The sequence below is a fragment of the Cetorhinus maximus genome, chromosome 11 (genome assembly GCF_964194155.1).
Source record: "Cetorhinus maximus chromosome 11, sCetMax3.hap1.1, whole genome shotgun sequence".
In the NCBI taxonomy this organism is placed as follows: domain Eukaryota; kingdom Metazoa; phylum Chordata; class Chondrichthyes; order Lamniformes; family Cetorhinidae; genus Cetorhinus; species Cetorhinus maximus.
The window spans coordinates 108115570-108692285 of record NC_135889.1 but is presented as its reverse complement, the minus strand read 5'-3'; the positions used below and the strand labels follow the sequence as shown (position 1 = coordinate 108692285).

At 42.6% G+C, this 576716-nt stretch overlaps 2 protein-coding genes and 2 non-coding genes across 9 annotated transcripts; 2 read left to right on the top strand and 2 right to left on the bottom strand.

Moving 5' to 3' along the window:
- The first annotated feature begins 17656 nt into the window (after positions 1 to 17656).
- LOC144686982 (5S ribosomal RNA) lies at positions 17657 to 17775 on the top strand. Its single transcript, XR_013578025.1, has one exon. It is a non-coding gene; the product is annotated as a 5S ribosomal RNA (ribosomal RNA).
- A 177014-nt stretch (positions 17776 to 194789) lies between these two features.
- tfcp2l1 (transcription factor CP2-like 1) lies at positions 194790 to 241337 on the bottom strand. 3 transcript variants are annotated; one of them, XM_078552574.1, is made up of 15 exons: positions 241187 to 241337; positions 229189 to 229340; positions 226757 to 226833; positions 225477 to 225582; positions 224880 to 224986; positions 222835 to 222987; positions 221731 to 221841; positions 215845 to 215933; positions 214444 to 214492; positions 213292 to 213385; positions 210984 to 211074; positions 209748 to 209854; positions 202969 to 203111; positions 197876 to 197927; positions 195234 to 195420 (listed from the first exon to the last, which is right to left on the bottom strand). In XM_078552574.1, exons 1-15 carry the CDS (start codon positions 241255 to 241257, stop codon positions 195383 to 195385), a joined length of 1440 nt encoding a protein of 479 aa, XP_078408700.1. In that variant the 5' UTR covers positions 241258 to 241337; the 3' UTR covers positions 195234 to 195382. The 3 variants fall into 3 exon arrangements, with proteins under 3 accessions (XP_078408701.1, XP_078408700.1, XP_078408702.1); XM_078552575.1 differs by lacking the exon at positions 202969 to 203111 and having other exon boundaries at positions 194790 to 195420; XM_078552576.1 differs by lacking the exon at positions 229189 to 229340.
- An 11292-nt stretch (positions 241338 to 252629) lies between these two features.
- On the bottom strand, positions 252630 to 568722 carry clasp1a (cytoplasmic linker associated protein 1a). Of its 4 annotated transcripts, XM_078552573.1 has the most exons (41): positions 568601 to 568722; positions 566785 to 567254; positions 494327 to 494405; positions 493358 to 493461; positions 492861 to 492952; positions 492673 to 492748; positions 490296 to 490393; positions 461327 to 461394; positions 419551 to 419697; positions 405442 to 405512; positions 399844 to 399936; positions 398840 to 398985; positions 395754 to 395889; positions 392994 to 393064; positions 389586 to 389645; positions 388980 to 389057; positions 386216 to 386383; positions 385356 to 385405; positions 382479 to 382655; positions 372649 to 372756; positions 371335 to 371361; positions 370585 to 370752; positions 367826 to 367933; positions 358908 to 358970; positions 355738 to 355841; positions 354289 to 354312; positions 346011 to 346255; positions 345290 to 345353; positions 336576 to 336739; positions 333369 to 333447; positions 332360 to 332503; positions 317688 to 317831; positions 316098 to 316204; positions 301389 to 301505; positions 300743 to 300893; positions 299225 to 299471; positions 280818 to 281008; positions 278544 to 278672; positions 270055 to 270261; positions 265196 to 265312; positions 252630 to 257899 (listed from the first exon to the last, which is right to left on the bottom strand). In XM_078552573.1, the coding sequence occupies exons 2-41, from the start codon at positions 566977 to 566979 to the stop codon at positions 257813 to 257815; spliced, it is 4704 nt and encodes a 1567-aa protein (XP_078408699.1). In that variant the 5' UTR covers positions 566980 to 567254; positions 568601 to 568722; the 3' UTR covers positions 252630 to 257812. The 4 variants fall into 4 exon arrangements, with proteins under 4 accessions (XP_078408699.1, XP_078408696.1, XP_078408697.1 ...); XM_078552570.1 differs by lacking the exons at positions 301389 to 301505; positions 367826 to 367933; positions 371335 to 371361 and adding an exon at positions 320502 to 320597; XM_078552571.1 differs by lacking the exons at positions 301389 to 301505; positions 358908 to 358970; positions 367826 to 367933; positions 371335 to 371361 and adding an exon at positions 320502 to 320597.
- On the top strand, positions 495635 to 495762 carry LOC144687019 (U4atac minor spliceosomal RNA). Its single transcript, XR_013578048.1, has one exon. It is a non-coding gene; the product is annotated as a U4atac minor spliceosomal RNA (small nuclear RNA).
- Positions 568723 to 576716: the final 7994 nt, after the last annotated feature.

Below are 576716 nucleotides of genomic sequence, written 5' to 3'. Positions count from 1 at the left end.
TGTCTCCCTGCTCAGGTTCCCATCCCCCGGTAATTCTAGTTTAAACCCTCCCAACAGCAGTAGCAAACACCGCCCCCCCGCCCCCCCACCCCCCATCCCCGAAGACATTGGTCCCGGTCTTGCCCTGATGCAACCGGTCCTGTTTGTACTGGTCCCATCTTCCCTAGAACCGGTCCCAATGTCCCAGGAATCTGAAACCCTCCCCTCTACACCATTCCTTCAGCCGCATATTCATCCAATATATCCTGTTATTTCTACTCTCGCTAGCACGCGGCACTGGTAGTAACCTTGAGATTACTACCTTTGAGGTCCTACTCTTTAATTTACGTCCTAACTCCCTATATTCAGCTTGTAGGACCTCATCCATTTTTTTAACTATGCCGTTGGTACCAATATGTACCACGACCACTGGCTGTTCACCCTCCCCCTTCAGAATACTGTGCAGCCTCTCCGAGACATCCTTGACCCTGGCACCAGGGAGGCAACGTACCATCCCGGAGTCTCTTTTGCGGCTGCAGAAGTACCTGTCCGTACCCTTTACTATTGAATCCCCCATCACTATAGCCCTGCCACTCTTCTTCCTCCCTCCTTGTGTAGCAGAGCCACCCGTGGTGCTATGGACTTGGCTCCTGTTGCTTTCCCCTGAGAAGTCATCTCCCCCAACAGTATCTAAAACGGTATGTCTGTTAGAGAGCAACACCGACATCACTTAACGCAATTCAAGGGCAGCCTCCATGATGTTACTCTGGGCCAGGTGCAATCCCAACAGTAGCCACCACACCTGTTGGCGCTGCTGAGACTGAAGGACAGTCAACACTGATTGCCTGGCAGCTCTTGGAGGTGGGATATCGTCACTTAAAGGGGCGGGAGCCAAAACACCAGACAGTTAATTGCCATATTGCCACAGAATCCAGTCAGGACTCCTGGAAGCAGCTGAGGCAAAGTTGCCCTCAGCTTTCTGGTCAGTCGGTGGGACCACTGCCAGACCGACAAAATTTAACCCACTCTCTGTACAGTAAATGAAAAGGTTCATAGACCAGGATAGACCTTGAATCAGTCTTCAGTTTGTCTGAGTGAGTCGAATTCAGATCGGACAGCAGTTTTCTTTTTAATTCATTTTTGAGATATGGGCATTGCCAGCAAGGTCTCTGTATTTAATATCCATCCAGAGTTGACCTTCAGAAGTTGGCAGTGAGCACATTCCTTAACTCTGCAGTCTGTGTGGTGAAGGTCCTCCCACAGTTCTGTTCGGTAGGGAGTTCCAGCATTTTGACCCAGTGATGACGAAGGAACGGTGGGCGATATATTTCCAAGTCAGGGTGCTGTGGGATTTGGATGGTGTGTGACTTGCAGGTAAGGCCACAGTGCCCCTGGAATTGGAAGGAGAAAATCTGTTAACTATACAGAAAGGCCCGTTGTACCTAGGTGTGACCACTAAGTGAACACTCAGCCAGTTGCTCTTTAATGCCAGACCAGTACCAGGCCTGCCAGGCACAGTACATGAAGAAATGGTGATCACTTGGACAATTGACTAAGGAGAACATAGGTGCTCAATGGACTCATACCTCACTGAAGGGGGGAATATGCCAAAGGGAAAATGGAGAGAAAAGAAATATGGAAAGATTAAATCTACAAGACCATAGATAGTTGTGAAGAGTCATCTCAGTCCCTTTTCCTTTTGGCTGTATGCTGCTATATATTTTCCGCATATTGAAGCAAGTTGTGTGGTTCAATCAATTTACAAGTACAAACCCCTAAAGATTATGTCAGGCCTTGCTGCTTCCACTGTGGAATCCCAGCAACACTAAAGATTAAGCAGAAAAATCTTTTTCTCATTTCCTTTGCACTCGAAGACTCCAAATGCACATTCCTAACAGGAACTGAGCTGAAAAAGAATTAGAATCAGAGAGCTCGGATTTCAGGGATTGTCAAGTGTGGGACTTGTACATGTTGTCTCATGGAGATGGGGGGAGGGGAGTCGAGCGTGCACTGTCTGTATGGGGGGCAGGGCTGGGATGGTGGTAGTGTGCTCACTGCCGTACTGAATGCGAGTATGTGAAATTATGCTGAAAGGAGCAATGGTTCCTCCTGAAGTCTTTTTATCCACCGCCTATCTGTTCACTATCGCAAGAACAAGTAAGAGCAGGTTCCTGAGGAGACTATCCATTACCTGCACAGTGTACTCCTGCATCAGCAATAGATTTCCCGAGCTGATAATGAAAGCATCAGAGGGAGGCAAGACATTTGATCTTGAAGATAACTACATTACTGACGATTTTGTATCTCTCAGAGGCCACTGATAATCCCAGTGGCACGGCATACCGAGGGGAGGCTTTTCACCATAATGCTGCAATAGGCCTATCCATCTTCAGGAAAATAAGTAGTGCACAACTGGATTACACCTTTTGTTTTACATGAAGAGCTTTTTTATTTGTTAAACTCATGAAAATGTTGACATTTATTAGTCATAACCAGCCAGTGAAATGTTAATCATGCACAGGTGATGTTCTCACTGATGCGTATGTGATCAGGGTACTGGTTGTGAATGTGTGGGAATAACTATTTCCAAACAGATTCCGACCAGTTCAGACTAGAATTCTGGAATAACCAGTCACCTTACTCAACACTAAGCAACAGTTACATTACAGTACTGGTACTTCATTAAGAATGAGTATACAAGAGCAGGTCAGAGGTTGGGAATTCTGCAGCATGTCTCTCACTTCCTGACTCCCAAAGTCTGTCCACCATCTCCAAAACACAAGTCAGGATTGTGATGGAATGCTTTCCACTTGCCTGAACGAGCACAGCTCCAGCAAAACTCGAGAAACGTGTCACCATCCAGGACAAAGCAACCCGCTTGATCGGCACTCCATCCACCACCTTTAACATTCACTCCCTCCACCACCAGCACACAGTGGCTGCAGCAACTTGCCAAGGCTCCTTTGACGGCATCCTCCAAATTCACGACCACCAACACCTCGGAGGCACATGGGAACAGCAACATCTGCAAGCTTTTCTCCAAGTCAAGTTTTCTCCATATCCTGACTTGGGACTCATATCACGGCTCCTTCACTGTTGCTGAGTCAAAAACCTGGAACTCTGTCCCTAACAGCGCTGTGGGTATATTTAAAACACCATGAACTACAGCTGTTCAAGAAGGCTCCTCACCAGCAAGGGCAATTAGGGATGGGCAACAAATGCTGGCCTTGCCAGCGATGTCCACATCCCATGAATGAAGTTTTAGAAAATTGAACTCTCAAACACTTTTTTTTGAATATTACTTATTTGAGTTATTCTTTATATTATGTATAACCTTTAAAAACTGAATCCCCATTCTTGCATGAAAAGTGTTTTTTTTTTATCATTTAGAAACTGAAGGGGCTATTCATTAAAACAGGACATGGTAGCTGTATTTAACTGGTCACTACCCATCTCAGGATAAACTGAAGCACCACTAGTGTATTGTAATCACTGTAATTTGTACAGCGAAAGCTGATGTTCTGCAGCAGACAACTGTTATCACAGTTATCTTTATGATCATAGTCTGTCTCATATCAGTCCTTAAAATATTTTAAACATAGCAGTAACACATTTCTGCCCATCCACGTTGAGCAATGACAGAGGGAGCATTGTGTTTTCTTTTCATATTTTTCCACGAAATCACATAAAAGGAACATGAGAGGGAGAGTCAGTTTTTATGCTCCGTTTCTGACCTGTAGATGACTCACTGACGGGACCTGAACTTTTTACTCTGATGACTCATTGCAAGTTAATTGTCTTTGATGCAAGTATGTTTTTAAAAAATATTTAATCTGATAACTAATAGGCTGCTAATAACAGCAAAGAATAGGGAAATGTGAAAGAGCAGGGAAATGGGGTTGCAGTAGGATAGTCCAGATGTGACCTAGCTTAATACTCACGTATGGGCCAAATGGTGTCCTTTTGTGCACTGTTTGCTATTCTAAAAACAACCAAAGTAGCTGCTTCTTGCATTGTTTTAGAAGGTCAGTCAGCCACTTTGTCAATTGTCTATTTGTGGCAGCGCCTAAAAACGCAGTTTGGCTGAAATCGTTTGAAGATAGCAGAGAATTAAAATGGTGAAGAACAGAAATTTAAGCTACTTTTTTTAACCATCGCAACAGCCCAGTCCATCTAAGTGTATTTCTTGTAGACTCTCCATGAAAACAATGAATACATTGAATGTTCTGGAGTTAAAATTTGGAGTTTACAGTTGCCACACAAATGAACCCTGTGGCATCTAGGTAAATAATAGACACATTTACTCAATACTTTTGCCCATTTTTATTAAAGTGCCATTGGGCTTAAGTTTTCTTCATGACTGCCAGGTTTGTAAGACCTTCCCATCTACCCTTCTACGATTGGTTTGACCTCATTCTCCATCTTAAAGGGTACTTCATTTGTTACAGCTCCCTTCAAAACTCCAGCCATTAATTTAAATGGATGGAAAATCAGATAAGCGTCATCCTGGACATGAACTAATACACCCCACCGCCCACCTCCACCAGCGCCCCCCCCCCCACCGCCCCCGATTTTCCCTGTGCTCCGGCAATCCAATTGCGCCACGTAGAAGGACAGGGAATTCTCAATCCTTGAGTCTTTTCAACACACACTCCTGTTTTTTTCCAAACCACATTTTTACATGAAAAAAGATATTGGGATAGTGCTTGTTTAATGTTTATTTTAGCAAGTCCACGCTATATCACTATGATATAAAGGGTAATTATACGTTTATAATGCATATGATGTAACACAATAATTCTGTTTATTGGATGTTTTGTTTGAACAAGAGCATTGAAAATAAGTATTATGGGAGGTTTGATTTCAGGCCAGTTATCTGGGTTTAGACTTGCAAAAATATTATGTAGTACTTCTATATGCACACTAGTTATTTCATTGAATGAACGTTATCATTATCACAAAAAGGTGTCATATAAATCATATGGGGACAATATTGCCACAGAATTATAAGTCAAACATTTTTGATTCTTGAACATGTGACAGCACAATTTTTTTTCTGTTTTTGCTACCTCTGGACTCAATCACCCCAATGCTTCCCTGGCCGACCTCCAATCTTTTAGCCTCCACAAACTTGAGGTCATCCAAAACTCTGCTTCTCGTATCATATATCACACCAAGTCTCTGTCACCCATCACCCCTTTGCTTGCTGGCCTGCATTAGATCCCAGTCTGGAAACACCTCGGTTTTAAAATTCTCTTCCTGGTTTATAAATCCTTCCTTGGCCTCGCACCACTAACCCTGTGATCTTCTCCAGCTCCCTGAGATCTTTGCATTCCTCCAACTCTGAACTCTGGCGCATCCCCTGATCTCCATTGCTCCAGCAGTGGTGGCCTTGCTTTCAGCTGCCTAGGCTACAAATTCTGGAATCCTGTCCTTAAACCTCCCCACCTCTCTCAACTTCTCTTCCTTCCAACTTAGAACCTACATGTTTGTCCAAGCTTTTGCTTATCCTGTCCTACTATCTCTTTGTGTAGCTCAGTGTCAAATTTTGTCCAATAGAACTCCTGCAAAGCATCTTGAGATGTTTTGCTATGTTAAAGGCGCTATATAAATACAAGTTGCTGTTGTTGTATTCGACCACTGGCAGCTCCAGAATTATCAGTTGAGGACATTTATAATTTCTATTTGTCTTCACAGCCGCAGCCAGTGGTAACCATCGGATCTTTGTATTCTTAGGCTTCAATATACTTGAGATAAATTACATAAAATTATATGAGAAGCATGAACCCTGCGACCATTTGTCACTCTGAGTTGAACGCTTTACGTGTGGAAAAGCTCGAAGCGATGGATGGTCGTGGAATTTATAGCAGAGATAAAAGGAAAAGCCACAAAGCCTGGAATTTTGAGATAACAACTGAAAACATTGAGAATGCCACAGCTAGGGCAGGCCCTTCATCAAAATACTAACCCTTCGTTAGAAGCTTGTGTTCCAGTGATGATTCCCACCCCAACATTGACCTACCTCTTTCACTTGTTGACTGGCTGACCCACTGCGAAGGCTCCACCATTTTCTGTTTATGTTGCTCGCAATTTATAGCCTCTTTCAACATTGCAGGATGGGGTTAATCAGGAAATTCCATTTGCCTGACAACATCTCAATAACTGTACACTAGACAGCTTTTTAATTTCCTGACCGTCAGACAAGGTTGTTGTATGGTAATCAGGGATGTCAATAGTTTCTTTTCTCTCTCTCCTCTTTCATGTGTGGATCCAACAGCTGTGGAAAGCAGTACAGGGTAGTTTTATTCCCAGCACACATGCACACACAAGTCTCGCAGATGCATCTGTGCAACTCTGTAATGTGGAAGCAGATTCAATAATAACTCTCCAAAGGAAATTGGATAAATGCTTGCAGGGGGAAAAAAAAAGTTGTGCGGCTACAGGGAAAGAGCAGGGGTGTGAGCCAAATTGGGAGAGCCAGCATAGCCACGATGGGCTGATTGACCTCGATCATTGTATCATATTCTGTAACCATAGTTGGATTTCGGATCTGGGTTCAAGTTCCACAATGGCTTGAACACAAAAATTAAGGTTGACACTTAAGTGTAGTAGTGAGAAAGTGCTGCACTGTTGGAGGCTCCATCTTTCAGATGCCCACTCAGGTGGATGTGAAAGATTCCATGGCGCTATTTTAAAGTTATCCCCCTGCGTCCTGGCCAATGTTTATCCCACAATCAACATCACTAAAAAACAGATCATCTTATCACATTGTTGTTTGTGGGAATTTGCTCTGCGTAACTTAGCTGCCACGTTTCCTACTTTGCAACAGCGATTGCACTTCAAAAGTATTTAATTGGCTGTAAAGTACTTTGAGGGGTCCGGCGATCGTGAAAGGCGCTAGACAAATGCAAATCTTTCTCCTGTTATTTGAAAAGTGAAGGTGAAAATGAACATGGGGACGAAAGGGGATGTGGAGATGGGTGTTATAAAAATAAACTATCATCAGCTACGCCTTGTTCTTTATAGCTGGAAATGGAGATCAGGAGGAACCACCCCTCGGCCTCCTGAACTTAAACAAAAAGTTGCAGAGGATCAAGTTATTCAGTTGAATAGCTCATCAGTGCCACCTAGAGGGGGAGGATATTTGTTCAGGCTAACTGGTGGTAATTAAACAATATTTCAAATGCATTTCGATACAAGTTTCTGTTATACATGGGACACATTTTGAGCTTATAAACAGTTCCTGCCCACCCAATCCTATTAATACATCCAAAGATAGCATGGAAATCAGCCAGACATATACACTTAATCTTTGAATTGCAAAACATATTAAACTCTTCCAGTTCCCAGGCCATATGTTTATTTAACATAACAATTGGAGTCCAATATTTCATTTCCACTAAATGCTATAACTTGGGTACATAATCCCCATATCCAAATGATTTAATGCATTAATGTGATATATCTGCGTGCCCATTTCTGATGATGAACACTTCTAAAGAATTTTACGTAAGATGAGGGACTGCAGTAGGCCATTCGGCCACTCGAGTCTGCTCCTTTATTTGATAAGATCATGGTTGATCTGATTGTGGCCTTAGCTCCACTTTCCTGTCTCCGCAACCCCCCCCCCCCATAATCCCTGACTCCCTTGTTGATCAAAAATCTGTCTAACTTGAATATATTCAATGACCCAGCATCCACCATTTCCTGGGGAAGAGATTTCCAAACACTAGCTGCCCTCTGAGGGATGAAATGTTTCCTTATCTCTGTCCTAAATGGGAGGTCTCCTTATTTTTAAACTGCGCCCCCTAGTTCCTGGTTCCCCAACGAAGGAAACATCCTCTCAGTCCCCGCCCTGTCAAGCCTCCTCGGAACCTTAAACATTTCAATAAGATAACCTGTCATTCTTCTAAACTCCATAGGCCCAACCAGCTCCACCTTTCTTCATAAGGCAAGGAATCAGCCTAGTGAGCCAGCTGCCTCCCATGTATGTATATCCCTCCTTAAGTAAGGAGGCCAAAACTATACACGGTGCTCCAGGGCCAGGATTTTCCCGTCGGCGAGCGGAGGGGGGGTGGGGGTGGGGGGGGTGGGCCTGCTCGCCTACGCGTAGAATGACATCGGGCGGAACTCCCGACGTCACCGCACCCCATTTAAATTTTCAGGTAGGCGGGGGCTCAGCAAAATCAGCTTCGCGCCCGCCGACCTGTCAATGGCCAATTAGGGCCATTGACAGAATCATTTAAGTAATTAATGGACCTGCCCGTCCAACCTTAAGGTTGGCGGGCAGGCCAGGGGCCACGGCGGGCGTTAGAATAAGCATGAAATCTCATCCACGGGCGGGATGAGGCTTTATGTGGGTTTTTTAAAATTTTAAAAAGCAGCACTTGGCCTCAGGGAGATAAGTGCGCTCTTTCATGCGCATGTGCGAAAGAGTGCACTCACGGGTTTAGGGATTCCCCCCTGCCCACACAGGGAGTGCACAGCACTTCCTGGCAGAGGTCACGCTGGGCGGACCTTAATTGGCCCGCCCACGTAAAATGGCGGCACACCCCCAATTGGGGACGCTGATCGGGGGCACGCCCGCTCTTCAACTCCACCCCCTGCCCAACGGGGGGAAAATTCTGCCCCAGGAGTGGTCTCACCAATGCAATGTACTGTTGTAGCAAGACTTCCCTATTTTTATACTTCCTCCCCATTGCAACAAATGCCAAGCATTTGCTTTCCTAAAAGTAATGGGCCTCCCATTTATAACAAAGGTGAGCAGGAATTGCCTCAAGTTGCCATGCCCCTAGTGCTATCAAGCACCATACACTCAGCAGTAACCTGCTCATTGTTGCTCAGTTTGGTTCTGCCAGGGCCACTCAACTCCTGACATCATTACAGCTGAACTCCAAAGATGAGGTGAGAGTGACTGACCTTGATATCAAGGCAGCATTTGCCAGAGTGTGGCATCAAGGAGCGCTAGCAAAACTGCAGTCAATGAGAATCAGGGGGAAACCCCTGCACTGGTTGGAGTCATACCTAGCATAAAGGAAGGTGGTTGTGGTTGGAGTTCAATCATCTCAGTCCCGGGACATCGCTGTAGGAAATCATCAGGGTAGTGTCTAGGCCCAACCATCTTCAGCTGCTTCATCAATGACCTTCCCTTCATCATAAGGTCAGAAGTGGGGATGTTCATGGATGATTTCACAATGTTCAGCAACATTCGTGACTCCTCAGATACTGAAGCAGTCCATGTCCAAATGGAATGCAGCAAGACGTGAACAATATTCAGGCTTGGGGTGATAACTGGCAAATAACATTCACACGACACAAGCACCAGTTAATAACCATTTGCAATAAGAGAGAATCTAACCATCTCCCCTTGACATTCAATGTCATTACCATCACTGAATCCCCCACCATCAACATTGACCAGAAACTGAATTGGGCTAGTCATATGAACACTGCGGCTACAAGAGCAGGTTAGAGGCTAGCAATTCTGTGGAGACTAACTGATTCCCCAAAGCCTGACCACCATCTCAGAGGCACAAGTCAGGAGTGTGATGGAATACTCTCCACTTGCCTGGATGAGTGCAGCTCCAATAACACTCAAGAAGCTTGACATCATCCAGCACAAAGCAGCACGCATGATTGGCACCCCTTACACAAACAAGTCACTCCCTCTACCACTGACACACAGTGGCAGCAGTGTGTACCATCTACAAGATGCACTTTAGACGGCATCTTCCAAACACGCGGCCTCTACCACCGAGAAGGACAAGGGCAGCAGATGCATGGGAACACCACCACCTGCAAGTTCCCCTCCGAGTCACACACCATCCTGACTTGGAACTATAACTCCCTTCCTAACAGCATTGTGGATGTTCCTACAACATATGGACTGCAATGGTTCAAGAAGGCAGCAAACCACCACCTTCTCAAGGGCAATTGGGGATGGGAAATAAATCCTGGCCTAGCCAGCGACGTCCACATCCCATGAATGAATATGAAAAAAGTCATTAAGATAGATCATAAATAATTTGATCGCTGTGGTGCTGCATTCGTTACAGTTTCCCAACCTGAAAATGATCAATTTATCCCGACATTCTGTTTCCTGTTAGTTAGCCAACCCTCTATCCATGCCAATATATCAGCACCAAAACCACGAGCTCTTATCTTGCGCAGTAACCTTTTATGTGGCACCTTATTGAATGCTTTTTGGAAATCCAAATGCACTACACCCACTGGTTTCTCTTAATTCACCCTTCTTGTTATATCCTCAAAGAACTCCAATAAATTTGTCAAACATGATTTCCCTTTCACAAAACCATGTTGACCCTGCCTGATTACATTATGATTTTCTAAATTTCCTGCTAGTACCTCCTTAATAATGGATTCTAGCATTTTCGCAGTGACTGATATTAAGCTAACAAGCCTATAGTTTCCTGCTTTCTGTCTCCCCCCTTCCTTAAAAAGAGGTGTTACATTTTTGGTTTTCCAATCTGCTGGGACCTTTCCAGGATTTCAGGAATTTTGGAAGATTCCAGAAAATACATCCACTATCTCTGCAGCCACTTCTTTTAAGACCCTAGAATGCAGGCCATCAGGTTCAGAGGACTTGTCAACCTTTAGCCCTATTAGTTTTCCTAATGGAGTTTTTACTAGTCATCGTGATTATTTTATGTCGCTTCATCCCTTTTGCCCTCTGCGTTTTTACTATTCTTGGCATTTGTTTTCTGTCTTTGGCTGTGAAAACAGATACAAAATTCTTGTTCAAAGTCTCTGCCGGTTCCTTGTTTCCCATTATTAATTCCCCAGTCTGACCCTTTAAGGAACCAATGCTTTTAGCTATTCTTTTCATTTTATATACTTGTAGAAGCTTATACTGTCTTCTTTATGTTTCTTGCTGGTTTTCTCACATAGTCCAATTTCTCCCTCTTCATTATTTTTTTAGTCATCCTTTGCTGCTTTCGAAGGTGTTTCACATCTGCACTGTAAATCTTTTCTTTCAATTTGATACTGATATGAGATCCAGGCTTACCTTAAAGTCGGGCAGAGGCTAGGAACTCCAAGTCCCAGTTTTTCTGCTTGGATCCCCTCCCCACTCCTCTATCTTCTTAACTGGGACCTCTCCCAGCCTTGGGAGTTTCATGTATGAGCAGACCGGGAGCGGGTGGCACAAGGACAATCTGACATTTTGTAGTCTTTCTGGCTGGGGGCAAGGGCCCAGAGCACCTGTGCAAAAAAAAAGGAGCGAAAACCTCAATCATGTGATTAGGAGCAGAGTGCCATAATTGATAGTGTTCCAGACAGGGGATAGTGACAAGGGGCAGGGAGAGGTCCCAGTTAAGAAGAAAGAGGAGTGGAGAGGTCCCAGTTAAGAAGATAGAGGAGTGGGGAGGGGATCCAAGCAGAAAAATGGCCATGTTTGGCAAGCTTTAAGCTGTAGAGGGCTCTGGAGAAGCCCTGGTGACTGAAGAGGCCTCAAGAGAAGCCCCGGCAATCAAAGAGGACTTGGGAGAAGTCCTGGAGGTCTAAGAAGGCAGCAGAAGGTTGGTGACCCTGTGTTGCGGGTGGTTGGGTTGAAGGTACCCCTTTGGAGCAGTAGTATTCTGCTCAGAGTGACAGAAGAGCTGATGTTGTGTTTGTGAGTTGGTGCCAGAGCATATACCCAGGAATCCAAGGGAATGGAGCCTTGGGAGATTGAAATCCTGCGAGGTGCATTGTCGTTGAGGCTGTCCGAGTTGGAGCAATTTTTGGAGAGAATTCCAAGGGTAGATCTTTGAAGGTGAAGACTAGAATCTCTTGTGAGAGAAACAGAGTTTCAACGAGATTGGTTGACCCAAAGCGTTTACTGATGACTGGGTGAGTTGTTGGGAAATCCAAGGAATCTGCCTTGGTTACTTGTGATGTGTTCAACCACAGTTTGCTCGTTAATTCACATGTACCTCCTTTTAACCCTGAATGTTAGAGTATAAGATAGATATTGAAAACTGTTTTGCCTTTCTGACCTTGCACAGTAAAGTTTATTTTTGTTTATTCAAAACCTGTGGAATCTTTTGGCTTTATTCTCTTTGCAAGTGCCTTGAACTCAAACTTTGTCTACTTTAAACAAAAAGTTACTGGTCCCTAACCAGACCGTGCCAGGAACTTGGGGGTCTGGTCCAGGATCATAATAATACCATCCTTGACTTCCTTAGTTAACAACAGTTGGTGCGTCCTTCTCATTTTTCTCAAAGTGCCACAACAAAGGTTATTGCAGAAAATAAAAGCTCATGGTATAAGCGGTAACATATTGACATGGATAGAAGATTGGCTGGCTAACAGGAAGCAGAGAGTAGGCATAAATGGGTCTTTTTCAGGTTGGAAAAATGTAATGAGTGGTGTGCCACAGGGGTCAGTGCTGGGACCTCAACTGTTTGCAATTTATATAAATGACTTGGATGAAGGGATTGATGCGATGGTTGCCAAATTTGCTGATGACACAAAGATAGGTAGGGAAATAAGTTGTAAAGAAGACATAAGTAGGCTAAAAAAAGATATGGATAGGTTAAGTGAGTGGGCAAAGATCTGGCAAATGGTGTATAATGTGGGAAAATGTGAAATTGTTCATTTTGGTAGGAAGAATAAAAGAGAAGCCTATTATCTAAATGGTGAGAGATTGCAGAGCTCTGAGGTGTAGAGGGATCAGGGTGTCCTAGTGCATGAATCACAAAAGACTAGTATACAGATACAGCAAGTAATTAGGAAAGCTAATAGAATGTTCTCTCTTATTGCAAGGGGAATTGAATACAAAAGTTTGGAGGTTATGCTTCAGTTGTACAGGGCACTAATGAGACCACATTTGTACAGCATTGGTCACCTTATTTAAGGAAGGATGTAAATGTGTTGGAAGCAGTTTAGAGAAAGTTTACCAGACTAATACCTGGAATGGGTGGGTTGTCTTGTGAGGAAAGGTTGGATAGACTAGGCTTGTATCTGCTGGAGTTTAGAAGGGTAAGAGGTGACTTGATTGAAACATATAAGGGTCCTGACAGGGTGAATGTGGAAAGGACGTTTCCTCTTGTGGGAGAATATAGAACTAGGGGTCACTGTTTAAAAATAAGGGGTCACCCATTTAAGACAGGGATGGGGTGAAATTTTTTCACTCATGAGTCTTTGGAACTCTCTTCCTGAAAAGGTGGTGGAAGCAGAGCCTTTTTAAGGCAGAGGTGGATAGGTTCTTGGTAAGCAAGGGGATGACAGGTTATCAGGGGTAAGTGGGATGCAGATTTCAGGTTACTGTCAGATCAGCCATGACCTTATTAAAAGGCAGAGCAGGCTCAAGGGACTAAATGGCCTATTCCTGTTCTTTCTTCACATGTTCGTACATCTTCGTTGAGAGTTATGAAATATTTCCTTAAATGTCTGACGTTGTCTCTCGATCATCTTATCTTTTAACCGATTTTCCTATTGCATTTTAGCTGACTCTGTCTTCATACCCATATATTTGCCTTCATTTAATTTTCAGACTCTAGTTTCCGGCCCACACTTCTCAATCTCAAACTGAATGTGAAACTCTATCATGTTGTGATCACTCTTACTAAAGGAACATAGGAGCAGGAGTAGCCTGCTTCACCATTCAAGCAGATCGCAGCTGATCATCTTCCTCTGCACCATTTTTCTCCACTATCAGCATGTCCCTTGATATCATTAGTATCCAAAAATCTATCAATTTCTGTCTTGAACATGGTCTATGATTGAGCTTCCACAGCCTTCCGGGGTAGAGAATTCCAAAGATTCACCATCCTCTGAGTGAAGAAATTCCTCCTCATCTCAGTCTTAAATGGCCTACTGCTTATTCTGAGACTGTGTCTCCTGGTTCTAGGCTCAACAGCCAGGGGAAATATCCTGTCCACATCTACCCTGTCACACCCTGTAAGAATTCTGTAAGTTTCAATGAGATCATGCCTCATTCTTTGAAACTCTAGAGAATACAGCCCCAGATTCCTCAAACTCTCCTCATATGACAATCCTGCTATCCCTGGGATGAATCTGGTGAACATTCGTTGCACTCCCTCTATGGCAAGTACATCCTTCCTTAGGTAAGGAGACCAAAACTGTACACAACACTCCAGATGCGATCTCACCAAGGCTCTTTACAATTGCAGCAAGACACCTTTACTCTTGTACTCAAATCCCCTCACAATCCTCAACATACCATTTGCTTTCCTAGTTAACTGCTGCACCTGCATACTAGATTTTAGTGACTCATGAACAAGGACGCCCAAGTCCCTTTGGACATCAACACTCCCCAACCTCTCACCATTTAAGAAACCCTCTGCAGTTCTGTTTTTCTCTACCAAAATGGATAACTTCACACTTATTCATATTATATTCCACCTGCCATATTCTTGCCCATTCACTTAGCCTGTCCAAATCCACTTGAAGCCTCCTTACATCCTCCTCACAATTTACATTCTCACCTAGTTCCCACCAAAAGGATCCTTTACTATAATGTCATTAATTAATCCCATCTTACTACACATTACCAGGTCTAAAATAGCCTGTTCTCTGGTTGGACCCGGACTGTATTATTCTATAGCTGGAATTTTCTGTTCTCATTTGCAGCGGATGTGTTTGGAGACGTGAGCGGAAAATATCGCGAGATGGCCCTCGCTGCATTTCCCGGTGACGTAAATCCAGGGCACAGCTGTCCTCTCCCCCCATCAGCGGCCAGTCGCGTTCCCTGCCGTCCAACATCGGAACTTAATTTTAATGCGTTTGCATCTCATTATCGTCCCTGCACACTGGAACCATCCCCCCGCCATGTCAAATTTACCTCCCACATCGGCGTGACTTCAGAACAGCGTGATTTACGATTGCCTTTAAAAGGCATTCATTTGGTGAACTGCACTTTGAGGGGAACCCTGAGGTGAGTGCACACAACCTTGCACAGCGTTACGAGGATCGCCTGTAGGACATCAACGAAGAGGCGTCGTGCATTCAGGGGGGATTTTACAGGCAAGTCACTTTTTCCCAGCTGGATTTCAGTGCGGTGCCAGGGCAAAGGCTCCAGTGTAGGTGGGGCCGGGAGGAATGGGAGCCCAGACTGATGGGAGTACACAAGCCCAGTGGGGGAGGGGGAGGGAAATGACCACGCACTTGGAAAAGTTTGTCAAATGTGAACATTTTTCCACAGCTGAGACCGTTCACCAGCAGCTCCATTGATATGCTTGGAGCCGGGCCTCTGAAGCATTTCTGCCCACTCAAGCTATGCATAAGCATGCATGTGCCACCAAATGCTCCAGGACTTTTCACCCCTCAGGTGCAGATTGCAAATGAATGTGAATTTTAGGGGGCTGCAGAACAATTGGACAACTGGGCAAGTTGTAGAATCCCCTTGCAAAAGGTGGGCATGGAAAAGTCACTGATGGAGGTGCTCAGAGCCCCTTGCAATGTATTTATTCAAGTTTGGACCAGTAACCCTCATGATTCAAGCTAACAGTGCGGCCTTGCAGTGCAGGTTAGGATAGTACCTGCACCTGAGCTGAGAGCACAGCATGCAGGTCAAGTGGAGGAGGGCGGAGGTGGGTGGGGTTTCGGGCAGCCATAAAGCGCACTACACACCGGCTATCCAAGTGGTGGCCAGCACACTCTGACATGTGTGAAAGGGCCTTGAAATGCAGCCGGAGTTGGAGACTTAACCAAGAGAGGTCCTTAGGAGACGTATGCTAATCCCCGTGTCTTTCTGTTTGATACTGCAGGAAGAGAACATCAGGATTGTGGAGCCTGGTGACTTAGCAATATGCCTCTTGGCTTACAGGGAAAAGAGAAGAAGAAGATTGCGACAGAGGCGCCTGGTTGGCAAAGGGGCACTACTCTCTAGGTGACGGGGCGGCATGGCCTCCTCTGGACACAGCTGAAGATCCACAGCAAGCCGTCGCTCACAGGCTAGACCCAGGATTTATAGGTGGCGCTTGTCATTCATGCAGATGAGTAAGAACCAGTGTTGCAGAAGACTGCGCATACCTAGGGAATTGGTCACTCGCCAATGCCACCTTCTGCAGGATTTAGCTCCATGGGGATTGGAGAGCATCTACTACCAGTGGTAGTGAAAGAGACCGCTGTGCTCAATTTTTACGCCAATGGCTCCTTCCAGGGCTCCACAGGTGACCTGTGCAGAATCCTGCAAACCTTCATCCACAAGCCTCCACCCCCAGGAGGTCATGGACGCCATCTTTGCAAAGGCACAGAACTTTGTGCATTTCGACCAGGATGAGGCACGTCAGGAATAGAGAGTGCTGGGATTTGCGGCATGCTGTCGAGTTTTCCACAAGTGCAGGGTGCCACCAACTGCACTCACAAGGCACTTAGATCTCCACGGCAACAACAGTCCAGTACGTGAACCACAAGGGCTTTCACTCATCCTACAGGCCTGTGCACAATACCCCGCAAGTGTTCATGACTCCCACATTGTCAGCAGGTCTCAGATCCCTGACATCTTCCAGAATCCACAGAGGCTGCAGGGTTGGCTCCTCGGGGACAAGGGCTACCCACAGAGGAAGTGGCTGATGACGCCCGTGCGGGGAGCGGCCTCAGACTGCAGCAGAGAGACAGTATAACAAGGCTCGCGCCGCAACCCAAACCTTGATGGAGCACACAATTGGCATCTTGAAAATGAAGTTCCGGTGCCTCGACAGGTCTGGTGAAGCACTGCAGTACAGTCCCCAGAGGGTGTCACGCATCATCGTAACTTGCACGCTACACAATCTGGCACTGTTACGAGTGACGACCTGGCTGAGGAGGAGATGGGAGAGCTGCACATCTCCTCCGATGAGGAGGACATTGAGGGGGATGATGGTGATGAGGTCCTGGAAGGCGAGGATGCCGGCAATGGGGCCATTGCATGGCCAGACAAGGCAGGCGTGCTCTTAAGGCCCTTATAGCTGCAGCATTTGTGGAGGATGATGACGAGATGCAGTGAGGACACTCCTGACATCCTCACATTGCCTCTGTGAACGTCTGACACCTGTCTAGCTGATGACAGCGCACATACTGTCTGTGATCAGGCTCGTGTCATGGAGATGCAGTGGAGGCTCTAATAGTCGCAACATTCCAGGAGGATGATCATGACATGCAGTGAGGACACTCCAGAGATCTTCACATTGTCTCTGTGAATGTCTGACTCCTGTCCAGCTGAGGTCAGCTCTCTTGAACTCTGTGAACAGGGTCATATCATGGAGATGCAACGGTGACACTTTAACAGCACCTGCTCCTTTGGCAGCCTTCATCACCTATCCCCTTCAGGACCACACCGTCACCGGACACAGATGCTGAAGAGATGGGGGGTCCAGCTCCATCTCAAAGGTGCTGAGAGCACATGGAGAAAACACTGTGACGCCTGCCCACGACATTCTGGCAGCAATGCCAAGCACCATCGAGGTGCAGACATCACTAATGTGTCCAGAGAGTGTGAAGCCGGACCATCACTTTGGTCTGAAGGTTACACACTGCACAGAGAAGAGGCCCTGGACTGAGACACCTGCCTTTATCTTGTGCAGGGACCAAGGTTTCACATCTGAGTGACACAAACACTGCTCATCATAACAAGAAGCCAGGAGACATCCTTGGGAGTTTATTTACAATAGCGAACATTAAGTACAAGTGATTAATACCCAAGCCCGGGCTGCACAACTACATCTTCTTAACTGCCTACGGCCATACTAGTCTGAAAACGCCCGATCTCGTCTGATCTCGGAAGCTAAGCAGACTCAGGCCTGGTTAGTACTTGGATGGGAGACCGCCTGGGAATGCCAGGTGCAGCAGGAAAAGAGGTGTCAGCTGTGGCTCAGTTCATAGCACCCTCACCTTTGAGTCAGAAGGTTGTGGGTTCATGTCCCACTCCCGGAAAAAAAAAGTCAAGAACTGTGAATGTACTCAAAAGAGTTACATGCGATCTGTTGATAACTCGAAAGAGTTACATCTTCTTAACCTTCCTAGTCCTGCCGCTATATCTTGATGTTCTCCCCACATCCACAGTGGAGGTGGAGGCAGCCTGCTGACTGCTACACCCTATCTGTGATGACCTTGGCGGGCGTCCCCTGGTGGGCCGAGACCTGGAGGGCCTCGGCCTGCTTTTGGGGTCCTGCTGTGTGGCACTAGCACCCTGCTCAGCCTGCAGAGCTGGAGCTGCTGGGGTCATTAGAAAGAGGGGAATCAGATGGGCCAGACACTCCTGTAGTCACCTGGGTGGATGGCCCTGGGGTGTGCATCTGCTGATCCTCCTCCCTATGAGTGCCCGAGAGCCCCTGGCTGACTCCTTCAGAGGAAGGGGCAGCTGGTATGAGTTTGAGATGTCCCACCCTCCTCTCCCATTGACACTGGTGGATGCCAGCAAGTGCCTCAGCGATGGAGTGCAGCTCCTGTAGCAGTGCGGGACCAATGTCCTGGAACAAGATCTCCATGGCAGCCGCCATCCTATCAGTGCTGACCTCAGTGCATTGGCATGACGGTGCTATCACCTCACACTGAAGGCGGATGGACTCCTCCACTGTGCCTGGCAATCTGAGGAGTGCAGCGGACATCCCTTCCTGATGTTCCCGAGCTTGTCTTTGCAGCTCCAGCTACTAAGGTAGAACTGAGTCCAGACACTTGTCCTCTAGCTCATCATCAGCAGATTCCTGGTCTCCAGCTGTCATCCGGGTGCTGGCACCCTTGGATTTCCCTGTGTCCACCTGCTGAGGATCAGACAGTGCAGTGTGCACACCAGATTGTGACCCCGAGGCTAGTCTGGAATGAGGTCCCGCGAGGTGTGTGTCTCTGCACCGGTAGAGGGTGTGGGTGAGCGCTGTGATGGGTCTTCAGTGTTGGTGTCTGTAGATTCCTCTTGCGGCTGAATGACCTGCCTCCTGGCCGCCCTCGGCTGCTCCCTGGATGTGCCTGCCAGAGAAAAGAGAGATACTTAGTGCATGGCAGGGGACTGTGAAACAGGAGACACCACTCACTGTATGGTTGTCTGATGGATGTTGCAGTGCAGGAGACTCACTTGGCTGAGCGCTGCTGCCATCACTGTCTGCACAGGAACAGTCCACATCCTCACGAGCCAACTGGATGGTTCTATTTTCAAAGGCCGTGAGGATATTGATGTTGGGCATTCCTGCCTCAGTCCCTTTTGTTGTGGGATAGCAAGCTGCCTGCCAGACCAGATGAGAAAAATGCCTGGCATGTGTGAAGTGTGAGTGGTGCCATGGACGGCATGAAGACACGATGGGCAGGGGAGATGAGGGTGTTTGTGAGAGGGTGAGTGATGTCCCTTGAACTGGCAGTGAGTGTGAACTCTGTGGATGTGTGATGGGTTTGTGAGTGTGAGAGCTGAGAGTGATGAGAAGAGACCAACTCTGAAACGGCGGAGATCATTCATCCTCTTGCAGCACTGGGTGGCTGTCCTCTTTTAGAGGGTGTTGGTGCTCACCACCATCGCCACCGCCATCGCCTCCCATGCTGGGTCATTGAGCTTGGTGGCGGGTCTTTGCCCAGGGCAGGGGTAAAGGAGCTCGCGGCGGGGTTCCACTGGCACCCCAGAGAGGCGTCAGTAAATTCAGGGGCTCCCGTCTTCTTTGCTTTTGGGGCTTTTGGAGCAGTCCTGGTCTGTAGAAATGAAGTTGACTGCACTCTGGTGCTCTTTAAACATGGTGCCCGGAGCAAGGAAGTGCCTCATGGCAGCTAAATCTGAGCCCTCCGGGCAGCGATCCGGCGTGTTTCCCGTGCGTGTATTATTAATGAATCGGGATGTGCCGGGAAAAGGACAATATGGCGCAAAAACCCACCATTGCAGCCGACGAGGAAAGCGTCTTTTTTCACGCCCGCCATTGCACTTAGTGCAATTCAGGGAATATTCCACCCTAAGAATCGGCCCTGAATACACTGTCTAAACTCATCCTAAAAACATTGTTTCATTCAAAACATGGGAACAAATCAGCAAACAGAACCTATTTGCTAAAGTATTAAGAAATCCCATTGTTATCAATAAGGACTCATTAAAATATATGAAATATTTGTGAACGCTGATTGGGTTAGAAGGTAATCTTTGCTGTGCTATATGGTAGATGAACCCAGTTGGCAGCTCTTCCTAACTTAGAAGGCTGAGTTCATACCCCACAACAAACTTGAGTCCATAATCTAGGTTAACAATCTTGTGCAATGCTGCACTCTTGGGGCAGAATTTTATGCTTCGGGGGCGGGTACACACCCGACCCGATCAGGCATGAAATCGCACGAGGTGACGTCAGGCGAGCATCCCGACATCACCCCGCACACTAGCAATCTTCAGGTCGTCAGATCCTCCCGCACATCCCGCTGGACATTCAGCATCTGCTGCCTAATGGATGACTCCAGAGAGTTGTCTTCGGCCTTCAACTCAGCATTGTCCTGGTCTCCTGCAGTCCTCCGAATGCTGGTGCCCTGGGCACTCTCTGTTTCCGCCTGCTCCTCAAGTGAGGGTGAATTGCCCTCACCAATGTGCACCGACATTGTAGCCACTGATCTAACACCCTCCAAGGTACTGGTATCTGCGCTGGTACCTGGTTCAGAAGATGCATGTGAAGCCCAGTGGTCCTCTGGCATCAGGGGTGGCTCTTCGGGGCCCTGTGTTCAAGTGCACGCTGGCGAATTTAAGGGAGAACAATGACATGACATTAGTTTAAGTCATCACACTGTCAGTGTGCATGCCAGGCGCCTGGTGAGACAATGATCTGCATCATGGTGCCATCGTCTTTCAATGATCCATGGGGACTCCAGGTTTGAGGCTCCCATTAATGATGAGACTACACAAGAATGTTTGCACCATCCAACATTCTCACCTCTGTTCACTGTTACCTTCATCAGAGACCCCTGCCTCTCCACCACTGGCTGATCGAGGTGGGCGGCGGCTCTCCAGCTCCAATCCATCCATTTCGTACCTCATCATGATTAGGAGGTTTGGGGGGCCTTCACCTGTCCTGACCTCTCTATGTTGTTATGGCTCCTGAAAGGACAGCATTTATTAGTCCACTCTCTACCTGCAGCGCCATAGCAGCCTAGATAACCTCACCTGAGGAGCACCTGGCAGGGCACATACGAGTAGCGGCCCTCAAGCCGCAAGGCACTCAGACCAAGCAGCCAGGGCTCACCCCCTTGGCCAGCTCTGGCATCATTGACAGTTGGCACTCAGACTCTAGCAACCCTGAGCTGCACAGGGGGACAGCCACACCTTAACACTTCACCACACTGATCCAAGCCAACACGGTACTCATCCTTGTCAAGCACAGCAGGTCATTGTAGCTTTTGCGGCACTGTACCCATGTGCTCCTCACGACGTCATGGTTGCTGACCTTGGCTGCCACCTCTTCCCAAGCTTTTTTGGTCTGATGTGGTGGCCTCCTCCTGCCATCCCTTGGAACGAGGGTGTTCCGCTTGATACCCACCTCCCCCACGAGAACCGCAGGGTCCGAAAAACGGGTGCACCCACCCAACCTGCCCTCCCGCCTGATGTCTCCAGCCACTGTTGAGGCCATTGCTCCAGTCTCCAGACCGCAGAAAGATTCTCCCCTGGCAGCCTTCAGGGAGCTGCCTCTGCCGATTTTAAGACACCTGCCGGGGTCGCCATTGGACCCGGGGCCCAACAAGCCCCAGCCCGGCCCTTCCCGACCATTGGGAGGATGCGTTTCACGTTGGGCGGGCCTTAGTTGGCCATGCAGCGTGAAACTGCGGTCGCGGGCCAATCGCAGTCGGGGGCCTGTTTCCTGACCACTCCTGGGCCTGCCAATCGCGCGCGCCCACCAAGGGAAAAATTCAAGCCTTGGGGATGCTGCTGTTTGAAATAGGCATCAGGGGCTGGATCTTTCTCCCCCTGCCAGAGGTGGGTACAGAGGCAGGAGAGCACAGAATTTCATGCCTCTGGCCCATGTGCCAACTCCCCAGCTTCATCTCACCGTCCAGACCAATTTCCGAAGGATGTGATATGGTGGAGGTAGGGGCGACAGGGATAACTACATGTAAGGAGCCCTGTAGCCAATTGAATTACTGATTTCTTCTCTGCCGATGCTGCCAGACCTGCTGAGTTTTTCCAGGTAATTCTGTTTTTGTTTTGAATTAATGAGTAGTCTGACTGCAAAGGTTTTTTTTCATTTTAAATTTGGAAAATTTGGAGAGCAGGCGCCTCCATTTTGAAGCACCCTCTCCTCCACTTGACTGCCCAGGTATCACACTGATGGTTTCAAGCTGATTGGGCCTTCTATTGGCCCTCCATCTTCGATAGCGGCCCCACTATTGTTAATTGGGCAGCGAGCCTGCTCTCTGGCCAATAATGGGCCAATGTGGGGGAAGCACAGGTGAGTGCCTGCTTTCTACACAGTGCTGGCTTCTGATCCTATCCAAGCTTGACGTGGGGTACTGAAGCCCACAGGAAAACCCTGAAGTATGCTGGAATAGGTCGGCACCAGTATGAAGCCTTGCTAACAGTTTGAGGATAAAAACATGACCTCAGGAGGTCCCAGTCACTTTAAAGCAAATTAAGTACCTTTGAAGTGAAGTCACTATTGCAATGCAGGCCATGCAGCATCTGACTGTGACAAAAAGCAATGAAACAATTGCCCAGATCATCTGTTTTAAGTATTGGCGGAGGGGCATATGTTGGGCAGGACATGGGGAGAGATCCTCTGCTCTTCTTCAGATCTTGCCTCAGGATCTTATATCCACCTGAGGGCAGTCAGGATCTCAGCCAAAGAATGGTGCCTCTAACAATGCAGCACTCCCTCAGTACTGAAGTGCCAGCCTAGATTAAATGCCCAAGTCTCTAGAAGGAGGCTTGAACCCCAACAACCTTCTGACTCAGAGACCAGCTAAGGGTGACACAGTAGCTTTATGCTTTGGGTCCTATCTCTGACGTATTTGTGAGGTTGCATGGCAGCCACAGAAACTCATGAAATTTCTGATATTAAAACAAAATCACATTGAGTTTTTCCTATGGTCTTAGCTGAATATTTGATATAGAAACTTGTTGGCAATGCACTTGTTTTACAGGCACAAAACGAGCGCCTAATCATACAATATGGTGGGGTGTCATGCACGTGCCTGTCCCATGCCAAAAATGCCACATATTGATTTGGTCCCTTTACAGGTCCAGGATGTGCGGCACAAGTATATAAAATGATAATGGAAGCATTCAAATAAAAAACCAATGCTTGTTTCTGAAAATGGGCTGCTCCAGCACTTCACTGGCCTCATAACAAACTCAACAGGTCTGGCAGCATCTGTGGAGAGAGAAACAGAGTTAACGTTTCGAGTCCGTATGACTCTTTGAGTTTTTCCAGCATTTTTTGTTGTAATTTCAGATTTCCAGCATCTGCAATATTTTGCTTTTATCCTCATAACCAACTCATTCAATAGCTGTTAGAACCAAGAGAACCCTTTAGCAGCTTGATTTAAAGGGTTTATCCATTACTCACTATATCTTCCTTTGTTTGTGTTTTTAGGCTGCCAATTAACTCCTTGCCTTTTTTTTTGGCCTATTTTCAGACTATTCTTTCCACAACTTAATTCTGACTTCTGAGAATGTTTTTGCTGGTGCTTCAGGCTGCTTTCGAAACTGTTTCACTGCAGTCATGGGTGGTCTGATTGGGTTGCCTTTGGGGCTGGAGGCTGAGGATGAGCAGCCAAGAAGACAGAGGAAAACATGAGCAGCTGGGGGACGAGGCAGAAGGAGAGTACTGCACAGGGTGCCAAACCCACAGCCAGTGTTCAGGCAGGACTTCTCCTATCTAAATATGCCAAAAATCCTATTCTCTATTGTCCTATCTAAACTTCACTGAGCAGCAATGTCTCAGGCTCCTTCATTTCACAAAGTGCGCAGTCACCAAACTGTATCACCTGTTGGAGCCTCGATTCGAACATTGAACCAGGACCCGGGCAGCACTGCCTGCAGCTGCCAAAAGGTCACCGTGGCTCTTAACTTTTATGCAACATCTCCTTCCAGGAGGGAACAGCGACATCCCATAGTTTGTAGACCACCATTGTATCACTGAGACTCTGACATCGGGTGGTGCACCTTCATCGTTTTCACCATGGTCAGGGCAAAGCAAGACAGGACAGCACTAGATTTGAAGCTTCCCTAGGGTGCAGGGTGCCTTGGGCTGCACCCACATTGCCTTGTGTGCTCCTCCGATCATAGCCATACTGAATAGAAAGCAATTCCATTCCCTCAGCCCCCAACGTTTTTATGATCAAAGACAGCACAGGTCTTCTCCTGCTCCTATTTTCTATGTTTCTATATAACATGACCATTGCATCAAATATCATATGCCATTCCATTCCTGTACAACTATTGTCTTCTGCCTGATAAACTGTCAGGTTACAATTGAAATATAATTAACCAGTTTACTTTCCTATATACTTCATCTTGTATCCTTGCGGCCCCTTTTTTGTGACCGTATAAGCTGCAGGTTTCCTTGAACTCCTCAGATATAGGTGGTTGATGCCTTCACATTTTCCAGGCCACTTGACGCCTAGGCAGGTCACTGCCTGAAACACTGATACCCAGGTATCCGACTTTCTTTGTAGGCAAGTTAATGTAAGTTCCTACCCCATGGCTCAGGAGCTGACAGGGAACTCAGGCTGGCTCTATTTAGGCTTCCAGGTTTGCCCTGCAGTCTCCAGGAATTAACAAATAGCTTCCAGGACACTGCAGCGAGCAAGCCAGGAGACAAGTCATCAGGGGTGTTAATTTTTTGAAAGTTTACTCTGAACCCTCTTGTTAGTTATTAAAATATCAGACATAGAGGGAAAAGGCTGTTGACAGACAATGAAGAATCTAATCCCTTTCCAATAGCCGCGGAAAGGTGGTACCACCCCTGAGGATGGACACGTCAGTGGCAAATGTTATAAGTGAAGGGAAGGGGAATCTTGAGGCAAGAAGTCACCTGATGAAACCTCCAGGAATATGTGCAACACAGAGTTGGGAGCCCTAGTCTTTTGTCGAGCAGATTTCAGCTCCCTACTGCCACCTCCACTTCCTTCTCATTGCATGTGCTCTGTAATCTATCCAGTGCTCCCTCTTCCAAGCAGCTAGCCAACATTCCTGAAGTCAATAAATCAGATCAACAGTACTGCCAGAATCACTGTGAATGGTAGTGGACAATTAAACAATTAATGGGAGTGGGAGGAGGAGGCAGAAGCCTGTACAAGTGCAAAAGGCAAGGCTGAAGCATTCACACCAAGTTCAGGCAGAAGTGACAAATGAATGGTCCATCTCAGCCTCTTCCTGAGGATCTCACCAGCACAGATGCCAGTCTTCAGCCAATGCAATTCATTCCACGTGATGTCAAGAAACAATTGAAGCTACTGGACACAGCAAAGGCAATGGGCCCTGACAACTTCCTGCCTGCGCTCCAGAACTAGCCAGGCCCCTAGCCAAGGGATCCCAGTACAGTTACAGCTCTGGCAACTACCCACCAACGTGGAAACTTGTCCAGGGGCAGGATTATCCCCACCCCGTCAGGGGTGAAGTTGAAGGGCGGGCGCGCACAGGCGCGCTTCCGATCAGTGCCCCCGATCGGGGGCGCGGTGCAATTTTACGTGGGCGGGCCAATTAAGACCCGCCCAGCGTAACATCCGGGCAGGGGGGAATCCCAAAATTGAGAGTGCGCTCTTTCATGCATGCGCACAAATGAGCGCACTCATCTCCCTGAGGCTAAGTGCTGCCTCAGGGAGATCAGCTGTTCTGTGACAAACATGAAAAATAGAAAAAAAAAATTCCTGACATGTCTCCTCATGTGACACTGACACATGAGTTGGGACATGTTCCTAATTTTTACAAAAACTTTAATAAAATTTTTTAAAACCTACATGAAACCTCATCCCGCCCGTGGATGAGGTTTCATGCTTTTTCTAATTCCTGCCGGGGCTCCTGGCCTGCCCACCAACCTTAAGGTTGGACGGGCAGGTCCATTAATTAGTTTAATGACTCTGACAATAGCCTCAATTTGCCATTGACAGGTCAGCGGGCGCGCAGCTGAATTTGCTGCGCCCCCGCCTACCGGAAAATTTAAATGGGGCGCGGTGACGGGAGTCCCGCCCGACGTCACCGCGCATCATTTTACACGTCGGCAAGCGGGCCCCACCTCCCGCTCACCGACGGGAAAATCCTGCCTCAGGTATATTCTACCCACAAAAAGCAGGACAAATCCAATCCAGTCAATTACTGCCCCAATTTAAATCATCAGCAAAGTGATGGGAGGTGTCTTCAACAATGCTATCATGCAGCACTTACTCACCAATGCTCAGTTTGGATTCTGCTAGGATAACTTGGCTCCAGACCTCATTGCAGACTTGGTCCAAGGACAAAAGAGTTAAATTCTGGAGGTGAAGTAGGAATCATTTTCCTCAACGTCAAGGCAGCATTTGACCGAGTGTAGCATCAAGGAGCACTATCAAAGTTGTAAGTCAATGAGATTAGGGAAAAAAACTCTCCACTAGCTGCAGTCATAACTAGCACAAAGGAAAATGGATGTGGCTGTTGGAGGCCAATCACCTCAGCCCCAGGACATCGCTGCGGGAGTTCCTCAGGGTAGTGTCCTAGGTCCAACATCTTCAGCTGTTTCATCAAGGATTTTCCATCCAGCATACGACCAGAAGTGGGAATGTTTGCTAATGATTGCACAGTGTTCAGTTCCATTCGCAATTCATTAGAAAATAAAGCAGACCGCACTCGCATGCAGCAAGATCTAGACAACATTCGGTATTGAGCTGATAAGTGGCAACTAACATTCATGTCACATAAGTGCCAGGCAATGACCATCTCCAACAAAAGAGAGTCTAACTACCTCGCCTGGTTATTATTTTTGAGTCCCCCACCATCAACGTCCTGTGGATCACCATTGTCCAGGACTTAAATGGACAAGCCAGGTAAATGTTAGGTACAAGGGCAGGTCAGAGGCTGGAGATTTTGCAATGAGTGACTCATCTCCTGACTCTCAAGACCTATTCACAACCTACAAGATACAGCCCGCGAGTGTAATGGAACACTCTCCATTTGCTTATGTTACAGACAGGAAGGGGATTAATTTAAACAGCCCTGATTTCTCTACTCACTGCCCGTCCGTTGACAGAAAGGTGTTTTTGATTTTTGATTTCCCCTTTCTAAGTGTTGATGTATTTTCCCCAACCCTTCAGTTTTGGAGTTATCCAATCCCCTATTAATAACCACACAGCAATCTCGAGATAAGGTAAAATAAGAGGATTGGTTTATATTACACACACACACAATGCAGGAAGGGGCTTTGCAAGGTCCACTCCTTTTTACACTCATAGAATAAAAGAGGGATAAGGGAAAGAAAGAGGTACAGGGCAAAACCACAATACAAATAAAAGTTATGGTTTCATGTGAGTCCAGAGTCTAGAATTAGAAGACCCAGTGGCATCTTCCATCAGAGGTTCGCAGGCTGAAACTGTTGCAGAGTGATCCGACTTTCCAGAAGCAATGACTTCCATGATGGAAGAAGGCACGTAGAGATGAATGAGTCTTATAGGCACTGATACAGGAGTTCCAATTGTCCAGTAGTTCACAGTGTAGATGAGGGCCAGGCACTTTACCTGGGCAGAGCTCTTTCTGCTGCTACCTGTTAGATGGAAAAATGGTAGACTGCCTGGGTTCAGTTCCTCACGGCAATATTACGTGTAGCTTGGGGGGAGGTCATGTGACAGACCTCCCACTTCTTCGCCTGGGTGTAGAACAAAGGATGTATTTCCCCAGGTCTGGAATCTTGAGGTGTTTAATAGAGGAGTCAGCGTCCCTTTTGTCCTTTGCAGACATACCATCTCCATTGGCTGGAGCTCCGCCCTGGTAATGTAAAGGAGGTGGGTGCATTTCTTTGGAATTTGATTGTTGGTCATCACAGAGGGAATTAAAGATAATGAAGTCCCTGCTAGTTTCTGAAGATAAGAAATTCCTCTGGTATGAGTCATGGCTAGTCAAGGTAAAGCCTTGTCCATTTTAAAAATAAAAATAATAATTTTACAAAGTAGCCAGGTTGACATAGAGATATGTATATATATATGTATCTCCATACATATATTCCTTCCTGTCTTCTGGCCGGGGCACTTAGATAAGTGCATCTCCAACAATACTCAAGAAGCTCAAAACCAACCCATTTGATTGACACCCTATCCACCTCCTTAAACATTCACTCCTTCCACCACTGGTGCACAGTGGCTACATGGTGTACCATCTGCAAGATGCACTGAAGCAACTCGCCAAAGTTCCTTCGACAGCAACTTCCAAACCTGTGACCTCTACCACCCGGAAAGAGGCGGCAGCAGGCGCCTGGGAACACAGCCACTTCCAAATTCCCTCCAAGTTACATATTCTGACTTGGAAATACATTGCTGTTTATTCATCTTCAACGGGTAAAACCTTGGAACTCTCTATGTAACAGTACTGTGGGAGCACCTTCCTCAAATGGACCACGCAGGTCAAGAAGGTGGATCATCACCACTTCTCAACGGCAATTAGGAATGGCAATAACTGCTAGCTTTGCCAGTAATGCCCACATCTCACGAATGAATACATTAGAAAAGTAGATGTACCTGCACTGGAACTCACACAGGTGAGTGGTGCAACATGCTGTGAGGTGTTGGAGACACAGCAGGTCGTGAATGGATAACAATATATTTTGGAATAGAAGCAATGAGTGACTTCTGGCAGAGCTACATGGCAAGAGATTTGCATGTTATGAATCAGTGAATACGTAGGAGGAACAAAAAAAAATCAAACAATTGTACTACTGCTAAATTTGAAAGATGACTGTGACCTGGCCTAACCCCACTCCCATTGTGGCCTCTGGCTTTGAAATTTGAAGGTCTTCCTCATAGGGAGCCACTTAACATCAGTGCAGAGGAACGCCTCCAGTCTGCATCTGTCTGTGTCCAATGTGTGAAGCTTTATTCCTGTGAACACAATGAGCTCACAGTGGGGAGGCGGTGGTATAGCCGTGTTGTCACTGGTCTAGTATTCCAGCAATCCAGGGTAATGCTCTGGGGACCCTGGTTCAAATACTCCCGTGGCAGATGGTGAAATTTAAATTCAATAATTGAAAAAACACATCTAGTTCACTCAGGCCCTTTAGGGAAGGGAATCTGCTGTGCTTACCTGGTGTGGCTGCTATGTAACTCCAGGCCAACAGCAATCTGGTTGACTCTTAAGTGCCTTCTGAACAAGAGCAAGTAGGGATGAGAAATAAATGCTGATCTAGCCAGTGATACCAACATCCTATGAATGAATAAAGAAAAAAAATATGGTGGGGTTTGGACTACTGGAGACAGCAGAGTTGATTTTTGTCTGTAGTGTACATTGGCTTCAGTTAAATCTCAGTAGCCAGCTGCCAGCATCAATTATATTGCTATTACGCAGTTCATTGTTTAGAAGGGCAGGAAATCCAGAGGGCCTACCAGCCAGGGGAATGTCAATTCACTTTAGTTGTGTGGAAAGTGGACACAATGTTGATGGCCAGAGAACATCAATTTTCAAATACTCCCATAGGAGTGCTTATTTCATTAATCAAGGCCAGGAAGGAGGTCCTGTTTCCTGCAGAAAGCAGGCAAATGACACGCCAAGTAAGTCAGTAGACTGTCCAGGCAGCAGATCAGTTGTCTGAGCAACACGATGGTCTGAGAATTGTAGCCAACCCATAGATCTGGGTTGCATTGTATTTTGGTTTGTGAACTTGTGTTTTTTAAATCGATCAATAGACAAGGGGCAGCATTTTGCCCCCGTCGAGGGGGGTGGGGTGGGGGGGTGGTTTGTGTGGGATCGGGTGCGAGCGGACGGGTTCCTGATTGGCGGGGCATGCCGCCATTTTATGTGGGCGGGCCAATTAAGGCCCGCCCAGCGTGATGTGCGCCATGAAGCGCTATGCACTCCCTGTGCAGGTGGGAGGGGGGATTCCCTGAGCCAGGCGTGCGCACAGATCTCCCTGAGGCAAAGCGCTGCCTCGGGGAGATCAGCGTTACTTTTAAAAAGGTAATAAACGATGTGAAAAATTTTATTGACATGTCCCATCATGTGACACTGTCACATGAGCTGGGACATGTCAATTACTTTTATTAAAAATGTAACACAAATTTTAATTCCCTCATGAAACCTCAACCCGCCCGTGGACGAGGTTTCATGTTTTTTCTGAAGGCCGCCTGGGCTCTTCGCCTGCCCGCCAACCTTAAGGTTGGATGGGCAGCATTCTTAACAACATTAATTAGTTTTATAATGGCCTTAATAGGCCTTTGCCGGTTTGGCGGGAGGGCAGCCGCATCTAAATGATGCGCAGTGACGTCGGGACGCCCGCCCGATGTCACTGCACGTCATTTTACGCGTCGGCGAGCGGACCCTACCCCCGCTTGCCGAAGGGAGAATTCTGCCCAAGTATTCAGGGCTTAATCCTCGTCCCTAAGCAACAGGTCTCTCATTTTCTGTACATGGTCATGTAGTATAAAGGGTGAACAGATGGGATATGCTAATGTGTGATGTAGATGATGATGTACCACTGACACTAGTCAGTCATGTGTTAGATTCTCAAGAGAGAGGGTGGAATCATGCCTAAGCTATGTGCCTACTTTGTAACCTGTTTAGAAGTAGCATGCTATGGCACAGCAGATGGTAAATGCCAAGCTGCTCAAATCCCAGAGGGAAACTTGAAACAGCTGCCACAATTGTTTTGCAATTTGTATTTTATTTTGAGTTGTGTGCCCTGAATCCAGAAGTAATAAGACTGCCATGACTTCAAAGGGTTTTTAAAACTAAATTAAACATTTATTAACAGGAGAAAAGATTTTAAGCACATACATAGGTCTACAACTTAGTACTATAACAACTCCTAGAACCCCTAATTAACCTGGCTCCCAGTTACACCTCCATTAAGGCAACAGTAAAAACAAATAGATTTAAACAGACCCAGGCAAAGCAATACAATACCCTGGACAATGATATTCAAAGTGAATTTTCTCAGCTTCGGTTCCTGTAGACAGCAACTTGATGTACAGAGCCTGGAGGCTATTCATGCCTGTGTTAGATCCTAGAACTCCTTCCCCCTTTACACAAAACCGTATCTCCTTTTGTATATGTTTCTCCCTTTTAATGCAAATCCCATTGTTCCCATATGTTTTTGCAATTTTCCTTTTCTCACAATATAAATCTTTCATAGTACTAATTTTATCAGTAACCTTTGGGAAAAATAAACGCACTGTTTGGCTTAGCTTCTTCTGGCTAAGTGTAACATCTTACCATCTCTTTGAAATTCAAACTACACTGGTTTATCTAAAAATGCAAATTTTCCTTACACCTCACATTCTAAAACTTCAGCCATGTTTATGTATTTAGCATTTCAAACCTAGCTTCCCTTTTGATGAATCAAAGCCTCCAGACCAGCTGTTTCCAATTCAGTTAAATCCGCCCCCCACACACATACACACAGAGAAACTAATCCAAACCCCACTGTTAACCCACTTTTACAATAAATCACAATAATATTATGTAAATTATTATATTTTCATGACATAGTACCAATAAACAAGTGTTAAGCAGATACCAGAGTGTGTCTACAATCTGTAAGTCCCACACCTGGAGTCCAAGACAGAAGGAACCAATCACAGGGCATGATGACAGCAGTGAAGACATCAATGTAAAAGATATCGGTATTAGCGAAGGAACCACAGAGTGAAGAAATCTTTGAAAGCGACTCGAGAAATTTCAGGGGAAGAAGGAGGCACACTGGAGAGAGGCAATGATGACTGTACCTGGTGAGCAGTCTCTGCCCTTACACTACCCTGTTTGACTGCCTCGAGGGCCTGCAGAGAGGCCAACAGCGGGAGTTATGGAAATGCCATTTTCTCTGGTACTGAGCAGCGTCAAGTCTTCACGAGAAAGAGATAAAACTTCAAGTCAGTTCCCTTCTTTATGTCCAGTAGGTCCAGTAGCAGACAACATTCTCTTAGGGGCAGGGTGAGCAGGGGTCCACTGAAGATTTTGATTTCATGGTTAAAGCCTTTGGTACCTTTTTTAATCAGCCATGGAACCCCGTTATCGAACAGGTGTGCAATATGGTCCCAACCCTGAGCGCAAAATCGGGCTATAATTCGGGTCGACTCCAAGGCTTCACGTGGCTCTGTTGGCTGGGTAGGCCCAAGGGCAGTGACCACACCCACAAGAAAGCCTGCCAAACTGCGCCAAAAGGGCCCAAAAGCATAGTGACGCAAAAAACAAGCATGGACACCAGGATTGCCCAGCATGGGGCGCGGAATGCTTACAGTATGGCAAAACTGGATGTTTCCAGCATTTCTGTAAATCCAACAATTTTAATCGAAGTCGCAGACCAGCGAATATATATGAAGAACATTCCTTCCAAGAAGTGGAAAGTCCAGAAAATGATGACTCTACAGATTTCCTAGGGTAAGTAGACAGTCTTAATCCAGAATATTGGTCAGTTACAGTACAAGTTCAAGGTTTCGATACATCTTTTAAAACAGATGCTGCACTGGGCTGTTAACAGATTAGCAGATAACCTTGGCTGGCTTCAGCCGATGACTCTTTATCCATCAGGCATAAAGTTACAAGATCCAGGCAGCATTGGCCTTCCAACCAAAGGTGGCATTATTGCTCCTCTTAGCTACAAGGCGTGATAGATCGTTGATTCTCTCTATATTCTTCACAATTAACATACATTCTTACTGAGTGGTGATGTCGGCATGTTTCTAAAAATCTTAGAAAAAACAGATGATATCATTCGAATAACGCACTGTCCTTCATGTAATAATTTTCAATCTTTCATTTAGAAACAGTGGAAATTCAGTCTTCAGAAGCTGAGGAAGATTATACACTCAGCAGCAAGTTCCTTTCTTTCACAGAAACACTGTCCACTAGACCCAGGGCAGACAAGGAAGTTATAAATCTCTCGGTTCTTCACAAAGTAAAGCCAGAAGGTGCTGCAGCACACGGTGACTATCCCCATGAAGACCTGCTGGATCTGAATTGGCTCTTCCTAGAGAGTGATGAGGAAGAATCCCTTGCAGTACTGATTGACCTCTTGGAGGTTGAGGTCCTAGAGAATGATTAATCTTTCCTGTTGACGGATGCACCATGTGACATCTCTATTGTCTTTTTAGGAGAATTAGCTGTGCTTTTAGTGGTTGAGCAGCATTCAGATCTTAGTTCCACTGAATCTACTGATGTATTGCCTACTTTATCCCCTGTTGTTCATGAAGAGTCTTCCACAGAGAATGCTCAGCCTGAGTTCAAGTGAGAGTTCAAAGAGGATCACAATGTTAGAAAGCTGGTACCTTCTCAGGGTGAAAATCCGTTGGCACCCATACTTCAGTCCCAGCTCAAAGTCTTCTTCTCTTCAGAGCTGGAGGTCAACACAGAAGCCGCGGCAGAATCTTTAGCATTTCTGAAGCTGCAGAATCCTATACAACAACCTTGTTTCCAAGTTATTCGTCTACAGGAAATTCATCTTCATTTTGCCGTTTACATTCCTCACAATGCAGAAGATGAGGCTGCCTTGTCTCCATATTCTCAGCAATTCTTCCCATTGCCCAGGGTGGACCAATCTCAGACAGCAAGAAGTGTGGCTCTCTTACCACTGCCTACAGGAAATAGACGGTCCCAAAATATCATCATGAAATCATCTCCTTTTCTCCTCCTGACAGTCTTACAGGAAGTTGGTTGTTTTTTCTTTCATCGTCCAAGTCCATTGAAATCTCAGATCTTCAATGCCTTTTCAGTCTTCAATACAGCAGTGGATGATAGAGCTGTGATAATCTTCCCAAGAGCTGAAGATCATTTGTCTTCTGAAGCTTCTTCCCAGAGCCCTTCGAGGGAGCAACAAGTTCCTTAGAGTGGCCTGAATTCTTCTCATCTAGTTCCAGAGGGTCTAAAGTTTGATTCTCTACAATCTTCTCTCTTGGATCAGTCTTTCATTGAAAGTCTTCATTGTCGTCACAGTTCAGTCATCCTGAACCTTACACCCTGCTTCCCAACTATGTTGCTAAAATTGCTGCCCTATTCTGAAGATGGTGATGTCCTACCAGATGCAGAAGAAAGCTCTCATGTCTCCAAAACATCTCCCCTAAGGGCCGAGAATACTGTAGAAGATTGAATCCCCTAGAAATGTGACCTGGGAAGGGAAGAGTGGGAGTTGGAGTTGAGTAGAATCAGTAGTTGTAAAACGGGAGTCACAGAAATGCAATGTAAATAATTAAAGACATAGGGTGGAATTTTCCCCTCATTGCAATAAATGTAGGGGCGGGAGTGAAAAACGGCATTCTACCTGCTGGTCGCAATGGTGGGTTTTCGCGTCACATGGTCCACTTACCGCCACATTAATTATGCACGTACGGGAAATATGCTGGATCGTGGGTAGACTGGAGTCTCTGATTTGCCTACCCTTTTGTGAGCTCAACGCTTCTTCAATCCAGGCGCCATATTTAAACTGCACCTGAGCAGAGTTTTGTCAATGTCTGCAGCCCAGGACTGCCACAGATGAGAGAGATGGACCCAAAAGGGAAGGAGACAGCTGCGCCCAAATTCACCTCCCAGGAATGCCTGCTGGTCGCAGTTGAGGTCTGCCGCGATGTCCCCTATCCCCATAATGGCCAGAGGAGGTCCACCAACCTCACCACTCTGGTTTAGCAGGCAGATGCCAACAGAGTATGTCAACCATCTCATCACTTTCAACTCACACACTCACCAGCCCATCACACATTCACTGGTATCTCACATGCTGCTAGCTCAAGGGACATCACCACGCACTCTCTCACACACACCCTCATATCTCCATCTGGCCTCATACCCTCTGCAGTTCACATCCTCATCCCATCCATTGCTACACTCACCACCCACACAAAGCAGGCATCCTTATCACCTGGCCTGGCGTGCATCCTGCTCACACACTCCAGCTGTCTTTACATAGGGCAAGCTCACACACAATCAAAGGGAAAGGTCTCAGACTGGGGGTGGAATGGCCGAAATCAAGGTGCTCACTGCCTACAGGAATCGATTGGAATTGATCTGGCCGGAGAGGATGTGGACTGTGCCGGTGCAGACAGCGAGGTGAGCAGCACACGCCCAAGTGAGGATCCTGCACCAGCTCATCCCTCAGCCAGCCGTACCATGAGTGCATTGTCCTGTTTTAGAGGCACCTGCCATGCACTAATTATCTCTCACACACAGAATCACAGAATCACACAGTGCACAAAAGGCCCTTCGGCCCATCGAGTCTGCACCGACATGTGAGAAACACCTGGCCTACCTACCTAATCCCATTTACCAGCACTTGGCCCATTGCTTTGAATGTTATGCCGTGCCAAGTGCCCATCCAGGTACTTTTTAAAGGATGTGAGGCAACCCGCCTCCACCACACACCCAGGCAGTGCATTCCTGACCGTCACCACCCTCTGGGCAAAAAAGTTTTTCCTCACATTCCCCCTAAACCTCCTGTCCCTCACCTTGAACTTATGCCCCCTTGTGACTGACCCTTCAACTAAGGGGAACAGCTGCTCCCTATCCACCCTGTCCATGCTCCTCATAATCTTGAACACCTCGATCAGGTCGCCCCTCAGTCTTCTCTGCTCCAACGAAAACAACCCAAGTCTATCCAACCTCTCTTCATAACTTAAATGTTTCATCCCAGGCAACATCCTGGTGAATCTCTTCTGCACCCCCTCCAGTGCAATCACATCCTTCCTATAATGTGGTGACCAGAACTGCACACAGTACTCTAGCTGTGGCCTCACCAAGGTTCTATACAACTCCAACATGACCTCCCTACTTTTGTAATCTATGCCTCGATTGATAAAGGCAAGTGTTCCATATGCCTTTTTCACCACCCCACTAACAAGCCCCTCTGCCTTCAGAGATCTATGGACACACACGCCAAGGTCCCTTTGTTCCTCAGAACTTCCTAGTATCGTGCTGTTCATTGTATACTTCCTAGTCAAATTACTCCTTCTAAAGTGTATCACCTCACACTTTTCAGGGTTAAATTCCATCTGCCACTTAACTGCCCATTTGACCATCCCGTCTATATCTTCCTGTAGCCCAAGACACTCAGTCTCACTGTTAACTACCCGGCCAATCTTTGTGTCATCCGCAAACTTACTAATCCTACCCCCCAAATAGTCATCTATGTTGTTTATATAAATGACAAATAATAGGGGACCGAGCACAGATCCCTGTGGTACGCCACTGGACACCGGCTTCCAGTCACCAAAGCATCCTTCTGTCATCACCCTCTGTCTCCTACAACTAAGCCAATTTTGAATCCACCTTATCAAATTACCCTATATCCCATTTGCATTTGCCTTCTTTGTAAGTCTCCCATGTGGGACCTTGTAAAAGGCTTTGCTGAAATCCATATAAACTACATCAACTGCACTACCCTCATCTACACACCTGGTCACCTCCTCAAAAAATTCAATCAAATTTGTTAGGCATGACCTCCCTCTGACAAAGCCATGCTGACTATCCCTGATCAAACTTTGCCTCTCCAAGTGGAGGTAGATACTCTCTTTCAGAATTTTCTCCAATAGTTTCCCTACCACTGACATGAGACTCACTGGCCTGTAGTTCCCTGGCTTATCTCTACAACCCTTGTTAAATAGCGGAACCACATTAGCTGCTCTCCAGTCCTCTGGCACCTCCCCCGTGGCCAGAGAGGAATTAAAAATTTGGGTCAGAGCCCATGCGATCTCCTCCCTTGCCTCCCTCAGCAGTCTGGGACACAAATCATCTGGACCTGGAGATTTGTCCACTTCTAAGCCTGCCAACACCTCCAATACCTTGTCACTCCCTATATCAATTTGCTTAAGAACCTCGCAGTCTCTCTCCCCGAGTTCAATACCTTCATCCTCATTCTCTTGGGTGAAGATGGATGTGAAGTATTCATTCAACACTCTAGCGATGTCCTCTGGCTCCACCCATAGATTGCCCCCTTGGTCCCTTATGGGCCCTACTCTTTCCCTGGTTATCCTCTTCCCATTGATATACTTATAGAACATCTTGGGATTTTCCTCACTTTTACCAGCCAGAGCTTTCTCATGTCCCCTCATTGCTCTCCTAATTGCTTTCTTAAGCTCCACCCTGCACTTTCTGTACTCCGCTAATGCCTCCGCTGATTTGCTTCCCTTGTACCTGCTAAAAGCCTCTCTTTTCCTTCTCATCATATCTTGAATATCTCTGGTCATCCATGGTTCTCTGGGCTTGTTACTCCTTCCTATCACCCTAAAGGGAACATATTGAGCCTGTGCCCTCCCCATTTCCTTTTTGAACACCCCCACTGTTCCTCTGTAGATTTCCCCACAAGTAACTGTTCCCAGTCTACCTTGGCCAGATCCTGCCTTATTTTACTAAAATCTGCTCTCCCCCAGTCCAAAACATTTTTTTGCAACTTGTCGATTTCTTTGTCCATAACAAAGTTAAACTGCACCATGTTGTGGTCGCTATCGCTAAAATGCTCACCCACCACCACCTCAGCCACCTGTCCGGCTTCATCCCCCAGAATTAGATACAGCACTGCGCCATCCCTTATTGGACCCTCTACATAGTGACCTATAAGGTTCTCCTGTACACATTTCAAGAAATCCACTCCACCGAAGCCCTTAACACTGTCTGTCCCAATTAAAGTTGGGAAAGTTGAAATCATCTAATATAATTACCCTATTGTTATTGTTTTTACACACCTCCACAAATTGTGCACATATTTGCTCCTCAATTTCCCGCTGACTATCTGGGGGTCTATAATAAACACCTAACAATGAGCTGTCCGGCCTATCCCAATCCCCTCTTCCTGTGACCCCATCACCTCCAGCTCCACAGGCCGAGGAGAGTGCACCTGCCCACAGCAGGAAACCCAAAGCAGGCTGGGGCCCTCCAGGTCTCAGCCCTCCAGAGGACCCTCACCAAACTCAGCACAGACAACAGGATGTAACAGTCAGCAGGCTGCCTCCACCTGCGCTGTGGATATCGGGGAAGAACCAAGGTGTAGTGGGGAAGCACCAAGCTGGGGGAGCACCAAGTCTATTGCTTTCGCTGCTCCCAATGCGGTCTCCTCTACATTGGGGACCAAACGCAGACTGGGTGGCTGCTTTGCGGAACACCTTCGGTCTGTCCAGAAGCATGACTCAGACCTCCCTGTCGCTTGCCATTTCAACACATCATCCTGCTCTCATGGCCACATGTCCGCTCTTGGCCTGCTGCAATGTTCCAGTGAAGCCCAATGCAAACTGGGGGAACAGCACCTCATCTTCCGATTAGGCACTTTACAGCCTTCCAGACTTAACATTGAGTTCAACAGCTTCAGACGATGAACTCTCTCTTCCATCCTCATCCCTTTTTTATCCCCTTTTCTCAATATTCATTTTTATTTTTAAATTTTTATTCTTTACCCACTTATTTTTATTTTTATTTATTTTCATTTTTATTCATTCTCTTATAACTATCTTTTACCCTATTTTCAATCTTTTTTCCCACCACTGTCCCCTCCCCCTAACCCACCCCCACAAGGGCCATCGGTCACTTGTTCATGTTGTTCTTTCCAGAGTGCTTACCCTTGTCCTGCTATTATCACATCCTGCTTTCCGACCTTAAAGCCACCATCAGCACCTCCTTTAGCCAGTATCACTACCATTAACACCCCTTTTTTCTTTTGTTCATGGCATTCCTGTCAATCTCTCCTTTGCCTCCACCTATCACTGACCTTCTATCCAGCTTCATCTACTCCACCCCCCTTAAACAGTATAAATTTCATCACATTTTTACTTCTCTTTAGCTCTGAAGAAGAGTCATACAGACTCGAAACATTAACCCTGTCTTTCTCTCCACAGATGCTATTAGATTCTGCTGAGTTTTTCCAGCATTTTCTGTTTTTGTTTCAGATTTCCAGCACCTGTAGTATTTTGCTTTTACCAAGATGTAGCCAAAGGGTTAGGAAAGTTAAAAAGATTTAAGAGCACAATGGCGGCTCAAGTGTTCACAACATGTATATATTGCACACAAATGTAAATAGAATCACACCCATGTGCATCCCATCACCTAAATACTCACCAAGACGTGTGATGCTAATTGTAAATGGTGATTTTTGGTGGCCAATAGGGCCTTTGAGCATGGTCTGGAAGTGCACATCATAACTTTAGACAATGTTGAGAGGAGCAATTGGGTAGGAGCAAGGATGTACTGAAGCTGAAGTCTGTACTTTATTAGCAATGGCTGGTGACCTTGGGGGCTTCATGGTGTCTGTGAATTTTGGAGTTCACAAGGGCCAGGGTTGGCCATGAGGGCACAATGTGTGTCTTAAAGAGGAGGCATTTTAATGCCTGCCATGCAAGTGGTTGAATGTTGTCATTCTCAGGTGGTTCACATGCATAGTAAGGTGAGGATAAAAGCAGGCCAGCATCCCTAACTGAGAGTCCCAGACATTAATGTGATAGAGAAGAAGGTGACACAAGGGACTGTGTCATCTCTGATTAGATGCACATCTGCAGAACATCCTCAGCTGCCTTGGAGCAAGTGTCACCTATCAGCTTCACCATCGATGTTACACAGAATATGTTGTCCCGTAGCTGGAGATGGATCTCCTCGAGGAGCTTTGTCACATTGAAGGCATACAGCACGAGCCCACTGAGGATAGTGGAACAGCTCCTGGCTCTTGTAGGCTGTCACTGTGACTGGGATGCTGGAGAAATGCTAGAAGAGGCAGCACCTTCTGACATCTGATGCCGGGACTCCCTCCTCCAGTATGCACCTCATCTCAGCAAGGACACAAGCTCCAGAAATTCATCATCCTTCAAAGGATCAGGACAATGTGAGCTTCATATGTAACTATTCGCCAGCAATGCTGGTGTTCATGTTGGCCCATGTTGTCCAAGAGGGCACTCTGCAACTCGTCATCCTCCTGGTGGAATCTGGTAGCTATGAGGGCCTCACACGCCCGCCTGCCTCGTCTGGACTGTGCTATGGCCTCTTCCCCTGCAGCCTCGGCTTCCTCCACTGCAATGTCCTCATCCCCTTCAATGTCCTGCTCATCGGAGGAGACGTGCAGCTATGCCATATCAGCATCTGACAAGTCCTCCTCCCTTTTCAGTGCCAGGTTGTGCAGCGCACAGTTAACTATGATGATCCGTGAGAGTGTCGGGGACTGTACTGGAGTGCTCCACCAGATCTATCCAGGCAACGGAATCACATCTTCAGGATCCTTATGATGTGCTCCACCAATGTTTGGCTAGCGGCATGAGCCTCGTTGTACCTTCTCTATGCAGGAGTCTGAGGCCATCGCATGGGCGTCATCAGCCATATCCTTTGCGAGCACCATTTTTCACGTAGGTGCCAGCCATGGATCCTGTGTGGTAAGACCATAGAAAGTAGGAGCAGGAGTAGGTCATTCGGCCCTTTGAGCCTGCTCCGCCATTTGATATGATCATGACTAATCCTCTATCTCAAAGCCGTACTCCCGCACTCTCCCTATACCCCTTGACGCCTTTAGAGTCCAGAAATCTACCTATTTCCTTCTTAAATATATTCAGTGGCTTGGCCTCCACAGCCTTTCGTGGTAGAGAATTCCATAGGTTCACCACCCCCTGAGTGCAAATGTTTCTCCTCATCTCAGTCCTAAATGGTCTACCCTATATCCTGAGACTATGACCCCTTGTTCTAGACCACCACTCCCAGCCAGAGGAAATATCAACCCTGCATCCAGTCTATCCAGCCCTGTAAGAATTTTATATGCTTCAATGAGATCCCCTCTCATTCTTCTAAACTCCAGTGAATACAGACTTAGTCGGCTCAATCTCTCCTCATACGACAATCCTGCCATCCCAGGAATCAGTCTGGTAAACCTTCACTGCACTCCCTCCACGGCAAGTATATCCTTTCTTAGGCAAGGAGGCCAAAACCGCACACAATACTCCAGGTGTGGTCTCACCTGTGGCTGCAATCCCTCACAGATATCGGGGATCTGTGATCTACTTGAGCTGTATGAGTCGTGGACGTTTCCTGGGTATCTAGTGCAAGCCTGCATAATCAGTTTCTTATGGTCACAGAGCAGCTGAACATTGAACGAGTGGTAGCCTTTCCAGTTTCTGTATCGGAGTGCCTGTTGCCAGGGAGCTTCTCTAGGCACACGAGTGCAGTGGATGGCACCCTACACCTGTGAGAATCTGGAAACCTCAGTAAAGCCCAGCGCTCTGGCTGCTTGATCTCTGTCGAAGTGGATGTAATTGTGGGCCTTGGCAAAAATGGTGTCTGTGACCTCATGTATGCGTTTGTGCGTGGACACTTGAGAGATCCCGTAGAGGTACCCAGTGGATTCCTAGAAGAAGCCACTGGCATATAAGTTCAGTGTGGCCATTTCTTTCACGGCCACTGGCAATGAATGCCCTCCCAGTCCCCGTGGCACCAGTTCCTGGAGAATGTTGCAAATGTGAGTCACCAGATCCCTGGACACGCAGAGCCATTGGCGACACTGATTCTCACTCATCTGCAGATAAGACGCGCGAGTTCTGTAGTCCCTCGATCTTGCGAGCTGCCTACGCACAACGTGTCTATGAGCCTCAACCCCTGCGTCTGGAGGATGTCCTGCTCTTGGTTTTGAAGGTGTTGCTCCTCCCTTTGGTGAGCCAGGTCCCTCCAGTGCAATCTTCTCCTTCTTCTCTCCTGCCTGTAGGCGGTTATGCAGGCAGCAATAAATCCAGGCTAGATCTTCCTGATGGTCTCCTCGCTGCAGTATCAAGAGAAACAGACGTGAATTAGCATTAGTCTTTAAAGTTCCTCTTCACGTCAATGACTCATCAGTGAAAATGGGTTCAAGGGCTTTGTTCCCGTTTCGGCAACTACTTGACCCTGAAATGACGGTCAGGGTGCGTTTCAAGGTGCTCCCCCTGTGCCCACCCCCCCCACTTTATATGACCGACTGATATGACATTGCTTTGGCCAGGCGCTTGGCTGTGCTGTTTCCAGCCCAGGCACTGGGACCCTTATTCACTGCACTCTAATACCACACTCTTTGGAATAAACATGAGGGTAAATGTTTAGTCAGGAAATTATATTTATTTGAGGGAGGCCTGGGGAACCATCCAGAGCCACGATTCTAACACGCTTCTGAAACTTGTCCAGTTGCCTAATTGCTCCGTAGCTCGTTTTCGCTCTGTGGAATTTTCACACTGAGAGTAAGGGGTTAAAATAAGGAGATCGATTAATCCCACTTTGCGGGATTAGTCTTCCATGAATACACATCATTTCTTCACTTTCCTGATTCCTTGCATTGTCGTTGAAAGGCTCCTAACATGTCTCAGCTGTGCCTCTCTCCCCATTTGGAAATGCACAGCTCAGCTGGGTGCCCCTTTAATTGGCACCCCCCACCCCTTCCACACCACCCCCCAACCCCCCCCAGCAAAGGCACCTGCCACCTGCCCTCCAACCCGCCTGCAGAGCCCTCACTAGCAGAGCTCCTCCTCATTTTAATTTTGTACTGCACCATCGCTGCAGGTTGGAAGATGGTGGTGCTGAGCTCTCACTCCCAGACGAACTTGGACCCTCCCTGTGTGAATATGGAAACCCCTCCTATCGTCCCGGAGGAGCTTACTGTTCAGGTTTCCTTTCCTCCAAGACCTCTCAATCCTCCCCCTGTGTTCCTTGATCCTATTGTGATTGTGGTGGATATCCGTTTGTTAGCCACTGAACATTTTGAGCGGGATGTACCTATGCCCCATGTGGACCTCACCCCTCCCCATCTTGAGGCCACTTGTACAGTTACACATATACTCTGCACCGCCCCGCCGAAACACACACCCTCATATACCCCCGCAATGCCTTTTCCCCGTCCATAGTCTGCAGATCCCTTCCCTGACTGAGTGTGGCAGCTGTGGCCCATTATGATGCCAGAAACCCAATGGGCAGAGGCACGTGATGTTATGACATCACCCCGCACATAACATGCTGGGCATGACTGGCACTGGACAGACATGCTCTCCCCCTCTCTGGACTGGGAAAAGGACAGTCTTTGCAAGCTCAACAATGTAAACTGAAGCGTTTCTTCACTCAGCGCTCCTCCCATTCCGGTCCCAAGTGGCTTTTGTCATCCTGTAACATACTCTCTCCCCACCCTGGCACTGAGGACGCTAACCCAGTCACCCTATCCCAGTCACGTGTCTGAGTGCAACCTTCCCCACTCATATCCCCCACTACAGCCCTAGCCCTGCCTCAGGCCGGTTTCCCCCCTTTCCCCAGAACAGCCCTAGGCCCTGCAGCCCCTTCCCAAGCCTCAGGCCAGTTTCCTTCCTTCCCCAGTGCAGCCCTAATGCTGCAGCCCAATAAAAGCCGCTCCTGCCTCTCTGCTGGCCTGGTAGGTAGAGACTTGCCTCCCACACCCCATTGAAAGTGATGTGGTGCTGCCTGTGAAGCCTGGTAATCGCCGTGAGTGCTGTGCGATGCAGGGTAGGTGAACAAACCTCGAAGTCATGAGCAAAATGCACGTCGCTTATGTACCATTGAGAACCACGTCGCTTATGTACCATTGTGAACCACGTCGCTCTAATTGCCGACAACATGTTGATCCAGCATGGGGGTGATGATTCTGAGGAGTCCCAATAATGAGATGCAAATATATTGAAATTATTTTCCCGGCAAGAAGCACAACCCTCCATTGAAGGCCGTAGCACACAATTGCGAACTGGTTTTTTCACGCCGTAAAACCAATTTTTGGCCTTCTCGTGATATTTTCCGCTCCCGCTGACTGTGACGCCCACCACAAACAGGAGCAGAAAATCCTGGCCATAGTTTCATGTTGTTGTTAAAAAGTAGGATAGCATACTTGAGGGGAGGTGTAATATAAAGCGTTAACTGATGGGATATGCTAATATCTGAGGTAGATGATGATGTACCACTGACAGGAGTCAGTCACGTGATAGGCATGATTCCAAACTCTCTCTTGAGAGTCTATGAGCTACACGCATTCTCTGTAACCTGTTTAGAAGTAGTACAAACAAACAAGTGTTAAGCAGATACCAGAGGACGTATATAGTCTGCCTAAGAACCAAATTCCATGTCTAGAGTCCAAGACAGAAAGACCTAGGACGGAATTTTCTGTGCCCACTGATGTCGGGCGTCATGCTGGGCGTGAGGGGACAATATGGCGGGAAAGGCAAAAACTGGCTTCACAACGTCACAAAACCAGTTTGCAATCGTCCGCTCTGCCCGTCAATGGCAGGCTGCGTTTCCCACTGTCAGATGTTGGGAACTTCATTGCAATACATCTGCAAATCATTATAAGCCCAGCTCGCTGGAATCCAGCGTGGGGGTCTGAGTCCGGCAAGCTGGGCTTATAATGATAGGCAGATGAATCAGTGTTTCAAAACAGCATTTCTAAGGTATGTACCTGGCAAGCTGCACTTCGAGGGGAGCTCAGAGGTGAGTGCACAGTAATGTTGTGCAGCCCTCATAAGGGTCGCCTTTTGGACTGCAAGTTTGAGACGCCACGCATTCAGGCGGGGCCACAGGCAAGTCACTTTTCCCCAGCTGGCTGACAGTGCAGTGCTGGAGCAAGGGCTGCTCTGTGGATGCGTGATGGGTTTGTGAATTTGTGAGTTGAGAGTGATGAGAAGGGTGACTTACCCTGACAGAATGGAGGAGATCATTCATCCTTGCGGCACTGGGTGTCTGTCCTCTTTGGCAGGACGTTGGCACTGACCACTGCTGCCGATGCCTCCAAGCTGCATTGGTAATGTTGCTGCCCCTCCTACATCCAAAGTGGGCATTGAGTGCATCATGGCAGGCCTCCATGGTGTCCACAAGGCACCCGAAGGACACATCATTAAACCTGTGGGGGTGGGGGGGGGAGTGGGGGGGTGCTACTGTCTTCTTGCCTTTCAGGGCAATGTCTTCTGTGCAGCAGTCATGGGCTGGAAGCGCTGAGAGGTGTGCATGTAGCTGCACTTTAAACATGGCGCCTGGCGTGAGGAAGCGACGAGGTGTTGACATAGCGGCATAGCGGCAGAATGAGAGCCTGCCTGCCATCAAAACAGTGTGTTACCTGGGAATGTGTGACTAATGATGCGGGATTGGGATGATACAGCGTGAAAAGCCATCATTGTGGCCAGGGTAAAACATTCTTTTTCCTGCCCGCTACCACATTTAGAGAAACTCTGGGATGATTCTAGCCCTAGTCTCAAAACAGTCAAATTGGGAGATGAAAGGATTGGCAAAATATAATTGCACCATGGCAACTGGCAAGAGAACAGGCAGAGGAGAACTGCATGATGTGCTGCTGGTGTTCACACACCAACTGCACAGCAAGGGAATTGAGGCCTTTAGAATTCATGGAGGCAGTGGTCTTGTTTGCAGGAAACTCAATGATGCCCTGGACTTGGCTGAACCCTGCAATGTGTACGGAGCCTAGAGCTCTATCCTACGGTATCTAGTTGTCCACTGGCAACATTTTGAACTTGTCACCTGTTTAATATAGACATCTGCAGATTGACTGATGTTTCTGATACTAAGGAGTACAACCTAGAAGGAGCCAGTGAGAAAGAAATTAAGAGCTGTCATAAATTTAACTACAACAGACAACTCTGTGTTGCTGCTCCTTTTTCTTCTCTTCCTCTAGCAAAAATATTCCCATTTTCAGAAATGCCCAATGTCTCCTTTCCCTCCCCCTCCCAGCCTACTTAATGCTGGCTAGCTACTATAAGCAAAAGGACAGTGATTCTGCAACCAATATGATTTGCAATGTCACAGCAAAATATCTGCCAAACAGTTCACAGTGTGACAAGTGAGTGCCCCTTTAAGAAGCACTGGGACTGATCGCCTTGTGCCACCTCACGATTTGTTGTTGGGTTTAGGATATAACAGCAGCAACGCCGAGAAAGCGCATTGGAGCCCCCATTATAATATGACAAGTTGACTCTCTTCGCTCTCTGGACAAGTAAACTGAGGTCCACCCAAGAATCATTGTGGAGTGGTTGCTGCAATTTATTTTTTTAGCGTGATCATCTGCCCACCACTCCATTCATGAAGAAAAATGGGAAGGCAGGCAGATGGATATCAGCTCCAGTGTCACCAAGGGGCCTGTGTCCCAAACAGGTCTGATTCCAAGGCAGTACAAAGTTGGTAGCAAACTTGGTGGTCCTAGCCTTCTAAAATTACGTGCAATATTGAAGCATGTTCCTCTGCTAGGAGCAAAGCAGGCCCTGGAGCGTCAGGGACATGCGCCTGCATGAGTCAAGCAGGTGGGTGGTTGCTCGTGCGCTTTGCATGTTGCCTCTGTGAAACAATAACAGAATGCTGAACTAACTTGCCAAATAAGTAAATTCCAGCTTTGAGGTCAGAGCTGCTGAAATTAATGAGTACTAGCGTATTTTATATTCAATTCCGATCAACAGCACACAAGGGAAAAGGGATAGAACTTTTTTTATTAATTCATTCATGGGATGTGGGTGGCGCTGGCTAGGCCAGCATTTGTTGCCCATCCCTAGTTGCCCTTAAGAAGGTGGTGGTGAGCTGACTTCTTGAACCCCTGGAGTCCATGTGGTGTGGGTACACCCACAGTGCTGTTAGGGAGGGAGTTCCTGGATTTTGACTGAATGACAGTGAAGGAACGGCGATATATTTCCAAGTCAGAGTGGCTTGGAGGGGAACTTCCAGGTGGTGGTGTTCCCACCTATCTGCTGCCCTTGTCCTTCGAGATGGTAGTGGTCCTGGGTTTGGAAGGTGCTGTCTGAGGGTCCTTGGTGAGTTGCTGCAGTGCAACTTGTAGATGCTACACACTGCTACCACTGTGCGTCGGTGGTGAAGGGAGTGAATGTGGCCAATCAAGCGGGCTACTTTGTCTTGGATGGCGTCAAGTTTCCTGAGTGTTGTGGGAGCTGCACTTATCCAGGCAAGCAGAGTTTATTCCATCACAATCCTGACTCGTGCATTGTAGATGGTGGACAGACTTTGGGGAGTCAGGAGGTGAGTTACTCGCTACAGTATTCCTAGCCTCTGACCTGCTCTTGTAGCCACAGTATTTATATGGCTAGTCCAGTTCAGTTTCTGGTCAATAGTAACATTCAGGATGATGATACTGGGGGATTCAGTGATGGCGATGCCATTGAATGTCAAGGGGCGCTGGTTGGATTCTCTCTTATTGGAGATGGTCATTGCCTGATACTTGTGTAACGCAAATGTTACATGCCACTTGTCAGCCCAAGCCTGGATATTGTCCAGGTCTTGCTGCATTTGGACATGGATTGCTTCAGTATCTGAGTTGTCGCGAATGGTGCTGAACATTTTGCAATCATCGGCGAACATCCCCACTTCTGACCTTATGATGGAAGGAAGGTCATTGATGAAGCAGCTAAAGATGGTTGGTCCTAGGACACCACTCTGAAGAACTCCTGCATTGATGTCCTGGAGCTGAGATGATTGACTTCCAACAGCCACAACCATCTTCCTTTGTGCTAGGTACGACTCCAAGCAGCGGAGAATTTTCCCCTTGATTCCCATTGACTCCAGTTTTGTTAGGGCTCCTTGATGCCACACTTGGTCAAATGCTGTCTTGATGCCAAAGGCAGTCACTCTCACCTCACCTCTGGAGTTCAGCTCTTTTGTCCAAGTTTGAACCAAGGCTGTAATGAGATCAGGAGCTGAGTGGTCCTAACAGAACCCAAACTGGGCTTTAGTGAGTAGGTTTTTGCTAAGCAAGTTCGACTCAATAGCACTGTTGATGACCTCTTCCATCACTTTAATGATGATTGAAAGTAGGTTAATGGGGCGGTAATTGGCCAGGTTGGGTTTATCCTACTTTTTGTGTACAGGACATGCCTGGGCAATTTTCCATATAGCTGGGTAGATGCCAGTGTTGTAGCTGTACTGGAGCAGCTTGGCTAGGAGCGTTGCATGCTCACTACAAAATAAGGTAAAGGCAATTTTAATTACAGATTCAAGGAAAGAATGAAAGACACATCTGCTCAATGAATGGTGTCAATTGGTCAGGGGACAGGGTCCAAGAGATCTTGGGGTGATAGACTCCACGCTTTAACATGTCTATCACTGCAGAGCATGCAATCAATAAAGCTAACAGAATGCTGAACTATATTAAAAAGCAGAAAATGCTGAAAAAACTCAGAGAGAGAAACAAAGTTAACATTTTGAGTCCATATGACTCTTCTTCTATATATTGACAATTCTATATTGCTGGTGGAGACAATGGCATAGGTAATGTCACTGGACTGATAACCTGGAAGCTAACACTCTGGGGACATGGGTTCAAATCCCACCATGGCAACTGGTGCAATTTAAATTTAATTAAGTCTGGAATTAAAAGCTAGTCTCAGTAGGTGACCATGAAACTATCATCAGTTGTTGTGAAAACCCCATCTGGTTCACTGATACACTTTTGGGAAGGAAATCTGCTGTCCTTACCTGGTCTGGCCTACATGTGACTCCAGAACCATAGCAATGTGACTGACTCTTAACTAAATGGTCAAGCAAGCCATTCAGTTGAAGGGCAATTGGGGATGGGCAACAAATGCTGGCCTTGTTGGCAATGCTCACATCCCATGAAAAAATGAAACACTACCTTTTGCTGAACTAATTTGCTCCCTGTCAACATGCTTTAAAAGCAGATAACACTAATATTTAATCTCCTAGAAATAAATTCAAAAAAGGTACAGTGGTTAAAATTATGGACCTCAAAAATAGCATAGACACGTTTAAGACAAAGCTGGATATGCACATGATGGGGGAAGAAATGGAAGGTATGCTAATAAGAGATGAAGAGAGGCGAGCAAAGGCTGGTCTGGAGCGTAAACACCTGTTAGCCCATAAGGCTGTAAAATTCCAGTCTTAACACCGCCTAGTGTCCTCTGGCATCCTTCACTCTGGACCCTTGCAGGACATTGCTGGGTTTGAGTATCATTTCACTATTCCGGTCAGGTGCTTGCACCACCAGGGCGCATCTCAGATTCCAGCCAGTCCAGCGATGCCGCAAAATGTCTCAGAAAATACCCCCACTGAGAGCTGCCCCCAGAAAGATGCTAGAAGTTTGCCCATGAGCCCCTTTTATAAGAAAAAAAATGTTCCTCCCTGTCAACCTTAAGGCGCTGTGAACAGGCCCCAAGCATGGACCACGAGGTGAGCCTGACAGAGGCCTGCTGGAAGACTGGTACGTTTGCTGTCACTGTCGCACTGGGCCACTGGCAGATTCCTGGCCTGGGGTTGCAGAATTTCCCAGTCAGGGAGATGTCTACCCCAACCAACATGGATGAAGTTACTTGGGCCAATCGAGGTGGGCACGATAAGACCTCACACCATTCTTTTTCAACAGGTGCCGCATTCTCTCACTGACTTCTGTCGATTGAGTGTCCCCTTTCGGTATGACAACAGATTGGCACTAGGAGTGTGGTAGCATGATGGCTAGTCACAAAATAATCGTCAATTAGTTGTGCCCACTGTCCATGTAAATGACATTAAAATAGCCCTGCCCATGTGCTGCCACACTGTCCACGTGAATCGGGTGATTGAAAGCCATTACCATAATGAAACTGCTTAAACTGCCCCAATTTTAGTGAAGGTTGACATTACAACTGGATGAAATTCAAAACCAGATGCAACCCAAAATGGCAGCATGTGTCAGTAAAATGTATAGGCCTCAATTTTCCTTATCCCCGCATAGCACGGTCTGGCTCCAGGCTATTTAGATAGAATTACATTCAGCCATTATGAACCCTGCAGTCAAATAGCCTATTATCATTCATTGTTCGTAAATCTGTGAGGAATGGATACTTGGCTGAGGTGGTGAGGCACATAGCTGGCAGTGAGTCCAATATAAGGGACTGGCTTCAGGAGAGGAGAGATAAGAGTTGAAATCAATGGGAAAAGCAAGAGGATAAAGACAAATTTATGAGGCGCAATCTGACCTTCACAAATTTTAGTTTATTGTCTTTGCTTATGATTAGTGCTCTTGTATTCGTATCTTTATAATACATTTCAATATCTTTGATACTATAAACCTCAAGCTCAGGTTTATAATTCCCAGAATCATACAATTGGCCTTTTTAAATAGATTGGAAAACCTACTTGCTGACTTCCAATGTAGTGGTAGTAACTCCTGGGCAAATAGACTGCAACTTTTCCACACCTCTCAGCACTTACTGATTTCCAGATGTTTTTTGCATTTCCGATCACAGGCAACTAGGCCAGAATTTTGCCCTTTGAGTCACTACCTCAACATCTGGGTCGAATGGGGGTTACAAACTTGCACTTTGTGGGGAACAGTCTTCTGGCAGTGATTTTCCTGAGTTGGCCAATTAGCGGGCAGAGGCCAGGCTTGCCATCCGATTCAGAATGATGAGCGGTCTCTTGAAACTGGAAGGCCAATAGGACGCCCTCCAGCACTGAGGAAGCAGCAGCTTGCAATTCAATTAAGTGAGAGAGAGAGGGTCCCTCCATTTGGACACCAGTTGGCCTCTGAGAGGGGGCCTTTTTAAAAAATGTATTCTTTCATGGGATGTGTGCATCACTGGCAAGGCCAGCATTTGTTGCCCATCCCGAATTGCCCTTGAACTGAATGCCTTGCTGAGCCATTTCAGAGGGCAGCTAAGAATGAACCACATGGGCTTGGATTCACATGTAGGCCAGACCAGGTAAGGATGGCAGATTTCCTTCCCTAAAGGACATTAGTGAACCAGATGGGCTTTTACAGCAATCGACAATGGCTTCATGGTCATCATTACTGAGACTAGCTTTTCAACTGCAGATTATTAACTGAGTTTAAATTCCACCAGCGGCCTTGGTGGTTTCACCTTTAAAGACTCTTAATTGGCTACCCAGCTCCAGGAAAATGGCCTGGAGGTGGGGATAGTGCCAGCAAACCAGCATACCAGCCAGTGATGCATGTTTACGTGCCCACCTGCTTCCATACGTAACCCCATTGGGGCCTCAAGCAAATAACAAACCAAATATTGGCCCAGAATTTCCTGCATATTTGCATCCAGAGTCCTGAGCAATTGTAACACATAAGCCAGGATTTTACAGCCATAAAATCCTGGCCATTGTAAATATGCAGCCCAAAATATGTGGCATTAAGGGAGTCCCGCGCACACTTATTATGTCGCCGAATCTTCTCGATCTTTTGCGATTGTCTATCAATCCATCCGACCAAACAGGAGTTAATGGGATTTGTAATGTCTGCAGACAGAAAGCATCAAGTTTGTACAGGAATGCCTGCTGCCCCAGGGTGCAGGGAGCCAATTAATCTCATTGCATCAAATACTCACTGCAGAACCCACACAGTTTGTCATGTTAAGTGTCGGGCGAGGCTCAGTTGGTAGGATACTCACCTCTGCTTTAAAGATTGCAACACGTAACCCAGACTGAGATTCCAGCGCAGTACTGAGGGAGCGCTGTACTGTTAGAGAAGCCTTCTTTCAGATGTGATGATAAGTCAAAGCCCTGCCTGCCCTCTCGAGTGGGAGTAAAAGATCTCATGCAAAATTTCAAAGAAGAGCAGGAGAGTCCTGGCCAATAGCTCAACCAATATCACTAAAACTGATGGGTCACCATCATGCTATCAATTAAGGGAGCTTGCTGTGTGCAAATTGGCTTCTGTGTTTACGACAGTGACTACCATCATGCCCACTAACGACATGTCATATTCCTTAACTTTTAAGATATGAATTTTATTCAAAATGGACTCTTTGAAATTGAATTTTTATTTAATGAACAATGTGCTTCTCCAAAGATAGCCACCAAAGGTCAGCTGACCTGGCTTATGCATTTAGAAACTGACTCACTATCCAACAGAGAGTAAGGAGCACATCCCAGATGAAAAGGTGTGGGCCTGAATCTTGCGCTCTTCACAGGCACATGAGCGGCGGCCCTGAAAGCAGACAAGGTATGCACTTCAGGCCATGATCGGCCCCCGACTGTGATTTCATGGCGGCTGGCCGATTAGCAGGAAGCCAGCATGAAACGCAGGCTGAGGAAGGCTCAGCGCTGCTGTAGGGGTGGGTGGGGAGGGTGTGGGTGGGGTGGGGTGGGGTGGGGGGGCGTGGGTGGGGAGGGTGTGGGCGTGGGTGGGGAGGGCGTGGGCATGGGCGGGGAGGGTGTGGGTGGGTGGTGGGGGGGGTAGTGGTGGTTGGTTGGTGGTGTGTAAGAGGGCAGGCGCCAATAGATCCAAGGGAAGTGAGGGTGCAGGCGGGCAGGCGATCCCTGATGGCTGACAGCTGCTGTGGAGCTGCCTCAAGGAGCTGTCGTACCATTAGAATAAAATGAGGCAAACTGTGTCAATGCTGCAAATTCATACGCCTGAAAACAGACCACATAGCACCTCATCTCTCAAATGTCTTCTTTTATTTTACTTAACCCAGACATTTTATCCCACCCTGGCTGGAGTTGGTAGTGAAAATGTGAAGGCCGCCTTGCCAATTGGCCCATCTGCCAGCTGTAAAAGTGAACGGGCCACGTAAGATCACTGATAATTGGCTGCTTAATGGGTTTAATTGCCCATTTAACGGTTGGCGGGTGCGCTTCCAACTCCCGTGCTGACCGTAATGTTGCATGCAAGCACAATGATGTCGAGATGTGCACCCGATGTCCTCTCACGCAATTCCTGGTCAGGCACGTGCCCGCACATTCAATGCACAATTCTGGCTGTGACATACACAAATCCTGAGACCAACAGGAGACACCCCTGAATTGAATGGATCTTTTTGAAAGAAAGAAGGTGATTGTCTTAACCCCACTACCCCCCTCAGGACGAACGTCTTAAAACAAAAAAAACCAGGATGTGGCTCATCAACCTAAGGCCACCACCATACTTGGAAAAGGAGCTGTGAGGAGTCATGTGGTAGGGCAGTCATATTTGTCTCCTTCTCTTTAAATGCTGTCTACAGAGTGGGAGGTGGGATAGAAAGGGCAATAACATCTGTGCCCTAAGAACCGGAGGCTGAAACGTCGTAAGGTCTCCAAGCCCGTTCCTTTTCAGGTCCACCAATATAGCAAAACTAACCCCCTGGTGCTAAGACAAGCAGCAAGCTTTGTGACCTACAGAAGCTCCATCATTCGAGGGAATCCTGAAAACATCTTCGCCATACGACTTTGGCTGTTGAATTCATCCAAACTACACTTCAGAACTGAAGATGTTGTTTCATCAGGCCTGCAACGCGTGCTTTTTCAGAACAAGGCAATCGTGTGAATTATCCTTCTGTTTTAGTGCAAAAGTGCACTAATTCTCTTCAAATGTACTTTGCTTGAGTGTGTTTGCGTGTGTGCTTGTGCAATTGCACGCTGCAGCATTAGGTTTTGGGGTGAGTGCTTAAATAAACAATCATTTTTCTTCATTTAAACCCACAAAAACCTTGCTGCAGGCTATTCAAATTGCCCACACACACAGAGGTTAAAAAACACAGACATTTTCCTCTCGGAGGTGCACTGATTACAGACAGCAAGGTAAGGGAATAGGGATCTCCACAGCTCTCTCTCGCCCTCTCAGTAACACTACATTTCAAACGTACTTCATTGGCTGTAAAGTACTGCGGGATGTCCTGAAGTTGTGAAAGGTGCTATATAAGCGTAAGGCTTACATTCTTCCTTTTCCTATTGTCCTTATAAACGAATAGTTCTTTCCATGCTTAGCATATAACAGCAGGGTAGATTTTCAAATTGCAAAGGTCTTCAAAAAATAATGCCAGGGATCTCTTGTAAGTGATTGATTTGAAACATTTTGTAACATGCTCATATAGCCCAGCTCCATGGTGTAGGTTTGATCTCGACATTGCCGCTCTCATCATGTTTGCCGCCTTCTTCCTCATTTGGATATAGATGGTGCAGGCAGCATCACATCTTGCAATGGTTTCCTCCCAGGCTCTCTGCACGGTACTTCCCTGAGGATTTAGGCATCCATGCAGCAGGGCCTGAACTGCTGCATCATCGAACCCAACAGCTCTTCACTAGTGTTCCATTTTCACTACCAAACACTTCAGTCACATCACCTTGCAAACTGCGAGCCAGTTCCTGGCCTTGGCCTGCTTTGGAAGGTTGTTAGAAACCTATAATCTCCTCCAACAATTCTTCAAAACTCTCACTCATGCACGCAGGTTTCTAGGCCCCGTTCACACTGCAGGTGGACTATTCTATGAATATAATTTCAGGACAAACTAGAGATAAAGGCAGAAACAAGCGTGCTTGAGCAGCTGGATGTATCTCTTTCTACATTGCGTCATTAATGTCACAATCAAATGTCTATCTTTCCTCACTTTTCTCAGAACTCATTAACAGTGAAGGTAATTTTTGTCATCAGATTTGTTTCTCAACTTGGGTAGTCTATAATAATGCAAGCTAATTGGGACATATCAATCATTGTTATTTCTGAGATCTTACCTGACCCACTGCTCACTGCGTTCTGTGTCAACATTGTCAGCTCCTGGAACTAATTCATTTTCAATAACTGATAGATAAGCCACATTTGTGCAGGTACCAAAATCAGCCTCTGGCATCACAACGTCAAAACCCCATTATCTGGCCATACAAGTGACTGTACACTCATCGTCGTTAAGCACGTATGATGCCTTGAGTGGCATCATGGGTAGCCCAAGGCAGCAAGATATCTGCTTCTTCATATTCACTATTAATGTCTTCAGGTACATTGTTCAGTCCTCAAAAGGATATGCTACAAGTGTCTGTCTAATTGAGCAGCATGTTACATATAAGAAGGTTTGCAGCTTGTCCTTGAGACAAAATAATACATGGACTCCTGTGGCTTCAATCACACAAGGAACAGGAAAAGGCCATCAAGGCCAAATAATGAGCACATTTCCTGCCAAATATACATTTGTAATCCCATGCTATTCCTCTGCTAATTGAAATGATGGAATTTAAATATTATTACAAAAATCTCATATACCTTCTCTGTCTTACTAACCTTCAGATGCATATATGGTTCTGAGGACATTTTAATTAAGCCTTCAGCTGAAAAGAATTAAGGATCCCTGCACCTTTAACAATATCAATTTTTATTTCTGTTTTTAAAAGATCATATTCACAAAGAAAAATCATCAGAAAATAAATAATTTTCTAATAGTACATACCAACAGTTTAAAACTTCAAACTTCATTTACAGAAAGCAGTGTATTATCTGTTGTTAGTTCATCCTCTACAAGTCCTTCTGGAAACCTGAGCTCATCAAAAACTCTGTTGCCCGCACCCTGACTGCACCCAAGTCCTGTTTAACCATCACTCCTGTGCTGGCTGACCTACACTGGCTCCTGGACCAGCAAATGAGAATAATCAGCTAGCTCTTTTAAAGGGCTGGCACGGGCACAATTGGCTGAATGGCCTCCTTCTGCATTGTATGATTCTATGACTTCTACTAAACTAAATGTTAAAAGCACTCAGTAACAGATACATCAACATTGCATGACAGATAAAAGTAAGGAAGAAACTGGAGCGCAGCAAATGCTTGCTGATACTAATACTGAATTCAGCGATATGTGAAAAGAGTGTTGTGTCAAATAGGCTGGTTATCAATTAACATGCACTGACTGTGAGCAGTAGTAGGCTTCTGAGCATTGGGAACAAACTTCCTGGATGTGCATTGGTGCACTGCACCAAGCAACAACTGGTCACCAGCTGCCGCTCCGGATCTGAATGTGTTGTTCCATGTCAAAAATTGATCTAGCCGCATCCATGATAGAAAAGGTCCATATCCAAGAATCTGGGCTTTCAATTACTCTTCAAAGACAATTTGCTCTTCAGAGACAATTTTCAGCAAGTGAACTCTTAAGAAAAATCTTGCAGAAAAACCTGCAGAATGCAATGTAGGAGCATGGAGCTACTGGAAAGAGACTTGCATTTATGTAGTGCCTTTCATGACCCCAAGATGTCACAAAGCATTTTACAGCCAAATTAAGTACTTTTTTAATAAGTGTAGTCACTATTGCTAATGTAGGAAATGGGGCAGCCAACTTGCTGCCAACGAACTCCCACAAAACAGCAATGTGATAATGACCAGAGAACCTGTGTTGTTGGTTGCATGTCTCAGAGTAGTTTAGAAAGAATGGAACTAAAAATGTTTCATTAAAATGAAAAAACTGCAGGAATTTTGGAAGAAGGGAGGAGAAAAGAGATCACGAGGCAAGCTAAGTGTTTAACACATTTCTTATATGTAGAATTACTTCAAAGTTGGTGCTTAATGTTACTATCACGGTGCTAGGATTATTCTTGATGCTTGAATACCTTTCTTACTGTGACATCAGTGTGTGTCTGTAGAGGAAAGGGTGTTTTTTTTTAATAGTTCATGAGCTGAACCCAGAGAGTAGGATTTCTCTGAAACTGCAGCAGTCTAAAGGTTTCTATAAAGTCCTGATGATGTATTTGGCTGGGGCTGAATACACTGAGCAAGATTCATCCACAATCTCTGAAATCAAAATGAATACTGTCAAGTTGAAAGAGGTGTTGTGAGACAATCCACAGCACAAAGCAGGCAGAGGTGAGGGGATACGTTCCTGCTTTTTAACAGCCTACACCTCTCACTTTCATCTGGAAATAACTGCCAGAAGATGGTGTGAAAGCAGAGTCACTGTGTCAGATCTCAGGTGGATCTGGTCCACCAAGGTGTGACCTTTCATTCTTCCCCCCCGTCTGTTATGGTGCACTGCTCCCATCATGCACAGAGCATGTCGCTTCCCTTGAGTTAGTGCTTGCTTCTGCCATCTGCCATGATTTATCGAAAATGTGCAGTGATTTATGGGCCAATCATCCCACAATGAAGCCAGTTTCTTTTATTCACCTGGCCTCTGCCCTCTTCCTGTATAGTCCCAGGCAGGTTTAGAAAATATGTATTAATCATTCACTAAAACAATATTTAACAGTGTTTGACTGGTTGCTGGGGAATTTTGACCTTTACCGAACTAATTTTCAGCCGAAATACATGCTAATTATAATATAAAACAAATTGGCTGTTTGCTTCAAATGACAACTAACCACCAGAGAGAGAGAAGCTGAGTGGGTCATTTTCCAATAACATAGCCTGTTACTGTCCACCTTGTGGCTTCAGAAAATTAAATGATTGTGCAGAAGTTTTGCTTTCACCCTGATTTTGAAATGCTGCAGGTCAGCAAACCAGTATTAGTTTTGAGTAGTTGTGCCTACACCATGCTTTCCACAGGAGAAATCGTATCAAAGATCTGTAGATTTTGTGGGTTCGATGTGAACTGAATATTGATGATGGAGGAATGTTGCTGAATGTGGTACCTTCTTGTTTCCCAAAATAAAGAAAGCATTTGCAGTTATGCAGTGCTTTCCCAAAGCACTTCATAGCCAATGAATTGCTTTGGATGCTTAGGTGCATTTAATATTTAGATAAACAGGTTAACCAATTAGTGCCCACTGAGGTCCCATGAATTACAATTAAGAAAAATGACCAGTTAAATTGTTTTGATAGTCTTGGCTGAAGGGTACACGTTTTACCAGAAGCCCAAGAAAGACTGGTAAATGTTGCCCAGAACCAGAAAACTTGATAAATTTAGCCAGAACACCAAGAGACCTCCAGCTCTTCCTGGCCTGGCAAAGGAAAGTTAAAACCTTATCTTGGCGGGGCGGGGGGGCGCCTCTTCAGCTTCCCAACCTTCTTTGTACTGGTCTTCACCTTCACCACAACGTAATAATAAAAGCAAAATGCTGTGGGTGCTGGAAATCTGAAACGAAAACACAAAGTGCTGGAAAAACTCAGCAGGTCTGGCAGCATCTGTGGAGAGAGAAAAACAGAATTAACATTTCATGTTCAATATCATTCTTCTTTGGAAGTTGAGCTCTGAAGAAGAGTCATATTGGACTCAAAACGTTGACTCTGTTTCTCCCTCCACAGCTGCTGCTAGATCAGCTGAGCTTTTCCAGCTCTTTCTGTTTGCCATTCACCTTCACCATATTGGTTTTCCCAATTAGGCCGAACTGAAATCACATTTGGGCCTTATGACCCTGAATAGCACGTATGAATTAGGATCCCACTGTCTTTAGACAGATAGCTTTGCGATTTCCCAGCTAAGCATAAATAACCCAAGGCATTTTAATTGCCCACCTCTAGGCAGATACCCCTGGACAAATATGGTTAATGTGTTCTTATTTAGAGTATAAAAATGGAAAAATATAAAGTTTAATTAGATTTCTATATTATTCACTTCCTCAACATTTCAGCTCACTGCCTTAGGGTTTACCTCAACGTTTTATCGAATTTCAATTAACGCTAGAAGGTTTAAAACTTGATGTAAAGATCTCACATTGTGCACTGCATACCTGAGTGATGAGCTCCTAGCTTCTTGTGCATATTTGTGGCATGGAACCTTGACATATTTCTGCTGTGGTTACTGTGTTACAATCCGTTTAGGGACTAATAACCTTTTGTTTAAAGTAGACAAAGTCTGAGACCCCAGTTACCCACTAAGAGAACAAAGCCACAAGACTCCTCTGTTTTAAACAAACAAAATAAACTTCACTATACAAAGTCAGAAAAGTAAAACAGCCTACAATATTTGTCTTACACTCTAACATTCAGAATTAACATAAGGTAAATATGATTTAGCAGCCAAACTGTGGTCGAACACACCACACTGCACAATAAATGTCAGATGCGACCAAGACAGGTCCCATGGATTTCTCAGCAACCTGCCCAGATGTCAGTGGCAACTGTGAGTCACAATCGCTCATTAAAATTCTGTCTCTCTCAAGAGGGATTTCAACTCTTCACTTTTGAATACTTAGCCTCTGAATTCCCTCAAAAGCCACTCCAACTTGAACTGCCTCAATGACTGCTCACCTCCCAATGATTCAATCTCTCCTCCTGAGAGTGTGTTCTATGGGATTAGCAAAAACTGCACTCCCACCCCTAATTACTGGCACACGTCCAACTCTTTCGCAGACCACCAGCTTCATGGAGCTGGCAGTGCCTCAGGGTTTCTCTGAACCCCAGTCTCCCGGCTGCAATGAGCTATATATGGCTCCTAGGGCTCCTTTGAACCCGGACTGTCTGGCACAGAATCACTGACCTTACGTCACCTTCTCATGCTCCCCAGGACATCTCTGAGTCCTAGCTACCTGGAGGCTGCTAACAGCAGCACCCTTTCCTTATCCAGCCTCTTCTATTGCTGCAGAACACTCAGATAAAGTGAAACCAAAGAGCTTCTTAAGTTCCACCCATCTCCATGATGATGTAGCCTTTCAGGGTTCACTGAATCCTTTTAAACTAATTTAACTCTAAATCCCAAAACAAAACAAATCTCTGGACTAGCACTTCTTTGCAAGCAGTGTAGACATCATGTCTCCAGTTCTCCAGCTAAGTAAGCCCACTTGCTGCTTTATGGCTCCATCTCTTCTACTCTGACTCTATTGAACAAACATGGGTAACCTTCCAAACTGCTGTTTTGTTTTATGTGTTCTGACATCTCTAAAGCCCAGCATTTTAGTTACCTTACCTTCACAACACTAATCTTCCCAGAACTAAACATTACCTCTAAAATATTAACATGATCTATGAAGTAGATGCTCGTCACAGCTGTTTCTCAGAAAAAGCACAAAAATCCAATGGAAATCTACCTGAAAACGTTATACAGGAACACAGAAATCAAGGATGGGAACTCACATTAAGTAAACAGAGGTAAGATGATCAAACAGCAGCAGGAACAAAATAAGGATACCCCCAAGATGTCACATGGTGTCAGTCACTAACATTAGTCCGAAATGATTCCATGGCTTATTTTTTATTCTTTCACAGGATGTGGGCATTGCTGGCTAGGCCAGCATTTGTTGCCCATCCCTATTTGCTCTTGAGAACTTCTTGAACCGCTGCAGTCCATGTGGTGTAGGTACACCCACAGTGCTGTTAGGAAGGGAGTTCCAGGATTTTGACCCGGCGACAGTGAAGGAACAGCGATATATTTCCAAGTCAGGATGGTGAGCAGTTTGGAGGGGAACTTGTGGGTGGTGGTGTTCCTATGGAGTTGCTGCCCTTGCCCTTCAAGGTGGTAGAGTTCGTGGGTTTGGAAGGTACCTTTGAAGAAGCCTTGGTGAGTTTCTGCAGTGCATCTTGTACATGGTACGCACTGCTGCCACTGTGCATTGGTGGTGGAGGGAATGAATGTTGAAGGTTGTGGATGGGCTGCCAATCAATCAGGCTGCTTTGTCCTGGATAGTGCCCAGCTTCTTGAGTGTTGTTCGAGCTGCACTCATCCAGGCAAGTGTGGAGTATTCCATCACATTCTTGACTTGTGCCTTTTAGATGATGGACAGGCTTTGGGGAGTCAGGAGGTGAGCTACTCGCTGCAGAATCAAACTTGCTCTTGTAGCCACAGTACTTATATGGCTGGTCCAGTTCAGTTTCTGGTTAATGGTAACCCCCAGGATATTGATAGTGGGGGGTTCAGTGATGGTAATGCCATTGAACGTCAAGGGAAGGTGGTTATATTCTCCCTTATCAGAGATGGTCATTGCCTGGCACTTGCGTGGCACAAATGTTACTTGCCACTTATCAGCCCATGCTTGACTGTTGTCCTATGTCTTGCTGCATATGGACACAGACTACTTCACTGTCTGAGGAGTCATTAATTATACTGAACATTGTGCAATCACCAGCGGACATCCCACTTCAACATTATGATGGAGGAAAGGTTACTGATGAAGCAGCTGAAGAGAGTTGGACCTAGAATGTTACCCTAAGGAATTCCTACATTGATGACCTGGGACTGAGATGATTACATACAAACATACATACATGCAAATTAGGAGCAGGAGTCGGCTACTCAGCCCTTCAAGCCTGTTCCGCCATTCATGGCTGATCTGATTGTAACCTCAACTCCACATTCCTGCCTTCCCCCGATAACTTGATAAGCAAGGGGATGAAAGGTTATCTAGCTCTGCCTTAAAAATATTCAAAGTCTCTGCTTCCACCGCCTTATGAGGAAGAGAGTTCCAAAGGCTCACGACCTTCTGAGAGAAAAAAGTTGCTTCTCATCTCTGTCTTAAATAAGTGACCCATTATTTCTAAACAGTGACCCTTAGTTCTAGATTCTCCCACAAGAGGGAACATTCTCTCCACCCTGTCAAGACCCCTCAGGATCTTAAAGGTTTCAATCAAGTCGCCTCTTACTCTTCTAAACTCCAGCGGAGACAAGCTTTTCCTGTCCGACCTTTTCTCATTGAGACAGCCTGTCCCGTCCAGGTATTTGTCTAGCAAACATCCTCTGAACTGCTTCCAACACATTTACATCTTTCCTTAAATGAGGAAACCGATACTTTACAGAGTACTCCAGATGTGGCCTCAACAATGTCCTGTACAACTGAAGCATAACCTCCCTACTTTTGTATTCAATTCCCCTCATGATAAACAATAGCATTCTGTTAGCTTTCCTAATTACTTATTGTACCTGCATATGAGCTTTTTGCAATTCAGGAACTAGGACACCCAGGTCGCTCTGCAATCTCTCTCCATTTAGACAACATGCCAAATAATATGCCAGTTCCTCCTGCCAAGATGGACGATTTCACATTTTCCTAAATTTACGCTATTTACCAAATTTTTGCTCACTCACTTTTACCACTCATTGACCTCCAACAACCACAACCATCTTCCTTAGCAAAATCCATCAGCAATCAATTCATCATTAGTAACCACAAAATCCAACCCAAGAAATGTTATACAAAATAGCTCTTAATCCATGACCAAAAGCTGAAGTATGGTGTCAATGAAGCCAGATGTCACCATTTCCTCATCAGAAACTCAAACCTAATACTCATCAACTAATATGCCATGAGGACCTGCCATGGCGCACCGGACCCTGTTAATTCCAGTAACGTCAAGGAAGATTGAGTCTGAAACCAGCCTGTACCTTAAAACAGGTTTATTTCCAAAACAGCAAAGTAAAGTCACAAATTCTCCCAGACACCCAGAGTGAACTGGTTTACATACTCTTGCAATGATTCCCTAATCCTTCCCCAACTGGGGACAGCTGTGTTCAATTACCAATTTAAAACATTGCAGCACAAATTCAACATTAACACACCCCCGAGGTGTCAGCTGTGGCTCAGTTCATAACACCCTCGCCTTTGAATCAGAAGGTTGTGGGTTCATGTCCCACTCCCAGAAACCAAGAACTGTGAATGTACTCGAAAGAGTTACACTAATAAAGTGGCTTCCCCCTGCTATTCTACATGGGATCACCACAAAAAAAAAAATTAACACACCCCCACCCACACTGCCCCCCCAACCTTGCCTAATCCCAAATCTCTCTTGATGTCTCCCCAACAACATTAACCACTTTCCTGAATGTGGGGGACTGTTCACTCAGTTCTCGCCAGTGTCTTCCTGCCACCTGACATTCCACTCATCCAGCTGCCGCTTACCACCCATTTAAGGCCGGGAACTGACTATACAGATTAGGCTCAGTGGTTAAAATCTCAGCTTCAGTCCTTGATTTAAAATGGTACAAGGCAATTTCATTGAAATACAGTTATGAGCTGAGGTAAATTTAAACTTGTGACTCAAAATATCCTGATGGAGTTCCTGCACAGTTCCGAAGATGTGAATAGGGCATAAAAATAATTAATTTTTAAGGCGCAGTCTGTGCCAAGAATCCAGGCGTGCCATTAACGGACTGCTTTTCCCTTCAATGTTAGTGCTTGAAAATGAAGAGCTTTCTTACCCTTATTACCACTATACTCAGGATCCAGGGTGACCAGGGGAAACATCACAAGCCAAGAATTTAATTTAAATTAAAATTCAGAAGAAGGGCTGTTATTGCACCAGTATCTGTTTTCCCATTTCTTCCATCAGTTCCCAAGTGGTATCTCAGTATTAAAGATTTTCTATTTGAGCAAATCTTTTATAATTAACTTTAACTTATCTGAGCTGTGCCCTCTCTGGGGCCTGGTGATGAGATTATTCATTTTCAGATGTCCAAATTAGTACCAAACTGCACTGATCAGGATTAATTTTGTGATGTTGATCGCTGCCACTGGGACCTGGATTGAGACATGTAGAGAACATGTAAAACACATTGAAGCCAATGTTTTCTGCCACCCCAGCATTGGGCAATAGCAGGACAGCCCCCAGTACTTATAATGGGTGCATTGTTGCTAATGTAGTTTGCCCACGATATTAAGTGGTTGGTTGATCATTGGTCATTGTAAAGGGCACTTCTGCTTTGGAGGCTAATTAATAAGTAAGTAGCCAAGATAATCACACCTTAATGAGATGTAAAGAGCAGCTGCTTTTAAGATTGGGATTTGCCTGAAATAAGCGGAGCTTAAATCGGGATTTACAGGAAATTAAGTAATTAAGGCAATTAAACCTTAATAAGGCTGAAGAGCTGATGGAAGTTGGTTTAAGACCTAACTTTCTTCAGAATTACTGGAGCTTTTAAAATGATGTAAGCATTGCCTTTGCAAATAGCAGCTAGGAATGGCTATCACTAATTGGCCAGTGTAAATGCTGCCTGTCTTAACCATGAGGAGCTAGCGTTTCTGCCTTGGGTGCAGTTGGCGATTCCAGTGCAGATTATATCAGCAAAAGCAGAGGAAATTTAGGCCTTAGGCCTGCAGCGTTTGAGTCTTTTCATTGCTGCGTTCCAGGCTCCTTAAGGCTCAAAAATCCCTTATTGAAGTTTAAATCGTAAAAATTACAATAAATCTTCTGCGATCCTCTTTGGCATGTTGCCAGGCCCTTTGGCACAAACCTAACGCCAGACTTCATGGCGCACCATTACATCTGGGAACCAGATAGCTGCACAAAAAGATGCTGACCCAACTCCGCCACTCTGCAGCAAGGCGGGGGTCGGGGGAGGCGGGATTTTACAGTCCTGCCGAAGTCAATGGACTTTTGAACAGCTCGTTGCATTTTACGGCCCCGCCCCCGCCACCTTAGGGCCATAAAATTCCACCCGGGATTTCTGCCCCAAAGCCGGCCCCCACCCCACTGCCATTTCCAGACCTTTGCAGCTGAGACATGATCGGCTGCCAGGGCAAAAGTCTAGAAAACTAGCCCCATAAAGACAGCTGATAGAGAGCAGGAGAATTTCTTCAATCCAGGCTGAATTTTAACCCAGATCTCAAATGCTTGCAGCCATTGCTTCAATCCATTCCCTATCTATTCCCTTTTACACCTGTTCTAAACCTCTTTTGTTCCTTTATTTATCCCTTTTGCCTTGCACCATCATTTTCTTTGGCATTCAATCTCTCCTGCCTTCTACCCCATCACAGACCCCTTTTGTTCCTTTCTCCCCTTTCCCTTTCCCTGTTCTCCATTCAACATTTTCCAGTTCTGATTGTCATCAGCCTGAAATGTTAACACTTTCTCTCTGCACAGATGCTGCCTGACCTGCTGAATATTTCCAGCATTTTCTAGTTACTTTACCCTGCCTTGGAAATGTTTCCAACATTTCTAAATAAACAAGGGAAATATTCCTTAAGAGGAATTGCCATTACTTCAACCCAACAGTACCTGGGTCATTCCGTACGCCACCGAAACTCTTGGTGCAGATACAGGTGTCAAGATTCTTATGTTCAGGGCAGAGCTGAATCAGCAGGAGACTTCTACACAGTCCCTCCATATCTGTCCCAACCCCAAACTCTTATGCTGGGTCAACGTTCATGCATTGGCGAACTCCCAGCAAGATTCCCATCACCAAGAACAAGCCCCATCAGTTCAGGTGGGGAAAATTCTGTTGAAGCTGGGTCACCAGGAGAGGCAGCAAGCCCAAGCTTATAGAAGTACCCCAAAGACCAGATCAAAGCTCCCATAAAAGACCTTGATTGAGCCTGAGGCCTTCTGCAGATAAACACTGGGGTCAGACTGGAGGGAGTTGAGGCTAATACAATGTCCATCCCCTCCACTGGGACCGGCAAGGCACAATTACAGAATTTCATCATTTGATTTTTAATAAAAATTGCTTTGAAATGCTGATTCCTGTAGTCTAGGGTTAATAATCCTGCGGTAAAGCATATTTGATACTAAAATAGCTTTATTGCCATGCGGTTAGCATTTCAGTGTCACAGCGTGCCTGACCATTCCCCTGCACCTGCCAGCAATTTCATAGTTAAAAATATTTAAATAGTTAAAATATAAACATATACTAAAAGCCTAAAAAGCACACAAATAATACAGTAATGCTTGTACTGTTGATGAAGCATTAAGTCAATTTATGAAATTCGGGAAAAGAAATTAAGTGTTATCAACACTCTGTGAATGATCGAGAAGTGACAATTCATATTGAGTGAAAAACATTTCCTGGGTACTAGATTATCCACTTAAATGTAGTTTTAAACAACCTAGTTAATAGATTCTGACAAAAAGGGATACTGCCTCTTTAAGTGTAAAGAACCATTCCAACAACTACACGGCGAGAAAGATGTAACTGCTAACCCAGATGTCCAGACATATGGTCCAGTCTCTGGCTGCTGGCTACCAATTACATTCAGTGTCCTTACAGAGCCCTCTGGGGGCCAGTGTTAGCAGGCAGCCTCTCCAGTTCTGCTTCATTAATCAAATCATTCCTTTACCCAAACCACTTAGCACTCAGTTGAGGCTCATGCTGCCAGGATAGCGTTCAGTGGAGGATTCAACGGGTAGTTTGAACCCGAACTTGAAACTTGCTTTAGAAAGAAAATTCCTGAGCTTTAAAAGCAATCTGTGACACAACTGTGTGTATTTTAATCCCTGGTGTAAAATGGAAGGCACTTAACAGGTTCGTTGAAAATATCATACAGCTGTTTTCAGTAATAAACCCCCCATTTAAAACAGCCAGGTGTACAGTAAAGCTTTGCTGGCCTTTTTATTTGGAAGATGGTGGTACAATTCAATTACAGAGGACGACAAAATTTAAAAATGATGGTGCGATCAAATCAAATGGGCGAATGGGATGGTGCACTGTGTTAGAACACCATCCTTTCACCTCAGTTTTTGGGAATTCCAACCCAGCCACAATACCGAGAATGACGCTCCCAATCCTCCAAAAAGCTGCTGTAGCCGTTACATAGAATGAGTTCTTCCAATTTCATGTTAGTTCCAAAGAGGAACCTCTTTCGAGTTATCGACAGATCGTATGTAACTCTTTCGAGTACATTCACAGTTCTTTGTTTCCGGGAGTGGGTCATGAACCCACAACCTTCTGATTCAAAGTCGAGGGTGCTATGAACTGAGTCAGGAACAAGCACAAAAGCAAACTGCCTGAAAATCTGGAGGGGGGACCTATTTTTAGACAGTGAGCAATTTTTCCATTAATTTTATGCCAATCAGGCCAGACTTTGAAGCTCCTGTAGTCACATGCTTCCCTAATGTTCAGCAGGTTAGCGAACTGTCTTGTGTGGTACTAAACCATATAGGACAGGAAAGGTCCCAAGTTCAAGGAAGCAAAGACTTGGGGGTTATCTGAAAGAGATTTTTAAAATAATTAATGGGCTTGATAGCATTCACGATAGATTACTCCAGTTTAACAGATTGAGGAGGACAATGGGACATGAGTTTAAAATATACAGAGAGTAAGAACAAACTGGACATGAGGCTGTTCTTTTCCAATTGGAGGGTGAGCTTCTTGGATACACTTCGACCTGGTGTAGTCAGCACTGACTATGCCTTCAAGCAAGAGCTGGACTGGTTCCTGACTGGGACAGGGATAGCATCACATAGAAGATAAGTGTCCATGTCATTAGGTTCCTGCACTGGTTTTGATTGCCTGAGGAGATCAGAGAGGAATTTTCCAGAGTGATTTTTCCTTGTTGGCCCTGAGTTAACACTTTTTAACATGGTGAAATCAAATCACCATTTGTACCAGTTACCTCAGTATGTGAGGAGAGGTGGGAGGGGCTGAGGATGTAAATCCAATGATTTTTAAGTTGTTGATTGTATTCCAGCACATTCATATCAGGTTTCATCACTGCAAATAGATGATTCGAGTTGTGTGTTACCATATTGAGCAAAACTGACCATGGACAAGTGAGGATGACTATACTGGCCACTCTCTGCTATGTCATTGTATAGTGTCATGCAGTACTTTTTGTTGCATACATAGGGCTTCATGCAATACTGTCATTCAAGGTTTTTTCGGGTCCTCTGAAGGATGTTCACAATGGATTCTGATGCGAGAGTCCAACTCTTCCGCAGTAGGGAGGCCACTGATTCAGGATAAAGAAGCACTTTTTGAGTGGTAGATCCCTCTGTTACGAAGCCATATTTGAGTCACTGGGCAGTTGGAGAGAGAGGGTCATGTGATAAGCCAGCTAGCCGTTTGTGTGTTTAAGCACTTGTTTTCTCTGCAGGCCAGAGCCCAAGCAAATGAGATGCTGAAGAAGCAAGACCCTGAGTTCCCTCTCTCGCTCTTTCTATCCAACCTGTAAGTTTTGAGTCCTGTCGTCCGACTTTGGGCAGAATTGACCCAGATTTGCACAAAGTGTGGTAGAAGGCGGGAAAAAAGGTTGTTTTACCCACAGGCCGCAATGCAAGTTTTTGTGTTGTATCATCCCATTCCCAATGTATCCCATCTCATTAATAATGCATTCCTGGGAAACATGCTGGATCGCTGGCGAGGCAGCCTGTGATTCGCCAACCCGCCGTCACCTCAGGCCTTCAGTCATCCGGACGCCATCTTTAAAGGGTGCCCCTGCACAGAGCTAGGGATAGGAAGCTTCTACAAAGTCATTGCTGCCAAAGGGAGGAAACATGCTGCCCCCAAATTTAGCGACGCCTCCCTTGGGCACCTACTGGGTGCAGTGGAGGCCCACCATGAAGTCCTCCATCCCAACTCTGGGTGAAGACCAGCAAGCAAGGTCACCAATCCAGCATGGGAGGCGGTGGCAGCAGTGATCAGCACCAATGCCCTGCAAAAGAGGACAGCCACCCAATGCCGAAAGAGGATGAATGATCATCTCCTTTCTGCCAGAGTAAGGCACTTTGCTCATCATTCTCAACTTACATACCCGTCATACATCCACAGGGATCTCACTCACTGCCAGTTCAAGAGACATCACCATTCACAGTCACACACACACCTTCATCTGCCCTGTGGATCGTATCCTTATCCCATTATAAATTCAATCCCAAGAGCGTCTCTTTGCCTATGGCTCCTTGTTATGATGAGCAGTGTTCATGTCACTCAGATGTGAAACCTTGGTTCCTGCACAAGATAAATGCAGGTGTCTCAGTCCAGGGCCACTTCCCTATGCAGTGTGTAGCTGGAACAAGTGATGTTCTGGTTTCATACTCACTGGACACATTACTGATGCCCGCACCTCGATGGTGCTTGTCATTGCTACCAGAATGTGTGCTCTCAGGTGGGGTTGGCTTTGAGGTGGGGCTGGCTCCCCATATCTTCAGCATCTGTGACCGGTGACACTGTGCTCCTGAAGGTGGGGAAGGCTGACAAAGGATCAGGTGCATTCAAAGTTTCACAGCCACATCTCCATGATATGACCCTGATCCCAGAGCGCAAGCGATCTGCCCTCAGCCAGGCAGGAGGAGTCAGACATTCTCAGAGGCAATGTGAAGATCTATGGAGTGCCCTCACTGCATGTCGTCATCATCCTCCTGGAATGTAAGTGACTATTAGGGCCTCCGCTGCGTCTCCATGACATGAGCCTGAGCACTGAGGGTATGAGTCAACGTCAGCCACACAGGAGTCAAATGTAGACAGGTGCAAGGTGAGGATGTCAGGAATGTCCCCATGGCACCTTGTCATCATCCCCCACAAATCCTGTGGCTATGAGGGTCTCCCGAGCGCACTTGCCTCGTCTAGCCAGTGCGATGGCCTCAACACCAGCATCCTCGCCTTCGCAGACCTCATCATTGTCATCCACTTCGACGTTCTCCTCGGAGGAGACATGCAGCTCCTCCATCTCCTCCTCAACCAGGTCCTACCCCCTTGGCAGCGCCAGGTTGTGTAGCACGCAACAAGTGACGATGCGCGACACCCTCTGGGGATTGCGTTGCTGTGCTCCACCAGACCTGTCGAGGCACCGGAACCTCATTTTCAAAATGCCTACCCTTTGTTCACCAAAGTCCAGGTCGCGGCATTAGCCTCGTTATACCATCGCTGTACTGCAGTCTGAGGCCACTGCACGGGCATCATCAGCCATGTCCTCTTGTCTCCAAGGAGCCAACCCTGCAGACTCTCTGGACCCTGGAAGATGTCAGGGATTGGAAACCTGCTAAGGATGTAGGAGTCGTGGACGGTCCCTGGGAACTGTGTGCAGACCTGTAGGATGAGTTTGTGGTGGTTGCACACCAGCTGAACATTCAGCAAGTGGGCGGTTGATGTAGTTGAGTGCTCATTGCCGCAGAGATCTAAGTGCCACACCTGAGTGCAGTCGATGGCACCCTGCACCTGTGGAAAACCTGAGATCTGCGCAAATCCCAGCGCTCTTGCTTCCTGGCTTTCCTGATCCTGGGTGAAATGCACAAAGTTTTGTGCCTTCGCGAAGATGGTGTCTGTGACCTCGTGGATACACAGGTATGGAGGCATGAGAGGATCCCACACAGGTCACCTGTGGAGCCCTGGAAGGAGCCACTGGCGTAAAAATTGAGTACTGCGGTCACTTTCACGGCCACTGGCAGTGGGTACCCTCCATGCCCCGTGGTGCCAAATCCTGCAGCAGGTGGCATATGTGATCGGTCAGTTCCTAAGAGCTGAACAGTGTTCGGCGACACTGGTTCTCAGTCATCTGCAGAAATAACAGGCGCCATCTATAGACCCTGGGTCTAGTGAAATGCCTACAAGAGACAACTCGCTGTGGATCTTCAGTTGCATGTGTGCAGCAGGCCCTGCCACCCCTTCATCTTGAGGTGGATGCCCTCCCCCTGCCAAGCCGGCGCCTGTGCGGCTCTCTTCTTCTTCTTCTTCTCTGGTCTCTGTAAGCCATGAGGCATACCGTTAAATCACCAGGATCCATGATCCTGATGTACTCCTCCTGCAGGATCAAAGAAAGAGATGCGTGGGTTATCATACATGCCCTAAGAACCACCCTTGGTTAAGTCTGAAAGCCCCTCTGTGCATGCCAGCGAGTGCCAGCCACCACTTGGATGTCCAGTGTGTAGTCCACACATTCGCTATCCGAAAACCCGCCCACCTCCGCCGCACTCCACCTGACCGATTGGTGGCAGCTTTGTCCACTGGACTGCATGCTGCGCTCTCAGCTCAGGCGCAGGCATTCTCCTGACCCGCATTGCAAGGCTGCACTGTTAGCTTGAGTCATGGGGGAGACTGGTCCACACCTTAATAAAGACATTGCAAGGGGCTGTGAGCACCTCCACCAGTGTCTGCGCCATGGTCACTTTTCGCAAGGGGATTCTACAACTTGCCCAATTGCTCTGCTGCCCCCTAAAAGGCACAATAATTTGCAGTTTGCGCCCGAGGGGTGAAACAGTCTGAGCCAGAATTTAATGTCCCATGGGTGGGCTCATGCCCAACCCGAGCCGATGTGAAATAGCGCGAGATGGCGTTGGGTGAGCGTCCCGATGTCATCACGCACACGCGCAATACTTCGCTCGGCGGGCAGTCAGAAGGGCGCCCGCCGACAATTAAGCCCATTAACGATGCAATGAACAGTGATTTTACGTGGCCCGACCACATTTATGTCCGACCACAGGCCAGTCTCCCAGGCGACATTCCCAGTTTTGCTCAAACCTCGATGCAGAGCGGGATGGAACCTCTGTGGGGAAATAAAATAAGAGATATCTGGGGACTGGTTTTTTTTAGAGGTATACTTTCAGGTGCCTGAATGTGCTGCATGGACATATCTTGCAGTGTTTCTTTCGCGTCCTTTAGTCCGTGAAGATCTGCAGCTCCCTGGGACAGCTGTCTGCCTTCAGGGAGCTCTCTGGAAACGCTCACCCACACCCTCGGTTACCTCGACGCCCACCCTCTTCCTGCCCCCAACCAGGCAGCACTGAGCAGCTCACGCCTGGGCTGGCCGTTAACTGGCCAGTCAGTATGAAATCGTGGTCGGGGGCCAATCGCAGGCAGTGGCCCATTTCCCCTCCGCTCTCGGGCCCACGACGACCGAAAAATTCTGGGCCTGGAGCATTTGGTGGCACATTCACGCTTTTACATAGCTTGTGTGGATAGAAAAACTTCAGAGGCCTTGTCAATCCAAGTGTGTCACTCCAAGCATGTCACTCCAAGCACGTCAATCCAAGCACGTCAATCCAAGCATGTCAATCCAAGCGTGTCACTCCAAGCATGTCACTCTAAGCGTGTCACTCCAAGCACGTCAATCCAAGCGTGTCAATCCAAGCGTGTCACTCCAAGCATGTCACTCTAAGCGTGTCACTCCAAGCACGTCAATCCGAGTGTGTCAATCCAAGCGTGTCAACCCAAGAATGTCAATACAAGCATGTCAATCCAAGCGTGTCAACCCAAGCGTGTCAATACAAGCGTGTCACTTCAAGCGTGTCAATACAAGCGTGTCAATCCAAGTGTGTCAGTCTAAGCGTGTCACTCCAAGCACGTCAATCCAAGCATGTCACTCCAAGCATGTCACTCTAAGCGTGTCACTCCAAGCACGTCAATCCAAGCGTGTCAATCCAAGCGTGTCAACCCAAGAATGTCAATACAAGCGTGTCAATCCAAGCGTGTCAACCCAAGCGTGTCAATACAAGCGTGTCACTCCAAGCGTGTCAATACAAGCATGTCAATCCAAGCATGTCACTCTAAGTGTGTCACTCCAAGTGTGTCACTCCAAGCGTGTCACTCCAAGCGTGTCACTCCAAGCGTGTCAATCCAAGCGTGTCAATCCAAGTGTGTCACTCCAAGCGTGTCACTCCAAGCGTGTCAATCCAAGCGTGTCAATCCAAGTGTGTCACTCCAAGTGTGTCACTCCAAGCGTGTCAATCCAAGCGTGTCAATCCAAGTGTGTCACTCCAAGCGTGTCAATCCAAGCGTGTCACTCCAAGCGTGTCAATCCAAGTGTGTCAATCCAAGTGTGTCAATCCAAGCGTGTCACTCCAAGCGTGTCACTCCAAGTGTGTCACTCCAAGCATGTCAATCCAAGTGTGTCACTCCAAGCGTGTCACTCCAAGCGTGTCACTCCAAGTGTGTCACTCCAAGCATGTCAATCCAAGTGTGTCACTCCAAGCATGTCACTCCAAGCGTGTCACTCCAAGTGTGTCACTCCAAGCATGTCAATCCAAGTGTGTCAATCCAAGCGTGTCAATCCAAGCGTGTCACTCCAAGCGTGTCACTCCAAGCGTGTCAATCCAAGCGTGTCACTCCAAGCGTGTCACTCCAAGCGTGTCACTCCAAGTGTGTCACTCCAAGCGTGTCACTCCAAGTGTGTCACTCCAAGCGTGTCACTCCAAGTGTGTCACTCCAAGTGTGTCACTCCAAGCGTGCCAATGGAGTTGCAGCTGAATGGTCTCAGCTGTGGACGGGCGCTCAGTTTTGACAATCTTTTCTGAGTGCGTGACTGCTCCCCTCACCTCCACACCCCTCCCCCCTCGGCATGTGCTTGAGTATTTCCTTCAGTTTGTGCTGCCTTGACCCCATGCCCCACCCCCCCACCACCAGCCTGACCCACACTGGAGCCCTTGCCCTGGCACCGCACTGAAAGCTAGCTGGGAAAAAGCGACTTGCCTGTGCCCCCCGCAAATGCGCGGCGCCTCTTCCTTGGTGTTTTACGGGCGATGCTCATGAGCGCTGCACAAGGTTGTGCGCACTCACCTCCGAGTTCCCCTCGACCTTCATGGTGCCAGGCACACACCTTTTAAAGGCAGTCGTGAAGCACGCCGCTCTGAACTCATGCCAATGTGGGCGGTAAATTTGATGTGGTGGGGGGGGGGATGATTCTGGCGAGCAGGGCTGATATTGAGATGCTGAAGTATTGAAATTAGCCCCCTGAGGTGTGGCAGCAGGAAACCCGGCCCTGCCATTGACAGGTGGAGCGGACAATTGCAAATTGGTTTCATGACGGCGTGAAACTGATTTTTGGCTTGCTCGCCATATTGTGTTCCCCCCCTCCAGCCGCCCTGACGCCTGACATCAACGGGGCCGAAAAATCCCAGCCTTTGACTATCCAGGTACCACAGGCAGGGACCTTTTTAAAGAACTCAGCCCAGCGCCCTCTGTCTCCAGAGGAACAGATAAATTGTCCGTCTACATCTTTAAACCACCTCAACGCCGAACCCAGAAGGACCAACATATTCAGCCTAAAGCTGGACAAGTCACCAGCCTTCAAAAGCTGTATAGCCTTTAATTTGACTGGACTTTAAATTGTTTAATCTATTCTCCCACTCTCTAATCTATTTGTGTGTATGAACTTTGAGAGAGAGTGTTTGTGTATGGGTGTGTGTCTGTGGATGTGTGTATGTGTCTGTGGGTGTTTATGTGTGTGTGTGTGTCTGTGTGTATGTGTCTGTGGGTGTGTATGTGTGTGTGTGTGTCTTTGGGTGTGTGTATCTGTGTCTGTGTGTGTGTATATGTGTGTGTGTGTGCATGTCTGTGGGTGTGTACGTATGTGTGTGGGTGTGTGCGTGTCTGTAGATGTGTATGTGTCTGTGTGTGTGTGTGCTTGTCTACGGATGTGTGTGTGTGCGTGTGTGTGTGCATGTGTGTGTGTGGGTGTGGGTGTGTGTGTGTGTGTGTGCGCGTGTGCGTGTGCATGTCTGTGGGTGTGTATGTATGTGTGTGTGTATCTGTGGGTGTGTATGTATGTGTGTGTGTATCTGTGGGTGTGTGTATGTATGTGTGTGTCTGTGTGTGTGTGTGTGTGTATGTGTGCGTGTGTGTTGGTGTGTGCGTGTCTGTGGGTTTGTATGTATGTGTGTGTGTGTATGTGTGTGTCTGTGTCTGTGGGTGTGTATGTGTGTGTCTGTGGGTGTGTGCATGTATGTGTGTGTCTGTGTATGTGTGTGTGTGTCTGCCTGTGGGTGTGTATGTATGTGTGTGTGTGTCTGTGGGTGTATGTGAGTGTGTGTGTCTGTGGGTGTGTCTGTATGTGTGTGTGTGTCTGTCTGTGGGTGTATCTATAGGTGTGTGTGTGTCTGTGGGTGTATCTATAGGTGTGTGTGTGTCTGTGTGTGTATGTATGTGTGTGTGTGTCTGTGGGTGTATCTATAGGTGTGTGTGTGTGTGTGTATGTGTGTATGTGTGTGTCTGTGTGTATGTATGTGTGTGTATGTGTCTGTGTCTGTGTGTCTGTGGGTGTGTATGTGTGTGTGTGTCTGTCTGTGGGTGTGTATGTATGTGTGTGTGTGTATGTGTGTCTGTGTCTGTGGGTGTGTATGTGTGTGGGTGTGTGTCTGTGGGTGTGTGTATGTATGTGTGTATGTGTGTGTCTGTGTGTGTGTATGTATGTGTGTGTGTGGGTGTGTGCGTGTCTGTGGGTGTGTGTGTATATGTGTGTGTGTCTGTGGGTGTGTGTGTGTGTCTGTGGGTGTGTGTGTGTATGTGTGTGTCTGTGTGTGTGTATGTATGTGTGTGTCTGTGTATGTGTGTCTGTGGGTGTGTATGTGTTTGTGTGTGTGTCTGTGGGTGTGTGTATGTATGTGTGTATGTGTGTGTCTGTGTATGTGTGTGTGTCAGTGGATGTATATGTATGTGTGTGTGTCTGTGGATGTGTATGTAGGTGTGTGTGTCTGTCTGTGGGTGTGTATGTGTGTGTGTGTCTGTGTATGTGTGTCTGTGGGTGTGTGTACGTATGTGTGTATGTGTGTGTCTGTATGTGTGTGTATGGGTGTGTGCGTGTCTGTGGGTGTGTATGTATGTGTGTCTGTGTGTATGTGTGTGTGTCTGTGGGTGTGTGTATGTATGCGTGTGTCTGTGTGTGTGTATGTGTGTGTGTGTGTGTGTGGGTGTGTGCATGTCTGTGGGTGTGTATGTATGTGTGCGTGTGTGTGTGAGTCTGTGTGTCTGTGGGTGTGTATGTGTGTGTGTGTCTGTCCGTGGGTGTGTGTCTGTGGGTGTGTGTATGTATGTGTGTATGTGTGTGTCTGTGTGTGTATGTATGTATGTGTGTATGTGTGTGTGGGTGTGTGTGTGTCTGTGGGTGTGTATGTGTGTGTGTGTGTGTGTCTGTGTCTGTGGGTGTGTATGTGTGTGGGTCTGTGGGTGTGTGTATGTGTCTGTGTGTGTATGTGTGTGTGTGTGTATGGGTGTGTGCGTGTCTGTGGGTGTGTATGTATGTGCGTGTGTGTGTCTGTGGGTGTGTGTATGTATGTGTGTATCTGTGTGTGTGTATGTGTATGTGGGTGTGTGTGGGTGTGTGCGTGTCTGTGGGTGTGTATGTATGTGTGCGTGTGTGTGTGTCTGTCTGTCTGTGTGTGTGTATGTGTTTGTGTGTGTGTATGTATGTGTGTATGTGTGTGTCTATGTATGTGTGTGTGTCAGTGGGTGTATATGTATGTGTGTGTGTGTCTATGGGTGTGTATGTAGGTGTGTGTGTCTGTCTGTGGGTGTGTATGTGTGTGTGTGTGTGTGTGCCTGTGTCTGTTTATCTGTGGGTGTGTATGTGTGTGTCTGTGGGTGTGTGTATGTATGTGTGTATGTGTGTGTGGGTGTGTGCGTGTCTGTGGGTGTGTATGTATGTGTGCGTGTGTGTGTGTGTGTCTGTGTGTCTGTGGGTGTGTATGTGTATGTATGTGTGTCTGTGGGTGTGTGTATGTATGCGTGTATGTGTGTGTCTGTGTATGTGTGTGTGTCAGTGGGTGTATATGTATGTGTCTGTCTGTCTGTGGGTGTGTATATGTGTGTGTGATTGCCTGTGTCTGTGTGTCTGTGGGTGTGTGTGTGTATGTGTGTGTCTGTTTGTGTTTACGTGTGTGTGTGTATGTGTGTGTGGGTGTGTGCATGTCTGTGGTTGTGTATGTATGTGTGTGTGTGTATCTGTGGGTGTGTATATGTATGTGTGTGTCTGTGTGTGTGTATGTGTATGTGTGTGTGTGTGTGTGTGGGTGTGTGCGTGTCTGTGGGTGTGTATGTGTGTGTGTGTGTGTGTCTGTGCCTGTGTGTCTGTGGGTGTGTATGTGTGTGTGTGTCTGTGGGTGTGTGTATGTATGTGTGTGTCTGTGTATGTATGTGTGTCTGTCTGTGGGTGTGTATGTATGTGTGTGTGTGTGTGTCTGTGGGTATATGTGTGTGTGTGTCTGTGGGTGTGTCTGTAGGTGTGTGTGTCTGTCTGTGGGTGTGTATGTATGTGTGTGTGTGTCTGTCTGTGGGTGTGTATGTATGTGTGTGTGTGTCTGTCTGTGGGTGTGTATGTATGTATGTGTGTGTGTGTCTGTGGGTGTGTCTGTAGGTGTGTGTGTGTCTGTCTGTGGGTGGGTGTCAGAATGTTGGAGCATTTTTACTATTTTTCTTAGACATGATTAAGTAGATGAATATTATTCTCTTCTCTTTGAACTGATCAATATATCCTTAGGAAAATTCCTGTTGTGGCCAAACGAGGAGTGGGAAAAGAAGGGAGCCATCCTCCCCCCTCGTCACCTCATCATAACACTCAGCAGTCAGAGAATTGGGAATCTGGAAGTAATTCATTGGCTATGAACACTTTGAGGTTGTGAAAAGTGCTATATAAATGCAAATCCTAGTGTGAATAGGATAAAGTAGCATGTTTTCAGTATGTAGTTCAACATAAACCAGAAGACATTTCAGTGATGTGATTTAAGTTTTTAATTCACTTTTATACTTCGGACGTTACGTTGGTAGTGACCTGGATGTTCATGGCTCCGAAAATATTGAGTGAAATTTTAAAATTTTAATTCCCTTGCCCATTTATTTGCAGTTACTATGCAGGGAAAGTAAATACACAGATATGTGTATTGGTTTGAAAGATTGCAAGTAAATTTACTCTATCTGTAATGGTCTTTCCCTGATGCTTGATGTAAAATGGTTTAATTTTTCCAGTTTTATCTGCATGCGCTTCTCCCCCCCACCCCCACCCCCACCCCCGTTCCCAACCCCAGTGCAAGGTCACTGACAAGTTAATTCTTTGCCAACTTTGCAGCCTGAGAATATTGCACTGGTTTGATCCATGCACTTCCAGTGATAGGACCAAACCACCCAAGTCTCCTGTTTGGCTATTAAATGAATGAGTTTTCAGTCAATCAACCTACAAGCTGGAGCGAGGTGGGGCATGAAGATGTGCTCTATGCCAAATAATGATTTTTAATGCACCCACCGGAAACCAGAATGGAACGATTAGAAAACAGACTTTAAACATAGGCTGAGATTTTATGGCTCTGCCGTGGTATGTCGCCCCCCAGTGGATGCAGCGAGCCACCTAAATCTCCATTCAGTTCGGCGGGACCGTAATATCATTGCTGGGGCAGGATGGGCCATAAAATCCTGGCCATAAAGTCTAAAATGACTTGAACTCACACATCAATGAGGCTAACCACAATTTCCATTACTAGGCCTTCCACGTTCCAATTCAGTGGAGCGGAGTCAATTTGTCTGCAAAACCCATCGAAGGCAATAGGCAGAATGGTCCCAGGTTTGCATTAAAGTGCGGTAGTGGGCAGGTAAAAATGAGGTTTTACCCACCAGCCGCAGCGGCCTGTTTTCACACCCTATTGTCCCAAACCCACCGCATTACTTATGCATTCTCGGGAAACACGCCGTTTCCATGGCGGGCGGGCTCTCATTCGCCCACCACACCGCCACCTCGCTGTTCCATCACACCAGGCACCATATTTAAAGTCCAGCCGCGCACCCGAATCTCAGTGCCTCCAGCCCAGGACTACTGCAGGAAAGATGTCCATGAAAAGAAAAAAGACTGCAGCCCCCAGGTTTAATGACAGATCACTGGAGTGCCATTTGGACGCTGCTGAAGCCCACCGTGATGTCCTCTATCCCCCATTCTGGCCACCGGACGGGCAGCAGCATCACCAATCCAGCATGGCAGGTGGGCTGGCAGTGGTGGTCAGTGCCAATGCTGCACAGAAGAGTTTGGCCATCCAATACAGATAGAGGGTGAATGATCCCACCCATGCAGCCAGGGTGTGGCAACCATCTTATCACTCTAAACTCACACACTTAAGCCCATCACTGGCATCCCTCGCTATTTGCCAGCTCAAGGGACATCACCACCCATTCTCACACACACACCCTCACATGTCCATCTGGCCTCATCTCCTCTGGAGACTGCCTCCTCAGCCCTCACCATCTTGAGGTCACTTGCACAGTTCAACATGTGTCCCTTCGCACACCCTGGGATAACCTTCCCCAGTACAGCCCTCATCCTGCAGCCTCTTCCCTTCCCTGAGGCCACTTCTCCCTCTTCCCCAAACGAGAACTTGCCCTGCAGCCATTGAAAAGCCACCCACATATGGCTGATCTGGTAGATAGACACCTACCCATGAGCCCCCGTTAAAAGTGATGTGGTGCTGTCCGTGAAGCCTGGCGCTGATGACTGCGAGTGCTGACCGAAGCAAGGTAGGCAAACAAACCTTGAAGTCCTGAGCGAGGTGCCACCCGCCAGGTACATGTCGCTTATGTTCTGCTGTGAAACACATCGACGTGTTTTCCCGCCGACATGGGCGGATGATCCAGCGTGGAGGTGGGGGAGGGGGGATGAGTCCAGCGGGCTGGCCTTATAATGATATGCTGATGTATTACAATGAGGTTCCCTACATCCGATAGCGGAAAACACAGCCATCGTGAAACCGATCACGCCATATTGTTCGCTCATGACACCGATCATGCCCAACGCCAGCGGGCACAGAAAATCCCGGCCAATGACTTCGGGAGGCTGTGCAGGTCTCATATCTCCTGTCTCATTAGCAAGGCACCCATGGTGATCACCTGAAATATTCAACTGTTGGAGATGGGCCATTAAAACTAATCTTTTGGACAATGGGACCCTGGCTAGTTTGGCTTCCAGGCATGAGTTACTCAAGTCAACTTTGGAATTAATGGACAATGTCTTTTTTTTGAATCTGCCTGGCAGTTGGGGAAGGAAGGTCATATGACAAGCCAACCCTTTGCCTGTTTTAAACACATGTTTTCTCAGTAGAACTGAGGTCAAGCAATTTAGGGAGAAGACCTAAGTGGGGTCCCTCCTGCCTCTTTTTTTTTTCCCCAAGCCCAACTGGTAAGCTTGGAGTCCTGTTTGTTGACAATGATTATACAGGGACCCCCTGCTGCAAACAGAGATTTCTCAAAAGAATCTAATCCAGCTCCACCGCCTCCTGACGAACAACCAACTTAGTCGTCTACATCTTTAAATCGGAAGCATTGACACCACCAAGTCAGCCTGAAGCCAGCCCACTCACCAAACGACAGACTGTATGCTCTTTAACTTTTTTAATGGACTCTAGTTTGACCAACCTATCCTCCCCTACTCTGTAATCTATGTTTGCGTATGTGCTTGTGAACTTCGAGTGAGTATGTGCGAAAGTCAGTACGTATTTTATTATTTTACCTAGATCGGTTCAGGTGTAATAAAGCTAATGTTAATCTTTGTTAAACTCAAGAAAACCTGTCCTATTGCTTATTTTATGATCACAGCATGCAAACAGTTAAGTACTCACTGAATTGGCAAGTAAATCCTTGTCAAACAAAAAAACCTGTTGCGGTCAAACGAGGAGGTGGATAAGAGTTGAGCCATTTGGCCCCTCCTCACATGGTTGTAGCAGAACTTCAGTGAATTTCAATTCAGTAGATGCACATGAAAACAATTTTATAGTACAAATTAAAATATGTAGAAAATCGTGTAATAATAAAAGTTAAACGAAACCTCGTGTGAAACCACTAAGATCAATTTCTTAAACCATTGGACCTTATACGAATCCCCTGAAAACTTTTTGCCAAAACATTCATTATCATTTCCTATCATAATAAATTGTAACTGATAACCCATTCTAAATACACTGGGACAGAATTGGTTGAAGAAATAGCGGTGCATTAATGAAGCACAACTTTATTAATGCACAAATTGGTCAGTAGCTTATATTGAAGAATAGATACAGGGTATTGAACCTAGATTACCATGTGGTGCAGTTTTCATCTCCTTACCTAAGAAGGGAGAACATACTTTCCCTAGAGAAAGTGCAAGAAAGTATTGGTAGAGTGGATCCTGGAATGAGACAAGAGGTCGATAGATATTTGGGTACTAAAGGAAGTATTGGATATGGGAATAAGGCAGAGTTGAATGTGAAGAAGATTAGTCTTGATTTTATTGAATGGCAGAGCAAGTTTGGGGCCGAAATGGCTAACATCAGCATCTATTTTTTATATTCTTATGTTCTTATATCCCATGTATTGCAAATCATCGCAAGTTGCTTGTTGATTGGCAAAGCTCATTCTTTAGCATTGCGAAAATGGCATCTCATTCTTAACCTCTCTGTGATTTTTATTAAATCGTTGCATTTGCACATTAATTGCCTATTAAACTTGCCACAGAAATTTAAGTCTAGTAATTATCAACATAAACATCATTTTAACGATGTGATAATTGTTAATGGCTGCCTCCCTTGTCCATAAAGTAAGCAATTATAAGTGTGAAGTCTTATTCCTTTGAATCGTTTTAGGTGAATTTTAGAATGATAGTTTGAAAATTTAAAGCTTTTGTTGCCTACCTATCCTTTCTGTCTCTTTATTTCTCGTTCTCTTAATCAAATCTTTTTCCGTCTTTTAATTTCCCTTTCTGTATTTGATTTGACACTCTGGACTGTAGAGTTCACCTGACATTGCATCGTAGAATTATATAGAATTATAAAATGGTTGCAGTGCAGAAGGAGGCCATTCCACCAGTCCTGTCTATGCTGGCTCTCTGCAGGAGCAATTCAGCTAGTTCCACTCACCTATCTTTGCACCGTAATCCTGAAAATTCTTTTCTCTTCAGATAATTATCCAATTCCCTTTCGAAAGCCATGATTGAATCTGCCTCCGGCACACTCTCAGGCAGTGCATTCCAGATCCAAACCACCTGTTGCACTCAAAGTTTTTCCTCATGTCGTCTTTCGTTCTTTTGCCATTCACTTTAAATCGGTGTCCTCTGGTTCTCAACCCTTCCACCAATAGGAGGAGTTTCTTCCTACCTACCCCGAGCAGGCCCTCATGATTTTAAACATCTCTAACAAATCTCATCTCAACCTTCTCTTTTCTAAGGAGAACAGCCCCAGCTTTTCCGATTTACCCACGTAGCTAAAGATCCTCATCCCTGGAACCATTCTCCTAAACCTTTTCCGCACCCTCTCTCATGCCTTCACATCCTTCCTAAAGTGTGGTGCCCAGAGTTAATAACTATCATGTCATTTAAAGGATACATACAATGTTAATTATAAGACCTAACTTTCTGCGGTAAGATTAATGGGAAATTAACATGAAAATCCAGAAAGTTCTTAAAAATGATGGGAAGGCTATGGACAAAGTGCTTGTTTGTGCAAGATAAATGGCAGAGCAAGTGTAAAGCAACCAGGAGTTCTGGAGATTCTTAGCTCATGGTATAAGTCTCATCCCTTGAACTTGCTAGCTGATTTGTGCATTCATAGCCACATGCGTTATTAATACGTTGTTATTTATTCAAGTAGATTTGGCCCATTGTGAACTGCCTTTTGTATTAAAAACCCATTCTAATGATTACTTTGATCATCCAAAATCAGGAGATGGCCTTGGAGGTTATTGGTATATTGTACCATATGGGAAAAAAAGCAGTTCAATACTACTTAAACGATGCAATGCACCCTCATATGACGGGATCAGGCAGCAGCCATTTCTTACAATTATATTATCAGCATTCATTGCATTTACGTGGACTTTAGCCCCCATGGAGTGAAAAAAAATTATTATTTCCTGCCAACCCATAAAATAGGACTGTGGCCAGATCGAGTTTCTGTTTGACATTCCTTCTGCAAATCCCCCAGGCAGGGATTTAGGTTAAAGAACAGAAGCTTTTACATCCCCCTGATGAGATAGTTTCATGATTGGCCACAGAGCTAGCAACAGCTTTCAGCCCCGTGACTGAACAGCTCTTCAAAAATATGGGGGGGGAAAAAATCTTTTATTTAAAGAAATCTGTCCTGTGCCTTGTAATGAAACGGAAACTCTGCAGCTGCTAATGCTAAAAGCAATGGCGAACGTTTGAAGCATTCAAATCTCATTGTGCGGCACGGGTGCTATAAGTATCACTGTTAATTTCGATCTATTGAATCTGCAACCATATTACGATATTAGTAAATTGACAGGCTGAATTTTGGAGCCAGTCGTTGGCTATTGAAAAGCTTAATTTTGGTGCAGGGGTCTTTATAACTCAGTTTCACTTCAAAAATTTCAGTCGATTTCTAAGCAGATTTTTGAGTCTTCTGTTCCTCTGAAGCTCTGCTAACAAGTAAACGCACATAAATGGCGGTGGAATGCCGGGAGATTAAAGTAACAGATCAATAATCTATCCTCTCAGCTATTGCACCATAAAAGGAGTTAGAAATGGTGGCGTAAAAGTGAAAAATAGTTCCTTTTAAGGCCTTCAAAGGTCATGAATGAGTCACTCATGCAACATACAGAGATACGTCGAAAGGGAGGCACATCGCAGCAGTTCAAGTCTGAAGGGAAGTTCTCCAAAGCCATGTTCAGCGCTGTAGCCCTATCTCTGACCAACATTCCATTTGCAGTCCACTTCCTGCTGAGGAATGGAGGATGGGTACGAAAGGATTATTAATGAAAAAAAACAATAAACAAGATTGTAGGATGTCCCAAAGCACTTTACAGCCAATGGAGTACTTTATTTGAAGTGCAGTCATTAATGTAATGTAGGAAACGCAGAGGCTAATTTATGCACAGAGAGGCCCCACACGCAACATTGTAATAATGACTCGATGTTTTTCATTTGAGGGGTTGATGAAGGGGCGGGACATGGGCGATATCTCCCCTGGCTCTTCTTCAGAATAATGCCATGGGATCTTTTATGTCCACTCCCAGGGCAGGATAGAAGATGGCCTCCATAACAATTCTGTGATTCTGTGTTAAAACGCAGCTCAGTTTAACATCTTCGTCAAAAAGCGACATCTCCAACAGTGCTTCAGTGCTACACTAAAGCATCAGCTTTTTGATTTTTAACCCCTGGAGCGGGACTTGAACCTGCAATCTTCTGACTCAGAGGCAAGAGTGCTATCAATTAAACCATCACTGAATTAAAAAAACAAGAAAAAGCTGAGAGTCGCAGGAGGTCCGTGATTGTCCCTGAACATTTCTGGTCTGAGCAACCGTGTAAAACAATATGCATTGGACTAACAAAGGTTGTGAAGGGTATCACTCATTTCAATCTTTATTCTACAGCAACCTTCCAACCACCAGGAAGACTACTCAACCACTCAAAGTATAGTTTTTTATTTTATTCATTCACGGGATGTGGGCTTCGCTGACTGGGCCTTGAGAAGGTGGTGGTGAGCTGCCTTCTGAACATGCTGCAGTCCATGTGGTGTAGGTGCACCCACAGTGCTGTTAGGGAAGGAGTTCCAGGATTTTGACTCACCGGCAGTGAAGGAACGGCCGATATATTTCCAAGTCAGGATGGTGAGTGACTTGGAGGGGAACTTCCAGGTGGTGGTGTTCCCATGTGTCTGCTGCCCTTGTCCTTCTAGGTGGTAATGGTCATGTGTTTGGAAGCTTTCAAAGGAGCCTTGGTGAATTCCTGCAGTGCATCTTGTAGATGGTACACACTGCTGCTACTGTGCATCGGTGGTGGAGGGAGTGAATTCTTGTGGATGTGGTGCCAATCAAGCTGGCTGCTTTGTCCTGGACAGTGTCCAGCTTCTTCAGTGTTGTGAGAGCCGCACTCATCCAGGCAAGTGGGGAGTATTCCATCACACTCCTGACTTGTGCCTTGTAGATGGTGGACAGGCTTTGGGGAGTCAGGAGGCAAGTAACTCGGCGCACGATTCCTAGCCTCTGACCTGCCCTTGTGGCCACAGTATTTATATGGCTAGTCCAATTCAGTTTCTGGTCAATGGTAGCCCCAAAGGTGTTGTTAGTGGGGGATTCAGTGATGGTAATGCTAGTTGGATTCTCTCTTGTTGGAGATGGTCATTGCCTGACACTTGTGTGGCGCGAATGTTACTTGCCACTTGTCAGCCCAAGCTGGATATTGTCCAGGTCTTGCTGCATTTGGACACGGACTGCTTCAGTATCTGAGGAGTCGCGAATGATGCTGAACATTGTGCAATCATCAGCGAACATCCCCACTTCTGACTTTATGATGGAAGGAAGATCATTGTTAAACCAGCTGAAGATAGTTGGGCCTAGGACACTACCCTGAGGAACTCCTGCAGTGATGTCCTGGAGCTGAGATGACTGATCTCCAAAAACCATAACCATCTTCCTTTGTGTTAGGTATGGATCAAACCAACGGAGAGTTTTCCCCCTGATTCCCATTGACTCCAGTTTTGCTAGGGCTCCTTGATGCCACACTCAGTCGAATGCTACATTGATGTCAAGGGCAATCACTTTCACCTCACCTCGGGAGTTCAGCTCTTTTGTCCATGTTTGAACCAAGGCTGTAATGAGGTCAGGAGCTGAGTAGCCCTGGCAGAACCCAAACTGAGCATCTGTGAGCAGGTTATTGCTAAGCAAGTTCCGCTTGATAGCACAGTTGATGACCCCTTCCATCACTTTACTGATGATCAAGAGTAGACTGATGGGGCGGTAATTGGCCGGGTTGGATTTGTCCTAGTTTTTGTGTACAGGATGCCTGAGCAATTTTCCATATAGCTGGGTAGATGCCAGTGTTGTAGCTGTACTGGAACAGCTTGGCTAGGGGTGTGGCAAGTTCTGGAGCACAGTCTTCAGCACTATTGCCGGAATATTGTCAGGGCCCATAGCCTTTGCAGTATCCAGTGCCTTCAGCCATTTCTTGATATCACGTGGAGTGAATTGAATTGGCTGAAGACTGGCATCTGTGATGCTGGGGACCTCCAGAGGAGCCGAAATGGATCATCCACTTGGCACTTCTGGCTGAAGATTGTTGCGAATCCTTCAGCCTTATCTTTTGCACTGCTGTGCTGGGCTCCTCCATCATTGAGGATGGGGATATTTGTGGACCCTCCTCCTCCAGTGAGTTGTTTAATTGTTCACCACCATTTATGACTGGATGTGGCAGGACTGCAGAGCTTAGATCTGATCCATTGGTTGTGGGATCGCTTATCTCTGTCTATCACTTGCTGCTTATGCTATTTGGCACACAAGTAGTCCTGCATTATAGCTTCACCAGGTTGACACCTCATTTTTAGATATGCCTGGTGCTGCTCCTGGCATGCCCTCCTGCACTCTTCATTGAACCAGGGTTAATCCCCTGGCTTGACGGTAATGGTAGAGTGGGGGATATGCCGGGCCATGAGATTACAGATTGTGTTCGAGTACAATTCTGCTGCTGCTAATGGCCCACAGCGCCTCTTGGATGCCCAGTCTTGAGTTGCTAGATCTGTTCAAAATCTATCCCATTTAGCACAGTGGTAGTGCCACACAACACGATGGAGGGTTTCCTCAATATGAAGACAGGACTTCGCACAATGACTGTGCGGTGGTCACTCCTACCGATACTGTCATGGACAGATGCATCTGCAGCAGGCAGGTTGGGGAGGATGAGGTCAAGTATGTTTTTCCCTCTTGTTGGTTCCCTCACCACCTGCCACCAGACCCAGACCTAGCAGCTATGTCCTTTAGGACTCGGCCAGCTCAGTCAGTAGTGGTGCTACCGAGCCACTCTTGGTGATGGACATTGAAGTCCCCCACCCAGAGTACATTCGGCATCCTTGTCACCCTCAGTGCTTCCTCCAAGTGATGTTCAACATGGAGGAGCACTGATTCATCAGCTGAGGGAGGGCGGTACATGGTAATCAGCAGGAGGTTTCCTTGCCTATGTTTGACCCGATGCTATGAGACTTCATGGGGTCCGGAGTTGATGTTGAGGACTCCCAGGGCAACTCCTTCCCTCATACAACTGTGCCGCCACCTCTGCTGGGTCTGTCCTGCTGGTGGAACAGGACATACCCAGGGATGGTGATGGTGGAGTCTGGGACATTATCTGTAAGGTATGATTCTGTGAGGATGACTATGTCAGGCTGTTGCTTGACTAGTCTGTAAGACAGCTCTCCCAATTTTGGCACTAGCCCCTAGATGTTAGTCAGGAGGACTTTGCAGGGTTGCGATTACCGTTGTCATTACCGGTGCCTAGGTTGATGCCGGGTGGTCCGTCCGATTTCATTCTTTTTTTGTATCAGGTAAGGACAACAGATTTCTTTTCCTAAAGGACATTAGTGAACCAGATGGGTTTCTACAACAATCAAAATGGTTTCATGGTCATTATTGGACTTTTAATTTCAGAATTTTATTGAATTCAAATTCCACCATCTGCTATGGCAGGATTCGAACCCAGCCCCCAGAGTGTTACCCTGGATCTCTGGATTACTAGTCCAGTGACAATACCACTACGCCATCGCCTCCCCTATTAGCCCATCTTAGGGTGTCGAAGGACATAAAAACGCTCCCAATACAAACATGCTGGATCACTGGGCAACACAGCTGTATATTCACCTGCACATCAGATTCCTTTTCTTTGACTCTGCTGAACCATCTCTGCAAATTTGTTTCTGCACACACACAAAATGTAATAGCTTTCCACTAAATTACAAATAGCAGCAACTGAAAGGAGGCATGTAGAAAATGGTGGTGTAAGCACAAAGGCACTTGGGGTGGAATTTTACTGCCCATCATGGCGGGGTGGGGCGGGGGGGGTGGGGGGTGGGGTGGGGGGGGGGTGGGGGGTGGGGGGGGAGAGGAGGCGGGGCCATCATATGTGTTGAGCCATACAAAGGTCCATTGTCTTCAGTGGGAATGGAAAATCCCGCTGGTGGGAGGGGCCATAAAGTTCTGCCCTTGGTCAATTTATACATAACCCGCACTACTTTTCTACTTTCCACTTCTCTTTTCCAATTTTCTCCCCTCCTCTTCTGGGACCGGTGGTCGGAAATGGTTTCTGAGCAACATGGCCTACCAGGACCTTACGCATTTCCTAAGGTCATTTTAGGATGCTCGTTCCCAATATGGAGCCTTATTAAACCATGAACATGAGTCACTGAAACAGAGCTGCAGTATTATGACCCTGAAATAAAAAGCAAATAAATGCAGGAAATGCTCACCAGGTCAGGCAGCATCTGTGGGAGAGAGAAACAAAGTTAATGTTTCAGGTGAGCAACCTTTCCAGGGGACAGTATTACTACCCTATCTCTTATCTGCGCTTACATTTAGCCAAGCTCTGCGCCTCCCTCATCCATTCACGTGTGAGCCCAAAAGTGGGCATCTGTGGCTTGGTGCATTTACCCAACATTTGTTCACGTGCTCTTTCCTGAAAAGGTGTCAGGGGAATGATCAGAATAGGATCCCCTGGATGATTATTTCCTCATCCTGCACCTTGTCTATTCCCTAGCCCTGGGATACTATAGTCAGCTAAAAGTGCCCACATGACTGTGTCATTACACATCAGCTAAGAAACAAGGGGACCAACCCCGGGTGCAATTTGGATGTCTCAGTCCAACGAGCCATCCATCCAGCCTTTTGCAAATGAACAATAGTGAGGCCATTTGTAACTGAAGAAAGCCAAACGGAGCCAGATTTATGTGTTGATGAATCAATGTTGTAATACACCAATTCAGCACTTTTCAGTGCAGTTCATCATCTTGACTTCAGCCATTAAGCTACATATTCTTAATACCCCAGTGATTAACAAGAAACTATTTTAACTTTGGGCTGTAATTTTGCACATCCTTAACCCAGTTCACTTCCATGATACTTCACAGTTGCCTGTTAGGCGTCCTCAATATATTACGCATGAACCACTGTTGTCTTTCAGTAAGTTACAATCTCATTCCTTCATCACATCTGGAATGTTAACGTTATCTAAAAGGATATGGAGATAGAGCGGAAGTGAAGCTGAGATGGGAGATCAGACATGATGGGCTGGATTTTCCTGCAGTCGGGGAGACTGTGTGGAGGTGTAAAAATGGCGGCCGGGACCCAATTCGAGGATTCCCGACCCCATTTCCAGCACCCACAATTTTCACCTGTGCGGGTATGTGTAGATCGCAAGCCCGCGCCCTGCACTCCCAACCTGGCCAGCTTGATTGTGGGAGTAGGCATGTCCAAGCCCTCCACAATTTTTGTGGCGTCAGATCAGCTTTCAAAGGACTCGTGATTCACAGCCACTCAGAGGTGCCATGAGCCATAGGCTGCATGAGGGAATCTTTTGACAGGTAAGTTCTAAAGGTTTTCCCCATGCCTCCCATGCCAAGCTATGTCCCCCACCCACCCCTCATGGCCCTTCGTATCCTCCATGCCAAGCTATGATGCACCCATGCACCCCACCATGAATCCTCATAACCTCCACGTCAACCTATGGTGTTCCATGCCCATTCACCCACTATGTAACCTATACAAAACCAATGAATATTATGGTACCAATAAGATGTGTCAAGAGGCTTGAAAAAACCATTAATTCATTCATAACATTCTCCTTTCTTAAAAAAGACACCTTTCACTACTACCCTGTAAAAGTGCCAATCATCCAGACTCCTTAAAAGTTCAATAGCTGAAACTGCAAGCACTTGAAAACTCTTTATCTTGTATAAATAAAAATTGTGGAAGGGACAGCACAGATCAGAGAGCGAGATGTCAATCAAGCAATATGTTCCCTGGGGTGCAGTTGTTTCAACAGTCTAATGAATGCCTGTGCTCTCAGCAAAGCCTCTTTATGCATTCTTGGCTATCTGGGGCCACGAGCATCTAAGACCTCCTTCGCAGCCCCCCACATTGCTGCTGGACAGCTTTCCCCTTGCTGGGGCCTGTCTTATTGACCCTGGCAAAAAAAAACTCTCAGCCACCCTTGCAAGAGAGCCTCACATTTCCTTTACTACCTCAGCAGCGGCATTGCCAAGACTGCACCGTTGTTGACCCTCTGATTGGGCTAGCAGTGTGGAAGGCCTACCTACTGTCCTTGATTGGCTGCTTTCCCCGCCTGCTGGCTCTTAATTGCCTTCTGCTGGCAATAATGTGGGGAAAGTCTCTCCTCCTGCCCGAGTATGCTGTTTACCCAGAAACCACCTCGACATTGGGACTTCTCCCCTTCTGGAATGATTCCACCATTGGAGTTTGGGTTCAGCCAGGGCCACTCAACTCTTGATCTTATTGCCTTAGTCCAAAGATGGACAAAAGAGCTGAACTCAAGAGGTGAGGTAAGAGTGACTGCCCTTGACATCAAGGCAGCATTTGACAGTGTGTGACATCAAGGAGTCCGATCAAAATTGGAGTCAAAAGGAATCAGGGGGAAAACTCTCTGCTGGTTGGAGTCATACCCAGCACAAAGGAAGATGGTTGTGGTTGTTAGACCTCAATCATCTCAGCCCTGGGACACCACTGAAAGTGTTCCTCAGGGTAGTGTCCTAGGCCCTTCCATCTTCAGCTGTTTCATCAAAAACCTTCCTTCCATCATAAGGTCAGAAATGGGGATTGCACCATTCACAACTCCACACATATTGAAGCAGCCTATGTCCATATGCAGCAAGATCTGGACAACATTCAGGCTTGGGCTGATAAGTGGCAATTAACATTAGTGCCACACAAGTGCCAGGCAATGATCATGTCCAACAAGAGAGAATCCAACCATCACCTCTTGGCATTCAGTGACATTACCATCACTCAATTCCCCTCTATCAATATCCTGGGGGTTACCATTGGCCAGAAACTAAACTGGACCAGCCATATAAATACTGTGGCTACAAGGATGTGTCAGAGGCTAGGAATCCTGCAGCAAGTAACTCATTTCCTAACTCCCCAAAGCCTGTCCACCATCTACAAGGCTCAAGTCAAGAGTGTGATGGAATACTCTACTTGCCTGGATGAGTTCAGCTCCAACAACACTCAAGAAGCTTGACATTGTCCAGGACAAAGCAGCCTGCTTGATTGGCACCCCATCCAACATCTTAAACATTCAGTCCCTCCACTACTGATGCACACTGGCAGCAGTGCATACCATCTAGAAGATGAACTGCAGCACCTCATCAAAGCTCCTTCAGCAGCACCTTCCAAACCGCAACCACTACCACCTAGAAGGACAAGGGCAGCAGATAGATGGGAATACCACCACCTGCAAGTTCCCCTCCAAGTCACTCACCATCCTGACTTGGAAATATACCGCCGTTCCTTCACTGTCACTGGGTCAAAATCTTGGAACCCCATTCCTAACAGCACTGTGGGTGTACCTGCACCAGATGGATTGCAGCGGTTCAAGAAAGCAGCTTACCACCACCTTCTCAAGGGCAATTAGGGATGGACAATAAATGCTGGCCTAGCCAGTGATGTCTACATCTCATGAATGAACTAAAAGTCATCATGGTAGACAATGAGGCCATCCGGCACATTGAGGTCAAACTATTTTATGCCATAACTTGCAGGAAGTGCAAGCTGATAAAGCTGCAGTGAGGGCAAATGGGCATCTGGAACTTTAGAACAGTGAACAGTGGGACCCACATTTTGTCTTCTTAAATAATGAGTTAAGGAATGAGGATGAAACAGGAACAGTAGGGAAGGAGTGTGGATTAGAGTCAAATATGGTGCAGCCTGGGAAATAAGAGAGGGAAAGACAGATTGGTTTACAGGAGAGAAATAGAGAGAAAATACAGAAGGAAAAGTAAACGTTTTAAATTGACTTTTTTAAAATCTCTGAAATGTATTCACTACAAGCAGGAATGAGGTGAAATAGTTTAACTTGCTCCCTTTCTGGGTGAGGAAGGTTGATTGGCATTGCACTGGCAATTACGATATTGTTAAAAGAGTGCTTACACTCTAAATCACCAGCCCTAAATCTCTGTGGTGGTGCTTAATGAGCAATTAGAGCAAATCCAGAAAGTGCTTATAAGTAACGAGGAGGTTGAGGGTGAGATGTCGGGTTTGTGTGGGGCAAATGATGCAGCACCATAAATTAACCAACAAGTTCTGGAAATTCACAATTCACAGCCTATCTCTTAATCTACTGGGCATTCTGACCCACTTGGTGCACAAATAACTGTGTACATTCTTATTAATCCAACAGGATCTGGCCCAGTGAATCAATGCTGGGTGTTTCTGACCTGCAGCTAAAACTGACAAGCCCCTTCAAATTTGCAGATTCCCTGACTAATCAGCAATTAAACTTTGACCTGTGTTTATGTTTGTTTAACAATAATTAGACCTTTCTGCCTTAAAGGCACACAGATCCGCCAAAGCAGAATAATATAGAGCACATGGCACGATATAAAGAACCTTATGAACAGCATGTATCACCATGCCGTTGGAGATCCTATGAGAAGCATCAATAGAATCATAGAAACTTGCAACACAGAAGGAGGCCATTTGGTCTGTCATACCTGTACTAGCTCTTTAAAAGAGCCATCGCGTTTTGTCCAGCATCCCTCTTTTTTGTCCTTGACCCTGCGAATTCTTGATCCTCAACTACCTGCCCATTCCTTTTTAAAATTACTTATGGAATCAGCTTTCAGCACCTTGTCACATAGAGTGTTTCAGATCCCAAAAACTCCCTGACTGGAAATTTTTCTCCTCATAGACCCTCTAGATCTTTAGCTAATGATTTTAACTCTATGGTCTGTGGCTATTCAGGAAATAACCTTTCTCTATTGGCTGTGTCAAAGCTCCTCTCATAATGTGGAGAACCTCCCAAACTCACAGCCCCCGCACACCCCCCTCACCTTCCCCCCTACCACCCCGACCCCCATAATCTTGAGAACCTCTTTAAGTCATCTTAACCTTCTCTGTCCCAAGAAAAACAGTCCTATTTTTCCAACCTCTCTTTGTAACTGAGGTCCCTCATCCAGGAAACCTCCTGGTAAACCTCCTCTGTACACTTTCTATGGCTTTTACATCTTTCCTGGGGTGTGATGACCAGAATTGTCCACAAAACTCCAGCTGAGGCCTAACCAGTGATTTATAAAGCTCTAGCGTGATCTTGGCATTTTTATTTTCTATGCCTCCATTTAGAAACCCAAGTAACTCATATGTTTTTTTAACCACTTTATCAGCTCACCTAGCCCCCTGTAAGGATACCAAGATATATGTGTTCATCTACACTCTTCACAAGATCCATGGGACACTGCAATGCCACACCATATCCATAGTCCTAATTGAAACATTGGGTGGATTTGAACTTTCAATGGAGTCAGTTAATGGCGGGGGGATAGAGGATCAGCTGCCCAATTTTCCCTTCCATTCGCCAATAGTAGCATAGGATTAGATATCTTTGACCCACTGACACTTGCTACATTTTGATAATGTCAAGTGGCCATTCTTGGTGTGTGAGCCTATAACAAGGCTGTTCTCATCAAGGTGACAAATGACATCCTGTGAGATTTTGGCTGCAGTTCACTGTCTCTCTTCAAATTTACCCTGACTCCAACACTGTGGATCGCACCCTCCTTCTCCAATGTATATTAGTTACAACAACAACATGCCCTTATATGGATCCTTTAACATAGTAAGACATCCCAAAGCATTTCACATGAGCATTATGAAACAGAATTTGACACTGAGGCGCATGAGAAGATAGTGAGCGGATGACCAATAGCTTGATCAAAGAGCGAGGTTTTAAGGATTGTCTTAAAGGAAAGGGATGTCGAGAGGTTTAGAGAGGGGATTCCGTTCTTTAGGACCTTGGCAGCCAAATCTTCAGCTGCCAAAAAAATGGAGCAAATGAAATTGAAGCTGCTCAAGAGGGCAGATGTCTAAGAGGGTCGTGGAGTTGGGGGGGAGGAGGGCCGAGGCCTGGAGGGATTTGAAAACAAGGATGAGACTTTTTAAATAACAGTGTTGCTGAACCAGAAGCCAATGTAGGTCAGCAAAGACAGGTGAATGGGACTTGCTGGGAGTAAGGGCACAGAGCAGAGTTTTGGATTACCTCAAGAAGGCAAAATGAGAGACCAGCCAGGAATGTGTTGGAATAGTCTATTGTGACACAGCTGATGGTAAAGGCTGAGTTGTTCAAATCCCAAAGGGAAACTTGACACAACTGTCATAACCCAATTTTGTTATTTGTATGTTTAGAGATGCAGGCTTTGAATTCAGTAGTAATAAGACTACTGAGACTCAAGAGGTTTTTTTAGAAAACTAAATTAAATATTTATTAATACAAGAAAGATTGTAAGCACATACATATGTCTACAAAATTACTACTAAAATAACTACAAAAATCCCCTAATTAATCTGACTCTCAGCTAGAGCCCCGGTAAGGCAACAGTAAAACACATAGGGCAGAAATTTTCCCCCGTCGGGAGGTGTTGTGCAGGGGTGGGCAGAGGTGAGCGCGAACCTGATCGGTGCCCCCGATCGGGGCCACGCCGTCATTTTACGTGGGCAGGCCTTAGCGTGACGCGCACCTGGAAGCGCTGAGCGCTCCCTGTGCAGACAGGGGGATTCCTTGAGTTGGGGCCCGCGCTCTTTCGCGCATGCGCATGGAAGAGTGCAGAAATCTCCCTGAGGCACGGAGCGGCCTCAGGGAGATTAAGTTCGGAATGAAAGTTTGCATTAAAGACAGGGAAAAATTATTCAGACATGTCCCCTCATGTGACAGCGTCACACGAGCTGGGACATGTTTATCAAATGTTTGAAAAAATTTTATTTAATGAATAAACCCTTCATGAAACCTCATCCCGCCCGTGGATGAGGTTTCATGAAAAATGTGAAGGCCGCCTGGGCTCTTCGCCTGCCTCCCGCCAACCTTAAGGTTGGACGGGCAGCATTCTTAACTACTTTAATTACTTTCTCAATGGCCTTAGTAGCCTCTGACAGCCGAACTGAAAATCTAAATGACTCGCAGTGACGTTAGGACGACCGCCCAACACCACCGCGCATCATTTCATGCGTCGGCGAGCAGGCCACGCCCCCACTTGCCAACCCAAAAATTCTTCCCATAGATTTAAACAGATCCCTGGCAAAGCACACCCTGGACAGTCACATTCAAAATAAGTTTATTTCAGCTCTGGGTCCTTGTAAGGCTTGAGACTTACAGGCTGGAGGCTTCAGATCTTAGAATCCCTCCTCCTTTTACCAACAGCCTTCTCTTCCTTTATACATATATTCCTCTCTGAATGCAAATTCACATTGTCATTCAGCTTTTTTTAACTTTAAACCTTCTACCAATCAAACCCTTTCATAATACCCACTTCGCTTTGAAAAAAATAAACACATTGTTTCTGAGCTTCACCTGGGTAGGTGTAATATTTCACCCGCTCTTTTGAAAGGTCTATTTAAAAATGCAAATGGCTCCCTTTACACCTCACTTTTTATTTCACTAAGATAAAAGCAAAAAACTGCGGATGCTGGAAATCCAAAACAAAAACAAAAATACCTGGAAAAACTCAGCAGGTCTGGCAGCATCTGTGGAGAGGAACACAGTTAACGTTTCGAGTCCGCATGACTCTTCAACAGAACTAAGGAAAAATAGAAAATAGACTGTCCACCAATATCCATTACAAGCCTACCGACTCCCACAGCTACCTCGACTACAGCTCCTCACACCCCGCTTCCTGTAAGGGCTCCATCCCATTCTCTCAGTTCCTTCGCCTCTGTCACATCTGTTCTGATGATGCCACTTTCAAAAACAGTTCCTCTGACAAGTCCTCCTTCTTCCTTAACCGAGGTTTTCCACCCACGGTCGTTGACAGGGCCCTCAATCATGTCTGGCCCATCTCCCGCGCATCCGCCCTCACACCTTCTTCTCTCTCCCAGAAACATGATAGGGTCCCCCTTGTCCTCACTTATCACCCCACCAGCCTCCGCATTCAAAGGATCATCCTCCGCCATTTCCGCCAACTCCAGCATGATGCCACCACCAAACACATCTTCCCTTCACCCCCCAGCGGCATTCTGTAGGGATCGTTCCCTCCGGGACACCCTGGTCCACTCCTCCATCACCCCCTACACCTCAACTCCCTCCCACGGCACCTTCCCATGCAACCGCAGAAGATGCAACACCTGCCCCTTCACTTCCCCTCTCCTCACCGCCAAGGGTCCAAACACTCCTTTCAAGTGAAGCAGCATTTCGCTTGCACTTCCCTCAATTTAGTCTACTGCATTCATTGCTCCCAATGCGGTTTCCTCTACACTGGAGAGACCAAACGCAGACTGGGTGACCGCTTTGCAGAACACCTTCGGTCTGTCCACAAGCATTACCCAGACCTCCCTGTCGCTTGCCATTTCAACACTCCACCCTGCTCTCATGCCCACATGTCCGTCCTTGGCTTGCTGCATTGTTCCAGTGAAGCTCAACGCAAACTGGAGGAACAGCACCTCATCTTCCGGCTAAGCACTTTACAGCCTTCCGGACTGAATATTGAGTTCAACAATTTTAGATCATGAACTCTCTCCTCCATCCCCACCCCCTTTCCGATTTTCCCCCTCCTTTTTATTTTTTCCATTAACTTATATAGATTTTTCTTTTCCCACCTATTTCCATTATTTTTAAATGTATTTCCATCCATTGTTTTATCTCTACCTTTTAGCCTTTTTCGATTCCTTCACCCCACCCCACCCCACCCCCACTAGAGCTATCTGTACCTTGCTCGTCCTGCTTTCTACCCTTAATTAATACATTCCTTTAGATAATATCAGCACCTTCAACACCTCTTTGTCCTTTTGTCTGACATCTTTTGGTTATCTCCACCTATCACTGGCCCTCTATCCAGCTCATCTTGTCCCACCACCCCCCACCCTCTTAAACCAGCTTATATTTCACCCCTTTTCTATTTTCCCTTAGTTCTGTTGAAGAGTCATGTGGACTCGAAATGTTAACTGTGTTCCTCTCCGCAGATGCTGCCAGACCTGCTGAGTTTTTCCAGGTATTTTTGTATTTGTTCACTTTTTATTTCCCTATGTTTATCTAATTACCACTTCAAAGCTACTTCTCTTCTAGACATCAAAGCATCTAGACCAGCTGGCTTTAATCCAATTAAGAGACACAGACATAGAGACAGACACCACTAAACTCTATTTTAAAATCATTTCCAATAACATTATAGACATTATTATATCTTCTAGACAAGTCAAGTCTAGAGGTAAAGTCAGTGCTGATACAGAGATGGAAATAGGCAGTCTTGGTGGTGGCACCAATATGTGGTTGAAATCTCACTGTGTGGCCAAATATGGCACCAAAGTTGCAAACAGTCTGGTTCAGTCTCAGGAAATTGCCAGAGAGAGGAATAGAGTCAGTGACTAAGGAACAGTGGCCAGGATTTTCTGGCCCTGACACTGGCGGGGCATTGGGCCATCTCGGCTCTCCGCATTCTCCTGCCCCACCCACGACGATGCCCCACCCCCAACCGTGTCGGGGGGGGAAAATCCTGCCCAGTGTTCGTGGCAGGGACCGAAGACAATAGCTTTGGACTCTCCGGTAGTTAGCTGGAGGAAATTTCTACCCAGCAGGCATCGGATGTCCAACCAGCAGTCTAACAATTCAGAGGCTGTGGAGAGGTCGGGAGAGGCGGTGATGATGACGATCTGGGTGTCCTCACACTGTTCACACTGTTTTTGGATGATGTGCTTTTTTCAGGTGAGCGGGCAGTTCAAATCAACCGTGTGCTTACCCGCCAGAGATCTACCGAGGACCGAGCTAGATAGGTTCTTGATTGGTAAGGGGATCAAAGGTTACGGGGAGAAGGCAGGAGAATGGGGTTGAGAAACTTATCAGCCATGATTGAATGATGGAGCAGACTCGATGGGCCGATTGGCCTAATTTCTGCTCCTATGTCTTATGGTCTTATGGTCTTATGGACTCAGGTTTCCGAATTTTAACCTGCTGTACTGAGCAGGCAGTGAGGACACTGGCTCAACATCAGGTGGGGTCCTTCTTTCCATATGGGTGTCAATGGTGTCATGGAGATCCTGATTGCGATTCTAACTGGTAGGCTAGCTGAGCTGAGAAGCCATTGCTGCTGTGTCCCTTTTGGGGCCAGGAAGGACAGGGAGTTTCTTTTGTGGGCCCCACAAGGAAAGTTTAGGCCCCCCTCGTGATAGGCTTCCTTTCCTGGACACGAATGGGGCTTTATCCCTTCACTTTCTGATGGAGAGACAGTGGGCAGGATTCTGACCTGGTGTCGAGCGGATGTGGCAGGCAGGGCCAGGGAGCGGCTGCGAAATCGGCCGCCACCGGCAATCGGGCCCCGACCGCGATTTCACACTGGGCCGGCCAATTAACAGGTTAGAGTCATTGCGCTGCCGGGATAGGGGTGGGGCAGGAGGACCGCGAGCGCTGAAGTGTGAGGGTGCGTTGACAGGCGCCAGGTGAAAGCTCTCTGAAGGCACAGAGCTGCCACAGGGAACTGAAGATTTTTAACATTACTGATGAAGAGTTGGAAAATAAGGGTAACATGTCCCCTCATGTGACTCTGTCATTTGAGCAGGGACATGTTAAAAATGAGCTTTAAAACTCGGATTTATTTTTAATCATTAATTATTTTTAATGGCCGAAGCCTCATCCTACCTGGCAAGGGAAAAATCCTGCCCAGTAATGCTATCATTCAGCAAGGAGGCAGGAAAGTCCTGATATTTCACATTTGTGCCACTAGGTGGTGATAGATGACTTTCTTTAAAAAGAATTGTGATTTCTTTTTCAACTCAAACTTGAGCTTCGGGTCTTTGAACTTGGCACAATTTTTAAACTTCTTATGAAGGTGAAATGAAACTTTTCTAAAAGAAAGTAATTATGTTTTTAGACTTTTGGCTGTATTTGTTCTGTGTAAAATTTGGTCAATGAAGGAAAGGCTTTTCCTGTTCACCTCATGTACCACAGCCCAGACTGTCTGGTGCAGATTTCCAATCGTCCAGCATCAGTTTGAATTTGGCGTTCCCTGCAGTGGGTCTGTGCTGAATGTGGGAAAGGAAGTGGCAAGTAACATTCGCACCACACAAGTGCCAGCCAATAATCATCACCGAGAAGAGAGAATCTAACTATCACCCCTTGATGTTCAATGGCATTACCATCACTGAATCTCCCACTATCAACATCAATATTACCCTTGACCAGAAACTGAACTGGACTAACCATATAAATACTGTGGCTGCAAGAGCAGGTCAGTGGCCAAGAATCCTGTGAGGGGTGATCCACCTCCGGACTCCCCAAAGCCTGTCCATCATCTACAAGGCACAAGTCAGGAGTGTGATGGAATACTCTCCACTTGCCTGGATGAGTGCAGCTCCCACAACACTCAAGAAGCTTGACACCATCCAGGACAAAGCAGCCCACTTGATTGGCACCACATCCACAAACATTTACTCCCTCCATCACCGACGCACAGTAGCAGCAGTGTGTACCATCTACAAGATGCACTGCAGGAACTCACCAAGGCTCCTTCGACAGCACCTTCCAAACCCATGACAACTATCATCTGGAAGGAAAAGAGCAGCAGACACATGGGAACACAACCACCACCTGGAAGTTCCCCTCCAAGCCTTACAGCATCCTGACTTGGAAATATATCGCCGTTCCTTCACTGTTGCTGAGTCAAAAACCTGGAACTCCCTCCCTAACAGCAGTGTAGATGTACCTACACCACATGGACTGCAGCGGTTCAAGAAGGCAGCTCACCACCACCTTCTCAAGGGCAATTAGGGATGGGAAACAAATGCTGGCCTAGCAGCGAAGCCCACATCCCATGAATGAATTTTTTAAAAATTGATCGCAAACACTAATTATATCCAAATTTATTGGTGAAGCAACCTAAAAAACTAATAGATTGCTTGGTTATGAACAGTAAGAAATAAAGACTTGCACTTGTACAGCATGTCTCATAATCTCAAAGAACTTTACAGCCAGTAGAATGCTTATTGACGTGTAGTCACTGTTCTAATGTAGAATACGTGACAATTTGTGCACAGTAAGGACCAAAAGCAGCAGTGTAATATTGACCAGATAACCTGTGTTAGTGACACTGGGATGCATAGAACTGTCTCTCTATGTCAAAAGAACATGAATGACTGCTAAAATGAGCGCTGCTATAATGTTTATTGGGGATCTAGTAATGCTATTACAATGTTGTTAACACAAATATGTTATATATTTGTCATATAATCCACAGAAGTGTATAATTAGGACATGTCACAAAAGAATAATAATTCTCAGAATCTTATTATGATTTATTGTAAAAGTAGGTTAATAGTGGGGTTTGAATAGTTTCTGTGTGTGTGTTTGTGTGTGTGTGTGGTATTTAATTGAATTGGAGAGACAGCTGGTCTGGAGGCTTTGATTCATCAAAAGAAGTTAGGTTTGAAATGCTAAATAAGTAAACATGGCTAAAGTCTTAAAGTGTAAGGTGAGGAGAATTTGCATTTTTAGATAAGTCAGGGCAGTTTGAATTTCACAGAGATGGTAGGATGTTTCTACCTAGCCAGAGAAGCTAGGCCAAGCAGTGTGTTTATTTTTCCCAAAGGTTACTGACAATATTTAGCACCATGAAAAGATTTATATTATGAGAAAGGTACCATTCCAAAGACATATGGAAACAATGGAATTTTCATTAAAAGGGAGAAAGGAGTATAAAGGAGAATGAGGCTATGTGTCAGAAAAGGCATTTTAAGACCTAACAGAAGCATGAGAAGCTTCCAGTATTTGTGCATTAAACCTGCTGTCTACAGAAACCGAAGCTGGGAAAAGCCACTTTGAATTCTACTGTCCAGAGTATTGTGGTGACTTGCCTGGATCTGTTTAAAATCTATTTTTTTTTAAACTGTTGCCTTAACGGAGGTGTAACTGGAAGCCAGATTAATTAGGGGTTTTAGGAGTTATTATAGTATTAATTTGTAGACCTGTGCACGTGCTTGAGATTTTTTCTTTTGTTAATAAGTGTTTAATTTAGTTTTCTAAAAAAAATCTCTGAAGTCTTGGCAGACTTATTACTTCTGAATTCAGGGCACACACCTTGAAATAAATGCAAATTGCAAAACCATTGTGGCCACGTGACCAAGTTTCCCTTGTGGATTTGATCCACCTGGCTCACATCATCTGTCACGTTTAAAACAAACTGGAGGCTCTTTGCAGGATATTTGAAATTCCTTGATTGGTTTGGCGTTGGTGAATCTTAAGGTTACAAGTACAAGAAACATTTTGAATTCAGGAGTTGGTGTGAGAGATTTTTAAAGTGGTGAGAATACAAAAATGGCTGTATCCATGGCTAAAACCTTTTTGGGTGTAGAAGAAATAACTCTGATTGGGTTACGAAAGGTATCTAAGGGTAAGTTAACAGAGTTGGCAGATAAGTTGCAGTTGAGGGTGCCTATAGGGACAAAGAAAGCAGACATAGTTGAAATGATAGCACAGCATTTGAAGTTGGAAGTGATACCTGATACTAGTGAGTCACAGCTGGAGGTAGTGAGAATTCAGTTAGAAATAAAGATACTTGAATTTGAACAAGCAAAGGAAATGAAAAGACTGGAACTAGAGGCAGCAGGAGAAGAAAGGGGAAAAGAGAGATTGTTTCAAAAAGAAATGGCAATATGAAAACCTGATCTCCAGAGGGAAATGTTAGCAGTGGAGGAGAGAGAGAAGGAAAGAGACAGGGAGTACTGACTTTAAAACCTGGACTTTAAAAAAGAGGCATTGGATGCTGAGTGAAGTTCTGATGATGAAAAAATCCTTTAACCTAAAACCCAATGGGGAGATGTTTAAATTTGCACTAGCTCTTCTGAAGTTTGAAGAAAGAGATATGGAGGCGTTCTTTATTTTATTTCAGAAGACAGCTAAACAGATGAAATGGTCACAAGAAAATTGGACATTACTGTTACAATCTAGCTTAGTTGGTAGAGCACATGGAGTTGACGCTTCACCATCAGAAGGAATGTCAGTGGATTATGATGTGGTGTAAAAGGCTATTTTGAGTGCATATGAGTTGCTTCTTGAGGCAAACAGGCAGAAATTTAGGAATGTGAGAAAACAGCCTGGGCCAAACTTATATTGAGTTTGAGAGAGTAAAACAAAGTAATTTTGACCAGTGTGTACAGGCATTAAAGATAGAAACGACATATGCAGCTCTTGGAGAAGTCATTCTTTTAGACGAATTTAAAGATTCAATTCCTTCGGTAGTAAGAACTCATGTGGAGGAACAGAGAGTTAAAATACTAAGACCAGTAGCTGAGATAGCTGACGATTATGAGTTAGTTCATAGATCTAAACCATTTATCGTCATCCTTTTAAACCAGAGAAGAATAGAAAGTGGGAAGGTGAAAGGAAGGTGGGAAATCAGGGACAAGGAGTAGGTGTAAATTCCCAGGAATTTTTTTTCTCAGACTAAAAAGGAAGGTGCTGACGGTAGAGGTGACACTTGAAAATTGAGGTGTTTTCATTGTAATAAAGTTGGGCACACAAAGTCAATGTGTGTGAAATTACAGAGAAAATCTGTTGGAATTATTGGGATGCAGAAAAGCTCTGGAAGTAAAAGTACTGTGGGTTCTGGGGTTCAGGCACAGGCAAAAACAATGGTTTGTGCACAGGTGAAATAGAATCAGTGATAGGTAAAGAAGTGGGAATATGCTCTCAATTTGCCCAAGGGAGTTCTGAGGAGCAGGTTGCAGAAATGTTTAAAGATTTTGTATATGAAGGGGATGTCTTTCCATGTGTATAGGGTGGGGTAAGTAAAGATATTAAAATTTTAAGAGACACAGGGGCTAGTCAATCCTTAATGTTGTGGGATAGTGATATTTGTTGTTCACAGGGAGTATTGCAGGAACATGTTCTAATGAGTGGGATTCACGGAGATGCTAAACCTATTCCATTGTGGAAGGTAAATTTAAACAGTGAGTGGAAAACAGGTGAGGTGATTGTTGGAGGAGTAGGAAAATTGCCCATTGCAGGGGTTCAATTTAGTTTAGGTAATGATATAGCTGGGTCACAGATGTGGGCGATGCCTATGGTAGTTGAGCAGCCTGCAGAGATGCTTTCAACAGAAGTGTTGCAGAAAGAGCATCCTAGATTGTTTCCAGATTGTGTGGTAACAAGATCACAAGCTCACAGGTTGAAACAGGAAGAACAGGAAGTTAAAAGGCAGGGAAAAGGTGTTGACATTTAATTATCTGACACTGTTATTCATAAGATTGTTCAGGAAGAAAGGATGGGGGAGAATGCAGCTGAGGTATGTAGCTCAAGGCTGTAGAGTTACAGAAAAAGGGTCCACAAATAAAACATTTATATCAGACAGCTTGTTCAGAAACAGAGGCAGAATATATTCCAGAATGTTATAACCTTAAGGGCAATGTGTTGATGAGAAAGTGGCAGCCGTACCAGGTTTCAACAGATGAAAACTATAAATCTACCTTACCTCAGGGATTTGCGGCCTTGTCTCCAGGGAGCAGACTCGGAGGGAGGAGCACCGGGGCGGTGAGTATCAATTTAGCTTACCTCGGGGATTCACAGCCTTGTCTCCAGGGAGCAGACTCGGGGGGAGAAGCAGTGACCTCGGGGCACAGAGTAACTGAAGCCAAAACTGAAAAAGTGACATCACAGGAAAGCTGTGACCTGATTGGTTGGAAGGAACTCTGCACCAAATTTGAAAAAAAAACAGTGCAAAGCTAATTAATAAATTAATTAACTAAGTCGAGAAGGCTGGGCAGGTGATGTGCTGTAGCTGTATGATGTGGGAGCTGGCAGATCCCATTGCGAGCCACAGTGACCACATCTGCAGCAAGTGTTGGTTGCTGGAGGAACTCCGGCTCAGAATTGATGAGCTGGAGTCCGAGCTCCGGACGCTGCGGCACATCCGGGAGGGGGAGAGTTACCTGGACGCTTTGTTTCAGGAGCCGGTCACACCCGGTAGATTAAGTACCTCAAGTTTGGTCAGTGGTCAGGGTCAGCAGGGTGTGACTGCAAGAGAGGCAGGTAGAGGGATCCTGTGTTCAGGAACAGAGGAGCCTCAGCTCTTGACCTTGTCCAACAGGTACGAGGTACTTGCTCCCTGTGGATGAGGAACAGGGCTGTAGGGAGGATGAGCCAGCTGACCACGGCACCGTGGCACAGGAGGCCATTCAAGAAGGGGGAGCAAAAAGACAAGTGGTAGTTGTAGGGGATTCTATAATTAGGGGAATTGATAGCATCCTTTGTAAGCAGGATCGAGAGTCCCGCATGGTATGTTGCCTGCCCGGTGCCAGAGTGAGGGACATCTCTGACCGGCTAGAAAGGATAATGGAGAGGGAGGGGGAGGATCCAGTTGTTGAGGTCCACGTCGGGACAAGTAACATAGGTAAGAATAGGAAAGAGGATCTGTTTGCGGATTATCAGGAACTAGGAACTAAATTAAAGAACAGGTCCTCAAGGGTTATAATCTCCGGATTACTACCCGAGCCACGTGCAAATTGGCATAGGGACGCGAGGATAAGGGAAGTAAACATGTGGCTAAAGGAGTGGTGCGGGAAAGAGGGGTTCCATTTCGTGGGGCACTGGCATCAGTATTGGAACAGGAGGGATCTGTACCGCTGGGACGGTCTCCACCTGAACCGATCTGGGATCAATGTTCTAGCGAAAAGGGTGAATAGGGTGGTCAACAGGACTTTAAACTAGATAGTGGGGGGGGAAGGGAAGGGTAAAAATCCAAGAAGTATGACTAATGGGAAACAAAGCAGCAGGTTAGCATGTGGGGACGGGGGGGCGGTGGATTCAACTTCATGGAAAATTATGAAAAAACTGAAAAGAAAGGAGAGCCCAGGAGAGGCTATTAAAGTCTCCAGAACACAAATTAGGACAGAGTGTTTGGAAAGGGCTAGGAATCTAACTTCAAGCACATCAGATAAAGGGACGACAATGAGACGGGGGATGGGAAATACAGGACTGAAGGTGTTGTATCTGAATGCACACAGTATACGAAATAAGGTAAATGAGCTTGTGGCGCAGATTGAAATTAGCAGGTATGATGTGGTGGGCATCACGGAGACATGGCTGCAAGGGGATCAGGACTGGGAGCTAAATATTCAAGGATATACATCCTGTCGAAAAGATAGGCAGGTTGGCAGAGGGGGTGGGGTTGCTTTGTTAGTAAGAAATGAAATTAAATCGATAGCAAGAAACGACGTAGGGTCAGATGATGTAGAATCTGTGTGGGTAGAGTTGAGGAACCGCCAAGGTAAAAAAACCATAATGGGAGTTATGTACAGGCCTCCAAACAGTAGTCAGGATGTGGGGCACAAGATACATCAGGAGATAGAAAAGGCGTGTAAGAAAGGCAAGGTTACAGTGATCATGGGGGATTTCAATATGCAGGTAGACTGGGAAAATCAGGTTGGTAGTGGATCCCTAGAAAAGGAATTTGTGGAATGTCTACAAGATGGCTTTTTGAAGCAGCTTGTGTTGGAGCCCGCTAGGGAACAGGCAATTCTAGATTTAGTGATGTGTAATGAAGCAGATTTGATAAGGGAGCTTAAGGTGAATGAACCCTTAGGAGGAAGTGACCATAATATGATAGAATTTACCCTGCAATTTGAGAGGAAAAAGCTGGAATCAGATGTAACGGTATTACAGTTGAATAAAGGCAACTACAAAGGCATGAGGGAGGAGCTGGCCAGAATTGACTGGGAGATGAGCCTAGCAGGAAAGACAGTGGAACAGCAATGGCAGGAGTTTCTGGGAGTAATTTGGGAGACACAGCAAAAATTCATCCCTAGGAAAAAGAAGCATACTAAAGGGAGGACGAGGCAACCATGGCTGACAAGGGAAGTCAGGGACAGCATAAAAGCTAAAGAGAAAGCATACAATGCGGCGAAGAGCAGTGGGAAACCAGGAGATTGGGAAGCCTACAAAGACCAACAGAGGACAACTAAAAAAGAAAGGAGAGAGAAGATTAAATATGAGGGTAAACTAGCCAGTAATATAAAAGAAGATTGCAAGAGTTTTTTTAGATATATAAAGGGTAAGAGAGAGGCAAAAGTGGACATTGGGTCGCTGGAAAATGATGCTGGAGAAGTAGTAGTGGGGAACAAAGAAGTGGCAGAGGAACTGAATAGGCACTTTGTGTCAGTCTTCACGGTGGAAGACACGAGTAACATCCCCAAAGTTCAAGAGAGTCGGGGGGGGCAGAGGTGAGTATGGTGGCCATTACCAAGGAGAAGGTGCTAGGAAAACTGAAAAGTCTGAAGGTGGATAAATCACCTAGACCAGATGGATTACACCCCAGTGTTCTGAAGGAGATAGCTGAAGAGATAGTAGAGGCTTTAGTGGTGATCTTTCAGGAATCACTGGACTCAGGGAGGGACCCAGAGGACTGGAAAATCACTAATGTAACCCCCCCGTTTAAGAAGGTAGTGAGGTAAAAGACGGGAAATTACTGGCTGATTAGCCTGACCTCGGTCATTGGTAAGATTTTAGAGTCCGTTATTAAGGATGAGATTTCAGAAAACTTGGAAGTGCATAGTAAAATAGAGCAAAGTCAGCATGGTTTCATCAAGGGGAGGTCATGCCTGACAAATCTGTTAGAATTCTTTGAGGAGGTAACCAGTAGGTTAGACAAAGGAGAGCCAATGGATGTTATCTACTTGGACTTCCAGAAGGCCTTTGACAAGGTGCTGCACAGGAGGCTGCTCAGTAAGATAAGAGCCCATGGTGTTAGAGGCAAGGTATTAGCATGGATAGAAGATTGGCTGTCTGGCAGGAGGCAGAGAATGGGGATAAGGGGGTCCTTCTCAGGATGGCGGCCGGTGACTAGTAGAGTTCCGCAGGGGTCAGTGTTGGGACCACAACTTTTCACTTTATATATTTTTGATCTAGATGAAGGAACTGAGGGCATTCTGGCTAAGTTTACAAATGATACAAAGATAGGTGGAGGGACAGGTAGTATTGAGGAGGCAGGGAGGCTGCAGAAGGATTTGGACAGGTTAGGAGAATGGGCAAAGAAGTGGCAGATGGCATACAATGTGGAGAAGTGTGAGGTCATGCACTTTGGTAGGAAGAATAGAGGCATAGACTATTTTCTAAATGGGGAGAGAATTCAGAAATTTGGAGTGCAAAGGGACTTGGGAGTCCTAGTCCAGGATTCTCTTAAGGCTAACCTGCAGGTTGAGTCAGTAGTTAGGAAGGCAAATGCAATGTTGGCATTTATTTTGAGAGGACTAGAATATAAAAGCAGGGATGTGCTGCTGAGGCTTTATAAGGCTCTGGTCAGACCACATTTAGAATATTGTGAGTAATTTTGGGCCCCGTATCTCAGGAAGGATGTTCTGGCCCTGGAGAGGGTCCAGAGGAGGTTCACGAGAATGATCCCAGGAATGAAAAGCTTAACATATGAGGAACGTTTGAGGACATTAAGCCTGCTGTCTATAGAAACCGAAGCTGGGAATTCTACTGTCCAGGGTATTGTGTTGACTTGCCTGGATCTGTTTAAAATCTATTTTTTAACTGTTGCCTTAATGGGGGTGTAACTGGAAGCCAAATTAATTAGGGGTTTTAGGAGTTATTATAGTAGTAATTTGTAGACCTATGCATGTGCTTGAAATCTTTTCTTTTGTTAATAAACATTTAATTTAGTTTTCTAAAAGAAATCTCTGAAGTCTTGGTGGACTTATTACTTCTGAATGCAGGGCACACATCTCAAAATAAAATACAAATTGCAAAACCATTGTGGCCACGTGATCGAGTTTCCTTTGTGGATATGATCCGCCTGGCTCACATCATCTGCCACATCATGACAGGACAATTACTTGTTGCTTGATTGTAAAATTACATAAAAATTATTTCATTAATTACTATTAAACTTTGAATCTTAAAGCTGTTAACTCAAGTGTCTGGTGTTTGATTTTGCGACTCCTTAAACCTAATATGATAGAGGACTCTGTTGCCTTCCTTGGAAACATACACAAAGACCTCCTAACACTGATCTTTTTCTAAAAACGCACGTGCAATTCCACTGAAAATAACCATAGGAGCAACTCTTATTCACCATCTCTGAGATTGCTGGCACACCAGCAGAAACGTTTATCCAAAAAAACGGAAAAAGTCACTTGAAATGTGGGGAAATATACAGCTGAGGGTGCAAGGAATCACAGAACCTCACTAATTCCATCAGGGACATTTTCAAGAAATTCACAGCTGCCTGAAGTCTGCACACCACTGATCAATTTTGATTTTGACTTTGTTTTGGCGAGTGTTGGAATGGATCTACAAATGCATTAAGCTTGTGTGATGTGATACCAAATCAATGCCAAGCTGACTATTTCTTTATGATTAGTCCACATGTCCGGGGAATGTCTCATTTTGCTGCTCAGACCTGCAGGCATTTTAACTAATGATCAGGCAAGTTGTCAAGAGGCAGTAATTTGCCAATTAGTTAAAATTCCCACAAGCTCCATTATATTTAAGATTTTTTTGCCATCTTAAAAGTGAGATCAATAAACAACAGAATTTTTTTCAACAAAAATTGCATTTATGACTCATGCTGACTGTTCCATGATGGATGGAACTCTGTTTCCATGGGCAGAATTTTCCCATTGGCATGTGGGGGCGGGCCCCACACGCACACGCGTAAAATGACGCGTGGTGACGTTGGGCGAGCAACCCCGACGTCACCGCGCGCCATCGCGATATTTCGTTGGGTGGGCATGCGATGTTCTCTGGTGCACGCCCACCATTAATTAACAGACCACTTAAGGCCATGATTTTTTGGCGCCCTTGAAATCTTCAGACTGGCGCATGGCCGCAATGGGCAGGCGGGTAGGACACATTTGTATGAACCTCATCCACAGGCGGGATAAGAGGGCTCAGTGGGGTCGCAAGTGTACTCTGTCAAATATTGATGTTTCAAAGTTACTGATACTTGCCTGTGTGATCTGTAATACTTCAAAACACATACCAGCTGCTTGGTCTGGACTCACAACCTTCAGGTCAGCACTCTGCAGTGAGGAATCTTTTTTGGACCTGCATGTTTCAGGAAGCCTTCCCTTAGCCTGGGAATGGGAGGTGAACTCTCCACTGGAGGTACCTCCTCTGAGAAGGAAGGGAGGGCTAGAAGGGGGAGGAGGCCAGGAGTGCACATTCAGCCTCCAAGGGAGCCACCTTTGGGAGGTCAAGCGCAGGCACAAGGGGTGCAGGCCCAAGAGGTAGTCCAAGGGGGAAGGGGCCGCAGAAGACGCCACTATCCTGCTGCCAGGGTATACAGGCGGCGAAGCAGCTACCTCAATATGTCTGAGGTGCAGTGCCGAAGGAGGCACCGCCTCTCAAGGGAGACAGTCAACTATATCTGTTGGATGATTGGGATCTCCACAAACTGTGTGGGTGGACACCCCATGCCAATGGCTCTAAAGGTCACAGCTGCCCTCAACTTCTATGGCTCCTTCCAGGGCTCGGTGGGTGATCTTTGCGGTGTCTCCCAATCAGCTGTGCACACTTGTGCCAAGCAGGTTACAGACGCTCTGTTCAGGCGTGCATTGACCTTCATCCACTACCGTTAGGACCAGGCAAGTCAGACACAGTGAGCCTGCGGCTTCGCAGCCATTGCTGGCTTCTCCCACGTCCAGGGTTCAATAGACTGTACACATGTTGCCATCAAGGCGCCAGCAGGTGAGCTCTGTGTTTTTGTCAACAGGAAGCGATTCCACTCCATGAACGTGCAGATAGTGTGTGATCACAGGATGCTGATTCTACAAGTCTGTGCAAGGTACCCAGGCAGCTCCCACGATGCCTACATCCTCAGACACTCCCAGGTGCCGGGGCTCTTCAGTGCTCCAGCCCGGCTGGATGGATGGCTGCTGGGTGACAAGGGCTATCCCCTCAGAAGGTAGCTCATGACGCCTCTCTGACATCCAAGAACAGAAGCTGAGCAGTGGTACAATAGGAGCCACGCCTCCACAAGGGCTGTGGTGGAGAGAGTCATTGGTCTTCTCAAGATGCGCTTCCGATGCCTGGACCCCTCAGGGGGCGCACTCCAGTACCCACCAGATCGTGTGTCGGTGATAGTGGTTGCATTCTGCACTCTCCACAATCTTGCGCTGGAAAGAGGGGATGCCGTGGACGATGAAGACGTAGACGCAGTGGCTGCGGCTGCACACGATGAGTCCAGCAGTGAGTCCGAGGACGAACACGCACAGGGAAATGCTGAGGGGTTAGATGCTGATCCGGGCACAATCCAGGGAGGCAGGGACACCCGGGAGGCTTTAATCCAACAAACCTTCAGCTAACACACCACACATCGACCTCCAGGACAAGCCTGGGCCGTATGCTCCATATTTGAGAGCTAAGTGCAAAATCTGCCTGGTTAGGAACATTAACTAAGATCCTTGTTAATAAAGCTGAATGTCCCACAAAACTCTCATTACATTATTGGAAACCATCCACCTGCTGAACAGAAGAGTCACCCTCAGCCATGGTGACATGTCTGAATTTAATATTACAACCAAAGAAACTTAATAAAACAAAATGAAAAAGTTGTTAAAAATCACACCAATTCATGAAGGTCTCATTGTGAGCCAACACAAAAGCACCAGTGATAAACCCGTGGGGTGCCTAAGGTGCCTTATGTTTACATTTCAGGTGCTACGTCTTGGTTCTGACCCCTCGCTGGGAGTAGTATCTGAGACAGCCTGCTGACTGCTGTCCTGTTGGCCTCGATGACCTTGGCGGTCGTCCTCTGGCCCATGGAACCTGTTCTGGCCCCGCCTGGGAGGGAGTTGCCAGTTCCACAGCTGGCATCTCCCCAGTCACCGCGGCCTCATCGGATGCAACGGTCACTGGCAGACGGTGGAGGAGCTGCTGCCTTCATCCGGAGCGACCTGAGAGGAGCCCGCAGAGACGACAGGCAGCTGCTGCGCCAACATGAGGTCGCTTCGGACCTCCCTGCTCACCGTGGATGGATGGTCACTGAGCTGGGAAACGTGGTGTCCGGACCATATCCCACACTGGCACTGACCAGCTGAGGCCAATGCCGATGTGAGGGCTTACTTGTCCGAGTGCATCCCCAGGAAGCCCTGATGGGTCTCCTGGAGGAGCCTCTCCATGAAAGTCACCACTTTCTCCATGGAGAATGCATGGCGCTCAGACATGAGGCTCATTGCTTCGGCGATAGTCCTCGTAGACTCCTCCACCACGGAGACCAAGCCAAGCATAGCCTCATGTATCTCCCCCAGATGCTCCTGCACACCCGGCCACATTTCCTGCGTTTGATGCGTCACGGACGACTGCAGAAGCACATCATCAGGCACCGACTGAGCATGTGCCTGGTCCCCTGCAGTCCTCCGACTGCTGGTGCCATGGGCACCCTCTATCTCTGCCAGCTTCTCCAGCGACTGTGCCCCGGGACACTAGTCGATGTTCTAATTCCCACCAAGGTGCTAGTATCTGCGCTGGTGCCTGCCTGGCAGAGATGGTGTGACGCTGGTGAGACTTCTGGGCCCTCAGGTGTGAGAGGGGGCCTCTGCTGGTCCTCCTCCTGGTCCTGCTCCGATGATGCTGAAAGGAAGAACAAGGACATTGGATCAGTTAATGTGGAGACATTGACAATCCCTGTCCCCCGGATCATTATACGCTCATTCTTCCATAAGCAATGGTCAAGCCATGTTGCAAACTTCAATCACTGAACATTCAGCACTGCCATGGCTGCTGAGAGAACAATGGTGACCTCACTGCTGGGCAAACATACCTGCCCCTGGCACCCCAGCCTCATTGACACCAGTGGACCCAGGCACATGGCGCCTCTCCAAATCTAGGGCCTCCTGCTCAAAGCGGCTGAGAATCGCTAACTGTGCCGGCCCACCGCCAGTCCTCACCCACTTGACAGCATCATGTGCATTCTTCTCCCGAAAAGGAGAGAAGAGCATTGATTAGTGCTACTTGTGCTTGGACTCTCTTCACGGACGGCCCACCCCAACCAGAGTGGGATATTGCAGGGCTCCAGTGTCTTCTCACCCCGCTGCTGCCGAACACTCACACAAAGATGCTAAGCCTGTCCTTCTCCCCCCCATCCCTTTGGCCAAATTCTGCCTACATCACATTAGGCACCACACAGTCTAACCTTCCATAGCAAAGAGGCACAAGCACGTGGCGCGCAGAGGACAGCAGATCGATCAGTGCCAATGCCACCTTGAAGCTCCCCTCCCAGCATCTCACCACCCTGACTTTGACATGTCCTGGAGTTCCAGCACTGTGTCGAGGTGCAGCTCCTCCAGGTTACCCCTAAAACAGTAATGTGGGTCTCAGTGTACCACATGCTGCGGGGGCAGAACCCATCTCTTCACCACCCTCTCAGGGTGACCTCGGCATGGGCAATATCTGCTGGCCCACCCAGCGAAGGACACATGCCGTTAATGACTCAATGCAGTCACTACACTCAAACTTGGGGGTGGGGGGCATCAGGGGGGAAAGCTTACCTGCTGGGTTAAGTGACCAATGCCAACATGGTACTGGCCCTTTCTGAGTGCAACCGGTCATTGAAGCGCTTGCGACACTGGATCCAGGTGCACCGCACCACATCACGGGAGCTCACCACCTCCTCCCAGGTACGTTTGGTCATGTGGGGGGTCCTCCTCCTCCCGTCCTGGGGTACCAGGACCTCCCGCCGTGCTGCCACCTCCTCGAGGAGGGCAGCAAGGCAATCATCAGAAAAACGAGGGGCACAGTGCCCCCCTGCCCTACCCTCCTGCCTGGCCTGCTCACCAGCAGCGCTCTGGGAAGCCCTTCCACTGGCCGTGATTCTCAGCCTTTGAAAGGCCGCAACAACTTTTTAAACCAGGCCGCCGGGTCGCCATTGGACCCGGTGGTCATTGCAGTCCTGCCGCCGCCCACCAACTCTCACTGTCCTCGGGAGCTGCGATTCACACTGGGCTGGTCTAAATTGCATCCCCCCCCCCCCGCGTAAAATGGCGGCGTGGACCTGATCGCGGACGGCGAATCAGGTCCGCGTCCTGTGCCCACTCCCGCTCCACCACCCCCACCCCCCGCCAGCCAGAAAATTCTGCCCCATGAGTTTACTTAATATGACAATGCCAACCGTGACATTTTTGGAAAACAATTTTTGTAAGGCACATAGGACATTGTTTAATGGGAAGATATCATTCAGGTTAAAACATGCCTCAGTATCATTAGAAAATTTAATGATTTGCTTGTGGATGTTGTCATGTTTTGGAATGTTCCTCACCTTAAGAACAATCTTAGAACATCTTCAGCAATGTTTTAAATATTATAGAAATCTTATGAAGAGAGCTTCCCTAACAGCTTGCCAGCTGAAAATTACAGGACAGGCCTGTTATCTCAAGGACATATCTCCAGCACAGACATTCCAGAAAAGGTTGGATCGCGTGATCCATACTAAACCAACCGCCTGAGAGAAAGGTTAATAACAGGGTCTTGAGAAGGGAAAAAAAAAATCACTTTGGGCGGGGAGAGGGTTTTTCAAATTGATCCATGCTGGGCAGTCCTCATCAGACAGAGGAACACCGAGGAAGAACTCCCTAACACTTCAGCTAAAAAGCAGAAGGGGATCCGCCATCAGCTACAGAGACCAACGCTCACCCTGTGTCACCTGTTTGCTAGCCCTCCGGGACCTGTAAACCCCTCTCACCTCATATTTTCCTTCCTGTCTATTTAGTCAATGCACCAAATTTAAACGGTTGCTTTTTAATAAACTGCTTTAAAATCACTTATGAATTTGACCCCTTTTGTGTATAATCTGTGACCCCCCCCCCCGACAAACTCAAATCTTGTGCCTTCAATTTTGACTTAAGCTTGAGGATGGAAGGGAGGGCATTGTGGGCAACAATTCCCTTGTAAATTATTGTTTGTATTGCAAGTTTCAGAACACTTCACTATTGAAGTAAACCGGATTCCTATAGTTAAGGAAGGAAAGGCAGTGTCCTTACTGCAGAACGCTCACAAGGGATTCCTGCTGAAAACAATATGCACTTGAATAATATAAAGAAAAGAAAGAGTTGCATTTATATAGTGCCTTTCACAGACTCAGGACATCCCAAAGTGATTTACAGCTAATGAAGTGCTTTTTGATGTGCAGTCACTGTTGTGATGTAGAAAACATAGTAACCAACTTGCACAGAGCAAGATCCCACAAACAGCAATTCAACAGCGACCAGATAATCTTTCTCAGCAATCTTGTTGGGGGTATAAATGTTGGCCGGGCCACTGGGGAGAACTGCTCTTCCTCAAAATAGTGTGATGGCATCTTTTACGTTCACCTGAAAGACGAGGTGCCACTTTAATATCTCACCCAAAAGACAACTCCTCCAACAGTGCAGCACTCCCTCAGTGCTGCGCTGGAATGTCAGCCTAGATTTTTGTGCTCAGCTTTGCACCGACACTAAAACTTGCATTGTAGAAGTCAGGCAGCAGGATGTGAGTGAAGTCCAGAGCAAAGCCAAGTGGAGCCATGACTCTAGATTATGCGTTTTGCAAGGTAACTACAGCAAAGCAAACCTGCTAAACATCATCCAATGCTACAGTTGCACCAGGGATTTACTCAAAGCTGCTTCCTCACCATCACTGTAACCTTACCATAACTTCACCAGAAGCCCCCTTTCACCCTGGCTGACCCTGATGCCCTTCTGCTGAAGTGACGGTGGTGGAGACAGGAGCAGCTCCAAGGAGAGTCCTGACATATATCGTAAGAGTGCACTTTCAGTAAACTGTTCCTTCAAATAAGACCCAGTACCTTCACTGTTTATGCATTAATCTATATAAAATGATTCTCCAACTAATCTATAACACTTATACCTAGTTTGTTTGCTCGGACTGTTTTGATTGGTCAGTGGGTTCATTTGTTGGGCAGAGCCTGGCATACACAGCTGGAGGGCTGGAGGGTGTGATGCACATGCAGCTGTGAGTGGTTAGTTTTGGCAGTGCAATAAAAACAGCAGAGGGTAAGGGTGTGACATAAGACACTTCATAGCAATCTATTGCGCAGACAGGGATATAATTGGTATCTGGGAGTCCTAGACCAATTTAACACACTCGGATCAATATAATCTTGGCTATAGTGAACACAACCCAAAATGTTTCAACACTGTGTATGAGTGTTACACCACTTTAAACTATTTCCACTACTTACATAATCAGTGAGAGGCCTATACCCACCCATCTTTCACCAGTTTCTCTGGACTTAATCCAAGTTTCGGAGGACAAAATCTATAATTGTACTACTCTCTTTCGCTATTTAAGTGAATAAACTTTTACATTGTCAGGCTATACTGAAATCCAAGTGACAAATGTTTGTATGAGGTTTTATTGCCATATCAAGCTTTGGTTTGTGATAACCCTAGTCAGCGAGATTATTTCCATGAGGGATCAGTTGGGATTGACGGGTGGGTTGGGGGTGGCAAGAACAGGATGGGGATGGCATGGGAGGGATGGCATGGGAAGGATGGGATCTATGCAGAGGCACATGAGGTACATGGCGGACTGCAGCACATGAGGCCAACGTTTGGTGATGGTGGCAATGACACAGTGGAACGTAAGGGTGTGACATGAGATATTTAATAGTATTCTATTGCGCAGGGGTGTATATGGGGGTGCATTATTTCTAGACCAATTATAACTTATTTGGATTAATGCAATCCTGCCTTTCGTGCACTGAATCCAAAATGCTTCTATACTATGTTTGAGTGTTAAAGCACCTTAAATTATTCCCACTCTTTATATAATCAGTGAGAGATCTATATTCACTGTAACTATGAAGTTGTATTCTTCGATTACAGGTGCTGAAATTATAACAGTCAAATTTCAGGGAAATAGAGTATCTATTCCTCAAGTAATTATTGAGTCCATCAGGTGTCAACATGTCTTTTCAACTCACGAGGAAACAGTTCCCGGTTAGATGTTCATATTCTATGACTCCAAACAAGTCACAAGGCCAGACTTTTGACATGATTTGTATTTACATTCCCATGTCTGTTTTCACACATGGAGAGCTTTATGTAGCTTTTTCCAGAGGGCAGAGTTTTGAATCTGTTAAAGTCTTTGATGAAAGAATAACTGGAAACCCTGTGCTTAAAGGAATACTGTTGCAATAAAGATAATTTTGCCTCAAATTTCGTGTGGACCTCAGCTAGCAGCAAAATATTTCTCATAATTCACACACAGCTGGATAGGGCCAGTTCCTACCAGGCCCTTTCAGACGTGCGTATGAAGCAAGTGATAACATCACCAAGGTATTACAGACCAGGGCTACCGGATTGTGCAGTTTCGATATCTCTCTGCCAATTTAGTTTATACCTGCAAGAGGATATATTCTCAAGAAACCAGTTGAGGTTGGCAAGAAATACCGGCCCTATCCTTAACCAGTCAAATTAGAAACAGTTTTACTAATAGCCTTGCTATAATCAGTAGAAAGTTCTAGAATCATCCAGTTCAGTTTCTGTCACCCTCCTGTGTTGTGATTACTTTCCTTTACCTGTCATCCTCCCCTCTTCCTTTTCTCCACTCCTCTTTGTTTGAGTCAGCTGCGCCTGCCCTTTCTGATGAGGGAGGCCCACTAAAATGTTAGTCAGTCTTTATTTTTATTTCCTTCCAGGCGCTTTTTGGCTTTCTGCACAACTCCGGAAATTCCTCCCTTTTTCTGTGCGTCAGATTTGCACCAGGCCTTTTCTTTTTTTTACCTCCTTTTAGATTCCAGTGTTCATCCCCTGTAACAAGGCAAAAAATATGAAAGGGCTCAGGCAAAAATAAGGACAGATTATCACAGCCATTGTCCTGAAATATTACAGGCTGAATTTTCCCAGCCCATTGGCGATGGGGTGGGAGGTGGGAGGGTGACAAAATGATGGAAGGGTGCACCGGGATTAGATACCGCCTCCTGCCTCTGCAGGGATTTTTCATTGGTGGAGAGGGCCTGCCGCCACTTGTGGAGACTACCAGGTCAGCCTTGGAGACCTCCAAACGGGTTCCAGTGAGGTGGAGGAGGTGGGGGGGGCGTATGGGGGAGGGGAGAATGGGCTCCCCATGGCAACCTTCATGGTAACAGTGCTATCACAAACTCCACGAACCACCCCCCACCCCAATTTCCTTAATCTAACTCACTAGTGATGCAGCCTCTGATTGGGCCAGCAGCTCTTGGGGTCAGACCACTGACCTTAATTAAATGGTGATGGCCTCTTCATTGGCTGCCACCAGCAAAATGTCGGCCCCCCCCCCCGGTCCCATTGCCCGCCAGAGGAGGGTCTCCTCCCGCTTTTGGCCCCAGTGGCGAGACCTCCAGGTAAAGGGCAAAATTCAGTCCATTAAGACTGTTAAGACCCTGCTTGATTATCATTTCAAAGGAATGTGGCTCACATCAAAGGATCTTGATGTATTTGTCTCAGGTTTGTCTGTGGTTTATTTTCATTTGTTCTTGGGCACTGAACAAAGGTTATATTCATTGTCCATCTCTAGGTGCCCTAAGGAGAGGTTTACAATTCTGGTTGGGCCTATTCCTGGAGGTTCCATCACGTGGCCTCCCACCTCATCCAGTCAAACGGCCTTTGTTCCCATCGCCAGTATTGTTACAACTAATAAACAAAAGTATTCAAAGAAGATTAAAGAAAGCACACAATAATTTTCTCCCTAGTTGCTTGCAAGCACTGTCCCGGCAATCGCTCTCTAATTCCTAAAGACTTGAGGGCAATTCTGGGAAGTTAATTGGCAACTCCCTTCCTGGGATAATGGTAATGAGCCTCCTCGTGAATGCTTGTTTCTACAATGGAGTCACTTTCTGGGTCATTTCAGAGGACTTTAAAATAAGTTCTAAATACTGGGGTTCATACTGATTGCAAAAGCAGGACGATTGACTGCACTAGCTTCAAACTGAGCCTTGTTCTAAATCTTGAGGACAGAGTCATTTGTATAAATGGGACTGGCACATTGCATCTGCAAAGGCATTTACCCCGATATGCCTGCCAGGAGGCAGTGTGGCCCTCAGGCCTTTTCACACCTTATCCTAATTAAGTTTGAGGCCTTTTTAGGCCCATAACATTGGACCTATTAGTAGGCGTGTTAGGCATACAAAGGTGCACATGCAAATGAATTGATCAAGACAAAGATCCAAGAGTGATTTTCCACAGCATTGAGCCCAACGTGTGCCTATTTCAGAGGACAACACAGGCAAATACCTGTTGTATACCCGCTGCTCAATATTGCACTCCACGTGCATTCGAAGTCACAGGACAGCTCAGGGCCATAACAATCCCAAAGCATGACTGGCACAGGGGAGCACAGAGGAAGAACTATTGGGAATTCAGGCACATGTTGAAGGAGGTGGAGATAGGACCTGTCACCTCACCTCCAGGAAATCCCAGCATTGACCAAATGAGAGAGAGGCCCAGTCCCAATTTCTGTCTCCACCCACCCCAAAAATGTCCTGGCTTATTGAAAAGCATTTCCTGTTACCATTCTAGGATCAGAGCCAAGATTATGATAGTAAATAATTTTTAAGACATGATGGGTGACCTTTTTCACCTTTGTAGTAAGATGCCTCTCTAGAATCTTTAATAATGCATAGCTATGTGTCACGAAGTCCAGAGACTCAATCTGTAACCATAGCAACAGCCAGCACTGTAACACTATTGGTCCACTGGGCTTTCATCTTAGTATGATTTAACTAAAGTAATTTGATCACTGATTCAGGTCTGATCATCTCGAATATTAGTTCACAGTGAATTGGAACATGAAACAAAATGGTGTCAATGGGATCCTACACATTACAGTCAATTGTATTTGACAGAATACTTGATAATGTGAAGATTGTGTAGGTGAATAAAATGCAAATGGAGGGAATATTTTCTTGCTTCGTTCATTGCACTCACTTCTGTTAACTGAAAAAGATAATCTTTGCATTTTTTTGAACCGGTTTGATTTTAACACAGGTTGTATTAGGTGTCATGGTTTCTATATTACCACAGTAATTACATTTCAGAAGTGCTTAATTGGTTGGAAAGCAGTTTAGGATGTTGTGAGGTCATGAAAGATGCTACAGAAATGCAAGTGTTTCTTTATGGTTAGAGTCCAAAATATGTCATAGTCTGAATTATAGGCTTCATATTGTCTCTATATTCTTGCTACATTAGGTAAAAGGTTAAAATTAATTCAAAACCATCTACATTTTAGAGAACTGCTATTGCAAATAGAATGAAACAAAGGATGATTTCACAAAATGTAAGTATTTTTTTGCATTTTAACTGGTCGTACCTCAGTAAGGAGTCAAAAGGAATGATTCTGCACTCTGTCACATTCACAGGGACCATCAGTTGGGAATCGGGATAAAAATGGCACTATTGGGAAATTGCAAACTCTCAACCCGTTGATGTTCCAAGGTTCAAGTGTATAACAGGAGTAAAGTAGTGGCATCCTTCCCCCATCATAGCCCCTTTTCTAAATAGAACTGCATAGGATGTGCAGAACAGAAACAGGTCATTTGGTCCAACTGGTCCATGCTAATGTTAACGTTCCAGATGAGCCTTCTCCTACCCCTCTTCATCTAATCCCATCAACATAACCTTTTATTCCTTTCTGCCTCATTTATTTATCTAGATTTTCCTTAAATGCATCTATGTTATTGAAGCAGATTCAATAGTAACTTTCGAAAGGGAATAGAATAAATATTTGAAGGAGAAAAAATTGCAGGGCGATGGGGAGGAAAGCAGGGATTGATTGGATAGCTCTTTGAAAGTGGCAAGATGGGTCCAAGGGCCTCCTTCTGTGCTGTAACATTCTATGGGCAGGATTTTCGTGTTGTCAGGCGGGTGCAGTAGGCGGGCCCGGGAGTGGCTGGGAAGCGGTCTGCAGCCCACGATCGGACCCCAATTGCGATTTCACACTGGCTGGCCAATTAAAGGCCAGACAACGTGCAAGGCGAGCTGAGAAACTCAGCGCTGCCGTGGTGGGGGGGGCGAGAGGAGGGCGAGCACAAAAGTCTGCGCGTGGGCGGGGGAGCGCGCACTGAGAGCTCCCTGAAGGCAGGGAGCTGATGAATATTAAAATCAAAAATAAAGATTATGAAAATGTGCAAACATTTCCCCACATAGGACTCACTGACATGAACTTAAACGTTATAAAAATGATGTCAACATTTTTTTTTAATTAGTGTTGGAAACCTCATCCGTCCCATGGATGAGGTTTCCTAAAAAAATCCAAAGGCCGCCTGGCCGATTCGCCCACCTGCCAACCGTAAAGTTGGATGGGCAGCGAAAAATAGGTTTAAATGAATTGATTAAGGGCCTTAATCGACCTCTTAATTGTTGGCAGCGGCTGACCACTCTCGCGTGCTCCCGCCCGCCGACCGAAACATCGCTCGAGTGCGCAATGGCATCGGGACGCTCGCCCGACGTCATCACGCGCTGTTTTATACCCGATCGGATCAGCTACGTGCCCACTCACAGGACGTGAAACCCCTGCCCATATAATTCTGAGTAGGGAGGGTTCAGGGAGAAAATAAAAATAAGTCACACTGTATTCAGTTTACTGATGCTGGAGTAGAAATCGAAGGAAAAGACCAAAGCTTGGAAAAATTAATTATAATCTGAGACCCTCAGGAATATTTCTTTACTCTCACATTGCAGGGGTTACTTTTGGAAGTCACAGTCTTACACGGCATTTACATCAGCTCAGTCCCTGTGTCACAGCTCATTAAAGCTGCTGTTTAATTGGTATAAAAACGGGAAAAGAGCTGAAAATGAATTTCCATTAAAGTAAGTAAGCTTTCCCCAAGGGGTATAGCACTTTTTTTCCCCAGTATTTGTTTAATAATTAACTCAAAGGTTAGTTATTTTTTTAACGTCTATTAATTATTTTCCACTCTGTTGGCTAAATTGGTAAATCTCATCAGATACATTTTTTTACATGTTTTAATAAGGTTATAATAATTATATTATATGTGCAGGTGAATAGAGGTTAACAGGGTTAATGGCGGCCTTTTCTCTCATAATTCAAGTTACTCAGAACCACAGAGAGGGAATCTGTAAATCTTCAGCAGAATGGTACGTGACAATGATGGATTGTTCCTTAGCATCAGCACAGTACTTAAACATTAATCGGTTGGGACGGGAGTGTGTTTTTGCTGAAGAACTGGAAATTCAGCTGACTTTGTGGGTCGCTAGTCTATCAGACAGCTGCTGGTTTTCCCAGGCCATGCTTGTTTAGAGTGAGGGCATCTCAATGAAACAGTTGAGAGGCATGCTCCTGCTCTGTCTTTCATCGATACCCAGGGAGCTGCTTCTCCCTAGGCCATTGTTATCAGACCACAGTACAAGTCAGTCCACCTGTTGGGACTCAGGTTCACAGCAATGGAGACACATTCACAGCAATGGAGCTACATTTCTCACTGTCCTGTTTTAAGGCAGGACATCCAGCAGTCGAGGGCGCAGCAGAGAAAAGCACCATCCATACATGTGATTTCTGAAACTGGCAACCTCAACTGATTCCCATAGTATGGCCCTATTACTAACCCTGAATTTCATCCTCTCAACATAATGTAGGTTAACAGGTATGCATTGGAGTTCATAGACTTAGAGAATGGATGGATCCAAAATCAAACTGATCTAAGTTCCAGTCCTCCTCAGGGCCCCTCCCACAACTCTTTCTCCGGTACATCGATGACTATTTCGGTGCTGCTTCATGCTCTTGTCTGGACCTGGAAAAATGTATTAATTTTGCTTCCAATTTCCACTCCTTCATCATTTTCACATGGTCCATCTCTGACACCTCCCTTCCCTTCCTTGACCTCTCTGTCTCAATTTCTGGTGATAGACTGTCCACCAATATCCATTACAAGCCTACCGACTCCCACAGCAACCTCGACTACAGCTCCTCACACCCCGCTTCCTGTAAGGACTCCATCCCATTCTCTCAGTTCCTTCGCCTCCGTCGCATCTATTCTGATGATGCCACTTTCCAAAACAGTTCCTCTGCCATGTCTTCCTTCTTCCTTAACTGAGGTTTTCCACCCACAGTGGTTAACGGGGCCCTCAACCGTGTCCGACCCATCTCCAGCGCATCCGCCCTCACACCTTCCTCTCCCTCCCAGAACCATGTTAGGGTTCCCCTTGTCCTCACTTATCACCCCACCAGCCTCCGCATTCAAAGGATCATCCTCCGCCATTTCCGCCAACCCCAGCATGACGCCACCACCAAACACATCTTCCCTTCACCCCCCCTGGTGGCATTCTGTAGGGATCGTTCCTTCCAGGACACCCTGGTCCACTCTTCCATCACCCCCTACACCTCAAACCCTCCCACGGCACCTTCCCATGCAACCACCGAAGGTACAACACCTGCCCCTTTACTTCCCCCCTCGTCACCATCCAAGGGCCCAAACACTCCTTTCAGGTGAAGCAGCACTTCACTTGCACTTCCCTCAATTTAGTCTATTGCATTCGCTGCTCCCAATGCGGTCTTCTCTACATTGGGGAGACCAAACGCAGACTGGGTGACCGCTTTGCAGAACACCTTCGGTCTGTCCGCAAGCATGACCCATTTCAACACACCACCCTGCTCTCATGTCCACATGTCAGTCCTTGGCCTGCTGCAATGTTCCAGTGAAGCTCAATGCAAACTGGAGGAACAGCACCTCATCTTCCAACTAGGCACTTTACAGCCTTCCAGACTTAACATTGAGTTCAACAACTTTAGATCATGAACCCCCTTTCCGATCCCACTTTTTCCAATAATTTTATATTTTTAATACATTTTTCTTTTCCCACCTATTTCCATTATTTTTAAATGTATTTCCATCCATTGTTTCACCTCCACCTTTTAGCCTATTTCGTTCCCTTCCCCCCACCTCCACTAGGGCTATCTGTCACTTGCTCATCCTGTTTTCCGCCCTTAATGTCACCATTAGCACATTTTTTAGCTAATATCATCACTGTCAACATCCCCTTGTCCTTTTGTTTATGACATCTTTGGCAATCTCTTCTTTGCCTCCACCTATCACTGGCCCTCTATCCAGCTCTACCTGTCCTACCCCCCCTCAACCAGCTTATATTTCATCACATTTCTATATTTCCTCAGTTCTGATGAAGAGTCATACGGACTCGAAACATTAACTGTATTCCTCTCCGCAGATGCTGTCAGACCTGCTGAGTTTTTCCAGCAATTTTTATTTTTGTTTCAGATTTCCAGCATTCGCAGTATTTTGCTTTTATATTATTAAGTTGTAAGACTAACTGTTTTAGCATTTTAAGTTCAGAACAGAGAGGCAATGAGGAGTGTTTTGTTAACTTGTGAATATTAATTAAGCACAAGTACTTTTTAGTATAGAACATTATTGCTGTTGAACAGTAAGATTATACACTGGGGGAAGCAAGTCACTACAGACAAAACATTCCACGTGTCCTTTGTAAATCTGCTGCATTCTGCTTGGCAACCTGAAGGTCAGGTAGATCCACATCTTTGAGGTTGTGACCCAAGGTTATCTCAGGACAGGAAAAATGTTCTAATTTGAGATGCCTTGCCTATGACTGTTAAAGCACAGAAAGAAACTGTTGGCTCATAAAGTCTGGGTCTATCTTGCCACAAAAGATTTATTTTAATCCCATTTCCCTCACGCAACAACTTATTTTTACAAAGCGCCTTTAACATAATGAAGCATCACAAAATTTTTCATCGGAGCATTATAAAATATCATAAGGGGCTCTTAGGGCAAGATACCAAAAGCTTAGTCCAAGAGAAAGGTTTTAAGGAGCATCTTAAAAGAGGATTGAGAGATCAATAGGCAGAGATGTTGAGGGATGGAATTCTAGAACTTGGTGTCTAGACAGTAGAAGGCTCCCCCACCAACAGTGGAATGATTAAAATCAGGGATGCTCAAGAGGCCAGAATTAGAGGAGCATAGATACCTCAGAGGACTGTTAAGCTGGAGGAGAAGATGTGGGGAGAGTGAGGCCATAGATGGATTTGAAACCAAAGATGAGAATTTTAAAATTGAGGTGTTGCTTAACCGGGAGCCGATAAAGGTCAGCGAACACAGCGGTGATAGGTCCCTTAATGTTCTCGGTTTTCAAGCAACTAGTTCAGTTTAGAGGACTCTGTCTCAAGAAAACACCATTCTATTCACCCCAAAGCATTCTATTTTACCACAATATCTGACATGCATTATTAAAGCTCCTTCGGTAGGTGGGTAAATCCACTACCTTGTGTGACAGCAAACTTTACTATGTCCATGTTGAATCAGTGATAGCACCTTCGCCTTGGAGTTAGAAAACAATGGATTCAAGTTCCATTTCAGAGACTTGAACATGTAATCTGGGCTGATGTTTTAATGCAGCCCCTCAAAGAGTGCTACATTGTTACAGATGCCCTCTTTAATTGAGATGCTACGCTGAAGCATTATCTACATGTTCGGATGGTTGTGAAAAAACCCATAGTAATATCTGAACAGAAGCATGGGAGTCTGACTGGTGTCTTGTCCGACATGAGGAATAGGCTCAGCTACGATGCCTGTTGTACTCAAATAGCTCGGCAGCCACTCAAGATCAAGGCTCATATCTGAAGGATAGAAAAGGTATTTGTGGGAGTCATCACCCTCAGGAGAGGAGATACAAGAGCATGGAGCCAAGCCATCACTTTTACAGGCTCTGGGGGGATTTCCATTCCCCCCAATATGGAAATCTACCTCTAAAATCAGCTTCCATGATCAAATCAAAATCGGATCCAGTTAGAAGTTCATACCCAGATCATTTTTCATAAGCCGAAAGGCCAGATATCCATTTCAACAATTTTTTGTTTATATTTCAAATGTACATCATTCACAACTTTCTATTTAACTGCCCCTGTCCAGCAAAATTTCACTTCCCAAATTTCTTAATTTCTTCAACTGACAGCTTTAGCACAGAATAACCTGTAGGGGACCTGGGGAAGGAAGTGTTTTGTTTTTATAATGACGTAAAGGCACCAATCACTCATAAGGGATTGCATAAAAACATTGTGGATTCATTTATTAAGACTAGGCACATATGAACAGATGTACATGGGTATAAAGCTTGAAGACACCAGCAGCAGAGCTGTGTGTGTGTGCTCTGCTTAAAAACAAAAGTGAAACTAAACTGGATGATGTCATGCTCCTATCCCTTAAAGGCATAATAAAACAGGGAGAGGTTAAAAGGCCCAATTTCTGACTGGTCAAACTGATTAAACCAATTACTAAACTAAAACACACTTTGACTTGATAATTCGACTTAGAATGTCACTGAGCAAGACCTCCATTTCTCTGTCATATCCATTGACACAAACAGAATTTATGTGTTTTATTGTTGTCTGTGATCAGAGTGTTTTTATGTGTGAGATTAGTGTGTTTTCTTATGCTCAGACTAATTTGCCCCAATTTAAATTATTCCAGCAGCAATCTTTTCTGAATTTTAAAATGAAGAAGATTATTTATTATCACACACTTGCCCCAGAGGTTTAAAACTTGACATCTCACACATACTATTGCACACACAACGATTAGGTACAGATAAAGAAAAAAAAACAATACCATTATAATTTGGAATCATCTCAGCCTCTTTTGTAGCAGACCTGTGGTTTCTTGGATGAATTGATGTTTTAGCTGGAGTGGAGATCTTGTAAAAGCAGAGGATTCTCAATAAGCTGCGAGGCTTCTCATAGTTGAATTGCCAGGATGTCGGCTCTCAGGTGAACTTGAGGTTGGAATAGGTTGGTGGGGGGAGAGTCCTCCTCCCATATTAAAGGTATAGTGGTATATTATCTTGGCTGAGTAGTCTTGGAGCTGTTTCGATGTCTTAAATGGTGTTTCTGATGGTATCTGTCCCAGAACAGCTTCTGCTGATATTTTTAAAAGCAGGTAGCAAACATGGCTGCCTTACCTATGTGATCTGTTGCTGGTCCAAAGTCATTTTCCAAATAAGGTGATGTGTTAGACTTGTAAACATCCTGTGCTGTGGATATTCACATCCTGAGAGTTTCATATAGCTAAGGTCATTGTGTTTGGGATGAGGAACCATCACAACACAATGAAAGATTGATGAGACCCATTTCATTTTCATCTAACAGCCATTGACTTTTGATGTCTGCATTGTCCATGGTGAAGCAGGAAGCATCGTCGGCTGGTATATTATAGTCCTGTCTGTTGATGGTCCATCCTTAACAAAGAGATGTGTAAGTTTCACAAGTGGCTGTGGTTGCCCGTATTTTAATTATGTATTTGCTTCAGTTTCGGGAATGGCTGGGGATGAAAACTTCTAAGCCACATGACATGCTATAGCCATCTTAAACCGGTTTTGGTGTCCACTTTTTAAAATATACCTTTAAGGTTTGTAATGTCTTCAGGCCTATACTGGGCATGACGCTATACATGGTTTGAGCCTACAAATCAATTAATCATTCTTAAATCTTCCCAAATAAAGCAACATCTGAGCTGTGTACTGTCTGTTGTCTGCCAACACCTGATAGAATAAAATAAGCTTGCAACCAATTCCTTTTTATATATTACATTGAGCAACATAGTGGTACAAGGATTCAACATTACAGCAGCAACTACACTTGGGACATCTTGAGTTTATGAAAGGTGCTATATAAATACAAGTCTTTCTTTTCTTTATTACCTCTCAGGACTCAGATGATGCTGAAAACTGATTGATTAGGATTCAAATTATTGAAAACCGCAGGACTAAGTTGCAATGATTTTATAATGCAAGGAGCATGATGGTTCTTACACTAGGATGCACTAATGGGGATGTGGAGATGGACGAATGTTCTGGGATTCTGTTTAACCATCTTCTGGAGATCAGTGAATATTCCCATTTAATTGGCTGGGGAAAATCCATGATACATTGGCCAGAAGAGGGAGTAGTCCTAATGGGCCATATTACTTCCTCTCGTTCTAGGCTTTTTTATGCCTTGATGAAGTGTTGAAAATTTGCTTTTGTAATTTAGGAGATCACCTGACTTCTTTAATAATGTGTCATAATTTAATGTGTTACCAACATGTAACGCTACATGCTGTGTGTAAGCTTGTACTGGGATTGCCAACTATGATTAAATGTAATCCTGAGGTTTCATCACATGTCTTGCCCCCATGCTCCATCCATTTGTCAGCCAGCTCATCCATCCTTGTGACACACTGCCTCCCTATGCCAATTGGAAAGCAAAAAACTCATTACCCAATTGGGTGATGATTGACCGTCAGCCAAACAGCTAATTATTTTCCCCATTTTCAATATTTTTATATCCAGTAAAGAGAAATGTTCAAAGAAATGTTTTTTTTCACTCTTTTTTTAACATCCCTGTGGTCTTTCTCCAGGGTTGCGTACACACCAGTGTCCTGCAGATTGATCTTCAATTCCTGGAGACTCTAGGCCAATTCTGGAGGGATGTAAACCCTAGCCTGTAGGCATACCATGTGAAAGTTAATGGGCCTCCCTTAGACAAACGCTGGATGAAAAAACTATAAAATGGCACTGTTATATGAAAAATATCATGTGAATAAGAGAACGAACAGCAAATGTCACATCAGCTGGTCAGCATGAAATATCCAAATCCCTTTCACTTCCTCTTCATTCCTCTTTTGCTCTTTTTAAGTTTATTTCTGGTTTTTTTCACTTTTTTTGGTTCCCTTCATTTCCCGCTCACACACCCTTATATAACTGACCTGGAAACTATTACTGCGTAGATAGTAGCGTACTAATACTTAAGATAAAATGAAATGTGTTAATGACTGTCAAAAGAAAGGAGCAAAGAGTTGCATTGGAAGATGTTAGGAGTTGTGCATTGATGTTCCATTGTGTCATTTCACGGTCTATAAGATAGGTATTCACTCTCTTAAATGTAAACAGAGAATGATTGATTACAAAATATTCAGCCAACATTTTATGTCTTCTCAAGGAAGCACAACACAACAGGGTGCACAAATTAAAGTTATGAGAATTATAAGGCAGAATCTGCTGGTCCCACCAGCAGCAGGAAGCTTGGCGGCTGGTGAAACTTAATTTGATGTGAGGCCAAAAATCAGTTTCCTGACGGCGGGATGAACTTTAGCAATTCTGTTCTTAAGACTTCAAAGGTGGGTTAAAGGTGGGTAGATCTTCTGGATGAACAATGTCAGGAATCCCTTTTGCGGGCATTCACATGTCATGTATGCTCATTAAAAGGCCACTTCGCCAGAATTAAGATTCCCCTCCGAATTAAGTACCCCACCAGTCAGAAATTAGAATGTTCACTTTTACTACTGGTGAGATTGGCTTCTTCCACAACTTTGAGATGAGTGGATGCTGCTTTGGCCTTCTTGGGGACCACTCACAGGTCTTGACTCATATTGGGCGCCAGTAGGACAAACTGCGTGAAGGCTCTGTGCCTGATATTGAACGAACTCTGTGAATATCAAGAGTACTGAAATTGTATTGAGGCACCTTGGAGAGGAACATGCAATCTGAAGGACAGCTGAATTCTATTGCACCTTCTGTAATTTTTTCAACTTGAAATCTTTTTGTACCCCAATTTGTATCCCTGACATGATATTGTAAATATCAAGAGAATTACAATTGTATAGAGGCACCTGGGAGAGGAACATACTGTACGGAGACAAGTCAAGTTTTATGGCACTTCCTGTAATTTTCAAGTTGAAACATTTTATAATGTACTTTTACAAATTTTATGAATAAAGTATATATTTGGGAAAGGGTGGAAGGGGATATGATGGAAGGAGGAGTGAAGGCTGGACATGGGTGGTAGGTGAAGAGTGGAATGGGAGGTTAGAGTGGAAGGGTGGAGCAGAGTCAGGGCAAGGAAGGCAGGTGAAGGGGGAAGGGGGAAAAGAGAAGGAAGGGGTAGGGTGGAGCAGAGGCTGGACAGGGGGAGGCAGCAAAGGGAGAAGGGTGGAGGGGAAGGTAGGGTGGAAGGGTGGGGCAAAGGCCAGACATGGGAGGCAGGCTAAGGGTGGTGGGAGGTAGGGTGGGAGGGTGGAGCGGAGGTTGGACGTGGGAGGCCGGCAAAGTGGGGGAAGGGAGGGAGTCTGCTCAGGGCAGGGAAGAGGCTGTCCAGGGTGGGTCGGGAGGCAGCTCGGGAAGGCAAGGGTGCAGCGACGTGGGATGTAAGGAAGGACATTTATTGTTGCGTCCTGTGGCTGGGTTGGGGTGCAGGGTTTCTGGGCAAGGATGGTGGGAGAGGGATGGCCCCGGGAGGCAGGGTCAGTGCTCTTGATGGTGGAGTCCTAAATTGAGGGCACTCGGCAGCAGAGGGAACAGTCATAGTGAGGGGGTGGGGGGTGCATAGTGGGATGCGGTAGGGTGGCAGGTCAAGGGTAATAGCCAGGTCACTGAAGCTTTCATGGTGGGGGTGTCACACAAACAGATGAAAAAGGTGGCTCAGGGTCAGGGTGGGCATGGGGACAGTAATGAGTGTAGGCTCAGAGGGGAGGAAAGGCATTAGGAGGTGGATGATAATGGGGGGAGATTTAAGGGTGACAGAGGGGAGAGGAATGGTTATATTGGGTGGGTCAAGGGTGATGGGGAAGTTGGTGGGTGACAGGGGGAGGTTGTGGAGTGAGTTTCAAATGTAACACACACTATTTTTTGATTCTCAACAATGCACCAAAGCCTTTGTAAAACTGCAATCCCTCCAAGTGAGAGGACCATCTTTTCGGGTCAGTGGAGTTCAAGGCGAGCACAACTGGCCGACTAAAGCACCCCTAATAATCATGAAGCAACCGGATGAGAACCATGCTCGGCGATGTTCTCTTCTCTACGATGAAGACTGCACGGCAGCAGGTTGGCTTCTGACTCATGGGTCTCATAACATCGAGATCCCAGCAAGGCCTGGAGCTGCCGTTCTTTCTGTACGATTTGCCATCTGCTGCTGTCAGAGGCAGTGGTGAAGAAAGGGAGGGAGGAAGGCGAATGCCTCCAAGGGGCATGGCTGGTGGACGGCAGCAAACTTCCGACTCCAAACATCCATCATCCCGGGGGAATGGTCATGGCTGACAAGGGCTCATGTGGTTAGTCTTTTTATGCTGCCAAGGCAATGGTCTCTCTATAGAGTCTCGTAGATAGTGGAGACAAGTGGAATAGTGTCAGAGGGAGGCTTCTCACACATGGCTCTCATCGCCCCACTCAAAAAGTAATGTCTCCATGTGCAGTCACGTATTAACAGCAGAAATATCCATCTCTGGTCCTCCTGGATGTCCTTCAGCTGGAAGGGGTGGGTTGGCGATGCCTTGTCTGGATGGAAGACAGGCAAAGGACTTAGCACTGGCTCGGTGGCTCTGAGATGGAGGAAAACCTGTAAAGAATATGCTCGCTACATTTATTACTTCAACTCATTCACAGATCCACTGAGGCCTAGATGTGCAGGCTCCAGGCAACCCTGCCTTTATACTGGCTTTCATCCGGATGAGGAAAAGGAGGGCCTGTCACAGGTTGGCACAGGGCCAGGAGGAGAAACGGCCTGAGCAGCAAAAGACAGCGGAGCCACAAGAAGGTCAGAATGCTGGCGCACAGCTCCCACTGCAGCGGCGAGCATTGGCCTAACCACAGGTATATCACAGGCCATGCAGCTATCTATAGATGAGTGAAAGGCAATGCCGAAAATGCCTTAGAACGTCCCACAATGTGTTTGCACAGACCTACCAGCTTCTCCGCAATGACCTGCGGCCACAAGGATTTGGAGGGAATCCCATGCTAATAATACTAAAGGACACCACTGCCTTAAACTTCCTTGCCAATGGCTCCTTCCAGGCTCAACTGGGGACCTGTGTGGCATCTCCCAATCAGCGACATACAAGTGCATACAGGCGGTGACAGATGCCCTGTTCAGGAAAGCACACCAATTTGTTCAATTCGGCCTAGATCCTGAAAACCAGGCTGCAACAGTGTTGAGTTTTGCAGCAATCTCAGGTTTCCCACAACTGCAAGATGCTATTGACAGCACACATGTGGCCTTAAGAGCTCCCTGGCAACAGTCAGTCACCTTCATCAATAGAAAATGTTTCCACTCTTTGAACGTGCAGCTGATATGTGATCACAGAAGGCAAATCTTGCATGTTTGTGCTTGGTTCCCAGGGAGCTCTCACAATGCCTACACTCTGACCCACTCGCAGGTGCCACAGGTTTTTGACGGACCTTGGTGATTGCAGGGCTGGCTCCTTGGGGACAAGGGATACCACCAGAAGACCTGATGATGTCAGTTCACCGTCTGCAGAGTGCTGCTGTTGAGAGCTACAATGCCACACATGCCTCCACCACGGCCATCAGTGAACAGATGAAAAGCTTCCTAAAGATGAGGCTCAGATGTTTGGTCTGCTCAGGCAGGGCTCTCCAATACTCAGCACAGAGAGTGTCCTGGGTCTTTGTTGCCTGTTGCGCCCTGCACAAGTTCACACTACAATGGGCAGCTGTCTTGACTGAGAGAGACATGGAGGACTGAGATGTCTCCTTCTCCAACAAGGAGGACAGTGAAAGGGATGGAGATGACAAGGGACAGGTTGTCGCCAAGCCACATGGAGAGGCAGTAGCAGGGGTAAGACGCGGCATACAGGCCCATGCCAACCTGATAGCTACCAAATTGCAGGCAGAGTAAGATGCCGAGGCATTTCCCTTACTTTTTGGTTTTCTATCCTCTGCTGGCTGGAAGGCCCTAGCTTCTTTTTGGTTACAGACATAATAGTTTGCTCCAATTAATTTATGATAGCTGAATTATATTGCACTACTAAACATCTGCCATGCTGGTGGTTTAGCCTTTGCATGCACCAAATTATGCACTCTACAGAACCCTGGCGCTAAATGCGGACATTAGAATCTGCACAGTACTCCATTCTCACACAGCCTCAGGCACCTGTAAGTAGAATTGTGATTTTACCCAGGCCCTCACAAAGCCTGTATGCATGGCAACTTGGGAGCAATCTCAAATATAACCTCTGCCGCCATGCACTTATGTCACACTCACACCAGCTCCCAAAGTGGGGGCAGACCCATGGCAGAGAACTCTTTCAGGCAGAACCAGGTATATGGGTCCACAGGGAGGAGCAGCATGAGAACACCGTTTGACCCCTTGAGATCGTTCCTTCACGCACATTGATCAGTGAAAATTGTGTTCCTGCCCACAATCGCTACTCACCCATTGTAAACCCATATCCCTGGAGGTCTGACAGTTAACTGCACAGACACCTTTAAATCCTACACTGAAATGGGCTAATATGCCAGTTGCTTCCTTACTTTCAACCGTCACCTGCATGTTAGCCCAAAATGACTAAATCACCAAGGAAGGCCATTCACGATTGGACCTGTCCACCACAGCTTTCTCCAGGCATGTAGGGCAGCCTCAGGTTTGTAAATGTTAAGAAGACAGTATAGAGCTTCACTATGTCAGTCGTGAAACAGCAGCTATGGTATTCCTTGCTGCTCACTTAGCAGATTTAACTCCCCTCGCGTACTTGTGACATCCACCCGTATCTGAGACCAGGGCAACAGCAGGGGGTGTTGAAATGACCTCGGTGAACACATTTTCAGAAGTCACAGCATGGTGAGCTGCAAGTAGTGGCTTGCATGATGCGTGGCCAGGCAGCACACTCACAAATGATGGCCACTGCTTAGTCATGCACATGTGGAATTACTGAGTAACCACTATGTTGATAATGAGAGAGAACTGAATCTATAGGAGCTCATTATCAGACCTTGATGGAGGCCCAAATTCCACACCCTTAAATGCCTGTGACCATTGAAGCAACTAGCAGCAAGATGGGATCCAGGATGCTTCCAAACTGTGCAAGTGAACATATATTTACAAGTCCCAAAACTATACACAATGGTTGCACACTCAAGACACCTCTGTGCCTTCAAAACTCCTTAATCCTTCTTTACCTACCATATGTCTAGGTGCAGCCCTGACATCCACAGCTGAGGTGGAGGCAGCTTGCAGACTGTTAGGTCCTGCTGACTGTGCTAACTTTGGTGGGTGTGGGGAGTGGGGTCACGGGCAGAGGGGAGTTGGAGTGACAGGGCACCCTTTGGCACCTCCTTGACACCTTGAGGAGAAGGGGCACCTGGGGGGAGGTCAAGTTGCCCATCCCCCTCTCACCTAGCCACTGTTGCACCGCACCCATGTCTAGAGCGTTGGAGTGCAGGTCCGAGCGCACATCTGGCAGCCACTGTGTGTTCTGCTGGGTATCCAAGGTGGCCACCACCCTTTCCATGGAGGCAGCAAGTGCTCACTTGCCGTAGCCACGACATCAGGCAGAACATGGACGGACTCCTCCAGCCTTCAGCCCAATCTGCGCATGGTCTTAGCAACTATGCCTGATCTTCCCCTGCCTGTCTCTGCATCTCCAACATGTCTCTTACGGCCAAGTCCAGAGTCTTGTCATCTGCATGGGGCTGAGCCTGGTCTCCACAGTGCTCAGTTGTCACTTCCTCTGCCAGCTGTGGGCCTGCATCTGTGATGTGCTCACCAGATTGTGACCCGAGTCTAGAACATGGACCCACCGAGGTGACTGTATCTGCGCTGGTGGAGGGTGCAGGTGGACACCGTGATGGTGCATCCTCTGAGGATACTGAGGCATCCTCCTCAGAGGTGGGGTTGGACATGAGGCTGTGTTGTTGGCCTCTGCCTTTTCTTGCTGATACCTGGAAGGGAGAAAAGAAAGATTTAGTGAAGCCTAAGCAGCTTCTTAATTAAAGCAATGTCTCACTCTGTGGGTGCAGCTGACGTAACTACAGACTGGAGGCATCCTCACTGGCTTCCTGGGGGGAATCCTATCTCGCCTTCAGCACAGGCAAGGTCCTGCTCCTCTCAGGCTATCTCAGTAGCCTGTTCCTCATACCGGGTGAAGACGTGATATCTGGAATGCCACCTCCGGTCTTGGACCCCTCCTGCTTATTGTAGGCAATTTTCTCTGCAGAAAGACAGAAGGACTGATTGTCATCCCAATGAGCAGTTCAGGAGCATGCATGCCTATGGCAATTGCTGAGCCCTCCTCAGTATTATGATGTGGCAGATGATGTGCGCCAGGCAAATCAAATCCGCAAAGGAAGCACGATCACGCGGTCATGACTGTTTTGCAATTTGTATTTTATTTCGAGATGCGTGCCCTGAATTCAGAAGTAATAAGACTATCATGACTTCAGAGGTTTTTAGAAAACTAAATTATACATTTATTAACAAAAGAAAGGATTTTAAGCACATGCATAGGTCTACAAATTACCACTAAAATAACTCCCAAAACCCCTAATTAATCTGGCTCCCAGTTACACCTCCATTAAGGCAACGGTAAAAACAAATAGATTTAAACAGACCCAGGCAAAGCAACATGATACCCTGGACAGTAAGTTTTAAAGTGAGGTTTCTCAGCTTTGGTTCCTATGGGCAACAACTTGATGCACAGAGGCTAGAGGCTTTTCACACTTGTGTTAGATCTTAGAATGCTTTCTCCTCTGACACATAGCCTCATCTCCTTTATACATGTTTCTCCCCTTTTAACATAAATTCCATTGTTCCGATTTGTCTTTGCAACTTTACCTTTCTCATATTATAAATATTATCATAGTACTCATTTTATCAGTAACCTTTGGGAAAAATAAACACACTGTTTGGCTTGACTTCTTCTGGCTAAGTGTAACATCTTACCATCTCTTTGAAATTCAAACTAACCTAATTTATCTAAAAATGCAAACATTCCTTACACCTCACATTCTAAAACTTCAGCCATGTTTATGTATTTAGCATTTCAAACCTAGCTTCTTGTTATGAACTCAAAGCCTCCAGACCAGCTGTCTCTAATTCAATTAAATCCCCCCCACACACTTACACACAGAGAAACTAATCCAAACCCCATTATTAACCCACTTTTACAATAAATCACAATAATATTATGAAAATTATGATTCTCAGTGATTACCAAGCAGGATGTCCTGTAACTGATAGAATTTAGAAGTATGAAGTGGCTGGCACAAATTCAGTGCACATGTCCCATTTGCTGGTGAGTTTTGCAACCCAAACTCCTGTCTGACACTCCTGTGCACTCACTATTAAACTCTACTGACTCTAACGGGGAGTAAAACCGGGCACGGTGTAAAGCCAGTGTTGGAACAGATTCTCTCAGTTTCTACTGCAGGGACTCAAAACCCGATCTAGCTGAATTCATGTTCTCTGACTTGAAGAGTGAAGAGACAAGGGCGCAAGTTCATGGCTAAAACACATTTGCTTTGCAATTCATGACATAAGAAAGTCTTTCAAAATAATCTGATTTATTTTGCTCCCAACTCCTGTAACCTGTTTCTTATGTTCTTATTTCCAATGCCCCAGGTATTGGGCTTGCTTCATGTCTGAGTTCAAATGGTCCGGGCAGGCTTTTCCTGCCTCCATGGAGGTGGGAGCTCTGGGAAAATAGCAGGGAGCCAGATAGGGATGGCTCAGTCCCGCCACCGGGGATCTTTTCCAAGTCAGGCCCGGATGCAGGTTGCTGCCCACTCCACGAAGGCCTTTTAACTCCAATTTGGAAAACTGGAAATGAAATCTTCAAAAATCTGCACCTGGTATTGAAAAATAAAGTGACTGGCTAATTTCAAATAGTTTCTGCCCTAAAATGAATTACCTTCTTTAAGCGGCACCTTGTCCTTGTCGTTTAAAGCCCAGTGAATAAAATTCTATTTGAATGCCTATGCTGCCTTTGCATGCTAATGCCCTGAGCCCTGAGGCCCTGTTACTTATCCAATGCCACAAAGTACCATTTCGTGCCACTGAATCAATGTTGATGAACTCATTAAAATCAATTTGTGGCGTGTTGTTTTGCATCAGCGCACTGGGCGGGCAGTGGGAAGGGTATGGCACGACATGAATGTCAAGGGCATTTATTTCCTGAGAGATTAAAAATTAAGCTCTTATTTCTTTTAGCCATTCCCCTCTGCTCTCAGCTGTCTGGTGTGAGCCGAAGGCCATAAGACCATTAGACCATAAGACATAGAGGAGTAGAAATTAGGCCATTCGGCCCATCGAGTCAGCTCCGCCATTCAATCATGGCTGATAAGTTTCTCAATCCCATTCTTCCGCCTTCTCCCCGTAACCTTTGATCCCCTTACCAATCAAGAACCTAACTATCTCGGGCGGTGGTAGGGTGGATGTAGTTGCTGCAAATGGCCGGTGCTTACTAAAGTAACAGTGGCCAGGGTTATCGTGCCTGATTGGAGTCCAGTCCTGAGAAGTGTAGACACAACATGCCATGTATTTTCCCAGCGGTGAGGTTCAGGTCTGACTGATAAGCGTGCATGTCTTACATTTCTTCCATTGCCATTTTGGGGCAAGCATCAACCCTCTTAAAATAAACACGACCTGGGAAAAGAAGAACATAAGATATTGGCACAGGAGTAGGCCATTCAGCCCCTCGAGTATGCTCCACCACTGAATAAGACCATCCTCACATCAAGGTGTGGCCTTAACTTCACTTTCCTGGCTGCCCCCATAACCCTTTGCTCCCTTGTCAATCAAAAGTCTGTCAAACTCATCCTTGAACATATTCAATGGGCCCGCCTCCACAACGCGCTGGAGGAAGTTGAGTGTTTGTACCTGAGCTTTGCTGATTGAGAAATGTTGCCCCTGATAGAGGGTTGGATCACAGCTCTCCATGGCAAACATCACACTAACACTTAGGACTCTAACTCTACCCTGGGCTTTAGGACCCTGATGTTGGGACCATTTGGAGATCCCAACTAGTGTTGCTAACTGTGATTAAATGTATTCCTGGAGGTTTCATCACATCATTTGCTCCCATGTCCCAGCTATTAGTCAGTCAACACATCCATCCTTGTGAAGCACTGCCTTCCTGTGCCAACTGGAAAGTAAAAAGACTCATTACCTAATTGGATGATGCTTGACTGTCAGCCAAACAGCCATTTTTGCCCCAATTTTTAAAATTTTTATATCTGGTAAAGAGAAATGCTCAAAAAATATATATATATATATATATTTTTTTTTTAAAATAGATTTTTTTAATGTCCCTATGATTTTTCTCCAGGGTTGCACAGTCCTGGAGATTGATCTTCAATTCCTGGAGACTCCAGTCCAATCCTGGAGGGTTGGCAACCCTATCCTGAGCCCTCAGTTAACAGGAGCCAAATCAGCTGATTTATTTTCCCTGAGGGAGCCTCCTAATTGGCCACCTTCGCGACTGCCGACCTATTAAGGGCAGCATGCGGGCGGCCGCTCCACCGGGACAGGTGAGTGCTGCTGAAGCAGGTAGGATAACACAAGGGTGCCTCAGAATAAATAAAAATAGTCAAATATTTTAGAGGGAGGAAGGCAGCAGGTCCCAGAGGATGAAGGGGAAAATCACTCCAGGATGGGGATGGGTGGGCGGGGGGTGGGGTTGGATTGCTGTGGCCACGGGGGTCAGCTTTCCTTTCTGCAGCCCTGCCAATGAAACACAGAGCCTCTTGTTCCAATGGCTCCCCAGGCAGCCACAGCGAAGGCCACCTTCATTGTGCAGGGTGGGGATGGAGGGGCCACTCCGCTGGCACCAAAAGGCTGGCAAGTCTCAACAAAAAAAATCGGCCCTAATTGGGGCCTTAATTATCCTGGATTTGAACAGACCTGTCAGACTCTGGAGTTAGGAAATGAGCATGGGGTTTGAACATACGATGCCGGAGTAGTAAGTATGTAAGAATTGAAATCAAAACAACATATATCAATCAGTTGAAAAACATGGAAGGTCTCAACATGATAGTAACAGAGACTAAATGAGTGCAACCCCTTTCATTTCGAACCTTTAGAGGTGAAATTGGTTGATAATTTTAACAAAAGTGCTGGTGTGAATTTGAAATCAGATTTATTGTTTCTGCCGTCTTTTCCCCTAATATTATTACCAGGAAGAACTTTGCCCCTTTGTTAATCTCACGATATGGGGTAGGCCATTTAGGAGTGAGATGAGGGAAAACGTTTTCATTTAGACGGTGGTGAACCTGTGGAATTCTCTATCACAGAGGGCTGTGGAGGCCAAGTCACTGAACATATTTAAGAAGGAAATAGATAGATTGCTGGACTCTAAAGGCGTTAAGGGGTATGGGGAGAGCGCCGGAGTACGGCGTTGAGATCGAAGATCAGCCACGATCATATTGAATGGTGGAGCAGGCTCGAAAGGCCAAATGACCTATTCCTGCTCCTATTTTCTATGTTTCTAAGATACACTTGTTGGAGAACACTGTGCCACACAATGTGCTTATATCACACGTTTGCATGCATGGTCACTGAAGCAGTGAATTCCTGCTCTCAGCTGAACCATTGGGACGGGCCACAGAGCAGAAGTGACATGCTTCCCCACCCCGCTCTAGGGAGAAGGGGTGAAATCAGAGGTCAGGCCCCACTTCCTTGTCATATTTACACAGTCCCTTATTGGGAGAGTTGTGGTATGCATAAGAACTAGAATAAGACTAGAGGAGGGGGATATCTAGCTTTCGGAAGGATAGGGAGAGGATGTCATAAATACTCTTCTACTCGAGCAGAATCAGAGTTGTTGGCAGTGGTTGGAGAATGCAGCTTTTACAAGTGCATTACACTTTCCTGACAAGAAGTAAACTAATGTTCAAAGCGGAACAAGCACAGCAGTGAACATAGTGCAATAAAAGAATGAGAAAAAGAAGACTTGTATTTATATCACACCTTTCATGACCTCAGGGCCTCCCAAAGTGCTTTGCACTTATGAAGTGTAGTCATCATGGTAATATAGGAAGCACAGCACCCAACTGGGTGCAGCAAGCAAACACACTAATTACCAGATAATCTTCTTCAGTGAGAAAGCCCATTAAACCTAATGAAGCCCATTCCTATTTGATAGATTAACCCCATAGAGCAGTTAGGTGACTACAGCGGCTTCTCGTTATTGTATTTTCAAATTTTCTACCTGTTTCCCAGGGAGGTGCCCATTTCAATTTGTGTCAGTCTGAGTGTGTTAACTAAAGACAGATTGCAAAGATAAAAGCAAAATACTGCGGATACCGGAAATCTGAAACAAAAACAGAAAATGCTGGAAAAACTCAGCAGGTCTGACAGCATCTGTGGAGAGAGAAACAAAGTTAACGTTTTGAGTCTGTATGACCCTTCTTCAGAGCGGAAGAGAAGCTGAAATGTGATGAAATTTATACTGTTTAAAGGGGGTGGGCAGGTGGAGCTGGGTAGAAGGTCAGGGGACAAAGGAGGGATTGACAAAGTTGTCATGAACTAAAGGACAAAGGGATTGTTAATGGTAGTGATTAGTGCTAAAAAAGGTGCTAATAGTGGCATATAGGTAAGAAAGCAGAATGTGGTTATAGCAGAACAAGGGTAGCATTGTGTGAAAGAACAACATGAAACAAGTGACAGATGGCCCTGTAGAGGATAGGGTTGGGGGAAGGGGTGGTGGTGGGGAAAAAAAGCATAGAAAATGGGATAAAAGGGGATAAAACTGCGGATAAATGAATGAAAATAAAAATAAAATAAGTGGATAAAAAATAAAAATGAATGTAGAAGAAAGGGGATTAAAAAGGGGTTGAGGATGGAGAAGAAAATTCATAGTCTGAAGTTGTTGAACTCAATGTTAAGTCCGGAAGGCTGTAAAGTGCCTAGTCGGAAGATGAGGTGCTGTTCCTCCAGTTTGCGTTGGGCTTCACTGGAACATTGCAGCAGGCCAAGGACGGACATGTGGGCATGAGAGCAGGGTGGTGTGTTGAAATGGCAAGCAACAGGGAGGTCTGGGTAACGGTTGCGGACAGACCGCAGGTGTTCCGCAAAGCGGTCACCCAGTCTGCGTTTGGTCTCTCCGATGTTGAGGGGACCACTTTTTTTTCTCCACTACCTACCCCCTACCCCATCCCCTACAGGGCCATCTGTCACTTGTTCCATGTTGTTCTTTCACACAATGCTCCCCTTGTTCTGCTATAATCACATTCTCCGTGTAAATCCCCAAATTTGTCCCAACTGGCTCTACTCCTTCTTTTACCACTCTTTTCCTATTTACGTGCTTATAGAAGATTTTGGGATTCCCTTTTATGTTGACTTGGATGAAAGAACCAACTGTATTGTAGCCAAATTTGCTAATGATATAAAGGAAGTTGAGAGGAGGTTATAAAGAGTCTGACAGGTTAAATGAGTGGCCAAAATTTGGCAGATGGAGCATGATATGGGAAAATTTGGCGGGAAGAATAGAAAAGCAGAATGTTATTTAAATGAAGAGAGACTACAGAATCCTGCGGTACAGAGGGATCTGAGTGTCCTTGAATGTGAATCACAAAAAAGCTAGCATGCAGGTACAGCAAGTAATTAGTAAATGGAATGATGGCCTTTATTGCATAAAGCTTTATAAGAATAAGGAAACCTTGCTGCAGCTGTACAGAGCATTGGTGAGACTGCACCTAGAGCACTGTGTACATTTTTGACCTCCTTTCTTAAGGAGGAATATACTTGCATTGAAGGCAGTTCAGAGAAGGTTCATTAGGCTCAGTCCTGGGATGAAGGGGTTATTTTATGAGGAAAGGTTGACCAGGTTAGATCTATGCTCATTGGAGCCGAGAAGAATGAGAGGTGCTCCTATTGAAACATATAAGATTATAACATATGAGATAGAAATTAAGATAAAGAAGAAAGAGTATGCTTATAAAAGATACCAGGTAGAAAATACAATTGAGAGGCAGACTGAGAAATTAGAAGGTTTCGGGGAGGTGAAAAAATAAATAAGAGAAGCAAAGAGGGAGTATATAAAGAGACTGATAGCCAACATAAAAAGGAATCCCAAAGTCTTCTATAGGCATATAAGTAGTAAAAGGGTGGTAAAAGAAGGAGTAGGGCACAAATTTGGGGATTTATACATGGAGGCAGAGGACATAGCTGTAGTATTAATGAATATAGGACATCTGTCTTTACTAAGGAAGAAGATGCTACAGAAGCCATGGTGAAAGAGGAGGTAATTCACACACTAGAAGGGTTTAAAATTGATAAGGAGGTTGTATTGGATAGGCTGTCAGTACTCAAAGTGGATAAGGCAGCAGGACCAATGAGATGCATCCAAGGATGCTGAGGGAAGTGAGAGTGGAAATCATGGAGGCGCTGACTATAACTTTTCAGTCTTCCTTAGACCCAGGGGTGGTGCCCAAGGATTTGAGAATTGCAAACATTACAGGCTTGTTTAACGAAAGATGTAAAGATAAACCCAACAACTACAGGCCAGTCAGTTTAACTTCAGTGGTAGGGAAACTTCTAGAAACAATAATTCAGGACAAAATTAATGGTCACATGGACTAATGTGGGCTAATTAAAGAAAGCCAGCATGGACTTCTTAAGGGAAAATCATGTTTAACTAACTTGCTGAAATTTTTTTGGAGGGGGTTAATGTGATGTACATCCACTTCCACACAACAGACTTGTGAGCAAAGTTGTAGCTCATGAAATAAAAGGGACTGTGGAAACGTGGATATGAAATTGGCTGAGTGACAGGGAACAGAGTTGGTGGTAGTTAATGGGTGTCTTTCCAGCTGGAGGAAGGTTTGTAGTGGAGTTCCCCAGGGCTCAGTATTGGGACTCTTGCTTTTCCTGATATATATTAATGACCCAAACCTTGGTGTACAGGGCTCAATTTCAACATTTGTGGATGATACAAAATTTGGAAGCATTGTGAACCGTGAGGAGGATAGTGTAGAACTTCAAAGGGACACAGACAAGTTGGTGGAATGGGCAGATGGGTGACAAATTAATTTCAATGCGGAGAAGGGTGAAGTGATTTTGGTAGGAAGAACACGGAGAGACAATAAAAAGTAAATGGTAGAATTCTAAATGGGATTTAAGAGCAAAGGGACCTGGGTGTTTATGTATATAAATCATTGAAGGTGGCAGGACAGGTTGAGAGAGTGGTTAATAAAGCACAGAGCATCCTGGGGCTTTATTAATAGGGGCATAGAGTACAAGAGCAAGGAAGTTATGCTGAACTTATATAGATGCTAGTTTGGCCTCAGCTGGAGTATTACATCCAGTTCTGGGTGCTGCCCTTTAGGAAGGATGTGAAGACATTGGAGAGAGTGCAGAAAAGATTCATGAGAATGGTTCCAGGGATGAAGAACTTCAGTTATGAAGATAGGTTGGAGAAGTTAGGATTATTTTCCTTGGAGAAAAGAAGGCTGAGAGGAGATTTGATAGAAGTATACAAAATCATGAGGGATCTTGACAGAGTCTATAGGGAGAAACTGTTCCTACTCACGAAAGGATCGAGAATGAGGGGGCACAGATTTAAAATAATTGGCAAAAGAAGCAAAAGTGATATGAGGAAAAACTTTTTCACAGAGAGTGGTTAGGGTCTGGAATGCACTGCCTGAGAATGTGGTGGAGGCAAGTTCAATCTAAGCATCCAAAAGGGAATTAGACTGTTCCCTGAAAAGGAAGAATGTGCAGGGTTATGGGAAAAAGGTTGTAGAATGATACTAACTGAATTGTTCATTCGGAGAGCTAGTGCAGACAGAATAGGCCAAATGGCCTCCTTCAGCACTGTTATGGCACAGTGGTTGGTAAATGCTGAGCTGCTCAAATCCCAGAGGCAGACTTGAAACAGCTGCCGCAACTGTTTACAATTTGTGCTTTTTTTCGAGATGCATGCCTTGAATTTAGTAGTAATGAGCCCACCATGACTTAAAGGTTTTTCGCAAAACTAAATTAAACATTTAAGAAAAGATTTTAAGCACATATGTGGGTCTACAAATTACTACTATAACTCCTAAATCTCCTATTTAATCTAGCTCCCAGTTACACCTTCGTTAAGACAACAGTAAAACAACATAGATTTCAACAGGCCCATGCAAAGCACACAGTACCCTGGACAGAGATATTTAAAATGAATTCTCTTTGCTTCAGTTCCTGCTTGGTACGTAGAGGCCGGAGGCTTTTCACACTTGTTAGATCTTAGAATGCCTTCTTTCCTTACATATAACCTCATCTCCTTTATTCATATTTCTCCCTTTTTAATGTAAATACCATTGTTCCAATACATCCTTGCAACTTTACATTTTCCATTATATAAATCTTCCATAGCACTGATATTATCAGTAACCTTTGAGAAAAATAAACACTATTTGGCTTAGCCTCTGTTAGCTAGGTGTAACACCTTACCATCTCTTTAAAATTCACGACTCTAGCTTATTCAAATATAAAATGCAAATGTTCCTCACACCTCACATTCTAAAACTTCAGCCATGTTTATGTATTTAGCATTTCAAACCTAGCTCCTCTTTTCATAACTCAAAAGCTCCAGGCTAGCTGTCTGCAATTCAATTAAAACCCCCCCACACACAACCTCACACATAGAAACTAATCCAAACCCCATAGAAACTAATCCAATATTAACCTACCTTTACAACAAATCACAATAATATTATGAAAATTATTATATTTTCATGACAAGCACTGTGATTCTGAAGGGATTGACAGGATGGATTCTGGGAGGATGTTTCCTCTCATAGGGGAATCTAGAGCTAGGGGGCATCATTTAAAAATAAGGGGTCTCCCATTTATGACAGAGATGAGGAGGAATTTCTCCTCTCAGAGCATTGTTAGTCTTTGAAATTGTCTTCAGCAGAGAGCAGTGGCAGCTAGATCATTGAATATGTTCAAAGCTGAGTTAGACAGATATTTGATTGACAAGGGTTATGGGGAAAAGTGGAAAGTAGAGTTAAGGTCACAATCAAATCAGCCATGATCATATTGAATGGCTGAGCAGGCTTGATGGGCCGAATGGCCTACTATTTCTTATGATATTATGATCTTATTAGATGCTCTGGCTTAATATTGGTGGGCCCTGAAATTCTTGGGTTGTAGGGAGAGTTGAAATTGCCACCCTACGTTTATGAGCAGGGGTGGAGGCTGCTGGAGTTCTGGAAGGATCTTAGATGGCCAAAACTGTGGCCGGTTTCAGGTTGGCCTGAAGGAGCACTCACCCTCTCAGTGACAGACAAATGTCAATCGGAGAGTCAGTACAGGATCCCTGCATTTTGTGAATTCCACCATCCCCCACCACGTGTATGGTGCACCTCTATGTCACAGGCAGGGTTACAAGGATCTGCTGTTCAAGGCTGAAGTGGTTCTTTGATGGTGAGATTACTATTTTAGAATTTTGTCCATTCCCTGGGAGTGCACATAGGTCAATTCAAACTTCTTGCCCTGTTTTATTCAGTGAATCATGTAGTGCCAGAGGAGAGTCAGATCAACCCATCAGTGACCATCCAGCAGCATGTATCAGACAAAATATCACTTTCTAAAATACTTCTTGTGAGTTACGTCTTGGCATAGAACCATAGAATGCTACAACATGGAGGGCCCATCGTGCCTGTGCAGCTTTTTGAAAGAGATACCCAATTCGACACAGTCCACTGCCCTTTTTCACTTGCCCTGCAATTGTTGCCATTTTAAGTATTTGTACAATACCCTTTTGATAACTATATTGTATATGCCTCCACCATCCTTTCAGGCAAAGCATTCCATATCATAAAAACTCGCTGTGTAAAAAAAATTCTCATCTCACCTCTGGTACTTTTGCCAGTCTATTTAAATCTGTGTCTCCTGATTATTAAGCCTTCGCTTCAGCCATGGAGGAGTTTGACTTGGTGGAGTTCATTTGCAGCTGCAAGCAAATGTGCTAACAGGATCCAGAGCACAACCAGCTCTGCCTGGAACAGAGAAAGCGATCACAACTCTGAAGTTTTTTTGTACTGCACTGGAGACCAGGCCCACAAGGAACATGAAACATGCCCAGCAGCATAGCAACTGAAGATTGGGTGGTTTCTCCAACTAGTGGCCAATGAGCAACTCATTGAGTTAACAACCTATTCTTTGGGATAAGGGCAAAATACTGTGGATGCTCGTGAGTCTCCAGTCCCTGGGCACAAAGCTGAGGAAAAGCATGTTCCTTTTTGTGGCCTTCTGCTGAATGTTTCCTCTGTACCTCCTCTTGAGCCATAATTATTCATTCTCTACATCTTTATAACTCCCTGCCATTCCATTCTAGGTATCCCAAGGACCAAACCCTCTCAACCCACTCCATGTGCACCATGCCAGATTTTCCCCAGCTTCCCTCTGTTGCGTAATTCACTCAATGCTCTTATTATGTATTCAATAGATTTGCCAAGAATAGATAGATTATCACAATACTGTTGGTCAATAGTGCAGAAGATTTGAATTTATACGTCTATCCCAATGTGCTCAAGAAAGAGACGAAAAGCACTTGAACAGAGCTTTTAAAGTAAGAAAACCAGAACATTTATTTGCCCTTGCTGTTGATGCAGGTTGCGTTTATTTAGGCCGTTGGGTTAAAAAGGCTAAAGTAGAACACCATGTTATGCATGCCACACTGTTCTTGAATTACAGGATACAGTAAAATAGATCAGTCAGTGGGTATTATTTCTGATTCATGCTAAGAGGCATTTGCTCACTCCCAGTTTTATACAATGTCTTGAGAATCCTTTGTAGACATCCCCATAAGGTTATCAGCCAATCTTTTTGAACTGCAACAAGAAAGCAAAGCCTCAAATTACCTATAAATTATGTCAAATAGATAACTGCCAGACAGCTGCTATTCTCTTCAACAGAGCAACTTGTTAAACAGGTTTTCCAAACTACAGAGGCTTCAAAGGTCTCTGTCATTATACAGAAGAACATCAGAAATGCAGAAGCAGGTCATATGGCCCACTCAAGCCTGCTCGGATATTCACTAAGATTATGGCTGAACTTTTACATCAACTGCACGTTTCTATCCTGTCCTACATTGGGATAGACAAACAAATTCAAATATTCTGCACTACTGAGCGACAGCACGGCGATAATCTATCTGTTCTTGGAAAATCTGTTGAATATTTTATGAGAGCATTGAGTGAAATGCAGAACAGAGGGAAACTGGGGAAAATCTAGCATGAGGAACGTTGAGTGGGTTGAGAGGGTTTGGCCCTTTTTATCCATCCTATCCCAATATACACTCAGTGCCCAAAAATTTATCAATCCCAATTCCGTCGCCATCTTTCCCAGAACGACATGTCTCACCTGGCCACAATACCAAAAAGTTTCTTATTATCAAAGTGACAAATGGCACCCTATGTGACTGTGACAAAGGTTAAATATCCCAACTCTTCCTTCCTGACCTGTTTGCAGCCTTTGACATAATTGACCATATTATCCTCTTCCAACATCTTCCCATTGTCAACCAGCTGAGTGGGACTGCACTTGCCTGGTTTCATTCTTATCCATCTAATCGTATCCAGAGAATCACCGTCAATGGCTTCTCTTCACACTCTCGGAGAGCTACATCTGGTGTCCCCCAAGGATCTATCTTTAGCTGCTCCCATTTCTCATTTATGTGCTGCCCCTCAGCGACATCATCTGAAAGCACAATTTCAGTTTCCGAATGTATACTGACAACAGCTAGCTCCCCTCCCCACCACATCTCTGAACCCCTCCACTGTTCCTAAATTGTCAGACTGCATGTCTGACACGAGTGCTGGATGACCAGAAATTTCCTCCAATTAAATAAATATTGAAAATAAATATCGGAAATATCGAAACCATTGGTTTTGGTCTCTGCCACAAACTCTGTGCTCTAGTCACTGACTCCATCCCTCTCCCTGGGAACTGTCTGTGGCTGAACCAGACAGTTCACATCCTTGGTGTTATATGTCATCCTGAGATGAGCTTCCAACAACATATGCACATCATTGCTAAGATAGCCCATTTCCACCACCATAAAACCACCCAATTCTGCCCTTGCCGCAGCTCATCTGCTGCTGAAATTCCTCAGCTGTGCCTTTGTTACCCCTAGACTTGGCTATTCTAATGCACTCCTGGTTGGCCTTCCACTTTCTACTCTGCACCGTATCTATTTATTGCCACAATGCATTACGAATACTTATGATCACATCAAGTACTGGAAGTACTATAGTCAATGAGCAGCTCACCGACTCCTGTTTGTCATTTTTTTGTGTGTATTACTAAGCGTGCACAGCAAGAAACAGAGGAGGAGCCGCAAGAGAAATGAGAGCCGTTCAGGGTCACTCTCTACTCCAAATAATTCACCACTTGACCTAAACATTTCATATTTCTGGAAGTAAATTGGGAGGTCTGAATCTTATATTGGGGATAAGTCTTGTTTTTGAAAATCCTTGATATCACTATGTTCAAACCTTCATTGTCACCCGTTATTTAAACATTGATATTCCAGAGGAGAAACATTTCTTCATGATGTTATTGTACATTGAAAATGAAAGTGACCTTCTCCAGGCTTGCTCTGACCTTAGTAGCTCACTATTTCTACCTGAATTTATTGGTGTCAAAAATCTGTGGCACTTCCACCGTAGACCTGCCCTCACCCCTTCACCCCCAACCACTGTTAGTCTGGCAGCCAAGTGGAGAAATGGCCTGATGTTAGCCAGCACCCAGGTATAAGCTAACCCACCTTAACACTTTTCCTGAGATCTTTCTGTGGCCAATAGTCCTTGTATAATTGTTTCCTTCACCATGAAGGGGCAGCTTCTCTGGCATTTTGTAGCCTTCCCCAACTAGTAGCACGGCCAGCCACCCAAAGAGAGCCTATCTGACCCCAGAAGATTGACATTTACACCAGAATGGTGTTCTCACAGATTCTTGGGACCAATATTTTATTTTTGAAAGTATAGAGCACAATTGTTTGCAAGCAGTAACAGTAATTATCCACGGTGAATGGATTTTTCCGTTTTTCCCTATAGTAATATATTAGCAACAATAAGCTAAGCCATCCAATGGATTGCAACCCAGATGAATGCAAATTACACAGCTTAACTAGAAATGGCACACTTCACCTTTGGTAATGAAAACGTGTTAGCAGGAGCGGAAGAAAAATGGAATGTAAATCCCCAGTAGGGAATAAGTCGCATTTCATTAAGCATTAGCATTTCCTTTGACAAATCAGGTAAACATAAGAACATAGGAGCAGGAGTAGGCCATTCAGCTCATCGAGCCTGCTCCTCCATTCAATATGATCATGGCTGATGATCCACTTCCATGCTTTTTTCCCCACACTATCCCCATAACCCTTTACGTCATTGGCATTTAGAAATCTGTCAATCTCTACTTTAAACATACTCAATGACTTAGCTTCCACAGCCCTCGGAGGTAGAGAATTCCAAAGATTCACAACCCTCTGAGTAAAAAACATCCTCCTCATCTTGGTCTTAAGTGGCTTCCCCCTTATTTTGAAATTGTGTCCCTTGGTAAAAGACTCCCCAGCCAGGGGAAACATCTTACCTGCATCTACCCTGTCTATCCTTTTAAGTGTTATGTAGGTTTCAATGAGATCATCTCTCATTCTTTGAAATGCTGGAGGATACAGGCCCAGTTTCCCCTATCTCCCTTCATAGGACAGTCCCGCCATCTCTGGAACAAGTCTGGTGAACCTTTGTTGCACTCTCTCTATCGCAATAATATCCTTCCTAAGGTAAGGTGACCAAAACTGCACACAGTACTCCAGGTGCAATCTAACCAAGATTCTGTACAATTGAAGCAAGACTTTGTACTCCTGTACTCAAGCCCTCTTGCGATAAAGGACAACATACCATTAGCCTTCCTAATTGCCTGCTGCACCTACATGTTAGCCTTCAGTGACTTATTGACGTGGACACCCAGGTCCTTTTGTACATCTACACTTTCTAATCTCTTACCATTTAAAAAATACTTTGTGCATCTGTTCCTCCTACCAAAGTGAATAACCTCAAATTTTTCCACATTATAATCCACCTGACATGTTCTTGTCCATTCACTAAGTCTGTCCAAATCCCCTTGAAGCTGCTTTGCATCTTCCTCACAACATACATTCCCATCTAGCTTTGTGTCATCTGTGAATTTGGAAATATTATATTTGGTCCCCACATCCAAATCATTGATATATATTGTGAACAGCTGGGGCCTGAGCACTGATTCCTTCAGTATCCCACTAGTCACGGTCTGCCAACATAAGAATGATCCATTTATTCCTACTCTCTTTTTTTTGCCTGTTTACCAATCCTTAATCAAAGCCAGTATATTATCTCCTCTCCCATGTGCTTTAATTTTGCAAACCAAGCTGCTGTGGAGGGGCTTTATCAAAAGCCTAGTATAGCACATCCACTGACTCCCCTTTATTAATTCTGTTAGTAACATCCTCAAAAAACTCCAACGGGTTCGTCAAACATGATTTCCCATTCATAATTCCTTGTTGACTTTGCCTAATCAAATCATTATTATTCAAGTGTCCTTTTATCACATCCTTTAAAATAGATTCAAGCATTTTCCCTACTACTGATGTAGGACTGACAGGTTTCTTGTTAGACTTCAAAAGCAAGTAGGCAGTAAAAAAAAATGACTGGGTTAAGATCACTGCAAAATGAATATAACAGCCTATCAAAATGTCCAAAAAGATGCAGAGAAGCAGAGTGCTTTAATAACATCAGGTGGAAGAACCTCAAGTGCGATGATTATGAAGTAAGGGCAAGGTTAGAGATGTGACGGCAAATAATTACATGAGAGAATGCTGAATTTGTGGACTGTCCAGTGGATAGTTTTCGAACATTTAAGGGGGAGCTGTTAGTCTTTTTGCCAAAAAAGTGATTACAAGCTATAAGAGGTGGCGTGCCATGGTATTTTTGAACTTTATAATTGCCCAAATAGACTCCAATGATCCTTTATGATCCTGTGTTCTATAGTACTGACTATTGCTGAAGTAAAATAACTGCAATTTTCAAAGCAGAAAAGCAATACAATTCACTAGACCATGAGCAATTATATTTAGTGTTATAAAATATATCATGTTGCAAGGAAGTAGGTGGCCAGCTATGTGAGTCCAGGGAGCTTGGCCCTTACAGAAGTGAGTAAATATAACTTCTAAGTATTGGTTAGTTAGCTGTTGACAACGGTTGCTTTTAATAAGTGTTGATTAGACTGGAGGATTGGGTTTATTTGATTGACAAAGTAATTATTATTTAGTTGTGAAAGTATTGACGGCTGGGTGGGATTTTCATTGACTTTGCTATTTTGCAGTGCTACCTGTGTTTGAATTGACTGTATTTTTCATGCATTGCATTATTTGGAAAAGATTTAAGCAGATTGTATAACAAACTCAATTGCATTGTGAGATGATTTTAAGTGAACAGGCAGCTAAGTGAGTACGAAAGGTTTGACCTAAATAGGAGTTTGGTACTAAATTATAATTGGCTCGACAAGGCAATGGAAACCAGTGTTATGCAGAGTTTGCATGATAGGGTAATTAATGAACTGCAATGACAGTTCAGGCCAAATGTAGCTGTAAGGTGCATCTACCAATTGTCTCACCCAAACTTAAAAATACTGAGTTGAAGAGAGGATTGAAGGCACTCCTTGATATGCAAGAGGAGGAAGGGTCCCTGGAGCATAAACTGCAGGAGTTGGTTACTCTCTTTCTTGAGAGGAACAGTGAAGCAGAGGAAAAGAAGTGGGTGAGCATCTTCTGTGAAGAGGCAGTGAAGAAACCCCTGAAGGTCTGAAACAACCTGATAGATATGCAGTCCTGCAGGATTCTGAAGACCTGAAAGACTGGTCAGCCCTCTGGTAGCTGTCAGACATCAGTCAGAAATATTATTTTAGCCTGAGGAAAGATACACCTGAGAGGGCTGTATTCGTAGCATGCTGGGAAATTGTGGACATGCTCAGGCATGTACAGTCATCCTGGGAATTGTACCGTGTTAACTCTCTCCAACCGGAGTGAGAGCCCAGTAAACAATATCAAATCAAACCACAGGTTTTACAGACAGGTGACTCGCTTGAGTAAAAAAATCTTAATGTAAACACACAACAAAGTAAAAGTGATTTCTAAGTACCTGTTTAGCCACATTGCTATGAAAGATATATCTTTTATGACAGAAAGATTGTTTTAATGTGTCAGTTATTGAGAGGACAAAGATGGAGATGTTTTTTTTAAAAACGTGATTGGTTCATCTTCTTTCTGTTATCAGGAGATTTCCTTTACTTTACATTCTGGATTCACTTCTTTCATGATGAAACATGACAAGCCAAAAATTAAAAATAACTTACATTCATATATATGCCTTTCATGACCTCAAGACATTGCAAACCATTTTAAAGCCAATAAAGTACCTTTGAAGTGTAGTCGCTGTTTTAGGAAATGTGACAGACAATTTGCACACAACAATCTTCCACAAACAACAAAATGATAATGGCCAGATGATCTGTGTTAATGATGTTGATTCAGGATAAAATATTGGCCTGGGCACTAGGGATAACTCTAAGATAAAAGCAAAATACTGCGGATGCTGGAAATCTAGAACAAAAACAAAAATACCTGGAAAAACTCAGCAGGTCTGACAGCATCTGTGGAGGGGGATACAGTTGACGTTTCGAGTCTGTATGACCCTTCATCAGAACTAAAACATATAGAAATGAGATTAAATATAAGCTGGTAGAAGGGGGTGGGACAGGAGATAACAAGGCAAAAGAGATAGGCAGAAATCCTGTCGGAGAGAAGAGCAATACTTCTTCAAGGTAGACATTCCAGCATCTGCAGTATTTTGCTTTTATCTTAGTGTTTAATTTGACTGCCACCTCTCTTCAAGGAATGTCTACCTTGAAGAAGTATTGCTCTTCTCTTCGACAGGATTTCCGCCTATCTCTTTTGCCCAGTTCTCTCCTGTCCCACCCCTTCTACCAGCTTATATTTCATCTCATTTCTATATGTCTTAGCTCTGATGAAGGGTCATACGGATTCGAAACATCAACTGTATCCCTCTCTGCAGATGCTGTCAGACCTGCTGAGTTTTTCCAGGTATTTTTGTTTTTGTACTAAGGACAACTCCCCTGCTCTTCTTCGAAATAGTGCCATCGGATTTTGCATGTCTACCTGAGAGGGCAGACAATTTAACATCTCAGGCAAAAGAGGGCACCTCCAACAGTGCAACACTCCCTTGGTATTGCACTAAATTGTGAGCCTGGATTTTTAAATGTACATGTTTATACCATTTTATTACATTAGTAATGAATCTCCTATAGCTGTTTTCTGTTGTGAAAGGACAGAAGCATTATGCTACACAGTGCACAATGCATTACAATAACAATGAATTTAAGATTATCAGTGGGACTTGCAATGTAGCTCACTTACATTTGCTAGTAGCTACATATATTCATATGCAGGTACCTGTCCTCTGCAGGCAAAAGGAACGTGCCCAGGTATTGCAACTTTTTTGAATTAAACAAAGCATGGGGGACAATAGTTCTCTGGAGCATTCTCCCTGGAAATGCCTCATCCAATCAGAGTTGACTTGCCAACCAATCAGTACCCTTTTCTCATGCAGTATTAATTGTTGCTCCCTTTGAAATTTGGCATTCTTGCATCTGTCCTGATGAGCGCAAGATGAAAAGCTTTGACAACATGTCTCTTTTTCGGCAATACTCAAGTTCAATACTACCAAGCGGCTAAATGTATTATTCAGTCAGTAAGGTGAAGCTGACCCCTTAAGGCTACAAAAACTAAATGAAGTTATGTAAACACTGGTTGAATTTATTCAAAAGTCGGTGGCTATTTGTCAGCAATTAGACTTCTGGCTTTGTTTGTAGTTAAGTTCAAATCAGAGGCTAATGTGGTTCTGGCCATTTCTGTTACTGGTGGATTTTTCTGTACATTCCAAAGTACTTTCTTTGCTTCTTTATTTCTTTTTACCTTTTCATAAATATAATAGAAATTTGCAGTGTGATTTCAGAAATTTCCCCAGGGTAGTTTTCTCCTGATCAACCTTTATAGCTTCCCCTGTGAAAGAGAAACATGGAAAGCCAATATGGCACAAAAATGCAGTTTCTAGCAATGTGCCGCAAAAGTTACATCGACCAAATGGGAGAATCGCTAAGGAAGCTCCCAATGCTGGGTATGTTACTTGAAGGAAGTGTAAGCTAGTTATAATATCGTATGTAGATAGAACATAGAGGAATTGCATACATTTTATGAACTTCATTCTTTGAAACCTTGGGCTGGATTTTACCTGCCATCTGGTAACGGGCTGGGAGGCAGGTGGCTCATAAAATGGCAAGGAATGATTTGGGGTGGAGTACCCATCATCTTTCTGCCACCATGCCACTTCACCGGCGGCGGAGAGGAAGGAGGATAGTCCTCCCGCCCAGAGGCCAATTGAGCAACTTTGGCCAATTAAGAACACAAGAACATAAGAGATGGGAGCAGAAGTGGACCATCCACACCGTCCAATCTCCTCCGCCATTCAATATGGTCACGGGCTTCAACTTCACTTTCCTGCCCGCTCTTCTTATCCCTAGATTACTTGAGAGACCAAAAGTCTGCCTATCTCAGCCTTAAATATATTCAAGATAAAGCATCCACAACCGCCTGGGGTAGAGAATTCCAAAGATTCATAACCCTTTGAGGAAAGAAATTTCTCCTCATCACAATCCTAAATGATTAACCCCTTATCTTGAGACTGTGCCCCGGTGTTTTAGATTCCACAGCCAGCAGAAACAACCACTCAGTGTTTACCTTGTCAAGCCCCTTCAGAATCTTATATGTTTCAATGAGATCACCTCTCATTCTTCTAAACTCCAGGGAACATGGACTCAATTTACTCAGTATCTCATCATAGGACAACCCCCTCATCCTAGGGACCAATCTAGTGAACGTTTGCTGTGCTGCCTCCAATGCATGTATATCTTTGACTCCAAACCCCATGAAGTCTCATGGCATCAGATCAAACATGAGCAATGAAACCTCCTGCTGATTACCACATACTGCACCCACCTGCACCCTCAGCTGATGAATCAGTACTCCTCCATGTTGAACACTAATTGGAAGAATTACTGAGGGTGACAAGGGCACAGAATCTACTCTGGGTTGGGGACTTCAATGTCCATCACAAACGCCAGGCAATGACCATCTCCAACAAGATGGAATCTAATCATCTCCCCATGACATTCAATGGCATTACCATCACTGAATCTTCCACTATCAACATCCTGGGGTTACCATTGACCAGAAGCTGAACTGGACCAGCCATATAAATACTGTAGCTACAAGCACAGGTCAGAGGCTGGGAATTCTGCAGTGAGTAACTCACCTCCTGACTTCCCAAAGTCTGTCCACCATCTACAAGGCACAAGTCAGGAACGTGATGGAATACTCTCCACTTGCCTGGATGAATACAGCTCCAACAACACTCAAGAAGTTCAACACCGTCCATGGCAATCCTGCTTGATTGGCACCCCATCCACAACCTTCAACATTCATAACTTCCACCATGATGCACAGTAGCAGCAGCATGTACCACTGCAGCAACTTACCAAAGGTCCTTCAACAGCACCTTTCAAACCCATGACCTCTGCCACCTAGAAAGACTGGGGCAACAGATGCATGGGAGCACCACCCTGTGCAACTTCCCCTCCAAGCCACACACCATCCTGACCTGGAACTATATTGCCATTCCTTCACTGTTACTGGGTCAAAATCCTGGAACTCCCATCCTAACAGCACTGTGAATGTTCCTACACCACAGCAGCAGTTCAAGAAAGCAGCTCACCACCACCTTCTCAAGGTCAGTTAGGGATGGGCAATAAATGTTTGTCTAACCAGTGGTGCCCACATCCCATGAACAAATAAAATAAATCTCTCTTTAAATATTTTGTTTTTCTATTCTTATGACCAAAGTGAATAACTTCACATTTGCCTACATTATACTCCATCTGCCATCTTGTTGCCCACTCATTTAACCTCAGTATATCTCTTTGTAATCTCTCTGTGTCCTCCTCACAGCTTACATTTTCACTGAGCTTTGTATCATCTGCAAATTTAGATACGCTACTCTTAGTCTCATCAACTAATTCATTATATAGATGAAAAATAGCTGAGGGCCGAGCACTGATCCTTGCTGCACTCCACTAGTCACAGCCTGCCAACTTGAAACTGCCCCATTTATACCTACTCTTTAATTCCAGTCCGTTAACCAACCAATCCTCTATCCATGCTAATATATTACCCCCAACTCCATGAGCCCTTATATTGTCTATTAACCTTTGCATTGTACCTTATTGTATGCCCCTACTTTAAAGGAACTGGAGCTCTGACAGCAACTAATCACTTGTCAGATGGCCAAAAATTGCAGCAAAGGATCCCACAAATGGCCAAGGCAGGGTTGCCACCCCACCCCTTTGAGCCCATCGTTAGAGCCCTGTCATGCAGATAAAATTCCAGCCCTTATGTGTAAATAACTTCATAAACTCTTTAATGATTATGGCTTGTATCAACTAATAACATTTAACATTATATTTCACTAATTAAGGCATTAAAGCCTCACTGAAATGCTTTTGCAGAACATCTGGAGTGCACAGCCTTTCCATCAACGATAAACTGGGAGGATTAGACAATGGCAGAGAAGAGGGAATGGCGTCAACAAGGAGAGAATGGAGGCTGTGGCAAAGTCTGAAGATTATTGGAGCACAGCTCATTGGTGTTACTTTCTTCTTTTCAACGTGAACATGACAAGGATTGGTGAAACTATCATGTGGGTTCTTCATTTAAAGTTAGGACTATATAAAAATAGAGTTAATTTGGAGAGTAAATATATGTATTTGGCTCCTATTGCTGCAGCTTGCAGCCTGAATACAAGTCATAGGACATCACATCTGTTGAGGTGGTAGTGATTGACAGCAGTTTAAGATACACCCCATTAAAGATTTACATGCACCGCATCATAATAGGAACTGTTAAGGGTTACCTTTGAGATTTGTAAGGGAAAAGCTGTTACCTGTCTAAAGATGCCCATATAATAAGACTGTTGGACTGAGTGCTGGGAAGTAGAATAATTAATACAGGCTTTTAAGTAATTCATTAATCAATATCCCTAGCTCAGATCCAAAGAAGACACACTTAGTGGGTTAGAAACATATCATGGCCATTCATGTTTTTGTGGATCCCTTTGTTAAAAAAATGAAAAGAAAGACTGCCAATTATATGAAACATTTCACAGACTTAGGACGTCCAAAAGTGCTTTATGGTCAATGAAGTACTTTCTAAAGTGTGGTCACTATTGTAATATGTGAAATGCAGCAGCCAACTTGCATAGAGCAAGAACCCACAAACAGCAATGAGTTAATGAGTTGATAATCTGTGTTGTAGTGATGTTGACTGAGGCATAAAAGATGGCCTCAGGACTCTGGAGAGAACTCCCCTGCTCCTTTCTAAATAGACTCATTTGATTATTCATGCCAATACAGCATTAAGAGTGAGCCTTCGACAAATTCTCCCACTGAATGGTAAAATGTGAGTTTGCCATTGCTAATCTCTGCATGGTTAACTACTTGTTTCAAATCTGCCACTATGTCAAGGTCACCATGGGCTGCTCTCATACATCTCTTAGTTGCCGACTATAAAGCAGAACTGATAGAGGTCAAAAGGAGCAACTGGGATGGATTTAGTGGCAATAAGTCACGGCCCATGAACCAAAAAACATTTTTTTGATGGTGAAATAAATAAATTATAACCCACTCCTGATAATTTAAAGTAATTTTATGCTCAACAATTTGGATAATTTACCAATTTAAATTAAGTAGCATGGGTAACAAAGCAAAATGGAAATTTAGTGCAAAAAATTTGAGTTATCTTAAATAACTCTGAATTAAGAGTATACTGTAGTGGACGAGAGCTTTCTGATGAATATATTTTCTTTGGACTGACAGGAACAGTTTCATAATGTTACATGTGTGAAATTTTTAAAGATTAAGACTCAGAATGAATGACAATGTCATTCAATCACAAACCTGTTTAGCAGTGGAATGTAGAAAATAAGGTTTCTGTGTATTCCATTCTGCAGCTGGTCATCAATAGATGAAGCTGATTCTAGGTGACCCACTCTTACATATTATTCCATAAGGAACATCCTGCTGATATTACAAACTTATCAGGCAGAAAGTCAAAGGCATAAACTCCCCATCCTATCATTTTATAATCATGTTGCTAGTAAGAAAGCCAAGTTCTCACACCTTCACAAATATATTCCAAAGAACTCAACAAATTCTTAACAGCTGCCTTTAACTCATCACTAAGGAACTATCTGAGGTTTTACCTTTCATCTCTGACTCAGTTGTCTAGTTTGTATTGAAAATAATTTAATTTACTAACCTTCAATTAGGTTACAATGAAACAGTTGAATGAACAAATTAACTCCTTTTGCCAGATTAGGGAAGAAGTACACTAAACACTATTTATTGGTTACAAATCACAACATAATGTGAAAATTGGGTACAAGAATGCTGAACAGCAATGCAAAATGTAATCCGGGTTATCTATCAGTTGAGCAGCAAATCGTTAATGCACAGTCACTTAACAAAACAAATAGCAATGGTTACACTGGCAATTCAGTGAGCCACTGTAGATCAACATGAATGGATGCTGAGTATAAACTATAGCAGCAACCAAAATCTGATGTGCTCAATTAGTGAGATTACTTTAAAAGTAATTCTTTAGTTAACTTACAGGTGACACACTTCTGACAGTTCTGAATAGATAGTTTATCCAATAACTCAAGTCTCTTGCATGATTAACAATGTTCAGTGTTGTAACTGTTGGCAGGAAAGAGCAAAAAGAACATTGAAATGTGGCATAACATAGTTCAGAATGGGTTTCAACATCTTCCAGAGTTGCACAGGAGTCCTTAGTCAACAATGTGCAGAGGTGGAGAGATGTGCTTTATCCACAAGAGGTGAGGAAGGCCTCCAGACAAATTCTCAGAAGGCAATTGTACCAGGTAGCCGTAGCAGTCAATGCCAGGAGTCTAACCCTGAAGACCTGGATGCAGTGTCACAAGTTCAATGGGCACATTTGAGTAGTCAATGTCAGTGAATTCAATTTATAATGTCATACCCCACCAGCTGCCCCAATAGCCTCAGCCATTGCTCAATGCGTCCCCATCATTCACCTACCAACAATCTCTATCAATCATGACTCATTTGTAACATTCATATGCCTCACCTCACCCTCACACACTTATCACTGCTGCAAGCCCCACACCCACATCTCACAGCTTTCAGGCCCTGCCAGTTATTCAACCATGACAGCCACATCACCCAAACAGGTTGCAACCCCCTCACTGACACAATTCCCTCTCTCTAGCAGGGCAAAGTGGGGAAAAACCATAGGCAGCAGCACCTAACTGGCAGGGGACAGACACGGCTGTGTTTGGGATTGAAACGCAATCATGTACAAATTGTCCTACCTGGCTTCCCATAGTCATGTGACCTATGCCATGAGGCACAGACTGGGGATAGCCACGTTACATTCAGTTCTAACATAGACATTGTACCAGAAGCAATGTACTCTTTGAGCTTATAACAGGTGGCACCAGGGAGACGGTGCTCACCATCATTGGGGCAATGCCTTGGCCTTTGGCAGGGAAGCAACCAATGAAGATTACAATATGCTCATACTTAATCTCCCTTCTTACATCATACTTACCCTTCATTCCACAATCTCTTCTGATTTACAAGCTGTAGATGGTGTAAGCTTGCACCTCCCCATCCCCTACACCTCACTGCAACCCTAACCTTTCTCCTTTCAAATACTCTGGTCAGGTGTTGGAGGAGCAGAAGGATCTGGAAAAGCAGGAGACAGTGACGATGATGAAGAAACATCATCACTTGACCACATACTCACAACCACCAACTCAGATGCTGACACAGCGAGTAATTTAGAAGTATGAGTTTAGAGGTGTGATCTGGACTTGGTGAGACCATGGACATGAGTGGCTTGCAGCCAGGGCAGGAGACAAAGCTGCAGATATCAGCTTGCCAGCTGGTGAGGTTGTACATGATTTCTGTTGCAGAGGACTCAGGATGAGGTCTTTGATGAGGAAGCCTACAGGAAAAGGCTGACAGGCATGCACAACAAGATGCCCACTGCCTTGTCAGACCTGCCAGAAAGCCTGCCGTCACTGTCAAGGAGTTTGGAGGAGTCTCACACCATCCTGATACATGGTTTTGTGCAGAGCTTGTAGAGTCCATCCTTTCTAGTGTGAAAGCGGTTACCATCCCCATCAGACACTTGTGGACCCAACCATGATGCAGTGGCTGATGGCTAATGTCTCAGTTTCCATTGCAGCACAAGGAGAAACCGCCCAATAACTGCTGCTGCATGCTGTGCTCTCAGACTGAGGTCATGCAAGCCCAGCTTACTGCCACACAAGCTCAGACTGCTTAGATCATAGAGATTGACTTAATCAGCATACAATGAGAGGGATTTCAAACTAGCAATGCCTTATCACAATGTCAGATCTTTACTTAAACCGAATTCCATTATAAAATAGATTGGCTACAGCACAGTGCTAATTAGGAATTTGCCCTTAGTTTAGCTGGATATTTCAATAGAACATTCTTAAGTGCCACTGTGCTGGGCACCATTCCTTTCCATAGGCTTCTGCCAATGGAACTCTTAAAGCAGTTTCTAGAAAATGCACAGGAGAAATATACTTTTATTCTTGTGCAAAGTGTCATGAACACTTTAATCACAGAAAATGGTTCATTTTCAAGGACTAAGAACATTCTGGAAGAATTTGTGTTTTAAAAGACACTCTCCCTTAAAGGGTTAATGCAGGACTCTGATTTCTTTTCCTGAAAAAGACACCCTTTTACAAGAAAATGTAATTAAGCAGTTTTAAAGATGCTGCAAACCACTTGACCCAAGTGGACAGTGTACAAAGGATGTCACATGGTAATTTATGGCTTTGAAGAGCCATGCCTGGAAAACTGTATTTAAAAGTTAGTTTTGGTTTTGCTTTAAAAAAAGAAGGACCAACTGCTTGTGAAAAGAAGACAGCAGCCTTTTTGCACTCCAGAGGCCGTCCACAGCAGGATGTTAATATAAGCTGCTCCTAAGTTGCTCTACTTGCTGGAATTGAGTACTTGCAAGTGTTCCTTAAGTCCACCTGGAAAGCAGTATAAGAGTCTGTTTCGCAGATCATCGCTGAGAGATCAACCATATAACCTGGATGCTATTTCAAGGACTCCACATATCCTTTTCCTTTGAAAATATATAGTAAATGAATATTAATATGACTGACACCATAGTTGGCCTCCAACAGTGTGTACAAGGGAGGGGGGTGGGGCAGCTCAATCTCACTCCAGCAACCTCTTCTCCTCAAGGAGTCAGCCTGGGGCCCCCTGGGCACCCATAGGGAGGAGAATCAGCAGGTGTACATCACACGCCATCCACCCACGTGACTCCAGGAGTGCCCAGCCCATCCGAATCCCCGCTTCCTGTGACCCCAGCAGCTCCAGCTCCACAGCTCAAGGAGGGTGCCACTGCCACACAGCAGGCCCCCAAAAGCAGGCCCACCAGGTCTCAGCCGTCCAGAGGACACCCGCCAAGATCATCACAGACAGGGCATAGCAGTCAGCAAGCTACCTCCACTTTCGCCGTGGGTGTCCGGGGAGCAAGGTTAGGAAGGTTAAGAAGATGTAATTGCACAGCCTGGGCACAGGTGTTAATCACTTGTACATAACATTCACTATTGTCAATAAGCTCCCAAAAATACCTCCCTGCCTATGACTCCTTGTTCTGATGAGCAGTGTTTGTGTCACTCAGATGTGAAACCTTTCTGCACAAGATAAAGGCAGGTGTCTCAGTCTAGGGCCTCTTCCCTGTGCTTTTTGCAGCCTTCAAACCACAGTGGTGGTCCGGCCTACATTCCCTGGACATATTACTGATGCCTGCACCTTGATGGTGCTTTTCATTGCTGCCAGAATGTCGTGGGCAGGCATTGCAGAGTGCCCTCATACTCTCCATGTGCTCTCAGCACCTTTAAGGCGGGGCTGGCCCCCATCTCTTCAACATCTGTGACCAGTGATGCTGTGCTCCTGAAGGGGTCAGGTGCTGAAGGTGGACAAAGGATCAAATGCTTTTAAAGTTTCATGGCTGCTTATCTATGATATGACCCTAATCATAGGAGGCAAGCAAGCTCACCTCAGCCAGACAGAAGTCAGACATTCTCAAAGGCTATGTGAAGATCTATGGAGTGTCCTCCCTGTATGTCGTCATCATCTTCTAGCAATCGAGTTACTATTCGAGCCTCCACAGCGTCTCCATGACAGGGGCACTGTCACAGAGGGTTTGTGCGCTGCCATTGCCAGACTGCAGTCAAACGTTCATAGAAGCAATGTGAAGATCTTATGGTGTTGCCTCACTGCATGTTGTCATCATCCTCCACAAATCTAGTAGCTACGAGGGCCTGCCGAGTGCACCTGCCTCGTCTGGCCAGTGCAAGGGCCTCATTCCCGCCATCACCACCTTTGACAACCTTCTCACCCTCATCACCGTAGGCGTCCTCCTCATCGAAGGAGACCTCCAGCTCCTGCATCTTCTCCTCAGCCAGCTCCTCTCCACATTGCAGCGCCAGGTTGTAAAGCAGACGTTGACGATGCGTGACAACCTCTGTGGACTATGTAGCAGGGCTCCCCCAGACCGGTCCAGGCACCGGAACCTCATTTTCAGCATCCCAATGGTCTGCTCCACCAAGTTGCGAGTTGAGCATGAGCCTCATTATACCGTCGCTCTGCTGCAGTCTGAGGCCACCGCAAGGGTGTCATCAGCCACATCCTCTGCGGGTAGTCCTTGTCCCCGAGGAGGAATCCCTCCAGCCTCCGTGGTCCAGGAACATGTGGGGGATCTGTGACCTACTGAGAATGTAAGAGTCATGGACACTTCCTGGAAACCATGCACAGACCTGCAGGATGCTTTTGTGGTGGTCACACACCAGCTACACATTCAGCGAATGGAATCCCTTGCGGTGGACGTAGTTGACTGTGCATTGTGATGGAGATCATACAGCACATGAGTGCAGTTGATAGCACCCTGCACCTGTGGGAAACCTGAGATCTGGGAAAATCCAGTCACTCTTGCATCCTGGCTATCCTGGTCCCGGGCGAAATGCACAAAGTTGTGTGACCTGGCAAAGATTGCATCCGTGACCTCATAGTTGCATTCGTGGGTGGAGGCTTGTGATAGCCCACAGAGGCCACCTGTGCAGGCCTGAAAGGAGCCACTGGCGTAGAACTTGAGTGCCATGGTCACTTTCACGGCCCCGGGCAGTGGCTGCCCTCTGGCAGTAGCTGGCAGATCTGATCGACAAGTTCCCTAGATATGCGCAGTCTTCAGCGACACTGTTTCTCGGGCATCTGCAGGAATGAAAGCTGGTGTCTCTAGACCTTGGGTCTAGCTAGGTGCTAAACAGTAATGGCTCGCTGTGGCTTTTCGACGGTGTGTGTGGGAGCCCCAGCCACCCCTTCTTCCAGAGGGTGCTGCTCCTCCCTCTGCTTAGCCAGGCCCCTCAGTCGCTCTCTTCTCCGTCGTCTTTGCTCTCTGTAAGCCACGAGACATACAGCTAGGTCACCAGGTTCCATGATCCTGATGCACTCCTCCTGCAGGATGAAAGAGAGAGATGTGTGGGTTAACATGGGTGTGCTAAGAACTTCTCTTGGTCAAGTCTAAAGGCCCCTTAATGCATCATAGAGAGTGCTGGCCATCACTTGGATGGCCAGGGATTAATGTGCAGCATGGCTGTCTAAAACCCCACCTTCCTCCACCCCACTCCACCTGGCCAATTGGCGGCAGCTTTGCCCATTGGTCTGCATGCTGTGCTCTCAGCTCAGGCACGGGCATTCTCCTAACACATGCTGCAAGGCTGCACTGTTAGCTTGAACCATGGGGGAGACTAGTCCAAACCGGGATGCTGACATTGCAAGGGGCTGTGAGCCACCAGCGGCTGCTCCACGGCCAGCTTTAGCAAGGAGATTGTACAACTTGCCCAGTCATCCCAATTGCTCTACAGCCCACTAAAATGCTCATCAGTTTGCAGTCTGTGCCCAAGAGGTGAAAAGCTCTGGAGCACTCAGTGGCACTTTCATGCATTAGTGTTGCTTGAATGGGTAGAGAAGCTAGAGGCCCGACTCCAATCATATCAATGTGGCTGCACCTGAACTGTCTCAGCTGCAGAGGAATGGTCACTTTATACAAGGTGTTCCTAATGCGTGGCCGTTTCCCTCGCCCACTCCTCCCCCACCAAGCACATGCTTGTGCGCTACCTTCAACCGCAGGGCAGCCTTTGATCCCCCATTTCCCACAATGCGCCTCAACCTTGAAGCCCATCAGGCGTCCCTCGCAAGCGCTCCACAATGTTACTCTACACTCACCTCCGAGTTCCCCTCGATGTGCGGTCCGCCAAGTGCACGCCTTTTACATGCTGTTGTGAAACACGTCAGTGTGTTTTGGGTGGACAATCCAACGGCGGGGGAGGAGTCCGGCGGGCTGGCCTTATAATGACATGCTGATGTAATTACAATGAGGTTCCCGACGTCTGATGGCGGGAAAAGCAGCCCCGCCGTCAACAGGCTGAGCCAACAGTTGCAAACTGGTTTCGTGGCGTCATGAAACTGAATTTTGGCCTTCTCGCCATTTTGTTCGCTCACACCACCGAACACGCCCGACACCAGCAGGCACGGAAAATTCCACAGTTTGGTATGCTCACACAAGGAATGCAAAAAGTTAGCACACAGGTACAGCAAACGATTAGGAAGGCAAATTGCATGTTGATCGTTATCAGTGACGTAGTGCTGCTGGAGCGCTGCTCAGGCACCTCCAATCAGGTTGCAGGGAGGGGTGGGGGGTTGCAGACGGCTCCATCCAAACACCGGGGCCTAGGAGCTAGGGAGTTCTTGCCATCCACGCTGAGCAGCCAGAGCTTAGGACCTGACAGACCCAAATTTTTAAAAATCGGAACTTCCAGGCTAAGAGTTCCGATTTTTTGAAGCCTGTTTGTCAGGTTAATTTCACTCGCTACTGCAGGGGGGGTTGGGGAGGGGGCGTTCTTGAGGGGGAGGAGAGGAGAGGACAGGGGCTGGGGGAAGGGGAGTGGGCAGGAGGTTGGAGGGGTTTGAGGTGGAGGGGGAAGTTGGGGGGGAGGGCAGTGGTGTAGTGCTGTGGGGATTGGCCATCCGTTATACGCCCCCGCTTGATTTTTCTTTCCACTGATCTCAGTGGAATCCACTCCATTAACAGTCTGACTGGATTTTCAATCTGTAAGATCGGCGTTGATTTTAATCCTCGCTGCCTTCAATGTTGAAGCTACTTGGTTCCAAGAGTAGCACTTGCAGGGGGATTTGGCTTTTTGATGACAACAATCAGGAGTGGTGGGAAATCCTCTCGCAACCACATGGGGCTGTGTGACTTGTGACACTGAGACGGCTAGAGCAGGGACCATGTCAAGTGAATTCTACCTGCGGTATTATGTGAGGAACAAGGGCATATTTGGCCACGAGTTCCTGGAGTTTGAGTTTAGGCCAAACAGTAAGAGTTGACCAGAATGTCTGGAGCTCATGGTGTGGCTGTGAATCCGGCGCCTGGGGAGGTTAAGGGGTGGCGGAGAAAGGTCAGGCCCAGGGACCAGGGCCTCATGCTGCTGTACAGCAGTGACCCTCCTGTACAGCCCCCTGACTGTAAAAAATAAACAGACATTCAACTCCCTGCACACAGGTTTCTCATAAACAGACATTTCAGGACCATTGAAGCTCAAGGTTTGCAGGATCTAAAGCAGCATCAATATCTCCAAACACCCTGCTGCATTTGCCTACTGAACATTAATTGCTTGGCTATGATAGCCTAAGGGTTTGAAACACAGTATAGTGTTTGTATTCCCTGCTGGCAACTTTATATGGAAATTACAGCACAGAAACAGGCCATTTGGCCCACCTCATCTATGTTGGTATTTAAGTTCCAGACAAGCCTCCTCTCACCCTTCTTGATCACACTATCAGGGTAACCTTCAGCTTCTTTCTTGCATGTTTATCAAGTTCCTTGAATGTATCTATGCTAAAATCATAGAATGGTTGTAGCACAGAAGAAGGTCATTCAGCATATTGCCTCTCTGCCAGCTCTCTGCAACAGCAACTCAGCTAGTCCCACTCCTCCACCTTTTCTCCATAGGCCTGTAAAATCTTTTCTCTTCAGATAATTATCCAGTTCCCTTTTGAAAACCATAATTGCTCAGGCAGTGCATTCCAGTTTCAAACTACTTGCTGTATAAAGAAGTTTTTCCTCATGTTGCCTCTGGTTCTTATGTCAATCACCTTGGAGTTTTCAACCTTCTGCAATGGGAACAGTTTCTCCCCATTTAGTCTCCAGACCCCTCATGATTTTGGACACGTCTAACAAATCTCCTCTCAACCTTCTCCGAGGATAACAGCCCTAGCTTCGCCAATCTATCCACATAACTGAAGTCTCCCATTCTTGGAACCATTCTTATAAATCTTTTCTGCGCCCTTTCTAAATCCTTCATATCCTTCCCATTGAGGCTGAACCAGTGTTTTATGAAGGTTCATAACTTACTTGCTTTTGCACTCTGTGCCCCTATTTATAAAATCCAAAATTCAATATAACTTATTTACTGCTTTCCCAACCTGCCCCGTCACCTTCAATGATTTATGCAGATATACACCCAGGTGCCTCTGCTCCTGCATTTCATTTAGAATTGTACCCTTTATTTTATGTCACCTCTCCTCAGTCTTATGACCAAAATGTATCACTTCACACTTCTCTACATTAAATTTCATCTACTGCGTGTCTGCCCATTCCACCAGCCTGTCTGTATCCTCTTGAAATCTATCACTATCCTCCTCACAGTTCGCAATACTTCCAAGTCTTGCGTCATCTTCAAATTTTGAAATTGTGATCTGTACACCCAGGTCTAGGTTATTAATATAAATCAAGAAAAGCAGTGGCCCCTCTACGTACTATCCCTCAGTCAGAAGTAAGTAAAGTTTTCTGTAATTCATGTTTTAAATAGGCTTGAATTAAATAATTAACCTGTTGCCTATTGAAATTCTAGCTATGCTAAAGACTAATCATTCAAAGTACCACATGCTTTGAAATAAAATGCCTACTGGAACTAATATTTTTCACTTAAGAAGCATAGTTTTACTGGCATTTGGGGACTCAAATGATGAAGACATAGTAGTAGATTTAGAAATTATATGGCCAACATACTTTCTGGGAGCTCCAGCACCTCAAAATTTGGCACTTCACCCTTGGTCTTTATTGCAAAGGGTTTGAAGTACAGAAATAAACAAGTTTTGTGACAGTTGTACAGAGCTTTGTTGAGACCACACCTTTAACACTGTGTGCAGTTTTGGTTGCCACATTTAAAAAAGGACATACTTGCATTGAAGGCAGGACAACAAAGGTTCACTAAATTGGTCCCTGGGATGAGGTTGTCCGATGATGAGAGGCTGAGTAAATTGGGCCTGGTTGGATCCTGGTCACTAGTTTAGTTGGACTAAGGGGTCTGGGTTGCCTGCTTGTTTCGGGATGGCCGAGTTGGTACCATAGACAAAGTAGATCAGCAGACAGTTCTCATGTAGAACACATTCTATTTATTTACAAAGGAACTCGGCAGCTACACTCGTGTGCTTACAACTCAAATCCTGTCTCTACATTACAGTCTCTAACTCTAGACTACTTCTACTGATTACTGACTACTAAGATAGCCCGCGCTACCGTGCTATTGGATACTAAGGTCATGTGATCTTCAATAATAACTTTCTTCTTTAAGGTACACTACACATCAGATTGCCACAGGCCTATATTCTCTGGGGCTTAAAAGAATGAGAGGTGATCTCAAAGGTTCTGAAGGGGCTTGACAGTGTCGACGTTGAGAGATTGTTTCCGTTGGCTGGGCAATCTACAACACCGTGCCACAGTCTCAGGATAGGGGGCCATCATTTAGGACTAAGCTGAGGAGAAATTACTTCACTCAAAAGGCTGTGAGTCTCTGGAATTCTCTACCCCAGAGGGCTGTTGATGCTACATCATTTAAGGCTGGGGTAAACAGACTTTCGGTCTGTCAGGGAATCGAGTGATATGGGGAGAAGGTAGGAAAATGGAGTTGAAGCCCAAGATCAACCATAATCGCTTTGAATGGCAGAGCAGGATCCACAGGCCATATGGTCTATTCCTGCTCCTATTGTTTGTGTTCTTGTGGATGTAAAAGGTACCATGACACTATTCAAAGAAGATCAGGGGAGTACTCCCCAGTGCCCTGGCCATCATTTATCTCTGAAACATCACTGAAACAGATTAACTGGCAATTTACCTGATTATTGTTTGTGGTACCTTGCTGTGTGGAAATTAGCTGCCACAGTTCCTACATTACAACAGTGACCCATCCTTTCTGTCAGTGCTGGAGTGGGCCTATGACAGGGATGCCCTTCAGCCATGTCAACTGCCTTGGGCAAGAAATAGAGGCACTCTTGAACCTGAATAGGAGCAGTACACTTGGGCTGTGCTACTCTGCTTCTGTACACCACTAAGTATAGGGTAGGGGTAGGATGGAGAAGAGGCAGGGGTGGGGGTGGGGTGGAGGGGGGGGGATGCTTCAGGAAATTGGCCCAACCAATTCTTTCTTCTCAATGTCTCCTTCGCAATCCTTCCAATTTGAATTAACAGAGCACGATGTTCAGACCCCTTTCAAATTGCTTGCATAACATGAATCACACAGGCAGTGGAGATTGACAACATGTTGTCATTCCAATCATCTGTGAGTAATTTGTAACACTGGCTCTGAGCTAATTATCCTTTATATAGCTGTTTGAGATGCATGAAAACATAACAAGATAGTGAGTCATAGGATTTTATAAATAACACTGCCAGATTTCCATGACATTGATACAGAATCTCTAGTGCAGATAAAAAGAACATCTCAAGGTGCTTCACAGAAGCAAGTGAGAAACGGACATTGAGTCAAAGAAAAGGATTAGGGAGGCTGGATAGAAGTTTGTTCAAAGAGGTTGGTTTTAAAGGAGGGTCCCAAATGAGGAGAAGTTAGAGACAATGAGGGGTTTAGGGTGGGATTTCCAGAGAGTGGGGCCAAGACAAGTGAAGGAGAAGCTACCAGTAGAAAAGTAAGCAGGGGTCAAGGTCATAGAAATGGCATTCAGGACAATTTGGACCCCTGAAGGAGAACTTGAAAACAAGGAAGGGTGAGGTTATGGAAAGAATTAAAATCAAGGACAAGAATTTTAAACCTGAGGCAATTGGGGGACTGGGAGCCAATGCAGGTAGTGAAAGGATGGTGGGCAAGCAGGACTAGGTGCAGTATAGGATATATGCAGTAGTCTTTAATGAGCTATGAGTTATAGATAATAGCCTGACAAGGAAAGCATTGGAACTGTCAAGGCTGGAGATGAGAATGGCATGGATGAGAGTTTCATCCGTGGATAACTTCAAGTAGCAGTGCAGATGGGTGATGTCACAGAGGTGCTCTCGAGGATGGTTTTTTTCATTCATTCATGGGATGTGGGCTTCACTTGCTGGGCCAGCATTTATTGCCCATCCCTTGTTGCCCTTGAGAAGGTGGTGGTGAGCTGCCTTTTTGAACCGCTGCAGTCCATGTGCTGTAGGTACATCCACAGTGCTTTTAGGAAGGGTGCTTGTGTGTATATACATGAATTAGGAGCAGGGGTAGGCCATTCAGTCCTTCAAGCCTGCTCCACCATTTGATTGTGGCCTCTACTTTCCTGTCTATCCGCTACGTACTTGGACTCACTTACCCATCTAACTCAGCCTTAAAAATATTAAATGACGCAGCCTCCACTGCTCTCTGGGGAAGAGAATTCCACAGTCCAACTAGAGAAAAACATTCTCCTCATCTCTGTCTTAAATGGGAGACCCTATATTTTAAACTGTGTCCCCTAGTTCTAACCTCTCCCATAAGGGGAAACATCATCTCAGTATCCACCCTGTCAAGTCTCCTCAGGGTCTTATATTTCAATAAGATCACCTCTCATTCTTCTAAATTGCAATGGAAACAGGCCCAATCTGTTACCTCATAAGGCAACCCCTTCATCCCAGTTGAGTGAACCTTCGCTTCGCTGCTTCTGGTGCAATTATATCCTTTCTTAAATAAGAAGACCAAAACTCCACACAGTACTCCACCAGCACCCTGTACAACTGTAGCAAAACTCCACACTTTTACATTCCATTCCCCTTGCAATAAATGGCAATATTCCAGTTGCCTTCCTAAATACTTGCTGTATCTGCATACGAACATTTTGCGATTCATGTAGCAGGGCACCCAGATCCCTCTGTACAAGTGGACAAGCTCATATTTTATACATTATACTCCAACTGCCATATTTTTGCCCATTCACTTAACCTATCTATATACCTTTGTATACTCCTTATGTCCTCATCACAAATCATTCTCCTGCCCACCTTTGTGTCATCAGCAAGTTTTGCAACCATACATGCAGTCCTTTCATCCAGGGCATTGATATAGATTGTAAATAGTTGAGACTCCAGCACTGACCCTGTGGCACTCCACTGGTTACATCTTGCCAATCTGAAAATGACCCATTTATCCATTCTCTCTGTTTCCTATTAGCTAACTAATAGTCTATCCATGCTAATATGTTATCCCCTACAATGGGGTGGCCAAACTTTCTGAACATTAGAACCGCATATGATAATCTCCAGACGTTTGAGAACCATAAGACATGGACAACTTTTACAGACACATTTTTCTTACTACTGCACACACTTATGTGCCCTCCCTCCCCACTAAGCCCCTACACACTCACTCATGCCCTCCCTCCCACCCCACTCACTCACTCATGCCCTTCCTCCCCACTCAGCCATACTCACTCACCCTCTCCTCTACTCCACCCTTCCCCCGCTAACTAGATTTCCTCACCATGCCTGGATTTGGGAGAGCTGGAGTGGAGAGAGGTGGCTAACAAGGCCCAAGCCCCAGGCCCAAATTCTCAGACTCCAGCTCCCCATCCCTGGCCTCCAACCTCCCCGCCTTCGGCTTTGTTCTTGGCTCCCCCCATCCCAACACCACCCCTGGCCTCCCCTGTGTCCCCGCTCTCACCACAGCCTGGTGGCATCGACTCCTACAGCCAAGGCAGCACCAGATAGACAATCCAGTGCAAGAAGGCGGTCTGCAGGCAGCATATGGGAGCAGCAGCTACTGGGAGCATGGCCTCTGCATCATTGAATCACAGAAATCGGGCTGGACCAGTCAGGTTAGAGTTGGGTCGATGGTTGTGGTGGCTTCAAGTGCCCGGCCAGGGCCCCTGACACTTCTTCAGAATAATCCAGATTAATCACTTGTGTTAATAACCGCCCCACTTTGTCTGTAAAGCTGCACATCACCTGTAAAAGAGCCATCTGCGGCTCGCAAGCCATGGTTTGGCCACCCTTGCCCTACACCATGAGCTCTTATTTTATGTAGTAACCCTGATGTGGCATCTTGTCAAATTTCTTTTGGAAATGCAAGTACATCACATCTACAGGTTCTCCTTTATCCATGTAGCTTGTTACTTCCTCAAAGAACCCTAATAAATTAGCCAAATATGATTTCCCTTTTACAAAACCATGTTGACTCTGCCTGATTGCATTACGATTTTCTAAGTGCCCCACTATAACCCCCTTAATAATAGGTTCTAGCATGTTGCCTATAACAGATGTTAGGCTAACTGGCCTGGAGTTTCTGGCTTTCTGTCTCCCTTCTATTCATGAATAGAGGAGTTGCATTTATTTTCCAATCTGATGGGACCTTTCCAGAATCAGGGGAATCTTGGAAAATTAAAACCAATGCATCTACTATCTCAGCAGCCACTTCTTGGAAGACCCTAGGATGAAGTACATCAGGGCTTGGGGTCTTGTCAGCCTTTAGTCCTAATAATTTTCTCAGTGCTCTTTCCCTGGTGATTGTGATTGTTTTAATTTCCTTCCTCCCTTTCACCTCTTGATTGACAATTATATCTGGGGTGTTATTTGTGGGTGCGTGTGAGCGCTGCAAGAGAGCTCCCTGAAGACAGACCGCTGCCTCAGGGAGCTGCAGACATTCAAATGATGAAATAAAGGTTTAAAAAGCTGCAAAGAAAATGTCCATGCATCACAATCAAACATCTGAGAATACCTCATAAAAATGCTGTCCACAGGTATTTATTTTTATTTTATTTCATAACACCCAGCCTAGGATGAGGTTTGATGGAAAATGTAAAGGCCGCCTGACCGATTCACCCGTCCGCCAACCATAGGGCTGGACGGGCCACAAAAATTCAGAGACAATTGCGCTGTTAATGAACTTACTTGCCCTCTTAAGTGGACACCCAACATTTGTGTGCGCCTGCCGAGCAAAGTATTGCGCGATTTTATGCCCGATCGGGTCGGGCACGTGCCCTTAGACACAGGGGTGGTGCCAGAGGACTGGAGGGCTGTAAAACCTTTGTTGACAAAAAAGGAGAGAAGGATAAAGCTGGCAGTTACAGGCCAGGGAGTTTAACAACAGCGGTGGGGAAGCACAATAATCCAGGAAAAGCATGAAGTGCTAAAGGAGAGCAAGCAGGGATTTTTAAAGACAAATCATACTTGACTAACTTGGTTGATTTTTTTTACGAGTTAACTCAGAGGGATGAGCACAGTGCAGTTCACATTGTGTACAGGGGTTTTCAAAAGGTCCTGATGAAGCATCACTTATTAGGCTTGTTAGTAAAATTGAAGCCCATGGGATAAAAATGGCAATAAGTTTTGGCTGAGCGATTGAGAACAGAATTGCTGTTTCTCAGACAGGAGTATTTCCCAGGAATATTCAGTGCTGGGGCCATTGCTGTTTTGATATTCATTAATGGCTTGGGAGTATATGGCACAATTTCAAAATTTGCAGAGGATACAAGACTTGGAAGTGCAGTAAACATTGAGGGAGATAAACTGAGGACATAGAAAGAGAAGCTGGGGGAATCGGTAGAGCCATGGCAGATGAAATTCAGCACAGCAATATGTGAGGTGATTCATCTTGATGGGAAGAATGAGAACAGACACTACAAGCTAAATGGCACAATTTTAAAGGAAGAATAGAATGGCCTGGGAATGTTCTTGCATAAATCTTTGAACGTGGCAGAACAGGTTAGCAAAGTAGTGACTTTATAAATAGACAACACGAGTACGAAATCCAGGAAGTAATGTCAAACTTCTTTAAAACATTTCCAAACATAACCGGAGTATTGTGTCCAATTCTGGGTACCACACTTACAGGAAGGATGTGAAATCATTGGAGACGGTGCAGAAGAAAATTTACTGGTTTCAAGGATGAGGGATAACAGTTATGTGGTTAGACTAGAAAAGCTGAGGGTGTTCTTCTTAGAACAGAGAAGGCTCAGAGGACATTTGATGGAGGTGTACATGAAGACTTTAGATAATGTAAACAAAGAGAAAAAGTTGCCAAAAGCTGAAGGGTTGACAATAAGAGGGTACAGACTTAAGCTGATTGGCTAAAGCGCCACAGGCAATATGAGGAATTTTTCAACAATTTTGCAACAAGTGGTTAGGAATTAGAATGCACTGCCTAATAGGTGATGGATATAATAACAACTTATATTTATATAGAACCTTTAATGCAAGTAAACATCCCAAGGTGCTTTGCAGGAACATTATTAAAAAAAGCATAACAGCGAGCCACGTAAGGAGATATTAGGTCAGATCAGCAAAGGTTTGGTCAAAGAAGTAGGTTTTCAGAAACATCTTAAAGGAGGAAAGTGAGATAGAGAGGCAGAGAGGTATAGGGTTGGAATTCCAGAGCTTGGAGCTGAGGCAACTGAAGGCATGGCCACCAATGGTGGAGCAATTATAATTTGGAATGCACAAAAGGCCTGAATTAAAGTAGCACAGATATCTCGGAGGGCTGAGGGCCTGGAGGAGATTACACAGATAGGGAGGGTAAAGCCTTGGAGGGATTCGAAAACAAGGATGAGAATTTAAAAATCAAGATATCGCTTGATCAGGAGCCAATATAGATCAGCGAGCACAGGGGTGAAAGGGGAGCAGGACCTGTTGCAAGTTACAGCATGGTCATGTGATTCTGCGATTGGGCAGCACTTGCTGAACAATCCTGAGTGCACCAACAGCCATCCTAACAACCAATTTAAGATAATCAGTTGAGATTGTAACGTTGCTCATTTACACTTGCTAGAAGTGACGTATATTCATATACAGAGACCTGTCCTTTGCAAACAAAAGGAATTTGTTCAAATCTTGCACTTTTTCGTGAATTACCCAGGACATTGGGGAACCTTTAATTTCCCTATTGCTCTCTCCATGGCAATGCCTCGGCCAATCAGAGTCAACTTGCTAACCAATCAGCACCCTTTTCTCCTGTGGTATAAATTGGTGTGATCATTTGAAATTTGGCATTCTTGTGTTTGTCCTGATCAGGGCAAGATGAAAAACTTCAGCAAAATGTCTCTCTTTGCAGCAATATTCAAGTTCTGTACTATCAAAAGATCATTTGCTTTGGGATTACAGCCTCTTCTTTCTTGAACAAATTCAGTGAAGGATAATAAAATTGTAACGTTCAAAAAGCCTTAGAGATACCAAAGAAATATAAATGGTGAAAAACTAAAATACGAGGCGAAAACATTTCTGCTTACCCTGTCAATCCCGTCAAAGACACTATATGTTTTAAGGGAAGGCTACGCATGCAGGAAACATTAACCTTCCTTCTTCTTCCAGATATTGATAGACAAGCCATCCATCTCATTTTTCTTTAAGGTTTACTTTTTTGGAAATTTAAAATTAGTAGATAGCATTTTTGATTCCTGGCCTGGGCTGAGTTAGTTGATCTGAACTGAGTTAGCTGATCTGAACTGGGGCGTTATTTGAGATGCTCTAGGCTGGAGAAGGAGCAAAAGATCTGCCAGGCCCAGCGATTATTGAATCCCCTGTTGTGTGGAGTAGTTCTCAGTATAAGGCAAAAATATTACAGGGAAAAATGTTTAAAATTCAAGAGGATGGCTTTCCAATGAGGTTTGGGTAGAATTTAATGGTCACGACAGGGTCCCACCCACTGGCTGGAAATCCAGTGGTAACCCCTCTGCTACCATTCCCAGGAGCCCTGTTGGGATTAAACCCCAATTGGGCCATTAGGCTGTTTGCTGCTTGCTGTCGGGATTCCTGGGTCTTTGGAGGTGAATATCCTGCCTCCAAAAGCTGCCAGCCAATTTGATGGCAGGCAGCTCCTCAGTCCCAGCAGCACCACCGGGAGCTGTAGCCAGTGCTAGAACTGCAGCGGGCCCCAGAGCAGCAACATCACTGGAGGCCCAGAAGAAAGGTGAGTGGAGCAGCCTCACCAGGGTCAGCCAGGCAGGCCCTGCCGAGGAAGGTGGGGTCATTGGTCAATGTGGAGCAAGGGGGAGGCTCTTACAGAGGGAATGGCCCTTGCTGTCAGTGTGCCCTCCAAGGGGCACTGGGTGCCTGATCAGGAGGTCTCCCGCCCCAACCCTGAGCCCACAAACCTGAAAGGTTAGCTCCATTTCTCTCACCATGGGTGCTGCCCAACCTGCTGAGTATTTCCAGCATTTTCCGTTTCTATTTCAAATTTCTAGCCTCTGTAGTATTTAATTTTAAAAAAACACATACACGGATTTTAGATGTGTTTGCTATAAGTGGAGACTTTGAGAATGAAATGACGCATAGCACAGGGTTATTGCAATACATCAAGGAAGGTGCGTTCACAATGTGGTCAAACAGGTTGAGTGTCAAATTGCAACTCCTTCCAACACACTCCAATGGCAGGTGGTAAGGGAGATTCCTAGTCAATCTGGAAAGAAACTGGAGCCTCTACCATCAATCACTATCGATAGCTCTAGGCAACAACATTCAAGTAATAGTGTATGTTGCCACAGCAACTTGGATTCGTTGAATGGGGGTAGTTAGCTCAGTTGACTGGATGGCTGGTGTAGGTCGGATTGGTACCAGCAGCACAGGGTTCAGGCCCTGCCTCCTCTGCCTACCGATGGTGGAGATCATGGCGCTATGGGTCAAGCCTGCCTTCAGGCACAGAACTGAAGAAGATTGCATTACATATTAACTGTGAGAATTATAACTAAAGAACATATACTTTCCAACGCAGATTTCTCACAGTGGAATGATTTGTCAGATCACATTACCTATTAACACAGAGATTTAATATTAAACAAAATGTGCATAGTTGGGATAATTGCATTCTTGTTTGAATGAAAAGGCAAGGGGATTATTTTGATGAAAGAGTGAAAATAGGCTGTATGTGTGCTAACAAGACATGCTGGCTTAAAAATTTGGTTTTAGTCCTCAACTTTGAGGCTAATTGTTGATACCACGATTTGAACTTGGCCGGAGGCACTAAAACAGACATCTGATGGAATTTTACTCAAGTGTTGATTAGGAGCAAATTTTATGAAACAGTATATGTGGTTTCCATGCAGACTGAAGGTGTGGCGTGCACAGGGTGACATACAGTAGCACGTTTCAAAAAGGCTCAAACCAAACGAATGGGTGCACAAGTTCTCAGGTGAAGCACTGGAGGTCCTGGTAGAGGAGGTCCAGCCAAGCAGGACTGCTCTGTATCTGCAGGGAGTGGGAGCCCACCTCATTCTATCCTTATCTCCTGCTTCTCTTCTATGTCCTCCTCCCATTGCTCTTATAGACCAATGACTTAAATGCTGGAGGCTTACAATGTTGCAAGATACAGCAGCAAGTCTGAGGACTGGGAGTGTTTTAGAAACCAGCAAAAAAGTTGGTAAAAGGGGAAAAATAGAAGATGAAGATAAACTGGCCAGGAATATAAAAATAGATTATAAGACAGCTTTTATAAGCATAGAGAGAGGAAGAAAGTAGCTAAAGTAAATATTGGTCCCTTAGAAGCAGAGACAGGAGAAATTATCATGGGAATTTTTATTTTATTCATTCACGGGATGTGGGCATCGCTGGCTAGGCCAGCATTTATTGCCCATCCCTAATTGCCCTTGAGAATGAGGAAATGGCAGAGGCATTGAACAAATGTTTTGTGTCTGTCTTCACAGTAGTAAATACAAGTTTCATACCAGAAATAGATGGTAACCTAGTGGCTAAAAAGATGGAGGAAATTAATGTCAGCAGAGAAAAAGTATTGGAGAAATGTGAGGGACTAAAATCTGACAAATCCCTAGGCCTACAGCCTAGGGTTTTAAAAGAGATAGCTGCAGAGATAGTGGATGTGCTGGCTATTATTTTCCAAAATTCCTTAGATTTGGGAATGGTTCTATTAGACTGGAAAAATGCTACATCACTTTTCAAGAAAGGAGGGAGCAAGAAAGAAGTAAACTACAGGCCAGTTAGCCTAACATCAGTTGTTGGGAAAATGCTGGAATCCATTATGAATGAAGTCTTAACAACGCACTTACCAAGGCATGGTATGATTAGAACAAGTCAACATGGTTTTACAAAAGGGAAATTCTGCTTGACAAATGCATTAGAGTATTTTGAGGATGTAACTAATAGGGTAGATAAAGGGGAACCAGTAGATGTAGTATACCTGGATTTCCAAAAGGAATTTGATAATGTACCATACAAAAGGTTAATAGGTGCAAGATAAGTGTGCATGGAGTTGGGGTAATATTTTAGCAAGGATAGAAGGTGGCTAATGAATAGAAAGCAGGGAGTGGGCATAAATCGTGCTTTTTCAGTTGGCAGATCGGGAATAGTGGAGTGCCACAAGGATCAGTGCTGGGGCCTCAGCTATTTACAACCTATATTAAAGACTTGGATAAAGATACAGAGAGCAATGTATCAAAGTTTGCTGATGATACCAAACTAAGTGGGAAGGTAAGCTGTGGGGGAGGACAAAGAGGGGCTGCAAAGGGATATAGTGCAGAATTTCACCCTTGTCGGGCGGGCTCGGCGGGGGTGGTCGGGAAGCTGACCGTCACCCGTGATTGAGGCCGGAAGGCGATTTCAGGCTGCCAGGCCAATTAAGGCCCACCCAGCGTGAAACATGAGCGGCAGCGCTCAGCGGGGTGAGCGCAAACTTCACGCGTGCGATTCTGTCACATGAGCAGGGACATGTTATTAATTAAATTTTACATTTTTAATTTTATTTTTGTTTGCTTTAGGAAACCTCATCCCACCCCCTGGATGAGGATTCCTAAAAAGTGCAAAGGCCGCTTGGCATTTTCGCCTGCCCGCCAACCGTAAGGTTGGATGGGGCAGCGAAAAGTTCTGTTCAATTGATCCTTTAATGGGCTTAACAGGTCTTTTAGTTGTCTGCCAGCGTGCTGCCAACTCCAGCACATGCCGCGCCGAACGAAATATCGGGCGTCATTTTACGCTCGAATGGGTCGGGCCCGTGCCTGCCCACCGAGCTAAAAATTTTGCCCATAGACAGGTTACATGAGTGGGCAACAAGATGGCAGATGGAGTAAAATGTGGGGGAGTGTGAGGTTATCCACTTCGGTCATAAGCATAGAAAAGCAGAATATTTTTTAAAAGGTGTGAAACTTGTAAGTGTTGATGTTCAAAAGGGGTGTGCTGGCATAAGAAATGCAGAAAGTTAGCAAGCAAGTGCAGGAAGCAATTAGGAAGGCAAATGGTATGTTGGCCTTTATTGCAAGGGGATTGGAGTACAAGAACAAAAAAGTCTTGCTGCAGTTGCACAGGGTTTTGGTGAGACTGCATGTGGAGTGCTATGTGCAGTTTTGGCCTCCACATTTAAGAAAGGATACACTTGATTGGAGGCGGTACAGCGAAGGTTCACTAAATTGGTCCCTGGGATGAGGGGGTTGTTCTGTGATGAGAGTCTAAGTAAATTGGGATTATATTCTCTAGAGTTTAGAAGCATGAGAGGAAATCTCATTGAAACCTACAAAATTCTGAAGGGGCTTGATAGCATTGACGCTGAGAGATTGTTTCCGCCAGTTGCAGAGTGATGGGGGGATAAGGGTCCAATCATTTAGGACTGAGATGAGGCCACTGCCATGCACTAATTACCTCCCTTTGCTTCCACAGGCACATCTGGGTAACAGCCGACAGAGTCCACGACCCAGGGCCTCCAATCAAGCCCCGAAGAAACCTTTGAGGTAGAATCTGGAGGCACCGTCCTTGAAGTCCCATCACAGCGCTCGCCCACACCCTCCAGCAGCACAGGGACACACACCTAAGTGGGACTTGGCTTTACAGTATTCTCAGGATCACAATCTGGTGAGCACATCAGGCGGCGTCAGGGACTTCCCAGGTCCCCAGCACTCGGAGGACTGCTGGAGGCCAGAAATTTGCTGAGTCCGAGTCAGATGACAAGATTCTGGGCTTGGTCATGTTACAGTTGCTGGAGCTGCAAAGGCAAGCTCGGGAACATCAGGAAGGGATGTCAGCTGCACTCCTCAGGTTGCGATGTATGATGAAGGAGTCTGTCCGCCTTCAACCTGAGGTGATAGCGCCGGCATGCCAACACACAGAGGCCAACACTGGTAAGATGGCGGCTGCCATGGAGACCTTGATCCAGGGTGTTGCTCCTGCACTGCTGCGTGGGCTGAACTCCATTGCTGATGCCATAGTTGGCCTCCAATAGTGTGGCCCCCAAGAGGGCTGCAGGGCAGCTCAATCACACTCCAGCTACCCCTTTGCCTCAAAGAGTCAGCCAGGGGTCCTTAGGCACCCATAGGGAGGAGGATCAGCAGATATACCCCACGGGGCCATCCATCCAGTTGAATCCTGGAGTGTCTAGTCCATCTGAATCCCCTCTTCATGTGACCTCAGCAGCTCCAGCTTCACAGGCCAAGGAGGGTGCCACTGCCACACAGCAGAACCCCGAAAGCAGGCTCGGGCCCTCCAAGTCTCGGCCCTCCAGAGGATGCCCACCAAGGTCATCACAGACAGGGTGTAGCAGTCAGCAGGCTGCCTCCATCTCTGCTGTGGACGTCCGGGAAGCACCAAGACGTAGCGGCAGGGTTAGGAAGGTTAAGAAGATATAACTCTTTCGAGTACATTCACAGTTCTTGGTTTCTGGGAGTGGGACATGAACCCACAACCTTCTGATTCAAAGGCGAGGGTGCTATGAACTGAACCACAGCTGACACCTCTTAAGAAGATATACTCTTTCGAGTTATCAACAGTCACAGATTGCAACTCTTTGAGTACAATCACAGTTCTTGGTTTTCCGGGAGTGGGACATGAACCCACAACCCTCTGATTCAAAGGCGAGGGTGCTATGAACTGAGCCACAGCTGACACCTCTTAAGAAGATATAACTCTTTTCGAGTTATCAACAGTCACAGATTGTAACTCTTTCGAGTACATTCACGGTTCTTGGTTTCCGGGAGTGGGACATGAACCCACAACCCTCTGATTCAAAGGCGAGGGTGCTATGAACTGAGCCACAGCTGACACCTCTTAAGAAGATATAACTCTTTTCGAGTTATCAACAGTCACAGATTGTAACTCTTTCGAGTACATTCACAGTTCTTGGTTTCCGGGAGTGGGACATGAACCCACAACCCTCTGATTCAAAGGCGAGGGTGCTATGAACTGAGCCACAGCTGACAGCTCTTAAGAAGATATAGTTGCACAGCCTGGGCAGGGGTGTTAATCACTTGTACACACTGTTCCCTATTGTCAATAAACTCCCAAGTATGTCTCCCTGCCTATGGCTCCTTGTTCTGATGTGTCACTTAGATGTGAAACCTTTCTGCACAAGATAAAGGCAGGTGTATCAGTCCAGGGCCTCTTCCCTGTGCTTTGTGCAGCCTTCAGACCACAGTGATGGACCGGCCTCACACTTCCTGGAAACATTACTGATGCCTGCACCTCGGCAGTGCTGGTCATTGCTGCCGAAATGTCATGGGCAGGCGTCACAGAGTTCCGATATTCTCTCTGTGTGCTCTCAGCATCCTTAAGGAGGGGCTGGCCCTCATCTCTTCAGCATCTGTGACCTGTGATGCTGTGCTCCTGAAGGGCTCAGGTGCTGAAGACAAACAAAGGATTAGATGCTTTTAAAGTTTCATGGCTGCATCTCTATGATATGACCCTGATCACAGAGCACAAGTGAGCTGCCCTCGAAGAGACAGGAGTATTGCATTCTCAGAGGCTTTGTGAAGATCTATAGAGTGTCCTCACTGCATGTTGTCATCATCCTCCTGCAATCAAGCGACTATTAGGGCCTCCACTGCATCTCCTTGACTGGATTATTATCACAGAGATTATGTGCATTGCCATAAGCCAGACTTGGGTCAATCATTCATAGATGCAATGTGAGGATCTATGGTGTCTCCTCACTGCATGTCGTCATCATCCTCCACAAATCTGGCAGCTATGAGGGCTTCCCGAGCGCACCTGCCTCATCTGGCCAGTGCGAGGGCCTCATCCCCATCATCGCCGCCTTTGAGGACCTCCTCACCCTCAACCTCAACGGCGTCCTCGCCATCAGGGGAGACCTCCAGCTCTTCCATGTCCTCCTCAGCCAGCTCCTCTCCCCGTTGCAGCGCCAGGTTGTAAAGGGTGCAGCAGACGGCGACGATGCGTGACACCCTCTGCAGACTGTATTGCAGGGCTCCACCAGACTGGCCCAGGCACCAGAACCTCATTTTCAGCATCCCGATGATCTGCTCCACCAAAGTGCGAGTTGGAACATGAACCTCGTTATACCGTCGCTCTGCTGCAGTCTGAGGCCGCCGCATGGGTGTCATCAGCCACATCCTCTGCAGAACCACTTGTCCCTGAGGAGCCATCCCTGCAGCTTCTGTGGACCCTGGAAGACAGCAGGGACCTGTGACCAACTGAGAATACATTTGTGGGTGGAGGCTTGTGAAATCCCACAGACGTCACCTGTGGAGCCCTGAAAGAAGCCACTGGCATAGAAATTGAGCACCGCAGTCACTTTCATAGCCACTGGCAGTGGATGCCCTCCATACCCCCTGTGGCGCCAAATCCTGCAGTAGCTGGCAGATGTGACCGACCAGTTCCCTAGACATGCGCAGTCTTCGGCGACACTGGTTCTTGGTCATCTGCAGGAATGAAAAGTGGCGTCTATAGGCCCTGGGTCTAGCTAGGGGCTGACCAGCGATGGCTTGCTATGGCTCTTCGGTGGCGTGTACGGGAGCCCCAGCCATCCCTTCTTCCAGAGGGTGCTGCTCTGCGCAGCTGGGCACCTCAATCGCGCTCTCCTCCATCGTCTCCGCTCCCTGTAAGCCACCAGGCATACAGCTAGGTCACCAGGTTCCACGGCCCTGATGTATTCCTCCTGCAGGATGAAAGACAGTGACGCATGAGTTAGCATGAGTGTAGTAAGAACGTCTCTTGGTTAGGTCTGAAGGCCCCTTAATGCATCCCGGAGAGTTCTGGCCGCCACTTGGATGGCCAGAGTTTTGTGCGCTGCATGGCTGTCCGAAACCCCACCTTCCTCTGCCCCACTCTACCTGACCGATTGGCAGCAGCTTTGCCCATTGGACTGCATGCTGTTATCTCAACTCAGGCGCAGGAATTCTCCTAACATGCGCTGCAAGACTGCACTGTTAGCTTGAACCATGGGAGAGACCGGTCCAAACCTGAATGATGACATTGCAAGGGGCTGTGAGCGTGTCCACCAGTGATTGCTCCATGGCCAGCTTTAGCAAGGAGATTGTACAACGTGCCCAGTCGTACAACTGTTCTACAGTCCACCAAAATGCTCATTAGTTTGCAGTCTATGCTCGAGGGGTGAAAAGCTCTGGAGTACTTGGTGGCACTTTCATGCCTCTGCGCTGCTTGAGTGGGCAGATAAGCTATAGGCCCAACTCCTGAATTGTCTCAGCTGCAGAGGAATGGTCACTTTATACAAGGTTTCCCTAATGCGTGGCCACTTCCCTCGCCCACTGCCCACTGCCCATACCCCGCCATGTGCTTGTGCGTTACCTTCAACCACAGGGCAGCCCTTGTCCCCCCCTGAAGTCATCACCCCAACTGCAGGGCAGCCCTTGCCCCCCCCCCCCCGCCCCCTGAAATCATCACCCCAACTGCAGGGCAGCCCTTGCCCCCACCCCAAGGCGCCTCAACCTTGAAGTCCATCAGGCGTCCCTAGTAAGCGCTCTGCAACGTTACTGTGCATTCACCACCAATATCCCCTCAATGTGCAGCCTGCCAAGTGCACACCTTTTATATGTTGTTGTGAAACATATCAGTGTGATTGGGCAGACAATCCATTGGGGAGGGGGAGGGGGAATGATTCCGGCAGGCTGGCCTTATAGTTACATGCAGATGTTTTACAATGAGATTCCCAACGTCCGATGGCAGGAAACGTGGCCTGCCATCGGTGGGCAAAGCGGATGATCACAAACTGGTTTCACAACATCACGAAAGCGATTTTTGGCCTTCTGCTCACGCTACCAAACATGCCTGATGCCAGCGGGCACAGAAAATCCTAGCCAATGTTTCCAATGAGGTAAAGGAGCACAGCACAGATTAGAGGAGTTGGGATTGTTTTCCTTGGGGAAGAGGAGGCTGAAAGGAGATTTGATAGAGGTATTCCAAATCATGAGGGTTCTGGACAGAGTTGATAGGGAGAAGCTGTTCCAACTCATGAAAGGATTGAGAACGAGGCAGCACAGATTTAAAGTAGTTGGCAAAATAAGCAAAAGCGACATGAGGAAAACTTTTTCACGAAGCAAGTGGTTATGGTCTGGAACACACTTCCGATCGTGTGATGGAAGTAGGTTCAATCAAGGCATTCAAAAGGGAATTAGATTGTTATCTGAAAAGGAAGAATGCGGCAGGGTTAGGGGGAGAAGGCGGGGAAATGGCACTAGGTGAATTGCTCATTCAGAGAGCAGGTGCAGACACGATAGGCCAAATGGGCTCCTTCTGCACTGTAACAATTCTGTGTTTCTGTGAGCACTCACTCACTTCCCCAAAGCCTGTCCACTATCTGCAAGGCACACGTTAGGAATGTGACGGAATATTCTCCACTTGCCTGGATGAGTACAGCTCCAGCAACATTTAAGAAGCTCAACATCATCCAGGACAAAACAGCCCACTTGATTGGCACCCCATCCACCAGCTTAAGTCCTCACTGCCTCCACCACCGACACACAATGGCAGCAGTGCGTATCATATGCAAGATGTGCTGCAGCAACTTACCAAGCCTCCTTCAACAACACCTTCCAAACTTGTGACTTTTACCATTTAGAAGGGCAAGGGGAGCAGGCACCTGGGAACACCATCATCAGCAAGTTCCCCTCCAAGTCACGCACCATCCTGACTTGGAAATATATCGCCATTCCTTCACTGTCGCTGGGTCAAAATCCTGGAACTCCCTCCCTAACAGCACCTTGGGTGACCTACAACACATGGACTGTAACGGTTCAAGAAGGAGGCCCTCCAGCAGCTTCTCAAGGGCAATTAGGGATGGGCAATAAATGGCGTCCTTGGCAGTGATGCTGACATCTCATGAAAGGATTCAAAAAATGAAACCCTGAGAGAATTTCCAGAATAAATGCTGCTTAGATGTCAATGAAGCCTTGACAGGCTGTCCCAGGAAATCCCCTGATGTATCTCAAAGTTCTTCTTCAAGCTCGCAGCAGCAGGTGAACGGTGAAAGCTGAGCATGCCTTTTACGTAGCGCTCATAGTCGTCAGCGACGACTCATTTATGCCTGTTCAGCTGGTCGCTATGAGGAGAGGATGCTAGTTGAAGCACTAGACACCAAAGTGCCATTCACTCTCATTAATGAATACTAGCTGACAATCTAGTTGCCAATCATACGCTTAACGATCCTCCAGGCGGCCAATCCTCGTGCGTACTTCAACTCCTTTACCAAGGTGATGACCGGGGTTTTTGGCCCCGTTGTGGTGAGACTCGCTGAGGGAGATTCGGCAGCCCAGCTGGAAGCCCATTGACTTTCGGTAGGACCGATGATCCAGGCGGAGGGCTGGGCCGGAAAATCCCGTCCGATGTCTTGCGTTAAACACAGGCTAAACTGGGATTGTAGCTGAAGACCCCATTTTGGCTATCTCGGAGGTCCTTCAATGCCTGATGTTTTCGAAGAAAATTACCTCAATCTGCCTAAATAAGTAACCACATGAAACTAAAATTTTCTAATGTGGTTGTCATTGATCGTTACATTTAAAGGAAAGCAATTGCACAACTTAATTATTACTTATTCGCTGCAGGGGAGAAACTGTAAAATTAGTGGTTATTGATGATAAATGAGCATTATTTATCTTTTGGAAGAACCACTCATAAAACTCTGGAGAAGAATTTCCTGGAAACTCACGCCCAAATGGCATGAAAGCCCCCCGGCTTGAATTTGAATGCAAATATTTGAGGAAATTCAGGCGTGGGCAATTTGCATCCATTCAAGAGTTGGCCTACAAAATTCAGATTAATGTCGCCAATTTAGAATGCCACACAAGCCACAAACAAAAGTTTTTATTGTACGTTACAGCAAGAGAGTGAAAATAGGGTAAAAAAATTTCAGACACGTCACAGGGCCTAGGAGATTTAACAAAATGCAGAAAACTTGGCAAATTATTTTGGCCGTGAGGCATTCAGTTGTTCAAGTATTCCACTGGGAAGCTGCTCCCAACATTGAAGAGCTGGAAGGTAATTAACTCTGTAATCTCCATTTGTCCATTGCATCTTGTCTAACAAATGGCTCTAGTCTAGGTTTTGCATTCAGCAGAGAAGCTGACACTGCTGGTTAACTATCTGCTGGTATAAATTCCACGATACTTCAGAGAGTTTGTTCAGTGGGTAGCTGAACCAGAGAGATGAAAAAGGTGCCAGGTTATAAATTCCTGGTCTCTGCTAGCTTGGCGGATCCCAGTTAGGTCATCGTGAGCTGCTTCAATTGGCCTCAGTTCCCCTGCATGGAAAAGAAAGGACTGGCTCCTGATTGTCATTTGGTGACCCCTGTTGCAAACATTGGATTCTGATAATCAGGATCAGGTTAAACTAATAGTTTGAACCAAGATGTCAAATGACCAAGATATCTTTTTTAAAATAATCTGCTGGAGCATGCAAAACACTCGTTTTCCTTATGTGGAGGCATAAGGTTGTCCTGTCTGCTATAAATGTTACAGGCCATTGTCAAAATTTCGACGAGAGAATCTGTAGTACCCCATATAATTGATCCATATTCCATGAGGAGGTGGATTGAAGTTCGAAACATTGTAGAATTCAGCAATGGTGTATTCATTGCCTTGGAAAGCCATGAAAGTTCCACCAGCTTTTCACAAATTCACTTCCTTTACCTCCTCTTCTTTCAAAGTTTCTGCTTGGTTTTTTTTCTTGCAATTAGCTAGTTAGTTAAAGCACTAAAATAAGACATTTTAAACAAAATAAAAGCATTTCAAGCGTCAGCTATGGTTGAATTGGTAATACTTTCACCTCTGAATCAGAATGTGGTGGGTTTAAGTCCCATTTCAGAGATTTACATAGAAACCGGGTAGAATCTTTGGCTCGCTGAGCTGGGGTGGGGCCTGCTCGCTGAGGTGTAAGATGAAGCGGGGGGTGACGTCAGGTGTACGTCTCGACATCACCGCGCGTCATTCAGATTTTCAGTTCGGCGGGTGCGCAGCTGTCTCAACTGCCCACCCGCCGAACTGTCAAAGGCTAATTAAGGCCATTAAGCAATCAATTAAATCATTGACCTGAGCTGCCCATCCAACCTTAAGGTCGGCGGGCAGGCGAAGAGCCCAGGCGGCCTTCTCATTTATCATGGAACCTCATCCACAGGCAGGATGTGACAGCTTCACATGAGGGGACATGTCCTTAGTTTTTTTCTCCCTTTAATCAATGTCTTATACGTGAAACTAATCTCCCTGAGGCAGGGAGATTTCTGCGCTTGCGCACGAAAGAGCGTACTCCCCGACTCAGCCTACTCCCCCCCCCTGCCTGCACAGGGAGTGCTCGGTGCTTCCGGGCGCACTTAATTGGCCCGCCCACCTAAAATGGCGGCGCCCAGCCAATCGGGGGCCCCAATCAGCTGCGGCCCGCCCACACCCACCCCTGCACAACACCCCACCCCCTGCCTCGATGAGGAGAAAATTCGCCCCATAGAAAACAGGAGCATGGATAGGTCATTCAGCCCTTCGAGCCTGCTCTACTATTCAATATGATCATGGCTGATCCTCTATCTCAACGCCGTACTCCCGCGCTCTCCCCATACCCCTTGATGCCTTTAGTGTCCAGAAATCTATTTCCTTCTTAAGTATATTCAGTGGCTTGGCCCCCACAGCCTTTCGTCGTAGAGAATTCCACAGGTTCATCACCTTCTGAGTGAAGAAATTTCTCCTAATCTCAGCCCTGAATGGCCTACCCTGTATCCTCAGACTGTAACTCCTTGATCTAGGCCACCCCATCCACCAGCCAGGGGAAACATCATCCCTGCATCCTGTCTATCCGGCCCTGTAAGAATTTTATACGTTTCAGTGAGATCCCCTCTCATTCTTCTGAACTCCAGTGAATACCATATGACCATAAGACGTAGGAGCAGAAGTAGGCCATTCAGCCCATCGAGACCGCTCCACCATTCAATGACATCATGGCTGATCTGATAATCCTCAATTCCACTTTCCTGCCTTTTCCCCATAATCCTTGATTCCCTAAATGATTAAAAAATCTGTCTATCTCAGTCTTGAACATACTTAACGACCCAGCCTCTACGGCCCTCTGCGGTAAATAATTCCACAGATTAACTACCCTCTGAGAGAAGAAATTCCTCCTCATCTGTCTTAAATGGGCAACCTCTGGTCCTAGACTCTCCCACAAGGGGAAATAACCTCTCAGCATCTACCCTGTCAAGCCCCCTATGGATCTTATATGTTTCAATAAGGTCGCCTCTCATTCTTCTAAACTCCAATGAGAACAGGCCCAACCTACTCAATCTCTTCTCATAAAAAAATCCCTCTATACCCAGGATCAACCTAATGAACCTTCTTTGGACTACCTCCACTGTTAGTGTATCTTTCCTTAGATAAGGGGACCAAAACTGTTCACAGTATTCCAGATGTGGTCTAACTAGTGCCTTGTATAGTTTTAGCTACGGTTAGGGGGCCTAATATCTATTCCCACCAGTGTCTCTTCTTCCCCTTTTTATTTCTTACCTCCACCCACCTCAATTCTACATCTTCCAATTCAAGGTCATTTCTTGCTTATCATACTTATTCCATCTTGTACTAACAAAGCTAGCCCATCACCCTTTCCTTCCTGCCTGTCCTTTCGAAAAGTCACATCTCTCCACATATGACAATCCCGCCATCCCAAGAATCAGTCTGGTGAACCTTCGCTGCACTCCCTCTATGGCAAGTATATCCTTTCTTAAGTAAGGAGACCAAAACTACACACAATACTTCAGGTGTGGTCTCACCAAGGCCCTGTACAGCTGCAGTAAGGCATCCTTGTTCCTATACTCAAATCCTCTTGCAATGAAGGCAAACATACCATGTGCCTTCCTAACCGCTTGCTGCAATGTTTGCTTGCTTTCAGTGACTGGTGTACAAAGACACCAAGGTCCTTTTGTACATCAACATTTACCAATCTATCACTGTTTAAATAATACTCTGCCATTCTGTTTTTCCTACCAAAGTGGATAACTTCACACTTATGGGTGTTATACTGCATCTGCCATGTATTTGCCCACTCACTCAAGTTGTCTAAATCACCTTGAAGCCTCTTCACACCCTCCTCACTACTCATTCCCATCTAGTTTTGTGTCGTCAGTAAATGTGGAAATGTTACATTTGGTTCCCTCATCTCAATCATTGATATATATTGTGAATAGCTGGGGTCCAAGCATTGATCCATGTGGTACCCACTAGTCACCGCCTCCCACTCTGAAAAACACCTGTTTATTCCTACTCTCAGTTTCCTGTCTGTTAACCAATTCTCAATCTATGCCAATATATTACCCCCAATCCCATGTGCATTTATTTTGCACACTCACCTCTTATGTGGCACTTTATCAAAAGCTTTCTGAAAATTCAAATACTCCACATCCACCAGTTCTCCTTTATTTACTTGTTAGTTACGTCCTCAAAAAACTCCAGCAAGTTTATCAAACATGATTTCCCTTTCATAAATCTATGTTGACTTTGTCTAATCCTGTTGATATTTCTAAGTGTCCTGTTATCACATCCTTTATAATAGACTCTAGCATTTTCCCTACTAATGATGTTAGGCTAACCGGTCTGTAATTCCGTTTCCTTCCTCCCTCCTTTCTCAAATAGTGGGGTTACATTTGCCACCCTCCAATCTGCTGGGGCTGTACCAGAATCTACAGGATTTTGGAAGATGACAACCAACACATCCACTATTTCCATGGCCACCATCTTTAGTGCCCTGGGGTGTAGATTATCAGCCCCTGTGGATTTATCGGCAGCACTATTGCTTCAGTAATACTAATTTCCTTCAATTTCTCCTTCTTACAAGACCCTTGATTCCCTAGCATTCCTGGGAAGTTATTTGTGCTTTCCTCCTTGAGGACAGAACTAAAGTAGTTATTTAATTGCTCTGCTATTTCCTTGCTCTCCATAATAAATTCTCCCACTTCAGAATGTAAGGGGCTTACATTTGTCTTCACTAATCTTTTCACATAACTATAGAAACTTTTATAGTCCACTCTCATGTTCCTTGCAAGTTTACTCTCATACTCTATTTTTCCCCTCTTAAGCGATCTCTTGGTCCTCCTTTGCTGAATTCTAAACTGCTTCCAATCCTTATGCTTGCTACTTTCTTTTTCAGCAACTTTATATGGCTCCTCTTTAGAACCATAGAACCACAGAAAAGTTACAGCACAGAAGGAGGCCATTCAGCCCATCTTGTCCATGCCAGCCCGAGGACACCCAGGTGCCCTTTCTAATCCCATCTTCCTGCACCCGGCCCATAGCCCTGCAGTTTACAGCACTTAAGGTGCAGATCCAGGTACTTTTTAAAAGAGTTTAAAGTTTCTGACTCTACCACCAACTTGGGCAGCGAATTCCAGACACACACTACCCTCTGCGTAAAAAAGTTCTTCTTCATGTCCCCCCTACACCTTCTGCCACTTATCTTGAATCTATGTTCCCTGGTTCTAGAATTCTCCATCAAGGGAAACAATTTTATCCTGTCCACTCTATCTATTCTCCTCAAAATTTTGTACACCTCAATCAAGTCACCTCTCAGCCTTCTTTGTTCTAAGGAAAATAACCCCAGCCTATCCAATCTCTCCTCGTAGCTACACTTTTCTAACCCTGGCAACATTCTTGTAAACCTCCTCTGCACGCTCTCCAGAGCTATTACATCCTTCCTGTAATGTGGTGACCAGAACTGCACACAATACTCCAGTTGTGGCCTCACCAGTGTTTTATACAATTCCAACATTATATCCTTACTTTTATATTCTATACCTCTGCCAATGAAGGAAAGCGTTCCATATGCCTTCTTTACAACTTTGTCTACTTGAACTGCTGCCTTCAGGGACCTGTGTACTTGTACGCCAAGATCTCTCACTTCATCTACCCCTCTTAGTATATTCCCATTTATTTTGTAATCCCTGTAACTGTTTGACCTCCCTAAATGTATGACCTTACACTTCTCTATGTTAAAATCCATCTGCCACTTTACCCCCACTCCACCAACCCATCTATATCGTTTTGGAGATTATGGCTATCCTCTACACTATCCACTACTCGGCCAATCTTTGTGTCATCTGCAAATTTCCCAATCGTGACCCCATGTTCACGTCCAAATTGTTAATATATAACACAAACAGCAAGAGTCCCAACACCAAGCCCTGTGGAACACTACTTGAGACAACTTTCCATTCGCAAGGGCATCCATTGACCATTACCCTTTGTTTCCTGTTACAAAGCCAACCTTTTATCCAGTTTGCCACATTACCCTGAATCCCATGGGCTTTTACTTTCCTGACCAATCTGCCATGTGGGACCTTGTCAAATGCCTTGCTAAAATCCATGTACACAACATCCACTGCACTACCTTCATCAACCCTTCTTGTCACTTCCTCAAAGAATTCAATCAAATTTGTGAGGCAAGACCTTCCTTTAACAAATCCATGCTGACCATCCCTGACCAGTCCATGCCTTTCCACATGATAGTTAATCCTATCTCTCAGGATTGATTCTACTAATTTGCTCACCACCGATATAAGACTAACTGGCTTATAATTGTTTGGCATTTCCTTTGATTCCTTTTTAAACAATGGAACTACGTTTGCATTTCTCCAGTCCTCCGGTACCTCCCCTGTATCTAGTGAAGATTGGAAAATCATCCTCAGAGCATCTGCTATCTCCTCCCTGACTTCCTTCAGCAGCCTCGGAAACAATCCATCTGGCCCTGGTGACTTATCAACTTTCAAGGATTTCAACCCTTCGAGTACTTCCTCTCTCTTTATGACTATCCTGTCCAATATCTCGCAGTGTTCCTCCTGGACTACTACATCTACATCCTCCCTTTCCTTTGTAAACACGGAGCAAAATACTTATTCAAAACCCTTCCCACAGCCTCTGCATCTACACACAAGTTTCCATCTTCATCTCTGATAGGTCCCACTTTTTCCTTAACTAACCTTTTAGCATTAATGTATTGGTAAAACATCTTTGGGTTATCTTTAACTTTACTTGCTAATCTTTTTTCATGCCCTCTCTTTGATTTCCTTATTTCCTTTATTACTTCGTCCCTGCACTTCCTATATTTGTCTAGGCTATCTGCAGTGCTTAGTTCTTTGTGCCTATCGTACGCTTTCTTTTTCTGTTTGATCTTCCCCTGTATTTCACTAGACAACCAGGGGGGTCTAGATTTGGCAGTGCCACTCTTATTTTTGTAGGGGACATGTCTACTTTGTACAATTAGGATCTTGCTTTCCACTGGTTTTCCACTGTTTTATCCTCCAGCAGTGCTGTCCAGTCCACCTCAGCCAAGTCCCTTCTCATTTTTGCAAACTTTGCCTTCCCCCAGTTCAAAACTTTTACTCCTGCCTTACCTCTGCCCTTTTCCATGGTAATGCTAAATCTAACTGAATTGTGATCACTGACCCTGATATGGTCACCAACTGTCACTTCACCCACTTTCCCTTCTTCGTTCCTCAAGACTAGGTCTAGAATTGCATCTCCTCTCATTGGGTTTGTCACTAATTGGTTGAAAAAATTTTCCTGGACACACTGCATGAATTTTTCTCCCTCAGTGCCCCTTATATTGTTTGAATCCCAGTTGATGTTAGGATAGTTGAAGTCTCCTACTATTATTGTCCTCTTGTTCTTACAAACCGAAATTTGCCTACATATTTGTTCTTCTATCCCCCTTTCACTATTTGGGGGTCTGTAGTATACTCCCAGTAGTGTGACTGCCCCTTTTTTATTTCTAAGCTCAATCCGTAAAGCCTCGTTTGTTGACCCATTTAGTATATCATCCCTTCTCACAACTGGAATTGATTCTTTAACCATTAGTGCTACCCCCCTCCTTTTTTATCTCCTACTCTATCGTGTCTGAAGACTCCATAACCAGGGATATTTAGCTGCCAGTTTTGTCCCTCCTTTAGCCAGGTCTCCGTTATAGCATTGACATCCTGCTGCCATGTGCCTATTTGTGCTCTTTGGGTCTAATACTATCCTTAATTTCTTTTGTTAACCATGGTTGGGCCACTTTACCTGTTGTGTTCCTGCACCGGAAAGGAATGTATAACTGTTGCAATGCATGGCTTGAGCACCACACCAAGGCTGAGACCTTGGCCTGGATTTTAACGGCCACTTTGATCCCCACAGCCCTCCTGGCTAAAATGTTGGAGGGGAGCCTGCCCAGGAAGCCAACAGCTTCCCCATGGTGATTTAACACTGAAAGCAGTGTTACTTTAAGGCGAGACTTCTGCTCCCTGTCGAGAAGTCTCGCTTTAGGTAGCTGCTGGTCAATCAGATGGCCAACAGCTCTGTAAAAGCAGCACCAGTGGGAGCAGTGGCCATTGCTGGGTCTACAGGCAGTCCCACCACGCCGAGGAGCCCAGATAAGACCAGAGTCAGGGATCTCGGCAAGGTAGGTGAGGAAACGAATGGTGGGTTGGCTCTGGAGGCCAGGAGGAGGGGTTAAAGGGGGAAGTGGGGGGTGAACTTGGTGGGTGGAGGGATTGCCTCCAATGGGCCCAGGTGGCCAGCAAAGGAGATTCCCCCCCCTCTTGCCCGACACCAGCTTGGGCAGCTGCCGGGTTTGCCGCATGGTGTGGGCCTCTCCTGGCAACTTGAGGGCCTCAACAGGCCCAAGGGGTGGGGAGTGGGGGGGTGGGGGGGGTGGGGGGGGGTGACACCTGGCACCTCCCCCACCTCCTGTAAAATTTCACATAAGCCAGATGGTTAGACCATCCACTGGATTTTACCTGAAACCAACCCCCCTCCCCACCCCCACTTTCAAACCCACTGGTGGGAGAGGGTAAAATGCAGCTCCTCAATGGAGTGCTGAGGGAGTGCTGCATTGTTGGTAGTGCTGTATTTTAGATGAGATGATGAACCGAGGACATGTGTCCTCGTGGGTGGATGTACAAGGTGCCATGACACTATTTAAAAGGGCAGGGGAATTCTCCCTGGTACCCTGGCCAATATTTATCCCTGAACTAGCACTAAAATCGATTATCTGATCATCACATGTGGAACTTTGCTGCGCATGTTTCCTACATTGCAATAACAACATTGCTTCAAAAGTACTTTATGATTTGTAAAACGTTAGGTTATTGTGAAAGGCATTAGGTAAATGCAATTTCTTTCTTTCTCTTTCCCACATAGATTCGAAAAGCAGAAGTCGATGTCTGCATGAAAAATTAAAAGCGTCACAGAAATGTTGTTATAAAAGGTAGATTTATTTGTGTTAGGTTGACTAGTGTACAGGCCTACAGGTGCAGAATACTTTCCATTTCTGAACTGAAGTGTACAGTAGCCGGTGCAAAAAATGCTTCTATGTTTAAAAAAAAGTAACAATATTCATCATCATTGGACCTCACACATTCTTGATCCAACCAACTTCCCCCACTTTATCCTCTGCAATCCTGTGAGTTTATATATTGATGTGTATATTCACCCAGTGTCTAAGCGAACCCAGAAAGCTGGTCAAAAAAAAATCTTAACAGTGATAACCTCGCCCATCATTAAAACAATATACAATTCACTACATTTCATTGGTAGGAGTACAAAAAACATCTTTTAAGACACACAAAATAATTCCACAGAGTTTATAGAAAGCATTACACCAACTCAAAAAAAAACACTAATTGAAAAGCAAAATACTGCGGATGCTGGAAATCTGAAATAAAAACAGGAAATGCTGGGAAAACTCAGCAAGCCTTGGCAGCGTCTGCGGAGAGAAAAACAGTGTCAACATTTCAGATCGGTGACTTTTTATTGGAACGGGGAGAATTTTAGAGGTGAAATAGGTTTTGAGCAAGGTGTGTGTGGGACGAGGACAAAAGGCAAGGTCTGTGGGAGACAGGAGAGAATGGATGACAAAAAGAGTTAGCCTTCCAGGGCCAAAAGAAATGGCGACGGGGGCAAAAGAATCAGTGCAGAAGGCCTTCCGGACTCAACACTGAGTTCAACAATTTCAGACCGTCACCTCTGCCCCCATTTTGTTTTCTTCCCTTTGCATGTTCCATTTTTTCTCCTATTTTGCTTTCAGACAACAGCACACCATCCCTAGGCGCATCTTTTGTTTCTTTGATTATTTTGCCCCAACTCTTTTGGCCTTGGATGGCTAACTCTTTTGTCATTCAATCTCTCCTGTCTTCCAACCTATCACAGATCTTCCCTTCGTCCTTGTCCCACACACCCCTCGCTCAAAACTCTTCCCAGTTCTGATGGAAGGTCGTCAACCTGAAACATTAACTCTGTTTCTCCCTCCAGAGATACTGCCAAGACCTGCTGGACACTTCCAGCATTTTCTGTTCTTAGTTTAAAAAAAAAATCCAGATTAATAGAATATAAACTGGAAATTTGCCTGAAACTTCATTGCATTAAATTCTTTTGATACAAAGGTCATGTCTTAAACGACAGCAAAGCCCTGTTCCAAAATGCAGTGTTAATGACAATACACATTCATGATTAAACAAAAAAGCAAATAAATGAAGTTAATTTTATAGCTTTTCTGTAAATAAGCAATTTACTGCAGAACTGCGCATAATTAATTGCCATGTGAACATTTGAGGCTGCGCCTCCTTTTAATTGAACTCCATTTGTGTTGGCTTTTGTGAACCTAATTTATAATATTTAAATTATTTGCCAACCCTTGCATGCATGGGCACATTAGAATTTTGTTACTGCAGGCAGGGGTCAGAATTCACAGTAGCTCCATCGCAATGGGTAAGTACATTCAAAACAAGGTCTGCCATATCTGAGGTACCTTCAGTTGCCTGGACTACAGGCCACTGAAGAGATCTGGTTTGTGTTCATCTTCAAACACAAACATCCCCACCATATCTGCTGAGCCCAATCCTTCAATCACCAAACTTCAATATTATATGTTTTATGGCAAACTGAGGTAATAGAGCTAAGTAGTTATAAGAAATTAAGGGTTACAGGGGAAGTCAGGGAAATTCAGATGATTTGGAGCCTAATTTATGGCTTCACATAGTTTGTTGGTAGGCCAGACTGATCGGAAACTTCAGAGTATCAACCTCACCCAACCAAAGGTTAGTAACAGGGCAAATACAGTAAAAGCAGTCATGTAGTTCAGAAAGCTGCCTCAGGTTCAACTTGTCAGTTTTATTTCTATAACAAAGTGCCTTGGTATGGTAGAAGGGATTACCCTCCTCCATTTTTCTTCTCCTCCACTCCCAGTTTTCCACACCTCGAGTCGTTCATTTACAGTCATGACACTAGAACAGTCCTACACACCAACCAGGAACCAGGAAAAGGCCTGGCTGGTTTCTCACTTCAAGGAAAGATGTGTTTAAGGTGCAGAGAGAATATGGAAACATAACTAAATTGGAGGACTGGAGTATGGGTGATCCCTCTGTGCATTGCAATTTTTAAAAGTACGCTTCTACTCATTTTAATGTATCTAATGACTGCAGCAGAATTTCCAGCAAAGTTAAAGGGCTCAATATGTTGAAAGGAATATTTCTTTTGAATAAAAAAATGCAAAAACAATGTGTACCCCACCAGGTGAATAGCAGTCGTGTAAACATTAACATTTTGGAATCAAACACGTTGTAATAAGCTGTTCGTAAAGTACACTTCATTGAAAAAGTCACCATCCCATTGAGAGAGAACTTCTATGATATCTAGCATAGGGAGTCATTAATGCCCTTGTTGCAGCCAATAGGCTGACTTTGAATAATGAATAACTTCACGCATCTGTTTGTCTGTGCAAGAAAAGAATCCAAACTGGAACTGGCTTCAAACATGGAGCAGAAAATAGGCCAGGAATGTGCACATATTAACCAGGTTTATTTTACTTGTATACGCCTTCTCTAATAGCACTGTGGGTGTACCTACACCACAAGGACTCCAGCTATTCAAGAAGGCTCACCACCACCTTCTGAAGGGCAATTAGGAATGGGCAATAAATGCTGACTTTGCTAGCAATGTTCATGGCCCATGAACAAATCGAAAAATAACAGTCATATTTCTTCAGCTTTTGAGATATCACCCCTTCCTCTCCCAACCCTAAAAATATAGTCTACATATTTTACACTTTTTTTTAGTGATTTATTTTATCTAGTAGAAGACAAACCTAAGGGTGCTCTTGAACAGGAATTCATCAGATTCATTAAGGAGAATAATATATTCTTCATCCATGCGGAAAATTAATGTAGACAAGAGTTAGTTGCCTAACTTTCTCTCCTACTCTCCCCACCTCATTCCCACTGCAGCACCAAGTAAAGAAAATGGATTGTAAATAGTAAAACAGCAATCGTTTGCTTCAAATTGGAAAATATTCATGGGAACAGGCTTCAGAAAAGAACAAGGGTCACAGCATTGTCACAAGTATCATGATGAAGACAAGTTGCAACAGACAGATATGTCCAGTGTAAGGATATTGGACAGCTCAAACCTTTGCTTTACTCCTTAAGCCAAGACAGAGTCTGGATACCATAGAACACAGTACCTCAGAGTTAGATAGGAGCCATTAGTGTCAGAAGTTAATATTGCTGTGTTTATTCCCTAATAGGTAACTTCTATACAATTACGATCCTTTTCAAATTATCAGAAATACAAATGCGAACAAAGCATTTAATTTTCAGGGCCAGCGAATAAGCCAAATTCCATTTCAATTACACCGGATGCTGGAAAGTTAGCAATTAGTTTTTGGAATGACTTCATCAATTTTTATTTTGCCTGAAAATGAGAAATAATGGCAAAGGTGATTTTTTAAGTAGTTTCCCCCAGTCAACTCTTAAAAAAAAGCCAAGAATCAAAAGAAAAATTGTATCGCATTTTGTGCTTAATAAAACAAAGCATTTTGCCACATTTGGCTTATACAGATCATAGTACCTCCTATTGGGCAACTGGGCAAAAACCACTGTCCCCTTCCCACCTCCCCTCCCCAAATATAATATTCACTTTCGTAAAGACAAGGTTCTCTCAAGGACTTTGGAAAAAGTTGGTTTTAATAGAATGCCCAATTTATCTTTTGCCTGATTTTCAGATAGTCATCCTTGTTCAATGACAATGTTCAAACAACACATAAACACTCAATATTCCGCCTGGTGGTCAGGGAATCAGGTCCAGTTTTCGTCATTTTAAGATTATGTTGTACCCATCATTTCTCTCAGCTGTGGAGAAAAAAGGATTTTAAGTTTCGTTAGCATGAATGAAGAAGACCCTAGAATGTGGGGGAGGAACACATTCAGCAATTTTTCAATAACAGAGTGCATCCTATGACATCAATTCCTCAAGGACGAGTGCAACATACACTTGCCCCAATCATTGCTAAGAACATATTCTCTCTTCCCAAGCTCTCCAATAGGTCTTAATACCTTCTTTGGTCAACCATTTAACTTGGAAATCCCTATGTGGCCTATATGAAAAGGCACCACTATGCCATCCAAAACTGGATAGTCCCCAGTTTGCTTCCCTAGCTCTTCGAGTGGTAGCAATTGGGGGCATTATGATTGGCCTCACAACTGTGGACTGTTAAGTGAGAGACTGAAAAGCCAGGGTTCCCAAGTGTAAGCATCAGCCAGCAATCCCAGCATCTGTGTAAGCATTAGGGGAAGGTCAGGATCAGGTTTGGTTCTGACGCTCTCTACGACCAACACTTCTTGTCTGCATGAGATAGTGAAGCTGTTTTCGGGACAGGCTGGGTGGTGGGGCCAAGTAGGGGGAAAGTTGAAGGGGTAAAACTCGTGTTTAATTAGGGAATTAAGGGATATGGGGGACAGGTGGGAAAATTGAGTTTAATCCCAAGATCGTATTGAATGGTGGAGCAGGCTCGAAGGGCCATATGGTCTGTTCCTACTCCTATTTCTTGTGTTCTTGTGTCTGAAATATTTCGATTATTCCAACAAAACTTACAATAGGAAGGGACAAAAGTTTGACCTTCACTGGAAGATCGGCCAGGATATTGAGGCCGGCGAGCAGGGGGCGGGGCCCACTCGCCAATGTGTAAAATTACGCGGGATGACATCGGGCGGAACTCCTGACGTCACCCCGCCTCATATCAATTTTCAGGTTAGCGGGGGCGCAGCCGAATCTGCTGTGCGCCGCCAACCTGTCAACGGCCAATTGAGGCCATTTAAAAACTAATTGAACTAGTTAATGGACCTGCCCATCCAACCTTAAGGCTGGCGGGCAGGCTGGGAGCCCTGGTGGGTTTCAGAAAAAGCATGAAACCTCATCCACGGGCAGGATGAGGTTTCATGTAGGTTTTTAAAAATTTAATAAAAGTTTGAATGAAAGCGATGGACATGTCCCAACTCATGTGACAGTGTCACATGGGAGGACATGTCAGGGAAATTTTAATTGTGTGCATTGACTATTTTTGAATTTGACACTGACCTCCCTGAGGCAGCACTTAGCCGCAGGGAGATGAGTGCACTCTTTGTTGCGCATGTGCGAAAGAGTGCACTCCCATCTGAGGGTATCCCCGCCCCCCCTACCCCCACTACCTGCACAGGGAGCGCATAGCACTTCCTGACTGATGTCACGATGGGCAGGCCTTAATTGGCCCACCCACATAAAATGGAAGCACACCCCTGACCGGGGACACCGATTGGAGGTGTGCCTGCACGCACCCGCTCCTGCACTTCCCCCCCCAACGAGGGGAAAATTTTTCCCATTGTGTCTTCAGTCATTTTTTTAAAGTGACAGCTCAGGCTATATTTCATTAAGACTATGAGGTGGAAAGATGAATCAAAATCAAACTTAATTTTTATGATTTCACCTCATTAGCACACAGAGGATATCTTCCCACTTCATTCTTATAAAGAACAGAAGGTAAGAATTCTCCATCATTAACCAAAGAACACAGATCAAGATTGGACTGGATCCATTGAGCATGGGAAAGTTGGTCTCCAGAGCTTTCTAATAGAGATACATTGTTCTAAGTTAGCAAATAGGAAATAATGAGCCAGTTCTAATGTAACTTATACGCCTCCGTGTCCTTGAGCCATTGCGCTTCATGTAGAACCTTTGTTTAACTGCTGGAAAACATTGGAGAAGCCAATGTCATAGCAGGAGAAAGGTGTCACTGTTCTCTTTTGATTCATTCACAGGATGTGGCCATCGCTGGTCGGGCCAGCATTTATTGCCAATCGCTAATTGCCTTTGAAAATTAGTTATGAACCATCTTCTTGAATAAAATGGTGTGGCTTTCCGAGGGCAATTCAGAGTCAACCATATTACTGTGGTCTGGAGTCACATTTGGGTCAGACCAGGTAAGGATGGCAGGTGTCCTTCCCTAAAGGAGATGAGTGAACCAGGTGGGCTTTTACAACAATCTGGTAGTTTCATGGTTGCCATTGTTGATACTAGCTTTTTATTCCAGGTTTATTTAATTAACTGAATTCAGCTGCCTTGGCAGAGGTTTGAACTCCTGTCTCCAGGTTATTAGTTCAAGGCTAGTCCTGTAACATAACCACTATGCTATCATACCCAAATGTGGTTCAATTTGAAGTTGCAAGAGTCAAGATTTCCAAGAAATATGACATAGTACTCAGTAAAGGAACAATAATGTTCAATGCAAGGATTAATTATAGACACATAAAACCGTAAGGAAGTAAATTGTACCTTTCAACGTGCAGATGACAAAGCAAGCCTCATCACGGAAATTTTTAACCATCTAGAAATAAAAGAAACACGTTAGTCTGGGTCATATAGGGCAACGTTTCCATTAGCTCTACAAGGGTGCATATGTTTGCCAATAATAGCATTTCATTTAAGGAAAGAATTAATTCACTTATCATTGACAATATAATTGCCTTTGTAGCAGTTCTTGTTCAAGCTGTGCTCCTGAGCCTGAACTGACATTGGGTTGGTTCTAGATTCAGCAACAGTGGCAAAACTATCACTGGGATCTGACACAACCATATTTTTAACTCTTGGACTGAATATGCAAATTAGCACTAGCCAAATCAGAATGTACTTCCCTAGTAACTGGTTCCAGAGGAGGCAAAATACCAAGATATCAGCACAAGCTATGTTGTCAAGTTACAAAATACATGCTTGAAAATCGAAAGCCTTTCAGGTTGGAAATTTAATAGGAATACAAAGATGTTTGTAATAACATGCAATAACAAGCTAGACGCAGGATAATTAGTAAGAGTTAAACTTACCTGCAGTTCCCCACCGACCTAGTGAGTAAAGGCACTGACTGGTGCCGTGTAGAGCCATACAGACTAGAAGGTTCCAGAGCCAAGCCATATTTTAAGCAGAGTTACCTGATCTTAGCTTGGCAGCAGTTGGGTCCCAGTGCTCTTTGAGCTGGGGGGGTGGGTGGTGGAGAAAGGAGAGAAGAGAGAGAAGAAAAAAAACAACAGCCAGTATTCCCGCTTCTCACCACTAACTCCCAAGTCCTTCTGGATTATATGTTTGTGGGCATCACGGAAGTAAAGAGTCGCCAAATGGATTCAAATTAGCTCCAGTCCTCTTGATTCAAAATATGAGCCTGAATTTTTCCCGGTCGGGTGATCGACGGGCCCGGGAGTGGTCAGGAAATGGGCCCTCAACCGCGATTTCACACTGGCTAGCCAATTAACGGCCAGCCAGCGTGAAACGTGTGCTGAAAAGCTAAGTGCTGCCGGGGTGGGGGGCAGGAAGAGGGTGGGCAACAACGTCACCGCGGGGCGTGGGTGAGCGCTTCTAGAGAGCTCCCTGAAGGCTGACAGCTGCCCCAGGGAGCTGCAGACCTACAAATAATAAAATAAAACATAAAAAAAGCTGCAAAAAAAAAAATATCCAAGCAGCACAATCGAGCACCTGAAAGCCTACCTCATAAAAACTGCTGTCCCCAGATATTTCTTTTTATTTTATTTCCTAACGAAAGTTTCACCCCGCCCCGAATGAGGCTTCGTAGAAAGGGTAAAGGCTGCCTGGCCGATTGGCCCATCTGCCAACCGTAAGGGTCGGACGGGCCGCGGAAAATCGTGTTCAGTTGCGGCGTTAATGGGTTTAATTGCCCGCTTAGTTGTCAGTGGCCGTGCTTTCACCTCAACTGCCGCGCACGCCCCCTGCCGAGCAAAATATCGCATGAGTGCGCAATGACATCGGGACGCTCACCCGGCATCATCTCACACGACTTTACGCCCAATTGGGTCGGGCGCGTGCCCACCCACGGAACGTAAAATTCTGCCCACTATTTTCAAACCAGTAACTTCTCCACAATTAAAGTACTGCAATAAAATCCTGGCTGATTGACCACGGCTTTTCTTTAGCCATTGGATTTTGTCACAGAATACTGCCACTGATCCAAGGCCAATATTTGCCTTGTAACAACAGCTCTGGCGATTGTTGCTGCTGCTGCTGCTTCCAAGGTACCAATGGGGATCTTGGCAGTAGCGGCCCATTTTTAAACATCTGGTGGGACACAGGAGACCTGATGAAAATTTCCCCTGCCTCTTTCAGCACCTTTAAGGCAGCATTCTTAGCTCAGAGTCAGAATACCGTAGATTAAAGCTCCAAACCAGAGACATCAGCCCAGAATCTAGGCTGACATTCATCATTCTACTCAGGTAGTGCTACACTGTCAAAGACACTGAGATGAGGCCGTCACAGGCAGATGCAGAAGATCCCATTCCACTATTCAAAGAAGAGCAGTTGAGTTCTCCATGCACCCATAGTCATCGTTTATCTCTCAACCGACATCACTAATACAGAGCTAATCACTTTTCCCATTGCTGTTTGTGTAGCTGTATGCAAATTTACTGCTGTGTTTGCCTGCTCTTCTTCAAAACAGTGCCATGGGATCTTTTACATTGACCTGAGAGCACGTACAGGGCCTCAGTTCAATGACTCAACTGAAAGATGGTAGCTCCAATAGTGCAGCATCCCCTCAGTACCACACTGGAGAGTCAGCTTAAAGTTTGAGCCGAAGAGAGATTTGAACCCACAATCTCCTAACTCAGACACAAGAGCACTGCCAAGTGAGCCACGTGTAAATAAATCTCCAAACGGCCTGATACCAAGCGAAAGATATCTCTATGGGAAATCTCAAATGATAACTCATCTTAGTAAGCAAACATTGTATATGCAGGTTACACATTAGTGCAACAGCAGCTAAATGTTGGAGAAACATGTCATCACTACGTAATTTGTCTACTTCCTGCACCCAACCCCGTATCTGGCAGAAGCTCTGATAGACAGAAACTGCTGCAGGACTGGTTCCTGCCCAAAATACACACCCAGTTGCCAGTGCTACAGAAGTCCTGAGAAAGGTTATTGTTCATTGTTCATCGCAGGTTAACTGCAGAGTTCTCATTAAGCAACACAATAATACAGCAAGAGTATCACGTCCATTAAATCGCCTATCTGAATGTCATCAAGAGCATAAGTCACACTACATGCCACGTCCACAGTCTTGGAAAACAAAAAGTCTATTTATAAAATTTTAAACTTCTGAGTAATCGATGCCATGTAATCGTTTCAAAGTTACAATCTCCGCATGCATATGTTAATACACTTAGGGCTTAAAGGATTTTGTTTCAGGGATTTGGGTAGATGCAATTAAGTTTTTAAACCAGGGTTTGTTTAAAAAAAACTCTAAAATGTAAACATTTTGGGTTTTTTTTTAAGTGGCAAATTGTCCTAAAACATTGGCAGAATTTGCTAGGTATTCAACCAGCTTGACTGCCCAACACAAAATATACCATTAGGGCTCAAATATAACACATCAGGGGACACATTTTAAGAGTCCTGCCTCACATTATGGAGGGACCGTATAGCAACAGCTCCAGCTGTTTCTAGATAGGTGCAAATGGTTAGCATTCGCCCCACCCAAATGTTAAAAACATATAAAAAGCTATTCAGTTGTAAAAGCAGCCTTGATCAGAGGGGTGGGGGCTGGGGAATCCGAGTTTTAAGTGGCTAACCATATGTCCTGCAAGTGAAACTGGCTCCTGAGTCTTGCAAGTCAGAAAGCAGGGATCTGCTCAGTGAGGAGGGTGAATCAGGTGTCCCTAAGGCTCCAAGGAAATCCTGGCAAGTCTGCAACCATGGGCAGGGTTTTCCGCACCCCCCGCCCCCCCACCGCCGTGATCTTCCGGTCCCACCACAAGTCAATGGACTTCTGGCTGGGGCGCCACCTCACCCACCCACGGTGGGTCCCACCCGTGACAGGGCTGGAAAATCCCAGCCCACATGTTGGGAGCTGGTACCACAAATACAGGTCTTATCACAGCAGTTTTCACCCCTAACAAAGCCGTAACCACGTTCATTTTTTAAAAAGAAAACTACAATGGCACTGTTGGCTGTCGGGGAATGAGCTGGGCGAAGCAGCAATAAATCTAAAAACTTAATCCACTCTGTGTGAATGTGAGTGTTTTCCATATACAGAACACAGCTACTGGCCAAAAGCTCACCCTATTTCAGTATTTTGAGCCAGGCCAGATGAGGCTTGAAATAAATTCATCCTTCAACACCCATTTTTGCATTCCTCACTACTCTTTCGATTGCTTCAGCCAAGGCTTTGTAAATTCAGAACCAAGGACTGAGCAATGCATTGTTAATATACCACTGATGTATTGCATTTCTGAAAGCACACTTTAGGGAATACTTTGCAAATCCAAATCTACTTAATGGAATTTTCTCCAACTCTATGACAAACACTGGAGAGGGCTTTCAATCCAAACTGGTAACGCATGTTACCACAGTGACCAGATAAGCATTCATGGGTTCAATAAATGTACTGCTTTCTGTCACATGTAGTTTACCACCACAATGTACTTTTTTCACAATATAATAAATCTCCTTCAGTGGCTAGATATCAGGAATAGATAGCTCTAGGCTACTATATAATGTAAAGAACTTAGTTTTCCTCCACCAATATGTTAAAATGCCAAACTAAAATATTTACCTCAACAAATTCCTGCTCGTCATTGAAGCATATTTTACCCAATTTCACAATCATGTGACTTAATAAGATGTTGCGAAAAGTAATGTTTATATTGAGAATTTGGAAACTCCAGTATGATAATCTTTTAGCAGGCCTCAGTTTAAACTCCACTACAGGTCAAAGATCGCTAGACAGACTTTTTTTTCAATTAGAGGAATGTATGGTTTAAGGCAAGTCACCTCACAGAGGACATCACCATCATTACAAGGAAGAGTAGACAAGATTAGTGATGTTAATGATTAGATGATGCAAAGTTTGAATTTTTAAAATCCTGCAGATTGGAGAATGAAAGAAAGGCTGAGGAAGGTGAGCGTAATTCCACAAGGTTCAATCCATAAGTGGGAGGGGAGAAGGGAAGGCAGGAGGGGAGGACGGAAGGAAAGAAGACAAGAGGGGAGGAAGGAAGGAAAGTATGAGGGGAGGGAGGAAGACAGGGAGGAACAGAGGAAAGAAGGAAGGTAGGAGAGGAGGAAGAATGGTGTTAGAGAAGAATTGAAGAACAAAGGAGGACAGGAAAGGAGGGAAAAAAGAAAGGACGCAAATAAAACGTTTTTTCCAGTCTCCTATTCAGAAGTGCAAATGTTAGAAGAAACACACAGATAAGTGAAGAGCTAAAGCATGGAATTCCCAATCTGGGTCCAAATTGATTCCATTCAGGACTATTCAAACCCCAATAGAAGATTCTAGAGAAAGAAAAACTTTTTTAAAGAAAAGGTCAAAACGTCGACCGTCATCTCAGCTGCCATTCTGCGCATGGACCTCTCTTAGATCTCACCTCATCACTGACAAGCACGTGGATCCCACTGGGTCCCTGTCTGTAGATCTGGTTAATCTGCTGCGGAGAAATGCTGTACAGATTTGCTATTTTCTCAGTTAACTCTACCGCTGTCAGCTCTTCCAAAAAGATTGCATGGTATACTGGAGGAAACCGGGAAAAAGAATTTCATCACATAAAAAACAGTTCAAATAAGAAACACATTAAATACTTGGAAAGTTTCTTTCTTCTTTGCTCCCCACTTCTCCCAATGGTGCTGATTCATGTTGACACATGATACTGTGGGTGTGGGGAGACCTCCATGGAATCATAGAATGGTACAGCACAGAAGGGGGCCATTCAGCCCATCGTGTCCATGCCGGGTCTCAGCAAGAGTAGATCAGCCAGTCCCACTCCCCAACCTTTTCCCCATAGCCCTGCAAAACTTTTCTCTTCAGATAATTATCGAATTCCCTTTTGAAAACCTCCATTGAACCTGGCTCAACCACACTCTCAGGCAGTGCATTCCACATCATAACCACTCACCCTGTGTAAAAGGTTTTTCTTTGTGTTGCTGTTGCTTCTTTTGTCAATCACCTTAAATTGGTGTCCTCTGGTTCTCGCCCCTTTTACCAATGGGAACAGTTTCTCTCTACCTACTCTGTCTAAACCTTCCCAATTTTCAACACCTCTATCAAATCTCTTTTCAACCTTCTCTTCTCTAAGGAGAGCAGCCCCAATTTCTCCAATCTATCCACGGAACTGAAGTTCCTCATCCCGGAAATCATTCTTGTAAATCTTTTCTGCACCCTCTCCAAAGCCTTCACATCCTTCCTAAAGTGTGGTGCCCAGAGGTGGACACAATACTTCAGTTGAGGCTGAACCAGTGGTTTATAAAAAAGCTCATCATAACTTCCTTGCCTTTGTACTCTATGCCTCTATTTATAAAGCTCAGGATCTTGCTTGCCTTTCTGACCACTTTCTCAACCTGCCCGGCCACCTTCAACACATATACTCCCAGGTCTCTCTGTTCTTGCATACTTCCTACCGAAATGTATAGCTTCACATTTCTCTGCATTAAAATTAATCTGCAACATATCTACCCATTCCACAAGCATTTCTGTGCCCTTTAATATTTCAAAGTAAATTGTTCATTGTTTCTTTAGCTAATGGACCATCCTGTTGCTTATACCATTATCTGTACCTCTTAGAATCATACAGTATAGAAGGAGCCCATTAGGCCCATCATGCCTGTACCATTTCTTTGAAAGCTATCCAAATAGTCTGACACTCCTGCTGTTTCCCCATTTTCTCTTTCAAGTACATATCAAATTCCCTTTTGAAAGTTACTATTGAGTCAGCTTCCACCACCTATTTAAGCAGTGCATTCTGGGTTATAACAACTTACTGAGTAAAAAATGTCTCTTCATTATTCCCCTCGAAGCAGCCTCTCTGTATCAGCTTTATCAGAACTCTTCTGATAGAACATAATTTTGAAAGCCTCTATTGAATCTCCCTTTAACCTTCCCTGTTCTAAGGAGAACAATCCCAGCTGCTCTAGTTTCTCCGCAGAACTTGTTTCATTCTAGTAAATCTCCTTCGCACCCTCTCCAAGACCTTGACATCCTTCCTAAAGTTTGATATCCAGAATTGGACACAATACTCCAGCTGTGCCCTAACCACTGATTAACAAAGATTTAGCAAAACTGACTTCCTTTTGTGGATTCCACAGCATTGTTTTTAAACAACCTTTTCAAATTGTCCTGCCAACTTCAAAATATTGTGGATGTGAGCCTCCAGGTCTCTCTGTTCTTCCATCCCTCTTAAAATTGAACTTGCTTTAAAATAGTTTATATTGCCTATCCTCATTCTTCCTTCCAAAATGCATCGCTTCACAGTACACTGCATTAAATTTTATCTGCGTGTGGCTGTCCATTTCACCAGTCTGTCTATGTCACCCTGAAGTTTGGCAAAGTCCTCCTCACTATTTACTATGTTTCTGAGTTTTGTACCATCTGCATATTTTGAAATGCTGCCCTTTATATCCAAATCTAGGTCATTAATATATATCAAAAAGAGCAAGGGGTTCTAATACAAACTCCTGGGAGACACTATGTGTGCGCTCCTCGAGTCTAAAGGGCTACCATTCATCACTAGTCCGCCTCTGACCCTTAGCCAATTTTGTATCCATACTACCCATGTCCCTTTAATCCCATAAACTTCAAATCTGCCAAAAAAAATCCATGATGTGGTACTTTAGCAAACACCTTCTGAAAGTCTATATATACACACCAATTGATCTAACCTCATCAACCCTCTCTTTCACTTCATCAAAGAGCTCAGTTAAGCTTGCCAGATATGATTTGCCTTTAACAAATCCATGCTGGCTAATATTTATTAAACCATGCTTTTTCCCCAAGTGACAATTAACTTTATCTGGACTATGGACTTTAAGGGCCAGATCTTCATGCCTCCATCCATGTCGGAAAGGAGGCAAGTGGGATTTAAAAGTGGCAGGTGGGAGCCGATTCCGGGAATTCCTACCCTATTACCGTCATGTGGGATTTTTGAAGGTGCAGGAAAAGGGTGTAGATAACAAGTCCGCACACTGCAATCGTGTCCTTGCCAACCCCATTGAGGGGGGGGCGGGTGGACATTTTAGGGCCATCCCCGGGCCATGGAGTCAGGTCCATTTTGGTAGGTGTGGTTCACAGCACCTCAGAAGAGTCATGAATCATGGGATGCCTAAGTCTGGAGTTGGAAAACTTTTCACAGTTAAGTTTAAAAGGTGTTGACAACTTTGCATGTCATAGCATAATAGTGTAGATAAGTTAAATATGTTTTCAATATAGTAATTAATGATAGAGTTTTGTTTAGAACAGATAAGTGACCATTAAATTAACTAGCATTGTGAAAGTGTTCAGGTGCATTAGCGTAATTTATCCAATGGATAGTTCAGCCATCTTTGAAACCTTCGAAACAGTGGAACAGATGGCCATCTGTTCCACTGCTTCAAAGGTTTTATAGTTTTCAGCTCTGGAGGCATTGTTGTTGACACAGCTACGCAATGGAATCTGACCATGAATGCTTGGCTGAGCTCCAAATCCCACTAATGAATTCATTTCAGCAAGGATTGCTGATAAAGCCGAGAGGGAGATTGCAAGCTTTGTTTTGGTTGACATTTTTATGAGCTGTTAATAGGATTTTGTTTTTGAAGAGGTATTTGAATGGCAGTTTGTTTAGTTTGACATTTTCATGAGCATCTTAAAGACTTCCAAATGCTATTATAGGACTCATGAGTTCTGTCCATAGTGGATACTGGATGAGTAGGCAAGGAGGGTATGGAGGAGGCATGGGGCAATGTGCGCAGCCACGTAGATATGAAGGGGTCATTAAGTGACATTAGAGAACACTGGGGTTGGGTGGGCAATTGAGGCAGAGTGAGGGATGAGGCCTAGGGTGCTTAACACTTGAAACAGGCTAAAGTCCCAGTAAATAGAAGAGTCTGCCCACCTTAGCAACCGCCTGTCTCCGATCTGCCTTGGGCCTGCTGCGGGAGGCAGTGGCCTCAACTCCAGCTGTCCCCATCATGAAAATATTGTGAGCAGGCACAGCCCTGGCAGAAGGTGGCTTTCCAGCATCAGGAAATGGCTTGACTCACAATTCTTGCCTCAAGAATGAAACTCTGGGCCTAAGATTCCCTAGCACCAACATTTAGCTGGCTGGCCTATAGTTACTGAGTTTATATCTCTCCCCTGTTTAGATCAGAAATGCAGCTTTTGCAACCCTCCAGTTCCCTGCTAACACTCCTATATTGAAGGAGGTTTGGAAGATTGTGGCCAGAGCCCCTGCCCAAGGTCCCTCAAGATCCTAGGATACATCTGATCCAGGCCAGGTGACTTTTTAACTTTCAGTGCTGACAACATTTTAAGTATCTCCTCTTTATCTAACTTTACCCCATTTAATTTCTGTAGCTCCCTCTCCTTTGCTGTAACATTGGCGGCATCCTCTTCTTTAGAGAGGACAGTTGCATTGTACTTATTTAGTACCTCAGCTATGTTCTCCCCCTCCACAAGGAGATTTTCTTTTTTGAACCCTAATCAGCCCCACCATCCTTTGACCATCCTTTTACTCATATTTTTATAAAATACTTCAGTGTTCCTTTTTATATTGCCTGCTAACCTTTACTCATACACTCTCTTTTTCCTCCTTTTTAAGTTTTCTTTGTGAACTTTGTGTATTCTGCTGATAATCTACTGTACTGTGAACCTGACATATGATAAGCCACATCTTTCTGGTTCGTTTTTATCTCAATATCTTTATTCGCCCCAGCTTTGGATGACCTGCCTTTCCTCTTCATAGGAATGTGTTTAGTCTGTACCTGAGCTGATCCCTTTGCTTATTTACTGTTTTAGCTGTCGATCTTTGTTTCCAACCTACCTGGGCCAGGTCCCTTTTCAACTCACTGAAATTAGCCTTTTTCACCTTTCATTGTTCCTTGCTCCATTTCCTAACTACTCCGAGCCTAAAGATACTATGATCACTCTTTCTTAAATGCTTTCCAACTGGCCCTATTGCATTCCCCAAAATGAGATCCAGCTTCCTTCCTCACTGGGTGGAAACATACTAATCAAGAAAGCTTTCCTGGACACATTTCAGGAATTCTGCCTCCTCCTTGCCCCTTTGCATGGACTTTTTCTCCCAATCTGTAATAAGATATTTCAATATGCCAGCAAATTTGCTCCAGTTCCCAATAATTGGTGGTCTATACCAGGCGGCATAACAACTCCTCTTTTTCCCCTTAACACTAACCAAATAGATTCTGTCCATGAACCCTCAAACACATCACCCAATTTCAGGAATGTAGCAGTATATGTCATTAATACTGCCATCCTTACCTCCCTCCCTTATTCCTCTTAAATATATTGCAGTCCTGAGAAGTTCCCATTCCAGTCCATGTTTGAGCCAAGTATCCTTTATTTTTATTGTAGAACAATCCCATTGCAACTTGTACCAGCAGCTGATCAAGCCTATCCGTCACGCTGCATGCATTTACACACATGCTCTCCAGTCCTGCTGGAGCCTGTGTTACATTTCACCCCTGTCTGATCCCTTTTCTGTCTGGACTACTCTACTCTCACGCTGCTTGTCTCTCATAATCCCCTGTGTACATTGTTTCTCCGCCCTTATGCTTCATGCTGATTCCCTATCTGCTGCCAAATTAGTTTCAACCCTCCCCCAAGGACATTGGTCCCAGCTCTCCTCAGGGGGCAACCTGTTCACCTTTTACAGGTTATCCAGGCCCAGAAGTGGCCCTAATGCCTCAGGGGTCTGAAGACCTCCCTCTTGCACCAGTTCTTCAGCCACATATTGACCTGCTTTATCTTGCTGTTCCCATTCGCACTAGCACATGACACTGGATGTAATTCAGAGATACCATCTTTGAGGTCCTGTTATTTGGACTCCTCCTCAGCTCCTGAAACTCTACAGGATCTCAACACCTTTCTTACATTATTGGGTCCAATGTAGACAACAACCTCTGGCTGTTCCCCACAAAACCTTCTGTACTCATTCAGTGACATCCTGTTCCTTACTTCACAACCTTTGACCCCTTTAATAAAACAGATATTGAATCAGCTCTTATTTAAAAGTGGTCAATTAATACAGCACTGACCACTTTTGCTGGAAGTATATCCCACAAATTGACAGAGAAAGGAAATTCTAAATCTCTAGTCTTGCTGAAGGATTGCTAACCTGGTGCTTGTCCTCAAACTGCAATTAAAGTCTAAGTTGCATATTCTGCTCACACTCGCATTGTCCATCTTCAAAACCTAACTTCTGTCCCCTTTCCCTTTCCAGTTTTAAAAAAACAGGTTCTTTAAGCCTCTCTTCACGGCTCAGAGGACAAGCCTGGCATCATATCGCCCTTTTCTGAACTTACCAATCCAAAGTTTTGCTAGAACATTACTGCCCAAAATAAAAGCTCTGGAAAATATTCTATGACCTTACTAAGGTGTTCTACAGAGTTAATAATTCATTTTAACTTATAACCAAATGTCCTTGAGACACATTCCAGCTCAGTTAACCATGTTGTTAACAGTTGCTTATATCTACATTATGATCAGTAGTCGCACCCAAATAACTTCATGTTGACTTGATAGCTTCTGTATAGTCAACAAACACACCTTTTCACCTTTGCTAAACGGTCACCCATTCATTCTGCATGTACGGCTCCTGTTCTTGTGAAGGATCTTAATTTCACTTATCTATACTAAATAAAGTCCTTTGTGCCATTCCTTAACCCATTCACTAATTGGTGAAGATCTCTCCAAATGTCATCAGTATCCTTGTATGCTATCAATGTCCTTTTCAGCAGTTACCTACTAATACAGCTTTGAGCAGTTTTATGAATATTCTAATCCCAGTGAACGCATTCATTGCTGAAGTTGCTACATCCTGCCTCACTACAGAGACTCTTCCCATGTGAGATGACAGTTATCACAGCAGTTACTAGGTCACTGCCATTGTAGAAACGAACTAACCTCTGCAAGCATGCAAAAAATGGAAATATTCTCTTCTTTTTGTTCATGTGCTTCGGAATAGTTTGGAAGCTAAAGCAAATCCCCAAATGTGAAAGCAAGACCGTTAGGCTTTGCTGTGTTGCCAGGCGATTGGACTAAGGGAGCGGGTTTCGAGGAAGGAAAGTTTATTTTTTCTATGAAATACCTAACCTCCTGCTGGGTCTGTCAGGCTCTCACAATGGCTCATTCCTCCTAAAACAAACCAATAACAGAACTCACCACATGAACTTCCAATGCCTCCGATGCTCTCTTGCTTTTGTTGATTATTCTCCTGGTCCTGCTCGTGCTCCTGACACACATAGATGGCCAGTTTTGGACACACATTTCTGTGAGTATGAGTATAAGAAGTATAGGTGTTAATTTCACTATGCTAAAACCAAAGTTAATTTCGTATCACAATATTAGGGATGAATAACAATAACCGATATAACTTTACAACATATTTAAAAACAGGAAGAATGTTTCACATTTAAATTAACAAATGTCAATTTGCAAAATAATTTTTGTAAAAGAAACATTACATAAATTTCGATAAGTAATTGTTCAAACGCAGCCTTGCTTCAACTACAACTGACAAAAGACACATTATGGACTCAGATCAGTCCCCATGCATAGGAAGGCACTTCAACTGGATAATGTTCATCCACGCACACCCCACCCTCCCTAACCCACCCCCAGCTACTGAAGAAAAATTGTCTTAGTTTCAATGTAAACCAAAAGTGCACACAACATAAAACAACAAAAAAAATCATTCATTTGCTCAAATTGGCAAATAGATTTCACTTAAGGGGTTTCATTGGATCTAATGTGTTGTGTACCATTTTGTGTATTTCGGTACAATGCCAGTGCTCACTGGCATCCAGCAGTGGTATTCAGAGAATGATGGGATGGAGAAAAAAAATCAATGAAAGACTGAATGTTGTGAGCATTTGTCAAATGGTGGAAAGTGAGTTCATTCATAATTAGCCATAGTCTGCAAAGAACCATTGGCATCTCTCTGTTAGAGATAGACAAGTGACTATATAACTTGAACAGCACCACTCTGCATGAAGCATGCCTGACCAAGAACTTCTCCCGCTCTTACTGCCTGCCATGGGCACACTCGAAGGGTTAGCAGCTTTGTTATCGACTTGTTTGGCCATGTCATGAATGCTCCCTCCATAGCCTACAAGATCTGGAGTAGGACTTGAACCTGGAGCTTCTGGCTCAGAGGCAAGGTCACTACTTACTGAGCCACAGGGGTCTGGAAAGTGAGTAGGTCTCCAAAATGAAGTTATTGAAAAGGTAGCCTTTCAAGAAACTGCACACACAAATTGGGACAGAAGAAAGGCAATTGTGATACTGCATTTGGAAGAAAACGACCTATAATGAAGGATTCTAATTCTATGCTTCTGGATGTTTAAAGAATAGGTTTTACAATAGAGGAGGTTAAGGCACAATGCTTTGAGGACTTACCTTCCCTTGATTGTATTAAAAAGTCTGATTCCATCTGCAGGACCACAGATCTGGATCAAGTCTTCTTTAGACATTTTCAACAAGTCTGCACCTGAGGAATTCATTAGAACATGCATGTAAGCATGCAAACAGCGAAGAAGTTAAAGGCATGTTATGTGTGATGGAAGTCTGTCCCTGGAAGTAAATGCAAGTTCATGTAAGTTTAATTGAATGGAGCACACAAAAACACTGGATTAAGTAGGATCTTGCACAACTGTTTAACTTTCAGTAAGGTGGACAACTTCGAGAAGCCCGTGTATATATTAGGCATCATGACAGCTCGTCCACAATGCTGTTGTTTCCATACAATGGACTTTCCATAAACTTTCATCAAAATCACACCAGAGCTCCGCTATAGAGCAAAGAAGTGTACAAAACAGAATATGGCATTTAAAAGGACATCTGATGGACTCAATATCATAGCAAGAAACTTCATAAAAACAGAACATTTTTCCTGAATTAAAAAAATTTGAAATTACAGAAGACACTCTAATGCCAGTTTAGCTGTAGAGTAATGATATCTTCAACCCTAGTACTTACAGAGAAGACAGAAAGCACAGTCTATGCATTTCTCTCTTACCCATCAAAACTAATTGTAGAAGTAAATCTTGGCTCTGGGTTGGTAGCACTTTTGCACATTAGTAGGTTTTTTTTTTATTTATTCTTTCATGGGATGTGGGTGTCACTGGCAAGGCCAACATTTGTTACCTATCCCTAACTGCCCTTGAACTGAATGGCTTGCTAAGCTATTTCCAAGTCAACCACATTGTGTGGATCTGGAGTCATATGTAGGGCACACCGGGTAAGGGTGGCGATTTCCTTCCCTAAAGAATGTTAGTGAACCAGATGGGTTTTTACAACAATTGGTCTTTCAATTCCAGACTTAATTAATTGAATTTAAATCCCCCCCAGCTGCCATGGTGGGATTTGAACCCATGCCCCCAGAGGATTAGCCTGAGCCTCTGGATTAGTAAGTAGTCCAGTGACATTACCACTATGCCACTATGCTAATTATATTCAAGTGGTGGGTATTAATTGGGGACTTAACTGTTCTTCTACGAGTAGCAGATCAACAGATCCAGGCAGTGGGCAGTAGAGGGGGGCTCAACAGCCTGTCTGTCTCTCTTCCTCGGCTATGACTGCACTCTGGTGTCCCTGGAGAGGGAGAACAAGGTGTCTGCCTGTATGTTCGAGGCCTTCTGTGACTTGTAAGCACTGGGGGTACTGGAATGCGAACACTGGGGATGTCATTTTAATTTGATTTAAGTTTCCTTTAAAGTTTTGAGCTTTTGATTGAAGGGGTTGCTGTTGTCCCTATTATAAGACACTTAGTTGTTTAAGGTTATTCCAAAACTATTGCTGAAAAAAAAGACTTTTTTTGTCGAAGCTTTTCGCTTTGCACTCATCAGGACAATTCACAAGAAAATACCAATGTCAGGGGAAACAACATATTTATATTGTATAAGAGAGTGCTGATTGATTGGCAAGTGGATTCTGTTTGGTAGGGGCGCTGCCATGGAGAATGCCCCAGTTGATGGTGACTGACAGTTAACTGCCAAGCATTGTTTGAACTTTAAACCAGGCAGCTTGACTCTGGTCAAGACATTGCCCTGGGGAATGAACCAGCGAATGGCTATCACTTATTTAGTTTCGCTGCAAGATGAAAAGCTTCGACAAAAAAAAGTCTCTTTTTTCAGCAATGCTCATATCCTGTACCACCAAGCAACTATTTGTCCCTTCAAAAGTGATTTAAATAGGAGCAGGCTGAAAGTATGGCTGTTGTGTGAAGAGGCACAATAGGTAATGTGTATCTATATAAATAAAAACTGAGGCTCCAGTGTTCTACCCTTCATTATGAGATCTAATGTATTATATGCCATTTTCTGTATCTTGTTACAGTGCCGATGCTCACTGGCATTTAGCAGCTTGGGGCATGAAAACTATCTAGCTGAGCTATTTGAATTCTAGCGACAAGACAATGATTATACGCTTAACTGCGTGGAAGAGGAGGTTAATTAACAAGAGGAAGTTTTTAATAAAGAGAGAACTTGTCTTCTCTCTCTCTCACTCTCAAGCATCCAGCAATAAAAAGGGGGCACAAGAGTGTTTAGTGACGTCAATCAGTTACAAAGTTCTGTTGACTAATAATTAAACAGTTTCTATCATCCAAAGTTAAATCTCGGAATGCCAGGAATAAGCCATTACTGTGGGCCTTGAGCGTTTCGCAAGCTTCAAACAATTCTAGATTTTAAAAAAAAATACAGCTCACCTGAAAAATTGAAAAATAGCTGGCAGAATGTCGAGAAGCGGTTTCTGTACAGCCACTGCTGTGCATCCTGGCTAGAGGCTGTGGGCAACAGGTACTACATTGCATAAAGAATAAGATGTCTTCCATTAAAACAACAACAACCACTTATATCTATATAGCACCTTTAACATGATAAAATATCCCAAGGTGCTTAGGGAGCATCATAAAACAAAATATGGCACTGAGCCACAGAAGGAGATATTTACCCGGGTCTTCCGGTCTCCAATCATCGGAGATCAGACGTACCCACAAGACACACTACAGCACCCCTCGGAAGTCCCAATGTACTGACCCCGTGAGAATTTCCCAGGAAGTTTAAACTTCCAATGGGCAATTCCCTTGCTTCCTTGTACAACCGAAAAAGTCCTCAACTCTGAGTTGCAGTCAGAGACTTTGGACAGTTCTGATTTACTTACCCAAATAGTTACCCAGAAAATGTTAGACAGAAATACTACGTAGCAGTGCTACGACTAAGGAGTCAGATTGAAGTTATGCTCCACATTTCTGGAGAAGCCAGGATCGGAAGACTCAGCCAGCGCTCTGGAGTGGTGGAGAAAAGTAGAAGTGGAGTGGCAATCTATAGTGGTTGCCACTCCTTGGAAGTTTCAGGCTACAAGGTCAGTTAACCAAAAGCTTGGACAAAGGAGTAGGCTTTAATAAGTGTATTAAATGAGGAAAGTGAAGTAGAGAGGTGGAGAGGTGTTGGGAGGGAATTCCAGAGCTTGGTGCCCAGGCAGCTGAAGGTTGGATGATTAACATGGTGGATGATTAAAATCGGGGATGCTTCAAATGCCCGAATTAGAGGAGCGCAGATATCTCAGAGTATTGTGGGGCAGGGGGAGATGACAGAGGCAGAGAGGGATAAGGACAAGGAGGGGTTTGAAAACAAGGATGTGAATTTTAAAATCAAGACGTTGCTTGACTGGGAGCCAATGTGGGTCAGTGAGCACAGGGGAGATAGGCGAAGAGGACTTGGTGCGGGTTAGGACACAGGCAGCCTGGTTTTGGATGACCTCAAGTTTACGGCAGGTAAGGGAAAAGCAAATGAATAGCACACCAAATGTCCTAAAAGAGAGAAAATCACCACAGTAAAATGATCTCACAAATACTTACATCAGTGTTCAGAGACGATGGATCTTCTTGGCTTGTTGGTGACCAATTTCTAAAGTTGCACAACCCGAAAAAAAAGTTTGTGAGTGATGACGCAATTATGTTAACACACAGTAGGCAAAGCAAATAATGCAAACTCATCTTCAAGGGGCGTGACTAAGGATCTTTGAGTAAGATTGAGGATCTAAATGTCCTACATGTTATTCCAAACTGAAACACAAGAATTCAGAGAATATTTGTAAGAGGCTCAAAGATAGGGTACTATGGAGATTAACCACATTGATAACATGAATCATTTCTCCATCACTGCTTCACTAGAACAATATCATCCAATAAACACTTAATAAACTTCAAAGCAGGAATGCTCCATCAGTGGTTTAGCGTAGTACTGAAACAGGGGGGCCCACCAAGTTGGCAGGTTTAATCCCCAGTCCATACTAAATTATCTGCTCTCAGACAGAATAGCAATAGGGTTGTGACAACTGGACACAACATAATTCGATGTTTTTTTAATCGGGGTGGTGGGGGGAGGGGTGTGGGGGATAGGGAAGGGTTGGTAGAGGAGCTGGGGTGGGGGGAAATAAGTCAGCGTTTCTGCTCCTGATCCACTGTCTCTGATGGAAAGTCACAAACTGCAGGTACAAGGTGAGGGCACAATCTGACGCCCTTCATTACTCTAAATAGCTTATCAAACCTCACTGTCTGGGTTCTAATGGTCAATGCAGCAATGTTCTGAAAGGTGACAGAGGTTTCCAAAGACTGACCTCAGCAAAATTCAAATGCCTTCAGGCTGGGTGGGGGAGGAATCAATAAAGAAAGCTAACCCATAAAGAAATTTTATCTTGAAGACTATGCTTTTGGAGGCTAGTCTTTGTCGGAACAACCTGTGCAGAAACTGTCTTTACAGCAGAAAAGGTGATGATTAGATTTGGGTTTCTTATTTAAATCTATCTAGTTAATGGCAGCTACACATAGTTTAAAAAACATCCACAGACTACCCTTATACCTAGGAGTCCCTCCAAGCAGTGCCTTTTGCTAAGACAGGAAGACAAATCAATGCAGCCTTTATCTCTCCTCCATCCTGTACCAAAAGACTGTCATACTGTGATAGAATAGTTATGTCAGAAGACAATGCAAAGTAGAACCTCAAGCTCAGGCCACAAAGGCAAAGGTGTAAAGTGGTCTCGAGGGCCTCAAATTATGCTGAAATTATACAATGGTTTTCCTGTGACTTTAACCGTGCAGCTGAACACAGCAATTCATTGAGTTGAGCCAGATTGTTGAAATAAGGGCATTGATTGCTCAAACAAAAAAGATTGACTTTCAGTTCTGGCACTCCAAATCCACAATCGCTCATGGCCAAGGCAGTGACAAAGGGGATTTTGTAGAGAATATGGTACATACCCTTCACTGACACTAAAGTTGACAGGCAAGCTGTGGTAACCTATGGAGGGAGTACTACTAACGTATGAGGCATCAGGCCATGGAGAGCACTGCAAAGAAGAATGAGGAGCACAATTCAGTTGGCATCTCTCAAAATCTGGCATTGCATTAATATTCTTTTATTAAAATGAAAAGGAAGAAGATAGCTTTTCCCTTCATGGGTCATCCACAGAAAATGATGATTAATCCTGCAACTGCTGCAGTATTTTTGTGTACCAAACAAAGCTTAAAAGATATAAAACTAGAGGAGCTGAGAAATTTAAGGGGCTAGATAGACAAATTAATATAGGAAAATAAGTTGAGAAAGGTGCAAAACAAACAAACATTGTAAGGGATCCCAGGTTTTGCAAATAGGGTCAGAATACAAAAGCAAAGAAATTATGTTAAGCATGTAAAAAACACTGATTCAGCTAAAGTTAAGGATATTGTATCATTTTGGGTACCATGCTTTAGGAAGGATATTAAGGTTTGGACTGACAAGTGGCAAGTAATATTTGTGGCACACGAAGTGTCAGGCAATGGCCATCTCCAACAAGTGAGACTCTAACCATTTTCCTTGGTATTTAGTGGGATTAACATTGCTGAATCCTCAACTATCAACCTTCTGGGGGGGGGCAGTTACCATTGACCAGGAACTTAACTGAACCAAGCCTGAAAGTTGCTCATGTTGCAAGCAGACACAAACTACTTCAGTGTCTGAGTAGTTGTGAATGGTGCTGAACATTGTGCAATCATCAGCAAACATCCCCAATTCTGTCTGTATAGGAAGGGTTTTTCACTCAGCGTGCGGGTGCATGCCCGACACGCCCGAGCATGAAATAACGTGTGATGACGTTGGGTGAGCGTCCCAACGCCATCTTGCACTCGCGCGATATTTCGGTCGGCGGGCACACTTGAGAGTCAGCAGCATGCCCGCCAGCAATTGAGAGGCCTATTAAAGCCATTAATGTAGCAATTAACTGGGATTTTTCACTGCCCATCCAACGTTATGGTTGGCGGGCGAGCAAATTGGCCAGGCGGCATTTGGATTTTTGAGGAAACCTCATCCAAGGGTGGGATGAGGTTTCCGATATTAATTGAAATGGGCAGAATTTTTATCATCAATATGTTTAGCTGAGTGATTCTTGTGGGTGGAAATTTTTTTTTTGGAATATCATAATCTTTGTTTTTGGATTTAAAATTCCTCAGCTCCCTGAGGCAGCTCCCCGCGCCAGCGCTAATATCAGGGGCCCGTTTCCCAGCCTTTTCCGGGCCCACCCACTGCACCCACCTGACAACCGAAAATCCTGCCCTACAACAGAGAGAAGGTCATCCATGAAGCAACTGAAGGTGATTGAACCGAGAGCATTACCCTGAGGAACTCCTGCAGTGATGTCCTGGGGGTGAGATGACTGACCTCCAACAACCACACACCATCTTCCTTTTTGCTAGGTATGACTGGAATGGAGAGTTTTCCCCCTGATTGACTTCAGTGTTGCTAAGGCTGCTTGACACCACACTCAGTCAAATGCTGCCTTAATGTCAAGGGCAGTCGCTCTCACTTCACCTTGATTTGGTGAGTAAGGAAAAATTATTTATGCAGTCGGTAAGGCAATAGCTAGGGGGCATAAATTTATCTCTATAACATCATAAGAAATAGAAGCAGGAGTATGCCATTTGGCCCATCGAGCCTACTCAATAAGACCATGGCTGATCTGATTGTGGCCTTAACTCCACTTTCCTGCCTGTCCCTCATTACACTTGACTCCCTTGTCGACCAAAAATATGTCTAACTCAGCCTTGAATACATTCAATGGCCCAGCCTCCACTGGTTTCTGTGGAAGAGAATTACAAACACTAACAATCCTCTGAGAGAAGGAACTCCTCCTCATCTCCATCTTGAATGGAGGATCCCTTAACTTTAAACTGTGCCCCTTAGTTCTAGATTCCCCGACGAGGAGAAACATCCTCTCAGCACCTGCCCTGTCAAGCCCCCTCAGAATCTTATATGTTTCAATAAAGTCACCTCTCATTCTACTAAACTCCAGTGAGTTTACCTGCTCAACCCTTTCTCTTAAGACAACCCTTTTATTCCCGGAATCAGCCTAGTGAACCTTCTCTGAACTGCTTCCAATGCAAGTATATCCTTCCTTAAATAGGGCACCAGACTGTACACGGCGCTCTAGGTGCGGTCTGACAAATGTCCTGCACAGTTGTAACAAGACTTCCCCACTTATATACTCCACCCCCACTTAAAACGTTCCATTTGCCTTTCTAAATACTTGCTGTACCTACAGGCTAACCTTTTTGTGATTCATGTACAAGGATACGCAGATCCCACTGTACTGCAGCATTGTGCAGTCTCTCTCTATTTGAGTATCACTCTGCCTTTCTATTCCTCCTGCGAAAGTGAACAATCTCACACTTTCCCAGATGAGGTTCCATCTGCCGAATTTTTGCCCACACACATAATCTATCTATATCCCTTTGCAGGTTCTTTGTATCCTCCTAACAACTTGCTTTCCTATCTATCTTCATAATGTCAGCAAATTTGGCTACAATCCAAACGGCCATTCACCTAAGTTATTAATATAAATCGTAAATAGTTGCGACCCCAGCTCTAATCTCTGTGGCACTCCACTAGTTACAGTTTGCCAACCTGAAAACAACCAATTTATCCTGACTCTCTGTTTCCTGTTAGTTAGCCAATTCTCTATCCATGCTAATATATCACCTCCAACACCGTGAGCTCTTATCTTGTGCAGTAACCTTAGATGTAGCACCTTATTAAATGCCTTTTGGAAATCCAAATACACTATGTCGACTGGTTCCCCCTTATGCACTCTCCTTGTTACATACTCAAAGAACTCGAATAATTTGTCAAACATGTTTTCCCTTTCAAAAAACCATGTTGGCTCTGATTTTTTAAATGTCCTTCTATCTTCTTCAGAATGGATTTTAGCATTCTCCCAATGACAGATGATAGGCTGACTGGTCTATGGTTTTCTGCATTCTGTTTCCCTCCTTTCTTGAATACTGTGTCCAAAATGATGGAGAGTTTAACAGATTAAAAAAAAAAAATTAATGCACATTATTCTTGAAATGTGAACTGCTGTACCAGAAACAGAGGTGGAAGCAGATATATAATAGCTGTCAAAAAGCAGATAAATGCCTGAAAAAGAAAATTTTGATGGATATGGGACTTAGATAGATCTTTCAAAGATGTGCCTCCTTCTGTATTGTAAATATGATTCTAAAACTGTAAAGCTTTCCACTTCTAGTCTGTGCCGAAATATTATTCCACTAGTCCCATTGACCCGCACCTAGTCCATAACCCTCCAGACCTCTCCCATCCAAGTATCTATCTAATTTATTCTTAAAACTTAAGAGTGAGCCCGCATTTACCACGTCATATGGTAGCTCGTTCCACACTCTCACCACTCTCTGAGTGAAGAAGTTCCCCCTAATGCTTCCCCTAAACCTTTCCCCTTTCACCCCAAAGCCATGTCCTCTCGTGTTTATTTCTCCTAATCTAAGGGACTTTAGTGAATAGGTGATAGTTTCATGGTCACCATTACTCAAGCTAACTTTATAATCCCAGATTTATTAATTGAATTTAAATTACACCAGCTGCTGTGGTGGGATTCAAACCAATGTCCCCAGAGCACTAAACTGGGCCTCTGGGTTACTAGCCTGCTGACATTACCACAACACCACTGTCTCCCCGCAACAGACTAACAAAATAAACGTGGCTTACTTTTAAGGACAAGAGAAGCTTCTGAAAGTATTGCAGTGTAATCACCTTCCCCCCTCAGTTAATACTAAACTTCGACATTGAAACAAAATCAGGTCATTAATTTGTGGAATGTTATCACGGATGAATAGGTTCGGGAAGCAACCAGCTACATTTCTGGAGAGAAATGGATCAGAGGATACAAGAGACAGCTTTGCAGTAAAAGTGACACTAACCGTTCATTAGAATGCATTCCTAAAAATTGTAACGCGAACTCCAACTTCAAGCATAGCAATATCTCCTTCTCAGGGCAAGGAATCCCTCAAAATGCACCGTTCTTTGATTTGAACTCATGCATGAATACAACAGTGATCAAAACAAGAAAGATTCCCATTTACATAGAGCCTTATCATATCTCTGAAACATGCTGTAGAACTTTACATACATCAACTTCAAGCAATTATTTATCTAGGCAAATATATCAACTGTTTTGCACGTAGCAATATCTTACAAAATAGCAGTGACGTGAATAATCAGTTAATTTTTGTTTTGTTGGCGTTACATTGTGGGGAGAATATTGACTAGGCCAATGGGCGCACTCGATGGTCACATGGAATCTTCCCAACATGCACTTAAAACAGGCAGCTGGCGCATCAGTTTAATCTCATCTGGAGGCTTCATAACATTCCCTCAGCACTGCACTAGAACACGAGTCTATACTACTGCAGGGTTTACAGTACTTGCTTCTGTGCTCATCAGTCATGATTTTTCTCCCATTCACTATAATGAATGAAAGATTGTGGGCTGGCAAGTGTTGGTATGTCCAGCGCCTGGAGTAGGATTCGAATCCCATACTTCTAATTCAGAGGCCAAACTACCAACAACTCAGCCAAGCTGACCTCAGCCGCAAGATTGGTTTTGAATAAATTTCACTGTTAAGTGTTACAAAAAAATTTTAAAAGTGAAAAATAATTAACTTTTAATACAAAAGTAAAATTTGTTCTTGAATGTGTTAGGGAGTTAAAGCATTAAAGAGAAACATTTGAAATGAAAGTACTACAAGTGTTAGCTGTGGCTTGGTTGGTAAGGATCAGTTAAAAACTAAACATTGTGGGCACTGGAAATCTATATTAAAAACAGAAACTGTTGGAAATACTCAGCAGGTATCTGTGGAGAGAAGGAAACAAGAGTTAATGTTTCAGGTCAATGACCTTCACTCAGAACAAAGGTCACCGACCTGAAACATTAACTCAGTTTCTCTCTCCAAAGATACTGCCTGACTTACTGAACAACTTCCCTCCACCCCCATTCCCGAGGAAAGGTATTACAAACCAAATTAAGAACTTCATCCCGCTGGTGTTCACTGTGATATTTAACGCAACAAGTATTGTTGCTTAAAGTTATGAAATGATTGCAATATGTACAGCCCACTCCCAGTTTGGTAATTATGCAAAATTAATTTTTCATTGAAAGGAACCAACATCAAATGATTATTACGTTATTTCTCATAGATCCAAAATAAGGCTATAAATCAATGTTATCCAGGCGGAACATGGGATGAAAGATCTTAGGGGAAGGACCAGTCCCAGCAGCAATTAGCCACTTATATTGCTGCACTGTGACTTGTGTTTATTTAGAACTGAGGGAAACTCTTTCGAGTTATCAACAGTCACAGGTCTTTCGAGTACAATCACAGTTCTTGGTTTCCGGGAGCGGGACATGAACCCACAACCCTCTGATTCAAAGGCGAGGGTGCTATGGACTGAGCCACAGCTGACTGAGGGAGATGCAGTTCCGTTTTGAAGGTCTTTCATTGCCATTAATCAGATTTAAAAGGAAACACCTTGGCGAGTAATTTGATGTTAATGAGGTGGTTTTTCCATAGATCAATGCTCTTGTTAGTAGATAACATTGCCAAGAAAACTTGCGAGGGAGAAAATAAGTGCACAATTTCAAGAAACTTACTTGCCTTTCTGTCGGCACTGAAGACAGATGGTACAGAGTCTACTAATAACCATTGTATCATGTCAACAGCAGCCTACAGAAAGGATTGATTTGGTTTGAAAGTTTAGTAGAATATAAATTTATGTATAAATTATGTCCCAATGAAGGAACTTCCGCAATCTAATTCCTACCTCTGTGAGGATTGTTGTATCGTATGAACGTTGGTATTTTTCTCTTTCCTGGACCGTTCGCTTTTCTATCTTTTCTCGGTCGGTTTTCTGTTTTCGATCAGCTCCCTTAGGCTTTAAAAACACAGACCCATCACAACCGAATTCAAGTATTACAAGGATCCAGGAGCTAGTCAAACCTCCTTTCTTTTCAATATACCAAAGCAAACATTAAAACAAACACGAGCTCTCCGCTCAACTGAACAATAAGTAAAAGGAAAACTATCCAACCAATTCAGTAATACTCCTGAAACAAAATACTATAACATTTATTCAAGGTCCAATTCAACCAGATTCTGGAAAGAGAGAAAGGAATAAGGGATAGGCAAGTTAGGTTGGATTTATGAGTTGGGTTAGCCCAATGGTCTTTTCTAATACATATTCTTAAGATCTTAAATAAAACATTACGTGTTTAGGCTTTTCAGGCGAATCTTGTGTCCAAGAGATTTAATATGACCAATAGCTCTCATTCTGAAAATCTTGGCACATATCACTAGCCAATATTGCCCACAAATTACCTGTTGAGGAACATACAATTTTCTTGGGGGGAGAGGGGGGATTCTTGGAACGGGGGTGGGGGGGACACATCTACCTCATCTCTACTCAACATGGAAGAGATGGGCGCTTACCTTTCAAAGCAACTGTGGGTTGCTACCATACTGAGAGGGGGCTGGTTAGCTCAAACCGTGAGACGGTTCAAAATAATGCCCACAGCCCTGGCTTAATTCCCGTTCTGGCTGAGGTAGGCTTGGGGCCTGCCTCCTCACCCTGCTTCTGAGAGTGGAAGGCAATGGCAAACCACCACTGACAAACCTGCCAAGAAAACAGCTCAAGGTGAAGCACCAGCAGACCAAGGGCCAAGGACCTGCCTTTGGGCAGAACATACATGCCTTACCATACTGAGGCAGACCAGCGTTAATATGAATGCCTACAGTACAAAAGAGGAGCAAGATGTGAAGAGCTGATTCAAAAATGAGTTCGATTTCAGCTGATCATCAAACAGTTCTGACAATCACCTTCAATATTCACAATTAGCCCTTGACGAGCAGTAAATGACTTAGCCCATACCTTGAACACTTTAATCTGGCAACTTGCGGAATGCAGATGTTCTGTATATTCACCAATCTCATTTTGTCTGAACGTGTCAATCTGAATCCTGAATGGAACTCCCTTCTCCCCACCATGTTTCCGGGGGGTGAACTCAGTACTGATACAATGAACCTAAAATAAATATTTGAAACATTTTAAAAATTTCTTTGTCTTATATTAATCATTGGCGAGGCCACATCCCGGATATTGCATTCAGTTCAGGATGTCTACTTTCGGACACAGATACACCAGCAGGACTTAGACAGAAGTGATGAGGGTGAATCTGAAACTTGCGGCCAAATCATGAGCAGAGGCTCAGTATTGGCCTTCTTTTCAAAGAGGAAGAGACAGCGGACAGAAGAAATGTTTTAACTTCATCATGGGATGTGGGTATCGCAGGCTAGGCTGGCACATATTGCCCATCCCTAATTGCCCTTGAGAAGGTGGTGGTGAGCTGCCTTCTTGAACCGCTGCAGTCCATGTGTTGTAGGTACACCCACATTGCTGTTAGGGAGGGAGCTCCAGAGTTTTGACCCAGTGACAGTGAAGGAACAGCGATATAGTTCTCAGTCAGGATGGTGTTTGGCTTGGAAGGGAACGTGCAGGTGATAGTGCCCCCATCCACCTGCTATCCTTTATCTTCTATAGGTTGTGGGCTTGGAAAATGCTGTCGAAAGATCCTTGATGAGTTGCTTCAGTGCATCTTATAGATGGTGCACACTTCTCCCACTGTGGGCTGGATTTTGCCGTCGGCGAGCAGGGGGCGGGGCCCACTCGCCGACGGCAAAATGTCGCAGGATGACATAGGGGGGAACCCCCGACGTCATCCCGCCCCTTTTAAATTTTCAGGAAGGCGGGGGCACAGCGAGATCAGCTGTCCACCCGCCAACCTGTCAATGGCCAATTAACAGGATAATTAAAACAATTAAAGGACCTGCCCGTCCAACCTTAAGGTTGGTGGGCAGGCCAGGAGCCCTGGTGGGTTTCTGAAAAAACATGAAACCTTATCCACCGGCGGGATGAGGTTTCATGAAGGGTTTAAAAAAGTTTATTAAAGTTCCAGTGAAATTTATTAACATATCCCATCTCGTGCGACATTGTCACATGAGGGGGACATGTTAAGGATTTTATTACTTTTCTATTTTTAAAGTTTATACAGCTGTCAGCGATCTCCCTGAGGCAGCACTTAGCCTCAGGGAGATGTGCGCTCTTTCGTGCACATGCGCAAAAGAGCGCACTCTCGCATTTGGGGAATCCCCCCCTGCCCGCCAGAGATTGAGTCGGGCCCGCCCGCCCGACAGGCAGAAAATTCTGCCCTGTGTGTCGGTGGTGAAGGGAGTGAATGTTTGTGGATGTGGTGCTAATTAAGTGGGCTGCTTTGTCCTGGATGGTGTCGAGCTTCTTGAGTGTTGTCGGAGCTGCACTCATCCAGGGAAGTAGAAAGTATTCCATCAAACTTCTGACTTGTGCCTTGTATATAGTGGACAGGCCTTGGGGAGTCAGGAGGTGAGTTACTCGCCACAGAATTCCAGCCTCTGATTTACTTTTCTTGCCACAGTATTTATATGGTTGGTCCAGTTCAGTTTCTGATCAATGCTAACCCCCAGGATGTTGATGGTAATGTTATTAAATGTCAAGGGGAGCTGGTTATACACTCTCTTGTTAGAGATGCTCATTGGATGGTGTGAGTGCTGCTTGCCAGTTAGCAGCAGTAAGCCTGAACGTAGTCCAGGTCTTGCTGCAGGAGGACACGGGCTCCTTCAATATCTGAGGAGATGCGAAGGGAACTGAACATGATCCAGGGTTTTAAAAGAAACGGAGCAAGGCTTAGGTGTCAATTGTGTTAACAGGCTAACTGAATAATGAGTTCGTGATTTCAGAGCTCAAAGACATGGGCGTCAAATTAATAAACTTAAAGCAAGAAGAGAGAGGCCAGAGCTGCTCCTTTTTCTCCTCTCTCTCTCTACTCTGCATTTTATTAGAGACTGTGATGTGACACTGTAGCAGTAAGGTAGTCATTTTACCTGAACGAAAACAGAAGTCCTTTTGGTCGGATCCCAAAGAAACTCAATCGTGTTTAGCTGTGTTGGGTTTGCTCGAGGGTCCACGATACCAACTGACAGGGGTATGTCTGTGAAAAGTTACATCTTATCATCATTTTGAAGTTGCCTTTCATGGGCGGGGAGGGGGGGACACAGGATGTGCTCCTTTCTATCCCACGCCATGCCAAATAAAAACAGCTTGCACAAAAATTGTTTGTGCAGGGACCAGCTAGGATTTAATGCAACAAGTCCTCAGCCTCAGGTTAGGCACTAAGGTGGCATAACGAATCCCTAACAAACCTTAACTGGTAATTAGCATATTGTTAAAGGGGCTGCCCCTTTCCAGATAAATATTCAGAACCACTGTAGGACAGTAGGCCCTTGAAATGTCTAAAGGTTAGTGTTGCGATAGTTTACCATTCAGGTTAAATTAATCATGTTCATACAGGATTGGATTAGTACACAAGGAGTCACAACCAGCTCATGCATTCGGCTCCCTACAAGCAGCTGTAGTGGTTTCCCAGGCTTGGTCCACCGATTATCTTTGAGCCAACGAAACAAAAACAAAAACCTGCTCACCCATGTCGAGGATGCGATCTCCCGGCCGACTCCATCTCCAGCCCTCCAGCTGCTGGTGCTCCGTGTACTGCAAGCGGCGATCATGGAAAACCACACGGATAATGCTCTGCAAGACAACCTACAATTAACCGGGAGTTATCACAAATGATTGGGAATTCTGCAGCATTGTAAACAGCCAGCAAAACGGAGAACACACACACACACACACACACACACACACACACAGAGGCTGTCATCCGGTTTTTGGAATTATGAGCAGGGCTTTCCAGACAGCGGGGTTTCCCCCCCCGCTCCCCCACCGAAGAGTCGTTGGGGATCACATCCCCACTGGTTACAGCAGCCCCTCAGCTATTTCATGGTCCAAGGAGCGATAATTGACTGGAGGAGGGGCTTCTGCCCTTCGCTCAGGCGGAAGACCCGCCCTCAAGAGCTGCCAGCCAATGTCTCAGCAGCGCCAGTGGCAGCAGTGGCCAGGGCTGGGACTACAAGCAGTCCCCAGATTCTAAATCCAGGACCAGGTAAGCATTGGGAGGTCTCACAGTGGGGAGGGGAGGTGAAGGTCCAGGGGGATAGGGAGAGGGGACTGGGGTTCTTGATGGAGAGGGTGGGGGGAGCACCCATTGGGGGCAGACCTTTCAGGTGGGTGGGGGGACACTTGATGTGGAAAGGGGGATTTTGAGGGAGGCGTGCCCCCTTCCCGCCCAAGGCGGGTGACCTGCCGAACTCTCCCACAACCTCTGAACTCCTCTCGCCAGCCTCAAAATTGAGGCTGGGCAGGAAGCAGCCCTTAAATGGCCAATAACTGGCTACCAAAAGGGCCTCAATTGCAACGGGCTGCCTAGGCCTCATCCACTCCTCGTAAAGTTGCAGACAGGTTGTGACAGGAGGGCGCAGGAAGGCTACCCAGGGAATTTTACAGCCTCCCCATCTGCAAACCCACCAGCAGGGAACTGTAAAAGTCTGTCCTATATTCTCTAAGTTTTTACTAGCATGGCTTATATTTGCCTGTCCTTCTCAATGTCCCTCAATTATTCTGCTGGATCTCTTCGATTTATGGAAGCATACCATTTTATAAAATTATGAATAGGAAACAGTGGGATTTAGAAGTGAGATTCTCTGGACATTTCCTACATCCCATCACTTGGGCTGTGTTGTGCAATGATGTATCTCTGCCAGGAACAGCAGGCAGACAATTTGCTTTAGGATCTCTTGTCAACACCTTTGGAGGATCTGCACTCTCCAGATGTGGAATGGATGCCTCTCATCCTGTAAACTCTTACCTTTATATACTTGTCAATTATTTCCTGACTGTCTCCTGGTTTTCTGTTTTCAAACATACGGATTTCGTAAGATTGACCTAGTTGATGATAAAAACAAAATGTTGGTACACTCTACCCCTTAATTAGAAATGTAGTAACTCAAGTTACGCGATAATTCAAATTATTTGAGCTTTAAATGTTCCACTTTTCTATATTACGCAAATCAAATTGCTGGATAATTCAATTTAATTAAGCCCAAAATAGAGTTATCAGGATTTACCCATTTTGCTCATTTGCAGTTAGTTCACAGATCTTGGATTGGATTGGATGTGAATGTGTAGGTCTCCACATTCAATAGATTTCACATTCATTAATGTTGTGGTTTTTTTTCTTGGGGTGGGGTTAGTTCAGTCTTTTCTCTCCCTCTCTCAAAATGCTATTTCAGGTGTTCCAACAGACAGGTATATTGTTATCCACAAGCTTTACCTCACCTGGAGGTTCATACCCAGTGTTAACATATGGCTATCCTGCAGTAACCTGCTTACTGGCTTCAACTCAGCTTTTATGCCAGATGCTCTAGAACTTTCTCCAATGCTGTAGATACTGCCACACAGACTCAAGGATTATAGAACAAGGAGACACTTTTAATCTCTCTTACAATTGGCAAGAACATTTTAGATAAAGTATACATTTTATGCACATGTATATTCAAAACTGTAATTAATGTCATGAAAATATTATAATTTTCATAATATTATTGTTATTTATTGTAAAAGTGGGTTAATAACGGGGTTTGGATTAGTTTCTCTGCGTATGTGTGTGGGGGGGATTTAACTGAATTACAGACAGCTGGTCTAGAGGCTTTGAGTTCTTAACAAGAAGCTAGGTTTGAAATGCTAAATACGTAAACATGGCTGAAGTTTTAGGATGTGACGTGTAATTGGCATTTGCATTTTTAGATAAATTAAGTTAGGTTGAATTTCAAAGAGATGGTAAGATGTTACACGTAGCTAGAAGAAGCTAAAGCAAACAGTGTGTTTATTTTTCCCAAATGCTATTGATAAAATTAGCATTATGAAAAGATTTATATTATGAGAAAGGTAAAGTTCCAAAGACATATCGGAACAATGGAATTTGCATTAAAAATGGAGAAACAAGTATAAAGGAGATGAGGCTATGTGTAAGAGAAGAAGGCATTCTGAGATCTAATAAGTGTGAAAAGCCACCAGCTTCTGTGCATCAAGTTGCTGTCTACAGGAACCGAAGCAGAGAAACCTCATTTTGAAACTCATTGTCCAATGTATTGTGTTACTTTGCCTGGGTCTGTTTAAATCTATTTGTTTTTACTGTTGCCTTAACGGAGGTGTAACTGGGAACCAGATTAATTAGGGGTTTTAGGAGTTATTATAGTCATTTGTAGACCTATGTATGTGCTTGAAATCTTTTCTTTTGTTAAGAAATGTTTAATTTAGTTTTCTAAAAACTTCTGAAGTCGTGGTAGACTTATTACTTCTGAATTCAGGGCACACATCTCAAAATAAAATACAAATTGCAAAACAGTTGTGACCGCATGATCAAGTTTCCCTCGTGGCGCACGTCATCTGCCACGTCATAACATTAGTCAATTAACTTTTATAAGAATGCATTTTGTTCAAACTGAATGGGTCTTGAAATCAAGAGTTCTATCACAGCTCAGTTTCTTTTCATGCTCACCTACTTAATTCTTTGTTCACCTCAGACAGGAATTGATGCTCCCAGAATTTGTGTTTGGTTTTAAACACAGCCCTCTGCGCTGTTTCAACCCCCAGCTTTTAACCCAGTAGATATCAAAATTCAACGTTTCTGTTAATTTGTTGATTTGGACATCCCCAGGCAAATTGAAAATTACTCCAACGTTCATGCATCCAATTGTCAATAGAAAACAGATGCCAGAGTTACAATGGGCAGCATGCAGGTAAATAGAAACATTTCACATGGCTGTTTCAAAACTTACAAATTTTCATAATGGCTAAACCACCAGGGAGTTTGTAGCTTCCCCACCCAAAACCCCATTTCACTTACACCCCACCCACATTTAAACAGTGTACATCTTGGCAAAATGGTCCAGATGGTGAGAGCTAACAAGAAGAGATGTTTCATGAATTTGCTGGGAGTCCAAGGCGTTAAGAGATTGTACTGGGTGATCAATGGACAAGTCACATGTTACCCACTGCATTCAACATGCTGCAGTGAATTCTCTTGAGATTGCTGCACAGGAACAGGGTGAACGTGGAGAGAAAACAGATCAGCTCGACCCCCATTCAAACTAAGGAAATAGGAACACCGTCACGGAGATATTCGCAAGCTGAGCATTCCTGTAAAAAAGAAATGTGGTGAAAGAGCCAACTTGAAAGGAGAGATTAGGGAATAATGGAGAGGGGAAAATAAACAAAGGCAACTCTCAACTTTGATACCTTGGTTGAGATAAGTCAGTGTTTCTTCATGGAGTTTGACAGCAGGAGATGTGGCTGCACAGAGCACATACTGGAATGGGAGCAGTTTGGCACCATTTCCTGGAGGGAGGCTAGACTCCTCATGTTTAAATACTGGAAATGTCAGGACATCACTGAAATGGAACAACAGGTATTCATCAGCTGCAGAAAGCTCAATCTAAGCTCACTACACACCAATTTTCATATTGTAGTCAACAAAAGGCAAATGTTACTAGGTTGAAAATAAGGACCATTTTATACTTTAACATCACAACTGGTAACAGTGGGCTGGTTTTCATAATGAATTTCAAGACTGACTTAAGGGTTTGCCAAGAGTTGCATACATCGAAGATATAATAACTCGCTAATGATAGTCAAATCCAGACACTCCTTCACTTAGTATTATTTTGCTAGCACTTAAGGTCAGCCCTAATTTACTATCAACGTTGTGTTGTTGTCTAGCTTCAGGATAATGTGTCACGGAACAAGAACACACATCTACCCTAAATACTTGTTGAACAAGAGCTGAGCAACATAAAATACAAGAAAACGCATTCTCATAGATTTGTTGGATTCTCAATTAAGTTACATGAAGTAAGGTAGGAGAAGGCTTGTGTGAAGCTGACAAATAACCACCGACAATAGCTGTTGAGCTGAATGGCCGTTTTCTGTGCATTAAATCTGATGTAATTCTATGTACAGCAATATGTCACTCATTGTTCAGATAATATGGAAAAAGCCTGTAAGATCATTTTTAGTTTTTGCTATTTTTTTCCCCAAACAAGTTACACATTTCAAACACGAGATGATAAACATGTCAAAGTCCAAAAAAGCTACATTTGCTGCACAGACACAAAGGCTTCATTGAATAGCAAATAGAGAATCCCAGGAGAGTTACAAGACAGTGAATGAGAGATTTTGACAGCATTCTGGACTAGAAAACCAATGTTTCTATCAATGTTCCCTCGAAGCAGTCCGGCTGCTAGAAAAAAAGGAGAGGGTATGTTGCTTCTGTCAGCCATGGCTCATTTGGTTCACCTCTAGTTGTGGTTTCAAGTCCCCTTGCAGGACTTGAGCACAAAGGTGAAGGCTGAGGCTCCCGTGGAGTATTGAGAGAGCGCTGCACTGTCAGAGGTGCTGTAGTTCAGATGAGACACTAAACCAAGCCCTCTCTGGTAGACTTAAAAGATTCCATGGCACTAATGCAAAGAAGAGCAGTGGAGTTATCCCTGGTGTCCTGCCCAATAATTGCTCCTCAATCAACATCACACAAAAAAGATTATCTAGTCACTATCACATTGTTGTTTGTGGGAGCTTGCTGTGCATAAACTGGCTGCTGTGTTTCCGACATTACAACAGTGACCACACTTCAAAAGTATTTAATCGGCTGTAAAATGCTTTTGGACATCCTGTAGTAATGAATGAAGCTATATAAATGCAAGTCTTCTTCTGTTGCTGCTCATTTGGTGCCTAAATAACATTGTTGAGCTTAGGCTTTAAAAAAATGACCTCTTTCCTGCTTTTTAGTTTTGATGGCAGCTGAAACCATTCTCCAGTTACATTTCCAACGGGGATTAGCATCAGCTATTAATGATTCATCTACATTTACCGAGTTATTTAGTGGTCAGGGCATTGTCCAAACTTAGGAGTTATTGTGAAACCTGAAACTGTGAGCTTGTACCCCCACACCCCAGCCCCCACACCCCAGCCCCCACCCACCTCTCCCCACCCTCAAGTGTGTAAAACCCCTTTTTCTCTTTATTGTTGATGTTTCACGTGTAAATACACTACATCCCTGTCCCAAATTCCACATGGAGTCATTGGGCAGAACTTTCCCAACTAGGCGGAAGCAGCTTCTTGAGCATGCAGAATGGAGAGGCCCCGGAAACTGACCTTGGGTCAGGATCCCCCGCGATCAATCCCTCTTCCGGCTTTCCCCGGGGCAGGTTGTGACTCCAGCAGGAAAGCAATTGAGCAATTAATAATGGAATCCTTCTTCCCCAGCAGCGCACGGGTTCCACACTGTATCTGCAACCCATCACCAGGTCGGAGGATGGTGAGTACACAGCTGGAATTCAGCACAGAGTGAAACTGAGCTGGCAAGAGCAGCATAAAGGATGAAACTGGCAAAACTGTGGTCAGCCACAGTGAAGGCCTTTCCGCTGACAGGAACAGTTCTTTCCATCTAAAATCACTAATCTCATTGGGAACAACAACTTATATCAGGGGCCTTGAATACCACTCGAGGGTAATCTCACTTTGTTGCCTATGAGACTTTGCTGTGGCTTGGGTCTATCTATTCGGCAGTTGGATGAGTCTCTGAGCAACAGGACAAGGTGCAGTGACCTCTAGCTCAGCAAACACAGCAGCAGAATCACAGAATTGTTGTGGTGCAGGAGGAGGCCATTCAGCCCATCGTGTCTGCACCAGCTCCCTGAATGAGCAGCATGACTCAATGCCATTTTCCTGCCTTTTCCCCGTAACCCTTGCACATTGGTTCTATTTAAACAATCATCTATGCCCACTTGAGTGCCTCGATTGAACCTGCCTCCACCACACTTCCAGGCGGTGCATTTCATATCCAAACCACTTGCTGTGTGAAAAAGTTTTTTCTCACATCACATTTGCTTCCTTTGCAAATCACTTTAAATCTGCGCCCTCTCGTTCTCAATCCTTTTATGAGCGGCAACAGCTTCTTCCTATCTACACTGTCCCACCCCCTCATGGTTTTGAACACCTCTATCAAATCTCCTCTTATTCTTCTCCTCCCCCAGGAGAACAGTCCCAACCTCTCCAATCTATCTTCATAACTGAAGTTTCTCATCCCTGGAACCATTCTTGTAAACTTCTTCTGCACTCTCTCCAATACGATCACATCCCTCCTAAAGTGTGGTGCCCAGAACTGTACACAATACTCCAACTGGGGTCTAACTAGTGTCTTATATAAATTCAGCATAACCTCCTTGCTCTTGCTCTCTACGGCATTATTAATAAAGCCTAGGATACTGTATGCTTTAACAACTGCTCTCTCCACCTGTCCTGTCCTGTCACCTTCAATGATCTATGCACATATACACCCAGGTCCCTCAGCTCCTGCAACAAGGCCAGCTGCCTTCTGCACATTGACATACGCCTCCACGGAACAGAAGGGCTGAACATAGGGCTTCACCTCAAAGGAGACGATATCTACAACACAAGGGGGTATAGGTCAAGGGTCAGCTTCCTCGCTTTCTCTGAAATGCCTCCGAGGGCTCAGGTTCTCGTGGCAGACAGTCGCAGGCCTCTGCAGCTTCTTGGAAGCAGATCTCCACCCAGGAGCAGCAGGTGGCCAACCCACTGCCCATGACCAACAAGGTGACCTCAGCCCTCAACTTTTTCATCCCTGCATCATTTCAGAGGTCAGTTGTTGACCTAAGTAGGATCTCTCAATCTGTAGCCCACAACTACATGAGCCCGGTTATCGATGCCATGTTTGTGAGGGCTTCCAGCTGTATTAACTTTGAGCTGGACGAGGCCAGTCAAACCCCGAGGGCGGGCGGGCTTCGCCGCCTGCCGGGTTTCAGGCTGCACTCATGTGACTATCCTACCTCCAACACCACCAAGACATTGGCCTGCTCAAAACAAGGTTCCTCTGCCTTGACCAATGTGGAGCTGCCCTTCAGTATGTCCCAAGGGTCTCCCTGAGAGTTGTGGTGCACTGTACCCTGCACAACATTGTAATGCAGTGGAGTGGAACTGGTTCCAGAGGAAGGTGGAGAGTGCCTTGCATCCTCGAAGGAGGGGGAGAAGAAGGTGGTGGATGAGGAGGGGGAACATCCTGAAGTGCTATTGGTGCCTGTCCAAGAAGCCTGCAATCGCTTCACTTGAGAAGTGCATTTACAGTTTTGTACACTTCCCATCATGACCCTTATGAAAACTGCCCCTCCCAGTATCAGCAAGTCTCCTTTTGGAGGACATCCTCTGGGTTGTGGATCCCATGAGAGTCCTGCCAAAGACTGCCATTTGTGCAGGGGCAGACTCGGTCATCGAGGCAGAACACGTGTGTGGCTCTGTGAAGGGATGAGGAGAAGGTAAAGGCCAATAGGGGGCACCATGAGAAAAGCCCTCACATCCATCATCCCTGTCTCCACCTTCCCTCTCAGAGCCCACCTGCTAACCAAGAGTGGGACAGCACTTGGCTGCATGTCAGTCTCGGGTTCCACCATCAAGGTGAGGCTTTGATCAACATCCCGTAAACTGGCAGTCATGGTGCGCAGGCCATCAATGTGGACCAACCGGCACTCAGTGCGCTGTTGTGTATGACTCTCCATGAGATCGACCATATCATTGGAAACGGTCATCAGTGCAAATGTCTGAGGTATTGCACTGCTCACAATAGAGATGGGCTCTCCCATTTTCTTTGCAAGGTTGCAAAATAACTCTGGGAATTTTGACAGATGCTCAAACGTTTCCGATTGCTGCTTCACAAGTACCCCATTTAGTGTGTGGCCCCTGAGGCTCAGTATCTGCATCTCGCTGAACAGAGCTTGGAGTGTCCTGCGTCCTCTGACAGGAACTCTCCATTACTGTCCCTGTCTCCATCACTGGCTCCTGTGTGATGTGCTCCTCAGCTTGTGCCACTAGATACATACTATCTATCTATGATGCCCAACCGACTGAGGTGAGTGTATCTATGCTGCTGGAAGGTGTGCAGAGTCATTTGATGGTGCACCCTCTGAGCGTTGGTCCTCCTTGGAGGACTCCTTGAGCTCCTCCGTCATTGCCCCACCAGTTCCAGCAAAGCATCTGTGGGAGGTGAAAGACATGAGTTAGTGTTGAACATAAGTGAAACAGGTCTCCAAGTTAGCAATGTGCAGATCATGACATATCATATATTGGTGACAGTGTGATATCTAATGATGTCACCAGGTCTCTGGACCACTCTCATCTTTCCATCACCAATGTGCTGCACTGCCGCCACCCTGCCCTTATCCAGGGTTTCATCCTCCATTGAGGTCAGAGTCGTCATCGTTACCCATGGTTATAGCTCCACCCCTAGTTCTCTGCCTCTCCCTGGAGTTGTGGGCTCTCTTCACCTGCAATGAGAGAAAAGGCAGAGAGTTAGGAATGTGAAAAGTTCCCTGATTGTTGAGGATGACGAGTAGACATTGGAGGAGGGCAACTATGAAGAATGGGAGTAAGAGGGTAAGTTTATTAAGGTGGAGATTTGAGGAGGAGGTTGCAGAGAAAGGAATGTAGGTGAGAGCAAGGAATGTCAGTCAGAGGAGGAGAATGCTCGGGAGATTTTTGGGAGTGATGGCTGCAAGCCAAGTGTTGTAGCACACTTACCTTGACGGACCTCATGAGGCCATTGAAACTTTTATGACACTAGATCCAAATCCTTGGCAACGCACTCCTGCTGCTGACAGCCATTTGAAGCCATGTGCCATCTACAGTCTCCATACCCTCACTGCTTGTGTATCATCACCTCCAGAGGAGAGTCCATGAATTGGGGATGGGGGGTGGTGGGCGGGGTGGAATGGAAACCTTTCCACACCTTCCAACCACGCTGCAGCCCCTTCCTCCCTCGCAAGGGATTGTTTCCTCCAATCACTCCTACCATTCTGAGCCTTATTGGGGTCCATCTAGACAGAGATCCATCACTGCTGCTTCAGGCACGTACTCCAGCAAACCCTCTCTGAACAACTGGGGAACCCAGAGGCGGATTGATAATTAGTTTGTTCTGGGAAAGAGCAACAGCAAGGCAGACAATTTAGGTGGTCAGAAATGATCCTGCCACTTCAGCAGGGACTCAGTGCAGAATATTCCACCAATTATATATACTGTACAGGAGAGTTATTGGGTTATTATAGAAAAAATTAATTGGCCTTGATATACATATCAGCAAATGATTGACAGGCCAGGTCGCTTCTCTCTTGAAAAATGCAGAGGGGTGACCTAATAGACAGCTTTAAAATTGTGGAAGATTTTGACCGAGTGGATGCGGAGATAGTGGGTGGAATTTTAACCATGGCCTCCCGTTGCCAGCGGCAGGACCAGAAGTGTGCGCCGCATCCACTCATGTGCTTCTTGCTGGTTCCCACACGATTCTTATTGAAGTTTAAAATGCCGCAACATGCATGCGATCACGCGGCGGGGCCGCTTTTCAGTGGTGAAACCTGACATCAGCTGACAATGCAGCAGGTTACAGGCGGGCTATAAAAGGGCCTTCTGGATAAACGGGGGCAAATGGCCAAAACTTTCCTGCCCAATTCCACTGCAGTTAGAATAAGACTTACTGAGAGCATAAAGGTGGCACAGGCATCAATCAATATTAAATTTCACTTATAAATAATTCACACTACATTGATTTCACTTTATTCACGTGTGCATCATTGTTATTTGTTGAGGCTAGCTTAGTCAGGGAGCTAAATGTACTGGCACGCCTCACAGTCGGCACACAATGATGGTTACAGGGGAGACATTTCTTTTATTGTGGAAGAAACAATGTTGTGTTTTTGCATTCACTCTTTATTGAATGTTCATGTTAGTGTCCAGTGTTGTATTCGCCACTCTGCGGGACAGGGCTGAACTTGCAGGCTCAGCTGGCCCTCCTTTCTATGCATTGTAAAGGACATTGTCTGAGATCACGCTCAGTGGGGATAACTGAAATGTTGTAGGTGAGCTCAAACCCCTGTAAGGACTCTGCCAGCCAACATTCTGGGATGGACTCACATGTAGACAGTACTGGCATCGGCCTTTAGGCCCTTCATTTTCCTACCTTGACTTACTGTCCCCACACATCCCCACCACACCCAGGACGCCAGGCCCTTCCCACTTCACTCCGCCACGTCCCTGACCCCATTCCATACCTCCCCCTCCACCACTGACTCACCTTTGCCAGTCCTGAGAGTTCATTCCAAGCTACCGTTCTCCTGCTCTCCTCCCTAGTGCCCCAGAGCTCAACAAGGGAAACCACAGGCCCCAGACACAACTGCACAAAGCCAACTGTTGCATCTCACCCTTTAGATGAAAGTGAGCCTGCGGAGTTCCGCAAGATTCTCGACGGAATTTACCATGAGGCTAGGATGCAATTACAAAGTGTTTTAATGTATTCAATATTCACAGCATGCAAACATATTACAAGTAGGAAGCTGCCATGGTTGATGTGAGGCCTGACCAGCCAAAAGCACACCACTGAATTAATCTCTACATTTGAACCCGCCATTGGGAAAGCAACATTTGAGCTGCCGCCTAATTAAAGTCACCCTGCCCACCGCGTTTCCCACTCTTGCAGGCCCCATAAAAAATCTCACCCCCCCCCAACCAACAAATAATTTCTCCTGTGGGGAAGAGTACAACTAGAAAGCATCAATATAATGGATGGGAGAGGTCTGGAGGGTTATGGACTAGGTGTAGGTCAATGGGACTAGCGGAATAATATTTCAGCACAGACTAGAAGGGCCGAATGGCCTGTTTTCTGTGCTGTAGTGTTCTATGGTTCTATGGTTCTATAAGATGGTCACCAAGAAATCCAATAGGGAATTCAGAAGAAACTTCTTCACCCAAAGAATGGTGAGAATGTGGAACTCACTATCACATGAAGCAAATAGTATAGATGTGTTTAAGGGGAAATAAGACAAGCATTTGCGGGAGAAGGAAATAGATGATCACAATGGTAGATTTAGATGAGAAAACACTGGCATTTAGCTGGGCCGAATGGTCTGTTTCTGTGCCATATATCCTACATAATCCTATGTAAAAATTTTCTTTTTTTAAAAAAAAATTAGGAAGTTCTTTTTAGCTGCAAACATAAAAGTTTTTAAAAAAATATGAATTTGATTGTCTTCTAGCTCAGGAATATAGCACAGGGTACGTGCCAAGTGACTGAACTGGTAGACAAAAATAGAAGAAATGAGGACAAGAGGGGAACCAGGGAACAATTTGAATCTATCAAGAATCAAATGGATTTCTTCTTTCACAAGCTTTTTGTACATATATGATCAGCAGCTGACAGAGATCAGCAACACTTCATTCATAGAACCAGTCACCATTTACTGCAAGGTTAGGTTTCTCGCACGTCTAAGTGTAAAATGCAACAGCTAGTCCCATGACTCACTTTTCAGCGTCTTGCATGATGTGCAGAGCGTTGTGGGCAGAGGGGATGGGAGCGGGGGTGGTGGGCAACTATCCTGAGCAGAGGGACAGGGAGGAGCTTTTGAACACGCAACGTATCTGAGGGACAGTCACCCTGCTCACCTCCCCATCCTCAATGCACAATGGGCTTCCCCAGTACAGGGCATCTTAATAAGGCTCTCAACTACTGACCACTTTAACCCCCAAAACCAGATTCACTCAGTTTTCTGTTGATCACAAAACCGGCCACAAATTGAAAGGAACATTTTGGGGAATCCTCCAGAGAGCAACACTTATTTTTTTTTTTGAGTGTGGCTGTATCCCTCCCCACGTCTCGCTGCTGTACCACGCAAAGGATTAAAATATTTAATATTTGGAAGGCACTGTCAGAAGCCAAAACAAATTCAGAAGAATGTGATGAGGACAAGTTGTTGCGTCCAGTGCAGACTGCCTTGCGAATCACCTGTTGTCTCATTTCAGGGTGTCCAAATGTTAATATGACCAGAGGGCACAGCATTAGGCTGTCTCTTCAGAAACCTGTTCTACCTGCAATCCTGCTGCATCAATCAATCTCAATTCTAGAATTAGATATGGTTTGTTTTCTGTTATTATAAAGCTGACCAAAGAAACAGCCTGGGAAATGTCTCATTGCTGCAACATTTACTATTGAGCTTGGCTCTAACCATGTGAAGTATTATCCGCTGTTTAATATTTGGAAGCAATGTCACTGTTCAACGGCCCAGATAATGTCCCTTTGTGACAATTGAATAAATCACCAATCACTTCCTATCACTGCAGGAAATAGTGACTTTAAACAAGACAGAAAAGGTAAATTGAGAATGTAACAAACTGAAAGTCTTCCCCTGGGTCTTAGAGCAAAGGCAAATATTGCATTAAATCTCAAGATTATTGAGGGTGAGAAATGCCATTTGGCCCATCTTAATTCACCTATCAAGCAAAATCCTAATGTCACCCCAGGACACAGTAAAATGAGGTGCAGTCTGACTACAGTGCAATAAAAATTGATCTGATATATATTCTGCTGATCTGAATTTGCACCAAATCCTGTTCACCCTTCATCCCTGTGCTTGCTGACCTACATTGGTTCCTGTTTAAGCAATGCCTCAATTTTAAAACTCTCACCCTTGTCTTCAAATCCCTCCTTCACCTCACTCCTCCCTCTATCTCTGCCATCTCTTCCAGCACCAGTACCCTCCAAGATATCGGCATCTCATTCAAGATATCGGCATTTCCTTCCATTCTGGCCTCTTGCACATCCCTGATTTTAATTGCTCCACTTCTGGTGACTGTGCCTTTAGTTGACATGGCTCTGAATTCCGGAATTCCCTCTGAGCCTCTCCGTCTCTCCACCTCCCTCTTCTCCTTTAAGATGTTCCTTAAAACCTCTCTCTTTGATCAAACCTTTCTTCGCCTGTCCAAGTATATCCTTCAGTGGCTCAGTGTCAAATTTTGTTTGCTAATACTCCTGTGAAATACTTTGTGATGTTACATGTTACATTTATGTTACATTTGCTCTATGAATGCAAGTTGTTGCAACAGATTTCAGGTTCCATGACAAATGTGGTACGCTGAAATCTATAAAGGATAGAACAAGGTTGAACAAATCCATCCTTTCACTGTGAAATAGATCATATTGTTGTGATTTGGTTTGCCAGTCTTGTTCTATTATCCTTTAGACGATACATCCTATACCAAGTACAAGATACTTCCACTGCACACAGATCACGCTATAATATGAATACATTCTAAGGTTTTACTGATTTTTAATCTTATGCTACCATCTTTCAGTTTAGCTAAATGCAGCTGATGCAAAAACTGATACTTTCACAAAACTAAAATCCTCTTCAGAGTGGATATGAGCACTGATTTGAACACTGCAATCTGCTGGAATAGTAACAACTTTCTAACCAAACCTACATAGCCAAAGTAGTACAATATGGATCAGAAGAGGCCAGTTTATAGCGCTCTAGTTCGATAGCATCTTGAATAACCAGTTCTGAATACCAAGAAACAAGAGAAACTTCCAAGGGCAGGAAGCAATGCTGAGAAAAAATCCCTGGTGCTGATCTTCAGTGTCAATGCTCTGAGGCTATTTGGCCCATCAACGGCAGGCTTATTCCAGGTTATCTCATGGAAGTTTATAAGACAATTAGGGGTATAGATATTTTGTACTTAATGTAAACCAATGCACAACAGAATGAAATACCCTCAAAGTACAGAGAGAGAGGGAGTTGTTTGGCAAAGTACAGGCCATTTTGTTTGGAGAGAGTTAATACTGTATCGTAGAACAGTAAAGCTAAGGGAGCAGGGTGAACCCTGGTCTGACCCTGCCCATTTCTGTAATATACAGTACATTCCTTTCCCCATTTCTCTCCCCACCCCCTCTTAGAAAAATGTACCTGATAAACACAGACTAAATGATAATTGCCCAAAAAAGTACAATGACTCCTGAAATATCAACAACTAATTCAATACTTTCCTTAGCCTGCAGAAAAGACAGAAGGAAGCCCGTATTTACATAAACTCTTAGTTAGTATCTAAACTAGAAAATTCAGAACCTTTACATTAGTGCACTCCAGGAATAGTTTGCAAAGTTAATTTCCTTGCCATAAGTAGAAAACGGAACCTGTCATGCTGCAACAAATATTTGAACAATATATTTTCTGCAGATGGACAGTAATATATAATCTTGTATATAGATCATGATTATAGAGAGCAATCCTTCATCAGCTTTCAGTTTTCCCACAATATAAAGTCCCTGTTTGAATTTTTAGACAGTCTAATATTCATTGCTCAATGTCTTAAGATATTTTTAATTGCTCTGGCTGTTTAATTTCGCAAGCACTAAAAGTGGAGGAGAATAACCCACAGGATGACTAAAGACTGAAGTGACCATTCTAAACTGCAAAGCAAGTTGACATAGAAAGAGGCTGTTCAGCCCATCCTGTGTGTGCTAGTTCAAGGAGAAATCTGGGGAGGTTGCAGAGGAGATTCACTAGGATGTTGCCTGGGCTGGAGCGTTTCAGCTACGAAGAGAGACTAGATAGGCTAGGGGTGCTTTCCTTAGAGCAGAGAAGGCTGAGGGGGTACCTGATAGAGGTGTACAAAATTATGAGGGGCATAGATAGGGTAGGTAGGAAGAAACTTTTCCCCGTAGAGGATGTGTCAATAACAAGGGGGCATAGATTTAAGGTAAGGGGCAGGAGGTTTAGAGGGGATTTGAGGAAAGATTTTTTCATCCAGAGAGTGGTTGGAGTCTGGGACACACTGCCTGAGGGGGTGGTAGAGGCAGGAACCCTCACATTTTAGAAGTATTGAGATGAGCACTTGAAACGCCATAGCATACATAGGGCTACAGACCAAGTGCTGGAAAATGGGGTTAGAATAAATAGGTGCTTGATGACACGATGGGCTGAAGAGCCTGTTTCTGTGCTGCCTGTGGTTCTATAACAATTCATTTAGTCCCCCACTTCCCTGCTTCGAAACCAAGAACTGTGATTGTACTCGAAAGAGTTGCAATCTGTGACTGTTGATAACTCGAAAGAATTATCCCTGCTTCGGTTCCACAGCCCTGCAATCTTTCCCCTCCTCTCCAGCCCCCCTACCCTTTCAAGTATCTAACTTTAAGCGCAAAACAAAGTTCGGAGTATCCTCCCCGGTGGTTGGATCCGTGGAAATGAATCCCCAATCCGCAGACACATACACACACCCCAAATGCACACACATATTCCACAGCCACCCCTATAAAGTTTGACTAAATCTCCACGGGAATCCTTTTGGCTTTTCCAGTCAACCTGTTGGGTTTTGTTCTCTCTCTCTCGCTTTGACCTGACCAGTCACTTACCGAAGGTAACTGGTTGCCGTGTGCTGCTGCTGGTGGTGGAAGTGCTCGGGCTGCGTGTGCCAAAACAACATTGTGGAGCTGGGTGTATCTGCAGGCGGGCGGGCAATGCCTGAGACTGCAGCCTAACCCCTCGCTAAATCCCGAACCGACCCCCGCCCCCGCTTCCCGGGCCCGTTTTATTGGCCAGGGAGACGTCAAGGTCATGTCACTTTCTGCAAAGGGCTGGCCCGCCTCTCGCAGGCTGACATCAACATTTCACATGTTAACCTGAAATGTCACCTTACTTCCGATTTTCCACCTCCCTTCTTGTATTTCATTGCCATGACGTAATACCGACCGACACAAAAGCATGTTTATCAATGTAGTTAAAATGAGCTACAGGATGACCCACTTCACTCGAATAGAGGAAAAGATAGGAGCCGGCGAGGGAGGAGAAAAATCTTGTCTTAAAATACAAAGTAGCCAGTGGCGTTCCAACTTTGCGAAATCCCAAGTTTGTCTACCCGGGAGTACAGTCCAAATTTTTCTCCATGTAATAATGCGCATTTTCAAATTGCTGGGTGTTTCTTTTTTTAAAGAATGGACGTTTATCCAGCTGCTGTTCCGAACCCTAGAGGAGGGAGGCTCATTGGACAGAGACCCTGAGCCCAATTTTAACTCTTGGCAGCTTTTAAATGGGTTAAAATCGCTATTTAAGTGTGAGTCTTGTTATAACATTGTAAGTGTGTTATGCACCTGACTGGGTTATGGGGTGGGTGGAAGGGGAACCATATCATCTGGGATTGGGAATCTCAAATTAATTTATACCCCTCCCTGGCATGTTCGGCTGGCTTGCTGCATATTTCGAGCTGAAACATTGTGACATGGGAATAGTACCAAGGCCGCAGGTTCTGGCGAGCATTATCATTTCAATAATTTCCTACCTAGATTTCATTACAATCCTGGTGCTCATGGTACTTTTAAATCCAATCCCGAAATAATACAGAACATGGGAAAGAAGCTCCCGTATCCATAGTAAATCAGCTGGCTAAGGTGGTAATGCTGTTGGTAGTGTTGTGTTGTTGATGTGTTACCGTTCAGTTAAACCGAACACACTTGCTCCAGGTGCTGTGAAAAATCTGAAAGAACTATTTGAAGAGTTGACAGATGTCCTGTTGTCCTGGCCGACACTATTAATTTATCTCAATGCGTATCTCATTTACTATTTACACAGACCCAAAGTTTATAGACGGTTTCGTAATCTATCCACCCCATATTTGAAAAAGACTTCACCTCATTCTCCAGGATAACCCTCACAGTGAAAGTCAGTCCTGCGATTAGAAGTTGCCTGGCTGGAAAAGGAAAATGAAGCAGGCCATCAGGAGCAGAGAAGAGCTTTGAACGGGTTCAGTGAGAAAAAAGTGACCATTCGCGGAACAGAGTAAAATTTAACCATGGCATGGGATTTTAGGTCATGTTAAAAGTTAAATGGGAGAAACTTTTGTGTAATGTAGAGTTTAAGTTGCCCACAAAAAGTGTTTAGTCAGTCTTGTTTTTAGTTTGTTACAGTAAAAGTCTTAAAACTTGAAATCTTGTGTAATCCTTTCAATCAGTCACTAGAAATTCAAATATCCTTTTCAAGGTTATTGGTCTCTCCAGAGATTGTAACAGATATTTTGTATCCACCTGAGAGCAGATGGGGACTTGATTTAACATCTCAACCAAAAGATGGCACCTCCAACAGTGCAGCACTCCCTCAGTACTGCACTGGAGTCTCAACCTTAATTTTGGTGCTCGAGTCACTGGTGTGGGACTTGAAATGTCTATCTTCCTAATAATCCTTTCCAATGAAAGCCAATTTGCATTGGGAAAACTTTGATTCTCAGAAGGGGTGCATAACCTTTGCATGTTACATTCCTCCATTCTTGGTTACCCCAAATTCCTTGTCAATTACACCCATTATAATGATGTATAATTATGGCAAATAGATTAAAAGCTACAGAATAAAATACATATATCTGAATGTTTTCACTGCAGCTGAACTCCTCAATAACCTGTATCCCATCCATGATATTTATTATGGAGATTGTATTTTTCTGGTATTGACTCATGTGTTTTAAAAGCTAAAATACAAATTCAATACTATAACAAAACAGAACCATAATTTAGAAAACAAAATAGGCACGGCTTTGGACCATTTCTGAGTTTTCCAAAATTGTTGATTTAATCTTTTATACTCGTTTTGTACCAAAACAAATAGATAGAAACTAGCATAGATCAGGTCTGTATTTCTGGCCAATTTTTAAATGTTCTCTCTTTACATAAAATGTATCTCTAAGGAAAGGTCATCGGCCTGAAACATTAACACTCTTTCCCTACAGATGCTGCCTGCCCTGCTGAGTATTTTCAGCATTTTAGGTTTTTGTTATAAATATTGCAAGGCTTAAGTTAGATTACGTGTTTGTAAAATTGATAAGATTGAAGGGAAACATGTGGGAATGAAATATCTAGATATATTTAAAGAAAAGTGTGCAGTGGGTTTGATTTTCTGTTTATTGATGTTAAGGTTTAATTTTTTAAAAGTGATCAAATAAACGGACAATTTGTTGCTTTTTTAAAGGTAAGAAAAGTGGATCAGCTAACTGACTCTCGAATCAGCACTTTAAAGAGGAATCCTTACCCCTCCCTATCTTTGCAACCTCCTCCAACTCGACAATCCTCCGAGATATCTGTGCTCCTCTAATTCTGGCCTCTTGTGCACTCCCTATTATAATTGCTCTGCCATTGATGGCCGGGCCTTCAGTTCCTGGGGCCCCAAGCTCTGGAATTCCCTCCCTACACATCTCCACCTTACTCCCTTTAAGACACTTCTTGAGAACTACCACTTTGACCAAGCTTTTGGTCACCTGACCCAATAGCTCCTTACGTAGCTCCTGTGATACACTTTGGTATGTTTCATGACCTTAAAGGCACTATCTAAATATAAGCTGTTGTTACAGTGGAAGAAGTGGGTAAATCTGGAGCAATGGAAAAAATCTATTCAAGGTGAATTAAAAACTTGCAGACACCCACTTGGTAATATACACGCACCGAGCCTCAACCGGCATAGGTTGGTTAACACCCACTCACAGGCTAACTGTTGCTTCTCAGTTTTCTATTCCACGCCCTGCAAAATATCTCACGGTCACCTGATGATCTGTTAAGGTGGCGCTGGGAGGGCAGGATTTGAATGAAACCGGTATAATCAAGTTTCAATTATAAATGCACTCACACGCAAAAGTGATCCTCCAATGTCTTCCAGGTTTTTTTTTTGCTGAACATTGCACGCCAGGCGAACTGGATATTCCAGTTTCACTGAGCAGAAACGTGACCTGAAAAATGCCCTTATCTAAATTAAACCAGTCATAGCATGAAAACTTTAATCAGAGAGTTTTTTTTCTCATTCGTTCATGGGATATGAGCATCGCTGGCAATGCCAGCATTTATTGTCCATTCCTAATTGCCCTTGAGAAGGTGGTGGTGAGCTGCCTTCTTGAACCGCTGCAGTGCATGTGGTGTAGGTACATCCACATTGCTGTTAGAGATGGAGTGCCAGGATTTTGATCCAGAGACAGTTGAAGGAACAGTGACATAGTTCGAAGTCAGAATGGTGTGTAAATTGGAGGGGAATGAGCTGGAAATCGTGTAAAACCCCTCAGGCTGTATGTTTGACGTCAAATGAATGTTGTAAATATAACCTGTAAGTGCAGTAAGGCAACTCAGAATGCCGCATACTGCATTGAAAGCATGTGCTTTATCTAACTTTACATTTGAATTGTTAAGTAATGTGACATTAAAAATTCTGAGTAAAGTATATCTTTGATAAACAAACTTGCAGGTGGTGGTGTTCCCATACATCAGCTACTTTTATCCTTGTTGGTGAGGAGGGTCAACTGGAAAGGATACGCCTTTGTCATTTCACGTTCATAGGTTAGTGTCGGGTGAGGCATCCGTTATTATTCTTAGTCAACTTTTCTGTAGCAGTTTGACACAACTGGGTTGCCTTGCTAGGGCAGAGGGCAGTTGAGATTCAATCACATTGCTGTGGGTTTAGAGTCACAAAGAGGCCAGACTGGGTAAGGATGGCAGATTTTCTCCCCCTAAGGAGAACAAGAAGCCAGATGGGTTTTTATGACAATCCAGTAGTTTCATAAACATCATTACTGATGACTAGTTTTTATTTCCTCTGATTTAATTAATTTAATTTAAATTCCCCCATTTAAACTCATGCCTCCAGAACATTAGTCCAGAGTTACTAGTCCAGTAACATTACCACTATGCTACCATTCCCTTATATTAGTACTCATGGATTTTCAGGATGCATTTTCATTTTCAGGGGCTGAACAGTAGTTCACATGATACAAACACTTTGCAACACTAATTGCAATTCTACTCTAAATCTGTTCAATGCCCTCTGCCAGTTTCAAACCCCAAGTGCAGTCCCTTTTCTGCAGCCAGAACTTGACTTGAACATCGCTCCATGCCACTTGCATTGTAGTGTATTAGTAGGATTTCCCATTCCCCATATTATTCATCCAATACCTTTTATTAGCTGTTCAATTCTGAGCAAGAAGAGAGTGGGGTGCACATAGTTGGGGAAGGGAATGGTTCATTCTCTGATTTTGTTAGGATTTGTGTTTACTGTTAGATGCAATTCCGTGATTGGGCTGCACTTGCTGAACAATCCTGAGTGTGCTTAGTTGCTACACTAACCAATTTAAGATGATTAATCAAGCTCAGAGCATGGCTCACTTACACTTGCTAGAAGCAACATAAATTCGTACACAGGGACCTGTTCTTTGTTGAAAACAAAAGCCTTGCACATTTTTTGAATTACCCAGGAACCTATAGTTCTTTTGCTTTCGCCATGGCAATGCCTCGGCCAATCAGAGCTGGCTTGCTAACTGATCAGCATCTTTTTCTCTTCTATGACAAGTTGGTGTGATCATCTGAAATTAGACATTCTTGTGCTTGTCCTGATATGCAAGACAAAAAGCTTCAACATGTTTCTCTTTTTGGCAATATAGTAAAACATCACAACCTCACAGAAGCATTATAAAATTAACACTAAGCAGATGACCAAAAGCAGTAAATTTAAAGGACAGTCTTAAAGGAGGAAAGAAAGATAGAACTTTGGAAGAGAATTCCAGCGTTTCCAGGGCACAGTTGCTAGAGATGGACTGATTAAAATCAAGGATAGACAAGAGGCCAGAATTAGAAGAATGCAGATATATTGGAGGGTCGTAGAGCTGGAGGATTTACAGGGATAGGAAGGGAAGGAGGCCATGGATGAATTTGAAAACATGGATGAAATTTTCAAATCCATGCATCAGATGATGTGAAGTGGGAACAATTAAAGTGACAAGGGGATTAGGCATCAGCTTTAGCTCAGTTCAGGCCTTAAATTTATAAGGCTGTGGATTCAATTCATATCTTGCTGCATTGTTCCAGTGAAGCCCAACGCAAACTGGAGAAACAGCACCTCATCTTCCGACTAGGCACTTTACAGCCTTCCGGGCTGAATATTGAATTCAACAACTTTAGATCTTAAACTCCCCCTCCCCCCATCCCCACCCCGTTTCTTCCCCCCCTCCCCCCCCGCTTTTTTTTCAATAATTTATATAGATTCTTCTTTCCCCACCTATTTCCATTATTTTTAAATCTAAACTAAAACCTTGTTAGTCTTTCCACCCCACCCCCACTAGAGCTGTACTTTGAATATCCTGTCTTCCATTCTTAATTAGCACTTTTCTCAGACAAATATCACCACCTTCAACACCTCTTTGACCCTTTTGTCTGTTACATCTTTTGATTATCTGCTCATCTCCACAATCACCACACCCTCAATGTCTCTCTCCCCCCCCCACCCACCTTAAACCAATTTATATTTCTCCCTTCTTCTAACTATGCTTCAGTTCTGCCGAAGGGCCATGAAGGCTCGAAACGTTAACTGATTTCTTCTCCGCCGATGCTGCCAGACCTGCTGAGTTTTTCCAGGTAATTCTGTTTTTGTTTTGGATTTCCAGCATCTGCAGTAGCTTTTAGCTTTTTGTTTTTATCCCAGAGACTTCACTCCAGCACTTGCTCAGTACTGCACGGTTAGAAGTGCCATCCTTTGGAGGAGGCATTAAACGGAGGCCAAGTCTGTCCCCGCAGATGAAAATAAAACAATAAAAGGGAGAAGGGAGGGTAATGGGGGTGGGGGGGAAGGAAGGGGGAGGGAAAGGGAGAGAGGGAGGGGGAGGGAAAGGGAAAGGAGGGGAGGGAAAGGGGGGGGGAGAGGGTGGTGAGGGGAGAGTTGTGGGGGAGAGGGGAGAGTGGGGGGAATGGGGGTGGAGGAGAAGAGTGGGGGGAGGAGTGGTGGGGGGGAGGGGAGAGTTGGGGGAAAGAGGGGAGGGGAGAGTTGGGGGGGAGAACAGGGGGGAGGGGAGAGCAGAATGGGGGGGGAGTGATGGGGAGGCAGGGGAGTAGTGGGGGTGAGGGGGGAGAGTGGGGGTGGGAGAGGAGTGGGGGGAGTGGGGGTGAGGGGGAGAGAGTGGGTGAGAGGGTGGGAGAGAGTGGGTGAGGGGGTGATTGGGTAAGGGGGGTTGAGTGGGTGAGGGGGGGGGTGGGTGAGTGAGGGGGGAGTGGGTGAGGAGGGGGGGTGGAAAGTGGGTGAGGGGGGGGAAGTTGGCATTCCACTCCTTTTGCTTTTTAAAAACTTTTTCACCCTGTAGGAATTGGTTCTTACTCTATTACAGGGTAAAAAGCTGTTTGGTGAGTATCTGATAAGTGGTTAAGGTCTGTTCCAGTCCTAAGGTTTAAAATACCAAGGAATTTGTGGTAAGATTAATAAAATACATAAAAGAAAATAATTGAATAAAATAATTAAGTAGTTAATTAAAGTGCATACGATGGCACGATAGGTGATGTGTCAAGGCTGCAGTTTGTGGGTGCTCCTGGATACCAGTGTAATCCAGTACAAACACATCTGCAGTGTTTGTGGCTTGAGAAGCTTTGGCTCAGAAATTGAGCTGGTTGCTGAGCTGCAGACAGTGACACATCAGGGAGGGGGCAAGTTACCTGGATGCTTTGTACCAGGAGGCAGTCACACCCCATAGGTTAGGGTCTTCTGATTTGGAAGGTGGTCAGGGACAGAAAGGTGTCACTGCAACTGAGGCAGGTAAGGGGACCCAGAGGACAGGCGTGTCAACCTCTGCAATTGTCCGCACATTCGAGGTTCTTTCAGCTTGTTTGGATGAGTGGGGGCTACAGGGTGGATGAGCTGACTGACTGCGGCACTATGGCACAGGAAGCCATTCAAGTGGGGGGAGCAAACAGGAATGTAGTGGTAGAAGGGGACAATATAGTGAGGGGGATTCACACTGTTCTCTGCAGCAAAGAGAGAGAGTCCAGATAGCTGTGTATGCACAACAGCCTGAGCTATCAACCTGGTCTCTTTGACACAACTCAGTGATTGCAGTAGAGCATAAAAATCCTAACCAAGATATGAAATTCCAGCTTTATCAGATGAACTGATCAGCCCTCATTGGTCAGGTATTACTGGGCTCCACTTAGGCTGAATGGAATGCTCCTTTTAGACAGGAGAAAAAAATTGACAGGGCCTGCCCAGTTACAGAATACACTTCCTACTAATCAATTAAAAAGCAATACAGTTACCAATGAAAACTTCCATAACTTTGACAGTCCCACCTTTCTGGCTGAAGGGGAAAATATTGTTAAAAATATAAAGGTAAAATCCCTTCTATAGCAGGACTAATGGTCACACTAGTACAATAAAGGGTGTGCTTCTCTGGTTGGGTTGAGGTGCAGTGTGGCAGAATAATGAAAAATTTACTCTGGCCTCATCATACTATATATGATCTTGGAGTGTTTGATGCCAAGAATGGGTGCTCAAAATGAAATGTTTCATTTCCCAGCACATATGCTCGCTGAGCACAAAATTCTAAAGCTCTCAAATATAAGTGATGTTGATATCAATAAATCACTGAGCCGTTTCATCCTCATAATGGGCTAGACTTTTGGCAAAGTCAGGGAGACTCCAAGGCCCTTTAAAAATGGTGGACGGGACCTGGGTGTGGAAGTGCCGTCCCCATTCCGAGCCCGCACAATTTTTGCCGGTAGGGGAAAGGGGGCAGGATGTCAAGGACATGAGCGAAACCCAAACCCAACTGGGCCATTTAAACTCGGTGCACAGGACAAGCAAACCCAATTTTCACTCTAGAAATGGCCTCAACCCATAGTGTTTGTTCCATGACTTCATGGTGATATAAACAATCACTTAAGGGTAGATGAGGTATATAGAACTGACAAGCTGCCAGGATCCCCGCCTTTAAATTTTGGAAAAAAAAACTGCCTGCCTTTCTGAGTGAAAATCAGTTCTAGCAGTTTCAATAGATGTTGACATAACCCTAAAGGCTATCATTATAGCATTATTACTGCTTAACTGCTTCAACAATCTGTCATTATCACAGTTGGGGTTGGCAGCACTGTAGGTTTGCACTTTGTATTATAGCTTTGAAAGGTTATTAAAGGACCAGCTGTCTTTCGTGTGGGGCTATGGATACAAATGTTTGTTTTTAGAAGGTATAAGTACTTGGTGATTTAAATTCATGAAAGAAAGTTTTTTTTGAGTGAAATCTGTAATAGATACTTTGATCATCTTGAAGATACTTTATTTCATCTCAACTTATCTCCTGAGGTCTACGCATGATACGTTGGTGCAGAAGATGTAAGGGCAAAGGATTGACACCAATTTGACTTAGGGGCCATAAGGGGCAATGGGAATGAATGGGGGTCATGAGTTGGCATGAGTTAGTACTAAGTTGGTATGAGGGCTTATAGGGGCCAGAGAGATGTGGTGGGGGGGGGGCATGGGTTAGCACTGAGGCTATGAGGGCATTTGGGGAAGGATAGAGGGGCATGGGTCAGTCTGGAGGGTGAGGAGCTATTGGGGTAGGTATGGACATAGATGGAGTATGGAGAGTGGCTGGGGGGAGGGGGGGGGGGGGGGGGTGGAGTTGGTGGTGAAGGGGTGAGGGAGCTAGAATGCCTAATATTGAACAACACAACCGGGACCAAGTCCCAGAGAACCGAGGCAGCCCTTTTAACCAGCCCATCACAGCAGCCACCTCCGATCAGTGTTCATGGTTGGGGAGCCTGACTCTATCCCACACCTGCCCCCACCGAACAAAACTCGTGGCTTTTGAGGCACTTCTCCCAACCCCCTTCCTCACCCCCAAGGTGGGTGCATGAAGCCAGGAAATTTCCTGGCTCTCGCTGCCCACCTCTACCAGGAAAATCCAGTCCAAGGTCTTTAACACAGGTGTTAATTTTCAGTAATAAGGATCCTGGGAAAAGGTAACTAAGATGAATAACCATACAGCTTAAACCATTTCAATCCATCTGTTAAATTACAAGGTAATTTCACCATTATGAAAATCAGTGAAATATTAACATTCTCCAGAGAAAAAGAACTTTCTATTCAAGTTCCTTAAAGTTAATGCAATATACTAACGTACACTTTGTTGAAGTACTTTGGTGCCAGCCCTTGCAAAAAGGCAAGATACCTAGGCACACTGACTTCTGTTAATTATGCAGCATTTGCCTTCATCTCATGATATTCATTCGAGGGAGGTTTGAAGCCAATGTGTATTTCACTAAAATAAGTTCCTTTTTTGGTATTCTGAAAAATTGTTCCCAACAAAAACATTTACAAAGCATGTTTAATGTATTAAAATGTCTCAAGGTGCTTCACAGGAGCACTATAAAACAGAAAAATTGGTACTGTGTCACAGAAGCAATAGGGCAGTTGATGCAACATTTGACCAGAGAGGTAGGTTTTAAAGAGAATCTTAAAGGACAAAAGAGGTAGGGTGGGAGGAGAGGTTAGATTGTAGGGTGGGAGGAGAAGTTAGATTGTAGGGCCTTGGCAGCTGAAGGCATGGCCACCAATGGTGGAGCAATTAAGATCAAGAGGCAGCAATCAGAAGAGTACATGGGCTGTGGGAGATTACAGATATAGGGAAGGGGAAGGGGAGAGGGAGGAATGTCGGCGGAGGGGGGAGAGCCATAGCGGTATTTCAAAACATGGATGAGAATTTTAAGATCAAGACATTAATGAAGGTCAACAAGCACAGGGATGACAGGTGAACAGGACTTGTTACGAGTTAGGAAACAGGCAGGAAAGTTTTGGATGACCTCAAGGAAGGTAGGGCGTGGGAAGCTGCCACGAACAAATTGGAATATTCAAGTCTAGAGGTAAAAAAGACACTAATGAAGATTTCAGCAGCAGATGTGCTCAGACATCGATCGAGTTAGGTAACGTTGCAGAGGTGAAAATGGACAGTCTTAGTGATGGTATGGGGATATGTCATTGGAAGTTTATCTTGAGGAGAAACTTGATCCCAAGGTTGTGAACAGTTTTGTTCAGCCTTAAGCCAGCTGCCAAAGAGAGGGATGGAGTCAGTGGCTTGGAATCAAAGACAATGGCTTTGGTCTTACGAATATTTAATTGGAAGAAATTTCTGTTCATCCAGCACTGGACCTTGTACAAACAGTCTGGCAATTTAGAGACATTAGAGGGGTTGAAAGGTAGAGCTGCATGTTGGCGGTGTACTTGTGAAAACACCATGTTTTCAGATGACGTCATTAAGAGGCAGGTTCATCAGTTCTGATGAAGAGTCATACGGACTCAAAACGTTAACTGTATTCCTCTCCGCAGATGCTGTCAGACCTGCTGAGTTTTTCCAGCTACTTTTATTTTTGTTTCATTAAGTGGCAGCATGTATTTAAGAAATAGGACCGGGCCAAGGATAAATCTTGGGATGACAGAGTTAACTATGCCGGAGCGGAAAAGATAAGATTGCAGGTAATTCTCTGGCTATGATTGGACAGGTAATCTGGAACCATGCTCGTGCACTCTCACCCATCTGGATGACAGCAGAGAGGTGTTGGAGGAGGATGGTGTGTTCAACCTTGTCAATTGCCGCAGATAGATCAAAAAAGACTAGAAATGATAGCCTACCTTTGCCACAATCATATAGTATATCATTCGTGACTTTGATAAAGAACCGTTTCAGTAATGTGGTATGGGTGGAAACCTAACTGGAGGAATTCAAACTTTCAAGAAAGATGTGCATTGATTTGGGAGGCGTCAACCCCTTTAAGGACTTTGAGGAGGAAAGGGACAATGGAGGAGATGGGATAGTACTTTGTAGGATGGAGGGGTCAACTATTGTGTTTTTGAGGAGAGGGATGAAAAGGGCAGACTTGAAGGAGAGAGGTACAGTATCTGAGGGGAGAGAACGGTTAAAAATATCAGCTATCATCGGAGCCAGGAAGAGGAGCTGAATTGATCAATTGTTTAGTTATTAACAGTAACTAAGGTTGGAGGTATTCTCCAAAGAAATTGAGTTCTTCAAAATCTCCTTTGAATCTTTATTCTTTATTCCCTGTACAAGTGCCTAAACGAAATATTGATCTCAAGGTGCATTTTTCATGAACAAATAAAAAGGCTTAACAGTTGTCAAACTCTTCATGTAGGGTTTTATTCTACAGCAAACTTAAAAGTTTTACTTCGTTGCTTTTTTTTTTAAGCAAATTCTATCAACAGGTGAAAGTTAACAAAACCCATGTAGTTATCTGTACAGTTGCCATAATACACACAGATGAAACAAATAATATATAAATACCGATATGGATATTATATGACAAAGCAAGAAAAAAAAAGGTACATGCGCAGTGAATACTCTGCTAGGAACCATTCTGATGATTGATGTGTCTCCAACGTTTTCATTTTAAACTAGTTTAGCAAAGTTCTGGTATAGTCTATAAAACTTGGCTTCCATCCCTCATTAAACAATAAGCTTGATTATATATCAAGGGAAGGGCATTCTTGTGACGGTAATGTACGTTACTTATCCACAGTTTCTGTAAGCTGTTAGTATGCTATCATAAAACAGATGACAAAAAAATTCTTGACATCAGTTTTGTTTCTGCAGTTAGTTTAAGTTCAAGGCAAGCACACATAGTGTACCTTTAAAAAAGCCACATGCCTCAAAACAGAACACTACCATAGGACTAAACGAGTAAAAACACGAGGATTGTATAATTTCGGTCGTCCATGCCTCGACCATTCGTGCAGCCGATGGATGAACGGCAAAGGCGACACTGCTGCATCATGCAGGCTAACTGCTGAGGTGTAAAATTTCAGTCAGTTCTAGCAAAAAAGAGAACTTTTTGTTCATAACTCAAACATGGCAGATTAGATTGTAATATTTCAGGAAAGTAACCATTTTGAAAATTAGTTGAGGTTATTTCCATTACATCCAATAGTTCAAGAAAATACAACAGCAGCAATCCTTTCCTCTTTACAGAAACAAAAAAAAAAAAAAATCACACATCCAATCTGGTACCTGCCTATAGCACAAACAAAACTTGGAGAGAATAAAAGAAGGCCCATTGTTGTCACTTGTCATTTCCAGCTCAATGAATCCAGGGGATTGGTAAGAGGAAGGTGGGGGGGGTGGGGAGAGAGAGGGAGGCGAGGGAGGCAGGGTGGGGTGGGGGGGAGAGAGGGAGGTGGGGCGTGGGGAGGAAGAGGGGGGTGGTGGAGAGGTGGTGCAAGAGAAGCTAGGAGAAAGAGATGGGGAAGACGACATCATGCACCAACCAAATATCCTTAAAGCATAAGATAGTTTCAGGTTACTTAATAATTAACCTTTAATCACAGTATATATATCTCAGAATAGCATTATGAACATTGCAATGATGTCTATACCTTAACTTTAAAAATACTTAATAGCTGTGTTTAAGATGCCAAACCACATCCAACAAATCGGTACTGAAAATGGTTGCCATTTTGAGTTATGTTTGATAAATCTATGGGCTATAAGGGATATTTTGTTTTCAAAATCAGAATGTGCCAGTGTTGAGCATTGCATGTCTACCTGTCCATCACGACATGAATGGACAATTTCTGTGTTCGTTAAAAGCCACATTTTAGAAACATGATTCATTAAATGTACAGCTGTCTAAACTTAAAAATAAAAAGTTGCTGGACATATCAAAAGTACTTCAAATTTCCTCGTCCAATTGGGGTGTTTTGGTCCCAATAATGCAGACATGAATTTAAAAAAAAACATCTAAATCCAGGAACAATGAGTGTACATTTGATGCCAAACTTCATTACATTCCTAGTGTTTGAGAGGGTAATCTCAATTTTGTACATCTACCTCACATTTAGATAAATGTAGTTTTGAAACATTAATTGCATTGTAAAGAATAGAATACAAAACTCCACAATTTAAAGGCATAAAGTCAAGAAATTGACAGCTGAATGATGGAAACATTTTCTCACCAGCTACAAATTTAGTATACTCTTATGTCTTTTGAATCTGATAAGATGTCAGCTACAGTTCTAAGCTAACTTAACAGTGAAAAGAACCCATATTCACATTTTAGGCTACTGTTTTATAAAAGAAAAATGAAAATATGAAGCACTTTGTCATGTATTACAGTACAACCAGGTCTTTAATTTCAAGAAAAAGAACTAAAAATGTTTGGATTGTTTCAAACTTGCAATGGTACAGAAACATAAGATACAGTACTAAAGAAATTAAAAAAATCATGATGAACACTTTACATAAAAATATCCAACAGCTTTCCAATGTCCATACTCCAGAGGACAAGCCAGTCAATTTATGACTACATGACTTTGGTCAAACCTAATCGGGAAATAATATACATTATATAAGACCAAGTTTACAGAGTTTCTGCTGTTGCACTTCCCTTAGCCAATGCTGCTAATACTTATGCCACATTGAACATATGAAAGGCAACAATATCTGGATCATACACCTGTAAGTTGAGTCAAGATTTTTTAAAAATCAAAATTATCCTCTACTTACTACATAGTAAAACGTATCAAGGAAAATCACAAGGACAACTATCCCATTAACATCAGGACAAACTCATGTGACCTTTCGCGTATCCTGCAACAGCTCCCCCAGGTGACCAACTTTAGTCTTTTGCCTAGATAAAGCATCCAGAAGAGTTTTGGGGAAATCACCATGGGCTCCGCTTGAGAAGCTGGGGGAAAAATCTCAATGTGCTACATACAAAGTGGTAAAAGGTTTAAGCAATTATTTTTTGGGTTTGGAGGGGGCTGGAATCTCAACTAAAACCAATGCCAATAGAATTTTTAAAACTCAAAACAAAAATTAAAAATATTCAGGAAAAAATGACTGCACATTTAAATGCCACATCCATACCAAAAAACCCCGTGGAAAATCTACAAAGTTTCAGACATGCTGGGACACAATGAATGGAGGAGAATAGCATGTTTGGAGGGTAATGCTGATTATTCCACAAAAGAAAACAATTGTACAATTTATGGAAATAGAAGGACTCACATGCACAGGATCCAGATTTGAGTACAGCTCTACTACCAAGCTGCATTATTTCTTTAAAAGCAAGTTCATGTCAGAAGCATTTTGGTCAAAGTTACTCTAGATTGGCTGATTAAATTTCCACATATTCCATAGGATGTTGGCCCATCCTGACTGGTAGCAATTTAAAACAATCAACTAACCAATGGCTACTTGATACAGGAATGCCTAGGACTATATTCCCAAGAAGAAATCTTCTACAGCCTTTAATCAAGTTAAAAGAAGAAAGTATGGAGTATAGTCCAGGGGTGGCCATAGCATCATGGGCAGTTCTTTGCTCGAGGTTCTTTTTAAGAGGAAGAATATTTACCCATTGCCAACCTAGAAAGCAACGTGGAAATAGGCATGGTCCCTGAAGAAGAAAGATTCTTGGTCGCTTTGATTCCTCCCAATGTTTTTTGCCCTTTTTGTTGCTGTGGGAAGACTGATATTAAGGAGTTCTGTTTCTGTTGCACAATTTGTGCTTTTTAGATAGGGATTGAGACATTTCAGCCTGGGCAATGAAATCTTTTGTTTGTCATCCTTCGTTCAAATTTGTCAGAATCCAGAAGCTGCCGAATTATGAAGGGCTAGAAAGACACTACCCATGACTGAATGGTGGAAAAGAGCAGCTTCCCCTAACATTCAGAACCTTAAATTCGCAACTGGCATATACAATTCTGGGAGGAGACAATATGTGGTAAAACTGAAGACGAAACCTTTTGAGGCAATAGCCCAAAAAATTTACATGGAACTGAAAAAAAAACAAATAGCAACAGTGCAAAAATTGTTAGTGAGAATGGAACAATCAAAGCCAAAGATGGTCACCAGAGGGATGCAGATAGGGAAGATTGTTGGTATCCAAGTCTTTAAGTGGGTAAATATTCCTACTGCACAGTTTATATATTCAAAACATTTGGAGGATAAGAATAATTGCTGACTGATAATTTATACAGATCCCATGGATTGATTTCCACCATAGCATAATGTAAAATCATGATGTGACAAATCATCATCTTCGGTGAATTGTAATTCAGGCAGCCAAACTTGGAATGAAAACCTGAATTGCAATGTCTAACTTGGCATGATCATTTCAGCTTTTCTCCCTTACTTCACTCTAATACATTCAGAGGAATGGTAGCATAGGTCTGCTAAATTACATATTAGATCTTAATTTGCATTTAAATATAGAAATACAGCAATTTGTAGATTCCATCACATAAACCTATTTTATGAGATAAATGGTGTTTCCAAAACTCCGACGACAGTAGGGCTCCCAAACAGAAAACTGCAAGTTCAATATCACTCTCGGCTGACATTATCTCAGGTGCCCTGTTTTGATGAGTTTCCTCAGTTCTTGCTATGGCAAGGATAGGGATACCCATTTCAAAGACAGAGATATATAACAGAAGAGTAATACCCAAGGATGGGGAAGGAAAGAGAGAGAGAGTGGAACTGATAGGCAAGCGAGAAGAAAATATGATAGCTAGAAAAAACAGATCTATAACACATAACTCTTGAGTTTTTATCAAACTGCAGTGTTACAGGTTCCCACAAAGCAGGATCATGCCTTTTTAGCGCTGCCATGCAAATCTTCAATTGGTAGGTGACATGTATATGACAATGCAATTTAAAAATGAAAGTGTGAAATACTGGCCATACTTGCAAAAATTTGCTTTAGTCTTCTATCGTAGTAAAAGTCCAGTCCAGTGAAACATCATTTGGCTTAGCAAAGAACCTGACAGGTCTAAACAAGTAGTTGCTAAGAAATAGTATGATAATGTCATATCTATTGAAATTTAACAGTGATTTGTTTATGCATAACACTTAAAATTACAACATCATGTGGAATAATACTCTGATATTAAGTATGTAAGTCACATACTTCAGGTTTAAAGATGACACTAGTCTAACCCAGAATCAGTGCTACTTCACTTGATGTCACCACTGGACAGTCAAAGACTCACCACAGGCCTTCTTTTATTCATATGTCACATGTTAAACAGGCATCACAATATGATTAAGTAACAGCTGTAAGATTAAAGCTAAGCAACTGCATATATTACTTAAGAACAAACACTGATGTGCAGCAATTTTTCACTCCAAGGGCACGTGGATTTCAAAATTTGAGCAGAAGAGGCACGGCTTCATCCGTCTAAAGAAACATGACTGCCATCCGTTAACTATGACTTGATACATCTGACGATGAGCTACTGTTGCTGTTTGTCGTCTGGGCCCTTTTTATATACAAATTTAATAATTTCATCTGCAAAAGAGAGTCATATCAACTATTAAGACTTCATAAAAAAAGCAATGCATGCAAATATTTACTTGAAGTATTAAGCATTTAGCTAAACCAGGACAACAGTGTAGTGGTAATGGTGCTGGACTGGTAATCCAAAGGTTTGGACTAATACTCGAAACATGAACTCAAACTCCACCACAACAGCTGGAGGAATTTAAATTTGTTTAATAAATCTAGAATAAAATGCCAGTCACACTAAAAATAATTAAACTATTGGATTGTCATTAAAAATCCTTCTGGTTCACTTGCCTTTCAGGGGAGGAAATCTGCCATCCTTATCCAGTCTAGCCTACATGTGACTCCAGACCCACACCAATGTGGTTGACTCAACTATTCTCTGAAATGGCTTAGCAAGCCACTCAGTTCAAGGGCAATTAGAGGTAGGCAATAAATGCTCTCCTTTCCACATACTGTAAAGCTCACATCCCAAGAACGAATAAAAACTGCTCACATATTGCATCATTATATGTGGGATCTAGCTAGATACAAATGGCTGCTACGTTTGTCTTCATGATGATTACAATTCACAACTTGGTGTGTGTGAAACATTAGGACAAAGTACTGTACAACCCGAAGTCTTTTAAATTTGCTTTAAGCAATGTTTAACTTAAAAACTAATTTTGCAAGTCTATGATAGATGTGGTCTATTGATAAAATGCAGTGTTTCTTGCCTTGCACACAAACATAATATCTATGAACCATGCCATTACTGAAAAAGAGTGCCTGCAATTTTAGACTCCTACAATAAAACAAGACCCATGGTTGGCTCTGCATAGTGCTCAATTGTTTAAGCTCAATAAAGCACTGGGACCTTTATCTACTCAGGGTTAGATTCTCTCCCTCAGGAAATTTTCTGGAGTTTTTCCCCAGCATTTTGAATACACAATTCTATCTTTGAAACCAAAAAAATATTTAATTCTGGAAAAGTTACTGACTGTTACAAGGTAGAACTAACTTATGTTAAGTTACCATCAAAAGATAATACATAGGTAACTAAACCATGCAAATCCAAACGCATGCATCAGCCATAGCTGAATGTTGTTTCAAGACAGTAATATTCTGGCAAGAAACTCAAAAGCAATCCTTCTACATTCGCAATCAGGATTGTCAAGCTCAAACAAACTGCTGGTTACTCACTTTCACAGCAAGCTGTTTCTCATTCTTTAAAGGTATCCTATTCTCCACTCAAATTGAATAGGTTGTCATTCAAGCGATGAAAATAATGCACCTTTAAGATTTATTTTGCAGTAAGCCAAGCAAGTTTCTCCTCCACCCCCAATTTTATACCGCACACAAGATTATCCTCATTTGGGATCACTCACCTTCCTTTTGAAGGGTTTGCAAACAGAAAGCGCTAAATTGGTACAACAATGGTAATTTCCACATACTGTAAAGCTCTAAACATTGAGTCACACAAAGACTGTGGGGCAGAAGAGGGCAGATTTGTATAGTGGCCCTACTATAGAGTAACTCCTTGCTTTGTTGTTCTGTTTATAAAGTTGTCTCCTTTTTTAGGGCCTGTTTCTCTAATTTATATGTCGTTGCGTGTCATCACCATAGGCGTCCTCATCGTGTGTGTCGCGCATCGGCTCTTTTAGTGCTGGTCTGACATCAGACCCCGTGGCCCGATCAGCACCATCTTGGATCAGTCTCTCCTGCTCCCAGTGCCCGCTTCCCTGCCCGACCCTCCTGCCTGCCCGCTGCTTCCCTGCCCGACCCTCCCACCTGCCGCTTCCCTACTCAACTTTCTTACTTGTCGCTTCATTCCAAGACCCTCCCACTTGCCACTCCTCTCACTCGCTTCCTCGTGCTGTCCGTCTCCTCAGCCCTCACTCACAGCAAGGGGTTGGACAGGGAAGCAGTGAACAGGGAAGAGTTGGCAAGCGGGTGGCAAGTAGAAAGAGTTAGCATACAGTATTTCTTTTATATTTTAAGTTATTTCATTTATCAATATAGGAATTCAGCAGTATAAAATATTTCAGCTTACAGGGTATAATGTTTTAACGATTTTTTCCTCCTATGAGGAAGGTCCGATAGAACCCATCTTCCACTCTCCCGCCAGTGGCAGACTCATAGCCACCTATCGCATAACTAGGGTTGTAAATAGGGCTTTGAACTAAATAGTTGGGGGGGGGGGGGAGTGTGGTGTGTGTTCAGTTGTATGGAAATATAAAAAATCAAAGTTTAAGGAGAGGGTAAGAGTGCAGGTTAGTGACGAGGCTGATTGTTACCAAAAGGTGAAAGGAAGGGACAGTGTATGTGTGAACGCCATATTGCACCAAAGAATCATATAAGAGTAGGGAAAATTGACAATAGGGCAAACTTAAAGGCTTTGTATCTGAATGCATGTAGCATTTGCAATAAAATAATGAGTGAACAGTGCAAAGAGAGATAAACAGGTATGATTTGGTGGCGATTACTGAGACGTGGTTACAGGGAGAACTGGTTTGGGAGTTGAATATCCAAGGGTACTCAGTGTTTTGGAAGGATAGGCAGGAAGGAAAAGGAGGTGGTGCAGTTTTGTTAGTTAAAGAGATCAGTGCTATAGTAAGGAATGATATAGGCACTGGAGAGCAAGACATAGAGTCAGTCTGGGTAGAAATAAGAAATAGCAAGGGAAAGAAGTCCCTGGTGGGAGTAATCTATAGGTCCCCAAACAGTAGTTCAGTAATAGGGCACAGTATAAACCAGGAAATACTGGGAGCATGTAAGAAAGGCACGGCAATAATCATGGGTGATTTTAATATGCATATAGGCTGGATTAATCAAATTGGCAAGGGTAGCCTCGAGGGAGAATTCAAAGAGCGTATTAGAGATTGTTTCTTGTAGCAATATGTTGTGGAACCAACCAGGGAGCAGGCTATTCTGGATTGGTTTTGTGTAATGAGATGGGATTAATTAATGATCTCATAGTAAAGGATCCTGTAGGGAAGAGTGATCATAGCATGATAGAATTTCAATTTTAGTTTGAGAGCGAGAAACTTGAGTCCCACACTAGTGTTCTGGAGTTAAACAAAGGTAACTACATAGGCATGAGGGCAGATTTGGCCCGAGTGGACTGGGCAGGAAGACTACAAGGTAGGACAGTTGATGAACCGTGGCGGATATTTAAGGAGATATTCAATTCCTCCCAAGTAAAATATATTCCAAAGAGGAAGAAAGATGGTAAGAGGGGGGGGAAAGCATCCATGGCTAAGCAAGGAAGTTAAAGATAACATAAAGGCATACCAAATTGCAAAGGTCAGTGGTAAGCTGGACGATTGGGAAACTTTTAAAGATCAACAAACGGTTACTAAAAAAAAAAAAATAAAAAGAGCAAAAGGTAAGTTATGAGAGAAAACTAGCGCAAAACGTAAAAACTGATAGCAAAAGCTTCTACAGGTATATAAAAGGAAAGAGAGTAACTAAAGTGAATGTTGGTCCCTTGGAGGATGAGACTGGGGAGTTAATAGTGGGGAACACAAAAATGGCAGAGACACTTAATCAATATTTTGCCTCAGTTTTCACGGTGGAGGGCACTAGTACCACCCCAATAGTAACAGGTAGTGCAGAGGGTATATAGAGAGGGAGGAACTTAGAAAACTCGCCATCACTAGAGAAAAAGTACTGAGCAAACTATTGGGATTAAAGGGTGACAAGTCCCCAGACCTGATGGCCTACATCCCAGGGTCTTAAAGGAAGTGGCAGCGGAGATAGTAGATGCATTGGCTATAATATTCCAAAATTCCCTGGATTCTGGAAAGGTTCCAGTGGATTGGAAAAATGCTAATATAACGCTCTTATTCAAAAAGCGGGGGGTGGAAGGCAGAAAGTAGGGAACTATAGACCAGTTAGTTTAACGTCTGTCATTGGGAAATTGTTGGAATCCATTATTAAGGAAGTAGTTATGGGGCAGTTGGAAAGTCAAAAAGCAATCCATCAGAGTCAGCTTGGTTTTATGAACAGTAAATCGTGTTTGACTTATTTGCTAGAGTTCTTTGAAGATGTGACAAGCAAAGTGGATAATGGGGATCCTGTAGATGTAGTACATCTGGACTTCCAGAAGGCCTGTGATAAAGTGCCACACAAAAGATTAATACACAAGATAAGATCACACGGAGTTAGGGGTAATATATTAGCTTGGATAGAGGATTAGCTAACCAACAGAAAGCAGAGAGTCGGGATAAATGGGTCTTTTTCTGGATGGCAAGCTGTAACTAGTGGGGTGCCACAGGGACCCAACTAGTTACAATCTATATTAATGACTTGGATTCAGGGATAGAAGGGTTTTTTTTTGCTTTAAATTTGCAGATTATAACAAAATAGGTGGGAAAGTAAGTTGCAATGAAGAAATAAGAAATTTACAATTGGATATGGACAGGTTAGGTGAATGGGCCAAAATTTGGCAGATGGAGTTTAACGTGGATAAGTGTGAGGTTATCCATTTTGGTTGGAAGAATAAAAAGGCGACTTATTATTTAAATAGAGAGAAACTTTAGAATACTTCAGTGCAGAGGGATCTGGGTGTCCTTGTGCATGAATTGCTGAAAGCTAGTAAGCAGGTACAGCAGGTAATAAGGAAGGCAAATGGAATTTTGGCATTTATTGCTAAAGGAATAGGGTATAAAAATAGGGAAGTGTTGTTGCAACTGTACAAGGCATTGGTGAGACCGCACCTGGAGTACTGTGCACAGTTTTGGTCCCCTTACTTGAGGAAGGATGTAGTTGCATTGGAGACGGTTCAGAAGAGGTTCACTAGATTGATTCCAGAGATGTGGAGCTTGTCTTATGAGGAGAGATTGAGCAGTTTAGGCCTATACTCGCTGGAGTTTAGAAGGATGAGAGATCATCTAATTGAGGTATATAAGATGCTAAAGGGGATAGACAAAGTAGATGTGGAGCGGATGTTTCCCCTTGTGGGGCATTCTAGAACGAGGCGCCATAGTTTTAGGCTAAGGGGTGGTGGTAGATTTAAATCAGAGATGAGGAGGAATTACTTCTCTCAAAGGGTCGTGAATCTGTGGAATTCATTGCTTCAGAGTGCAGAGGATGCCGGCATGCTGAATAAATTTGAGGAGATAGACAGATTTTTCATTAGTAACGGGTTCAAAGGTTATGGGGAGAGGGCAGAAAATTGGAGTTGAGGCCGAAATGAGATCAGCCATGATTGTATTGAATGGGGCAGGCTTGAGGGGCTGAATTGCCTACTCCTGCTCCTAGTTCTTATATTCTTATGTTCTTGTCCTCACATTCAAATTCCTTCCCTAATGTCATTTCTTACTACACCTTGCCCACCTTCAAAAGTCTCCTTAAAACCGAACTCTTCAATAGCAGCTTCAGCTAGTTTCCTCAACTTTCTTCATTAGTCTGACCCCCATTCAAATGAAGTAAAGTTTTTCCTTTCTTACCCATCGCTGATCACACAGAACTAAATTATCCTAGCGTTTGATAACTTTGACTCTTCCAAGGTCAGCATGGGGTATTCTTACTTGCCTTTGGAAAGTACTTTATCATGAATGTCACAGCAACTTACATTTACATAGAACTCTCAACATTAAAAAAGTGCTAGAATTATTTACATGTAGGGAGAGGAAGTGGACAGAATGGAGGTCAGATCAGTGAAGGAGGTTAAGGATGATAATCTTCCCAATTTATTAATTACAGGTTGTAATTAATAAAAGTTGTCATGTGTATTCACCCACTGAAGTAATAACACTAATATTGCTTTATTGTTCTTCCTCCATCTATCTCTAAACGCAGACTTGCTGGAATATGGTTCCACAGGCAATGTGAGTGGCCATTCTTCACAGGAGTGATTGGGCAGTGATCAAGATCAGAAACCCCACACCCATCCCCCCAACTTAAACCAGCCCAGGGATGCTGAATCCAACTGTAGCACTAACTGTTCCTTCAGCTGGTCAGCTAGTTCAGCAATCAGGAAATCAACTCAGGAAATACCAATTAATGAGTTTGGTCACTAAATACTACGCGTAGTCAAATTAGTACAAGGCTTTCAATGGGATCAGTTTTACTGAATCCAGTATTTTTCTATTAAAAATCCTAAAGTTTTGAAAGTATGCTGTGCAGTAGAATCTTTTCTCTTTTCTTTCATGGGATGTGGGCGACACTGGCAAGGCCAGCATTTGTTGTCTATTCCTCATTGCCCTAGAACTGAATGGCTTGCTAGGTTATTTCAGAGGGCAGTTAAGAGTCAATCACATTGCTGTGGGTCTGGAGTCACATGTAGGCCAGGTTGGACAGGATGGCAGATTTCCTTCCCTGAAGGACATTAGTGAAACAGATGGGTTTTTACGACAATCGATGATAGTTTCATGGTCACCATTACTCAGACCAGGGGTTGAATCTTACCTATGGTCGGGTGGGCTGGGCGGGAGCGGGCGCGGAGCTGATCTCCGCCCGCGATTTTACATTTTATGTGGGTGGGCCAGTTAAGGTGCGGCCGATTGCACTCAGCGCTACCTGTGCGGGCGGGGCGAGGAGGGAGAGTCGGGGCCTGCACTTTTTTGCACATGCATGCGAAAGAGCGCAGCAATCTCCCTGAGGCACAGAGCAGCCTCAGGGAGATTAAGTTGATAAAAAAAAAGTTATAAATAAAATAAAAAATTATTTAAACATGTCCCCTCATGTGACAGTGTAGCAAAACTTATTACATTATTTTATAAAACCTTCAGGAAACCTCATCCCGCCCGTGGATGAGATTTCCTGAAAAACGCGAAGGCTGCTTGGGCTCTTCGTCTGCTTAAGATTGGGTGGGCAACGTTGTTAATAAGCTTAATTACTTTTTTAATGGCCTTAATAGGCCGTTGACAGTTCTCTGGCACTTGCCCACCAAACGAAGATTGAAATGATGCGTAATGACGTTGGGACGCACATCCAACGTCATCTTACATGTTGGCGTGTCGGGCCCACCCCCACACGCCGATGGCAATATTCCGGCCCAGGTTTTCAATTCCAGATTTGATTGATTTAATTCAAATTCCACCAACTGCCAGGGAGGAATTTGAACCCCTGTTCTCAGAGCAATAGCTTGGGCCACTGAATTATTAATTCAGTGACATTACCACTATGCCACCAACTCCCCCTTAAAGCAGGTTAGCAGACAGGTTCTTAGCATATTCCTTTGATTTTCCTTGATTATTTTCACACAAGACTTCCACGTTTTTAATTCTAAGCCAGTGATGGAAACTTGCAATCAAACAAAGGCTATAAGGAGAAACAATACTGAAATGTACAAGGACTTCATGCGAGCATGCCTACCTTACTTCCTGTGAGCTGTGCAAGGTAAGGTTTCAGCTCTTCTCCAATTACAGAATAAATTGCCACCAAGCAAAACACACTTGCTTTACGCACACTGCTTTCTGTGTTGTCATACCCCTATAACAAAAACAATGATTCATAAAACAGTATCTGAAAAACACTAAAAGCATACATATTTCTAAACAAATACATTTCATAGAATCATAGAGAATGCTATAAAACAGGAAGTCGGCATTCAGTCCATTGTGCCTGCATTGGCTCTTCGAAAGAGCAGTCATACTTAGTCCCAACCTCCCCATTTTTTGTTTGCAATACCGTAAAAGTTGCTCATCCTCAAGTATCTTTTACAATTACTTATGAATTCAGTTTCCATTCACATTTCAACTACAGCATATCAGAAAACTTGGTGAAAGAAATAACTCTCAATGCACCTCAAGATCTTTTGGCAATGATTTTAAATCCATGACCTCTGGCTATTGACACACAATAGTTTTTTTCTCTATCTACTATATCAAAACCTCTCATCTTGAAAGCCGTTAACATTCTCTGTTCCAAGGAGAACAGTCCTAATTTTTTCAATTTCTCCTCAAAATTAAATTCCCTGATAAAATCCTGGTAAACCTTCTATGCATCCTTTGGAACGTTTTTACATCTTTTCTGAAGTTAGCTTCCCAGATTTGTCTACTGTACTTCAGCTGTGGTCTAATCAGTGATTTATGAAGTTTTAGCACAATCTCTGTTTTCAATTTTTACACTTTTATTATAAACCCAAGTAACCTATATGCTTTTTTTAGTGCCTTAACAACTTGCTCTGCCATCTTTAAGGATGTGTTTATATGGACACCAAAGTCTCTCTACTCATTGGCACGTTTCAAAATCGTACTAGCTATAGTATTCCATATTAGTCCTCCCAAAGCGCGTCACTTCACACGTCTCCACATTGAACTTCATCTGCCATGCTTTGCTCATTTTGCCATCCTGTCTAAGTCATCCTGAAGTCCATAACTATCCTCATCATGATCTATGTTTGCAAGTTTTGTATCATCTGCAAACTTTATGGTGCTTTTCCCTACACCTAAATCTAGGTTGTTCATAAAAATTGTAAAGATTAATGGGTCAAAAACTGATCCTTGAGGATTATGATTGCAAACCACCTCCCAGTCCAAAAAAATCCATCACTACCCCTTTGCTTCTCGCCACTGAACCAATTTTGTGTCCGTACTGCCATTTTCCCCTTAATTCCACGGGTTTCTTTCTTAACTAGCTGCCTGTGTGTGCTTCATCAAATGTGTTCAGAAAGTGTATGTTATATACAAAAACACACATACAAACATTACATCACATCAACATTCTCTATTACCTTATCAAAGAATTCAGTCAGGTTAGGCAGACATGACTTGCCCTTAATAAATTCAAGCTGGATCTCCTTGATTAACCCATGACTTTTCAAATGCTACCTCGTCCCTGATAAATAATTTCCAAAAATTTCAGAAACTCTCGTTTCTCTCGCCACAGATGTGGTCACACCTGAGCACTTCCAACATTTTCTGTTTTTATTATGATAGCACTGAACCCTGCAATTAATAGCATAGATTCACATGCCTGCCTCCAGGTAACAATGTTTTATAGATGCTACCAAACCCAGAGATTCCTCATTGGCTATTCTTGTATTCGTACACACGTAAACATCTAACATACAAAAAACCAATTGTTTTATTTTCAATTTACTTCAGGGAGTACTCTGCTCCATTTGGCAGAATACCAAAATGAAATATAATCTTCCTATCTTTTGCAGACTGTAAACATGATTGCTTTAGGTTGTGGCAATATAAAATGTTTAAAGCTAAAACAATTTCAATTCAAATCACCAGCCGTGGTATTACTGCTTTTATCCTAGCCAAAGCAGAACTGCAAGCAGGCTTGTCTGTGAGCCCAGACCAATGAAAACATTAACTCAGGAGGGGTTCTGTTTTGACAACTGAAGTGACTTTGCTTGATTGAAATCTTTAAGTGATTATAAGTTCTGTGATCTCTTTTGTCAATGTCTCAATGTTTATTTAGACAAGATTAAAAGATGTGACGCATTTGAAACGTCTGTTATTGACACTTTAATGTTCTTGCTGATTGACACTTTTACATGGTTGTAGAATCAGAAGGTCTTTTTTCAAAAGAAGGCTTGCGAATGGGTGGTGTTTTTTTTCTCAGCAGTTCCACACTTGTCAGTTATGATATGGCTCATTGGGTATGGAAAGGGCATGAGTTTGCATGGACAGTATGAGGGGCATTGGGGGTGGTTAGGGACATGGGTTGGTATGGGACAATAAGGTGTCATGGGAATGGCTGGGGGCATGAGTTGGCATGGAGGGGCCACGGGCAAGACCTTTCCAACTTGCTTTTCAGAAGGTCCCCAAAGTGAGACTATGGTTCTCGACTCCCCTGAGCCGAGATCACGAGTCATGGAGAAGCTGGCCTGGCTCCATGAAAAACGCAGGGGGTTAGGAGATGCCTATTGTCATAAGAAAACCATGGGAATTCAGGGTGTGGGATCATTATCTGCACCCTTATCCCATGCCAGCAAAAACTGGGGGCAATGGGAATCACAGAATCAGGCCACAACCGCCATTTTTAAATGGTTTCAGAGTCATTCTGACTCCATGAAAATCCAGGACCTTAAAGTTTACATGGCAAAAAGCAGCACAGAACAACCATTCCAAAAATACTGGCATTTTAGCATTTAAAAAGCGATAATGAATGAAGCTTCTGCTATGGTTGCATATAATATTCCCCTTCTTATTGTTATATAATGTGACTGAAAGCATTTCCCAATTAAAAACATAGAACTACACTGTTTATTAGATTTTCATTTCCAGTTCTGAGATTGCTATGGAAAACAAAGGGTTATAGAATCTTTACAGCACAAAAGCTGGCCATTTGCTGTGAACTCATTTATACCAATGTCGGGCAAAGGGACTGGAGAGTCAGTAAGGACGATGGATAACATGTGGGAGATGCATGTAATTCAGCCCCTGAAGTTGCTCAAATTAAGGCTGTCCAAAAAAAGCTGCGCAAATCTCTCCCAGATGAAGTATTGACCACTAAATGTATTTCTACTGAATATTAAAACTGACATGCAAGTCAGTTGCATTGCAGGGGAGATGGTGGCGTAGTGATAACTTCACCACAGCAGCTGGTGGAATTGAAATTCAATTAATAAAATCTGGAAGTAAAAAGCTAATCTCAGTAATAGTGACCATGAAACTGTTGTTGATTGTCATAAAAACCCATCTGGTTCACTAATGTCCTTTAGAGAAAGAAATCTGCCATCCTTACCTTGTCTGGCCTACATGCGACAACAGACCAACAGCAATGAGGTTTACTCTTGACGGCCCTCTGAAATGACCTAGCAAGCCATTCAGTTGAAGGGCAATTAGGAGTGGGCAACAAATGCTGACATTGCCAGCGGCACCCACATCCCATGAAATAATAAATTTTCTCCAAATTAATTAAATAATCATTCTTTAGTCTCGATCCAGTCTGTGGGATATTTTTCCACAAAAGAAACTCTTGCATTTATGTAGCACCTTTCAAAATTACAGGATGTTCCAAAGCCCTTTAAAGTCAATGACATGCTTTTGAAGTGCAGTCATTGTTATAATACAGGAAAGGTGGTGCACAGTAATCTCCCATAAACAGCAACGTGATAATGACCAAATTATCATTTTTATGATGTTGATTGAAGGACCCAGGGTGCTGAGGATAACTTCCCTGCTTTGCTTCAAAATACGATCATGGGATCTTTTAAGTTCACCCAGGATGGTGAACTGGACCTCCAGTTAATTTTTCTTCAGAAAAATGGCACTGCTGACAGTGCAACACTCTCTTAGTACTACAATGGATGTGTCAGCTTTGATTTTTGTGCTCAGGTGCTGAAGTGGGACTTGAACCTACAACCTTCTGAGTTACAGTCTGCCACCAACTGAGCCATGGCTGACACAAAAGAAAAGCAGAAAAATAACTGTGAACGTGCAGCACAAAATTTTCACTTGCCTGAAATTTTGCTGCAGTCTTAATTAATCAAAAATGCCAATTTTGCCCATGTCTCTCACATTTGATGTCAGCCTAATGAATTTGAGTGGTTGAAGCTGCTCAACCATACTGTTAAAAGTTGAAAAAAGACACTGAAGTGGAAGTGTATGCTCAGAAGGAAAGAAACTCTCCAGAAATGAACACAAGGACTTTCAAAAAGACATTACTGGCTGAGAGGCAATGAACACAAGAGAAGACCCATGGAATTTCATTGACATTTGAGGTCGTAAATGTTCCTAGTAACGTCACACCATAATACAATGAAACTTGTGCAGATCATTTGAAATCCACAAAGAATGCATAATAGTATAAATATAATTTTAAAAAAAACACCTGGTTACATAGCATATGACCCTGAAACATTTAGAAAATTATGTGGATCATGCCACGAGTCTTATTTGATATAAATCACTAATCTGGTAATGCACATTTGATTTATACTGTGCACCTTAATAAATATTCCTTTAGTTTTGGTTTATTATTTGACATGTTAGTTTGGCAACTTGTAAATTAATTCCTGCCTCGAAGACAGATATCTAAAGATACAACTGAAGCAACCTTCCTGTTTTATCATTCAGGCTAGCTTCTGCTCCCACCCTTTGCTGTGTTGCCACTTGTTTGGGTTTTTCTTCCTGCAGGCAGAATGCCTTTTTGTGAAACAAGTGCCCAAAGGGATAGGCATCATTTATTTCTGGTGATGTTATCAGGTTGCTCACTGAACAGTGAATTAACCTAGGTAAACTATTTTACTTAAGTATTTGAGCTGTAAGTACCTGAAGCAACCCTGGGATGATATCTGGGAGAAGCTGATGAAGAGACTCCTTGGAGATCCTCTCTGTCACCTTTGTTTGCATCTTAATGGCAGCTAGATTGATGGGGTAGTCAGCTGTCTGGATGATTGGGCAGAGCACTTTGATGCACTGTTCTGGATGTATGGAGCTCGCCAAAGTGGAAGCAGCTTCTTCTGCAGCTCTTACCACCTTAAAGAGGTAATAGACAAGTTTATTGCAGTAAATTGCAGAGAAACCTGGAAAAAAGTACAAAGACATATGTGCACAATGGGCCAAATGGCCTCCTCCTGTGCTGTAAATTTCTATGATTCTATACAGCTTTATGCTACAATTTACTGCCTAGTGCGCATCTAAAATGTTAATTCCTAAACCGAGATCAAATGCCTCATTTGGCACTTTATGCAGGCAGCCATTAGAGGACTTCCTGTACAATGTGGCTCTAGATCATCCTGAAGGGCCAGCCAGCCACCATCACTGCATACAGTTGCCGCATGCTTCAGCTCTCACCCAACATTTCTTTTTATTCTTTCATGAGCCATTGGTATTGTTGGCAAGGCCAGCACTTATTGCCCATCCCTTATTGTCCCTGAGAAGGTGCCTTCTTGAACTGCTGCACTCCATGTGGTGCAGGTACACCCACGGTGCTATTGGGTAGGGATATGGGTTTATCTGTTGTTTAATATTTGGGCACAGCTCCAGCACAGATTTGGTTTGTCGCAGTCGTTTTCCACCCACATACACTGTTACTGGTCATATGGCAAGGTTATCCTCCCTGAGCTCGTTGCAGATGTGGTGACGTAATATTGTGATTAGGGGGGAAAATCTCCTCCTAACATTGTCAATGGAGCAAGTGAGAAGAGGAGATCTGAAATAACAGATCATCGCAAAATCATAATGCAATAATGTTTAAAACAAATGCGGCTCAGTGTCAAATTTTGTTTGATAGACTCCTGTAAAGGGGCATTTAATTTAAGTGAGTGCACAATATAAATGCGAGTTGCTAATGTACATATTTAGGTTGATCTATTTGCTGGAGGTCCCAAGACCTTTCTATAATGCAGTTACTTACATATAAAACAAGTTTTTTTTTAAAGTGCTAAATAAACAGCATTACAAATATTAGCTACCAGTGCTATGTCTTTCAATACAAATGTAATCTTTTAAGGAGGAGACAGGAGGACAGCAGAAACACTTCATGGATGTTCTCAAAGCATTGCGGAAGAGGTCAAACATCCCTGCCGGCTCATGGAGACCCTGGCTTCTGACCGACCAAAGCGGAGAAGGCTCATTCAAGAAGGCAATTAACATATTAAAAGACTTTGTCAGGAAATGTGTAGATGTGAAGTCAAGGCATCAGACGGAGGGCATAAATCTCCAACCAACCCATCAACCACCCTTCACGCACTGCCTGTCCTGCATGTGGTAGAGTCTGCAAGATCGCACATTGGACTTATCAGCCATTTCAGAACCCCTCAAACCGGAGTGGAAGCAAGTCATCCTCAATCCCTAGGCATTGCCTAATACCCAAGAATCTTTTTAATCTTGTGTCAGTCACACAAGACAGATTTTCCACTCATGACACAATGGTAATCCATTCTTTAAATGGCTTTCCACTGGCATAACTGTAAAATCTAACCAACTATTAGGGTAAAGTTACTGTATTACAGCCATTGGCAAGCCAAGATTGGATTTTGGTTACAGTGGGGGCACAGTAAACGTTAAAAGCCCATGTTTCATGTCCCTAGCTAATCATTATCACAATCATAGGAGATGCAATAATAATTAATTTCAAAGTTCTAAAGCCGAGTGCAATGGTCATTCGAAAATTTGTCAGATGCAATTCATTGAATGCAAGTCATATAATCACAACAGTATGTCACCACTTCTGTGCCCAGGAGTTCAGGGAAGATATTGTTGCATTTAACAAGGTCACGTGGATGGCAGACGACTATGACAAACCAGATCTATACCGGTTCAAGGCTGAAATAAATGGTCACGCAGGAATTACGTTCAAACATTAAACAACAGATAAACCTTTACGGACTGTAAAATTTAAGCAAATTAACATAGATCATTCCTTTGAAGGAAAACTGTAAGCTAAAGTGCCACACAGAAAATAAAAGCTACCTAGACATTAATTGCAGATTATAAATACAACCATTGCATGGTTGGAAAGAATGAAGGGAAAAACTAGTGGCTTGCTTGTGACCTTCAGATAACACTGACAGACAAGATTGCCATCAGTTACACAACAATGCTAATAAATGTGACTACAAAAACATTATGCCCACTGAAATGAATGATGTGCAGTATTTTCATGTTTCCCTATCAGCATTTAATTTGCAGATGGTGGCAAAAAACAGTTCTGAAAACTAAAAATATAAAAATATTGCAATGCTTTATTTGAACTTTGAAATAGCCATTCTCCTCAGTGTATTTTGTTTTGAAAAGCCATCAGATTTACTATATGTAAGACTTGAGAGAATTAAGTAGCAATTTGATGCCAGAAACCACTACCTTGTTTAGCAGGTTCCCCTTTAAAATAATCTGAAATGAGTATGCTCCAAAAGCTAACTTGATCATGGCCCATATATTTTTTTTAAATGCATGCAGCTTTAGAGTCAAAAATAAATCCAAGTTGCATTGTCATTTTGGATGCAATATGATGTTGAAGCACTTCAGGACAGCGATGGTTTAACTTTAGCCAGAGTTCAGAACTATAATATATGGTTAGTCTTCTATAGGGGACATAAATAGTCTGGCTTTTGGCAGCCAACTTATTTTAGAAGCAACGTAAGTGAACGGTCATAGCACTTAGCCAAACTGACTAGCCTTGCTTTCTCTACTGGAATGTCTTCTGACAATATATTTAAATATTAGATACAGTCTTAAACATTAGACAGTATAATAAATACCGTACAAGACAATTGGTTTTAAAAATCTAGTTTTAATTAGCTTCAAGCAAAATAAAATTCTGCAAAACATTTTTTGCTACAGTAATATATTCAGTTAATGTCCTTTTTATACATAAGAAATAGATACAGGAGTAGGCCATATGGCCCTGTGAGCCTGCTCCGCCATTCAATAAGGTCATGACTAATCTAATCTTGGCCTCAAGGCAACTCCCTGCCTGTTCCCCATAACCCTCCACTCTCCCAAAACTCAAGGGTCTGTTTATCTCAAATCTTGAATATATTCAATGACTTAGCCTCAACAACTCTCTGTGGTGGAGAATTCCAAAGATTCACAACCCCCTAAGCCTTGCCAGCCGATCAGCACCCTTTTCTCCTGTAGTATAAATTATTGGGATCATTTGAAATTCGGCATTTGTGTGTTTGCCCTGATGAAAGCAAGACAAAAAGCTTCGGCAATGTGTCTCTCTTATCAGCAATATTTATATAGCACCTTTAATGTCATAAGATGTCCAAAAGTGCATCACAGGAATATTATAAAACTGTTACAAATACAAACTTAATAAGATAGTTGTGTTTTGAAACTGTCTCTTTAATTTGAGGTAAAATGGAGGAATGAAGAGGGTCATGTGACTTGCTCTGATTTCAGTCTGACACCAAGCCTGGGTGGCTTGATTGTTAAAGGTGAAAGGGAGGTCCAGTTTGTCTTACCAGGGCAAAGGTACTAGATGTTGGATAGAAGAGAGTTGGGGGGGTCTAGAGGATAGCTAATTAGCAATTTTACCCGGATACAAGGCCATGTGATTCATGTTGCCATGGAGATGGGCTTTGGGAGGAGAGATTGAACCTCCATCGGGAGGTGGCCAGTCATTCAGGCAGTTCGAGTCAGAGTGGCTTTTGAGAGAATTCAGAGGCTAAATCCTTGAAAGTGAAGAACTGAAGTCCATCATAAAGGAGACTGTTTTTAAGGGATTTTGAGACTCTCAGTGGTCACTGAAGTCTGGGAGGATTACTAAGAAATTTGTGAGATCTGTCTTAAGTCACATCCGCCAGTGAGGTGTGTTCGACCACTCCAGCGGAAACAAGCCCAGCCTGTCCAACCTATCCTCATAAGATAACCCACTCATTCTAGGTATCAATATAGTAAATCCCCTCCAAATCGCCTCCAATGCATTTACACCCTTCTTTAAATAAGGAGACCAAAACTGCGCACAGTATTCGAGATGAGGTCTCACCAATGCCCTGCATAACTGAAGCATAACATCCTTACTTTTATTTTCAATTCTTCTCGTAATAAGGGACAGTGTTCCATTAGCCTTCTTGATTACATGCTGTACTTGCATACCAACTTTTTGTGACTCATGCATGAGAACACCTAGATCCCTCTGTACCTCAGAATTCTGGAGTCGTTCTCTATTTAAGTTATACTCTGCCTTTTTATTCTTCCTGCCAAACCAAACAACTTCACATTTTCCCACATTATACTCCATCTGCCAGATTTTTGTCCACAACTCAACTTATCTATATCCGTATACAAACTCCTTATGTCTTCTTTACAACATACTTTCCTACCTATCTTTGTGTCGTCTGCAAATTTAGCTACCATGCCTTCGCTCTGCTCATCTAAGTCATTGATGTAAAGTTGAGGCCTCAGCACAGACCCTGTGGGACTCCAACCGTCACACCCTGCCAATCAGACAAAGACCCATTTATGCATACTCTTTTTTTTCTGCCAGCCAGCCAATCTTCTATTCAGGCTAATATGTTACCCCTACATGATGAGCTTTTATTTTCCGCAATAACCTTTGATGTGGCACCTTATCAAATGCCTTCTAGAAATCCAAGTACAGAACGTCTACAGGCTCCCCTCTATCCACTGCACATGTTACTCCTTCAAAGAGCTCTAATAAATTGGTTAAACATGGTTTCCTTTTCATAAAACCATGCTGACTCTTCCTGATTACCTTGAGCTTTTCTAAGTGCCTAGCTATAACCTCTTTAATAATCAACACTAACGTCTTCCTCAACAGATGAGGAGATATATTTTATCTCTGTCATAGTCACATGGGATATCATTTGTGATTTTGGTAAGAACCATTTCAGTACTGTGGCGAAACCTAATTATAGGGTTTTGAACATGAAGTTCTGGGAAAGAAGGGCACAGGTTTTGGAGACAACAATACATTCAAGGACTTGAGAGGAAAGGGCTGTTGGAGTTGAGATGGTAGTTTGCAAGGATGCTGGGATCAAGGGTTAGTTTTTTTTTGAGGAGAGTTGATGATGGCAGATTTAAAGGGGAGAGGGACAATACCCGAAGAGAGAGAACCATTTACAATATCAGCTAACATGGGTCCAGGAAGGGAAGTTGGGTGGTCTGCAATTTAGTGGGAATAGGGTCAATGGAGCAGGAGGTGCGTCTCACAGAAAAGATGAGCTCAGAAAGGACATGAGGGATAATAGGAGAGAAACTAGAGAAAGATGAGAGTTCAGGGTAACTGTGGGTTTGTGAACAAGTGGTGCAGACACAACAGAGGCAGCTGATGGTGACAAAGAAGCCCATGAGTTCCTCACACTTATTGTTTAAGGTGAAGGCGAAGGAGGCTGGGGACAGGGGTTTAAGAAGATTGCTTGCAGTAGTGAAAACAAGCCAGGGGTTATTTTTGCATTCCAGGATAATCCTGAAATAGTGATGAGAGTAGGACCTGATAGTGCTTTTTGTGGTCCAGCCAGATCTGCCTATATCAGTTGTCCACCATATCCTTTTAAAGTATTCATTCTTTGGACTAAAAGTCGTGGAGATGAGGTCTTAATATGGGGAACAGCCAGGGTGAGAGAACAATGGTTTTATTCAGGACTAGGGCATCAAAAGTGGGGGTGAGGGTGGAGCTGAGCAAATCTGTAGCTGTAGAAATGTGGCAAACTGAGGGCCAAATGCTAGGCAGTTGGGATCTTGAAAGTGCGGGTGTAAGTGAAGTTGGTCATAGTTCTTCCGAGGGCCAGATACAGAAGCAAGTAGGGTTTGGAGTGGAAGGGGGAAGTGGGAATAGAGTGATACAAGGGACAGAATTTTTCCCTCGGATGGCGTGTGGACAGCCGACCCCCGCCACCGAAACAGCGCCCGCTGCCATTTTGAGTGGGCGGGCCAACTAAGGCCCACCCAGCGGCCTGCCCAACGAGAAGCACTATGCGCTTCCTGTGCAGGGGGGGGAAGAGAGGGAATCCCCAACTGTCAAAGTGCGTTCTTTTGCGCATGCGTGCGAAAGAGCGCACTGCTCCCTGAGGCAAAGTCCTGTCTTAGGGAGATTCGTGACAGGTAAGTAAAGTCTAAAAATAGATAAATATTGAAATTATTAACATGTCCCCCTCATGTGACAATGTCACACGAGATGGGACATGTTAATAATAAACACACAAAATTTATTAAATGTTTTAAAAAACGGACATGAAACTTCATCCCGCCAGCGGATGAAGTTTCATGAATAATCAGAAGCCTGCTGGGGCTCCTGGCCTGCCCGCCAGCCTTAAGCTTGGACGGGCAGGTCTTTAATTATCTTAATGAGCCTGTGAATGACCTCAATTGGCCATTGACAGGTCGGCGGGTGGACAGCGAAATCAGCTGTCCGCCTGCCTTCCTAAAAATTTAAAGGGACCGGGGTAACGTCGGGGATTCCTCCTGACGTCATCCGCGTCATTTTCCCCTCGGCAAGTGGGCCCCACCCCCAAATCGCCGAGGGGAAAATCCTGCCCAAGGAATTGATCAGGGATGGACTTATCTGTGATTGATATAATGGGACTAGTAAAGCCATGTGAGGTGGCAAGGTCAAGGGCGGACTAGTATATGGTTGGGGAGTTTACATGAAAGGAGAGATTTAGGGAGGAAGAGGGCAGTGAACCCAAATGACTCAAATGAAAATTTTGGTCAATTATTTAAAGAAATACTACCCAGAAAGGTTCACGAGGAAATCTTACTTCTGAGCATTATATTATTTTCTACCAATTTGCAACATTAAAATTACATTTCCAGGCACTTAAGCTTCACATTTTAGTTGCAAATCAAGGAATATAGTTTCATGTTGGCTGCGACCATTTTCAGTGTTCCTGCATTCAGTTTCAGAGTACAATGCCGCTAAAAATGAATTCAGAATGCTGGATGGTTGAAGTATGTGCTAATAGAAACTAAACATATAGCCTCCAACCAAGCAGCAGTTTCACATTTCTCATCACTAACAGTAAAAATCTTTTTCTATTCCATTATTTTATTATTTAATTTTTGTTGTTTATATAACAAATGCTGGCTTGACTGAATCACTTAAACAGACATTTTGGGAGCTGAATTATGATCAAAGGTACACAAGAAAACTAAGAGATGATTCAAATCCAACTACATACATTAATTAATTTCACACTACCCAGTTTACTAACTATTCTAAGTCAGTACGTCCTGATCAATAACAGACAAAAAAATAAACTTGGGACCTGCGCTACATAGCTGCACACAAGTTTGATTCCATGCTGATGTAGCTGATCTGAGCCAGGGCTGCAGCAGTGCTCCATAATTGGTCTCAGTGCCAAGGGCTGGGGTAGATAAAAATCAAATTTTAGTTCCTGCTCCTGGTAATTATCATCAGTCTGCTCCTGGAAAGTGCTTATATTGAGTGCGGGGACAGGATTAGATTCGGGTGTGATGCATTCCATGACTGAATAATCTGTCAATATGCTCAGTGTAGCCTCAAGAATGATACTTGGGGTTGGCAGTTATTAGTTCCTTCAAAACCATATCTCAGCTGTTGTCAAAACCTCAAAGGAGGATGGAAGAATTAAGAAAAAATACTCATGTGGAAATAGTCTCTCAGTATCTTAAATTTCTCCTCATAACAATAGTTGGTCAACCCTGGTGAATCTCTGCTGCATGGTCCCTATGATTTAAATTCCCTTTCTATATATGGGACCCAAAGCTGCATACAGTGTACTAAAGGAGGCTTAATTGCTACCTTGTGGTGAAGGCAGTACTGTTACGTAGAGTGTTCCAGGATTTGGACTCAGTGACAATGAAGGAACAGTAATATATTCCAAAGTCAGGATGGTATGCAACTTGGAGGTGATGGTGGCCAATGCACCTGCTGCCCTTTTCGAGGTGGGGGCGATTGTGGGTTCAGGAGGTGCTACCTAAGCAGCTTTGAAGAGTTGATTAAGCGCATTAGAAACAGTATATACTACAGCCACAATGCCCTGAAGAGGAATGGACGGTCTCAGCTTTTATCCAGGCCGTTACAATACTCCTAGTACCATTTGCCTGACCTTATGTAACAAGAGACTTCTAATTCAATTCCCACTGAAAATATATTACATTTCACGTATCTCTTTTTCAATGTCACCAATCAGTAATTTCTTCATTTGCCAGATACCTGGCTGTACTTTACTAATCTTCTGAAATATGTTTAACCCATCGAAGGATATTTAATATCAATCTAAAAAAATTAATTAACTGAAAAAGTTTGTTGAGGAGCCTTTTATAAAAAGAATTTGAGAGTTACTGAAAGATACTGAAACTCAACTCACCTCTTTGTGGGAATCTTTGTGTGCTTCTAGCGTTTTCATAATTGTTAGCTCTGCGTAGTTTTTAAACCTTGCCGGTTGGTTGCGCAGAATTTCTCGTAGAACTCTTAAGGCTAATGCTCTAATGGAGTGCTTGAGGGGGAGGGTGAAGGAGGGAGAGAAAGAATTTGATTTGTAAATACATTTATGCATTGCTGTATTTTCATACAATTCCTTTCCAAAGATAGAGTTGAAGTTCAAGTTAAGGACTGCTTCACCAGTAGTTAACAGCAGTATAGAGAACACGTAACAGTCATGGCAAGACGTCAAAAAGAAAAATCTTCTGAAGCTTATATTTGGTAGGGGTGTCAGGGATTAAAATATTTAGGTTAGGAAATTTTCTCCTGGTGAACAGTTGTGATTTTATTACATGTTTGCTAGTTGTAAATCCGTGAACACTCAAAAGTAGCATTTTCCTTGTACGGATTACCTGTGCATTAAGTCAAATCACAAAATGTATTTATAGCTTTCTACATCATGAACAATATGCATCCTGTTCCAATAAGAGGCTTATAAACATGGTTAGGTCTAATTATTTCCTATGATACATTGATATTGAGTTTCTGTTTAAGCCAAGGCGCAAATGGATTAACCATCACATTAATTTAAATCTTTTGAAAAGGATCCCAAGGTCAATTCTATCCCTCCTGCCTTTTTCAATACCCTTTTGTCTTGTTTCAATCACTTGCATGTTTAAAGGATTGCACTGTATTTCAAATTGCTTGAACGGGCGGACAGCTGTTAACAATGAAAATGTCAAAGTATTCCAAATTTCCATATTAGTGTTCTGATATGTTTTCCTTTTCCCTCAACCAAGGATTCCACTTGCCCCACCACACCCTCTTCATGCCCCTGGTTGACAGGGCCCTTGGCCGTGTCCATTCATTTCAGGCACTTTTACTTTCATCCTTTACCCTCCCTCCCAGAACCATGATAGGGTTCCTCTTGTACTCACCTTCCATCCCACCAGCTTCCATATTCAACAGATCATCGTCTGCCATCACCAAACACATATTCCCCTTCCCTCCCCTTTTAACATTCCAAAATCCCTGTCCTTTAGCCTTGTCCTTTCCTCAGTCATCTCCAACACCACCTCCCCTCTCCACAGCACCTTTCCATGCAAATGAAGGAGTTCCTCTTTCCTTCGCACTGTCCAAGGCCCCAAACATTATTTCCAGATCAAAGAGCGATTTACTTCTACTTCTTTCAATTTAATATTCTATATTCACTGCTCGCAATCTGGTCAGTTCTACATTGGGGAGATTAAAAGCAGATTGGGTGGCCGCTGTGGAATATTGCTGTTCAGCGTGACTCCAAGCTTCCGTCGACTGCCATTTTAACTCTCCACCTTGCTCCCACTCTGATCTTTCTGTCCTCTGTCTCCTGTACTATCCCAAAAATGTTCAACATAAGCTTAAGGAACATCAACTCATCTTTCCATGGGGCACATTACAGCCTTTTGGACTCAACATGAGTTCAACAATTTTAGATGGTAACCTCTGCCATGCATTTTGTTTCCCTTTTCTTTGCTAGTTTTGGTTTTACTCTCGTTTTTCTCTTTAGTCTCCTTTCAGGCAACAGCTGTTTATGATCCTGTCATTCACACTTTCCCTAGACACGTTTTATTTCTTTACTTGTCCCATTACCTCTCCCTTTGGCCTTGCAACATGTACCCTTTTGACATTTAAGCTCTCCTTCCTTCCACTTTGTCATAGAATTCTTTTCCCATACTCTTCCCCGCACCCCCCCCACCCATCTCCAATTTCACTAGCTTAAATCCCGTTTCACCTCTAACTTTGCCTAGTTCTGTTAAAAGGTCATCGACTTGAAACATTAACTCTGTTTTTCTCTCCACAGACTTGCTGAGTATTCCCAGCATTTTCTACTTTTGATTTTCAGCATCTGCAATATTTCACTTTTCCACATTTTATATTATCTGTCTGCAGTCTATCTTGAACTGACCCAAGAGTGAACAAGGATTCTTCTGAGGGTGGGAAAGAGTTTTGGAAGCTTGGATTAACTGAAGAAACATTTTACTAAAAACCTCAAGAGATGCCATATTAAATATAGCAGGTCGGCTGGTTTAGTCCAATCCTGATAAACTGGATGACTTTACTTATTTTGAACAAGCTACACAGCTATTTTATGAACAACGAATCCTGCTGATGCAAAATACCATTTTGTTCCTTAGGTAAATGCAGGATTTTCACTCACTGTGGGCTGTGAAGAATTACTTACATCCTTGTCTCCTAGGGTCTCTAGAAGCAAAAGCAGAATAGTCTTGAAATGCTCATCCCAAACCCCCAGGGTATCCTCTCTGGTTATTTTTAAGAGCTCCAGTAGTGCTGCCTTCCGCTCTTCAACTCGTTCATTGTGGTTGGAAAGTTCTTTCAGAAGGTCAGCAACCAAATCTGAATGGTCAATGGGAACTGCCAGGAAAAGGAAAAAAATATATTCCTGAAATCTTTCAAAGTATCCATTTCTTTTGATCAAAAAGGTTGTAGCATATGAGAATTACAATACTGAACTACACCTTTCTCTTTGCGTGATAGTTAAGGATATGATGCCAGACAGCTGTATGCCGAACACAGGTTCACTGTTTCAAGGAACTTCACTGTTTTTAAGTGTTACAATTGCGTAGTTTTTTCCAACTAGAATATATTTCAAGCTATGTTGTAAAAATTAAAATAGGTTTACAATATATTGCAAAAGATCAAAGATAGATAGATCTCATGTTTGAGACATCAACATTCTCAATTCCAGCAAAGTAAATTTTGGACTTTCATCTTCACAACGATCTCGCAAAAGCAGATCAAAGCAATCCTGCGGCACAATGGCTACCCTGATCAGATTATTGTTCGTTGTGTACTGAGCAAATGGGCCAAAGAACACCACTTGTGGTCTTGAAAAGTACCCGGTCTGCCTCAAATTATCCCGGAAAGGCAAAGTATCTCAAAAAATTTGAACAGCAAGTTAAGCAAGCCATGACACATTGCTACTATGCAGTGGCTACATAAGTGGTATATTCCACTATCAGGAGCTGCTGGCAGTCCAAAACGACTTTCTGTCTACCACAGAACTGAGCAGCATCATGTATGAATTTCAGTGCCGGTGCGATGCCAGGTGCATAGGCTGTACATCTTAGCGAATGGTTGATCGAATCAAACAGCTGTTATGACGTGACAGGTGATGTGTGCCAGGCAGGCCAAATCCACAAGGGAAATTTGGTCACGCTATCACAATGGTTCTGCAATTTGTATTTATTGCGATAAGATTTGTGCACTGAAATCGGAAGTAAGTACTGAGTCCACTAACACCTTTAGAGATTTTAAAAGCTAAATCAAAACATTTATTAACAAAAGAAAAGATTTCAAGCACATACATAAGATTATAGTTACTTAATGCTATAACAAATATCAACATCCCTAATTAACCCCACTCCCAACTACACACTCCCTTTAAGGCAACAGTCCAAAATAGATTTTAAATTATATCAACCCAGCAAAGTCACCACACACGTCCACTTGACAGTTGAATTCCAAAGGCTTTCCTCCACCTTTGGTTACTGGAAACAGCAAACTTCTGCAAAAGTTGCTGAAGGTTTCCTCAAGGCTGTTTCACACAGACCTTTGACATCTTACATGCCCCCCCCAACATAACCTTCCATCCTTCTTTATGTGTTTCTCTCGCTTTAATCTGTAAATTCCATTGTTATATATGTCTTTGGAAATTTACTACTTCCATAATATAAAAATCTTTCATGCTGCCAATATGGTCAGTACCTTTGGGAAAAACAAACACAATGCTTGGCCTTGCTTATCTTGTTAGTTGTAAACATCCCATTATCCCTTTGAAACCTAAACAACTCCTTCATTTATCTAAAAATGGGGCAAATTTCCTTCATACCCTACATGCTAAGTCCTTATCCATGTTTACTCATTAGCATTTCAAATGCTTTTTACCCCAAATTTTTGATAATTTCAAGCTTGTAGTCTATCTGACTCTAATTCAATTAAATCTCACAGACAGAACCATCTATACTCACACCCATAAACTTACTTTACAATAAACCACAATAATATAATGAAAAAGTGTTAGTTTCATGACACAGCATGTTTCTTTGGTTGTTCATAATAGGCAGAGTTTAGACTGTGCTTGCAAAACCCAAAACAAAACATCTACGGCTAGATGTGATTCTGCGATTGGGCAGTATTGGCTGAACAATTCTGAGTGCGTTAATAGCTATACTAAGAACAATTTAAGATAATCAGTTGAGATCATAATGTAGCCCATTTACGCTTGCTAGAAGAGACATACATTCATACTCATGGACTCTCTCTCTGCAAACAAAAGGGATATGTTCAAGCCTTGCTTTTTTTGGATTAGGCAGGAGTTTGGGGAGCCTGAATTTGCCAATGCTTTCGTCATGACAACGTCTCAGCCAGAGTTGATTTGTCAACTAATCAACACTTTTTTCTCCTATAGTATAAATTGCTTGAATTGCTTGAAATTTGGCATTCTTATGTTTGTCCTGATGAGTGCAAGATAAAAAGGTTCATTAACACACACACAATTGGCGAGGACAAGACTGATACTGGCTGAGGTGCCCCTCAGTTGAATGGCATGCAGACACTCTACAGTTAAGGCTTACACATGAATAACAGCCACCTGAGCGAGGTACTGAAATGTATCCAAGGACTGTATCCCAACAAAGATTCAATAGCTTCAGGAAGAGAAGGAACAAAGATTTGATAGGTGAAAAGTGATAGAGAGAAGTGGGAAGGAAAATAATGAACAACAGAGAAAAGAAAAAGAGAGAAAAGTTGAGGACAAAAATAGGCCGTGATCCATTGTGGTCCAAACCTCCAGTACTTAAAACTGACCTCTGCATGCATCTGTCTAAATGACCCCTGTACTTTGACAATGTCCCTCCTTAACTGCTTTCTTTCTAGACTGGAAGCCTTAAACTTCGCCATTTCTCATAACTCTTCCAGAATACATGTTAGGAGTAGTTTTGTTGCTCTTCTTGATCCCTTCAATAACGTTTATGGTGCACATATAGCTGGGCTGTGGTTGTATGACAAAACATAATACAATAAGCATGGTTTTGGTTTGGGCAATGCTTTATAAAGCACTAACATAACTCCTGTGAAATTGTATTTTTTGACATTTTATTAGATTTTAAATTGATTCAATACATTTCCTAGCCACAAAGGGCAGGATATTGAGGTTGGCAAGTGGGGGGCGGGGCCCGCTCACCGATGCGTAAAATGACGCGGGATGATGTCACCTCGCGTCATTTCAATTTTCAGGTTGGCGACGGCACAGTCAAATCATCTGTGCGCCCGCTGACCTGTCAACGGCCAATTGAGGCCATTTCAAAAGTAATTGAACTCGTTAAAGGACCTGCCCATCCAACCTTAAGGTTGGGCTTCAGAAAAAGCATGAAACCTCATCCATGGGCGGGATGAGGTTTCATGTAGGTTTTTAAAAATTTAATAAAAGTTTAATTAAAAGTGATGGACATGCCCCAACTCATGTGACAGTGTCACATGAGGGGATGTCAGGGAAATTTTATTTTTTTATATTTAGAATTTTTGAATTTGGTGTCAATCTCCCTGAGGCAGCACTTAGCCTCAGGGAGATGAGTGTGCTCTTTCGCACATATGCAGGAAAGAGCGCACTCTCAGCTTAGGGAATTCACCCCCGCCCGCACAGGAAGTGCATAGCGCTTCCTGGCGGACGTCACGCTGGGCGGGCCTTAATTGGCCCGCCTGCGTAAAATGGTGGTGCACCCCCAATTGGGGGCGCCGATCGGAGGCGCACCCGCACACGCCCGCTCCTGAACATCCCCCCGAAAATTCTGCCCAAAGTAATCTTTCTACTATTAACCATATATTTTTCTCTAAATCTCCTTGTGCTAATTTAATTTCAATTATTGTTTATTTATGGATTTTTTTTCAACTTAGGAACTTCATCAGTGTGGAATTTTAATTTTCCATTTATTTGCTCAATTGTGGAACCAATTTGAATTCTTTTGAAAACCTGGTCTTCAACTGCACCTTGTCTCTAATACTCTCCCCTGCATTAGCATTGTCAGTATTATGATGAATTTACAAATGACTTGGGGTAAACAGACCACTTGCGTAGGTTAGGAACAATGATCAAAACACTGGGCCTACCAGACCGCAGTTAACACCTTTCTCAAGCTGGTACAAATACTGCACAAATTCCTGTTTTAACCTACAGCTCCTCTTCCAGTCCCAAATTCAACACTGTTGTCTGTAGCTTTGATTCAATTCAAGGTTTTTTGTATGAAAATTTATTAATTTCCTTCTGAATGTCCAAATAAACAATGTCATAAGGGAATACTGCAAGCCATAAAAGCAAACATGCTATCAAACAGAATTCTACAGCAAAACTGCAAACGTGGTTTTTTTATTTTTCATGGGATTTGCATGTCCTTTGTTGCCCATCTCTAATTGGCCTTGAACTGAGTGGCTTGTTAGGCCATTTCAGACTGCAGTTAAGAGTCAACTACATTACTGTGGATCTGGAGTCACATGTAGGCCAGGCCAGGCAAGGATGGCAGATTTCCTTTCCTAAAGGGCATTTTATGGCAATTGATGATGGTGGTTATGGACACCATGACTAAGACTAGCTTTATACTCCAGATTTATTAATTGTATTTAAATTCCACCAGCTGCTGTGATGGGATTTGAACCCATGTCCCCGTGCATTAGTCCAGTGACATTACCACTATGCCACCAACTTCCTCATCTACTTAGAAGGATATTATTTACATACACGGGTACGTTTCCAGTTTATATACCAGTGCAGGTCATTATGTTATCTATGCTAATCTAATAGCTATGTTACAATTTATGACTCTCACTCCAGAGATTTGAGCATATAATCTGGATTGACAGCATGAGTGAGTGTTGCATTGTTGGTTTTGTCTTTTGGGTGTTAAACCGAGACCCCACCTGCCTCGTGGATGGACTTAAAAGATCCTATGACATGCTTCAAAGAGCAGAAAGGGAGTTACGCTTGGTATAGAATTATAGAGAAGTTACAGCACAGAAAGAGGCCACACAGCTAGTCAAAAAAGAACTTGAAAAAAACTAGCTGCCCATTTTAATCTCACCTTCCAGCGCTGGGTCTGTAGCCTTGCAAGTTACAGCACTTTAGGTGCAGATCCAGGTGCCTTTTAAATGAGTTGAGGGTTTCTGCCTCCACCACCAAACCAGGCGGTGAATTCCAAGTGCCCACCACCCTCTGGGTGAAAAGGTTTTTCTTAACGTCCCCTCTAATCCTTCTACCAATCATCCAATCTACCAATCTGTGCCCCGTGGTAATTGACCCCTCTGCTAGGGGAAAACAGGGCATCCCTGTCTACTCTATCTAGGCCCCTCATAATCTTGTACACCTCAATCAGGTCACCCCTCAGCCTCCTCAGTTCCAAGAAAAACAACCCTACAGTCTATCCAATCTTGCCTCATAGCTGCAATTTTCAAGCCCTGGCGACATTCTTGTCAATCTCCTCTGTATTCTCTCCAGAGCAATTATGTCCTTCCTGTAATGTGGCAACCAGAATTGTACACAAAATTCCAGCTGTGGCCTAACCAGCATTTTATACAGTTCCATCATCACATTCCTGCTTTCGTATTCTATACCTCGTCCAATAAAGGAAAGCATTCCATATGCTTTCTTTTCCACCTCCAGGGTCCTGTGGACACGCACACCAAGGCGTCTCACTTCCACTACCCATCCCAATGTCCTCCCATTTATTGGGTATTCCCTAGCTTTGTTTGCCCTCCCCAAATGCATTACCTCACACTTCTCTGGATTGAATTCCATCTGCCACTCTTTTGCCCACTCAACAAAACCATTGATATCATTCTGGAGACAACAGCCATCCTTTTTACCATCAACTACATGCCAAATCTTTGTGTCATCTGTCTGTTTCCCAATCATGCCACCCACATTTAAGTCCAAATCAGTAATATATACAACAAACAGCAAGGGGCCCAACACTGAGCCCTGTCGAATGCCACTGGAACGTTTTCCATTCGCAAAAACGTCCATCAACCATTACTCTTTGGCTCAGTGACAGGAAACAATCTTGAATCCAACTCGCCACATTCCCCTAGTCTCCCATGGGTTTTTACTTCTCTGACCGGTCTGCCATGTGGAACCTTGTAAAATGCCTTACTAAAAACCATGTAGACTATATCCACTGCATTATCCTCATCAATCATCCTTGTTACTTCCTCAAAAAATTCGATTAAATTAGTAAGACATGACTTTCCCCTAACAAAACCACGCTGACCATCCCTGATTAATCTATTCCTTTTTAAGTGATCCTGTGTTTCAGAATTGATTCTGATAATTTGCCCACCACCAAAGTCAGAATGACTAGCCTATTATTATTTGGTTTATCCCTTGCACCCTTTTTAAATAATGGTTCAATGATCACAGACCTCCAATCCTCTGGTACCTCACCTGTATCTAGTGAGGCTTGGAAAATGATCCTCAGAGCATCCGCAATTTCCTCCTTGGCTTCCTTTAGCAGATGAGGATACAATCCATCCAGCCCTGGTGACTTATCCACCTTCAAGGATCACAGAATTTTAACAGCACAGAAGGAGGCCATTTAGCCCAGTGTGTCTGCACCGGCTTTCCAAGTGAGCATTATGACCTAATGCCATTGCCCTGCCTTTTCTCCGTACTCCTGCACATTGTTTCTATTTAAATAATCATCTAATACCCTCTTGAACGCCTCGATTGAACCTGCCTCTACCACACTTCCAGGCAGTGCTTTCCAGACCGGAACCACTTCTTGTGTGAAAAAGGTTTTTCTCACGTCACATTTGCTTCTTTTACAAATCACTTTAAATCTGTGCTCTCTCGTTCCTTTTACGAGCAGGAACAGCTTCTCCCTATCTACTCTGTCCAGCCCCCCTCATGATTTTGAACATCTCTATCAAATCTCCTCTTAGCCTTCTTCTCTCCAAGGAGAACAGTTCCAACCTCTCCAATCTATCCTCATAGCTGAAGTTTCTCATCCATGGAATCATTCTTGTAAACCTCTTCTGCACTCTCTCCAATGTGTTCACATTCTTCCTATAATATGCTGCCCAGAATTTACATAATACTCCAGCTGAGGTCTAATGAGTGTCTTATATAAATTCAGCATAACCTCCTTGCTCTTCTACTCTATGCCACTATGAATAAAGCCAAGGATACTATGTGCTTTATTAACTGCTCTCTCCACCTGTCCTGCCACCCTCAATGATCTATGCACATAAATACCCAGGTCTTTCTGCTCCTGCACCCACTTGAAAATTTCACCCCTTATTTCTTATTGTCTGTCCATGTTTTTCCTACCAAAATGAATCACTTCACACTTCTCCACATTGAACTTCATTTGCCACCTATCTTCCCACTCCACCAACTTGTCCATGTCCTTTTCAAGTTCTACACTGTCCTCCTCACAGTTTACAACACTCCCAAGCTTTGTATCATCCACAAACTTTGAAATTGTTCCCTGTACACCAAGATCTAGGTCATTAATATATCTCTGGAAAAGCAAGGGTTCCAATACCGACCCTGGGAACTCCACTACAAACCTTCCTCCAGCCCAAAAAATATCCATTCACCATTACTCTCTGCTTCCTATTTTTCAGCCAATTTTGTATCCACATTGCTACTGTACATTTTATTCCATGAGCAATAACTTTTCTCACAAGTCAGTTGTGTGGTAGTGTCAAACGCCTTTTGAAAGTCCAAGCATACCACATCAAAAGCATTACCCTCATCGATCTTTTCTGTTACTTCTTCAAAAAACTCTAGCAAGTTAATTAAACACGGTTTCCCCTATAGAAATCCATGCTGGCTCTTGGGTAGCATCTACCTCCTTGGTAAAGATGGATGTAAAGTTATCATTTAATACCTCAGCCATGGTCCCTTCGTCCCTTTTAGGTACCTAATCAACCCTACAAATTGGCCCATACCAAAAATACTAAATAATCATGGAGCAAAAGGGAAGGAAATAAATACAATAATTATCACTAGAGAAAAAGTACTAGGGAAACTAATAGGGCTAAAGGCCGATAAGTCACCTGGACCTGATGAGTTGCATCCTAAGGTATTAAGGGAAATAGCTGCAAAGATAATGGATGCACTGGTAGTAATCTTCCAAGAATCCTTAGATTCTGGAAAAGTCCCAGAATATTGGAAAACTGCCAATGTAACACCCTTATTCAAAAAGGGAGGGAGACAAAAAACAGTAACTATAGGCCAGTTAGCTTAACACCTGTCATTGGGAAAATGTTGGAGTCTATTATAAAGGATGTAATAGCAGAGCATTTAGAAATGCATAACATAATCAAGCAGAGTCAGCATGGCTTCATGAAGGGGAAATCATGCCTGACAAATTTATTAGAATTCTTTGAGGAGGTAACAAATAGGATAGATAAAGGGGAAACAGAAGATGTAATATATCTGGATTTCCAAAAGGCATTCGATAAGGTACCACACATAAGGCCACTTAATAAGAGCCCACAGATATATTAGCATGGATAGAGGACTGGCTAACTAATAGAAGACAAAAAATTGGGATATGGGGAGGGGCATTTTCAGGATGACAATCTGTGCCACAGGGATCAATGCTGGGGCCACAATTAATTACAATATATATTGATGACTTGGAAGAGGGAAATGAATATACTATCGCCAAGTTTGCAGATGACACAAAAATAGGTGGGAAGGCAAGTAGTGACGATGATCCAAAGAATCTACAGGGGGATATAGACAGGTTAAGTGAGTGGGCAAAAACGTGGCAGATGGAATATAATGTGGGAAAAAGTGTGAGGTTATATACTTTGGCAGGAAGGTTAGAGGAGCTGAATATTATTTAAATGGAGAAAGAAAAATGCAACAGAGGGATTTGGGGGTCCTTGTGCATGAATCCCAAAAAACTAGCATATAAGTTCAGCAGGAATAGTTAAGGCAAGTGGAATGTTGGCCTTTATTTCAAAGGGAATGGAGTATAAAAATAGGGAAGTCTTGCTAAAACTATACAAGGCACTAGTTAGACCACACCTAGAATACTGTGAACAGTTTTGTTTCCCTTATTTAAGGAAAGATATACTGGCATTGGAGGCAGTCCAGGGAAGGTTCACTAAATTGATCCCAGGAATGGAGGGATTTTCTTATGAGGAGAGGTTGAGTAGGTTGGGCCTGTACTCACTGGAGTTTAGAAGAATGAGAGGCGATCTTATTGATACATATAAGATTCTTAGGGGGTTTTACAGGGTAGATGCTGAGAGGTTGTTTCCCCTTGTGGGAGCGTCTAGGGCCAGAGGGCATAATCTCAGAGGAAGGGGGGCACCCATTTAAATCAGAGGTGAGGGGGAATTTCTTCTCTCAGAGGGTAGTCAATCTACGGAATTCTTTGCCACAGAGGGCTGTAGAGGCTGGTATAAGTATATTCAAGGCTGAGGTAGACAGATTTTTAATCAGTAAGGGAATCAGGGGTTATGTGAAAAAGGCAGGAAAATGGAGTTGAGGATTATCAGGTCAGTCATGATGTCATTGAATGGCGGAGCAGACTCGATGGGCTGAATGGCCTGCTTCTGTTCCTACGACTTATGATCTTACTCCTCCTTTTACCACCTTTTTACTATTTATATGCCTATAGAAGGCTTTGGGATTCCCCTTTATGTTGGCTGCCAGTCTTATCTCATAATCCCTCTTCGCTTCCCTAATATGCTTTTTCACCTCCCCTATGAACCATCTCTATTCCTCTTGGTTCTCAATTGTATTTTTCTGCCTGACACCTGTCATAAGTACACTTTTTCTTTTTTATCTTAATTTCTATCTCCTTTTTCATCCAGGGAGCTCTGGATTTGTTTGCCCTATCTTTCCCTTTCGGTGGAATATGCCTTGACTGTGCCCGAACCAATTCTTTTTTTAAAGGTAACCCATTGTTCAGCTGCAGTTTTTCCCGCCAATCTTTCGTTCCGGTCTATCTGGCTCAGCTCCGTTCTTGCCCCAAAGTTGGTTCTCATCCAGTTAATTATTCTTACTCTGGATTGCCTATCGTCCTTTTCTATCATCATCCTAAAACATACAATACAATGATCACTGTCTCCTAAATGTTCCCTCACTGACACTTGATCTACTTGGCCCACCTCGCTTCCAAGAAGCAGGTCCAACAGAGCATCTTTTCTTGTTGGATTGGACACATACTGCTGTAGAAAATTTTTCTGAACACAATCTAAGGAACTTTTGCCCCTCTCCGCCCTTTACACAATCACTGACCCTGTCTACATTCGGACAATTAAAGCCCCCCATTATAACTACTCTATAATGCATGCATCTCTCTGCAATTCCCCTTCAGATTTGTTCTTCTACATCCTTCTCACTAGTTGGCGGTCTATAGACTACACCAAGCAATGTAATTGCACCCTTTTTGTTCCTTAGCTCTAGACAAATTGATTCTATCCTTGAACCCATGGGGACATCCTCTTTCTCCAGCACTGCAATGCTCTCCTTAACCAATACGGCCACCCCTCCTCCTTTCCTATCTTTTCTGAACACCTTGTACCCAGGAATACTTAACACCTAGTTCTGCCCTTTCTTGATCCAGGTCTCTGTTATCGCCACAACATCATACTTCCATATGGCAATCTGCGCCTGTAACTCCCCAATCTTATTTACTATACTCCGTGCACTCACATACATGCATATAAATCCCGATTTAGATTTTGTTACTTTCTTCTTCACCCAGACTTCACCTATTAACTTACTATTCTCCATACTAGTTCTATCTGTCCCTCCCAGTGTTTTGTACACTCTGGTATTCCTCTCTAATATTTTCTCGTGGTTCCCACACCCTTGCCAGTCCCTCCAGTATATCCCCTCTCACTATGGTTATTGTATCGAATATTTCACACTCCTCCTCTTAGCTAGAATATCTGCTTCATCCCTCTCCTTAGTGAACAAAGAGCCAAAGTACTCATTGAGAATCCTGCTCACATCTTCAGCATCAGAGCACAAGTTACCATAAACATCTCTGATTGGCCCTACCCTTTCCTTAATTATTCTCTTGCTTTTAATGTACTGGCAAAACATCTTTGGGCTTTCTTTGATTTTACCTGCCAATATTTTTTCATATCCTCTCTTTGCTTTCCTAATTACCTTTTTTACATCACCCCTGTGTTTTCTATACCCTCTAGGCTTTCTACAGTATTAAGTATTTTGTGATTGTCATAAGCTTTCTTTTTCTGCCTTATTTTACCTTGTACACTTCTAGATAACCAGGAGGCTCTAGATTTGGCATACCGTCCTTTTTCTTTGTGGGGACATGCATACACTGTGCCTGTAGAATCTTGCTTTTGAATGCCTCCCACTGGTCTGTCACTGATTTCCCTTCAAGTGGCTGTAACCAGTCCACTTTCACCAATCACCTCTTAGCTTCGTAAAGTTTGTCTTTCCCCAATTTAGATATTTACTCCTGTTGCATCTTTATCCTTTTCCAAAATTATGTTAAATCTAACTGTATTATGGTCATTATCTCCAAACTGGTCACCCGCTGCTACTCCATCCACTTGCCCAGCTTTAGAATTGTACTTCCCTTCCCCCTTTTGGGCTTGTTACGTGCTGGTTAAAAAAGTTCTCTTGAACACAGTTCAAGAATGTTGTGCCTTCTGCGCCTATTACTATGTTCGTATCCAGTTGTTATTAGGGTAGTTGAAGTCCCCAACTATTATTGCCCTATTGTTTTGCCCTATTGCACTCAGAAATTTGCCCACATATTTGCTCTTCTATCTCCCTCTCACTATTTGGGGGTCTATGGTACACTCCTAGTAGTTTGGCTGCCCCCTTTTTATTCCTGAGCTCAACCCATATGGCCTCATTTGATGATTCATTTAGTACATCATCCCTCCTCACAGCTGTAATTGATTCTTCAACCAATAATGCTACACCCCCATCTTTTTTAGCCCCCCTCTCTATCCTGCCTGAAAACCCTATATCCAGGGATGTTGAGCTGTCATTTTTCCCCTCTTTAAGTCAAGTTTCCATTATAGCATTGATGTCATGCTGCCACACATCTATCTATGCCCTCAGCTCATCGGCTTTGTTTGCTATACTCCTTGCATTTAAATAATACCTTTTAATTTTAGCCTTGCAAGTAATCCGGGTATTACTACCTTTGAGATCCTGTTTGCTAATTTCTTTCCTAACTCTCTGAACTCAGCCTGCAGGATCTTATCCCTTTTTTTACCCATATTGCTGGTACCAATGTGAACCACGAACTCTGGCTGTGCACCTTCACTCTCCAGAATGCTCTGAAGCCGCTCGGTGATATCCATGACAGGGAAGCAACATACCATCCTGGAATCACGTCTGTGACCACAGAATCTCCTGTCTGTTCTACTAATTATAGAATCCCCTACCACTATTGCTCTCTCTCGTTTCTCCTCCCTCCCTGCACAACGAAGCCAAAAGTTAATACTCAACAAACATCAGTTATAAGATGTAATCATTCATTCATCTGTTGCTTGTGGGAGCACAGGTGTGTAAATTGGCTGCTCTGTCCCCCACATTACAACAATGCAACACTTCAAAACATACCTCATTTTCTGTGAAGCGCTTTAGGACATCCTAAGGTTGCGACGGACAAGTTCCTTTTATATATCTTCTTCGGCATAGCACCTCAAACTTCAAACATACGTACGAATTAGGAGTGGGAGTAGGCCATTTGGCCCCTCAAGCCTGCTCTACTATTTGATAAGATCATGGCTGATCTAACTGCTGATCTCTACTTTCCTGCCTATTCCCTATAACCTTTGACTCCTTTGTCAATCAAGAATCTAACTCAGTCTTAAAAACATTCAATATTCCTGCTTCCTCTGCTCTCTGGGGAAGAAAATTCCACAGAATGGCTCCCTGAAAGAAATTCTCCTCATCTCAGTCTTAAATGGGAGACCCCTTATTTTTAAACTGTATCCTCTATTTCTAGTCTCTCCCATAAGGAGGAACATCCTTTCAGTATCCACCCTGTCACTACTATTGTAGGTGAGCAATCACACCTTCACCTGCTCCAAAGCTGCGTAGCTTGTACTGACGTCAGAGTCGAACAGGAAAATCTTATGTACTTAAGCTTGATAATGGTAGCGTATGCAGTTGAATCGATTGTCCTGAACAATTTACTTTTATGACTTTTACGTAGCGCATTTAATGTAGTCAAATACCTTGGGACATTTTACAAGTGCAATATAAATAAAAACATTTTTAGCAATTCTGAGGATCCAAAAGCTACGTCAGGATATTTGTTCTGGTACTTGTGTATCCAAACTAGCTGGGCTATCTTCTAGAATGAACCTGGGATTTCACTCCACATATCTCTCCTAATCTGTGAGAGATAGGTTCAACAAATAATCCAATTAACTTTTACTTGTAACAGAGCTGGATTAAACTGGATAAAAATGTGGCCATGTATCTCAAGGCTTCTGTTTTTTTCCATGCTGGCCACGAGGTACCAAGTTGAAAGCAATATTAGTAGATTTTCCTTGAACCTGACAGTATTCCTTAATCTCATTCATGACCACAACATGCCCCAAGTATAGGCTTTTTTCTTTTATTATCTGAGCCTTCAATGTACATTATAAGTTCTGCTATTTCAAAGAATCACTTTAAGATCTCCAGATAACAATCAGATCCTCTGTGGATTGCCACCTTGACATGGTGGAAAGACTTGTATGCTCCAACTATCCCTTGAGCGATGTCATCAGGTGCTCCTTGCTCCTGGTAGGGGTACCCACGGCAACAACTTCAGGAAGAGGTGCCAGACAAAGTGAGGTCCAAAGGTCTCAAAGGCAAAAGACTACACGTCTCACTGGCTACGAAGGCAAAAGAAGGCTGCAGCAGCAAAGTGGTTCCATTCATTGTGGTTCAACAGGTCACCAAAATCTGATCACCAACCTGTCAAGATCGTGTGGACAAAGACGGCATCCCAAGGTTCCCACATTAAACAAAGTCATGCGCAGGTTGCTACCAGGATCCATTTACCATGTCCTGTGGTGAATCGAGGATTGGCAAAAATGACCAGGGATGTGAACCTGGGAGACCTAGTCAAGAATTTGCCCAAAGGTTATGGATGCAATGACGTCATTTGACACCTGAGATGGGAAGAGGTGTCTCGGACAGCAACATCTATGATTGAGCAGTCCTCTTCAGGATACCCTCTGCTCACCTCAAATGGGGAGGGGGCCAGAAAAGGTTCCCTCTCCAACGCGCAGTGAAAATGATGAAGGGGACATCGTCATTTGGTAGGGGGTGGAGCAAGATCCACACTCTGTGCCGGCAATGTGGGGTTAAAGCATTTCACCTGCAGAAATTGACCTGCGGTAAATGTGCCTGCACTGCCAAGAGAAAGAGGAAGTATAACTGGTGTGCTAAGGCCCAGAGGAGAAATGCAACTGGTACAGGCCGCATGAGGCGCCTGAAGGTGGTGTATCGCTGACTCAGGAATGGATTTCGCGAAGGGACCACCCTGAAGCCCAGACGTTTCACAATGGCTTCCTCCAGTACTGCATAAACTGCCAACAAATAAACAAATAAAGCTATGGTTCGGAAAGTTTAAAAAAAACAGACAGTCCCACTTTCTCCTGGCTGGTGAATCACATCCTGCGGGATCATCTTCGTGGTCAAAGGGAGAAAACTTTAAATTTTACAACTTGGAATGTTAAAATGAAGCAAATCCTACACTCCGAATCCCACTACCTCCTGGGATGTCCCGTCTCATGTGCTCAAAAATCTGAGGGTCAAGAATCAACCTGTTCAGTCACAAGACCACCCATGACAGAAACTTGTAACCCTCGTCATCCTCGAATTGAGGGGCAGGTGGCAATGATGATCAATAAGGATGCTTTTTAGTGTTTTGGCTCCCAAAAAGGATTCCCTTTCTTAGCTAGAAACCGCAATTGCATTCTGGAACACTTAACAGTATGCTTCAAATAAAATTCCATTCCAACGTCTCCAAAGCAAGTTGTCAGTCTTAGCACTAGTCTTAATTACTCCCCACAGTTTGAGTGAACTCAATGTAAAACTGCCTATGCCCATCACTATGCATTGTGGCGTGTCCTCCCAGTGAACTGATTCATTGCAACTTATTTGCACACTTCACTGATTTTCCAATCCATCCACCGACCCCCACACTATAGCTTGTTGGGTCAGTTGCCAATTCAGTGCAACAGTCTCTTCAGACTTCAAGTACTTTTGCACATGAGAACACAAAGAAATCACGAATCAAATCATTCAGTCCATCAAAACCTAATTGTTCCACATATCATGTACAATATGTTCTATTGTAGATACCACCCAACTCATTCCTTGATCAGATGCCTTCCTAGGCCCATTTTCATGGGTGTCACAGCTCAGGAACCATCATATTCCACACAACATTTAATCAACTAACAATAAGTAATTTCATCAGTTCTATTCTGTAACCAAATATTTTAAAGATCTGATCAACACAGCTTTAGCTATGAGTCATAGACCCACTGCTCTGTGGGAAAAGATATTGCACCTCTAGTCTTGCTCTGGGCATGTTATTTGAAGGCTATAAAAGAAATTAAGCACTCAAAAGGCTTAAATAAACAATTAATTGCATCATTACCTGATCTAGCAAACATTGCAAGTAATTAGCAAACATTTGTTAGCACATAGTGCACTCACTTAGAAATCGCTGCAGCACCAAGTAGATAACAGAATTTATTCATGTATTGAACATTGCCAGTAAAGAAATAAATGAGTTTCCATCAACAGATTACAAACTTACTTGTTAGAAAATAAATACAGCTGCCCAAATCCTCACCTGGTTAAAACAGCAGGTAGCTGAGCTATACAGGTCGAGTGTCCTTTATCTGTAAATCCCAAAACCATACTTTTTTTGTCTGCACTGTTTACCTTGTGAATCCTCTCCTACAAGCAGAATTGCAGGTGGCACCACAGGTGGGAACTTATTACAGGTACCCTGTATTTATTATTCAGTGGTACATCTTACTTTTCTAGCCATTTTATTTAGACTAGAGCTAGCCTAGGCTGCAACCATTGTAATTTTAGCAGGCATAGGCCCATATGTGGTACCCAGAAACCAAAATTATCTGAAATCCAAAACACAATCTGACCGAGGGTTTCGGATAAAGGATACTTCACCTATACAAACTATGAAGCACCAGCTTTGGCCCAACTCTGCTGAGCTCATCCATCTTATCCAGAGAAGCTGTAGAGGTGCCCAAGGTTGAAGGAAGTGCGTCACAAAACTATCAGATTTTTCACATTATTATTGTGGAGTATTGTAAAATAAGCTTATGTTTCTGTGTGTGTGTGGATGGCTCTGTGTGACTAATTTAATTAAAGATGGATAAACTGCAAGATTGAAATTATCAAGGCAGTTAGGTGTAAAAGGGCATGTGAAATGCTAATGTGTGAACTAGGGTAAAGTCTCAGCAGACAGGGTGTGAATTAAATTTGCATTTTAAGATAAGTGGAGAGGCGTTTGGTTTTCAAAAAGGCATGGTAGGAGGTATACACCCGATAAGATAAATAAGGCAGGTTATTACGTTGATTTTTCCCAAAAGTACTGGCCATAACGGCAACATAAAATATTTTTATATTATGGGAAAAGTAAATTCCAAAGATATGTGAGAACAATGGGATTTACAGATTAAAGAGGAAGAAATATATTTAAAGAAGGATGAAGGCTGTGTGGGGTGGCCATGTACTATCTGAAAGGCACACTGTGTGAAACAGACTTGGGAAAAGCCTCTAGCCACTTTGCAGAATGCCGCTGTTCTAGGAACCAAAGTTGCCTTAAAAGCCTTCGGAATTCCACTGTCGACTGGGTGCTTGTGGTAACCTTGCTGGATTATCTATATAAATTTAAAATCTACTTTGGACTGTTGCCTTAAAGGGAGTATGTAGTTGGGAGTCTGGTTAACTAGGAATTTTGGGAATTATTATAATGTTAAGTATTAAATAACCATGTAATTGTAATCTTGTGTACGTGTTTTATTCTTTTCTTTTGTTAATAAATGTTTTATTTAATTTTTAAAATCTCTAAAGGTGTTAGTGGACTCATTACTTCTGAATTCAGTGCACAAATCTTCTTGCAATAAATACAAATTGCAAAACCTTTGTGAAAGTGTGGCCAAGTTTCCCTTGTGGATTTGGTCAGCCTGACAAATACCACCTACTGCATCATAACAAGTGGGAAAGAGAAATTTACTTAGGTTCATGCTTCTGATTGTTGTTCATCTCCCAGTGCTGGAACAATCCGGGTGGATGTCAAGTCACAACAGGATTTGGCTCAGTAATAAAATAGCCCATCCTTAGTTGTTTAGCTTCAAACATTAAGAATGGACAGTTTGGCAAAATACAACAGGATACTTTCACCTGTGGAAATGTGTTCCACTGTGCTATCAACATTTCCAGGAGAGATCAAAGGAGGGTTAGAAAAATAGCTGAAGAGGAAGACTGAAAATAATTAACCTTTGGACTTCTGGGATTTTTCATATTAGGCTCCAGTCCACTAATATTAAAATGAAATCATAATTTTGCTTAATTAGAATTATAGAATACTATCTAAGGTAATTAGAACGCATCTCATTTTAAAGCAAAGTTCTTGGAACCGAATGTCATGTATGAATCTGTCTTATTTTCAACTGAAGTGTACATCATCACAATTTTGCCATTGATTCGGTCATAATAGCTTAGAATTATCCATTCAGAGTCTGTCAAAATCAGGGAGATTCGTTTCCTGACTACATGCGTCTGGAAGCCCAATTTAAACACCGCTGCAAAGCACACTGAGCTAAATCCTTTACCAGGGCAAAAATTCCCTGTTAAATCAGTTTATGTTACGCTTAACATTGCTTTGGTAGTATGCTCTGAGGAGGTAAGCCAGTATCCACAAGCACAATATAAACTAACCAAACAGAGCATACTGATGCACTGTTAAGTAGGCCTCTTGAATAGAAGGCTTTGCACTTACAAGGGTGCATATTATGGCTAGAGGGGATGCAAATCTTTTCCAAGAGATGCAAGTCACTCAAATCTAGCAGCAATGCTAACTCTGAAAATCTCTTAATTTTTGATACATTTTAGTAAATTAATATATGCTGCTTTGTTCTAAACATATGATGCAGAACAAAGAAAGCTGAGCTTTGATTGATTTAACATGAGGCAGCTTTTAAATTGAAGGTAAAGAATCTTGTACATGTGTTATTTTGCTTCACTATTTTGAATATGTCCAAACCAACCCTGGATCCATTTTTCTGGCAGACGTTGAACATTAATTGAACAAATTGTTAGCTCAACAGCGAAACACTTTGGAAGAAATTACTCTAAGTCATTTATTTAAGCTAACAAATATACATTAATAAATTTTAGATATGCTATTTCAACCATTGCAGAGGAGCAGTCATATCAGATTCGGGAATTCCTTTGCACAAAGTGGCTCTAAGTCACTATTAATTAACATTAAACAAATTGCTCATCTTTACCATACTATCTAACAAAGTTATACCACGTGAAGCCAAAATTATTTAAGATATTGTACGGAAGAATCTTACCATCACGGAATTGTTCCATATCATCATCAAACATAGCTTCTTTAAGGGCTGTCTTGTCAAACACATTGATTGTATCTGAATAATTAAATGGATTGTATTCTCTAGTCCGAGGTCCTGAGAAAGAGCGTGGTGGTGGAGTGTTAAGCAAAGATGTTTTGTTATCAAGAGCAGTTCTTCCTCCTTCCACAGGTTCACCTCCTCCACGAATGTCAGAGGATGGAGATGCAATTCCTCCATCCCTTGATACCTTTAACAAAATGTTAAAGATGTTTTTTTAAATTCTGAAAACAATTTAACACATTACAAAAATACAGCTCTGAAAGAGAAGGATGATAACCAGATTATCCCACACTCTCTTCCGATTGCTTGATGTGGAAGAACAAAGTATCCAGCTCGAGTCAACTCCTCTCAGTCTTCCAAAATGTTGTACTTTGACTTAGCTGGGCTTAATTTAAAATCAACAAAACAAGCTGATTATTGTTTGAAACAATACAATTTAATCACTAATCCGCTGCCAGTTTGCATCAATTGTTATCTTCAGGAGATACGTATTAAAAAAGAAAGCGAAATGGCCATCATAATTGTGTTGCTTAAAATAAAATTTCCACTCATTTCTTTCACAGTTGGAAAGTCAATGGCATTTCACCCAAAAAACATGAAAGGTTACTACGTTGCATGTACGTTAGTGCAACTAAATATGCTTTCATTGAAATTATTTTTCAATATACAGATCTCACCAAAGGGGCACTGTGCGCAAATACATTACTTGTATGTTAGGAATACCATAAATCTATCTCTGGTTTCTGCTAATCTAGTTGAACTTAGCTGGAAATTCAACATTTAATTTCAATGCTTGCGGTTGCCTCTTATATTCACAGTCAAAACAGAGGAAATTCTTAGTAGCGGACAAAAGAACTTAAGGGCAAGAGAATCAGAAATACTTGTTTAAAAAAAAAATCCTTACCATGAACTAAAAGCCTATAAATTCATTCCAATATTCAGAGCTGTTTTCTACTATCCTGCACATGCTTTAAAATCTGACAAAATAACAGGCTTTTACCGCTATTTGATGGTGTTCAATGTGTACTATTCTTGTCCTGTGTTAATTGGAATGGAATCCTTCATTTATGATTGAATCAATGACCTCAAAAATTTACTCCTCCAGGCTAATAAAAACTTTGTAATTCCTCCATTAGTGTCACACATAATAGAAAAATGCGCACTGCTGGCAGGGTAAGATCAGCAAGCAGGAAAGGTAAAATGACATTAAAAGGGATCATCTGTTCTTCATCCAAAAGAAAAATCCTTTATAGCAGGTCCAGGGCATTATGTTGATATGGATACTGGAATTTCTGACTTCCCCAGGTTATAGGGCACTGAATGAAGGTATGTTAATGTTTCTATGTTGTGGCAAAAATAAATGAATATTGTCATTATTCTGTCCCCAGTTCCCCGAACAAGGCAACTGCATGGATAACCAAAGGGTAGCTCATGTTGAATTAGGAAGAGGATACCTACACCATCACAATCCTTTTTTCCGTCCCGTTTAATCGGTTCATTCAAATCCTCTTGACTGCGGAAACTAAAGTTCTGGATGGCTTGTGTGACCCCACGAAGAGAGCTATAAATTTCATCGGAGTTAAGGTTTTCTGTGTCATAGTCCAACATGCTATAAATAAAACAGCCAGTGAGCAATCTGTTTATAATTCCTGCTAAATCTAAAGCACATAATATATTTAGAATACATGGCTGAAATACTTCAAACATGGTAACACAGAATCATAGAATGATACAGCACAGAAGGGGACCATTCGGCCCATCGTGCTTGTGCCAGCATGTGACATTGCATTCAATTATTCAGAATAGATAAGAGTAATTATTCAATTACAGTAAAATGGTTCGCTGCTGACCAGTTACCCCACCGTTAATAAAAATGTTCAGCTGTGATGACACATTCAAAATTGTGATGGCTCACATTCATGAACAAGTACAAAGCTGTAATTATTTGAAAGAAAGATGAAGATTAATTAAAAAAAAGCAATGAATTACAGCAAACAAAAGTTATAGCCACTCAAAACATACAACAAATCATGCTAAAGCCAAAAACAAGAGTCGCCTGATGACACAAGGCATTTTGAATAGATGTGGATAGGGGGTTAGTTACCTGGGCGAGTAAGAACGCCGGAAGGTCTTGTGGATAGGAACTGTGGGGATGGAGTGAGGTTGAGAAGGGGTGGGGGGATGCTTTGAGAGCCCATCTGCACTCCAACCCCAGAATCGACTGCAGTCACAGTGTGGTCAGAGAAAGAGAAAGAACGAGAAAGGCAAAAAAGAGAAAGAAAACCATATTCCGAGTGGCTTTTGGTCATGCTTTACTGAAGAAAAATTTCAGAACATTAATAGAAGCAGAATAGCAAACAGAGAACACCTCATCCAAGCAAGCAGCAGCGTTGATCCACTCTAGCCAATACCATACAAACACACAAGGGCAACAGAGACTGCACAACACAAATAATAAATATTTCAGACTTTCAGTATGGTAAGTGCAAATGGGGTTTTACAAACGTTTTTTCTCACCTACATAATTGGGTTTTAGTATCAAATGATTTTCATAGTCTATTATAATTATAACCATCACATTAAATAGCATTAAGGAAGAAGGGACCCAGGATTTTTTTGATAAAACATATTTCACAAGCTTAGCTGCAGTGGCGCAAACTAGCACTAAAGCACATTTTAGGCTATGCCAGCAAATTGTGTGCCTGGATGAATGCAATGTTTAGTGTCAGAATATTCTTTCGCTCACTCAGGTTGCAGAACAGAACACAAGTCCTTCAATCGTAGAATGGTTACAACACAGAGGGAGGCCATTTGGCCTGTACGTTTGCTCTGACCTTCTGAAGTCGCAATTCACTAGTGTCACTCCCTGCCTTTTCCCCATAGCCCTACAAATTTTTCCTTTTCATAAACAAATGAAACACCACACAGGTCCCCGTACTAAATTTCAGCTGCCAATTGTCTGCCTGAAGAGATTTGTTGAACTGGAGAACCAGGAGAACCAACAATTGCTACAATTCCAGCCATGGTGGGATTCAAACCCACATCTCTACAAAGGCTGGAACCTTAAATTGGGCACCTTAAACTACTCAGCCATGCTCAACCAAACTCCAGAGACCACTGCCCTTCAACCTGTCTGTTCACCCAACTGTTTCCTTGAGCCAGGAACCGATCAGATCACAACCTAGGCTTGGATAAAGACGACACTTTGGTACACTGGATTTCATCTTTCCTGAATACCACCCCATGGCCACATTGGTCCAGTGTCCCATCTGCAATCATGTATCCTAACAACTGATTATTGATCACCCGGAGTAAAATAAATAATTCCCAATTATGTTCCTAAGTCTATTGGTCAAAACCCTAATTTGTGCTCTTTTGCCCTTCTGTTTTGTCAAATATTTTTCCAGGTTTATTTTCAGTACCTTATTATGAAGTGCCCCCCGCCCCCATTTTTTGCTTAAGATTTTAGATGTCTCATCCAAGACCTGAGGCACCCCACTCAATATCTCCCCTCCTAATACATCCCAATGTTTTACTGTAGAATACTGCATTATTCAATACTCCAAGAAAACAACTAGGACTTGGTCTTTAAACACATGTAGAGTCATCACTGTATATCATTCTTCCAGTCTGAAATGTATCATCTTTTCCATTTTTAGTAGATGCTGCATCCACAGTTCTTGGATTTTTTTTGCTTTTTAAAAAAAATTCTCACATGTAGCTAACACCATCTTTTAACGTTTTGATTGACTTCAGTGGCCTTAAATCAGAGTCACATCACAAATGCCCAGATTCTAGAATCACCTCTGGAATATAACTGCCGATTAGTTTAGTCACACAATCCACAAACTACTTCAGTCACATTTTGGCATTTAACCCCCACCACTCCGACCTTCCCTCAATGCAAAGCCAACACAATTGGTCAAGATATACCTTCTCTTACAACAGCACATTTATATACTCCAGGATCTTGCGTGACGCAGAGCCAGTGGACTGGATACATGCACAATAGATCAAGAACTTTCAGGAACATAATTTTTTTGGGCAGAAAACTGCAGTACATAGGAGAACCATAACACAAAGGGAGGTGATTCAACCCCTTGTATTACTGGCAGTTCTTTTCTACAGGAATCCAGACTTAATCCCACTAACCTGCTCTCTGCAGGTGGTCCTGTATCTTTTTCTTACTCCTACGTTCAAGGAATAGTCTTTCCTGACTCATCATTAGAATTCAATTTTAAAAACCTCTTCCATCTCCCTTAGCCTTCTCTGATCTTGCGGAAATAGCCCCAGTATCTTGAGGCTCTCATAAGAATAGTTTCTCATCCCTGACCTCATACTGGTGAATATGTGCTGTATGCACCCCGTGGTTTTAATGGGCTGTAACTTCCGACTTTCTGTTGGAAAGAGATGGCCCACGGGAAATTACACTGACACTTCCGATCGCCGGAGCTGCTTGTGGTCTGCACTGAAAGACTCCTCGCAGGCTCCAATGAAGTGCAGCTCCAGCATGTTCAAGGAGGCTTTGCCCCCTTTTTAACAGCACCAGCTACTGTAAAGCAGGTAAGTTTAAAGGCCAGGGACAAGGTAAGTGTCTAAGGTAAGTGGATAGGATTTGGGGGGTCTGGAGGGTGGGGGAATCAGAGGGCGGGTAGGGGTGTTAGGTGTCAGTAGGTGTGGTGGGTGGGGGAACTAGAGGTCCTGGGGGGTGGGGCGGGGTCTCGTAGGTTGGCGGGGTTCATGTTGGGCCTGTGGGGGCAATCGGAGGTCAGGGGGGAGAAAGAGAGAAGAATCCTTGTGAGGATGGTCAGGGGAGTCCTGTGGGGGGTAGGGGTTGTCACATGGGGGTCAGTCTGGGTGTTTACAATCGTTACCCAGAAATTAGGAGGTTTGAATTCTTCTAACTTTTTCTGGGATAACTATTGGTGTAACCCTGGTGGAACCATCAAAGTTTACGATTTAAAATCACAATTCCGCATGGTTCCCAGCACAGAGCAATTGTCCAGAGGAAATTTGCACCTCTGGGCAGCTGCCGTGCAAACCCTTACCAGGGAACCTCCGAGGGGGATTCCCCAGCGCATCTTTGGGGTACCCCCTAAAGACATTGGGGAGCTCGGAAGTTACAGCCCAATATCTTCTCTATAATGTATTGCCCAAAACTGTCCACAGTATTCTACCTATGGCTTAACCAATGGTTTGTACAAATTTATTACTTATTCACTTTCGTACTCTATGCCCCCATTTATAGAACTCAAAATTCCATTGGCCTTTTGTATGGCCTTATCTACTTTCAATTAGTTTTAGGGATTTTTGTACTTGAGCCCTTAAAGTATCTCTAATATTCCACATTTTACAGCTTTTCCATTATGAGCATTACTCATTTTCCTCCCAAAATATATTAACACTCAGTTACCCACAATGAATTGCAACTGCTACCTGTCAACCCAGGCTGCTAACCTAAGACTTCAAGCTTTTCAGTTCTCTTAGCTGTTTGCCCAACTCCTACTTTTTTTATACTCAGCAAATTGAGATTATATTCCCTTTACCCAAGTCTAAATTATTTCTTCATACATCAAGAAAAGTGGACTCATCAATGACTCATACAAGCACTCACATCTCCTCCAGTTTGACATACTATCATTAATCCTAACTGTTTATTGTCCGTCGACCAATCTTCTATGCATAGTGCTATATTTGACTTTATACCGCAAGTTCAAAGTTTGCTACAAGCCTCTTGAAAATGCTTTATTGAATATCTTCTGAAAAAGTTACATCTACTGCAGTCCCTTTGTCCATTCAATAGATCACTTCTTCAAAACTTATAAATTTGTCAAACATGACTTATCTTAAAAAAAAAATCAATGCTGGCTGCACTCGAGTAACACTCACATTTCTAAATGTTTAATTTTTTAAAAATGTATTTGTTCACAGGATGTGGGCATCGCTGGCTAGGCCATTAATTAGTACCCATTTCCAATTCCTTCGAGAAGGTGGTGAGTCGCTTTCTTGAACTGCTGCAGACTATGTGGTGTAGGTACAACCCAGTGCTGTAAGGAACGGAGTTTCAGGACTTTGACCCAGTGACAGTGAAGTAACGGTAATATAGTTCCAAGTCAGGATGGTGTGTAGCTTGGAGGGAATTGGCAAGTGGTAGTGTTCCCCTGCCCTTCTAGGTGGTAGAGGTTATGGGTTTGCAAGGAGCCTTGGTGAGTTACTGCAGTGCATCTTGTGGATGGTACACATTGCTGCCACTGTCTGTTGGTGGTGGAGGGAGACAACAGAACACAACAGACTTGTGAGCAAAATTCCAGCTCATCGAATAAATGGGAAAGTAGGCGCTTGGATAAGAAATTGGCTGAGTGACAGGAAACAAAGAGTAGTGTTTAATGCATGGTTTTCAGATTGGTGGGAAGTTTGTAGTGGAGTTCCTCGGGTCAGTGTTGGGACTCTTGCTCTTCCTGGTATATATCAATGACCTAGACTGTGGTGTTTGGGGCATGATTTCAAAATTTTCAGGTGATACGAAGATTGGAAACATTGTCAACTGTGATGGGGATAGTTTTGAACTTCAAAAAGGACATAAACAAGTTGGTGGATTGGGCAGACGAGTGGCAAGTGAAGTTCAAGAGAAGTTTGAGGTGATTCATTTTGGCAGGAAGAATATGGAGAGACAGTGTAAAATAAAGGGAGAAACTCTGAAGTAGATGCAGGAACAAAGGGACCTCAGTGTATATGTACCGAAGTCATTGAAGAAGGCAGGGCATGCTGAAGGAGCAGTTAATAAAGCATGTAGTATCATAGGCTTTATTAATAGGGGCATTGAGTTCAAGAGTAAGGAGGTCATGTTGAACTTGTATAAGACACTAGTTATGCCTCATCTGGAGTGCTGTGTCCAGTTCTTAGCGCCATACTTGAGGAAGGATGGGAAGGCATTGGAGAAAGTACAGAGGAGGTTCACAAGAATGATTCCAGGCATGAAGAACTGTAGCTATGAGGGTAGGTTGGAGAGGCTGGGGAGAAAAGGCAGCTGAGAGGAGAGTTGGTGGAGCTATTCATGATCCTGAGCGGTATGGACAGGGTAAATAGTGAAAAACTGTTCCCACTCGAGGAAGCATCAAAAACTAGAGGGCATAGATTCTAAATAATTGGCAAAAGGAGTAAAAGCGATGCGAGGAAAAATTTCTTCACCCAGAGGGTGGTTGGAGTCTGGAACAAACTTCTTGAGAGGGTGGTGAATGCAGGTTTGATCAAAGTATTCAGAAATGAATTGGATAAGGCAGGGGGTGGGACTATGTAGAATTCTCTTTCAGAGAGCCAGTGCAAACTCAATGGGCCAAATGGCCTCCTTCTGCACCGTAAAGATTCTGTGATTAAGGTGTAGGATGGGGTGCCATTCAAGTGGGCTGCTTTCCCCTGGATGGCGTCAAGCTTCTTGTGTGTTGTTGGAACTGCACTCATCCAAACAAATGCAGACTTGTATCTTGTAGATGGTGGACAGGCTTTGGGGGAGTCAGGTGAGTTACTTGCCAGAGGTCCCAGCCTCTAACCAATCTTGTAACCACAGTATTTATATGGCTGGTCCAGTTCAGCTCCTGGTCAATGGTAACCTCCTGGATGTTTATAGAGGGTGATTCAATGATGGTAGTGCCACTGAATGCCAGGTGAGATGGTTAGGTTTTCTCTTGTTGGAGATGGGCATTGCCTGGCACCTGTGTGACACGAATGTTACTTATCAGTCCAATGCCGAATGTTGTCCAGGTCCAGCTGCATATGGACACAGACTGCATCAGTATCTGAGAAGTTGCAAATTATACTGAACGTTGTGCATTCATCCTTAATATCTCCACTTCTGACCTTATGATGGCCAGGAGGTAATTGATGAAGCAGCTGAAGATGGTTGGGCCTAGTGCACTACCCCCACGAACTCCTGCAGTGATGTCCTGGGACTGAGATGATTGACCTCCAACAATCACAACCAACTCAGTGGAGAATTTTGCTCCAGATTCCCACTGACTTCAGTTTTGCTAGGGCTCTTTGAAGCACAATTGATCATCTGCTGCCTTGATGTTAAGGGCGGTCCCTCTCACATCACCTCTTGAGTTCAGCTTTTTTGCCCATGTTTGGATCAAAGCTGTAATGAGGTCAGGAGTGGAGTGGCTCTGGCTGAATCCAAACTGAGCATCAGTGAACAAGTTACTGCTGAGTAAATGCCCCTTGATAGCACTGTTGACAACCCCTTCCATCACTCTGCTGATGATCAAGAGTAGACTAATGGGGCGCTAATTGGATGGGTTAGATTTGTTCTGCTTTTAGTGGACAGGACATAACTGGGCAATTTTCCAGATTGTCAGGTAGATGCCAGTGTTGTAGCAGTACTGGAACAGGCTCAGGGTGCAGCCCTTGGTGCCACACTTGATCATCTGCTGTATTTCTGGAGCACATATCTTCAGTGCTATTGCCGGAATGTTGTCAGTGCCTTCAGCCGTTTCTTGACATCACATTAAGTGAATCAAATTGGCTGAAGACTGGCATCTGTGATGATGGGGACTTCAGGAGGAGGCTGATATGGATCATCGACTTGGCACTTCTTACTGAAGATGGTTGCAAAACTTTTATCGTGAATGCAGATTCTGAGAGTTTGCTCACAACTGACAACAGACTAATTGGTCTTGTTATTCAATTTATCCTTCCATTATTGAACCAGGGTGTTAAATTGTCTACTCTCTAATTCCATAAAGCAATTTGCACATTTAAAGTAGCTTGATAAATTATGGCCAGATTCTCTCTTTTCTGGCTTCTTTCAACAGGCAAAAATAAGCATTGCTGGGAACAGGATTCCTCTATCTTACTGATCCGAACATCTACAATTTGATTTTGAGAAAGAGGGGAAAAAAATAATTTTCCGTTTTCTCAAACTGCATATTTTTCAGTAAATTATTATTCTCACAACATGAACCAGGGAATGCGAAAAAATTCCCACATCGAGTGTCCAACATTACCAAAACTATGAATTGGATATACCCGCAAGGAACTGGGTCAATGCTATGGAAACTAATTTTGCATAGGACCTTGGCTCTAGGGTGGATTAAAACCTAGGTGGCAGAATTAAAGGTTCTATGTTCTCAAACTCAATACACTGCCAAGTATATTTCAGAAAAAATATTATTTGACACTATACTTGGCAAAGTAATGGAAAACATCATACTTAGTGCAAATTAAGTTATTGATCATAAACAATCACTTGGTAGTACAGAACTTTAATATTGCTGAAAAGAGACGTTGCCTAAGTATTTTGTCTTGTACTCTCTTCCTGAAGCTGTTGAATTCTCCTCAGCCCCTGGATACATTTCAGTGCCTCACTCAGGTGGCTGTTTGATTTGATCAGCTAATCGTTGGGACGTACGACCAATGTACCTGGCATCGCACCGGCACTTAAACTCATAGAAGATGTTGCTCAATTATGCAGAAGACAGAACATCTTTTTGGACTGATGGCAGCATCCTGTTATTGGAAAATCCACTCACGTAGCCACTGCATAGTAGCAGCATGAAATGGCTTGCTTAACCTGAGATAATTTGCTTTTCCAGGGTATTTTGAGGTAGACCGGGCAATCTTCAGGTCTGAAAGTAGCAGTCACTGGCTCATGCGCAATACACAGCGATCAATGTTTGATCAGGATAGTCATCGTCCTGCAGGATGTCGTGTGATGCCAGGTACTTAAGATGCATGCCCCAGCAGTTGGCTGATTGGAACATGCTGTTTGATTCATCAGCCATTTGTAACAGGCAGACCACAGATCATAATCAACCAGCCCGCGCTTGCAAAAACCAAAACAAAATGTTCACTGTTAGATGTGATTCTACAATTGGGCAGCTAAACAATCCCAAGTGCGCCAGAGCTACGCTAACAGACAATTTAAGGTAATCAGTTGAGCTTGTAACGTAGCTCATTTACGCTTGCTAGAAGCAAAGTACATTCATACGCCAGAACCCGTTCTCTGCAAACATTAGGTATATGTTCAAGCCTTGTGCCTTTTTGAGTTATGAGCTTGGGGAGCCTATAATTCCCTGTTGTTTTCTCCTTGGCACCAGCACAGCAAATCAGAGTAAATTTGTCAAACAATCGGCATCCTTTTCTCCTGTAGTATAAATTGTCGTGATCATTTGGAATTTAGCATTTTTGCAATTATCCTACTAACTGCAAGACAAAAAGCTTCAGTAACTCATCTCTCTTTTCAGCATTATTGATCAAATATAAATTTGAACATTAGATTTCAGAATAATGTGAAAACCCAGCAGAATTAACTTGCCCATCTCCTTATGCAAGAAGTCACCTGGTATGGGAAGGAACAATTTAACCTTTGGCCTCTATTTTATACAATCTGAAGGAGAACATTAGTAAGTTATTGTAAGAGAAAGAGACACATTTGCATTCAGAGAATACAGAGTGAAATTTTCACATCACTAACATCCCACTTGGATACAGGTCAAATAATCAACGATGTGAAAATATCACTCTGTTCATGTATTAGAACATTATTAGACTTTAAATATTCCAAATCTTCAAAAAATCCAACTATCCAATACATGTTCTGTTCATTTAGAAGAATGGTATGTGCAGAATTCATTTTATGAAGTATAAAATATTTTTCTGATCCTTTAACAGTTCAGACATTTAAGGTTTTACAGTGTTAGCCTAACTCTGTGGTAGCGCTAACCTAGTAGCAAATTGTTAATTCAGGCCTACTCTGGGATTTGAACGCATAATCTGAGCTCTCACTTCAATGTATTATGGAGGTAGTGCCACATGGTGGAAGGTGCTGCCTTTCAGCTGGGATGTTATCCTGAGGCCTTATTTGCCTGTTAAGGCCGATGTGAAAGATCTCATGGCAAGGAATTCGCAGTGTCCAGACCAATATTCATTACTAAACTAACATCACCAAATAAGATTAACTGATCATATTTGTGGGATCTACTGTGTACAAATTGGTTGCTTTCAATGCAACAGTGAATAAAGCTCAAATAAATATTCATTGGCTATGAAGCACCTTGGGTAATCTTGCATTTATATTGTACCTTACATACCCAAAAGTTTGTTTCTTTAACTTTTAAACAATGTTACCAGAGAATTGGATAACTCTAGAAGAATTAACATGACAATATGTTCTTATTTTCGGTATGCTGCTGCTTGTCACTACTCCTACCAAAAGATCTGCTGCCATGGTATGTCACATTCTCCTGTCTAGCGGCATCCTCATATATCCATTGTAGCTTGCCTGATTCTGCTCTGTGAACTTCATCATCCAATTATGCCTACGTCGACCCCTCCTTCTGCTGCTCTCCACTTTGCTGTCTAGAAGGGATCTATGTAGCTTTTCAGCTTAGATCACATGCCCAAAATACTGACATTTTCTTTTCTGGATGTCACTTTTTAAGAGTTCTTTTCAGTATACCAATGCATTATATCTTAGTATGCGACATTACAAAACTCAACCCGTTATTAAAATATTCAGGGCGGAATTTTCCGAGCCCACTGGCTGCGGGTGTGATAGGTAGTGTGTGCGGGAAAATATGGCGTGAACTACTTCACAACGGTGCGAAGGCAGGTCACGACTGTCTGCTCAGCCCTCTGGCGGCGAGCCACGTTTCCTGCCATTGGTCAGGAAAGCTAATTGTAATACATTAGCATATGACAAAAGGCCATCCCGCCTGCACTTGGAACCCCGCCGTATCATCCGTCCACAACGGCAGGAAAGCACGCCAACATGTTTCATAACACCAAGCAGGTGACATACACTTGGCGGCCTTCATTTTGGGAGAAACAAGTTGAGTCGGCAACAGTGTTCTCCACAGCTCGCCTGTTGTTTACAGGCCTCAGGGGCGCCGGGGACAACTGATGCTTGGCCCTGGAGGCAACTGCTGAGGGGGGGGGTATGGTGTCCGTGGGCAAGTGAGGGCCAGACTCGGAGGTGACTGTTTTGGGGGGGGGGGGGCGGCGGAGAGGTGCAGCAAGTGATGCCCTGGTGGGGGGCAGGGTAAACGAGGGAGTGGCCACGCATTAGGGACACCTGTATAAACTGACCATGCCTCTGCATCTAAGACAGATCAGGCACAGCCACAGTTATACAATTGGGGTCAGGCTCCTAGCCTGCCCACCCGTGCAAGCAACGCAGAGGCACCAAAGGGCCAGCAGATGCTCCATAGTTTACGCACCGCCACCCCCGCCGGCACAGACTTTAAGTCTGCTACCATTTTATTGGACAACGGAGCAGTTGGACTGCACACATTGTACAATCTCCTTGCCAACGCTTTCCATGTAGCAGTCACTGCTGGAGGGGCTCATAGCCCGGATGGTGACATTGCTACCTTTTCTGCGGGGGGTACAGCAAATCCCGTCAGGCCTCCAAAGCATCCAGCAGTTGCTCGAGGGACCCGTCATTGTTGAAGCAGGGGACTGCAGTCTTTTTGCCTTTGCTGGTCATGTCTCCCGGACAGCGGTGGTGAGCTGGTGACGAAGAATGCTTTGCTGGCGGCTGCCGTTTAAAGATGGCGGCCAGTGTGATGCAACAGCGGGGTGGTGGTGAACCGGCAAATGACAGCCCGCCTGCCACGGAAATGGCGTGTTTCCCGGGAATGCATAAATAATGAGGCGGGCTCGGGACGATAAGGCGTGAAACTCCCCATTTTTGTCGGAGGGTAGGACTCATTTTGCCCACTACCGCACTTAGTGCAATTCTGGGAAAATTCCACCCTCAGTGAACTGTCTAAGCTCGAGAAGACCCACTCAACTTCACTACTGTAGCCAACTTCTAGACCAGAATTCACAGGCTCAATCATAAAAATGCATTCAGCACTTCTGTATTTGCTGTTTCTGTTTAAGCAAAGGTCAAAATTAAATTTCAGGATTTTGTGCACAGCGTGTCTTCTGATGACCTATATCAGGAAGATGGCACTAGTGCTCAACCCAGGAAAGATAACCAATTTAATTGCTGTAATTCAGGGTTTCATAAGAAATAGGATTAGGAGTGAAACATTCGACCCTGCTCCGCCATTCAATAAGACCCTGGCTCATGGGCTTGTGTTTCGAATTCCACATTCTCATCTACCACCGATAACCTTTGATTCCCTTGCCTAACAAGAATCTATCTACCTCTGTCTTAAAAATATTCAATGACCCCGCCTCCATTGCCTTCTGAGGCAGTATGTTCCAAAGTCGCACAACCCTCAGAGAAATAAAATCCTCATCTCTGTTCTGAAGGGCGACCCTTAATTTTAAACATAATGTCTAAGCTGGAGCCCTTCTCAGCCCACCCATCCAGAAAAACAAGAAAAATTCTTCCTTCGTCGGCATTCATCTATTTAAGTCCCATGGCTCTGTATGTTTAAATAAAGCTCCGATTCTTGTGGGGGGTGGGGGTGGGGGATGTTGTACATTTGGAAATTAGTGTGGGTGGCTAGCATTAAGTCAGTTAACTCTGTATAAAACTCTGTATATGTATAAAATTCAATGCAGTAGAAACAAATCCTCAGCAAATGAAAACATTAAACAAGTGGGCTGGTAGAGCAATAAAATTCTCAAATAAACATTCAGCCACACTAAATTCCTGAACTGGGCACCTTTGATCAATCGCGTATATTCACATGTTCAGCTACATTAGAACTTTGGGTAACTGCATGACCAAATCTTGGGAATACTTTCTATATTAAAACTTGCTCCTTGTAAGCGTTAATGATAGATTTGCAGCTGTACTTGTAAGCTGTCCGTAACCCAGAAGTGGCCCATCCTTGTTTGTATCTCCTGAGTAACAGGACTGTGCATCATGAGGGAATTCTGCCGGACAAGTTGAAAAGCCCTTGTTGAGTTCAACTGAATATATTATTGCCATCTCAATTTTAAAAACCATTAATGAAATTCTGCTGAAATAGCTGATGAATTGCTAACCCTTATAAATAAATTCATGTGCAAAAAATTCTGCACATTCTCATATTTCATTCTGTGAATAATTGTAAGTTCAAATTTGCATTCTAACTTGGGGTGGCACTGTTCACAATCCCGCCAGAATCTTCACGCCTTAAGCCGATTCAATTGCCAGGATCCATTCAACCCTGAACAAAGTTTCAAATCTCACAACCAATTCATTACCAAACTTACCAATTCATTTCCATCCTTACTTCACCATCACCAACAGTGAAACCTTTGTTCACAGCTGTCACTTCCAGCCTTTGATCCTCCATCACTCTACTGGTTTGGGCTAATTAGCAAGTTTGCAGACGACACTAAAGCTGGAGGAGTTGCAGAAGAGGATTGTCAAAGGATACAACGGGGTATAGATCGGTTGGAAACTTGGGCGGAGAAACGGCAGATGGAGTTTAATCCAGACAAATGCGAGGTAATGCATTTTGGAAGGTCTAATACAGGCAGGAATTATATAGTAAACGGCAGAACCCTTGAGTGCATTGACGGGCAGAGGGATCTGGGTGTACAGGTCCACAGGTCACTGAAAGTGGCAACGCAGGTGGATAAGGTAGTCAGGAAGGCATATGCCATGCTTGCCTTCATTGGCAGGGGTATTGAGTATAAAAGCTGGGAAGTCATGCTGCAGCTGTATAGAACCTTGGTTAGGCCACACTTGGAATATTACGTGCAATTCTGGTCGCCACATTCCCAGAAGGATATGGAGGCGTTGGAGAGGGTGTAGAGGAGGTTTACCAGGATGCTGCCTGGTCTGGAGGTTATTAGCTATGAGGAGAGGTTGGAGAAACTCGGATTGTTCTCACTAGAGCGACGGAGATTGAGGGGTGGCTTGATAGAAGTTTACAAAATTATGAGTGGCATGGACAGAGTAGATAGTCAGAAGCTTTTTCCCAGGGTGGAAGAGTCAATTACTAGGGGACATAGATTTAAGGTGAGAGGAGAAAATTATAGAGGAGATGTGCGGGGCAAGTCTTTTACGCAGAGGGTAGTGAGTGTCTGGAATTCGCTGCCAGAGGAGGTGGTGGAAGTAGGTACGATAGTGGTGTTTAAGAGGCAGCTTGACAAATACATGAACAGGATGGGAATAGAGGGATACGGACCCCGGAAGTGCAAAATGTTTTAGTTGACGGGCAATATGATCGGCACAGGCTTGGAGGGCCGAAGGGCCTGTTCCTGTGCTGTACTTCTCTTTGTTCTTTAGTGGCTTCCCAAGCTCTACCATACACCAAGTATCAAGCCCCCTCACCTATAATGTCTCAGGCTGCATCTCAGTGTAATTCTCCTCCTGCCTTCCCTTTCTTCAACTTCCAGGCCTCAATTTATGGTACCAAAATAGTTAACACTGCACACTAGAGGTGGTTAGGATCACAAATACACTTCAGAAAAAATGCGATCAAGTGCTTTTACTGTGCAAGTTCTAGCACATATGCATACTTTGACACGGCCCAACATTCATGTACAAAAAGAATGACAAGCAACAAATTCACAATAACTACATCACTTTTACGTACACAAATGCAGACACTTTCATTATAAAAAATGTCAGCTATTTTCACCGTGAATATAAACCACAGCAGTTACTAACAGACAACTTTTCGATTTGTTTACCACTAGTTACACAAGGTTGGCAGGAACAATACAATCGTGGTGAACTTCTCCGTGACCTACAGTAGTTTTTTCAGTGACCAATACTACTTATTTTCAGATGAAGTGTTCCATTTTGTTATTGGGTTTCTATTAACACAGAGGTTCCTCAAACTAGCAGTATTACATCGTAACCAAAAGTTAATAATGCTAATTTATTCAAGAACCATGCTTTTAAAATGTGAAATAAGCCAGAAATACCAATGTTAATAGCATTAAGACAATAGTACGTATCAGCATATCTGTTTATGTCCTCCCCAAAAAAAACATAAAATAATTTATTTTTAAAAATATAAGCTCATGCAGGAACAATTAAACAGGAATTAAAAATGTCATTTTAGTGAGTGCAGTTTTGAAATGATATAATGGAGTGGTAGTGGAAAGTTTCGTGCACACGATGGGTTACCAAAGAAAAAAAATATTTGATTGAGGGAAAAGAAAGAGCTGCATTATAATTTTGGTGTATGCATTTGCTTTATGCCCTTTTCAGGATGTTTTGGAGCTTGATGAGTCCCTGGAAACACCCAGCTCCAGGAAATCTGTTTAAAGCCCACAGGAAAACTGGTTCCTTATCAGTCAGTTTTTGTCAAGTAATCTTGATTCATCTCATTTTTAAAACGTGTTCACTTTCATTCAACATTATTGGGTTGCAAACAATGGTATTTGCATTATTAATTGCAGAAATCACTTTGCGAGTACGGCAAGAGCTCCAGTACCATAGGATAATATGTTGTAAAACATTTGGACTGAATCGTACGAAGGGAAGGACATGACACAAGATCTGGTACTTTGTATAGGTTTGCATAGATTCATTTCTTACATGAAATTACCAGGGCTTTTTTCCCCCCCACCTCCATTGTGGCGGTGGGCAGTCGGAAATAAGGAAAAGATGGGACCCGTACACAAACTTACTGACACAAAAAAGATCCTCACAGGACAGATCTTAGGAAACCACATATAGCTGCTATTCAAAATCAGCAAGGTGAGGGAGCAACAAATGGAATAAAAATGAAATGAGAAAAGAAAGTTTGAAGAAGGTATTTATGACTCATTATGCATTTGAAGGCTGTGAAGAGAAGGAACTGCCCGGAAATTGATGGGATTTTATTTATTATTTTTATAACAGATTTTACCCAGGAACTAGAAATACATCACAAACTTGCTATGGATAATTAAAAAAATGATAATTTATTACCTTGGGGAAAGGCCACCATGCGAACAATTTGTGGGAGAAGTAAGAGGGCTTGTTCGGCTGCTGGAGTGTCGTGAAGGTGTGCGTCCCATTGTGTTGCTAGGTGAACTCTGCATGAAGAACGGAAAATCTAATGAGATATGAATCATTATGCACTTCCACTGATGTTAGCTAAAATAACCAGAACATGAGCAACACTTATAAATTGCAACAACTGAATTACAATTAATCACAGAAGTCTTCAGATCAAAATATCTGAACAAAACAAAGTGGGAAAGTCAGAAATGTGTCAGACACCAATGTCAATTTTAAGGCTGTAAACTAATCTTGTTTTGGCTTCAGAGGATGATCACAAAATGATCTGAGCCCAAAAATGCAGCCTTCAGAACACAGAAACAGCAGTTGGCCATTTAGACCATCAGCCTGTTTCAACATTCAATTGCTGCTTTGTGACCCAATTCCAACCTCTGACACCTTAATACCTATGGTTAACAAAAATCTATCAATCTCAGATTTAAAATTAATAATTGACCGAGCATCAACAGCCATTGGTGGAAGAGAGTTCACAACTTTTACCACCCTTATGTAAAAATGTTTCTTAACTTCACACTTTGAAAGACCTGGTTCTAACTTTAAAGTTATGTGCTGTAGTCCTAGATCCTTCAAACAGCAGGAATAGTTTATCTCTATGTACTGTTTGTTTCCCTTAATATCTTGAAAACTTCAACTAAATCACCCCTTAGCCTTCTAAATTCCAGCAAATGCAACCCTTTGTGTAAGCACTCCTTATAATTTAATCCTTGGAGTCCAGGTATCATTCCAGTAAATCTATGTTGCGCTTCCTCTGAAACGAATATTTCCTTTCTAAGGTGTGGTGCACAGAACTGAACATAGTACCAGGTGTGGTCCAATTTATGTAGCTGTGGCTTAAAATTCACTCCTAATTCTATTATTGTACATGGCATGATTGGAAGGAGAGCGATATATAGATTGGTGAAACAAATACCTTACATATATCTAAACTTTGAGATGAAGAAATCGAATAGGATTTTAGAATCTCAAATTTCTTTTCCCCTTCCATTTACAGCGCTAACGCATGTCAGGTTCTCTTTGCCAAAACAGATAAGTACCATAATGCAAATTATGGAGGTATTTACTGCAGGTAGAAATTACAACCATGCCATTCGTTCAGTTCACAAAGTAAGGCTGTTGCACTTTTTAAAAAATTTGCTCCTGTGATATGGACAACGCAGGCAGGCTGTGTTTAATGTGCATCCCCAGGTGCCCTGAGGTATTCGGAGTCAAGTATGTAGCATGGGATTGCTGTCACATGCCAGGCTAGGTACTCTAAGGACATTAGTGAACCAGGTTGGTTTTTGTAACAATATGTCAGTTCTTTTGTTAGCCCCGAAATTCAGATTTATTGAATTCCATTCCTCAACTTGCTATTTTGGGAATTTTAACTCACGACATCCAAGTTGCTAATCCAGTGCCATAACCACAACACTACCATACCCGGTTATTTTGAGTAATGCACATTATCTTTCCATTATAATTGAAATGTTGCATTAAAAAATGGTAGGAGCCAAGTACCACACTAGTGTTGCTAGAGTTCTTCAAGTGATTGTGAAGGAGCTTGGTGGCACCATCTTGGAATGTTTTTGGCAAGGCACCAAGTAACATAGTGAATTCAGGAGTATTCAGCTCAAACAGAGAAATCAGCACGACCTGCGCAGCCTGCAGAAAACAGAAAGAAACATTGATTAACAACAAAAGGAAACTAAAATGACTCATTAAAAATTCTGGCCACTCCCATTAACCCAAGAGCAACATCTAAGCAGTCCCATTGGAAATCAGTCACCCAATGGAAACCTTGGATGCCCTTTATCAGCATTTGCTGCACTATTTGAAGGCCATTGGCTCCTCTTTTAAAAAAAAAGTTGCAGCAGATTGTGTTCTGGTCACTGTATCTAGGCTCAGCATTTCAAAACAGGCATGGTCATATATTCTGGACACTGCATCTGTGCTCAGCATTTCAAAGGGGCATGGTTTTTACGAATATTTGGGTTACAAGCTACAAACTACTAGACATCAACTATATAACAGACTGCAAGATTGCCATTTTCTCAACAGCATTATGCTTTAGAGTCCAACTAGTTCAGTAGTCAAAGGTTTGCAGCTTAAACTCAAATAGCATTACTGAAATCAGTCACATGGGCGTGTAGTCTGCTGTCATGTTCTGAAACAGACTGTTCTAAGCCGTTTCCATTTTTTAAGCTGTATTCCCAGCAGCACAACAATGACACTTAGATCAGCCAATTATATGACATTCTATTGATTAATTTGTGTTTAAAATTAAACTGTCAGTGTTTGGTATTTTCTTGTGTGTGTTTTTTTCAAATAAGTCGGGGGGGGGGAGGGAGATGATGTTGGAGAGGACAAATATTAAGAACATTGGTAAAACAAATGAACTGCACACTTCCAGAATTTCAATAGAAATAACATTCTACAATTGCACTTGCTGCTTTTACTTATGCCAAAGAATATGATGGGTGTATTATAAAACCTAGCAGAACATGCTATGTAATCTACAGATAATCAGAGCACAGGAGGTGGTTATTGAGCCCATTGTGCCTGTTCTGGCTCTTAGTTATCCATTAGACACACTCTTGTGCTTCTTTGCCATAGACTTGCAATTTTTTTTGTTTTAGGTATTTAGCCAATTCCCTTTAGAAGTCATTATTGAATCTGCTTCCAGCACCCTTTCTGACTATCCCTGATCATAATTCACTGCTTAATTCTTTTTCTAGTTCCGTCTCTGGTTCTTTTGGCAATTATCTGAAATCTGTGTCCTCTGGTTACTAACCCTTCTGCCACTGGAAACAGTTCCTTCTTATTTACTCTATCAAGGCCATACATGATGTTGGACACCTCTTAAAAAAAAAAATCTCTTCTTACATTTCTCTCCTCTAAGCAGAACACCACCAGCTTCTCTAATCTCTCCAGGTATCTGAAGACTTTTATCTCTTGCGCCATTTGGAGTAATTCTCCTTTACATCCTCAATAAGGTCTCAACATCCTTCCTAAAATATGGTGTCCATAATTGGGCACAATACTCCATCTGGGGCGTAATCAGTGTTTTATAAAGATTTAGCCTAACTTGCTTGCTTTTATACCCTATGCCTCTACTCATAAATCCAAGGATCCATAAGCCTTTTTAACAGCTTTCTCAATTCCTCATATCACCTTCAATGATTTGAGTACATACAACGCCAGGTCTCTGTTCCCGCACACCCTTTAAAATTGCACCATTTAGTTCATACTGCCCCTCCTTATTTTGCCTATGAAAACAACTCAACCTCACACTTGTATGTTAAATTGCACTTGCCATGTATCTAACTAGTCTGTCTACATCCTCTTGAAGTCTAATACTATCCTCCTCATTGGTTTGCATCATCTGCGTGCTTTGAAATTATTGCCTGTGACCCAAGTCCAGGTTATTACATATATCAAAAAGAACAGTGGTTATAACACCTGGGGGACACAACTGCACACTTCTCTCCTGTCTGAAAAACAACCACTCACCAATACGCTGTCCCTCATCCAATTTCATATCCATGCAGCCACTTCTTCTCTAACCCCATGACCTTCAATTTTGTTAACAAGTTTATAATGTGGCAATTCATCAAATGTTGAATGCCTCTTCATTCAAGGTTGCAACAACTTTTAATATTCAATTAACTCAGGAGCCGTGCATGTCAGAACAGCTAAACAGATTTTAAATTACCAAAATAATAAATTTATGTAGTGCAAATGCATAAATCTGCTAGGAATGCGCTGAAATAAAAAGTTAATATTCTGTTAGAATTAATAAACAGCGTGGTGCATCCAACTAAAGTGGACAATGTTATAAGTTCAGATCTATTACAGTCATATTATTCACAAAATGCTTATACATCTTAGACAAAATTTAACATACAAGAATAGGTTTACTACAAGCTAGCTGGGACCAATCCAATTTGCATTGATATCAAAGAATACATTTCAAGTTCCAAAGAAACACATATTTAAGAACTGTGTTAATGCACTTTTAGATCCATTAGTTAACAGATGAGCATGCATTCCAACACTACAAGCAGCAGTCCTCATCTCAGGGCCAATGTTGTATATTACTTATTAACACTGCAAAGAAAAGGCAAACCTTATTCCCAGAGACCACCACCTGTGTGTTGTATAGTTATGGGAAGACAACTGCCGTTGGCAATACAGTAGAGTGAACAAACACATGGTTGTTACACAGAAATAGATGTCAGTCAGGCCAAGACCCTTGTGCAGCCAAGTTAAAAAAAGAGCCAATGATACAGGGAAAAAAGCAACTTGAGATTAGTAGGTGCAACATTTTTCTACCTGTTTACACTTTTCTTCCAGGCCAATTTCACCAGGCCCAGAGGTACTCGAACAGGACCTGGCCAACACCTCATCACTCAACCAACTATGCACAGTCTGGGTTTGACAGGTGGGAAGGGTATTAGAAAAATTTCAGTATACAATAAACAGCAGTTGCATGATTAACAAACTTATATAAAGCTGACAAGCCACAACAGAAAATGACTAGTTATGTTTGCAACAGAGAGATGCTGGCTTTTGTTTACCTTACAGCTGCCAATTTGCTGTTTTCTTCACCCCATATGTATTTTAAAAAGCTAATCATTTACTTGATTGTGGGAAAGAAATTAAGTTTCAGTGGCATCTAAAAAGACAAAAGAATACCACAATCTTGTTGCCCATCAATGCAGAACAGCCTAATGTGTGTACAAAAAAAAGTTATGTGTTTTACAACTCTCAGTTGCAACACTTAGACATGGCCTAGATCCTACAATGTCTAAAATTTTGCACTTTTGAAGTCCGCTTCTTAGTCTGATGAAGAGTTATGTTTTCAATGTTACATGTACAATGAACCAACAGTAGAATAATATTACAAGCAAACAAACCTAAAATATAACAAACCAAATGATACTTGTCCCTTGAATCTGTAAGGAATTTTAAAAAAACATTAAAAATATTGTTGTGCTTTTGACCAAAGACTTTGGAATGATGAATGTAAGTTATGGAATCATACAACTCATGGAATGTGGGGAGGCGGTGGCATAGTGGTATTGTCACTGGACTAGTATCCCACTGACCCAGGGTAATGCTCTGGGAATCTGGGTTCGAATCTCACCACAGCAGATGGTGAAATTTGAATCTAATAAAAATCTGGAATTCAAAGTTTGATTATGACCTCAAAACCATTGTCAATTATTGTAAAAACCCATCTGGTTCACTAATGTCCTTTAGGTGAGGAAATCTGTTGTCCTTTCCTGGTCTGGCCTACATGCGACCTCTAAACAAGGTCAATTAGGAAGGCAATAAATGCTGGCCTAGCCACAGACACCCACATCCCATGGACAAAAAAAAAAGGAACATTAAAGTGGACGGTGACACTAAAGATTCTGCATATATCTGTTTTAAATAAAACAAACAACAAGATGGTTCAAATGGTCTCCTTCTGTGCTGTACCATTCTATGAATTAGACAATTTCTATTTATTGAACTTACAGTGTGCAAACAAATTTCCACATATTTATGCAGAATGGAACAAAAAGGTGCGATATGAGGCATAACTCTGAATCAGCTACAGCATGACCTGGGAGTTTTAGACCTCAATTATACTATGTCAAAGGAACAGATGCACAGCATTTTGTTGTTGAATATGGTGTAGCTCACTGTTTCTGAGGCTGGAACATAACTGTTTGGTCTTGCATTGGGTTAATCTGCGGAATTATAAGTAATTCTCTTTCCTAAAGAAAAGGAAGCACTTTCCTGTGACACCATTTTCTTCTGACTGAAAAGAGCTTACCATCCAATTAGTTATTTTCAATCAAGATATACACCAGCAATACAGGTGGTCACCAAGAGTATCTCCCCAATTTTGTACTCATGTTATAAAAGGCCTTCAGTGTAGATCATATTAATATTTCTATCGCAAATACTTTGCGTATTCTGAATTTTTGCAAAACAAGGCTAAAGCAATTCCACAATATAGGTTTACATTTTAAATAAAACCTCTTGATGAAATAATGCACATTAGTTTGAAAGTGCAAAATGCATTTTACAGTGTATTAATTCCAAAACTGCTCATTGACCAATTCATTGAAATGGCACTTTGGTGAAAGAGGATGTTCTTTAAGCATGACCACCTCTTTCGGATCCTTTGAAAAATTTATTAATGCATTGCTTGCCAAAAATGAAAAAAAATCAAAGAATTCCTCTGTGCAATATGAATGAACAACATTTCTGGAAATTTTGCTGACTTCAGACGGAAGGGTTGATGAAGTACGTTCACTAAAATCAACTGATTGATACATAGTAAATAACTGCACTGGCTGTTATGATGAGATAAATTGGACAACAACTTCTGGCAGCCACATGTGGAATTAAATATGCAAATCTGGAAGCTGCCATCAGAGACACCCAGCTCCTCCACAGGATTGTGCTGGTATAGTCCTCGCCCATAGACTCGCACTAAAATCAATGCAACAGAGTGAATTTAGAGTACCTGACCACTAGTTCCGCACTAAGCAACAGCTGAAAATATTAGTGCTAGTGCATTGAGGAGTATGGAGATTTTTAACATGATAAATGATCATTACAATTTAACAACCTCTTTGGCCCTGAAAACTTATTTTTACAAATGTGCGGACTCATTCCCTCAGAAGAAAATTAGTGCTAGAGATTTAAAGCAAAACAAAAACCAAAATAATTTTCCCACTTTTTCTATCTTATCGCTCTTGCTTAATTCCATCTGTACTTCCTGATCATTATTTTGCTTTCTGTACATTATTTAAATCTAATCTACATTTTCCGCTTTATACATCCTGGTTTAGGCTCGTGTGCAAAGTGTTTATTGACCTGTGCAGGGAATGTGTCAGTGAGAAAGTCGCATGTAAACCACAACTTGGGGTTCCCGCACACACTGTAGTGCTCTAATGCCACAACAGGTTACTGGTATCACTGATTGACAGGCTGGGCCTCCATTCAGGCGGGAAGCTGGTCAGTGACATCTACAACAGCAGGCAAACCCATGTCAGGGGCAGGAGTCGATCGGGTTGGCAGAGTCAATTGAGTGCGCTGCCAATCAGGGGTGGGGGATGGAGATTGGTGATCGCCGGGGCGGGAAGGGAGGGTGGCAGGGTGGGCAGGCTGCAACTGCAGAGGCTTTTCAGGAAGGCATCTGGATCCAGGAGGCTTTTGCCTCAATGACGTTGTTAGGTTTCTCAACAGTCGGGAAACCTGGCCAACAGCAGTCAAAGTTTAAAACCTGCACGCCAATGAGGCTCACAGCCCCATTATTACGTTTCAAGTTCCAACTAGCTTCCTCAGATCAAGTTGGTTGTCTACCCAAATTCCAACTTCAGTTAAAGCTGCAAATGGATTTGGGTCAGAAAACAGATTTTTGAGACTAACTCCCCCTCAGCCAACCCAAACCCAGCCATTCTTTTTGGGGTTAAAATTCGGCTCTGATTGTCTCACTAAGGATTCTTTGATATGCCCTGTAGAGGGAGTCATATTGAAACAGACACCAGATTAGAGCAAATTTGCACTTAATAGCCCAGGTTTGTGGATGGCTGTCTGCGAAGTAAACAGTGAATGATGTTCCGTTGATGCTGACTGCAACAATCTGGGTCATTAAGTTTTAAATCCTTGCCTTACCCTTCAAGTTCTCCAGGGCCTCATCTCATTTCTGCACCTTATACATATCCTGTTTTTTTTTTACTTTTTGGACTATCATTTTATATATGTGCCAGCTGGCAGAGGTTTAAATCTGTAACTCCCTTTCCAAAACTCTTACCTTCTCTAAATCCCTTAAAAAAAACTTTGTAACCGCCAAATGCTGAACCAAGCCACTGATCATTCCCCTAACCGCTTCCTCCATGGCTCAGCATTTATTTCTCTAACTTTTCTCTCTTGTGAAGGATCTTGCAATGCTTCTTGCAATAAAAAAAATATAGAAATACAACTTGCCATTGCTGGAGTAGTGAACACAAAATGTTAAAAGGGAGTTATTCAGAAAAAGGTACAGTTCAACAAGGTCACGATATTCAGAACTTAATGCTTCAGGGACTTTCAGCAAACATGGCTGTGAAGTCAGCTGCAGAAAGCAGCGTTCTCACTGTAAACATCAAGCTGATTTGTAAATCATGCTGCCGTAAACACTTGTTCATATAAACAAAAATTACCTGATAAATGCTAAAGTTTAAAAAATAAATGTTACGACTAATGCTACTTACAGGAAACAAATACTTAAAGGTTTTCAATTTGACAATGTTACTTGGCATATATATACTCTGCTATAAAATCTAATCACTACCACCAAAATACAAATTATTATTTCACTACAAAGAGTATGTTTGCAAACATAGGCAGATCTCCAATGGCACTAAACAATAAACTTGTTCTATCATGGATAGCATAAAAACTGGGGCCAGTGACAGTGAAGGAACAAGTCAAAAGTTCATCTTATAACATGGTATTGAGATTTTCCTCTGATACTTTGCGGAGTAAGTTAAACGATATTGAAGGGCTCAGCAGTGCTGAGTATGCCTGCAGAAATAGGGGCAGGTCTACTGAAACAAACGAGTGTTCTAGGCCAGTTGAATGAGGGTTGGTCAGAATTTTTCCTCCCCCAATCAACCAGGGCATTTCCTTCCAAGGCTGAACAACAGTCCCAAACATTGAAGACAAAATTTGGGCATTTTTACGGATGGCCTTTAATATGAACCTCAGACAAGTGGGCCTTGATTTTTGTATTTAAAATAAAATCTGGAACTTAAACATTTTAAAAGCAATGGATGTAAAAGTGAAACTTCCTTGCAGTGTCTCTTAGAAGTAAGTGCATAGTAGATGTAATTTGGAAAAGTAACTATGCAACTTATAATGGGAGGATTGATATATTTACCTTACTTTGTTATAGGTATGTGCTACCCAAAAGTGGGTGGTAAAAAAGATGACAGGTGAGACAAAATCATGGCACAGGAATTTATGTACCTCCAGGAAGTGGACACAGTTGCAGATTTTAATATGCAGAGAGAGTGTGTGTGTGTGTGTGTGTGTGTGTATGTATATATATATATATACACATATATGTAAATATTAGAAAACAAAGTTCCAGTCAACTTTTCCATTATAAATTCCTTCGCCTTGTAAACTTATGCTATAATGGCGTACTAAGACAAATTTATATTGGCAGTCCCTAGGAATTTAGAATGCTAAGGAAAGAATGCATAATTTTAAAATGGGACTGAAGTACATTTGCACATCCTGATCCAATTATCTGTATCTCCTAGCTTTGAATCTCACTTCACCTGAAACCACACTTGGTCTGGGTTCCCTGTGTGCAATATCGCAAGAGATTGCCTAGTGTGAATGTATATCTAAACATGCATTTTTTTGGATATGCCATTAAGGGTCCAGTTTACTGTTTTTAAGGAACATTGTGTTAAGTCATGGTGGGTAAGTGAATCTTCCATAGGAGATATATAAGATCTCTTACACAAAGCAATTTTAAGGTTTAAAGGTTGCCTTTTTAAGGTTTTTAAGGTTGCCTTTTGGCAGGCAACAATTCTACTGAAATTTTTTCTTTTACACAAATGCATAAAATCATTCTACTGCAAATAGGGTAAACCATTAACCCTCATACTTCTAAGATGCAGGGAAATTCTAGTTCCCTGGACCAGCCTTTTCTTGAATCTGCCATAATACAGAGGGGTAAAAATAACCAGTCATGGTCCTTCCTGAAGGGAGATCTGAACCATATTAGGGTAGATTGACTCAATGGCTTCCTCTCATTTCTGCATTTATAGGTTAATGCTCAGTACATCTTGTGCAAAGCACATCCTTGAATTAAAATATAAATTTTTTTAAAAACTATGATTTTCACATTGGCAGTCATAAAATTTTACAGCATATAATGCTTCTTGTCGGATTTCCTCCATGTCTAAATTTTCATATTAAAAATAAATTATTTTTATTCAATAACATTATGAATCCCGATTCCATCACTGTTCCTGGTAGGACATTCCGTGTTCTAACAACTCTCTGCGTAAACAAAAACTCCCACTCATTCCATTTAATCTTGTCATGATCTTAAATTCTCTCTCCAGTCACTCATTCAGCAAATCAGTGAAAATAGCTTTTAGTTCATTTATGCCTCTCAATTTTGAATATGTCCATCAGATTTCCTCCTAATCTCCCTTGTTCTAATGAAAATAAGTTATCTATTAGATAAGTTCAAGCTTATCTCCAAAATTTTAACAAATTTCTTGTATACATAGAGTATGGCTGTGACAAACTTCCTAAAGTAAAACTGAACACAGCAAACCAGAAAGTGAATATACTAATTAATCTTTATTTTTTGCAAATTTTAGTAAGTTAAATAAAAATTGGGACATAGAGACTAGAAGCAGAAATATTAAAAACATTATTTTTTCTTAAAAAACTTTTTCTTTTATCATAAGGGAAAAAAATTGGCATTACACAAACAAAATTAATTTTTCAGGCCAGGAGAGGTTGTTCAGCTGTAATTATAGGCAGGATTTTTCAGTCAGCATGCAGGGGCGGGCCCAACACGCCGACGCATAAAGTGACGCGCGATGACGTCGGGTGTGCTGTCTCGCAATACTTCGTTCAGCAAATGCGTGCCAGAGTCGGCTGCGCACCTGCCAATATGTAAACAGCCTATTAAGGAAGTAACTAACGTAATTGTTAATGCTGCCCGTACAACCTTAAGGTTATGGGCAGGTGAAAAGGCCAAGCAGCCTTCACGTTTTTTTAGGAAACCTCATCCACGAGCGGGATGAGGTTTCCTAAAGCTTATATTCATTAAATAAATAATTTTTCCTACATATAAAAACATGTCACCCGAGGGGACATGTTTAAATACATTTTTAATCCATTTATTCATTAATTTCAATAGCAATAATCTCCGAGGCAGCTCTGTGTCTCAGGGAGATTGAAGGGCTCTTTCGCGTGCATGCACGAAAGAGTGCTGGCAAAGACTTGCTCTCCTCCCCCCACCTGCAAGGTAGCGCTCAGCGCTACGGCTCGCGTCTTATGCTGGGCAGGCCTTAATTGGCTCGCCAGCGTAAAATGGCGGCGCGGAGCCAATCACGGGTGGCGATTGGCTCCACAACCACCCCCCCGTCTGCTCCCGCTGAGCCCACCCACCGCCTGAAAAATTCAGGCCTATGACTTAGCATGCATTTTAAATCTAGTTATACCTCATTAAGAAGGCATAATATTTTCAGTTTCTAAAGGAAAATAACAACGTACAATGGAAGTTCTCATCAGTTTAGTGACTGCTGGAGGTTACCCGTCTAGGGAGGCTTCAAAATTGCATCCTGTGGAGGATAAGGGAATCATCAACAACAATTTCTGATTTTAACTGCACACATGCAGACAGCATACATTTCCATCAGTTACACAGGGCAATGATGGCGAGCGCTGACAATTGGGTTAATATTCTAACTACAGCTTAACCAATAATTTAGGTCTTTGCTTCTATCCTGTATGGGCAAATTTTCGACATTTAGGAACCTTCATGTACGCATTTACAGCTTTAGCAAATTAACCCCTAAGTCTCTGCTTTATTTCTTTTAAAGTTTTACCATTTTTAGTGCCTATATCCTCTCTATTCCTTCTCCTGAAATGTATCACATTTTTCCAAGTTAAATTTCAGCTGGCATCTATCCAACCAGTGTGCTAATTTGACTACATCCACCTAAAGTCACTTAAAAGTCATCTTCAGTTAACCAAACTATTGCGTTGTATATACAAACATTTACGAGCACGGGTTCAAACACTGAGCGCTAGTGAGCACTGTTTACTTTTCTCTGATACAAAAAACATCCATTAAGCAGTAATTTGTTTTCTGCCCTTTAACCAACTTCCCAACCTGCTGCAACATTCAATTTAACGCCATGTGTCTTAATATCATTAACAAGCCTTCTATGAGGCACCTTATTCACAACCCCAATTGCATGTCATCACCACAGTTATTTCCTCAAAATAGCTCTTAAATTTGTTAGACACAGCTTGCTATTTACAAATCCACTCAAATGTTCTTAATTATCCCACATCTTTCTAGGTAGATGAGTATTGATTTTATCCTGAATTATGCTTGAAGCTTGTTTTCTCACAGCTACAATTTAGTAGCTCAATACACTGGTGTGCTAACATTGTGTGTCAGAGTACCAGGAAACAGGTTGACAGCCATAAATCTCCAAACAAACATAGATGGAATAATTTAACCTTCATGGGCCCATGAGGACAGGTGTCAAAGTATAAGGAAAAAGTAAAGCCAATTTAAGTTATATCAACCATGCATATTGAGTTGCTAGCTTAAGAGCCAAACTGAGGGCTGGAAATAAGCTGACTCTTCTATTATATAGGAACCGAGGAAGGCAGAGGGCCAAAAAAATGCCTGAAGCTTGACGATCCATTCCAAATATGAAGCTTCTCAATTGTCCAGTAGCACAAGTATCTTTTAAAGTTTTCTACATTATTTTCCACTTTGGGTAGTCCATTCCACGCAATGACCATCCTTTGTGTAAATTAACTAAATCTAAATTAACTCCTTCTGAACCTGGGCCAGTGTGCACTGGTTCGAGATGTGATAGATTATCAGGGTCAATTTTTCTATTACCTTATGAATGTTACATAGTTGAACAGTATTGTGCCTGAGCCTTTGCTTCAGCAGAAGAAACAACCCCAAGCTCTTCAACCTCTCCTTATAGCTCAATTTCCTTAAATGGGTTATCTGTTTGGTTCTCCCTTTCTCCATTTCCTCCAATGACTAGATAACCTTGAAGTAGCACCGTGACCAGAATCTTACACAGTAATCCAGGTGTGGCCATAACAGTTATTTTACAAGCTCATCATCACCTCCTGAAATTTGTGTTCTATCTGGTTTGTTTTCTTTACTGTTGGCCCAGATTGTACTTTTGGTTTCACTAGGCTTTCCATCAACGCCTCCAGGTCCCTCTAGTTTTGTGCCCTGTAGCAAAGAGTCATTTAGCTAATATTTCCACCATTTGTTTCCCTTCTTTAGTCTTATCATGCATCAAATGTAATTTTCCAGTCATCAGTCCACTTTCCCAATGTATTCAGTTTACCTGTTCCCTGTTGCTTAGCCCTCCGCCCCCACCTTCATTTGGTGTCACCTGCAAACTGAAAGCATTTCCTTTCCGCCTCAGCTTCAAACTATTTATATAGACTGCAAACAGCAATAGCCCAGCACTGATCCATGACACCCTGACAGTGACCTTAGCATTTCAACTCAGTTCCATTTACCATCATCCTTCACTTTCATTGGCTTAGATCCATTTTACAATCTACGTTGGGGGCTTCTTTTCTATTGCATGTCTTTCTACCTTGAAGACTAATCACTTGTATGGCATTAAATCCTTATTGAAATCTAAATATATCATATCCAACAGAATTTTGATCAGAAACGAGGCCTGTCATTTCATCAAAGAACTTCAATTAACTTGCTAGGCAAACCCTATAGTATTTGGAGTGTAGTTCTACAGTTGGCAGGATGGAGAAGGCTTCAACAGGAGAAGATAACTTCAAAATTACAGCAAAGCAAAGAAGTAATTCTTTATTATAAAAGTACATCTTTATTTTACTTTGTAAAATCATCTCTTCAGAGTTGAATGGCAACTGAAGACATTTGACATCACATTCCAGAGTAAGCCAACCGGACCAACCAGCGCACAAAGCTCAAGCATATGCAAATAATAAGGAACTCCTGCTGAGAAAACTGGCTTCTGAGTAACCAAAAGGTCAAATCAATTAAAATATTCCTTTTGCTGTAATTTGTTTGAAACAAATGAATTCTATGGTTTAGCAATTATGTTTTACATTAGCTAGAGCCTAATAATCAGTCTACATCTGCATAATCATTATATGAAAAAATTATTGAACGATTTATCATCACCAATTATGTAACAAATGACTGACCAGCCATTTACTGATGGCACCTGCAGTAGTAGGCTAGGTGCTGGAAGCTTAGATGCTGGGCCTCAGATACTTTTCACTCAGCTCCAGATAACTCAACAAGCCAAAGACCAAAAGGTAGGATGATCTCAAAAAAAATAGATATTTGGAAATTCACTCAAGCCCTGAGCTAGAAAACTATGGGCAGTATTTTCCCCCCGTTTTGGGGGGGGGGGGGGGGGGGGGTTGTGCGGAAGCACGTGGGTTACCAATCGGCGCCCCCATTTGGGGGTCGCCATTTTAGCGTGACGTCCGCCCGGAAACGCTATGCAGGTGCGGGGTTGGGGGGGATTCTCTGAGCCGGGAGGGCTGCCTCAGGGAGATCAGTGTTACTTTTAAAAACCTAATTAAAGACGGAAAAAAATTTAAGAACATGTCCCCTCATGTGAAACTATCACGATATGGGACATGTCCATTATTTTTATTAAAAAATTTTCATGAAATTTTAAATCTTACATGAAACCTCATCCCGCCCATGGATGAGGTTTCATGCATTATCCGAAGGCCGCCTGGCCTCTTCGCCTGCCCGCCAACCTTAAGGTTGGATGGGCAGGCCCATTAGTTTTTTAATGGCCATAATAGGCCGAACTGGAAATCTAAATGACGTGGGGTGATGTCAGGACGCACACCCGACATCACCCCACGTCATTTTACGCGTTGGCAAGTGGATCCCAGCCCCGCTTGCTGACTGGAAAATGCTGCCCTATGTGGTTTCAGTAGGTTAAATCACAGCAGTGCCGCAATGCAAACCTCGGGCTTTACACTCTCCAGACTAAATTAAGAGGGGATGAGTCAGCCCGTGAAGAAAATGCACAATTTATATCAGGCAAACAAACCTGTCGTGTGGTTATATATCTGAATATCACAGATATCCAGCTGATCAAAGATAAGGTGGAAGAGACATGCTGGGCGGGAATTCCTCTAAAATATGGTAAACTACAGTATCATTAAAAATAAAGGAGGTGAAAGCACCAAGTACTGAAAAATGAGTTACGTTCACTACACGCCATTTGAATATTCCTCTGCAATGGTTTCCCATTAACTATTTTAGAAATGACCAAAATGCTACTTTACATAACAAAATGAATTTTGGATTATGAAATAATACTTTGTTCAGTTTATTCTGTCTAAATGAGTTAATCTGATTTTCATTACAGACATACATTCAAGAACAAAGTCCATGAGAGGGCAGCCTTTATTGATTTAATCATGACTTTAGCAGATGTAAGAATGACCCATTACTATTAATTTATAATGGCTTGATTAACAATCTGACATCATGGGTCTGATTTTAAGTAAGTGAATGGGTCTTGAGTGAGTTAAAATCTCCCCCATAACTTTGGCTGCTACAGCTAAGATATAGACATGCTTAGCTATAGAACAGAAGCAATCCAAATAAATTGCTTTCCACTTATTATAACTTAATGACAACATAGATGATCAATGACTTAATCGACTGATATCCTACTAGAAATAGCATGTGTGTCTCAATACTAAACACTCCTATAAATAAATAATGAACAAGAGGTTACAGCCATCATAATGTTACATAAGGACAAATAGGGACATAGGAACAGGGATCATAGGAATAGAAGTAGGCCATTCAGCCCCTTGAATCAGTTCCACCATTCATGTAGATTATGGTTAATCTGTATTCTAATTCCATTTATTTATCTTGGGCCAGCATAAGGTTACATAAATAGAAACATGGGAACAAGGAGCATAGTAACAGAAGTAAGCCATTCAGCCCCTCAAATCTGTTCCACCATTCATTTCAATCATGGTTAATCTGTATTCCTAATTTCATTTATCCATTTTGGCACCATATTCCCTAATCTCTCAACTAGCAAAAATCCAACTACCTCAGATTTAAAATTATTGAGTTAGTATTGGCCTTAACACTGTCTACTTATCTTAAAAAAAAGACATTGTTATGGTCACTGTGCAGCAAGGAATAAACACAGCAAAATTAAAACACCAAGGTACAGCAGAGAGGAGTAAAAAAAACTATTTTGCCGTGAATTACACTGCTGTCTTAAGGTTGTCATACAAACATAAAATCAAAATAGCAAATGGGAAACCACAGAATCATAGAGCACAGGAGGAGGCCATTCAGCCTACTGTACTTAGAGTTCATAAAAAATTCTAAACTATCTTAAACTACCTACCTTTCTCACATCAGAGCTCTTTGGTTCGGTTGTCCAGGTTATAATTCGGGAAACAGCGAGGCGGGTTTCACTGGAATTAACAAAATCGGCTGGGTCCATCTGCCTTGCCAGCCTCTCAATGTACTTCAAAATTGCAACTTTAACCTTCAAGTAAAAGTATATGAACAAAATGAAGTAGATACAAAACATGACTGATTGGACGGAACAAGTAAAGCCAAAATCCAGAACTAAGATGAAAGGAGTCATTTAAAAAAAAATTTCGCCACACAGATTTCACTCAAACAGTATTTAACTTATTCTGGGTTAATATGCAAATGCTATAGATGTAAATGTTTAAATATGTTTGAGTCACTAGCCTGAACTCTCTCAGATTTTGAATATCAGGTAAAATAAGTCATGTGTCAGCCCTGAGCTCAAGAGAACAACTGAGATACAACAGATGTAAGGTATACCAACCAATTTATTTCAGTTACTGCCTCATAAAAGAGCACTTTACACAAAATGTATTTAGCTATATTTAGTTATTACATCCTCTCCTTCACAAGCTGTATATTGTGCTGCTCACAAAGTGCTAGACATCTGCTTCCAGGCCTCTACCAATATCACGACAAGGAAGTAGACACAAGAATACAAGTAGGGTGGAGAATATTTTATACCACTATGAAGGAGAAAATCTAAATAGCAGTTTTACTACTCATTTCAAAGTTTAGCCATCAAAATCCTGCCAAACATCAGTCTGTGATCCATGACAGAATTTGGCAGAAATCAGGAAATGGTGTCTTCACTATACAGTAAGGGCTAAAATGGCAAACTACCTCTTTGCACATGCACCATATTTGTAAATCTGAATAGGATTTTCTCAATCCCCTCTTTTGAACCAGTTCAGAAACGTTAGTTGCTGTTGAATCTCAAGCTAGTATAGGGTCATTCTTTTAAGTAAGGTTTCAAATACTAATTCAAATCATTTTTCCAGGATATATCTTATAGTAATGGATATTTTTATACAAACCTTGAGGTTAGGTGTTTGCGTTTGATCCACAATAAAACGCATAAGAATATTGAATTGCTGATCAAATGGGAAAGACTCTCTACAAGTAAAAAAAAAGGAGTTAGTATTTCAGAGTTCATGGTTTTATCTTTTGTGACTCGCTAGCAGTTATAATGTTGAAAAACTTTATGCTGTAACATTCTATTATATTAAAAATACTGACAAACCAAAAGTGCTAAAATGTGACATTACCATCCCTTTTCAACTTCCACCATCATCCCTTTTGTCATTTAATCACTCTTGTTATCGGCCACAAAGACCTTCCATTTTGTCCTTTCTCGCCCCACCCTCATCCCACTTTGGGACAGAGGGCTAGGATGCCTAACACTCATGTACAGAACTGGCTGATGTCCCAGTGAATGGAGGTGGGCCTTCTAACTTGCTCCGCCCTCCTCCATTCCTGCCTCAGGCCTGCTCTGGGAGGTGACAGTTCCAACTCGAACCCCGTCCCCTCGACCCCACCATTAAAGAAGTGTGGGCGGACACTGCTGAGCAGGAAGCAGGGTCACAACGGCAGCAAATCAACCAACTCGTGATTTCCACCTCAAAGGGGAGAATCTGGTCCTTAGTCTTTGTTGCGACGTAGGGAGTGCAGCAGTCAATTTTCTCAGAACAAATTCCCACGAACAGCAATCTGATAATGACCAGATATCTGTTGTTACTGATGTTGGTTAAGGGTTAAGATTTGGCCAGGCCACCGGGGATAACTCCCCTGCTCTTCTTCAACGTTAGGACCACTACTTTTCTTGATACATAGTAATGAATGAAACTTCAGTGTACAAGGCACATTTTCAAGAGAAGGATAGTGATAAATTTCAAGAAGATATCGACAGGCTGGTGGACGGGCGGACAAGTGCCAGGTGAAATTTAAAGCAGAGAAGTGTGCACTGAATGTTGTTATTATGGTCAGAAGAATGAGAGGCAATATAAAGTGAAAGGTACAATTCTAACACGGGTGCAGGAACAGAGGGATGTGGGGGCGCATGTGCACACATCACTGAAGTTGGCAAGGCTGGTTGAGAAAACAGTTAATAAAACATACCAGATACTGGGCTTTCTAAATAGGGGCACAGAGTGCATAAGCAAGGATTTTATGGTAATCCTCAAAATAAAAACAATGCTGGTTCGGGCACAACTCGGGTATTGTGTCCAGTTCTGGCACCACATTTTAGGAAGGATGAGAAAGCATTAGCGAGGGTGCAGAAAAGATTCATGAGAATGGTTCCAGGGATGAGGAACTTCAGTTCCATGGATAGATTGGAGAAACTAGGGCTGCTCTCCTTGTATAAGAGAAGAAACAAGGATAATTGATGGAGGTGTTCAAAATCTTGAACGGTGAGGACAGAGTAGATAGGGAAAACGGTTCCTATTGGCAAAACTGTCAAGAACCAGAGGACACCGATTTAAGGTGATTAGCAGATGAAGTAAAAGTACCATGAGAAAAACTGTTTTTGTGCAGCAAGTGGTTAGGATCTTGAATGCTCTACCTGAGAACATGGTGGAGGCAGATTCAATTGTGGCTTTCAAAAGGGTACTGGATAATTGTCTGAAGAGAAATATTTGCAGGGCTTTGAGAAAAAGTGCGTGAGTGGGACTAGGCAAGTTGCTCTTGTAGACAGCTGACACAGACATGCCAGGCTGGATAGAAATAGTATGACACATAAGCAGGCTATGATTCAAAATAGTGCCATGGGATCTTTTATGACCGCTTAGTTTAACATCTTGCCCGAACTGCCTAGATTATGTTCAGGTCTCTGAAGTGGGACTTGAACCCAAAATCTTCTGATTCTGAGGTGACACATAGCTGATGAAATTGCGCACCAAACATCCACAGTTATGGTAATGTGCCTTATTTCAGATCAATAGCACTGAGTTTTAACATAATCCTGAAATTTTAAGTGCTTTTCAATTATTAACACAACACCCTATGTGGGGCAAAAAAAACCTGGGCCAAGAAGACAGTGTTGTAATTTGGTGATAAGGCATTTACTGCATTTTCATGAGAATCCCAGGGACAGTATGGATTATAAAAATTTTAAAAACCAGGCTTTTCTCACTAGTTTCTTCGAGTTAGAAGGCATCTGGAAACAGGTCAGAAGGGGAGAACATAACTGATTTTACAGAACAACTGAATTTGAAAGAAGTTCAAGAGAATGCAAAAATATAGTTGTTTGACCAGCAGTGCAAGACTCTGGAGTAGCTGGCAAACGAGCTGATCATTTTGGGGCCCTGAAAGTTTCCAGAAACAGGTCCCACAGTTGGGAAGTCAGACAGTTAATGCAATCCATCCAGTAAGTAGTTTGCTGAGCCAGGATGCAATGTGAGCCCTCAGGAACCATAAAGTTAAATGCCAGAGAAATTAGGCTTTTTGAAATGTAACTGAGTGGATCACAAAGCACCAAATGCTAGGAGAATGTACAACTACAGTACAGTAAATTAAAATTTCAATTACTATTGGCATTCTGAATAAACTAAATAATACTCTTTTAACCTAAGTATACCATTATAATCTATGTAAATGTAATTTTGTATTGATCTTGTGCTATCGGCACCAGGAGTGCAGTTTTCCCATCTCGGATAGCACCAGACGATATAAAGGAGGCTGAATTTGCACCTCCAACAGCATTCAAGACTTAGTTTTCTCGGATCACAAGGTTCAATAAGCTATTGGCTATTAGCCATCTAATGAGACCCACAATCAATGGAGATCCTCTGCCAGATCTCTGCTCAATGCATCATTATTAAACCACCTTACGAGAAACAGACCACATTCAAAGGTCAGAAAGGAACGTGATAATACAGAGAAATTTCTTCACTCAAAGCAATCTTTGCAATTCTCTAGCCAGAGAGCTATGAATGCTCAGTCATTGAGCACAATCACGTCAGTGATCGAGAGTTTTTTGGATAACAAAAGAACCAAGAACATGGGAAAATGCGGAAAGATGGAATTGAGGTAGGAGAGTAGCTACGATCTTGTCGAAGGTGCAGTAGCTTCGATGGACCAATAACTATACCTGCTCCCATTTATTATGCACTTAGGAGTCACCACCCAACTAAACTACACCATGAGAGAGCAATACCGACAAAAATAGTATGCACAAAAGGTACAATGAGGATGTACATAAACTAAGAATGAATTATAGGAAACAGCTTGATCGCTGGTCTGACCTGGTGACATCTAGTGCCTTCTGAACCTTGGCCTGCACAGAACCTAGCAAATCAGCACCCATCTTCTTTAAAAGCTGAGTCAGGAGCACAAAGAGCCAATCCTGTAAGTCTTCCTTGTGGATGATGATGAAATCTACTAAAGTTTCCAAAAACATGCTGAATACCTAAAATAAAAAGAATGTATTATGACCTTTGTTGGCGTTTGGCAGGAATGGCATACCATGTATCAAAAAAGCAGTTTGATACCACAAACAAACAACCTGGCAAATGTCATTTCCTTCATAAAATTAATTTGTAATTGATGACAAAGTTAAGAAGGAATAACTTCTGTTGAAACAGAAATAAAGCACACCTAGACAGATGGCTGAATATAAAATTGAAACGCTCTATTCTCTAGCAGTATTATTCTTTAGCCACATGAATTTGAAGCAATATCTTTTTTAAAATGTGATGCGGTATCTAGTAGTTACAGTTCACACTGTAAAACTGTACTTAAGGGGGCAGTGGGGTTCAAGCACAGATCTTTTCATTTGAAATTATCTTTTAATTTTTCACATTTGTAAAGAATCAGTTATCAGTTACTGGGCCTTCCAGTATGTAAAACATTTATAGGAATATAGGTTATGTTGCCCCCACCAGGTGAAAATCAACTTTGTTCATTTCATGGAAGAAAACAGCAACAAGACCTCAAAAATTACTTAATTTCTACGGCTGAGCTCCGAATATTTCAACCTGGTACAATGTCAATGTTGCATTTAGAATCCAATTGAACAAAAATCTGGCAATATCTACTAAATTTCAGTTGATGTCTCTAATGTTCTGAAAACATAATCTGCAGATATCCTCAGTGTGCCAACACTCAATGGCAGAAGGCAGGTGCCCTGTTATTGCGAATACCTGGCTCATGGTTCTTGCATTTTAGAATATAACTTTAGTTTTAGGAATATAACTTTTAGGTTGTAAGTTAAAAAGGTCAGAATAGAAGGAAGAGAGAGAGAGCTACAGAACAGCAAGTGGTCTTGTTTGTTAAAAAGCCAGAGACATGATGTCTGCAATGGTTGCGAAGAAGTGCAGTCCAGAGAGGTGTTTTTGTTTTGGGAGGCAGAGCTAAATTAATTTTTAAAAGCATTCAGTAAACCCTGAAATGTTGTAAAATCCATCTATTTCATCAGATCAAATCTGAAGTTGTGGCTTATTCTCCTTCCCCAATTCCAGAAGTAAGCCCTTTCTCTGAATAGCCTACCTCCAGTGGTGCTGCATTCAGCCCATTAAAATGATCTGACCCTGTGCATAGAGGTAGTTTTCTGGGATTAGGGGTTTGCCCTATGAGGAAAGCTTGAGCAGGTTGGGCCCATACTCACTGGAGTTTCTTAGAACGACAGGTGATTTTATTGAAACATACAAGATTCTGAGGGGGCTTGACAGAGTAATGCTGAGAGGATGATTCCTCTCATGAGGGAATCAAGAACTAAGGGGAAAAATAAGGGCTCTCCCGTTTAAGATGGAGATGAGGAGGGATTTCTTCTTCAAGGGCCTTTGGTCTTTGGAATTCTCCTCCCCAGTGAGCAGTGGAGGCTGGGTTATTGAATATATTCAAGGCTGAGATTTTTGATTGACAAGGGAGCCAAGGGTTATGGGGGCCTGACAGAAAAATGGAGTTAAGGCTCCTATTTCTTATGTTCTAAGAAATTGGAAATGAAGGATAATTAACTTAAAGGTCCGTCTGAGGACAGCAGAGCGCAGGCTACATTGTCATAGAGATAGGCTGAGATTAAGAAATTCTATGGTTTCAATTCATCTGGGTGTTTGCTGGAAAAGTTAGTTGCACTTTAGACCTGATGCGGATTGCAGCTGACTGAGAAGATAGACAAAGTAAATAACAGTTAGATAGGCCTGCACTGTAGACAGAGTAAAACGCTAACTTAAGCGTTGACCGCATGTGAAGGCGGGTGAGGCTTAATCTCAGTTTGCATCTTGTGCGGGAACAGAAGCTGGAGGTTGTTTAATTTGAAGCTAGTGGAAGAATGCACAGTGGGCCTCACAGTGTCTTATTGCAAAAGAAAGTGATCAGCTGAAGCAGCTTGGAAATATTGAAAAAATAACCACAAAAAAGGGACTCAGGTATCCACAGTCAAGACATGGTAAATGAAAAGTTTTACCTCTTAGAATTTTTTTTTTTTTTTTGTAAAAATATACTTTATTCATAAAAAATCTTCAATCACATTCAAAACCATTTCAAAAACAACATTACAAGGGTACAATCCAGGTTAAACTTTTACAAAATGTATCACCAGGTGCATCAGTACAAACAATATTACAATCATTTACAGCCTTTCATTTTGATCTGTACAGCCCGAGGGGCTCTAAACAGTTCCCAGTCTCTCGGTGCGCTGTGGTAGAAAGGTCTTAGACAGCGACCCTTCCCCATTGCGCCTTTGCGGCAGCTGCCCCAAGCTTTAGTGCGTCCCTCAGCACGTAGTCCTGGACTTTGGATTGTGCCAGTCCGCAACAATCGGTCGGGGACAACTCTTTGTGCTGGAAGACCAACAAGTTTCGGGCAGACCAAAGCGCGTCTTTCACCGAGTTGATGATCCTCCAGCTGCAGTCGATGTTTGTCTCGGTGTGTGTCCCTGGGAACAGCCCGTAGAGCACAGAGTCCTGTGTCACAGAACTGCTCGGGATGAACCTCGACAGCAACCACTGCATCTCTCTCCAGACTTTCTTTGCAAAGGCACAATCCACAAGGAGGTGAACAACGGTCTCTTCCCCACCACAGCCACCTCGAGGGCAACGTGCAGAGGGGGTGAGACTCCTGGCGTGTAGGAAGGATCTGACGGGGAGGGCCTTTCTCACCACCAGCCAAGCTACGTCTTGGTGCTTGTTGGAAAGTTCTGGCGATGAGGCATTCTGCCAAATGACTTTGACAGTCTGCTCGGGGAACCATCCCACAGGGTCCACCCTCTCCTTTTCCCTCAGGGCCTCTAGGACGTTACGTGCTGACCACTGCCTGATGGACTTGTGGTCAAAGGTGTTTTTCTGCATAAATTTTTCCACCAGGGACAGGTGGTACGGCACGGTCCAACTACTTGGAGCGTTCCGCGGCAGCGTGGCCAGACCCATCCTTCGCAACACCGGGGACAGGTAGAACCTCAGCACGTAGTGACACTTGGTGTTTGCGTACTGAGGGTCTACGCACCGCTTGATGCAGCCACACACAAAGGTGGCCATCAGTATGAGGGCGATGTTGGGCACGTTTTTTCCCCCTTTATCTAGAGGCTTGTACATCGCGTCCCTGCAGACACGATCCATTTTCGACCTCCAGATAAAGCGGAAGATGGCTCGAGTGATCGCCATCGCGCAGGAGTGTGGAATGGGCCAGACCTGCGCCACGTACAGCAACAGCGAGAGTACCTCACACCTGATGACCAGGTTCTTACCCGCAATGGAGAGGGAGCGTCGCTCCCACATGCCCAGTTTCCTTTTCACCATAGCCACTCGCTCCTTCCAGTTTCTAACGCATGCCCCGGTCCCTCCGAACCATATCCCCAGCACCTTCAGGCCGTCAGCCCTGACAGTGAAGGGGACAAAGGATCGGTCAGCCCAGTTCCCAAAGAACATGGCCTCGCTCTTCCCACGATTTACCTTGGCTCCCGAGGCCAGTGCGAACTGGTCGCAGACGTGCATCAGTCTGCGCACCGACAGCGGATCCGAGCAGAAGACGGCGACGTCGTCCATGTACAGGGAGGCTTTTACCTGAGTGCCTCCACTGCCTGGGATCGTCACTCCTCTTATGCCCGGATCCTTCCTGATGGACTCGGCAAAGGGTTCTATGCAGCACACGAAAAGGACAGGCGAGAGAGGACAGCCCTGCCTGACTCCAGATTTAATCGGAAAGCTATCTGTTTCCCACCCATTGATTGAGACTGCGCTACTGATGTTAGTGTAGAGCAGTTGGATCCAATTTCGAATTCCCTCCCCAAAGCCCATTTTGGAGAGCACATCCCCCATGTAGGTGTGCGATATTCTGTCAAAGGCCTTCTCCTGATCCAAGCTGATGAGGCAGGTATCCACACCCCTGTCCTGTACATAGGCAATCGTATCCCTGAGCAGCGCCAGGCTGTCAGAGATCTTCCTGCCTGGCACAGAGCAGGTCTGGTCAGGGTGAATCACCAATTCCAGAGCGGATTTGACCCGGTTGGCGATGACCTTGGACAGAATCTTATAGTCCACATTCAACAGTGAAATGGGTCGCCAATTTCTAATTTCCTCCCTTTCCCCCTTGTGCTTGTAGATGAGGGTGATGATGCCTTTCCTCATGGATTCTGACATGCTGCCGGCCAGGAGCATACTCTCGTACACTTCTAGCAGGTCTGGGCCGATCAAGTCCCACAGAGCCGAATACAACTCCGCCGGCAGGCCGTCGCTTCCGGGGGTTTTACTCTTCTCGAAGGACTCGAGGGCCTTAGTCAGTTCGTCAGGAGTTAGCGGTTTGTCTAGGCTCTCCCGCGTACTGTGGTCTAAGACCTCCGTGATAGAGGACAGGAAGGACTGGGAGGCCGTGCTGTCCGTGGGCTTCACGTCATACAGTCCGGCATAAAAGGATTTGCTGATCCTCAGAATGTCGGACCGTGATGACTTTACTGAGCCGTCTTCTTCCTTCAGGCTGCTGATCACAGAGCGCTCTCTGTGTACCTTTTGGAAGAAGAAACGTGAGCACGTCTCATCCTGCTCCACGGAGCGGACTCTGGAACGGAAGATGATCTTGGAGGCCTCCGAGGCAAAGTGCGAGGCTTGCTGGCCCTTCACCTCTTGGAGCTCCTCCTTGACATCGACCCCCATCGACTGCAGCCGGAGCAGATTCTGCATCTTTTCCTGGAGTCGGGACATTTCCCTCTGTTCCTTTCTAGCTTTCTGGGTGCCTTTGCGGATGAAAAACCTCTTGATGCTTCCCTTGATCACTTCCCACCAGTGTGTCAGGGACTCAAAGAGGGGTTTCACGGTTCTCCAACCTTTGTAATCCCTCTTGAGCTCCTCAATGTTCTCTGGGGTCAGCAGTTGCACATTTAGCTTCCATGCCCCCCTGCCCACCCTCAGGTCTTCCTCCAAGTGGCAGTCCGCCAGTAGGAGGCAGTGGTCAGAGAAGAACACTGGCTTGACGTCGGTGGATCTGACTGTGAATGCACGGGACACAAACAGGAAGTCTATCCTGGAACGAATGGACCCGTCTGGCCGCGACCAGGTGTATCTACGCTGCGCTCCGTCTGCAGGGTTGCTGAAGACGTCGTGCAGCTTGGCATCCTTAACTGTTTCCATCAGGGATCTGGACGTAGCGTCCAATCTGCTTCCGGCCCTGCCGGATCGTCCAGCCGCATCGATGATGCAGTTGAAGTCCCCGCCCAGAATGACCGGCCTGGAGGTCGCCAGCAGCAGTGGGAGTTGCTGAAAAACCTCCAGCCGCTCAGCCCCTTGTGCCGGGCCATACACGTTAATTAACCGGAGTGGAGCGTTCTTGTACATTACGTCTGCTACCAGGAGTCGCCCGCCCACCACCTCCTTGACCTCGGAGACGGTGAAGTTGCCTCCCCGCAGCAGAATACCCAGGCCGGAGGAACGAGAGTCGTTTCCGCCCGACCAGATCGATGGCCCGTGGGACCACCATCGTGACCATTGCCTGTAGGAGCTGAGGTGCGGTATCGCACACTCCTGCAGAAACAACAGGTCAGCTTTGACCTTGGCTAGGTAGTCCAAGGTCGCAACACATCGCGTAGTAGATTTAATGCTACGCACATTTATGGATACAATCTTTAAACCCATTTTAAAGCATTTATTCTCCTACCAAACCCACTGTCTCTGAGAGTCCCAGACCTTTAGTCTGCTCCTTCATACCCGTAGTGAGCTCAAATTCCTTCACTTTGGATGGGCTGAGGTAGATCTCCTTGGCCGTGTTCTGCTCCAGTGGCATCTGGAGGTTCACGTAGAGAGCGGGTTTTGAGATGACCTTTGCTGGAGAAGCTTCTCCAAAACTCACCCCCTCTGGGGGGTTGCTGTTCCCGGCTTCCTGGAGCTGGGGTGCGATGATTGCCTCACTGCTCCCAGATTCCAGGGGCTGTGGTGCACTGGCCTCCTCAGGTTGCAGGCAAAGTTGGGGTGCGCTGGGCTCCTTGTTGTCTCCAATTTTCTGGAGCTCGGGTGTCTCGTCCTCCAACGCCCTGGAGCTTTGCCGCCTCTTCTGTCGGTGCCGCTCTGGCACTTCCTCATCCGAAGAGCTGCTGCCCTTGTCATCCGTGTCGGATGGGAGACGCCTCTTGCCGCTTCTCTGGGAAACGCCTTTGCTTCTTCTTCGCTCCCTCTTACTTTTCTTGTTCTTCACCGTCCGCCACTCCCCCTGCTGCTTTTCCACTGCTGCCTCCTCCTCCATTGATTCGCTGTCCTGAGGACTGGAAGGTTCAGGGGGTAGTGCTGTTGATTGGCTCTCTGTTGCCTCAATCTCTTTCTCCACCTTGTCTCTCTCTGTGTCCTCCTTTGTCCCGTTGAGCTCCCTGGGGGCCTTGGTGGTTGGAGTGACACGGAACATTTCTTCTGCTTCCCCCTGGTCGGCTTTGGCTGCCTGTGCGTAAGTACGGCAGCGTTTGGGGCAGGTCCTGTAGAGGTGACTTGCCTCGCCACACAGGTTGCAGCACTTGGCCTGTTTGCAGTCTTTTGTCTGGTGCCCTTCCTGTTTGCAGATCTTGCAGAGGGAGGCGCTGCAGTTGGCCGCCACATGACCAGCCTTGCCGCATGAGCGACAATGCTTGGGTTGCCCAGCGTAGACCAGGTAGCCACGGTTTCCCCCGATAGCGAAACTGGAAGGAGGGTGGAAAATGGCTCCCTTACCATCGGTCTTTAGCGTGACCTTAAACAGGCGTTTGCCTGTCCAGATCCCCAAGTCGTCTCGAATCTCAGTGCCGCTCCCCACCTTATCGAAGTACCTGGTGAGGAAGGTGACCACGTCGGCGACAGGGACGAAGGGGTTGTACACATGCACCATCACCTCACGTTCCCGTTGCAACGGCAGAGAAAAGTGCGGCTCCGCCGTCAGGATCTTCATCTCCGGCAGGTCTCTCTTCTCCTCGAACACCCTCAGGAGCCGGACGCAGTCTGCCACTCGCTTGAACGTCACGTCAAAATAACCACCTTTGCGGGAGTCGTGCAGGGTGAAGATCTCCGTAGCTTGGAAGCCGCACGCCTTCAACAGGATCCTCCTGGTGAAGAAGCCCCGATCCATAGGTGATCCTCCTTCGTCGCTGTGGTTCACCGTGACTCGGACGGTGATAGGTAACCCACGGTATGAATTCGGATTGCGATTGGTTATCGCCCTTCCATCCCGACCTTGCCTTGGCAGGACCATGGTGTCGCCCCTGCAACACTTGATCTTAGCCAAAAGCCTTAGAATAGCTGGAACTGAGGAGAATTAAAGATAGTTTCCAGAGGACTGTGGCATACTTATGGGTGGTCCCTAAAGAAGTAAATAACTTTAAGCTTGATGTGTCTTATATGAGAATGCTTGGGGGAAGAAGTAGACCTGAGTGAACAATAAATGTAGTTAAAAGCCATATTATTAAGTTTATAGTGTTTGTTTTATTTAATTCTTTTGTGTACAAAAAGTTTTTGTTAAATAAAAGTGAAATCTTGTGGATTAGTTGTATTGGTTAAAATGAGGTAGCCACATTTATTTTTAAATGTTAATGGTCCTTAACTTGATTGTAACAATGTAAACTTGCACTAATTACAGCAACTAATTGAGATTTATTATTCTTCAATAAGATTTGAAACTAACTTTTCCTCAGAAAATAAAAATGTACTTTTCAAGGGCACCAATATATGTTAGTTTGTGGTAAACAGTAAAAGCAACACTTACTCTCTGTTGTGAGTTCCAACAAAGGACAGGACATGCAAGAAAACAAACCATCGATTAATGCAGTAGACTTACAATCAACAGTGCTTTGTAATGGTTACCGACATACATTAATCACTTCATAATACACAGGCTTTTAGATAAAGCTGGGCAATTGCAAACAAATTCTCACATCCACCAGCGTTCTCTGCATGCCAAAATACAAATTCCAGTACATCTTTCAAATCATTTATTGTACTTTAATTTTCTAGAACAACTGAAAAAGGCAACAATTGCTTTCATGGAATTTTTGCAAAAATGTGTATGAACTGCACCAACATTCATTAAGTAGGTTGGCTTTTGGACTTGGGTCTAAGCAAAATCCTTTCAGGAAGTTTAAGTTAAATTTAAATTCAGCTTTAAAATTCTATTTCTACTTGCTGCAAGCTAGGTTATAATTGTACAGGGATTGCTGAATAAATATTTTCAAAGTTCAATCCTTATCTGAAAATATGAAAGTTGCTTTCTTTTTAAGGAAACAATAACTTTTAAAAATTTGCATCTTTTCTGTTAACCAACTCTTAAATAGATCTCCGGATGCTGCGGATAAAAACAAAAAGCTAAAAACAAAGATAAAATAGATCTACCTTTACAAATGACCTGTATTGCCATAAACAAGGAAATACAAAACACAGCATATTTTTTGAAAACAATCACCTTCCATATTATGTTCCATTTATACAAATATTTTTAAAATATGGCATGCATTCACACAAAACACAAAGCTGTTTACATGTACATGCAAGAAGCTGCTTGCAAAAACTATTTTAGTAGAAGTTACCTTGCTATGAGGATCTGCAAACATACGAGTGAAGATCTCACATAACCGCTTCAATTCAACACGGCTGTAAAGTAAATTAATATAAAATGTGCAGATCAAGGGTTTATTAAAAGCACTGTATTAAGTCACATTAGGTCAACATAGGCGCCAGGAAGCTTGTTTTTTTTCTAGATACAAAATATAGCAATGGAAAGAAAATAAAATAAAATTCTGCCTGTTATTAAAATGCTTCAATATATTTGGAACAGAATAATTTTAATTTTCAGTTGTCATTTTAAATGACTTTTATCAGTATTGAATGTATGATGGCTCACTTGTATAGTGTTTTCTTTAATTGGGAATTTTTGTATAGCTTAATAGTAAAGCTACATTACATAATTTATTTCAAGAAATTATATTTCAAAGTTTATGGGCAAATCAAATGGTCTGATTTTATTCAACAACTCCGTTCAAAATTTTACCTTGATAGATTCAAACACTCATGCCTAGATTTTCTGATTCTACTAACAGTACTAACCCATTTTAAATTAGTTAAGACTAACATTAATAATGCTGACTGGAAAATCCCAAATTTGAATCAGTCTAACCTACACTACCTCAAAAATCTTAAGTTACCAAAGCAATGGATTCTAACATGCCAGGTTATTAGAATAATCAAGTGATTTGAGAGGCAGAATTGAAAAGATCCTGCAACGTGATAGTACATTTTGCAGAACCTTACCTTAATGTTCTCTGACTTTTCAATAGATTTTGAAGGCCAACAAGCCCTTCTTTCCTCTCAGACCAATTTGAGCTAGCACAGTGGTTTAAGACCTCAGCCACATCCTCTGTCTGGCGCAAGTAGTGTGGAATGCCTCCATTTCTGGAGCCATAAGACCGCTCAGAACAAGCGCTAGATGCATCGCTGTTTGCATCATCATCAGAGTACATTCCATATGGTTCATATCGTCTTCTGACAGGTTTTTTCTAAAAGTGAAAACAAAGCATGGTTTTATTCATCTCCTATACATCTCTTATACACAAAAACAAAACATATGTGGTAAATTTATATATGTTGTAAATATATATATATATTGTAAACATACTTTAAAATTCATCATTTTGTTTCGCTTGTTGAACGAAATCTAAACCTAACAGAACTTCATGTAAATGGTTCACTAAAGTGTTGTAATAGCATAACCAAGTGGCATACCAAAGCTAACTGTCTAATTTGGGATTATTCTAACCTGGAAACGAAAACTACCATCCCTGCAGACTCTGCCTATATAGCAAAACCAGGTGACTGAAAAGTACTATAATCATTACTTTTTACTGAGCCAAATTGCTGTTGCTTGTTGTTCCTCTAAATCTATTTTTGCAAATGCACGTACATCAGTAAAACAACTTTAAGGCTAAACTTTATTGCTTTATGCTTTCACCACAAGTTTTAAAGTCCTATTTTGAAGAAAAAAGTAGTTTGATACTTATTTAAATAGCATTCAGAAACAGGAACAAATGCTTGTTCTTGAATATACTGTCTATTTAAAAGGGAAAATACTTTAAAAAGTATATTCTTCCAATATGGTTTCTCTGGTAAATTATACCTAGCATAAAGTTTTATTAATAGGATCTTTGTCCCATCATATTGCTTGTGTTATGAACAGGCAGCATCTAAGTGAGTGTAGCATCTAAGTAAGTGTTGCACAGAAATGCAGTTTACACCATGAAAACAGGTGACTATTCAGCCCAACCAGCCTATGTCAGTATTTTAATTCTCTGTGCCACACCCACTCTGACCTTTGTCTCCTACACTGTTCTAATGAAGTTCAATTGAAGCTCAAGGAACAATATATCTTCTTTTGATTATGTACTATGCAGCTTTCTCTCAACATTAAGTTCAACAATTTCAGATCATAACCACTGCTCTCATTCTTTCAGACAGCAGCCATTGGTAGTGGTTTTATTATTGCCACCACTTCTAGACCTATCTTTTGCTTCTTCACTTGTCCCATCACCACTCCACTTTGCCTTACATCATCATCTCTTTTGTCATTTAATCTCTCCTATCTTCCACCCTATCACAGGCCTTCCATTTTATTCTTTTCTTCCAATTAGAACTTCTACTTTAGATTGTCCTTGCTCTTTTATTACTGATTCAAACCTTATGATATGATGATCACTCTTATCCAAGTGTTCCCCCCAAAGATACTTGGTCTATTGGGCCTCCTCATTCCCCAGCACACATCCAGCAATGCTTCCTTTCAAGTTGAACCGAGAACATACTGGCCAAAGGAGTTCTCCAGAAAACATTTTAAAAATTCCTCCCCCTCCTTACCCTTCACTCTAACATTATCTTAATTTATATTTGCATAATTAAAGACCCCATATCACTATTCCAGAGTTCTTGCACATCCGTGATGTGCAAGAACACTTTCTTTGATCCAGTCAGATGATTCCACAGTAGCCCTGCTTATTGCCTCGATTTAGTAAAGGACATTTCCCATCACAAAAGAGTCTTCTCTCTTTCACATCGTAGCTATAACAGCAGCCAACTGCGACTGTGGCAGTAATAGTAACGTGCAATACATATTGCCAACTAATTTTTAAAAATTAAAAATTCTGAGAAGGCACGCAGAATATTTAAAATAGCAGCATCCAGGAGTGTGTTTAGCCTAGAACATAATCTTCGGGTATATAGCAATTGCTATAACATTGCAGTTGTGATATATGTTGTCATGTGTGGATGTTACAGCCCAGTCATTGCTTCTGGCATTCAAGAACACAAGAATAGGAGGGGTTGACAACATGACCCCTCAAGCCTGCACCACCATTCAATAAGATAAATGGCTGCTCATGGGTTTCAACTCCATTTTCTTGCCTGCTCCCTATAGCCCTCAATTCCCTGAGACACCAAAAATCTGTCTATCCCAGCTTTAAATGTATCCAATGACAGAGCTACCACTGCCCACTGGGGAAGAGAATTCCAAAGATTCACAACCCTTTGAGCAAAGCAATTTCTCCTCATCTCAGTCCTAAATGATCGGCCCCAATCCGGAGACTGTGACCCCGCAAGTATATCTTTGCTTAAATGTGGAGATGAAAACTGCACACAGCATTCCAGATCTGGTCTCACCAAAACCCTGTATAATTGTAGTGGGTCTTCTTTATTCCTGGACTCCAATCCCCTTGCAATAAAGGCCAACATGCCATTTACTTCCCAACTGCTTATTGTGCTTGCATGCTAACTTTCTGCAGTTCCTCATACGTGCACACCCAAGTTTCTTTGAACATCAACACTTACATGTTTCTCAACTTTTAAAAAATATTTTGCTTTTTTATTGTTATGACTGAAGTGAATAACTTCATACTTCCCAACATTATACTCTATCTGCCACCTTCTTGCCCACTCACTTAACCTGTCTATATGTCTCTGCAGCCTTTCCATGTCCTCCCCACAACTTACCTTTCAACCTGGTTTTATATCATCAGCAAACTCTCATCTCCACATTTAAGCAAGGATATATTTGCAATCAAGGTAGTACAGCAAAGGTTCACTAGATTGCTCCCTGGGATGAGGGAGTGGTCCTATGTTCAGAGGCTGAGTAAATTGGGCCTCTTTTCCACGGGGCTTAGAGCGAGAGGCGATCTCATTGAAACATACAAGATTGTGAAGGGACTTGATAGGGTGAGCGCTGAGAGTGAGTTTCCGCTGGTCGGGGAATCCAAAATAGGAATCCAAAATATGGGGTCACAGTCTACGGATTGAGGCCAATCATTTAGGACTGAGGTGAGGAGATATTGCTTCACTCAAAGAGTTGTGAATCTTTGGAATTCTCTTCCCCGGAGGGTTGTGGTTGCTCTGTCGTTGGATACATTTAAAGCTGGGAAAGACAGATATTTGGTGTCTCGGAATCGAGGGCTAAGGGGAGCAGGCAGGAAAATGGAGTTGAAACCCATGAGCAGCCATTTATCTTATTGAATGGTGGTGCAGGCTTGACGGGCCATGTTGTCAACTCCTCCTATTCTTGTGTTCTTGAATGCCAGAAGCAATGACTGGGCTGTGACATCCACACATGACAACATATATCACAGAACTGCAGTGTTTTAGCAATTGCTATATCCCCAAAGATTATATTCTAGGTTAAACACACTCCTGGATGCTGCTGTTTTAAATATCCTGTGTACCTTCTCAGAATTTAAAATTTTTTTAAAGTTAGTTGGCAGTTTGCATTGCACGTTACTCTTATTAGGAGTAATTAATATATTACTCTTTGTCTCTTCATCCAAGTCGTTAATATAGATTATAAATAGCTGAGGCCCCAGCACTGACTCTTGCGGCACTCCATTACTCACTGCCTGTCAACTTGAAAATGCTCAGTTCATGCCCACTCTCTGCTTCCTGTTAACCAATCCTCTACCTACACTAATATATTACCTTCAACTCCATGAGCCCTTACCTTGCCTTTGAACCTTTTGTGTGGCACTTTGTCAAACACCATTTCGAAATCCAGACACACTACATCTACTGGTTCTTCTTTATCTACCCTACTAGTTACATCCTCAAAAAGCTAATAAATTGGTCAAACAATTTCCCTTTAGTAAACCAATGTTGTCCTGTTCTAATCATACAATACTTTTTAAGTGCATTGTTAAGGTTTCCTTAATAATAGATTCCAGCATTTTCTGGTATTAGACTAATTGGCCTGTAGTTCCTGGTTTTCTCTCCTCCTCCTTTCTCGAAAAGCAGCATAACATTTGCCAACTTCCAATCTGATAGGACCATTCTGGAATCAAACGAATTTTGGAAAATCATAGCTACCATATCTGCCATCTCTATAGCTATCTCTCTTAGAATTCTAGGGTGTGGGCCATGAGATCCTGGATCTTAGTCCCCAAGTTTCTCCAATACTTTTTCTCTGCTGATATTAATTTCCTCACTCTTTTTCACCCCCTAGGTTACTGTCAATTTCTGGTATGAAATTTGTGCCTTCTAGTGTGAAGACAGACACAAAATATTTGTTCACTGTCTCAGCCATTTCCTCATTCCCCATGATAATTTCTCCTGCTGCTGCTTCTAAGGGACCAACATTTACTTTGGCTACTCTTTTCCTTTTTATATACTTATAAAAATCTCTTACAATCTGTTTTTATGTTTCTGGCTAGTTTACTCTCATATTCAATTTTTTCCCTTTTAATCAACTTTTTGGTGGACCTTTGTGGTTTCTAAAACATTCCCAAACCTCTGACTTGCTACAATTTTCTGCAAGATCATACAATTCCATCTTTCAATCTAATGCTATTCTTAACTTCCCGAGTGAGTCACGGTTGGGTTGTTTTTGATAACTTTTTGCTTTTCACTGGAATGCATTTTTGTAGAACAGTTTGGATCCTTTGTCTCTCATTGTTCATTCACCATCATACTTTTTAGACTATTTACCCAATTAACCTTAACCAGTTCTACCCTCATACCTATGTAATTTTTAAGATTCTTGTTTGTGATTGGAGTATGTCACTTTCAAACATGGAATTCACTGGTATTATGATCACTATTTCCCAGTGGATCTTTTACTTTTATTAATTAACCCTGCTTCATCACACAATGCTAGATCTAAGATAGCTTTATCCCGAGTCGGTTCCAAAATGTAATGTATTGCTCCAAGAAACTGTCACAAAAATTTTACAATCTCATCTTCTAGACCCTTGCCACTTTGATTCTCCCAGTCTATATGAAGGCTAAAGTCCCCAAAATGATTACATTGCCTTTGTTAGAAGCTCCAATAATTTCTTGTTTAGTGCTCTGTCCAGTTTAACTACTGTTAGGTGGCCTACAAACTACTCCCACCAGTGTTTTCTGACTCTTGCTATTCCTAATTTCCACCCACACTGATCTTACTTCATGATCTTCTGAGATCAGATCCCTTTTCTCTAAAGTACTTATGTCATCCTTTACTATTAAGGCTACCCATCCTCCTTTGCCATTTTGTCAGTCTGTCTGAAACATTGCATACCCTGGAATATTTATTTCCCAGCTTTGATCACCTTGTAACCATGTTTCTGTAATGGTGATTAAATCTAAATCATTTACCTCTCCGCGACGATTTCATCCAACATATTGCAGATGCTTTGTGCATTCAGGTAAAGAATCTTAAATTTCATTTTTCTTTTGCTGCTATTCCCTGTAATGACCTTATTCGCTGATGTACAACTTTTGTTAAACTCTTTGTCCCTTCTTGCTCATCTTTACCCACATTGTTATACAGTTTTGATGCCTTGATCTTTCTCTTCAGATTTCTAAATCACTCTTCACCTGAACCCTCCTCTGTTAATTTAAAGGCTTGTCCACAGCTCTAGTTATGATTGGCCAAGACACTGCTCCCAGCCTGGTTTAAGTGAAGCCCACCCCAACAGAATAGTGCTTTCTTCCCCAAGTATTGATGCCAGTGCCCCTTGAAACAAACCCCTTCTTCCCACACCACTTTTTGACCATGCGTTTAATTCTCTAATCCACCTGACCCTATGCTAATTAATGCGTGGCTCAGGTAATAACCCAGAGATGATTACCTTTGCTGTTCTGCATTTTAATTTGGCCCCTAAATCCTTAAGTTCTCTTAGCAGAACATTATTACTGGTTCTACCTATGTCGTTGACCAGGATAACTGGGTTCCCCCCCAGTCCCAGTCCAAATTCCTCTCCAACCGGGAGGTGTCCTTAACCTTGGCACCAGGCAGGCAACACAACCTTCGGAGCTCCTGGTCGCAGTTGCAGAGAACATTATCTATTCCCGTGACTATACTGTCTCCTATCTCTACACATTCCTCTTTTCTTCCCTCCACTTGAATGGCATCCTTCACCATGGTGCCATGATCAGTCTGCTCATCCTCCTTATGGCCTGAATTTTTCCCGCGCCGGGTGGGCTCAGTGGAAGTGGGCAGGATGGTCGCAGAGCCGACCACCGCCTGTGATCAGCTCCACGCCACCATTTTACGCAGGCTTGCCAATTACGGCCCGCCCAGCTTAATACGCAAGTGGTAGCGATGAGCACTATCTGTGCGGGCGAGGGAGGGGGGAGAGTCAGGTCTAGCGCTCTAAAGAGCACTTCAATCTCCCTGAGCCACGGAGCTGCCTCAGGGAGATTGAAGCGCTTTTGAAAAAATCAATGCGATAAAAATTTAATGACTGTGTCACGTGAGTTGGGACATGTTTTTATTTTTCAAAAAAAGTTTTTATTCAATTTGTAAAAGCATTAGGAAACCTCATCCTGCTTGCGGATGAGGTTTCCTAAAAAACGTAAAGGCTGCTTGGCCTTTTCGCCTCCAGCCAACCGTTAGGTTGGGTGGGCAGCATAAATTTGAAATTAATTAGTTCCTTAATGGCCTCAATAGGCCTTTTAATTATCGGCGGGCGCACAGCCGACTCCGGCATGCACCTGCCGAATGAAGCATGGCAAGACAGCGTAATGACGTCAGGACGCACGCCCAATGTCATCACGCGTCATTTTATGTTCCGGTGTGTCGGGCCCGTACCCGCACACCAAATGTAAAATCCTGGCCTATAGTTCTGCTTCTCATCCACATAGGTAGCAAGCACCTTGTTGGACAAAGTCAGGGGTTAAGGCTCCTGCAACACTACTTGCTGATTCTCCATACCTGCCCAACTCCCAGTCACACCCCTCCTGCCCCTGACCATTGACCAACTCAAGTTCTGCCTAGCCTAAGGGGTGTGACCACCTCCTGGAATAAAGCGTCCAGGTAACTTTTCCACTTCCTGATGTGTCAGACTGTCTGCAGCTCAGCCTCGAGCTCAATGACTCTGAGCCAAATTCCTTTGCATTCTTTGTACTACATTATATAATGGGTCTTAAATTGACCGGTATGAATGCACAGTATTTGTTTTGGGGACAGCGTTTAAAAAAAATGAATGCTCTCCTGCCAGAACCCATTAGAGGCCACTTTAACCTAGCCCACCCAACAAGCAACTGTCTGGAATGGATTCACTGACTATTTTACACCGCATCTGATTTTACTGTCCTTTGACTTCAAAATCAGGCAGGATATAAAACAGACACCGATCCCATCCTGCCAGTTTCTAATCAGGTGGGCTAGGTTAAAATTAACGTGCTGTTTTGTCTATAAAATTAATCACCCACTTAGTTATTGCCATACCCGATTAAAAAACAATTATCAAGAGCATGCTATAATACATAAAACAACAGATCTTTAGAGATGAAAAATAAAGCGTGGAGTATCTCATCCTTGTATTAGTATTTCTTTGGTTTTCATTAGGGTTATGAATATTTGTGCTGAAGAATGACCAATCCAGGAGCAACTTTCTGCTTTGGGTCCAGATCCACTGAAGACCAGCAAAAATTGGAAATCTGAATAAAAGAACAAAAAAATTCTGGAAATAAACAGCACAGAACAGCACCTTTGGAGGGACACAGGCGAAGTAATGATTCGTGTGTGCATTCTTCTTCAAAACAGCTTTTAAAGATGAATACACACCAGAAATATTCACTTAGCTGTTCTGACTAAGCTACTGTGTGTTTTCAGTATTTTCTGTCTTTGCTTGACCAAGGATTGGGCCAAGATTAACCAAACTAACTTCCAATTGGACTCTAATTGCCAACATTACCACAGTCTGGGTTGAACTTAAATACAGGTCCCAGAGGTGAAAAAACTGTGCTGATCCACTGGATTATCCAATGCCCCCCTTTGTAATCAATCCATATTTTCAGTTTGTTTGTTCACAGCTGTAAGCATTTAATCAGCTCAGGATTCCATTGTAACCAAGCATCTATATATGACCCATGAATATTTCAGTAGCTTTGAGGCTTCTATGTTCTGTAATGTGACAACAAACAACTTCGTAATGCAGTCCAAGACATCCACAACTCTATATGCCATGTAACCTCTGATCTGTTATTTGTACGTATTTATCCTAACAGTCTGGAAGAAGAATAAGAACAGCAAAGAAACAACAGAATGATTGGTGAAGAAAACAGGATCAAAAAGCACTACTACCTTAGTCCTGGAGTCTCCTAATAGCTGATTGCAGCAAAACAATTTTGGAGGGGAAAAAGTACAAAGAATCATGTCAAACGGAGAACAATTGAATATTTTCACAGCAGAACGATGAATTCATTAAAGCAAATTAAACACAAAACAGGTAAAGCATTTCAAAGATGATTTTGAGATGGTTACTTTCAGAAATGCTTAAATGATTGGGTGCAGGGAAAATACCAAAATCCTGCTACCATACCAAAAATTGGCATGAATATGAATATGGTAAAGGGTGGCCAATGGTCATCGTGCCTTTGTACAGGTCAATGATAGAATAATTGTCTTTGCTTCTTCTCTGACAAAATAACCATACTCCAAGAATGTATATAAATTATGGGACCTGGAGAATCAGAATTCATTCCATAGCAATGGCCTAATTCTATCACTATCTGGTGCCATTCAACATCAGAAGTTAATGCCATCCCCCAATAAAAAAAAACTTCAGTTTTATTTTGTTTAAATAGGGTGGGTGGAGGGAAGGGAGTGGGGGGTGGGAGAGGAGGGGGAAGAGAGAGAGGGTCCCAACACTTTATAATGTCCCTAGGTTCCCACTCATGGCCTCAAGTTCTAGGATGCGAGGACACAGAGCGAGGAAGAGAAGGCAAGAGCAAGGGCACCACACAGGATAAGAAGAGAGCAAGATGAGATCAAGAGGAGAGAGGGGGAAGGGAGCAAGGAAAGAGAGAGGGAGAGGAAGAGAGCAAGGAGAGAGAGGGGGAAGGGAGCAAGGAGACTGCAGGAACAAGAAAAAGAGAACAAGAATCTAGACCCTACCGCAGCAAGGCAATTCCACAGGGAAAGCAATTGCTGACTCTAAGAACAGGAAAGCACTAACACAACAGTTTGAAAGACACTCAACATTGGAGTTGCAAAAAGAATGTACAAGAATGTGCAATTTACAGAAATGCTATTTTTAGAGAAAAGTAAAAGTAAATTATTTACACTCGATTAGTGATGATGTACTCCACAGTTGAACAGTCAACCAGTGTTGATAAGACTCACATGAATGAGGGCAAACCTGGGCATGCTACTGGATGGTGGCCATTATATATGCATTTATAATGCAGCATGTGGTTAACAATCTAAGGAAAGACTGGTTGTGGGCGGTGGGGGTGGGGGTCGGGGGGCGGGGGAGGTGGGTGTAGGGCTGGGTGACGGGGAAACAGAACATCAATGCTGTACCAAAAGCAAAACTTCCCAAATACCTTAAATTCCACCACTCAGCAAGATAAAACTGTCAAGAACCACAATTGTATGTAATGATAATCTGATATAAAAATATTAGAATGACAAGCCGCTAAAGTAGGGCTTTTTGAAAAAATGTAATCAATAATTGCATTCAAAACGATATAGTTTTTAAGACTGGAATTCCATTTCAGTTTTGCAGTTAACGACTCAATCATGTATTACCAAGGCATCTGCAACGGCAGCCTCCACCTCCGTGCTTGTATTGAGAACCCTCATGGCATTTACTGTGGGAGGCAACCGACCAGCTGGTCCAAGCCCATATCGATCTAATAAAAATTAAAATATAAAGTTAAACTAAGAGTTATTAAAAGAGGTTTTGCTTCTCAAGTTACACCAACTTAGGCCAACAAGAGCAGTTATTGTGACAAACAGCTTTGACTACGCTATTTAAAGCTGCAACATATGCTACCTTAAAATCAGAAGTTATTTCTCTACCTCACTCCCACCCAAACAAACTTCAACAATGATGCAATTCAAAGAGTAATGAAAGTCTGGCCAACAATCTTACAAAAAGTTAAATTTTATTTCTAATAACATATTGGAATAATTTTCAAATAGAAGGAAACAAATTTTTGGTTTGAATATATTTGGTGCAAATAATTGTTTCCACTTTGGCAATGCACTATAATATTGAGGTTTTTAATTTCAATCTGAGTATGCAAAAAAGGAGTCAATTGCTGGGCTCACCACTGTATCTGGGTGAGCTGGTTAAAAATAAATTTAGCATAAAGACTTGGGTACATTTCAGTGTTCTATGGTGGATTAGAAAATAGTAATATATGAAAGCACCTGTATTAAATTAAAAAGCTAAAAGCTAAAATTAAGTTTATTTTGATTGTTGCTAACTGCATATCCTCATAACAGGCTTGCTTAATACTGAAACTCAATTTGAGAGACTGAACATGTCAGTTGATATGAAGTTATCCCTTTAAGTAAATATATGCCTTGATTAATGTTTCCAATGATTGGGAGCTGGGCAACAACTTTCAATTTTATATAGATGTAAATTTCTGCTGCATTTTCAACTTAAGTTGCCTCTTTATTATGCATCTGTGCATAATATGTCCCACTTGGGACATTTGAACCTTTCTCAACTTTTTCAATGTTTTTGTTTAAAGAGGTTGAAATACTCAAATACATCTTTACAAGTTAATAAGATTGTTTGAGCTTCAGGAAAAGTAGGCTGATTATTATTATTAAATTTGAGCTGCATTTTCATCTGCATTCAACTGATATATTTTGAAGATATCTTTTATTACAGAAGGCCCAATCCTTCCATGCAGGGAGATGGGCAGGGAAGTGGAGTGCAGTGTAAGTGTCAAGTCCAGTAGCCATGACCATGAGTAGCATCACTAGCACCACAGTAATCTATTATTTGCACTCTCACTCTTCTGCAGTGCCTGCGTTACCAGTCTGCACATTTAATGGAATACATGAAAATGAAAGTTGGGTGGATTCTAATAGCAATACTGCTGAACAAGTACTTCTTCAGAAATACTGATAGTGGAAGCCATTCAAATATGCAAGCTCTTGGAAGAGAGTGGCTGCTGCTCATCACCACTCTATTGGAATATCCAGGGTCAAATCCATCTCATATACATGACACCATGCACCACCATGTGCAAATTAGGGGCACTCAAAGCTTGGAAGGTGTGGGGAGGGGTAGAAGAATGAGCAGAAAAGCAGCAATTATTAGCCAATGAGGGTAGTGTCCCACTAGATCATCTGCAAATTCAGGGCAACAACCTTCATGTTAACAAAAGCCAGGTTACGTTAAGGAGTGTGTTACAAAAGAAGTTATACATAATCAGTGTTAGAACTGCAACCTTGTTAGAATCAGTAGCATTATAGCAAGGAAAAACATTTTTTCAGTCTTTTGTTACAAAAATGGATGGGCTTTCCATTTAATCTAATTCTGGTTTATTTTACTGCAAAACAGATTCCAGAGGATGCTCTTTATTACTTTAAAAGGGAAATCAATTGAAGCCATGCAAAATTATTTTCACTGCAGTTGAACTTCGAGATCTAGTTGATAACGACATGGTTCAGTATAATAAAAATCCAGGATCCAGACAAGAGAGGAATTAGTACAAACATAGTTAAAAAATGGGGAGGATGAGAATGGAGGTTAACAGAAGGGCAGTAAACAGAATAATTATACATGGCTCTCAGGACAATCCAGATTTGATGGGCCAAATAGCTTTTGTGCACCAAATGATCCCCCGTTTTTAAAATACACCAATTATTACTGGATTAATGGACATTCTGTTGCTAACTATTTCAAAGAAACTGTATGTTGAAGTGGATTCTCAACTTGCTGCCCAGATGTAAAATTGGTTTTGTGAATTGGCTGCTATTTAACAGAAACTACACATTTTTCATTTCCAATTTTACACCAGTAGCAAATTGAAAATTTACCACATAAAGCTGTGCATTGACAAATTTGCAATTAACTGGATGTGAAACTTGTGTTGGCCAATAAACCCAGAAACTGCTAAATTAACCAAAAATGTGTCCATGGCAGGAATGATTGGTATTTGTGTACAAAGGTAGAAAATCTGCTGTTGGTAAATCTTTAGGACATCAGGACTTGACTAAATGCAAATGGACTGGAAAAAATTTTTCACATCTATCTTCATAATCAAACAACTATCAATTTCACATAAACACCAAAGAAAGCCACACTGCCATTTGGCAATTATGACAAAGTGAGCTTTTCAACGACAACTGCTTCTCAGTATTTTGAATTTAATAAATGTGTTTGCAGTTCTGTGACCTGACTGACATCATGCAATTTCAAAAGCTGATATCTGCCTGAAAATTAAACAATCAATCCTTTTAAGGGCAGAAATAAAGTGAATTGTGGCATAAAGTAAAAACAAATTAGTAATGACTACCACAGAGTACAATGCCAAATATCATATTTCACCAGAAAATATTAATGGTGCAACTGAAATAATGAAGACTGTGCACACTATGACAAAAAAGCTCCATGAAGTGTACTATTGGTATTGGGCAACCATAATTGTCATCTTTCCCACAGAGTACAAACACTTTCTTTGGTTTTCTCTCCACCCAAAACAGTACTGGATGGTCATAAATTTATTCTTGAGATATCCGTGTATCTCAAGTCTACAAGGATCACGACACCCTTGCTCCAAGTTTTTTCTTTACAGTCTTATAAAAACGACAATTATGATTACTCCTATGTATGCAACGTGAAATGACCATTTGAAAAAATAAACTGCCTGCAGTTAGAAAACCCCAATGACAAATGGGAAGAAAAAAAAAATGGGGAAATTAGAACAAGCATGCAAACAGCACTTGTTCACCTGGCTGCCCAATAGAATCAGCAGTGGAGAGTGCGCTGGTGGACCTTGAGTGTCGACGAGAAGCTGGAAGCAAAGTGACACCCTGAGTTAATAAATTTCCACACATCACTTTCAGCTACACAGGTGCCAATGCTATTTAGCAGTGAGATAAAAGAATTCAAGCCTTTTTATTAAAAAAAAAAGGATTTCCAACCTAGGTGCGACAGGCTGCTTGACTGCTGCTTTCAATAGAGAAAAATGCTTCGAGTTGAAATAAATTTGCAACTTTCTTTTTAGGCCATGTATACTTAACAGATATGTAGGGTGAACCATGCCCTCAGAGAATAAATTGTTTTCAATTAAGACAATATCTTAGAAATATTAAATGTCTCTCATGCCTTTGCTTTGCCAAAAGCAACATACTCTTTAATGGAATGAAGTTAAAAGGTTTGGTGCAAAGTTAGCTCATGGTGAAGCTGAATACCAAACACATTCAATGAAGTAGAACGATGCTGCGTGCAGATGATGCTTGCACTTCAAAGAGCATATTTACGTTCCAAGTGGACTGACATTAGTTCATTCGTACACAGTTCAAACTTAGTTTCCGAAAAAAAAATTAATGCCACAGATGAAGAACTCTAAAGTAATAATTGAAGTTACGTACATGTCACAAAGGCTTTAACCCATTTATAGCCAGGGATTTTTCCTACTTGTAAAAGAACGTATACTTGGAATAAATAGTTGAGTTTTATTTTAAATAAATGGCAGCAAAATTTGAAGATGAATAAATGCCTGAATTTTCAAAAGGAAACAGCATTACATACATGTATGAATAAATTCAGGTTACCGAAACAGAATTGGCAACCAGGCCTACTTGTATATCTCACCAAATAAACAGCTCCAGAAAGTAAAATACATAGCTAGTGACTTTTAAAAACGATCAACTGAAAAGTGCAGGTTAATCCTCTTTTCATTGTCATTTTGTTTCAGAATTTTGTATCCTCCATTAAGGCATTATTTCACAGTAATCCAAAGCAATATTTTTCCGGCTTAACACAAAGTAAAAGTACCCAATATCACCATGGTTACTTTTACATTTGAGTTTAATGGGTTGCTCATTCATGCATGAGTCTCATCCAGCTATCAGCAACTCTGAGTAAACTTGCCAAATTCACCAAGACCAACAGTCTGAAAGCTCTGACAATAAAAAAGCACTTACCAGGGTTTGGCTTGAACCAATCCAGCAAGTCTATTCTAAAGTTTAACTGCTAGCAATAAGGTTTTGTGCTGCCAATGTCATAATCATCCCGACAGCTGCAGACCCCCACCCCTTCCAACCAAAACAAATCACCAAGCCCAATAGCATAAAAGCAACTGAAACTGAAAATATTCAAAGCTACTTGGAAATTTGGAGCATAGTGCTGCTAAGGAGAATGTTTCTCACATTATTGCATTGTCCTTATTACCAAATACAAGACTTAGCTAGGTCACAAGTCATTTTGAAATTTAACAGCATAGCACAAATAATCAGATAGCTCATAATTTAAGAGAGCACTAGATAGGAGGGGAAACAGAAATGACAAGCTCTGGTCTCTAATGAATTCTTATATCCAGTCTGTAATTAATTAACTGTTAGCACAGTTGAAAAAAATGCTCTCAGAATGTGGGCAGTGCAAGCAAGGCCATTCTTAGTTACCCAGGGAGGGTAATGTTGGGCCTTCCCATTAAATTGCTGTAGTCATTATGGTGATAATGCACCCACCATGGTTATTAGATAGGGAATTTCAGAATTCTCATCCAGCAATGTTGAAGGACTATGGCTATATGCCAGGTCACAATGGTTTGCAACTTAAGAGATTATGGTATTCCCACAAAATTGCGCACTTGTTCCTCTTGGTAGAAGTCCCGGGGGAGGGAGGTGCTGTTGAAATAACATTGGTTATGTTCCTACATTATATTCTTTAGTGCAGTGCATTCTGTATATACCACATCCATAGTCCACCAGTGATGGAGAGGGCAGATATCAAATCCAGTGGCAGGGTCTCTGATCAGGTGAATTGCACTATGTTGGGTATTGCCAAACTTCGAGTGTACTTATGGCTGCCACTCATCCACGTAAAAGACAAACATTCCTTCAAACTCCTGATTTTAAGTAAGCCTTGCAGGTGGTGATGAGGTTTTGCGGGGTGGGGGTGTAGGAAGTGATATATTTGTCACAGTATGCCCATCCGCTGTCCTTTTCCTATATACCATTCTGTGGATACGCCCAGCACAGAATATCATCTGTGACCTTAGAACGTTGGTGGTGGGGGCACTGCGATCATCATGCAACTGAAAGCCAGGAGAGGTGGTTGGGATTTCTCTTGTTTAAGGTACTTATCACATAACACTTGCATGACAGCAATGTTTTCTGTCATCTGTTTACTCAAGCGAAAATAGAAAATGCTGCAAATACTCAGCAGGCCAGGCAGCATCTGTGGAGAGGAAGAGTTAACATTTCAGGTCCACGATGACCCTTCATCATTCTTTCTCTCCACAGATGCAGTCTGACCTGCTGAGTATTTGCAGTATTTTCTGTTTTTATTTGATTCCCAGCATCTGCAGTGTTTCGCTTTGGTGCATCTTAGCTCAAGTCTGGATGTTATCAAGATCGTGTTGTAGGCTAGCATGGGCTGGCTCAATTTCAATGGAGTTTTGAATGATATGTAATACTGTGGAATGTCAGAAAACAGTTCTACGCCTGGTCTTATAAGAGTCATTAATGATGCAACTGATGATGGTTGGGCTAAGGACACTACCTTGAGGAACTCCTCCAGTGATATCTGGAGGCGGCGTTAGCTGCAAACACAGGTATGATTCTCTTTGACTCCCACTATCTTCAATTTTCTTCGGTCTCCTTGATAGCATATTTGGTCAGTTGCTGTGTTGATGTCAATGGCAGCTACACTTATATTTCCTTTAGCATAAAGCTCTTGCCTCCATGTCTGGATCAAAGCTGTGATGAGATATGAAGCCAAGTAGTTTTGAACTAAACAACTAGATATGGATGAGCAGACACTGCTTCGTAGCACTATTGGTGATTCCTGCTAGAACTTTTAATGATAATTGGGAGCTAGCTGATAGAGCAGTCGCTGAAAGATTTGTCCTGCGTTCTTTAGAATAAGACATGCCTGGGGGATCTTCCATGTTGTCAAATAAATGTCAGTGTTTCAGCTGTATTGGAACATCTTGGCCAACTCTGCTGTTCAGATCTTCTGCAATATCACCAAAATATCAACAGGGTCCACAGCGTTTGCTGTGTTCAGAGTACCCAGTCAATTATTGTCACGTGGAGCGAACAGAATTGGCTGGAACTTGGTATCCATTTTAAGGTGTGGGCCTCAGGAGAAAGCTAAGCATGATCATACCTGATACTTATGGCCGAAGAGATGCACAAACCTCAGCTTTACCTCCTCTGCTCACTGCTGCTACAAAGGGCCAAATGCCTACATGATAAGTACTCCTCCACTTACAGGTTGGGCTCCACCATGGCTCAAGGATGAAGATGCTCATAGAGTCATCTCCTCCTAAAAGTTGCCTGGCTTCTCATCAGCATTCTAAACTGGATGTTTTAGGGCCGCAGAGTTTTGCTCTGATCATTTGGTTATGGGACCACTTAGCTCTGTCTATAGCCTGCTGCTTCTGGCATTTATTATTTAGTTCTTTGTAACAGTTTCACTATTGTTAGCACATTGAAATCCCTCACCCGAGTGTTATTTCGTACCCTTGTTTCCCTCAGTTTCCTCAAAATAATGTTCAACTTGTAGAAGCACTGATTAATCAGTTGAGGAGGTGCAGTAAATAACTTGCATGACGTTTCAATGGCATCAAAAGGTCTAGATTCAATGCTCAGAACTCCTAGGGCTATATATGCACTTAACTGTACATCACTATGCCCTTACCTCTAACCTGTTGCTCCGACAGGGGATATCTAGCGATGATAGAGGATCCTGGAATTGTGGCTGACACATATGATTCTGCGGGTATAATTATGTTCAACTGCTACGTAACTTGTCTGTGAGATAGTGATTGTTTACCACAGGGCTGTTTGCTTGGCTACTTCAGAGGGCAATACGAGTTAACCACATTATTTGGGTCTGGAAGTACATGTAAACCAGACTAGGTAGGGGTGACAAATTCTCTTTGTTCAAGTCGTAACGATTAATTGAGCTTTATCACAAACTGAAAACATTCATTGTAAGCTTTTCTTTTTAGGGCTAGCACACATTATTAGATATTTAGTTAATTTACTTTTGTGCTTTGCCAGTGATATTTCAATTTCTTTGCTGACCCAGTACTAAAAACAAAAGGCTCACAAATATTTAAACGTCAATCAATTTCACAGCATTAAGACCTGATATTCTACAGTTTAAATACATACATACAGAGTAGTTATAACATAGAAACAGGCCATTCATCACAACCAGTTTAGGTTGGCGTGTACCCACGTGCATAGGTTCTAATCACATTTACTCACTGCATTCCCGTATCCCTTCAACTCCTTTTCCTTCATTCACCTATGCAATTGAATCTCTAATGTTAAAATAATTTCTGCTCCAACACCTAACCCAAGAACTGAATGTCACAGCCTCATAACTTTCTGAAGTTTCTCCTGTCCTTTGCTTTAAATCTCTTACATTTAACCTTGTATGTATGGCTGCGAAATTCTTGACACCTGGAAAGTGTCTGCTTCTGTCTTTGTCCCAACCTTCCGTAATTTTAATCACTTCTATCATTTCATTCCATAAGCTGCACTGTTATATTAAAATCCCCATGAGCCAACTGTGCTTTTAAATGTGTTGCCCTGCGACATTAAGAGTTCTGATATGCAGCTGACTTTTACACCTAAGTGTCCCCTGAAAATGCTGCCTGCGATATTATGTTCTGCTTACAGCTATGCACCTGACAAGTTTATGTAAACAGTACATCAGATAACATGTATGTATCATAAATTTCAAAATATTATGACTGATGGCTTTGGAAAGTATATTTACATATTGGTCAAACCTGGCTTATGATAAATGCATTAACCCTGATGTCTGTGGATTTGAACAATGTTCTCTAATTAGTATTCATTATTATACATGTACTTGATAATACAAACCATGATCTATCAAGTAGATATCAAACATTGAATCCCCAATGCTTGTTGTGCCACAATCTTTTCAGATGTGAAGATGGCCAGAGCCGATAATCCTTATAAAAATCACACAAATAAAATAGTTTCATGAGTTTTTATTCCATAGTAAACTTGGCAAATTGTCTAGCAGCAAAAGTGTTTCCAAACTGGAAGAAATGAACTGGTATTTATAACATGTACCCTCCTAAGTTTGTTACTGCACCCGTCAGCAGAACATGTAACATGCAAATATAATATTGATGTAATGTTACATTTAATAATGCATCTCCACTAACCAGGCTTAAAAGATATTTAATCCTGTTGATTCCAGCTTATCTTTAGAAATATTTTGTGATTACCAAGTTAAGTTCAGATAAGGAACACTGTTTGGTCCATCCGTCTACATAACAATAGTTAGAACACTTCAGCAATATTCTTTGGGTGGCTTCAGTGGCATAGTAGGGCAATATATAAATGTAGGTGCATTTTCTCTATCTAGCTCATCACTTCCCAGAAGCCTATAGCACCTCCATCAAAGCGGCTAAATGCCTCTCAAATTATGGTGTTTGTGCTTTCACTACCCCAGCTGTAAGATTTGTTTCAGGCTTTTTTTATTCTTTCATGGGACATGGGTGTCACTGGCAAGGCCAGCTTTTGTTGTCCATTCCCCAATTGCCCTCAAACTAAGTGGCTTGCTAGGGCACCTCAGAGGGGATTTAAGAGTCAATCACTTTGCTGTGGGTCTGGAGTCACACGTAGGCCAGACCTGATAAGGATGGCAAATTTCCTTCCACAAAAGGACATTAGTGAACCAGATGGGTTTTTACGACAATCGATAATAGTTTCATGGCACCATACTGAGGCTAGCTTTCAATTCCAGATTTATTAATTAACTGAATTTAAATTCCACTAGGTGCTGTGGTGTGATCTGAACCCTTGTCCCAAGCATTAACCTAGGCCTCTGGATTACTAGCCCGGTGACAATATCACTGTGCCACTGACTCATGCTTAATCATATTCTGCACTCATAAGGGCTTATTGATGTAATTCCCCAATTTACCTTTCATTATTTAACATTCATGAGCTTTCTTTAAAAAAGAAAATAACTAATTTACATCAATGCCCATGGTACAATTTTAGTTAGACTTGGGGTCATAGTTTAATTTTATATAGGACGCTGGATTTAGGTTTTACTATTCCAATTTACAGAGCTTCGTAAGGTTTGTCTCTCATTTCACCACCTTTCAAGGCTGAAGAATCTGATCTTTTCAAGTCTTCCTTTATAATTCAATATGACAACATGATGAATCAGTATCAAGGCACTACTCTGCACAGCCTCATGGACTTGGGACATTTTTCTTGTGTCTCAGTGACAAGAATCAAGTGCAGCCTTAGCAAGGCATGAGTGCTCAGGCTACTTAGCTCTATTTCGGCCTCTTCTCTAGCTTTGTTTTTTTTGCACAATTCACTGAACAAGCATAACTCAATTTTTTCCTTAAAATTCACTTCCCTGTTTAGAATTCCAGACAGCAGAATGTGCAATGGTGAATGTAACATGAGCTGGTTACAAGGAACAATATATACTCCACTCACCAGCATTTTATACAAACTACGAGGTATAAGGCTATAAATATCTGTCCTGTTCAAAATTGCAGCAGCACTAAACAATGAAAAACAGAGTGTTCAATTCCTTGAACTTGGAATGAAATGTTCTCTCTTCCAGGACTATGTTTTACTGCCGCTTTTTATTTAATCCTGTAATTTCCAGTTCAGAACAAAATTGGGCATTTCCTTTATATTTGGATAAACCAGGTTTAACAGGTGTCAGGAGGCTAAGATCTCTCACTCTATTTTTATAAAATATATAGATATTCTACTGGCTAATTTCTAAAGTTTAAAAACTGGACAAAGACTTTAATAAGGCTGGAGCTATGTCTGCCTGTGACCCTGATCAAAAGAAACTTTCGGGCAGTATTAGAGAAACTGATACCTCGTTATGACTGAAAGGACGCTAACAACCCTGTGGGCTGCAGACACCAAGTTCAAAAGGGATTATACAAAGGCCATCTACATTTCATTAGCCAGGCTTGGCCACCAGAGTCTACTGGTCTGCTAGGGCAAAGGACCCTGCAACCTCCTTTCAAATTCTTAATGATTGTAACATTAACCATCTCAGGAACCCAAACAAAGGAATATACACCCTTTGATAAAGCCAAAGTGGAGAGGTAGGAGTCATGTGACATGTCGTGTCGTCGTCTCTACCCCCACCCCCAACAAGCTGGGAGAATTAATTATACTGTCTTGCTGTACTACAAATCAGTCTGCCATCTTTCCATATACCAAGCAGCAGCACAGAAAAAGAACTCCGTCCAGGTTTGAACGTTTGGCCCAATCTACACTGTTTCTACTGGAACTTCTGTGCCCATGCTTACAAGGCTAATTCATCTGTCCATGCCCCTCTCTTCGTGGAACTCATCTCTGCTGGAAAAGTGAATTATCCAGCATCAGTTCAGCCTGCCCTCTGTGATGGGATACACCACTGGACTTTTGACTCTGGACTCACGTGGAACAATACTTCTTTACTCTGTGCCCTGTAAATCTTTCATTCTCTATCCATCTTTTATTGTGTGAATGCACAGGGGACTACATAGAAACACCCCTTCCTTGCTTGCCTTGTGTGCGAATAAGCTAACCCTCCGAGTTCATCCTACCTAGTGTTTGCTGTGAGGTTATTAATAGAAATTGGATCACACCAAAACTGAGGGGTTGGGAAATACACCGCCACTTATAAAAGGGGAAAACAAAATCAAAACACCTTTCTGTTTACGGATGGGTGATGAGGAGAAGAAATCAGGGCTGTTTAAATTAAACTCCTTCCTGTCCATAAGACAGGTAAAAGGCATACAATTACCTATGCCACAATAAAATTAAAATGTGCACAGATCCATGAGAAACGCCAAAATATATGGAAATGGCTAATTTTGCTCTACCTGCAATGAATTGTATGGCAGACAAGAATAACTCTTAACATTACCATATCCCTTTTATGTACCACTATTAACACAAACTAAAATGACTACATTTCATTCTCAATCACTACCTGCAATGCCAGTCAGGTCTGTGTTAAATTCAGGACTTCTCAATCAGAACCCAGTCAGTAAAAGCAAAATAACCTACAGCAAAATGACATGATTATTTTTCATGCTGAAGGTCTGATGGCCTTGGTATGCTTTGGGAAAAAAAATGGTAATTTCTACCCATTCCAATATGTTACACTGTGTGATTTATTTGATGATTATTTGCAAATACTTTGTGATCAGTGGAAGATCAAATTAAAATCCAATTGTAACAGGTAATGTGCAAGATCTTGCTATTCTTTGGATGTTAGCATCTGAAGCATTATGCAAGCACAGGCTCACTTTCATAGAGGTAGTTCCATTTCTATGAAATATTACGGTTTTGTAATGCACAAACTGTAATAATTATCTTTAAACTGAATTACTGGGGTCTGATGTGTTGAAAAAATAGCAGAAAGTATTCACTCAACTATGCAGCAATAAACTCCAATTGTGTTGGCAGAAGCAATACTATTAGGGCTTGCTTACCAGCAGAGGGAGCAGCATGCAAGAGGACAGGGAAAAGGGGCAAATTAAAATAGAAAGAACAAAAGCCCCCAAATAAAATAAAAAGAGCAAGACCACTGCCTCCTGGCAGTAACCTCAATAAGTCAAAAGGCAGGGCAATGCTTGCCAGGATGGCTCTTATGCCTGTTGATACTCACCAAGTGGTGCAAAGCCCCTAACGGGGCTTGTATCACGACTGCTCTCACGGCTCGTATCGCGGCTGCATCCCTGACTCATGCTTGGTCGAGGGATACGGCTGCTCCGTGCTAGCATGAGTTGAGAAGAGTGGTAAAAATGTGAAGTTCATTACAGCTATGTTTTAAGTGAAAGATTCCACAATATTCGTACCATTAGCATTCAACCACTGATGATGTTTTTAAACTCAAACAAGAATAGTAATTGTGCTGGATGACCACTTATTAAACAGTATAAAGGATCAGTTTACAAGAAAACAGTAACGAAATATTGATAGTTTTACTTCAACTTAATACAGGATGCAATCCCTTTCCCCTCCCTTTGGTGGCAGGAACACAGGAAATAAGAGGAGTAAGCCATTCAGTTCGTTCTGACGTTCAACTAGATCGTAGCTGACCTTCTAATGCCGACATGCTTTCCAATATTTTGCTGTGTCTACAAAGTTTTATCATAATTTAGTAATAAACTGTTATATTAGTAAGCCAATTAAATTATAAAACTTTAAAAGTTGACAAAAATCCCTGGATCAAGTTCTAAAGCTAACCAGTGGAAAATGAAGCAGCACTATGAAGTGGCAGAAAACAGATTGCAAAATGTTTCCGGTCAAGGCTGCACTACATAGGGAGGCACAAACCAATCAGCTGCTTTCATGTAGAGGCAGGGGAAGGAGAAACAATAGAAATCAAGCATTGTTCTGTTAAGGTGGGGTGGGCGAACTGGTTTGGCAATCAGTGGTTTCAGCCACTGGGTGGATGACCAAACATACAGCAAGTGGTCGGACAAGAAGGAAATTTGCATCCTCTCAGCTGCAAGGAGGAAAATGGAGAAAGTGAGAAAAGTGAGCTTTTGCTTTCAGTGGATGGTAAATCAATTCAAAGTGTCACTGGCCAAAAGAAATTACCCAACATACCAGCTCTGAAAGTAAATTGAAAAACTTCACAAAATGAAATGGTTCTTTTGTCACTAATTTGGATATAGTCGGCTTAAACACTAAATCAGTATTCCACATAGCGAAAGAGGTTGAGAAACACAAACCAAAAGCTCTAAGATTCAAACCCCATGCTCTGCTAGGTGAGCCAACATGAAATGGGTAAGAATCATGGTGCAACTTTCAGTATCAGTAGCCATGGACAAATGATTGGGAAGTTGCCAGGGCTCCCAATCGCCATTGCTGTCCCACAGATATAGCAAGTGTGCACAAGCTAATTTGTGTGGTTGCCTGTAATACTTCAATCACATAACCCAACAACCTCACCAGTCTATACATTTTAGCTATTTTGGCAAGGTACAGGAGAGCTGCTAACACCAGTAGAACAATTCCCAGTGTGAATCAGCACTTTCTTTTAAAAGGGAAAAATGGCAATTAGGTTAAAAATATGAAAACTTTGATTAAAGTAACTCAAATTTGCACCCAGCACCAACTATAACAAGCCCTTTACATTTTCCTTAAAATCAATGTTCTTCCATCAGTTTGAATAAACTTAGATATTAAAAAAATAGATTTTTCAAATATTTGCTTAAGGTAAGGCTACAATTCAGAGTTAGAAACCGTCTCCCCATTTCCAAACACCCTGACTTGTACACAGCAAATCAAATGAGATTATGTAAATTAGGGAACTATGAGAACACTATTTCATATAACACATTTTTAATGCTACACTACAGAACAACCACCTTTAATTTATTGATTACTCGTTGATAGAGGTAAACTGCCAATAAACTGCCTAATGAACATGCGACTACACTTTTAATATAACGACCTTTTTTTGTATTAATGAGGAGGAAAGGGGGGAGGAACAAATTTTATTTGAAGGTTAATAAAAGGTATTAGTTACAGTACTTTTAAAAAAAGAAAAAGTCCTTTTATAACCTTGCATCATTTTTTAGACATTTTAATGAAATATCGGCATTGTCTCATTTTCTCCTATATATTTCAGCTAGTGTGCAAACCAAATTAAAAACATTGGATTTAACAGAGCTTCAATGTGTCTAGACATTTAAATCAGAAATAATACTTCATAGCTCATACATGAGAGTGTAAGGAAAGAGCATAAAGATGTGCAACATTTCAATTGTTAGGACTTAAATGTGTTTCAATTGTTACATTTGCCTCTGCAGCAGTTTTGACAATGTACAGATTAAGTACAACCAATTACCTGTATACTACAAACTACTGGAAGAGATTCAGCCAAATATGCGAGGTGAATTCTACAGAAGAGACCATGTTAGCATTGGCCAGAAGTAAAAATAAATTTCAATACTTTCTTGCCTTAGAATTTTATTTGCATATACATTTTAGATGCTTACATACCCATAGTAGTCAATTTGTGGTGCTGCACAGAGGATTCAAGGCCAAGTATAGTCTTCAGGTGAAGCAGGGTTACAGGGTGAGGAAAATAAGCAGGGTGCACACATATAATTCAGTCCCCAATTTAAAGTCATACATTCTGCTGTTATTTTTATATTTTCATTATAAATTCTTATGTCAGTATTAATAATGAAAATTGCCCATGTAAACTTGTTATGCAGTAATTACACCCTGCCTATGATGTGCTGCAGCACTTATACTGGGAGGGGAAAGGAGAATAATGAAAGTGTAATTACAGCATGTCATATGTATTCTTGTGCCGACATCAGTACATCTTCCAGACATAATTAAGCAATAAGTTCAGTTTAGAAGGCACATTAATAAACATCTGTGGTCTGGATGATTAAATCTTACCCAAGCCCAATCTGTTGGGGCTGGCTTCCCTACTGCATCCCTGACTGCGAGGGATTTTGCTGCGTTTCTCGGATGCTTGAGGCACTACAGATACTCTCTGCGGTCCACTGCTCATGCCGGAATACGTGCTACCAAGGAGTTTTCCAGGTGAACTGGATCTGCTTCCAGCTGCAAGAATAAGTAACAGGAAAACAAGTTAAATATGAAACCTCTACAAAGGGAAAAATAAAGTTGCAGCATGAGAGAATTCATTACTTTACAATAAATAAAACTGTTAGCTCATAGAATTAGCTTTAGAAAATATTAAACCAGCAAAATTTGCATGTTATTTAATGTTACTGTGAAACCTGTAAAACACTGCATTGTGCTAATAGCTTTTATAATTGAAGGTTGAAATGTCTGTAGATTCACTATGATTGAGATAATGATTCAATTTGAGTATAAGCTTGTTGAAGGTAAAATTATGAATTTATGATTAATATTCAATTTCTGAATTTAATGCCTTCAGTGCTTAACCAGCCACTGCGCATATTTAAAGTGCCTATGGAAAGTACTCATGGCTTCAAATTTCATGAAAAAAGAAACAGGGGTAACTGTTAAGAAATTAAGTGGTTTACAGGGGCCAAAAAAAAAAATCAATGTTTTGCAAGGAAATATTGAACGTGTTAAAATGACCTGATTATAATAACAAATGGAAGCAATAACTTTTCAGCAGATTAATTTATTCTCATAGGTGAAGAAAAACCTTACCGCCGGCAGGGTTAGCTGATCTGGATCCTGAGTATGGAAGCAGGTAAAAGGGATAGGTGCAAGAAGTTCAATGGAAAGATTTTTAAAAATGCAAAGACTACTAAGAATTGTCATGGTCATCATTTTGTGCTAAGCTTTTTAAACGTCATACAGGTGTTTATAACATTTTGGGTTTGTTTTAGTGTTAACTGCAATATTAAGTGTTTTTTCATCAACGTCTGTACAAATACTGACATACAAAAGTAGAAGCAAGATTGCTCCAATTGTTAAACAGTCAAACAGAAAATGAATCACCATATTATATCACATTAGAATTACCGTCTAACCTTTTTTATTTCTCTTTATATATTTTGTAATGTCACCTCGTTGATTCAATTTACCATGACTGAGGTCAAATAATTCATCTTTTTGCACTCAAGTTTTGAAATTAGCTCTTTGACTAGTGATGCATGCATCACAGTGCATCCTGTTAAATTTTTTATCCATCTTTTTTAATTGGCAGCTGCTTAACACCTTTTTTTTAAAAAAGGTAGCTGGGAAATGGAATTCCATATGAACACATTATGCATTATTATGCTAATATGTTAACAGAACCAGATTTAAAGACATAGCATAAATATTCTGGAAGACAAAAAAAGAAATCATTTGAAGGCAGTAAAACATGCAAGGTTTAATTACAATCGTCAGGCATACTTCCATTCCTATCTGCTTCTCTAAAATTGTAGTCATGTTAGAAAATCAATACCAGAAATAGCTGGAAAGTGAAACATCTTTCGTAAAGCTACTAGAAAACAAAATATTGTGGGCAAACAGGTGGTTCATCAAATTGGAACACAATGTGCACCATCAGAAAGTCAGAAAACACAGATTCAATCTGACTCTGCTAAACTGCTAATTTGTGTACACTAAAGAGGGAGGAATCAAAGTGAGATAAACAGTTCCCCAGACAAAGAAAAATCAGCAAGGAAGCCTTCATTGGGCCACTGCTAATGGACTGTGAGGCTACCAATAAGGGTGGCATGAAGATTGGTCTGGAAAGCAGATTTCACATCTGCCCTCTATGTGGCAGAAGTGCGCAGTTAAACACAACCAATTAAATTCTTCTATGAAATTCGTTCCCACTGCACTGGAATGGTTAAAAAAATGCAGATACAGCATTTTAAAATGAAATCATATAATTCTCAATAACGGTGAGAATAGAATAGAATTAAGCTTAATGCTTTATTAGCAATAGGCAAAGTTTAAAGTTCCTGGTACTTAGACATTACTACAATTTGCAAAATTTACTTGGGAGAATTAATTTGTTTCACTTACGTTGAGACTGAGATACTACTTTAGCTCGGCTACGGCCTCTGGTATCGGAGGGTGTACTGGCTACACTGGTGGCACTCCCAGCACTCTGGCGTCTAGAGCGCACTCGACCTGTGCACACACACAAATATACTCAGTAAGAGAAAAAGAATTTTAAAAAAAATTCACAGCAACTAACAGCCATCAAATAGCATTATCATCATTTATGTACCCCTTACACGCTTCAGCATATTAGAAATGGTTCATAATTGGTGCTACAACATAGGTTGTATTTTAAGCAATCCTAGGTCTTTTTTTAAAAAAAAATCAAGTATTGAATTACCAATATTAAGAGACTCAATGGTTACCCAAGTCTTTATACTCACGCAGAATATCAAAGCAGTTAAATTTAAGGGGGTAACAATAAAATGGTCAGTGCAAATTGGTATTTTGCCCACAAAGAAGAATCCAAAACGCACAGTTTTGCACTGCACTTGAAGTGAATATATTTGCACAGCTGAGGTCATAAATATAGATGGGAGAGTTCCAATGTGCTTCAAATCAACAGGAAATAGACTAAGTAAAAAAAACACAAGCAGCAACAATGTACCTGTAGAAGTAAAGAAAATACATCAACCCAATAAAAATTGTGGTGGATTTGAACACAAAAACAGTACAAAATCAGTGTTATCTTTTAAATATAATGAATTTGCTCTATTAGCCATCATCATGCCTGTTGTTAATCAAATATTGTAGATAAATTTTATTCTACTTCACTCCAAGTTACTAAATTTAAAAATGATTCAAATACAAAAGCAGCAGAAACTTGCACTATGTACAATAGGAATTGACTACACATAAGCACATAGGTACTTTGAGCGAGAGTGAAACATACACGTAACACACTGCAGATGCCAAAGTAAAATGACTGCAATAATTTTAAATCATTCGGATTGGAGTTGATTTCATTTGTGATGGGAGGTTTTCTTAAACTATGTTATATCTTAGTCAACCATGAAATAAGGTTTGCATTTCCACAAAATACTTTGCTTCAATAATTCAGAAGTAATTTAGCTTGCCTGACAAATATATCGCTGACCATACTAAATGGTTGACCCTTGTCAAATCCATCAATACTACCTTATCCACTAGATGGTGCCATTGTCTACCCTAACCTTCCTACCTGTTAACTGCTAGAGAAGGTACAACAATGGCCCAGATTCTGCGGTCAGTAACGAAGCAGAGCGGTATGCTGGTGATTGTATTTTAAACTACATTCTACATGGTGTCCCTGCTGCAGCATGGTATCATCGATGAGGTAAGTCGGTATGGTGCAATTCCAAGGAAACCACTCCCCATTTGACATCGTAAGCTGAAGACACGCCACTCGAGGTCTGCTTTCAGCTCAATGAGAGGTAAGTGTTTTTAAGTGCGTTTTTAAAAATTGTGCTTTTTCAAAGGCGATACACAACTTTCAGATTTGAACAGAAGTCGGCTCCCGATAAGTTGTGGTTCCATTGCAAGCCTAAATAGCAGCGAGCACCTGAGTGTTCACTGCTATTGGGACAAGAACTGGAACACTGAGGGAAAAAAAGTGGCCAATTTCAGGAAAAAGTGGAAAATCCCTCTAAGAATCCACGTGACAAGTAGGCTTCAGGAGACCATGGCAATGCATAGTTTATCACTAGGCAAAAAGAAAGTAACCCAATGTGAACCTTGGTCAGAAACATGTCTCTTCCTTTTGAAGGAAAGAATCTAATTATCCATTCTTATCACTTTCACCAGTAATCTGTTCCACGTGGTAGCTATCTTGATATAATAACCACCCCACGACATTTAATCTGCATCCTTCCCTGCGTATTTTATAGGCATGGTTTTGTGTCCTACTGTGTCACATGAACAGGGACATGTTTCTAATTTAAGTGTAAAATTTGAGAGATTTTTATTTGCTTTAGGAAAACTCATTCCGCCCATGGATGAGGTTTCCTAAAAAACGTAAAGGCCGCTTGGCCTTTTCGCCTGCCCGCCAACATTTAGGTTGGACAGGCAGCGCAAATTTGAATTTAATTAACTTTTTAATGGCCTTAATAGGCCTTTTAATTGTCGGCAGGCGCACTGCCAAATACAGCGCGCGCCCGCCAAACAAAATATCGCGGGACTGCGTGATGACATTGGGATGCTCGCCTGACGTCATCGCGCATCATTTTACACTCAGCCAAAGTGTGCTTGTGCATGCCCGCCGAGTGTAATTTTCTGCCCCAAGAGATCCATTATCCTTGTTGCACTCCTCTGCACTCTGCTGCTTCAATATTTATCACAAAATGTGGGAGCTAAACATGGCAGCATTCCAAATTCTATATTTAAATGATTAAGTAATGTCTTCCAGTGGGGGCCCTTTGTAACAGAATTTATCTATTAACTTAGTTTGTTCCATTTACCCAATTTCTGATCCAGCCAGAATCTTTTTTAAAAAATCTTTCAAATTTACCATTAGCAGTATAAAGGAATAAAAGGATTTCAGGCTGCCAACAGTTCAGCAATTGAAGTAAAGTTAAAAATGTCAAACAATCCAACACTGTTATCCAATATAACTCTCAAAACCTTCATCACGTTTAACATGTTTGGTTTGGAGAATTGTGTGGAGGTATCTTTTACATGTTATCTTAACAGGATTTATGGAATTTTCAAATTCCTTTGTTATAGGATATAACTTGCCTTTGTAGGGGTTCCCAACCATAGTTTGATTAAACAAATTAAATAATTTTTCAGGAAGCTGGTTTAGCCCTAGGTCAAGTCATCCAGCAAGTGTGATTTTGTAGTTCCTTCATACTCAAAATTAAAAAATCATGTTGCAAATCTCCACTCTCAGCTAAGACGCAGAAATAAAACCCATGCATACTACAGATGATGATCACTATGGTGAAATTGTAAAATACAAAATACGGGAGAATTACAATGCTGCACCTGCAACATTACACTTGAATGTTCCAAATGGATTTCTATATAGTGGCCAATAATGAACATCAACAGTTAATTTGAGAGTGTGTTTATATATTGTCACAAATAGAGCAAGGGAAATTTACAGGAATAGAGGGCAGTGAGGCCATGGCAAAATATGAACAAGAGGAATTTTAAAATTGAGGCATTGCTGTACTAAGAGCCACATTAAGTCAGAAAGCACAGTGATGTGTGAACAGGATACAAGTCAATATAGATTTATTTTTTTCCTTCTGTTAGCATCCAGAGCATCAAAAGTCTCCAGCTACTCTTAGATTGCTCTTACATTAAAATTATAAATATAAAAAATATGCAATGTTAAACAGAAATCCAAAATGCTGACTTTAATATGATCACCACATCAACAGCAAAATATTCTTTCTGCCACTGACTGAAATAAGAAGCAAAGGAAGAATAGTTTGTGATTGTTCAATATCTTATGTGAATATACAGTGATTTTCAGGAGGCAAAAAGAAAATGCCAATTTAATGTTTTGATAAAACAATTCATTAGAATTCCATACTGACAGTCCTGTGACCTGGTTTTATGGACAGCTCAGACTGACAGAATGGAAATCTAATTTTTCTGACAGATGTGAGAATCAAATTAAATTAGTTTGGTCAGTCATGAGGGTTCCTAGAGGGCACCAGTCTCCAGTGAAAAAATTGAAAACTGCCCCTGAACGCTGAACTAACTGACAAATCTGGCACGAAGGGATCATGAGGATGACAGTTTCAGAAAATGGAAGTGTCATATTGCTGACATTTAGTCTTCAGATTGGGTTATGGCATATATAGTGCAAAGGAGGGCTTAACCTGTAGCTAAACTGACTGCGGAATGCTTGGTACAGGATATATTTTACTCCCAAGCACACCCTTCCATTAATATTGCACAATGTCACAGTCGGGCAGAAATTGGTGCCACCATCCTTTTTCAGCAATATTCCAAAAATCATGTAACCTTGAGGAACATGCACAGAAAAAGCCAAGTCATTATGGTTTAGAAATTTCTCATATCTTCTTACTTCTAACATTTAACCCAAGGAAAAGTTGTTTCAAGTAATGCCAACAGATCACTAAAGGTGCAATAAACTAAATTCACAAGATCAACTATCCTGCTGGCGAGTGAAATTTAGCATTGTGGAAGGGAAGCAAATGGGAGTCCACTTGCCACAGAAAAGAAACATGCTTCTCTTGTTCAATATTGTTCTTTTATTCATCACCTGGTTAGAAAAATAACTGTTTTCTTCACATTTCTTATACTCATGTCTCATTATAATTAGAATGAATAAAATAATTTTGTCCTTGTTTTTCTTCTCACTGGTTTCCAACAATTGTTTCCTGCTTTTTTATCCCAACTTTTTGGTTTGCTGCAAGCCTAAAAGAGCTTTGCTATCACAATGCAGTCACTGTGTTGGCAAACTGTGATAACAAAAAGCTGGGGGGAAAAAAAAGCACAGAAGAGAATCAACCAAGGACATTAATGAAGCATGAGATAAATAATAAAAGGGAAACAAATGCAAATAGGGCAATAAATAGAAACTAAATATACCTGATGAATCAAAAAAAAACAAACTGACAATTAAGAGAGACGGCCAAAGACAGTTACAAGAGATAGCCAACCAAACACCCGGACTTGCAAATTACTCCATTTTTGAAGACAAGCAACAAAATGATTAATGGGTTCAAACACCTATTAACAATGGAGGGAAGCCTAATAAAACATTATTATTACCAAATATACAAAAGGAAGGGCAAGGAAAAACAAAAATCAAACCCATACCAACAAGTCAATGGAAAAAACCTCTTCTACAAGTCACCCACCCAATCACACTACCACCTGGAAGGGGCAAAAAAAAAAGAAAAAGATAGATAATGCAGATGTCTAACAATGTGTTCTTGTTATAGGGATGAGTGCATTTTAGCAGAGATCCTTGACATTGGCCTAGAGCTGTAATTCCTGTGTTGAAAAGTCAGTCAGAATAAGCCATCCTGAAATTTTCAGGAGAAACGTCAAGCTCAACAAGTCTGGTTTAAAGTGAACCTTTTCTGTTTACTTCTACTTCTTATTAATTACAGAAATGAGGAATATTGATGAATTTTCAAAATTCAAACAAACTTCAAAAATTAAACCATGTCAGTTGCTGGTCTAGTTTACAAGCATTATCACTAAACTTCCAAATTTCACATCAACTGGTGGTTGAGTCAGAGATGCAGGAAAGTTCCAAGGTCTTAATGGATAAATGCTCATACGTTATTTGAGATTAAACCACAAGAGCACAAAATGTCCCAGATTTTAATCAGGGGAAGGCGGGTTGTGAAGGAGATCAATCAGCTGTGTGTCCAATACCAATTGTTATTTAGTGATATCTGCAGTTCAAATCTGTAGATATCATAGAATGAAAAAATGGGGGGGAAAAATCATTCAGCCATCTCAACCAGTCTGAGTTGAACAGGTGAAGAGAGGATCATTCTTACCAGTGATGCCCTCTGATTAGGGTCCCACGTTTGGACATTTGACTAAGGATGCATTTGTGATGTTGGAGCTAAGATACAACATCCTCAGTATAAGTATTACTCCAACATGTAGAAACATGCTGTCATCACAATTATCATAGCTACCGGCATCTAATCAGACCTTTCCAATTTAAGAACACCATAAAGCTTAGTGTTATCTGTTGTGTTTCTGCCTATATGTTCGAAGATTCCCCAGCAGCAATTCCAAAGTCAGTTTTCAAAGCAATATTTATGGTTGTTTAAGGTTTATATGGTTAGAGATCCGGTAAATGTATATATGCTGATACCTTCTCAATGTGGAATTATTAATATTCCTGTAGGAAGTCATATTGTAAAAAGAGCATAGAAGTTAGTTACACTTAATGGTAATATTACACAGAGTGAGCAAGACAAGGAGTAAATACACAACTTTCTGCAATAGAGAGTGAGGGGTTTCTGCTATGTTACTGAAATACTTAACTGGAAAATAATCACAGTAGATTTCCTCTTCAGCTAGTTTTAATTTAAAGTTTATATTGACAACCACTTTGTAACTACATGCATGAAGCAAACTGCCAAATACTGCACAGAACTGAAGCTTGAGCATAATGAGACCAACTACTAATAGTTATATGTGAACAGCACAAACTTTCATTACAAGTCACATCACTCAGTCTATCAAAAATTGTCAAGCTACCCATTTGACTTTGCATAATCAAACACACCACAGAAATAATACACAGCCAGTGTCAGAAATTAATTGTGCTGTAAATTATGTCAATTAACAAATTTGCTCTCAATCTCTCAGCCGATGGACATTGTGCATAGGTCCAAATACAGAAGTTTAGCACACAGAACGGGCTCTTTTCCACAGCCTAAACTCACAAAAAAGCACATAGCCTGCACAACTCTCTTACCATCCTTCTTTGTAGAAACCCCTTAAGATGAAGTAAACAATTCAAGTTGTCAGTTCTGTCATGTTGGAAAATAAGTCACTATTGCAAAATTGAACAGTACAGAAGGAACACAATACAACAAAACAAAGAAAACAATGAAATAACTCAACAGATATGATCAGAAATTTGGTCTGAAAACTGTACAACTTTATTTTGTATTGCTTAAAATCTGATTTCTTGAACAAATACCACAGTTTATTTCAGAATTCAAAGAGTATGTTTTGTTTGCTCTTTTTCACCTAATTTCTCCTATACATTTATTTATTCAAAAATTAAGCTAACAGAATGGCTGCAGGAAGGAAATAGTGCATTATTTGCTGTGATTACTCAAATTAGAATGTATGCAAATTAAGTCAGTCTGATGAGACCTACAACTTAGCTGGAATATCTAGACTTCTGGTGTAACACAGATTTCACCGCTGTTCATTTTTGTTGTGTTGTGTGCGCGCTCACATTTGTTCCCTTCTTTCTTTACCCAGACCATAATAAAATTTAACAATAAATTAAAAGATTGGTATCAACTTTGATGCTGGAAAGAGTCTAGGCCTACTTTTTGTGATGGCCATATTGAAATGTTCTTCCAGAAATTTTATGAATACAGTATATTTTTCCAAAAAAAAACCCAAAAAACCTCTCTCTCATCAACATAAACAACTGTTATTCTGCAGGTAAGAGAGAACCTCAATCTGGGCTGACTCAGATGATGGCATTTCTTGATCTCCAGAAAACCATTTTGTCATCACTAATTACACTGGCCAATATATTTCTTTGGAGAGTCCAAACATTGCAGTATGAACTCAAAGAACCCAAACTGTAGATATAATTTACTGACGGTCAACACTCCATGTTAAGTATAGCTGAGGAAATATATATATGTGTATACATATATATATATATATTTATGTGTACATATATATATATATTTATATATACACTGCATCACCATGCAACACTTCATGCGAGGTACCAATTATGGTCACAGATGGAAACCACTGAGAGAACAGTGTTGTCACAGATACCAGCCAGAATACACAAGATGGGGACAGACAGCTGGTAACAGAAAACAAGCTGCTTACCCTCAGCTTTAGTGGATGTGCCATCTTTCAGCAAAAGAAAATAGGGAAGGGAGGACAGGGAAATGTTAGTAAGATTAGCAAAGATGGGCTCACTAGTTTAACCCATAATAAACAAAAGAATCCTGTGGAGCTGTAATACTTCTCCAATGCTATGAAAGGCATAAAATATGGGCACTAATAGCAAAAAAGGAATCAAATCAAAATTATTTTCTCCAATCAAGTGAAATAAAATCAACATTCTACATTACATAATTATCATGATAATTATATAATTCCATTAGTGCTCTGCCTGAAAGCAGGCCCTTGGCTTATTGTCTAATGATGTTTTATCCTGAGCAGCTTTTCTTGGCAGTTTTTGAGTGTGGTGGCTTGCCATTGCCTTCCACTCTCAGAGGCAGGTCCCAAGTTTACCTCAACTGTAGCGAGAACTGAACCCATGCTAGTGCTGTTATTCTGAACAACACACTAGCTATCTAGCCAACTGAGCTTATCAGCCCCCTAATTATATAATGCATTGCTTCATTGAAAATTCAAAAACAAACTTAAGAGATCAAAGTCTTTGACAAAAATTAACTTCCAATTGCGTTTTTTTTTTAAAAAGGTGGTGACAAAGTTTAGTATTAAATATTGCAGGCTGTCAGGTTCTTGCTATGTTTCATGGCTTTTGAAAATTCTCTTTCAAAAAGGTACATGATGATTGACACTATATATAATGTTGAGAGCAATCCTTCAGCCTTTATTACAAAGGGATTGGAGTATTAAAATAAAGGAGTCTTGCTGCAATTATACAAGGCTTTGCTGAGATGACACTTGGAAGAGTGTGTACAGTTTTGGTTTTCTTACATAAGAAAGGGTATGCTTGCCTCAGAGGGGATGCCACAAAAGTTCACTAGATTGATTCCTGGGACGAGGGGTTGTTCTATGATGAGTGATTGAGTAGACTAAGCCTATATTCACTATAGTTTAGAAGAATGAGAGGTAATCTCAATGAAAAATGTAAAATTCTTGATGGGTTTGACAGTGTGGATGCTGGGAGGATGTTTTCCCTGGTTGGGGAGTTTAGAACATGGGTTCACAGCCGCAGAAAAAGGGGTCGGCCATTTAGGCTAGATGTGGAAACATTTCTACACTCAGGAGGTTACGAATCTCTGGAATTCTTTATCCCAGAGGGCTGTGGGTGCTCAGCGATTGCAAATATAAGTCAGACATCAATAAATTGTGCGTGCTAAGGGAATCAAGGAATACGGGATAATTGGAAAAGTGCAGTTGAGTAGCGAACGAGCCAGGATCATATTGAAGGCAGAGCAGGCTCATAAGGCCGAATGGCCTATTCTTGTTCCTATTTCTTAAAGCTCTAACCCAAATTCCACAATATATAGCATTTGAATTTTGATTAATTTAGTATATTCTTTTGCCACAAAATATTTTTCCAGAGTGGATTCAAAATACAGCTTGTCTATCCATTTAATGGTTTCCACAAAATCTTATAATATCGGAGTTAAGAAAGCTCCAAATTGTTGCTCGTGGCAAAACCCTAAAAATCTATCAGTCTTTTTATTAGCAAATGTTTCTGGCTCAGAGAGCCAGAAGTGCCTAAAAAAAAAAATGTTCCATGGGTTTGATATTATGCTATACTTAGTTCTTTTGACACAACCCAAAAAATACCTGGATTTCAAAATTCCTTGAAAGCAAGTCCACTGAAACAGTTGATAGGTGAGTTTTCTCTGGTAGTTGTTAACCACAACACAAATAGCTTAACCCGTAATGAGATATCACTTGCCACTGGTCACCTGTTGAAAACCTATCACTAACCTTTTCAAAAACTGTATCACAAAACTTTGCCAAGTTTTATACGCCTAATATATTGACATTGAAACCATGGACCATTCCTGGCTATTTCAGCAACTGATTCTACAGCAAAATAGAGGGTCATTTGTCTGAGAATACTCTTGCCCAGAAAGCAGTGGAGGCTGGGTCATTGAATTTATTCAAGGATGAGTTAGATGGAGTTAAGGATTATGGGGGCAGACAGGAAGGTGGAGTTGAGACCACAATCAGGTCAGCCATGATCTTATTGAATGGTAGAAGAGGCGCAAAGGGTTGAATGGATTACTCCTGCTCCTAAGTCCTAAACTCCTATTATGTTCCTTAAAAAAAATCCCAGGAAGGTGTCAACATTCTGAATTTAGATTTTAATAGTTTCCAAATTCAAAATGGAAGATTCTGTTCACAGCACTTGAAATCCTAGTTGACCTGTAAGGATGGCCCTATTATGGAATTGTGGTACATTAACAGTTCAAAAAAAAAGTTGCGGTCTTCTTAGTCTTTACCTAGAGAAGCGTAGGACCCTGGAGGTAAAGCTGCCGCTGAGCTGAAATGTCCAGGCGTGTTACTTGGAGTGGCTGTCAAGCGTGACTTGGCATTAGCAGCTGCATTCACATCGATATCACTGCGAGAACGTTGCAGAGCTCCAGTGTTAGACACAGACTTCGTACTGACTGTTGAAGCTTTTGCACCAGAAATAGGAGAAAGGGTATTAAATCTTGGGTAGTAAATCTCATATGCAAATGTCAAAGGTAACAAATTTGAAACATTCATCCAAGAAAAGTGGGAATAAAAAAAACAAACCTTAAGCCATTTACCACTTTATTGCAAAAGATTTATTATTAGTCTGCCTTGTATGGAGCTACCTTCAATGTCTCTGGGTGATTTATGGACAGAAGGCTGAATTGAAGTCTTCCCCTGCTACGGAACAATCCTCTATTGACACTAACTGCAAACTAAAAGGCCTAACAAACCACTCAAAGGCTGGATTCCCACAAGATAGGCCTTCATGCAGCTGAATCTTTGGTCCATTTGATCTCATCCCTCCAGGATACCAACCATAGCATGTCATTACATAATCAAGCTACTTTTTAAAACAAGTTATGCTTTGACCGCGTTCCTCGCAACACATGTCAGCTGTTAATCACATTGTGCATAAAGAAATACTACCTGGCACTTGTCAACAACCTTGAAATGGTCACCTTTGTCCCGCTGCCCAAGCATATCTTGTTGCTCGTTTCTTTTCTCTATACGATTAAGTATTTTAAATGCTTCGGATATCTTTCAACAAGGTTGAAAACTCTGTTATCTATCCCCTCATCATTCATCCATTGTACAAGGAAATTAGAAATGAATATCATACTATAGCAGGACACTATGTTTAGCATTAACTCTTAATTAAATTAATTAAGCAATTATTTCAACATTACATTTTTATTCCCACCTTACATGTCATCCATTAGCCATGATTCAGTGGTTAGCATTCTCACCCCAGTCTGAAGGCTGTAAGTTCAAGTTGCACTCCAGAGACTTAAGCACATAATTAGCCTGATAGTACTCTAATGCAGTAGTGAAGGAGTGCTGCACTGTCAGGAGTGCGGTCTTTCGGATGACAGGTTCAACCAAGTATGTGCTCTAAAGCCAACATAAAGATCTCATGGCACTACCTCGAAGAAGAGCAGGTAAGTTATTCTGGGTATCCTATATTCATCTCCCAATCAACATCACATAAACAAATTATCTGCATATCATCACATTGCTGTTTGCAGGAACTTGCCACACTTCAAAAGTACTTCATTGGCTTAAAGCGTTTTGAAGCATCTGGAGGTTGTGAAAGCTGCTATATAAATGCAAGTGTTTCTCCTCTGTACATTTGACTTATTGCTCATATCCAAACAATAGCTCCAAATCTCTCTCAACTTCCCTTTAGCAAGTTCTAACCATACATGGAATATAAACACACATCTTCTCCTTTCATTTGTTTGCATTGAACTTAATTCAATACCGGGTCAACCAAGTTCAAAGCCTACCTTGCCTACTTTATAAGATCTTGCCTGTCTACTGAGCTCATAGGTCTTCTAGCTTAGTTTCATCTGCAAATTTAATCATGAAAATCCAGTTTACTTAGGCATAACACAGCAAGAGGGTTCCCAACATGGATTCCTGGACATTTCAACTCAACACATTCCCACATTTAAACCCGTCTCCACTTCCTCCCCTTAGCCAATTGTTAATACATACTCATAAATTGTATTTTCAATACTCAGTGACTTTAGTTTGTAAAGAAAGTTCTCACATGGTACTTAATCAAAAGTATTTTGCAAGTCAAATACACTATATCAAAGGATTTTCCTCTTGAAATGTGGGAGATCGCTAATGTTCTTGATTTCTTTGTGTACTCGCTTACATCTCTGAAACAGTAAATAATTAAAGTAAAATATGCCTTTCCTTACCAAAATGGAGATGTCAAGGCAAAAAGTAATCACTGTATTACTGAAGCATTAGAAACTATGTGAAGTGAACACCATTATGCTATACTGTAATTTCCATGGATGGTTGCCACTGAAGTCAGATCTATCAGTTACAGAAGAAAAAGGGGAGTGGATATTCAGCCTTTACAAGGGGGTTAAAGTAAGTTACCAAAAGTTTTGTTGAAGTAAGACTTTAAAAGGTGGAGAGTGAGCTAGATACACTTGGGCTTTAGGCAGAGTTCCAAGGAGCAGAACAGATTGGCCAAAGTTAAGGTAGAAAAGTGGAAGGAAAATATAAGAAGCTCGTAAGCTGTGAGAGATAACATAAAGTTGCAACAATGGGTTGAGGCAAAGCCAGAGTGTGCTTTGGGGTGAGGTGAAGGATTTCAAATTCTATCTGTTGGAGGATTGGAGACCAATATAGATCAATAATGTTGAGAAAGTTTGGTTGTGTAGGGCACAGGATACAGGCAGCGGAAGTTGTAGATAATCTGAAGAGATGGAGGTTTGCAGGCTACCAAGAAGAGCAAGGGCAGGAGCAAAGTCCAAAGATGATGAAAACATGAATAAAGGTTGGCATGAGTGAGGATACAGTGTGGACAGAGGTGGGAAATGTTATGGAGGTGGAAATAAGCAGTTTCGGTAATAGTTTTGATAATAGATGGTACACGGTGTATCAAATGCAAATACACATAGGAGCTTGTCAAATAAGAAATCTATGAAGGGGGAAGTATTGAATTAAGGGAAGGAGAGGGACCATGAAGATAATGTTGGGGGTTGTGGGGGGGGCGCAGAAATTACTTTCCTCAAACACAAGTTGTGGTCTGGGAGGAACATTTCTGCTGCTTCAGCTATCATGCCAGTTTGTTTTATGTTGGTTGATGATGGGACAAAAACAAAGGAACCTCTTACCTCGTGATACAGTGCTTCCAGTAGGACTGCGCTTTGTAGACAGGGGGCGGCTGGAAAAAGAAAATATATTTTGATAACACTTTCAAGTCTGCAGACAACACGCACATACATGCATACATAAAATATAACTCTTGCCCTGGCTCAGAAGGTGCAGAGTTAAAATTCCACTTTAGTTTAGGCACACAATCTGAGTTTACAATATGCAGGTCGAGTGTCCTTTAGCTGTAAAACAGAAAACCAAACCCATCCAACAACAGCACTTTTTGGAATCTCATCGACCTTTAGTGCAGGAAGTCTCTGACCGAAGCTGACACAACCTGAGACAAGCGGACACAAACCTCACTGACCTCACCCCACCTTTAACGCAGGAAGTCTAGTTGTTTGTCTCCACTGTTTACCTCGTGATTTTTGTCTGCATTGTTTACTTTGCAAACTCTCTCCTACAAGTAGAATCACAATTGGTGCCAAGGGTGGGAACTTATTTCAGGTACCCTATATTTATTATTCAGTGGTACATCTTACTTTTCTAGCCATTTTATTTACTTTAGACTATAGCTAGCCTAGGCTTTGGCTATTGTAATGTAATTAGGCCTAGGCCTACATGCGGTGTCTGAAAACTAAAATGATCTGAAACGCAATCAGCCCCAAGGACATTGGATAAAGGATACTCAACCTGCGTTATATTACTTTTACATGATACTGTAAATAATACAGTAGTCATACTTTTAAATCAAAACAACCCAATCCATAATGGTACCAAATAACCAATGTTTTGAGAAAGTTGAAGTAAAGAAATTGAAGGCATGGCTTTATACTCCACAGTTTTTAAGCTTAGAATTCAAATACACCATAGTTCTTACTTTAGACTTTCTTGTGAACTGGATGATGAGCGATCAGACTGTGGCAAGGAAACAATACTGTCTGAATTTTTCAAATGGGACTGTAGAGGTTTCTGGTAGGCAGGTTCCAATGCGTTAAACAAAATTTCAGCTTCTCTGCTAAAGTGACTGTGAAAATCCCAATACACTCTAAAAAAAAAATGAAAGACACATGAATATTGAATCAGCATTTACTGCAATAATAACAGAAAATGCTGGAAATACTCAGCAGGTCAGGCAGCATCTGTGGAGACAGAAAGAGTTAATGTTTCAGGTCGATGACTTTTCATCAGAACTCAGAAAAGTTAGAGATGTAATAGGTTTAGAGTAAGTGGCTAGTGGGACAAGGACAAATGAAGGTCTGTGACATGGTGGAAGTTTGAATGACAAGGAATTAGTCTTACAGTAACAAAGAAAATGGTGATGGGGCAAGAATCAAAAGAAAAAATGTGCCCGGAGTAAGCGTGTTATCGTTTGAAAGCAAAAATAGGAGAAAACCGAAACGTACAAATAAAAGGGGACAAAATAGGGAGAGACAGTTTATGGTCTGAAATTGTTAAACTAAACATGGAGTCCAGCAGGCTGTAAAATGGCAGCACATACTGCAGTCCATCTACATACCTTGGTGTTAAATACATGTCGCGTGAAAGATGCACAACCACACCTGTTGTTTGCCAAATGACAAACATCCAAATTGCTGCCACAGACACTTCACTGCACTGAATATAGGCTTTTCAACAAAAGGAAGGAAATTTCAGCAAAGGAGTCATCTAGAAAACTCCTGCAGACTCCCCATAGCCAACAACCATCGCAATGCCAGAGGTAGCGACATAGGTACCTGCCTTCTCTCTTGGCTGGGTAGTGGTGCATGACCCCGAAAGGAAAGGGAAAAAAACATTTTTAAAAAGCTAAGCGAAAACATGGGAAATGTATAAATCAATTCAGGATAAGTTTTGGCAGACATTTTAAACTGCAATCAAACTACTGAATGCCATTCACTGCTTTTCCGATTTCAAAGCAACACAAATGTTCCTTCACTAAAAATATGCAAAACATTAAAATGCTACTTAACAATTTTCTATTCCCTCCCCTGCCCAACCCACACAAAACCTCTCCAACTCCATGTAACAGATCACTTATATATTAGTCAGTCACTCAGCAACTTAGAACACCAAAGGAAATGAAAACACATTCCTGATGTTGCATTTCAAAAGATTCAATTCTTCCTAAGCGCACCCCTCCCCACAGTCATAAGCTCAAAAATATAACCAAGGTTATCGATGTAAACTTACTATCTGGATACTAGGGAGCAGAACATTATTAAAAATGTGTATTAATAAGGTGACAGCAGACTTATGCGTAATCTTAGCAGCAACTTAGCATTGTACTAGGTAGTAATGAGTACAGTCACAGAGGCATCGTCCTTCTCGTACCAGTTTCCTCTTTTGAATATCAAAATAAAGCTATCTTCCTTATTGGGAAATATCTTTATTTTTCTCCATTTTTTAAAAAAAAGACCAAGAATTGTTCTCAGATCTAAATGGCATCTACTTCGCTGGATCTTTTTCAGTACAATTTCCTTTCTTCTGCTTCATTCAAATGAAAGCCTGGTCATTGAGTTAATTATAGGAGCAAATACTGATCTGTTTCCCAGCAGATGTGCACACATGTTCAATTACAGGAGGGGTGGCTGGACAGATCAGATCTGGAACAAGAACCTCACTTGATTTTCCCCTGCTTGTCTTATGGGTCGAAACCAACTGCAGCAGTCCTCCAATTACCGAAGCTGAGGTCAGCTAACTCAGCATAAAACAGGATCAAACTTGATTTCATTCTAGTTAGTACAGCTCAACTATTTGCTGCCTTAGCCAATTTAACAAGAGAATACATCCCAGCACCGTGGCTGCATTGTGTACAATCAACAGGATGTAATTAGTAACTCTGTAGCATTATTTCAACAGCACTTCCCACCCCATGACCTCTAGTATGACAGAGGAAGAGGGGAAGAAATGTTGTGGGAATACTATCCCCCCCCCACTCCAGGTTTTCCTGTAAAGTGTACACATTCCAAACTTAGCCATATATCACCATTCCTTCATAGTCACTGGGTCAGATTCAAGGCTCCGTAAATATTATCACCAAATGAGTCCTTCCAGAACTGCAGCAATTCAAGAAAGAGGACACTATCACCTCTGAGAAACTAGGGAAGAGCAATAAATGTTGTCTTGCCAGTGTTGAACAGATCCCAAGAACAAAACATTTTTAATCAAACATTTCATCCAGCACAATTAAGAAAAATCATTGGCATTGTTGAAGAAACTGACATGAGAAAAGTTACCTTGGACCTTTACAGGGAAAGGGTGGGGCAGAATGTTTTCGTTAGGACACGCCTTACTGACAAAACAAAACTCACGTAATTCTCAGCATGTTTCTTATTTCTAATGTGTAACGTTGTGCCAAATATGAGCAGCTTGCACTGACAATCAGCCTTACAGGATCGACCTCTCTGTTGCTGTCCTATTTCCAGGGCTTGAAAATATGTATTGTAAACTAAGGCAAAGACAACATTCCAAAACAGTAAGCAAATTAGATGATCAATCTGAACTGAATACAGAATGACCAATGTTGTTGTCAATCATTATCTAATGAAAAGTTTAATATTTGGGCTTTAATAGGTTAATGGCATGTGAATCAAAATGTATTTTGGAAGCTTTACAGTAATGTCAGGTAATGAAGAACAACTTACTTTCGAGCTTCGAGTCTAACTTCTGAATCTGCATCATGGATACCCTTCTTGATCGTTTCAGCCAGAAGAGTTACATGTCTAACAAGAGAGAATAAAATTACAAAAGCCAGAGTCTCATCTCAAAACTAACATTTAATCTGTCCCACTTTATAGACAGAAAATATAATCCAGGATAACCACGATTACATTTATGCACAGCCAGCAGCATAATCCCTCCCAACTTCAATTTCATGTCACACTGTCTTTTTAAACAGAAAGAGAAAAATAAGCCTCAGAAAGCATTTTCAAAGACTTTCCCTCCATTACCATGGAAACAGCACTGCTACCACATTCAATGCTCTTGCCAGTCGTCTAATTTAAATTTTTTAAATCCCCAAGGTCCTCACTATACTCAGGAATATATGTTTTCAATAACCTATTTGTCTGCCCATAAGTATTTACAATTGTAATCATGACCAACATCTCTCACCTATTTAGTTCAGTTCAGATATCACTTGCTATATGATGCAGTTCAAAAGGTTGTTTCCACTTTAAACTACACTTAATAGTAACCAAAAAAGAGCTACAGCCTATTCAGTAGAAAGGGCTCCTTGGTTGTTTACTTACTTTTCTAGTGACTGTGTTTGCCATTCCAGTAGCAGTCGATCCAAAAATTCAAATGAACGCCTGTCAAAAGAATTGCTTAATTTTGTTGATAAAAGCATCATCTTATCTGTAAATAAGGCACTATCAGTAGAAAAACGCCAACATTTCAAATAACTACAACTTAACTATACACATCCATCTTTTATTATACAGTTGCGTTTCAAAAATGATAAGGTTTACCATAGATTATGCCTCAAGAAGATTGTTTATGGTCTGGGAATGAATAAGAATACCACACTCAAATTTCACACACGTGGCAAATGCGCCAGTATTTACGTCTTCAAAACCGTTTCACAACTGTATCAACTGAGCATCATTAAATGCAAAATAACTAGGTCAAATCATAGCATTACAATGACAAGTAGCAGTACTCTGCATAGGGGGGAAATCTAGTTAATTACTTATGTAATGGTCTGAAAGTTCCAGTGAAAAAGTAGGAACTTCTCAATAAGCAAAAAAGCAAGACTTTCATTTATATCATGTTTTTCATGGCCACAGGGTGCCCCTAAGTGCTTTGTAGCCGATTAAGTACTTTTGAAGCATAGTCACCGTTGTAATATAGGAAAATGCGGCAACCTCTTTACCCAGAACAAGCCATCACTAACAGCTATGTGATAATAACAAGGTAATTTGTTTTTTAGGATGTTAACGGATAAATATTGACCAGGAGGTGGTCTGGGAGAAGCCTCAGTTAGAATACCATGTGTTCCTTTGGTCTTCTCACATGCTGGATGTGATTGGAAAGGGTGTAGAGGAGGCCGTAAGACTGATTCCCGCTTTGGGGCAGAATTTTGCCCTTGGCGTGTGGGATTGGCTGGGGCAGGCGGGAAGCCGCCTGCTACCCGCTATCGGCAGCGCTCTGCGATTTTACGCGGGCAGACCAATTAAGGCCTACCTGAGGCACGATGCTGCCTCAGGAAGATGAAGAATTTTCCAAAAAGAATAATAAAGAGCAGAAAAATGTAATGAAACGTGCCCCCTCATGTGACTCTGCCACATGAGCAGGGACATATTTTTAATTACAAAATTAAGTTTTCATTTTATTTTATTTGTATTTGCTTTTGGAAACCTCATCCCACCCGTGGTTGAGGTTTCCAAAAAAATGCAAAGGCTGCTTGGCCTTTTCGCCTGCCCAACAACTGTTAGGTTGAACAGGCAGTGAAAAATTCAGGACAATTGATTACTTAATGGCCTTAACAGGCATTTTAATTGTCGGCAGGCCCGCTGACCAAACTATCGCACGACTACACGTTGATGTCGGCAGGCTCTGCCGACGTCAACACTTGTCATTTCACGCTCGGTCGGGTGCTAAAGATTCTGCCCTTGAAGTATTTTTGATAATGGTGGTAGTGGGGGGCTTTGGGGAGGTTTGCATGGAAGAATTTTCCAGATTAATTTTTCCCTGATTGGCCTGGGTTTTGAAATCTGATTTTCTGTCTCTCCTGTGTATGGCATCCGAGTGGAGAGTGATACATAATTGTGACAAATTGTGACAGACAGGGCAATGGAATGATGGGTCTTTCCCTGTCTCTAATTTTACATTTTGTAATTGTTTGTGTGATATGGTTATGTTTGAAGCTGAGACTGAATTCTGAAAATTTCTTCAGTTTTCTTTAAAAATTAGATTTAGATTTTAAAAAGATTTTTTTTAAAAATCTATCGTTGCCAGTTTAGAGGGCAAGCAGCAAAATAGCTATTTTTAAGCACTGCTGTATAAGCCTCCCCTTCACTGGCCTCCTGAATCAAACAGCCAGCGTTACAATAATATGAACTGGTATGAAACTGAATTCAGCTCTGAGTCAGATGATTTGTTCCAAGCCATTGTTGTAATGCTTCAGATGATCAAGTGTGAAGGTAAGAATTTGGAAATATACTGGGAGAAAATATTTTTCATATTAACAGTTGAAATAAAACTAGCGCATAAATGGCAAAAATTATAGTTCTGTATTCATTGTTATAAGAGAAAACAAACATATTGACATAAGAAATGTTTCCCACTGTTAAGTATCCCACGGGAACACTGCTAACAATACAATTTAACAAAATGCAAAAGTTACCAATTTTCTTCATGAACGACAGGACTATAAGTTGAAATGTTTTGCATTAGATGATTAGAATTTCTTTTTGTACAATGGATGACATTTCCCTGACAAATAAACACCAGTTATATACACCTAAATTATTAAGACTTAAGTGTGAATGAAACCTTTCATGTAGAGAAAGGCCAATATAGCTAGTCAATATTAACTACAAATCATATTGGTTATGTATCTGAATCTATTGGAAGATGAAATAAATTACACAAAGGAGAAAAACGTTAACGTGAATGCAAGCTTGAACAGGAACGTAAATGGTTAAACAGGAACATTTCACACAATTTTCTTTTTAATTTTAGTTTTTATCAGAAGATTGAGGTTTTGTTAAATTTAAGGGAGGTTTAATAAAGAGTTAATCAAAGAGGAAAGCACTTTCAATCTAAAGTAGTTGCACTAACGTTACCAAAAAACAAGAACTGATCAACTTCTTCCAACTCAAAAAACAAATAAAAATCCAAATTTTCAGAATCAGAAAGCAGTCGGCTGGAGATTCAAGCTCCAGTCAATTCTGAACTTTGCAATTAAGAGCAAAACTGCCATCCAGGAAGGCTGCTGATCCCTATTCAGCACAATGACAGCCAGCCAATGTTAGGCTCAGCCTCCTCCGACAAGAATAACTTTCTGCATGGAACACAGATACTTGCTGTAACTTCAGCCTTAAAAGCCAAGTGAACATATTTTTAATCTGCATATGTTCTTCAAACTTAACTGGTGAAGATGTAACATAAGACAAAAAATTGGTTTTCTGTCCAAAATGGGCAGCAAGTCAGCAAAACAGTTGCTTCACATGCCAGTTCACAGTAGCCAGAGGACCGATCGAGACTGGGCTCAGGTCTGATTTGCATTAAACAGTCAAGCTGCAGACACCAATCAGCCACCCCACAGAGCTCACTGATCAAAGACTGACCAATTCTGATTGGCTCCAATGACGAGGTGACCTGTAGGTAGATTCTGACAGGGAAGAGGGGTTAAAGCAACAGGCATTGAGACTGGGGTGGAAACGGCCTCTTGAATTATTGTGCAGGCAGAGGGATGCTGTGGCTGCTCAAGACCTGAAACAACTTTGTGGGGAAAGTTCTGCCTATCTACAGTTTTCAGCTCTGCAACTGGTGCATTTCTAGGAACACTGGCGCATGAGAATGCAATGCAAATTTAATTCCTCTACCTTTCACTTTTTATCCTAAAACATAGGCGAAACAATGCTGGATTTTCCACCACATCAATACCACATGAAAGCAGTTAATATACCAACACATCACAATTTCAAACCTACCTCCGGACTGCCACAGACTTTGATGCACAGTTGCTTGAGATAATGGGTATTAATCTATGGAAGTGCGTGTGCTGAAAAACATTTTTTTAAGATTAGATCCAATACAGAGTAAGCATTAAAATTATTTCTCTGAGGTTACTGGGATGCATGTGTTCATGATAGATCTTGCCTAAGCCTACTTTCTCCTGATCAAACTTAAAGCTACTGTACATTTTACAACAACAGGAACACAAACTGAACACTGCTGATAGATTTACAGCTGCACTATAAAAGAACATATACACACTCATAATTTCCCCTCTTATACTAAAGGTTAATCATGTAAATAATTATTTGCCCGATTTACAATGGCAAAAAATCAAAGTGACCCACGAAGCAGATTCCAGGTGCATGATTTTCCTGCGGGCTTCAGGACCCCACCATCAAGCTCAAGTTGCTTGCACAATTTGGGAAACAGTCACTCACTTGTGATTTCCTCCAAATTGCATAATTAGTGTCCAAAGAACAGGCTCGCCATACAATTAAAGATGCTGGGTGGGCTCTCAAAGCTGGAGGGCCAAAAAGAGGCTCAGCTTGAAAGCAGCAGGATGCCATGATAGGTAAGTGAGGGACAGGGCACTCCAAAAAGGGCTCTCCTCAATGTTTTCAAACTTAAAATAAAAAAAGGCTTTTGGAGCTGGTGAGAGCTGGAGAAGGAGAACCCCTCCACAGGACGGCCTATGGCTACTGCTGAATCCAGGCAAGCAGGGAGAGCCTCTAAGCCTACCAAAAACGCTGGTCGCAAGGTCTACTGCTGGAAGGCTTTCTCCAGGTGGCTAAATCACCCCCTGCCGTCTTTATAATGCAACTAACCATCTGCAGGGACATGGAGGCTGACAGAAAATTCCAGTTGGCCTCCAACAACAGCAGGCCTTAAAAGACCCTTATGCAGCTCAATTGGCTACTTGCCCTACCACTCAACCCTCATCCCACCTTTGGAAAAATGGCCCATAGACTGGATGGAGACGGGAAACCCGCTGCTGGCATGATATCCCACGCCCACTCGCCTCGGTTCCCCACCTCTAGTGGGTGCTAAAAATACGGGCCCAGTGAAGTTACTTGGAGGCCTCAAATTTAACTTGGCACCCACTTGCCAATTTAAATGTGGTTGACCACCATTCTATCTTCCTTTCAGAACAGGAATCAGCAATGATAACAAAAACATTTTAAAAAGTACTAACAGGGCATTCTTAAAAAGAAAGGAAGCATGGCTACCAGTGTACGTGTCCACTATATCTTTACCATATGCAGCACATTTAATACTGAACTTGGCTTATGCCAACTGGTGTCAGCATTAATTGGCCATCATTTCTTTTTTTAAAAAAATAAGAACACAATAATACTTAAATTTAGCCCAATATTATTTGAAATTTTTAATCTTTTCTGAATTATAAGGTAAGGAGCAGGAGGTTAGAGAGGATTTGAGGAAAATTTTTTTCACCCAGAGTGTGGTTGGAATCTGGAACACACTGCCTGAGGGGGTGGTAGAGGCAAGAACCCTCACAACATTTAAATAGTATTTAGATGAGTACTTGAAACACCATAGCATACAGGGTTATGGGTCAAGTGCTGGAAAATGGGATTAGGATAGATAAGTGCTTGATAGCTGGCACAGACACGATGGGCCAAAGGGCCTTTTTCTGTACTATATAACTCTATGACCTTCTCAATATAAAAATCAGTTTGACCCAATTCCCTTCTATTTCACAATTTAATTTCTACCTCCTTTTTTCCTGAATTCGTTAAATCCATTAGAAAGATATGATTCCTATAGGGTTCAACTGATCTCCAAAACATGTCCCAATTTGCCATTCTTCGCGTGTTGACAAAACATTTTTGAGAGCTGTTCAACTCTGAGGATATAACAGACAAACCCAATCCACCTTTTCACTTGACATTCACCTACATTTCCAGCAAAGGTTGCTTGCTGATCAATGCTGGTCAACTCAAGCAGATTTCTCCTACTAATCCACGAACCTAGATCACAATCGTAGCGGATCTTGGGCTCGCTAACTTAGGAGACCAGGATTCAGAGCCTGGATCTGCCGCTCACCTTAATTAAATCAGTTATCAAGTGAGCATTCTGATACCTAACTTAAATTGAATTCATTTTGGCAGATTAATATTTCGGGTCACAATGTCAAAAAGGAACACATTTACCACTAAGCAATTTTAAGTGGCTTAACAAGAATTTCCCAATTTGACTATTAGCAAAAAGATGAATAACTGAAATTTTGAACTCAGCTACTTACTTAAACAGCAGGAAATTTGTTTGTTTTTTTCCAAAACTGAGACAACCAAAAGTTTGAGAGAATAAGTGCACTCACTGTATTAGTTTGAAAGAAATTAACCCTAGGAAGTAGCTGATCATAGAGTTGCTGCTGAACAACTGCAATGGCAAAGCAGGAGGACCCAAGACCACAAAGTTATGGGTGCAATTCATAACTACACCAGTGCGAATAAAATACTGACCTATCATGCAGAGACGTAGCTTCAAAAGAAATGCAAAACAAATGCAAACACTGAATGAAAAGTTTCCAGTATAATTTGGAGTAACAAGAAACTGAGTTTTGTTCCTAAAATTTATTTGGGTTAAACTGCTGCTTTTATTAAAAAGACACTTTAGCTGTTGGAAAGAGAAGCTTCTCTGAAATTGTGCATTTTTAGAGGAAAATAAATCAAATATTGACACAGAAACAGGTGCATGTTTTGTGTACTTACTCGAATAATTAATCTTATAGCTGCTATACCAGATGTGGCTATAATTTTGGCACTATTAGGAACAAGGTTGAATAGTGTTGGCATAATGGCTTCTGCACCATGATCAAACCGATTTCCCAGAATAGATGAGAGATGCCTAGAAATAAAAAGAGAAAAGTAGGTTTTAGGCTCAGACATCTGTAGAGAGTTTAGCAACAGGTCCCCAAATATGAATAAAAATAAAGGTTCCAATAAAAACAATGCACCATTGAAAACTCATTTAGTTTTAAGTAACTCCGAGTTACTTCTGTAATAGCACTGGTTTTTAAACAGATCTCCAGTGGTATCACTCATGGTATTGACGATGTTCTGTAATTAAGAAGTCTGTATTGTTAATGCCTGTACATTATTGCATTGTAAGATATTGTGTATGACTTCATGGCTCTTTCTACAAGATTAATTTATGATGTACTTTTAACTTAAAAAATGCACATCTCAAGGTACTCTCAGATCGACAGAGGCTGGAATTTTCAGTCCCAGTAGGTGTCAGAGATGAGTGAACAATATGGCTGGAAGGCCAAAAATCGGTTTCATGATGTTGTAAAACCAGTTTACAATCATCCGCTCCAACCGTCAATGGCAGGCCACATTTCCTGGCAACAGGATCATCATTTTCATACATCTGCGTCAGACATGAGTGAACAATATGGCTGGAAGGCCAAAAATCGGTTTCATGATGTTGTAAAACCAGTTTACAATCATCCGCTCCAACCGTCAACGGCAGGCCACATTTCCTGGCAACAGGAACATCATTTTAATACATCTGTATCTAATTATAATCCCCGCCTGCCAGAATCATCTCCCTATGCTGGATCACCTGGGCACTCACGCCGATGTACATAACTGTACATAAGCGACATGCACCTGGCGAGCTGCACTTCACACAGGACTTGAGGTTTGTTTGCCTTCCTTGCTACGGGCAACACTCGCGGTCATCAGCAGTAGGCTTCGCAGGCAGCACCACGTCACTTTTAGAGGGGCTCATGAGCTGGTCTCCACCTACCAGACCATCCATAAGGCAGGGGTAGCTTTTCAATAGCTGCAGGGCTAGGATTTGTTTGTGAAAGGAGGAGAGGAGGCCACAGGCAAGGGAAGAGACTGCAGGACAAGGGAGGAACTGGGGGAGGGGGGATATTCTAGGATGAGTGTGGGGGCACATGTTGATCTGTAGAAGTGCCCTTGTCATGAAGCTATTAATGTGATGTCTCTTGAGCTGGCAATAAGTGAGATGCCAGTGCACGTGTGATGGCCTTGAGTGCGAGAGTTTAGAGTGATGAGATAGGTTGCCATACCCTGGCGGCACAGATGAGGTCATTCATCCTCTTTCTGCACTGGATGGCCAACCTCTTTTGTGCAGCGTTGGTATTGACCACCACTGTCACTGCCTCCAAAGCCGGAGTGGTGAGATTGCTGGACCCCCTGCAGCCACAGCAGAGGTGAAGGACATCATGATAGCCTCCAAAAGGGGTTCCAGAGATGGGTCACTGAACTCTTCCTGGCTTTCAGGGCCATGTCTTCACTGGAGTAGTCCTGGGCTGCAAGCATCGAGAACCGTTTGCATGGCTGCAGTTTAGATATGGCACCTGGAGTGAGGAAACGGTGTGGTAATAGCATGGCGGGTAATTCAGAGGTCGCCCACCAGCGAGTCAGCGTGTTTCCTGTAGCTGCATAATTAATGAGGCGGAATTGGGCCGATATGGCGTGAGAAGCCGCCATTGTGGCCAGCAGGTAAAATGTCCTGCCTGTTACTGCACCCAGAGAAAATAGGCATTGGGAGAATTAACATATTCTTCCTAAAATAATGCTATGGGATCTTTTACATTCATTTGCAGAGACAGGTGTGACCTTGGCTTATTCAGTTGTTGCATTACAATGTCAGTCAAGATGATGTAGTCAGGTCTCAGTAGGACTTGAACTCATGACCTTCTGACTCAAAGCTGAGAGTACTATCAGTGCGACCGAGGCTGATGCATTATACTAGTCAGAAGATATTCCTAGCTGTTCTAGTGAAAAAGCAGCTTACAAGAACTTGCCACCTGAAAAGGAATTACCCAAGCAATTTTATTTGATGGATCAATTTTCATTCAGACATCGTATTCCTAATTCCCTGGCAATTCCAGAACTTCAAAGTTGCACTTCTTCATGAGCCTCAGTGTCCGGGAGTAGAGAATGTCAAACGCACAAGATACAACAGTAACATTTTGGTTTATGTGAAGCGAAGTACAAGTAATTTCCTTCTGGGGACATCAAGAGGGAGGGAAACTGGGTTGTCAGCAGTTTTGTCAAAATTGTGTCAAAGGAGCAGATGATGGTTCTCTTGCTTGAGGTGACCACAGCGAGGGCACGGGATAGATGGGAGACGCAAGCAGCAGAGCAATTTGAATGGCTCATATTTGTCCTCAGTAACAGAGTTAATGACAGAGTAGCAGCACAAGGTGAGCTCAAGTCTTTCCCTCTAGTAACATGTCAAACAGAGGCAAAAAGGGACAGCAATTGGGAATTTGAAATTGCCATTACAGATAAGCAGGGATTAGAGTGAATGAGTGAGTTCTTTCCAGCGACACAGGCAAACAAAAATTGGGTTGGAAAGCGATAGGGAGATGAGTGCTCAGGGATACAAAGCAATGCTTCGAGGTGGCCTCATCAATGATTGACATCACAGGAATTTAGAGGCCTCAATAGATGGCTAAGTCAAGTGGTGCCCTAAGTGTTAGGAGAGCTTTTAGATGGACAATGAATTCAGAGGCTAGAGAGTTAAAGAAGCCAAGATGGAAAGTAAAATGGATAAATTATGGGGTTTCACTTAACACAGAGGCTGAGGGCACATGTTGGGTGGGGTGGAGCAGCAGTGTGCAGGGAAAACTCAAATGAGATGATAAATACACTATGGTTTGCAAATCTAATAGTTTCTACCTTGTTTGCACAAACCAGATCCCTAAAATAATTTTAAAAGTTCATTAACAACAATTAAAATTCAGATTACATGATTGACAATCAAATGTAACATTTATTGCAATTGGCAAGGTTTGATCATGTTCATTACTTACCCCAATGTTATACAAGCTTCACGGACAACTTGAGAGCGCAGATCTTTTGCTGATAATTTGAATGCTCCATCTAAAAGTCGTAGATGTTGAAAGAAACTTTCATGTTCTGATGCTCCGCCCAGCATTAAAGACCTAACCTTTTTGAGCTGTCAACAAGAAAAGTTGTCTTACATATAAGTTACCAGTCTATTATAAAGAGGAAATTAACAGCAGAAAATTTGGAATGGCAGAGGCTCACTTAACCCCTGGTTTCTAAGCTTTCCCCAAGTGTGCAATAAGCAGGCTATCCTGGGCTCGCCTGTTCACATGAATCTGCTTAATAAAAATTTTGCAAAACTAAATGCAGCTAAATTTTAAACCATTTATCCATCCCTATACCTCCATTATTTAACAACACTCATCTGTTCTCCATAGAAGTTGGCACAGTCTCTCCTCAGCAGTGAATTATAGACTGCTTTTAACCTCCTAGTTGTTCAATCTGATTGGCTGCTTATCTGTTAAAATCACTGCTGCTACACACCAAGAGATTCCCTTGACTTGACGCCAGATTTGAACTGCTGTCAGGAAAAGGAACTACCATGCAACAGAGAACGTTAGATCTTTATGGTCAACTTTCTTCAAAGTCAGCAGCAAATGCCATTACTTCACCACTGACTGCCAAATCCAACATAAAGTTTTCCTAAGAGGCTACAGGAAGGAAAAAGAAAACAGAAGAGGAGAAAAAAAATCCTCATTTTCAGTTGTATTGTAAAGTAAATACTGAATTCTTCCCCAGTGACTGATAGTTTTACATTAATTACAATAACACCATTATCTAGACTTATACAGGAGTTCATTTTAAGTTGCATTTTTATTATATAAAAAAAAGATATTATTCAATGCCAATTCCACAGTTAAGATAAAGTCTTGAAAATTCAAAGCAAACAAATTTTTTAAAAGGCTTGTGCAAACCTTGAATACGTACACCATAAGTGAACAGCAGATCTGAAGTTCAAAACACTTACAGCATTTACTCGCTGCTCCCAGTCATGCTTATCATCTGATAAAACTTCTCTAATTTTGTTGATGGATTCTTCGAGGTCTCTGTTGGAATAAATCTAATAACAAAATAAGTTGAAGTTAATGTGTTTAGTCAAATTTTAGGCTTTAGGCAGAGAAAAATCATTGTTGCTTGTTTCATTACATTCAATCACTGAAAATAAACAAAACTGAGCATTTGATTGAAATAATTTTTAAAAACCATAATTTATTGCATTTGTGATCATGAAACAAATATAGGCCATGAATACTATTTCAACAGGTGGAAAATAAAATGTCACATCTGTTGAGTAGCAGATTTTTAAAAAACTATTTCACCGTTCTGATAAATATACTTAATTATATAAAATTTATATACAAAAAAAATTAATGTCAAGGTGACCAGAGTTGAAGCCTGCATGCATTTTACACAACTATTCTGTTAAGGGCAATTTCATGTTTCCCTCATAAACTAAGTATTGCACAATTAGTGCCTGATAAAACAAATAATTCAAAAACACCAAATAACCTCCAGTGTTGATCAATTAGTGAAACTGTTTTTGTTTTATTTGTTCATGGGATAAGAGTGGCACTGTCAAGGTCAGCACTTATTGCATATCTCCAATTGCCCCCAAGGAGGCAGTGGTGAGCCACCTTCTTGAACCGTTGCAGTCCATCTGGTGTAGATATACCAAGTGCTGTTAAGAAGGGAATTCCAGGTTTCTAACAATGCCAGTGAAAGAACAGTGGTATAGTTCCAAGTCAGGATGGTGTGTAACTTGGAGGGGAACTTCCAGGTGATGGTGCTCCCACGTATCTGCTGCCCTTGTCCTCTAGGTGGAAGATGTTGTGGGTTTGGAGGTTGAAGTCATTGGAACTCTAGCAAGTTGCAGCAGTGATTCTTGCAGATGCTGCACACTGCTGCCACTGAGAGCTAGTGGTGGAAGGCCTGGAATGTTTAAGATGGCGGATGCAGCGCTGATCAAGTGACCTGCTTTTTCCAAGCTTCTGCAGTACTGCTGGAGCAGCACTCATCCAAGCAAATGGGGAGTACTCTGTCACATTCCTGACTTGTGCCTTGTACAAGATGGTGGACAGGCTTTGGGGAGTCAGGAGGTGAGTTATTCGCCACAGGATTCCTACTCTCTGGCCTGCCCTTGAAGCCAGGGTATTTATATAGCTGGTACAGTTAAGTTTCAGGTTGATGGTAAATTCCAAGAGATAGATAATGGGGGATTCAGCAAAGGTAATATCACTGAGTGTCAATAGGAGATGGTTAGATTCTCTCTTGTTGATCACTGCTCAGCAATTGAGATGCAAATGTTACTTGCTCTTATCAACCCAAGCATGAATGTTGTCCAGGTCTTGCTGCATGAAGGCACAAACTGTTTCACTAACTGAGGAGTTGCAAACCCATCAGCAGCCATCAGCTAACATCCCCATTTCTGACCTTAAATTGGAGGAAAGGTCACTGATGGAACAGCTGAAGATGGTTGAGCCAAGGACACAATCTTGAACTATACAGTGCTGACCTGGGGCTGAATTGAGTGGCATCCAACAACCACAACAATCTTCCTTTGTGCTAGGTATGACTCCAACCAGCAGAGTTTTTCTCCCTGATTTCCACTGACTTCAATTTTACTAGTGTTATGATCCCAGCTGATGTTACTACTGGACAAGCCTGATCCCTGGGTGGAACCTGGCTTGACAGATCCTAACTTTTATTTTTTGTTTAGAAACATGGAGAGTAGCTACTGAACAGTCAGAGTCTGATGTGCTTTTAACAAAAGAATAAAACATTTATTAAACAAGAAAAGATGAATTATATTACACTAATCCTTCACACACAACCATATCTTTACAGATATATACAGATTCATAAGAATAACACAAGTTACAAAATCTCTCTTATACTCTAATATTCACAGGAAGTGCAAAGTTCATGTAAACCAACAGGCAACTTGTGTTCAGACACACCACACTCCAAGATCAAGTGACAGATGCCACCCAAGCAGATGCTATGGATCTCTCATCAACTTCCCCCCCAGATGCTCGTTACACAGAGTCAATTGGTCTCATGGAAACTCTGTCTTTCACACGGACGTTTCCAATCTCCACTCTCAAAGAACTCACCTTGGAATCTTCCTCCAAGCAACCGCCTTCTCTTGGGCATCTTCAACAAGGATCCACCTTCAGGCATCGATCTCTCCCTCCGATGTTCCTCTCCCCTGAATTGCCATGTGCATTCAAGCTTCGCTTTCCATGCACTCTCTCTCAGAAATTCAGCCGTACCAACAGAACACCACTGCTTCACAGGCCCAGGGAAAGAAGTCACCAACCTTTAGCAGTCTCCTTGAATCTTCTGGCTTCTTGCAAGCCCACTTTACCTTAATTCTGCTCTCTGCAGCTTTCTCTCTTTAATTCGGAGTCTTTATTCTCCACTCCTTACTTTAACTTCACTGAACGCGACCTGTTTCTGATTTCTGTTCTTGTTTCTTGACTTAACTGTCTTCCTGGGACTTTTTGTCCCATTCCCTGGTTCCTGGAACTTTCTTCTGTCCTTCTGGGAAATCTGCTCTTTGCAGACAGGGTAGACAGTCCTCTGTGCCTCTCTAGAAAATGACATTTCTCTTCTGGGTCACCCTATTGCCTTTTTACTCTTTCACTGTTCCTGCTGAGGTGGTGCAGGGTTCACTTTATATTTAAAAAAAGGGGAAAAGAAAAAACTACGCATGTGCTTGGGGCCGTTAAGTGTCTTTATGGCTATGATCCCAACCAGCTGTGCATGTGCGGCCAGACTCCGGCTGGCACATGCACAGGACCCCTGAAGATCGGAAAAATGATCGATCTGCTCGTGTATGGCCATTCCAGGGCTGGCACATGCATAAACTGCATGAGGCCTACTTGGAACTGTAGTGCATAAGCGTAGTCCTCAGTCTGAGGGCCCAAGCTTTGATTTTAAACAGAGAGTTTTCCTCTTCTACACTCGGACTCCTAGATACCACAGTCAAATGCTGCCTTGATGTCAAGAGCAGCCACTCTCACCTCAAGAATCCAGATCTTTTGACCCCGTTTGGGTCAAGGCTGTAATAAGGTCAGAAGCCTAGTGGCCCAGGTGCAGGTTGATAGCACTGTCAACATCACCATACATCACAAAAATAAAAATACCTGGAAAAACTCAGCAGGTCTGACAGCATCTGCAGAGAGGAACACAGTTAACGTTTCGAGTCCGTATGACTCTTCAACAGAACTAAGTAAAAATAGAAAAAAGGTGAAATATAAGCTGGTTTAAGGGGCGTGGGACAGGTAGAGCTGGATAGAGGGCCAGTGATAGGTGGAGATAGTCCTTTTGTCAATGACATCTTTTGGCTAAGAGGTGTTGAAGGTGGTGATATTATCTAAGGAATGTGCTAAATAACAGAAGGAAGCAGGACAAGCAAGGTACAGATAGTCCTAGTGGGGGTGGGGTGGGGTGAAGGGAAGGGATCGAAATAGGCTAAAAGGTAGAGATAAAACAATGGATGGAAATACATTTAAAAATAATGGAAACAGGTGAGAAAAGAAAAATCTATATAAATTTTTGAAGAAAAAGGGGGGGAGATCGGAAAGTGGGTGGGGACAGAGGAGAGAGTTCATGATCTAAAATTGTTGAACTCAATATTCAGTCCAGAAGGCTGTAAAGTGCCTAGTCAGAAGATGAGGTGCCATTCCTCCAGTTTGCGTTGAGCTTCACTGGACAATGCAGCAGGCCAAGGACGGACATGTGGGCATGAGAGCAGGGTGGAGTGTTGAAATGACAAATGACAGGGAGGTCTGGGTCATGCTTGTGGACAGACCGAAGGTGTTCCGCAAAGCGGTCACCCAGTCTGTGTTTGGTCTCTCCAATGTAGAGGAAATCGCATTGGGAGCAACAAATGCAGTAGACTAAAATTGAGGGAAGTGCAAGTGAAATACTGCTTCACTTGAAAGGAGTGTTTGGGCCCTTGGGCGGTGAGGAGAGGGGAAGTAAAGGGGCAGGTGTTGCACCTTCTGCGGTTGCATGGGAAGGTGCCATGGGAGGGGGTTGAGGTGTAGGGGGTGATGGAGGAGCGGACCAGGGTGTCCCGGAGGGAACCATACATCACTTGGTTGATGATTCAGAGTAGACTTAAGGGGTAGTAATTGGCCAGATTAATGTGTCCTGTTTTTTGTAGACAGGGCATACCTGAACATTTTTCCACATTGTCAGGTAGATACCAGTGTTGTAGCTGTACTGGAACAATTTGGCTAGGGGGCATGGCATTTAATGTCACCTTTTTACTTAGAAAAGCTGAGTTGCTTCATAGAGTAGGTGAAATGGAATAAAGAAGTCTTGCTGCAATTGTATACAGCCTTGGTGAGACTGCACCTGGAGTACTGTGTAGAGTTTTTGTCTCCTACCCAAGGAAGGATATTAAGGGAGGGCAACAAAGGTTCATCAGACTGATCCCTGGGATGGCAGGATCGTCCAATGAGGAAAGATTGAGAACACTGGGCATATATTCTCTAGAATTTAGAAGAATGAGAGTTGACCGCTTTGAAGCTAGAACATTCTTACAGGGCTCGACAGGATAGAAGCAGGAAGGATGTGTCCCCTGGCCGGGGAGTCCAGCACCAGGGGACACAGTTTCAGAATAAGAGGCAGGCCATTTAGGATTGAGATGAGGAAGAATTTCTTCACTCAGAGGATGGTGAATCTTTGGAATTCTTTACCCCAGAGGATGGTAGAAGTTTGATCACTAGGTATATTCAAGACAGGGATCAATAGTTTTCTAGATATTGAAGATATCAAGGAATTTGGGGATAGTGCAGGAAAGTGGTGTTGAGGTAGAAGATCAGCCATGACCTAGGTGAATCGTGGAGCAGGCTTGAGGGGCCGAATGGTCTACTCCTGCTCCTATTTCCTATGAATACAAGAACCTATGAGGATGACATGGTCAAACTGACTTCTTAGAGGTAAAGGAGGACAAGGGATAACACGTCGTGGTTTAGTGCATTTAAATTGTTTAAGGTATGTGTAAATGGTACGTAACATTGGAGACCAAAAGTCATTCACTTCAGCTATGAAAGTTTCTAATTTTACACTAACCTGGATTAATCTCGACTAACTGTAGCTTTCAACATAAATCGAGAGAATTTCATTTTTATAGTAAAGGACGTGTTGCATTGTTGCTTGTAGTACCATAAATATAAAAGATGGCTTTTCATAATAGCTGCTGGAGGTCACATGGAAAATGAGTTCCAACAGACTCAATAAATAATGATCACAATTTTAGCTGCCATACCCTTCTTTTAAAAGCCTGACAGAAGTTCTACCTACGTTAGTGTGTTTGTCCTTGTTGGTATGGGTTCACATAGGGATATGTGCTAATCTCTTCCAATCTTAATCTACATTACTAAATATTCCAAGTCACACACTAAAGCAAACCAGATTCTTATCAACAGCACAATTAACATACATATAAATCTTCCAAATAACAGATTTCTGGTTCTCAAATAGAACAGAGCTATGTGAGCAACTAAAGATAAAGAACAGAATCAGAGAGCTATAGCGGATTCAAGGTTACCTGCACTGTTGGAACTTCCTCAAAAGCACGGATAAAATCATCCTCATCGACAGCACCTGCACCTTCTTTGACTGTTGAGGAATGAGAAATGAATTGAAAAATGAAAGTTGTAATTAACAAAAAAAAATGTTTTCTAAAGTTAATAAATCAAACAAGTTTCATTATTTAGATACAGATGTGAAATGGACCAATTGCTGGACCCCAACTTCACAAACACATCCCATACAGTACTATGATTCACCTTCCACTTTTTATACAATTGGTTGCTTCAAGTGAGAATGCTACTTTGGTCCAATTAGCAACCAACTTTGGTTATCTGGAGATGTTCAGACTCATTTCACAAAAAGACCCTTGCAACCAGAGGATGAAATCATACTTGGTCTGGATTCATACCTAGAGCCAAGGACAGCAGGGCCAGTGACATAGCCACTGAATCACCCATTCCCCACAATTCTGAAACTGGAATCTGTAACACAATGCTTTTTTTTTAACAAACAGAAGGTACATTACATATATTAGCTGACACCAGAAAGCTCATACTTCCACTGAACCTGAAGCAATTTTACCACACAAAGAGCATTTATACAACTTTAGAGGAATCACTGAACAATTGCTCCTAAAATGCAAGGTATGATTTTACAACATACCACTGTTGTATCAGGCTTTTACCTCTATTTATCCACAAAGGAATCAAATAATATTACAACAGGGTTTTAATGATCTTTAACACTTATAAAACGAACTACCTCCATTTTTATGAACTTAAATGAAGAAAGGAACTGAAGTCGAATTTACATAATACTAATAATGAAAAGGGCCACATGTGTAACATTTTTATTTATAGCATTCATAATTGTAGATAACTCCACGATTGCTTTATTTGTCTTTGATTAAATCAAAAATTCAAAAGTTCATGGTGAGGGTGTTGTTTTATGTATGTAGGCTCCTGTGATGAGGGCCTAAGGACTATTCCACAAGTCCATACAATAGAAATCTGGATTGCCACCTTGGTGAAGAGGCTTGTACACCAAGATCTAGGTCATTAACACATTTCAGGAAGAGCAAAGGGCCCAACACTGACCCCAGGAGAGCTCCAAAACAAAGCTTCCTCCACCCAAGAAACATCCATTTACCACTACTCTGTTTCCTGTCATTCATCTACACCATATGGGCTGCAGCAGTTCAAGGTGGCAGTTCACCACCACCTTCTCAAGGGCAATTAGGGATGTGCAATAAATGCTGGCCTGGCCTGTGACACCCATCCCATGAACAAATAAAAAAAACTTCAGCGAGTTCATATCCACATTGCTACTGTCCCCTTTATTCATGAGCTATAACTTTGCTCAGGAGTCTGTTGTGAAGCACTGCATCAAATACCTGTTGGAAATCCATGTACACCACATCAATAGCATTGTCCTTATCTACCCTCTGTTACCTCATCAAAAAACTCCAGCAAGCTAGTTAAACAGATTTTTCCCTTAAATCCATGCTGGATTTCCTTAACTAACCTGCATTTACCCATGTGACAATTAATTGTTAGGGACAGGAGAGTGATTAATTTAAGCAGCCCTGATTTCGCCTCTCGCTACTCATTTGTAAACAGAAAGCATTTTTAAGCGTTGCTGTAATTTCCCCCAAGCCTTCAGTTTTGGAGTGATTCAATCCTCTAATAGCAACCCCACAGCAAACTTGAGATAAAGCTAAAACAAGAGGGTAGTTTATTTTACGCACACGCAAAACATGGGAAAGGGGCTTTGCAATGTCTGCCCCTTTTTTGCATTCATACAATAAAAGAGGGATAAGGGAAAAAAAAGGGTACAGGGCAAGACCACAATAAAAATGAGTTATGGTTCCATGTGAGTCCAGAATCAAAAGTCCAGTGGCGTCTTCCTTCAGAAGTCAGCAGGCTGAAACTGCTGCAGGGTGATTAAACTTTCCAGAAGCGAGGACTTCCACAATGGAAGAAGGCAGGTGGAGATGAATGAGTCTTATAGACACATATACAGGAGTTCCAGTATTCCAATAGTACACAGTGCAGATGAGGGTCATGTGACATACCACCCACTTCTTCACCTGGGTGTTGGACCAAGGGTATATTTTCCCAGGTCTGGAATCTTGAGGTGTTTAATAGAGGAGTCAGGGTCCTTTTTGTCCTTGCAGGCATGCCGTCTCCATTGGCCAGCTCTGCCTTAGAAATGTAAAGTGGGTTGGTGCATTTCTTTGTAACTTGGTTTTCTGCAGTCACAGGAGCATTTGTGCCTCTTTAAAGATAACAAGGTCCCTGTTGGTTTCTGAAGTTTAGAAATTCCTCTGGTAGGAGTCATGGCTCATCAGGGTAAAGTCTTAGTCCAATTAAAAAAAGATAAAATAATAAATTTTATAGAGTAGCCAGGTTGACATCGATATACATTTTCCTTCCTGTCTTCTGGCCGGGACATAATTTTGACCCGTATTATTGTTTCTAGAAGTCTCCCCACCACCAAAGTTAAACCGACTGGCCTGCAGTTATTATCTTTACACCCTTTTTTGAACAAGGATGTAATGTTTGCAATTCTCCAGCCCTGAGTCTAAGGAAGACTGGAAAATTATGGTCAATGCCTCCGCAATTTAAACTCACTTCCTTCAAAACGCTTGGGGACATCTCATCCGGTCCTGGTGCTTTGTCAACTTTTAAGTTGTAACAGCCTATCTAATACCTCATCATCAATTTTAAATCCTTCTAATGTATTAATTACCTCCTCTTTCAACATGACCTGGGTAGCATCTTCTTCCTTGGTAAAGATAGATGCAGGGTATTAATTTAATATGTCATCTATTCCCCCTGCCTCCATGCGTAAATCCCCTTTTTGGTCCCTATTCGGCCCGACTCCTCCTCCTACCACCCTTTTATTTATATGCCTATAGAAGACTTTGGAATTCCTTTTTATGATGGCTGCCAGTCTCTTTTCATACTCCCTCTTTTCTCTTTTATGCCTTTTCACCTCCCCTCTGAACCTTCTATATTCAGTCTGGTTCTGAATTGTATTATCTATCTGGCATCTGTCATAAGCACAATTTTTTCATAATCTTAATCTCCGTCTCATTCGTCATCCAGGGAGCTCTAGATTTGTTTGCCCTGCCTTTCCCCTTCGAGGGAATATATCTTGGCTGTGCCCAAACTCACTCTTCTTTGAAGGTAGCCCATTGTTCAGCTACGGTATTTCCTGCCAACCTTTGATTCCAAGTTACGCAACCCAGGTCCAGTCCTAACCCATTAACCGGGGGAAAGCCAACTTCAATTATTCATACTCTGGATTTTTCTTTGTCCTTTTCCATAGCCAACCGAAAGCTTATGATACAATGATCACTGTCCCTCTAAACATACTTCTACTGATATTTAATCCACTTGGTCCACCTCATTCCCAAGAACCAGGTCCAGCAGTACCTCCCCTCTGAACAATTTCTCCTTAAACTCCACTCACTTCCTCTAAATAAAAGGTGTGGCTATGGGTACCCGCATGGGCGCAAGTTATGCCTGTCTCTTTATGGGGTATGTGGAGCATTCCTTGTTCCAGTTCTACTCCGGCCCCCTCCCACAACTCTTTCTCCGGTACATCGATGATTACTTCGGTGCCGCTTCATGCTCTCGTCTGGACCTGGAAAAATTTTATTAATTTTGCTTCCAATTTCCGCCCCTCCATCATTTTCACATGATCCATCTCTGACACTTCCCTTCCCTTCCCTGACCTCTCTGTCTCAATTTCTGGTAATAGACTATCCACCAATATTCATTACAAGCCTGCCGATTCCCACAGCTACCTTGACTACAGCTCCTCACATCCTGCTTCCTGTAAGGACTCCATCCCATTCTCTCAGTTCCTTCGCCTCCATCGCATCTGTTCTGATGATGCCACTTTCCAAAACAGTTCTGATTTGTCTTCCTTCTTCCTTAACCGAGGTTTTCTGCCCACAGTGGTTGACAGGGCCCTCAACCGTGTCCGGCCCATCTCCCGCGCATCCGTCCTCACACCTTCCTCTCCCTCCCAGAACCATGATAGGGACCCCCTTGTCCTCACTTATCACCCCACCAACCTCCGTATTCAAAAGATCATCCTCCGCCATTTCCGTCAACTCCAGCATGATGCCACCACCAAAAACATCTTCCCTTCACCCCCCGTCGGCATTCCGTAGGGATCGTTCCCTCTGGGACACCCTGGTCCACTCCTCCATTACCCCCTACACCTGAACCCCGTCCCAAGCAACCACAGAAGGTGCAACACCTGCCCCTTTACTTCCCCCCTCCAAGGGCCCAAACACTCCTTTCAAGTGAAGCAGCACTTCACTTGCATTTCCCTCAATTTAGTCAACTGCATTCGTTGCTCCCAATGCGGTCTCCTCTACATTGGAGCGACCAAACGCAGACTGGGTGACCGCTTTGCGGAACACCTTCGGTCTGTCCGCGTGACCCAGATCTCCCTGTCGCTTGCCATTTCAACACGCCACCCTGTTCTCATGCCCACATGTCCGTCCTTGGCCTGCTGCAATGTTCCAGTGAAGTTCAACGCAAACTGGAGGAACAGCACCTCATCTTCCGATTAGGCACTTTACAGCCTTCCGGACTGAATATTGAGTTCAACTTCAGATCATGAATTGTCACCTCCATCCCCACCCCCTTTCCGATCCCCCTTTCTTCTAATAATTTATATATTTTTTTAAATATATTTTTCTTTTCCCACCTATTTCTATTATTTTTAAATTTATTTCCATCCATTGTTTTATCTCCACCTTTTAGCCTATTTTGATCCCATCCTCCTACCCCACCCCCACTAGGGCCATCTGTCACTTGCTCGGCCTGCTTTCTACCCTTAATGTCGCCATTAGCACATCCTTTAGCTAATATCACCACCGTCAAGACTCCTTTGTCCTTTTGTCTATGATATATTTGGCAATCTCTTCTTTGCTTCCACTATCCAGCTCTACCTGTCCCACCCCCCTCAAACAGCTCATATTTCACCTCATTTCTATTTTTCTTTAGTTCTGATGAAGAGTCATACGGACTCGAAACGTTAACTGTCTTCCTCCCCGCAGATGCTGTCAGACCTGCTGAGTTTTTCCAATTATTTTTGTTTATGTTTCAGTACCTCCCTTCTCGTTGGACTGGAAACATACTACACTGAAAATCTTCCTGAACACACTCTAGGAACTCTCGCCTCCTTTGCTCTTTACACTATTACTATCCCAGTCTATATTTGGATCATTTACATCCCCCATTATAACTACTCTAAAATTCTTGCACCTCTAATTTCCTTGCAAATTTGTTCCTCTACATCCTTTCCACTATTTGGTGGGCTACAGACTCTACTGAGCAATGTAACTGAACCATTTTTGTTCATCTCTAGCCAAATAGATTATGTCCTTGACTTCTCTGGGTTACCCTCTCTCTCCAGCACTGCAATGCTCTGCTTAATCAATACTGCTCACCTTTTGTTTCCTATCTTTCCTGAACACCTCATCTCCAGAATATTTAACACCCAGTCCTGCCCTTCTTTGAGCCAGATCTCGTCATATTTCCACATGGCAATCTGCGCCTGTAACTCACCAACATTATGAACCGCACTCTGATATTTCCTCCTGGTTCCCACACCCCTGCCAAGTTAGTTTAAACCGCCCCCCTCCATATCTCTAATAAACAGCCCCCCCAAGGAACTCAGTGCCTGTTCTATTAAGGTGCAATTCAACTGGCCTGTACAGATCTCATCTCTCCCAGAGCCGGTCCAATGTCCCAAGAATCTAAAGACCTCCTGCACCATCTTTCCAGCCTCCCATTTGTATACTCACTTGCATGTGACACTGGGAGAAATCCAGAGATTACTACTTTCAGGGTTCTGCTTGCTAATTTCCATCTAGCTCCCTATACTCTGACTGCGGGGCCATCTCCCTCTTTCTGCCTATGTTGTTCGTGCCAATGTGTACCACGACTGCTGGCCGTTCACCTTCCCTCCTCAGGATGCTTTACACAGCTGTTCAGTGACATCCTTGGCTCTCACACCAGAGAGGCATCACACCATCCTGGATTCACGTCTGTGGCCACAGAAGCACCTGTCTATTCCTCGAACTATCGAATCACCTATCTCTATTGCTCTTCCACTCTTCCTTGCACACCTCCAAACAGCTGAGCCACCAATGGCACCATGGGCTTGGCTCTGTCCCTCAGTCCCTCCCCTATAGGTCATTTCCTGCATGACCAGAGCTCCTATTTAGTTATTGAGTTATGTTTAGAAGATGAAGGAGGAATTATATTGTGCATATATAGGCAGTTTGTTTCAACTAAATAGGTTAGGGAGGACAAGAGTCACAATCTCAATCTATGTAAGTTCAGAATTAGATTTCATGTTAGAAGATGGCTTCTTTCCCCCAGAGAACCATAGACATATGGAACACAACTAATGGCTCATGCAGTGAATGTTAATTCATTGAATAACTTCAAGCAAGAACTGGACCCGTCCCTCGCTGAGGCAGATGCCACTCTGAAAAAAGGTAGATATTGTATGATGATATCAAATCAAGGCCAGAGTGATCTCCCAGGCAAGCTTCAACTGTCAAAAGGGTTCCGTGGGAATTTTCTAGCTTCTCTCTCCTAGGATTGCCTGGGTTTGTATTTGCTTTCTCATCTCTTCCAGGAGGTTATATGGCTTTCCAGGGTTTGGTGTGTACATTTGTGCTATAAAAGGCATTTCAGGCTGGATGAACCAGGGAGGGTTTTTTTTGAGTCTTATCCAATTTATCAGTCTTAAAACTACTCCACAATAATAAGAGCAAATAAAATTACAATTTAGATTGTAGTGTCGATTAGAATGTTAAAGTATCAGGCTTATTTTCCAACATCTCAATTACACATTCTATTTATTATGAGGAAATTGTAGTAACGGATGTCTATAAACTAATTAATAAAGACACTTGAATCACGTTTTATTCCCCTCATTTTGTTTTGCCGGCACCTTATGCCCAGTATGGTTCATCTGTCAACAATCACTGAACACGATATATTCAACTCTATCAGTGTTCCAAAGAATTGCAGTTTGCAGGACTGTCGTCATCATCATCATCATCATCATCAAGAAAAATCAATCACCTGTCACTTATTTTTCTCGATGCTCACAGAATAATGTTCTCTCTTTCCATCACAAGTCCTCTGCCCCACAAAAACAAGCGAGGTGTTTTAGCTGTGTTCCTTTGTTCAGAAATTGCACTAGCAAAGAATAAGTGTACCTTCTTGCCCTGGCTTCACTTCATGGTGATGAGCATTGAGATTTGAATATTGTGATGAAGTATCAGTAGCACTAAAATTGGTCATGCCATGTGGTATACCACAGACCAGATAGCAAAGAGGACATGGGAGAGATTGGATAGGTGCAGTAAGTGTCGTGGTTATGTCACTGGGTGGTTTTCAAGTTCCTCCATGGTCTCATGCCCCTATCTCTGTAATCTCCTCCAGCCCCACAAACCTCCAAAGTATCTATGCTCCTCTAATTAGACCATAAGACATAGGAGCAAAAATTAGGCCATTCGGTTCATTGAGTCTGCTCCGCCATTCAATCATGGCTAATAAGTTTCTCAACCCCATTCTCCCGCCTTCTCCCTGTAACCTTTGATCCCCATACCAATCAATAACCTATCTACCTTGGTCTTAAATACACTCAATGACCTGGCCTCCACAGCCTTCCTGTGGCAATGAATTCCATAGATTCACCACTCTCTGGCTAAAGAAGTTTCTCCTCATCTCTATTCTATAAGGTCTTCCCTTTACTCTGAAGCTGTGCCCTCGGGTCCTAGTCTCTCCTACTAATGGAAACATCTTCCCCACGTCCACTCTATCCAAGCCTTTCAGTATTCTGTAAGTTTCAATCAGATCCCCCCTCATCCTTCTAAACTCCATCGAGTATAGACCCACAGTCCTCAAACGTTCCTCTTTTGTTAAGCCTTTCATTCCTGGGATCGTTCTAGTGAACCTCCTCTGGACCCTCTCCAGGGCCAGCACATCCTTCCTGAGATACGGGGCCCAAAATTGCTCACAATATTCTAAATGTGGTCTGACCAGAGCCTTATAAAGCCTCAGCAGCACATCCCTGCTTTTATATTCTAGTCCTCTCAAAATAAATGCCAACATTGCATTTGCCTTCCTAACTACCGACTCAACCTGCAAGTTAAGAGAATCCTGGACAAGGACTCCCAAGTCCCTTTGCACTCCAGATTTCTGAATTCTCTCCCCATTTAGAAAATAGTCTATGCCTCTATTCTTACTACCAAAGTGCATGACCTCACACTTCCCCACGTTGTATTCCATCTGCCACTACTTTGCCCATTCTCCTAACCTGTCCAAATCCTTCTGCAGCCTCCCCGCCTCCTCAATACTACCTGTCCCTCCATCTATCTTTGTATCATCTGCAAACTTAGCCAGAATGCCCTCAGTTCCTTCATCTAGATCAAAAATATATAAAGTGAAAAGTTGTGGTCCCAACACTGACCCCTGCGGAACTCTACTGGTCACCGGCCGCCACCCTGAGAAGGACCCCCTTATCCCCACTCTCTGCCTCCTGCCAGACAGCCAATCTTCTATCCATGCTAGTACCTTGCCTCTAACACCATGGGCTCTTATCTTACTGAGCAGCCTCCTGTGCGGCACCTTGTCAAAGGCCTTCTGGAAGTCCAAGTAGATAACATCCATTGGCTCTCCTTTGTCTAACCTACTGGTTACATCCTCAAAGAATTCTAACAGATTTGTCAGGTATGACCTCCCGTTGATGAAACCATGCTGACTTTGCCCTATTTTACTATGCACTTCCAAGTATTCTGAAATCTCATCCTTAATAATGGATTCTAAAATCTTACCAACGACCAAGGTCAGGCTAATCGGCCTATAATGTCCCGTCTTTTGCCTCACTCCCTTCTTAAACAGGGGGGGTTACATTAGCGATTTTCCAGTCCTTTGGGACCCTCCCTGACTCCAGTGATTCCTGAAAGATCACCACTAACGCCTCCACTATCTCTTCAGCTATCTCCTTCAGAACTCTGGGGTGTAACCCATCTGGTCCAGGTGATTTATCTACCGTCAGACCTTCCAGTTTTCCTAGAACCTTCTCCTTTGTAATGGCCACCATACTCACCTCTGCCCCACGACTCTCTTGAACTTTGGGGATGTTACTCGTGTCTTCCACAGTGAAGACTGGCGCAAAGTACCTATTCAGTTCCTCCGCCATTTCTTTGTTCCCTACTACTACTTCTCCAGCGTCATTTTCCAGCGGCCCAGTGTCTACTTTTGCCTCTCTCTTACCCTTTATATATCTAAAAAACTCTTGCAATCTTCTTTTATATTACTGGCTAGTTTACCCTTATATTTAATCTTCTCCCTCCTTATTTCTTTTTTAGTTGTCCTCTGTTGGTCTTTGTAGGCTTCCCAATCCCCTGGTTTCCCACTGCTCTTCGCCGCATTGTATGCTTTCTCTTTAGCTTTTATGCTGTCCCTGACTTTCCTTGTCAGCCATGGTTGCCTCGTCCTCCCTTTAATATGCTTCTTTTTCCTAGGGATGAATTTTTGCTCTGTCTCCCAAATTACTCCCAGAAACTCCTGCCATTGCTGTTCCACTGTCTTTCCTGCTAGGCTCATCTCCCAGTCAATTCTGGCCAGCTCCTCCCTCATGCCTCTGTAGTTGCCTTTATTCAACTGTAATACTGTTACATCTGATTCCAGCTTTTTCCTCTCAAATTGCAGGATAAATTCTATCATATTATGGTCACTTCCTCCGCAGGGTTCCTTCACCTTAAGCTCCCTTATCAAATCTGCCTCATTACACATCACTAAATCTAGAATTGCCTGTTCCCTAGTGGGCTCCACCACAAGCTGCTCCAAAAAGCCATCTTGTAGACATTCCACAAATTCCTTTTCTTGGGATCCACTACCAACCTGATTTTCCCAGTCTACCTGCATATTGAAATCCCCCATGATCACTGTAACCTTGCCTTTCTTACACGCCTTTTCTATCTCCTGGTGTATCTTGTGCCCCACATCCTGACTACTATTCAGAGGCCTGTACATAACTCCCATTATGGTTTTTTAACCTTTGTGGTTCCTCAACTCTACCCACACAGATTCTACATCATCTGACCCTACGTCATTTCTTGCTATCGATTTAATTTCATTTCTTCCTAACAAAGCAATCCCACCCCCTCTGCCAACCTGCCTATCTTTTCAATAGGATATATATCCTTGGATATTTAGCTCCCAGTTCTGATCCCCTGGCACCCATGTCTCCGTGATGCCCACCACATCATACCTGCCAATTTCAATCTGCGCCACAAGCTCATTTACCTTATTTAATATACTGCGTGTGCATTCAGATACAACACCTTCAGTCCTGTATTTCCTGTCCCCTTTCTCATTGTCGTCCCTTTATCTGATGTGCTTGAAGTTAGATTCCTAGCCCTTTCCAAACACTCTGTCCTATTTTGTGTTCTGGGGACTTTAATAGCCTCTCCTGGGCTCTCCTTTCTTTTCAGTTCTTTCATAATTTTCCATGAAGTTTAATCCATCCCCCCCACACGCTAACCTGCTGCTTTGTTTCCCATTAGTCATACTTCTTGGAGTTTTACCGCCCCCCCCTTCTAGTTCAAAGTCCTGTTGACCACCCTATTTAGCCTTTTCGCTAGAACATTGGTCCCAGATCAGTTCAGTTGGAGACCGTTTAGCCACGTGTTTACTTCCCTTATCCTCATATCCCTATGCCAATTTGCACGTGGCTCGGGTAGTAATCCGGAGATTATAACCCTTGAGGACCTGTTCTTTAATTTAGTTCCTAGTTCCTGATAATCCCCAAACAGGTCCTCTTTCCTAGTCTTACCTATGTTACTTGTCCCGACGTGGACCACAACAACTGGATCCTCCCCCTCCCTCTCCAATATCCTTTCAAGCCGGTCAGAGATGTCCCTCACTCTGGCAACGGGCAGGCAACATACCATGCGGGACTCTCGATCCTGCTTACAAAGGAGGCTATCAATTCCCCTAATTATAGAATCACCTACAACTACCACTTGTCTTTCTGCTCCCCCCTCTTGAATGGCCTCTTGTGCCACGGTGCCATGGTCAGCTGGCTCATCCTCCCTACAGCCCTGTTCCTCATCCACACAGGGAGCAAGTACCTCGTACCTGTTGGACAAGGTCAAGAGCTGAGGCTCTTCTGTTCCTGAACACAGGATCCCTCTACCCGTCTCACTTGCAGTCACACCCTGCTGACCCTGACCACTGACCGAACTTGAGGTACTTAATCTACCGGGTGTGACTGCTTCCTGAAACAAAGCGTCCAGGTAACTCTCCCCATCCCGGATGTGCCGCAGCGTCCGGAGCTCGGACTCCAGCTCATCAATTCTGAGCTGGAGTTCCTCCAGCAACCAACACTTGTGGTCACTGCGACTTGCAATGGGATCTGCCAGCTCCCACATCATACAGCTACAACACGTCACCTGCCCAGCCATCTCGACTTAGATAATTAATTTATTAATTAGCTTTGCAGTGTTTTTTTTTCAAATTTGGTGCAGATTTCCTACCAACCAATCAGGTCACAGCTTTCCTGTGATGTCACTATTTCAGTTTTGGCGTCAGTTACTCTGTGCCCCGAGGTCACCGCTCCGGTGCTCCTCCCTCCGAGTCTGCTCCCTGGAGACAAGGCCGCAAATCCCCGAGGTAAGCTAAATTTATACACTCCGCTCCGGTGCTCCTCCCTCTGAGTCTGCTCCCAGGATTTACTCACCAATCAGCTGCTTTGTCTTTAAAATCCACTTTCAGAAGTGTCCCTCGCAGGTCTGGTGCACTCCTGAAGGCACTGCCTCTTCCTCTCTCTTTTTTTAAGGTTTGAGGAGGGACGGAGGGATGGAAACACTACAGCAATGTAATGTTTGGGGCTATTCCGTTCTTTGACAGTGGGTCCTCCTCAATTCCCTCCTGAGTCGCGGTGTCTGCGGTGACTTCTCCCAGGATGCTTCAGTCACTTCTCACCAGCGCCCTCTGTTGGACGCTCTTCCTCCTGTTGAGTGCAAGAGTCCTTCTCCTCGATTCCCTCCTGAGTCACGGTGGCTGCGGTGACTTCTCCCAGAATACTTCTGTCACTTCTCACCAGCGCCCTCTGTTGGACACTATTCCTCATGTTAAGTGCAAGAGTCCTTCTCCTCGATTCCCTCCGGAGTCACGGTGGCTGCGGTGACTTCTCCCAGAATGCTTCAGTCACTTCGCACCAGCGCCCTCTGTTGGATGCTCTTCCTCCTGTTGAGTGCAAGAGTCCTTCTCCTCGATTCCCTCCTGACTCGCGGTGGCTGCGGTGACTTCTCCCAGAATGCTCGTCACTTCTCACCAGCACCCTCTGTTGTAATTCTGGCCATTCAAGCATCCCATTTTTAATTACTCCACCATGTCTTCAGTTACCTAGGCCTTGGCCCTAAGTTCTGGAATTCCCTTCCTACACTTGCCTACTTCACTTTCCTCCTTTATGGCACTCCTTAAAAACTACCTCTTTGACCATGTTTTTGGTCATCTGACCTAATATCTCCTAACATGGCTTGGTATCATACTTTGTTTTACAATGCTCCTGTGAAACACCTTGGAATGTTTTATTGCATTAAAGGTACTATTTAAGTTGTTGTTGTTATAACCAACATACTCCAGCTGATCAACAGTATATACAAACTACAAAACCTCCTGCCTTTAGCCAGTTTTAACTTCAGCACTACCCTTTTGCACACTTAGAGGCCTTACTGCGTTCAATCCACATCCAAATTTTCCGAACATACACTGAAAAGAAAATATTAATTTTCATAAGGCATTTTATGACCATTCCCGGAAATGTCTTGAAGTGCACGCCAAATTCTCATGAAATTCACAAAGGCTGTTTGAATTCAGTCTAATCAGAAACGTCAGTACAATACTGAGAGGTCTAAGGTCTTTTTTTCAAACTGAGATGTTAAACCAAGTCGTTGTCTCTGTAACAGTGGCTCAGAAATGTTAACTATCGCATGACTGTGCAAAGAAAAGCAAGAGGTTCTTCACTCGTCCTGGGCAACAAACATCTCTGATAATTGTTCATCGCGTTGCTACATGCAAAATGAATGATTATATTTACTTACACAACATAGTCAGTACATGTCCAGGTACTATGTTCATTGTTGACAGATACAGTTTGGGCTATATACATAAGGCTTTCTTTATATAGGTTTACACATATAATTAATCTGTAATGTTAATTTGTGTAGTTTTATTTTATCGGAGTGAAGTATTATAAATGACACCACTTAATTCATCAAAAATAATATGTAATCACAAACTTCAACTCCTAGGCTCTTGAGTTTTCAGATGGAAGACATTCTTCAAATAATATTTGCACTTGGAGTTTAATGTCATTGGTTTTACAAACCTGACATTATGCCAATGGTTGGTATCTTTAACGCTTTTCCCTATATCAGAAATTTGAATTCAGAGTATCTGACATTTGATGAAGAACTATCCACTATTACTGCTTCCAGTCTATAGCATCCTTGAAATGTTACCCACTTCTTAAAAGATAGAATGAGCAGCATAGTATATCAAAAAGACAAAATATCCATCACATCCAGAATTTCCACTCCCCTTTAAAGGATACTACCCATTTTGGGAGTGAAAGAAGCAGGATAAAAACAGAGCATCAAGCTTCATAAAAATATAATCTGTGGGTAAAAGAAGTGGCAGCACAAAATAGCTTATGCAACTACACAAATCCTGTGTAAAAAGAACAATTAAAGTTAAGTCCTTATTCCAATATGGATTTTAACTGACACTGCTAGCCACAAGTTCCTGATGTATAGAAATACCATCCACAGAATTAGATTGTATACATGAATAATGGATTATAAAGGATAAAGAATATGGGAACAAGGTGAGCAAATGCAATTAGAACTATCTATTTGCATGGGGAGCGAGCCTCGACATGGGCTGGTTGGGAAGAATGGCCCATTTCTGTGTTCCAAGTTCTTTCTATCCATTTGTTGAAAGAGGTGGTCACAGGACAAATTATGTAGAAACATTTGCCAAACCAGACACTGAATGTGTCTCACCTGTTCCACTTCTCAAGCCAACTGCAGACGATCCTGGTCTACGACCTGTGCCGACTGGACGCCGTGAACTGGGAGCTTTTGAGGATGTGGAGCTAGCAGAAGATGGTCTGTTTCCATCCACAGAATCTTCATCATCAAAATTTTTATCTAGATAAAAAAAAGGAAAAATATGAAAACAATTTCCTCAATCAGCATTCTAAATATGCTTCAGTATAAAACCATCATCCCTAGGTGTTAATTACTAGAGCCAATTTCAACATCACACACCACTACATTATCTGGTGATCTACTTCTTTTCAAAATGACATCTGAAACACCAGAGGAGACTGGACATTTCGGAGCTTTCCTCCTTTACATAGCTCTATTTCCTTTAATAAATTGCATTTAGTGCATTTTTGTTCATGTATACTCTGTTAAAATATACAACATTCACTTACAAGCACAAATTTTTTTGCAGATTAGTCTTCTCATCATCCCTCCCTTTAACAATCGCAATCACCACCTCTGCTTCAACAGATTCTATTTGCAATCAATCCAGACAATGATCAATCATGCTCTCATGTGCTATGAGGCTAAGCACACACTGTCCACTGAGCACTAAAACAGATATACCCCAACATATTCATCAGTAGCATGTGCCTTAAGTCCAAACAGAATATTCCAGATGACTGCATGTGGAAATATTGTAACTTTTGTGTTTTTTTTAAGTCTTTAAAAGGCACTATCAAAAGAAAATGGGAAGTAAAAGGCAATCCCTGCTGCTATCAAAACCCACAGCTAGAGTCTGCCTCAAGCATCTCATGGGAGGCGTTAGGAGGACTGCTCGAACAGCTGTCATCAATTTCCTTTGACAAATAAAATGTCGGCTTTATTATCTATTCCAAACTCTTCTGACCTCAATATTAAACAGCTGCAACACTCAAAAAGCAGTATCTTGTGCAGATTACTTTTTACTGGTTCGCTATTTCAGAAGGTTTTTTTTGGAAAGATGTTTATGAATTAAGACACACAAGTTCTAATTCTTAACATACATTTGACCAGACACCCTCATCATGAGCCAAGGAGCTGCAGCAGGGATCTATACACCAATATGAATAGTGGACAACACATGAGATACATTTTCAATCTGATAAAACCAGAACCTTCTTTACATCAGAAAAGAAATACACACAGTTTAATTTATTTTACGTAATAAGGCACATTTTTAAAATGATCAGTGATAATGCTTCCCCCTTGTGGCAAGAGGAAAGTGCATCACTACAAGCTTAGTTTCCCAGTAACAAACACATGGTTCAGAAACTTGGATGAGGTCTAATGGGTTTAATAATAGCGAATTCTCCTTTTTTGAATAGGTCAGGACTTCCATGTAACACCTCAAAATGTGGATTCATAACATAAAATAATAGTTTAACTGTAAATCAAATCTGGATTCCAAAACCAAACAACTTGAAAAAAAAACTTGAAAAACTGTATATACTGACGAAAGGCAATTCTGCCCATCAAATGCACTCATCACTCAGATCACTTAGAATCATCTCTCTCATCTACAAAATTGATTTTCTGAAGAAAGGTACATCAAATATAAACTCAACTCCAAACTATTTCATGAAAAATCCCCAGAATATTTATCCATCCTCATATCTGTTTAGCTTTGACCTGGTCTCAAAAATGTCCTGTGTTTCAAAACGCAGAGGGTACATTATTGCATCCCATGAAATTCTGATCATCTCAACCTACACCTTTCACCATAAACATCAGTCTCATATCACACAGATGATTAAATAAGGCAACTCTATATCCTCTGTGAAGCTACAGTTTTGAAACAGCAGTTCAGTTTGCGTCAATTATTACAGGAAAAGATATATTTTGTTCCTGCACCAAGACCATACGTCAATTTTTAAACCAGAAAGCAAACGTTCAAAATAAAACTCTAACAATGAAGTAGCACTGGAGTAGATGCTGAAGGGGCAAGGATGTGAGGAGTCCAGCTATAATTTTTACACTATTACATCTACAGATTGTGTCACACCATCATTTTCACAATTCTCCACTTAAACAGGAAACCTACATACTGAACAATTTTTAAAATGAGTTCCCATTGATATTGCAGAATGCGAGTTCATTCAGTAGTTTAGTGGGCAAATGCACAGGCAATATGATACGGAGTCATATAGATCTGTAGAGTTCCAAGTTTGGTCTGTGCTGAGTTAGGTAACTTTAGTAAAGAAATTGGATGGAGCATTACAATTGGGTCTAATATCGGGGTGGGGGAAGGGAAAAATCATTGTCCCAATCAGAAACAAATAACCGTGGTCAGAGTGTTTGGATTTGATAGGGCCCAGCTGTGACACCACCAGTCGACTAAGCTGGGAGATACTCAGTATCCAAGCTGCCGCATGAAGGAAGACCTCATGAGCAACCTATGGGAAGGTTCCTGTAGTATTAGTCATACACCCAGAGGTTTATTAAGGGTGGGGGGGTGGGTGCAGGATGGCTGTAGATTACAGAAGGCAGGAAGAAATAAAAAGGAGAGAGTCAGGTTTTGTTACGGGTTTGCTACTTAGCCACAACTCAGATAGTACATCAACAGCAACAGAATTACAGCAATAATTCATGAACAATGTGCATAAAAAGATCATTTTTAAGTAAAGAGACATTCTAAAGTAATGAAATTGCATAGCTATGTACTAGGTTAATGTTAAAAATATGTTTTAAAAGAAAACAGATAGTGTGGTAGAGTCCATAATTTGAAAGCATATTATTTGGTTTTAAAAGATAATTGATTTACACTACTTAAATGAGAGCTGTTATCTTCACCATTTTATTTTATGATCTTACACTAGAGAAATACATTAACTGAAAATAATTTGTTCTGCATGCCAACAAAAAAAACCGCAATGGGAGAATAGGGATAGTGGTAATGTCACTGAACTAATAATCCAGAGGCCCAGGCTAATGCTTTGGGGACACAAGTTCAAATCTCACAGCAGCTGGTGGAATTTAAATTCAGTTAATGAATCTGGAATCGTAAAGCTGGCCTCAGTAATGGTGGCCATGAAACTATCAACAATTGTGTAAAAACCCATCTGGTCCACTAATGTCCTTTAGGGAAGGAAATCTGCCATCCTTACCCAGTCTGGCCTAAACATGACTATGGACGCACAGTAATATGGTTGACTCTTAATTACCCTCTGAAAACAAGCCACTCAGTTCAGGGATGGGCTACAAATTCCAGCACTGTCAACAATACCCACATCCCATGAAAGAATAAAGAAAGAAAATTGCAACTATGCCACCTCATATTAAGAATTAATTCCTTACTTTTAGCGATTCTTGATTCAGATCATCTCAGTAGGCTGTACCCATTTAACATTTGATTAAAGAAGGAAAACAATAAATTATACAAAACAATTGCTTAAATTAAGAAATTGGATGGGATTAAAAGGAAATTATTAAAAGATGAAGGAATAGTGAAGGTAAATAAAAGGAAAAGAAAAATCAATAAGCAAACAAGGCAACATAAAAGGGTGAAGCAAATTAAAATAAAGAACAAAAGGTGCAATACAATTGTCAACTAACACACTAATACCTTATCTAGTATATGCATATTATGAAGACGTTCAAGTTGAAGACATTCTCAGTTGAGGAGCTCCTTCAAAATTCCAGTTGCAAGAAAGACACTCCAACAGCAACATCCTCTCCCAAGTCAACATGCCCAGTATCGGGCACTGATCACTCAAAACCAGCTCCGCTGGGCAGGACATGTCATCCGCATGCCTGATGTCAGACTCCCAAAACAACTGTTCTAGTGGAATTTGGCCACAGCAGTGACTGCCAGGAGGACAACGGAAATAATTCAGGGATGTCTTGAAAACATCCCTGAAGAGATCAAACGTCCCCGGCGGCTCATGGGAGACCCTGGCTTGTAACTGACGAAAACGGAGGAGGTTTATTTGGGAAGGCACCAAACACATCGAGATTCTTCATCGGGAGCATGCAGAGGCAAAGTCGAGCACACAAACGCCTCACCTGACCGACCCTTCAAGTACCAACTGCCCCACATATGGCAGAGTCTGCAGATCGCGCATTGGAGTTATCAACCATCTCAGAAGCCATCAAACTAGAGTGGAGGCAAGTTACCCATGATCCCAAGTGACTGCCTAAGAAGGAGGATACATACAATGGCAAATAAACTAGTCAATTACTGTCATGGATAAGTACAATCCTTATGGTCAAAACAGACAGTAAAACCCTTTCAGCATTATTGTCTTTACCTTCAAAATACACTAATTAGTCATGTTATGAAGAGATATTAATGTCTATAATGTCATTGGAAATTATTTTTTAAAATAGCGTTCCAGTGGGGTCTGTGTGCGCATCTTAGGTGGATTAAAGCCAGCTAGTCTGGGTGCTTTGATGTATAGTGGTTTTGAGATGTTGATTAGGTAAACGTAAGGAGGGTAGATGGTAAATTTTCTTATGTTAAAAGAAACCATTCAAAATTGTGGGTGAAATCTTACACCTTGCTAGAAGACGCCAAGGAATGTGTTTTTTTTCAGCTTACTAATAAAATTGGTGGGATGAAAGGATGTTATTGTTAGAAGAGGTAAAGTTAAAAGCCAAGAGATACAATGGAAAATTTACATTCAAAGAAAAAGATATGTATAAAGGAGAAAGGAGATTGTGTGCAAGGTAGAGGCATTTTAAGATCCAACAAGTGTGAGAAGCCTCCAGCCTGTAAGCCTCAAGCTGCTATCTGCAAGGACCCAGAGCTGAAAGGAACTCATTTTTAATGTGACTGTCCAGGATATGCTTTCCAGGTATAAAAACAAAAAACTACTGCGGATGCTGGAAATCCAAAACAAAAACAGAATTACCTGGAAAAACTCAGCAGGTCTGGCAGCATCGGCAGAGAAGAAAAGAGTTGACGTTTTGAGTCCTCATGAAGGGTCTGTTTTTTGTTATGCTTTCCAGGTGTCTGCTTAAATCTATGAGATTTACTGTTGCCTTAACAGGGGTGTAACTGAGAGTCAGATTAATTAGGGGATTTTTGTAGTTATTTTAGTAGTAATTTTGTAGACTTATGTATGTGTTTACAATCTTTCGTGTATTAATAAATATTTAATTTAGTTTTATAAAAATCGAGACTCGGTGATCTTACTACTACTGAATTCAAAGCCTGCATCACGAAATACACAAATTGCAAAAAATGGGTTATGACAGTTGTTTCAAGTTTCCCTCTGGGATTTGAACTCAGCCTTTACTGTGTCATAATAGTCATTAAAAATGTTTTTAAAACCAAGATCAAAGATGAAAATTTACTGAATTTATTTTTGGAGGATATGGCAGCATATTTCTTACTTCCTTTCTCTTCGGACAACACACAGCCATTTTAAATCCAATCTGGTTGTAAATTCTATACAAAAACATGGCCTTGTGAGTTGGCTTTTTATTGACAATTGTCAATGGTGTTGCATCTTTAGTCAAAGCTATGATGCCTGAGGATCAGCAATACCATAAACAAATAGCTCAAATTCTAGGCAGAATGGATGCCTGCATGCTTTTTCTGGTGCTTACCAAGTGCGTAGTAGTGCTCAGCCGTGGCTTAGAGGTAGCATCTCTGGCCTCCAAGTCTTAAAATTCAAATCCCACTCCAGAATCTTGTACACAAGTTCCAAGTCGATACTCTAGTGCAGTGCTGAGCAAGTGCTACACTGTCCAAGCTGCCACCTTTCAAATGAGATATTAAACCGAGGCCATGTCTTTCTTTGCAGGTGGATGGATTTAAAAGAGCCCTCTGGCACCTATTTTGAAGAGCAACGGGGGGAGGTGTCACCAGACTCCCTAAACTATCACTAAAATAAATATCATTCAATGTTGTTGTTTTATGAATTGGCTGCTACATTTCCCTACATTACAAGAGAGACTATATTCCAGAAGTACTTAATTGCTTGCAAATCACTGAGGGGCTTCCTAGGGTCATGAAAAGATGCCAGATAAATGCAAGTTCTTTCTTTGTAAACTAAGTATTAATGGAAATATGTAAACTAAGCATTAATGGAAATATATAAGTTTATAAAAAAATCAGAAATCTAAAGTGATTATGTGATAGAGACAACAAATCTTCGCAGCCGTAGAGCCACTTGGCAGTTGAAATGACAATCCAGGAAGTGGGCGTCGAGAAAAGAAATCCCCAAAACCTCTCAAACTTTGGCTTTGCCGCAAGGTAGAATGTGTTTGATATAAATCAGCTGTTGAGGCCTTAATTGACCATGTAGCAAAGTGGAGTGAGGTTTCCTCCTCCAGGGAGCATTGCTCTGGTTGGGTCAGGACCCGACTCTGGATTCAGTCTGCATTTATACAAATTTCAGTGTCAGTAAACTGCTCTGCACTGATGCAACAGTTCGAGTGTGATCTGACACAGGGTGCACTGACATTGGATCTAACATAGTGTTCAATGATAATGAAGGTTGCAAGGACATGAGCTGCCTAATTTGCAAATTCAATAGTGAGATCGTGGTTGGACCCTTAAAGCAGTAATCCCAACTGAATTCTTAAAGAAGAGGAAATTCACAGGTAATCTCAAAATTATAAGAAAGGAAGGGCATTACATCAATATATGTTCTCTTAGATTCTCCAGTAAATGCAAAACAATATTTGGTTTGCAGTTGGGCCACTCAGTTCATTTACAAGCAGTAGTTAATATACATCAGTATTATAGGGTGACTTGCAGAGTTTGAATTCCAATTAAAATTCATCAAAGATCATTTTGTTTTGATAATAAGCAGTGTCGAAAGCTTTGTTAATTTATTGCAAGATTGTCTATATATTCTTCGTGCATTATTTATAATGAAAATGTAAATACAAGATATCTTCCTGTTTTAATCTGACATAGCTTGTACATAATTTACAAAAGTTACAATAAATTAAAGGGAAAAGATGTACATAGTAAACTAATAAGATACATATTTCAAGCTAAATATTTCCAAGTTATTAATTAACACTGTTCAATCTAGATTACATCTTTTGAAGTTCATTTTAGGTTCAAGAGTGAAAGAGCAAAACAGCTTATGGCAATAATGTTCCTGCATCTGGGTATCTATCGCACACTGGTACATAGGATACAATGCACAAGACACACCACTAAATGAAGAGCAGCAAGCCATGAATGCTGCAGCAATTTCTACATTAGTTTAATAGGCTGCAAATTTCAACAGCATAAATCCTTTTTATTGCAAATAATTTGAAAATGACTGAGATTCTACAATAAAAAATCCTGTGACCTGGTCGTAAATTACACACATTATACTTTAAATTAGATTCTGCTGTCTGATGGAGTTTACAACAGTTTGTCACCTTAAACTGAAAAGGACAAAATATCACACCGATGGCAGCTTATGCTTGTTTCTTAATTTTGCAATCATCTGCAGAATGTATAAGTGACAGAACAAGAGGGTAAGATAGTCCTGCAATCAGCTTACAGAAATATATTTATAAAGCATCACTTTATACAAATGATGTATTGAAGCAGATTGCACATTTCAACAATCTTAAATAATAAGTCACAAGTTTGACACTGTGGCCGTACTCTCATCTCCAAGTCAGATGATAGTAATCTCAAACCCAGTTAAAATCAAGGTTCAATCTGCATGTTTGGGTAGAAACCTCTCTCACTGCCTAGTGCTGCTCCTGAAAAAAAAATGGATGTAGTTGTCAGAGTAAACCATCTTAGCCCGAGGGTATCACTATAGGAGTTTCTCAGGGGAAGGCTTTTGGCCCAACCATCTTCAGCTGCTTTATCAACAACCTCATATTCATCATAAAGTCAGGAAGGTGGTTATCAACTGATAATTACATCACTCCCAGCTGCATTCACATCTGACTACAGCAGGGCCTGAATAATATACAGGCTTGGGGTGAAGTCACATGTTACATTTGCACCATTTCGTTTAATGGAAATCTCCAAGGAGAGTAGACCCAGCCACTTTGCCTTGACCTTCAACAGCACCACTATTATTCAGTTCCCCAATCAGCACTTGGATGTTACCAGCATCCAGGCATTTAACCGGAGCAGCTATAAGAACAATGAGGCTGGAGCAGCAGGGCAGATGCTGAGTTTTGTACAAGGGGCTCACCTACTGACAAGACTCACCTCCATCTCTGAATCTCAAGTCAGGTGTGTGATAGAACTTTTATGACTTACCTGAATGGATATAGCCAAAACAGTACTCCAGAATCTCAATTCTGCCCAGGATCGAGCAGTTTGTCTGATCCATACCCATGAGCTAACTAATCTGAAGCTCAAATTGTAAAAAGATTTCAAGCAGTTAATTGCATCTCCCCAGCACTATATAAATGTTAGTGCTGAGCCTTCTTAATATTATGAAAAAGTGGAAATTGTAACCGTTTTCTGCTACTAGAAAGCAGAGCCTTGACAAACATTACGAAAATTCCATGGCAAAGTGGCAAAACAGTTGAAGGAAACTGATTGCATCTGTTCATTTACCAGCCATAAAGCTAGTGGTAATAGCTGGATGATAAAGCTAGTGGTAACAGCTAGTTGATAATTCTAGCGCACTACAGTTTCAGAATTTTCAAATCCATCTTTGAAGCTGTACATTACGAAGGACATTTTTATCACTTTCTATACACGGTATGCGTAAGGAACTCACTGTGCTGTCAACCATGATGGATTTGCTCAATTCATGCTTCATGTGCCCTGAAGAACACACCTCATCAGCACAATGCCACAAGCACATTTTTTTTTGGATAATCCATACAATTGTGCACATTACTCAAGGGCTTTGAATATTCAACTGGAAATATTTACTCTTGCTGTGCAGTGCTTTAAACACAGACACTTTTTAAAGCGTTAATGTTTAATGCACAGAGAAAAAGGGTTGAATCTCTCTCTGGGGAAAACCCAATCTGTGCACTTTTGCAACTCGCAAGCTACACACCAAACCCATGTGTGACTACAAACGCAATTTTTGTCTTTTCACACTATGGTCTGGTTCGCAGTGAAGCTTGTGAGCCAAGAACCAGTAGGGGAGTGCGGGTGTGGAGATGGGCCAGTTAGAACATAAGAAATAGCAGTAGGCCATTCGGTCCCTCAAGCATGCCCTGCACTTCAACAAGATCATGGCTGATATGTCCCAGGCCTCAACTCCTCTTTTGTGCCAGCTCCTCAGCCCTCAACTCCCCAATATTTCAAAAATCTACCTACCTCCTCTTTAAATATTTTCAGTGATCTAGCTTCCACAGCTCTCTGGGGTAGAGAATTCCAGACATTCACTTCCTCAGAAGAAATTCCTCAGTTTTAAATGAGTGCCCCCTTATTCTATGTCCCCTAGTTTGAGATTCCCTCACTATTGGAAACAACTTCTCAACATCTGCCCTGTCAAGCCCCCTCAGAATCTTGCACGCTTCAATAAGACCACCCCTCATTCTTCTAAACTCTAATGAATAAAGGCCTAACCTGTTTAGCCATTCTTGATAAATCAACCCCTTCATCCCAGGAATCAGCCTAGTGAATCTCTTTTGAACTGCCTCCAATGACAGTATATCCTTTCTTAAATACAGAGACCAAAACTATACGCAGTACTCCAGGTGCGGTCTCACCAACACCCTATACAGTTGCAACAAGACTTGCCTCTTTTTAAACTCCAACCTCCTTGCAATACAGGTCAAAATCCCATTTGCCTTCTTAGTTACTTTCTGCACCTGCATGCTAACTTTTTGATTTCATGTGCAAGAACACCCAGATCCCTCTGTGCTGCACTTTTTTGGAGTCTTTTTCCATTTAAATAGTAAGTCTGCCTTTTGATTCTTCCAACCAAAGTGCATGACCTCACACTTTCCTACATTAAACTCCATCTGCCAAGTTTTTGACAACTCACTAAACCTATCTATATCCCCTCGCAGATTCTTTATGTCCTCATCACAGCATGCCCTCCCACCTATTTTTGTATCGTCAGCAAATTTGGACACATTACACTCTGCCCCCACCCCCCCCAAAGTCATTAATATAGATAGTAAATAGTTGAGCCCTATGACTGATCCTTGTGGCACTCCACTAGTTAAGTCTTTCCAACCTAAAAAAGACCCATTAATCCCGACCCTGTCTCATGTGTTAACCAACCCTCAATCCATACTAATGCATTACCCCCAATACTGTGAGCTCCTGTCTTGCGCAATAACCTTATGTGACACCTTATCAAATACCTTCTAGAAATCTGAATACACTACCATATACCACTTCATCAACTCTGCTTGTTATATACTCAAAGAGCTCTAGCAAATTTGTCAAACATGAGTTCCCTTTCACAAAACCATGTTGACTCTGTTTGATTGCGTTAAGCTTTTTTAAATGTCCTGCTATTTCTTCCTTAATAATGGACGCTAGTATTTTCCCAACAAGAGATATATGCTGACTGGCCTATACTTTCCTCCTTTTTGTCTCCCTCCGTTCTTGAACAGGGGCATCACATTAGTGGTTTTCCAATCCGCTGGGACCTTCCCGGAATTCAGTGAGCTCTGGACTATTTTGACCAATGCCTCCACTATCTCTGCAGCCACTTCCTTTAAAACCCTTGGACACAGGCCATCAAGTCCTGGCAGCTTGCCTGCCTTTAACCCCATTAGTTTGTGAAATACTTCATCTCTTGTGATAGAGACTGTTACAAGATCTTTCCTCCCATTAACTCCTTGCTTATCTTATATCTTTGGGATGTTTATAGTGTCCTCCAAAATATTGGTTTAAATTATCTGCCATTTCCCTGTTCCCAGTTATCAACTCTCCAGTTACATCCTCCAAGGGTCCCATGCTCACTTCAGGCACTCTTTCTTTTTATAGGCCCATAGAAACTTGTGCTGTTTGTTTTTAATATTTCTTACCAATTTACTTCCATAATCAATTTTCTTCATTAGCTTTCTAGTCATCCGCTGCTGGCTCTGAAAAAATTCCCAATCCTCTGGCCTACTACTAGTTTTCACCGTTTTGTATACCTTAGTTTTTGATTGGATTCTCTGCTTGACCACCTTTGTTAACCACGGGTGGCTCATCCTTCTCAGAGTTCCTTCTTTTTGACTGGATACATTTTTGCTGAGCGTTATGAAATATCCCCTTAAATGTCTGCCACTGCTCATCCACTCTCCTTACCCTTAGCCTATTTTCTCAGACAACTCTTTCTTCATACCTCTGTAATTGCCATCATTTAAGTTGAGTACACTGGTTTGAGATCTGAGTTGCTCGCCCACAAACTGAATTTGAAATTCTACCATGTTGTGATCGCTACCCCCTAGAGAATCCTTAACTACAATATCTCTTATTAATCCCACCTCATTACTCAATCTAAAATAGCCTGTTCCCAGGTAGGATCTGCAACATATTGCTCTAAGAAACAATCCCTGATGCACTCTACAAATTCATCTTCCATGTTACACCCGCCAATCTGATTTGTCCACTCAATATGCAGATTAAAATCACCCATGACAATTGTAGCGCCCTTTTTACATGCCTCCATTATTTCCCGACTTATACTTTGTCCTACAGTGAAGCAACTCTTTAGGGGCCTATAGATGACTCCCACCCGTGACTTCTTCCGCTTGCTATTCCTTATTTCCACCCAAACTGATTCCACATCACAATCTATTGCACCTATATCACTACTCACCACTGCACCGCTACCTTCCTTTATTAAAAAAGCTACCTCACCTCCTTTTCCTTTTTGCCTATTTTCCAGAACATCGAATACCCTTGAATATTGAGTTCCCAGTCTTGGTTACGCTGCAACCATGTCTCTGTGACAACTATCAAGTCATATTCATTTATTTCTATTTGTGCCGTCAACTCATCTATCTTGTTACAACTGCTACTTGCATTCAGATAAAGATACAAGGGTCAAAATCCTGGAACTCCCTTCCTAACAGCACGGTGGGTGTACCTACACCACATTGACTGCAGTGGTTCAAGAAGGCAGCGCACCACCACCTTCTCAAGGGCGACTAGGGGTGGACAATAGATGTTGGCCCAGCCAGCGAAGCCCACATCCCGTGCATGAATTTAAAAGAAGCTTTGACTTTTTACCATTATTGCTCATTCTGGTTCTGATTTCTGCTGCACTCTTTTGCTTATATTTTCTGCCCCTGTCACATTGATTATCATTTGCCTCTTCACTACCCTGCACACCTGCTCTCTTGTTTCCTTTTGATTTTTTAAACTTCCCTTCAATTGAGCCCTCCCCACCTACACTAATTGGTTTAAAGTCCTATCTACAACCTTAGTTATATGATTTGCCAGGACACTGGTCCCAGCATGGTTCAAATGAAGCCCGTCCCAATGAAACAGCTCTCTCCTTCCACAGTACTGGTGCCAGTGCCCCATGAATCAGAATCCATTTCTTCCCCACACCAGCCTTTGAGCTATGCATTTACCCCTCTAATTTTATTTACCCTTTCACAAATTTGTATGTGGCTCAGGTAGTAATCCAGAGATTATTACCTTTGTGGTTCTGCATTTTAATTTAGTCCCAAACTGCTCGTAGCCTCTCAGCAGAACTTCTTTCCTAGTTCTACCTATGTCGTTGGTACCTACGTGAACCACGACACCTGGATCCTTCCCCTCCCCAGCCCAGAAGAGATGTTCTTAACCTTGGCACCAGGTAGGCAACACAGCCTTTGGGACTCTCTGTCTTTGCTGCAGAGAACAGTAACTATTCCCTTAACTGTGCTATCCTCTATTAATACTAAATTTCTTTTTTCTCCACCCACTTGAATGGCTCTCTGTACCACAGTGCTCTGGTCAATTCGCTCATCCTCTTTGCAGCCTGTGCCCTCGTTCACACTAGGAGCAAGAACCTCGTACCTATTGGACAAAGTCACTGGCTCAGGCTCCTCCAAAGCTAAATTCTGGATCCCCATATCTGCCTCACTCACAGTCACACCCGCTGGTCCCTGACCACGGTCCAAATTTGATATAATTAAGCTAAGGGGTGTGACTCTCTCCTGAAAACAGTGCCCAGGTAACACTCCCGCTTCCTGATGTATCGCAGTGTCTGCAGTTTGGACTCCAGCTCATCAACTCCAAGCCAAAGTTCCTCAGGCAGCCAACACTTGCTGCAGATGCAGTCACCGTGGATCGCACCAGCGTCCACCAGCTCCCACATATTACAGCTGCAACACATCACCTACCCAGCCATCTCTATTCTATTTAGTTAATTAATTTGGATGTTAAATATTTTAAAAAGTGAATCTCTTAATTCCACATTGCCGGGTGCATGCCAGTGTTGTAGCTTCACTGTAACAGCTTGGCTAGGGGCAAAGGAATTCAAGGAATATACTGGAGACTGCAACATACATTCAAGGATCACATGGCCTGATTGATAAACTTTTACTTGAATGTAGTCAGGACAGATTACTGAAATCCTTAATATGTGTTTTGTGATCAAATTGCAATTAATTCAATACCTCAATCTTAGAGAAGCCAGATGCACACACAAGTGTGTCAAAGAACATGGGAGTTTCTATTGTCATGAATAAGGGCACTAAAGAAAACTGCCACTATTTACTATTATGGCAAAGGCGACAATCCAAGTCTTTATCAGAACGTTAGGGCTTGTCAATCAAGTACAATGAGGCGTTAATGCAGTTTGACTCGGTGATAATAGACACATTTCTGTTTGACTTTGAGCAAATCTCATTCGATCAGATGCTTTAGGAGAAATTTAAACTGGTGACAAAGTGTCATTTGAATGAAGGAAAATAGGTGGTGATGTGGTGAAGAACCCGTGCGGAAGAACAAAACAAACTCAGTGAACCGTTTCATCCAAAAAGGAATTATTTGAGAGCAAGAAAGGAATGCAGATTTGAGCTAGTAAAAGATACATTAAGACCGATTTCAAAACTGTCACCCCGTGAAGTGATCAATACATGGCAGAGACTTCAAAATGTAATCGTGGAGGCAAAAAACCTTGCCATCATAAAAAATACTGAAGGGTATAAAAATACTGGAGAGAGGTTAAAACAGCGAGACTTCGGGACAGAGGTTAAAACAGCGAGACTCAAGTAGGAGTAAGTTTAAAATAAAAGCAAGTGTCCATATTCTATTTAATGTCTGGTGAGTTCAGTCCCATGGTTTGCACAACCTGCGCTCTGTGGGAAATCTTAGACGTGCCTGGTGGTCTGGATGGCCATGTGTGCAGGAGGTGCTTCCGACTGAAGCAACTAGAGCTCCAGGTTTTGGAGCTTGAGTGGCAGCTAGGGGCACTACGGTGCATTCACGAGGCTGAGAGGTTTGTGGATAGCACATTTCAGGATGTAGTCATCCCGCAGCTTAAGGAAGTGCAAGCAGAGAGGGAATGGGTGACCGCCAGACAGAAGAAGGGGACCAGGCTGGTAGTGAGGGAATGCCCCGAGTGCATTTCGCTCGCAAACCGTTTTTCGGCCTTGGAAAAGGAAAATGGTGAGAGTGAGAGAGTGACAGTTCCTCTGTGGAAGCCAACCAGAGCCAAGGCCATGGCACTGTGGGTGGTCCAGCTGCTTCAGGTTTTTGGGGGTGGTGGGGGGGTGGAGGAGAAGTGTGGCAGGGCAATAGTAGTAGGGAATTCTTTACTGAGGGGAAGACAGGTGCTTCTGCGGCCGTGGGTGTTGTGTTGCCTCCTGGGTGCCAGGGTCAAGGATGTTATGGAACGGCTGCAGGGCATTCTGAAGGGGGAAGGTGAACAGCCAGAGGTCATGGTCCATGTTGGGACCAATGTCGTAGGAAGAGAGAGAAATGAGGTCCTATAAGCAGGCTTTAGGCAGTTAGGTAATTTTGAAAAGCAGGACTTCAAAAAGGTAGTAATCTCCAGATTACTCCCAGTGCAACACAGTAGTGAGTATAGGAACGGAAGGATAGAGCAGATGAATGTGTGGCTGGAGAGATGGTGCAGGAGGGAAGACTTTAGATTCCTGGGGCATTAGGACCACTTCTGGGGGAGGCGGGACCTGTACAGGTTGGACAGGTTACATCTGAACAGGAGTGGAATCACCATCCTCGCAGGGAAGTAAGTTTGGCAAGGCTAAATGGAATATATTTCAATGTAAGGAGCCTGAGGAATAAGACAGACAAGCTGAGGGCACAGGCAGGCACGTGGGAGTATGATACCATATCTGTGAACAAGACTGGACTAAAAGAAGGCAGGATTGGCAGTTCAACATTCCTGGTTATAGGCTATTCAGATGAGATAAAGGGGATAGAAGACAGGATGGGTGGGGAGTCCCAATCTTGATCAAGAAATCAATTACAGCAGTGAGGAGGGGTGATATCTTGGAAGAATCATCAAATGAGGCCTTATGGGTAGAAGTAAAAAAAACACAAAAGGGGCAAACACGCTATTGGTTGTAATTTAGGCCCCCAAACAAACACAAAAGTCAGGGAGAGATAGAGAATCAAATATGTAATCAAATTTCAGAGAAGTGTAAGAATAATAAGGCAGTAATAGTAGGGGATTTTAACAACCCCAAATATTAACTGGGATAGTTTTAGTGTGCAAGGTAGGGAGGGAGCAAAATTCTTAAGTTGTATCCAGGAGAGCATTTTTAGTCTGTACATAGAAAGCCCAACAAGGGAGCGGGTAGTTCTGGACCTAATATTTGGAAATGAGCCCGAGCAGGTGGAAGGCGTATCAGTAGGGGAGCATTTTGGAGATAGCGACCAGAACTCAGTTGGATTTAGGATAGTTATGGAAAAGGATAAGGTTGGGCCAGGAATGAAAGTCTAAACTGGGGAAAGGCTAATTTTACTAAGATGAGATACACAGACTGGGTGACCACTTTGCGGAACACCTTCGGTCTGTCCGCAAGCATGACCCAGACCTCCCTGTCACTTGCCATTTCAACACACCACCATGCTCTCATGCCCACACGTCCGTCCTTGGCCTGCTGCAATGTTCCAGTGAAGCTCAACGCAAACTGGAGGAACAGCACCTCATCTTCTGACTAGGCACTTTACAGCCTTCTGGACTTAATATGGAGTTCAACAATTTCAGATCATGTAATGTCTCCTCCATCCCCACCCCCTTTCCGATCCCCCTTTTTCCAATAATTTATATTTTAAAAAAATATATTTTTCTTTTCCCACCTATTTTTAAATTTATTTTGATCTATTGTTTTGTCTCCACCTTTTAGCCCATTTCGATCCCTTCCCCCCCCCTCCCCCCCACCCCCACCAGGGCCATCTGCCACTAGCTTATCCTGCTTGCTACCCTTAATGTCCCCATTAGCACATTCCTTAGATAATATCACCACCATCAAAACTCCTTTGTCCTTTTGTCTATAACATCTTTGGCAATCTCTTCTTTGCCTCCACTTATCACTGGCCCCCTATCCAGCTCTACCTGTCCCACCCCCTCTACCAGCTTATATTTCACCTCATTTCTCTATTTCCTTAGCTCTGAAGAGTCATACGGACTCGAAACGTCAACTGTATTCCTCTCCGCAGATGCTGTCAGACCTGCTGAGTTTTTCCAGCTATTTTTGTTTTTGTTTATGATTTGGTCCAAGTGGACTGGGAGCAGCTACTTGGAAATAAAACTGTCAGAGCAGCGGGAGGCATTCAAGGGGGAAATAGCGAGAGTAGAGGGCAAATATGTTTCCGTAAAGACAAAGGGGGGGACCAAGTCCAAAGGGCCCTGGATGTCAAAGAACATAAAGGTTAGGGTTAAGAAAAAAAAAAGAAAAGCTTATGGCAGATGCTGAGAACTCAATATGGCAGGGCCTCTAGAGGAGTATAAAAGGTGCAGGAGTGAACCTAAAAATGAAATTAGGAAAGGATAAATGGTGGGGAGCATAAATGAAAATTCAAAGAGATTTTTTAAATGTATAAAGAGCAAGAGAATAACTAGGGAAAGAGTAGGGCCAATTAGGGACCATAGAGGTAATGTGTGTGTAGACCTGGAAGACATGGGTACAGTCCTCAATGAATACTTGTATTGGTCTTCACAATGGAAAAGGACGACACAGGTATAGACACCAGGGCGGAGGGCTGTGAAATATTAGAGAAAATTAACATAGCGAGAGAGAGGTGCTAGCAGGTTTAGCAGCCTTAAAGGTGAATAAATCCACAGGCCCAGGTGAGATGTATCCCAAGCTGTCTAGGGAGGCAAAAGAAGAGATATCAGGGGTCCTGGCAGTAATTTTCAAATCCTCTCTGGCCACAGGTGACCAGAGGACTGGAGGACTGCTAACGTTGTCCCATTATTAAAAAAGGGAGGGAGGGATAGACCAGGAAATTACAGGCCAGGTCAGTCTAACCTATGGGCTTTTACTTCCTCGACCAGTCTGCCATGAGGGGCCTTATCAAAAGCCTCGCTAAAGTCCATGTAGACCACATCAAATGCATTACCCTTATCAACACTCCTGGTTACCTCCTCAAAAAATTCAATCAAACTGGGGAAGTTACTAGAAAGAATTATGAGGAACAGGGTAAATCTGCACTAACGGACTAATCAAGGATAGTCAGCATGGATTTGTTAAGGGAAGGTCTTGTTTGACAAATTTGTTTGAATTTTTTGAGGAGGTAACCAGGAGTGTTGATGAGGGTAATGCATTTGATGTGGTCTACATGGGCTTTAGCGAGGCTTTTGATAAGGTCCCTCATGGCAGACTGGTCAAGAAAGTAAAAGCTCATAGGGTCCACGGCAAAGTGGCACATCGGATCCAAAATCTTTCAGGATTTTTTTTTTAGGAACTAGCAGCGGATAACTAAAAAGCTAATAAAGGGGGAGAAAATTGATTATTAAAGTAAATTGGCAAGAAATATAAAACAAACAGTAAGAGCTTCTACAGGTATATAAAAAAGAAAGAGTGCCTAAAGTGAGCAGGGGTCCCTTGGGGGATGTGACTGGAGAATTGATAATGGGGAGTAGGGACATGGCAGATAATTTAAATCAATATTTTGCATCAGTCTTCACGATGGAGGATACTATAAATATCCCAAGGTATCAGGCAAGCATGGAGCCAATGGGAGGAAAGATCTTGTAACAGTCTCTATTACGAGAGATAAAGTATTTGACAAACTAATGGGACTAAAGGCAGACAAGTTGCCAGGACCTGATGGCACACATCCAAGGGTTTTAAAGGAAGTGACTGCAGAGATAGTGGAGGCATTGGTCAAAATATTCCAGAGCTCACTGGATTCTGGGAGGATCCTAGCGGATTGGAAAACCGCTAATGTGACACCCCTGTTCAAGAAGGGAGGGAGACAAAAAGCAGGAAACTACAGTCAGTTTAAAATCTGTAGTTAGGAAAATGCTAGTGTCCAATATTAAGGAAGAAATAGCAGGACATTTAGAAAACCTTAACACAATCAAACAGAGTCAACATGGTTTTGCGAAAGGGAAAGCATGTTTGACAAATTTGCTAGAGTTCTTTGAGGATATAACAGCAGAGTTGATAAAGGGGAACCGGTAGATGTAGTGTATTTGGATTTCCAGAAGGCATTCGATAAGTTGCCACATAAAAGGTTATTGCATAAGATAGGGGCTCATGGTAATGGGGATAATGTATTAGCATGGATTAAGGATTGGTTAACACACAGAAGACAGGGTTGGGATTAATGGATCTTTTCAGGTTGGAAAGACTTAACTAGTGGAGTGCCACAAGGATCAGTCATAGGGCCTCAATTATTTACTATCTATATTAATGACTTGGAGGAGGGGGCAGAGTATAATGTATCCAAATTTACTGACGATACAAAAATAAGTGGGAACGCGTGTTGAGATGAGGACATAAGAAATCTGCAAGGGGATATAGATGGGTTTAGTGAGTGGGCAAAAACTTGGCAGATGGAGTTTAATGTAGGAAAGTGTGAGGTCACGCACTTTGGTTGGAAGAATCAAAAGGCAGACTATTATTTAAATGGAGAGAGAGACTCCAAAAAAGTGCAGCACAAAGAGATCTGGGTGCTCTTGCACATGAAACACAAAAAGTGAGCACGCAGGTGCAGCAAGTAATTAAGGTGGCAAATGGAATTTTGGCCTCTATTGTTAGGGAGTTGGAGTTTAAAAATAGGAAAGTCTTGTTACAACTGCACAGGGTATTGGTGAGGCCACACCTGGAGTACTGTGTACAGTTTTGGTCCCCATATTTAAGAATGGATATACTGGCGTCGGAGACAGTTCAGAAGAGATTCATTAGGCTGATTCCTGGGATGAAGGGGCTGACTTATCTGGAACAGCTAAACAGGTTAGGCTTTTATTCAATGAAGTTTAGAAGAATGAGGGGTAATCTTATTGAAACGTACAAGATTCTGAAGCGGCTTGACAGGGTAAATGTTGAGAAGATGTTTCCACTAGTAGGGGAATCTCAAGCTAGGAGACATAGTAACAGAATAAGGGACACTCATTTAAAACTGAGATGTGAAGGAATTTCTTCTCTCAGGAGTTAGTGAATGTCTGGAACTCTCTATCCCAGTACAAAAACCATCAACATCCACCTTCACCTCAGGACATCTCATCCATATCTTCGTCACCTCCAAACTTCAACTAATTCACCCACCTCTCCCATCCTCTGTAACCTTTAGCTCATCCAAAACCGCTGCCCATATCCTATCCAGCACCAAGTTACACATACCAACCAGCTCCAGCCTTCCTGACCTGCATTTGTTAAGTCTCACAGTACCTCCAATGTAAAATTCTTAGCCTTTTGAGTTTAAACCCCTTCATGGCCTCACCCTCTCTAATCTCTGTAAACCTCCCTACAAACTCAACATTCCTCCAAATATGGCTTTTAATGCATCCCTCTCCCTCTCTTTTTGCCACAAACTGCCATACTTTTAGTCACCTAAACACCATGCTCTGGAATTCCCTGCCTAGATTTCCCTCTGCCTCTCCACCTCCCACTATAACAATCTTCTAAACCGATTTCTTTGAGCAAGCTTTTGGTGACATTTTCTAATGGTTCCTTCGTTAGCTCAAACATTTATTTCTGATAAATACCAAATACCTGAGAGAAACTTTGGGACATTTTTCTACATTAAAAAGGTGTAATATAAATTCATGTTACCGTTATGATGTCTGTAGTATTAAAACTATCCATGTGATTAAAATATTGCATCTTTTAAGCTTTAACAAATCACAACTACCTATAATTTGTGGCAGGTTTTTTTGTACAGAATCATTCAATATTTAAACAACAGCAACATATAGTGCCTTTAACATAATAAAAAGTCCCAAGGTGCTTCACAGGAGCAGAAGACAAAATATGACACTGAACCATAGAGGGAGAATTAGGTCAGATGAAACAGGGGATCCTGTGAGATGGGCATCAACAGTATTTATCAAAAATACCAGAGATTACAAATGCTAGAACCAATCTTAAAATTCAGCTTTTTTGAGTCAAACTTAACACACGTTTGTTTTAAGACATAATTTATCGTGCGATACTTCATTTCAAGTGTCACAAATCTTAGAAACAGCATTTCATTATCACAGTAGGGGTTAATGAAGCACTTTTGGCACTTAAAATACCAGTAGCGAAGTAATTTAAAATAATTCCAGTGCCCCAGAATGAAAAATAAATTATTTTAAAGTTCATTATCATAAGACACAAATGTGTTCTATTACTTAGGCCATGAATCAGAAACACTTTAATGCTTCTAGGCTTCACAGCAGTAGAATGTTTTTTGTGCCACATAGTGGTAGCATGTGTTGTAGCAGCTACACACTGAAATTATTTCAATAAATCCACGGTGCGACATTTCCAACTGTATGCTTTTTGCTTTAGGACATATGTAAAGTCAAGCACTTTCCACCACCTGCGGCACTCCACAGTTACATTATCTACATTAAAATCAAATTGGATGTAATTTTATTTTCATTTTTGACTTTAGTGCCTTTTGTGATTGTGTGGCCGCAGTAGGTTGGCATTCCACATACAACAGCAGCCATCAGGGTGTCAACCAATTATTCATCTGCAAGCTTAGACAACGTCAATGTCAGTACTAAAGGTATTCCAGCAAACCTGATCCTGGCTTTCATCAAACATCATATAACATGTGTTTTCCAGATGCCATTAATTCATGATCAGAAGCAGGAACCCTAGCTGACTTTTCCTGATCAGCCCTAGAAATACTAATGCCACAGATAACAACCTCATCATTGACCTAGCTGAAAGTTGGGTAGCTAATAAAAAAAGCAGAATATGATTACACAGTTCAAGAATATGGGCAGTAAAATAATTTGACAACTGTAGGCAATCCAAATTTTGCTGACAAATCGTAAGATACAAGCTGTTATTTCTGGTTATTCATTCTTGTAAATCTTGCCGTTATTTCTTTTCTGGCCTTGCCTGACTTCAGTTACGTCAAAGGGAATTTGCTTCAACCAACACATCAAATAGAGTCAGTCACAAATGGGTGAAAGGGACATTTTTATGTCTCATTCGTCTTTCAATAAAGGTTTAGGCAATTCAAACAAACCAGATTGCCATAGGCACAGCTTATAATGCAACGTTCATTATGAGAGATCGCAATATCTAAACTGAAATATCCAAAATTGAAGCATCTTTGCCCATACTCCATACATAGCACTTCAGAAGCGCAGTCTGATAAAAGAGGACAAGTAATAAAGATGACAACAGAGCATGCTGCAGCATATACTCCTGAGTAAGGTTAAATCAAAAGTTCAGGGCATCTGCCAGTTAAATCAAATCAGTAAGCACAACATGGAAAACATTTAATCAACTGAAGCAAAAAGATAGTTCCACTATGACACCAAAGGAAGCTCCTGTGCAGGACAAATTTTATTCCTGCTATTTTGCTGTTGTCAGAATACTGGAGGGGTTTTGCCCAATCATGAAGTTGCCCCAATTTAAATTGTCAAAAGCTAGAAGTTCAAAATGATTATTCGGCCCAAGATATTGGAAGTTCATGGCACTCTTCAAGCAGAATTTCTTTCATACCTTCAGGTTTAGCATCCTTGCAAAGAATTACTAATGAACGAGTCATTTGGTTTTCCTTCCACCTCAAGGTGTTCTTAAAATTTCTTTCGGAATTGGTACCCGCCACCTGGGAAGCCAGAATTCAGCCCAAAGAAAGGGAGCACTAAAGATTCAACATCAGAATTCTTAGGAAGCAGTAGTGATAAGTAACATGGAAAAAGGTGAGGAACATGGGAAAGAATTGATTCAGCAGGTTTTGTCTTTATAAAAGGTGCAGGGATGGTAGCCACAGAGTTTGGCAAAACAAGAACTATATATTGTACCAGGACTTAGTCCTTCAGGAGGAAGGGTGCATTTTAAATAATCTGAATTCTGTTATTCATATTTCAAAATGTCACTATGCAATGGAGTTGACAACAATTGGGTTAAATCACCAGTTTTTGAGGAGTACAGATTTACTGCTACATTTCAAAAAGCAGCTGGGTAAGTTCCCTTCTGAAACCAGCAGTAACACTGCACGCAAAGTAGCTGGAAGGATGGGTATGCACCTCATGGTCACTAATCTAATCGCATCGCATCCTCCCCACCCCCCTCCCCTCCCACCGAGTTCACTGCTGGTCACTCTAAGGAATCAGTGTAAGGAACATCCTAGATGTTTTACCCTGAATTGGCCTGGGTTTTTTTTTAATTAAACTGTATTTTGTCTCGCCCAGGAGATTGTATGGCTGCTGGTGGCGGGGGGAGGCTGAGGGTCATGATGCTTAGCCGCATTGTGACTGTTTGGGACAGGCTTTGTGGACCAACCTGTCTTTTCAAGTCCAATTCATCCTAAATTAGTTGTATAATGAGGATTGATTACATGAAGAAAAGTTTTTAATATCTACACAGCCAAAAGGAAACACTGTCAACACAACCTTTATGGTGACCACAACCCACTTCATCTTTCTGGAGCTGGTAACAAGTCCATTGTAAATTCCAAGCAATAGCTTCAGTAATTACAAACGAGAGGAAGTCAATATTTGCTTAAATAACCAAAACAGTCATATTGCTGTAAAAGAGTGTTGCACAATTTCAACTTGAGAATGGACTGGTTAACATCATTATAACAAGCGTGAAGGTGGTTTAACTTAAACAGCCCTGATTTCTCCTCTCACCACCCACCCATAAACAGAAAGATGCTCTTTATTTCCTCCTTTATGTACGGTGGTGTATGTTCCCAACCCGTTTTGGTGTGCCCAATTCTCTATTAATAACTCCACAGCAAACTTGAGGTACGATGAACTAAAAAGTTGAATTTATTAGCACAGACTCAAATGCAAGAGGTGAGTTGCAACATGGTCTCCTTTGCATTCATACAATAAAAGGTGGGATAGAGAACAGAAAGAGGTACAGGGCAAAGACCACAGATGAAATAAGAACCACTGTTTCACATGAACCCAGAGCCCAGTAAGTCAATGTCCAAGGAAGGTTCTTTCACTTGGCTGTATCCAGCAGGATTTCTGGTCTTTTTCCTAGGAGCTCGGTGGAAGGCTGAGTGAGGCAGTTGAAGATGCAGCAAGTATTCCTGCATTCTGGGGAATTAGTCGATTTTGTAGGCGAGATACAGTATTCTTTCTGAAGACCAGGCTTTTGAGAGAGACGGAGGTCAGAGGCAGGCTGCTACAACCTGGAGTCCTGTTTTCTCTTCTGAGGTTAAACAGCAACTGAAGACAGAATCATATAATTAAAGAAATTCAAGCAGCTCAAGCCTTTGCCAATGTGACAGAATGATTTTGGGTCGAGCCAATGATGAACTTTAAGGCCCCTCGTTAAAACCTATTGTATTTTGAGCAGATAACTGTGAAACCATTAGCACAACGGTGGAGGTAAGGAGTCACAATAGCTCTATCTTTTTCCAGAGCTGGCTGGGGTAGATGTCTCATCTACTAGTCCTTTGTGTTGGCTTGGCTGGAATGTTCATACAATGCAAAGCGGTGTCACATTCCAGGAGGATGATCAGTAGACTTTGTCCATTGGACGACTCAGAATCTTCCAGAACTATCATCATGTGATCAGCTGCTGCCATTTTATCAGTCCAGCAACTGCCCATTTTTAAAAACAGAATTTGATCAAGAGCATATGGAACAGAAACTATTTTTTTCAAGTTTTTTTTCCTTCATGCCTCCTCGGCATGACACAAATTGCTTAAGTTTAAGGATTTCAAGAGGCGATTTCATTTACCCGGCGTTGAAAAATTAATGAAATGTGATTCTATAAATTGCTCAGCCGTTACAGCACCATTTGAAGTAAAAACTCATCCATACTAGCTGTATAATGATGTATATATTGGAAACTTAAAAGTAAACAAATGGGAGGGCTCTAATTCGATATACATTCAAATCATCCAAAATATTGAGCTAGAAATCATCCACTCAGAACCCCATCCAATCTCACTTTGCTCACTGTCAACTGTTATGTTGCAGAGAAGTAGCACTGGCTTGCACAAATATGTCAAAAAGGGCCCTATGCACTTTACCTAAGTATCACAGTATCTTTACAGTGCAGAAGGCAGCCCATTTGGCACATCACATCTGCACTGGCTCTCTGAAAGAGCATTCCACGTGGTCCCACTCCCCTGCCGTAGCCCCTTAACCTTGCACATTGCCTCTTTTCAGGTATCAAACCAATTCCCTTTTGAATACCTCGATCGAACCTGCTTCCACCACTTTTTTAGGAACTTTGTTCCAGAATCCAACCACCCTCTGGGTGAAGAAAATTTCCCTCACATCACTTTTACCCCTTTTGCCAATTATTTTGAATATGTGCCCTCGAGTTCTTGGTGCTCTCGAGTGGGAACAGTTTCTCACCATTTACCCTGTCCATATCCCTCAGGATCGTGAATACCTCTATCAAGTCTCCTCTCAGCCTTCTTTTCTCCAAGGAAAAGAGTCCCAACCTCTCCAATCTATCCTCATAGCTACAATTGTTTATTCCTGGAATCATTCTTGCGAATCTCCCCTGTACTCTCTCCAATGCCTACACACCCTTCCTCAAGAATGGCACCCAGAACTGAACGCTGTATTCCAGATGAGGCGTAACTAGTGTAATAAACAAGTTTAACATGACCTCCTTGCTCTTGTACTCAATGCCCAAATTAATGAAGCCCAAGATACTATATGCTTTATTAACTGCTCTCTCAACATGCCCTGCCATCTTCAACATACCTATGTACCTGCACCTTCTTTAGAGGCTCTCCCTTTGTTTTATACTGTCTCACCATATTTTTCCTGCCAAAATGAATCATCTCACGCTTCTCTGCATTGAACTTCATCTGCCCCTTGTCTACCCAATCCACCAACATGTCTAGGTCCTTCTGAAGTTCAAAGCTATCTCCATCACAGTTGACAATATTTCCAACCTTCGTATCATGCAAATTTTGAAATCATGCCCTAAACGCCACTGTCTGGGTTACTAACATTTATCAGAAAGAGCAAGGGTCCAAACAATGACCCCTGGGGAACTCCACTACAAACCTTCCTCCAATCTGAAAAACAACCCTTTATCACTACAAAAGCACAAATCTTTTTTTTAAAGCACAGCTATTAAAATTATTTGTCAGGCAAGAGTAATACTAAACAATTAGTAAGAAACATAATAGCATAATATGCAGAACTCAAGGAAGGTTTATAAACCCCAGTGATCTTATGGAGTACAAATAGATTATTCTAGACAAAATTAGGTATCACCACTAGCTTCTTTTCATAAGAATATGATAGTGGAGCTTCATGAGATGGAAATCAATTGAACCAAACTAAAGGGATTCAATTTTTTTTTAAATCCAAGAAGCTGGGCCATCAGCAAGGTGATCTGCCTGCACTGGTTCATGAAAAATGATAAGCTTGAGAAGATTTGTTCTTGGATTCACTTGTTCTAAAGAACCAAAACAATATGTTTCAGCTTGCATCAGACAATTTCACTATTCAAGGTGTGCATACAAAGCCAACAAACAAACAAACAAAGCCAATAACATTGTTATTTATTTCTCCCAAACAGACTGCCAGTATATTAATTTTGAGAGCAATGGGAAAAAGCATATGATAAGGTGAGGAAAATTTTGGAGAATGCATCTATTGTCCATTAATTTTAAGCTTGTTCTGGTGATTAAACTGATTGGCAATCTATTAAACTGACAAAGATGCCCAGAGTGTTGTTGAGGTAAAGTAGCTCACATAGGACAAGGGTCTACACGAATATGTTGTCAGGTAACAAGTTACACTATATTAGATCAGTTATGGTGAGGATCTATTTCATTAAACTTACATATTTCTGTAAGCTAGTATGAAGTACCATCAATATTTGCATTCTTGATTTAAAAGCCATTACATGGTAATTTCACAAAGCTGCTATTCAGTACAGCCTGCGTACTTTATACATGCAAACATACTGGCAATTAAAAATTAACAAATCAACTTGTAAGTTGCAAATCATAGTCATACATTTATCAGCTCCATATTAATCCACATATAGTCATCTGAGATCACATAACCACAACCTTAACTAGCACCTTTGTATTTTAGATTTCACAGACTATTCTGGTATCTCATTTGAGTTACCTTTTAAGCTCCTTACAAGTATAGGCAAAATAATGTCTTAAAAACTGCAGTAAAATTACTGCAGAAAGTTGGAACATAAGTCAGTACCTCACTAAATCTAACCCATCTTTAAGGCTTATTTTCTTGTTGTAGAAGCAGCACGTGAGTCAAAAGGAAAGTTGCAAAAATAATATTCCAAAATCAAACATCCTTCCTCTAGTGAATTCTGAAAATAATTCACTAACGAGGGGAAAATATGATTTAAAGCAGTTTGAACTCTATAATGGAGACTTTATTGAGAAAATATGGTTACAGAATGTAACACATTATTCTTTAAAGAAAACAAGTGCATAGAATGAAAACCTACAAATTTTCACAGGAGCTTGATTGACACACAGTAAAACTGGAAACCAATTGTCATGTTGCACAGTTTGGTCAGCAATTTAAAAAACGACCAAGGTAATATATTTCATGTTGGGGACACTAAAAATAAGCAGCATGGAAAACAATTTTTTTTGGCAAGTTGCAGGCCATTTGGAGGAAAACCATTTGTTGCAGTCTGGTTCAGACCAGAATAAAAATCACAATGAATTTTGTATTCTTAAACTATGTAACATCCCAGGCAGACAGTTACAAAGCCAATCATGGCAACTAATTACTGTACAGTATGATAAAACTGCTATTATGAATCAGAAAACAAAGCTATAATGTTGGCATTTACAGCAATAGGAGAATTAATGAGATTGATGAACAATTCTTGTAGAGGTAAAACTGGCAGGGCAATGTCGTCATCTGGCTTATATACACTGCCTTAAATAAACTGTGGATCACAATGGTCCAAGCAAGGTGATACTTTTGAAAGTGATCCCTTGTCATGTCAGCACAGTTCCACTCAACCACCCCAAGGGAAGTCTTAATCTATATCAGGAATTTGCCTCTTATATTGGACCTTCCTACCTTGTGAGCTAGTTGTGTGGGGGCAATTTCTCAAATTTAAATTTCTGTTCACACTTCCTCAAAAACTCCAGTACATTTGATAGGTCAGATCTCCCTCTCTCAAATCCAGGCTGACTGCCTCTCAACATGTCATCCGATTTTAAGCGCTTTATTAACCATCCTTCAAGATTTCTCCTAACAGTTTACCCAGAATGTATATTGGAACTGATGCATGTTTGTAGCTCCTATGTTCATTTAATTTCAAGACATTTGGAATTCTCCCAATTTCAATACTGTGTTTATTCCATCAAATATCTTTCCTAATACAAGAAATTTTGTTTTCTTTCGAATGCTCAGATCAGTTAATATTTAGCTCATCTCTAGGTATTGGAAAATGCACACAAGGCAAATTGAATATTTTAAAGTACAAATAATCATTAATTCAGTGGGGTTTTAATACTTGAGTGAAGATACTCAATGCTTATCTAGGACTTCATGTGAATTAGAATATGGGCAGCAGAGTTTTGAATGAGATCAAGTTTACAGAGGGTGAAAGATGGGAGGTCGGCCACAAGCATCAGAGGTGTTGAGTCTGGAGGCAACAGAAAGGCATGGATCAGAATGGAACTGTGCACAGCACAATGAAAATCAGAGCTACAAGAGAAGCCCCATACCTTTCACAATGGTTCCTGCTATACAAGTAGGCAAATGGACACTGCTAGCAGATCAATTATGATCCTACCCTCAACCAGCACTGAAGGAAAGTAACATGGAATTTCTAGACGAAAGAGACTATGGTCCATCTAGTTTGTCTTCTGCCAATCTAGTTATCACATGATTCTATGATAATAGAGTTGTTGACTAATCATAGAAATCAATTTCCATCAACTAGTCTAAAACAGACCCAGACTTGAAGGAAACCCCCAGTGGTGAAATCCTTTTGGAAGCTTCAAGGTTGAGTTAAGACAGATTTTTGATTGACAAGGGAAGCAAGGGTTATGGGGGTCAGGCAGGAAAGTGGAGTTAAGTTCACAATCAGATCAGCCATAATCTTATTTTAATCTCGGTTCCCACCTAAAATTCTACACTTGCCAATTGTCATGCATCAAATTACTCATATACTGATATTTTCTGAAAGAAATTATTTGCATTTGATTGAAACAATACCATCTGTTTCCACTGTTTGCCTAGGAGCGCATGCTTCACAATTTGCCACTCCTAATAAAAAAAATTGTTAAACAAAATAAGCTTGGATTTACCATCAAGCACAAGTCCTTTCCTCTGGTTCTACTGTTCAGGCAAGGTGAAACAGCTCATCACAGTTTGCATTATTTCCTTTTGAATGCAATTATAGCACAATCTCTTTACCAGTAAGAATATAAGATGACAATCCTCGTAATACAATCTTCCTATCCTCTCCCTCGTTCTTGTCAGTACATGTTCACTAGCTGCAATGTCCTTTCTGAACTCAGGTAACAAGAACAGTACAGAGCATTCTAAGTGCAGTAACACCAATGTTTTATAATTGACTTAATTTTAACCTTTAATAAATCCCAACATCAGATCTGTTTTACTCAATAACGCTGAGAATTGTAATGTTAGCTTAAATTTGCTGCCTATCAGAATGCACCCCCCCCCACGCCCCAATTTTCCTTGTATGTTATTTTCTTGCCATTTTTTGCAATGGCTCCTTCTCGAATCTTTTCTTTGATAACTTTGTTTAGTTGGCAAAAAATTTCACACATTGCTGGATTACTACCTGGTCACCTCAACTAGGTTTGGCTGTGATGCACCACAGCCAAATAGCCCACTCATACTCTAGAACCATACATCAAAAATGACCATTTTGCTAAAGGTACCCCAGGGTACCTGGTAGCCAAAGAACACTGCTTTAGTAGGAGCCAATTGCTTCATAGAGCAGAGAAGAAAAAGGAGCAGAAGGCAAGAATTGATGAAACAAAAATATATCTTTTCTTTAATGCAGACAGTAGCAATCGGTCACACGTAATTGGCTGCATGTATATTCTGCTAACATGTTCAATGTAAGCGGAGGGGACCAATTGGTAACATTATAGCAAATTACTATTATTTTGATCAATTGAATATCAGCATCAACGCACTTCATAAAAGCTGCATTAAAATCACATGGTCCAATACCACATCAGCTTTGCATCATAGATTATATAGAGTCATAGAGTTGTACAGCACAGAAACAGGCCCTTCGGCCCATCGTGTCCATGCCAGCCATCAAGCACCTATCTATTCTAATCTCATTTTCCAGCACTTGGTCTGTAGCCCTGTATGCTATGGCTTTTCAAGTGCTCATCTCAATACTCCTTAAATGTTGTGAGGGTTCCTGCCTCTACCACCCCCTCAGGCAGCGTGTTCCAGATTCCAACCACCCTCTAGGTAAAAAAATCGTTCCTCAAATCCCCTTTAAACCTCCTGCCCCTTACCTTAAATCTATGCCTCCTGGTTACTGACACCTCCGCTAAGGGGAAAAGTTTCTTCCTATCTATGCCCCTCATAATTTTGTACACCTTTATTGGGTCCCCCCGCAGCCTTCTCTGCTCTAAGGAAAAAAATCCTAGCCTATCCAATCTCTCTTCATAGCTTAAACGCTCCAGCCAAGGCAACATCCTAGTGAATCTCCTTTGCACCCTCTCCAGTGCAATCATGTCCTTCCTAAAGTATGGCAACCAGGATTGTACACAGTACTCCAGCTGTGGCCTAACTAGCTTTTTACACAGCTTCAACATAACCTCCCTGCTCTTATATTCTATACCAGAGTCCACTTGCCAACCAATCAGCACTCTCTTCACATACAGTACAAATTGTCATCTTCCACCTATATTGGTATTCTTGAAAGGTGTCCTGAAGAGGATGAGATGAAAAGCTTTGACGTGTCTCTTTTTTCAGCGATATTCAATCATGTGTTTCTAGCCACTTTGTTACCACTTTTGCGAAATTTTAAAACCATAAGTTTTCAAACTAAAATCATTACTCTCATTGTTACTACAGAACAAAGGATGGAACATGACAGCCAATGGATGTTTATTAAATAATTTCACCGCTGAGAATAAGGCCAGTCTACCGCATTCACTATTAGCCAAATAAATAACTTGCATATTCTACAAGTTCTTTACTGATATTTAAGCTGACTGGCAGAAAAACCAGAGGTAATATGAGGAATAATAAAGTCATGCAACAACTTGTTACGATCTGAAGTGTACTGTATGAAATGGTGGTGTATTCAATAGTAACTTTCCATGGGGAATTGGATGTGTACGTGTAGTGAAAGAAGTAAGACCATAAGACATAGGAGCAGAAATTAGGCCATTCGGCCCATCGAGTCTGCTCCGCCATTCAATCATGGCTGATAAGTTTCTCAACCCCATTCTCCCGCCTTCTCCCCATAACCTTTGATCCCTTTACCAATCAAGAACCTATCTATCTCGGTCTTAAATACACTCAATGACCTGGCCTCCACAGCCTTCCTGTGGCAATGAATTCCATAGATTCACCACTCTCTAGCTAAAGAAGTTTCTCCTCATCTCTGTTCTAAAAGGTCTTCCCTTTACTCTGAGGCTGTGCCCTCGGGTCCTAATCTCTCCTACTAATGGAAACATCCTCCCCACGTCCACTCTATCCTGGCCTTTCAGTATTCTGTAAGTTTCAATCAGATCCCCCCTCATCCTTCTAAACTCCATCAAGTATAGACCCAGAGTCCTCAAACGTTCCTCATATCAACATTCTCGTCAACCTCCTCTGGACCCTCTCCAGGGCCAGCACATCCTTCCTGAGATACGGGGCCCAAAATTGCTCACAATATTCTAAATGTGGTCTAACCAGAGCCTTATAAAGCCTCAGCAGCACATCCCTGCTTTTATATTCTAGTCCTCTCAAAATAAATGCCAACATTGCATTTGCCTTCCAAACTACCGACTCAACCTGCAAGTTAAACTTAAGAGAATCCTGGACTAGGACTCCCAAGTCCCTTTGCACTCCAGATTTCTGAATTCTCTCCCCATTTAGAAAATAGTCTATGCCTCTATTCTTCCTACCAAAGTGCGTGACCTCACACTTCCCCACGTTGTATTCCATCTGCCACTTCTTTGCCCATTCTCCTAACCTGTCCAAATCCTTCTGCAGCCTCCCTGCCTCCTCAATACTACCGGTCCCTCACCTATCTTTGTATCATCTGCAAACTTAGCCAGGATGCCCTCAGTTCCTTCATCTAGATCATTAATGGATAAAGTAAAAAGTTGTGGTCCCAACACTGACCCCTGCGGAACTCTACTAGTCACCCGCCGCCATCCTGAGAAGGACCCCCTTATCCCCACTCTCTGCCTCCTGCCAGACAGCCAATCTTCCATCCACGCTAGTACCTTGCCTCTAACACCATGGGCTCTTATCTTACTGAGCAGCCTCCTGTGCGGCACCTTGTCAAAGGCCTTCTGGAAGTCCAAGTAGATAACATCCATAGGCTCTCCTTTGTCTAACCTACTCGTTACCTTCTCAAAGAATTCTAACAGATTTGTCAGGCATGACCTCCCGTTGATGAAACCATGCTGACTTTGTCCAATTTTACCATACACTTCCAAGTATTCTGAAATCTCATCCTTAATAATGGACTCTAAAATCTTACCAACGACCGAGGTCAGGCTAATCGGCCTGTAATTTCCCATCTTTTGCCTCACTCCCTTCTTAAACAGGGGGGTTACATTAGCGATTTTCCAGTCCTCTGGGACCCTCCCTGACTCCAGTGATTCCTGAAAGATCATCACTAACGCCTCCACTATCTCTTCAGTTATCTCCTTCAGAACTCTGGGGTGCAATCCATCTGGTCCAGGTGATTTATCCACCTTCAGACCTTTCAGTTTTCCTAGCATCTTCTCCTTGGTAATGGCCACCATACCCACCTCTGCCCCCCGACTCTCTTGAACTTTGAGGATGTCACTCGTGTCTTCCACCGTGAAGAATGATGCAAAGTACCTATTCAGTTCCTCCGCCATTTCTTTGTTCCCCACTACTACTTCTCCAGCGCCATTTTCCAGCGGTCCAATGTCCACTTTTGCCTCTCTCTTACCCTTTATATATCTAAAAAAACTCTTGCAATCTTCTTTTATATTACTGGCCAGTTTACCCTCATATTTAATCTTCTCCCTCCTTATTTCTTTTCTCGTTGTCCTCTGTTGGTCTTTGTAGGCTTCCCAATCCCCTGGTTTCCCACTGCTCTTCGCCGCATTGTATGCTTTCTCTTTAGCTTTTATGCTGTCCCTGACTTCCCTTGTCAGCCTTGTCCTCCCTTTAGTATGCTTCTTCTTAAGAGAGCTATTGGACAGGGCAGTGGAATGGGACGAGTTGGTAAGCTCTTTGAGATCGCAGAGACATGAAGGGACAAATTAACTCCTCTTGTGCTGTATCATGTTATGATTTCTACTTCGAAGTTACTACATGCATTAATAACTTATGAGCCACAAAATCAAATAGCAAAGGAAATCAAAGCAGCAAAATTAAATCTCTGAGGTACTGCAGATCGGTCTCTTTCTTGCTTTGATCTCATGAAGGAATGTGTAAACAGGTTCAATTTATAAATAATCCAGTGATTTCAATAGGCAAAATATAAATTTCCTGGACTATTTCCAGCTGTCAAAGTTTATTTACAGCATCTCAGTAACACAATCTGGTTTACCATGCAAATCTTCACTGAAGCACAGAGTGCATACCATTCCTTTCTGCTGTAACTCTGCTTCCATGCTTTTTGGAAGCATATGCAATTAGAGACTTACATTAGTGACAGATTACTTCACAAAAGCTATAATGAACTTGGTCAGCTTCTGGAATGACTACTCCAGAATACTGTGCACTACTTTTAACCCAGTAACCGATTAAAGGGAGATCCAAACATGCGAACATTAAAATAAATGTTTGAAAGGGTAAACAACAACTAATATAGCTCCTTTATCATAATAAGGTGCTTCAATCGTACAGCAATTAAAACTGGCAATGATCAACAGGCCAGAATTAGATGAGCGCAGATATCTTGGAGAGTTGTGGGGCTGGAAGAGATTTCAAAGATAGGGAAGGGTAAGGCCATACAATAATACGAAAACAAAGATGACAATTTTAAAATCAAAACATTGCTTGACCAGGAGCCAACGTAGGTCAGCGAGCATAGGAATGCGAGATGGACGGGGATTGGTGCAAGTTAAGGCACAGGCAGCAGAGTTTTGGGTGACCTCAGTGTTACAGAAGGTATAATGCGAGAGACCAGCCAATAGAGCATTTGAATAATCAAGCCTAGAGTTAACAAAAGCAGGAATGAGGGCCTCAGCAACAGATGAGGTGAAATATGGGCAAAGTTGGGCAATGTTTCGGAGGTGCAGATAGGTGGCCTTAGCGTCAGCACAGATGTATGTGGTTGGAAGCTCATCTCATCCGCTCCACACATCAATGGTGGGCCGCGTTTCCTGCCGCCGCATGTTGGGAACCTAATTTCAATACTTTAGCATCTCATTATAAACCCTGCTCTCCAGAATCATCCCCTCGCGCTGGATCAGACGAGCACGTCAGCATAATTGCATGCCAACGTGTATCACCAATGTACATATGCAATGGGCAGCTGGCGAGCAGCATTTCACTCGAGACTTCGAGATTTGTTTACCTACCTTCCTTCGGGCAGCACTCGCAATCATCAGCGGAGGCTTCGCAGCACCACCACACCACTTTTAGGGGGGCTCACGGGCAGGTCTCTACCTACCAGAACAGTCAACAGCGACGGGGTTAGGGCTTGCATGGGGAAGGGGGAGAAGTGGCCTCAGGCAAGGGGAGAGGCTGCAGGACGAGGGCTGTTCTGGGTAAGGGGAGTATCCCAGCGTGCGTGTGGGTGCACATGTTGATCTGTGCAAGGGGACTCAAGATGGTGAGGGCTGAGGAGGCAATCGCCAGAGGAGACGGCCAGATGGAGTTGTGAGGGTATTTGTGAGATAGTCAGTGGTGATGTCCCTTGAGCTGGCAGTGAGTGAGATGCCAGTGAATGTGTGTTGGCCTTGTGAGTGTTTGAGTTTAGAGTGATAAGACATCTTGTGTGTAGCATTGACACTGACCACCATTGCCACCGCTTCCCAAGCCAGAGTGGTGAGACTGATGGTCCTCCTGCAGCCACAGCAGAGGTAGAGGACATCACGGCGGGCCTTCACGGCATCCAGAAGGCGCCCCAGGGATGCATCACTGAATCAGAGAGCTGCACTCTTCTTGGCATTTGGGGCCACGTCCTCACCAGAGTAGACCTGGGCTGCAAGCATTGAGAAGTGTGCGCACAACTACAGCTTAAATATGGCACCCTGCATGAGGAAGCGGCAAGGTAACAGCGTGGTGGGCAAATCGGAGGCCGCTTGCCAACGAGACAATGTGTTTCCTGCAGCTACATAATTAATGAGAGGGGAAAGGGACAATACAATGCGAAAACCTGCCATTGTGGCCGGCAGATAAAACTACAATTTTCCTGCCTGCTACCGCACTTTGTGCAAATCTAGGACGATTCCACCATACGGAATGGAATTTGGAGTATGGACTGAAAACAATGGTTTCAGTATTCCTAATATTTAATTGGAGGAAATTTCTGTTCATCCAGTACTGGATGTCAGATAAGTAATTAGACAATTTAGCAACAGTGGAGGAGCCAAGAGAGGTGGTGATGAGACAAAACTGAGTGTGTCAGCCTACCCATGTAAACTGATGCTGTGCTTTTAGACGATGTGGTCGAGAAGCAGCACGTAGATGACAACTAGGAGAAGGCCAAAGATAGATCCTTGGGGGGCACCAGAGGTAACTGCATGAGCCGGAGCACAAACTATATATATTGGAAATATGAAAGGTGGTATAGTCAGGCAAACATTTTGTTGGAAAGGTGTTGCTCTCACATAGCAATAAATAAAGCAGGTGTCAATATCACAGACAGCAGAAAGTCAAATCTATGCCTGCTGCACCATATTAAATGTCAGTTCAATAAGTACATTAAAGCTGCTGACCCCAACTTTCACTGATGAGGACGACACAACTGTTAAATGATAGGCAGGCAAGCAGGAAAAGGTCTTGAATTTATCCTCATTCTATCTTTTCTACAAGCTCTTATTCCCAACATAACGGTGAAACAAATAATTGAGATTTTTCTTTTGCAACTGGTTAATAATAGCATGTTTATATAAAGCCAACATGCAACACTTTAACTCAAAGAAAAAAACACAAATAGCAACAAATTTTATCTTTTATAAACATGTTTTTTTTACTATGCATCAGTTAATATTAATCACAAATTGAACTAATAAATTATATACTCATAAGATGCTGGGAACACAGCCATTACAGAACCAGTGCAAAGTGGCTATTTGAAACCTTCACTATGGACAAGTTTGTACTACTACTACCACTTTGCACCCAATCTCAACTACAGCAAGTTAGAAGGTAATCTAGCAGGTTAAGTGCAATAACTCAGTATATAATGCGATAGAGATGATGACCCAATGCACTTAATGTTCTGCAAAGTAAACAAAGTAAATTCATTAAACCCACAAGATGAAAGATTCCATGCATGATTAAAATATGCCTGTGCAAAGAACTTAAAAAGGAACTTATTCAGATTGAGATCAATAGCTAAGGAAAAGGTCCCTGCGAATTATCATCTGATTAAGTTTATTTTATGAAGTATCACTAAGACAAACAAGTAAATTTACAATCTGTGAATATTTCTTAAAGCCTGCAGACAAGCAATACATGAAATGGAAGCACATGGCTCGTTGTGCTGGAAATCTTCTGAAGTCAAAAAGAATCAAACGTAAACTTAACAGTATTACACACCATTGCACACAAGAATACTACCAGCTATGAAAAAAACTGCAGAACAAAATTACTACATTACAAAAAAGTCAATATTTATCACAATCAACATACAAGAGGAAATACCCAACTCAAATCCTGATATTTGTATTTTGAAATAGCAATGGGCGAGTCAGGATCTGTTATGAGACTCGTGATTTTCAAATCCATCTTCCAACAGAACAAAGTGCAGCCTCGAATGCAGAAAGAATAACTCATGCATTCAGTCAGAAAAGGATAAATCTTTTCTCCTGCTTACTGTAAATGCCAAGTACCACAACGTCTTAATTTTTCAACTAGTTTAAATTCATTTACTTATAAAAATTAAGTTTCTCAATACTGTACTCAAGTTCATTTTTCATTTCACTGGTATGTCTTTTTGATCCTTACAAATACTGAACTTAAACACATCAATTACTGCTAGTAAATTGTGCATTTGACTTTAAACTTATGAATCTCAGTTTGAATTTTACCTTCACCAGTAGTCATATTCAAAAGCAGTCTACACACACAAGCACTGCAGTACTCAGTATTAGTCCTCAAATCAGAGGATTTAGCCTCAACAGCATAAAATTCAACCAACCCCTTCCCCAGTCAGGCCACAGAGTTGCCGTCTGCCAATCAACTGCAAAGTCAAAGCCTCCAGTTTCCTTTCTCTGCCTTCAGAGCAAGGGACAAAAGTCCACAGTGAAAGTTTCTTCCTACACGGTAACCTAGTTCCAAAGGTAGCCTTCAATTTCTATTTGATGGTTTAGAATAGTAACAAGACTTGGCTGTTCCAGAAAATACATGCTGTCCAAAATCCTGTATTTACTTTTCAAGCTCCTACCACTCATCTGCACTAAGATGCGATTCTTGCCTCCATCACAGAAGTTGTAAAGCAATGATAATCAAACCGTATTATTTTTCATACCAACTCAAAAGGTAGTCTTCAGTCTTTCACTCCTGTATGCATCTAAATGCAATTCCCTAGATTCATTTACTTTGATTGACAGGTATGCTTGCTGCATAGCATGTTGCCATGAGTGACTGCACACAAGCACAAAAGACGCAACATAATTGTATATCACCAGAGAGGAAATGTTTGAATGGAGACACCAGCTGATCCTTAATTACACTTACACGCTGGAAAAAGAATCTCTCTCTCTTAGGGGTATGAAGAGTGCCCGCACAACTAAGAGGAAGCAATCGCTCAAAAGTAAAATTCTATATTCACTCAACAACCTCAAATTTAAAATCATAACTGCAGCTTAATAGTTACTAATTGCAAGGCATAAAATTAGGTTAGATGGTCTGCAGAATTGGACCACTTTGCCATCTTTAAGAAAAAGGGAAGTTTAGCCTCTGTTTTACAGCTTCGTTCAAGAATTTTAATCCTCAGTATGACAGTAACCAAACAACTAGAACATTCCTAAGTGTGAACACATCTCTTCAAAATTCTGTTTCCCAGTAGCCACAGAAAACCTTTCCAATGCAAAACATTACATCTGGAGAGGATTTCAAAAAGTAAACAGCAGCAAGCTGAATTTCATCACTCTCAGAAGCCATTTGGTAGTATAGAATTTGAGTATTGCTGAAAAACAACATTTTGTTGAAGGTTTTCATCTTGCACTCATCAGGACAATCACAAGAACACCAATGTCAGGGGAAGCAACAACTTTATACTGTATGAGAAGAGAATGTTGACTGGTTGGCAAGTAGATTCTGATTGGCAGAGGCATTACCATGGAGAATACACCTGATGAGTGCAAGATGAAAGGCTTCGGCAAAATGTCTTTTTTCAGCTATATTCTAGGTGACACCTGCCCTGCATATCTCTCAAAAATTTCCTTCTGCCACTTTTTCCTCAGGAGTTAGCATGTCTTTAATATCAAAAATAAGGCTTTAAACAAAGTTAATTCAAAAAAGATTCATCCATTATTTGGTGTGTTTTAATGCCTTTAATGATGTTTTTACTTGGATCAACAGCCTATCAACAAAAAGCCTAAGTTTGGGTTTAATATCTTTGGCCAGATCTGTTATGCGGTAGTATATTCAGATTATGGCATCCGAGCAGCACAGTGCATATAACTACTCAGCGTTCGACCAGTAACAATCAGGTGTACTGGACAAATTATTTTTCTTCAGCTTTAGCAATATCTGCTCAGTTGTTTGGCAAAATTATTTGAAGAATAGCTAAAGAGTGAATTTCAAAGGCTTTACTTTTGATTAAAAACACTGAATTTTTAAGGAGGCTGTGTATCAAGTGTGCATATGTATAGCAGGGGAAGGGCACAGAAGCGGGCGAGCATGGGGGACAATTTGATGTCTGTTTGTTTAAAAAAAACAACTAATTGAATTTTGAAGGCAACCAGGCTGAGGTAACAAACAGGATGTTGGAAGGGCAAGGAAGAAAATGGGTGGGGGAGAAAGGAGAGAAATAGACTGAGACGGAGGGTCGCTGTGCCTCTGGCCAGAATATATTGGGGGGAGAAACCAGATAGTGGAACAAGGAGTTCTGAGGACACAAAAAAAGAGGTAGGGGCAGTGATGGATGTGAAGGATTGTAGAAGGAAAATTGATAGCGGGAAGATGGAGGAAAGCGTAAGCAGTTGGAACAGGGGTTGAATTTTTCCTGCAATTTCCATTGCAGCATGCAGCAATTGATGGCCCTTCTTCTACCAACACACTGTTTGCCAAAAGGAACGATAAAGACAAAAAGGAAAGCAAAGTTGTGAGATAAGCAAAGAAAAATCTAGGGAAGAGAGCCCCACATAACATTTTTCTTCCTATCACAAGTATATTTTCTCTCCTTTCCAGTCTCTTCCGATCTACAATCACCACTTAAATTTCCTGTTCCTGATAGTCACCTTCGCACTGTGGTGTCCAGTTCCTTTACACCTCCATCAGCCACCAACATGGCCACTCTTTCTTGAATTGAGGTGCAACCGGTCTACATCCACTACCATCCTTTCTCCACCTGGCTGATCCTGCTCTTACCTTGAACATCTTCTTGACTCTATTCATTTCTCCCAAACAAAACATATTGCTCATGTTAGAACCATATCTTAAAGAGCTATATTTTCTTTTAAAATTTGGAAGGACATTGCATTATTTGGGGCCTGACCTGAGGTTTTTTTTTTAAAAAAAAAGTCATAAGTTCACTTTAGTCTGTGAGCAAACATGCCTTTTCCGAGAAATCAACTGACCTCCGCTAAATGACCAGCATGGCAATTGTGGAGAGGTAATTATTTATTTGAACTGCAATTACTTTAATCGTAGGGAAAAATTGCTTTAAAGGCAAAGGCTCTAATGATTTACAGGAAATCACCTGACAGAAATGAGTTATGTTCTGAACTTGTCTTTTTAAACTCAGTTGGGAATGAACTGAGAATGGGAAAAGCTGCCCAGATCAACACTGTGGCTATCAGTATCCAGCTGACAATCCTCATCTCAGTGGATCTTGTCTGCATTTGGAAACCAATGCAAGGAGGATTGATCTAACTCTATTCTCCTTTGTGCTGAAGCTCCGACGGTGAGAACTTTCAGTCATCAATGGGACTAGAGGCCTGTCTTCACGAGGGAGCACCAGATCAACGGCATCAAAACCTTGCAAATTTATCGTGTGCATGCACGTGCATGGGCACTGGGGAATTTTAGAAGGAATAAATAGTTGCACTTTCAGATTACAAATTGTGTGTTAGCCAGTTCTTGCAGCTTGTTTTGAAAAAGAAGTTTCAGTTTATAGTAAATCAATCACTCTAACTAGGCTTCTTTCAATAAACTCAAAAGTCTCTCTTATTCTGTGTTTAACAATAGCTAAAGTAAATAATTGGCCATTTTGGTAAGCTAATTAAACATTTACACTAACATGACCTGTGGCGTAGTGGAGCCAGATAAACAGTGCACTCCTCCCGTCTCAGCTGTAACACTAGGGGAACTCTTGCTTCCACATAGTCCATTGCAGGGCCCTCGACTGTGCCCATCTCATTTCCTGCACTTCTGGCAAGTAAGAGATGGTGCAAGGACAGAAACACAACAGGTTCCCCCTAGTCCCCCCATTCACCCCACCAGCCTCCACACTCAACAAATCATCCGTCATTTTCACCACCTTCGGAGCAATACCACCAAGTACATCTTCCTTTCCACTTTCCTTTCTGCAATCCAAAGGGGTTGTTCCCTCAACAGCACCCTGGTCTACTCTTCCATCATCTGCCCCCTTCCCACAGTTCTTTCCATACAACTACAGGGTATGCAACATGTGCCCTTTCACCTCATCCCGTCCCAAACACTCCTGCCAGGTCAAACAGTGGCATTCAAATTTAGTCTATTGCATTTGCTGTAGTCTGATCAAAACTGGGGAGGCCAAATGTAGATTTGGTGATTGCTTTTCTGAACACCTGAGTTTCTGGACATTTACCACTTGAATCATCTGCCCCACTGTGTTCTACCACTCACTGCAAGTTTGAGGAATGGCACTTCATCTTTCAATTAGGCACTTTATAGCCTTTCAATTTCAGATCCTGCAAGTTCTGTTGTTACCATTCTTAGCTACTCTAGACCCTTCTGTTGTCTCTTTATTTATCCTATTATGTCTTACAGCATCATCTCTCCTTAAGAACTATTTCATTTGCCCCAGTATCTCTAATACGACTTGGTGTCAATTTTTGTTTGTTAACGTTCTGGAGAAGGATCTTAGGACATTTATTACTTTAAAAGGTGCCACATAAATGCAAGTTGTTACAGTGACAACTAGTGTAATGCCCTTCTACTGTTAGGTCACATTAAAATTAAAATTCATTTATTTTCTTACTAATTAGGTATAGGAATGAGGCATCTGAATGATGAGACATTTTTAAAATTTGCTCTTGGGATTTGGGTGATGCCTCATTCTTATACTTAACCAGGAAGAAAATGAACGAATTTAACTTTGCTGTGACATAACAGCAGAAGGAAATGATATCAAATGATAAAACCATGATTTCAAGCATTTAAAATACATAGTCCTACAACAGCATCAGCAGCGTTAGAAAATATAAAATACGAAGATAAAACTTTTCAAATGTCTAACAGCTTCGCATTAGCCTATAATCATTCACATCATAGCAAGATGTGGAATTCTTTTTAAATCAAGAAGTAATAAATGTTTAACTTGTATAACATATGCTACATTTTTCTTTCCATCCAGCCTCTCAATTTTTAAACAGTTGACTGTACATTTCTTTTAAATAAAATATGCATCAACTATTTTTCCAAAAATATAAAATTCAATTCAGCCATGACTCATCCAATCAAGCAAACACACAGATCAAATACTTATGTCGGCTGTTAAAACACAAGCCTGCAACTTTGAATTCAGAATAGTTTCCAGTGATAAAAACAAATGTCTGATCATTGCAAAGGAAAAATGTAATCAGTCATCTGTAAGCTCACCATGATTCTTTAATATGCACAATTTCAAAAACATTTAGAAAATAAGAGCCCAGATTACTCACCAGCTGAAGACAGAATCATATTTCCAGATTTCTGAACCTCATCAAATTTTGCAAAAATTACATTCAGCCTGTTTGAAGAAAATAAATAATGCATTATGAACATATAAAATGGGGGATAAATGATATTAAAAAATCTGTAAGTGAATGTTTTATACATTGAAATGGCACTTCGAAACAAATCAGTAAGATCCTTGAATTCAACAAGTATGAGGGCCACAAGAACACTGTCAAGCACTGCTCTGTTGTCATGAAAAAATTGGTACTAAATTTCAGAATTAAAAAAGTATTGAATGGTACTATTCATAATGTATAAAAATGTAGATTTGGAAAGAAAAATAACAAAAATGTTACAACTGGACTGTCATCTTATGTCCCACCATCTCTATTAAATATATTGTTCATACTCAAGATGGACTCAAATTATTATTCAGTTCCCTTAATGCTGCTCTCAAAGAATAATTATCTAGGGTCATGAGGTTTCTTTTCACTGAACATTGCCTTAACATTTGAACTTTTTTTTCTAGAACAGGCAGCAGACAGACTCAAGTTTAATTGCTATTAATTTATTTTGCACAATTATTTTGATATCTTATCCCTCAAACTATATGTCAAAAGAGTGAAATCAAGTCAGTGTTTTGCACAGGAGTGAAGATTTCTATAGCATCAGGAAACCAATCGTTCTACTAATTTGAGAGTTTCACTTTCACATGCTGTGCTGCTATCACCACCACCACAATAACTGCTCTTATCACTCGTACTGTGAAACAGCATTTCAAAGATGGTTCTGAAGCCTGACACTTAACATTAATATCTGGAAAACAAACTGATCATGGCAAGACCAATTATATTGGAAAATAACTTATGGGTGTGAGGATTCCTGGGGCTTGTGTGATTGTGACAGATTGAAAAAGAAGTTCTGACAGAACTTTGGAATTGGTTACAGGTCATTGCTGCTCATCTCTCTCAGGACTGGTGGTGGCGAACAGAAAATAGGGCAAGGGCCAGCTGGTACAGAAATCTGATCTGACAAAAAAACAGGATAGTTTCTTATCCTAGGTGATTGCCTAATGTCAGTTCCTTCCAATTAGCAGGGGCGATTCATAAGTATAATTGAAGTCCTAGCAGCAATATTTCAATAATATACAAGGAGCAATTATTTCAAAAATGTACTTATATTATTTCTAACTTTCCTGCTATACTGACTGGGCTGTTAATTTGTCTGTTGGTAGGTTGTGGGTAATATGGATGATCTTACCCACTCAGCTACAACTTTGAACATGAATACGCCCTTGGCCTAACAGCTTATCTTGTATCTATAGACAAGTTTCTCAAATTTTGCCAAAGGTGTTATAGTGCAAAATAAAAATAGGTGCAGGATAGACTAAAGAATGTGGTGACTCTATACTGAGCACTTAGTGTGGGCATTGTTAAGGCAGATTGGAATCATAACATTACAAAGCCAACTAAGCATGTTTAAAAGTGTTATGATCTCAGATGAGACCAATAACATTTTTTAAAAATGTAAACAAAATTTTAAATCGCAGTTATTTGCTCAAGGAATGAAGCCATAAGTTTCCAGGATTTAAAACAGAACATTGTGACTATTCAAGAGGAAGCAAAGCAAACACTAAAATTATCTATTCTTTCATCTAACATTCAGAATTAACACAAGTTAAACATGAAGTAACAAGCAAATTATGGTTGAACGTAAACTATAAATTGCACCTTAAAATGGCAGAAACAACCAAGACAGATCTTGAGTATTGCTGAAAAGAGAGGCTTTTTTTGTTGAAGCTTTTCATCTTGCACTGATCAGGGCAACTCACAAGAAAATACTAATGTCAGGGAAACAACATATTTATACTGTATGAGAAGAGAGTGCTGATTGATTGGCAAGTGGACTCTGATTGATAGAAGCATTGGCATGGAGAATGTACCAGTTGCCAGTCTGACAGTTAACTGCCAAGCATTGTTTGAAAGTTAAACCAGGCAGCTTGACTCTGGTTGATCAAGGCATTGCCCTGGGGTATTTCCTTACAAACTGTCCTGATGAGTGCAAGACGAAAAGTTTCGACAAAAAGTCTTTTTTTCAGTAGTACTCATGTTCTGTACTACCAAACAACTATTTACAAGGCAGATCTTATGAATTGGCTCAGCAGTCCACTCAGATTTTAGTGATCATAGTGAGTCACGAAGCCCTTCAAATTTTTTCTTCCTCATGAGGAATTTCAGTTCCTCTCCTTCTAGGAGCTGGTCTGATCCCCAGTCGGCAGCAGCGCACAACCAACCCAAGTTTGATGAGCACAGTCTTTACCACAAATGACACACGTCTGTAGAATCTGTTCAACTCAGTCTGGATGGTGTAGATCCACTAATGTTATGTTCAAGTAACAGGAACAGCTACAGCAACTAACTCTGTTTATTCTCAGATTCTGGATCTAGCCTCCTCCAGCTCGTCTATTCTTCTCCAGTGGGCTCCACGACTGCAACTGCTACTGCCTACCACTGATGCTAATGCTATTAACCTCACTTTGGTTATTTGCTGCAAATCATTCAGGGACAACCCTTCCCTCTATTTAAAAAAAAGTCATAGCAACTGATAAGGTCATCATGATTTTCAATGAGTATACTAAAATTCACCATGAAATCCTGTTAGCCTTAACCTTAGCAAGTCCCAGCAGCAGTATCCGCCTGTGGATTCAAAATCCCACAAAGAGCCCTAATTTTGTTACAACCTAGTTAGGGACCAGTAAATGTTGTTGCAAAGAGGACTAAATTTGAAATCCCAACTATTTACTAAGAGAGTAAAGCCACAGGATTCCATGGTTTCAAACAAATAAATTTTACTATACCAGACTCAACAAAGCGAACAGTCAATATGATCTATTTTGTACTCTTAACATTGAGATTTAACATGACGTAAACATGAATTAACAGGAAAATTGTGGTCAAACACACTACAAACTGCACATTAAATGGCAGACACAACCAAGACAGGTCCAACAATTTTTTTTCAGCAGTCCATCTATGATCACAGTCACAAAAATCCTTCAACATCTGTATCTTCATGAGGGATTTCAGCTCCTCTCTTTCAAGAATCTAGCCTCTTATTTCCCTCAACAGCAGCTCCAACTCAGCCTGGAAGCACTCTTTCAAGCAGACTTCAGCTCAAATTGCCCAAAGACTGCTTCCTCCCCCCACAGCCCTCACTTTGTCTCACTCGGTTGACCAGGCTGCAACTCAGCATCTAACTACGTGCATGTCCTCACCTATCTAGCTATACTAAGCAGACAACCGCTGCTCACCATGGGCTTCTCTTTACCCCAGCTGCCAGCTTCACTGAGCTGACAACTGCTCCTTGCAAGCTTTCTGTAACCCAACTCCAAGCTGCACCAAGCAGCTACTGCTCCAGGGCTTTTCTGAGCCCCAGCCCCCTTAGCAGTACGGAGCTAAGGACAGCACTTCAGCCGCATGGAGTTGACCCTCTTCACCTGCTCCCAACTCAATTCATCGCAACCATTTCCTGTGTCCTGCAGTTTCTCCTACAGCACGACCAGGAGCGGCAGGCAGCAGTGTCAGATTCCCTCAACAGCAATCCTTTACACAATTACTTTTCATGTAATGAAACAGGGAACCTGCATGGCATGCGTGAAAATGTATGCATCTCACCCTTAAGGAGTTCATGTGCTCAGTTTAACTTTGATTTATCTCGTAGCTGTTTGTGGGATCCTGTTGAGTGGAATTTGGCTGATGTTCCTACATTACAACAATAACTACTTTAAAAAGAGCTTCATTGGTTATAGGGGAGTCTTGAGGTCTTAAAGTGCTATATAATGCAAGTTCTTTCTTTTACAACTAACAATTAAACACTATTTACAAAGCTCCTTCTTACATACTAAAGTGTAAGCACTTTCAATATTGTACAACAAAAAGTCCATTTTCCCATCTCTTAGTTATTCTGTTGGATTGTACTAAGTAATTCAATTATCCAACTCCCAAAGGCCTTTTCAATTTTATTCAAAAGTACAGTAGCATTAAATGCTTAGTATGGTTTTCAATTGGACAGTCGAAAGTTTGAAGAAGGAGACACAAACATCATATGTTTAAACTAGCAAAGGTTGAACAGCGTATTAATTTTTCTTTTCTTCCCCTATTCAAGATTCTGTGCAGTTTCTTAAGTATGAAATCAGATTGAGCCAAGAGATAGAACCTGGAACATATGGTGAGAACATAATTTTTGCATTCCCAAATACTGTGAACATATTCCTGATCCTGCTGCCCCAGTGGTCAGATCTGGCCAAGCAATTAAATATTATAACCTTGTTTGCCAAGCTATGCTTCCTCTTGGACTTAATACAACAATACAGAATTGATTGACAGTTGCTCAGTTTATGCCACAATCTGGCCTCTACAAATGTGCAGATATGTAGCCAGGCTGTTAGTCCTTTATAAGATCATAGCTGGGAGCAACAGACAAGAGCTCTCAGCACATATTGTCGATCTCTATATTGATTTCAGGAATACAAGAGCTGCTACAGCTGCACTTCAACATGCCTCATCAACCCAGTAAGTCTACGTAGAAGATCAATAGCAAAGCTTCATATCTCAGTTATTGAGCCAAAGAAACTTGTGGGTGTGAGCAGTGCAATAGTTTTGAACTCCAACTCTACATTATTTTGTATCTTAAAAAAAAACTAAACTCAGGAGGTACAAATAAACTAATGCAGTGCATTATAAATAATAACAGAAAATGCTGGAAATGCTTAGCAGGTCTGACATCAACTGTGGAGAAAGAAACAGAGTTAACTTTTCAGGTTGATGACCCTCACTCCACAAATGCTGTGTGACCTAAGTATTTCCAACATTTTCTGCTTTTATTATACGGTCGGTCTTGCAAGTTGCCTTTATGAAAATAAATCATCAACAGAAAGCACAATAAGAAACAGATTCAACAGGTCAAGTGACTAATCAATAGAAATTAACCTGAGTGCTATTTGCAAACATGTGCATCACTGCTTTGCAATTCACTAGAACATGCAAAGTAATTAGTATCTCAGTAAATGGAACTTTATAGTGTTGGTTTACCATATCCATTTATTTGGGTTTGGCTAATCTACATAGGATGCACAGGAATGTGTGCAAAGATCATAATGGGACTTCAGCAGGACTGTGGGTTTGAGGTCAAGGGACAGTCTGCCCTCTATCCTTTCACAACACGTTTTTGTTGAGTCATGCACAATGAATGTAATTATCTTTCAACTTTCTTGACACAAGAAAGCCCCATTCATCATGTCTTCCCCACTGATAACCACTTTATCAGCTTCAACAACATTGCTGTTACAGTTTTAAAAAAAACACCAACTTCAATTTTCAACAAATTAAGACAGAACATAATCCACTCAAACACTGAAGTTTTTAAACAAACACCTGATTTTAACAGATCCCTGTTCAAGTCCAGTGTAACTCTATGGTAAGGCCCACCACCACGTCATAAATGGATTTTCAACTAGCAATGTTATGCAGGGATTATAAGGTAAATTTGGAAATTTATTGGACTAGACCCTTTGTTATAATATTCCACTTCCTGACTATACACAAAAACAGATTTTGCAGGACACCCAAAATTAATCCAGAGACTGAGCTTCGGCTAATCAGAATTGTATCAACAGCAAATGTGGCAAAAATAGGCAGCCATGGTGACTGTAATGTTATCTGTTGCTGTGAAAAGATTACCTCTTCACAAAGCAATGCCAAATAAAACTTGTGTGATGGGCAGTTCTTGCAGACAGAACTCTCACTCAATATACCCCATGATCAGCAGCCTGAAAGAAGAAGTTGGCTCAGTAATATCATTGCGGTGTGACACATTGAGGATCAGTAAATCCTTTTATAACAGATTGTGTGATGCGAAGCCCACAAACAGCACGACCTCCCAGTCCTTCCTGTCCTCTATCACGGAGGTCTTTGATGACCATTTCAGGAGAGTCTGGACAAACTGCAAACTCTGTTCGAGCTAAGGCCCTAGAGGAGAGTAAAACTCCCGGAAACGACAGCTTAGCAGCTGAGTTGTATTCAGAAGACGGCAACATCGTCCATCAGATCCGCTGTCGGTGTGCAGACTGATGAACATCCGCGACCAATTCGAAACTGCCTTGGAGGACAAGGTAAATCGCAGCAAAAGCAATGCCATGTTCTTTGGGAACTGGGCCGACCTATCCTTTGTCCCCTTCACCGTCAGGTCAGACTGCCTGGAGGTGCTGGGGATATGGCTCGCACTAGGAACTGGAAGGAGAAAGTAGCTATGGTCAGACAAAAACTGGGTATGTGGGAGCGATGCTCCCTCTCCATTGCAGGCAAGAACCTGGTCATTAGATGCGAAGTGACCTCGGGTGTTGCTGTACATGCAAAGGTCTGGTCTATTCCTCACTCCTGCCCAGTGACAAAATCAATCACCCTAGTCATCCTCCACTTTATCTGGAAGTCGAAAATGGATTGTGTTCGCAAGGGATACAATGTACAAGCCTCTAGCAGGGGGGGGGGGGTAGGGGAAAGAAAAAATGTGTCCAACATCACCCTCATCCTGATGCCCCACTTTGTGTGCAACTGCATCAAGCTGTGCTTAGACTCTCTGTACACAAACACCAAGTGGCACTACGCGAAGTTCTACCTGTTCCCAGTGTTGCAACGGATGGGTCTGGCCACTTTGCCGCGGAATGCTCCAAGTAGTTGGACTGTGCAGTACCACCTAACTCTCGTGGAAAAGTTTATGTGGAAAAACAACTTTGACCACAAGTCCATCAGAGGCAGTGGTCTGCACATAACGGTCTAGAGGTCTTGTGCCAAAAGGAGGAGGTAGATCCTGTCAGATGGTTCAAAGTCATTTGACAGATTGCCTCATTGCCAGAACTTTCAAACAAACACTAAGACATAGCTTGGCTGGTGGTGAGAAAGGTCCTTCCTGTTAGATCCTTCCTACATGACTGGAGTCTCAACCCCTCTGCACATTGCCATCTAGGTGGCTGTGGTGGGGAACAGGCCACTGTTCACCTCCTTCAGGAACGTGCCTTTGCAAAGGAGATCTAGAGAGAGATGCAGTGGTTTTTGTCAAGGTTCATCCCGAGCAGCTCTGTGACTCAGGACTCTGTGCTCTTGGGTTCTTCACAGGGATGCACACCATGGTAAACATCAACTGTGAATGAAGGATCATCAACTTGGTGAAAGATGCTCTTTGGTCTGCTCGCAATATGCTGGTCTTCCAGTGCAAAGAATTGTCCTAGACCGAGTGTTGCAAATTGGCACATTCCAAGGTTGAGGACCATGTGCTGAGAGACGTACTAAAGCTTGGGGCAGGGGCACAATGGGGCAAGGTTGCTGGATAATGCCTTTCAGCCGTAGTACACCGAGGGGCTGTAAAATTTGTAGAACCCCTTGGCTGTATGCCTGACACTGAATGTGCTTTGTGAATATCAAGGATGGAATCATCCCAGGTTTGCACCAAGTGAAGGTAAAATGATATTTTACCCTTTAGCTGCGATGACAGGTTTTCACGCCTTTTCATCCCAAACCCGCCACATTACTTATGCATTCCTGGGAAACACGCCATTTCCATGGTAGGCAGGCTCTCATTCTCCACCATGCATCACCTCGCTGCTCCATCATGCCAGGTGCCATATTTAAAGTCAGCTGCATGCACACATCTCAGTGCTTCCAGCTCACAACTACTATAGGGAAGATGTCCACAAAAGGCAAAAAGACTGCAGCCCCCAGATTTAATGATGCATCATTGGAACTCCTCTGGCCTTATGACAGGCAGCAGCATCACTAATCCAGCATGGCAGGCGGTGGTAGCAATGGTCAGTGCCAATGATACACAGCAGAGGTTAGCCATCCAATGCAGACAGGGTATGAGTGACCTCATCCGTACAGCCGGGGTAGGCAACCATTTCATCACTCCAAACTCTCTCACTCAAGCCCATCACACATTCACTGGCATCTCACTCACTTCCAGCTCAATGGATATTACAACCCATTCTCTCATACGTACCCTCACATGTCCATCTGGTCTCATCTCCTCTGGAGACTACCTCCTCAGCCCTCATCATCTTGAGGCCACTTGCACAGATCAACATGTGCCCCCACACACACCCTGGAACATCCTCCTTTCCCAGCACAGCTCTCGTCCTGCAGCCTCTTCCCTTACCTGAGGCCACTTCTCCCCTTCTCCAAGCAAGACCTCGCCCTGCAACCATTAAAAAGCCACCCACAAATTGCTGATCTGATAGGTAAAGACCTACCCGTGAGCCCCCCTAAAAGTGTGTGGTGCCATCTGTGAAGCCTGGTGCTGACCGAAGCAAAGATGGCAAACAAACCTTGAAGCCCTGAGCGAAGTGCAGCCCACCAGGCGCACAACACTTATGTGCTGTTATGAAACATGGATGTGTTTTCCTGCTGACAAAGGCAAATGATCCAGTGGGGGGGAGGAAGAGAGAGAGGCAGAGGCAGAGAGAGAATGAGTCCAGCGGGCTGGCCTATTAATGATATGGAGGTATATTACAACGAGGTTCCCGACATCTGATGGCAGGAAAGGCGGCCCGCCATCGTCAGGCTGAACGGATGATTGCTAACTGGTTTCACATCGACGTGAAACCGATTGCACCATACTGTCCACTCACGCCAACAATCATAACCGATGCTGGCGGGCGTGGAAAATCCCAGGCTAAGTATTGAAATTTATTGAGGCACCTCAAGAGGAACATGTTGTATGAAGGAAAGTTGAATTCTATTGCACTTGCTGTAATTTTTCAATTTGAAATGTTTTGCCCTCAGGCTGTACGCCTAACATGGAAAGTATATGGTAAATATCAGGAGAATTACATTGTATAGAGGCACCTAGAAGTGGAACATGCCATATGGAGACAAGTCGAATTTTACGGCTCTATAATTTTCAAGTTGAAATGTTTCACAACGTACTTTCACAAATTTTATGAATCAAGTATATTTCTGAAAAAAATAACACACATGGAGCCATCAGCTCGCATCTTTAAATTATTTTAAAGCAGCTTTAGATCTACACTCATCACATAACTAAAAAGTGACAAAGATTTAACTGATTGTTTGCCCGGTTTAACCCGAGTGGCTAACCAACAACCAAATTGAGGGTAGCAGGGTAAGAGGGAGACAAAGGAGGAAATACACCGACAGTTTAAGGTGTAAGATTTGAGGATATCCCCAAGATGTTGACTGCTTTCAAAGACCACAAAAATTGGAGAGCCACGATCGCGGAGTTGTAAAACATGGCAAGTGTAGAAGAACCATCAATAGCAGCATGAAAAATTAACCCAACATGTAACAAACAACCAAAGAACAAATATTTAACTTGGTAAGCTGGATCATTAAATGCAGCATTAATAATATTTCAGCTATCAAATCTAGGTTTTTAAAATATTTTCTGCAAGTTTGCACACTCTTAAGAATGTGGTTTAATAGATGCATGCTACAATAAAGGTAGATGCAATGTGGGCCATGCATAGCAAATTCTACAGATTTGGGTGATAGATGTTTGGTAGCTGGGTCAATCTTAATCATGGAGGACTGGGGACAGTTGTCGCAAAGGCACAAAAGCTATTATTCACAGAAGAGATTAAAATAACTGATCTACAATGACCGGATCAGTCACATGTACCTTGAATTAATTAGTGTCAAGTTAACAACACATTTAGGGAATAAATCTCAGTAAAGAGACCCCAAGGCCTCCTGCCTCCAACATTTGATAAATTAAGAACGACGTTATCCAAAAGGCACCTCTCCTACCTTTTGAAGATCAACTTAAAAACCATGAAATCTGAAAAAAAGTCTCCCACAGTTCAAAGTTTAGCAAAATAAAAGGATGCTTCTTGGCACTTCAAGAGATGCCAGACACAAGTCCACCTGCACACCTCATCAAGCTCTTCACCTTTCGTTTCCTGGACAAAGCCAGAAAACTGTTTTGAGCGGTTTATATATGCTGTGCAAGTTTTATAGAATAATAGAATGGTTACAGCACAGGAGGCCATTCAGCCCACTGTGTCTGTGCCAGTTCTCTACAACAGCAATGCACCTGGTGCCATTCCCTATAACCCTGCAAATCTCACCTCTTCAGATGACGATCCAATTCTCTTTTAAAAACCATGATTGAATCTGCCTCCATCCCACTCTCAGGCAGTGCATTCCAGATCCTAAACTTGCAGTCAGTGCATAAAGAAGTTTTTTTCTCATTGCACTCTTGCTTCTTTTGCCAATCACCTTAAATCAGTGTCTTCTGGTTCTCAATCCTTCCATCAATGGGAATAGGTTTTTCCCACCTGCTTTGTCCAGAGTCCTCATGATTTTGAATACCTCTATCAAATCTTCTTTAAACCTAAGTCCCTCTTCTCGGGAATCTTTACTGCACCCTCTCAAATGTGTTCACATCCTTCCAAGTGTGCTGTCCACAACTGGACACAATACTCCAGTTGAGGCTGAACCAGTGCTTTATACAGGTTTATCATAACTTCCTTGCTTTTGTACCCTATGCCCCAATTTATTAAGCCAAGAATCTTGTATGCTTTTATGGAACACACTCTCAACTTGCCCTGCCAACTTCAATGATTTAGGCACATATATCCCACAGTTTCCTCTACTCCTGCACCCACTTTAGAAATGTACCATTTATTTTATATTGTTTCTACCCCGTTCTTTGTACAGAAGTGAATTACTTCATACCTCTCTGCATTAAATTTGATCTGCCACTTGTTTACTTGTATGGACCCCTTTCAGAATAAAGTGTGAAAGCTCTGATCCTAATCCAGTAAATCTATAGATGTTTCAGCTCATCCAGCTGATGCAGTAAATAAAAATTACTCAAAAGTCACTCATGCATTCCCCACAATGACCAAGTATAGGGGCATATAGAATTGCAAATGGCAGCAAACAGGAAGACTCCAGGTTGAAAATAAACACATTTGCTTTCTTTTTTAAAAAACAGCCTTCATTACCACCTTTTCAATCAGGCATACAATGCAATACTCTTGTGCATTCAAACTAAATACAGAATCATTAAAGCTTCCTAAAAGGATTAAATTAGCTCTCTACATACAGAATTACTAATTATTACCCTGTCATCAATGAAGAGTGCTAAGAGACTACATTTAAAGGTCTCGTTTGTTTTTTTTTGACAGAAAAACTCAAGGCTTTCCATTTAATTAGCATGATAATAATTCATAAGATCATTGCAGTTTATGCTACAGGTTTCAAAGTTTTGTATTTTGAATTGTACAATTTGGAAATTTTAAAAGTATGCTTGAAAAAAAATGTCATGTGGTAAATTTACAACAAGGAAGATGTGATCTGCATTCAAATGAAGAAGAATGAGGTACAATTATCCTGTGTATATTTTTGAGCCTTCCTTCTAAACGCAAACTTTTGATAATGGATTTTCTCTCCAGCTTTTCCTCCTTCTACACATGGCATTACAAATGTTGATTCTAAACTTCAAACTAACAAATGTAATTATTTTATTCACTTGAACAAAATTACCAGAGTTTGCTATTTCCTAGATATATTAATTATATTAAACCAAACCTGGTGGTTAATAATTCCAAATACCAAAATTCTAGGGAGAGGGAAAATTTACACTGATGCAGTGGGAAGAGGAGCTAGTGCAAAGGTGGAACTAACACACATTATTGAACCAAATGAGGGGGGTACTTCATTATGGCTGTTGAAACGTATTCATTACACAGTTCCAACTCTGGCCATCATTAGTGTCTCTACAAACAAATTTACCAAATGCAACAAATTAAAATTTATAACTGGAAAAACTCAGCAGGTCTGACAGCACCTGTGGAGAGGAAGACAGAGTTAACGTTTCGAGTCTGTATGACTCTTCATCAGAACATTCTGATGAAGAGTCATATGGACTCGAAACGTTAACTCTGTCTTCCTCTCCACAGATGCTGTCAGACCTGCTGAGTTTTTCCAGCTATTCTTGTTTTTGTTTCAGATTTCCAGCATCCGCAGTATTTTGCTTTTAAATTAAAATTTATGCTATTTTCACCAAGATTCATTCCTATCAAAGTAAGGGTGGAGAGTCTCATTGAAATATTCATAGCTCAACCGACTGGTGCCACAATATGCACAAAAAATACTGTGGACATCTCAAAAAAACACACCAAAAAATTATTTTTCAATCTAACAACCTTTACTTCCATTGCCTCGGTCAATTTTCAGCTTCATTAAAATATATACTGAAGGGCTACTACACTTCACTTTGAATACAAACCTAAAGTGGTGCCTCTTACTTTTATCCGAGAGCCTGCAGGCTACAGTCGAGATCAAAACTGCTCTAAAAAGCCACCTTGCCAACCGTAGCAAGTTTGTGCCACAAACACTAGCTCTACTATGACAAAAATCCCCCACTTTCTTTATTTGACTTTGTTCATCAGACATTTTGATTAACAATAACGTATAATGACACCCACAACCAGCAATCCGACGGCAGCATCAGATCAAGGTAAATCCCTCTTACGACATTTGTATACAGGTATCAAAGGGCAATGTGGTCACAAGATGTCTTAGTCTGAATTGTGAATCTGATTTTGCCAAATTAGCTGATCTAATTGAAAACCTATGTCTCATTTTAGTCTCACAGGTAGAACACCCAATGTGCTAAGAAAGTGAAATACTAAACTGCAGTGAAGTCAAGGTCTCATAAATCCAAGATCAAACAACACAAAACAGCAAGTTACACAAGTCCCAGTTCATTCAAAAATCAGTCTCCACACCTATTCACGGCAATGTACTTTATTTATCCATTAGTTGCTGTTGATCACTGACAAAATATTTACAGAAGGGATGGGACTCTGCAAGACAAATGTTAGAAATTGCACCAATGGGATTATTTCTCATTGATTAAATGGTGCATGTCTGTAACTCTTTCAGAGTCAAACAATTAAACTAAATTAACAAAATGAGGGATAAAGTAAACACAGCCCCTAAGTTAGGTTAGCTGTAAAACCAAAGACAAAGTTAGGCCTCAACGATGCCGGCAGACACCGCGTGCTCCCTCTCCATGGACACCCGGCCACGAACGTAGTCGCGGAAGAGGGCCAAACAACTGGGTGGGACAACCCCTCGATCGCCCGCTGCCTGGACCTGTTAATGGCTAACTTGGCCGAGCCCAGGAGCAGGTTCACGAGGAGGTCCTCCTCCTTCCCGGGCCCCCTCTGCACCGGGTGATATAGCTGTACTAATCTGAACTGTTATTACACAAAGATATGGTGCAAAATTTATATACCAAAGATCTAACTTGCAGAACATTTAGGTTGAAGTAGAAATTACCATGTCCAAATATTATTTTGAATGTCAAGGATATCCTAAATTGACAGTTGCGAACTCTTCAATGTAATTGAGGATCCTAATCACTTGGTCCAATTTTTATGATTTGAAATTTTCACTCAAAAGCAGTACCTTATCACTCTCTGCTGAAATCAGAAAAAAATCAAGAAATAAGTTCCAAGTTACTGGGGACCACATCAAGACAAACAAGCACCAGAAGGGGCTGCAACCCCCAAACAAGGCTTAAGGTATTCAGACTTTGCTTAATTGAATCAAACTTCTTTCTCCCCTGCTATCTTCGCTACCTAATTAAAACTCTTATCTAATTAAAATTCTTAATTACAAGTGCAAACATTTATACATTTGTAACAATAAATATAATAAATCTTATCCCATTATCTAGTTATCGCAAATGGTTTGCAGATGTGATTAACAATTTTAACAAGAACCAATCTAATTTAAAGGAAAACATCATCCAGCTTTCAACTTTTCCTCAATGCTTCATTTGGTAAAACTTTTGTCCAAGAAAGAAGGTTGTGGGTTCAAGGCCCAACTCAAAAACTGGGCCAATATTTAATACTGTGCTGCTTTAACGAAACGGAACAAGCCCCATTTTATTTGCTCCAACTGTGAATATCAACAACCTAATTTCACTATTCAAAGAAAATTCAAGTAACTAATTAAATCTTAAAACAAAAAGAAATACAAATAAGTTAATTGATCTTAGTGCTATATGGAGCATTGTGTGGTCAGTGACCAGCAGCCAAAATTTGCCTGCATAACAACCGCCATTGTGACCCATCCTCGTGTGAAGCACTTGGAGATATTTCTTACAAAAGCCATCACGTTAGTACAAACCTTTCTTTTCATCAACACGAAAGATGGCAGTGTCAGAAAATGGAGCACTTCATCTATTACACTCACGTCAGCATCAGGCACTGGCAAATCAAGTACAACAGAATCAAGCTTCCATTGGCTGCACAAAGTATATTAACCCTCAGAAGACCACCTAACTGCTATAGCAATGTAACCTTTACATTGTTCACTCTAACCGCTGAGCCTCTGAGGAATAGTAATACAATGCCAATTACTGTTAAATATTGGCAATCTACACTATACCTATCACTAAGGATGAGGTCAAGATTGCCTAAAGTCATTCATTCCCTTAAATCCAAGAACATGGAAGCTTTTATCCCAGTCTCTGATGGATTCAAACTCAATCCTCAAACTGAGAGGTTGTGTCATAACACACAATGCGATCATTCCCATTAATATATAATCTTTTCACAAAACCTAATGATTCTCATTTTCAATACCACCTTTGGAACAGATGAAAAAAATTTTGAAATGCTGACATTTTCAAAAAAAGAAAATTCAAGATTAATGAACTTGCTTTCCAAATGTAATTAGTGTCAAATCTACCACAGCAATTACAGTGATTAGATTATTTTACGTCATTGTATCATGCTGAATAATGTTTAGTGATTCTGTATCTATTCCAGCTGCTACAGATGCCTTTGTTTGTACATAGCACATTGAAGCAGTGATTCAAGCAAGTCTGTGGTTATATTCACTGAAACATGATTATGTGCACAAATTTTGGGAGCAGCATGCCCATTAAGAATAAACTGTGTCGCTGATAAATTCGCTGAATATAGTAAAAACCACCTTGCACTCTTTGGATCTTTTCAGTAAATAAATAAAAATTGCAGAAGCATAGGCAAAATCAGCAGATGTGACAAGTTTGCATAAAAACATTTGGAAACTCAAAACCCTTCATAATGACGCTAGGCTTGAACTAATTTTGTGATGAAACTTTACACATGAAAGTATTTATTCATGGATAAGCAACTGGTGTCTTAAGTAGAAATCCTATTTTGATTTGAAATTTGAAAGGCGACAAAAACATTTCACCAAGTGTTTCTCAAGCTGAATATAGCAGGCACATAGCAGGATTCACAAAAAACAGTCTGGTTTCTCAGAAACCTGTTTTCAGCCTTCATTTCACCATCCCCACCGCTCCCCCTACCCCGAACAAATAAGAATGAGGCCAAGACCAAAGCCAAGCCAAGTGATCCTTACTTGCAGGACCTTTAAATGGGCAATCAACTGATTAGTGTTGAAATGCCTGGATGAGTGCAGCTCCAACAACACTCAAGAAGCTTGACACCATCCAGGACAAAGCAGCCCTCTTGATTGGCACCCCTTCCACAAACATTCACTCCCCCCACCATCGACAAACAGTGGCAGCAGTGCGTACCAGCTACACAATGCACTGCAGCAACTCACTAAGGCTCCTTAGGCAGCACCTTCTAAACCCTCATCCGCTACCATCTAGAAGGACAAGGACAGCAAATACATGGAAGCACCACCACCACCCGAAGTTCCCCTCCAAGCCACTTATATCCTGACTTGGAAATATATCGCCGTTCCTTCACTGTCGCTGGGTCAAAATCCTGGAACTCCCTCCCCAACAGCACTGTGGGTGTACCTACACCACATGGACTGCAGCAGTTCAAGAAGGTAGCTCACCTCTACCTTCTCATGGGCAATTAGGGATGGGCAATAAATGCTGGCCTAGCCAGCGACACCCACATTCCATAAATGAATAATAAAACAAAGCTATTTTTATACTAAACATAATGAAATGCTTTAAAAAAAAATCACTGAAATATAGTAATTTAACAAAGTTGAATGCTTCCCTAAATATTACAACTGCTGAATTGTACAACTTTGCCTGTGTGCACAACAGCAGCATTGTGTGTAAAAGATAAAGTAAATCCTGCTCCACGTGAAACCATCTAAAGTTAACTATTAAATTAAAAATCTGCAGAATAGTTAAAGATAACTGCAGATGTAATCACAGGCTTGCTGTTGTATTATAAGATCCGGAGAAAAACAGCTCCGTGTCACATTTATCTAAATTACACTAACAGCTCAGCCGAGCGCATCACACAATAGGGGTTTTAACAGCACAGTAGTCCAAAAGATATATGAATAAATTTAAAAGACCTGGCCAGAATAGCAGAAATTAAGCAGAGAAGAATGGAAGACCAGGAATGAACTGTGCTACTATTCAGGGCTCTAGCCAGGGGATATCAGTTTGACTCTGTAAATTACTGCCAATGTACTGAAGTTTCTCATCTTGTCTCAATAAACTTCTCTGCGCCCATATTGGCATTCTCAAGCCAAATCATGCAGGATAAACCAGGATTAGCAGGAAATCCAACATTAGATATCTCCTTCTCTCAGTAAACCATATCAAGCATTTTTGTCAGTTACTGGTATATGGGCTTAGCAACTGATGCTCATTAAGTCATATTGAGACAGATGACTTATCCCTGCTCTTGGACTGGACTTAAATAAGCACAGTGAAGCGCATTCTAAATTTTCATCCAGTCAGTCAATCAGTCCCCAGTTGTAAACAAAGATTGGTTAATAGATTTTATTCAAATAACAGCTAACAAAGTCAAAGTGCAATATATGAATGGCAAACACTCAAAACCTTATTAGTTCCTAACTTTAAAAGGATCCAGTTCATGTTGCAAACTTCAGGCAAGCTATACTGGTGCCACAAACTTCACTTAAAATTTAAAAAGGGTACATTTGTGAATCATTCCAGAATGCATCCCTTAGATGGAGTCCTGCGGAATCCAGCCTAGGTAATTTTACTGCATCTACAGGTTAGCATTTTGGATAAAATTTACTCATTTGGGATCAAAAGGTAGAAGATTTAATTGGGTTCACTCATGATTTACATAATATTCTGTCCTTTATGTTTCCCCACCTTTCATGGCACTGCTGCAGAACATTCCATGGATGTTAGTAGGTAACCTGTGTGGCCTACCCTTACCACCTATTTAGCAAAACAGGCTAATTTAGCAAAGGTTAGGGATCAAATGTGAGACTTTCCTGGTCCACATTTAGCCACAGCTAATGGGGGCCAATTTCTTTTCAAAATTAGTCCTGCAAAGTAATCCCAAATAAACCTAATTTCAACAAATGGCAGTGACCTTAGATTGCTCATCACTGAAGTTAACATTATTGGATCAAGATCATAAGAAATAGGAGGAATAGGCCTTTTGTCCCATTGAGCCTACTCTGCCATTCCATAAGATTATGGCTGATCTGATTGTGGCCCAAACTCCACTTTCCTGCCTGACCACCATAACCCTCGGCTCCATGGTCGATCAAAAATCTGTCTAACTTGAATATGTTCAATGACCCAGCCTCCACTGCTCTCAATGGAAGGGGATTCCATGGACAAATTACTCTCAAGAGATTAAATTTCTCCTCATCTCCATCTTAAATGGGAGACCCTTTATTTTTAAACTGTGTCCCCTAGATCTCGATTCCACCACAAGGGGAAACATCCACTCAGCATCTACCCTGTCAAGACCACCTCAGGAGCTCATGATTTAATAAGATCACCTCTCATTCTTCTAAAGCAGTTCAAAGTAGGTTTACTAGGCTACTACCTGGAAAGGGCAGGTTGTCTTATGGAGGAAAGGTTGGACATGTTAGGCTTGTATCCGGTGGAGTTTAGAAGAGTAAGAAGCATCCTGACAAGATGGATGTGGAAAGGGAGAATCTAGACCTAGGGGGTCACTGTTTAAAAGTAAGGGGTTAAATATAAGACAGATGAGGAGAAATTCTCTGAGGGTCATTAAACTTTGCAAATCTCTTCCTCAAAAGACGGTGGAAGCAAAGTCTTTGAATATTTTTAAGGCAGAGCTAGGTAAATTCTTGATAAACAGGGGGGAGAGATGGGGGGGCGGTGTGTGTGGTGTGTGTGTGTGTGTGTGGAGGGGGGGATGAAAGGTTATTGGGGTAGGTGGGAATGTGGAGTTGAGGTTACAATCAGATCAGCCATGATCTTATCGAATGGCGGAGCAGGCTCGAGGGGCCAGGTGGCCTACTCCTGCTCCTAATTCGTATGTTCACATGCTCGTAAACCTCAATGAGCATAGGCCCAACCTGTTCACCCTTTCCTCATAAGGCAAACCCCTCACCCCAGGAATCAGCCTAGTGAATCTTCTCTGAACTGCTTTCAATGCAAGTACATAATTTTTAATTTGCTTTAATGGGATGTGGACATTGCCCATTCCTAATTGTCCTTGAGAAGGTGGTGGTGTGCTGTCTTCTTGACTGCTGCAGTTGCGTTGTAGGAACATCTGCGGTGCTATTATTCTTCCTTAAGGAGACCAAAACTTACACAGTACTACTCTAAGTGAGGTCTCACCAATGCCCTGTACATTTGTAGTAATACTTCCCTACTTTTATCCTCCGTCCCTTTTGTAATAAAGGCCAACATTCCATTTGCCTTCCTAATTACCTGTACCTCCATGTTAACTTTGTGTGATTTGTGTACAAGGACACCCAGATTTCTCCATATCACAGCATTCTGCTGCCTCTCTCCATTTAAATAATATTATGAATTTCTATTCTTCCTGCCAAATTAGACAACCACATTATATTCCATATGCCAATTCTACCCACTCACTTAACCTGTCTTTATCCTTTTGCAGGCTCCCTATTCTCCTCACAACTTGCTTTCCCACTTGTCTTTGTAGCATCTGCAAAATTGGCTAAAATACTGTCAGTCCTTTCATCCAAGTCATTTATATAGATCATAAATAGTTGAGATCCCAGCACCAATTCCTGTGGCACTCCACTCATTACAGTTTGCCAAACTATATATGATCTATTTATCCCAACTCTGTTTCCTGTTGGTTATCTAATTCTCTATCCATGCTAATATATTACTCCCAACACCATGACCTCTTATTATGTACAGTAACCTTTTATGTGGCACTTCATCAAATGCCTTTGGAAATCAAAACGCATTATGTCTACTGGTACCCCTTTATCAACCCTGCTTATTATATCCTCATAAAACCATGTTGACTCTGTCTGACTATTATGATTTTCAAAATGTCCTGCAACTACCTACTCAATAATGGATTCCAGCATTTTCCCCAATGACAGATGTTAGGCTAACAGGCTTATAGTTTCCTGCTTTCTGTCTCCCTCCTTTCTTAAATAGAGCTGTTACATTTGTGGTTTCCCAATCCGCTGGGGCCTTTCCAGAATCTAGGAAATTTTGGAAGATTAAAAACAATGCATCCACTATCTCTGCAGCCACTTATTTTAAGACCCGAGAATACAGGCCATCAGGTCCAAGGCACTTGTCAGCCTTTAGTACCTGGCACTTTTTCTCTAGTAATAGCAATTGTTTTAATTTCCTCCCTCCCTTCTGCCTCTTGGTTTTCTTCTAATTTCTAATCGTGGGTTCTTCTAGTGTCTCTACTGTGAAGATACAAAACACTTGTTCAAAGTCTCTGCCATTTTCTCGTTTCCGATTATTAATTCCCCAGGCTCACCCTCTGAGGGATCAACACTTGCTTTAGCTACTCTTCCTTTTTATATACTTGTAAAAGCTTTAACTGGTCTTTTAATATTGCTACTTTTCTCTCATACCCCAATTTATCCTTTGTATTTTTTTTTAAATAATCCTTTGCTGCTCTCAAAAATTTTTCCAAACCTCTGGTCTATCACTAATCTTTCAACATTGTATATATTTTCTTTCAATTTACCCTCCTTAACTTCCTTAGTTATCCATGGATGGCACGCCCTTCTCAGAATCTCTTTCTCAATGGCATATGGCTTTAGAGAATTATGAAATATATCCTGAAATATCTGCCAATGTTTCTCTACCACCTTACATTTTAATCTATTTTTTCATTCCACTTTAGCCAACTCTGCCTTCAATTGTCTTTTCTTGTAATTGCCTTTAAGTTTAAAACACTCGTTTCAGACCCACATTTCTCATCCTCAAACCGAATGTGGAATTCTATCATGTTATGATTACTCTTTCCAAGGGGATCCATTACTATGAAGTCATTAATTAATCCTGCCTCATTACAGGTCGAAAATAGCCTATTCTCTGTTTGGTTCAAGTATGTATTATTCTAAGAAACTGTCCCAAATACACTGTGAACTCATCCTCCAGGCTACCTTTGCCAATTTGATTTGCCCAATCTACATGAAGATTAAAATTGCCATGATTATTGCAGTTGCTTTTTTATAAACCACATTATTTCTCGATTTATACTCTGTCCTACAGTGTCGCTACAGTCAAGGGGGGGGGGCTATAAATTATACCCACCAGTGGCTTAATTCCTTTGCTATTTCTTATCTCCACCCAAACTGATTCTGCATCTTGATCCTCTGATCCAAGATAACTTCTCACTATTGTACTGAACTTATCCTTGCTTAACAGTGCTATCCCACCTCCTTTTCCTTTCTTCCTGTCCTTCTGAAATGTCAAATACCCTCGCGTGTTCAGGTCCCAGCCATGGTCACTTAGTAACCACGTCCGTGGCTAACATATCATACTCGTTTATTTCTTATTTGTATAATCAATTCAGCCATCTTGTACAGAATGCTCCATGTATTCCCCACTCTGACCTTATTTACTGGACTACTCTTATGTTTGCTTGCTTTGTCCCTTCCTGTCACTCTTTTGCTATTCATTAGCTGTATTGTTACGCTGCACTATTGCCTTATCCTTCCTCTAACTTTCCAAATCTCCCCTCACATGATGTCTCTCCACCCCTCTCCCCCCCACTATTTAATTTAAAGCCTTTTCTACAGCCCTAGTTATACAATTCTCCCAGACACTGATCCTAGCATGATTCAGGTGAAGGCCGTCCCAAAAGCACAGCTCCCTCTTTCCCCAGTACTGGTGTCAGTGATGTACTAGGCCTAATTCATCCTATTTTATCTGTTCCACTCAAATAAATTTTTTTAAAAAGGAAATCATCTTCAAAGATTTTAAATTATTTAAAGCCAAAAAGTATTCTCACTCCTAACCACAATCTCTCAGCCTTGCTGGAAAGTTCAGGTGTGGGCACTAGCAAAGACCACCAGTGTTGCTGTCCAAGGAGCAACAGTTTATTAATGCATATCATCTGACCTCAATTACAAAAGGTCTGTTGATGCCCACTGCTTTGTGAAAGGGAAGAGGGGAATAAATGGAATTAAACTGTGAAACCTATCAAGTGAGAGTTTTTTGCCCAGCATTAAAAATCCCCCTTTATACTATCAAAACGCCATTATGCAATAAATGCACTGGCACATTTCATTAGAGTGACGCTATCATGAAAGGCAATGAATTGGTTGGGCTGATTTATCTTTCACAATATAACCGAATATAACAGAAATGAAGTAATTATTCTGAACACCTTTTGAACTGGTCAAGACAAGTCAATCACATTTCAACAGCAAAAACTGCACTAATTAAATGAAGGACAAAGTCAAGGATTGCAAGTCTGTGTATTTTCGCATTTAATAAAAGTAATAGCCCACAAAGATTATTTGCAATGCAAGTCAGACAAAGAAGCTATTTGACAACGAGTTCCAGCATGATGTTCAACATCAATTAGTGATTACGTGAATCCATTAATTGCACAATGAACTTATAGCACTTGCGAGGATAATTAGTCACAGGCTATTATCAAGGGCCAAAGTCTGAAAAGCAGTTAGAACACCTCATTAATTTGGATGCCATCCATTTCATTTGAGCCATTGATGATTTAATTCCAAGTACATTTCAAACAGTACCACAAATTATAATGGATGGCCAAAGACATGGCAATACTAAGTGCAGAATATGGAATTTGTCTACATTATTGGACATTATAGGAGCAACATAAAGCCTATGTGAAAGGCAGAAAATCAGAGTTGAATAGTTGGGTTAAAAGCAAAACACTGTGCGGGTGCTAGAAATCTAAAATGAAAAAACAGTGCTGGAAAAGCTCAGCAGCTCTGGCAACATCTGTGGAGAGAGAAGGGTCATATTGGACTTGAAATGTTAACACTGTTTCTCTCTCCACAGATACTGCCAGACCTGCTGAATTTTTCCAGCACTTTGAATAGTTGGGACTTGGGAATATTTTGGAAATTAACCAACTGCGAAAAATCAAGAAAATCAGCTTGATATTAGACTTAATTTAATAAAATGCTTAGCTGATGAATAAATTCACCTGAATAATGACACAACTAACAAATTATAGATCAGAGTTCAAAACTAATTCTTAAATAAGCCAGAAGCTGTATGTATGAGAAAGTCAACTTTCTAGATACTTGCAAGTTAAAATGGCTTTTATGCCAATTTCTTCTACCAACACAAGTATGGCAAAATAACTCAAGAAGACCTTTTAACTGCAAACCTGTTATACTCAAGTTCCAGACAAGTGTAGCCAATCCTTCAGGAAGAACACACTCAACTTAAAAGAAGCCAACATTTAAAGGCCAAAAAAGGCATTCTGCAAAATAAAAGGCTGTGATGGACAATTTTCAGAAATTGGCTAAAGTCTGGCTCCCAGCATTCCAAGGGACATTGAAAGCCACACTGAGTGACATTTTCTATATACTAGTCAAGTGACAGTTGCCAAAGACATCAAATCAAACAATGGGTATGCATCTACAAACTGTAGAACTGTAAATAATAACGAAAGATTTGGAGCCGCCATGTCTGAATGTGCCCCTACATTCCTTGCAAATGCTATCACAGAGAGCTTTTGGATTGGAGCAAAACCTATCAAGTATCGTAATCAGGATCTTGCCAATCAAAACCATCTTCATATGTTAATAAACCATTCATTAAATTGATATAATATGTAAGACGACACAGATTCGGGGAAGGGTTTTTGTCACAATCTTTGTTACAGGTGTGATTTTTGGGTTTAACCTATGTTTCAGTAGCAAGAGCAGTAGTGGCAGTGCACTGTGGCAATCACTTGAGTCATCTTCTGCTTTATCTAGAGGTCGAAAATGGGCCATGTCCACAGAGGGCACGATGTACATACCTCTAGATAAAGGGAAAAAACATGCCTAACATTGCCCGCATCCCGAGGGTCACCTTTGTGTGTGGCTGCATCAAGCTGTGCGTACACCCTCAGTATGCAAACACCAAGTGTCACTACGTGCTGAGATTCTACCCATCCCCAGTATTGTGAAGGATGGGTCTGGCCACATTGCCAGGAAATGCTCCAAGCGGTTGGGCTGTGCCATACAACCTAGCCCCTGTAGAAAACTTTATGTAGAAAAACACCGTTGACCACAAGTCCACCAGGCAGTGGTCTGCAAGTAATGTCCGAGAGACCCTGTGGGAAAAGATGGTAGATCCTGTTGGATGGTTCCCTGAGCAGACTGTCAAAATTATTTGGCAGAATGCCTCACTGCCTGAACTTTCTAACAAGCACCAAGGCATAGCTTGACTAGTGATGAGAAAGGCCCTCCCTGTCAGATCCTTACTGCATGCCTAGAGTCTCATCCCCTCTGCGCCTTGCCCTTGAGGTGGCTGTGGTGGGGAAGAGACCGTTGTTCACCTCCTACTGGAATGTGCCTTTGCAAAGGGGGTCTAGAGAGAGATGCAGTGGTTTTTGTCGAGGTTCATCCCGAGCAGCTCTGTGATGCAAAACTCTGTGCTCTACAGGCTGTTTCCAGAAACATACACCAAGGTAAACACTGGCTGGAGGATCATCAACTCGGTGAAAGATACTCTTTGATCTGCCCGAAACTCGGTCTTCCAGTGCGAAGAGCTGTCCTCAACAGTGTGTTGCAGATGGCACATTCCAAGGTCTAGGACCATGTGCTGAGGGACACACTAAAGCTTGGGGCAGCCACCACAGAGACACAATGGGGTATGGCCGCTGTCTAAAGCCTTTCAGCCACAGTACACCAAGGGGCTGGAAAATTTGTAGAACACCTTGGCTTTATGCCTGACATTGAATGTATGTCTCGAATACAAGTATGTTGAAATTATATTGAAGCACCTCAAGAGGAACATGCTGTATGAAGGAAAGTTGAATTATACTGCACTCTCTAATTTTTCAATTTGAAATGTTTTGCCCTCAGGCTGTATGCCTGACATGGAATGTATATTGTAAATATCAAGAGAATTACGATTGAGGTATCTAGCGTAGTAACATGCTCTATGGAGAGAAGTCAAATTTTATGACACTATGTAATTTTCCCATTGAAATGTTTTGTAATGTACTTTTATAAATAAAGTATATTTTTGGGGGAAAAAAGTTTCACCCAGGACAAGGCTAGCCCATTGCACTCCAGATGTGCTAATGTCTGCAATGTCCTCAAATGTTGGGGGGAGGGGGGAGTAGCGGTAGTAAGAGCAGAAGTGGTAATAGCAGATAGCAGTAACAGCTGAAGCAGGCAAGAGAAAAGGCAGCAGCCAATAGCAGTGACAGCGCTGTCCAGTACAGAGTTCTCCAGAAAACTAAGTTTAATGAGGGAATTGAATGGATTAAAATAGGGCAACCAAGCTAAAAAGAAACAGCAGAACCGAAGCAGCAACTTTTCAGAAGCAGCAATCCAAGGGTTAACAGTGTGGGTTGCAGCTCAGAAGTTACAGAGACAGTGTTTATCAGCATGATACTGATTTAGCTTAAAAAAAAAATCAAGCAAGGTACCAACATTTGTAATTTTATCAATGCTACAATAAACTATTAAAAAGAGTTGTGAGCATTGACCATTTCTCCACTCAGACGGGTTCACACGAACATACGAATTAGCAGCAGGGGTAGGCCACTCGGCCCCTCGATCCTGCTCCGCCATTCAATAAGATCATGGCTAATCTGATTGTAACCTCAACTCCACATTCCTGTCTACCCCTGATAACCTTTCATCCCCATGTCAATCAAGAATCTATCTAGCTCTGCCTTAAAAATATTCAGACTCTGCTTCCACCGCCTTTTGAAGAGAGTTCCAAAGACTCACTACCCTCAGAAAAAAAATTCTCCTCATCCATCTTAATTAAGTGACCCCTTATTTTTAAACAGTGACCCTTAGTTCTAGATTCTCCCACAAGAGTAAACATTCTCTCCACATCCATCCTATCAAGACCCATCACAGAGATAGGATTATAGAGGGAAGGTGTATGTTCACTTCCCTACAAGTCAATACACATTTCACTTTGAATGGTACTAACTGGATCTAAGCTACATTTGCAGTCACTGTACTTTGTCAATGTCTCAGTCAATGTGCTTGCCACTTCCTAAGGTCATGAAAGGCATTATATAAATGCAAAAGTTTTTCTCCATGTCCAGACTCAATCAAATCAATGTTCTCCATGCTGACCTCAAATCCTCTGTAAACTACAACTTGTCCAAAATCTGACCATCAAGTTCCGCACTTAGTCCTTCTTATCCATTACCTTACTGCAGTAACTCACCAAACTTCCTTAGACAGCATCTTCCAAACCCATGACCACTACCATCTAGAAGGACAAGGGCAGCAGGTACATGGGAACGCCACCACCTGGAAATTCCCACCAAGCCACTCACTGATTTGGAAGCATATCACCGTTCCTTCATTGTCACTGGGCCAAAATCCTGGAACTCCCTACCTAATAGCACTGTGGGCGTACCTATACCACATGGACTGCAGCAGTTCAAGAAGGCAGCTCACCACCACCTTCTCAAGGGCAACTAGGGATGGGCAATAAATGCTGGCCTAGCCAGCAACGCCCACCTCCCATGAATAAAAGGAAAATATTTGCTGACCCCCTCAGTCCTTCCCCCTCTGTGGACTTCCTTCCTACTTCTCACTCCATTTTCAAAAATCTCAGATCACCAAGTTTCCAGTTGGTCTTAATTTCTCCTGCTGATATTGTCCTTACTTTTATTTTTAATCATCTCCTTTGTGTTTCAGGTGGACTCTCTTCAAACACGCAAATTACTCAAAATTTGACCGTCTGCTTAAGACATCAGTTAAGGTGATTTTTCAGGAGTTATTCAGCTCACTCTGCACAGAGGGCTCAACAGTGGAAGACAAGCACAATTTTCTCTCAAATTATTCTACAATGTTTGTTGATATGACTTAATCATTATGAATCACAATGATCAGAAAATGAAGAACTGTTGGTTGAAATGATATCAAGAGCAGATGATTCAAAAGCAAAAGCTTTTCCAAAATGCTTAAAAAAATGCCTACATACGTAATGAGAATATAAATACACAGTCTCAAACGTACTGACGAGAGCTCAAATGTATGTACCCGGCCACATATATCAATATCTGAAGAAGAAAGCGGGTATTAGTAGCAACTCAGTGCCCAATTTTCCTAAGCAGTAACAAAGTAGGAAGAGTAGATATTCTGCCAACATTTCTGTACTTCCCCAGAAAATCAATCTTGTGTATTTATCACAGCAAAGGTCCCTAATCACAATCTTAGCCACAGTTTCACATGAAAGCAACAAACACGGCCAGAACATAATGCATGGATTATCAGAATTGCTAAAAGACATTTCCAGAATTTGCATATGAATCATAAATAAGCAAAGCTTTACAATGTAACATCCCTTTCGCGAGGATGTAGAAATCTGGGGCTGTTGATTTAAGTTTAATCTAGATAATAAAACCGGTTTTATCATTCTATTACAATCAACGCTTATACATAATCAAAAAATATTATGCTATTTTAATAATGAATTAACAGCCTATTATATCCATTAAATTAACATGAAATTAAAAGATCCTCCTGTGCAAAACTGAAAAATCTCATTAGAACAAGGCTTGCACTATATGTTCCAACTTTCCCCGGGTGATCTATGGAACACATACACTACACATACATGGACTCAAAAAAGACCGGAAAATAAAGGAAAGTAGAGTTAAGGCAATCAGATCAGCCATGGTCTTATCAAAAAATTAAAGCTGCAAGGGTGAATACACTAGTGATGACCACATTTGAAGCACTGGGTGATGGTCATGTGACAAACCCACCCTTTGTGTGTTTAATCTTCTTTCTCCGCAGCAGGAGACCAAACAGCCGAGACCACTGACGAAAGAAGACCCAAGTAGGGTCCCTCCTTCCTCCCTGCTTCTCTTTCCAACCCACCTTGGAGGTTTCAAGACCTGACTGCTGACCATGACAATTCAGGGACGCTCCTGCTGCAGTCAGAGGACTTAAAAGAATTCAACCTAGTACTACCGTATCCAGGAAAACAGCCACATCAGCCTCCTACATCTTTAGAATAGAAGCATCGGGACCAGCAAAGCAAAGTCGCAAGGCCACCAAATTCAGCCCGAAGCCAGCAGGTCACCAAACTACAGACTGTATATTGCATTCCCATTATTTTTATGGGCTCCAATTTGACCAGCCTAGCTCCCCCGGACTCTGTAATCTATTTGTGTCTGTGTGTGTGTGTGTGTGTGTGTGTATAAGGAGGGGGACCAGAGAGAGGGAGGGGGGGGGGACCAGAGAGAGGGAGGGGGGGGACCGAGAGATCGTAACACTAGTATCATCAAGACAAGAGTACCTTATCACTGTTTCTGCAACAAGTCCCATTAGATTACAGACTTTGAAAGCTATTTACCTCAGTCGTTGTCTGTGGTAGCATGTTTCACATTTTAACCACTGAGTCAAGAAATTTATCATTTCCCTTTTGGATTTATTGGTAAATATCTTGTATTGATGGCATTTCATTTTAGATTGTCTCCAAAACTGCCCTTTCAAACTCATTCACACTTTCAAAGACCTCTTATCAAGTCACCTCTAAAACTTCCTTTCTAAAGAAAAAAGCTCCAAACTTTTCAATCTTTCCCTGGCTATAATCTCCAAGTTCTGGTGTCATACTTAATTTTTGTTTTGCACTTACCTCCAGTCCTTTTATATTACAGTATGGAGAACAGAACCTGTACATTATTTGCAGCCTGACCAGGATATTATCCAAGTTTAACATAACTGCGCTGCTTTTGAATTCTGTGCCTCTAGAAATAAAACGGTAACTGCCTTGTTAGCATTTGATTATTTTACTGGTCTGTATTACTGCTTTTAGTTATTTGTTCACCTACATCCCTAGACCCTTTTGCACTTATACCTCATTCAGTTTCTTATTTTCTAAGGTGTAGGCGACATTAGTTTTTCCTATCAAAATGTAACATGTTTATGAATATTAAAGTTCATTGCCACTTAACTGCACAGTATGCAGTTTTCTAACGTCTTCTGGTATTATGTTCTATTCATCCTTAGTGTCAGCTATGCAAACCCCCAACACCATCCAACCTCTTCCCCTCAGTTTGGTATCTCATGCAAATTTTGATATAGTTATTTGTTCTCAAGTCCAAATCATTAATGTAAATTTATGAACAACATTAAAAATGGTCCTTTTTAAAAGGAACATTTGCAACATTCCATGTACCTCCATCCACTGCGCATTGCAAACTGATAAGTGCATTCTTAGATATTTAATGTCTGCACTGAGTGAACAAAGAAAGCTTCCCTTTTATAGACAGCAGGTCTCATTTTATACAAGACTCAATGATCAAACGGCTACTTTCATTATTGCAAAGATCAGATGTGCTGTTACATTGTTTCAATGAAGTACAAAAATGCAACATATTCTCTGATAAGTGAAATATTTTAGAGGATTTACTTAGCAAATATATTTAGTTTTTGCCACAACTGGAATAATACAAATATTGGTAAATATTATTTATCAAAATACCAAGCATCACAATTATATAACAAATGCAATTGCATTCACAGAGTAACAGTAACCTGGGTCTAATAGTTGACATCACTTTCTTACCTTGATTGTGGTAGCCCCTTTTTATGAAGGTCCGCTCGGACTCTCTCTCCTACGTGCTTGTATATTTCTACTAAACTATTTATTGCTGCATCTCGGACCTGGTAAGAGTTAAAAACAATTTAAGTACAATTTAAAAAATGATTAGTAAGATCCTTTGTTTACTCTGAGGGAGATTATCAGATTTAAAATTTTGCATGATTAGTTATAACCAAGTTTTCCATGTGTTTAATTGGGCAGTAATCCTGAAGTCGTGTAGTTTCATATTTGCTACAATTGTTGCTCTGAAGGTTGCTCTGGAATTCAGATGTTGGGTATATTCAAGGCTATGATCAATAGATTTTTGGACTCTTAGGGAATCAATAGATATAGCGATCAGGCAGAAAAATGAAATTGAGGTTGAGGTTGAGGAGCAGCTATGATCTTATCAAATTGTGGAACAGGCTTGAGGAATCATCTGGCCTACTCCTGCCCTGTTCCTGTTTCACTGAATTTCAAAGCTGAACTTTTCAAATATGTTTAGCTCTTTAATTAATGCACTCAATATTAGAAGAATTAGCAGCATCAATTTCACTTTTTATTCACAGATATTGTTTTATTCACCAATTTCTGGAAATAGTTAAATGGATCAAACGTATTTAATAAATGGACAACAGTGAATTATGATACAGGATTTTGAATAGAGCATACCTGATTAGGAAATAAACATGAAAGACATCAGTTTTTCAACTGATGTTTTTAACTTTTTAACCCAAACATTAAACTACCTTAAACACAACAGTACTGCTGTTAAGTTGCAACAGTGAACACATCAGCTTTTATTGCATATTATTTTTTATCACATATTAGACTTCACCTTGAACAGAAACCTAGGTTCTGCAACACATCACAAAAACTAGTCTATCAAATATAAATGTCTTTCTTACATGGGGCTTTTTGTCTCCAACTGAAATTCTTGTCCAACCAGAGAAATAGAAACAGAAACATAGGAAATAGCAGGAGTAGGTCATTCGACCCTTCATGCCTGCTCCGCTATTCAATATGATCTTAACTGATCCTGTATCTCAACACCATGTTCCCACTCTCTCTCCCCATACCCCTTGACGTCTTTTGAGTCTAGAAATCTATTTCCTTCTTAAATACATTCAGTGACTTGGCCTCCACAGCCCTGTGTGAAAGAGAATTCCACAGGTTCATCACCCTCTGAATGAAGAAGTTTCTCCTCATCTCAGTCCTAAATGGCCTTCTACATATCCTGAGACTGTGACCCCGTGTTCTGGATCCCCTCAGCCAGAGGAAACATCATTCCTGCATCCAGTCTGTCCAGCCCTATCAGAATTTTATACATTTCAATGAGATCCCCTCTCATTCTTCTAAACTCCAGTGAATACAGGCCTAGTTTACCCAATCTCTCCTCATGATAATCCTGCCATCCCAGGAATCAGTCTGGTGAACCTTCACAACATTCCCTTCTATGGCAAGTATATCTTTTCTTAGGTAAGGAGACCAAAATTGCACACAATATTCCAGGTGTGGTCTCAACAAGGCCCAAACCGCTGCAGTAAGATATCCTTACTCAAATCCTCTTGCAATGAAAGCCAACATGCCATTTGCCTTCTTAACTGCTTACTGCACCTGCATGCTTGCTTTCAGTGACTGGCGTACAAGGACACCCAGGTCCCTTTGTGCATCAACATTTCCCCATATAGAATTTGAATATTTTGCTGTTTGTTAACTGGGGAGTAAATCTGCCAAACGGTCCTTCGGCACAATAACCAAAGCAAGATCCAAAGAGCATTAAGTGAATAATTATTCTATTATCCTACAGATGGCAGTGTGCTAGGCCTGCAATGTCACCATTAACCAACAGATGGCTCTATCAAAATAAGCAGTTTAAATCACAGGAACAGAACAGGCTCATTTACAAAAATGACAGAATAAAGCAAGAATGAATCAGCATATAGTTTGTGAAGAATCTCAACACTGAATTCTTATTATGGATGTTATTGGACAAAGTGTAAAGTTGGATTATGAAGTTCCAAAAACAAAAAAAGGATAATTGTTTGGCAACTGCACAAAGTTCAAAGATTGATAAATCATGTAGGAACCTGGATGTCTCAATATATAATACAGCAAGAGTCAAAATCAAGTAAAAATATAACTTCCATTACTCATCATTGACGGAAATGGAATTCATGTCAAATGTCCATGCTAGGCTATCTTAGCTGGTTATTATCCAACCACTCAAAAATATAATGCATACATGAATTTTGATGACAGGCTTTTGTAGTTCTCCGATTTCTAACTACACAGACTGAAATCAGACACAAATGAGGCAAAAGTAGAGAATCATTCTGCTTTTAACAAGCTGACTACTTACCTGACTGTTTGGGTCTCCTAATAAATTACAGATATGGGGAACGATTTTGCTTAGAGTTAAACTGTGAGCTCCATACCTGGAAAAGAAGAAAAAGACTTTTCAATGTTGTACTTGCAGAATACTACTTCTCACTTACTAAAATGAAAACCAAAAACTGTAGGAAAAGTTTTAAAGCCAGTTTAACTTACGTATTTAATGTGCTAATAAGGCAAAGGCAAATCCCTTCTCTGGTTCGAAAATTCTTGTGTTTAAATCCTCCTAGCATTCGTTCCCAGACATACTGCAGGAAAAGGATAACAATTTTCCATTATTAGAATGCCATTATTAACTTGCTAAGGTGAGATAGACAAGCTCTTTATGTTTAGTTAGAGCACCCACGGAAGCTCAAAGCAAATAACACCCAAGATGTGCTACATCCATTTTAAGCATAGTAGTTTAGTGGCCCAGCTGCTGGGGTGGTTTGTTTTAAGACATCTCTAACCAAAGAAAACTAATGCTATGGGCAGTTAGTATAAAATAATTCCCTGAATTCTAAAGTACAAATTCATCAAATAGGAAATTGATCCAATATCAGCAGGCCCCATTAGCCATGACCAGTGAAGTTTTTTTTATAAAATTACAAATATGGTAGTGTCAATGTATTACTGCAGCAGGAAAAAATGATTTCCTGTTCCCAACTATGTACCTGTGGAGTAGCAGCGAGTTCCATAATCTTTAGCAGGAGAATCTGATCTTCTCCTCGTACTGGATCCTTAGCATCCCCTAATCTGTCTATTAGACTTGGTAAGACTGTAAGAAAATAGTAAACAAACAATACAAACTTTGAACAATTTAAATAATTAAAACACATATTATATATACATATATGTAAAAAAACTAAGTTGATAACAAAATTCAAAGCTAGGTGGAGGTGTTTATTTTATGTTCAAGTTACAGGCAGGGTGTTTGTCTCCGATTTGGTGTGAAGCAACTGCTCAGCTCTGCATACTGCGATTAAAAGCGCCGTATTTGCCAGACCACAAGATGCACCAGGGTTTTAAAAGCAAATATTTAGACAAACTTTGGACTGACCATAAGATGCAATGTAATTTTCGGCAACATTTCTTCCCCCCCCCCCCCCCCCGCCCCACCCAAGAGAAAAATGTTTCTTATGGTCCAGCAAATACAGTAGTTTCGTTGTTTGCTGATTTTCTTATTGATAAACACCACAGCACAACCATTAACACCATAATACAAAGTGCACTCATATTAAAAAATACATACACATTATTTCGCACACACTGTAAAGAAAGACAGACTTGTAAAAGATGCTATCTATACAACCTCAGCATGTTCCCACCAAATAAGTACTTCTGAAATGTAGTCACTTTTATAATATAGGGATAAGTAGTAGCCAATTTTTACACAGCAAGGTCGCACAAACTTTAAATGAGACAACGTCTTCACAATTTATCAGCGATATTGAATGAGCAATAAATATTGCCTAGGGCACCAGGGAGAATAGTTCCTTTAAATGGTGCCACATGAACTTTTAAATCCAATCGAGGGGCAAGATTTATCCAAAAGGAGTTACAAAAGAGAACCTTGATAAACAGTCAAGCTCATTTCTTTCACTAATTTTGAAACAACTGAAATCAACCAAAAATAAACATACCTGTACCAATGTGCGTTTTGAAGTGATCCTGAAGACGCGTAATGAGAGTTGATAAAATTTCTATACCAAACAAAGCAACCTGTAAAAACAAATTATGAAATTAATGTATTATCAAAGCTTCTAAACATAGAATTTTAAGCAGCAGAAATGAAAGGATATCCGCATTTAGTGACTTTAGTAAGGAATATGACAGGGTGCTTCAAGATAGGAGTACTGAAAACAGGCAGAGATGCAGGAAGGAAGAGATTAGGAGGGCTTGGTGAAAGACTAGTGCATCCCTAAAAATAATCAACTGTGAATTCACATCAAAGAGAGGGGGGACACCAATAGGAAACTAGCATGATAAACAAAGTCATGCACTGACCAGAAAGAGGCCATTACATGGTTATCAAGATTTTTTTAATATAATAAACAAACAGCATGTCACACAGGAACCTTGGCCCCAACACACTGCTGCTGTACTGTGCTGTTTGGGACCATAATTCACACTGAAAATTCTAATATTTCCTCCATTGGCTCAAGGAGGAACACAAGAACACATCAAGGATGGGAAACAGTCACATCACCCAAATCAAAGCTCAGCACACTAGTGCTCTACTTCCCATCGATGTGATCTGGCATACCATTCCAAACATTAGTCTTTCAGATAAGCTCACACTGATAACACTTCACTTGTTCAAATTTTACAGCCTTTGGCCCTACTTGGCAGCACAATAATATTGTAGGTTTAACATATCTAACAGCCTACTTCTTGATCTGCAGAGCTCTTTTTCACGAAGATTTTTCACCATATATTGAGGCAGACTCAAAGAGAAAGCAAGTTTAAGCATTATTGGAGACAGAAACTGAGAACTGCCATGATAGATTTCACATTGGAGAAAAACAATTGTTCCGATTGATCTGTGGGGCATTATTACAGATAGTATGATTAACCTGCTACCTATGGGACAAGAAAAGGTCAACCAAAGGCATCATAGGGTCATTTCAAGTGTGCATATTAGAGACAAAGACAAAATTGTTTCAATATATTGGTGCACTGCATCCAATAATTGCTAAATTCAGAAATATACTGCAATTCCTAAATGTCAGCAGCTGATGGCAGTGCAAAGCATTATGGGTAATCAGAATAATTATTTTATCCTCAAGAATGTGCATTTACTGAGATTTAATCAGCATTAAACCTTCATAATGCAATTAACAAATATGATTACAAATCTGAAAACAAGCCAAGGAAAGCTAGAAAATAGTCACCATCAGTCAGAGGTGTTACTGTTTCACCTATCTTCCTGACACATCCAGTTTCCAGTAACTATCCTTATCTTGGGGTTGCGTGGCTGTTCAATGAACGTATGGTGAGAACAGCACTGCTAACACCATTACAACACTTGCGCATCACCTAGGCATCTTGTCTAGGCTATGGTGCAATTTTTGGAACCTTTTCAAGGTTCATCTAAATGGTTGGTTTATTAATATAAGTTAGTAAATTTTGTTGTTTATGGTTACTTTGTCTTACATTGTTCTATGCATACATTTCAAACGTTCGCTACTTTCACACCAGCATTTTTGCAAGTATACTTACACTTTTGTCAGGTCAATAAATGCAATGGAGTTGTTCCCATGCAACTGATACCACCTTTACTTTCCCCCCTCCTCCCAAGGGCCCAAACACTCCTTTCAAATGAAGCAGCATTTCAATTGCACTGCATTCGCTGCTCCCAATGCAGTTTCCTCTACATTGGAGAGACCAAACGCAGACTAGGTGACCGCTTTGCGGAACACCTTCGGTCTGTCCGCAAGCATGACGTAGACCTCCCTGTCGTTTGCCATTTCAACACTCCACCCTGCTCTCATGCCCACATGTCTGTCCTTGGCCTGCTGCAACGTTCCAGTGAAGCTCAACGCAAACTGAAGGAACAGCACCTCATCTTCCGACTAGGTACTTTACAGCCTTCCGGACTGAATATTGAGTTCAACAACTTTAGATCATAAACTCTCTCCGTCCCCACCCACTTTTTTCCAATAATTTATATATTTTTCTTTTCCCACCTATTTCCATCCATTGTCTTATCTCTACCTTTTAGCCTATTTCGATCCCCCCCAAGGGCTATCTGTCCCTTGCTCATCCTGCTTTCTACCCTTAATGTCCCCATTAGCACATTTCTTAGCTAATATCACCACCGTCAACACCTCTGTCCTTTTGTCTATGACATCTTTTGGCAATCTCCACCTATCGCTGGCCCTCTCTCCAGCTCTACCTGTCCCACCCCCCCTAAACCAGCTTATATTTCACCTCTTTTCTATTTTTCCTTAGTTCTGATGAAGAGTCATTCGGACTCGAAATGTTAACTGTATCCCTCTCCGCAGATGCTGTCAGACCTGCTGAGTTTTTCCAGGTATTTTTGTTTTTGTTCCTGATTTTCTTGGATTTGTCTGGCAACAAAGGCCACGTAGGATGTTTCTCTGTTAGGATTTCTTCAGCCAAATGAAGTATATGATGTATAAGAGTGTATAGCCAACATTCCAGAGGAGGGCAAAGAAAATGTTTCAAAGACACTCTGAAGCTCTCCTTGAGCAGCACTGAGGATCAATTGTTCAAAACGGTGACAACTCGTCCATCAAGCTGCATCATACTCTGGGTAATAAGTAGGCAGCACAGCAGCAGAGAAAGAAAGGAAAGCCAAGCAAACCCTGCACTCTGGATCCCACTACCTCATGGGACATCTGCTCCATGGACTCAAAGATCGGTGGGTCAAGAATCGGCCTGTTCAGTCACGTGAAGGCCCATGGCAGGAACTCATGACCGAGTAGACATCATCTTCGAATCGAGGGACAACGAACGACAACTAATATCTTCAGCATTTTCAAATTGAATCCAATAGAAGGAAAATGACACCATCGGTATTCCTGCGAATGCTGGCCTAAAGGTCTTCCTTTCTATATTTCAGGCTAGCTTATCATTGTTTATACAGGACTCCTTCAGTCCGACCAACATTGTTGTTTGTCCCAAGGACCAAGAGTGGTCTCCCAGCCCTCTTAGTGCAGGTGCACACTCCATGGTGTTTAACCTGGAATCGCACACAATTCTACACTTCAAATCAGACAAATGAATAGTACATGAGATGGATATGTTATTAACAGTGGTGTGATACCTACTCTCCCACCCCATCCCCTTTTCACATGATTACTGAGGAACAGGTTCCCAGAGAAAATCGAGGATCGATTAACAGCTTTTAGAAGAGAGATGGATTGATATGTTAAAGATTGAGGGTCGTACAGGTCTTCATGACATTGCTTGCTTTTCCAGGGGAGATCAGGAAAGAATACAACTTTCAGGGGTAAATGATTAACTGATGGGGTAGGGCAAGACCATGGGAAGAATGCATGATACAAAAGAATCATGGATGAACATGCTTGGGAGGCCAAATGTTACAATTTTTCTTATTCAGAAACAAAAGGTTGAAAGTTAAGGTAAATTGGGAAGTAAAGACCGAGTAGTCCCAAGCTTGAATGGAAATGCACTCCAGGCCAGCCTACACCTCCTCCCACCATAAACTTGAACTCATTCGTAACTCTGTTGTCTGTATTTTAACTCACACCAAGTCCTATTCACCCATTACCTCTGCTTGCTGATTCCTCATCAAGCAACACCTTCATTTTAAATTCTTGACGGTGTTAGCAAATCCTTCCACAGTAACACTCCTCACTTCTGCTATCTCCACAGATATAAAACCCTCAGGTTTGTATTCCTCTAATTCTCAGCTCTCATAGAGCCCTGATTTTAATTGCACCATCACTGGCCATCAGCTAGTTGGGCTCTAAATCCTGTAATTCCCTCCCCATTTTTCCTCCTTTAATATGCTGCTTAAAATCTGCCTCTGACCAAGCTTTTGGTCAACTGACCTAATATCTCATGTGGCTTGTTGTCAAATTCTGTCCGAAAAGAGTCCTGTGAAGCACCTTGGGATCTTTTGTGCATTTCTATGGTACTTTTAATGTAAGAATCAGTCGTAGACTGAAAGAGGAAGGGAAGATTGAGGAAAGAAAGAAACTTCAGTTTGGAGTTGCAGGAGAGAATGAGCTTTTGTTACACACAAAGCGTTGCTGATAACAAGAACCTAGACAGCGTTTAAATGTTAGTGGGAATAAGACAAGTATGTTGAGTGAACTTGCGATTTGGTTTACTTTAACACTACCTCAGGAGTTTTGGTTAAAGTTATTACTAAAAGTGAGAAGCAGAGTGGGGGGAAATTTCTTTACTCGAAGTACAAAATACATTGCCACAGAAGCAGCTGAAAAGTGATTTTAAGTAGAAACACTCCTGATGTGTTCCCAAAAACCAATGTGCTAAATGAAAATGTACTAAACGTAAATCACTTTCCCATAAGAAAAGATGTAATAAGGGTGGGTTACATGCTTGACCTGTAACTTTGACATTAAAAACCTATTGGCTACCTTGAATCTAATTGGCCCAAAAGTCCTCTAACTTCCCTCCCTGACCCTCCTGCTTGCTGCCTCCCTCCCCAACCCCCTCCTTCCCACTACTACCCTCCCACTACTTCCCACCCACTACCCATCTCGCTGCCTCACTGAGTGAGAGCTTGGGAGTGAGGTGATGAGCGGGAACATACGAATATAGAGCAGTAGGCCATTCAGCCCCTTGAGCCTGCTCCGCCATTTAATAAGGTCATGGTTGATCTGATATTAACTTCAAATCTGCATCCTACCTAACCCTGATAACCTATTACACCCCTTTGCTTATCAAGAAGCTATGCACCTCTGCCTTAAAAATATTCAAAGGCTCTGCTTCCACCACCTTTTCAGGAACAGTGTACCAAAGACTCTCAACCCTCATGAAAAATTTTGCGTCATCTCAGTTTTAAATGGGCGACCCCTTATTTTTAAACAGCGACCCCTAGTTCTAGATTCTCCCACAAGAGGGAACATCCTCTCCACATCTACCCCGTCAAGACCCCTCAGGATCTTATATGTTTCAATCAAGTCACAAGGGTTTTGGAGAGGGAAGCAATGAGCAGGACGGTCGGGAGAGTAAAGCAGCATGCGAGTAGGAAAGGGAAGTTGCAAGATGGTGGGAGTGTTGCTAGAGGGAAGCAGCGAGAGTGAACATGAGGGAAGTGGCGAGCGGGAAGGACTGGGCAGGTCAGGAGAGGCAACGAGTGGGAGTATAGGAAGAGTAATGCGCTGAGTGGGGAGGAAGGGAGAGGTGGTGAGCTATGTCATTTTGCTCTTAAAAAAATGCACATGCGCAGTAACCACGCTAGAATGAAAATGAAAATGAAGGCAGTTCTATTCAGGGAATTTCCCTAATTTACAAACCACATTAAAATGAAAATTAGTTATTGGGGTTCACTTTAAACATGGGATGCCCGTAGTGCCTTTCCCATTGTAAGGCATCCCAGGAGGGTGCGTATGGCTCAGTGTCAAACAAGAAAGAGAGATGGAGTCGGTAGTTGGGGGAGGAAGTTTGTTACAGAGGCCAAAGAAAGATCTTCCAATATTTACTTGGGAGAAAACTGGATGTCAGACAAGCAATCTGACAATTTAGAGAGTGTAGGGGTCGAGAGAGGTGGTGGTGACTTGGATGGAAAATGACACTGTTTTCAGATGATATTGCTAGGGAGCAGTATGTAGGTGAGAAATAGAAGGGGCCCAAGGATAGATTGTTGGAGTTACAAAGACAACTGGAAGAGGAATAGCGATAGGAGGTTTGATAATTAGGGGTTTGATAGGTGTTTCTGTGGCCACAGACGCGAATCCAGGATGGTGTGTTGCTGCCTCCACAATGCCACAATGCCAGGGTCAAAGGTGTCACTGAGCGGCTGCAAAGCACCCTGAGGGAGGAACATGAACAGCAAACAGCCATGGTCCACATCAGTACCAACAACATAGGTAGAAAAAAGATGTGATCCTCCAGTCAGAACTTAGAGAGCGAGGTAGAAAATTAGCATGCAGAACCTCAAAAGGAGTAATCTCTGGATCACTCCCTTCCTAACAGCACTATAGGTGTTCCTACAACACATGGACTGCAGGGGTTCAAGGCAGCAGCTCACCACCACCTTCTCAAGGGCAATTAGGGATAGGCAACAAATGCTGGCCTAGCCAGTGATGCCCACATCTCACGAACAAATGTTAAAAAAACTCCCATTACAACATGCAAGTGAGTATAGGAGGATAAAGCCAGATGTGAGAGATGGTGCAGGAGGGAGGGCTTTAGATCCTTCGGCTTTGGGATCAGTCCTGGAGAGATGGAACTTGTACAAGCCAGACAGGTTGCACCTAAGTAGAGCCAATGTCCTTGTGGGCGATTTGCTAGTGCTATTAGAAAGGGTTTAAACTAATTTGGCAGGGGTGTGGGAACCAGGAGATAATATCAGAGAAGAATACTGGGAGAGACAAATAGCACTAGAGTAGGAAATAGTAAGTTATTATTATGAAAACCAGACAAGTGCAGTCCCACCGGTGACAGTGAAGGCATGCTGAAAGAGGGTGGCTGGTCAATCACGTCAAAAACTGCAGACAGGTTGAGGAGGAGGAAGGATATTTACTATTGTCATAGGATGCCATTTGTGCATTTAATAAGAGTTACATCGGCACTGTAGCAGTGGCGAAAACCTGATGAGGAATTCAAACATGTTGTTGCGTTAGATGCATACTTGGAAGGCGGCAACACATTCAGGAACTTAAGAGAGGAAAGGAAGGTTAGAAAATTGGGTGATAGGGATCAAGGGTTGGTTTGTTGAGAAGGGCGAACGACAGCAGCTTTGAGGGAGAGCACATCATTACCAGAGGAGAGAGAACCATTAACAATTTCAGCCAACACAGAAACCAAAAAGGGAAGTTAGTGGCCAACAGTTTAGTGGGAATAGGGCCAAGAGAGCAGAGATGAGCTCAGAGGGCATGAGGGAAAGCAGAAGAGAAAAGTAGAGAAAGATGCTATTTCAGGGCTGGGGCAGCTAATCAGATGGTCTCAAGCTTAGCAACAAGAAAATCCATGAGTTTCTCGTACCTCTTGGAGGTGAGGATAGAGGAGACAGAAAAGAGGATTTCAGATGGTCTGCAGTTGAGAGTTATCTTTGCATTCCAGGATGATCCTGGAGTACTGTGTAGTTTTGGCAGATGAGAACAATACCCCATAGTGCTTCATATGGTCATTCAAATCTGGCAGTGAATGGCTAAGTCAGTTGTACATCTAATCCATTCAAGTCTCCATCACTTGGACTTAAAGGAGCGGAGATGAGGTCTATATCAGAGCGAGTAACCAGGTTGAGAGACAGTAACAGTTTTATGGGGAAGTGGGACAAAAATGGCAATGAGGGCTTGGTTGAGCACATGGGTAGCTGCAGAAATGTTGGTGAATGAGGACTATAGTTAGGGCAGTTGTTAAGGGAGAGCTTTTTATTTCCCCTTAGGGACAGGCACAGAAGGAGGTAGTTTTAGGCAGTGTGTTCATGAATGGAGTACACCTTAAACAGAGTGTAAAAGTTGAAAATTTGGTCAGAGTTGGAATTCTCTGCTATGTAATGGGTGAATGAATATCAAACTGAAATGTAGTTTAGCATTTTGAACATAACTTTAAACTTTTTAAACTAGAAAAAAAACTGCAAGCTGGTTAGCAGAGACTGCTCAACAGTGACAGTTAATTGTCAATCAGCGGGTACGGGACATGGTGCAACAGCACTGCATTAGTAATCCAGAGACCCCGCCTAATGTTCTGAGAACCGTCATGGCAGTTGATGGAATTGAAATCTAGTTAATAAATCTGGAATTAAAACCTAGATCGTGATAAGAAAGTTGAAAAAGAATGAACGAGACACAGACGCCAGACAAGACAAAAGCACACCCTGCCAGTTGACTGTCCTCCTCTTTACAAACAACTGGGGATTTGTTCCAAAATTGGAAGAGCTGTCTCACGGGCTAATCAAACAACAGCCTGACATGCAAATCACACTTTACAGCCAATGCCCAACTCCATCACCATCTTTGAGTATATCCTGTCCCACCGACTGAACAGACCCACCAGAAGTGGCGCACAGTGGTAGTCGGGCGGGAGTTGTTCTGGGAGTCCTCAACACTGACCCTGGAAGCCTCGCGGCATCAGGTCAAATATGGGCAAGGAAACCACCTGCTGAAAACTTCTGGAAGACACACTGAGGGTAGCAAGGGCACAGAATGCACTCTGGGCGGGGGACTTTAATGCATATCAGTGGCACTACTACAATTAGCATGTTGTTTTCGCTTTATCCACTGCCTTCAGCTGTTTCTTGAAGGCTGTCAACTATGATGGTGGGCATCTAAGAGGGAGGCCGAATTGGATCATCCACACTTAACTTCAGGCTCAAGATGGTTTAAAATGCTTCAGCCTTGTCTTCTGCACTGATGCGCTAGGCTCTCCCATCATTATGAATGGGGATATTTTTGTAGCCTCCTCCGGTTAGTTGTTTAATTGTCCACCACTATTCATGACTGGATGCCAGGACCACAGAGCTCCAATCTGATGCATTGGTTGCAAGCCAATAATCAGGGAATCAGATGGGTGTTTTCCTCAGCAGTAAAAGTGACTCCAGGATGGTGTGTTGCCTCTTGGTTCCAGGGTCAAGGGTGCCATGCAGTGGCTACAGGGGATTCTTCTGGAGGAGGACGAACAGCCAGAGGCCGTGGTCCACATTGGTACCAATGACATAAGTAGGAAAAGGGATGAGGTCCTAAAAGCAGATTTTATGGACTTAGGAAGGAAATTAAAAAACAAGGCCTCAAAAGCAGTAATCTCAGGATTACTCCCAGTGCCATATGCTAGTGAACATAGGAATAGGAGCATTGGGCGATTGAACACATACTGGAAAATTGATATAGGAGGGAAGGCATCAGATTCCTGAGGCATTGGGACCAGTTCTGGGGCAGGTGGGACCTGTACTAGATGGATGGGTTGGTTACACATTAACAGGACCAGGACTAATATCCTCACAGGGAGATTTGCTAGTGCTGTTGGGGATGTTTAGTTCGTCAAGGGGATGGGATCCTGAGGGGTTGCTCAATTTGGAAGTAAAGCTGGTAACAGGAAGTAGAAAAGTAGCAAGTGAAATTATAAGGAAGGTGAAACGAAGGCGAGCAGCAACTAGGCTTAGAATGCGGAAAATGTTAAGATGCCAAAATTAAGGGCACTCTACCTGAATGCACACAGCATTCGCAACAAAGTAGATGATTTAAAGGCACAAAGAGGTAACTGGGTATGATCTAATTGCCTTTACGGAAACATGACCACAGTGTGACCAAGGCTGGAAACTGAGTATTCAAGGGTATTTGACATTTAGGAAGGGCAGACAAAAAGGAAAAGAAGGTGGTGTTGCACTGTTAATAAGGGTTGGGATCAACACATATTAGTAAGGGAAGGTCTCAGGTCAGAAGGACAAAATGCGGAGTCTGTTTGGGCAGAGCTAAGAAACAGCAAGGGACAGCAAACATTGGTAGGAGTTTTTATAAGCCACCAAACAGCAATTATGATGTGGGGCATGGTATTAATTAGGTGATTAAAGAAGCATGTAAGCATGGGTAATACAGTAATCATATACGACTTCAATCTGCATATAGACTGGGCACTAATGCTGTGGATGATGTGTTTCTGCAGTAATTTGGTAGTAATCATTCAGCAATCCTTAGATTCTGGAAAAGTCCCAGAGGATTGGAGAATGGCCAATGTAACACCCTTATTCAAAAAGGGAGAGAGACAAAAAACAGGTAACTAAAGGCCAGTTAGCTTAACATCCGTCTTTGGGAAAACGTTGGAGTCTATCATAAAGGATGCAAGAGCAGAGCATTTAGAAATATATAATCTAATCAAGCAGAGTCAGCATGGCTTCATGAAGGGGAAATCATGCCTGACAAATTTGTTAGAATTCTCTGAGGAGGTAACAAGCAGGATAGAGAAAGGGGAAACAGTAGACGTAATACATTTGGATTTCCAAAAGGCGTTCAATAAGGTACCGCACATAAGGCTACTTGATAAGAGCCCATAGTGTTGGGAGTAGTATATTAGCATGGATAGAGGATTGGCTAACTAACAGAAGACAGAGAGTTGGGAAAAGAGGGGCATTTTCATGTTGGCAACACAAGGAGTCTACATTAGGGATATAGACAGGTTAAGTGAGTGGGCAAAAACTTGGCAGATGGAATATAATGTGGGAAAATGTGAGGTTATGCACTTTGGCAGGAAGAATAGGGGAGCTGAATATTATTTAAAAATGGAGAAAGACTGCAGGAAGCTGCAGCACAGAGATTTGGCGGTCCTTGTGTATAAATCCTAAAAAGCTAACATTCAAGTTTAACAGGTAATAGGGAAGGCAAATGGAATGTTGGCCTTTATTTCAAAGGGAATGGAATGTAAAAATAGGGAAGTCTTGCTAAAACTAAAAAAGGCACTAGTTGACCGCGAATACTTTGAACAATTTTGGTCCCCTTATCTAAGGAATGACATACTGGCATTGGAGGCAGTCCAGTGAAGGTTCACTAGGTTGATCCTGGGTATGGAGGGATTTTCTTATGAGGAAAGGTTGGGTAGGTTGGGCCTGTCACATTGGAATTTAGAAGAATGAGAGGTGACCTTATTGAAACAAATAAGATTCTTAGGGGGCTTGACAGGGTAGGTGTTGAGATGTTGTTTCCCCTTGTGGGAGAGTCTAGGAGCAGAGGGCATAATCTCAGAGTGAGGGGGCGCCCATTTAAAACAGAGATGAGGAGGAATTTCTTCTTTCAAAGGGTAGACAATCTGTGCAATTCTTTACCGCAGAGGGCTGTAAAGGCTGGGTCATTAAGTATACTTAAGACTGAGATTAACAGATTTTTAATCAGTAAGGGAATCAAGGGTTATGGGGAAAAAGACAGGAAAGTGGAGTTGGGGATTATCAGATCAGCCATGATCTGACTGAATGGCGGAACAGACTCGATGGGCTGAATAGCTACTTCTGCTCTTATGTCTTATGGTCTTATGCAATGTTAGGGATGGTTTTCTAGGGCAGTATGTTGAGGAACCGACTAGAGAACAGGCTATTTTATATCTAATATTAAGTAATGAGAAAGGGCTAATTAATAATCTTGTTGTAAGAGAACCTTTATGGATGAGTGACCACACTGTGATGGAATTTTACATTCTGTTTGAAAGTGAGGCAGTTCAATCTGAAGCCAACGTGCTAAATTTGAAGAAAATTATGCAGGTATGAGAGACAAATTGGCTGAGGTGGATTGAGAAAATAAATGAAACCGTATAAGAGTATACACGCAATGAATAGACTTTGAAGAATTGTTACATAGTTTACAGCAATTTTACATCCCTTCAAGACAAAAACTCCGAAAAAAAAGTCAGTTATCATAGCTAACAAAGGACGCTAAGGATTGTATAAGATTAGAAGAAAAGGCCTATAAAGTTGCCAGAAATAGTAGTAAATCTGAGGACTGGGAGCATTTTAGAATACAACAAAGGACAATTAAGAAGCTGATAAAGAAAGGGAGGATAGAATATGAATGTAAACTAGCAAAAAAACAAAAACGGACTGTAAAAGCTTCTACAGGTATGTAAAAAGGAAACATTTAGCTAAGACAAATGTGGGTCCATTACAGGCAGATTCAGGAGAATTTGTAATGGGGAAGAGAGAAATGGCAGAGAAGCTAAATGATTACTTTGTGTCTGTCTTCACTGAGGAAGGTGCAAGAAATCTCCTGGAATTAGACATCCAAGGGACTAAGGAGAATGCAAAATTGAAGGAAATTTGTAATACAAAGATGGTTGTATTGGAGAAATTAATGGGACTGAAAGTTGGTAAGTTCCCGGGATGTGACATTCTACATCCAAATGTTGAAAAAGAGGTAGCTATGGAGATAGCGGATGCATTGGTGATCATCTTCCAAAATTCTATAGATTCTGGGATGGTTCCTGCAGATTGAAAGGTAGCAACTATAACCCCACTATTTAAGAAGGGAGGGAGAGAGAAAACAGAGAACTACAGACCTGTTAGCCTTACATCAGTAGTAGCGAAAATGCTGAAATCTGTTATAAAAGATGTGATAAAATGGACACTTAGATAATAATGATCTGATTTGGCATAGTCAACCTTGATTTACGAATGCGAAATCATGTTTGACACGCCTGTTGGGAGTTTTTTTAGGATGTTACTAACAGAATTGATATAGGGAGTCAATCTATGTAGCGTACTTGGATTTTCAGAAAGCTTTCGATAAAGTCCCCCACAGAAGGTTGATTAGGAAAAGTAAAGTACATGGGATAGGTGGTGATATACTGGCATGGATTAAAAATCAGTTAACAGGCAGAAAACAGAATAGAAGAAATAAATGGGTCATTCTTGCGTTGGCAGGCTGTGACTAATGGAATTCCACAGGGATCAGTACTTGGGCCCCAGCTGTTCACAATATATATCAATGATTTGGATGTGGGGACCAAATGTAATTTTTCCAAGTTCGCAGATGACAAATGTGTGATGTGAGGAAGATGCAAAGCAGCTACAAGAGGATTTGGACAGAATTAGTAAGTGGGCAAGATGGAATATAATGTGGAAAAATATGAGGTTATCCATTTTGGTAGGAGGAACAGATGGGCAGAGTATTTCTTAAATGGTGACACATTAGAAAGGTGTAGATGTACAAAAGGACCTGGGTGACTTCATCAATAAGTCACTGAAAGCTAACTTTTTTTCGATTCATTAGATGATGTGGATGTCACTGGCTGAGTCAGCATTTATTGCCCATCCTTAATTGCCCTTGAGAAGGTGGTGGTGAGCTGCCTTCTTGAACCACTGTAGGCCCTGTGGCATAGGTACACCCACAGTGCTGTTAGGGAGGGAGTTCCAGGATTTTAACCCAGCGACAGTGAAGGAACAGCAATATATTTCCAAGTCGGGATGGTGAGTGGCTTGGAGAGGAACTTCCAAGTGGTAGTATTTCCATGTGTTTCCTGCCCTTGTAAATCTAGATGGTAGCAGTCGGGGGTTTGGAAGGCGCTGCCTAAGGAGCCGCCTAAGGAGCCTTGGTGAGTTCCTGCAGTGCATCCTGTAGATGGTACACACTGCCACTGTTCATTGGTGATGGAGGGAGTGCATGCTTGTGGAAGGAGTGTCAATCAGGCAGGCTACTTTGTCCTGGATGGTATCAAGCTTCTTGAGTGTTGTTAGAGCTACACTCATCCAGGTAGGTACAGAAAGCAATTAGGAAGGCGAATGGTATGGTATAGCCTTTATCACAAGAGAGTTTGAGTACAGGAGTAGTTGAGTCTTGCTTCAATTGTATAGAAGCTTGGTTAAACCGCATCTGGAATACTGTGTGCGGTTTTGGTCCCCTTACCTTAGGAAGGATATTATTCACCAGACTTGTTCCCAGGATGGCAGGGCTGTCCTATGAAGAGAGGTGGGGAAACTGGGCCTGTATTCTCTAGAGTTTCGAAGAATGAGAGATGATCTCATTGAAACTTACAAAATACTTAGAGATAGACAGGGTAGATGCAGGTAAGATGTTCCCCGGGTTGGGGATTCTAGGACCAGGGGACACAATTTCAAAATAAGAGTGAAGCCACTTAGGAATGAGAGGAGCATTTTTTTAAAATTTAGAGTGTTGTGAATCTTAGAATTCTCCACCCCAGAGGGCTGTGGAAGCTCAGTCACTGAGTATGTTTAAAGCAGAGATCGACAGATTTCGAAATACTAATGGCAAAGAGATAAAGGGGTATTGTGGAGGAAAAAGGCATTGAAGTGGATGATCAGCCATGAATGGTGGGTGATGGAGCAGGCTCGATGGGCTGAAAGACTTACGTTCCTACTTCCAGCAATGCACTACTGAAGAGGGCAGTGTGCAACTGACACTAGAGAACTCCCAAGTTTCCCTCTCTCCTTTCCCTGTAGTGATATACCTAGCCTCAGTCAGAAGGTGATCAGTTACTCAACCTATGAAGCACATCAATAAATCAGTGTACAACCACATCATTTGACGTTATTATAATGCACTACACAAGCCAAGAAATTACAATCAATTAAAAGAGACAAATTACTCAAGTACAGCAATATCATAAGTAATAGACGACCATTGTGGCAATCAAGCCTTCTCCACCATTCAATAAGATCGTGGCTGATCTTTATACGCACACACACACATCCCCTATATGTAATATAATTATAATTAAAAAAAAGAAATAATTTGAGGGCTTTTGGGAAGCTCTGCCCGGTGCTCAGTAAAGTGACAAGCATTTGGACTCTCCCCAACAAGACTTATCTTTAATACAAGGTTTTAGACTGAAACTACATAAACCAATTTCAACCAGCACCACTAGAGTTGGCATGGAGGAATTCCCCCCCGCTACTTCCACAAGAGTACATTAGTTATAACGTGATGCTTCAAGGTGATAGATAATTCATAGAAAGGTTGTGCAAAAGTTACCAGTTAGCCTTCATTAGCTACAATTCGTTATCAAGATAATGAATAGTGCAAGGCCATTGGCAAGTGAAAAATATGTATTACTTTATAATAATATTTGTCAGTTTGCTGAAAATGCTTACTATAATCAGAGTTATTTATCTATTTTTGGTGTTTCATTGTTGCCAAGTAAGTGCATACCTGTATGACAGTAGTCCATGGGGAGTCTGACGGGAAACAGTAGAGGAGTGATAATGGACTAGTAATCCAGAAGCCCCAATGCTCTAGGGATATGGGCTCAAATCCCAGCATGGCAGCTGGTGGAAGTTAAATTCAACCAATAAACCTGAAACTAAAAGCTAGTCTCAATAATCGACCATGAAACTATTGTCGCAAAAACCCATCTGGTTCACTAATGTCCTTCAGGGAAGGAAATCTGCCAACCTTAAATGGTGTGGCCTACATGTGACTCCAGATCCTCAGCAATGTGGCTGATTTTTTAAAAAGTCCAGGTCACCGTTGCTGAACATCTTTCAGGGGAAGGGAGTAAGTCATTCAAGCCCCTCATGTCCAAACCACTATTCAATTACATCATACTAGATACCATTTACCCATAAAAATATCTATCAATCTCAGCATTACAAACACAGTGCATCTTTGGCAGGCTGTATTAATAGCAAATACTTTCCAGCACCTGGTCAGCTGCAAAGGCACAATCTACTTGTGATGAACCACTTCAACAAGCCATTCTGAAGAAGTCTGAGGAACTGTGGAAATTGCCCCGTGCAGACGTGATTGCTTCTACAGCAGCTATAGAAGATCTATACAGTAAAGCAGGCACAAGCTTGCTTCATTGATCTGCCAGATGCACCAAGCAACTTGGCCCACTAGTGACAAAACAGGGTGACTCTGTATCCAATGGTTGTACGGTTGGTGGCTGCCTCTTTCGGTGGTGTTCAAGGCCTTCTACAACATTATTTTTCCCATCAACCTGTTGTCAGTAGCAACTTGATAGGGCAATGTGCTTAAAAATAAAATGCTTTTAAGAGTTTTACCTATTTCCAGCATAAAATACACATGTAATAATAGGATATTGTAATGAATGCAAGATTTGGAGATTTGGATTTGCCAAATTTGAAGATGCCAAATTCTTTTCTCTCACCATCGATAACAACAACAATGTTAACACCCTGAACATAGTTTCTCTAATCAAATAATTTAGATACACTCAGCTATTTTTATTTGTATCAAAAGCTTCCTTGTGAAGGAAGAAACGAGACTGCCTACAGCTGTACCAGACAAAATTGTAACATTACAGGTACTACTGCAACAGAGTAGCAACTTTCCTTATAAACACTTGCAAGCACTTCCAAATTGTTTTAAGAATATCTACAATTTCAAAGCTAAGGGAGAATATAAAAATACAATGTTTTACTTTAGAGTTTTTTTTAAAAAGAGTTAGTTTGCACTGTTTTGTCTTCGAAATTGAATCTCTCACACTTAATTTTTGCCAGTCTCCAACCAACATTCTACATCATTGTGACTTTTACTGTGTCCCGACCCAGTGCTAAGTTCATACTTCAAGCACAAATTGCAGATCTGTGTGCTTTCTCTGTTATTTGATTCCATTTTCACAAAAACAACAGCTGCTGTTGGTTTTAAAAGATTGTACCATAATAGCCTCTCCCAATGAATTGAGGGGAGAAAAAAAGTGAAATACAGCTAGCACAAAACCAAAGAGTACACAAAGTAGAGAGAAAAAAGGTGTAAGGGAGGAAGGAGATGTTTAATCCCCTAATGTTTAGGATACGACAACATGATTATGCTAAAGTAAATTTAAATGATTTCAACTGGATAAATGGTAAAAACATTCAAGAACACAAATCAGTTGTGACTGGTATAATTAACAAAAAACAGTGATCACTGTAAATCTTAATATCATTTACCATCGACAAGGCTACTCTGTTATGTACAAGTCTTAGCCAAGGTTTGACAACGTTCCAAGCAGACCACAGCCATTTCAGTTATTCTGTCATAGAGGCACTATCCAACCAGTTGAGACGACAGAGTGAATCAATCTCATTATTTATTTTCTGCACGCTCCATCAATTTTATCCAACAGCTGGTCGCTGGCACTGGGTTCCACTGAAAGTATTACCAGTTCATAAGTGGATTCCTCCCATAGATCAACTACCACAGATGCAAATGGCTATTTTTTCCCCCGTTATTTCAAGCTTAAATGCAGCTCAAGGGAACCGATTAATTTAAATAACTAATGTGCTTAATTTTTTTGACAGAGGATAGGTTAGCCTTGGACACCAAATCATCATGGTGATGGGCGAAAGCTTACACAGGCTATAACATACAAAGAGTGGAAATTTTCAGACAATTATGAAGATAAACCAGACAGCTGCTTTGGCAAGTTTTAGAAAGGACAATGCACAAATAAACATGTAAACGGTGGAACGCAAAAATTATATATTAAAAGACAACTATAAAAGCCACCTGCCTAAAATGGCATTATTGGACTGCAATAATTTTCAAGTGGGGCAGAACTTGTTCCACAGAAATGTAGATTCTACCTTGAGACCCAATTACTGGTGCAGGGATTTGCTACTGCTCCTTCTCCCTCCTTGTGCAACAAGAGGAAGCTAGAGAATATTATGTAAAGGCAGGATTAACCCATCATCCACATTTAACAGAGGAAATGCCTGAATACTGTGCAATTGTAGTTATCCACAGCTCAGTTTCTCAATACAACTCCAGATACAAATGTGTCTTCTGACCACAGACAAATGCCATTAGCCAGATAACAGACTTGCCAAAAATGCAGTGGCTATGCTTTAGTCCTGCAGACAGCTGAAAATGATAGAGCAAATGTGCAGCAGATAGCTTTTACTTTACACAGTGAATGTACTATCGCCAAATTTGCGGATGACACAAAAATAGGTGGGAAGGCAAGTGGTGAGGATGACACAAGGAGTCTACAGAGGGATATAGACAAGTATAGGGCAGATGGAATATACTGTGGGAAAATGTGAGGTTATGCAGTTTGGCAGGAAGAATAGAGGAGCTGAATATTATTTAAATGGAGAAAGACTGAAGAAAGCTACAGCACAGCGGGATCTGGGAGTCCTTGTGCATGAATCCCAAAAAACTAACAGTTAGTTCAACAGGTAATAGGGAAGGCAAATGGAATGTTGGCCTTTATTTCAAAGGGAATGGAGTATAAAAATAGGGAAATCCTGCTAAAACTATACAAGGCACTAGTTAGACCACACATAGAATACTGTGAACAATTTTGGTCCCCTTATCTAAGGAAAGATATATGGGCATTGGAGGCAGTCCAGAGAAGATTCACTAGGTTGATCCCAAGTATGGAGGGATTTTCTTATGAGGAGTGGTTGAGTAGGTTGGGCCTGTACTCATTGGAGTTTAGAAGAATGAGAAGTGACCTTACTGAAACAAATAAGATTCTTAGGGGGCTTGACAGGGTAGATGCTGAGAGGTGGATTCCCCTTGTGGGAGAGTCTGGGACCAGGGGGCATAACCTCAGAGTAAGGGGGCACCCTTTTAAAACAGATGAAGAGGAATTTCTTCTCTCAGAGGATAGCCAATCTGTGGACTTCTTTACCGCAGAGGGCTGTACAGCTTGGGTCGTTAAGTATATTTAAGGCTGAGCTAGACAGATTTTTAATCAGTAACGGAATCAAGGGTTATGGGAAAAAGGCAGGAAAGTGGAGCTGAGGATTATCAGATCAACCATGATCTAATTGAATGGTGGAGGAGACTCGACGGGCTGAATGGCCTACTTTTGCTCCTACATCTTATGGTCTTAAACACTGAAATATTTTTTTATTGGGAAACACAACTGTTGCTGAATTATCATTTCAACATCCAGGAAGCATTGCTCAAAAACAAAAATCCTTATTTACAGAATGTCAAAAATGAAGTCTCACAGACATCAATATTTGGCGCAAACTATGAACGTAGATCCCAATGCTATGGAGATAATTAAATTTACTCCTGTGTACCTGCTATACAGTAAGTGAGGCGGTGGCAAGAGGAAGCGGTGGCGTTGTGGTAATGTCACTGGACTGGTAATCCAGAGACCCAGGCTAACGCTCTGGGGACATGGGTTTAAATCCATGGTGGAATTTAAACTCAATTAATAAATCTGGAATTAAAAACAATGGTCTCGGTAATGGTGACCATGAAACCATTGTTGACTGTCACAAAAAATCCATCTGGTTCACTAATGTCTTTTAGGGAAGGAAATCTGCCATCCTTACCTGATCTGGCCTACAGGTGATTCCAGACCCACAGCAATGTGGTTGCCTCTTAGCTGCCCTCTGAAATGCAAACTACTCAGTTGAATCAAACTGCTAGGGAAAAGTTAATAAGGAATGAAACCAGAGAGACCACCTGGCATTGACCGAGGCGCCAGAAACAATAATAGCAAAACGAGACCTGTCGACCCTGCCAATTCCTCCTTACTAACATCGGGGGGTTTGTTCCAAAATTGGGAGAGCTGTCCCACAGACTAGTCCAACAACAGCCTGACAGTCATACTTACTGAATCATACCTTACAGATAATGTCCCAGACACCACCGTCACCATCCCGAGAGATGGTGGCACAGTGGTATACAGTCAGGAGGGAGTTGACCTGGGAGTCCTCAACATTGACTCTGGACCACGAAGGCTCAGGGCAGCTGGTCAAATATGGGCAAAGAAACCTCCCGATTACCACTTACTGCTCCCGTCACCCTCACCCACCTTAGTACTCCTCCATGTTGATCACCACTTGGAAGTTGCATTGAGGGTGGCAAGGGCACAGAATGTACTCTGAGTGGGGCACTTGAATGTCCGTCACCGAGAGTGGCTTGGTAGCACAACTACTGACCAAGCTGGCTGAGTCTCAAAGGATACAGTTGCTCAACTGGGTCTGCAGCAGATGGTGAGGGAGTCAACGAGGGAAAAAAAACTACTTAACCTTGTCCTCACCAAACTACCTGTCACAGATGCATCTGTCCATGGCAATATTGGTAGAAGTAACCACTGCGCAGTCCTTAAAGGAGATGAAGTCCCATCTTCACATAGAAGTTACTCTCCATCGTGTTGTGTGGCACTATCACCGTGCTAAGTGGGACAGATTTTCGAACAGAATTAGCAACTCAAAACTGGACATTCATGAGATGCTGAGGGTAATCAGCAGCAACAGAACTGTATTCAACCACAATCTGTAACCTCATGGCCCAGCATATCCCCATTCTACCATTACCATTAAGCCAAGGGATCAACCTTGGTTCAATGAGGAATGCAAGAGGGCATACCAGAAGCAAAACCAGGCATATCTAAAAAGGTGTCAATCAGGTGACAACACAGGACTATGGATGCTAAACAGCGGAGGCAGCAGGCAACAGACAGAGCTAGGCAATTCCATAACCAACAGGTCAGATCTTAACTCTGCAGTCCAGTTGCGAATGGCGGCGGTCAGTTAAACTAACTAGAGTAGAAGGCTCCGGAAATATCCCCATCCCTAATGATGGGCAAGCCCAGCACATCAGCGGAAACGACATGGCTGAAGCATTTGCAACCATCTTCAGCAAGAGGTGCCGAGTGGATGATCCATCTTGGCCTCCTCCTGAGGTCCCCAGCATTAGAGATGCCAGTCTTCAGCCAATTCAATTCAATCCACTTAATATCAAGAAATAACTAAAGGCACTGGATACTGCAAAGGCTATGGGCCCTGACAACATTTCGGATATAGTACTGAAGGCCTGTGTTCCAGAAACAGCTGTGCCCGAGCCAAGCTACAACACTGGCGTCCACCCAACAATGTAGGAAATTGCCCTGATATGTCCTGTCCACAAAAAGCAAGACTGCTGTATTTGGACATGGACTGAAGCAGTCCATGTTCAAATGCAGCAAGACCTGGACAATATCCAGGCTTGGGCTGATAAGTGGAAAGTAACATTTGTGCCACACAAGTGCCAGGCAATGACCATCTCCAACAAGAGAAAATCTAACCATCGCTCCTTGACATTCAGTGGCATAACCAAGGTTAAATCCTCGACTATCAACATCCTGGGTGTTACCATTGACCAAAAACTGAACTGGACTAGCCATATAAATACTGTGGCTACAAGAGCAGGTCAGAGGCTGGGCATCCTGCAGTAACTCACTCACCCCGACTCCCCAAAGCCTGTAAACCATCTACAGGGCACAAGTCAGGAGTGTGATGGAATACGCTCCACTTGCCCGGATGAGTGCAGCTCCAACAACACTCAAGAATCTCGACACCATCCAGGGCAAAGCAGCCGCTTGATTGCCACCCAATCCACAAACATTCACTCCCTCCACCACCAATGCACAGTAGCACCAATGTGTATCATCTACAAGATGCACTGCAGGAACTCACCAAGCCTCCTTAAGACAGCACCTTCCACGACCACTACCATCTAGAAGGATAAGGGCAGAAGACACATGGGATGGGAAATAAATGCTGGCCTTGCCAGTGACAGCCACATCCCATGAATGAATTTTTAAAAATCCAACCCAGCCAATTACCACCCCATCAGTGTACTCTCAATCATCAGCAAAGGGATGGAAGGAGTCGTAAATGGTCTATCAAGCGGCACTTGCTCAACAATAACCTGTTCTGACGCTCAGTTTGGGTTCTGCCAGGGTCACTCAGCTCCTCAACTCATTATAGCCTTGGTCCTAACATGGAAAAAAGAGCTAAACTCATGAGGTGAGGTGAGAGGGACTGCCCTTGACACCGAGGCAGCATTTGACCTAGTGTGGCATCAAGGAACCCTAGCAAAACTGAAGTCAATGGGAATCAGAGGGAAAACTCTCCACTGGCTGGAGTCATGCCTAGCACAAAGGAAGATGGCTGTGACTGTAGGTGAATCATCTCAGTTCTAGGACATCACTGCAGGAGTTCCTAGACCCAACCATCTTCAGCTGCTTCATCAATAACCTTCCTTCCATCATAAGGTCAGAAGTGGAGATATTCGCTGATGATTGCACAATGTTCTGCACCATTTGCAACTCCTCAGATACCGAAGCAACCAATGACCCCGGACTACATTCAGGCTTGGGCCGATAAGTGGCAAGTTGCATTCACGCCAAACAAATGCCAGACAATGCACATCTCCAACAAGAGAGAATTCAACCATCTCCCTTGACATTCAATGGTATTACCATCATTATAGACCCCACTAACAATAGCTTGGGGGTTACCATTGTGTTGAAACTGAATGGGGCCAGCCATATAAATACTGTGGCTACAAGAGCAGGTCAGAGACTACGAGTCCTGCAGTGAATAACTCACCTCCTGACTTCCCAAAGCCTGTCCACCATCTACAAGGCACGAGTCAAGAGCATGATGGAATACTCTCCCCTTGCCTCGGTGGCAGCTCCAACAATGTTCAAGAAGCTGAACACCATCCAGGACAAAGCAACCTGCTTGACTGGCACCCCATCCACCACCTTGAACATCCATTCCCCCATCACTGACACACAATGGCAGCAGTGTGCATCATCTACAAGATACACTGCAGCAACTCATCAAGGCTCCTTGAACAACACCGTCCAAACCCACAACCTCCATCATCTAGAGTGACAAGGGCAGGAGATGCATGGGAGCACCATCACCTGAGTGTTGTGCTCCAAGCCCACACCATACTGATTTGGAACTATAATCGCTGCAGTTCCTTCACTGCTGCTGGGTCAAAATCCTGGAACTCCCTTCTGAACAGCACCACATGGACTGCAGTGGTTCAAGAAGGTGGCTCACCACTTCCTTCTCAAGGGCAATTAAGAATGGGCAATAAATGCTGGCCTAGCCAGCGATGTCCACATCCCATGAAAGAATAACTAAAAAACAAGGCTACGTGGAGCTGTTAAATGAATCTTTTAGATCAAGACAAAAAGACAGACCACACCAATGCTCTGATTAAGTACTTAGAACAGGCAAATATTCTTCCATGTAGCTCCTATTAGAAGAGAAGAAAATTAAAATATCAGGGTTTCAAAATAAAAATCCAGGAAGGAAAAACTAGACAATGTTTTTATTAATACTATCCAGTCCCATGACAACCGAATATTCCCAGCTGTGCTTTGTATGGTAATTATCCAATCCCAATGAACACAAAGCTCACTACCGGAAACAGCACTTCCCCACTACAGTTTATACAGCCATTTTGAATAGGACTTTATTATTCTGAAACCCACATGAAGCAGCAAAGCCTCTAGTACAGAGCACTATGAAAGCTGAAAACTAACAGAGGTCAAGGTAAAATTAGACATGTTTAGGTGAAACAAAGCTTATATATTAAAAATTGAAAGAAATAAATACTGACAGGTTATGGTCCTGAAAAACAAACAACTGAATACGAGTCGTTGCACCTTAATTCAATTTCAATGCAGTGGGAATGTGGGAAGGAGGAAGAGCACTTTGGGCAGTGCTTCTGAAGTTTTCAAATACGAAAAGAGGAAAATTCAGAATTACTGGCCAAACCACCATATTAGTGATAAAAGGAAGATTTTGAAAAGAGACAAAGGTTAGAAGCTAAAGGTGCTGGGGAAGCGAGGGGCGTGCGATGCAGTGATGGGGCACTGCACACTAGATCACACACCCTTTCTTCCAATTCAGAAGTGTCAAAGAGGCACTAAGATAGATTCACAAATCTGGGAGCAGTACTCAATGTCGAGAACGAACAATTTGAAGGGGGGAAAAAATGGATTAATAGGAAATGAGTAACTGAGCTTCCTGTAGGCAGCTTTAGCAAAAATGGGAAAGCCACTTGAAAGTTATGCAAGTCATAGAGACACCCAAAGTGTTTACAGATGAAGATCAAGTAGGAGGAAACAAAAAAAAAAGTGCAGCTAAAAACAGTAATAATTGTTGAGGGTCAAACTTGAGAGAGATGAAGAATTGAAAATATTTTCACAATGCCATTAAAGAGCCTGGAACAGAAAAAGATGTAATGATAATGGACTGGGCTTTAAAGGGTCTCATTGTGGCATAAATGAAGTTGAAGAATGTTAAATGGAACGAATCAGCACAAGATTGGAAGAGTGGAAGTGGACAGGTATGAAGACCCCAGTTAAATGAAAAAATGTTGGGCCCACCAACTCTATCTAGTTTCCTATCAAGTCTAGTTGTTTTGTAGTGCAGCTAATGCAGCCTCCCCTGCCATCTTATGCAGCCCAAAACACTTTTTAAAGCCATCAAACCATCATGTACTGGCTGAGAATACTTTGGAAGGCAAAAGAGGCACTTTCTGCATTACCTTCATCATCACCAGTGACACCAGCACCATCCTCCTCACTACTTATTATGAACTGGTACAATTCAAGTGCCTGATTTCTAATGTTTGGACCATTAATTGGGGTCCTCCTTTGATGGTGTTCTACCCACATATTTAGTCTCTATTTTCTCCAAGTGTGGATCTCTGCCTACTTACAACTACCAGAAACACTAACACTGGCCCTTAGTTTTCCTTCAGACAGCCTAATGTACCTGATTGCAGATTTGTAGATTCATTGATACTGTACATTCCCTGGCCAACATGGTAGCACTTACACCATTTTTCAGTTTATCTAGGGTTGTGACTTTTTGTGCAAACGCCCTCGGACATTTTCTGCTTGGCTCTGACTCACTCACTTTTAGTACAGTGCTGTACTGTACCTGTACTGTAAAATACTGGTCAGGAGTTACTGTATCCTGTAAATCAGAGCAACCCACATGCAGTTACAGACAACGCATGCGCAGGTGCACTTCCTACTGGGGAAAATACATCATAAAAACCTTGGTTTTTCTATCTTCCAAATGCCGGTTTTTCTTTATTTCAGGACCAGTATATGTTCAGGTACAGGCTTTTCATGTTTAAATCACAGATAGATGATGATTTGGGGCAGCAATGGGCGATCTTGTACAAGGACCTTTGCGTGGATAAACAAACTCATGAAAGAAGTCATCGTGAACGGCGGGACTTTACTGTACAGAACTTGAAAAATAAGAGACATGCTGTCAAAGCTTTACATCTTTCAATCATGACAGATGCGAGAGTGCCAAATTTCAAAAGGAACAACAATTTATACTGCATGAGGATTAGGGTGCCAATTGGACAAGGTGTTGCCACGGAGAAGGAACTATTATCCCCACACTTCTGTCTCAATTGATAAAAAAGGCACAATGCCTGGACATGTTCCTTTTGCCTGCAGAGTTCAGGTGCCTGCACACGAATAAATGTAACTTTCAGCAAGCATAAATAAGCTACATTATGGGCCCAACTGAGTCTTAAATTGGTCATTAATGTAATTCTTAGCACACTCGGGATGGTTCCGCAAATGCTGCTCAGCTAAGGAATCACATCTTACGTTAGACGCTATGCTCTGAGTTTTGCAAACACAGCCTGGTCGAGTTTGGTCAGTACTCTGCCTGTTGTGAATAGCTTAAGGGACATGCTGTTTGATACAAATATGCCACTCAATGGGACGTACAGCCAACGTACCTGGCATCACATCAACACTGAAATTCATTTATCACATTACTCATTTGTATGGTAGGCAGAAAGTCTTTTTGGCTAGATGACAGCAACCTAATAGTGGAAAATACCACTCATTGCAACTGTATAGTAGCAGTATGGAACTGTTAATTTCCCCTGTTGCTCAAACTTTTGAAATGCTTTTGAGGTAGACTGGGCATTTTTCAGGTCAAAAAGTTATGGCCTTTTGCCCATTCGTGAGTATGCATGATACAGAGCGAGCAATGATCTGATCAGAATAGCCATTATCTCAGGATAGCTTTCACGCTGTTTCGATACAATAGAAACAGGGGTGGTATTTTCTGCTAACAGGATGCAGCTGTTGAGCCAAAAAGGCATGCTACCTACCACATAAAATGAATAATGTGATACATGAATCGTAGTGCTGATGCAACACCAGGTAGGTAGGACATATATCCCAATAACCGCAGATATCAAACAGCAAGTCCCTTCGGCTATTTGCAATAGGCAGAATGCTGACCGTATTCAACCAGCCCATGCTTGCAAAACTATGAACATAATGTCTAACATTAGATGTCATTCAGTGATTGGACAGCACTTGCTTAACAATCCCAAGTGTGCCAAGAATTAACAGCCATTTAAGATTGTCAGTTAGTCTCGTGATGCAGCTCACTTACACTTGCTAGAAGCTACATGTATTCATACGCAGGGACCTGTCCTCTGCAGATGAAAGGCATAACACCTTTTTTGAATGAAGCAAAAAGCAATTTTTGGGACAATTCTCCGTGGCAATGCCTCGACCAGAATTGACTTGCCCAATCAGCACCCTTTTCTCGTGCAGTATAAATTGTTGCTCCCTTTGAAATTTGGCACTCTTGCATCTGTCCTGATGACTGCAAGACAAAAAAAAATTCAACAGCATGTCTTTTTTCAGGTAACTTAGATAGTCATGAATGCAACTTTAGTGGGAGACTCCACAAGAAAAATACACAAGTCAAATGTACAAGGCATGAAACACCATCAAAGATTTTGGTGATGTCTGATGAAATAGAATCATAAAATGTTTACAACACAAAGAGGCCACTTGGCCCATTGTGCCTCCGCCAGCCTAAAAATGAGCCACCCCGCCGAATCCCACTTTCCAGCAATGGTCCGTAGCCCTGCAGGTTACAGCACTTCAGGTACATATCCAGGCACCTTTTACGTTTATTGAAGGTTTCTGCCTCTATTATCCTTCCAGGCAGTGAGTTCCAGACCCCTCAAACATCCTGGGTGAAAACATTTTTCCTCATCTCCTCTTTAACCCTTCTACCAATCACTTTAAATCTATGCCCAGAGTTACTGTCCTCTCTGCTAAAGTAAATAGGCCCTTCCCATCCACTCTATCCAAGTTCCTCATAATTGTGTACATCTCAATCAAATCTCCCCTCAGCCTACTCTTTCCAAGGAGAACAACCCTATCCAATCCTTCCTCACAGCTGCAATTTTCCAGTCCTGACAACATCCTCGGTTTACCAGACTAATACCTGGAATGAGAAGGTTGCCTTATGAGGAAAGGTTGGATAGGTTAGGCTTGTATCTACTGGAGTTTAGGAAGAGTAAGAGATGACTTGATTGAAACACACGATTCTGAGGGAGCTTGACAGGGTGGATGGGAAAAGGATGTTTCCTCTTGCAGGAGGAATTAAAACCTGGGGTCACTGTTTAAAAATAAGGTGTTGCCCATTAAACAGATGAGGAGAAATTTTCTCTCAAAGGCGAGTGCGTTCGGAAGTCTCTTCCTCAAAAGGCAGTGAAAGCAGAGTCTTTGAATATTTTTAAAGCAGAGCTAGATAGATTCTTGATAAGGGGGCTGGGGTGAAAGGTTATTGGGGGTAAGTATTGGGGGTAAGTGGGAATATGGAGTTAATTAGATCAGCCACGATCTTATTGAATGGTGGAGTAGGCTCAAGGGACCAAGTGGCCTACTCCTGCGTGTAATTTGTATGTTCATGTGTAAATCTCCTCTGTACCCTCTCCAGCGCAATTACACCCTCTCTGTAATGAGCTGACCAGAACTGCACACAGTACTTGAGTTGTGGCCTAACTAATGTTTTATATAGTTCCAGCATAACCTCTGTTCTTATATTCTATTTCTTGGTTAATAAATGAAAGGATTCCATATGCTGCTTTAAACATCTTATCGACCAGTCTTGCCACCTTCTGGGGTCTGTGGATATTCACTTCAATGTACCTCATTTCCTCTACATCTCTCAGTATCCTCCCATTCATTGTGTATTCCCTTGCCTTGTTTGACCTCACTAAATGGCAGATGATTTACTCAAGTGTTTAAGAGGACTTCCAAACAGCTGCAACACAGGCAACAATAGCAGGGGGAAAGCTGCCAACAAGCATATAGGAAATCTTGTCATTATGCCAGAGCTTTTAATTACTGCAGCTTCCATAACTTAAAAGTACTAATACAAGCACGAAGGGGAAGCGCATAGAAGATTTAAGGTAGCGGGAAATCAGTGTTCTTAGGGGCAGGGTGAAATGTACAAAAATCTTTGACAGGGAGGTGGTATTGTCACTGGACTAGCAAACTAGAGTCCCAAGGTAATGCTCTGGGGACCCGGGTTTGAATCCCACCATGGCACCATTGTCGATTGTCTTAAAAATCCAACTCATTCAAGAATGTCCTTTAGGGAAGGAAATAGAATCAGAGTCACAGTCATAGAGTCAAAGGTCTACAGCACAGAAAAATGCCCTTCGGCCCATCATGTCTGCACCAGTTAAGCAAGTACTGAACTATTCTAATCCCATTTTCCAGCACTAGGCCCATAGCCTTGTATTCCATGGCATCGCAAGTGCACATCCAAATACTTCTTAAATGTTATGAGGGTTTCTGCCTCTACCACTCTTTCAGGCAATGAGTTCCAGATTCCCACCACCCTCTGGATGAAAAAATTCTCTCTTTCATCCCCTCTAAACCTCCTGCCCCTTACCATAAACCTATGCCCCCTGGTTATTGATCCTTCCACCAAGGGGAAAAGTTCCTTCCTGTTTACCCTTTGTCCCTCATAATACACCTCAATCATGATCCCCTCAATCTCCTCTGTTCCAGGGAAAATAACCCCAGTCTATCCAATCTCTCCTCATAACTAAAACTCTCCAGCCCAGGCAACATCCTGGTAAATCTGCTCTGCACTCTCTCTAGTGCAATCACATCCTTCCTATGATGCGGATTCCAGAACTGCAGGCAATATTCTAACTGTGGCCTAAACAGGTTTTATACAGTTCCAGCATAACCTCCCTCCTCTTATATTCTATGCCTCAGCTAATAAAGGCATGTATCCCATATGCCTTCTTAACCACCTTATCTACCTGTCCCACTACCTTAAGGGACCAGTGGATATGCACACCAAGGTCCTTCTGATCCTCGGTACTTCCCAGGGTCCTACCATTCATCATGCATTCCCTTGCCTTGTTTGTCCTGCCCAAGTGCATCACCTCACACTTATCCGGATTAAATTTCATTTGCCACTGATCAGCCCATCTGACCAGCCCGTCTATATCCTCCTGTAATCAAAGGCTATCCTCCTCACTATTCACCACCCCGCCAATTTTTGTGTCATCCGTGAACTTATTGATCAACCCTGCTACATTCAAGTCTTAAGTTGTTTATATGTACTACAAACAGCAAGGGACCCAACACCGATCCCTGTGGAAGCCCACTGGACACAGGCATCCAGTCACAAGAACACCCCTCAGCCATCACCCTCTGCTTCCTGCCACTCAGTCAATTCTGGCCTTGGATCTCATGGGCTCTTACCTTCGTTATCAGTCTCCCATGTGGGGCCTGATCAAAAGCCTTGCTGAAGTCCAAGTAGACTACGCCAAATGCATTTCCCTCATCTACACACCTGGTAACCTCTTCGACAAATTCAATCAAATTGGTCAGACATGATCTCCCCTTAATAAAACCATGCTGACTGTCCTGGAATAATCCCTGCCTCTCCAAGTGTAGATTAATTCTGTCCCTCAGAATTGCTTCCAATAGTTTCCCCACCACTGAGGTTAGACTGACTGGCCTGTAGTTCCCTGGTTTATCCCTTCCTCCCTTCTTGAATAATTGGCTGACCTCCAGTCCTCTGACACCTCTCCTGTGGCCATGGAGGTATTGAAAATTATTGCCAGCACCCCCTGCTATCTCTTCCCTTGCCTGACTCAATAGCCTGGGATACATTTTGTCCGGGCCTGGAGATTTATCTACTTTTAAACCTGCCAGACCACTCAGAACCTCCTCCCTTTCTATGCTAATTTCTTTAATTATATCACGGTCCTTCTGCCTGATTTCCATACCCATGTCACCCCTCTCACTTATGAACACCGACACAAAGAATTCATTTAGAACCCTATGTCTTCCAGCTCCACACACAAATTACCACTATGGTCCTTAATGGGCCCTACTCTTTCCCTAGTTATCCTCTTACTCTTAATGTACTTGTAAAATAACTTTGGATTTTCCTTCATTTTACCTGCCAATGTTCTCTCATGCCATCTTTTTACTTTCCTAATTTCCTTTTTAAGTTCCCCCCTATACATTCTATGCTCCTCTAGGGCTTCCACTGTTTTGAGCCCTCGGTATCTGCGATAAGCCTCCTTTTTTTCCCTTTATCCAATCCTGTATATCCCTCGATATCCAGAGTTCCCTGGATTTGTTGGTCCCACACTTTATCTTTACTGGAATATATCCTTCTTGAATGAGTCCCACTGCAGATTTACCTAAAAGTAACTGCTCCCAGACCACTCTGGCCAAATCAGATCTGATCTTATTAAAATCGGCCTTCCCCCAATTTAGAACTCTGATTTCTGGCCCATCCTTGTCCTTTTCCATAACAACCTTGAATCTGAGTTATGATCACTATCTGCAAAATGCTCCCCGGCTGATACCTCTACCACTTGCCCGGCTTCATTCCCTAAAATTAAGTCCAGGACCGCCCCCTCTCTTGTAGGGCCTTCCAAGTACTGGTTTAAAAAGCTCTCCTGGGTGCATTTTAAGAATTCTACTCCCTCTAAACCTATCACACTATGACTAACCCAATTAATGTTGGGGAAGTTGAAATCCCCCACTATTACTACCCTATTATTTTTACACTTCTCTGAAATTTGCCTACATATCTGCTCTTCTATTTCTCTGACTGGAGGCCTATAGTACACTCCCAGCAATGCGATTGCTCCTTTTTTTGTTTTTCAGTTCTACCTATGGCTTCATTTGAGGAGCCTTCTAGGATGTCAACCCTCCTTACTGCTGTAATTGATTCCTTGATCAATATTGCAATTACCCCTTCCTTTTACCTCCTTCCCTTTCTCGCCTGAAGACACTATATCCTGGAATATCGAGCTGCCAAACCTGCCCCTCTCTTAGCCAGGTCTCTGTGACAGCAATGACATCATATTTCCATGTGTTAATTTATGCCCTCAATTCATCTGCCTTATTTGTCAGACTCCCTGCATTGGAATAAATGCCATCCAACTTTGCCAAGTCCCTTGTGCCTTAACTGGCCTATAATTTCTATGCCTTCCAGACTCCCTTGCTCTCTCTCCTAATTTTGGCTGTACATCTCGCCCTGCTGAACCTCATCTCAGGGTCCCATCCCCTTGCCAAGTTAGTTTAAACCCTCCCCAACAGCACTACTAAGCCTCCCCGGAAGGATGTTGGTCCCATTCCGGTTCAGGTGCAACCCATCCGCCTTGTTACAGGTCCCACCGCCCCCAGAAATGGTCCCAATGTCCCAGAAATCTAAAGCCATCCCTCCTGCACCATTTCTCCAGCCACACATTCATCTGGACTAACCTCCTATTTCTAAACTCACTAGTGCGTGGCACCGGAAGTAATCCAGAGATTACTACCTTTGAGGCCCTGTTTTTTAATCTGTTTCCTAGCTCCCTAAATTCTGCTTGCAGGACCTCGTCCCTATATCATTGGTACCAATATGTACCATGATCTCTGTCTGTTTGCCCTTCCCCCCCTCCCCCCCTCCTTAGAATGTCCTGCAACCGTTCAGTGACATCCTTGACCCTGGCATCAGGGAAGCAACATAGCATGCTGGAGTCACGTCTACGGCCACAGAAACACCTGCCTGTTCCCCTTAATATCGAGTCTCCTACCACTATTGCTCTTCCCCTCTTTTTCCTCCCCTCGTGCAGCTGAGCCACTCACAATGCCATGAGTGCAGCTGCACTCCCCAGAGGAACCATCACTCTCACCGTTTTCCAACACAGAAAAATGGTTCTCGAGCGAGATGCACCCTGGGGATTTCCTGACTACCTGCCTGACACCTTTCCTCTGACTGATGGTTACCCATTCCCTCTCTGTCTGCACTTCCGTAAGCTGTGGAGTGACCATGTCTAATAACGTGCTATCTACAAAACTCTCAGCCTCGCGGATGCAGCTCAGTGCCTCCAGCTGCCACTCAAGCTCCGAAACACGGAGCTCAAGTAGCTGTAGCTGGTGACACTTCCTGCACACGTGTTCCTTCAGAGTGCAAGGAGCGTTTAGGACTTCCCACATGTTGCAGGCGGTACATAACACAGGACTGAGGCTGCCCTGTCATACCTCTAGTTGAAAAAAAACCCCTTAAGTTAAATACAGTAAAAAAAGTTAAATTATTTATGTACTTTAAATAAAAACTAGAACTCTTACACCTTTCCTTAGCTTAATCTATTTTAAACTGGAGAAAAAACTGGAGAAAAACACTTACCCACTACACACCAATCAGCCCTCATCTTTGTGCTGAAGTCACTTTTTGAAGCTTCCCTTGATTCTGATCTCTCACACTATCATGCGATGTCACTTGCTATTTTCAACAAGAACTGACTGCAGGACACTCTTTCCAGACTGCTTCACTGCAATGCTGACTGCAGGACACACTTCCCAGACTGCTTCACTGCAATGCTGACTGCAGGACACACTTCCGAGGCTGCTTCACCGTGATGCTGACTGCAGGACACACTTCCCAAGCTGCTTCATCGCGATGCTGACTGCAGGACACTTTTCCCAGACTCTGTCATCTTCCCAGAATCTGCCGTCCTCCCGGAATCCGCCACCCTTACCTGATCTAGCCTACATGCGACTCCAGACCCATAGTATTTGGTTGATTCTTAACTGTTCTCTGAAATGGCCCAGCAAGCCATTTGGCTCTCAAGGACGATTAGGAATGGGCATTAAATGCTGGCCTAGCCCACATCCCGTGAACAAATTTTTTAAAAGTATACTGGGAATGAGGGGTTACAGGGTATGGGGTACATTTGGGGATGCCCATCTCATGGAGAATGGAAGGAAATAATACATCCAGAGCAGACCACCTGACAAACCTGGCGGAATTAAAATTAATGTCAGTAAAAGTGTTTCAACATAATAGAACCGGGGGGGGGGCTCTTAACCAATAGCATTTGGAGGAGAAACAGGAGCAACAAGCAAAGAAGGCACTCAATATCCCACATGCAGTGTTACTCAAATGATATTATAATTATGCAGTTCTTCCTTGAGCTCTGTAACTACAAAGCTGAAAAGAAAAGAAATCTTGTTATCAAGAGCTTTCATCTTATTGAGGCGGTTTCAGGGCCAATCCACATCCAACAACCTGCACTGAAAACTCTGCTCACACTTTGACAGCTGTGACAAATTCCATTACAGGAGCCAAGACAATCCACAACATTTTAAAAGCAGAAATCAATTTGTGCTCCCAATGTTAACGGGTCCTTTTTAAAAAAAAAAAATTCCAGGGTGCAGATCCAAAAACTAAGCAGTTCTTTCTTGGGTCATACCCTGTGAACCAAGTTTCATTGAAATCCATCCATTAGTTTTTGAGTTATATTGTTTGTAGACAAACAGACTAAAAGTGGTGCGAAGACAGTACCTCTGGTCACCTTCATTAGCACATATAATAAAAAGGTCAGCTTCTTCTGCTAGCAACTAGGTGTACCATCAGGATACTACAACAGAGTTTTGGCAAGACAGCTGAAGAAGTTGTCCATGGTAAGGAAAACATCAGTTGATACCAACTTTAAATTAATTGAAAATAAGTAAGTCTAAATTACAACGTCAAAGTTACAAACAGGTAACATTGGGTCTGAAGCACTCAGATCCATTAAGTTGCCAGGTACAATAAACAGTATTATAAAATCAGCATAATGGATGCATTACTCAACCAAGCTATAATTTAAAGGTAGCACAGAAAAATGAGACTACCTCGAGTCAGCCAGAAATCAAGTGTTGACTGGCACAGACAAAAAAGGTCAAAAGTCAGCGCTTTGGATTCAGGAAAACCAACAAAGAACCCTCAAATGCCACACCTTTTGGTTGACATAGTGCTAAAAAAAAAGACAAGACTAGTTGTTTTGTTTGACTGCGGGAGTTGTTCCACAGCATCCTGCAATAAGATACATGAGCTACTAACCAAAGACAGTTAAAATTTTCAAACTACCAGAGAGGGATACAGGATATGTTCTGTCCAGAACATATACAGTCCAGAAACATGCATTGTTTAATCTGGGCTCAATGCTGTCTTATCTAGCTGGCACCTGCCCTTGCCTTCATCTCTATCCCTCCAGGTTTAAGTATAGACATTTCCAAGCAACAATGTTGTGAGCTTTGAACCAGTGATCAGCTATCTCAAAATTGGGTTTATTAACAAAAGATTTCGCAATAGGTCACCATCTTTCAATTCTCAGTATACATAAAGACTTCAAATCTTTGATCCATCCATTACATTATATAATTTTTTTTAAAAAGCATATTAAGTCATTGCATCTGAAGTTACTGAAATACTCACAAGATTAAAAGATGACCTAATAAAAAGGTTTTCTGATGATAATGGGTAAACTGTGATTGAAGGTTTTCAGCTGTTAGCCATGCTAAGTGTCATAAACTTAAGACACCCCCAAAAAAAATAGAAGTTAGGAAAAATGTCTTCACAGAAAAAGGTGGAATTTTCTGCTAGTGTAAGCCATTGTTGGAGCAAAGCCTGTAAATTTTATAATGGGAATCATTTGCTTGAAGAGTAAATGGTGCACAGAAAACATCAAAATGAAATGGGGAATGAGGAGGATGAGCTTAAAGTAGGTGTCTCACATAGGGGAAAAAAAAACTTCATTGGGGTGCAATATTCCATTTCTCTGTGATATAAGCCAAGTTTTAGTCTTGATGTTTGAAGCAAAGTATCAAAACTAAAAACCTGTAAAACAAAGATCTCAGAACAAAACCTCTACCAGCTAGAAACTAAACCAAAATATCAGCATTTGAACAATAGCATTCAGAGAACAAATGCATCAAGTTAGATGCACTCAAACCTTCAACACTATAGACTGACTAATATAATTTCATATCAATGTTTGCAAGTATCCTAAGTTTACATATTCTTCCAGGAGAAAGTTGTAAAAAAGTAAAGGCAAATAGAGTTCACTGTGGGAGACTGTCACTTTGGATTAAAGATCAATAGATCAGAGTACTGGTATTTTCTAACTGCAAATAAGTTGGGAATTGCGAATGAGCAGAGAGATTTAGGGATCCAAGTACAGAAATCACTAAAAGCTAGTGGTTAGGTACAAAAATTCTAAAAAGGTGCATGGAATGTCCGTCTTTGTATTCCAGCCACCTTGAGATAAAGGGATGGAAGTTACGTTACAGTTGTACAGAGCTCTGGTTCGACCCTATCTGAAGTATCATATTCAGTTCTGGGCCCTGTACCACAGGAAGGGTATTGTGACCTTAGAGTTGGAGCAGCACAGATTGACTAGAATGATGCAGGGGCTACATGGGTTAAATTCTGAGGGTTGGTTGCATGAATTAGGGTTCTAACCCCAGAATATTAAAGTGTGATCTAACAGATATTTAAGATAATTAGATGAGCTGACAGGGTACATAGAGAATTTTTTTCTCCAAAGGAAGGGAGAAGAACCTGGGGGCTGTCCAGAACAAGGTCGTTCAGGAAAAAAAGCAGGAAAAGAAAAAAAGAGACCTGTGTGCATATAGCATCTTTCACAACCACCAAATCTCCCAAAGCGCTTTACAGCCAATTAAATACTTTGAAGTGTTGTTACTGTCGCAATGCAGGAAAGCACTTCTTCACACAAAAGGTAGTGGAACTAGAACTCTTTCAGCTTTTTCAGTTGAAAACGGATAGATTTTTTGTTAAGCAAGAGTATTAAGGCTTACAGAACCAAGACAGGTAGATGGAGTTAAGATATAGATCAATCAGAATCAGCTGAAGGAGCTGAATGGCCTACTCATTCCTCTCTTCCAATAACTTAAATTTTGATAATAAAAGAGTGAGTTTTGTTAATTTTGCAAATTAGGACTTATGGATTCTGCCTTACAAGGCATTTTTAGTAAATTATATAATCCCTATTAAAAAGAGACAGATAGTACTACTAAATCCCCGATTGAAATATTTTGGAAAGAAATAAATTCAGAATTAGGTCAAAGCCTGCGCCATCCTGGTTTCACATGAAAGCAGCATGACAAATGGGGAGAACGGGGAGGCAGGAAAAAACATTACAAGTTGCAAATCAAGATTCAATTCTATAGCAGCAAAACAAATTATGCTATGGGGTAGATACTTATTCCATTTAAAACCTAGAAAAGAATTTTCAACAAAACCTTTAGAAACAGGTTGCATTGTGTGGCATTGCCACTGCGTTAGTTGGGATAGAATCACAACAGATCTAGCAGCTCAAAACTGGGCATCCACGAGGCACTGTGGGCCATCAACAGCTGCACAATTGTATTCAACCACAATCTGCAACCTCGTGGCCTGGCATATCCCTCACTCTATCATTGCCATCAAGTTAGGCACTGTAATGACTTGACTGACCAGACAGGTTTCAACAAAAAACGGATAAACTTTATTGCAGAAAACTTTTCAGACGCTACATGCTCGATCAGGATCCTCATGATGAAGCTCCATGCCCCCACCCCGGATTGCCCACACTTAGGGCTCATTGGTCGGAGCCTCCAAGAAACATGACTCCTGATAGACAGCAGGAGAGGCTATACCTTCAGTTACTACATTTCCTCCCCCTTTAGTTTTTTTTTAAAGTTTCTATTTACAGAGAACATTTGAATATCCAACATATACACTTATGCAACTTCAGGTGATTAAAAGGTTAAGTCTGAGGTGCTCTCCTTATTTGGTTAGAGTGGCGTAGCTCCACCACTTGAAGTTCTTCCACGGGATTGACATGATGAGGAACTGCAGCACAAGATACATCAATTAGAAAGTGGCAGTTCAGGGTTAGGCAACTCTACAAAGACATCGGGCAGGTCTATTCTAGATTAATCCGTCACCTCAGGGATTGATGGCTCGATGTTAATCGCAGGTGGAATAGTTGGTTGCTGGAATATCTCTCTATCACGAATATGGTCACGTGTTCGAATAACACAGTTTTCCACTTCCAACTGGAAGGATAAGGGACCAATCTCTGAGACAATGGTTCCAGGAATCCAACAAGGTCCATTTCCAAAATTCCGCATGAATATTGTATCTCCTACAGTGAATGTGCAAGCTTTGCTGTGAATATTGTGATTCAATTTTTGATTACTCTGATTCCTCTCTACCTTTCCCTCTAAGTTTGGAAACACCAGACTTAATCTTGTATGTAGGCAGAGTTTCATCAATAATTCAGAGTGTTGAGCCTGTAGTCGAATGAGGCATTGTGCGATAACCGAGGAGAAAGCAGGAAAGTCGAGTTTCTAGAGTACCTTCAGGTAACCTCTTCATTACGGATTTGAAAGTTTGTACAGCTCTCTCAACTAAACCATTTGATGAGGAATGATATGGGGCTGTATTAATATGTCCGATTCCATTTAAATTCATGAATCTCAAATTCTGTACTGGTAAAGACTGCACCATAATCAGAAATGATGATTTCTGGTAGGCCATGCATGTTAAAACAATGACGCAGCTTCTCGATAGTTGCGTTTGATGTTGGTGATCTGACTTCATATATATCCAACCATTTAGAATGTGCACCTACGATCAACAAAGACATGGCACCCAAGAATGGTCCTACTCGATATATAGTCTAGCCCAGGGTCGACCAGGCCACTCCCATGGATGCAGCGGAGCTGAAACAGGCAACTTCTGTTGTTGCTGACAATTAGGACAGTGCCGGAGCATGTTTTCAATGTGCAATGACAGCATGCGTCACTGTCAATGCCTGGCTACCAGACATAACTTCGCCCAAGCATTTTCATCTTTGATATGCCTGAATGGGCAATGTGAAGCTCTGTCAAGAGTGGTTCTCTTCCTTACGAAGGGGCAACAACTCTTGATCCCCACAACAAAATTCCACCTTGACAACTCAGTTTTTCGGGCATGGAATGGTCTCATCTCTTCAAATACAGGTAAATTTGACCATCCTTGCAATACAAGGTCTCTGATTTTCGACAACATTAGATCTCTGTTCGCCGAATTTCTAATTTGCTTCGCACAAACAGGCAAAGAATCCAAAAAAACTCAGTACTAGCAAAAAACTTATTGTGGCACTGGATCCACATTATTGTGATTCTGAATCCACCTTCTCCTGCAATGCATAAGGCACATGTCTGGCCTTAAAGAAACGTGGTGTCACCCGAGGATCCAGATAGATTCTCGCTCGCAAGTCTTTTAACTTTGCTAATTTGTCCCAAAATACACTGTCATATTTCCTTAGCAGTTCAGGAACAACTCCTGTTCTCAGGTTAAATATTTCAGACCAGTCAAGCTTGATTTTCTGTGACCAGTCTCGGCCCAGAAGACTAGGTCCTTCTCCTGTCATTATCACTGGAAGCTGAGCTATCTGTTGTCTAAAAGTACTGTGGCTAAGGCCTTTACTTGTATAGGTTTTCCAGTGTATGTCTTCAATTTAGCAGTTGTCCGCTCCAGATTCAGTGGCTTCATTTAGGTATTTAAATGTGTGTTCTCCTATCACTGTGGTTGAGGCTCCCATATCTACCTTCATTATTAGTGGCTTCCCATTAACTTGGATCGTGAGAGTGATAGGTTTGGTTTTTACAGCTGTGATGTTAAACAGGGACTAGATGTGGGTAACGGCAGCTTCAGGTTCTGCTGTATTTTTCAATTAAATCATGTTGGTTTGCTGCTTTATGGGCTATTTCAACTCCACCCTGCATTGCCTTGCTACGTGACCTTCCTTATGGCAGTAATGGCATTCTGTCTCCTTGAATCTGCACATGTCCATTCCGTGGTCACCCCCACATCTATAACAAATTAACCTTGGAGTCACTGCTGAAATGTTTCTTTTCGTGTCTCTACCGGCGGACATTGCCTCTCGCTTCACAATGTCGTCTCTGGTTTTTGCGCCACACTCAGCAGTAGGTTCCCACCCCACATGCAAAACAGCATGTATGTGGTATGTGTTGCAAAGCCTGCGAGTCTCTCGCAGCACTTTCCATGGCAAGTGATAGTCCCAGGGCGCGCTTCAAATAGATGTCAACCTCTGCAAGTAAACGGTGCTGAATGGAGTCGTTGTGAACTCCACAAACTGATTGATCCCACAGAATATCATTTAGTGTGTCCCCGAAGTCGCAATGTTCCGTCAACTGCTTCAGCTTTGCTATATAGGTTGCGATGGGCTCTCCTGGAGCCAACTCTGGAATTAAGCTTAAACCGCTGCATTATGGCAGATGGCTTCGGCTGGAAATGGGTTTTTACGAGGTCCACTAATTCATTAAAGGACTTAGAATTGGACACGTTCGGGGCCATCAGTCTACGGATGAGATTCTTGCTACCACATACACTCAAAAGGATTGCTTTCTGCTTTTCCTCCACGGTAATTTCGCTCGCTATGAAATAAAAACGTTGGCTCCAGTCTTCCATAGTCACATCCTAAGGATCGATTCTGCGGAAGAGTGGCATGACTGGTGAGTAGTCTTTTCTTAAGCTTCGATGTATTCATGTTAACAAGGCGAGGTGCAGCATCGGAGCTATTTTATCCTCATCGCCAAACGTAATGACTTGACAGGCCAGACAGGTTTCAACAAGAAACAAACTTTATTACAGTGAGTTTTTCAGATGCTACATGCTCGATCAAGACCCTCGTCAGGAAGCCCCCCCCCCACCAAATGTGGTCAATGAGAAGTATAAAAGAGTATAAGAGTCAGGAAGGGCACCAGGTACATATAAAAATGAGATGCCATAAAAATAGTGAAGCTCCAGCACAGGACTACATGCAAGCTAAACAATAGAAGCAGAGAGCCAAACTATCTCACAACCAGAAGGTCAGATCAAAGCTCTGCAGTCCTGTCACATCCAATCGTGAATGATGTTGGACAACTAAACAACTAACTGCAGGAGGCTCCACAAACATCCTCAACGATGATAGAAGCCCAGCACACGTCAGTGCAAAGACAAGGCTGATACATTTGCAACCATCTTCAGCCAGAGATGCCTGAATGGATTATCCCTATCAGTTTCCTCCAGAAATCCCTAGCATTATAGATGCCAGTCTTCAGCCAATTTGATTCATTCCTTGATATCAAGAAAGAGTTGTAGGCACAGCATACAACAAAGGCTATGGACCCTGACAACATTGCGGCAGTAGTACTGAATGCTTGTGCTTCAGAACTATCTGTACTGCTCACCAAGCTGCTCCTGCACAGCTGTGATGATCCCAGCTACTAGACAAGTCAGATTTCTGGGTGGAACCTAGCCTGTAAGATCCTAATTTTTATTTTTTGTTTCGAAATGTGGAGAGCAGTTACTGAACACATTCACAGGTGATGAAGTTTTAACAAAAGAATAAAACATTAAAACAAGGAAAAGCTATATTACACTACTCTTTCACCCACAACTATACCTTTTACAGATCTATACAGATTTGTAAGGATAACTCAAGTTACAAAAATCTATCTTATACTCCAATGTTCACAGTGAGTATACAGTCCATGTACTAATAGGCAAACTGTGGTTGGACACCCCACACTCCAAAACCAAATAACAGATGTTGCCAATGCAACTTCTAGGATCTCTCATCAACTTCCCCCAGATGCTCGTCACACCATGAGCCAATTGGTCTCATGGAAACTCTGTCTTTCACACAAGGTTTTCTAATCTTCACTCTAAGAACTCACTTTGGGAGCTTCTCCCAAATGACACTTTCTCATCCGCCTCCCAGGTTTTAATCTATCCATCTGATGTTCCTCGCCCATAGGTCGCCACATACATTCAAGCTCTGAAGAGGAGTCATATGAAATGTAAACATTAACTCTGTTTCTCTCTCCACAGATGCTGCCAGACCTAAGTTTTTCCAGCATTTTTGGTTTTTATTTGAGATTTCCAGCATCTGCAGTATTTTACTTTTATTGCAATCAAGCTTTGCCTTCCACGCACTCTGAGATTCAGCCATGCCAACAGAACACCACTGCTTCACAGCAATAAAGAAGTCACCAACCTTTGACTGTCACCTCATATCTTCTGGTTTCTCGTAAACCCACTTTGCCTTACTTCTCTCAACCAAAAGGAAGTGATGGAAGTGTCATTGACATTATCTCCCAACAGTTACTCACCATTAACCTGCTTACTAGTGTTCAGCTGAATTTTGCCAAGGCCACTCAGCTCCTGACTTCATTACAGCCTTGGTCCAAAAATGGACAAAAGAACTGAATCCCAGAGGTGAGGTGTGGTGCGAGTGACTGCCCTAGATATCAAGGCAGCATTTGACCCAGTGTGGTTCCAATGAGCCTTAACAAAAAATGAAATTCAGTGGGGAAAAAATCCAGGCTGCTCGAAATGACTAGCACAAGGAAGGCAATTCTGGTTTTTGGAGGCCAATCATCTCAGCTACAGGAGTTCCTCAGGGCAGTGTCCTAGGCCCAACCATCTTCAGCTACTTCAACGACCATCTTTCTGACGCAAGTGGGGCTGTTTGCTGATGACTGCAATATTCAGTACCATTCGCAACTCCTCAGATACTGAAGCAGTCCTAGGCAATATTCAGGCTTGGGCTGATAAGTGGCAAGTACAACTGCCAGGCAATGACCATCTCAAAAAACTCAGAAACCAACTATCTCCCCTTGACATTCAACGGCATTACCATCACTGAAAACCCGATCATCAACATCCAGAGGAGTCACCATTGACCAGAAACTTGGCTGGACCATATAATTCAGTGGCTAGACGAGGTCAAAGGCGGGGAATTCGTGAGTAACATCTCCTGACACCCCAAAGCCAGTCCACCATCTACAAGGCACAAGTCAGAAATCTGATGAAATATCCTCCACTTGCTTGGATAAGTGCAGCTCCAACAACAGTCAAGAAGCAAGACACAATCCAGGACAAAGTGGCCCAGTTGATTAGCACCCCATCCACCACCTTAAACATTCACTCCCTCCACCACTGACACGGTGCACACTGCAACCACTATCTACAAGATGCACTGCAACAACTCACCAACAGTCCTTTGACAGCACCTTCCAAACCTGCAGCCTCTACCACCTAGAAAAAGAGCAGAGCAGCAGATGCATGGAATTACCTGCAAGTTCCCCTCCAAGCCACACATCATCTTTACTTGGAAATATATTATCGCTCCTTCACAGCTGCTGGGTCAAAATCCTGAAGCTACACCAGATGGACTGCAGCGGTTCAAGGCAGCAGCTCACCATCATCTTCACCATCTTTAAAGGCAATGAGAGGTGAGCAATAAATGCTGGCCTTGCCAGCAACGCTTGCAAATGCTTGCATCCCGTGAAAAAGCTAAAAAAGTTTAAATAGGCTGCTCTGGCAGGTACATATTATTGTTTTCATTCTGCTGTCATATTCTCAGCATACTGCACCTTGTACTTCTAGCGTGAAACTTCTGGGACAATATCACCAATATGCAACAGATAATAATTCAGTTAAACTCAAGTTACCAAGCACAACTAGCAGAACAGCTCAATGTTTACTTGATGTTTTGGTGAAAAGGCAAAATTGGACCAACACGCTTCACTTTCCTCTCCTATTTATGTCCCCACCTCCATACAATATTTTCCAGCTGAAGGGTGACTAAGTAGATCTGACCCTAAACAAGAAAACAGTAATTGTTAAAACATGAAAAATATTCAAAAAGGGCAATTGGTCTTACACATGTTTCACCAAGATAACACAGATGAACCCAGAGTAGTGCAGGTAATTTCCAGCTTCTGGAACTTGTCCTGTTTTAGGTCATACCATCTGCCAAAAAAAATCCTACAAATACAATGTCAATGCCAAAACTCACTACTCACTGATGTGTGTATTGGCAGCCCTGGATATGTTGCCAGGTGGTGTGCCCTCCCTCTATGGCAGGCTCCAATTATAAGCTCGCTTTGCAAGAAAATTACAGCTAAACAAATACTTAAACTAAGACATTGCCTTTATTTATGCATTGCAGCAGGTTAGTAATGTTTGCTTTTTTTGCAATACAGATAACTTTAAAAAATAATTAGTACATAGACATAGCTAAAAGCGATTTTGTACTTCGCAAAGAACATTCAAGATAAGAATGTGAATGTCAGCTAAAATTTCAAACAGGTCAGATTTAAATATATCAACATGGAATGGAAATAAGCCAGCACCTAGTCCGATGACTAATTTAGTCACATCCTTCGAGAAGTTTCTCTCATACCATCTCTGAATTCCATTAAAAATGCCTTGATGGTGGTTATAAAAACAGCTCGCAATTAAAAACAGAAGTCAGCAGCTAGGGTAAAGACAAACCTACAAAGAGCTGACAGCACAGAAATGAGTCATTCTGCTCAACAGGTCTGTATTGCGGTTTATGCTCCATACAAGTCTCTTCCATCATTCTTCATCTAACCCCATCAATATATCCTTCTATCCCTTTCTCCCTCATGTACTTATCTAGCTTTCCCTAAAACACATCTCTGCCAGTCATCTCCTGTACACCACATTCTCACCACTCTGGGAAAAGAAGTTCCTCATGAATTCCCTATTAGATTTATTACCAACTATTTTATACACAGAGCCACTATTTCTGGTCTAGCCCACAAGTGGAAACATGTTTTCTACATCTACCCTACCAAACCCTTTCATAATTTTCAAGTCAGATTGCCCTTCAAGACCAGACAGAAGTCCCAGCCTATTTTATTATAGTCAACAGCTTACAAGCGAGAAATTCAACAAGTTTTGATCATTTTCAAAATCGTACTGAAACGTGAGCTTAATGACAGAAACCATTTTTCCAGGCTGTCCATGTCACCACCTCAGTAATTAAGCATACTGCTTGTACCATACCTTCAGACTCCTGTCCCCCATGACTATATTTCTAGGTTTTTGTGTATATCTTTACCTTGAATTGCAACCTGCTACAATAAGTTGCAATACTTCTAGGGCAGCAGGTTAAAAACCTACAACAAAAACGTATTGGTGATTCTGAAGAACATTTAGGTGTTTCTCTGCTCACCCCCCGCCCCCCCCCCCAAAAAAAAACAATTAAAAATTTGATATTGGAAAATAACTTGTTCCAATAAGTCTTATATGCCAATGCAAGACAACTCAGGCTCTGTTACACCAAACAATGGAAAAATCTTGGGAGGAGCAGAAGTAGTCATTTCAAAAGAAAGCAAGAAAGTGGTGTAATATGCAGCACCATGGCATTAGGGAGAGTTACAATTCCTGACAATAAAATGTTCAAAATGTCAAATGCACTAGCATACCTTAGTGGGGCATGGGCTGGAAAGTAGTGCACAAAATGCTGTAGTTCAGCAAATGTGCACAATAATTAAAAGATGCAGGAGTGAAACATGACCACTTAGATAGCAAGATAAATAGAAACCATTGGAAAGTCACTTGCTCACAGTAAACCAGATTGGCAGCTTAAATTCTTTAGAGAACATATGAAACTCTTTCGAGTTATCAACAGTCACAGATTGCAACTCTTTCGAGTACAATCACAGTTCTTGGTTTTCCGGGAGTGGGACATGAACCCACAACCTTCTGATTCAAAGGCGAGGGTGCTATGAACTCCAAGCACCATTTTAATCAGGTAAGCCTCAAAACAGGTGCTCTAATGTTTATTAGATCAAGCAATTGTACCTTTCACCTGCTGCACTATGATTCAGCCGAAGCTGCAATTGCAATGCACTGAATAATACTGAAACATTTAGATTTCTTACTAATGTTCAAACCTACAATATGAAATATTTTTACCAATGGCAGTTTAACCATTGATTTAGGATGCAAAAACCTCTGGGTATTCCATAGCTGAAGATACCACTTTTAGAACTCAAATTTAGCCTCTTCGTAATCCAGTCTGCGCTGAACTCTCCATATCTCAACTTTGTTCATCTAATTATCACACTACTTCATCTGTTGATGGTATTACATATAAATCTTTGATGCATTAATTATATCAAGAAAATCTCTACAAGCTCACAATATAAGCTTTGTTACAACCCATGTGTGATATTTAACAAAAATTTGAAATACTGTTAACTTCAGATGCAGGATTTTGCAAACTGCTCAACTTTTACTCCTCTACTTATGTTTCTACTAAAAATGGTAAGTGGGCAATCTGATTTGTTACTTTTTTCCTGTGCTTTTCAATGTTATTACCAGCGCTAACTGGAACTGCAATAAATAGAGCTAGGTGGCATTATCAGTTTAGAGTGCTTCCTACTCCACAGTATGATTTACTAGGAGCATTCAAGTACGTACAAGTCAGCACAAATCAGGGTCAGCTGAAGAAGCAACCAGAAACAGTTACAGGTGTTTTTAAATCTAAAAGTGTTCGAAGTTCTGATATGTCTACCCCTTGTGGCACCAATCGTCCAAGCAGACAAATGGCTTTCCTACCCATTTCAAAACCCAAGACAGTTCAAGTTGGTCCAAGAGACTTCGAGCTGAATATCCCACCCTCTCTGAAGGGGAACAAGTATATAGCTCTCACATAACAGTTGCTAAATGTTCACCTAGCTTCGGTACACCAAAAAAAAGGAACTCAATGGGTTTATTCTTCCAAATAATGAACAGAAAGCCAATTTGGGAACAATTCCAATGAGCTCATCTGAGAAAAACAAAAGCCCAACACCAACAAAGCAGATGAACTTCACATTTATCTTATTTTTTTGTGTGATCTGCTATATGCAAGTTGGCTACTGCACTTGTTTATGTAACAACACTTCAATGCAGTCATTCACGGACTGTATTGAACATCCCAAGAACATGAATAGCACAATATGTTATTTTCTTCTTTCTTTGCCTACCACACTACCAAATTATCCACCACCCTGTTACAAAAACCTACTGGTGATCCTAGCTCTAAAAAAACTAGACACAAGAGGCAATTTGCGTCAAAAGTTTAACCTGTCCCAAAAACATTTCAATGACTTCAAACAGCTAACAAAGCAACTGATGTAACAAAATGCCAAGGAGAGGACAGGTAGGGATTCAGAAGTTTGTAAAATCTACACTTGCTCAGCCTTAAATCTACATGCAACAACAAAAAAAACAGCCAAGATAAATAAAGCAAATATGACCCCAGACTAATTGGTTAAACTGCCAGACTTTTGACATTTGGGATACATTTTTTATTCGTTTTACAGGATGTGGGCATCGCTAGCTAGGTCAGCATTTATTGCCCATCCATAGTTGCCCTTGAGAAGATGGTGCTGTGTGACATTCTTGAACCGCTGCGGTCCCTGTGGTGTAGGTACACCCACAGTGCTATTAGGGAGGGAGTTCCAGGATTTTGACCCAATGAAGGAACGGCGATATGTTTCCAAGTCAGCATGGTGAGTGACTTGGAGGGGAACTTCCAGGTGGTGGTGTTCCCATGTATTTGCTGCCCTTGTCCTTCTCGATGGTAGTAGTCATGGGTTTCGAAGGTGCTGTCCAAGGAGCCTTTGAGTTTCTGCAGTGCATCTTGTAGATGGTACACACTGCTGCCACTGTGTGTCAATGGTGGAGGGAGTGAATATTTGAGAAAGGGGTGCCAATCAAGCGGGCTGCTTGGTCCTGGATGTTGTCAAGCTTCTTGAGTGCTGTTGGAGCTGCACTCGTCCAGGCAAATGGGGAGTGTTCCATCATACTCCTGACTTGTGCCTTGTAGATGGTGGAAAGGCTTTGGGGAGTCCAGCAGGCCAGTTATTCGCTGTAGGATTCCTAGCCTCTGACCTATTGTAGCCGCAGTATTTATATAGCTAATCCAGTTCAGTTTAATTTCAATGGTAACCCCCAGGATGTTAATAGTGGGGGATTCGGCTATGGTAATGCCACTGAATAGCAAGTGGCAATAGTTATGTTCTCTCTTGTTGGAGATGGTCATTGCCTGGCACTTGTGTGGTGCGATATGATTCAAACATTCTTAAAAAGGCAAATATGTTTCTACAAGCCAATGGATTACTTAAGCAGCAGTGTCACTTTTTGGCAGCAAACATTTTATGCATTAAATGTGCCAGCAAACACGAGGGGGTGACTGTATTTTCCTTAGTTTTTGAAGTGTTTGCCTGAGAGTGGAATCGATACTTTCTATGAACTGAGGAGGGATTTATTTTGATCATGTAGTAGACTAACAGCCCCAAGGGGGCACACATTCTGTGCAGATGAAAAAATAGGAAAGAACAAGCAAATTAATATTAAGATAGTACCTTATACAAATTCAGGACACCTCAAAGTACTTTGAAATCAATTAAGTATTTCAAAATGCAGTCACCTTTATAATGTAGGGAAAGGCCAAATTTCAATTTTAACATTTTGTACTCTGTTTTGCCTACTTTATGACTCATTGTAATGGACTCCAGAGATAAGGTGATCAAAGGTTTTATTTATTCATTCATGGGATGTGGGCAACATTAGCAAGGCCAGTTTTGAGCTCTACACGGTGAGCCTGTGCATTTGGTTTAGGTACAACTACAATGCTGTTAGGGAGGAATTCCGAGATTTTGACCCAGTGCACTGAGAGATATTTTATTATTCATATCTTAATAACAAACTTTTTTTTTTTATAAAAGGTTTGTTAATGAGGCTTGCCAGTTGATGGCAAAGCAGGTTGGTTCCCTGGGAAGCAGACAGCCCATAAGACGACATTAAACTAATCTAACCTACATTTGAGAGTAAACAAAAGATACTTCCAAAATCTTCAAATATGATAAGGAAGAAATAAAACACAATTTTTTCAAACTAGGAAAAATTCACACAGGGTCCACAAGACTATGTTAAACGCGTAAATCACAGTGATATTTGTGACTCTAAAGGTATATCTCCCCCAGCTAGGTTTTACTCTATTGGCGTACTTAAAATGCTTAAACAAAGATAAACAACAAGTGCCTCCCACATTTTAAATCTACTGCATTTCTGAAACCAATGATCTGGAGCTAGAGGATTCATACCTGAAAATAATTTTTAAAAAATGCTGGTCCACAAGTGTACCAAAAAAGTAGTTGTTACACTGCAAGACCCACTAGTTTCTGAAGCATAGCTTTCATCTCTTCGGCTGAATGCAAAACTTTAAGGAGTTTCTAAAAGCAAACCACAATAGATCTCTTGTTAACAGTGTCATCTAGGCCACGAGTTTTAGTCAGCCCAAACAGTTCAGCATTCAGCCAAATGCACCAGGCCTATACCAAACGTGCAGCACTAAAAACAAAATGCTCTTTCCAAGCCTTAACTTCTAATATTTAAGAGTAATTCTGGGTTTGTACCTTTGTTATGGGCATTGTGCTAGAATTTCACATATCCATTATACTGAAAACCAAGGGCACTATATCACAACCATGTGAAAAGTCAAACAATAGAGTTAGAGAGCACAGAAACAGGCCCTTTGGCCCATCGTGTCCGTGCCGGTCATCTATTCTAATCCCATTTTTCAGCACTTGGTCTGTAGCCCTATGTATGCTATGGCGTTTCAAGTGCTCATCTCAATACTCCTTAAATGTTGTGAGGGTTCCTGCCTCTACCACCCCCTCAGGCAGTGTGTTCCAGATTCCAACCACCCTTTGGGTGAAAAAATCTTTCCTCAAATCCCCTTTAAACCTCCTGCCCCTTACCTTAAATCTATGCCCCTGGTTATTGACACCTCCGCTAAGGGGAAAGGTTTTTTCCTTTCTATGCCCCTCATAATTTTGTACACCTCTATCAGGTCCCCCTGCAGCCTTCTCTGCTCTAAGGAAAACAACCTTAGCCTATCCAATCTCTCTTCATAGCTGAAAAGCTCCAGCCCAGGCAACATCCTAGTGAATCTCCTTTGCACCCTCTCCAGTGCAATCATGTCCTTCCTATAGTATGGCAACCAGGATTGTACACAGTACTCCAGCTGTGGCCTAACTAGCTTTTTACACAGCTTCAACATAACCTCCCTGCTCGTATATTCTATGCCTCGGCTAATAAAGGCAAGTATCCCATATGCCATCTTAATCACTTTATCTACCTGTGCTGCTGCCGGAGGTCAATGGACATGCACACCAAGGTCCCTCTGATCCTCTGTGCTTCCTAGGGTCCTACCATTCATGGCCTATTCCCTTGCCATGTTAGTCCTCCCAAAATGCATCACCTCACACTTCTCAGGATTAAATTTCATTTGCCACTGCTCTGCCCATCTATGTCGTCCTGTAATCCAAGGCTTTCCTCCTCACTACTTACGACGCCAGCAATTTTCATGTCAATCTGCGAACTTAATGATCATACCTTTTATATTCACATCTAAATCATTAAATCATTAATGTACACTTCATTCACGTCTAAATCATTAGTGTGCACTACATTACATTTGTGTTATGATCCTTGGTCAGACCCCAGGACATTTTGGGGGGGGTGGAGATCCAGTTAGGGACCAATAATGCTTTTTTAAAAAAAGTAGATAGAGCTCGAGAATCAAAACACTTATTAACTAAATAAAGCCACAAAATTCCATGGGTTTTGAACAAATAAAAATAAACTTTACTAAACAAGTTAGAAAGATAAAACAATTTACAATACCTATCTTACACTCTCTAACATTCAAGGTAAGTATGAGGTATGTGAATTGTTGTCTTCCCCATATTGTTATTCTTGCAAAGTGTCCTGAAGAGTGCAAGACGAAAAGCTCGGACATGTCTTTTTTTCAGCAATACTCAAGTTCCGTACTACCAAACGACTACATCATTACCTATTTTCAGCTGCTACTGTGCAGTAATTAAGCAATTAGTGTCGAGGTAATTTCGTTTTCTTGCTTAGATTTTTAACTTTTCGGTGTTACATATTCCTCGCATTCAATAAGTCAAGTGGCTTTTCAAAGTCACCAAATATGTCCATACATGACATTTTGGTTCTATGGAGTTACAAATGTCCACTAGATACATCATAACCCAAGATAACTGCTAAACTAGCTGGCTTTGTGTAGCAGACTTCTAATGTCAAGTTCTCAATAAGGTGCACCACGCACTTAGAAAGACATCCACTTGCTCCCATGCCTCAATACCTCAAACATGAAACTCTCATACAAGGTTGCAAAATTCTCCAGTCTCACCCCTTCTACAACTCCCTCTGCTGCTACAACTCTGTTGCATGGCCTCCAACCTCTGATGCATCACCCCTCTCTTCACCAATCATTCATGGCCATACCTTCAGCTGCTCAGATCCCATCTTTGGGAATTCATGCCCTTTGTTTTGCCACTTCTCTCCTCCCTTAAGAGACTGCATAACACCCTCCTCTTGACATTCCACCTAAGATGTCCCTCTTTGGGTTTTTCTTTAATTACACCTCTACCTTAAAGGCACTATACAAATGAAATTTGTCATAGTAACACAAAACATACAAAATCAGCAATATCAGCTGCTGCAGCATATATGTTAAGGATATCTGGAACAGTCAAGCTTCAAATATAACACTGACTTTTATAAATTGCAAGTGCAATTCAATTACACACAAATAGCAATAGTGATAAATCTTCATTTGCACCACATAACTGTACTGTTGTTTTAATGGTTAATGCATTGTTTAGACAATGCTTGTTATTTGTCCAACACTGACATCTTCAATTAACTTGTTTAATGAATAAAATAATAAATGTAATAAAACTAAATAGAATTTATAATTTAGGAAAATCACAAGGTCAGGATATTTTAAAATAAAATATTTCTCAATTATGTGTAATTTCAGCCAAAGATATTGAAAAACAGACAAATATAGCAGATGACAAATGATAATGTTGTAAATGGGCAGAAAGGTTTGTGTCTGGAATCTTTAATGGACTCTCAGCTCTAATAATTCATATTCTCTACACTGGGATTTTAAAATTTTAATATCATGACCTCATTTTTTTGTTGAAGTATATTGTGAATCTTGGTCAAGTAACTGCTTTTAACATTAGAAACATTTTTCAGATTCTATCTACTTGGCAACAAAACAAGAGAAATACCATGACTATACATGTTGTTCTGGCAGTCTATAATAACCTAGCAAATGTCTCATCAGTGAAACATCTCAGCTGAGCCAGAGCTCACCAATCAACGATTAACTTTTGTTTCCCTGGTGGCATCAATGCACCCCTGTGTGTTCTAAATGGATTAGAAATAACTGCCTGCATTAAAGCTTCAACAGACTCCAAAGATACCTTTCAGAATAGTCAACCTTTCAGAATAGTCAGCCAAACAACAGTTCTGAACATTAAAGATAGGTCCTTGTAACTGCAATTATAAATTCCGGGGCAAAGGCAAAATGCATTATATCCTTCACATGCACACTCATGATAACTAGGTCTCTCTCTTCACGACCAAAACTGTGGACAAGCTACCTGCCTAAGCTCAAATTGTGCCCATGTTTGTAGATCCTGTAGGTCAATATTTAATATTAATTAAAAATTGTTAACAATGTTTACATAGGAACCAGTTGAGCCTGCTCCGCCATTCAATTAGATCATGGCTGAACATCTATCTCAATGCCATTTTCCTGCACTATCTCCATATCCCTTGATGTCATTAGTCTCCAGAAATCTATCGACTTCTGTCTCGAACATGCTCAATGTTTGAGCTTCCTCAGCCCTCTTGGGTGGAGAATTCTAAAGATTCACCACCCTCTAAAGAAATTCCACCACATCTCAGTCTTAAATGGCTTACCCCTAATTTTGAGATTGTGTACCCTGGTTCTATATACCCCAGCCAGGGAAAACATCCCATCTACATCTATCCTGTCAAGCCTGTAAGAATTTATGATGTTTGAATGACATCACCTGTCTATTTATTCGTTCCTCACAGGACAATCCCACCATCCCACCATGGTGAACCTCCAGAACCTCCATTGCACTCCCTCTATGGCAAGTATAATCTTCCTTAGATAAGGACTCCAGGTGTGGTCTCACCAAGGCTCTATATAATTGCAGCAAGATATCTTTACTCCTGTACTCCTTTGCGATGAAGGCCAACATATCATTTGCCTTCCTAACTTGCTGCCCCTGCATGCTAGCTTTTCGTGACTCATGAACAAGAACACCAGGCCCCTTTGGACATCAACTCCCAATCTCTCACTATTTGAGAAATGCTCTGCACTTCCGTTCCTCCTACCAAAGTGGATAATCTCACATTTACCCACATTATATTCCATTCTGCCATGTTCTTGCCAATTCACTTAGCCTCCTTGTATCCTCCTCATAACTCACATTCCCAACTAGCTTTGTGTCATCAGCAAATTTGGAAAAATTACATTTGGTCTCCACATCCAAATCATTGATATGGATTGTGGAACAGCTGTGGCCCCATCAATTATCCATATGGTACCCCGCTAGTGGATGCATTGATGGGACTTAATCAAAAGCCTTCTGAAAATCCAAATACAACACATCCACTGGTTCTCCTTTACCTATGCTACAAGTAAAATCCTTAAAAAACTCCAAAAGGTTTGTCAAACATGATTTCCCTTTCATAAATCCATGCTGACTCTGCCCAATTATATCATTATTTTCTAAGTGCCCAGTTATCACATCCTTTATATTAGATTCTAACATTTTCCCTACTACTGATGCCAAACTAACAGGTCTGTAATCGCTTTTCTCTCACCCTCCCTTCTTAAATAATGGGGTTACAATTGCTATTTTCCAGACTGCAGGAACCTTTCCAGAATCTATAGAACTTCAAAAGATAACCACCAATGCATCCACTGTCTTTAGAGCCATCTCCTTCAACACTATGTAGCTCATCAGGTCCAAGGGATTTAACAACCTTCAATCCAATTAATTTTGAGCATACTACCTCTATTAATGCTAATTTCCTTCAGTTCCTCATTTCCATAAGTCCCTTGGTTCCCTAGTATTTCTGGGAGATCTTCCTCAGTGAAGACAGACACAAAGTAATAGTTTAGCTTCTCCACCATTTCCCTATCCTCCATTATAAATTCTCCTGTCTCTGCACGTAATGGACCCAGATTTGTCCTTGTTAATCTTTTCCTTTTCACATACCTACAGAGGCTTTTACAGTCCACCTTTATATTTCTCGCTTGCTTGCATTCATATGCTCTTTTCCCTTTATCAGTTTCTTGGTCCTCCTTTGCTGGATTCTAAATTGTTTAGGTGCATCAGTATCTCATTCCCCTTCCTGGATGCCTGCTCAAGCTCAACTCAGTACTGCATACTCTTGTTTTCCTGCTTACTTCAAACTGGAAAAATAGCAAACCAAGGGCTAGGCTTTATTTCTAGAGGGATAGAATTGAAAACTGGGGAAGTTATCTAAAACTGTATCGAACCTTGGTTCGACCACAATTAACAGTGCTGCATGTAATACTAGTCGCAATATTATAAAACAGATATAGAGGCACTGGAGAGGGTGCAGAGATTTACAAGGATGATACCAAAAATGCCTGGGTATACATTTCAGGAAAGGATTGGCAGGCTGGGTCTCTTTTCTCTTGAAAAATAAGAAGGCTGTGGGGTAATCTAACAGTGGTCTTTAAAATTTTTAAAGGTTTTGATAGAGTGGATGCAGAGAGGAAATTTCCTCTTGTGGGGAAGAGCTTAACAAGAGGCTATCAATATAAAAGCTAGTCACCAAGAAATCTATTAGGGAAATTCAGAAACCTCTTCACCCAAAGAGTGGCAAGAATGTGGAATTCGCTACCACAGAGAGTGGTTGAAGCAAATAGTACAGATGCATTTAAGGGACAAGCATAAGGGACCAGACAAGTATTTGAGGGGCAAGGAAATAGATGGTTATGATGATAGACATGAGGGAAGATGGGAGAAGGCTTGAGTGGAGTATAACACTGCCACAGACTGACTGGGCCAAACAGCCTGTTTCTGTGCCATATTTCCTACTTGACCCTCATATTTGAGGTCAACCTCAAATCCAGACCTTTGCCAAGACTTCAAGCCACATCCTCTGCCACCAATGAAAGCAGAGCCCTTATCTGGTCCCCAACAGGCAAAATCCCATCCTAAACCCCTTTGCCCTACCTGATGTCTCCCCACCTTAAGACATGTCATTATGTTGTGGCAGCTGTGGCTCAGTTGCCTGTGACTCAAGTTTGTAAATTCAAGCCCCATTCCAGAGGCTTGAGCACAAAAATCTAGGCTGACACTCTAGTGTAGCACTGAGGGAGTGCTGCGCTGTCAGAGATGCCATGTTTTAGATGAGATATTAAACTGATGTTCCATCTGTTCTCTCCGGTGCACGTAAATGATCCCATGGCACTAATTCAAAAAACATGGGAGTTATCCCTGCCACCCTAGCCAATATCTATTCATCAATTAACATAAAAACAGACTGGCTGGTAATTATCACACTGCTATTTCTGGGAGAATGCAGTGCATATATTGGCTATCACGTCTCCTACTTTCCTACAGTGGCTTCAAAAGTACTTCATTGGTTCTAAAGTGTTTGGGAAGTCTCGAGTTGTGAAAGGCACGATATAAATGCAAGCCTTTCTTTTAAAAGAGGTTGCTTCAACTAGACATTGTTCAACAGCCCTACTACAGCCCAAGTCAAACATCCAACTTGAGATGCCATAATTGCACAAAAGAAAAAAAAAAGCCAATCTCTCCTTCCCAATGTCCATGGTACACTAGTTTATATAAAAGGAATCATACTTTTAAGCAAATTGTATTCAATATTTGTATGATCTAATCCTACATGCAGGAATAATTGTTTTATGCGATAGCTGCACTTCCAGCTACAAAGCATACCCAATCTGCATATTGCGTCCCAAGCTCTTACACAGCTGTTTAGAAAATTCAAAATTTAACTTAAAATAGACAAGGGATATTCAAATGTTTGAGAAAGGCAAAAGCAATTGCACTGCGAGCAACTTCAATACAAAAAAAGATTTGATGATACAATTATTAATTTAACGGAGGTCAGAAGTCCCAGTTTTGTCTTCCATTCAATGAGGGTCTGAAAATTAGCAGCACAGGCAAGCAACTTTACCTTCATTAGTCAAGGAGGAAATTTTGAGATGTGGCATTGTAATGCATTTTCAACAAATTCAATGTGTGGACCTAATTGTAACATAGGGCTAAGTACATTGCATAATCAATCACACAAGCAAATAACTGAGTTACAAGATGAGAATATTTGCTGTTCTCCTTTTGACTTCTATTTGAGGCTTGTTTGACATCACGTGATAAGAATATAACAGATATGATCAGTAAGTTCGCAGATGACATGAAAATTGGTGGTGTCGTAAATAGTGAGGAGGAAAGCCTTAGATTACAGGACAATATAGATGGGCTGGTAAGATGGGCAGAGCAATGACAAATGGAATTTAATCCTGAAGTGTGAGGTGGGGCATTTTGGGAGGGCTAACACAGCAAGGGAATACTTAATGAATGGTAGGACCCTAGGAAGCACAAAGGATCAGAGGGACCTTGATGTACATGTGCATAGATCCCTGAAGGCAGCAGCACAGGTAGATAAGGTGGTTAAGAAAGCATATGGGATACTTGCCTTTATTAGCCGAGGCATAGAATATAAGAGCGGGGGGGTTATGTTGGAGCTGTATAAACCACTAGTTAGGCCACAGCTGGAGCACTGTGTGCAGTTCTGGTCACTGCACTATAGGGGGTGGTGTGATTGCACTGGAGAGGGTGCAGAGGAGATTCACCAGGATGTTGCCTGGGCAGGAGCATTTCAGCTATCAAGAGAGACTAGATAGGCTAGGGTTGTTTCCTTAGAGCAGAGAAGGCTAAAGGGGGACCTGATAGAGGTTTACAAAGTTATGAGGGGCATAGATAGGAAGAAATTTTTCCCCTTAGTGGAGGTGTCAATAACCAGGGGGCATAGATTTAAGATAAGGGGCAGGAGGTTAGAGGGGATGGGAGGATTTTTTTTTTTACCCAGAGGGTGGTTGGAATCTGGAACACAATGCCCGAGGGGGTGGTAGAGGCAGGAACCCTCAACATTTAAGAAGTATTTAGATGAACACTTGAAATGCCACAGCATAAAAGGCTACGGGCCAAATGCTGAAAAATGGGATTAGAATAAATAGGTGCTTGATGGCCAGCACAGACATGATGGGCTGAAGGGCCTCTGTGCTGTATAGCTCTATGATTCTATAACTGTTGCCACACGTGATCACTATAAATGAGAATTATAGTAAAAGATAAACCACAAGTCTAACCAACAGAATATTCATCCACATCACATCCCATTAAGGTGAATGGCACTCTATTATATACTACACCACCTGGGTACAGAATTAGTCTATTTTTCAGGAAAAAGCTACTGACTGGGAGAAAGTTAATGCTAATATTCTCAGTGCTCGTATGCACATAAGACAAGTTATGCTAATGAATTACTAGATTTTCAACACTATGAAACACTTCTTAATTATTATAAAATAATATTATTATTATTTTAAAGTTCCCCAACAGGCAAAGAGAGACGATCATGGTTGCTGCATTTAATTAGCCTGACTGATCAGGAATATAGTTGTGAGGCTGACTATCACACTGTACTAACCAAGGCATTTAAATACTACAATCAATAGCTTTCATTGATAATTATAATTGCTCATGCTAGCATACCTGTCTCCCACAAAGGTAAAAACTCAATATTGAAAAGACAAATAATTTCATTTAACAAACTTGTGGCAATGTTTTCCTTTCTGTTTTAACAAATCCTAAACTTTTGGAAATGCATTTAAAGACTTGCAAAAGCTAACAGGAAAATGTTTGCATTAGATATTTATCCCACTCTTCCCAGAGAAGAGATAGAAATAAGTATTCGTATCCATTGAAAACAAACTTCATCTAAACTCACCACAGCCACTGCAAATTTAATTTTTTCTGCAAAGCTGCTCAACTCCACACATTAACGCTTTTTGTCAGATTGTGAAGAAAACACTTACTACCATTTATATTACAAAAAAAAATGAAAGATCCTTTGTGCAGCAATTCAATGAGAGGGACACCAATCTTAACAGATCAGAAGTGCTCAATTTTGACATTTATGAAAAGCTATTGGTTAGATGTGTTCAAGGTATTTTTAAAAAGATCTGTGCGGGACAATTTTATTACAGGATGTACAAAATTATATTTTGCTCTTTCATATCCTTTCCCCAACACCATCAATTAAGAAATAAATACTATCCTTTGAATAACACATACTCCCCCTACATTACTGAAGAAATATTTTTCTGGCATTTGTTGTTTAAAATAAAAATCAGGCATAGTTACACTGATTTGAAAACAATGAAATTCTCTTAATAGTCAACAAAAAAAAAATGCACGCAGACAACTAGGAATGCATCATGTATCTGCGTCCTTGGTCAGAAAATGGTACCTGGCTTAGTGAAGACAAAAAGATGTCATGTCAGTTGAATAAATTATATTCCAGTTAAAAACTCAAAAAAGAACCAAAAAAATCATACAATGACGCAAATAAAACCAAGAAAATACTATTGCACAAAGGAGAAAAATCGTCATTTTGGTGATTATGCTGCATTACTGCCTACTTCAAAAACCGGTTCAAACGGCAAGAAAAAATGTAATGTTCAGCATAGTCAGCAACCTCATTTTACATCTAATTCAGTCAGCTACTGTTCCATGTCAAGAATATGCATTTCACCCACAGCTGCTAATCTTCGTAAAAGATTAGAGCTACTACTCTGTCATAATGAAATGTTATTAGCTTGTAACAGAAACTTGTTTGATTGCTGTGATTATCAAACACTCCGAACATAATTTGGAGACAAAAAGCACATTTTTCAATGAAAAAGTCAAGCTTTTAGGGTGTACAGTGGGTATCTCCAGTGTTGGAGAAATACCACCAGCGATGCCTTCACAAGACCCTCCAAATCCAATGGCAAGAAAGGTGGTCCAACAGCTGCACCTTCTCCCAAGGCAACATGCCCAGCATTGAGGTGCTAATCACTCAAAACCAGCTCTGCTGGGCAGGACACATAGTTCATATGCCTGATACCAGATTCCTGAAGCAATTTCTCTACTCAGAACTCGCTCATGGCAGGAGACTGCCAGAAAGACAGCAGAAGCGCTTTAGGGATGTCTTCAAACCATCCCTAAAGACTCATGGGAGACCCTGGTTGTGACTGATCAAAATGGAGAAGGCTCATTCAGGGAATGCACTGAACACAGAGACTTCACCAGAAGCATGCAGAGGTATGGCTGAGGCATTGGAGAGAGCACACAAATTTCCAACCAATCATCTACACAACCCCTCAAGCACCACCTGCCCCACGTTAGGCAGAGTCTATATATCATGATTGGGCTTATCAGCCATTTCAGAACCTATTGAACTAGAGTGGAAGTCATCATTGATCCTGAGGGGCTGCCTCAGGGGAAAAAAAAAGTCTATGGGAACAGTAGTACACAGTATTGTGCACAACTCACATAATTGAACCTCAAATATTGATTTTGCCTGCATAAAGTAAGCTGTTTTCATAAGGACTGATGACAAAAGAAACATTTTCTGCATTCATGTGCACTAAAATTATTGATGGCCTCTCTCCACCCCTTCTGTTATAATTCCAGCAAAAACAATCCTCTTTGCTATATTCGTAATGTGTCTGAATCTGAGGGCAGAATTTTCCCAAAGAAGTCAGAGTTCCATAAACAGCCAGAAATGCACATCAGCAACTCTCACCTCAATTTTACAGGCGTCAGGCCAGTAATTAGCTGCCACGGGGGATGCCGTCCTGTTCAACATGGCCACCCACCCCCAAAAGCTTCCGGCGCAATTAAAGAGCTGACAGTTCAGCAGCGCCACGAGCAGGGGAGGCAGGCAGGTTCCCTGCAGTCTACAGCAGTTAGGTCACAGAAGATTTACCAAAAAAATCTTAAAAATCAACTTGGGAGGGGAAAACCCTCTGTGCAAATCATTGGGTTACAGAGGCTGCCTTCCTGTCCACAGACCCCACTTTGAATAAAAAAAAACTCCCTCTCTGGGCTGCCACTGGGAGGCTGCCTGCATTCAGCTGGTGGTTAATCTACTGATCCGGCACAGACCCCCACCATGATCCCAACTCTTGCGGGTTAGCAAAATTCTCCCCTAAATCTACCCAGCTTCCTCCACCAATTCAATAATCTGTTTGATTGTCTGGTGCTGACATAACAATTAGAATAGCAAAAGAAATGTATTTATATCCATCACCCCAGTGTTCGCTGGCCTACACATCAATGAATGACATCCTCCACTCACAATCCTTCACACTGCACATTCTCAGTAAAGTCTTCAGTAAAATCTAAAATTTCTTCCAAATCATCAGCTAAGGCAAAAAGTCTTGCTTTAGTTCTTCAAAGAATGCTTCATTTTCAATCCTTTCCAGCCCAACAGATATTATCTTTAGTCTATCATGGGTCCATCCTTAGTCCTTCAGCTATTGACCTGAACATCTCTCCCAACCTCAAATGGAACAAAACTACCCCCAAGAAGCTTAGTTTCCTCTTTTTTGAGGCACAGATCTTTCCCCGTCAACAAGACTTTACTCTTCATAAAGACTCGGAACACTGCTTCCATACGCAATGCACAAAGTGTCCTAAACCTAGGAACCACTCGAACTTCTCTCCGTCCTGGGCAGATGAAAAAAATAACAATTTGAAGAATTATCCCTCTTTAAGTTCTCATATTTATTTTATCAATATCACTACTGTGGTCAGTGCTCTTAATTTTCCTCTCGTATTCCATCTTAGCTCTTAAGTTGCCATCCTGCATCCTTGTTGAACTTCATAGTTATAATTCACTGAACACCTTTTCCCTTTCTCCCCTTTCCAAAGAAAACAGAAACAAGGAGGAAAAAGTGAATCTTAGAACAAATCATGAATTGTTGCAGTTAAGGATTATTTAAATCTTGGTTAAAAAACATAAGTGCTACCTACAGAGACATTATCACAGCTTCAGCACTGTGCTTTTATTGAAGTGTGTAACTGAGTCAACTTAAAGTCGAATTTTGCTCATCCCTTCAAAACCACTACACATTTTTTTACCCTAAGTGATTTAGGGCTATTTAAAACAAGTTAGACTAGCAACAATATAGCAGTATGTATAATAGCATTTATGACCTCACGCATTGGAGAGAAACCTAATCCATGCAAACTATGCATGTGTTTTTGCACAATGCAATAACAAATAGGTAATTCAGGTTGCATGGTTTTGATAGCTTTATATTTTAAGGCCACTGACATCATAACTGCATCAACATACACTGATCACAATCCATAATTAATGATTCACAGAGTGTGCTACTGCAGCATGGAACCCACTCAGTCTTTACTAGAAGTGTGGCACCTAACATAGTAGCAACCACCACAGTTGCTGATTCCATTGAAATATGCTTGTGGGCTCCATTTAACCATTAACTGTGCTGATCAAATCCATCTCCAACCAAAAGGTATGGTCCAGATCACTAAGCATCCACACAGTTCAGAAGAACACTGCTAAAGGGCCTTTTCCACCTAAATTTATACATATTATCTAATTATAGTACTGTTCATAGGTGCTGAAAACCTTTGCAACCTCCAGACTTAAGCATTCTAATGCTGTCTTGGTCAGCCTCCAACCTAACACACTCTGCAAAATTCAACACACCCAAAACTCTGCTGCCCATATCCAAACTTGCACCAAACCCCACTCACCTATCACACATAAGCTTGCTGACCTACACCGGTGCCCAGTCCAGCAACACAATTTTAAAATTCTCCTGTGTTCAAATCTCTTGCCCTTCCTCATCTCCCTAACCTCCTCCAGCCCTACAAAGATCTCTGTGTACCTCCAATTCTCTTGCACATTCCCGATCTCCTTTGCTCCACCTCTGGCAACAGGGCCCAAGCTCTGGGGGTTCCCTCCCTAAATCTAGCCACTCCTCTACCTCTTAAGTTGCTCCTTAAACCTACCTCTTTGAGCGAGCCTTTGATCATCTGTTCTAATATCTGTTTATGTAGGCTGGTGTCAGATTTTGCATGATAATGCTCCCAAAGTACCTTGGTGCATTTTACTACGTTAAAAACACTACATAAGCAAAGGTTATCTTTGACTTTATTTAGCCTCATCATGAGGTATATTAACAGGAACACATGTGTATAGTACACCAAATCAAATTCATTTTTAAAATCATATCGGTCCTGTGGTAAACAAATAGGAGTTTTTCAATAATATGTACTTCAATACGAGAAGACAAGAGGAGTGTATTTGAACGGCTATGGCTATGAACAGTAATTTTAAAAACAGTCAAAATTTCTAATGTTACTTTTGTAGGTTTACAAAATCAATACATTCTTCAACTGAATTTACTTCAAAAGTTACTATACAGCATTATGTGGCAAAGTGAGAAAACACTGATTCACACTCACCAGTCCCAATCTTGCATTTGCTATCAGGAAAGCAAGTCCAGACTACACATTTCCCCCCACAGATAAACAGCAGATGGATTACCCCAAGGTATTTTTGCACCAGCTGCTCGGAGGTACGTAAGAGAAAGATTTTTTTTCAACTTATTTTTTATAAAAACACAAGCACATATTACAACTCTACTCTCACAATTAATCAGAATATGGAAATTTCCATCAAAAAAAATGTGCCTACATGTATGGTAAAGGAATTTTAAAATTATCTGCCAGTATTAAATTAACAGGTCTGTTCTTCTATGAAATTGATGAATAAAAACTGGGACTTTGCAGCACAAATAGATATGTCAAAACATTCATATGCAACTTTCAAGCAAAGTCCGAAGTGTAAATGTTTGTAGAAAATGTTCAATCAGGTTACCTTTTGTCAACGTGCAATAAATCTAGCAGCTTTAGGAAGTACAGTCCTTCAGATTCAATTAAAAGTTTCTAATTAAAATATTACATAGTAGGTGTTGTGCAGTGACAAACTACTGGAGGATTGGGTGTGAACTGACGCACAAGCCCTTCCCCTCAGAAATGTAAAATTAAAGGGAGTGCCAATCTCAAACTATTCATGTAATTCCTGGGAACCTATTTATATCTGTCCTAGTAAAGAACTGAGAATAGCCAACCTGTCTTTTAAGCTGATGAACAGAGAAAAAGGGGAAAACAAAAACAGAAAAATGTGGAATTGCTCTTCTGACTATTCTCCTCAAATCAGGTTTATTCAGTCAGCAGTTAATCTGCACTGATTGGAATGGGCGAAGTTAGCTGATCAGTCAGGAAGACAGCAAGATGCTACAATTGGCCTCCAGAGATTGACATCTAGATTTGGGGGAAAGGAGAGAAAGGGGGAGATGGCCAGGCATTCTTATACTTATCTGCTATTCAACAATGGATTCTGGAAATTAATCTGTGTGGACATCAGGTGTTGACAGGAGCAGGCTGGCTGCCAATACTCACTGTCAATACTCACTGTCAAGGCTTCTACATGACAAACGGTTATTTGGGTAAGGTACCAAAAGTTACTGTCCCGTTATTAAATTAAAATGGCTAAATATCAGGAAACGGTGAGAAAAAGAGAAACTAGCAATATTCTTTTCAAATTAAACCAAAAACAAAAAAAAACCTCTTTATTATTTCTTAAAATCCCAAAAAAAATAAATTGCATTTAATTTTAGTTCCTGCATGTCTCTCAGGAAGTGAACATGCTTCCCACTGTTATTTCTGCCATGGTTATCATTAACTCCTGGCACTCAAAAATAAATTTAAAATTTCTATTACACTACAAATATGAAAAATCATTACTGATCAGATCCATTGAATGGATATGACTGTAGGTTCAACCATCAGTTTACCCAATTTGCAATCTAAACCAAATTAAGGGTTTGGGGGGCGGGTGAGAAGAGAAAGTTCCTGGTCTCTGCGGCCGACCATTTACTTTCAGATCATCCTCCTGAGTATCTGGCAGAGAGTTGCAAGGCTAGGTGGCTGAGTGAGAGGGATAATTTTAAAAAGGTAGGGGGATAAAATGCAAACATGACCTAAAAAGTGCAAAAAAAATGGCCTTCAATTAGCATACAAATTTTAAAATATTCCACTTCAGGCCTGAGAAAACCCAACATTCTCTCCACTGGCTTCTGTTACTAAGGTAACTTAGTCCTCTTGAAAAATATTTGCCTCTTCTCAAAATATCACAAATTCAACATTAGGCTCCATAGTAAGTCTACCATAGACTAACAGAGAATCACACCATGGGGGATCAAAACTGACAAATCTCCTCTACCCCTCAACAAGGGAAATTTATTCACAAGCATCAGCACTTATGTTAAAAAGACATTTTAAAGAGAGAAAGCAGTATTACTATTTGGAACAAAGGAATAAATGTACAGCTGGCTCTATTCAAACAGTTTCTTGATGTTTAAAAAAAAATCAGGTGGAAGGCAATGTAGTGGTGCTCTCACTGGACTAGTAATCCAGAGACCCAGGGTAACGCTTTCAGGACCTGGGTTCAAATCTCACCATGGCAGATGGTGGAATTTGAATTCAATCAATAAAAATCTGGAATTAAAAGTCTAATGACGTTGATTGTACTTAAAACTCATCAGGTTCATTAATGAAGGAAATTGCTATCCCTACCTGGTCTGCCCTACAGATCCACAGCAATGTGGTTGACTCTTATATGCCCTCTGAAATGACCCAGCACTCAGTTTTATCAATAAGGAATGAAACTGGACAGGCTACCTGCCATCGACCTAGGCACGGGAAACAACAACGGTAAACTCAGCCCTATTGGCCCTGCAAAGTCCCCCTTTACTAACATTTCAGGTCTTGTGCCAAAATTGGGAGAGCTGTCCACAACAGCCTGACCTGGTCATACTCATGCAGTCACACCTTACAGATCATGTCCCAGACACCATCATCACCATCCCTGGGTATGTCCTGACCCACCGGCAGGACAGACCCAGCAGAGGTGGCGGCACAGTGGTATACAGTTGGGAGTTGCCGTGGGAGTCCTCAACATCTACTCCTGACCCCATGAAGTCTCATGGCATCAGATCAAACACAGGCAAGGAAACCTCCTGCTGATTACCACATACCACTCTCCCTCAGCTGATGAATCAGTACTCCTCCATGCTGAACCACCTGGAGGAAGCACTGAGGGTGTAAGGGTGCAGAATGCACTCTGGGTGGGGACTTCAATGTCCATCACCAAGAGTGACTCAGTAGCATCACTACAGGCCGAGCTGGCCGAGTCCTAAAGGGGATAGCTGCTAGACTGGGTCTGTAGCAGGTGGTGAGGGAATCAACAAGAAGGAAAAATATGCTTGACCTCATCCTCACCAACCTGCCTGCCACAGGTGCATCTGCCCACAACAGAACCACATCGGTGTGAGTGACCACCGCACAGTCATTGTGGAGACGAAGTGCTGCCTTCATATTGAGGACACCCTCAATCATGTTGTATGGCACTACGGGATAGATTTCAAACAGATTTAGCAACTCAAGACTTGGGATTCCATGAAGCAGCAGAATTGCACTCAAGCAAAATCTGTAACTCGTGGCCTGGCATATTCCCCACTCTACCATTACCACCAAGACAGGGGATCAGCCCTGGTTCAATGAGGGCAGGAGGGCATGCCATGAGCACATCAGGCATATCTAAAAATGATGTGTCAACCCACTGAAGCTACAACTCAGGACTACTTGCATGCCAAACAGCATAAGCAGCAAGCGATAGACAGAGCTAAGTGATTCCATGACCAACTGATCAGATCTAAGCTCTGCAGTCCTGCCACATCCAGTCATGAATGGTGGTGGACAATTCAACAACTCACAGGAGGAGGAGGCTTCACAAATATCCCCATCCTCATTGATGGAGGAGCCCAGCACATCAGTGCAAAAGGTAAGGCTGAAGCATTTTCAATAATCTTCAGCCAGAAGTGCCGAGTAGATGATCCATCTCGGCCGCCTCCAGAGATCCCCAGCATCACAGATGCCAGTCTTCAGCCAATTCAATTCACTCCATGTGAAATCAAAAAACCACTGGTGGCACTGCAAAGGCTATGGGCCCTGACAATATTCCAGCAACAGTACTGAAGACTTGTGCTCCAGAACTTGCTGCGCCCCTAGCCAAGCTGTTCCAGTACAGCTACAACACTGGCATCTAACCGGCTATGTGGAAAATTGCCCAGGTATGTCCTGTACACAAAAAGCAAGACAAATGCAACCCAGCCAATTAGCACCCCAACAGTCTACTCTCGATCATCAGTAAAGTGATGGAAGTGGTCATCAACAGTGCTATCAAGCGGCACTTGCTTAGCAATAACCTGCTCATTGACACTCAGTTTTTATTCCACCAGGGTCACTCAGCTCCTGACCTGATTACAGCCTTAGTTCAAACCTGGACAAAAGAGCTGTTAGGTGAGGTGACAGTGACTGTGGCATCAAGGAGCCCTCGCAAAACTGGAGTCAATGGAAACCATGGGGAAACTCTCTGCAGGTTGGATCATACATAGCACAAAGAAAGATGGGTGTGGTTGTTGGAGGTCAATCATCTCAGTTCCAGGACATCAGTGCAGGAGTTTCTCAGGGTAGTGTCCTTGTCCCAACCATCTTCAGCTGCTTCATCAATGACCTTCCTTCCATCATAAGGTCAAAAGTGGGGATGTTCACTGATGATTGCACAATGTTCAGCATCACTGGCAACTCCTCAGACATGGAAGCAGTCTGTGTCCAAATGCAGCAAGATCTGGATAATATGCAGACTTGGACTGACATGTGGCAAATAATATTCGTGCCGCACAAGTGCCAGGCAATGACCATCTCCAACAAGAGAATCCAACCACTGCCCCATGACATTCAATGGCATTACCACCGCTGAGCCCCCCACTACCAACATCCTGGGGGCTACCATTGACCAGAAACTGAACTGGGCTAGCCATATAAATACTGTGGCTACAAGGGCAGGTCAGAGGCTAGGAATCCTGCAGCAAGTAACTCACCTCCTGACTCCCCCAAAGCCTGTCCACTATCTACAAAGCACAAGTCAGGAGTGTGATGGAATAGTCCCCACTTGCCTGGATGAGTGCAGCTCAAACAACACTCAAGAAGCTTGACACCATTCAGGACAAAGTAGCCCGCTTGATTGGCACCCCATCCACAAACATTCACTCCCTCCATCACTGACGCACAGTGGCAGCAGTGTGTATCAAGTACAAGATGCACTGCAAGAGCTCACCAAAGGTCCTTGGGCAGCACCTTCCAAACCCATTGCTGCTACCATCTAGAAGGACAAGGGCAGCAGACACATGGGGACACCACCACCTGCAAGTTACCCTCCAAGCCATGCAGCATCTGACTTGGAAATACATCACCATTCCTTCACTGTCACTGAGTCAAAATCCTGGAACTCCCAACCTAACAGCACTGTGGGTGTCCTACACCATCTAGATTGCAGCAGTTCAAGTAAGCAGCTCACCACCACCTTCTCAAGGGCAATTAGGAATGGGCAATAAATGCTGGCCTAGCCAGCGACACCTACATCCTATGACTGAATTTTTAAAAATTGTTAGCTTTTGTACAAAAAAGATGTAAGCCCATGATGGGGTATACTTCCACAAACAACAGGGGCTCTGCCCAACTAACCATTCTTCATGCAGAAGGCTAGATGGTAAATACTGAAAGGCTATTTACCAGAGGGCTTCACATGCAAATTCAATCTATACTACACTTTCTAATCTTCACTCAATATTCACACTCCAACTCTTCGCAGCAGGAGTCAACGAACTGCAGTCAAGAGCAGAAACCACCCCCCAATTCTTAATTTTCCCCTTCTTAATCCCAACCAAGATAGGTTAACTCAGCAAGGAGATAAATGTTAAATCATCTTTATCGATATGTCTCAATATCACATTTAGTAGACAATTATCAAATGACGATTAAAGTGAATTTCTTGAAATTTAAAAGCATTATGATCAACAGCTTGCATTTACATAGCACCTTTCACAGAAAGAAACATCCTAAGATGCAAACAGACAAAAATAACATCAAGCCAAAGGATGAGATTTCAGTAGTGTGACCAAAATCTTGATCAAAGATATAGGTTTTAAGGAGAATCTTAAAAGGAAGGGAGAGAAGTGGGAAGGTAGATAGATTTGGGGAGGTAATTCCAGAGCTAATTACCTCAATGTATGGCTTCCAATGGTGGGTGAAAAGGGCTGAGGGAGAGACACACAAGAGACCAGAATCAGAGCAAGTGTGTTCTGCAAGTTATGTAGGGCCATAGAAGGATAGGCAAAGGCCAAGCCATGAAGGGATTTAAATACATGAACGCAAATTTTAAATTGGTCATAAAACATTGAGGTGATGGGTCAATGTGACAGAAAACATGCAGAGTTTTAGGTAAGCTGAAGTTCATGAATGCTGGAGATGAGAGGCTCAGCCAGGATAGCACTGGACTAGTCAAGTCTGGAAACGATAAATGCATGGATGAGAGTTTCAATTGCAGACAGCAGCGAAGGTGGGCGATATTACATATGGAAGTGGGCATTCTTAATGATGAAGCAGATATGGAAACAGAAGCTCAGTTCAAGGTCAAATAGGGCACCAAGGTGCAAAAATCTACTTCAACTTTTCAGTGGCTAAGTAGAGAGATAGATTTGGGGATGAAGGTAGAGAATTTGTAACAGGTGCTGAAAACTATTGTTTCAGTCTTCCTCATGCTCACAGGAGGGAAAATATGGATCATCCAAGATTGGACGTGGACAAGCTGTATAGCAATGCAAAGGCAGTGATAATCCATATGCATCTCAGAGTCATGCTGTGCATTTGGATATAGAAAATCTACAAAACAGACTTTTGATTTGGGAAGGGAATAGAAAGAGAAAAGGTACATGAATCTAGATACAGAGTTCCATGAGGAATTATACAGACAACTGATTTGTACAATAATTTGTACATGCTACAAATGATGGGGTGGCATTTTGGTCAAAAACATAGATCTACACTGTAAGCTAGAGGGAAAGCACATTTATAAGCAGCCCATGAAGGAAAATCCATGGCAATTAAAACTGCATTCTCAATCCCTTAATAGGTGTTGAGGGATTGGCACTCTTACAAAACCACTGTGCTGAGATAGACAATTTGAGCCAAGGCACCAGTTGAGTAACACAAGTTGCCTCAAATGATTCTCAGGTAAAAAAGAACAAGAGGCAAAAATCTTAGCAATACTCCCCAATGCTGTTCACTACTGTTTAATCCCTTTGCAAAAATGCACAGATAATTACAGAAGTTTATCTGTGATGCCGCAACACTCAAGTAGCCTACTGTCACTGTCTCGCACAAAATGAATGGTCAATTTGGCAAGGTTGCAGACTGCTGGCATTGTCTGGGAAACTCTAACGGAACGAGAGAATGGCAAAAATTTTAAAAAAGAGATGCCAGGGACATGATCTATGGAAACCCACAACTTCCCATGTATTACACATTTTTTAAAAATTAAATTGGAAGAAGCATAATTCAGATGAAGGGCAGGCCTTCAAGAAAAATGCCATTTTTCGTAAAAGCAAAATACTGCAGATACTGGAAATCGGAAATAAAAACAGAAGGTGGTGGAAATACTCAGCAAGTCTGGCAGCATCTATGAAGAGAGAAGTATAGTTAACATTCCGAGTCTAATATGACTTCTTCAGAACTGAAGGAGGGTAGAAATGTGATGGTTTTTTACCATAGAAAGGAGGGGGGGAGAACAAAAGGGAAGGTCTGGGATAGGGTAGAGGATGGGAGAGATTAAATGACAAAGATGCAATGGAACAAAAGGCAAAAGGAGTGGTAATGGTTGTAGGAAAGAGACAAAGCATTTGTCTAGGCTAAGTGCAAATGCTAGAATAATGAACAGCTCTGTCCAAAAGCAAAAACATGAAAAACAAGATTCAAACCAGCACATGTCAATAAAAAAAAACCAGAATGGGAGACAAAGTTCATGGTCTGAAATCGCTCAACTGAAGAGTCATACGGGCTCGAAACGTTAACTCTGTCTTCCTCTCCACAGATGCTGTCAGACCTGCTGAGCTTTTCCAGCTATTTTTTTCGCTTTCGCTCAACTCAATGTTGAGTCCAGAAGGCTGCAAAGTGCCTAACCAGAAGGTGAGGAGCTGATCCTCAAGCTTGCGTTGAGCTGCATTGGAACACTGTAGCAGGCTGAGGACGAGACCAGGGTGGCGAATTAAAATGGCAAGCAACCAGAAGCTCGGGGCCGTGCTTGCAGACTGAGCGATGGTGTTCCGCAAGGCAGTCACCCAGCCTGCGTTTAGTCTCCCCACCATAGAGACCACTAAAAATATTTTTTAGCTTCCCTAACAAGATTCCACATACATTTGGTACATTCACAGCATTTTACATACAAGTGTGGATACCTGGAGCCCTGTTATTTGCATTGCTAACACTTTCACAGTAGGTTCTGATATAATGAAGGCTAAATCTGGGATATCATATCCCCTGCAAGCACAACTCCCCTTTGGGGTCATGGAATTGCCCTTATGTTCCTACTTCAGGTGCCAAATTATTCTGTGTTGCCTGACAATTTCCAAAGAAAGGCTGTGCTTCTATTGAACAGTAAAGTTATTTTTCCTTTGAATGAGTAATTTAATAATGGAAACGTTTTATAAGTGTACCAATCCATGTCCCAAAGGGGAAATAATCAATACTAGTCAAACTCCAATAGGAAAACTGCAGGGTGGCTTAACACATGAAAGATAATTTTAAATTGGGCATGTTGGGGGACTGGGAAGAAGCCAAGGTCATAAAGTGATAGGTGAGTGAAGCAGGATATGGGCAGCAGAGTTTTGGGTGAACTGAGCTTTATGGGTCACAAAGATGGAAAGTCAAGAGAACATTCAAGTAGTCTAGTTTGGAGGTGACACAGCAGTGGAGGACTGAAAACCAACATAAAAATAGTCATTGGCAGTTATGGCTGTTGGCAAACAGTTGCTAAAGTTAAGACTTTTGTAAATTTATTGATTGGCAAATATATCCTGTACAATAAAAATGATGGACAAATTTCTTATAGTTGAGAGAAAGATTTTAAAACTCAACCAATTATCCTGTTAGATTGGGTTTTTTTTTAAATGAATCTGGTTGGCCCCATGTCTCATCAGCTGATATATTCCTGAGCCACAATGATCAGGATGGTTCCACAATAGTTATTTTGAGGCAGCGAATTGCAGGGAAGGAGTAAGTCTGCTGCAACTGGCCTCTGTGCTGTGGGATAGCAAATATAAAACGCATAAGCAAACAAATTCCCAGTCAAAAATCTCTGTACAGTGACCCCAGCTATAAAGTACACATGGACATTGGGGAGGCTCATTATGTGATTGGGATGAGCAGCCTTCAGGAAGAACAATCACTTGGATCAAGACAAGAGTTCATCAACTTTCAGGATAAATGGGAAGGAAATGAAAATAAAAATTGAAAGGTGAAACATTTATTTTTGATTGAAACGTGCACAAACTTTAAATCCTTTGAATACATTTATATGTTTCCTCACAGATGCTGAGAATTTTCATGCACCTCTCATTCCATCTGAGTTTCCTTAAGCAGATCTGAAACAGGAGCCTTCTGTTTCATCATACTAAATGTGAACTACCTCTGGATTTGGATTTGATTTGAAGAGAATTACCCGGGTACAGAGACAACTTTGATTCACAGAGCCCCAGATGGCCTAAAACCTCTACTAGTGGATTCATTTGGGATTTGTGAGCTGAATGCTTCCCATTTGTAGTATTCAGCTGACTTTGTAGTTCAGATTGAAGAAACACCAGTTACACTAATTGAATGCAGAAATTAGACAGACATTCACCAAAACACAAAGACCATTCCCAGTGATCTCGTCCACAAAGCTTGGGATGCAACAACCAGAGATTGACAATCATCAAAATAAGCAGCAAAATCCACTCTCCCCAAGTGAAAATAAAAACATGAGAGGCAGGAGTAGGCCATACAGGTCATTGAGCCTGCTCCACCATTCAATATGGGAACGTGGAATTCAAAACATAAACAGATCACCCATGATATTGTTGAGTGGCAGAGCAGGCTTGAGGGGCCGAATGGTCTACTACTGCTCTTATTTCATATGTTCGTATGTAATAAGATCACAGTTGAATGTCTACATCAGCTCCACATTCCCACCCTCTGTATTCCTTTAGCGGACAAAAATCTATCGATCTCAGTCTTGAATATACTCTCTGACTGAGCAACCACATCTCTGTGGAGAAGAGAATTCCAGTCTCTCAGTCCTCTGCATGAAGAAGTTTCTACTCATCTGAGTCTTAAATGACCGATCCCTTATCCTAAGACTATCACACCTAGCTCTAGAGTCTCCTGCTAGGGTAAACATCTTCCCAGCATCTATCCTATCAAGCCACATAAGAATTTTATATACTTCACAGAGATCATCTCTTGTTCTTCTAAACTCTAGAGAATACAAGCCTAGTCTGCTCAATCTCTCCTCATGGGACAATCTCCTTATCCCAGAAATCAGCCTAATGAACCTTTGTTGCACCCCCCTAAGGGAAGTATAAGTGAGACAGCTGCGACACAACCAACACCTCAAAACATATGGTGACTGTTCATACCTTTTTTACATTTATCCAATTTGAAAATCATTATCACAACAAATACATGATTTTGCCAAAATTTACCATGACAAAATTATATTACTGCATATGATGGAGCACTTCACTACAAAAAACTGGTCTCCTTGGTACAAATGTACAACAATAGTATTATACCAGATTTTAGTATGAACGTATAACAGATTTCAAGCCCTTGGAGGTGCTACAGAAAAGGGGGCCAAACAATACCCAGCTTTAGAGCACTTAACTATCATGATAGTCCCCAGGGATTGCAGTCATTTTCATGAGAAACAAAAGGCTTACAGAATATAATTGACACTTTCATAAATGATGGGAGTAGTTTCTAGATTCCTTCCAGTTGACAGCTTATTTGAGATGTATAGGGTTGGGAAAACTGATTACCAAAGCATGCAATAAGCATGGATTTCCAACAAATCATCAAAAGGGAGCAGGACAAGTTCCAAGGAGAGGACATTCCAATGCTTTTAGGTTCGAAGTCCAGAGCCACTCGTTTCTCCTAACAAAAATGTTTTAACATTTATCTTTGCAATGAATATTTAAATTATTAATAATGATTACCTTTGGTAAAGACAACAAACCGGTTTGTTTGGTGCAGCTCCACTCTTTTTTTCCCTCCCTTGGACACTGACGTGGACTCTTGGGAGGATTTTGCAGGCTGATTAACAACTGCTTTGAGCTGCTCTTTCTGGGGACAAATCCTAGAGTGTGACTTGAACCCAGGGCCTTCCAACTCAGAGGCAAGAATGCTATCAACTGAGCCACTGAAGCTCTTAACAAATTGGTTATTGAATCAGGGAAACACTGCAAAGATAAATGTTTTTATATTTATTCATTCACAGGGTGTGGGCGCCACTGATAACACCAGCATTCACTGCCCATTCCCAATTGCCCTCTAGAAAGTGAGGATGTTAACTGAGTGGCTCGTGAGGCCATTTCAAAAGGCAGTTAAGAGTCAACCACACTGCTATGGGTCTGAAGTCAAATACAGGCCAGACCAAGTAAAGACAGCAAGTTTCCTCCTAAAGAACATGAATGAGCTGATTGGGTTTTTATGACAATTCAGTAGTTTCATGGTCACCATTTCGGAGACTATCTTTTCACTCCAGATTTATTTAATTAACTGAATTTAAATCTCCAACTGCCATGGTGGGATTTGAATTCACCTCTTCAGATTATTAGTCCAGGTCTCTGGATTGCAAGTCCAGCAATATAACCACTATGCTGTCATACCCATTTGTTAGCAAAAAATCTTTTATCTTGCTGAAGAGTGACATGTTGCCAAGCATTTTGCCTTGCACTCATCAGGACAAATGCAAGAATGTCAAATTTCAAATCACAGGAAAAGCTGTTCTTTACAGTTACCCAGGAGTTTGGGGAGCCTATAGTTGCTTCCTCTATGGCAACATCTCAACCGAGCAGAGTTGACTTGCCAACCAATCAACAACCCTTTCTCCTGTGGTATAAATTGCTGTGATCATTTGAGATTTGACGATCTTGCACTTGGCCTGACGAGTGCAAGATGAAAAGTTTTGGTGACGTGTCTCTCTTTTCAGGAAAAGCTAGTTATGTTTGCATATTACAGTTGTTCAATCTAAGCATACCTTGAAGTTACTGGAGTTTACCCAACCAGCGGCAAGGCCATCAACCATTCGATCAAGCATTGATTGGTCCTGTTCCAGGTCATGGGACTTCTGGCGATCTGTGATGTACTCAATCAACTCCTGTGCAATTTGCAGCCGACGTCCCATGTCTTTCTGCAGCACTTGTGCCAAGAAATACTCCATGCAGGGCTCCATATTTGCAGTGCAGCCACAGCAGAAATAAGGGCACTAGGTCTGGAAAACAAACTACTTTATATTTATCCTAGAGGTCGCTGATCCGCTTGCTGAAGGTTATTGAGCAGCTCTGGTGAACAGACACAATCTGGGGAACGACAACAATGCACCATGTGTGTTTTCAGGAGCAGCTGGATGAGAGGGGAGCGTTAAAAATCCTAACAAGATAGCAGCAAAACCGGAACACTGGGGTGTGCAACAAAGGAGAGCCTCATAATTCAATATTCAGAGAAATCCTAAAAAAAAAACATAATTACAAGCTTTAAACATCTGACATTTGAAAATTTTTTTAAATTGACAAGCAAAAAAAAAACTGCTTTGTGTTCTATTAATCGATTGTTTCTCTCCACAAGGCCCATCAGACTACAGTCCGGAGAAATTTAGCACAGGATTATTTTTTTAAGCATTGCAATACGTTTTACCCACTGTGGTGTGATCTGCAATTAAGGCAGACACACAGCAAAGGACTCATGCAGCAAATTGGGCGAGACAGCCATGAAAGGTGATTCTTTTTGTGTCGTTTACAAGGTTTTAAAGCCGCTGCGTCCACCTCGGATCCTCTTTTTTTGCAGGATAATGGATCATTTCCTGCACATGCGCAACATTTCGCCCCCCTCCTCCTCCTCCTCCTCTTAAACTTCCTGCCAAATTCAGGTCCCACCGACGGAAATTAAGATCTCCCCGCCCCCACCCCCCCCCCAAAAAAAAAAATCCCCATCATCAACCTGAATGTTGTAGGAAAAGCTAACTCCCTCCCTCCTCAGGAATGGTGTAGAAACAAGGCAAGGCAGAAAGGGAGAAACCAAGCCTTCTCGGGAGACCGGCCTGTCTGTGAATTCAAACTCGGCCTAAAAAACTGCATTTTTTTAAAAAAATTTGGGGTTTTTTTTTTGCGGGGGGGGGGGGGGGGTAGAAGTAATTTAAAATCAAAATTTTGAACCGTCGGATTAAATTGGGGGGGAATTCATCTTAAAACACCCAGCGATTCGTATCCAATTGAAGGCTGGTCAAGAGAGCAAGTAAATGGCTTTTGGGGTGGGGGTTCACCAACCCTGTCTGACCCCCCCCCCCCCCCCCCGCGGGCTAATGATATAAATGTTGATTCCAGTTGTAATATTATTGACTTGAGGGAGGAGGGAGCCTTCTGCCGGCAGGCAAACAGGCAGCAACAGCCATTATATACTCCAAACCGGCAGCATTTCCCCAGCGTGGCCCCCGCCCATCACCCAAAATAAAACACACCTCATGAAACCTCTCTCTCCCCTCCTCCCCCAAAGTATAAAATAAATCACTTGACGCCATCTCACCCAACCTGAAACAAGCAGGGAGCCGGCGCCAAGCCTCCGCCAACAGGCCTCGAACCCGCCCATTGATTACCCCCGCCATTAATCTTTCAATTTATTCCTCCTCCCACCGACCCCCCCCCCTCCCCATCTCCTCCTCCTCCAAAATCTCCGGTACAAACATATACACACACATTCTTCCCACCCCACCACCCCCCGCTTCAATTTTTTTTGTTGCTTCCACTCACTCCCCCGCCCCCCCCCCCCCGGATTTCATATTCACCCCCCCGGCAAAATACCGTTTGCTTTATTTCCATCGGCACCCGAGCGGTGCGGCCCTCCCGTCAGGACCGAATCTCTCACCGTCCCCTCCCCCCCCCTCAAAACCCCGCCGCTGCCGCGCTTCGCTCGCTCGCTCTCTGGCCCTACGTGCCCGTGCCCGGGGTGGGGGGTGCGCGCGCGCTCTCCCGCCACCACCACCGTTTCAAAGGCAAACACCGGCCCTCCCTTCCCACGACGTCATACGTGCGCGTGCGCGCGCGCGAACCTCCTTGGCAAAGACCAGTCCTGCAAAACCTTAGATACACCGCACTTACTTTCTTTTTTCGCTTCCCTACCCACCTACCCACCCCCCAAAAGATATACTTTTTTCGCAAGTAGGCCCCCAAACATTTCACATTGGCTGTTACAGAAAGTGCAATAAAATTCAACTTTCCTCCATACCCTTGCTTGCAACAGGGTGACCGACGGTCCTGGATTTTCCAGGCTGCCCTCTAATTTTGCCTTTTGTCCCTCGTCATGCCTTTCCATTTTGTTGCGTAATTCAGATGTCACTCCATTCTTTGCTTCTGCACATGAATCAGCCGCTCTTTGTGCCTGTGCATGCGGTAGCCCTGGAAGAACTGGCATGGGTATTCTGTGGGTAACTGTGCACGTGGTGATCATTGTAACTAGCTAGTGGGCAGCTTGTGAGGCTATGGTAGAAGTCCCCTCCTCCCACCTTACAGGTATGCCAGCAAACCACCTCCTCCTGCTCTCAAAGGTTCCCAACCACACCTTGACATCAAGGCGGCCCTTGACTGACTGTGGCATCAAGGAGCCCCAGCAAAATTGGAGTCAATGGGAATCGGGAGGAAACACTCCGCTGGTTGGCGTCATACCTAGCAGAAAGGAAGATGGTTGTGGTTGTTGGAGGTCAATCATCTCAGTTCCAGGACATCACTGCAGGAGTTCCTCAGAGTAGTGTCCTAGGTCCAACCATATTCAGTTGCTTCATTGGTGACCTTCCTTCCATCACTAGGTGGGAAGTGGGGATGTTCGCTAATGATTTCACAATGTTCAGTGCCATTCACGACTCCTCAGATACTGAAGCAGTCAATGTCCAAATGCAGCAAGACCTGGACAATATCCAGGCCTGGGCTGACAAGTGGCAAGTAACATTCATATCACACAACTGCCAGGCAATGACCACCTCCAACAGGAGAGAATCTAACCAACACCCCTTGACTGTAAATGGAATTACCATCATTGAATCGCTCACTATCAACATCCTGGGGATTACCATTGACCAGAAACTGAATTGTAGCAGTTATATAAATATAGCTAGAAGAGCAGCTCAGAGGCTAGGGATTCTGTGGCAAGTAACTCATCTCCTGACTCCCCAAAGCCTGTCCACCACCTATAAGGCACGAATCAGGAGTGTGATGGAATTCTCTCCACTTGCCTGAATGAGCACAGCTTGAACAACACTCAAGAAGTTTGACGCCATCCAGACAAAGCAGTCTGCTTGATTGGCACCCCGTCCACAAACATTCACTTCCTCCACCACCGACGCACAGTAGCAGCAGTGTGTACCATCTACAAGATGCACTGCAGGAATTCGCCAAGGCTCCTTAGACAGCACCTTCCAAACTCATGACCACTACCATATAGAAGGACAAGGGCAGCAGACACCACGAGAACACCACCACCTGAAAGTTCCCCTCCAAGCCACTCACCATCCTGACTTGGAAATGCATCACCGTTCCTTTACTGTCACTGGATCAATATCCTGGCACTCCATCCCTAACAGCACTATGGGTGTACCTACACCACATGGAATCTCTGAGAATAGGTCAAGTGGTGCCTCAATGCAATGCATTTTCATTCCACGTCAAGCATATGATCCGAAGGGTGCTACACAGTTTCCAACCCCTCAGTGCACTATGGCAGAAAGGCTTTAGGCAGCAGCCTCTTTCCATTGCTCCCTTGCTGTGGTTGCCCCAAGCTTTAGTGCGTCCTTCAGCACGTAGTCCTGGAACTTGGAATGTGCCAGTCTGCAACAGTTAGTCATGGACTATTCTTTACACTGGAAGACAAATAAGTTTCCGGCAGACCAAAGATCATCTTTCATTGAGTCCTGCAGCAACAGTTGTGTTTGTCTCAGTGTGCAATCCTGGGAACAGCTCATAGTGTCCTGCGTCATGGAGCTGCTCGGGATGAACCTCAACAACAACCAGTGCATCTCCTTCTAGACATTCTTTGAAAAGGCACATTCCAAAAGGAGGGTGGACAATGGTCTTTTCCCTACTGCAGTTGCTTCAATGGTAGCTTGCAGTCACATCCCACAAACATGCCTCTCCCTCGCAGTGTGCAGTTTTGGTCTCCATATCTAAGGAACGATATACTGTTGATATTTACAATATATTGAGACATCTCAGAGTGGAACATGATGTATGGGGGAATTTTTTTTTTTGCACTTTCTGTAATATTCAGTTTGAAATGTTTTAGAATGTACTTTTACAATTTTTATGAATAAAGTATTCTTTTAGGAAAAAAAATTGAGGAAGGATATACTTGCCTGGGAGGAAGTACAGAAAATTTGACAAGGTTCATTCCTGGGATGAGAGAGTTATTCTATGATGAGAGGTTCAATAAATTGTGAGTATTCTCTCTGGAGTTTCGAAGAATGAGAGGTGATCTCATTGAAAGATACAGAATTCTGAAAAGGCTTGACAGGATATACATTGAGACATTGTATTCCCTATGCAAGAAATGTGGGTTTTATATATTTTTCCTTGTACTATGATCTTTAGGGACTGTATTTTATGTTTGTGTGGGCTTTTGTTAAGAAAAGAGTTAACAACTGGAACCTGAAGAGTTGTTTGCAACGATTAGGTGTAAATAAAGGAGGAACTGGAGGAACAGCACCTCATCTTCCGACTAGGCACTTTACAGCCTTCTGGGCTGAATATTGAATTCAACAACTTTAGATCTTAAACTCCCCCTCCCCCCATCCCCACCCCGTTTCTCCCCCCTCCCTTTTTTTTTTCAATAATTTATATAGATTCTTCTTTTCCCACCTATTTCCATTATTTTTAAATCTAAAACTAAAACTTTGTTAGTCTTTCCACCCCACCCCCACTAGAGCTGTACCTTGAGTGTCCTGTCTTCCATTCTTAATTAGCACTTTTCTTAGACAATATCACCACCTTCAACACCTCTTTGATCCTTTTGTCTGTGACATCTTTTGATTATCTGCTCCTGTCACTGCTTGCTTATCTCCACAATCACCACACCCTCAACTTCTCTCTCCCCCCGCCCCCCCCACCTTAAACCAGCTTATATTTCACCTTTCTCCTAACTATGCTTCAGTTCTGCCGAAGGGTCATGAAGACTCGAAACGTTAACTGATTTCTTCTCCACCGATGCTGCCAGACCTGCTGAGTTTTTCCAGGTAATTCTGTTTTTGTTTTGGATTTCCAGCATCCGCAGTAGCTTTTAGCTTTTTGTTTTTATCATATGTAAATAAAGGATGTCATGTAATGATTAGAGATAACGTTGTATGAAACTAGATATTTTTATACACAAAGGATAAGTAGTTAGAACAATTCAGAATAATTATATGGGATTAGAACAGTTTTTAATTTTATTGCTAAAAGACCTCAAGTATAAAGAACAATATAAGCCTAATAAGTCATCTACAATAAAAACAGAAAGCAGGTCTGGCAGCATCTGTGGAGAGAGAAACAGAGTTAATGTTTCAAGTCCAATGTGACTCTTCTTCAAAACTATTAGGTTATCTGTGTACCTTAACTTTGTCTATTGTATTGTCGTCCAGGATATGGCCACAATTGTTATAGTGGTCTACTGACTGTAGTAACTGTGAATGGGCTATTGACTGTAGTAATTATAGTATAACTGGTGACAGTTAAAGTTACATGGAATTAGTTTGACAAAATATGTTGGAAGGAATCATGGACCTGGGAGCTAGAAAGAGATAAAAGATATACAGAGGGGCCAAAAGATGGGAGAGAGAATGCAAGAAACTTCGACAACACACCGGGGCTGAAAGGAGAGAGAGAGGGGGCTAGAGAGTTCGGAGACACAGCGGTGCTGAAAGGAGTGTGAGAGAGGGAGAGAGACTTCGGAGACACAACAGGACTGAAAGGAGTAAGCTAGAGACTTCAGCAACATAGCAAGGCCACTGTCGCATCAGGATCCAGTCTATAGTAGGGGGGGGGGGGGGGGGGGGGAATCGAGGTATGACATCACAGGAAAGCAGGTAGATGATTGGCTGCTGAGTATTTCCTATTTATCTTACCTAAACCAGGGAATAAACTGGTGAGTCTTTTTCAATTTCAAAAAGTAAGTAGGTAATCTTTATTCTGGAAAAACTCAGCAGGTCTGGCAGCATCGGCGGAGAAGAAAAGAGTTGACGTTTCGAGTCCTCATGACCCTTCGGCAGAACTGAGTAAAGTTTTACTCAGTTCCGTTGAAGGGTCACGAGGACTCGAAACGTCAACTCTTTTCTTCTCCGCCGATGCTGCCAGACCTGCTGAGTTTTTCCAGGTAATTCTGTTTTTGTTTTGTTTTGGATTTCCAGCATCCGCAGTAGTTTTTTGTTTTAATCTTTATTCTGAACTGACCAAAATCTTGTCTCACCCAGCCAAGTCAAGGCCGCTAGCAGACCAGGCAAGTCATTTTACTTGTATACTTGGAATACTGCTGTTTTATCTAAAGACAGTTCAAACAGGTTTCCAAAAATCAGTATACAATTCACTTGCCAAACAAAGTCTACAAAATGCCAGCTGCATACACCCACTTAAAAAGGCAGCTTAATTGGTTTTCAAAATGATTCTTGCCTCTAATCTGGAATAAATGTAATATGTAGTTTGAAATCTAAAACCTTGCTTAAGGGTAAACCAACACAGCACATTAATCTTGCCATTATATGTCTTATCTTTGCACTTTTTTCAACTGAACAAAAGCTTGAGGAGCATCCATTCCCCAATTCATTCCTCAAGGTAGTGCCTGGACCAATCAGAGTCAACCTGCCTGGTTTGAATTTATACAAAAGCTTGGCGGTTAACTGTTCCCTGGTACATTCTCCATGGCAATGCCTCTACCAATCAGTGTCCACTTTCCAATAAATCAGCAGGCAGTATAAATTGTTGTTCCCTTTGAGATTTGGTATTCTTGCATCTGTCCTGATGAGTGCAAGATGAAAAGCTTCAACAGTACATCTCTTTTTTCAGCAATACTCAAGTTTTATTTTTCTTTTTTTTAAAAGTAAGCTTTATTATTAGTGGTAAGGTTTCTACTTCTGCAGCTGCAGGAACACCTGTTTATTATCCTAACTATTAAGTATTAGTAGAATTTATCACTATTAGTCAGGTTTATTAGTATTGGTGAAAGTTTATTAGCAGTAGTAAGGTTTATTGGGAGTAATAATGTTTATTAGCAGTAGCAATATTATTAACTAACCACAGAGGGTGGTTGGAGTCTGGAACAAACTTCCTGAAAGGGTGATGGAGGTAGGTTCGATCAAGGTATTCAAAAGGGAATTGGATTGCTACCTGAAAAGAAAGAATGTGCAAGGTTACAGGGATAAGGCAGGGGAGTGGGACTAGATGGAATGCTCTTTCAGAGAGCCAGTGCAGACTTGATGGGCCAAACGGCCTCCTTCTGCACTGTAAAGATGCTGTGATGTTGTGATAAAGGAATGGCATGGCAACTCCAACCTCTAGGTTACACATCCTATGCTTTGTGAGAACACCAGGACACTCCCTGTGTCCAAGATAACCATTTGTGCATGAAGTGTTGTCAGTTGCAGCAGCTTGAGCTCTGGGGTTTGGAACTTGTACAACAGCTGGTGTCACTGCGGTGCATCCGTAAGGTTGAGAGCTTCACAGATAGCACATTTACAGATGTGGTAACCCTGCAGATTAAGAGTTTGCAATGTGAGAGGGAATAGGTCATCATCAGACAGTCTAGTAGAAACAGGAAGGTAGTGCAGGAGTCTCCTGAGTGCATCCCACTCTCCAAACAGTATTCAGTTCTGAATACTGATGAGAGTGATGGTTCATCTGGGGATTGCAGCCAGAGCCAAGTCCATGGCACCATTGGGTGGCTCAGCTTTACAGGGGGCCACAAGGAAGTCTGGAAGAGCAATAGTGATAGGTGATTCAATAGTTAGGATAATAAACAGGTGTTCTTGCAGCTGCAGATGTGAATCCAGGATGGTGTCTGGCCAGGGTCAAGGAACGGCTGAAGAGCACCCTGAGGGGAGAGGGTGAACAGTCAACAATTATGATTCACATTGGTAAAAATGACATAGGCAGAAAGAGGGATGTGGTATTGCAGTCAGAATTTAGGGAGCTAGATAGGAAATTAGCAAGCAGGACCTCAAAAGTAGTGACCTCTGAGTTACTCGCAGTGCCGCATGTAAATGAGTATAAAAATAGGAGGATAAAATGGATGAAGGCATGGCTGGAAAGAAGGTGCAGGAGGGAGGAAGGCCTTTAGATTCTTCGGACATTGGGACCGGCTGTTGGGGAGATGGGACCTGTATAGGCTAGATGAATTGCACCTGAACAGAGCCAGGACTGAGTTCCTTGAGGCGTTTTATGAGTGCTCTTGGTGGTAATTTAAATTAACTTGGCAGGGGTGTGGGAATCAGGAGATAATATCAGAGAAGAATACCAAGTTGTACAGAATACTGGAAGAGATAGATAATACCAGAATAGGGAATAACAAGTTAGGGGACAGGATTTTCCTGTCGGCGAGCGGGGCATGCTCGCTGACGCATAAAATGACGCGCAGTGATGTCGGGCGGAACTCCTGACGTCACCGCTCCCCATTAAAATTAAGGTTGGCGGGCAGGCCAGGAGCCCCAGCGGGAATTAGAAAAAGCATGAAACCTCATCCACGGGTGGGATGAGGTTTCATGTAGGTTTTTAAAAGTTTTATTAAAGTTATTGTAAAAATTATGGACATGTCCCAACTTATGTGACAGTGTCACATGAGGGGACATGTCAGGGATTTTTTTTTCTATTTTTGAATATTTTTGAGAGTAGATCCGATCTCCCTGAGGCAGCACTTAGCCTCATGGAGAAGAGTGCGCTCTTTTGTGCGCATGCGTGAAAGAGCGCACTCTCGATTTAGGGATTCCCCCCGCCCCGCCCGCACAGGGAGCGCATAGTGCTTCTGTGTGGACATCACCCTGATTGGGCCTTAATTGGCCTGCCCATGTAAAATGGCGCCGCGCCCCTGTTTGGGGGCGCCATTCGGAGGCACGCCTGTGCGTGCCTGCAATTCAACTTCGCCCCAGGCGGGAGGAAAATTCTGCCCAGGAGATGGATTCAGCGTAAGGGAGAAAGTAATCAAGTCTAAATCAGGGTTACTGTGCATATATGTGAATGCACAGAGTGTGATATATAACATTGGTGAGTGTCATGAAGCTATTAGTGTATATAATATTATTGGAAAATATTTTTCTTTTAAAAAGAGGTTTAGTCTGTGGGTGTGTCTTAATTGGATTAAAGCCACCTAGACTGGGTGCTTTGACGTGTACTAGTTTTGAGGTGTAAACAGAAAGCTAGAGTGCATTTGCATTTTTTGAATAGATCATTCAGGAAGTGGGGTGAAAACTATTACCTAGCTAACAGAGACCAAGCAATATATTTATATTGCTAATAAATATAATAAAATCGGTACTATGGAAGGGGTTTTATTGTTAGAAGAGGCTGGTGATACAATGAGAATTTACATCCAATGGGCTGTGCTAGGTGTAACAAGTTGACCATTTTGTGTGTGTAGAGCTGAGGCAATGTGAGACCATAAGCAGCTGTAAGCCTCCAACTGTTTCCACAGGAACCAAAGTGAAAAGAACCACATTTTGAATTAGTATGGTGAAAATGCTTTGCCTGGTGTTGGGTTAAGTCTATGGGTTACTGTTGCCTCAATGGAGATTAGTTTGAGAATTTGTTAAAAGTTATGATCATAGAAATTTGTAGCCATGTGTATATATTTAACTTGTGTAAATTAATAAAATGTTTCATTTAGCTTAATATAAAACCTCTCAAGAATTGGTGGTATGATTCCTGAATTTAGAGTTGCATCTCAAACATAACACTTAAAATTATAGGTTATAAC

Bases quoted from the DNA above. Each gene is read 5' to 3' on its own strand.
- clasp1a (XM_078552573.1), bottom strand. From the start codon at position 566,979: ATGGAGCCCTGCATGGAGTATTTCTTGGCACAAGTGCTGCAGAAAGAC. The intron at 405,513-419,550 runs GTGAGACACATT...ATTCCTCAACAG, and splicing joins TGGCTTGAGAAGTGGAACAG to TCAAAGAAGGTGCAGGTGCT. The intron at 265,313-270,054 runs GTACTTACAGCT...TTTTTGTTATAG, and splicing joins TCATCCCAGGGTTGCTTCAG to GGGTATGACAACACAGAAAG.
- tfcp2l1 (XM_078552574.1), bottom strand. From the start codon at position 241,257: ATGTTGTTTTGGCACACGCAGCCCGAGCACTTCCACCACCAGCAGCAG. The intron at 211,075-213,291 runs GTGAGCTGTATT...TGAATTCCTCAG, and splicing joins GCTATTTTTCAATTTTTCAG to GTGCAGACTTGTTGAAAATG. The intron at 195,421-197,875 runs GTACAATTTACT...TTTTCTCCACAG, and splicing joins TGTCATCTGCACGTTGAAAG to CTGAGAGAAATGATGGGTAC.